This window comes from Carcharodon carcharias, chromosome 25, assembly GCF_017639515.1.
Source record: "Carcharodon carcharias isolate sCarCar2 chromosome 25, sCarCar2.pri, whole genome shotgun sequence".
NCBI lineage: Eukaryota > Metazoa > Chordata > Chondrichthyes > Lamniformes > Lamnidae > Carcharodon > Carcharodon carcharias.
This window is the reverse complement of record NC_054491.1, coordinates 13303146-13790732: the sequence shown is the minus strand read 5'-3', so window position 1 is coordinate 13790732 and position 487587 is coordinate 13303146. Positions and strand designations below refer to the sequence as shown.

The following is a 487587-nucleotide window of genomic DNA, read 5'->3' as shown; positions in this document are numbered from 1 at the left end:
TAGATTCATTGAGCAGCATTGCACAGTAGGAGGCCATTCAGCCCACTGAATTTGCATCGGCTCTGTCAAATAACCATGCAGATAGTCCCACTCACTGCAATGAGGGATAACAGGTACATGAATAGGCTGGAAAAGCTGGTCTTGTTCTCCTCAGAACAGGGAAGACAAAGAGAAGATTTGATCGAGATGTTTAAAATTGGGGTTTAGATAAACTAAATAAAGAGACACTGTTTCTGATGGCTGAAGGGTTGCTAACTGGAAGGCATAGATTTGAGGTGGTTGGCAAAAGTCAGAGGTGACATGAGGAAAAATTTTTTTATACGATGAGTGGGATTTGATTCCATGTCCCTGGAGCATTAGTCTGGGCCTCTGGATTGCTAGTCCAGTGACATTACCACTACATTACCATCTCCCCCACCTATACATGTGGCTCCAGACCCACAGCAATGTGTTATCTCCTAACTACCTTCTTACTAGCCAGCAAGACACTCAGTTGTCTTAAAGGAGGATACTCACCATTCTCAAGGGCAATTAGGGATGGACAATGAATGCTCGCCTTACCAGCAATGCCTACCTCCCATGAATGAATAAAAAAAAATCCAGGTGCATTGTTTTATCTGGGTATTCACAACTTATGAGATTCCTCCTTAGAGAACCCCTTCACAGTCAGACCTTTGCATCTATTAAACCAAAAGCATGCTTTGGATCATTGTTCGAGTCTTTGGAGTACCTGGCAATAAAAACAGGCAAATTTCTGGACTTCCTGAGTGTAACAGCTAAATGTATTTTTTCCTATTAAACTATAACTAAAGAATTTCTGCTTTAGATTTCACAGTTTCAGATGAGGGGTTAAAACAAGGCTGTGTAATTTCTAGTTGTAGGTTTTTCTTGAGAAGTCCTGTAGATAATGAGGAAAAGAGAGTATGACTACTTCCACCTGCTATCCCACCACACCACCTATCAAGGTACGAGTGCTGATAACCTTATGTCTGACTGCTTCAATAGGATTGGTTTACAAAGCAGTGGTTCCACAGCTTAAATATTCCAGTGCTGTCTGTTAATCTCCGATTCCAGTGAGGACATGGTAACCTTCATGGATGCCTTGAGGGTAAATAGCTTAACCCAGAGTTGTATTTTGTGATTGCAGTCAAAAAACCAGTTTAGCTATTTCATTCAAAATGATATCAAGAAGCTATTGTTAACTAATTCCTGTTGGCACATAAGTATTGAAGTTTTAGTATTTTCATAGAATCAGTGAGCAGCATTGCACAGTAGGAGGCCATTTGGCCTAATGAGTTTGCATTGGCTTTGCTACAATGAGGGATAACAGGTACATTAATAGACTACAGAAGCTGGTCTTGTTCTCCTCAGGACAAGGGAGACAAAGAGAAGATTTGATAGAGATGTTTAAAATCGGGGTTTAGATAGAGTAAATAAAGAGACACTGTTTCTGGTGGCTGAAGGGTTGCTAACTGGAAGGCACAGATTTGAAGTGCTTGGCAAAAGTCAGAGGTGACATGAGGAAAGCTTTTACATGCAATGAGTGGTTAAGATTTGCAATGCACTGCCTGATAGGGCAGACAGACTCAATTTTGCTTCTGTGTATTTTTTTTGGCAAAGATGCTTAGGAACTGGCTGCAATTGGAACTGGCTGCAAATGGAACTGATGCATGGAGTTTAGAGGGAAAATGGCATCTCCTAGTGTTGGGAGTCCTGCAAGGTAAGAACATTCTCAATTTAACAGCACTTCGAGGCATGACTGCACCCAGTTTCAAAAGCATTTCCAGCTGTTGCCTAGGTGTAAGAAAATAGTGACACAGGAAACAAATTTTACAAAACACATATAATTTACTCAAGCCTTTTAGTGCATTCTCAAGATAAGGGTAAGATTCCATGGTTTCCAGTTTTCCAAGGGAAATGTTCAAATGTAACTCTAAAATAGGGTTATAATTGTATTGCTGGAATTCCTTGTGGCTAAGTGTGGAATAATTTCTCAGGCATTTCAGTAATTATCACCCATCAATAGAGTTGCATCACCACCAGAGTTGTGCAAGGATGGTATCTACATGAATCATTAGGATCATTAAGGCATTGTTCTTACAAAAACAATAATTAAAGTCAGGAGTGTGATGTAATACTCCCCACTTGCCTGTGAGCTCCCACAACACTGAAGGAGCTGGACACCGTCCAGGACAAAACGGTTCTCTTGACTGGCACCACATCCAGAAACATTCACTCCCTCCATCCTCAAAGCATAATAGCAGCAGTGTGTACCCGCTACAAGATGCACTGCAAGAATTCACCAAGGCTCCTTAGACAGCACCTTCCAAACCCACAACCACCATCACTAGAAGGACAAGGGCAGCAGATAGATCGGGACACCATCACCTGGAGGTTCCCCCCAAGTCACTCACCATCCTGACTTGGAAATACATCGCTGTTCCTTCACTGTCGCTGGGTCAAATTCCTGGAACTCCCTTCCTAACAGCACTGTGGGTGTACCACACGGACTGCAGCTGTTCAAGAAGGCAGCTCACCACCATGTTCTCAAGGTTAGGAATTCCAATTAGGAATGGATAATAAATGATGGACCAGCCAGTGAAGCCAAATCCCATGAATGAATAAAAAAATCAGAAAGACACACATTCGTATAGCACCTTTCACAAGCTCAAGATGCCCAAAATGCTTTACAGCCAATAATGTACTTTGTTACTGTGGTAATGAAGAAATATGGCATCCAATTTGTGCACAAGATCCCACAAACAGCAATGTGATTAATGACCAAAATAGTCTTTTAGTCATGTTGGTTGAGTAGTGAATATTGGCCAGGACACCAGGCAAAACTCCTCTGCTCTTCTTCAAATAGCACTATGTGACCTTTTACATCCAATTGAGATAGCAGACAGGGTCTTGGCTTCACATTGCATATGAAAGCTGACACTTCAGACAGTGCAGCACTCCCTCAATACTGTTCTGGAGTTTTGTGCTCAGGTCTCTAGTGTGGGCCTTGAGAGTTATACCAGCTAACCCCAACTAACATTATATTTGCATTTGTGTAGTGCCTATGTCGAAAGGCATCCTGAGACACAAAAATTGATACAGAGCCAAAGGTATTAGGATGGATGACCAAAAGCCGAACGTGGATTTTAAGGAGGATCTTAAAGGAGGAGAAGGAAATTGAGAAGTTTATGGAAGAAATTCCAGTGAGTGGGGCAAAGATGAGGTGAACAGAGAGGAACTACAAATCAGGTTTGAGTCAGAACAGTACAGAATTCTGAGGGAGGGGGTATTTAAGACTGGGGGAAGTTTGATAATGGGGGAGACCAGGCCATGTTTGGATTTAAATATAAGGATGAGAATTTTAAATGGCTAGGGTTGGAGCAGGACCAGGAACCAACGTAGGACAACGTGGACAGGGAGACTTACAATTTTTCTTATTATTTGTTCTTGGGATGTGGACATTGCTGGCAAGGCCAGCATTTACAGCCCATTCCTAATTGCCTCTGAGAAGGTGGTGGTGAGCCGTCTCCTTGAACCGCTGCAGTCCGTGTGGTATAGTTACACCCACAGTACTGTTGGGGAGGCAGTTCCAGAATGGCAATGAAACTGAATATCAGGCACTGTGTTGTAACTGGCGGCCTAACAGATATCGAAATAAAAGCAAAGAACTGTGGATGCTGGAAATCCAAAACAAAAACAAAAACAAAAATACCTGGAAAAACTCAGCAGGTCTGGCAGCATCGGTGGAGAAGAGCACAGTTGACGTTTCGAGTCCTCATGACCCTTCAACAGAACTAAGTAAAAATAGGAAAGAGGTGAAATATAAACTGGTTTAATGGGGGTGGGGGGGTTTGGGACAAGAAGGGCTGGGAAGAGGGCCAGTGATAGGTGGAGATAACCAAAAGATGTCACAGACAAAAGGACAAAGCGTTGTTGAAGGTGGTGATATTATCTAAAGGAATGTACTAATTAAGGGCAGAAAGCAGGACAAACAAGGTACAGATAGCCCTGGGGGGGGGGGGGAGGGGGGTGAAGGAATCCATAAAGACTAAAAGGTAGAGATAAAACAATGGATGGAAATACATTTAAAAATAATGGAAATAGGTGGGAAAAGAGAAATCTATATAAATTATTGGAAAGAACAAAAAGGAGGGAAAAAATGGGAAGTGGGTGGGGATGGAGGAGAGAGTTCATGATCTAAAATTGTTGAACTCAATATTCAGTCCGGAAGGCTGTAAAGTGTCTAGTCATCTTCCGACTTCCAAAGTCATCTTCACCCCACCCCACCCCCACTAGGGCTATCTGTACCTTGCTTGTCCTGCTTTCTACCCTTAATTAGCACATTCCTTAGATAAAATCACCACATCTTTGTCCTTTTGTCTGTGACATCTTTTGGCTATCTCCACCTATCACTGGCCCTCTACTTAGCTCTTCTTGTCCCAACCCCACCCCCCTTAAACCAGCTTATATTTCACCCCTTTCCTATTTTTACTTAGTTCTGTTGAAGGGTCATGAGGTCTCCAAACCTCAACTGTGCTCTTCTCCACCGAAGCTGCCAGACCTGCTGAGTTTTTCCAGGTATTTTTTGTTTTTGTTCTAACAGATATTGTTGGTTTTAGGCCTGGAGCGAATTTCCAGTACTGGGTTTCTTCAGCTCTGAAGAAGGGCCAGAGGGACTCGAAAGGTAAACCCTGTTTCTCCCTCCACAGATGCTGCTGCCAGACCTGCTGAGTTTTCGTTCCAGCATTTTCTCTCTTTAGTTCAGATGTCCAGCATCGGCAGTATTTTGCTTGTAATCTTCAGTCATCTGTCCGGTTTGGAGAGGAAAGCACGCCCTCTGCCGAGGCCGTAAAAAAGAAGCGATTAATAAACTTGAAAAGAAGGGAGAGGTTAAATAAAGTTCCCAACATGACCCAAATAATTTTACTCGCACAGTTCGTTCTGCTGGCAGGCGATTTTACACTCACACTAAAGTATTGAAAAAAATAACACGTGCAAAAATATAACTTCGACGGGCAGCTAAATGAAAATGGGAAATAATTTAAAAAAAAACTAATAGTCCGAATAATGCTGGGTGGAAATAATTATACACCTGTTGTTCTCGAATATGTAAAGCCTTTTCTTTCTTTGGTTCCAGATTATTTGGGACGTTGCTCTGCTCCGGGTGGTTCGGCATTTTGTTTGCGGGTTAATCCCACGGTGGGTTTTGACGCTGTCACCTGTCGCTGCGCCGAAACCAAAAGAAAACCCCTAGAGTAAACAAGGAAACGCCAAAAGTCGCAAACTCCAGTCGGTGCAATTGACGCGGAATTGCAGTCGGGGAGGGAGCGTCCATGGCCCAGCACCGAGAAGGCAATGGGTAACGTCCTCCAGCTCTGCACCAGAAAGTAAGTTTCACTCTTTCTTAAATCTACTGACACGTTGAAAGTTTTGGAAGCCATGTCTTAACAACTGATCGGCTGCAGTGAGCCAAGCAAGCGCTCGAAGACCTGTGAAAGTTAATTTGCCCGCTTAACCAAGGCTTCTAATTTTCTTTGATTTCCTGGTGGGATCTCGCAGAGAGCTAAGCCTTTTTCCCCCTTCAAGTTGCTCGGAACTTGGTGGCGTTTTTAAAAGTTTTTTTTGGGGGGGAACGTGTGATCTGAGCTTAATTCAGTGATTCGGGACTGGTTTATCTTTTTAAATTTCTAAACTGTCATGTGCTGTCGCTCTAACTAGACAGAAAAGAAAACCAGAGCTTTTGTTTATGTTTTAAAGCGTCTGTTACTGTGGACATCAAACAATGGAAGGGTTAAGTATTGGAAGTAACCGTGGGCTGAAAGTTATACTTCTGCCAGTTCAGGTGGGATGAAAAGTTTGTAAAGGAAGATGAACACGTCTTTACTCAGACGGTGTTACAAGCATTTTCGGGAGGCGTAGAGCTGCAGTTAATAAGTGTATTAATCTAAACCCCACACTGGTTGCTTCTTGAGCTCGGTTTGTCAATAGGTAAACAAAGTGAAGAATCTGGGATAAGCATGGGGTGGTTCTGTAAGAATTAGACAGTTTCTAACACAACAGGGACATTGGATTCATTAATGTAAAAACAAAATACTGCGGACGCTGGAAATCTGAAAGAAAAACAGAAAACTCAGCAGGTCTGGCATCATCCGTGGAGATCGAAACAGTTAATGTTTCCAGTCCGTATGACTCTTACTCCCATACGTTGGACCACTTTGTCGATGTAGACATCCTCATGTATTTTTAAATTGTTGGGCAAACTTTCTGATAGAATCACAATACAGCACAGGAGGAGGCCATTCAATTCATCAAGTTCCTGCCACCTCTTTCAAAGAGGGGTCCAGTTAATCCCACATCACACTGTTTTCCCCCATATCCGTTTCTTTCCTCCTTCAAGCATTTATCCAATTCCATTTTGAAGGGCACTACTTTTGAATCTGTGTCCACCGAGCTATCAGCGTTACAATCCTAAAGATTTTCCTCATTTCGCATTTCATTCTTCTGCCAAGCATTTTCAATCTGAAAATGAAGAGTCCGAAGGAGAATCATATGGACTCGTAAACTCTTGTTTCTCTCTCCACAGATGCTGCCAGACCTAAATTTTTCCAGCATTTCTGTTATTTCAGATTTCCAGCATCCACCGTGTTGTGCTTTTATTTTCAATCTATGCCCTCTTATCTCCCATTTAAGAAGGAAGTAGAGCGGTGTGTTACTGTGGCGACATTTTGTGCAAGGGATGCAATGATGTAATATTGATGTAGTTTAAGTCATCACGGTATGGTTACAAAAAATCTTTTTTCAGTAAGAAGCTACATCTTTAATGAAAATTTTACAATAGAAAATTTTCGAGTCCTGTGCAATTTTTGGAATAACCCAGAACAGAGAGTGTGAAAAATTCTGATCTTCAGTGGAAAAACTATGTTCCAGCAAACAGTCCTTGAACGTGTTTCTTGTATTATCAAAACAAAGATAAAACTCGTACATTGTGTAACACTGGATTCTGTTAGCAATATGGTGATTCATCCTATAATGCCCTTTTAAAGCCCTCTTTCATGCACATTACTTAAATAAATACAAATTTCTGTGTATATAACAATGTTTGAAATAGCATATGAAAATAATGTCCTTATTTAGTCACTATACTCCTCGAGGTTATAACTAGCTTGGTGTCTCAATATTGGAAACTATCCTTCACTTCCTCCTTAATGTTGCATCTATCAATTTGTCACTTTCTGAATAATTTATATTTATTAATTGAAGCTGAAGAATAGTTCTGTTATTACATGCTAAAGCTCAATTCATTGAGTTAATTTAGACTCTTACTTATCTGAATATTTGTAAGTTGAATCCTACCAGATCATGATTTTAGTAATGTTTGAGTGAAGTGATCTGCATATTGCAACTTATACACAAATGCAGCAGCTGTCACTGAATGCTGAGATCAGCAAATGCAGCTGGAGTTAATGTGACAGTGATAGTAAGACTGTAACAATGGATAATGTACTGTACCATTCCCATATTTACAGCTGTTTCTGGCTGCTAACATGTTTAACATTAGCCCAGCTCCTTTCAACAACACTCTGACTCAGTGTCACAAAGTAGCAAAATAAAAGGCTCACTCTCATAGTTTCCAAAAGTGTGAGCTTCTGATCTTGGCTAGAGGGAAAGCAGTAAGTAGGAGTTAAAGATTTGCCCAGCAGAAAACTGACTTGCCTTCCAATATTTCAGCTCCCTATGGTCAGTGTTAGAGAAAGAACCATATGCTCCCATTGCTATTCACAAAGACACTTGCAGCACCATTAACATAAATTTGGTAAATTTGAACAAGCAAACCCAATAAATATCTGCTTTCAGATCATTTTAGAACCTGGCAGTTGGTGCTGCACCCTGTAGGAGGTGCAAGTGTGAGTGGCATCAACTGTCAACACAGGAAAGCTGATATATAACATTTCACCTCTAGATATGAAAGTGGTACAATTCTCCATGGCTTTCTGTGCTGTCAGGAATAGCTAGGGCCAAATTTGCAAATCTACTGTTTCTAGCTGCAAGTTTTCTCTAGCTGTAAGTTGTTATGCTAAGTAACTTTACAAAATTTTAAAAGAATCCTGAAAACAAATCTGAAAAATAACTCATCTACTTCCTCCATACTGTGGAAACTGCCTTGACCTGTATGCCAGGATTTTGTTTTTGTTGTTCATTCCTGGGATGTGGGTGTTGCTAGCCAGGCCAGCATTTATTGCCAATCCCTAACTGTTCAAAGGGCATTTAAGAGTCAACCACATTGCTGTGGATCTGGAGTCACACGTAGGCCAGACAAGGTAAGGACCATTATCCTGGATCTCTGGAATACCAGTCCAGTGACAATACCACTATGTCACAACCTCCTCTCTGTTAAGTTCCAAGATTTATAGTGTCCTTGGTAGCCATGTCTTCAGCTGCTCAGGGCCTGAGGTCTAGAATTTTCTCCCTAAATCTACCCCACCCCCCACCCCTGACCTTCATCCTTTAAGACACCCCCACCCCCCTCCCCCAAAACCTACCTGTTAGGACAAATGACCAAAAATTTCTCCTTCTGTGGCTCCATATCAAATTCTGTTTGATAATGTTCCTGTGAAGTGCTTTGGGACATTTTACTATGTTAAAAGGTGCTATATAAAAGCAAGCTGTTATTATAATCTATATCTGAAAGAGGAGCTGATTGCATTTAAAAAAAAAACAGAATAAGGCACTATTGTGTTTGGTCTCAATAAGTAGCATCATAAACTGCTAGAATACAGTTTTCAACAGCTGATTCCTCCCTGGGTAACTCTGCGACTACCATCAACAGGAGATACCGATTCCTCCTCTGGCAGCACAACCAAAAAAAAAACTCTGACCAAATCAAATGCAAAAATCTGTGTGCCATTGCTCTAACCATTTCACATTGTCACACAATAGCAGTTTGCATTTATATAGCATTCTATCCACACACAAGAACATCTCATGCCACTCGAACAGGGAAAGATGGATGTCAAGAAAGGGGTAAAAGATTTTGGGTTAGGGAGTCATGGGGGGGGGGGAGGAAATCAAAGGCATGGCTGTAAGAGGTAGGTATTTAGAAGGGTTTTGAGGATGGGGAGAAAGAGAGCAAGGCATTTGAAAATAACGTTTTAGGCAGGGAAATATATCAGCTGAAAAGTTCACCTATGATGGTGGTGGCCATTTTCACTTCTAGAAAAAGTGAAGCATCAATTCATTAGACTTGTTTGCTCGTTATGCAGAGAATATATTAATTATATTGTCCCGTGGTTATGATTTGCATCCCACAAGTCGGGTGGCTTGATGTATCACAAGTTCTGAGTAATGGTTACTTCCAGAAATGGAACACAAGTCATATCCCATAGGTCTTCCTAATGTATCCTGATCATACCATATGTTAAAATTAATTGATTAAAGTTAATTAGGCAGAGTACAAATATGGGTTTAATTGTGGAGCATATTCCTTTGTGTTTTGATTCAGTGAAGCTGGAGGCAATGCAGTTGCTAATTAGCTTATTGTGGTGTGAGTTTAGAATATTTATATTTTGTCCATAGAAAAACTAGTTCCAGTAACAAGAGTGTAATACCAATACCATGAAATGTAAAACTTGGATTTTTTTTTTTTATTCTTTCACTTAATTTGGACATTGCTGGCAAGGCCAGCATTTATTGCCCATTCCTAATTGCCTTGAGAATGTTGTGGTGAGCACCTTCTTAAATCCAACTGAATGACTTGCTAAGGCCATTTCAGTGGGTAGTGAGAGTCTTGAGTCACATGTAGATCAGACCAGGTAAGGATGGTAGATTTCCTTAACAAAAACAGAAATTACCTGGAAAAACTCAGCAGGTCTGGCAGCATCGGCGGAGAAGAAAAGAGTTGACGTTTCGAGTCCTCATGACCTCAGAACTTCAGTTCTGTCGAAGGGTCATGAGGACTCGAAACGTCAACTCTTTTCTTCTCCGCTGATGCTGCCAGACCTGCTGAGTTTTTCCAGGTAATTCTGTTTTTGTTTTGGATTTCCAGCATCTGCAGTTTTTTGTTTTTATCTGGTAGATTTCCTTCCCTGAAGGATATTAGTGAACCAGATGCAATTTTACAACAATCTGAAGTTACATGGTCACCATTACTAATACCAGTTTTTAATTGAAGATTTATTTAGTTAATTACATTGAAATTCCCTACCTGCTCTGGTGGGATTTGAACTCAGGTTGTCACATCATTAGTTCAGGCCCTTTGTCCAGTATCATAACTGTTATGCTATCTTACTTGATGTGGATGTTGCTTTATGGCATTTTATGTTTCTCTTTTACTCTTAGCCATATTTTGGATCCGTCTTTGCCACGCACTGTATCTTGGCTGAGATTTTCAGACAGCAGGTTTTGGGAAATACTTTTCTGTAACGTTTTATTCCCTTTTTTCTCAGGTACTTCACAATCACAGAATTGTTATAGTGTGGAAGGCTGCCATTTGGCCCATTGTGTCTGCACTGGCTCTCCGAATGAGCAATTTCCTTAGCGCCATTCTCTTAACTGTCCTGTACATTCTTCCTTTGCAGATAACAGTTTAATGTTTTTTTTGAATGCGTCGATTGAACCTGCCTCCACCAAACTCTCAGGCGGTGCATTCCAGACATAAATCATTTGCTGCATGAAATTTATTTTCCCCATACTGCCACAACGCTTTTAGTGCAGCCTGTGTGGGGTCCTACACAAGTTCTTTTGAATTCTATGCCCCTAGAAATAAATCCCAGTGTTTTGTTAACATTTTTAATTGCTTTATTGACCCATAAATAGCTTTTAATTACCTACTCCTCTAGTGTAATTACTGGATCCCTTTGCTTTTCTACCCCAATCTGTTTTGTATTTTCTAAGGTGTAAGTGAGGCTACTAATTTTCCTACTCCTACTTATCTATGTTGAAGTTCACTTGTACCTTAACTCCCAGCTTGTAAGTTTTCTAATGACTTCTTGCATTATGTTGCATTCTACTTTATGTTAGCTGCACCCACCTAGTTTGGGATCATCTGCAAATATTGATTGAGTTGTTTATTTCTAAATCCAGATCATTAATGTAAATTATGAATAATAGTCCTCCTGGTACTGATTCTTGTTGAACACTGCTTTTGACCCATGAATAACCACCTATTACCCTTCTCACTGCTTAATGTTTTAGCCATTTTGATTTCCATTTAACTGATAAGTGTAAAGCAATATTCACACCGCACAAATACCAGGCGATGATCATCTCCTGCTTACTTCCAATGAACATATGGTGATCTTATGCAAATCAACATATTAAAGTTTTTCACCTCTGCCAATAACCAAAATCTATTTAGAAGTAAAAGCAACAGACTGCAGATGCTGGAAATCTTAACTAAAAACAGAAAGTGTTGGAAAAACTCAGCAGATCTGACAGCATCTGTGGAGAGAGAAACAGAGTTAATGTTTTGAGTCTGTATGACTACTCTTCAGAGCTGGTTTTTATCTATTTACAATTTTCTTGTTTTCTCTGCCAGTGTTCCTGATATTTATCCACATTATCCAGCTGACAATCCTCATCTCATCCACTTATTTTGTCCAGGTTTTGTTAAATGCTACCAATCTTTTCTGCACCATGGTCACGTGGCCATTTAATTGAGTGTCACCAACAAATCTAAATATTACTAGAAGTCCTCTCCTTCATATTTTTCTAAATAGCAGGAGATTCAGTACAGATCCTTGCAGGATTCTACTTGTTGCTGGGTTCCCAGCAGATGCTTGACTATTTCTCATCACTTCAGAGAATCTTAGTGTTAAAATGCAGCTCATTAATATCTATCAAAAAAGCAATGGTCCTAATATTGACCTACAGCAGACACCACTGTATACTTCCCTCTAGTCTGAAAAATAACCCTTCACCACTGCTCTGCTTTTTATCTCTTAGCCAATTCATGCTACCACTGCCTCTTTAAATCCCATGCCCTTGAATTTTGCTCATGTCTAAAAGCATCAAATCAAATGCCTTTTGAAAATCTGTATGCATAATATCAAATGCAGCACTTTCATCATCCCTTTCTGCCATTTAATTGAAAAGTTTAAATCAAGTTTGTCAGTCACTTCCGCTACTCTTTAATCCAGCTATCTAACTTAAAAGAAAATAGTTCAATAAATTAATGTTAAAAGCTTCAAAGAATTACATGGTAAAACTTTTATGAAATGCCCATTGGAAGTCCAATATATTAGGGAGGCATTATTCATTTGATCTAAAACTTTGCTGTTTTCCATTAATGACTTTTGTGCTACTTAGATTACCATTGTCTTGTGGAATGAATTTAAAACTTTTTCACAACGTTAAAACAGTTGGATGTATTTTCCCTGATGGTTCGCATACCTTTTTAAATATTTTCTACCTCTAGTCATCAGATACAACTGTTGTATTTCGGAAACTCCCAAAAGTATTAAACAAAACTGCTGCCTTCTGCTCTCAACAGTTGTATCTGAATGATAATTCATGCATTTATATAGCATCTTATCATGTTATGGATTTCACACCTTTTCTTTGGATTTGACACTTGTGCAAACACAGCAGGCATTCCGTGCCAGTTTCCCACAAACGGGCAATTAAATGAATGACCAGTTAACCTGTGTTTTGTTGGTGAGGGAGGAATGTTGGGAGAAGCTCTGGCTTTTCTCCAAATAGTGCCATGAGATCTTTAGTGTCCACTGGAACTGGTAGATAGGACGTGGGTTTAATATCTCATCTGAGGGATGGCATCTCTGCCAGTGTAGGACTCAGTCCTACACTGGAATGTTTGCCAAACTTATGAGCTCCTAATATGGGGTTTGAAGCCTCAACCTTCTGACCCAGTGGTGAAAAGGCTTCAATTTAGCTAAGTTGACATACTAGCTTGTCTAGTCATGTGGTCTGTAGAAATGTAATTCTTTGATTTTCTTCAAAGCATGTGCTTTTCCCCCCCTAACTTCCCTATGTTAGTTTCTGAAGTCAATTTGACAATTTCTCTGTTACCTTCATTTATGGGGATGAACATTTAAATTCACCACAGCTACCTTTTCCTTAAATGAATGTTTAGAAGATTAAAGCCATTATTGAAGCCAAAAACCCCATCTCCTCATCACTGAGCCTGTCTCCCTCCCCGTCACCTACTCAGGGTGAACCAGACCGTGAAAAATCTCAGCATCCTGTTCGACCAAGAGCTGAGCTTCAAACCTCACACCCTATCCATTGCCAAGACAGTTCACTTTAACATGGGCCAACTTTGCCCCAACTCATCTCCACCGCTGCATTTGTACACTCCAAATTCAATTTCTCCAATGTCCTCTTTGTTGTCTGTCATGCTGTACCTCCATAAACTCTCCAACATGTTCAAAACCCATCTGCACATATTGTCCTACACCGCATCCCACTGTTCCCTAAAAACCTCATTCCTGTCTTCAAAGCAATGTCCTTTTTATTCTTTCATGGGGCATAGGCGTCACCTGCAAGGCCAGCATTTGTTGCCATCCCTAATTGCCCTTGGACTGAGTGACTTGCTCAGCTATTTCAGAGGACAGTTGAATCAAAAACAATGCTGTGGGTCTGGAGTCATAAGTAGGCCAGATTAGGTAAGGATGGCAGATTTCCCTCCCTAAAAGGCATTAGTGAATCAGATGGGTTCACAATCAATTATAGCTTCATGGTCACCATTACAGAAACTAGCTTTCAAGTCTAGATTTATTGATAGAAATTAAATTCCCTCAGCTGCCAATGGTGGGATTTGAACCCTTATCCCCAGATCATTAACCTGGGCCTCTAGATTACGAGTTCAGTGATGGTACCACTACACCACCATCTCCCCAATGTTAGCTTTGTAACCATTTGTAGATTAAATCCCCTCTGGTATCCTTTGGATCTCTGACTGGTCTTTTTTTGCAAACTTCCCTCCCTGCATCTCACTATTGGTAACAGAGCTTCAGCCCTAACTCTGGAATATCCTGCCTAAACATCTCCACTTCTCTTTCTGCCTTTTAAAACATTCTCAAACTCCATCTTCTAAACAAGCTTTCAAGCACTTTTCCTAAACTTTGTACATGGCTCAGCATCTAATCCTATTAACTATATATATTTTTTCTTAATATAGTACTGTTGGAGTGCTGCACCATCAGGTGAGATATTAAACAAAGGCCCTATCTGCCCTCTCCGGTCGATGTGAAGCTCCCATTGCACTATTTTATGGAGGGGCAGGGCAGTTATCCTTGGTGTCCAGGCAATATTTATCCCTCAGCCAACTTCACTAAAACAGGTTGTTATCTGGTCATTATCAGATTATTGTTTGTGGGAATTTGAACATAGCAAATTGGCTGCCACATTACAACAATGACTAAACTTCAAAAGGGGATATCTTGAGGTCATGTAAGGTGCTTTATATATTAAAGTTCTTGTTCCCTTAATCTAGTACTCAATTTACTCCTAATTACTTATTTATTGTAAGAATATCTAATTTTTAATATATTATTTACCCAGCAAAAAATGTCTGACTGCTCCCTACAGCTTTCCTGCTGTTAGCCCTCCCTTTCTTTTATTCTCTCATCCTTTCTAATGCATTTAGACTACAGATTTGGCATTTTTGCAGGGTCTAGATGGGCTGCAAATTCTAGGATAGATATGATGAATTTGCAGCAAGCTTGAATTTATGCCAGTAATAAGATGATTGCTGCACACCAGCTACAGTATAAATACATCTGATGGAATGGCAGCTGAAAGCCATTTGATGTTTGTAAGAAAGAAATTGCTTTTGCATAGGAGTTTTTCACATTCTCAGGACATTCCAAAGTGCTTCTTAATTGATGTTTTTGAAATATGGACGCTGTTGCAATATTGGGAAAATGCACTAACTGTTAAACAGAGCAGGGAAATTGTAATAAGAACAGAAAATGCTGGAAATAAGCAGTTCTGGCAGCAACTGTGGAGAGAGAGAAAAAAAACAGGAACAAACATTTTGGGTCAATTACCTTCTATCAGAACTTTGCATGCTGCATACCTGCCCCTAGCTTTGACTGACTGACTAATTTTAAATTATAGGTAGCAAGGGCACCTACCTGAAGCTGGCGGGGTCCTTTGTTAAATATATAGATTGTGCTCCAATTACATAATTGGGCCAAACTTTAATATTAACCCGAGACTGGAGCAAAGCAGCAGTCGTGGCTTCTCCACTAGGTCAACCCTGCCAGGATATGGATCAAAGTGGCTCACCTTTGTTTAGTTTTTTCTTAAATGCTCTTGTGGACCAAGACAAGTCTAGATGGAGCAGAGGAACAAAGGGGTCTCAGAATAAAAAGACATCAATCACCACAAATTGCACCACAGGTTGAGGCCTAGCACTAGGCTTTATTTCTAGAGGAATAGAATTGAAAAACAGGGAAGTTATGCTAAATGTATCGAACCTTGGTTGGACTACACTTGGAATATAACTGTGATGGCCATATTATAAAAAGGATATAGAAGCACTGAAGGAGGGCACAGAGAAGGTTTATAAGGATGACACCAGAAATGCTTATACATATCAGGAAGGATTGATAGTCTTGGTCCCTCCTCTCTTGAAAAGAGTATGCTTATCTATGATCTACTGGAGGTCTTTAAAACTATGAAAGGTTTTGATAGAGTGGATACAGACAGAATGTTTCCTCTTATGGAGGAGAGCATAACTAGAGCCATCGATATAAGATAGTCACCAAGAAATCCAGTACGGAATTCAGAAGAAACTTCTTTACTCAAAGAATGGTAAGAATGTGGAACTCGTTACCACAGGGAGTGGTTGAAGCAAACAGTATAGATGCAAGGAGTAACTAGGTAAGCATGAGGGAGAGAAAGGAATAAATGGTTCCGATGGTAGATTTAGATGAAAAAAGATGGGAGGAGGTTTGAGCGAAGCATAAACAGAGGTTGGGCTGAATGGTCTGTTTCTGTGCCTGTAATATGTTGGGGTGCTCCTGTGCGCCCCACAAGAAAACCATATGCCTCCCATTCCAAGGACTTTCCCCTCCTCAGAACAGAAACACTATACGATTCTCCCACCCACCACAGAAATGAGACCCAGAAGCTGAAATCTTCCGGGAGCTCAGTGTCAATGTGCAAGCTTACTGCTCACTGCAACACCCCCAACATGCACCAATACAAAATCACAGTCAAACCATTCCCAGTACGTTCTCTGAAAATATGTATTAAAACAAAACTGTAATTACAAAATTAAGCTGACTTAAAAATATTTTTCTCCAACAGGAACAAATCCATAAAAAGTAAATCAAAAAAGAATAGTACAGGTGAGTGACTGGGAGAACCAACTAGTGGGTTAATTATGTTACAAAAATAAAAATGGAAAATGCTATAAACATGTAGGTCAGGCATAACTGTGGAGTGAGAAATAGTTAACATTTCCAGTTGATAACTTGTCATCTATTATTGATTATATTTAGCTGTGGCATTTCTCTACTTTATAATTCATTTACCACTGGGAGCTGTTCATACTATCCACATTACTCACTCAGGGTTAGGGACTTGTTTCCAACGCTAAGAATGTGCCAGGGTGAACTCCCATTCTGTTGTGGGAAGAGCACTCACCTTAAGTACAGTACTTGCACTATATGGGAAAACTCTTCTGATATTCTGGCCAAAGTTTATCCCTTATCAAGGATCATTTAGCAAAAATCAAAATACTCTGGATGCTGGAAGTCTGAAATGAAAACAGAAAATGCCGTAAATACTCAGGTCTGGCAGTATCTGTGGAGAGAGAAAAACAAGATTAAATGTTTATGGGTCTGTGACCTTTCAACATTACAGATGCAAGTCTTTCCTTAACTTTAAAATGAGTTACATCACTTAATCTGGATTTACACCAATTAGGAACATTAGCATGCTCTTGCTTTCCTCAACAGTGCCATCATGTGGCTAGAACTGGGTATTACAACTATTCCAGCTTTAAATCAAAATTAACTTGAGTTATGAAAAGGGGGAGATTTTTGAACTGACAGCACAAAATGTGTCAAGAGTGCAAAAATAAAAAAAAATTATTGAAGAGGAGTCAGTTAACTTTGATAAGCTAAAGTAAAACCACCAGTTCCAGTGGTTAATTAATCATTCACAGAAAACATTTGGCTGTTTTTTTTGAGCGACCCCTTAATGTCTGAAGTTAGAAGACTGTGTCCTGCCATGGTCCTGTAACAGTGTTGTGACAGCATCATTAAAGTAAACTCTCAAGTGGAACACACCTAATACAATCATTTATTTATAAGAGTTGAAACATTTGATCAGTCAAAGTTGGTGAAATAACTTCATGTCCTTAAAGTTTGCACTATGAATGAGTTGTGGCATCATATATTGGTGCTTTAAAAATTGACTTCCCCCTATAGCCTTTCTGCTATTGGCCTCCCTTTCTAATGCATTTAGGCTACAGTTTTGGCATGTTTGCAATGTCTATATGGGCTGCAAATTCTAATGGAAGAATATGGCAGCTCTCAGCCGTCGGATAAGAATTCAGACCCATTTTTCCAAATGTTATGAGCCCCTAATATTGCATTCAGCTACGTTCTTTTGCATTAGGAGGGGATAAAAAAAACGGTTGGTAAATCATTCTCCTATTTCAACCACTACAGGGTGACAAACTTAAAACAGGAAAAGCTTGAGCTTCCTCTCAACTGGGGAAAGGCTTGTCCTCAGTAGAATTGAGGAAAGAAACCAAACCTCTTGTGGGGTGGCCAGGTCTCCAGTTTTGTATTGGACAGTCCGTTTTTTTTGCCAATCTGGCCACTTTCTGGCACTGGATAGCTTCAGGTCCAGTGTTTTGTGCCTTGGTTTATTTACCCAAGTGAAACACTGTGCTATTTCTTCTCTCCAAAGTGACTGGCACAAAGTGAAAAAGGTTGCATTTCATATTTTAAGTGAAAGGAGGTGGCTACGCAGCAGGAGGTGGAGGTTATGCAGAACGTAAGGCTGCTTTCTTCCCATCTCTGTGTGGAATTCCTGAAAACCAGATGTCTCTAGTTTGTCATGGACCTGATGAGGTCTAACCCACTACCACTGGTGCTGATGGCAGCTCAAGTGCTTCCCTCTTGGCTTCTGCTGCTTGGGCCTCAACAGCCATCCCACTGGAGGCCCGCTAACCTCCCTTGCAGTGGGCTGCGCTGTCCTGAGCTCGCATCTCTGGAACCCGCCCACCACCCCCAAATTGGACAGTGAATCGGCCGCCTCCCGTAAAATTCAGCTGGCAGGTGCACCGCTGACCTGAGTGGCGGCAGGACCTGAAAATGGTGCTGTCGTCTGAGAATTTCCTGAGTGGGGAAGATTCCAGCGAAATGTGTTAATCAAATTTCTTAAGTTTTCTTCAAGTATGAAATTAATTTGGTTTTGTTTAATTCTTCTTTGTAGTTTCTGAGACCAAGACAAGGGATGGTAAACGTGTACAGGTAATAGGAATGTACAAAATAGATTAAAGATGGAAGCTCAAAACAGTATCTTTACATTTTATCATTTTGACAGACAGAAAGCTTGCAATCATTAAAAGTTGTTGGAGGCAGATATTGCACTTTGGGAAATTTCCCAACAACTCTGCATGCTGATAAAGTTACAAGGATTGAAATAAACTCCAAAATGTTTCGTTGCTAGAGATACTTAAAAGAAGATGGTATTGTTTTACATTTATAAGGACTTAAGAAACAGGAGCAGTAGTCGGCTACTTAGCCCTTTGAGCCTTCTCTGTTATTCTTCACGGCTGATCTGATTGTGGCCTTAACTCCACTCCCCCCCCCCCCCCCCCCCCCCCCCCCCCCCCCATCATCCCTTGTCAATCAAAAATGTCTAACTCAGTCTTGAATTTGATGACCAAGCTTCAACTGCTCACTGGGGAAGAAAATTCCAAACACTAACAACCGTCTGAGAGAAGAAATTGCCCCCTCATCTCTGTCTTAAATGGGAGATCCCCTTATTTTTAAAAACTGTGCCCCCAGTTCTAGATTACCCCGCAAGACGGAATACCCTTTTTTTTATACTTCAGCCCCTTGCAATAAAGGTCAAGGTTCCTAATTACTTGCTGTATATGCATGTTGACTTTTTGTAATTCATTTTAAGGCTTTAGGACTAAGTCTTATTATCATTTAAGTAACAAATATTGTGTGGGGAACAAAGCTAAAAGTCAGAAAAGTAAAAAGGTGCAAGGCAGAATAAAAGGAATGTTTTAGTTTTCGCTTACATCTCTAATAATTGGAATAATGTATATACTGTAACCTCTCCAGTCAAAAATGCTTGGGACCAAATCGTTTCTGGATTTCACAATTTTTTGGATTATAGAATGATGTTAAAATGTTTAACCACAAGTCTGTGAACTGGAAAACAACACTATTATTTACTCAAAACATAAAACAGTGATAAAACATTATAGAGCAGTAATAAAAATTGTTTTACTTGTTCCAGATAATGTATTTTCCGTACTGTACTAAAATAAAAGCAAAATACTGTGGATGCTGGAGATCTGGAATAAAAACAAAGTTGTTCTTTGAAGAAGAGTCATATTAGACTTGAAACATTAACTCTGTTTCTCTCTTCACGGATGCTGCCAGATCTGAGATTTTTCAGTACCTTCTATTTTTATTACTGTACTAAAATGTTGCTGGTCTCTTCTTAAAAAATCTCCGAACAACTTGTGTTTCTGAACAATAGCTTTCTGGACTGGAGAGGTTAGTGTACTTGGTAAGGTTACTCAAATGATATTACCACCTGCTTTTTGATTACAGAATTTGAGATAAATTAGTGAAATAACTAAAGATACAGTGCTCTGTCCATAATAGGGGGAAAAAAGTAATATTTGTAGGAATTAATTAGAGAAGAAATAATGAGAAAATATTGAAGAAATTTCATTTATATAGTTTATATTTACCACACATGTATATGACATCCTACAGCACTTCACATCCAGTAGATTATTTTCTGAAATTTGGTGACTGTTGTTTGAATGAACACAGCAGTCAATTTGTTCAGAATGGTTTCACAGTCGCAAATGAGATGAATGACTGACTACTTAATGTGCACGTACTGGTGTTGGTTAAGGGAGGAATGTTGACTAGGACACTGAGAAAACCCTGTGTCCTTTAATCAGATCAATCAATCCACCTTAACTACCAGAATGGGCAGACAAAAGCCTTATTTTGATGCCTCATCCAAGGAATGGCAGATCCAAAGATGTCGTTCCCTCCATAATGTGCTGTGTCAGGCTCGACTATGTTCACAAATAATATTAGGAAAATTACAGATAATATTAGGAAAAGAATTAAAGAGTTGCTTCACCACTTTTACTTTACTGCGGCAAAGCCTTACTCCCCAAGAGCACTTTATCAGGAAATTATGCTCCTGATTTTTCACCCATCATAACAAATATCACAACATAAAAAATTGCTTTGCAGTTTTCCAAGATTATGGTTTTCACATATTTTTTGCTATTTCTACAGACAAAGATACATGAAGATTCTCATCCCTATGATGAAGTAGCCCCTGACATACCTGTATATGCTGTAGTGAATAAAACGCAGCCAGAAGATATCCACTATGCTGAAGTTCAGGTGATCCAACAGGGATCTCGACGCACACTCAAGCAAGTTAAGGCCAGACAAAAAGAAAACGCAACGGAGTATGCAACCATTAGCTTCAATCCCAAGATGAAATATGACAGAAAAAATGGGACTCTGGTATAAGTCCAGACATATCTTGTATAGAAAAAAATGGATCTACTGACTTTTTAAAAGGACATTAATCTAGCAGTTGAAATCTACAAAACTGATTGTGACCTTGTCAAAACAATATTTCAGTTTTTCAGCAAGTTAGTGTAATATTTTTGCTGCTACTTATTTTACCAAACAAAAGCAAAAACACACATTAAAAATACCAATATTAGAACACTTTCATCATACACCTGATATTTCATTAGATGAAATTCTTAAAAACATACTTCTCAATATAATGTACCTTTTAAATGGCATATGACACTTATAGAAAAAGTCCATCTTTTGAAATGTTTACATTTGTTAAACTATGGCGTGACAGTTTTAAAGATTTCTCTTTGAACCATTTCCCCTATTGAACAACAGTTTATATTTAATGAAATAATTCAACACTTCTGGGTGTCTCAGGGCAGTAACTGAGAGGTTCCAGCACCATTACAAACTGTGACAGTGAAGATTTTACATGTACCCCCAAGGTTAGATTATAGTCTTCAGGACCAGGCACTAGAGTTTTAGCCTTCTTCTCATTCATATCAGCCTTGTAATGTAAAATAGTACTGCTTTCTAGCAACACTAAAGGTCGTATTTAAATAGTTTGGGCAGTCTGAAGTCACTTCCAATTAGACCCACATCCACTGCATGCAACTGCCCACAACTTAGCACTTTACTGCTCTAAGTGAAATGGTGGCTGATATAAGACCTGGATAAATCAGGTGCAGTGGGGCAATATCTTCTGATGTTGGGTTTAAGGCACATTGTTGGGGCAATACAAAAGCAGTTTTTACATTGTACTTGACCCATACTATACACGAAGTGCTCACTGCTGAATCTAGGTACAAAAACTGAAGGAAAATTTCCATTTCCCATTGTATCTTTGAACCAGAACGCAAAACTCACTGACGTTGCGCACTATTCTCTAGGCTGCTCGTTGGCCCGAGTTAATGTTCAACATATGGAATGTCAGCATTCTGTTAAAACTTGACGATTTCCTGCTGTCCTCAGTAAATGCAATGCCAAATGAAATTAACATAGGTTGTCACACTTCTTCTAAGATGTACACACAGTATCTACCAGTGTAGAGTATTATGTTAACAAGAATGGGCAAGTTCTGATAACCAAAACCTAACTGGAATGAAAGCCTTACTAAGTTTTCAGAAAAGGAGTATTTTAGTAACTTTCTTGTTGTTCCTTTTCTCGGTTAGGTTGGATTGAATCCTGAAGGAAAAATATATCCTATCCAATGAAGCCACGTATGGGTAGGCTGTGGTGCATGAGGATGAATTTGCACTTGGGTTAACCCTTACTTGTCAATGAGTTACCTGAATATTTGTGCAAATGACCTGTATGCTATAAACACTTCAATGATTGTGTACACAGAGATTGTAAATATATCAACTTAAAAATTATTAGTATTGTATGTTTTTCTCAATGGTTAGGGGCTGGGTTTCAAACGCAGCAGGGTCAGGGCCCTGTGTGGGCACCATTCGGATACGCTAGTCCCAGAGGTCATCTCAGGATCCCGACGCCTCCAGGACAGTTTTGTATTTTCAGAGGGCCAGTGGTGGGGAGGGAGCGTGAAACGTGGGCACCACCAATTAACAGCTCATTAAGGAGCCTGTCCCTTGGGGTTTGGAATTTTTAAATTACTTTCCGTCGAGCCTAAAAGTGTTGTTGCTGGGGGGGGGGCCCCCATAACCAAGTAATTTTTTCTACGGTTGCTCGGAGGCGAAATTTGAGGGACCAACTAGGGTTGGCATGAGCGCCACACCAAATTTTGTCATCCATGGCTGCTTTCCACCTCCTGGCTCAAGGCAGCAGCAACTCTCAACATGGCTGGGTGGGCTGTTCCTGCCTCGTGGAGGCACTCGGTGCCTCTTGTTGGGCACAAAGCTCACCTCCTGCCCAGTTAGGCCATTTGCATGTAAAAATAGCGTCGTGGTAACGATGCAGTTTGGGCATGGGCCAGGGCCCAGAATTCATCCCAGTCCCCGGGCTCTAAAATGTTGAAAAGGGTGAAGTCAGCTTTGAGATGTTCAGATTGGATTACACATTGTACAAAATAAATCAAGAAAGCATGCAAAATGATGGAAGATTTTTGAGAGTCTGATTTACCTCACTTATTGCCATGGCTGTTACTTGTGGTCTGGTGTAGATTGTTTTGAAAATGTATCAATGAGAGTAGTGTCCCAATACATTAATACAAATGCCCCAAAATGGTCAAACATCATGCAATTCGCTAGTGCACCATTATAGAGATTCCACAGGAATCCTGTAAGCTCAATAAGGATAAAAAACACTTGAAGGACAAGGCATTTTATTTTTTTTTAAATAAATATTTTACATAAAATCACACTTCATACAAATCTCCCATTACTTAAAAAGACTGCAATGAACTTTATTACTTAAAAATTAAAGAATTTGGATGTACACATCACCTCATGACATTCTGTAGCATTTCACACAGTCAAAGACATCTGAAGTGTGGTCAATGCAGCAGACAGCAAGACACCGTCTCCAGCACCCCCTGCCACACTCACCCCCAAACATCGTGACAGGGTAGACACAGGCTTTGTTTCCCAAGGCTGGGGAATGCAGAACATGAAGGCACAGTCTCAGGATAAGGGGCCGATCACTTAGGACTGAAATGAAGAGACATTTCTTCAATCAAAGGGTTGTGAATCACTGGCATTCTCTAACCCAAAGGGTTGTGGATGCTCCATCATGTAGTATATTCAAGGTTGAGATAGACAGATTTTTGGTCTCAGGAAATCAAGACATATGGGGATTGGGAAGGAACGTGGAGTTGAAGCTGAAAACCAGCCATAATCATATCGAACAGTGAGCTGGCTTGATGGGCAGTATGGTCAACTCCTGCTCAGATTTATGTTCTTATGCAACAGCAAATAAGATAGATTATTTACCTTTTTTCTGTGGCTTAGTGCCTCATCTGAAAGACAGCAACTGTCAACAATGCAGCACTCTCTCAAAGGTGCCAAAGGATTGCAAAGTTTAATAGTGCTCACTCTATTAGACAACGTAACCTAACCACCCTCCCCAGTTGCAAGTACTGCATTCTTCCTTTTTAGAATACAGTCTAATTCCCTTTAGAATGCTTCAGTTGAAGCTGCCTCCACCACATGCTCAGGCAGTACATTCCAAACCCTAACCACTCGCTGTGTAAAAAAGATTTTTCTATCTGCATAACTGAAGTTCCTCATCCCTGGAATTATTCTTGTGAACCTATTCTGCACTCTCTCTAATGCCTTCACATCCTTCCTAAGGTGCAGCATCCTGAACTGGACGCAATATTCCAGCTCAGGCTGAGCTAGTGACTTATATAAATTCAACAAAATTTCCCTGCTCTTGCACTATGCCCCAATTAATAAAGCTCAGAGCACGATATGCTTTTTTAACTATTCTCTCAACCTTTCCTGCCACTTTCAATGAATTATGCACATATACATCCAGGCCCCTCTGCTTCTCCAGCCCCTTTAGAGTTGTATCCCTTTATCTTATATTGTCTCTGCATGTTCTTCTTACCAAAACGAATCGCCTCACATTTCTCTGCATTGAATGTCATCTGCCACCTGTCTGTCCATTCCACCAACTTGTCCATGTCCCTTTGAAGTTCTACACTATTTATCCTCTTCACAGTTCACAAGGGGGTTATTCTGTTACCATAATTAGTTGGTTTGTCTGAAATACAAGTGTTCAGGGGGAGTGGTCAAACCTACTTGGTTTCAACACAAATATTCAGTGTGTTTGTTAGCAATTTTTGAATTAAACAGTCACATATTTAAATTTATCAGATCCTGGTTATTATTTGACAGATGTTTATCAGCTTGCCATTTTTAACTAAGAGAGTCTGTCCTGAGAATAGTACTGAAGACTTGTACTCCAGAACTAGCAGTGCCCCTAGCCGAGTTGTTTCAGCATAGCTACTACATTGGCATGTACCCAACAATGTGGGAAATTGCCCAGGTATGTCCTGTCCACAAATTCAATCAGATCAATTACTGCCCCATCAGTTGACTCTTAATCTGAACACATTGATGGAAATGGCATTGACAGTGGCATTAGCCTGCTCAATGATGGGTTCCATCAGAGCCACTTGGCTCCAGACCTCATTACAGCCTTGGTCAAAAATGTACAAAGAGCTGAATTCCAGAGCTGAAGTCAGTCAGAGTGGCTGCCTTTGGCAGAAAGGCTGCATTTGACCGAGTATGACACAAAGAGACCCTAGCAAAATTGAAGTCAATTGGAATTAGGGGAAAAACTCTCCACTGGTTGGAGTCATACTCAGCACAAAGGAAGATGCTTTTTTAAAAAATACTATCCCTCTGGAAATGAAACCCAGTGCTTTGTTTGCATTTTTATAGCCTTGTTGCAATTTTTAATGGTCTGTGAATCTGTACCCCATAGATCCCTTTGCTCCTCTACCTTATTTAGACTTATTTTTCAAGGCCCCTTTATTCCTACTATGAATATGCACCACCTCATGCTCAAAAATAGCCTTTCATGAAAAACTAAGCTGTGAGTTCCACTCCAAAACTTGAGTGCAAAATTTAAGACTGACACTCCATTGCAGTCCAGATGGAATGCTTCTGTCAGAGGTGCCATATTTTGGATGAGTCATTAAACCAAGGTCCCATCTGTCCTCTCAGGTGAATGCAAAACATCCCTCGGCACTAGTTAAGAATAGCAGGGGAGATCCTCCTGGCATCCTTGCCAATATTTACCCTCAATCAACATTACAAAAGAACAGATTATCAGATCATTATCACATTGTTGTTTGTGGGAGCTTGCTGTGTGTAAATTGGTTGTGGTATTTCCGACATTACAACAGTGACGAGACTTCAGAAGTACTTCGTTGACTGTAAAGCACTTTGGGATGTTCTGTGCTTGTGCAAGGTGCTATATAAATGCAAGACTTTGTCTTCAAATGCCTGGGTACATCAGATCAGGTGATCTTCCCCACAGCCCACTTTACTTTAAAATTAATAACTATCAAAAACTATACACAATCTCATCCCCCCACTCAACCCAGTTAGAGATCTTTATTGCCGGATTGCGTCCGATGCCAACACAATGCACGCACAGAGCAATCTTGGTGTTCAGCTTTAATGCATGTGCAAGTGATACGTCACTGCCAGTGATAGGTCAGGCAGCTGCCAATTAGAAAGATGGCGTTGCTCACCTGTTCAGTGAAGAAATGGAAATAAACTCCGGAGCATTGCTGGCCTGGTAATGACATACTCCAGGTAAACAGTTGTTAGACATTGGGCAGTGGGAGAGGCTGGTCGGAATGGCAGGCTCAGGTTTAAAACCCTTGTTGTTGTGTTCGTTGGCTGGGGAGGTTGCAGCGGTGATGGAGAAGAGCGGAGCCGGCCAGTAGGCAGAAAGATGTCACTGGATTTGCGCTCCAGTAAGGGCAGTGGCAGTGGGTTTAACATCCTGGGGTGAGAGGAACCGTGGCCCTGGTTAGGAAGGAAGCTGCCCCACCTGGGGCATCAGGCTTCAGGATTCGGACGCCCTCCCCCAGTCCGAGAACCTCCATCGCTCCCCGAGACACTGGTCTATTGTATTCAAAATTTTAAACCTGAAGCTGCCATCGAGACACATTGGAAAGATGACACATAACTGATAGCATCAATCAGTTCCATCTTGGCCTTGGCTATCAAACTCTTCAATTTCGAGATTTCTTTGAGGGCGACGTGAATAGCTGGCCAACGACGGGCAAGAGGGCTGGACACTGGCGACCCTGACTTTCCAACGAGTCCTTGATAAACCATGAAGCGATGCATCAATGTGTCTCTTGAGAATCTTCCACCTTTTTGGCCTGGAGGAATAGAGAACTTAAGACAGTTTGCACCATTCCAAAAAAAGTCATTACCTCTTTGCAACAAACAGAATCAAAACCAAATTTAGAGAATGGCAGCCACTAGGGGATAAGGTGCAAAGGACAATTTTTCCTCCTGAAATTACGCTGTCGTAAGGACCAGAATTGTTACTGGCACTATCATAGCCCTGACCTCTACAGTCTTCAAATGGAATAACATTGTTACTTATTCCAATTGTCATCAGCGGATGAATAAAACGGCTCTTGAATTTTGCACTCGTCAGAAGCATTAGTTAAGTATCTCAAGATAAATGTACTTTGCTCCATGTGTGACACCTCTGGTGTGGCCATTACTAAAGAATACATTTTCAGATTCCCTTAAGGTGAAAGGCTTGACCTTCTTAGCACATAGATGAATAAATCCATTTCGTGAAGGCTAGCTTAAAGAGTGAGCCTGGAGATGCTTTCCTCGTTTCTAAGCTTCTATCCCCTTAGTTGCATGTTTATGAAGAACCAGGTTATGACAAGACAAAAGCTCAATTAGAACAAGAAAATTACCATTATTATCACCACCTATTCTGTTTGACCTCACCCTGTAAAGAAGGTCCTCTTTTGCTCCTATGGTAATGATGACAGGATTTTCTTGAGTACTACTCTTCATTTATTTGTTTCAGATTGAATGCTTTGTATTAACTGATCACCAAAGCCAAATTTGCCTGCCAAAAGTATTTCCAACAGGCTCCATTTGAAATAACACCTTTTTTATGATGTGTGCTAATTTCATGCTCTGGAAGGCGATTATGGAACTTTTTCCATGTGGAATCTACCAAACCCACAAGTTGCTAAGGAAGAGGTATTGAATGCCTGAGATGCCTATGCTGTGACATGGAAGCAAAACAATGAACACTTTGAGGGTGAAATATCAGCCAGTCTCGTTTCTTAACTTCACCATTTGGTCTTTTCACTTGGAAAACTGATAATGGAAATGAGTGGCCTCTAGAGTCTGAACAGGTTTGAATAGGTTGTGATTGAGGATTTTTTTTGAGTTGGCCCTCAATCTGTTGGTTAGAGCATCAGGAAGCATAGCTATATCAATAAACTATGCAGTCTGGGGTTTGGCAGAGGGGTGCGGATGCAACTAATACCATTTCTTCCACATTTGTTTCATCCTTTTCCCTATTTGTACAACGTTTGTCTTTGATATCCAAAGCACTAGAAGTAGATTGCAATTTTAGATGAAAGTTTGCCATGACATTAGTTGCATTTTCTTCAGTGCTCCTCTTGATGCCAACTAGAAGCAAAGTTCTGGCCCACTTTTTCACCTCGGTTTCTCTTGCAAGTCTCTCCTTTCTTTTCTGTGCATTAGATTTGTAATGGTATCCAATTCCAGACATGATTACCGCTCTCATTGATTTCAACTTAAGATTTCATAATTCATTGGCCCGAACTTCAAACAATTAAAGCAGTGTCACTACATAATCAGATAATTAAAACCAATTAAAGGAAGAACCCAAAACCAGTTGAATTGCAGCAACAGCCAGAAGAAATAAGCCAGCAACTAAGCTGCAAGTAGCTTCTTATCACTTTAAACAGTGGCGGAGGCAAGGGCTGGAGCGAGTGAGGACTCTGTGCTGCTGAACTCATGTTCAGCTGTGCGAGGCTAAGAAGAGAGGATGCAGTTTAAAGCTGTTGCTCCAAAACGGCAGCGCTGGGATCAGATCAGTCTTACTTGCTTTTGATGTCATAATCTGCCTATTCTTGGGAAACATTAGGTGTATGCCACTAACCCCTCATCAATGTGGCATCCAGCTGCTGGCTGTCACACTTTGCATCAGAGGTGTGTGTGTGTGTGTGTGTGTGTGTGTGCCTCAAGCTCTAATGCGGAACTTCAAGGGACCTCGTACCCACTTTGTGGGGGTAAACATAACAGAGAGGCAATAGGTGCTTTACTTTACCTTGCAGTCCAGCTGTGAAAGGCACTCTACTGACAGGCAAAGTGGAACCAGGGCCACACCACTGAGGGAGGTGGTCAGGAAGGGCTTAAACATTTCATTCATCACCTACATTGGAGAAACCCAAAGTTAGAAACAAGTGTGTTTGAATATTCTTACTTAAATGAACCATTTATCTTAAGCATATGTTTTCCTTTTGATAGCTGTGCGGTCCAATGAAAGCGTGAGATTAAAAAATTATGGGACAGAAATTAATCGTGAGAGGCAACAGATAAATGGCTCAACTGCATCTCACTAGCGACCCTATTAGCAGCAAGTATGGGAAGCTGGAGGAGCACGTGTACCGGTGCATCAGTCCGAGCGCTAGAGGGTGTATGCGGCTGTAAAGTAAAAATGGAAATTCAATGGAAATCATTAAAATCACAGATCCGTTGTAATCACATAACTGCAAAACTAGGTACTTAGCAACATTTCAAACTTCTTTCACTTACATTCTGATGGCTGTTTGCCTCCCGACGTGCTCAAAATACTTCTTGTTGCTGACAACAGGTTCCCTCTTGCCTCCCGCTCACCTCGGCGCCCTCCTCACCGCCACCCTGGTGTCACTGTGCCTCAGGCATCCTCATAGTCCTTGTTGCTCTTCTCAGAAGAGTATGGGGCTGAAAATTATAGGGACAGAGAGGGGCCAGGTACTGCTGATATTGGAGAACTAGAGTAAGAATCATTCAAAGGAGGCATTACTGAACCAGGTGCCAAAGTAGGAGCACAGTGAGGATGCTGTTCCATTCCAGCAATTGTGGAATCAGCGAGAGCATTCATGGTTGCACTGCCACTGGACACTGTATGCCATGTTCTTCCTGTGTGCTACCTCTTAATATCAAATGTTCCCCAAGCACATGATCCCTTTGACCGTCCTCGCTGCTTTACAGATGGCTACTGTCAATCACGAAGCTCTATATGGTTGTTTCATGAGTGGGTTGTTTCTGTGGAGGCAGATGTTTGTGCATCAGTGCCCATTGCTGTGATCAGCGAGGTGTCTGGCTCTCCCACTGTAACAGGACACAGAGAAGAGGCCTCCTCAGGTGAGGGAAGTGGAGCCTGGTACAGGCAGGCGTATGGATGGTCCATCAGTTCAGTAGGCCAGAGGTTAGGATCCAGTGTAAAATGACATGGAGAAGAGAGCTCCTCAGGTGAGGGAAGTGGAATTGGGTACAAATAGGCATACGTATGGTCCATCAGCTCAGTAGGCCAGGGGGTACGATCTTTCTCACCCTGGGATGGTGGCATGACGATGATGTCCTCCTGACCCTCTGTGAACTGTGCAGGAAAACTAGCATGATTTGGAATGTGGGACCCATCTCCATTCAGAAGTGCCTCTCTCCAATTGTCTGTCACATTACTTAGCCGAGCACCTTCAAGGCATTTCATCTCATCTGGCAGTCCTCGTTGCCAGCAGTGATTCTGACGTTCCAGCCACTCCAGTTGCTCCCAGTAATGAATCTGACGATCTAGGCAGTCCAGGTGCCGCCAGAAATTCACTGTTCCACTCTGCATAATGGTGCACCCCAAACTGTGCAACTGGTCTGAAAGTAAACAGTATTTTTCATTGATGCTGAGGAGCCTTGGCCGGTCCTCTCTAATCGCAATGGCAGCTGCCATATGTGCCGCCATGGGTGACTGAGGTGCTCGCCGTAGACAGTTGGGAATGAGTTGCTCCAAAGATAAGCCGAGATGCCTCTGCACAGCAATAGCATGTTTGCAGGGCAACGAAGTCTGAATGGAGAATTTACAGCAGCAAATAGGTTGGCCATCATGTATCTTCAGTGTGTACTGCCTGGCAGCAGAACGTGCAGTCACATTCTGCTGCTCGACACTCACTTGATGGAGGCGGCTATGATCTTGATGCACCAGTTTCACTGTGTAGCTGGTGAGCCCTGCATTGAATGACTGGAGATCAGCCGGTGCCTCTGCAACATGTCTGAGAGAGGCTCTGTGCAAAAACATCGGATAGGAACTTTCCTGATCGAGGGCCTTATTGTGGAAAACCAATGTGTCACGGACTGAATCCATGCTGTCACCCCTTGCTTTGAGCTGGGTCTTTAGATTTCTGATGTCACGTAGCGTTACAGTCTTATTGAATGTCTGCTGGATAAAATCCTTCAGCTGCTTGTTCCCAGTCTGCAACTTGACCAACTCTTCGACCTTCTTCCTTTCATCCTGGTTCAGTTGCCGTCGTCTTGCATAGAAGTGTAAACGTTGTGGATCCAGGACATGGCCGGTATGCACAAGATGGTAGGCAGTGACACACAGCCTATTCTTGCTCCCAACGAACTTTACTGTGATGAAGGCTTTGCAGCCCATGGCGAGATACCTGAAACATAATGCAGGAAGTCAATGAGCACTCCAGAGATCAAAATGTCTCTGCATTTTGAGTTCAAACTTCTCAAACCGTCAGCAGAACCTCATCCACCCCTAGTGGTGTCAATGGTTATCATGCAGACCGTGGCAAGGTTTCCCCTGCACTGCCCATAACTCCAAATTCTTTCCTGGCTATGAGGAGACGTCTGAACTCTGTTTCCAGACAGGAGCGAACCTCCCTAATAAACTGCACAGTGTCAGCAGTTCAGGCTACAGCTCAACAATTTAGAGCCGAGTTCCTCAAGACACAGACTTTCACTGCAGATGTGGTTACGATGTGGTCATGTTGTGTCACACAAACTAGATTTTGCAGGTTGACACTCATGTTCTTCACTTGGCTCATTTATTCCATGACAGAATTGAAATCCATTTAATGTTTGGCGCTCCTTTAAAACTGCTGGACCTTCAGTTCATTCACTCTGTACATCGGTTTGTTTAGGCCCTCTCCGATTTCATTGTTCACTCAACCCAATTTACTATTCTAATGTCCCAACCATGACTTCTGGGCAACCTCCAAAATCTACCCATCCATGCCCTCCAATCAGGTACGACGCACAGTCTTGCCACAGATCTGCTCAAGGTCATGAAGCACTAAACCCACTAATATAACCAACTGGAAACACAACTGAGTGATGGAATAAATCAGTCACTTAAGCTGTGGCTCCTTGTGCACAACATTTTGCCGCTGTCGCTTCAGGCCAATTATTGCCTGTGTCACACCTTTCACTGCTCCACTCATGATTCAGTGCCAGCCAATTGTACCCATTACTCTCGCAATGCAAGGTTTCCTGCCTGGCTTTACATGAGCTAGCCATGATGTTAGCACTGTGGTGTCCTTAAGACGAAGAAATTAAGCACACCCAATGACATCATGGTACGGTAATTCCTCACAACATCCTAGTTACGTTCTTTTAAAATGCAATTTTAGGAGAAACAAATTAAGTGAATCATATTTTTTTATAACAGTTAATGTATAAGCTGGAGTTAGGTTCCACAGTGAGTCTCTTCCTGCTCTCTGACCACCTGTCCACAGTGAGCCTTCCCCCCACCTCCACTCCGCAAGCCTCTCCAAAACACCACCCCATAAGCCCCCTCTAAATGACCCTCTTCCCTACACCCCAACTGCCCTCCAACCCCAAGTCAGCCACTCCCCCACCTCCCCAACCACCCAGCAGTTCTCTCCCCATTTCCATTACCTGGATGTGGAATCAGCAAACTGATTTTTGAGTTTAAAGCGAGGCAGTGAGCAAGCCAGGGAGTGGGGCAGCGCAGAGCAAGAGTGGGACTGATCTGCAAATTTCCCATGCCAAATCCTGAAGTTGCGGACAAACCTCCAGACAACACTGTTCTATTGCTCTGCTAATGGTGATGATGATGTAACAATGGAAATCACAACCATCATGAACATGTTGTTGTGAAACTATAGACTTTTGTAAAATAATCATCCTTTTAAATGGAGACATAGAGCCTTAAAGATAGCTGTCAAAAGTCACCTGAACCTTTTTCAATTGCAATGTGGTCGAGCTCTAGAAGGCTTCAAGTGCATTGCAGGTAGACATATCCAGAAGACATTTGAAATTCAATTTGCATTTCTACAAGGATAAACAGAAACTTGTTGCAGCTTCCCTGGAGTTGTGACTAGCTCCTTAAACCTGGGAGAATGGGAACCATTCAAGTTAAAAACAAACAAAAAGATAAAATGCTGGAAAAAACTCAGCTGGTCTGACAGCATCTGCGGAGAGAGAAACAGAGTTGACGTTTTGAGTCCGTCTGACCCTTCTTCAGAGCGAGAGAGAAGTAGAAATGTGATGAAATTTATATTGTTTAACGGGGGTGTAGCAGGTGAAGCTGGATAGAAAGCCAGCGATAGGTGGGGGCAAAGGAGGGATTGACAGAGATGTAATGAATAAAAGGACAAAAAGCTCTGAAGGGTTATAAGGATTTGAAACATCAACTCTGTTTCTCTCTCCACAGATGCTGTCAGACCTGCTGAGTTTTTCCAGCATTTTATTTTTTGTTTCAGATTTCCAGCATCTGCAGTATTTTGCTTTTATCCATTCAAGTTAATGCCTGGGACATTCAAAAGGTTAATTACCTCGGCTAAAAAGACAACGAACAGGAACATGCCCCCAGATTGGGATTAATCCAATACCTCATATGGAAGCATGATTTGACAGCTTGGGATAGCGCCATAAGACATAGGAGCAGAAATTAGGCCATTCGGCCCATCGAGTCTGCTCTGCCATTTAATCATGGCTGATAAGTTTCTCAACCCCATTCTCCCGCTTTCTCCCTGTAACCTTTGATCTCCTTACTAATCAAGAACCTATCTATCTGGGTCTTAAATACAATCAATGACCTGGCCTCCACAGCCTTCTGTGGCAATGAATTCCATAGATTCACCACTCTCTGGCTAAAGAAGTTTCTCCTCATCTCTGTTCTAGAAGGTCTTCCCTTTACTCTGAGGCTGTGCCCTCGGGTCCTAGTCTCTCCTACTAATGGAAACATCTTCCCCATGTCCACTCTATCCAGGCCTTTCAGTATTCTGTAAGTTTCAATCAGATCCCCCCTTCATCCTTCTAAACTCCATCGAGTATAGACCCAGAGTCCTCAAACGTTTATTTTGAGCCATCTTGAGCTTTGGAACTGTATAAAGTGTGGCTTGTGAACAGCCATTTTTTGTGCAGAACCCCAGGAAGAAGTTCAGAGAGGGTTCCTGACCATGGAAGGATGAAGAGGAAGGTAATAAGAAATCAAGCACTGCTCTGCCGACAGATTTCGGGCAATCTGGAAGTTCCCCACTAATTCTGTGATTGTGGAACAGGAAACCTTCTTTCTCTCCTAAAAATCAGCTGAGTCTACCTGAAAAAGGCAAACACTGACTGGTTGACTGCAGAAGCCATTGCAGCTGCTAAATTGACCTTAAGTTTCGATTTCTTCACTTCAGAACAAAGGAATTCGAGCAATGGGCCAGCAATGATATTGCATAGAGACTATTTGAAATCTCACCTTTTAAGTTCTTTTTTCCCTTTTGTCTGCATACTTTTACTTAAATAACTTTCAGCATTAGTGTTGTAATAAACTAACATTTATCTTGTTTAAAGCTTGTCTGCTGGGTTATTTTTAAATTGAATTACTCAAATTAAAAGGTGGCTACATACACAGACACACAAATTCTTAGTTCACAGGCCACTTTAAGGAAATGGTTGTAACACAACTTAAATTGCAGAAACAGACACTAAAGAATAAACGACTTTAAAATGAAACCAGGTTAAACAGGGAGACTTAAAGCAAGGGCTTACTGTATATCCGGCTCAACATATAAGGGACTTGGAATTCTGTCGTGCCAGTGCTTCAGGCACTATGCACACCTGTTTAGAAGTGAAAAGGTGTCAATGCTACAGCCAGCCACTTCCAGTGGGCATGGCTCACCAGCCCCTGCTGCATTCTGGAGCCAACACAGATTGTATGCCAGGGAGGGGCTGCATGCATGCCGTTTTGTGGACACAGCATCTCAATGTGGAGATATATTGGTGTTGTAAAGATTACCTTAACTTGATGCACACCAATAGTGGCAATCCTTTCCACAGCTGGCCAATGTCTTCCTCTACAACCCAGTCATTCAGTGCCAATATTCGTACGAGGAGAAACATGCCTCCACAAGCAATATCATTAAGCAGCAATTTGGTTCCAAAGCAAAAGTTGTGCTGTTAATTCCAATAGTTGACAAGTGTTTTCTCAAATCAAACGCTGCAATATAGGGCCAACACACTGCACAGCAGAAAACTTACCAACAGTACTGCCTACCTTTGATTAGGTCTCACTCCAGTGGAACGGATGCGTGGCTGCCCATAGTGGACACAGTGCAGCTTCACTGAGGCATACTTAAAGCGGCTGGGGACTTGGATTCGCCGTCTCTTGTTCTCCCTCTTGAGCGTATGGGTGCTTACTTTCTGGTACAGGCTCCCCGTTACCTGTAACCACAACAAAAACTTACATTTAAAGAGCATCATTAACACAGTGAAACAAAGCAAGGCTCACTATAGCAGGTGCCTGCCATGTTACCTGCTGAAACGTCTCCAATTTACTGCTGAAATCCTCATAACTCTCAAACTCCAGGGTTGTGAAGGTGGCGAGGAACTTCTCAGTTGTATCCATTGAAGTAGCCATCAGGAAGGCTGCAAGTCAATCAGATGGGAAGATGAGGGACACACAAGGTACTCCACAGAAAGAGAAGAGAAGTACAATGGACCATACGGCAGGAACACAGTTCCTAGCCCTGGAACATATTGTAGGCAAGTAAAGCTGATAATCCAGGAGCACACGGTTGGGGGTTGGGCAACAGCAACGCACATCGAGACAAATGCTAATACAAATGACATTTAAAAACTTAACCTGGCTCCAATCATTAAAGGTTGGTTGGAGTCATACACAGCACAAAGACAGGTGGTTGTAATTGTTGGCAGTCAATTATCTCAGTTCCAGGACATCACTGCAAGAGTTCCTTAGGTTAGTTTCCTAGGCCCAACTATCTTCAGCTGCTTCATCAATTAACCTCCTTCCATCATAAAGTCAGAAATGGAGATGTTCACTGATGATTGCACAATGTTCAGCACCATTCGCAACTCCTCAGATACTGAAGCAGTCCATGTCCAAATGCTGCAAGAACTGGGCAATATCCAGGTTTGGGCCGACAAGTGGCAAATAACATTCATACCACACAAGCGTCAGGCAATGACCATTTCAACAAGAGAGAATCTAACCATCGCCCTTTGACATTCAATGGCATTACCATTGCTGACTCCTCTGCTATCAACATCCTGGGGTTACCATTGACCAAAAACTGAACTGGATCAGCCATATAAATACTGTGGCTACAAGGGCAGCTCAGAGACTAAGAATTTTGTGACGAGTAACTCACCTCCTCACTTACCAAAGCCTATCCACCATCTACAAGGCACAAGTCAGGAGTGTGATGCAATACTCTCCACTTGCCTGGATGAGTGCAGGTCCAACAACACTCAAGAAACTTGAAATCATCCAGGACAAAGCAGCCCACATAATTGGCACCAGACCCACAAACATTCACTTCCTCCACCAATGACAAACAGTGGCAGCAGTGCATACCATCTACAAGATGCACTGCAGGAATTCACCAAGGTTCCTTAGACAGCACTTTCCAAAAGCATAACCGCTACCATCTCGAAGGACAAGGGCAACAGATACAAAGGAACATCACCACCTGCAAATTCCCCTCTAAGTTGCACATCATCCTGACTTGGAAATATATCACTGTTCCTTCACTGTCGCTGGGTCAAAATCCTGAAACTCCTTTCCTATAAGCACTTGGGTGTACCTACACCACAGGGACTGTAGCGGTTCAAGAAGGCAGCTCAGCACCACCTTCTCATGGGCAGCTAGAGATGAGCAATAAATGCTGACCCAGACAGTGATGCTCACATCCCATGAACGAATAATAAAAAAGACAGCAGCATTGACAACAGCAGCGAGGACTTGGTGGAACGCAGAGTTTAAAAATACAGTGGATGGAAATGAATTCACATCAGAAATCAGATTCAGGGGAAAAAGTAAGATAAAAGCAAAAAACTGCGGATGCTGGAAACCCAAAACAAAAACAAATATAAAAATACCTGGAAAAACTCAACAGGTCTGACAGCATCTGCGGAGAGGAATACAGTTAACGTTTTGAGTCCATGTGACTCTTCAACAGAACTAAGGAAAAATAGAAAAGAGGTGAAATATAAGCTGGTTTAGGGAGTGGGGTGGGACAGGAAGAGCTGGATAGAGGGCCGGTGATAGGTGGAGATTGCCAAAAGATGTCATAGACAAAAGGACAAAGAGGTGTTGATATTAGCTAAGAAATGTGCTAATAGGTGACATTAAGGGTAGAAAGCAGGACAAGCAAGGTACAGATAGCCTTAGTGGGGTGGGGTGGGGGGGGGGGGGGGAAGGGATCGAAATAGCCTAGAAGGTAGAGATAAAACAATGGATGGAAACAATTTAAAAATAATGGAAATAGGTGGGAAAAGAAAAATCCATATAAATTATTGGAAAAAAGGGGGGATTGGAAAGTGGGTGGGGATGGAGGAGAGATTTCATGATCTAAAGTTGTTGAACTCAATATTCAGTCCGGAAGGCTGTAAAGTCCCTAGTCGGAAGATGAGGTGCTGTTCCTCCAGTTTGCGTTGAGCTTCAGTGGAACACTGCAGCAGGCCAAGGACGGACATGTGGGCATGAGAGCAGGGAGGTGTGTTGAAATGGCAAGCGACAGGGAGGTCTGGGTCATGCTTGCAAACAGACTGAAGGTGTTCCACAAAGCAGTCACACAGTGTGCGTTTGGCCTCTCCAACGTAGAGGAAACTGCATTGGGAGCAGTGAATGCATTAGACGAAATTGAGGGAAGTGCAAGTGAAATGTTGCTTCACTTGAAAGGAGTGTTTGGGCCCTTGGATGGTGAAGAGGGGGGAAGTTCAAGTGAAGCAGCATTTCACTTGCACTTCTGTCAATTTTGTCTAATAAGTTCGTGCTCCCAATGCGGTTTCCTCTACATTGGAGGGGCCAAACGCAGACTGTGAGACCGCTTTGTGGAACACCTTCAGTCTGTCCACAAGCGTGACCCAGACCACCCTGTCGCTTGCCATTTCAACACACCTCCCTGCTCTCTCATGCCCACGTGTCTGTCCTTGGCCTGCTGCATTGTTCCAGTGAAGCTCAACGCAAACTGGAGGAACAGCACCTCATCTTCCGACTAGGCACTTAACAGCCATCCGGACTTTTGAGTTCAACAACTGAACTCTCTCCTCCGTCTCCACCCCCTTTTTCGAATAATTTATACATGTTTTTCTTTCCCCACCTATTTCCATTATTTTTAAATGTATTTCCATCCATTGTTTTATCTCTACCTTTTAACCTATTTCGATCCCTTCACCCCCACTAGGGCTATCTGTACCTTGCTTGTCCTGCTTTCTACCCTTAATTAGCACATTCCTTAGACAATATCACCAACTTCAACACCTCTTTGTCCTTTTGTCTATGACATCTTTTGGTTATCTCCACCTATCACTGGCTCTCTATCCAGCTCCACCTGTCCCCCTCCCCTCCCCCCCCCCCAATCCAGCTTATATTTCACCTCTCTTCTATTTTTACTTAGTTCTGATGAAGAGTCACACGGACTCGAAACGTTAACTGTGTTCCTCTCCGCAGATGCTGTCAGATCTGCTGAGTTTTTCCAGGTATTTTTATTTTTGTTTCAGAGGAAACAGCTTTGACTGCTGGAAAGAATATTCCACGACAAATTACATTAGTCTGACTCACCTTGCAAACAATCGTACTGGATAAAGACGGTAATAATTAACACAACGTTACTGTAACTGCTTTCCTCAGGGTTCAGTCAGGGATGACATTTTACGCATGCGCTTTGAACGGGCACGAATTTTAATTGGCGCATGCGCCCCAACCTCATTTGCGCAGGCCCAGTTCCTTAAGCCTTCGATGGGTCCGCACACCCGTGAACCACTGCGCACCGCGATCTTGGCGACCATCTTAGCAGCGGTGGCAACAGACACACAGACACTATGATTTTTTTCCACCAGCTGCAGAATAAGATGGCAGCTTCTATAGTGAAGCCACCCAGACGGTCTGGAGAGGCTGCCGACTGCGCGCGCGCGCGCGCGCGCCGGTTTGAAACGGGGCGGTTTAGCGGCCACGCCTGCGTAGATGCAACAGGAGTCGAGCTACCGCGCGTGCGCGCGCGCGCAGAATCGACCGACTTCGGTCGATGGCGCGCGTGCGCTCGTCGGACAGAGTCACCACCAACGTGTGTGTGTGTGTGTGTGTGTGTGTGTATATATATATATGTGTGGACGGCACGCGTGCGCAGTGACTATCTGGGGGGAAATGGGTCCTCCCTCAGCCCGATCTCCTCCCCCTCCCCCCTTGGCAAGAGTCGCCATGGTAACGGGCACGCTGAGTGGGGGGGAGGGGGAGTTGCGTTGCGACACTGATACCAGCGAGAGTTAATTCCGCTTTTATCTTTTAGAGAGAGAGAGAGAGAAAAAAAAATCTGATGATTATAACGTAATTCATCACGGCTTCTGATGAAAAGCTCCGGGGATCTTTAACGTGAGTGACCCGAGTTTCGAACTTATTCCCAGGCAAACACACACACACACACACTTTGCAAATCAGAACTGTCCAGTGGCCCAGTTTGCTGGGGAAGGCAGGCAGGCAGGATGGGTGGGTGGGTGAGCAACAGGCTTTGTGCTGCTTTCTCACACTTTTTTCACCGAAAGGGAAAGATAATAATCGGACCCAAACACCGGCTCTCCGAAAAATAGCATCTTGCCGTTTTAAACCACTGTCACAAATAAACTGGCCCGAAGCCCACAACCTGGTGGTCAAGAAGGAGAAGGGGAAAAGGGGAGACTTTACAGTATCGACGCGCAACTGAATTTCCTTTGCTTCGAGAAACGATTGGCCACAGTTTTGGGTGTCGAAACAACGCGGTTGCAGCACTGTCTTTTTTTTTTGTTGCGGCTGATTGATTGAACTGAGTCCCCGGCGTTTGCGGGTCACGCTTTTGCGGAGAAATTGGTAAATATTTAATTGGTGCGGCGCTGACTGAACGAAGGGTGTTTCCGATCTTTGCAACTTACCCCCTTCCTTCGGCGCGCGGGTTGGCAGCTGAAGTGGTCACCGTCGGGCTGAGATCCGTGCCTGGTCGGTGGAATGCCTGCCGGCTGGGTGTGATTCAACCGCGAGTCCTTGCGAAGACCGCTCTCACTCGGCATCCACATACGCGCTTTCCAAGCGAAGAATCATAGCATTGAAATAGAAAAATGCCAGAAACCCTGATTGACTTACCCCCTCCCCCCCCCCCCCCCACTTTTTTTTTTGAACCGGGAATGCTTCCCCTATCGGTCACGGTTTCGCTGCCGCCCTGGGTGACGGTGAATTAAACCAGTGCAGGCTGAATGAACATTGAATCTGGTCTGTCTGTACGATTTAGTCGCACTAAGTCATATTGGTCTTATTTTTAAAATTCTTTTCCAATTCTCCCCCTTGCCCTTTAGGTTGTGAGGGCAGCATCTTGCTAAAACGCAGTTTCACGGGTGCTGATAAGTGGCTCATTTAAATGGTATTTTGTGTACCAAACTAAATAGAGTGTTGTCAGTTTTTTTTTATGGCTGCTAGCAGACTTCCTCCTATTTCAACACGCAGCCTTATAATGTCTAACTGGTTCATAAGAATGCAGTAATTTTTTTTAGCTTCAGGAAATGTCAATTTTGCCTATTTATTATAACAAATCTAATTTCCCTCAGACTGGATCACATGGCGTAAGGTAAACTGGTGCATTGTTCTATTTGGAAGATGTGCTTTGAGCAAGTTCCCACAGCATGCAGTAAAATGAATGCTTTATAAGGTTTCCTTTAATTCTGTTACCCAACACAACCATATAATAAAACTCTAATTCAGGGAGTATTGCAATGCATGAGTTAATTGTTGTAACTTCTATATGACTTTAAATATACTCTTTCAGCTGGATAGAACAACAACAACTGGTATTTATTTAGTGCCTTTAATGAAGTTAAATGTCCTGTGGCATAGCACAGTTTTGTGATCAGACAAAAATTGACGCTAAAGAAAAATATTTGAATGGGTGACTAAAAGCTTGGTCAAAGAGGCAGGTTTTAAGGACAGTCCATTAAGGAAGAGAGAGAGGTTGAGGGAAGGAATTCTAGAGCTTAGAGCCTTGATGGCTACAGGTGGGATGAAGGGAATGAGGGGGACACAGTGCAATCATTGGAGGGTTGTAGTGTTGGAAGAGGTTACTGGAATAAGGAGCAATTTGAATTTGGGGATAAGAATTTTAACATTGATAGATTGGGAGGCAATGTAGGGCAATGAGCACAGAGTGAATGAGACTTGGTGTGAGCTAAATGCAGGTAGCAGACTTTTTGAAAAGCTCAAGTTTATGGAAGAAGGAAGATGAGATTCTGGCAATGAGAACATTGGAATGCTTGAGCCTGGAGCTAACAAAAGCTTTGAAAAGAGTTTCATTAGAAGTGAGTCATGGCACGGTCAGAGTCAGAGGCGAAAGAAGGTGTTCTTTGTGGTGGATAGGATATGGGACCAGTAGCTCAGTTCAGGGTCAAATAGAATGCTGAGATCGCAAACAGTCTGGTTCAATTTGACCAGGGTAGGGTTGAAATTGGTAACAAGAAAACAGAGTTTGAGATGGAGGCTGCAGACAATGGCTTTTATCTTCCCGTGTTGAACTGGAGAAAGTTGTGGCTGATTCAGGCCTGGAATTTGACGGCATAAGGGCGACTGAGAGAGCTGATGGTGAGATAGTGCTGTATGTCATCAGCATGCGTAATTTGACGTCATGCCTTCAGATGTTGCCTCCCAAGGGAAGCATGCAGCTGAGAAATAGGAGATTTAGGGGCAACCAAGTTTAGATCTCAGAAACATCTGTATGGGGGGGGGCGGGGCAGAGATGTCATTTCATGAGATTCTCTGGCTATGACTGGATGGCCAATCCCATTCAGATAGATGGTGGAGGTGAGGTATAGAAGGAGGATGATAGTATGATTAGTTGTGTTAAAGGCTGCAGACAGGTCAAGAAGGATGAGGAGGTTTAGTGTTTCACTGTCACAGTTACAGATGATGCCTTCGATTAGGACCATGGGATGGGCAAAAAACTGATTGACGCAACCACCTTTAGCTGCTTCATCAATTATCTTTCTTCCATCATAAGGTCACAAGTGGGGATGTTCGCTGATGATTGCATAATGTTAGGCACCATTCGCAACTCCTCAGATTCTGAAGCAGTTCATGTCCAAATGCAGCAAGACCTGCACATTATCCAGGCTTGGGCTGACAAGTGTCAAGTAACATTCGCACCACACAAGTGCCAGGCAATGGCCATCTCCAACAAGAGAGAATCTAACCATCGATGTTCAATGGCATTACCATCACTGAATCCCCCACTATCAACATCCTGGGGGTTACCATTGACCAGAAACTGAACTGGGCTAGCCATATAAACACTGTGGCTACAAGACCAGTTCAGAGGCCAGGACTTCTGCAATGAGTAATTTACCTCCTGACCCCCCAAAGCCTGTCCACCATCGATAAGGCACAAGTCAGGAGTGTAATGGAATACTTCCCACTTGCTCGGATGAGTGCAGCTCCCACAACTCTCAAGAAGCTTGTGACCGTCCAGGGCAAAGCAGCCTGCTCAATTAGCACCACACCCACACTCCCTTCATCTCTGACGCACAGGAGAAGCAGTGTGTACCATATACAAGAGGCACTGCAGGAATTCACCAAGGCTCCTTAGACAGCACCTTCCAAACCCACAACCACTACCATTTTAGAAGGACAAGGGCATCAGATACATGGGAAGATCACCATCTGGAAGTTCCCCTTCAAGTCACTCACCATCCTGACTTGTGAATATATTGCAGTTCCTTCACTGTCACTGGGTCAAAATCCTGAAACTCCCTTCCTAACAGCACTGTGGGTGTACCCACACCAAATGGACTGCAGCGGTTCAAGAAGGCAGTACACCAACACCTTCTCAAGGGCTTCTAGGGTTGGGCAATAAATGCTGGCCTGGCCAGCGAAGCTCTCATCCTGTGAATTAATTTTTAAAAATTGAAACATGGAATTGTGGGAAAGATGAGCATATGTTTGAGAGGCGACAAGAAAAGCTCAAGGACTTTGCAGAAGAAAGGGAGGTTGGAGTTAGGGTTATAAGAACAGAGAGATCAAAGGTGCATTTTTTGATATGGGATGATGACTGCAGATTTTATAGAGATGGACTGAACATTTGGAGAGGGCTCTGTTTTCAGCTTGTATGGGTCCAGGAAGGAAAATGGGTGTAAGTTCTAAAAATGTACAAAAGATTAACTCTGAAATTTGAGTATTCTATATGTCTTTCTCCTCCCTTTTAGTGTTGAAAGTAATTTGTGCAGGCTACTCCAAACTGCTGCAGATCTGACTTGCAGCAGTACGAATTCTTGAATAATGTGCACGCCTGAAAAACTCTCCGTAAGTAATCAACGAACTATATTAAGTAATTGGTTAAAGTATTCATTAATAAAGTGAAGTGTAACATTTGTATTCAACACAACTGTTAGAGTTGTCCCTCTGTGACAGGAACCTAAAATCAGGCAATCTGCCTCAATGGATAACAGGCTGCTACAGTCTCAGGCAATTCCTTAGGGTGCTTTTACCTCAGTTCTGGAGAAGCCTGCAGTGAGTGGCAGTCTGTATTTGCCACTTTTGCCCACCAGTCATCTCTTGCAAATTTCAATAACCTTTTAGGTACTATAATCCTTAAGTTATTAAGTTAACTGTTGCGATTCACTTGAATTCTACTTTTATTTTGATTTTAAAGAACTTAACCTTTATAATGCTTCCAATTTTACATGCTTTTAGTTTCAAAGATCAACATGAGCTCTTAAATCTCTTTGAACCTTCTGCAAACCTAATTTATATGAGTAATGTCTGATCTTGAATATCTTAAAATATGTTGAAGAAAATTCCTCATCATCTAACTTCATCGACAATGACGAGTCAAGGTAACCAATTCAGTAACATGGAATACTTTCAAAGATGTCATGTGAATAAATAGACATGCGTGGAGACTATAATTTTTAATTAGTTTTAAAAAAAACCTTTCTTTTAATTACCTTTCCCCCCATTTTTTAAAATTCCCCAGTACTTAAGACATGAGGAGGAACCAGAACTCAGCTAACCAACTATCTTTCAGTGCCATGTTAATGGTTACCTGCTCAAAAATGTGACAGATTAGCCTCATTTTGTTCTTCAATATTGACTGTCCTTAGCTTGAGTTGGTACAGGAGTGTTAGTTTGCTATATTTGGCCAAACCAGGATAAGTGTACACTGCACAAGGATTAACATGTTAGTTGGAGCATTTTTTCTATGGCATCACAAGTGGAATTTGGAATATATGAACATATGAATTAGAAGCTGGAGAAGACCCTTCAGCCCATTAAGCCTGTTCCGCATTGATTGTGGCCTCAACATCACTATCCTGCCTAGCCCGTTTACCCTTTGACTTCCTTGTTAGTCAAGGATCTATCTACCTCTGCCTTAAAAATACTCAATGACCCTGTCCCTATGGCTCCCTGGGGAAGAGAATGTCTGGATATTATAAAGCACTTCTTGTTTGTAGTGATTTCAAAGTTCCAAATGTGCTTAGTGATGGGATTCAAGGCAACAAACCTGACAGTGAGTAAAATATTGGCTGAATGTGGGGATACCCATTAGAGAAACTGTGTCAGGATGAGGGGAGTGCTGGCTACTGTACGGTGCTCACAGCAATTCATTTTGGGACCTTTAGCATTTCTAATTTTCATTAATCATCTGAATTCAGAAGTTCAATCCAAACAGATCAATTTATAGGTGATGTAAAGCTAGAATATGTTCTCAAATTTTATGAAACAGTGTGGGAACCACAAAACGATAGTCTTGGGAAAGATGTACATGGATTTGGGAGGTGGTAGCACTTGCAGTGACTTAGGAGAGGAAAGAGTGGTTGGAAATGGGCCTGTAGTTTGCAAGGATGGATGGGGTCAAGGGTTGGTTTTCTGAAGAGAAGTTGATGACAGAAGATTTGAAGGCAAGAGGTACAATACCCGAGAAGAGAGAACCATTAGCAATATCAACTGCCATAGCAGCCAGGAAGTTGGGTGGTTGTCAGTTTTATTGGAACAGCATTGAGGGAGAAAAGTAAGAAATGACTTGCAAAAAACAGACCCTGTGTTTGTATTAGCAGATTGCATCAGCTGGAGTCACTGAAAATGAACTAGGTGTAAATGTTTCATTAGGATTACTGAAAAATAACATTTTGCATTTATGATAATCTCAAATTAATTTTGTACTGACTTTTAGAAATAGGAAAACATATATTTAGAGCAAGAATGTCAATGATTTGAAATGTCAGTGTTTCATAAATTATATATTGCTCTTGTTTGTGCCTCAACAGTGTTGAAGTTATTAGTTGCAGCAATGTATACTGATATGAAAACAAGCATGATGGTGTGACTTGTGTATCAGATTTTACAGCAGATTAATCACAAAAACATTGATGAAATCTGACAATACACAGGTGTAGATTTTTAAAAATATTACAACTATTAAAATCATGGACATTATAGATTTAGCTGTAGCTGTTCATTTGCAATCTTGCCAGCATTGATGTCCTTCCGGAAGTCAGAAAATGGACAGTCATTCGTTTCCATGGCACCAGGTTGTGAAGGCTGCTGGTTTGTGGTTGAGATGCTTAACAGCTCAATGCGTTTGTGCATGTGTCAACAGGAAGGGAAGTGGTCATGCAAATCATGTAGTTAGTCCGTCCCTGACTAGGAAGGAAATAATTTACTTTTAATTCAAAATTTACTAGCCTGTTTCATATATGGTTTTCAAAATGCTTAAAGAAGGGCATTCATTTAGATTTTTCCTGAAAAGGTTCTCCAGTGAGAGGTAAAAGGAAGAAATATTGCCTCCTTCAACCTCACCTTCAACAATTGGTATTGTTTTTTATCATTATTGCATTATTGAATAACTGCCCTCCATTTCCCCTTCCTCTTTCAGTATAGGGTGTAACAGTTTAGTCTGGCAGTATGAGACTCCAAATTTGTTTTATTTGTTCCTGTGATGTGAGCATTGCTGGCAATACCAGCATTTGTTATCCATCCCTGATTGTCCTTGAGAAGCTTGTGGTGAGCCCCCTTCTTGAATCACTGCAGTCCATCTCATGTAGGTACACCCAAAGTACTGTTAGGGAGGGAGTTTCAGGTTTTGACCCAACAGCAGTGAAGAGTTGATGGTATAGTAACAGTTCAGGACTGTGTATGACTTGGAGGGGAACTTACAGCTAGTGGACTTCCCATGCACCTGCTGCCCTTGCTCATCTAGATGACGGAGGTCACAGATTTGGAAGGTGCTGTTGAAGGAGTCTTGGCAAGTTGCTGCAGTGCATTGTGTACTCAGGTGGTGGAGGGTGTGAGTGTTTAAGGTAGTGGATGGGGTATTGATCACACAAGCTACTTTGTACTGGACAGTGTCAAGCTTCTTGAGTGTAGTTGGAGCTGCTCTCATCCAGGCAAATGAAGAATATTCAACCACACTACTGACTTGTGATTTGTTGATGACTTTGGGAGTCATGTGATGAATTACTTGCTGCAGAATTGTCTACTTTTGTAGCCACAGTATTTATATGGCTGGCCCAATTAAGTATTGTGCCGTGATGTGGTATCCTCTTCCGAGACTGTTAAAGCCAGAAATAGGTTAAGGATATTTGTGAGGGAGAAATAGAGTTAATATTTCAGGCTGCTGCTCTTTCATCAGCAAGGTTATGTCCCTTTTCAAATCCCTCACCCTCATGCTGCTATTGAGCGTGAAGTGCAACCTGTAGATAGTGTGATCAAGGTCCCCTTGCTCTCCAACTCACCTTTCATCACACCAATGTTCTCCTTCTGCATCTATGCTTTCAGTTACCCAAGAACTGGTGTATAGCCATCCACTGCAGCCCAATATGGAAGGACAAGAGATGCACCAGGTCTCTGATGAAGAAGCAATCACTTGACCTGACAGTTACAGTCAACAACTCATATACCAGCACAGAGAATATTTTAGAGGGTAGAAGAGAATTGGGTTCATCACTTAATAGGTCACCTGGCACCAATGGGTTTCAGCCAGCTTAGGGGGGAAGGGCAGCATATTTCCCAGTTCTGCAGAGGTGAGGTTGCAGATGAGTTCTGCTGCAGGGAAGTTGGATGAGGACTTTGATGGCGGGGAGGCTACATTAGAGAATGCTGGTGAGCATGCACACCAAGATGCTTGGGTGCATTGGCAGGCCTGCAGACAGCGTGTCAAAAGCATGGAGGTGCCCAGCTCCAGCTTGGCATTGGACTTGGAGTCCATGCATCTCAGTGTGGAAGTGGTGGCTCCATGATAGCCCCTGCAGACCCAGCTGTGATGGAGAATCGTGTGGCTACTGCCTCAGCTTCCAGTGCAGCACAGAGAGAGAAGCCACCTAATGACTCAAAGCACATGGAAGCTAGGATTGAGATCATGAGGTCTGTGCTTGCTCTTTGCCATGGCTACATATCATGGTGTCCAAAAAGGCATGCTGGCTCTCTAGGTTGCTGAGGCACCACGCTGGGACAATGCCAGGCATACAAAACTGCTGTCCTCCCTCAGGATGACAGCATTTATGCTCTCACCACTGACACTCCACCACTACACTTGCTGTTGCCTCTCAGCCAGCCAATACAAACTGCTTCCACTCATGAGGGGGTGTTGCAGTCCAAAGCTAAGCCTTCAAGTCCCAGGTCATCCTGCAAGGCCTATTGTAGTCTCATCCACTGAAAGGCAGCAGCTTTCTACAAATCATGCTGCAGCCACTTGGAGTAACGTTCCACAGGGCCAAGCAAAGACACTGCAAGACAGGGATTAAAGAGATGCACATTGTGAATAATTCTGTTTATTTGTTTGTATTAATAGAAGTGTTCATGAGTAAAGCTATTATGGAAAGGTTTTTTTGTTGTTGGCTTTTACTTCAGGATTTTGGCCAACATGATACTGTGATGGGATTTAGAAAATGGATTGAAAGATGAGGAATTGTAGAGCCGTGGTGTTGATGGCTTGAGGAAATGGAGACTCAGTAGCTGTTTCCACCCAGCCCATCCAGACCAAAGGGCTCCAGATGCCGCCTCCTCTTCCTTCTCCCCTTCTACACCCATCTAAGGTGGCCTACAGATTCCTGGTGGCAAAGGCTGCACCCTTGTGTTATTGAGATTGTGAGGGACACAGGAAATCGGCATGAACTTGGACATCCACTCTGGGGAATACTGGAATGTTCCCCCGTCCCTCAACTGTGCCCCAGCCTGAAACAGTTCATAGAAGTTGAGGGCGACGGTTACCTTGTTGGCTACTGACAGTCCTGTCCTTGCTCTGCTGTGGAAGTCTAGGTCTTTTTGAAAGAGTTCAATGACCACCTTCTTGCTCAATCTTAGGTGCCTCAAACCTTGCCCCAGGCTGAGAAGAAGGTAGGAGATGTGCTCCCTTAAAACGCTTGATGTGGAGAACCTTCCTCATTCTCCCTTTGCACATAGCTTCCCCTCTCTGCAGCTTGTGTTCCATGTCCTGTTCTGTTGCTGGCAAAGAGGGTCTGCAACTATAGCCCCAATAACAGGCAGGATTTCTGTAAACAGGGCAGTAAATTCCTCTGACTTCCCTGTCAAGATTCAGCAACACTCCCTTCAAACCTAACAGGCCACCAAAATTCCTTCAAGAGCACACCATAATACTTCTACAAAACTTGGCAAGAACAACAGTAAGTCAAAAGCATCTCACCTGCAAATTGGCTGGCTGGTCCTTCAAATAACGCTAGTGGAGGGGACCCTTGTGCAGCTGCATGAATGTTCAACTGGGAGTGTTTATTAGATCTGCCAGTCCAAATTGGCAGCTTGTGCATCAGATCAACCTGAGAGGACATTTGATGTCACAATTTTCCCACTGTGCAAGTTTCTGGTACATGCCTGCACGCTTACCAACAACATGATGTGCTGGCCAGAGGAGACTGGAAGTGGTTTGCGCTAGCACCTTTACCAGCATGATGTGGGGGCCAGAAGAGACTGGATGTGGTGCACCTGCCATTTTCAGCAACTACTGCTCCCACAACATCGCTTGAGCTGGGTACTGAGCTGAATTTTTGGCCATAATTTTTTCTGGACCTTTTAACAAAAAAAAATTGTTTTTGTGTAAGTTAAATTTGTTCCGCATTTGACTGCTGTAAGTCTTACATTTTTCTAAAAGGGTTTAGCAGTTTTAAATTGAACTTGTTCTGAAAAGGTGATGCTGAATGTTTTGAAAAGCTGAGTTTAATTGAGCTTAAATTATTGTGGAAGAGTTTAATTTAGAATTTATATAGAGTTACATGTTTCTAAAAATGCGTGTTTTTATTATCTGTAATAGAGCAATATTGTACTGTGTAGCATATGATAGGCATGTGCTTTTTGTTAGGACACCATGTCAGTCATGAACAAAGGAGCACTGTAGTGACTACAAAAGGCCAAGTTGGAGAGTTACCAATACATTCACTCCAAGGCTTAGCTCCTTCATAATTAATCCACAAAATGGCATTCTTCTTCAGGTAGCATCCTTGACTATTTGAGGGCCGTTGAACCTTGGCTTATGCTGTGATTTTATTATGGGTAGGGCAAGGAGGCAGGTTCCAAGTCTATCTCAGCTGGAACAGGGTTTGAACCCTGTGCTGTTGAGGTTATTCTGAACTATAGACTAGTTGTCTAGCTAATTGAGCTAACCAGGGAAAATATGGAGTGATACAGTATCACTCTCCATTTGTCTGCTTGTGATACTGGTTTGTGGTGTCACAATGACAGCTATGAACTGTTTAATAATGTGAAAGTAAGCTCAGGCACTATTGTTTGATAAAATATCCAGGTTTAGGCAGAATAAACTGGTCGTGCTAAGTAAATAGTAGCTTTGATGTATTTGATATGGAAATTAATAATAGTAAACTATTTTTAAAAAGTCCAGATTGAAAAGTCCAAATCCTTCGATACAGACTAGTGTTTGGTACATTATCAAAATTCATAATGCATTGGGAGAATAGACTGTGGCTGGGCTGATAGTGTAGCTTTTCATTATAACATCATTCTTCCTTATACTTTGAATATAGCTTGATAAAGCACAATGATGCAGTTAACATTTTCGTACAATAGGTTTTGTTTCAGTTTACTTCCTGAACGAACTAAAGCCAGTGATGGACTCTTTGCAAGTAGTTTACAGCCTATAGATATTCTCTGGAAGGGTATTTTTAAAAATGTTTTACACTAGAAGGTGGTTTTATTTTGTGTCAAAATTGGTCATCAAGATATGATATCTACTGAAACTTGATCTCCCGCTCAAGCAATATTTCTGTGTTCTGTATTGGCCCCAGCATTATGTAAACCCATTTCAACATCCTGGAACTGAATGAATTGTGGTTTATTTGAGATATATCTGGATTTGCCGCCAAACTAATAACTTCTCTACCTTTTTACAAATGGTGATGCTCTTCTAATGTTAGCACCTATGGAATGTTGACATTATCACTTGGTAGATAACAAAGAGGTCATGGAGGTATCCTGTGAGAGCAGGCAATATAAGTGGGACAGTGTTACTGAACCTAATATTGTGGATTTGGCAGACAAGGTAGGTTTAATTCTGATTAAAGGTCACAGACTTGAAATGTTATCGCTGTCTCTCTCTTCACAGATGCTGCCTGACCTGCAGCACTTTTCCAGCACTTTCTGTTTTTATTTCAGATTTCCGGCATCCATAATATTTTGCTTTTGTATGGATTTGATGCAGTTTGTCTTATAAAGAAAGTACTAGTACAGACCTAGCACTGTACAGAACTGAAACCTAGGGCCATCCACAATATGGGCCCCAAGAAAGTATAGTTCTGATGGACCTTCATTGTAAAACCTGCTTAGTTGATTTGACAGAAAAAAGTTTAAAACATAGAAGTAGGAGAGCTTTGTTTCCTCATAATTGCTCCTTGCTTGTGTTTTATAAATATTGACATTGCTGCTGACTTTTGTGTATGGACTAAAGCGCACAAAGCCTTACAGTTTGCATTTTCATGCTGGGTTTTCTATACTTTGGTGGAATGCATCCACTTTTTCTACTGATCTGTTTTGATGATGATGGTTTTTTTAAAATACATTTTTGTATAAAATTTAAGGTTCTTTTTTTGTGATGATTGATGTGTGAGCTGTCATTGCTGGGTATTCCCACACATAGTTCCAGCTACAATTCGAGCATATGTATTCACTGTGCTTAACGGAAATTGTGTTCAGACTAGTGGCATTTAATTTCAAAAGGAGTAAAGGGTGATGGCACTTACATACTGGTGTTCATCAGCAATTCCTTGTTCTTAAGTCTGTTCTTAAACTGCAGATGAGAAGTGACTTGGAAAACTGTAGAATTTCCTTTGTAGTGACATAAATTTGTTAATTTTACACCTTACAGCCTTCCGGACTGAATATTGAGTTCAACAATTTTAGATCATGAGCGCTCTCTTCCATCCCCACCCACTTTCTGATCCGCCCCTTTTTTTCCAATAATTTATGTAGAATTTTCTTTTCCTACCTGTTTCCATTATTTTTAAATGTATTTACATCCATTGTTTTACCTCTACCTTTTGGCCTATTTCGATCCCTTCCCTTCACCCCACCCCACCCCCACTAGGGCTATCTGTACCTTGCTTGTCCTGTTTTCTACCCTTAATTAGCACATTCCTTAGATAATATCACCACCTTCAACACCTCTTTGTCCTTTTGCCTATGACATCTTTTGGCTATCTCCACCTATCACTGGCCCTCTATCCATTTCTACCTGTGCCCACCCCCCCCAAACTTAAACCAGCTTATATTTCACCTCTTTTCTATTTTTCCTTAGTTCTGTTGAAGAGTCATACGGACTCGAAACGTTAACTGTGTTCCTCTCCGCAGATGCTGTCAGACCTGATGAGTTTTTCCAGGTATTTTTATTTTTGTTTTGGATTTCCAGCATCCGCAGTTTTTTGCTTTTATTTTAAATTTGTTAATGATGTGTTAGCAAGGAAGGTACTAATTTTGAAAGGTGATTTTGCTCAAAATTTCTGTTTCATGCCTGTTCTGATCATGAGTTTTTAAAAGCATAAAAGGTAAATGTAAGGCAACTGAGATGTGTTGGTAAATGTACAGATATCTTTCATACAACAGCAATGTAATTAAGTAATCGTTTAATGAGCACAGTTTACCTGTGAATAAGATCACTTCTGCATTTTACAAACTTACTTTTAAATCTTCTATACGGGTAATAACTCTGAAGCCTACAATATTAAGCTTGCTTGGGAATATGGTAGGATGGAGGTAATGTCACTGGGGACTTGGGTTCAAACCCCACCATAGCAGTTGGTGGAATTTAAATCCAATTAATAAATCTGGAATGTAAAGTGATGATAAAACTATCACCGATTGTTGTAAAAACCCATCTGGTTCACTAATTTCCTTTAGGGAAAGAAATCTGCCATCTTCACCTCATCTGGCCTAAATGTGACTCCAGACTCTCACAATGTGGTTGACTCTTAACTGCCCTGTGCAGTGGCCTAAATAAATAAACCTTTGGTGGATGCGCAAACCTTTACAACCATTAGCATCTACAATATTGAATGTTACAAATATGTAATTTCGTGATTCACATGTTTTAGGAATATGACTTTTATAGTTTGGGGATTGAAATATTTAAATAAAAGATAAATGAAAACTCCCAGTTTGAGAAGCTCTGAACAAACCCAGAGTAATTGTATTTCAAAGAGTGCCCTATGGGGCAGGATTTTACCTCATCAGGCGGGCGGGCCTGGGAACGGCCATTAAACCGACCGCCACCCGCGATCAGGCCCCGACCGCGATTTCACACTGGCTGGCAAATTAACGGGCAGCCAGCGTGAATTGCATGCTGAAACGCTCAGCATTACTTGGATGGGAGGGTGGGGAGGGCGAGTGCGGAAGTCACAGCGCATGCGTGCGAGTGCGCTCAGTGAAAGCTCCCTGAAGGCACAGAGCTGCCTCAGGGAGCTGAAGATTTTTAACATTAAAAATAAACAAGTGAAAAATAAGGAAAACATGTCCCCTCATATGATTCTGTTACATGAGCAGGGACATGTTAAAAATGAATTTTAAAAGTTTTAATTTTTTTAAATCGCTGGTTGATACCTCATCCCACCAGCGGATGAGGTTTTGCAAAAAATGTAAAGGCTGATTGGCCTATTCGCATGGGCAGAGAAAATGTCAAATTAATTAATTAATTAATGGGCTTATCAGCCTTCTTAATTGTTGGCGGGCCACTGTCGACTCCTATGCGTGCCTGCTGACCGAAATATTGCGCGAGTGCGCGATGATGTCGGGGCGCTCATCTGACATCATCGTGCACTATTTTTCTCCCGTTCGGGTTGGGTGTGCGCCCACCTGACGAGGGAAAAATTCTGCACGTGTTTATTTAATAAGGTCAGATTTGGAAGTGGGAAATCACCAACAAATGGGTGACCCCTCTCTGGGTTTTGTGATGGAGACAGGGAGTGCACAACTGTCTCAATAAGGAATTTAAGTTATTCATGTTGTTCCCCAGAACAAAGGGAAAGTTTGGGAATTAGAGTTAATTCATTTAAATTTCTGTCTGGAACATCTAGACTGTGCCATGTTGCTATAGCAATAGGTTATGCACAGAGGTACCCTTTGGTTTTGGGTTTATACCTGTGATTTCTCACTGAAGGTTTTGTTTGGTGCTTGGAAGCTACCAGAATAAGTAGCAAGGGGCTATTAAGAGTCAGGGATGTTTTCTGATTTGGAGTCACTAAGCAAGAATGCAGTGAGGCCCAAGCTTGAGCTGGGGAGTACATATTCATGAAGCTTTGAAGGAGAGTTGAAGGCTTCACCTAGCCAGACGCTAATGGAAGGACCCCAAGAAATCACATACCTTGGAGAATAATGGGAACATTAAGGAGAAGCAAAGTGAATTCTTGAGAGCTGCGGTTTGGTCCCAGAAGAAGTGAAGGAAACCTCAAGATCCTGTAACGTATAGGGGAACTCTAGGTGTCATGAAGCTATTAATGTATATAATATAATTGGAAAACATTTTTCTTTTAAAATAGAGATTTAGTCTGTGGGTATGTCTTAATTGGATTAAAGATAGTTAGTCTGGGTGTTTTGATGTGTACTAGTTTTGAGATGTAAGAGAGGTAGAGTGCATTTGCATTTTTTGAATAGAGCATTCAAGAAGTGGGGTCAAATCTGGCACTTAGAGAGCAGAGACCAAGAAATGTGTTTATATTGCTAATAAAGTTGGTACTATGAAAGGCGTTTTATTGGTAGAAGAGTTGAGTTCAAAGAGGCTAGTGATACAATGAGAATTTACATTCAATGAGCTGTGCTAGGTATAACTTCAGCAGTTTGTGTGTACAGAGTGGAGAGGCAATGAAAGATAAAAGTAGCTGTAAGCCTACAACTGTCTCTACAAGAACCAAAGTGAAAGGAACCTCATTTTGAATTTGTAAGGTGAAAATGCTTTGCCTGGTGTCTGGTTAAGTTGATGGGTTGCTGCTGCCTTAATGGAGATTGGACTGGGAATTGTTAAAAGTTATGATAGTAGTAATTTGTAACCACATGCATATGTTTAATATATTGTAACTTAATAAAATGTTTCTTTTAATTTAATACAAAAACCTCTCGAGAACTGATGGTCTAACAGCTGTTTAAAGTTTCCCTCTGGGATTTTTGAATAACTCAGCCTTTACCAAAAGGCTGTCTCATAACATCGGGTAAAAACGAAAATGGAACAAGGAGTGTTTTGTTGAGATTTTTCCGATTTAAATTTTAAGTGTTTACAAAATATTGTGTTGTTAGTGGTTTTTGATTTGTTTAACTCTTGTACAGTAAAAGTTTTTGTTTAAATTGTGAAATCTTGTGGCGTAATTTTTTCAGTTAATAATGGAGTTCGAATTTCTTTTTAAACATTACTACTCTCCACCCAGATTGTAACATAGAGCAGTGATATTCAGCATCTAAGGACAAGCGTGGTCAACATGTGGTCATTCACAATATGTGAATATCTTTTAAAAGATTAGGATCTGCTGACTTTTATTCATAAATTGGTGATTTTAGAGAGGAGTTGCTGTGTGGCATCTGACTCCGGGTTTGGTTCCCAATTAAAGTTTAAACACAGTAGCATCCTCAGCTTTACTTTTATCTAATGAGGCATTGCATTTTCCCCCACAAATAAAGAGAATTAAATCCTCCAGAAAGATCTCCCTTGGCAAATACCATGCTCAGATTAAAACTGAGTTATAAAAACCAATAAGTCTCCAGAAAGATGTGAGGTGAATTTGTTAATCTCACCCAGCCAGGATGATGATATGGGTTCTTTAGTGGCTTCAGTGCACTGGCCTGTGCCCACAAATAATCTGCTAGGTTTTGATTATGTGGTTATGTGGTGATTCTTGCTGGCAAATGTGGATATTGGGGAAGGAAAGGATCAGGCTCAGCTCTGAGGCCTCATATCACAGTCGAAGCTCCTGCATTAAGAATGCCAATTCAGCTGTAGAGCAGCTTGTGCTTATGGAACTATGTCCCAACCTGAATCAGCACTTCTGGAAGAGGAAAGGAGAAAACTGAAGGGGGAAAATGCAAAACAAAATCCTTTAAAATGTTCCATTTGGAAATAGCTCCAATCTAGACATTTCTCACCTCGTACAATAAAAGCTATCTCTCTTGCTAGCTTCTCTCATATCCTGGAAAAGTTTTGTGTGTATTTTCAAAAGCTTTCTATTTGGCTTTTGTGTATATTCCTAATTTGAATTGCCACCTTTTTGCATAATTGACTTATCATTACTAGTTGCTGCAATGACAGAGGAGTGCAAGGACTTGGAACAAATGGTCTGCCTAACATTCAAGAAAACCTATGAGGAACCCATTGTTCGATTTCAGCCAGATTCTGGATTAAATTTACTGCTCCATACCTGCTCCCTGTGGACACATAAGGGGCAGCAGCACTTAGTCCGCTCACAACTCCAGAGGTGACATGGACCATTTATGATCGCTATACCCAGGAGAATGTGAGTCTGGAGAATTGATAATGGAAAACAAGGAAATGGCACTTAAATTGAAGTGGTATTTTGCATCATTCTTCACTAGAGAGGATACAAGTAACATCCCAGAAGCAGCTATAAGTCAGGAAATGAAAGAGAGAGAGGAACTCAGGAAAATTACAATCTCCAGAGAAGTGGTACTGAGTAAATTATTGGAACTGTGGGTTGACAAGTGCCCGGGCCCTGATGGGCTTAAATGAAGTGGCTGGTGAGATAGCTGATGCATTGCTTTTAATTTTCCACAACTCCCTAGATTCAGGGAAGGTCCCATTAGATTGGAAGATAGCAAATGTAACTCCATTATTCAAAAAAGGAGGGAGACAGAAAGCAGAAAATTACAGACCAGTTAGCTTAACACCTGTGATAGGGAAAATGTTAGAAGCTATTATTAAAGAAGCTATAACAGGGTAATATAAAAGAAGATTGCAAGAGTTTTTTGGATATATAAAGGGTAAGAGAGAGGTAAAAGTGGACATTGGGCTGATGGAAAATGTTACGCTGGAGAAGTAGTAGTGGGGAACAAAGAAATGGCAGAGGAATTGAATAGGTATTTTGCTTCAGTCTTCATGGTGGAAGACACGAGTAACATCCCCAAAGTTCAAGAGAGTCGGTGGTGGGATTTGGGGGGGGGTGGGGGGGGGGGGGGGGGGGTGGGTGGGGGGTGGGGGGGGGGGGGGGGGGGTGGGTGGGTGGGGGGGGGGGGTGGGGGGTGGGGGGGGGGGGGTGGGTGGGTGGGGGGGGGGTGGGTGGGGGGGGGGGGGGTTGGGGGGGTGGGTGGGGGGGGGGTTGGGGGGGGGGGGGGGGTTGGGGTGGGGGGGGGGGTTGGGGGGGGGGGTTGGGGGGGGAGGTGGTCAGAGGTGAGTATGGTGGCCATTACCAAGGAGAAGGTGCTAGGAAAACTGAAAGGTCTGAAGGTGGATAAATCACCTGGACCAGATGGATTACACCTCAGAGTTCTGAAGGAGATAGCTGAAAAGGTAGTGGAGGCATTAGGGGTGATCTTTCTGGAATCACTGGAGTCAGGGTGGGTCCCAGAGGACTGGAAAATCGTTAATGTAACCCCCCTGTTTAAGAAGGGAGTGAGGCAAAAGAACGGAAATTACAGGCCGATTAGCCTGACCTCGGTCGTTGGTAAGATTTTAGAGTCCATTATTAAGGATGAGATTTCAGAATACTTGGAAGTGCATTGTAAAATAAGGCAAAGTCAGCATGGTTTCATCAAGGGGAGGTCATGCCTGACAAATCTGTTAAAATTCTTTGAGGAGGTAATGAGTAGGTTGGACAAAGGAGAGCCAATGGACGTTATCTACTTGGACTTCCAGAAGGCCTTTGACAAGGTGCCGCACAGGAGGCTGCTCAGTAAGATAAGAGCCCATGGTGTTAGAGGCAAGGTACTAGCATGGATAGAAGATTGGCTGTCTGGCAGGAGGCAGAGAGTGGGGATAAGGGGGTCCTTCTCAGGATGGTGGCCAGTGACTAGTGGAGTTCTGCAGGGGTCAATGTTGGGACCACAACTTTTCACTTTATACATTAATGATCTAGATGAGGGAACTGGGGGCATTCTGGCTAAGTTTGCAGATGATACAAAGATAGGTGGAGGGACAGGTAGTATTGAGGAGGCAAGGAGGCCACAGAAGGATTTGGACAGGTTAGGAGAATGGGCAAAGAAGTGGCAGATGGAATACGACGTGGGGAAGTGTGAGGTCATGCACTTTGGTAGGAAGAATAGAGGCATGGACTATTTTCTGAATAGGGAGAGAATTCAGAAATCTGCAGTGCAAAGGGACTTGGGATTCTCTTAAGGTTAACTTGCGGGTTGAGTCAGTAGTTAGGAAGGCAAATGAAATGTTGGCATTTATTTCGAGAGGCCTAGAATATAAAAGCAGAGATGTGCTGCTGAGGCTTTATAAGGCTCTGGTCAGACCACATTTAGAATATTGTGAGCAATTTTGGGCCCCGTATCTCAGGAAGGATATGCTAGCCCTGGAGAGGGTCCAGAGGAGGTTCATGAGAACGATCCCAGGAATGAAAGGCTTAACATATGAGGGACGTTTGAGGACTCTGGGTCTATTCTCGATGGAGTTTAGAAGGATGAGGGGGGATCTGATTGAAACTTACAGAATACTGAAAGGCCTGGATAGAGTGGACATGGGGAAAATGTTTCCATTAGTAGGAGAGACTAGGACCTGAGGGCACAGCCTCAGAGTAATGGGAAGACCTTTTAGAACAGAGATGAGGAGAAACTTCTTTAGCCAGGGAGTGGTGAATCTATGGAATTCATTGCCAAAGAAGGCTGTGGAGGCCATAGGTCATTGAGTGTATTTAAGACCGAGATAGGTAGGTTCTTGATTGGTAAGGGGATCAAAGGTTACAGGGAGAAGGCGGGAGAATGAGGTTGAGAAACTTATCAGCCATGATTGAATGGCGGAGCAGACCCGATGGGCCGAATGGCCTAATTTCTGCTCCTATGTCTTATGGTCTTATGGCACTTGGATAAGTTAAAGGTATTCAGGCAAAGTTAACATGGTTTTATAAAAGAAAAATCATGTTTAACCAACTTATTGGAGTTCTTTGAGGAAGTAACGTGCTGTGGATAAAGCCAAACCGGTAGATGTACTGTACTTAGATTTCCAGAAGGCATTTTATAAAGCACCACTCAAAGGTTATTGTGTAAAATAAAAGCTCATGGTAAGTGGGTAACATATTGGCATGGATAGAAGATTGGCTGTCTAACAGCAAGCAGAGAGAAGGCATAAATGGGTCTTTTTCAAGTTGGCAAGATGTGACGAATAGTGTGCCACAGGGATCAGCACTAGGACCTCAACTTTTTACAATTTATATAAATGATTTGAAGGGATAGATGGGATGGTTGCCAAATTTGCTGATGGCACAAATAGAGGTAGGAAGGTAAGTTGTGAAGCGGACATGAGGCTACAAAAAGATATAGATAGGTTAAGTGAGTGGGCAAAGATCTAGCAAATGGAGTATAATTTGGGAAAATGTGGGGTCACTGTTTAAAAATAAAGGGTCGCCCATTTAAAACAGAGATGAGGTGAAATTCTTTTCTCTCAGAGAGTTGTAAGTATTTGGAATTCTTCCTCAAAAGGCAGTGGAAGCAGACCCTTTGAATATTTTTGAGGCAGAGGTGGATAGATTCTTGGTAAACAAGGGGGTGATGGGTTATTGGGGGCAGGTGAGATGCAGATTTGAGGTTACTATCAGACCAGTCATGATCCTGTTAAATGGCGAAGCTGGCTCGAGGGGTTGAATGACCTACTGCTGCTTCTTGTTCGTATGTTCGTAACCTGAGTCCGGCCTAATTATGAAACCAGCACACTATGATACATCCAGGTATTTTCAATGAGCTATTTCTTATGATCATGTCTGTGTATTTTTTATGTTTTACATTGAAGCCTCTGCTGGAAAATTTATAAGGATTCTGAATATCGCTTTAATTCAGACCAAGCACTGCTGATCTTCCAATCAGCTCCAGTACTTCTCTTTTTTGATGTCCAACTCAACATATGGGTCTTTGTTTCTTTAGTGGGCATGATAAACAAATCCATATTGACTGCTTAGGAACAATGTGATGTACTTACCTACTTTTCCTGATAGCGAACACCAGGAAACGTATCTTGTTGTGTCTACATTCTCTATACCTATCTGGTCTGTTTCTTTAATGGTTAATTTCTCTTGGTTCCCCTTGTTTACCGAAATGAAGATAAGACTAATGTATCTCTTACTACAGCAGGATTGCAATAGGATTGCTCAATAGAACTGACAATCATTTATGTTCTTGAGAATGGGGAGAGGGAAAACCAGCTAGCTCCTGATAAGTATCTCGTGTGAACTCTGCTCAAAAGACTCTACACGTGGAACTTAGGTGCGGAAGTTGCCAATAGAGCTGGCTGTGATGTCTTGAGTGATTGAATAGCCTGATGGTACTCATTGTCTTGGTTTATACATGAAGAATGGTGACTCACTTCTGAGCTGTTGTTGCCCATGAATTCCTACTCCAACAGGAGTCAGAATCTTCATGAAAAGGAGGAAATAATTCATAAATATCTCATTCTGCATTATGTGTTGAATCAGCTGTGTTTGTTTTCTTGGTACCAGCCGTGTAAGATTTTGGTGTGCTATAGTTCACAGGTTGAGAAACATTAGCCAGGATTTTCCGGCCCCGTCCCAGGTGGGACCCGCTGTGGCTGAGGCGGTACCCCAGCCAGAAGCCCGTTGACTTGCGGTGGGATGGGAAGATCCCTGTGGCAGGTGGGTGCGGAAACTCCCGCCCATTTGATTATGTAGAGTTGGGCCCCATCACAACCATATGTGGCACATTTGATAAACAGTTATTCTTTTAGACGCCTAGGTGTACAAATTACTCCATGTATGTGAATTCATTGGCTAACTGAAGTTACTTTTGTATCAGCCACCAGCAGTTGGGGAAAAATATCAAGTGGCACAATCAGTGCCCATAAGCAGCGTTTGTACAAAAGCAGCTTGTGTCATTAAAGAGAACACCAAACTGGTTCAAAGCTCTATTACAAAAATGTAAATAACTTGGCTTTTTCACTTTTATATTTAACTTAAGCTTCTGTATTGCATATAGTTTAGGAGGTTGCTGAATTTGAAGTGTAAACCTGTGTGCAGAGTAGATCTATGTAAATTACTTACAACATTGTCACCTGTGAGTTATGCTTTGGTCCTTGATCATGGTTGAGATATTGTACACGAGCACTCAACAACTTTCTATACATAATCCTCTGTTCACTTTGCAATGCTAAATAAATGGTTGTAACCATTTTTATATAATAGTGTTATTCTAGGTTAAACTCCCAATTGTTCTGTGCTTTAAATACTGATTGGGTTCTTGAAAAGAAGATAGTAATATGAAACAACTTTATCGTGGTGCCCAATAGGGAGAAACAGTAGGAGTCCATCAATTTGAGAGAAAAAATGTGTTTGCTGAGTTTATATCTTTTTCTTTCTTCATGGCTACTTTTTGCCATGCATCTTTTTTGTCAGTTGAAAAGAAGTACAAATGTAATCAGAGGCTTTAAAACTATGAAAAGTTTTGACAGAGTAGACAGAGAGAGAGAGAGAGAGAGTTTCCTCTTGTAAAAGACAGAACTAAGGGCCAGCAATATAAGATAATTGCCAATAAAACAAATAAGGAATTCAAAAGAAACTTCATTTCCCAGAGAGTGGTGAGAATTGGAACTCTCTGCCATAAGTTCAGGTGAGAAGTAATTATTAATGTAAGGAGAAACTAGATAAGCATGCAAGGGAAAAAGGAATAAAAGGTGACACTGATAGGTAAAAACAAAAAAACTGCGGATGCTGGAAATCCAAAACAAAAACAAAAACAGAATTACCTGGAAAAACTCAGCAGGTCTGGCAGCATCGGCGGAGAAGAAAAGAGTTGACGTTTCGAGTCCTCATGACCCTTCGACAGAACTTGAGTTCGAGTCCAAGAAAGAGTTGAAATATAAGCTGGTTTAAGGTGTGTGTGTGTGTGTGTGGGGCGGAGATCCGCCCCCCCCCACACACACACACCTTAAACCAGCTTATATTTCAACTCTTTCTTGGACTCGAGCTCAAGTTTTGTCGAAGGGTCATGAGGACTCGAAACGTCAACTCTTTTCTTCTCCGCCGATGCTGCCAGACCTGCTGAGTTTTTCCAGGTAATTCTGTTTTTGTTTTTGTTGTGACACTGCTATGGTTGGGTGAGAAAGAATGGGAGGCTTGAGTGGAGCTTAAACACCAGCATGTACTGGCTGGGGTTCATGGCCTTTATCTTGCTAGATATTCTATGCAATTCTTTGTAAATGTAACAGCTGTGCTACTTGTCTCTTCATTTCCTTGTTGCATTGGCCTTCTTCCCACTTTCAAGCCACTGTTCCTCTTGACTGGAGAAGTAGCAGGGAATGACCTGCATCTTGTAACAAACATGCTAGTATGAGAATAACAGAACAATTCTCGTCTTTATAGATGCATGGCTTTCATTTTAGTAAGTCTCTTCCCAAGCTTTTGTTTTACTGAAACCAAATCAAAATATTATGCAAATTCTACATTAACAATAGTCTGCCTACCATTGCTATACAGTACATGTAGTAACAAAGAACCTAATCATCCATTTTGGTGCCCTCATTACCAAGTGCAAATGTAATATTCATAACAAAATTCTGGATTTAGTTCTTTGTCTCTCACATGCTGTTACTTTGAACATTTAATTAGTGCACAAAATTGTCGTCCTGTTTTGATTAGCAATGATTGGATTAAGAAGCATTTTGTTTGTTACAGAGATTAAATAGGAATATGGCGTATGTATTAGCTGCAGACAAAAATAAATACTTTAATTTTTATTTTTATATCATTTTAATCATATTGTTGAATACCTTTGGAGCAGAATTATGTAGACAAATATGATCAGCATTCTGGGCCAGGAACATTCTATAAAAATCAATGAGATGAATGACTGGGGAGCCTTTTTTATGGTGGTATTGGTTTGGGGAAGGAAAGTTGGCCAGGACATTGGAAAGCTCACTACACTTTTAACAGTGCATTTGATGTCCAGCTGAACATACAAATTAATCCGGAGCTCAACATGTCCAAAGATTGACACATCTAATAATACAGCATTTTGATTGGAGCGAATGCTGCTCCTAAGTTATGCACTGAAATAGGGCTCAAATCTACAGCCTTCTGTCCCAGAGGTGAGTGCTTTTACATCAAGGGATACAATGCCAGTTTCTTTTTTTCCAAATAATCTTGTAATCTATTTATGTTACAGTTCTGTGCCTGGATGCAGTAGTATGAGGCATTCCCTATGCTTCTGCAGGCTGGGACCACACATTGCAAGTTGGACTTGTCTCCAGCTGCCATTTTCTGGGCATGGTTGGGTTGGGCTGTTAGCACAGTTGTACAGAACCAGAAATGTAATTATGGAATTGTTGGTCATGTGGAATTTTCCTGACATTGGGAGGCAAATTGACAAATTTATTTTTGTGAGTTTGAGTAACTGCACATTTGTAAATCTTGTGCATGTATAGTTTTGTTCGTGTTACTGAATCCAGGGGCCAGACTTTCAAAGGGCCCTGGGGCTGGGACATATGTAGCTGGGTCCCGGAAATTGTCCGGGGATTCAGACCCCTCGGAACAGTTTGAATTTTCAATGGGCTGGCTGGGAGGAGGGAGCAGGAAATGCTGTTGTCGCCAATTAATGACCGTTTAAGCTCCTTAAGTAATTTGTTAAAGGGCCTGTCCTTTTGGAATTGCAATTTAATTTTTTTTCCCTGGTGATCCCGAATAGTCTTGGACATGTTAGTGCACAGCTGTCAATAAATTTCTTTGGGTGGAATTTTCCATTCTGGGGGCTAAGTGCAGTGATGAGCTGGAAAGTTGGCATGATTCCCGCAGGGCAGCGAGTTGGATTTATCCGCATGATTTTCCACTTTTTAGCTCATTAACTTATGCATCAATGAGGAGCTCGTCGAATCTCATGGCAGGGTTCGTCTATCCCGCTGTTACCTTATGGGGTCGAAGGTCCTGGCGCCACATTTAAACAGCACCCGTACAGACATGCACTCATTGCAGGCCAGCTGTGTTGTTATGTTCTGCTTCACTATGTTGCCCAAAAGCACAAAACCCTCCGCTCCACAGTTCAGTGAGGCTTCCCTGGGGATTCTCCTCCAGGTTCTCCAGGAAAGGCACGTGGACCTCTTTCCTCAGGATGGGAGCAGGAGGTCCTCCCACCTGACCAGGTTGACCTGGGAGGAGATCGGCAGGGAGGTCAGTGCCTGTGGCCAACAAAAAAGGACTGCCCTGCGATGCAGGAAAAGAACGAATGATCTGATGCACTCTGCCGAGGTAAGTGAAATTTCTACTCGCCACACTCTCATAATAGCATCAGGCAGTCTAAGGGTTAGATTCCACAGGGATATTACACACGACCAGCAGATGGAACATCAGCACTGAATGTCTGCCAGCCATTTGAAGCTCCCATCTCATGTAAAGTCCTGGATAAAGGCCGTCTTAACCCCTTACTGGGAAGGGTTCAGCAGACAAAACAGGCTTGCATGCTTCTGAACTGCTCTTTCACCCGTAGTGCTTCCATATGCAGGTTAAGATCTCCTACAAGGGAAGGGAAAGAGCGAAGACCAGAGGGAGGGATTCCTGAGTTAAGGACCATTTTCTCCCACAAGGAGTAGGCGGCAGAGCAGGCTGGAGAGGTTAGAGGTCGTTCCTGTGCATAAGGTGAGATCGGCCCCTCCCAACAAGCCATTGAGGGCCCATCCAGGATCCATCGAAAATATGTGGACAATGACTGTGAGTGACCTATAATGTTGGATCCTGCCTAGTCAATCACTAATTATCTCTTCTCTTTATTGCAGCTACCAGCAAGAAAAGGTGGAGGATGAGCTCCAGCAAATGCCTCAGCACCAGTTCCCAGATCGCCTCAGGTGAAGAGGCAGAGGAACCATCAGGTAAAGACCCTCACTGCATTCACCTGCACCCTCCACTCATGCAGATACACCACACAACTTGGTGGGTCCTAGTTCTAAAGTAGGTTTGGGTTCCTCCCTCCAAGAGGAGTCAGGGAGGGGTCCTCGGGCACACAAAGGGAGGTGCAGTGCTAAGCAGTCACCTTAGGGGCATCCACCCAGGACACTCCAAGGGTGTCCTGCCTCTCCAAATCTCCTTTGCCTGTTACCCCATCAACTCCAGCAGGTCAGGCCGAGGACTGTGCACCTGCCTCAGAGCAGGAGACCCTTAGTAGGCTGGGACCCTCCAGGCCTCGGGCCACCAGAGGACGTTCGCCAAAGTCATCTCACACACCCACCTCTGCTGTGTAAATTGAGGCAGCACTTAAATGTAGGGTTAGAAAAATTAAGAAGTCTTGAATGCACAATAGTAGCATGGGTGTTCATTCACTGTGTATAATCTGCACTATTGTAGATATATTTCACACCTATCCCTCTCCAAGTCTCAGGCATTGAATGGCTAATTGATGTGATGCAAGGTCCTGCATTCACTCAAGGATACCCAATGAACTCTGACCCTCCCCAATTACCTCCCATCTGGTTCCTCAGTTCCATTTTGTCTCACTTAATCTAATCACAGTGAATTGCCTTTAGTTCCACATCTGCGACATGAACAAAGGCACTTCATATGTGAAAACGATGGCTAGACAATACGAATATGACCCTTGCATCTCAAGCAGATGTTATTTGACCTCATGAGAATTGGTCCTAAAGATTAGTGATTATTCTGATCCTGTCCACTGAAGCCTGTGGAAATGTTAGATCTTTTCTCCCAAGTGAACTTTGTAATGGCGTTTATTTTATGACTGAGAGTTTTTGGGAAAAGTAGAACTCATCATGGAGCACCATAGCCTTTAATGCTTCCCTGCACCATATTTCAGTCTCCACATTTAAAATTAAATGTTATTCCTTTCTTAGTTCCCACTTTTCCCATGCTTGACCCTGAATGATGGAACTTGATTCCACTCTAACATTTGAAATGCCTGCTAGAGGGGAATGAGTGTGTGATGAGGGGTGTGTGCTCATCTTGAAGCAGTCTACTTACTTATGAGGATTGTACTTTGCTCCCGAGTGGCTGTCTAGCAGCACTTCACAGAATCCTGTAAAAGCACAGTATGCAAATCAATATGGAATTCATTGCATGACTGTGCACTCATTGACTTAGGGCAGGGAGAAAGGATTGTCCTTTGTGAAATGGACAGTGTCGAGGACTGTAATGTTCTGAAAGTGATGCTTTGGCACACCTGTCCTTAGCAGGATCTATGAAGGGAAGAAGTTCTCTTCAACTGCTGTGTCAACACTGACTGGCCCACATCTCTCTCAAATGTAGGCTTGGTAGGCTTCCGATGAATGCTGGCTCATGAGTTTTAGTTGTAATCAAAATTGTCCTGCTAAGCCACTCCCTGTGAGGAAAATGCGAACATGATTCCCAGCTTTGGGTGCATGTTGTCAAGTACAGGTTACTGCGTCCTAACTTACGATGGCATCTTGGGGCTCAGTAGCAGGATGAGGCCTCTGCATTATTCATTCATGCATTTGGAGAGATGATGCTGTCTGCATGTAGCTTCTTCTTGAGATGGCCAAGCGCTAACCATTGACAAATGTTTTTCTTATTAGCGCTGCCTTGTTAAGCTGGCATGAGTGCATCCTTGTGTGCAATGGCATTTCAGCTGCTTAAAGGATGCCATGCCCATTGATATGTTGACACCATGGTTGAAAGGACTGCTTAAGTAAGTGTTCCAGTGGAGTGCTGATCATTTTCCACAGTGGTCACGTGCTCCCCAGGCTACTGCGTCTTCCAAGGATGACCCCATTGTTAGGGTTGAAGATTACTTATGTTGCCTCCATGATCATTATGAGATTAATGACCTTTCCTGATATGTTGACACTGACATTGACGGTTTTGTTGTGTCCCTTGCATCAAAGCCTGAAGCGAACTTTGATCATGTCTTCACCTTATTCCTCTCAAAACCTTGTAGCTATGAGGTTGTCTTGGGCACGTCTGCTGCATTGTGCCTATGCAATGGCATCCTCATGTGGCTTGTCTGAATCCTCTCCCTCTTCAGATTCATCCCCTTCCAATTCCCCCTCATTCAAGGAGATGTCTAGCTCCCCATGTCTCCCTCTGGCAACACCTCGCTCCCCCTTTGCAACACTAGGTTGTGCAGGGTACAGCAAACAATAATGATACAGACCATTCTCTGTGGCAATTATTGGAGAGCCCTGCCTGAATGGTCCAAACATCGGAAATGCATCTTTAAGAGGCTAATAGTCTTCTCTATTAAGTACCTTGAGCTGAAAGTGCAGCCTTATATCTCTCTTTAGGTGTACTCTGTGGCTGCTGAACAGGCATCATTTAGCCATGTTTTCTGGGACTAGCCCTTATCACTGAGGAGTCAACCCTCTAAGGGACTCTCAAATAGCTCTCTCGCCTGGGAGTGACTCAGAATGTATGAATCGTGTAAGCTTCCTAGGTACCCAGCACAGACATGCTGGGTCTGCTTTCTGTGATCACAAATTAGCTGAACGTTCAGAGAGTGAAATCCTTTTCTATTAATAAACCTGAGGCTGCTGACTGGGAGCTTTCAAGACCTCGTGTGAAGTTGATGGCACCCTGCTTGTGGGAAGCCTCAGAAGGCAAAGAATCCCACAGCTCTGGCAGCCTTGCTTGCTTCAGCCATGTGGAACTGCAAGTAATGGTGAACTTTACTGAAAAGGGCATCTGTTGCCTCCCTTATGCATGTGTGTCGCTTGTTATGAGATTCCTCAATAGTCCCCAGTGGAGCCCTGTTAGGATCCACATGTAATAAAGTTCAGTGCGGCAGTAACCTTCAGAGCAACCAGCATTGGATGCCCTCTAGGTCCATGTAGCCTGAGTTCCTCACAGAGAATGTGGCAAATATGAGCTACCACATCCCTAGACAAGCGAAAGCACCTGTGGTACTGTCTTTCGCTCATCTCCATGTATGAGCTGCTTCTTCTGTGGACCCTTGGTCGCATCAATCGTAGATTTGGCCCCTCCTCAGCAGCAGCTGGGACTTCCTGGGGCCCCGCTGGCTGTTGTTCCTCAGGGCAATGGTTTTCCCTGAGCTGTGCCAATTGGTGATAGGCCCTTCTTCTCCCCATTCTAATCAAAACTATCAAGAAGTCCACTTTGCCTGCGGCCTGCATTCTCCACTCCTGCTTGTATATGTGAACAGATACAATTGGGCAATTGATAGCAGTTCCTGGGGAATGGTCTCCCATCATATACAAGGCAGGAATGTAATCTTGAGCCCTTGACTTGCCCTCAGCCTGTATATGGCATACAAAAGCCACACCTTGTAGGGTGATATCACTGTCAGGCTTCTGGTGGTTGTCCTCCAGTGGCCCTGACGTTAACTATTGATGTCCAAGCCTTACATTTATGTCATGACTGCAAGCATGGTACCTTGAATGCCATGACCAGTGCACTGGGAACATGGAGGCTTGCAGAGTCCATGCTGCCTTCGTTTAGCAGACTTGGCCCTGGATTACATCCATTCTGACACGCCTCTGTAAGGATCAGATGCCAATTAAGACCAAATGCACTGCAGCACCTAAACTTAACGGATTCTCGCCAGAATGTGTAACATTAATAAAGGATGCAAGTTTGTTCATTGTCTATTAGACCCTCAAATCCACACTCAGCTGAGCCATGCTCCACATGGTTTGAGCAGGACATTTTAGGGTGCCCCTTCAATCAGCCAAAAACTGCTGTGCTGAACACCTTCACATGCCCAGAGACCCCCTTCCCAGTTGATTTTCTTTTCTCTAGCTTGTTTCTTGAACTGTGTCATTCTTAGGTGAGATCGAAAATGGTGCTACTGACGTCCATGAGACCAGCTTCCAACCTCCCCTATCACCCGTCAAGTTCCTCCCATCCTCCTCCATACTCACTGCCTCCTAATTCCCTTTCCTTCTGTCACTATCACTATCCAACATCCCCCTGTTACCCTTGACCTTATCATTGTCCATGTGGATATTCCTATTCTCCCACTGGACCCTTTAATGTTGATGTCCCCATAGCCTTTGTCGAGCTGACCCCTCCCCTTCCAGAGGCTACATGCACTCTTACGTTTTGGGAACCCCACCCCCTAAGAGATCATCCAATGCCCTGCATGACTTTTCAGCTACTGACTTACAGGATCCAGATGCCTCCCATGTGCGTTACTGTGTGCTCTGCCTCACAATACCATAACACGAACCCCCAGGACCAAACTCCTTAGATGATTGGCCGCGCCCTGTACATTATACTGTGCATGACTGTCACTGCCCAGAGAGGCCTTCCCCTGCCCAGAATTGGGACCAAGACATGAGTGCCACGCATGGTCCATATAGCCCCAGGATGGTCTCTTCAATTTGCCCCCAACAGCGTGGCCTCAGCCCCAGGACAGTCCCTTCAATTTGCCCCCAACAGCATGGCTTCAACCCCAGGACCGTCTCTGACTCTTCCTCAGGCAGCCTTGTCCCACCGCAGTCTTTTACTACTCCACTCTGTTCCTTGACTACCCCCAGTCCTGCCTTCATCTCCCCCTCCCTCTCGTGTTCTACACACCACGCTCCCCCCAGCTCTGCCCCCATCTCACCCTCCCCGCTGATCTTACCACCTGCCCAGGCTTGGCGCAGCTTGTGATACAGGCATCTGATATTTCACAGCAATGCTCTTAAAGGTAGATGAAAGCAGTGTCCACTGACCTCCAAGTCATTGATAAAGTGAAGCTCGCCAGATGCGTGCCACTTATATACAGCTGGAAAACAGACCATTCTAATTATCCATTGGTGGGACACTTAATTTGAAGGGTAATTCTGGCAAGTTGGCCTTTTAATGAGCATTCATGAGATGCAAACTTGGTTCCCGACATAGATCAGCGGTAAACTTGACCTACCTTTAACCCACCATCAAAGTTGGGAGAACAAAATTCCAAGCTAATTTCCTGCCAGCAAGAAACTGACATTTTCCATCATGCCAAATTTAGTGCCCCCGCCCAACAAAATTCCCACCACTGGCGGGAGTGGAAAATTCTACCCTTTGTAGTTGTTTTTATTTAAATCTGTCAGGCCAACTAGCGCTGGCATAAATGCTGCTTTTAATCTTATCCTCCATGGCTGCTTTTCACCATGTTCCACCTGTAGGAGCTGCCTGCTTTAATTGGCAAGGCAGCATCAGCCCACAACATTGCTGTTGCTTGCCTGCTGGCGCCAGCCAGGCTGCTCTTGCCTCCTGGAGGTGCTTAGCAAGTCTATTTGGGCACCAAGCTTGCCTCCTGACTAATTAGACCTTTTACATTCAAAATTTGCATCGTGAGAGCTATGCAGCTGAGATGTGGGGTTGGTACTTGGATTTTATCTGGGTATTGGGTTCCTAATCCCGCTTTGAAAATCTGGCCCCCGCTGTCAGTATGAACAGGATGAATTTAGCATGATGGCTCTTTGTCAAATTCCCTATGAATCAGTTCTGCAATACAGTCACTGTTACATAATTTCTTTGTTGAACTATGCAGGCATCCAGTCCATTAAATTGGCATATTGAGTGCTATAAGTTAAAGACGTTGGACAATAGTGTAAAACAACTGATAGCAAATCGTCAGTCTGTTTTACATTTCTCCTGATTTTCATTTTCATTGACTTCATCCAAAGTCCAGATGAACCCCCCATTACTTTGCAGCCTGTTCATCCTGTAGCATTTCTGTCAACAGTTTGCCCTGCTTTTGAGTATGAGGCCGGAACATATTTTTAATTATTTCATTTACTTTTGCCTTAATTAACATTTACAATTTCCTGGTAAATATCCAGTGAAAAATGAATTGAGGGAAAAAAACTGCATGTGATTTTTCTGTAAACAGATTGGTTTCATTATCAACATAGAATCTGTTCTGTGTCAATCCACTGAAATGAATGATAAGAGGTTTAAACAGTGAAACCCTGCAAATTAGATTTATTTAAATTAAACTGTTCTTGATTAAAAAAAAAACATTTCTTTTATAAAGGGATAAATAATTACAATTATTAGTAGTTCCACAATGTTTTGAGGTTTGGTAGTGCAGTGGGAACTGTTCCTAACTCTGACCAAGAAGCTCTAAGTTTGAGTCTCATCACAGGCCAAGGAAAGTGTGCTGATAACATGGCCAAACAGATTGAGTATCAACCTGCAAGTCTTTCCAACACACACCAATGGCAGATGGTAAGAGTGGGAGAGATTCCTTTTTTTTAATTCATTCATGGGATGTGGGCTTTGCTGGCTGGGCCAGCACTTATTGCCCATCCCTAGTTGCCCTTGAGAAGGTGGTGGTGAGCTGCTTTCTTGAACCACTGCAGTCCATGTGGTGTTGGTGCACCCACAGTGCTGATAGGGATGGAGTTGCAGGATTTTGACCCATTGACATTGAAAGAACAGCAATATATTTCCAAGTCAGGATGGTGAGTGACTTGGAGGGGAACCTCCAGGTGGTGGTGTTCCCATCTATCTGCTGCCCTTGTTCTTCTAGGTGGTAGTGGGCGTGGGTTTGGAAGGTGCTGTCTAAGGAGCCTTGGTGAATTCCTGCAGTACATCTTGTAGATCGTACACACAGCTGCTGCTGTGCGTCGGTGGTGGCGGGAGTGAATGTTTGTGGATATGATGCCAATCAAGCGGACAGCTTTGTCCTGGATGGTGTCCAGCATCTTCAGTGTTGTGGGAGCTACACTCATTCAGGCAAGTGGGGAATAGTCCATTACACTCCTGACTTGTGCCTTGGAGATGGTGGACAGGCTTTGGGGAGCCAGGAGGTGAGTTACTCGTCGCATGATTCCTAGCCTTTGACCTGTATTTGTATTGCTAATCCAGTTCAGTTTCTGGTCAATGATAACCCCCAGAATGTTGAAAGTGGGGGATTCAGTGATGGTAATGCCATTGAACATCAAAGGGTGATGGTTGGATTCTCTCTTGTTGGAGAAGGCCATTGCCTGACATTTGTGTGGTGTTACTTGCCGCTTGTCAGCCCAAGTCTGGATATTGTCCAGGTCTTGCTGCATTTGGGCATTGACTGCTTCAGTATCTGAGGAGTTGCAAATGGTGCTGAACATTGTGCAATCATCAGCGAACATCCCCACTTCCGACTTTATGATAGAAGCAGCTGAAGATGGTTGAACCTGAGACACCCAGTAAGATATTTGGATCCTGAGCCAAAAGTTGATGGTGTGGGAGAGAATGGAACATTGGAAAACCCTGGGCAGAATCGTCCCAGATTTGCACTAAGTGCGGTAGTGGGCGGGGAAAAGAACATTTTGCCCCCGGCCGCAATGACAGCTTTTCACACTGTACTGTCCCAATCCCGCCTCATTAATCATGCATTCTCTGGAAACGTGCCATTTCGGTGGCAGGCGGATTGTCATTTGCCTGCCATGCCATCCCTTGCCGCTTCCTCATGCCAAATGCCATATTTTAAGTGCAGCTGCAACGCACACCTCTTGTGCTTCCAGCCCATGATTGCTGCACAGAAGACATGGTCCCGGAAGGCAAGAAGACTGCAGCCTCCCGGAGTTACACATCCCTCGAGCGCCTTTTGGATGCTGTGGAAGCCCACCGTGATGTCCTCAACCCCAGCTTTGGCTGCAGGAAGCCCTGCAATCTCACCACTCTGGCTTGCTAGGATATGGCAGTGGTGATCAGTGCCAATGATGCACAGAAGAGGTTGGCCTTCCAATGCAGAAAGTGGATGAATGATCTCATCCATGCTGCCAAGGTAAGGCAACCATCTCATCACTCTAAACTCACACACTCACAAGGCCATCACACATTCACTGGTATCTCACTCACTGTCAGTTCAAGGGACACTACCATTCACTTCCTCACACACACCCTCATATCTCCATCTGGCTTCATCTCCTCTGGAGGCTGCCTCCTCAGCCCTCACCATCTTGAGGTCACTTGGACAGATCAACTTGTGCCCTTCCACACACCTGGGATACTCCACTTCCCCAGTAGAGTTTTCATCCTGCAGCTCTTGCCTTGCCTGAGGCAACTTCTTCCCCTTCCCCAAGCAATCCCTATCCCTGCCATTGAAAAGCCACCCCCGTCTTATGGCTGGTCTGGTAGGTAGAGATCTGCCCATGAGGCCTCCTAAAAGTGATGTGGTACTGTCAGTGAAGCCTGGTGCTGATGACTGCGAGTGCTGCCTGAAGCAAGTTAGGCAAAAAAACTTCGAAATCCCAAGCGATGTGCAGCTAACAGGTGCACATTGCTAATGTACAGTTGTGAAACACAGGTTGGATGATCCAGCGTGGCGCAATGATTCTGGCGAGCTGGGTTTATAATGATAAGCAAATGTATTACAATGAAATTCCCGCCGATGGGAAATGTAGCCTGCCATTGATAGGCGGAGCAGGCGATTGCAAACTGTATTCGTAACATCATGAAACCGATTCTTTGTCTTCTCGCCATATTATCCGCTCATGCTGCCAAACACGCCCTGACGCCAATAGGCATGGAAAATTCCACCCCATCTTTGGAAAGCAGAAATTTTGGGATCCATTGGGATTCCACTCTGATTTTGCTCTTTTTTGAGTTCTGATTGTGGGGAGTTGGGGTCAGGGTGGGCTTTTGCTGACTCCCCTCAGTGTGTAAGAGATCTTAGAGTCTTGCTTGTGATTTTCCTCAGAGATAATTGGTTGTCTTAAAATTAATGGCCTTTGGGGAAATAAATAAAAAGTATTAATTGTTTTCTTTGACTCTAAGGGTTGCAGACTTGGTCATCGGAGCAACATTCTTATTTTGCAATTGGTGGGCATCTCTGTTCTGTGGTACAGGGGCAGGTGCTCCACCCCCACTGTGGAAATGCCAGGCTCTGTCTTTGACTTTAGATGGCCAGGAGTCCTACTCCACCCCTCTTCTACCAATGGACAGGGACCCTATTTGCCTTCTATTTTTACGGTCTGTTTATTCATTTGAAATAGTTATAGACACTGGTAGTGCCATTCCTTTGCCCACTCACCAGGTGGGGAATTTGAATAAAATGGAAAGACACTAAGCATAGTTCTTAATTTGCTAACCATTACCAACTAAAGCAGTGAAATTCACCCTGAGGAACTGCAGTAATGTACATGTCATTTTAGAGTGGGATTGGAGCGGAAGCCTGCTAATTGAGACATTCCCCTGCACGCACACTCCCCCAAACCATACTCTAATATTAAAGCCAGACTTGCATATGGTAGTACACTTCTAACATGCTGGATTTAGAATAATTTATTGTTGTCAGCGAGAGTTACTAGCTGTTTTTGTGCTGGCTTTGTTTTAGTTTGGATTCCTGGAGACCGGTGTCTCTGAGTCAGCTCCTAATATTTACATTGCTAAATCTGGCTCCTTTATACTAATGGCAGACCCAGTCTTTCTTTAAATTTGAATCAAAACAGCACCAATATAAAACCAATTACAGCCAGTTGGTATTGTTGATGTACAGGTTGAAGAGTTGGCACTATTTGAAATTTTAAAAAATGAAATTGAAATCAAGTTTTGACAACAGCAGAAACTTTACACTTCCCACATCTGAAAGATGTCCTAGAGAACTTTACAGCTCAGGAGATAAAATGGACACCAACTGGGAGGGGACAAAGTGTGTAGGATGCCGCTGAAAGCACAGTTGAAAATTATTCAGAAGGGTTTTGAAAGCAGAATGGAGGATGTATCTCTACTTTATTTTACCCATCTTTTCTCCATGTCCTTCAATATCCTTTATCCTTACCTATCAAAAATCCAATGAACTTGAGGAAAATTTCAATTGACCCACAATCCATTTCCTTTTGAGGAAGAGAATTCCATTTTTCCACAACAGAGGGTTTAGATGGTAGAGTTATGTGATCAAGTACTAGGGGCAAGGTGGATTGAAGTGCTAGACTTCAAGGACAAAATTAACTTGGTTGGAGAGATAGGAGAAGAATTTTGAAACACGGGTAGAGTTCTGGAACAGTTTGGAATGACCAAGAACTTGGAGTTGTAGGGATCAGTCTGGGGTATAGATGCTACTGCAGGTAACCTTGATTTTGGACACAAAAAAGCCCATAAATTGTTTTCAATTGGAATGTAAAGAGAGGATAGAGGGAATATACGGAAGAAGATGAAGGGGTGATTCCGAAAGGTAGAAGATCTTTGGAGTTTAGAGTTGCTTCTACCTTGGAGCAGAATGTAGATTTAGCTAGTGAGAGATCAAGTCAGATATGGCAATAACTGTTAGGGCAGGTTGCATAACAGGCAAGTTCAAGCTTACAACCATTTGATTTGAGGCCATGGATGAGCCAGTTGTATCAGGCGGAGCTACGGTAATGACAGACAGTTTGAGATTGAGAGGGAACAATGACACTTAAGGCACAGGCTAGACAAATATGTAAGAGGCCAAACAAATGCCAGTACCATTGCAGATGCCAAGAGTTGATGAAAGGGTAAAGCGCAAGGAATTCAGAGGAGATAGGCCTAGGCAATTAAGATGGATTGGGATCACCAAAAATAAAGGATTGCTTTATTTAGAGGCTAAGGGCAGATAGGAGGGAGAAATTTCCAATGATGACAACACCTGGATGTTTAGTTGGAAGTACAGATGAGATGGAGTTTGAAAGAAAAGTAGAGTGGTAAAGGGAAAGCTGTTCCAAGGGGGGATTTTGAGATGAAATTAATAATTTATGTTTGAACTCTATGTTGGGTGTCGTTGGTGATGAAAGGCACTCAAGCTCAGTGGGCCCAAATTTAACTGTGTACGTGTATATGTTTTGAGTGAGTTAAAATCTCACAGAGTATTTAGTTGTATGTTAATGCCACAAATGCATGCACTTTATAAGTTACATTGAATGGTTACCATGCAGTGCCATAAAGATAAATGAGGCAGAACTATTCTTAGACCGATCACAAGAAGTGGGTTTCTTTAGGAGCCTCCAAGGCTGCAGCGCCTAAGGATGAGAGATCAGCCTAGCTGTATAAGGGAGACACACAATTTTCACAACATTCTGTGTAAACGTTCCCTCCAGTGGGAAGATTTTGTAACCATAAATGCAATATAAATGGGGCAGATTCCATAGCTCTGGGAGCTGAGATTATTAAGACCCTCCTACATTTCTGCAGTGGCTTTAGAGACTGGCACTGCTGGTCTCCTGCTGCTTCAGTCCCGTGTTTACACTTCTACTCAGTGTTGTCCTCCATCAGGCACTGATCAGATATGGTGTTGATGGTAAGTGTAACATGCTTAGGAGGTACAGGTGCCTTTGGACCCATAGTTCCAAAAGCTTTTCACACTCTGGTTTTCCTTGCCCCATGTCTTGGCCTTTTTCAAACTAATTGATAGAAATCGAGCTATTTGACAAGTGAGTAACTCCATTATTGTTTTATTATGTGACTAATAGGATGGCACAAGGTGAACTAGATTGTCCTTAGGATTTGCTGGACAAGAAAAAAACATGTTCTTGTGGTGAATTTGATGACCATTATGAGGCCTAAAAATTACCCATGCAATGCCATTGGAACAGAGTAAGTTGACAAGCTTATGCTATGAACAGATGACAACGAAGAAGTGCATGTTTGCCATTGGTTGCACCTTTACAGCCCCACTGCAAAATACAATTGTTTCTGTAATATTGAAGCTACTTTAAAAAGCCTCTTGCATTCTGTTAAACCTGTTTTGCTATAGTTCAGCACTTCATCTCTAGCCTCAGGGTTCTTGAGAGATCAGGGTGGGTAAAGGCTCTCACAAAGGCAAATGTTGCAGCTAATTTGCTGTAAGTTATTCTTAAAGAAGCAGAATTTTATTTTACATTACTATTAATGAAAAAGTCACTTAGCCATGGAAATGCGAGGTGCTGTGCAATGTTGCTGCATCTCAGCTTTGAGCACCTATAATATAACTAGAGGTTTAGTCTGCGGGTGTGTCTTATTTGGATTAAAGTCAGCTAGTCTGGGTGCTTTGATGAGTACTACTTTTTATATGGAAGAGAGATAGTGTGCATTTGCATTTTTTGAACAGAGCATTCAAGAAGTGGGGTAAAAATTTGATGCCTTTCTAGCAGCTACCAAGCATTGTGTTTATATTACTAATAAAATTTGCTACAATGAATGGGGGTTGGTTTCATTGTTAAAAGGTAAAGTTCAAAGAGACTGGTGAGACGATGAGAATTTGAATTCAATCTGTGATGGTAGGTATAACTTCAGTAGTTTTCGGGTGTGCAGAGCAGAGGCAATGTAAGATCAAAAGGCAGCTTCAAAGTGAAAAGAACCTAATTTTGAATTCATTGGGTGAAAATGCTTTGCCTGGTGTTTGGTTAAGTCTATGGGTTGCTGTTGCCTTAATGGAGATTAGTTTAGGAATTTGTTAAAAGTTATGACAGTAGTGATTTGTAGCCATGTGTACATATATTTTTAACCTGTGTAAATTAATAAAATATTTCAGTTAGCTTAATGTAAAACCTCAAGAACTGATGGTCTGATTTCTGAATTTACAGTCGCATCTCAAACATAACTCTTAAAGTTATAGGTTATGACAGTTGTTTAAAGTTTCCCGCTGGGATTTTTAAAATAACTCAGCTTTACCAACTGCATTGGTCATAACAGCTGATTTGTTATCTGGTGAGGACGAGAGATGTTGGAAATGCACCATAGGACAGAGCAGTGTTGATTTACAGAGAAGTATGTGAAATACAACATGATGATGTTATGCAAGCTGATAGTGCTCAAGGTGTTATTTCATACTGTGTCCAAAACTGGGGCAGTATGGTGATATTTGGCAGCAATGGCAAAAGTACATCAAAAGCAGTTCTGTTATTCCTGACATGCTGAATCCATTCTTTATTCTGTAGGGAAAATTGAACTGTATTTGATGCAATATATACAACAATTTTGGATTCTGAGGAGTTGGACTTATGATATTGATGTTCTGGCTGAGACTTTCACTGATGTCAGTGGGAGGCATGCAGGGCAACAATGACAAAAGCACATTTCTACCTTTCATGGGCTGCTGCCCCACATCAGCCCATCTGTAACTAAAGTCAAAATGGCCAACTTGACAGAAGAACCAGAGTTATTTGTCTTTGCAACTAAAGGCAATTTGCAGTTTGAGACCCCCAATGAAACTTATTTCCAAATGGGGAATTCAGTGCCTTCAGCAGTACTGTTGCTGGGTTATTAATACTACAGGGCTGTTGTAGATGGTACAGCTGCTGTCTGAGGCCATTCAAGATAAGCATGCATCATTCCAGTAATCTCTGTAACATTCTTTGTGACACATGGCCTGTTTATTTCAAATTGTGGTGCCTTTACTTTTTTTTTGCAGCGGCTAAGCATGCATGGTATCTTAAAGATGACATCTTGTGAGCAACCTGCATTGGACCTTCATGATTTATTATCTGTGTCTGCCTTTGTCAAGAAGAGGCCCCCAAGATACAGAAAATGGTCACATTTTCCAGGTTCTTGCTGTTGATTTTAATTGACGGAGGATGGTGTTTTGCTGTGGGAGCTGGTTGGAAGAGGACCTTAGTTTTCAGCTTCAGAGAAGGAGTCAACAATAACATGGAACTCAGTTTTTGAGTGGGCACACACACACACAAGCATTCTAAAGCTCTATGAGGTTAAAGTGGCTTTGGTCTTGGATTGAAAGCAGCATGAGTTGAACGGTTTCCCATCTGTTCTGTGCAATATCTCTATGCCTGTTGGTACTTTGTTGGAGGTGATGTGCAGTATTGCAATGAGAAAAATCACCTCTATTGTGTCAGATCAGCCTTTGGCTGAGTGAAGAAAAGAGTATTTGAGCACCAGGATCTCAAACCTTAGACCAAGGTCATGGTTTACCGGGCAGCAGTGATCCCTGCACTCCTATATGCTTTGGAGACTTTGACAACCTACAGCGGGCATCTCAAGCACTTGAGAAGTACCACCAGCAGAGCCATCTCAAGATCCTCCAAATCCAGTTGCTACAAAGACAACAGCATTTTTTCCCAAGCCAATGTGTCCCACATCGTGGTGCTAATCATTCAAAGCCAGGTCCACTGGATGGATATGTTATTCGTAAGACTGACACCAGACTCAAGAAGTAGCTGCTCTACTCAGAACTCGGTCACGGCAGGAGACTCCCAGGAGGATAGTAGAAATGCTTAAGGAGATCGTCAAAACATTCCTAAAGGGGTCAAACTTACCCGCTGACTCATGAGAGACCCTGGCAAGTGACTGACCAAAATGGAGAAGGCTCATTCAAGAAAGCACTGGGAGTTTTGTTGGGGGACGTTCAGAGGGAAAGTTGAGGCATTGGAGGGAGCGCACAAAACATCCAAGCAACCCATCTACCCAACCCTACAAGGACCACTTGCCCCACATGTGGCAGAACATGGAGATCGTGCATTGGACTTCAGCCATTTCAAATTGGAATGGAAGAAAGTCATCCTCGATCCCGAGGGACTGCCTAAAAAAGAGACCTTCATGATTGCTGTGCTGCTGCTCATGTGTGCAACTTAGAGGGAAAACCACATCACAATGATGTCTGAACGGGCAGAATTAACATGCTTTGCGGACTGCTTTTGTGACTGCTTTGTGGAACACCCTCACTCAGTCTGCAAGTGTGACCCAGACCTTCCTGTCGCTTGCCATTTCAACACACCATCCTGCTCTCATGCTCACGTCTGTCCTTGGCCTGGTGCAGTGTTCCTGTGAAGCCCTATGCAAACTGGAGGAACAGCACCCCATCTTCCGATTAGACACCTTACAACCTTCCGGAATTAACATTGAATTCAACAACTTCAGACCATGAACTCTCTCCTCAATCTCTACTCTTTTTAAATCCAATTTTCTTTTATTTTTAATTCTAAGTTTAATTTTTATGTTTATTCTTGTTTAGTTTCATTTTTACTTATTTAAATTTTCATTTATTTATTCATACTTTTTAAATCCTTTTTCCTCTACCCCCTCCCCCCACAGACACACATACACACGCACACGGCCATCTGTCACTTGTTTCTGTGTTGTGCTTTCACAGAGCTCTCACCCTTGTTCTGCTATTAATGCATTATGCCACTATCAGCACCTCCTTTATCCCTTACCACTACCATTAACACTCACTTTGCCTTGTGTCCATGACATCTTTGTCAATCTCCCCTTAGCACCCACCTATCCCTGACCTTCTATCCTGCTTTACCTGCGCCACCCGCTCTTAAATGGTTTAAAATCCATCACGTTTCTGCTTCTCTTTAGCTCTGAAGAAGAGTCATATGGACTTGAAACGTTAACTCTGTTTCTCTCTCCACAGATGCTGCCAGACCTGCTGGACTTTTTCAGCATTTTCTGTTTTTATTTCAGATTTCCAGCATCTGCAGTATTTTGTTTTCATATGTATCTATTTATTGTTCTCCATGAATGTTACATTTTGTAACTCTCCAGTTTTGGCCAGGAGTTTTGTGAAAACGATGCACACACTGAATATGATTTTTCCTGTGAGCCTTTGATCTTGCTAACATCTTCTGATAAACAATAGACGATTAGATATTCACTTTTGGATTAGGACTAGTCTTTCAAACAGTAGATTTTGCCAAGTTCAGGTGGAGGATTGATATTCAAGGACACTATTGGAAGAAGAACATGGAGTTCGCCTACTATCTTGGTCAGTATTCCTCCTTCAGGCAACCTGAACATTGTGCCCAAAATTGCTGCTGTGCTTGCCAACATTACGTTTACTGTGCTTAAAAGTAATTAATTGTCTGAAATGCATTTGGTCATTTCTGAATGATATAATAATTGCATTAATGCAATTTTTCCTTTAAATTTTGGCCCAGCTTGTAAACATAATAGTGTTTAGTCAGGTGTCAGAAACCTTTCTGACTTTGCTAAATTTGTCTATTATCTGCCCATCTCAGACATTCTCCCTCTATAGGTTAAACGCCTTAGGTTTTTGTTTTGCAAATAGTATTCAAAGACAGGTTAATTTCATGAGAGCTGGGATATGAAATCCAGAAGTTCAAACTTTCTAAGTCTTCAAAAGATAAGTTTAAAATGTAAAAACGTTTTGATACAGTAGCTCAAAGTATTAAAATTAGATTATGCATCATTTCAATATCCTGAAATTAGCTGACAAAGTTCTCTGTTTTCTACACTAAGTTTAAGCATTGTCAATTCAGATCACTCATTCCTTTCAGATGTGAATAATTTGCTTTGTCTTTTTCATGTCTGTAAAACAAAAGATGCAGACAGGATTTATGAAATATTTGTTGAAGGAAGCTTTGTTAGATTTAGCTTATCCGTGTTTATTTTGAAAACTGCTTGAAAACCCACCATCTGTGCTGTAGGTTGCCTTTTTAGACAGTACCCACCCCCTCATCCTGTGGTGAACTGTCGTCATGACAATTCTATCATGCCTAATCCTCTCAAACATGACTGGCTGGCCATTGAGCATGCTCAGTTTGTTCCCTCTCTTCTGCTCTGTAGTCTGATACTCTCATCCTGCTTAAAATGAAGGTAACGGGCTGCACATATGGGATAAGAAGAAACTGCCTTCCCTTAGTCTCTTAACCATTTTTTTTTGGAGGACAAGATCCTCTTTAGTTGAGGGTCTGAATTTTTTTTCTTACATGGTGTGCCGCTTGTTCTTGGAACACTAAAATGATTGCTTGTTTAACCAAAGGAAATTTGCTGGATGTTCTGCAAGAGGGATTCACAGAGGTAAATAACGCTGAAAGTAATGACTGGGACATGTGTTGGCTCAAGCAAGTCAGTTAATCTAGTAACAGCTGTTTTTTTGTAAAAAGTACACATTGCAAATAAATGTTCAGTATAGGAAACTGAAAGAGTATTTATCAAGATATAGAATGCTTCTTGCTGTTACGATGTGTAGGGTTTCTAAGATTTAATTATTTATGGAGCTCCATATGGAGTTGATTAAATGGACAATATGGCCTCGATGTATTGAAGTCAAACCTATTCTGCATGCATGAGTGTTTTACTGATCATGACTTTACAACAAGTGGAGTTTGTCTAATGCCGTTTCAGTATTGAATGTAATGTGCAAACTAACCACTGTATTTGTCAGTAAATCTTTTCGGAGCATTCACAATTTCCCCAATTAATTAAGTGACTTCAAAGAGGGGTTTAAAGTTTTAAGTTTGGAGTCAGTCAAGAAATATTTATAAGAAATTAATGATTTTAGTTTGAAGTTAATTTTTTTAAAAATTGCCAAATGATTAAGGATGTTATGAACTCAAATGATTTACTGCATTTTTGGACACAAATGGATTGACTTGATCAAACAACCATTAAAAATATTGTTTTGCGCCCTATATTTTATGACTGAGAAACACAAAATGGGCCTTGCACTAGTAAATGGCATAACTATTATTACAACACAGCCTCTCCATTAGGCTTAGAGAGAAATTATTTTATTAGAGCTGCAGTATATATATAAGGGTCTGCAGAGTGGTGGACATATGCCAGGTAGAGACACAAACCAAATTTATTTAATTTCTTAAAGTAAAATGAAATAGTTGCTGCACAGCTTGTGGCAAATTTTAATATTGGTAAAGAAACCTATCTTTGTAATAGTGAAATTCGTATAAAAGTAGGGCTTGGAATACTAACCATTGAGTGTACGTAACAAGAAAAACTACAATAGATTTTTCTTTGTTTTGGAGCTGGGGTGGGAGTGGGGTGTTGGTGGGGGGGCGGGTATACGGCAGTGATGACGTTGGGTTGCTTTATCTTCTGGCAGTTGCTTGTGGACAATGAAATGCCTACCTCCTTGAAGAAGTTCTGTTCCTCTCTGCGACAAGATTTCCGGATTTCTCTGTTGCCTTGTTCACCTTCATTGCTTTCCATTTCTACATCTTTTGATGATCTGCTTCTATCACTGCTTGTTTGTCGCTACAACCACACCAACCCCCTCCACCTCTCTGTCTCTCTATCTCTCCGCCCCCCACACACACACCTTAAACCAGCTTATATTTCAGCTCTTTCCTGGACTCGAACTCAAGTTCTGTCGAAGGGTCATGAGGACTCGAAACGTCAACTCTTTTCTTCTCCGCCGATGCTGCCGGACCTGCTGAGTTTTTCCAGGTAATTCTGTTTTTGTTTTGGATTTCCAGCATCCGCAGTTTTTTTGTTTTTATCTCTGTGTTTAATTGACTGCCACTGCTCTTCAAGAAATGCCTACCTCCTTGAAGAAGTTCTGTTCCTCTCTGCGACAAGATTTCCGGATTTCTCTGTTGCCTTGTTCACCTTCATTGCTTTCCATTTCTACATCTTTTGATGATCTGCTTCTATCACTGCTTGTTTGTCGCTACAACCACACCAACCCCCTCCACCTCTCTGTCTCTCTATCTCTCCGCCCCCCACACACACACCTTAAACCAGCTTATATTTCAGCTCTTTCCTGGACTCGAACTCAAGTTCTGTCGAAGGGTCATGAGGACTCGAAATGTCAACTCTTTTCTTCTCCGCCGATGCTGCCGGACCTGCTGAGTTTTTCCAGGTAATTCTGTTTTTGTTTTGGATTTCCAGCATCCGCAGTTTTTTTGTTTTTATCTCTGTGTTTAATTGACTGCCACTGCTCTTCAAGAAATGCCTACCTCCTTGAAGAAGTTCTGTTCCTCTCTGCGACAAGATTTCCGGATTTCTCTGTTGCCTTGTTCACCTTCATTGCTTTCCATTTCTACATCTTTTGATGATCTGCTTCTATCACTGCTTGTTTGTCGCTACAACCACACCAACCCCCTCCACCTCTCTGTCTCTCTATCTCTCCGCCCCCCACACACACACCTTAAACCAGCTTATATTTCAGCTCTTTCCTGGACTCGAACTCAAGTTCTGTCGAAGGGTCATGAGGACTCGAAACGTCAACTCTTTTCTTCTCCGCCGATGCTGCCGGACCTGCTGAGTTTTTCCAGGTAATTCTGTTTTTGTTTTGTCTTTGAATGGTTCAACTTGACCTGGTGGTGGTTTCATAGGCTAAAAACATCAGGCCAATGACATCAGGTTTTGTAACAGTTCTTGATATACACGTTCAATATTGGATGGTGAACAAATCTGAGGCAAAAAAGATTTGAATGAACGATTTATTATTAGTTTCTGTATCTATTTTTAAAATAATTTGTCTATTTTGGAGTTTTATGACATTCAGATAAATCTGTAACTGTTCGCAAATGCTCAGAAAATTTGTATCCAAAAGTGTAGTCACTGTCATAATGCAGGAAATGAGGCATCTAATTTGTCCATATCAAACTCCAAAAACAAAATGAAATTAATGACCAGAACACCTGTTTTGGGTGTTGGTTGAAGGATGTTGTTGGCCATGAAACCTAGAGAACTCACCAGCTCTTCAGATAGAGTCACAAGATCTGTTATGCTCACTTGAGAGGGCAGAAGGGGGCTTGGATTAACCTTTCACCCAAAAGATGGCACCTCTAACATCCTGAGTACTGTACAGAATTGTCAGCTTAGATTATGTGTCCAGGCCTCTGGACTTTCTGTTTTGAAGGTGTGAATGTTATCACTGAGTCTCAGCTGACAGTTTTGCCAAGATTAAAATCTGCTAACTGAATAAAGTTACTTTCAGCAATTTGGCTATGGATGACTAGGAATTTTGGCATGCTAAGCATCAGCATTCTACTTATGAATCACATCAGAGGTCCCCAGCATCACAGATGCCAGTCTTCAGCCAATTCAATTCACTCCACGTGATATCAAGAAATGGCTGAAAGCACTGGATAGTGCAAAGGCAATGGGCCCTGACAATATTCTGGCATGAGGACTGAAGACTTGTGTTCCAGAACTTCCTGTGCCCCTAGCCAAGCTGTTTCAGTACGGCTACAACATTGACATCTAACCGGCAATGTGGAAAATTGCCAGGTATGTCCTGTACACAGAAAGCAGGACAAATTCAACTCGGCCAGTTACTGCCCCATCAGTCTACTCTCGATCATCAGTAAAGTAATGGAAGGGGTCATCAACAGTGCTCTCAAGTGGCACTTGCTTAGTAATAACCTGCTCACTGATGCCCAGTTTCGGTTTTGCCAGGGCCACTCAGCTCCTGACCTCGTTACAGCCTTAGTTCAAACATGGACAAAAGAGCTAAACTCCCGAGGAGAGACTGCCCTTGACATCAAGGAGCCCTAGCAAAATTGGAGTCAATGGGAATCAGGGGGAAAACTCTGCACTGTTTGGAGTCAGACCTAGCACAAAGGAAGGTGGTTGTGGCTGTCGGAGGTCAGTCATCTTAGCTCCAGGACATTACTGCAGAGGTTCCTCAGGGTAATGTCCTCAGCTCAACCATCTTCAGCTGCTTCATCAACGACATTCCTTCCATCATAAGGTCAGAAGTGGGGATGTTCGCTGACGATTGCACAATGTTCAGCACCGTTCACGACTCCTTAGATATTGAAGCAGTGCATGTCCAAATGCAGTAAGACCTGGACAATATTCAGGCTAGGACTGACAAGTGGCAAATAACATTCGCGCCACACGAGTGCCAGGCAATGACCATGTCCAACAAGAGAGAATCTAACCAATCGCCCCTTGACGTTCAATGACATTGCCATCACTGAAGACCTCACTATCAACATCCTGGGGGTTACCATTGACTAGAAACTGAACTGGGACTAGCCATATAAATACCGTAGCTACAAAAGCAGATCAGAGTCTAGGAATCCTACGGTGAGTAACTCATCTCCTGACTCCCCAAAGTCTTTCCAAGGCATAATTCAGGAGTGAGATGGAATACTCTTCACTTGCCTGGATGAGTGCAGCTCCCACAATGCTCAAGAAGCTTGACACATCCAGTACAAAGCAGCCCGCTTGACTGGCACCAGATCCATTCACTCCCTCCACCACTGATGCACAGTAGCAGCAGTGTGTACCATCTACAAGATGCACTGCAGGATTTCACCAAGGCTCCTTAGCACCTTCCAAACCCACGACCACTACCAACTAGAAGAACAAGGGTAGCAGGTACATGGGAACACCACCACCTGGAAGTTCCCCTCCAAGCCACTTACCCCCCTGACTTGGAAATATATTGCCATTCCTTCATTGCCGCTGGGTCAAAATCCTGGAACTCCCTTCCTAACAGCACTTTGGGCGAACCTACACCTCATGGACTGCAGCAGTTCAAGAAGGCAACTCACCACCATCTTCTCAAGGGCAACTAGGGATGGGCAATAAATGCTGGCCCAGCCAGCGAAGCCCACATCCCGTGAATGAATAAAGAAAAGAAAGACATTCCTAACTAAAATCTGCCTCAGGTTAGAATCTGGGCCTTTGACATGGGTGGAATTTTATTTTTTTTTTTCTTTTCAGGTTAATCATGATTAAATGTCAAAGCTTTATAAATTAAAACCACATGCAGTTTTGTGAGTTGTCCACTGATCTTTGTGAATGCGTCCTGTAGATAGATACATAGGATGCATTTGTTTTAAAAGTAATTAAATGTCTCTATTCCGACACTGCAGCTTTAAAGAGTCCCAGGTGAGCACATTACTCACAGCTAAAAGCTTCAAGTTGTCATCGTCATAGAAGTTCCTTTCTTAAAAGCAAAACTGTGGTTTAAAAACCACTGCACCTTATTGTTGCAAGCAATTGCGATGATCTGACCCCACCACATGTTTTTTTGCAGCAGTCAAAAGAACCACATATTATGTACACAGAGCAAGAGAAAGAAGGAAAGACAGCAGTATATTATTAAAGTTACAAATTCACTCACCGGCCTGCGCTGAGTTAATTGATCTTAGGCAGCAATAGGAATGCAGCAATTAGCTTCCATGCCCCTGGACTGGAATCAAACATCACAGAAAGAGGCTATTCAGCCCCTCGTGCCTGTGCCAGCTCTTTGAAAGAGCTATCCAATTGGTCTCACTCCCCTGCTCTTTCTCCATTGCCCTGTATTTTTTTCCTATTCGAGTATATAGTTTAGTCAAGGTAGAGTTTCAGGAAAAGACCTGAATTTATGAACTAAGTGAAACATTTAAATTATCATTGCAGACTTTTACAGGGATATTGTATGAGGCACAGGAAATGCATTTAATGTCAACAGCAAAAAACCGATTCAAAGGACAGGAATTACCTCATAGATTTAGCAATTTTGCCATAAGGCTCGTTACAATAGCAAGATATCTGGTAGTGTAACAGATATTAGTGGTCTGTATGCTTGAATAATGTAATTCAATGATGCAGAGTTCAATATATTTTCTCCAAATAATTCATTTGTTATTTAGTGCTAGTTAATCATTAACCTCCATTTTGTAAATTTTCTGAAACACTGCTGTGCAGTAATTTATAAGATAAAAGGGCTTTGACTTACAATGTACTTTATATTGTGCGGAATAGCTTACACATATGTGTTTAAAGCAAATGTTGTGGGATTATCCCCACCTTGTTAGCTTATGACCACTTATTTGACCTCTGCAAATAATCAGATATATTGCTGCAGTTAGTGAAGGACATTCAAAAATGGTTTAATTGAATTGCTTTTGAGTTACTTAAATTTAAAACTAAATAAGAACATGCAAACATAAGAAATAGAAACAGGAGTGGGCTGTACTGCCCTGCTCTGCCATTCAATAAGATCATGGTTGATCTGATCTTGGCCTCAAATCTACCCTGCTGCCTGTCCCCCATAACCCTCAACTCCCCTACATTCAAAAATCTGCCTGTCTCAGCTTTGAATATTTTCAATGACTCAGCCTCCACTGCTCCCTGGGGCAAAGAATTCTAAGGGTTCAGAATCCTTGGAGAGAAGAAATTCCTCCTCATCTCTGTCTTAAATCACAAAGAAACCTAGATTTTAGAAGAATTTATTTCCAACCACCTTTTGTAATTATTTGGTTTTACGCCCCTCATTTTTAATTTTTAACAATGGCTGCCATCAATCCCTGACAAGCAAGCTGCACAGCTGAGTAGTCACTTCATAATGAAGAACCAGGGATGTGTAACTGCTGCTGTACAGCAATATTAGGAAAACTTGAGATCAAGATCTAATTGATGGGATTCAGTGTCATAGAGTCAAAGCTTTTAATGGGAACACCATGAAGCAAGTAAAATGTTCCATTAGTGCATCAATTATTTGATGTGGGGTTGACGAGAGAGTATGGTGATATTGAAGACTAACCTTGCATCTCTGGAATCTGGGTTCAAATATTACACAGACTAATGTGACAAAAATCTCCTTTAACTGTTGGCTATTTAAAATTAGTTTCTGAAGGCTAAATTCAGTTCCTTGTGACACTAACATGGCATTACTTGGCACTAGATTAAATGTATTCAGAAAAATTACAAGGTGACTGATATGGGGCATGGAAAATGTCACTTTGGTGATAAAAATCTATTCTCCCGGGTCTAGAGTTATCAAATCGGAGTAAAGAGAGATTTACTTTGCAACTCTGTGTCGGTGGTAGGTTTTGAAAGAGTTAAAATGGGGCTTAATTTAACCATGTTGCACCTGGCCTGGGAATGCTTCATTACTGACTCTTGAGTCCCTGAAATGGAAAAGTGTTCCATTCTCTAGTGCAGACATGCCTCACTTTGTGCACAAAATTTCTGTTTTTTTTTTAATTGAAAACTTAGACTACCAGCTTACCAGATATTGTAAAGGTTGTTAAATCATGTTGTCTCAATCATATTGTTGCCATATTTTAATGCTTCAAAACTGCTTTTTAATGGATATGTTGCATTGTGCCATTTGCTGTTCTTCAATCAGCAGTACGAGGTACATGATAACCACCAATGGTTACTATTTTTTTCTCGCCTTATGGATGAGCTGCTGAATGGTGGCCAGACTTCTCTGCATAATGAAGATGGATGCGATTGCGTGAGATCAAACCGACAGATTTGGTTTTGCTCTACCTTTAATAACAGCCTCAAAACAGACATCCTATACTGAAGATCATGGGAATCTATTCCAGTAATAACATGAATATTCTGTGGCCAGAGTGTGTGGTGGAGGCAGGTCCAATCGAGGCATTCAAAAGAAAATTGGATTATTATCTGAAAAGGAAAAATGTGCAGGCCTATGGGGAAAGGTGAGGGGAATGGCATTACTTGAATTACTCCTTCAAGGGCCAGCACAGATATGATGAGCTGAATGATATCCTCCTGCACTGTGGTTCTATGATTCAGTAGATCCACAATTATAATAATAGAACAGACTATTGTGATATACAGGGTGTGTATAATGGTCTAGTGAAATTTTAATGGCTAGACCATATGATGCAAACAAACTGTAAATTGCGTATGAAAGCATAATTTAATATTTTATTTAATGTTAATTTGTTATGTCAAACAGCTCTGCTAAATATTATACACAGTTCACCTTTCCTTCCACTGTCGCCTTTTTCAATTATTTCAGCATCTGAAATAAAATGTTAACACAACGTTAACAACAACATTAACATTGAAAAGACTTCATGAATTACACTTTCTAAATACATTGCAGGGACTTGGACAGAGGTGTAGTATAAGGGTCTGGCTCATAAAACATTAATGTGCGACTGAGTATGGTACCACCCACACAATGATGTAAGAGAATATATGATCCGCCTGTGTAGTGTTGGACAGAGCCATGTGTAGAAGCAAATAGGGAGTTAGCTCCTGGTTTGGACCTTTACTGTACCTATGTATGTAGTTTCTAGTAGTAATAAATACTTCCTGTTAAACTACCTAAGACTATGAATACCTTGAAAAGACCTACTGAACTACAACACCTTATAACACTTTAAGACCCTGTTTACAGTTTGCTTCTATCATGTGTATGTCCAAAGACTTTAAAGTTGCAGAAGGATGTTTAAAGCACTCTGTATATGCAGAACATGCTTTTTCCAACCAGGTCTATAACTAGGAACAAAGGTTGACTGAGTGACAGGAATAAGTATAAAATAAAAATGCAAATAGCTGTACATGACTTCAATAGAGCAAGGACATGTAAACATTTTGAATGTAGACCCTTTGTGAATTTTCATGAATTATACCCAATGTAGATTCTATACCCAAAAATGAATCTGTCCTCTTTTCAGATGGTGATGAATTTTGACCATGTTGTGTTGCGATAATAGATTTTTAATATTTACTATTTTTTTCCTTTTTACCAGAAATTAGTACCAACTCCCTATATGACCTTTATGATTCTGTGTGGTGGACTACCTTTCCACTTTAAGCAAATACTGTTGCGCTCTTAACAGCTCAGTGAAAGAAGCAACACAATGTGATATTGGGTTATAGAGAATGGGTAGGTCCTTGTACTTATCTTTGAAACGTTTGTTAGCTTACTTCAGCTGTGGAATCAATAGGTGTACCATAAAAAATATTGGCCTGAATTTTCCTTCCAGATTGCTGTCCTGGCATCTTTCCTGGCAATATGTGGATGTTGTGCGAGGTTAGGATTGGCCTCAGTTGTGGTGTCCCCCATGGCTGTATTGCATTATAATAGACAAATTTGCTAAAAATGATCAGCTAGTTCGGATTAAGCCATTCTCGGGTTTCAGAGTGTAATGTGGGAGGCTTACGTGACCCATGAACTTTATAGCAAGTGAAAAATGATCAGTAAAGTACACAGATGGACATAGTCAGCAACTTTCAGTATGTTGTATTGATTCCTTTATTGTTTTGCATTGTAAAACCTTTCCAGTTTTCCCATTACTTTACCACTTGTCTGTGATCAGTATGAAAAATTACTCTGTAGAATGAATGCAAATACATTTCAGAATTTAAAAAAAAAGCCGACAGCACAGTGTGTACAGTACACTTACTTGTTTTAATCTACAACAGTGTTAGTTTTATAGGGTTCAAGGCAAGAAGGCCACTTGGGAAGTATAGTTTACTATACTTTTACTACTACTATACTTTTACTCCCATTTATCGTCTTCAGTTACACAACCTGATGCAGTTGACACTCTGGGACAATGAATCGCTTCAAGAAAAAGCCCATGTCCCCACATGCACATTCCAGTCTCCTTATACCCTGTGAATCTTATTCCCTGTGTCCTCTGCTCTAGCATTCATTACTTTTTAAGCCATCCCAGCTCTATCCTATGGTACTCTCCTCATAGATCCATCTGTCATTTCCATTTATGTCCATGCTTTCAAGAACTTCTTCAAAACTCCTTTTGTTTGACCATTCCCTTGCCCCCTTCCAGCTTTATCCACTTTCCCTCCTGGCCAACTTCCACTGTTCCTCCTCATTGTAAAACTCATTGATGTCCTTCTGTATGTGAAGAGTGCTATGGAAATGTGAAGTTTTTTTGAATTATATTTTTATTGTATTGAGGACAGACTTCACAGCCAGGTGATTTTCAGAGGATAGGATCAGAACCAACAAGGAAGCCTATGTTACGAGAAAAAGGCCTCTTGTCTTCCTTATGTAACTAATCTCAGACAATTCCTTCCAGCAAAATACTATTAAAAATTACAGACTAGACCCAATTTATCAAGTGTTCTGACGAAGAATAACCAGAATTATCAAGGATATGTCTGTAATACCTCTCCATGATTCCTAAAATTTAAATGAACAAAATCTCCAGGATATGTACCTGACATTACAATCTACTGATTACAAGCAGCTGATAGCTTCCCATTGATGACATTTCAGTATTCCCTGGAACACAGCAACCACAATGCCCTGTAGGATATTTAATCATCTGTATCTGTAATTATTCTCATAATCTTCAATCCTCTTCTTAAGCAGGTTTCACTCAGTTCCTTTCATAAAATTATTCTCCAATTTTCTTTTTTCTCATCTGTCCTGAAAACATTGACTTCTACTGAGGTTTTGTTTCATCGGCGTTAGCAGTATCCAGGACCTCAACACAGTGCTCAGTTTTCATATCTGAATCTAGATGGTGAATCAGCAGGCTGTTTAACTGCAGTGGCATCACTGCTAAACTTGAGCATGTTCCCAGCATGTGTCAATATTTGGAGTAGATCTCTATTTCATCTCAAGGATGTTGAGTAGCACCCAGTCATGTTGGCCCCCTGACTAATCTAGTCTTTCTGAGGTTCTATTGCACCAACAACTCCACCACTAACTTGCTGAGGTTGTCATTGTTCATGGATAAGACCATAAGACATAGGAGCAGAAATTAGGCCACTCAGCCCATCGAGTCTGCTCCGCCATTCAATCATGGCTGATAAGTTTCTCAACCCCATTCTCCCACCTTCTCCCCGTAACCTTTGATCCCCTTACGAATCAAGAACCTATCTGTCTCAGTAAGCCTGAACAGTGAGCTATTTGACTGTGGGGGACATCACAGTTGAACATGGTCCTCTTTTCATTTACCTACAGAAGCACCTTCCAACAGGACAGCTACCAGAAATGGGGAACCCTGCTTAACTTTCAACCTGTCTAGTGCTGAGGCGATAGGGTGGCTTTGTAGCTGCTACCCTGACCGAGATTAACAAACTCACCACAGTCCTGAACCTGGGTCTTTCTGCTTTGTATGGCTCAATGTTATTTTGCCATCAAATTTTATCCAGTAGGCCATTAGGGGAGCCCAAACACTAATTAAAGAGACCAAAATAATTGTCTTTTAAGAACTCCAGGATGCAAGTGATTTACTTACTTTACAAACTGCCAGATGTGATTTTACTTGTTTACTTGCTTGTTTCCTAACATCTGCTATGTTGTTAGAAAGCAAACAAATAATGAGAGCGCTTTATTTTGCACATTAGATTATCCAAATTTAAAAGTAACTGAGTGCACTTCTGTGGGTATAATCATGTTCATTCAAAACAACACCTTGCATTTATATTGTTGCCTTTAGCATAGCAAAACAACCCATGGTGCTTCAGAGGTGTAATCAGAAAAAAATGGATGGATGAAAAAGCAAAGAAGAGAACATTCAGCGATTCGTTTTAAAGAGGGCTATAAAGAAGGCGAGGAAGGTAGAAACGCAGATCAGTTTATGGAGGGAGTTCAGAACATTCCAGAGCCTAGGCATCAAAGCTGAAGGGAGGGGAAATGCATAAAAGGTTTGTTAAATGAGTCATGTTGTATGGCTTGAATACATTACAGAGGTAGGGAAGGGAAAGCATGAAGATATTTAAACTAGGATAAGAATTTTAAATTGGAGGACTGGGCAAATTTTGCTCGCTATAGATGGTTCCAATAAATATGGTTCCGGGAATTGGCAATCTTAGTGTACATTAGTGAAATTCAATCGCTATATTGATTAAAACATTAACAGAAGTCACTGGATTTCAGAGGAAACAAGCTGGACTCAGTAACCCTAAGGTCAGCCAGACTGCCCTAATAGCGCAATTTAATATGAATTGTGAAGCTATTGTATTTCCCTTTGAGGCCCTGGGCTGGGGAGCTCCAGTCTGGTCACTCAGAAAGTGCTGGGGGCTGGGGATGAACAAGGCTGCCTTGCAGCTGTGGTAGATTCTCACTTAGCCTGGATTTTTCACAATTGCCAAGCTGGAGTGATTCCAAGAATGCTGGCAGCTGTCAAATGAAGGAAGCTACGCTCAACGTGCGCTATTAATTCATGAGCAGTGCTATGAAAGCCCATTTCAAAATGTTTTTCAGACAGGACACACACATTTTTACTGTTGGAACATTTGTTGATCTTTTCAGAACAAGGATGTCTCATAGATCATTGTTTCATGTGAAAACTAATCCTAAAACTCATTCGGTATTGCTATGTCATCTAAAATTGCTGGCAACAGCTACGTTTGAGGAGTGTGCTTTCCTTAACCTGTTACAATATATTAAATAAAGTTTGTAATATAACATACATATAGTGAATAGGTTATTTTATATTTTAGCCCTAATACTGAAAAAAGCAACTTAATTTAGTCAAAGATTATCTTTGAAATGTTGGAAAAGCTCCTGGTAGTAACGTTGGCAGAGATTATTGTGAATGAATCATTTTATACAGATTTGCCATGATTAAAGCTTACATCTGCATTTTTCATTGCTAGCATGACACATGTATGAATGTTATGAGCTTTGGGGAAGTCTTTTGCAATCTTATCAAAGTAAATCACTATTAATCAGCATGCCAACAAACTGAAAGCAATCTACTATTCAATCATCAATGTTTTCCACAAATTGACTGTGGAATCTTAAATATATGAAGGATTTTCCTTGCTAATGTGTAATTAGTTGTATGAAGTTGTAGCATTGTGTTATTTGTTACAGAGATTTTTAAAATTTTATTACAATTTCTAATACCAGCCCTCTGGAAAATCTGTTAAGCTGATCTGAAGTTCATCCTGCTCTCTAATAAATATATTGCTTCTCTAGCATTGTACTTTAAAAAAATATTTTAAAATTATTTCTGTAAAGTGATTAGCAGGAAAAAGCATTTAACATTGGGCTAGATTTAGCAAATGATGACTTAATTACATCTTTTTGAATGGGTAAAATGAAAATGAGTGTATCAGAAAATGAAACATATCTTTTTTTATTTATATTTGTGGGGAGGAGGGATGTCTGATAATCTGAATGTTTCTGAGGTTTTAACCAAAATTTTGTTTAGCTTTGTGGGATGAAAATGTAGGACTGAGAAAAGTATAGCATTGAGGCAAATGTAAACGAGAGGAGAACAAAGGAAAATGATTTAAACCTAAAAGTTAAAGGGAACAGGGGAGGAGAATGATCCCAAATTGCAGTCTCAGAATTGATTAATTTGATTGTGAATGCAAGCGGAACAAGTAAAATTTTTGTATTATTTTCCATCTCCGGACTCAATTTTCTATGACTGAGAAAACACGCAATAATAGTTTTGGATGAATGATTTAACTCCAGGCATGGAAGTCAATGATAATAGAAATGTAAAAGTTTTAGCTAGGGACCATTTATTAAAGCAGTGATAACGAGAAGCCAAGCACAAGATTTATCTGAAAAATAATATTCCAACTTCTGGGTTACAAATATCCTATATTATTGGGCTATCAATTCTGTAGTGTGTTTATGTAGTTGCTGTTGAAAATTATTGCCTTGGCTCAAATGGAAAAATAAAACATTACTCAAATTACTGCACAGTTGAACTTTGCATGAAATGGAAATAAAGCTCTTGTGAGCTTTCATGCTGAGTTTGATATATTGAATTTGTTAATTATTCCTTCGGCTAGTGAATTTGTTTTCTATGGAAGTGTCGATTTTTGCTCAGAACCTGCTGTAACACCTCTGAGCTGAAGGTTGTGGGTTAAAACCTTGCCCCAGAGGCATGAGTACATGTTCTAGGCTTAATAGTGCAGTACAACACAGAGGGAGAGATTTGTTGTTGGAGGTGCTGCCTTTTCTAGGAGATTTTAAACCTCCAGCAGGAGTAAAAGATCTGGCAAAATTTAGTATATGTTATCTTTCATCAATATTACCAAAAATCCCCAGATTACCTGGCTATTTATTTCACTGCTGTTTGTGGCAGCCTGTACACAAATTGGCTGCTACATTTGCCTACAGTACAAAGGATACTGTATTTGAAAAGGAATTAGTTGGATTTGTTGCACATTGGGGCACCTTGAGATCATGAATAATGCTATATAAATACAGGTTCTTTCTTTCTATATAAAGAGTGTCTAAAATTATTCCCTCGGTTGTCATAGGCTATGTGGTTTACACTTGCATGAAGTTCTGTATGTTATGGGTTTACTTCAGAATTTCTTAATTTCTAGGCAGGAAAATTTTACATTCATTTCAGGGTATGTTATGTCGTCAGAAGCAATTTTAAATGTAATATATTTGAGTTCGTTTAGTGGGGTTCAACATTGGTGCTGACTAAATCCAGGACTAATAAAGTAAAAGTGGGAGTGGAAATGGTTCAATTTGACCTCACTGCTTTGAAAGGAAATGCCTTGTGCAGACCTCTTCATGACTTTGTTCCACTCTACCACCATAACCTCCTGCAGACCTATGTCTGAAACACCTAACTTGTGCTTATCTGAATCTGAACTATTTTGTGTCTCTCTCCCTCTGCATGAGCATTGGTAACAGTTACTTTGCTCTCATGGTCCCATACTCTGGAATTCTCTTCCTAAGCACTTACATCATTCCACAGTTCACCCTACTTTTAAAACTTACTATTTCAAAAATGTTTTGTTCACCTGCCCTAACCTGCTTCCTACAGTATTTGCTCTATTTCTTTGTGCAGAATTTTGTTAAGTTTCAGTTCACTAAATGTATTGTATGAGTTTTTAATATTCCAATTCTTGTTTACTTTTATATTTTAAAGAGGAAAATATTCTTTTAAATATTTTCCCTCCAGATTATCCCATTCTATTTATTTCCCTTTCTCTATAATTTACCCTGTCCTCTAGTTCACTCCCTTCTATTTTATTCACTTCCCTTCCTCAATTTTCCTCATCAGAAACCTTAGTTTCTTCATACATACAATAAATACACAGAAAAATGCAAAATTCCTCTAACATGAAGTCCAGAATCAAGTCTGTCTTTTCATTCTTTAGATCTGTTGTATTAAGCCAATGGATGGACCTGGATTGTAAATTACAGTCTAATTCAAGGTGGTTTATTGTGCAATAATTATTTTCAGTTAATCAATTCAGTGTTGATTCAGTAACATAAATAACGCTGTAAATAGACATTCAGTGCATTTAAAATTGAATTATCAGCTAATTTGAATTAAGTAGCTTAAAATTGAAAGTAAATTTCTGCATTTTAGCTTCATTATTCACTCCTCATCCATCAAGTCTGGATAGGTAAAATACATTGCAGTATGTCCATTACCTGGAGTAGAGTATTCTCTTGTGTTCTTTGGATTTGCTTTGCTTCTATTCCTGCTGCAAAAAAAAATTAATGATACAACCAAGTACCCATTTATCATTGTCAGAAATGGGTGGAAAGTTATCAGCGGATAACCAACCCTACCCCAATCCACTTAAATGTGCAGTCGGCTTGATCATTTCCTTTTACTGGCTTTTTGAATAAAATGCTGTACAACTTTTGTTGGTTCGGTAATTTGTCTTCACTAGTGGAATCCATTGAAGCATCCGCATTGACGTTTTTCTTCAGAAGTAAAACACTGGCTTCAGTGACTAGACTGTAAGTGTCCACTGGGAGTAGATCTCTGCTCCACCAAAGGATATCATCAATTCCACTGGAAATTCATGATTCATTGTGCTGCTGGCTTTGCGTATTTCCATCATTATTTTTCTTTAAAGAGCTATACATAAATCCATCTTTTTTTTTGCAGTTTCTACAAACAATTATTGCAACTCACAGCACATGGCAGCTAGTTAATGTAGAAAGTCGAAATGAAGAACACTATTGTGTTAATAATGGCTAAAAACTCTTGCGTTGATTTAGCCTCCTAACTCTTATGTCATGGAGCTTCTCTGACCCTTTACCTGAGTTGTCACCATTTTTGTACTTTTATTTATATATTTTGTGAACATCATAATAATGAAAGCACAGGATGTTAGTGTTGTGGAACAAGAGTTCTTAAAACTTGCACCATACTAAGGGTGAATTTTCGCTCCAGAATCAGGAGTGTAGAGTTGGGAGAATTCCTAACTCCGCAAACCTGACTGGGGAGAAACTGCCTCAAACAGCCGGATTTTTGTTTTGGGTGGCGGAGGGAGAGGGTGGGGTGCGGAACAGCTGGTTAAAAGGCACAACTCGGTGCTCTGGGACTTTGTCCCATTTGTAAAAAAGTAGCAAAGCCAAAAACAATCCTTACCCCTCACACCCCCTCAGCCCCTACACACTTCTCTTACTCTACCTATGCCACCTCATGCTCCCACCTGCTCCCTCATTGCCCGTCAAAGCCCCTCATACCCTCCTTGCCAACATATGCCCCACTACCCATCCCATGGCATTTATAACCCCTATGCCAACTTACTGCCAACTCAAACCAACCCATGAATCCCCACTCACCACCCTTTGTCCTTACACCCTCCATGACAACTCACTCAATATCCATCATGGCCAGTCCGCAGGAGCCTGGTGAGATTAAATAAAATAGAGTTCTAAGTAACTGTTACAGACTTCACTATATTTCGTCTCATTGATAAAGGCCCAGTCAACACATTTAAATCCCTTCAATCCTTTATAAAAACAAATATTTGCATTCATAGCCCACATTAAAAATAGTTAATCCCTTTATAAGCTCTCTGGATTGTCAATCAAACTGTGAATTTATAGACCCCCACTGTGATAATGATTAGTTGTGGAAGCAGTCAAGCAGCACTAATCCTAAAATGACAGTCCTCAGGCTGATGTCAACAAACAACTACTGAAATTGCAAGCACTGATTTTTTTCAACTGCAGGCTGGCTATTTTTTGTTTTCAAAATTTAAAGGGGAGGGTATTTAAATGACTTGATAATTGACAGATCCAAAGACCTTATCCATTTTTTACACATATCCATGTCTACTCTTAATCCCAGAGGAATACCTGACCTCTCCTAAATTACCTTACCTTTTTCAAAGGGTACTTTACCTCACCAAATAACTCTGCAGGTTTAGACCTTTCCTCAAATGCCTGAAGCCCACTAATTGTGTTTCAGACACCTGGGTGGCCAAAATTATTTCTGTTTGAAGAAATTCTACCACCTACCCCTGGGCAAAAATGATGGGTGCCGGGTTTGGGGCTTGATTTCCAGATTCCAGAGGCCTGTGCCATTTTGGCTAAGGCACAGTGCGTTTCTGGCATTATGAAAATTCAAACCCAATCTTTCCACATGGAACTGGGTTTCAACTACACAACATTTCATTTAGTACTATTACTATCAGCATCTTTTTCATCCCGTTAGTTTGTAGGTAAATTAAAATCTAAGCCCCAAAAGTGAAAGGATTGTGTGTTATCTGGTTCCACAGGATTGTAGCTTAACTTTTTTCTGTCAGTCATGACCCTACAGAGTTGTTGCTGGTTTACCATTGCAGAAAAGTATATTTCGGAGCTAGGACATTTTGCCTATAGCTCTAAAGTTGCTGCTTTCGTAGCACAGTTTGAGATGACTAGCTTTATTTATGCAGAAAGGACTGAGTCTTTGGCTTAGTTAGAGTATTGCTTGCTCTGAGGCAGAGGCCAGGGTTTAAATTTCACTCTTTGTTGAGTGTAGACTGAAGTCATGGCTCTGAATTCTGGGTTGTCATCCAGAAGGATATTCTGGTTTGATATAAATCCTCCCCACCATGTATGACTAATTACCTAATCAGCTGACGTAAAGATGGTTACGGCCATAAATTGGAGCCTTCACATCATGACCTCTCAGATTATTAATCAGCCTGCGAATCTTTCCACTACTTCACACCATTTTTGCCAAGAGAAGTACAAAAACAATTGTTTTTAGAAAGAACCCCACCTATTCCTCAGTCATTCAATATATGGCTATTAAAATATTAAACTAAAATTATGATAACTTTTATGTGTTTAATTTTTGGTGTTCCTTTAGATTACAGTCAAATTAAATTTTCTAATTTTTGTACCACAGCAACAGCTGCAGTCGTATGTGGTATGGGTTAACTCTCAGCTAAAGAAAAAGCCTGGATTGAATCCAGTACAAGACTTGCGACAAGATCTGCGGGATGGAGTGGTGCTGACTCATCTTGTGGAGATTGTAGGTTAGTATAAGTAAACCATTCGCACAAGTGTCTGATATTTAGTTCACATTTTAGTTCAGGCTCAAGAGGGTTAAAGGATATAAAAATATAAAATATTTATTTCCCTTTGTCCAACTAATGCAAGAATGGGTATTACATCATATATTCGGTATATTGGAACTTCTGGTAAAGTGGTATGGGAGAAAAGAATGCAGGTGTGGAAGTCCTTTGTGCAAATAAATTACCAATTTCAGGGGAGCTCCTGTCAGAAGGCACAGCATAGAGGTCAGGTGCCTCCTCGTGGTAAATGACTTTGGAAGAATTCAAATTAGATTAACATTGATTGAGGTCTCAGAAGAAGCTAAGTGCAGGATATAGATGGCTAGGAAGATCAAAGAGGGATAGGAAGAGAAACACTAGTAGATGCATTTCTAAACCTTTAACAAAAATACTGTTTTTGTCATGTGGGAAGAATGTTTGATATTAAGCTAATGAGAGAGGCTAGCTTTAGGGTAATATATCATACAAAAATATGACTGCAGAACATATCAAGATGTGGAAGTTAAATGTCTCGGAACTAAAATTGAACATTAAAATGATGATTTAGGAAGGATATCAGAAACATGATGGTGAATTTTGTTGCTGTGAATAGATGTTTATAGACATCTTATAAGGCAGCAGGCAGTGACATCTTTTGTTTTGACAGAAAGGTGGTACAGCTGGTTATGTCTGAAGCTTAATGCCTGAAACACTTTCCAATACATTGGGAAAGTGTATATTTATATTTGCTTTCCAAAATCATTAAGTCTCTCTAATGAATTGTTTTCTTTTGTTCTCTCCTGAAGCTGGTGAGCAACTCAATGACATTTGCTTCAACCCCAGCAGCCATCAGGAAATGAAAGACAATGTGGAGAAAGTGCTGCAATTCATAACCTCTAAAAAGATTCGTATGCACCAGACCTCGGCTCGAGGTGAGTCTACAGCAACAACTTGTATTTATATAGTGCCTTTAAAATTTGAAAAACGTCACAAGGTGCTTCACAGAGATGCAGCCTTATTTAGGGTAATTGATTAAGTCAAATCTTGTTTTTGTTACAAATGACTTTGCAGTGTAGTAGAGATCATATTTTGCATTTCCATTCTTTTCTCCATGAAAATTGCTGCCTTCATCTAACATTAGAGATAATTGACGACTCAATAAATAGTCACAAATATGACTTTATAGCAAAGAAACCTGCATAAATCATTGGTATTATTCCAGTATTGCCTTCAGTTTCCAAAGGGAAACTGGATCTTGTTGCTGAGCCACTTGCAATTGATATAAGTTTGTTATGAGAAGAGAAGAACAAGATGAGGGAGGAATATTGGAAAATAATGAGGGATTATTAGAAATAAACGTTTTATTTTTCTTCCCAAGATATCGTTGAAGGGAACCTAAAATGTATAATGAGGCTGATTCTAGCTCTGGCAGCTCACTTCAAACCGTCTGGTGTTAGATCAGCCAGCCAGAGGTCTGCAGTACCCCTGAAAAGCAAGTCTGCAATCACTTCGGACAACCACCGGCCGCTTTCTGCCACTGCCATGGTGCAGACAGCTGCTGCAGCACTTGCAGAGGTTCGGCAAGACGTTTCACGTTCTGGACGGGAAGTATTCCGATACAAACAAGAAGTCCCGAGGTGAGAACGAGTTCTTTTGGTATTCTTCAACCTGATGCCTTGTACTCATTTCAGCTGCATTGCTGTTTTTGTGTGGCAGTGAAATTGTCAATGTATTGAAAAATGATAATTGCTTTTGGTTCCTTCAGTGACTCCAGTTATAATTCTAAAAATCAGACAAATAGGATTCCATACATGTGACATAAAATTGAACTTCTGCAAAGAATAACCCAACAGTCACATTCTCTGTGGCTAAGGATTTTTTTTTTGCCAAGGTTTGCATTGCAAAACTTAAATTACCCATCTCCATTTTTTAATCTTTTTCCTGAATAAAATATTTTAAATAACATTTAGGAATAGCTGCTCTTGTTTCAATTCATAAGAACATCCGAATTAGGAGCAAGAGTGGGTCACTCGGCAGTCATTCAAAAAGATCTTGGCTGATCTGATTGTAACTTCAACTCCACACTCCTGCTTTCTCTTGAAAACTTTTCACCCCCTTGCTTATTAAGAATCTAACAACCTCTGTCTTATAAGTATTCAAAGACTCTGCTTCCACTGCTTTTTGAGGAAGAGAGTTCCAAATATTGCCCCTCTGAGAGAAAAAATTTCTTCTCATCTCATCTTAAATGGGTAACCCCTTATTTTTAAACAGTGACCCCTAGTTCTAGATTCTCCCACAAGCGGAAACATCATTTCCACATCCACCCTATTAAGACCCCCCACGATCTTATATGTTTCAGTCAAGTCACCCCTTACTCTTCTAAACTTCAGTGGATACAAGTCTAACCTGTCCAACCTTTCCTCATAAGACAACCCACCCATTCCAGGTATTAGCCTAGTAAACCTTCTCTGAACTGCTTCCAACGCATCCTGCCTTAAATAAGGAGACCAATACCACATTACTCCATATGTGGCATCCCCAATACCCTGTATAACTGGAGCATAACCTGTCTACTCTTGTATTCAATTCTCCCTACAATAAATGATAACATTCTATTGGTTTTCTAAATTACTTGCTGTACTTGCATACTATCCTTTTGTGATTCATGCAGTAGGACATCCAGATCCCTCAGCATTTCAGAGCTCTGCAATCTCTCTCAGAATCAGAATCACACAGTACAGAAGAGGTCCTTTGGCTCATCGAATCTGCACCGACACGTGAGAAACACTTGACCTACCTACCTAATCCCATTTACCAGCACTTGGCCCATAGCCTTGAATGTTATGATGTGCCAAGTGCTCATCCAAATACTTTTTAAAGGATGTGGGGCAACCCGCCTCCACCACCCTTCCAGGCAGCGCATTCCAGACCATCACCACCCTCTGGGTAAAAAAGTTTTCCCTCACATCCCCCCTAAACCTCCTGCCCCTCACCTTGAACTTTGTCCCCTTGTGACTGACCCTTCAACTAAGGGGAACAGCTGCTCCTTATTCACCCTGTCCATGCCCCTCATAATCTTGTACACCTCAATCAGGTCATCCCTCAGTCTTCTTGGCTCCAGTGAAAACAACCCAAGTCTATCCAACCTCTCTTCATAACTTAAATGTTTCATCCCAGGCAACATCCTGGTGAATCTCCTCTATACCCCATCCAGTGCAATCACATCCTTCCTATAATGTGGCGACCAGAACTGCACAAAGTACTCCAGTTGTGGCCTCACCAAGGTTCTATGCAACTCCAACATGACCTCCCTACTTTTGTAATCTATGCCTCGATTGATAAAGGCAAGTGTCCCATATGCCTTTTTCACCATCCCACTAATATGCCCCTCTGCCTTCAGAGATCTATGGACACACACGTCAAGGGTCCCTTTGTCCCTCAGAACTTCCTAGTGTCATGCCGTTCATTGAATACTTCCTTGTCAAATTATTCCTTCCAAAGTGTATCACCTCACACTTTTTAGGGTTAAATTCCATCTGCCATTTATCTGCCCATTTGACCATCCCGTCTATATTTTCCTGTAGCCCAAGACACTCAACCTCACTGTTAACCACCCGGCCAATCTTTGCGTCATCCACAAACTTACTAACCCTACCCCTCACATAGACATCTATGTAGTTTATATAAATGACGAATAATAGGGGACCGAGCACAGATCCCTCTGGTATGCCACTGGGCACGGGCTTCCAGTCACTAAAGCATCCTTCTGTCATCACCCTTTTTGTCTCCTACAACTAAGCCAATTTTGAATCCACCTTATCAAATTACCCTGTATCCCATGTGCATTTGCCTTCTTTATAAGTCTCCCATGTGGGACCTTGTCAAAGGCTTTGCCGAAATCCTTATAAACTACATCAACTGCACTACCCTCATCTACACACCTGGTCACCCCCTCAAAAAATTCAGTCAAATTTGTTAGGCATGACTTCCTTCTGACAAAGCCATGCTGACTATCCCTGATCAAACCTTGCCTCTTCAAGTGGAGATAGATTCTCTCCTTCAGAATTTTCTCCAATAATTTCACTACCACTGATGTGAGACTCACTGGTCTGTAGTTCCCTGGCTTATCTCTACAACCCTTCTTAAATAGCGGAACCACATTAGCTGTTCTCTAGTCCTCTGGCACCTCCCCCGTGGCCAGAGAGGAATTAAAAATTTGGGTCAGAACCCCTGCGATCTCCTCCCTTGCCTCCCTCAGCAGTCTGGGAACAAATCATCCGGACCTGGAGATTTGTCCACTTTTAAGCCTTGTCACTCCCTGTATCAATTTGCTCAAGAACCTCGCGGTCTCTCTCCCTGAGTTCCATACTTCATTCTCTTGGGTGAAGACGGATGTGAAGTATTCGTTCAACACTCTACCGATGTTCTCTGGCTCCACCCATAGATTTCCCCCTTGGTCCCTAATGGGCCCTACTCTTTCCCTGGTTATCCTCTTCCCATTGATATACTTATAGAATATCTTGGGATTTTCCCTACTTTTACCAGCCAGAGCTTTCTCATATACCTTCTTTGCTGTCCTAGTTGCTTTCTTAAGCTCCACCCTGCACTTCCTGCACTCCACTAATGCCTCCGCTGATTTGCTCCCCTTGTACCTTTCTTTTCCTTCTCATGGTATCCTGAATATCTCTGGTCATCCATGGTTCTCAGGGCTTGTTACTCCTTCCTATCACCCTAGAAGGAACTTGTTGAGCCTGTATCCTCCCCATTTTCTTTTTGTACTCCCCCCACTGCTCTTCTGTAGATTTCCCCACAAGTAGCTGTTCCCACTCTACCTTGGCCAGATCCTGCCTTATTTTACTAAAATCCGCTCTCCCCCAATCCAAAACATTTTTTTGGAACGTGTTTATTTCTTTGTCCATAACAAGCTTAAATTGTACCATGTTGTGGTTGCTATCACTAAAATGCTTCCCCATCACCACCTCAGCCACCTGTCTGGCTTCATTCCCCAGAATTAGGTCCAGCACTGCGCCGTCCCTTGTTGGACCCTCTACATATTGGCCTAAAAAGCTCTCCTGTACACATTTCAAGAAATCCACTCCACCCAAACCTTTAACACCATGTCCATCCCAATTAATGTTGGGAAAGTTGAAATCACCTAATATAATTACCCTATACTTATTGGTTTTACACACCTCTGCAAATTGTGTACATATTTGCTCCTCAATTTCCCGCTGACTATCAGGGGGTCTATGATAATGTGGCTGCCCCTTTTCTATTCCTAAGCTCTACCCACAAAGCTTCATTCGATGCCCCCTCCAAGATATCATCTTTCCTTAATGCAGTAACTGGCTCCTTAACTAATAATGCAACGCCGCCTCCTCTTTTATCCCCTCCCCGGTCTGGCCTGAAGATTCTATATCCCGGAATGTTGAGCCACCAATCTTGCCCCTCCCTCAACCACGTCTCTGTGATGGCTACTATATCACAATTCCACGTATCAATCCTCACCCTTAACTCATCCGTTTTACCTGTAATACCCCTGGCATTAAAGTAGTGGCCATCTAGCCTTGCCTTACTCCCTTGAAACTTAATGCAGCTGTACTCCCTCTGACTTGATTGTTTTACTGTATTATGATGTGTCCCTATTCTGCTAACATTCTGTGTCCCCTCCCCCTGCCAAATTAGTTTAAACTCCTCCCACCAGCACTAGCAAACCCGCCCACAAGGACATTGGTCCCGCTCTGATTCAGATGTAGACCGTCTTGCTTGTGCAGGTCCCACCTTCCCCAGAAATGGTCCCAGTGATCCAGGAGTCTAAAACCCTCCCTCCTTCACCAACTCTTAAGCCACGTATTCATCTGTGCTATTCTCCTATTTCTGTGCTCGTTAGCACGTGGCACTGGAAGTAATGCAGAGATTACAACCGGACAGGTTTTTAGTCTGCTGCCTAATTCCCTGAATTCTTGATGCAAGATCTCATCCCTCTTTCTACCTATGTCACTGGTACCAACATCTACCACGACCTCTGACTTATCACCCTCCCCCTTCAGGACACCCTGCAGCCATTCAGTGACATCCTGGACCCTGGCACCAGGGAGGCAACACAAATCCTGGAGTCATGTTGACGGCCACAGTTGCGCCATTCTGTTCCCCTGACTAAAGAATCCCCTATTACTATTGCTCTTCCTCCCCTCCTGTACAGACAAGCTGCTTGTGGTGCCAGAAGCGTAGCTCTGACTGCACCAGGAACCAGCGCCCTCATCAGCCTTCAAAATGGAATACCGATTTGTGAGCAGGACCTCAGGGGATTCCTGAACTACTTGCTGTTTCTCTTGGACTGCCTGGTGGTCACCCATTCCCTTTCTTCCTCAAGTCCCTTCAGATGCGGTGTGACTACCTCTCTAACTGTGCTATCCACGATGCTCTCAGACTTGCGGATGTTCCACAGTGTCCCCAGCCGCCTTTCCAGCTCTGAAACCCGAGCTTCCAGGAGCTGCAGCTGGACACGTTTCCTACACACATGCTGGTCCCAGGCACTGGAAATGTCCCCGGCTTCCCACATGGAGCACGAGGAGCACACTACAGCTTTGAGCTCTCCTGCCATTACTTACCCCTTTAAATCAATTACTCTAGGGCCCTTCTTTCTTGATCCTCGTTACTACAGAATATACAAACTATAAACCACAAAAATATCTTCAAGTATAAGCGATAAAAGTATCTCAATTTGGATAATATGCTTTTCGATTCTTCCTTCCAAAATGCACAATTTCACGTTTTCCCACATTATACTCCCATTTGCCCATCATTGAACCTATTTATATCGATTTGTAGCCTTCTTATGTCCTCTTCACAACTTACTTTCTCACCTATCTTTGTGTCATCAGCATGTTTAGCAACCATACCTTCAGTCCCTTCATCCAAGTCATTTATATAAATTGTAAAAAGTTGAAGCCCAGCACTGATCCCTGTAGCGTACCGCCTGTTACATCTTGACAACCAGAAAATGACCCATTGATGCCTACTCTCTCATTCTTGCCAACTGGCCAATCTTCTATCCATGCCAATATATTAGCACTCATGGATGTTTCCAGCACAGGAGGCAGCCATTCAGCCCACCGGTGTCTGCGCCGGTCCACAAAGGTCTAACTACTCTAATCCCAGTTTCCAGCACTTGGCCCATAGCCCTGGAGGCTATGGCAAAGCAAGTGAATATCTAAATACTTCTTAAATGTTATGAGAGTTTCTGACTCAACCGCCCTTTCAGGCAGTGAGTTCCAGACTCCCACCGCCCTCTGGGTGAAAAAATTTTTCCTCAACTCCCCTCTTAGCCTTCTACCTCTTACCTTAAATCCATGCTCCCTGGTTATTGATCCCTCTACTAATGGAAAAAGTGCCTTCCTATCCATCCTATTTATGCCCCTCATAGTCTTATACACCTCTATCAGGTCCCCTTTCAACCTTTGCTGCTCCAAGGAAAACAACCCCAGCCTATCCAATTTCCTCATAGCTCAGACCCTCCAGCCCAGGCAGCATCCTAGTAAATCTCCTCTGCACCCTCTCCAGTGCAATCACATCCTTCCTATAATGTGGTGACTAGAACTGCACGCAGTACTCTAGTTGTGGCCTAACCAGCGTTTTATACAGTTCCAGCATAACCTCCCTGTTCTTGTATGCTATGCTTTAGCTAATAAAGGCAAGTATCCCATATGCCTTCTTAACCACCTTATCTACCTGCCCTGCTACCTTCAGGGTTCTGTGGATATGCACACCACGGTCACTCTGATCCTCGGTACTTTCCAGGGTCCTACCATTCACAGTGTAATCCCTTGCCTTGTTAGCCCTCCCCAAGTGCATTACCTCACACTTTTCCAGGTTAAATTCCATTTGCCACTGCTCTGCCCACCTGACCAGTCCATTGATACCCTCCTGCAGTTTATGACTATCCTCCTCACTATTTACCACCCTACCAACTTACGTGTCATCCCCAAATTTCTTGATCATACCCCATACATTTACATCTAAATCATTTATGTACACCACAAACAGCAAGGGCCCAGCACCAAGCCCTGCAGAACCCCACTGGAAACAGACTTCCAGTCACAGAAACATCCCTCTACCATCACCCTCTGCTTCCTGCCTCTCAGCCAATTTTGGATCCAACTTGCCACTTTGCCTGGGATCCCATGGGCTCTTACTTTTTTGACCAGTCTGCCATGAGGGACCTTATCAAAAGCCTTGCCAAAGTCCATGTAGACCACATCAAATGCATTACCTTCATCAACACTCCTGGTTACCTGCTCAAAAAATTCGATCAAATTTGTCAAACATGACCTTCCCTTAACAAACCATGCCGACTATTCCTGCTTAATCCATGTCTCTCCAGTGCAAAGATATTCTGTCCCTCAGAATTCTTTCTTGTAACTTCCCCACCACCGAGGTTAGACTAACTGGCCCGTAATTTCCTAATCTATCCCTTCCTCCCTTTTTTAATAATGAGACAACGTTAGCAGTCTTCCAGTCCTCTGGCACCTCACCTGTGGCAAGAGAGGATTTGAAAATTACTGCCAGGGCCCCTGATATCTCTTCCTTTGCGTCCCTCAACAGCCTGGGATACATCTCATGCATGCCTCTGGATTTATCCATTTTTAAGGCTGCTAAACCCGCTAGTACCTCCTCTCCTTGTTAATTTTCTCTAATATTTCACAGTCCCCTGATGTCTATACCTGCATCATCCTTTTTCATTGTGAAAACCGATGTAAAGTATTCATTGAGGACTGAACCCACATCTTCTGGGTCCACACACATATTACCGCTATGGTCCCTAATCGGCCCTACACTTTCTCTAGTTATTCTCTTGCTCTTTATATATTTAAAAAACTTTGGGATTTCCTTTATTCTCTCCACCAATGCTTTCCCATGCACTCTCTTAGCTTTCCTAATTTCCTTTTTAAGATTCCCCCCTGCACTTGTTATAGTCCTCTAGGGATTCTACCGCAATGAGCCCTCGGTATCTGCCATAAGCTTCTCTTTTTTACTTAATCCTAGCCTTAATGTCCCTTGACATCCAGGGTTCTCCAGACTTGGTCCCACCTCTCTGTACCCCCCACCTACAACATGAGCTTATATTTTCAACAATAACCTTTGGTGAGACACCTTTTCAAATGCCTTCGAGAAATCTAAAGTACAGTATATTCACAGGTACTCCTTTATCCACAGCATATGTTACTTCTTCAAAGATCTCCAATAAATTGGTTAACATGATTTCTCTTTTACAAAACCATGTTGCCTCTGCCTGATTACCTTGAATTTATCTAAGTGCCCTGCTATAACGTCTTTAATAATAGCTTCTAACGTTTTCCTGATGATGGACATTAAGCTAACTGGCCAGTGGTTTCTTGCTTTTTGTCTCCCTTTTTTGAATAAAGGAGTTATATTCGCTGTTTTCCAATGTCATGGGACCTTCCCTGAATGTAGGGAATTTTGGAAAATTAAAACCAACGCATCAACTAGCTCAGGAGCCGCTTCTTTTAATACCCTAAGATGAAGTCCATCAAGACCTGGGGACTTGTCAGCCCGCAGCTCCAAGAATTTCCTCAGTACCACTTCCCCGGTGATTGTAGTTTTCCTGAGTTCCTCCCTCCCTTCTATTTCTTGATTTACAGCTATTTCTGGGATGTTACTTGTATCCTCATGGTGAAGACCGGTGTAAAATACCTTTTCAATTCATCTGCCATCTCCTTATTTTCCATTATTAATTTCCCAGACATACTTTCTATTGGACCAATGCTCACTTTGTTAACTCTTTTTAAAATATCTATAGAAACTCTTACTTTATGTCTTTATATTTCCAGTTAGCATTCTCTTGTACTCTAATTTTTCCCTCATGATCCACCACCATAACTGTAGCTGAGTGGTTCCCTGCCCCATGATTGGGAGACATAAGCATAAGAAATGCTGTAAGAGATGCACTCAACTCAAACTCCAGATCTTGCTGTACAAAGTGTGATGGCTGGTACTGGGAGAATTGCACAGCTGCACCTTTTATGGTAAAAATCAAGCGTTTAAAGGTGAGGTGTTTGTCATTGCGCCTGGAGCTCATATTCTGCATCAGGAGGAGTGGGAAGTGATTGCCCAACATCAGGTTCAGTGAAACAGGAAGCAATAAAAACTGCTTCTCCTCTTTTAAACATCTTCAGGGAAAAAAGGGCAATTAAAGATAATTTGTCTTCTATACAAAGCTGACAAAACACCTTGTGCAGCCTTACACATGTCTTACCTTTGTTATTCTTCCAGCAATTTAATTGTTCAGTTTGTATAGAAACACATATCTGCATACTAGGCGTTCCTGGCTCCCAGGAATATTATGTAGATGGAAAGTTGTACTTGTAATCTAAACTCAATGAGAATAATTTAAAAAAAAAACTTGAAGACAGTTCATATTTATCGAGTAGTTATTTATGCAGTAACATTCCATTCCTTATCTATTCATGTATAGATTGTGCTTATATGTTTTTGATATTCCTTGCAATGCATTATTACACAACTGATGGTGTGGGCTGGCAGCTTGTTCCCAGGTTTTAGACTATTCTACCTTTGCATTGGCTGCTTGGAGATGAATGGAAGCGGCCCTGATGGCTTGTCTGTTAATTTTTATATGTGTATATTTATATTTTTAAAAGAAAATTCTAACCATATGAAAATGCAATTAACTTCTGTTTTGTACTTCATTGCACAATGTATATTGGGAACTGGCTGATTTGGAATTGTGTGTGGCTTCAAAAAAAAACAAAATTGTGGATCAACGCTTTTAATGTTTAAGTGGACAATAATATGGTGAGCACCCAATGCACCAAACAGTGGGCGTGCTTGCCATCTGCATTGGGCCATGCTGTGCGTATGATATGACCAGTGCACCACACCCCAAGGTTGCATTCACAAACAGTATATTGGAATAGATATTTAAGGCCATCCTTCAAATTTAAAAGAGTAATTTGAGCATATCTGGCCTGTTGCCATTGCTGGTGGTTCCTCCCCGAACCATGAAAGTGCCAGCACACAATATGGGCCCAGAAACATTTCAAAGGCTGGAGTCCTGTAATGCAGTTCTGGTGCTCCTGAAGCCTCAGAAAAGGTACATCCATAATGCCAGAAATTTATAATAATGAATGACCTCACTGAGGTCAGTTTATTTGTTTGCAGTAAGGACAACACCCAGATAGCAATAGCTGCATTTGACCCCTAAATGCTATACATTGAATAAGGAGTATTTTAGCATGTGAGCTTTTCTTTTAATTTTAGCAAAATAATTTACTGGAAACACTATTTTATAAATAGTATGTGAAGAAGAAAATGTCACAAAGGTGCCCTCTGCTGGCTGGTATAATATTAGTATAACCACCAGTTGATGAGTACTGGATGTTTTTGCTATTTAAGCGCTTTCCCGGGATACCAGGAAAATAAACTTGTAGATGCTATCATTTCTGAAGCTTGGGAATGGACAAGAAATTGCATATGCGTTTCGCTAATTAGATTTGCAATATCTAATGAAGCACTGCATGACCATTTTATTTCTTTCTGTAGCTTTGAGGAGGAAATTGGAAGTCCCTCTTGGAGTGTTCGGGCAATGGTACAGCAATACGAGGGCCAACAAACACCTTTATCTCCACCACTTTCCCCAAGGTATTATGATTCCTCATTATGATTGTACTGCCCTTAGATTTACTCTTATGAGCATAGTCCATTTACATTGTTGATGTGCTTGGTTAAATGTCTTAATTGTTCCATTATGAAACTTACAGAAATTCCACTGTTTTGTAAAATCAGTAGATAAAATTGTTTTTCTTCTCTGATTGTTGTAAAAAGAATACATATTCTGAGAAGCAATATTTAAAAGGTAGAATTTAAATTACAGTTCAAACATGACTCTAGAACATTTTCTTCTCGAGACTCTGTGGTAGTATCATTGCCTCTTGCCATCTGACAATTGAAGACCGTGGGAAGGGAATGGCATGTTAGTGGGTGAGGCTCACAGTCCAGTTTCCACCAAATGAGCAAGATTAAAATTGTCCCTGTTATTCAGTCAGTGTCGGGTGGAGGGCAAGACAACTCAGCTGAGCCCAATCCTGTCTTCACTATTGGAGGCGCTGTCATTCAGATGAGATGGTAAACTGAGGCCAGGTCTGAATTTTCAAATGGATCTAAAAGATCCCTGACACTATGTGAAGAATAACTTGTTCTCCCTTTATCACGGCCAATATTTATTCTCCATCCAACATTAAAGCATATTTTCTGGTCAATTATCTCATTGTTGTTTATGGCTTCTGCATTTCCCTTCACTGCAATAGTGACTAAACTTCAGAAATAATTCATTGGCTTGAAGTACATTGGGACATCTTGAGGTTATGAAAGGCACTATATAAGTGCAAATTCTTTCCTTCTTGATATCCACATGCTTGCTCACATACATCAGTAGTCCCTGAAGAGCGATCTGAAGCAGGGATCCAATTGATTTTTCCTCTCCCTAACCTTTTACCACTACCTCTGATCGATTAACACAGTAGAGAGTAAGGAGGTAAACCTGTTAACATTTTGATTTGTGTGGCTGCGCTAATCTGCAGATAAACCAAGTCATTGGTGGAGCTCCATAGCCTTTTGAACTGTTGTAACTTTTGAGGTTGAACCAAAGCCTAGAATTATAATGTACTCATCTAAGTCTAAATAAAGTTACAGTAATAACATACTACACATTATTTTGTCACTGTACTTACCATTAAGTTCAGAAAAAAGCCTCAAAGAAGTTATGTGAACAGAAAATTTGAAGTTGAAAAGTGCATCAGACACGCATATACATGCTTCAATCTTCAGGGGACAATGGTGAATCTTGTTAAAATAACTGAGTTCTATAAGGATCTGTTTCCCCATGGAGATTGTTTATTCTTCATTTAGATGTGGTATAGCTGTTTTGGAAAAAACTAGTTTAGAACAGAACCAACTGTTACAATAGGGATTGGTCGAATCGAGGATGAAAACAGCAGTTTAAATCTGCCTTATCTTGGCAATAATTATGGTTCCAGAGTTTGAAATGTGAAATCTAAAAAATATTCTTTAGCTGTAAAATGATCCAGTTTTTTGGCTAGTGCAGTGTGTGAACTTCTGATGAGTTGTGCTGTGAGGTGTTAAGATAGGGATTTGCACGTATCATTTTTGTATGTTGCAGTGTCAGCTGTGCTGCTATTGGAAAGGTGTTTGCGATAGTGTTTCTGGTGTGGTCTGTTTGGAGTCAGTGTTATCAAATTGTTTTAAAATGCCATTTAGAGGTTTTCTGGCAGGTTGATTAACCCCACTGTCCCTGGACAATTTTGGGCAATTTTAACGCATATTGCAAGGCGAAAATAGATAGTAGCAAGTTGGCTGCCTGTTACACCCTCAGCCTGACTTTTCTTTTAAGTTTCACGATTAATGTGCCCCTTTTCAGTTTTTAAATCACTATTTTTGTCTTGCATCTATTATAGATGATTTAGCTCTCTGTAACTTTTCCAAATAGTTCAACTCAAGTTTGTTTTTGTTAGAGTTTTTTCTTTACAATACATTCCTGAGAGCAAGTGAATTTTAAGACATCCAATAAAATATTATTTAGAAATGTACAATGGCGTCCTTCTGGTAGATGCTGAAATGAGCAACAGAAGCAATTCAGTGTAATGAAGGCATAATTTTCATCTTGCTCACTCAGTGGAAACTCAGAGACAAAAATGGTTTTGGGTGAAAGACCAAACTATAAGAGCAACAAATCTCTTAAGCAGCTGTTGTATGGATAGTGTGGATTAACATCTTTGCTGAGAGGAATACCTTGAAGAAATGAAAAAAAAATCTGATTTGTTTCTTTTTTCTGCAAAATAGTTCTTCTGCAAAATAAGGTGCTATTTGAAAGTGTTCTTTCTGTGTGTTTTGGGCGTCTATCACTGATGTTAAAACCGTTAATCCTACTTTCATTACCTTTGATTATTGAGCATTTGTTACTCATATCTTCCGCAGTAAATATGTGGAAGAAGTAATCACTGAGTACCATTGTTTTATGTTTGTCCACAGTTTTGATCTACACAGCATCCTTTGAAGTTCTTCTGTGATGCAAAAATAAGTACAGTTTTTGTTAGACATTATTCTGACTTGAATAATAGATGGTGTTTGTAAAGAGATACAATTGTCAGCAACCAAATAATACAACTTTAGTATCAGTTGATTTCTGTTATGGGGGCGCTAAAATAGACTACAATTAGGGAAGGAAGAAATGGTCAGAGTTTCCACTGTCATTGTTAAAAGTGAATCCTATTGGAAATGTGTGGATGCTGGGTGGGAACAGAATAATTGGACTGGATTTTAACAGCCCTCTGGGGATGGACTGGGAGGTAGGGTGCACATAAAGTGGAGAGGGAAAGCAACAGGTGGAGTACGCATCATCTTCCAGCTGCCATGCTATCCCCCAGTAGTGGGGAAGAAGGTGGTCAGCCCTCCCACACACAGCCCAACTGAGACACTTAAGTGGTCAGTTAAAGGCCTCTTCCCACCTCCAATGGCTTTTATTAATTGTTAGGGGGTGGGTGTTAATGGTATGTTAATTATATTAAGATACATAGGTGAAGGGCATTGCTTAATGAAGTACTTAGAGCACTAATAAAGATACATTAGGTAAGTAGGTAGGAGGCAGACATATGCGATGCTATATTCTATAGTAAACCAATTATTAAGAAAAGGATTTGCATCTTAGTTTCATGTTTCACCATCAGCCTTGGGATCCTTTTATCAGCAGAGGAGTGACTTTTAACAGCCTCTGGAGTGATGGCCCTTTTTGGACACTCCTTGGCCCACGGAGGGGCCCCCAACCCCTGCAACAACGGTGCCACCTGCTCTCACTAACTCAAGCACCTCCACTCTCCAAATCACCAGGCACCAGGACAAGTCAGGTAGACCCCGGCACCCTCAGTTTCCACTTACTTGATTGTGATGTTGCAAGTCCATCACAGTGTCGTGTCTCCCCCCCCCCCCGCCAACCACTGCTGGTACTGTGGACTGTGGTCACCACTCTGGTGGTGCTGCTGACCCTCTGATTGGTTGGCAACTCTTGGGCTCTTGGGGGCCGGCCTTAATCGGGAGGGTCACCCCTGCAGCAGCTAATTAATTGGCCTGGGGTCCTGCTGACCGCCAAAGGGGTTTCATCCCTGGCTTGTGGGCCCACCAGTGGAATTAAATTACTGCGTTGCGTATTCCATGATCAGATAACCAGTTGGCATTCACTGGTGAGTTTCTTTCATGAATGGTCACTTGGGTGAAATATTAGAGGGTGCTCTGTGCCTGTGAGATTGGTACTCTTGTGAGGGTATCACCAGATTCAGGAGAAGAGGACAGAAAAGAAAATCTGAGGAAAGAATCCTTGGGGCAGAAGAAAAGAAAAAAATAAATTGGCTTTGAGCCCTGCAGCAATCTTGTTTCTTTCTTAATTAACAGTCTGTGACCCATCTAGTCTTTTTTGTTCAATCAAATGTGCAATCTGGTTAGAATCTGAAACTCTTCCTGGGCAGTGAGTGTGCTCAGATGGGTTAGATGAGTAGAGAAGAGTTTTTAAAAAAAAACTTGGTGCCAGGCCACATTGGATTGGGGATACAATAGAAGTAACAGGAAATCTTTATGTATGTAACAGTGAAAAAAAGCTCTCACAAAGTTGCTAATATTTAAAAATAAAAACTAATTCAGAACCATTTCATGTTACTGCAATCTGGGGCATACTTCCCCCAGGATTGTCTTTAATTGAAGACAGCTGTGATGCAGTTCCATGCTATTTTAAAAATCTGGAAATGGGACAATTTCTGCAAAATGAGGACTTGGCGCAAATTTTTGCTTGAATCTTTCAAGAGCTTAAATTCCTTTATTCACCTTTTTAACCCTAAGCTGTCCTGTTAATAAACATATTAAGTCTAACCCTAAAAGATATTTGTATTCACTTTCAACTTTAATTAATTTCAATGCACCCTTTGTACAATGATAGTTGTTTCAATATTTTAGTGTCCATAGCTCTATGGAAATTATTTTCTGCCAATTTCCAATAGAACTGGAGAAACTTACAGAAATCTTTATTCTTTAAAGAAATTCAACATCTTGTGATTTTATTACTCAATTTAATTATATTACAGAAGCATTATTGAACAAATTATTTTGGTACCAGAACCTTTAAAGGCCAGAGGCTCCAGATTCAACCTCTGATCTCCGATCAGTTAGCTAATCACAGTCAGGACGGCAGATATGGTCTGCAGTTGGCCTTAACATCTTTAGGTTCCTGTTCCTAAGCATTAGTAATGCTCCATAATGGGAAAATGTACATATGTTGACATCAATCAGGAGATGACTGGGCATGACTTATGCCCTGTATAGTAAAATGGTCCAATGGCACTAATTGCCTAGGCTCATACATGAAGAATGGCCACCTAGGTTGAAGGGTTGCCAGTCCCATTGGAATTGTATTCCAGCAAGTCAGAAGAGACATGAGAAAATTAAGTGTATGTGTTGTGGGGAGAAGTGTTGGAGAGGTTAGGGGAGTATAGTAAAGGGTTAATAATATTGTAACCAAATTGGATTGAATACTAAGAAACTTGTAGCTGTGTCTTTAGGAACTCTATTGCAGCACTGCATGGTGTAAGCGTCACTCCAAATTGATAATTAAAGCCTTTGTTACGGGCAAGACTTCACTGAAAGCTTGCTTTTTTAGTATTACAGTTTGGGTTCTGAGATTAAATTTTGCTTCTGTGAGGTTTGTTTACAAATACTACTGATGTCCAAGCTCGTTAGCTTCTCTAACTTTGTCACAAATAGGAATTGGTGTTGAAGGAGGAGCCTACTGCTATTTATTAAACACATTGTGCCCAAAGTGGAAATTCCACAGCCCAAAATATGTCCATTTCAAACATTGTGTATGACACCAAATGCAAAAGCTATCATGAGCCAGTTCAATTGGGCAGTGTTTTAAATGCATTTTTTTTAAAATGGGGAAATATTAATTTCTAGGGCGCTCTAGTTAGTCATTGACCTGGTTCAATGGTATTAACAGTATCTGGCAGTACTTAAAGAACAGGGGAGTTCAGATATCATGAACATATTTATCCATCAACTAACGTCACTCATGCCGATTGTCTGGTTGTTTATCTCTTTGCTATTTGTGGAATCTTGTCTACTGTGTTTTCCAACAGTGACTGCACTTAAAAAGGTATTTTTAAAAATTCTTTCATGGGATGTGGGCATCCCTGACTAGGCTAACATTTTTTGCCCATCCGTGATTGCCCTTGAGAAGGTGGTGGTGAGCTGTTTTCTTGAGCTGCTTCAGTCCATCTGGTGCAGGTGCTGGGAAGGGAGTTCCAGGATTTTGATCTAGCGACTGAGAAGGAACAGTGATATGGTTCCAAGTCAGGATGGTGTGTGATTTGGAGGGGAACTTACAGGTAGTGGTGTTCCCTTGCGTCTGCTGTTCTTGTCCTTTTATGTGGTAGAGGTCATGGGTTTGCAAGGTGCTGTCAAAGGAGCCTTGGTGGGTTGTTGCAGTGCAAGTTGTACACAGTGCTGCCACTGTGCGTTGGTGGTGGAAGGAGTGAATAATTAAGTTGGTAGATGAGGTGCTGATCAAGTGGGCTTCTTTATCGTGGATGGTGTCGAGCTTATTGGAGCTACGCTTATCAATTCAGGCGGAGTGTATTCTGTCACACTCCCGATATGTGACTTGTAAATGGTAGATAGGCTTTGGAGATTTATGATGTGAGTTACTCACCTCAGATTCCCAACCTCTGACTTACCCTCGTAGCCATAGTATTCATTTGGCTGGTTCAGTTTAGTTACTGGTCATTGTTAACCCGGAGGATGTTGATGGTGGGGGATTCAGCGATGGTCAAGATTGATTGTCAAGAGGGGATGGTTAGATTCTCGCTTGACGGGGATGGTCATTACCTGGCACTTGTGTGGCACAAATGTGCATGCCACTTATCAGCCCAGTCCTGAATATTGTTTAGGTCTTGCTCTATATTGGCATGGACTGCTTCAGTATCTGTGATACTGAACATCGAGTATCCCCACTTCTGACCTTACTGATGAAATAGCTGAAGATGGACTTCATCCTAGGGCCTTAAAAGAAGTGGCTAGTGAGATAGTTGATGCATTGGTTTTAATTTTCCAAAATTCCTAGACTCAGGAAAGATTCCATTAGGTTGGAAAATAGCAAATGTAACTCCTTTATTCAAAAAGGGAGGGAGACAGAAAGCAGGAAACTCCAGGCCAGTTAGCTGTCATAGGGAAAATGTTACAAGCTATTTTTAAAGACATTATAGCAGAGCACTTAGATAAATTCAAGGTTAGAAGGCACAGTCAACATGGTTTTGTGATAAGAAATCATGTTTAACCAATTTATCGCAGAATTAAATGTGCAGTGGATAAAGGGGAACTGGTGGATGCACTGTACTTAGATTCCCAGTAGGCATTTGATAAGGTGCCACATCAAAGGTTATTGCAGAAAATAAAAGCTCATGGCTTAGGGGGTAACATATTGGCATGGAAACAAGATTGGCTAGCTAACAAGGAAACGAGAGTAGGCATAAATGGGTCATTTTCTGGTTGGCAAGATGTAGCGAGTGGTGTGTTGAAGGGTCCAATGCTGGGCCCTCAACTTTTTACAATTTATGTAAATGACTTGGATAAAGGAACCAAAAGTGTGGTTGCTAATTTGCTGATAATACAAAGATAGGTAAGAAAGTAAGTTGTGAAGAGAATATTAGGAGGCTACGAAGGGATATAGATAGATAAAGTAAGTAGGCAAAGATCTGGCATATGGAGTATAATGTGAGCATAAAGTGAGTATGAAGTGGAGTATAATGTTCAGGAAGAATAGAAAAGAAGCATATTATCTAAATGGTGAGAGATTGCAGAGCTCTGAGATGCAGAGGGTTCTGGTGTCCTAGTGCATGAATCACAAAATGTTAGTATGTAGGTACAGCAAGTAATTAGGAAAACTAATAGAATGTTATTGTTTATTGCAAGTAATGGAATGTTATTGTTTATTGCGAATGGAATTGAATACCAAAGTAGAGAGATTGTCCTTCAGTTATGCAGGGCATTGGTGAGACCACATCTGGAGGACTGTGCACAATATTGGTCTCCTTATTTAAGGAAGGATGTAAATGCGTTGGAAGCAGTTCAGAGAAGATTTGCTAGACTAATACCTGGAATGGGCAGGTTGTCTTATGAGGAAAGGTTGGACAGGTTAGGCTTGTATCTGCTGTAGTTTAGAAGAGTAGGAGGTGATTTGATTGAAACATATAAGGTCCTGAGAGGTTTTGACAGGGTGGATGTGGAAAGGATGTTTCTTATGGGAGAATCTAGAACTAGGCGTCACTGATGAAAAATAAATGCCCATTTAAGACAGAGATGAGGAGAATTTTTTTTCTTTGAGGGGCTTGAGTCTTTGGAACACTCTTCCTCAAAAGGTGGTGGAAGCAGAGCCTTTGAATGTTTTTAAAGCAGACGTAGATAGATTCTTGATAAGCAAGGGGGTGCGTGTGGAGTTGAAGTTACAGCAGATCAGCCATGATCTTTTTGAATGATGGAGCAGGCTCAGGGGCTGAGTGGCCTACTCCTAATTCGTACATATGTATGTACCCTGAGGAATTCCTGCACCAATGTCCTGAAACTGAGATGATTGGCCCACAACAACCACAACTATCTTCCTTTGTGCTAGGTGTGACTCCAGCCAGTGGAATTTTTCCCTTGCATATTCCATGACCAGAGAGTGTGGTGGAAGCAGGCTCAATAGAGACCTTTAAAAGACAATTGGATTATTATCTGAAAAGGAAGAATTTCCAGGGCTGCAGGGGAGAGGCAGAGGAGTGGCATTAGATGAATTGCTCTTTCAGGGAGCCAGCACAGACACAATGGGCCAAATAGCCACCTTCTGTACTGTAACCATTCTATGGTTCTATGATTCCAATGGACTTCAATTTTGTCAGGGCTTCTTGATGCCACACTTTGCCAAATGCAGCCTTGATGTGAAAAGCAGTCGCTCTGACTTGAATTCTGGAATTCAGCTCTTTGTCCACAGCCAAGGTGGCCCTGACAGAACCCTGACTGAGCATCAGTGAGCAAATCATCGGCCTTGAAGTGATTTGAGATATCCTGAGGTTGTGAAAAATGCCCCGTGAATGCAAATTGCCTGGATCTAATCCATTGTAAATGTTTTTGACAATCTGTTTATTTTGTTTATTGATGTGGTTAAAAATAAAATGGTGCCATGGCCCTAAGTCAGTTAAAAAAATATATTTACGATATATAATTTTGTGTCGAACTCATGTTGATTTTACTATTTTTAAACAGTTGGGTGGGAGTTAATTTTCTGAAGCAGGCCTGCAGACATTATTGATTTTTGTTCTTGCATTCAGCTCCACGACTGGATAGCAGACCCAGGCTGTCTGTCTTGACTGTGAGACTGACGTTTCACAGTTACTCCAGTCTCAATCAGTGCCAAGCAAAACTGACTGCACATGTGGCATCGGACAGATTGTGTTATTATTGGAAATGGCTTCTGTTGTGCTATGCAATTTTAAATTATTGGTATTGGATACAGAATTTCCTCTTCTAGCTTTGTTGTATCACTCTGGTGCTTTAAGTACCAAATATCTGGGAAGAATAAGATTCCATAAATATCTTGAAAGGAAGAATTTGGGCTAAGAAGTGAAGATCAGAACATGAAGAATAGGCAATTATCTGAAACCAAACAGATGTGATTTAGTGTTGTGCAGAACTAGTTCTCCTGCTTGCACAGCAGGGTGGTATACTAGAACACTGTAGCATGGAGGGTGGTTAGGATGCTGCCTGATGTCTACAGGTCTTAACACAACAAATTCTTAATTTAAGGTGAATTGCATAGAAAGAGTTACTTAGTAGAGTTCGAGGAGCTCTCCTACAAGGAGGGAAATGAAAGATCCGTTGCAGAACGTCAAAGGTAGAAGGAAAGAATATTTTTGCTGCGGGCTTTTCTGGCTGGAGTTTCATGAGAGCTAAAATAAAAATGAGCTGTCAGGTAAAGATTTTTTTTGTGTGTGTGCAGAACCACTGGTTGTAAATTTGATTTACAGCATTCAGGATTTTTTAAAAAAGTCACTGCAGAAAAGATGCTGCAATCCTCAAATGTTCATTTTTTTTTCATGAGTTATGCTTTCCTGAGGCGAGTAAAGCTTTGCTTGTTTTTTCCTTCTTTCTGAACATAGTGACCCCTTTGTACCCTGGTAGCATCAATACTGGTAGCTGGCTGTGTCATTGTTAAGCAAATCAGCGAGCTTGCAAAGAATACAAAATCAATAGCAGCCAATTCATTTGCTCCAGCACTAGCCTTTATGAGAGTAAGTGAGAAGCTAGGGCCAAAAATTGTATAAACAATTTCAAAAAAGATTTAAAGAATGGCTAAAAACTAGGTTCAAATTTAAAACAAATCCAAATTTTTATTTCACAGGAGGGTCAGTCCCACCGGAAATATTGCCAACATTGACTTATTATTTCTTTCAATTTTGTGACAAATCCATGCTTCATTCTGTAGCTTATTCTTAACAATGAAATAATGTTGAGCCTGCTCCCTAATTCTATGACTAGACTTTGTATAATATTGTAGGCATGACTTGAGAATCACTGTAAAGGTTTGTGTTGTCTGAGAATAGTTTCCTTTGTTGTATTTTCAAAGTCTCACATTTACCTGCCATGGACTAAAATATTAGCTGTGCTCTGTGGATTCTCATTTTTTTTTTGTTGTCCTGGACAAAATTCTCATTTTCCTTCCTGTCCCAACAACACTGACTTTTTTTGTGGTTCTGATTTGAGCATACCAGTCATCATCTTCTAAATTCCTGGTATTGATTTGTGAACCTGGAAACTGAGTTGGTTATTCAGGAACCTCAAGTGGTGACATTGGTGAAGTCCTGGAACCAGGCCATTTGGATGTCCCCTTGGGCATATCAAGTGGCACGGAAAAAACACAAAAAAGGGAAACAGAAGAAAATATTCTTTTCTGGGGCATAGGTGTTACCTTTCAATAGAACCTTTCATGATGGGAAAGCACGCAGACCATCTAGTTCCTTGCTTCATAAACAATATCTGTCCATTGAGGCCTTTGAAAGTGGTTATTTTAACATTGTGGTAACTCATATAACCCTACTGCAAAAAGAGTTCTGAGTTCTCTTACACAGTGCATTTAATGTCATTAAAATATAGCTTTTGTCCTTGCGTAGTAAATCCAGCAATTTCTATGAAATATTCTAGCTGCCTAACTTACATGATTCTATGGAATGCCCAAGTGCAGTATTTTACAACGTACTTTAGAATTGTTTTGTAAGCACCAGGGGTGTCTGTCAGACACTGCATTGAACGCTGTTTGGACAAGGTACCAGCTTGCTGCTAGCTCCTGTCAGTAAGAATCTGAGCCTTCAAAAGAAAGGGTGGGGTGGTGCAGTGGGAATTAGAAAAACGTTTAAAAAGGAAAAGTGTGTTTTTGTTAACAATAGTTTGAGGAGATCTTACCTCTGATATCACTTCAAAGATTAACATATTCTTTTATTCTTTATGCTTTGATCTTTAATTGATCTAAACAGACCCTTGACCACACTGTGGAATAGGAATGGCTTTGGCTTTAATTATGTTATATATATTTCATTAGACAGCATTGAAGGCGCTAAACATTTTAAACTGTGGAATTTAGTACATGCTCTCCTGTAGTCCAGGATTACAATTTGTGTCAAAATCTGCAGGAGAAATACCCTGATTATGCTGCAGAATTGTGGTTAGGGGCCTGTACTGGCTGCTGTAAATTTGTGTTGTATTCCTTAACACCATTCATAAAGGCATAGAAATCTGAGTCACCTTATTAGAAATGGCAACAATAATGATTAACATCAGCTAAGGACAAAACATACTAAATCCCATGCCAGTGCGTAATCCACCCTAATTAGTTTCAAGCCCCACCCCTTCCCTTCATAAGCAAAATTCTGTTTTATCCCTGTGGTGTGAAGTAAATGAACAGTGACTGTTGTGCATTGGATATGTTTGACAACAGAGAAGGCAAAGCAGTAGAGAGGCAGTGCGTTTGAAATACTGGCCTCATGAGCCAAATGTTGAGAGAAAGCTGTTTCCAATTTTGAGCAGTTGTTTCCACAAAGTGGAAACTGGACGTAAGTGAAGGGTTGTGACTGAAGTTACTGAGACTGGATATACCATGAAAAGAAAAAGTCATATCAAAGAAAACGGCTCAAAATAGAAAACGACCAAGCAAAATAGGCAGTATGTTTTCAACATAAGCTTCTGGAACTGGGTGCTGGAAGAAACTGCTTCCCATTTTAAGCAGTCTTTTCAGACCGTGTTTATGTTGGATCTACGTGTAACAAGAGCTGGAAACGAGCAGACAGGCACTGTGGCTAAATGAAGAGTGTAACTTGTTGTGAAGCTGAGGGTCAGAGGGGACAATGGGAGGACTACAGATCAAATGGTAGGAGCTTTTTAAATAATGAGAAACTGTACTATTATAGCTGCACTACTATTATAGCTGCAGTGTTTTTCATCTGTCTCAGTACTCTAACTATCTGCCAATGTTTGTGCACTGATATTTCAGGAAAGAGACAGCAGCAGCTAGATTCAGCAAAATATTGTTTAGTATTTTTAACATCTTCTGAAAGAGTATCTACATACCTAAACGCATTTAGACAAAAATAAATGATAATTTACCTTGACCTTTGTTTCCTCAGACTATCTCTATCTTATTGATATTAACCAAATAAAATAGCATGATTTGTATCCTGTCTGCAATAATGGTGCCACTATTTATATCCAGAATCAATCAGTTTAAAAGCTTTAAACCCTTCATCTGCATAAGCCTTTACTAAGGTCTGAACAAAATGTCTCTCAGTTTGCATTAACCTACATTTAGATTTGAACTGCTAGTCTCTCCTTTTTGTGCTGAATATTTCCATACACAGGGCTAGCATTATATAGGGCACATGAGCAGTAATAGATTCCTTATTTTGCTTTCTCATATAAAAATGCTTGAAATATGCAAGGAGTGTATTTTACGTTCAAAACATCTTCACAACAAATCTGTATAAAGAGCAGTTTGGATCCCTTTTTTTGTATATAAATGCAATGTCCTGCCTTTTTACCAGTACAGTGCTCCTTATAAGAAATCATTGCAGTTTTTTCTTTACAAGGAATAGTTCACTATTTACAAATTGTTTGTTTTATGGGAAAAAGACTCATTACCCTCCTGTTGAAGATAGTTTCCAAGGGAAATCAATAACTGCCTTCCTACATAAATTCTTCTTTTGTTGAAACGCTTCTATTTTCCTATTACGTTGCTTTAAAAAAACACCAGTCCACAGAGACCAATAATAATTTATCAGGTTAAGTTTCAGAATGCAGATGTGAAAAAAACAGTTAAATTAAACTTTATCTATCTATTCACATCAGTTAAAACTTAGCACTCTACTGAGAGCCTTTCTGTAAATGTAGGAATTTGGAGACGGGGGTTCAAAAAAGGGATTATCATAGAATCTAGAATGGTGACAGCACAGAAGAAGACCATTCAGCCCATTGAACCTGGGCTGGATCTGTTCCCTAAACCCATGTAACATTGCTCCCTGATTGCTGACTTCCTTATTTTTAATTTGAATTTTATGAAATCATTTTTCTGCTTGTTTTTTTTTGAATAAAGAAGGAAGTTATAACGCAATAAAAATAGTGTGAATAGTTGTATGATTGCTCGATTACTCCATTAATTTCTATTTTTGTATATATCTTAACGTTAATATTGAAATGATTTGTACAGTAATATCACATTTTAATAGCTATAAAGGTGGTTAAGGCATAGAGACTAAAACTAATAACTGACCTTATTTGAACCAAAGCTCATACTTCTCTTTAAATATTTGTGTCCTAGCTCCAGTTTCTGTGAGTTAACATTCAATGTCTAGTACATATAATTATGAATATATTAACCTGGGTGGCACTGTCTCGGGGGCCACCCGCAGCTACCAATCTTATGAAGTACACAAAAATGCTACTTTTATATGCAATCTCCTTTGCACTGTATATTTCATTTTGCAATTTCTGAGTTTTTTTCTCAGTCTCATGTTTTGCACATTGATAATTCAAAGCAATGCCCTAGAAACAAAGTAATGTTATTAAGCAGTCCATAAATAAAATACCACATGTGATAGGATGAATATTTCATGAGTGACTCACCTAGTTGACTCATGATGTAAGCGGTAAAATCCACTAAATATTTTTTTTGTCGAACTCAAAAGCACATAGTATCTGTTCATTTATGTATTTCTTTCCAGTTTATTACCACGTTGAGTCCGACGCTTTGGCCTTCTTTCATCAGTCACTCTGATGGAGGTAGGATAATTTGAAACATTGAATCATCATCAATTTGAGACATGACTTCCTCTGACTGACTGTTTAGCGAGACTCTTCTGCCCTTCTAGTTTCTCTTTTCTTCTTGAAACTGCAAACCTTGACCTTGATTGAGTACTCTTTCACACAATGCCCCATTCAGCAGACTCACTGAAAACTTTAAATGACCACTGAACAATGGTCAGTGAATTGTAAAATGTTGGGGAACACAGGGTTTAGTGAGAGGGAGGAACTGAAAGAAATTAGTATTAGTAGGGAAATGGTGTTGGGGAAATTGATGGGATTGAAGGCCGATAAATTCCTAGGGCCTGATAATCTACATCCCAGAGTACTTAAGGAAGTGTCCCTAGAAATAGTGGATGCATTGGTGGTCATCTTCCGAGATTCTATAGGCTCTGGAACAGTTCCTACAGATTGGAGGGTAGCTAATGTAAAAAGGGAGGCAGAGGGAAAACGGGGAATTATAGACCAGTCAGCTTGACGTCTGTCGTGGGGAAAATTCTAGAGTCCATTATAAAAGATTTAATAGTTGAACACTTGGAAAACAGTGGCAGAATCGGACAGAGTCAGCATGGATTTATGAAAGGGAAATCATGCTTGACAAATCTACTGGAATTTTTCGAGGATGTGACTAGTAGAGTTGATGAGGGGGAGCCAGTGGATGTGGTTTATTTGGACTTTCAGAAGGCTTTCGACAAAGTCCCACATAAGGGATTGGCATGTAAAATTAAAGCGCATGGGGTAGTGTATTGAGATGGATAGAAAACTGGTTGGCAGACAGGAAACAAAGAGTAGGAGTAAACGGGTCTTCTTCCGAATGGCAGGCAGTGACTAGTGGGGTACCGCAGGGATCGGTGCTGGGACCCCAGTTATTCACAATATATATTAATGATTTAGTTGAGGGAATTAAATGTAATATCTCCAAATTTGCAGATGACACAAAGCTGGGTGGGAAGGTGAGCTGTGAGGAGGATTCGGAGATGCTTCAGTGTGATTTGGGCAAGCTGAGTGAGGTGAGCAAATGCATATCAGATGCAGTATAATGTGGATAACTGTGAGGTTATCCATTTTGGTAGCAAAAGCAGGAAGGCAGATTATTATCTGAATGACTATAAATTGAGAGAAAGGAATGTGCAATGAGACCTGGGTGTCCTTGTACAAAAGTCGCTGAAGATAAGCATGCAGGTGCAGCAGGCGGTAAAAAAGGCAAATGGTATGTTGGCCTTCATAGCCAGAGGATTCGAGTACAGGAACAGGGATGTCTTGCTGTAATTGTACAGGGCCTTGGTGAGACCACAACTGGAATATTGTATGCAGTTTTGGTCTCCCTACCTAGGAAGGCTGTACTTGCTGTAGAGGGAGTGCAGCGAAGGTTTACCCGACTGATTCCTGGGATGGCGGGACTGACATATGAGGAGCCATTGAGTCGATTAGGATTATATTCGCTGGAGTTCAGAAGAATGAGGGGGGATCTCATAAAAACCGATAAAATTCTAACAGGACTAGACAGGGTAGATGCAGGAAGGATGTTCCCAATGGCGAGGGAGTCCAGAACTAGGGATCACAGTCTGAGGATATGGGGTAGACCATTTCGGACTGAGATGAGGAGAAATTTCTTCACTCAGAGAATGGTGAGCCTGTGGAATTCGTTACCACAGAAAGTAGTTGAGACCAAAACATTGTATGCTTTCATGAAGGAGTTAGATATAGCTCTTGGGGTGAAAGGGATCAAAGGGTATGGGGCGAAAGAGGGAGCAGGCTATTGAGTTGGATGATCAGCCATGATCATAATGAATGGCGGAGTAGGCTCGAAGGGCCGAATGGCCTACTCCTGCTCCTAGTTTCTATGTTTCTATGTATTGTTGTGAATAGATAGTTCATCGAAGAAGATGGTATTCAAATTGGTGAGTTTAGTTTTCTGCTGCTAGAGCATGCACATTTTGTTTTAGTATTTAATTGAATAATATAAACTATCTTGAAGTAAGTATATGAGTCAAAATATCTAGAGGCAAATGGCATCCAGGATGTGAAGCAATTTTAGGAGATGCAGAGAAATTTTAACAAGCCTACTTTTTCTTCCATTTTAAGACTCCTTTTCAATCAACCTTGCTTTAATTTGGTCCCATGGGCAAAAGCAACCTTCCAGTGCTTCATACCCAAGGGGCTACTCGTTTTGTGTAAGCATTAACAATACAGGATGATGAACTCTTTAACCTTGAGAACCATCACATTGATACCCAAGCAGATCCTTACTTGGTGTCCACATACACAAGCAACTTCGCATAATATGGTAACAAGGAATAGGAGAGGTGCACAATAGGCAGTTATACACCATCACCAAGGGCGGAATCGTCCCAGATTTGCACTAAAGGCGGTAGCGGGCAGGTAAAACGTCATTTTCGGCGGGTTTTCACGCCGTATTGTCCCAAACCTGCTGCATTACTTATGCATTCCTGGAAAACACGCTGTTTCCATAGTGGGCGGGCTCTCATTTGCTCGCCATGTCATCACCTCGCCGCTTCATCACACCAGGCACCACATTTAAAGTACAGCTGCGCTCAGTGCCTCCAGCCCAGGACTGCATCAAAGAAAACATGGCCCTGAAAAGTAAAAAGACTGCATCCCTCGAGCACCTTTTGGATGTCTTAGAGGCCTGCTGTAATGTCCTCTACCCCCGCTCTGGCCGCAGGAGGGGCAGCTACATTGTCACTCTGGCTTGGTAGGCGATGGCAGTGGTGATCAGTGCCAATATTGCACAGAAGAAGTTAGCCATCCAATGCAGATAGAGGATGAATGATCTCATCCGTGCAGCCAGGGTATGGCAACCATCTTACCACTCTAAGCTCACACACTCAAGCCCATCATACATTCACAGGCATCTCATTCACTGCCAGCTCAAGGGGCATCACCACCCATTCTCACACACATACCCTCAAATGTCCATCTGGCCTCATCTCCTCTGGAGACTACCTCCTCAGCTCTCACCATCTTGAGGCCTCTTGCACAGATCAACATGTGCCTCCACACACACCCTGGGTTACCCACCTTCCCCACTGCAGCTCTCGTCCTGCAGCCTCCTCCCTTGCCTGAAGCCACTTCTCCCCTTCCCCAAGCAAGACCTTGCCCTGCATCTGTTGCAAAGCCACCAACATATGGCTGATCTGGTAAGTAGAGACCTACCTGTGAGCTGCCCTAAAAGCGATGTGGAACTGTCTGTGTAGCCTGGCGCTGATGACTGCGAGGGTGAACGATTGAGCAGGGTGGGATGAGTCCAGCGGGCTGGCTTTATAATGATATGCTGACATATTACAATGAGGTTCCCGATATCTGATGGCAGGGAACGCAGCCCGCTATTGGTGGGTGGAGCGGACGATCGCAAAATAGCTTCATGACGTCGTGAAACTCATTTTTGGCCTTCTGGCCATATTGTCCGCTCACGCCACCATACATGCCTGGTACCAGCGGGTATGGAAAATCCTGGCCCAAAAGTTAAAATTTCCCCACAATATGTTTTTGTTCACAAATGTTCCGTAGTGAGTGCAGTTTTGAGTCAACGGGAGAGAAATTTGAATCCCTTTGGTTTCTGGCAGGAAATGAGTCGCACGTTCTGAATTTCTGCTCTAGGATGTCAGCAAGAGGCTCAAGCCAAATTAGGCACCTGGCCTCGTTTCAGTGAAATAGGGAGGCTGTGGCTGCCAATGGAGCATTCATGCCGCTTTCTGGTCAAGGCCTTCTAAATTTCCACCAGCTCTCAGCCAGCTGCCAGTAGGCCCTGGGATAGTGGCGAAGTGCTGGCTGGCAGCAACCCACATTATTTTTATGGAGCCAGGAGGAGCATATGGCACCTAATATCTGTTTCAGCCAGGTGCGCACACACCCAGAAGCCATCGGTTTTCAATTTGGCAGCTGAGATGCTTCAGGTGTACATATGGGGAGATTGGGCCCAAAAGGTCATGACCCAAAATTGATCCCTCTGACTTATTTTACCCCCAAAAATTGGGTGCCGGGCTGTTGAATTTCCCCCCAATATCTCGAATTTGGTAGCCAGTGAACTTTAGAGTACAGTGAACTTTTCTCTTTAATCTTATTTAAGAACATAAGATTGAAGTTTTATGTCAAAGTAGAAACGCTTCTCCACAAAAGGAGGATTCACAGATAAGCTACCCTGAGCTGCCCCATTGTACTTCATGGTTGATTACCAAGATTACTTTGGCAAAAATCTTAGGAACAGCTTGAATACTTGCTGTGTTAACCATACTGGCGCATGGTGCATGGTACCTAAAGGATGATTGAAGTGGGAGGGGAAATGTAGATAAAAATATATAAAATGGACTCTTAGTAAGTAGTTTGCTCTTCTCCACATTATATTAAAAGTTGTGTGTAACACAATCCTTTTTCTTCATTCTAGGATTTCATTGTTTCTGTAGAGATGATAGGCTCCAGGATTTTTTTACATTGAGGTTTCTTCTGTATTTATCTATAGCTGCATGGCCTCTGCAGGGGCTCTGGCAGCCAGACTGAGGTTGCTATTTCATCCCCAGACCTACACATACTCAGATTAGTTCATTGAAGACTCGAGGCGTTTGTTAAATGGGTCACTGAACCTGACAGATTTTCCTGCTGTTGCCGAGGCTGGGATCACAAAAGATTATCAGTTAGGCCTCAGGAGTTTTGTTATTGCTTGAAAAAGTAACTTTTGTTTTGCATCTCAAAAAAAAATCTATATATCATCATCATCATCATCAACAAACTGTCGGCCGGAAGCCAGTAGTTTCTGATCTATTTCTCAAGCAGTCTTTCTTGAATAAAATAACCATGATATTTCTTGTACTCTCTGAAAAGGAAATTGCATCACTGCAGTTGACTATCCAAAACTGGCAGTTTTAAAAACATTCCTTTTACAAATGCAGCCTGTTATATTTTCTGTTGTACTTGGTTTCATAGATGGTTCCAACATTGCTGATTTGGGCCTTTTTGATGCTCACCAAGGAATTAAATACACCCTCCCCCTCCCCCAATTTTGGCAACTCCAAGTCCAGCATGAATTTCCTTCTACTCTGCCTCAGAAATATACCATCACTCTAGCCGCAAAAGAGCATGGATTATTTACTTCACTAGCCTGGTATTTCCCACACAAATCCCTCCCTTGTAACTTTTCAGTGTAAGTTGTTGGTTAGTTTTAAGTTATAGGCAGTGTTGTTCGGTGGTCTTGTGGTGATTAAGAGCTCAGCTTAAACTATTGAAATGCAACCAGTAGAGAGGACACTTTAATGTGATCAGTTTGATTTGAATATAGATCTTAGAAGTGAAATGACAATATTTGATCCTAGTCTTCAGAGCTGATAATATTAAGTCAATGCAAACCACTTTGAGCCATTTGAACTGCCATCCCTCTCACTACCCACTCTGCCCCTAATACACCCCACAAACACAAATGATTTATGTATGTGTCCACTGATCATTTATAATAGACTGCAAATTTTCAGCCATTTTGGGAATATCCGTAACATTCATTTTTGCAAAAGAATTATATAACTCACCAGTCTAAAAGTGCAATGTAAAATAAAAGGTTGATTCACCTCTTTAAAAAAAATGGATGGCTCATTAGCCCTTCCTCCCACCATATACTCTTCACATTTGTATTATGCCAGTGAATGATATGGGAGAACAGAATTATACTCTCACACATAGGCCAGGATTTTCAGCTCAGCGAGCGACTGCACGCCTGACATGCATGAGCATGAAGTAGCGCACGATGATGTTGGGCGAGTGTCCTGACGTCATCGCGCGATATTTCGGCCGGCGGGCGCGTGCAGGAGTCGGCAGCGCGCCCGCCGACAATTAATTAAATTGTTCCCTGCTCGTCCAACCTTGCGGGTGAATAGGCCAAACGGCCTTTGCACTTTTTGCGAAACCTCATCCATGGGCTGGATGAGGTTTCAACCTCTGATTTAAAAAAACTTTTAAGACTCATATTTAACATGTCCCTGCCCATGTGACAGAGTTGCCTGAGGGGACAGGTTTTCCTTATTTTTCAATTCTTTATTTGTAATGTTGAAAATCTTCAGCTCCCTGAGGCAGTTCTGTGCGCACCAGCTGCGCATGCACACTCTTCAGTGCTCGCGCTCCTCCCGCCCCCACCCCAGCAGCACTGAGGCTCTAAGCATGCCTTTCACGCTGGCTGGTCGTTAATTGGCCAGCCAACGTGAAATCGTGGGCAGTGGTCGGTTTTGCAGCTGCTCTCAGGCTCACCCACTCGACGAGGAAAAATTCCTGTCTATAGTCTTCCTGCCCTATAACAGAAAATAACATGGGGAAACTCTCCTAAATCGTTAACATACACAATGGAACATAACTTTGATCTAGAATGAGATTTGAATTTTGCTGTTATTTGGGAATGTCTGAAATATCATCTTTTTCTGTTCTTTACATTTTTGCATTAGGTGCAAAATTTCTAACCCATTCACTGACACAAATCAAGATTTAGGTTCAGTAACATCCTTCAAGAATAGCTCTGTTATATCACAGGAGTCTCATTTAAGTTCCTATTTCAGATGCTATCTGCTGTGCATTTCCGGAATTTCCTCTTCTACCGTATGTCTGCTGTGCCAGTGCCCATCCCAACTCCTCATGTTTACATTGTAAAAACCACTTCCTTATCTTAGTGGTAGAACTTTTGTGGATCTGCAATGTTGCTGCTGGGGTAAAGGACCCTGTTTTAGGTGCATAAATGTGGGCAACCAACTCAAAGAAGCTGTTGTCCTGAGTGCTTCATTGAAATGTTGTCAGCTATTCTGTCCAATGTTGAAAAATAAAAAAAAAACAAATCCATAGAATTATAAGGCAGATACAAGCCAAGTTGAAATGTAGAAGCAAGTCAAAAGTTAGAGCTGAATTCTCAACTGGGGGGAAAAAAATCAAATTTAGTTCTGGTTTGAAGTTATGTTGCTTTAGTATGTTAATGATTTAGGGAGTTTGCCACTTTTACTTTTTGTTGGAAGGCTCTGTGTGAGAGGATAATTCCTTTTCCCACATCACACAGGAACATTAAGAAGGAATGTCATAGTCTGTATCCAGTGAGACGTTTACAGGGTCACGCCTCCCAAATAAAGAAGTTGGCATGGAAACAAAGGAAAAGTGTGGAGAATTACAAGAGATTTAAATTAAAATTACAGTGTTGTTATATATTGTCCATGTTTATGTATTTCCTTTTTTCTTTAGAGAAAATTTTGAATTCTGTAGAAAATGGCAAAAAATCAATTCCACAATAATGGAAATTGTGATTTTGGCTTCTTGATATCAGTAGAAAATTAATCACTGAATTGGTTCCAAATCCCATTTCATTGTTAACCCAAGTATTTTTAAAACAAGGCAGTTTGTATGTGTTTATATAGATATCTTGAGCCAATTAGCCAGCTACCTCTAATTTCCATCACTAAATAAGAAGTACATTTTCTACATTTCATTTTTTTCCTTTTCTTACTTTCCCATTTTTCTCTCTTCTACTATTTTTGGCACCCCTGTTTCAAACAATATGCCTTTCTAAGGGATCTGACATGAATATTATTTATTTATTCTGAATACTCTTTATTACTGGTCCTTAAGGCATATGTAGCACAGGCATCAGCTGACTTGCCCTTCAATTTTCCATGTCAATGTGCAAGAACATAAGAAAGCTTGAAAGAAAAGAAATCAATCAACCCACAAACTTGCTTGTTCCACGGTCCGTGCCTGAGAACCTCAATAATAAATGTTACCCTGTCCCCATCAACAATCATTGTTGGGAACTTTCAGTGTGGGAAATTGTAGCTCTGAGCATGCTACTCCCATAGGCCAAATTTTTTATTTCATAAAAATCAGATCTTTGCATTTTTTTCAAGGAGCGGTGATTAAACTCATTAAATTATTCTTTTTGATTTAAAACCATGCTGAAAATCAGAGGATAGTCGGAAAACTAAAGTTTGTATTTAAAACTGTTTAATAATATAAAAGTGAACTTCAAACAGATTTCACTGCCAAAGATTCCAAACCATGTAGTACTGTGCTGAAAAAAAAGTCGCCTTGTAACATTGTTGTTTTGACTGTTTTTGCTGTAAAACTCTTTCCACAGTTTGTGAGCCAAATGTCTATGGAAAATCTTATAGTACCACCAATCATAGCAAGTAACTGTTTGCATGAAGTAGGGTTTATGCAATATCACAAGATATTGGATTTAAAATATTTGATATTTGTATTTCAAAACATTCTCTATTTGGTCACGTTGGTAAGGCTGTCATTTATTGCCATCCCTAATTGCATTGGAAGTAAGGTGGTGGGCCTTCTTCGTGAGCCTCTATAGTTCAACACAACTGAGTGGCTAGTTAGGCCATTTCAGAGTCAACAACATTAATGGGGGACTGGAATCATATATAAGCCAGATCAGGTAAGAACTGCAGGTTTCCATCTGCAAAGGCCATTAATGAACCAGTGGGATTCAGTCCAACAGTTTCATGATCACTTTTACAGATAACTGTGTTTTAATTTCAGATTTCAAAAAATGCCAAATTAAAATTCTTAAACTGTCCCCTGGATGATTAGTTTAGGCCTTATGTTAGTAGTTCAGTAACATTAGCACCATACAACATTAAGGAACAATTTATCTTTGAGTGTCTTTTATATCATATTTGTCCAATTGTCCTCTCTTGAAAGTATTGATTCCTCATGACATACAATTATTGAGGCTTTTTGAAGTCTGATACTCCCCCTAAAGGGGAGAATCTTGTTTGGTATTTTGGTATTTATTTATTTAGCATATGCATGGTCACAGGGCCAAGCAAAAGCCTTGTCAGTGGCTAGATGGAGTTCTTTAAGCCTGCCTTCAAGTTTAGTCAGCGAGCACTCATTGTTTGGACTGCACCAGAGCTGTAGCCTGGATGATCTTGGTGATCCCACTAAGGTTGGTTAGCTGCACAGAGGTCTTGGCCGGTCTGGAAACAATTTGAAAGGGCCAGCTGTCGCTGTGGAAGGTCAAAACCCGGTGGATGAACAATGGGATCTATAATGAGAGAATGGTGTCTGGTGAATGTTTTCTTCTGCCATTGGTCCTCAGCTGTTATTTCTCAATGTGGTGGGTTTAATCCTATGGGACACTTAAGAGCCTTCCCTGCTGCCCCTAATATTAACCCAGCGGCGGATGATGGGTTCTTATAATGGAGGGAGCATGACAAGCAAATCTTGATGTCTTTGCTTGTGGGGTGGGGGTGAAGGGGGTCTCTTGTTCAAAGGCACGGTACCAGATCAAGTGATGAGGCATAGGGAAGGGGGAGGGGATGCTAAGAGCCATCCTCCCCCACCCTTCCTGCCAACCCCTCTCCCCACCCTTCCCCTGCGACCCCAACCCTGTGCCGCCGCCCCCCCCCCCCCCCCCCCCCCCCCCCCCCCCCCATCACTCACCTCTGGCCTGAGTCTTTCATCGATCTGAGGCCTCGGGTGGGTGTTCAACAAGCTGCAGCCATCACCTCACAATGGAACTGTTAGCCCTCTGCTTGGCTGGCAGTTCTCAGTGGGTGAGGCTTCCAATCCCAGGGAGATGGCCTGCCACTGGCCTTTTAATTATTGGTAGAAGATGTGGTGCGCCTTCCCGAAAATAGTGACATGGGCTGTTGCCGGTCCTCAAGCCAGCAACCAAGACCCCTGCCACCCCCACAAGATTCTACCAAAAGTGCGTGAGCCTACACAATGAGTATCTGGATGTTCTGTCTTGGGGCATTTCACTCAGAGCTTGCCCTTACCTTTATACATAATTCATTTGCAATCACTGCATAATATTCAGAAGTGGGGACTCTAGCTGATTTTTCCCACCCTAACCCACGGGCTTTAGAATAAATTGTAGCACTTTTATTTCTTCGTGGTTGAGGTCAGGTCACTTAGCACAGACCAGAGATTGAAATGGGGACCAAAGAATGAAACTGTGACCTTCTAACTTGTATAGATGTGTTTTTGGGTTCTTGATACACATAATTTGTGCTGAAAGTGTGCAATTGGATGTCAGGTGAGGCCAGGCTTTTGCAGAGCTTTAGTTTTCTTCCCCCGCCTACCTCTGATAACATAGCCCACCTGACTCAATGTAAAAACAAGCAAATAAGTAATGGCTCTTTGAGCTAAGACCTGTTGAGTAACTTGTTCCTGTGGAACTACACTGTATTAAAGAATCAATGCCATTGATACTGTTGTGATGGGAGGAGAAAAATTAAAACTACCATATTGATTTTGTTAAATTTTGGCCTTTCTTTCCCTTTTTCACACTTGTGCCTCTTAAGGTAGTGTCAGCTTCTTTTAGTTAAACAGATATTGCCATCACTCCTGTGGCTCAGTGGATAAAGGTATAATGCCATGTTTCGCTGAGCCAGACTACAAAGAACACAGTTTTGATGATTGTGCTGTTAGTTGATCTCGGTTGGAAGAGGATAAACCATGGATACCAAATAGACATTGGGTGAGTGTAGGGTCAGCCTCAAATGTGAAGTTAGCATGAGCACATAACTGACACACACACTGTTGGGAAAAATGGCTCCTGAATGGAGTATTGCAGGTGCTATTGGAACTTTATTCTAGTGGGAGAGAAATGAGTGAAAATCTTTTTAAGGGGGAGGGATGTTAACAGTTCCTGGAACAATTTACATAATAAAAGAGTGATCATGAAAGTGAAAAAATGTTTTAAATATTAGCAACTAAAAATCCTGAAAAATATAAATGAAGAGATTCTTGATCCAACAGTAAGTAGGGCCATGGCTTCAGTATAGTTTTGAAATTGAGCAGAGTGTAGGTGCCATTAGTCTTGGAAATCTTAGTTTAATGCCTTATATTGGCCTCAATAATGAGATAAACTCAAGAGAATTCCTTCTTTTTACTATTGTACCTTGATGTACTTAATGTTGAAATCCTGTCATCTTATAATACATATGACTAAATACAGTGAACAGTTTTATATTTCTGCTGGATTATGATGCCTTTTTTCCACATCAGTCAACATCAGTGAACAGCGTCTTCAAGAGCTTTGACTTTTTTTTCAGTGTCAGTTCAGAGAGTCCAACAAACAGTGCAAAGCCAGAGTCTACTACAAGTCAGCTGGATGAAACATTGGAATTATCTTCCCAAAAAGAGGAATGGGAAACCAGGCCTGGTAAGTTGAACTTCTAACTTGCAAGCTTATACTCATGACAAAATGGTCTTGCATTGGCAACCAGCAATGCGCCCTTACTGATATTCAGTTCCACTGAAGTCAGTTGGAACAGAATATCAGGCACGGCATATAATGTATACTTTATGTCCTAACACCTGTTTTACACTGCTGGCAAGATGAAATTTTATTTCAGATTTGTATCCTGTGGAACTTAGATGATCAAAATCCAGGCTGCAATTGAAAAAAAAAAATGAAGTAAGAAAGTATAAGCCTGTTACACAGTATTAATTCAGATAGCTGTGATGGAGCATTAGCTGCTGGAGCCTTAGGCAAGAGACAGATGATATGGAAGAATTCCCAGGTTCCCTCAGTGGTTAACTGAATTTATCCAATGAGTAGCTGTTCCATTGGGGAGGTTGAAGTATTCATTAATTTTTTTACAACATAGCATTGACTTCTCAACAAATATCCCCACAATGTATGCAGCAATTACATGCAAGAGTGTGTATGCGCTGTGTTTACAACATGACTTAGGACACATGACTTGAGCAGTTGTATTAAGAATCGCTCAACAAATTAATGAGAACAGAATAGGACCAGATAAAATCCTTAGTCTGGGCTTTGTTAGCTCAGCTAAAATAGAAGTAGACACTACAATTAGCCTCAGCACCCCTGGGTTAGGGAAGGGAAAATCATTCATGATCAATTAACCGGTGACACCTGCAGGGAGTGACTTGTGTCTAGATATCTGGTGAGGACGGATTTAGGTTTTACTGTAACACCAACCCCTTGTCAGGCTTCCACATGGATGATAGTGACTTAATAAGTGAGGTGCTAGACATGAATCCTTACACCAGAAAAAAAATCAACATACTTATTAGAGGAGTGATGAAAGATTGCAAGACCACTAACTGTGGCACAGAAATGATACCAGCGTTGAGAGCTTTAGATTTGAGGAGAAGCAGGTAAGAGGAGCTATTTTACAGAGGTGTTCATAACTACGCGAGAGTTTGATAAAAAATAAATTGGGGAAAGCTGATCAGTGAGTTCATGACTTGAAGACGTAAATTTAAGATGATTACCAAAAGAACAAAGGGTGACCTTAAGCAAAATAATTTTTACTCGGTTAGGACAGTGGCGGCAGCAGAGTCCATGAAAAAGATAGAGTTGAAAAAGAAAAATTAAGAAGGGTATGGTGAACAGTTAGGAGAAAGGAACTGAAGTGGATAGCTTTCCAGAATGCTGGCACAGGTGTGATGGGACTGGCCTCATTCAGTGCTGTCAAATTCTATGATTATGATCTTGTGGTTGCAGGCTACATAACAGTATGGACCATGCTGTTCTATAGATAAGTAACTTGCTCATTCAAAATGTTCTTGGGATATTTGCCAAAATGGATGACACTAGGCCGAATTTTAGGGCCCTGTCAACAAGCGAGGGAAAGTCCATTGACTGTGGGGGGACTGGAAAATCCTGGCAGCGGGAGGGGCTGTAAAACTCTGCTATTATTTTGTAATCAAATGCAGAATTTACCATCATAAAAAATTGACTCTAGACATGCAAGTCCCCTCAGAATTAGTATAAAAGAAATTTCCTAAATACATGGATAGCAGATCAGTAACAAATCCAGATGGTCACAAATAAGATTGTGTTAATTCTTCTAAAGTCAAACCCTGATAATTGCTTGGCTAATACCTCTTAGATAATTTATCTTTACATGATTCATCATTGCAATGCTTACACAATACATAGAACTCTTTATACATGCAATTTTAAGAAACTGAAAGATCATTTAGTGTATGTATATATTAAATATGCATAATCTCATATGAGTTGATTGCGGTGCTGCATATGGGTAATCAAACGTGAATGTATTTTGATAGCTAGAAGTGGGCAATTAAGAAATGATGATTCAGCGACGCTTGTTGTTGAGCTCAAGATTCTAGGACTAAGGGACAACTTTTGAAATTAAGGATGACAAAATAAAATGGGAAATGTAGACAGCGTTTGGTAACAGAGTAATAGTATTGAAGAACAAGTGGGTCGAAGAAGAAAAGGCATGAACTTACATTTATATAGTGCCTTTCACAACCTCAAAGCATTTCATAGTTAATGAAATGTGGTCACTGGTAAAATTAGGAAAATTCAGCAACCAAAATGTGCACAAAAACAGCAATGAGATAAATGACTAATTAAACATCTTTATTGATGTTAATTAAGGGACTAATATAAATGCAAATGAAAAACAATCTGTTCAAGTAGTGATATATATAAGCCCCGAGAAATCTTAATTTGCTTTCAGCAGGTGACAGTGCATTCATGATGTTGGAGGTGATTTTGAGAATGTTTTTAAAGCATTTTTCTTTGAATAAAGCTGACAATCGTTGCAGTATTAGAAGCACAGGACACATAGATTGTGAGTGAAATATTGAATGCCTGTGCACTTCCCTACTCAGCTGCACTCAACTATGAATATCTGATACAGTTTCAGTGGGATACTGAGCACTGATCCAATTCAAGCCCATAATCCAAAATGACTTTGTCAAAGCTGTACTTCAACTGGTAACTTTTTGTTTTGTCTTATGCTCCTGGAGACTTAATTACTTAGAATCTGGATTTTAATTTAGGAAGAACAGGAACATAAATGTAACTAAAAGTATTCTAGGAAAACTGCTTTAAAAATATTTTTAAATATACTATTATTTGCAAATGAAGGATCTTCATTTCAATAGCTGAGATTGCAATAGAAAAATATTCTATTCAAATATTTCTGCCCGTCAGAAGACAATGTTCAATCAGCATGGATGTCCATGAGTTCTGGCAAATCCCAACTGAATGACAAGCAAAGTCTTTGGGAGGATCAATTACTCGATCAACAAGACCAGTTGGGGAAGGAAATGGAAGAAGCCAGAAAGATGATTTCCATCTTACAAGTATGACGTTTTATTTAGCTACATTTTTTTAAAAAAAGCTATCTAGTTATAGCTGCTTTAAAATGATTTCTGCTTTTTGAAGGCCAAAATAGTGATTAAAAAACACAATAATTGCATATCCGGTTACAGCAGGATATAGGTATAGTACCATCACACAATTTGTGAAAATAAAATTAACGCTTCTGCTGGAAGGGAACATGCCAGTCCTATTTGGCCTGGTCTTTATGTGACTTCAGCTCACCATAATGATTGATTGTTAATAACATTTCTTCAATGTAGCAAGCCACTTGGTTGTCTTGCCACCATCACTGCCACCTTCGCAGGGCAGCTAGGCATGAATAATAAATGTGGGCTTGCTCATGTTACCTATGTCCCATGAACAAATTGAAAAAACGTGGACTTACATCTACAAAAATAAAATACTGCAGATGTTGAACATCTGAAATAAAAACAGATAATGCTGGCAATACTCAGCAATTCTGGCATCTGGTGAGAGAAGCAGAGTTAACATTTCAGGTTGATGACCTTTTATCAGAATTGTTCTGACTGTCAATTCTGATGAAAGGTCATTGCCTTGAAACAAAGCGTTACATCTAAGCAAGTGGTAGCAGCAAATTAATTTTATGTTACCCTGTGTTTCCTGCCACTTCTCCCTGCCCTCTGGGTTTCAATAGCTTGCTGTTTGGACCCAAATCCAAGTCTAAGTGACACTTTGAAGATGGAACACAGTTATCTTGACTCGCAAGATTTTCTTTTTTGATAAAAGGGTTGTTGAGATAGCAGCCAAAAACTTGACACTCGTAAAATTGAAACTTCTTACTATACTCTTGTCCTTAGTTGTCCAAGAGGTTCTCCATTTTGAGTATAGATCCAGGCAGTGGACAGAACTACATTAGGGCCTCATATTCAAATGCCCCTGCTCAAAAGCATATTCCTGTTATTTGCAGATGATTGCACATGTCTTTGCCCCCTTGTCTGTGCCATTTATCAATAGATGGAGAACTGTGCCCTTTGTAATGTTGCATATGCAAATATATGGTTTTCAATATCACATTTTTGCATGGAAAAGTAAGCAATAGAACAATAACATTCAACCGTGCCTGGCAGGTAGGGGTGTTTATTTTATTGGATTCTAAATATCAATAAATCCTTGAATTGGCTTTGTTTTACAGAAAGGCAGACTTAAATCAATTCTGATCAATATTGAATAATTTTCACCATAGTCTTTTGTGGCATAAGAATTATTCACTTTACTCGTATTATGTTACAAAAAATTGCATTTAATATTGCTAGCCCTGTGAGTGCTTCCTAATGTGAACAGACTCTAATTGTGTAGTAATTGTTGTATAAACCCGAGTGTCTTGAGCATTTTGTTACATGATACCATGTTTTATATCTGCTGCGTTTGTTGCCAGGGCCTACTATTGAATGGTTCACTTCCTGAAGACGAACAGGAGGGATCGTTTCCACTGTGCGAGCAAGGAGCAAACGCAGAAGAACAACTTGTATGTGCTGTTTTACAGCTTTTTACACAGCAGAGTATTTGAGCTGTCTAGCTTTGCTTTCTTTATGTGCTTGAAGAAACTACTGACGGTAAATTCTTGTATTGCTCAGGTGATTATCAAGAGTCGTCTAGACCTAAGCATGGATGAATGCAAAGAGATGAAGGTACAAAGAATGGCTACTGTTTGTACTACTTCAAAGCATTTAAGTTTGATGCCTCTGTATATTGTTGTGCTATTTCCTTTAACCAAGAAAGTAAAAAGCTTTTTGTGATGTAATTTGTGCCATGGGCCATTGTTAAAGTGTATAGTTGAAAATTATGCAGTACTTGTTTCTGGAGTGGGACGTTGTGACTGGTTCCTGAAATGTGGGTGAATAGGTGGCTTTCGGTCAGGTAAGAAGTTAAAAATTCTCAAACTTTTATACACCATCACAACTCATTTATATTTACTTTTAATGGAGATGGGAATGGCATAGGCGGGTGTGGGGCATAGGGCCAACAACTAATCCATTTTCAGGAGGTGGGACACATAGTAAAAGATTTTAAGGAGGCTGCATGCTTCCATTTATTTTTAACTCATTTCGGCCAGGTTCCCCAGGCTTTGAGAAAGCAGGCAAGTTTAAAGACAAGAAGGACCAAATTCATAAAGTAAGTACATTTACTGCACCAAGAGAAGTAGCGGTGTTTCACCTGGCATTACAAGCTTATCTGCTTCCAACTCTACAATCACCGACTCCTCTTGATATCCCCTCCATGGTCTTTTTCCCCCTTCACTCACCACCCCACCCTCTGCTGCAACCATGTTTCTTCCTGCCCCTTGCTGCAACCACAGTCTGGTTCCCCGCAATCCCAGATGCAATGTCTCACTCCCTCCCTACCTTATCTCTGTGTGTTGGCTGCAGCCTCATGCCGCAGGCTTTCAGATCCGTCAGAAAGCCAGCCTATCAATCTGGCTGGTTGCCAGGTGGAAAACCTGCAGAACAAATGTAAAAGATGTCCTGTAATGAATACCTTCCAGGTTTTCCATCCAGAATTCCTCCCCATATCCCTCCCCTTCTTCTCATAAATATCAGGGTGATGGGTCTCTCTAGCAGTCCCTTCTTACAATGGGGGAACTTGCCTGATTAAAAAGCCCAGTGCTAAATGACAGCATAAGATTGGATTCGGATGACATTTGTGTTCATAGGTTTATCAGGCTACCAGGACAGATTTGAAAGTTTAGACAAAAGAATCATTTAAACCAGTGTTGTTCAGTAGAAACACGTGTGGCAATGATGACACCAACTCCTTATATACTCTCGCACAATACAAGTAAAATGTACTTCACTGGGAATATAAGCTCAATATTCATATTTGTACTGCCATTGCGTGTGCATAACTTTTTTTGTTCATTTGTTAGTGAAATGATAAGATGAAAATTGGGTTCCCCATTAGCTGCATGAGGTTAGTGGCTAACGGATTGAACAACAGTGTTATAGACAATGCAAGACTCCTGTTCATTTGAAATCTCTTGTTTGCAAGCAAAACAGACACTAAAGACAAACCTCCACTATAATCTGATGTTGCATCGTATTCTTATGAGTGAGGGAGGAAAATGGATCAAGTACTCTTATTTTATAAAAATGCATTGGTCATATAGTGGCACAACAAAGCTGAATATTAATATGCTGCAGCACAGAAGGATCACCTTCTTGCTCTGTCATTTGTTAGCTTCCCATTAATATTTGGGGTATCTGCTCTTTTGGGGTAAAGCTGAGCAGAGGGATCTTTCCTCAAGCTTCCTTCCTGTCATATTTGTAGAGTAAAGGGTTAACTCTAATGAAAGCTGCTGAGCAGTAAGGAGCTGTGTCTCAGTGATGTCACTCACAGAGATGAGATGAGTTTGAAGCATCTCAGAGAGCAGCTTCAGCTACGTCTTATCACTTTTAACCATTCTAAATAGTTAGCACGTAAATAAAGGTTTTTTAACGAAAGATCATTTCCTCCTGTAAGATTTCTAATAGAGTAAGAAGCCAACAAATCCTGAGATAAACCCACAATAACAGAATATTAATGTAGGTAAAATAAAGGCATAAGACCCTTTGCATATTCAATTAAGGGGCCTAAAACTATTGAATGGCCCTGAACATAGCTTATAGTAGGCAGGCACTGATTAACAATTAGGAGCTGACTTCCTCTTGATCTTTGGCAATTTAAAAAAGGAAATTTCAGGATGATGGTCTATAACACTACAGTCCATTTTGGTCAATCACAATCAATTCCATCCCATAATCCCCATTGTTTGTACATTATTTCATACAGCCATTTGATCATCCAGGTTTGTAACTTACTGGTTTTGATAACTTCAGTTAGGTTGACCCAAAAAGATGATCAGTTATGAAGGCTGGCCTACTTTTCTTCTCCTGGATGGATAATCCCAGAGAGATAGCTCAAAAACTGTGCTAGATTAGAACTCTACTTCCATCAAAAATACACTTTCGGTAGGCGAGCAATTCATGTTATTTAGTTTTCCTTCTAATTTTGCATAATATTCCGGAAATGAGAACAGGGAAAGAAAAGGCACCTGAAAATATGGTAAGATTTTAATTGGAGCTGAGGAACAGAGGGACTTTGCTGTGCAGTTAGCAGGCCATTAAGTATGACAATACAAGTAGGTAAAACCATAAAAAGGGCAAAAGAATAATTGGTTTCATACATAGTGAATACAAAAGCCATAAAGTAATGTTGAACTTATTCCTTAGTTAAGCTGCATTCAGAGTCTTGTATTTGGCATTGTGCATCCCATTACAGGAAAGTTAAAAAAGTAGTGGAAAGGGTGGTGCATAAATTCTCTGGGATATCATCAGGAATCCTAGGCTATAATTATGAAAACTTGAGCGAAGTTAGAACTTTCTTCATATGAATGGTGAACTGATATGAGTTCTTTAAGATTATGAGGGCTTATGATTGGTTAAAAGGGAGGTCTTGTGGTGCAGTAGCAGCGTTCCTACCTCTCGGCCAGAAGTTCCAGGTTCAAGTTCTACTTGAGCACTTGATGGCCACGAAAGGTGCATTCATAACGTGGCCAAACAGGTTGATTGTAAGATTGTAAATCCAATTTGTCTAATGGCAGGTGGTAAGAGTGGGAGAGCTCCCTGGTTAGCCAAACTGCAGAGGGCAATGGAAAACCATTGAGTACTTTGCCAAGCATAATCATGGGCCAATCCAGTGATCGCCAATGCCCCCTCAGGGCATGGTACCTGAAGGAGGAGCAAGATATGTTAAATAGTAATAGTTTGTTATCACTGGTGGCAATGACATAAGTTGATGGCCAGCACATACAGAGGCTGCAGTATTGTGTAATTTAATACCACAGGGCCCCCATTCAGTTGCAAAGCACTCGCCATTTACAGATGCCCAAGGTAATTTTATGTAAAAACGGAACCGTAAACGTCATGTTTAGCAATATCAGAAATTACGTTTTCTCCTCAATTATAGGGCACAATCTATTTGAAAATGCCATTAATTCAATTCAGGGTTTTGTACTTCAGACCATGATATCACCAGCCTTAACAGCACACTTCTAGAATCAAATTATAGGACTCTAACTGTACAAATTATTCAGTAATTTGGGTCAGTATCTACAAATGTATAAATAACAGCAAGCAGCATTGACAGTGGAAACAGTATTCAAAAATTGACAATGATTGTACTAATGAATAGGAGCTTGCTTGCTTAGTGATACAGTCACACTGACTCCTCAGCAGCATGCTATCACATGAACGCTGTGTTCTCAAAAAGTTGGTTTGTCAACAGGATCAAGTACATAACACATTTCTTGCCTGCAGCATAACTTTTGTAACAAAAGTGCCTTTTATGTGAAGGGAAAAATATTTTCTTTGAATTGTGGCAATGGGAGTAATGAATTTCATAGGATTTTAGAATGATATAGCACAGAAGACCACTGAGCCTGTCATATTGAAGCAATTAATACTCATCACAGAGCTTATGCAATTTCTCAAAAGGGGAATTTGACTCTTTATAACCATATAATAGTGCGTACACATTGATTTCAGAAAATAAAATGTAATCTGATACATTCCTAGAGTTTATTCTGTGATATTATTGTACAAACGCTTAACATTTTCACGTGAAATTCTTCTGTTGGTTGTTTTAACTAAGTGTTCGACCATTCGCTGTATACGTTGCTGATATCGCACAGCATGATTTCTCAGGTAGTTTGACAGCATCGCCAAAATAACTGCAGAGTGGGATGTTTTTGTTTCCAGGACTGTCACTGACCTCATCTCCTCTGGAGATCTTCCTCCCACAACTTCCAACCTGATAGTCACCCAACCTCGGACGGCCCGCTTCTATCTCCAACCCAAAATCCACAAACAGAACTGTCCCGGTAGACCGATCGTGTCAGCTTGCTCCTGCCCCACGGAACTCATTTCTCGTTATCTTGACTCCCTTCTCTCTCCCCTTGTCCAGTCCCTTCCCTTCTACATCCGTGATTCCTCTGACACCTTACGTCGCATCAACAATTTCCAGTTCCCTGGCCCCAACCGCTTCCTCTTCACCATGGACGTCCAATCCCTCTACACCTCCATCCCCCACCAGGATGGTCTGAGGGCCCTTAGCTTCTTCCTCGAACAGAGGCCCGAACAATCCCCATCCAACACTACTCTCCTCCATCTGGCTGAACTTGTTCTCACACTGAACGATTTCTCCTTCAACTCCTCTCACTTCCTCCAAATAAAAGGTGTGGCTATGGGTACCTGCATGGGCCCCAGCTATGCCTGTCTCTTTATGGGGTATGTGGAACATTCCTTGTTCCAGTCCTACTCCGGCCCCCTTCCACAACTCTTTCTCCGGTACATCGATGATTAATTCGGTGCTGCTTCGTGCTCTCGTCGGGACTTGGAAAAATTTATTAATTTTGCTTCCAATCTCCACCCCTCCAACATTTTCATGTGGTCCATCTCTGACACTTCCCTTCCCTTCCTTGACCTCTCTGTCTCAATCTCTGGTGACAGACTGTCCACCAATATCCATTACAAGCCTACCGACTCCCACAGCTACCTCGACTACAGCTCCTCACACCCCGCTTCTTGTAAGGACTCCATCCCATTCTCTCAGTTCCTTCGCCTCCGTCGCATCTGTTCTGATGATGCTACCTTCAAAAACAGTTCCTCTGACATGTCCTCCTTCTTCCTTAACCGAGGTTTTCCACCGACGGTCATTGACGGGGCCCTCAATCGTGTCCGGCCCATCTCCTGCGCATCTGCCCGCATGCCTTCTCCACCCTCCCAGAAACATGATAGGGTCCCCCTTGTCCTCACTTATCACCCCACCAGCCTCCGCATTCAAAGGATCATCCTCCACAATTTCCGCCAACTCCAGCATGATGCCACCACCAAACACATCTTCCCTTCACCACCCCCCGGCAGCATTCCATAGGGATCGTTCCCTCTGAGACACCCTGGTCCACTCCTCCATCACCCCCTATTCCTCAACCCCCACCTATGGCACCTCCCCATGCCCACGCAAAAGATGCAACACCTGCCCCTTCACTTCCTCTCTCCTCACCGTCCAAGGGCCCAAACACTCCTTTCAAGTGAAGCAGCATTTCACTTGCAATTCCCCCAACTTAGTCTACTGCATTCGTTGCTCCCAATGTGGTCTCCTCTACATTGGAGAGACCAAACGTAAACTGGGCGACTGCTTTGCAGAACACCTGTGGTCTGTCCACAAGAATGACCCAAACCTCCCTGTCACTTGCCATTTTAACACTCCACCCTGCTCTCTTGCCCACATGTCTGTCCTTGGCTTGCTGCATTGTTCCAGTGAAGCCCAACGCAAACTGGAGGAACAACACCTCATCTTCCGACTAGGCACTTTACAGCCTTCCGGACTGAATATTGAATTCAACAACTTTAGACCTTGAGCTCCCTCCTCCATCCCCACCCCCTTTCTGTTTCTTCCCCCTTCCTTTTGTTTTTTCCAATAATTTATATAGAATTTTCTTTTCCCACCTATTTCCATTATTTTTAAATCTTTTATGCCTCCCCACCCCCAGAGCTGTACCTTGAGTGCCGTACCATTCATTCTTAATTAGCACATTCGTTTAGATAATATCACCAACTTCAACACCTCTGTGTTCTTTTGTTCTTTTGTCTGTGACATCTTTTGATTATCTGCTCCTAACACTGCTTGCTTGTCCCTACAACCACACCACCACCCCCTCCACTTCTCTCCCCACCCTCCCGTTCCACCTTCAACCAGCTTATATTTCACCCCTCTCCTTGGATTCACCCAGTTCTGTTGAAGGGTCATGAGGACTGGAAACGTCAACTCTTTTCTTCTCCGCCGATGCTGCCAGACCTGCTGAGTTTTTCCAGGTAATTCTGTTTTTGTTTTTGTTTTGGATTTCCAGCATCCGCAGTTTTTTGTTTCTATCTCTTTGTTTATTATCTTACTGGTCAGTGAGTGCACAGTCCCAAAGGAGTAATTTAAAAAAAAAACAGAGGAAAGACAGTTCCATACAAGTGTAGAAGAGTATAAAAAGCAATTATTTGAATAACCTTACCCATTATTCATCATAGAGGCTGAGACTTGATTATTTTTTGGTTTAGCCTATATCTAAATCCTACGAATAGTCAAGTCCACTTACTTTTAAATAGGGTTATTATCTTCAATTTTTTGATCATATATCTTATTGTTAACACTTCCCAAATTTTAATGATCTTTGTGGATAATTACCATGAGCTTAGTCAGCCGGAGATGGTAATAATGTTACTGGACTGGTAATCCAGAGGCCCCGACTATTACACAGGAGACATTAGTTCAGATCCCACCATGGCAGATGGAGGAATTTAAATTCAATTAATTAATAAACCTGGATTAAAATCATTATTAATTATAATGTAACTACCGGATTGTTGCAAAAGTTCATCTGGTTCACTAATGCCTTTCAGGGCAGGAAATCTGCTGACCTTACCTAGTCTGGCCTACATCTGACTCCAGATCTATACCGGTGTGATTGATTGCGAACTGCCTTCTGAAATGGCCTAGCAAGTCATTCAGTTGTAGATGGCTCACCACCACCTGGGTTAAGGGCAATTAGGGATGGACCAAATGCTGGTGTTACGCTCACATCTGAAGAACAAATTTTAAAAACTCCCATTGGATGGAAAATGAACATGATTTTTGAATTAAAGCTTGGTTATGTAACCTTGACCATGTGTATGTAGGATCTTAACTCATTGCACTGGTCTGAATTATACTTGGTTAACCTTTAGGATTGCTCTAATGCATTTCACAGTGCAAATGACACACTGGCAGCGGCACCAACACATACGTTGGGGACTGCTTCACTGCCTCCTTCTGGAGCTAAAGTGTAATCGCCAGAAAATTTATAGTGATAGTGCTTTCCTACAAGTTCACAGTTGTAATTCTTTCCATTATAAGGCTGCATGCATCCACCCACATTGGCCAGCAAATACAATATTAGCCGTTGCTAGTCCTATTCCCAATATCAGGGAAGATCCACAACCAGAATGAGAGAGACACAATTGTGGGCTTGTATTAGCTAGAGATGAATACAATTGCATGTGAACAGTTCATTTTAAATTGTGTTGCAATGCTGCTGATTTCCCCTCCCCCTGCCCGCCCACCCCAGATATATAAATGGCTGTTGTAAGTTTAGCTTTATGCTATCTTCACTACCACTGTATTTTCTGCAATTCTTTTGCAACATAATTGGTGGAGAGTAAATGTTTTATGTAGGGGAAGAAAAATCATTTTTTTCCATTTTTTTTATTACAGAGAGAACTATTAAAATACAAACAAGAAACCAGGAATTTGCAGGGAGTAAAGGTAAGAATAGGGGTGCTGATATATGTCATATCTGAAATGAGTTTTCCCATATAAATGAACTTATTAACGTAGCCTAACCTATGTTGTCCAACCCAAGAGTCAAACATAACTTGAGCCCAAATCTATTATCTCGCATGGCATTTTTAGAGGAGCTTAGTTTAAAATATATTTCGCAGCAAGGTAGAATCAGTGCAGCAATTTTGTGCTTCTTTAAACTTGGTATTTCAGCGATGCTTTCCCTATGTGTGTACGTAGGAAGGATTTAATACAAGTGTGATGACATTTGTATGGCAGGACACTCCATAATTGGCTGACAGATTATAATGACATAGATATTGATGACCATTTCCCAGCTCATTGAAACATACATTTTTTTCCTCAGGATGCATTGCAGCATCGGATGGCACAGCAGGAAAGTTCCATTCTTCAGCTGAAACAGGAGTTGCTGAGAGCAAGCATGGCAAAAGATGAGCTACTGAGTGAAAATGTGAGGATCTAACACTCTAGTGCTTGTAAGCACTTGTAGGAATTAAGATCTGTAACAGTATCTGTAAGTTTGTACCAAGGTGCAACATCATTTTGCCTTTTTTTAGTTGAAATATACTGCTATCTCAGATGATAAATGCAGCAAGAAGATGTGCTAAAGATTGCGAACAAAGAAGGCAAGGCTAGATCATGTCCTTGGAAATATCAGGAAATCGTTACTGCTCACCTACTGTCACAACAGGCCTGTTCATCAGCTTTATAATAACTAATTAATCATCTGTGTTGTTGGTCAAAGTGAGGCAGTAGGGTAAATAGACATTGGTGAAGTGTTTTTTGACTGGCTCATATTGTTAACCAATCAGTATAATTAGATTGGCTCCACTTTTTACCTATCATGAAGCATGACAGATTTTGTGTTCGGGACATGTTTGAAGTGTAACACCCTATTCAGGGACTTTTAATGTATTAATTACCATTATTATCAATAGGTATGCATGACATTGAAAAACTTTGGAAAACCATTTGTAGCCTGTGAGTGGGATATAGGTTTTGTTGATTGTTGATTATTTTGTTTGCAGCATGAGTTTGAAATATGACTAGTTTTGTTTAATTTTTGGCTGACATTTATAAACTTACCTTTGAGGAATTAAATGACTGACCCAGGAAAAGAAAAACAATATTACAGAATGGAGCACGTTTGACAATTGATAAACATACAGTCTTCAATGGACACATAACAGACTACCTAAGCATTAATTTACATTGTCCAGAACAGCATAACAATAAATGGATGTAACTAATAAGGAGATGCACATTGGTGCCCATGTTGAAATAAAAATAATCCTAGGACAAATAATCAATAGCATTAACTTGCACTTTTATAACTCTTTAAATTCCCCAAAAATCCCCAAAAAGTACTTAATGTAAAGGAGAGGGAAACAGAGTAGACAATAGAAAGAGGTACACTATGAGGGGGTATTTGAAGATGGGCAGGGATGCAGTAAGATCAAGAAGTTTAGGAGGAGAATTCCAGACTATAAGGCATTGATAGCTAAAGACCTTTCACCAGTGATAGAATAGGGAAAGGAAGTTGGAATAACTTATACAGATCAGAATGTAGGACTGAAGATTGCAGAGGTAAGGTGAGGTCAAGGTTACAGATGGATTCTTAACCGAGGATGATGTTTTTTTCAAATCATTGCAGTGTGACTGAGGAATCGATGCAGGTCAGTGAGGATAAGGTTTGGTAGGTAAGTGCAACCTAATTTGGGATAGTTTGTGGGCAGATGAAGCAAAAACAGAAAATGCTGTAAACATTCAGCAGGGCAGTTAGCATCTGTGGGGGAGATAAAAAACAACTTTTAAAAAGGACAGAACAAAGGTAAGTGGGAGGGGAGAAAACCATTGATGATTTGCATTTTGTGTAGGGTGGAACACAAGACTGAGAATCACTTTGGAGAGGTTAATCCTGGAGATGACGAAAGCATGGATGAACATTTCATTGGCAGTGAGGGTAAAGTAATGCAAAAGTGAACAAAAATACAGAGATCAAAATGGATGGTCTTGGCAATTTCCAAGATATAGGTTTCAAAGTTCAGCTCAGGATCCAACTGGACACCTAGGCTGGGCATCTACTGATGTTTATTTAGAAAATCATATTTTCTTTTGGAAATTGCACAGCCCATTGGTACAGGTCTAAAAATGTGCCCATTTTAGAAGGAATTGTAGGATGAAAGGGGAGGTAAAAAAATCCCTATACTCGTAATTACTCATTTGACTTGTGATAGTTCTCTCCCCTTGTTGATTTCGTGAAATGGCTACTGGAAAAGGTTATTTCTGTCACTTTCATTTTGTATTGATAGCTTGACCTACAAAGGAAGACTGAAGAAAGGAACAGACTCCTTGGGGAATTTAAAGTAAGGATTTCTAAAACTCTTACTGGTAAATAATTACATTGTTAAGACCAAACAATATATGGTAGCTTCAATTTATTGTAAAGTGATCTAATTGTCACCAACTATAATCTGGTGGAATACAGGTCAATTGTAACTTATTAAAATGATTAGAATGTAACCGAATGTAAGTAAATTATTTCATGACACTTCTTGTTTGGAATATTTGTCACAAAACTGCTTGTGTAATATCTATAACAGCATTTGCTTTGAACACCTTACTAGTTCTATTAGTAGATATAGTGCTATTATATGTCCCTCTGTGAAGAAGATAATCTTAGCTGATACCCTGGTGCCGAGAGGGCCCTACTTTGTTGTGAATGCTGACCTTCAAATATTTTGTTGAGCCAAAACCTCATCTTTCTGTTTTCAGTGGCTTAGGCATAATTACACATCCCTGACACTTTTTAAAAAAGAGTTCTGACCAACATTGCTCCATCAACTTTTACCATCATAAGCAGATATGCAAATCATTCAATACATAGCCTTTTTTAGAACCTTGCAAAATAGCTGCTGTGTTTGCATGTATAACAGTTCAATGTATTATTTAATATAACAATAAATTAATTTATTTAATATATATTATTGAATGTGTGTCAGATTATGGGTTAATAGAATAGTTATGGCAATGAGGGAGGTAGGCCATGGTGTAAAAATGACATCAATAACCATGTTATAGAGACTCTACAGCGGGCTAAGCTGGCAGCAATCAGGGAAGATGTGCCTACTCAGTTACCCACTTTGTATATATTGTACGTCGTGTAGATAAACTAGTTTGAAGTAAGTACTGTAATCTGGCTACTGTCCCTCAGATATGATATACCATATTGCAAGTATATGAAACAATATGGAGTGCTTTGAGGCTTTTCTGAGAAGCATGTTAAGGTGTTACAAAAATGCAAATCTATTTTCCTTTGTGATGAATTATATTTTCTTGCAGAGAGAGCTGGGTCAGAAGGACCGACAATTCCAGCAGCAGCAGGCCAAACTGGATGATACTCTGCGGAAGCTAACAGAAGCCACTCATGTAAAGGTATTGGAAAGGAGTTTCATCCAGTAGAATGTGTTACATTTGAGACCCTGGGCTTTATTGTATTACATTTCAAACTTCAGAAGAAGTGTGAAATATTCACCTAAATGACCTGTACATTCCTAAAACTTCAAGAATTAAATAGTATTGAGGCAAAATAATACAATCTGTTAATCTATTCCTGTGATCTTATGAATAAATTCAACAATATTCTGCGATTTTGGACATTGCTTTCTTTCTGTGCGCCAAAATCAGACAGAAAGTAATAAAGTAAAAGGCATGCATACTTTGAGATTCAAAAAAGCTTCCAGTGTTAAAAATGATTAAAGCACCTGAAATATGTTTACTATTTATACTTAGCAATGCCGGTACCTGCTGATAACTACAACTTGCTCATAATCAATGATTGACTGAGTTTTTAATGTATTCAACAAATTTTCACAGAACATTGGTTTAGATTGTTGGGACAGAGCTTTTAACTGTATTCATTACAAGACAAGTGACTATCAAATGATTGTGCACTGTTGACTGTTGTTGTATTTCAATGAGCTGCAACTTGCTTAAAATGCTGTGCTGTACCTGATCCTTTGCATTAGATAGTGCTACAATTAACATGTAACAATTACAATGGTCCAGAATTTGCTGCAAAAACAACTGAGTTTACAGCACACACCATTATTAATGCATAAAAAATGCAGCAATTTGTGATGAGAAAGAGATACCCCTTGAGTTGCAAATCACCACCAAGTGTTAGACGATTTGTGCTAGTCTGCTGTTGGCCACGCAAAAAATTAAGCTCATCATCAACCACACTGTAAGAGTCAAGAAATTACTGTATTTGTACTGGAAAAAAGAATTAACCTTCCCAGAGAAAGATAGGGATGCTATTTAACTGTGTAAGGACTCTTTGATTTATCTTTCCAGTAGCCTTCTACTTTGAAAGCAGTTAGTAATTAAATTAGAATTGTTCCACATAAGCCACACAATGCATGCAACCAGGTCGCAAGCTAAACTGCTAAAATTATAAAACAAATTAAAGCTTTCATGAGGTAAAAAAGCATGAGAGAACACACCCAACTGAAAGGAAATGAAGAAGCATAGATTGGAAAGTAATTTACTGGGCACAGATATCACTAATTGAGAAAATGTGGACCTGTAACTGGCCTAATGAGAGGCTGGGAGTAAAGTCAATATTAAATTCATTTCACCTTTTCAGGATTTTGAATTATACCCCCTCCCCCCAAACCCCCAAATTAAAGTATGTGGGTCCGCTAGAGCTTAGGGAATTTATAAAGTGAGGCCCAGGAATATGAAAGGACACGTCAATTTATCCCGAGCAACATCCGCATGAATATTGCTTCCAATTCTAAGTAGAAAAATTCACCACAAGTAATGTTATGCATTGAATCTATTATTGCACCAAATCAGGTTCAATTTTACCTTTAGCTATCTCTATAACATATGTGTATGACACTCATTTTTCTTTCCATTGTGCAGAATCTTGAACTTATCATCGTTCCACTCATTCATAGATTTTTTTTTCTAATTCCTTTTGCAGCCCTTTCCCCAACACCGATATTCTGACAAAACTTTTGGCCCTGTTACAAGGTTCAACAGCATTTTAAAGTGAGTGACTGCACTGTCCCACATACACCAGAAAATTCCAAGTTTGCATCCCTGGCCTTTGCCAAGTCAGTTGACCCCAGGTGGCCTATAATGTGATAACTGCAATTAGCCTCAATATCCCTAGCTAGAATAGTATTCTGAATATTAACAAATTTTAACAGAAAATGCATGGGAGTACTCACCCTCTCAGAAGAACTTGATAAGGCTGTCTTGAACTCAAGACTGCTCTAGACAAAATAGGTCAAAATCCTACAGCAAAGGATTATGTTGTAATATTAAAGCAATAATTATTTTGTGTGAGAATTTCTATGGTATATGGTGATTTTTTAAAAATAAAATTGTATTATTCCTTTCAGAATGACTTGCAAAAAGACTTGGAACAGAAGGATATGCTTCTTCAACAGCTGTTTAACAGAGAGGAGGAGGAGGTATGATGTTATTATGTTTCCTATTACTAGCTTCTGAGGTATGATTCTATATAATTTAGCTATGTTAAGGTATCAATAATTAATGCATGGGAGTGAACGCAAGGCAGTTATCTCATTCCAGGCTCAAATATGACCAAAATTACATTTATAATTAAAATCATCTGAACCAAGAGATGAGAGCATCTTTAGAATAACAGAGCCAATTTTTATTTCCAAAAATAGATTCATTATGATCACTATCCAAAAAGAGATGAATTGGTCAATTATTTCATTGCTGTTTCTAGAACATTGGTCTCAGCAAAATGGCTGCCATTTTTACCTGAAAGAGAAAATGGGCTCCATTTAAACATTTAAAAGTAATTCATGAAGTACGTTGAGACAACCTGAAAGACACGATAAAGAATTAGATGAATGCAGTGTTTGTTTCAAGTGATTTTATTAGTTTAGGTGCTATGTTTTTGGTAAGCATCTCCCTCTCTCTCTCACTCTCTCTCTCCCCCTCCCTCCTTCCCTCATGAAATTCCTGATGAAAGATTAATGGCACAGGACGGTTGGTTTTATACTTTTAGTGAAAATGGGTATAATTTAAGAATGCGGTCCCCAAAATCAGTCAAAAAAATTCCTGCAATGAAGTTGATTTATTCATTCATCATAAATCAATGCTAAATTCATTTCACCTTTTCAGGATTTTGAATTATTCCATCCAAATTAAAGTATTTAAAGTAAAGGTTCTGTGATTCAATGATATTGGATAATATATGTGCATATATATTCAGTGATGATATCTACAGCTGTTTCCAGGAAATAACATTTTGCAGATGAAGCCCAATGCAGAGAAGTGTGAGGTGGTTCATTTTGGCAGGAAGAATGTGGTGAGGCAGTAGAAAATAAAGGAAGATACTCTAATGGTGCAGGAACAGTGGAGCCTCGGTGTATATGTACATAAGTCGTTGAAGATGGCAGGGCATATTGAGAGAACAGTTAATAAAGCAAGTAGCATCTTAGGCTTTGTTAATAAGAGCATTGAGTACAAGAGCAAGGAGGTCATGTTGAACTTGTATAAGGCACTAGTTAGGCCTCATCTGGAGTATTGTATCTAGTTCTGGGCGCCATATTTGAGGATGGATGTGAAAGCATTGTGGAGAATACAGAGGAGATTCATAAGAATGATTCCAGGGATGAAGAACTAAAGCTATCAGCAAAGATTGGAGAGATTGTTTTCCTTGGAGAAAAGAAAACTGAGAGGAGACTTGATAAAGTTATTTAAGATCCTGAGGGGTAGAGACAGGGTAAATAGTGAGAAACTGTTCCCACTCGAGAACATCAAGAACTAGAGAGCACAGATTCAAAATAATTGGCATAAGGAGTAAAAATGATATGAGGAAAATATTTTTCATTCAGAGGGTGATTTGAGCCTGGAACGAACTTCCTGAGAGGGTGGTGGAGGCAGTTTCGATTTAGGTATTCAAAAGGGAATTGGATTGCTATCTGAAAAGAAAGAATGTGCAAGGTTACGTGGATAAGGGAGGGGAGTGGGACAAGGTAGAATGCTCTTTCAGAGAGTCAGTGCAGACTTGATGGGCTGAATGGCCTCCTTCAGCACTGTAAATATTCTGTGATTCAGTGATATTGGATAATACCTGTGGATATTTATTCAGTGATGATCCACAGCTGTTTCCAGGGGCAGAATATTACGCTTGGCGTGCGGGCACGCGCCCAACTCGCCCAAGTGTAAAGTGACGCGCGATGACATCAAGGGAGCGTCCCGACGTCATCGCGTATTCTTGCAATATTTCGTTCGGTGGGTGCTCGCCAGAGTTGACTGCATGCCTGCAGACAATTAAAAGGCCTATTAAGGTCATTAAGAAGCTAATTAAAGTCAAATTTAAGTTGCCCGTCCAATCTAATGGTTGGCGGGCAGGCGAAAAGGCCAAGCTGGCCTTTACATTTTCTAGGAAACCTCATCCACGGGCAGGATAGGGTTTCCTAAAGCAAATAAACATTAAATAAAAATGTTATTTTTGAATTAAAAACATGTCCCAGCTCATGTGACAGAGACACATGTTTTATGACATCTTTATTTTCTTTACTTTTTTTTTTAGTAGTGCTTTATCTCCCTGAAGCAGCTCCGTGCCTCAGGGAAATTGAAGTGCGCTTTCACCTGCATGTGCGAACTGTGCGCTAGGCCCGCTCTCCCTCTTCCCCACTCCCCCCACCACCCCACCCCACCCACACACACACACTCACACACACAGAGGCAGCGCTCAGCGTTGCCGCTCGCATTCCATGCTGGGCGGGCCTCAATTGGCCTACCTGCTTGAAATCGTGGCGCGGAGCTGATCGTGGTCGGCATCCCGACAGCCCCTGCCAAGGGCAAAATCCTGCCCCAGGAAATAACAGCTTGTATATGCTGTATACCTAGGTTAACAACTTGGCGTGTAATACAATCTAGTATCATTTTGAGGAAATGAGACAGCATAGAGTGTGAAAATAAAATGTGAGCAATTGATTGATGTTGTCTCAATCCTAAAAATATGCTTTTACACTGGGACATGTTCTTTGTATATACTTTCAATAGCTGTTCTGAAAGCTCTGCCAGCAAAAGTGTCAAGGGAATCGTGTGATACTCAACTTCTAATTGTGCACCAGAAATACTGTTTAAATCGTGAAAGAAAATCAGAAGTTATCTCAGGATGTTAAAAAATCAGCTGATACAAGAGTGCACCATTACTCCCGTATAGTGTAAGCCTTTAACATACAAAATGGAACACTAAAAGGTGACCTTTACATGGTCTCCTATTTATTGTTTCTTGCCACTTACTTTCAGATGTCTGCAGTGTTGACTTTACAAAGTCTCAATAGTAGAAAAAACCTCAAAGAATGAGCCAATAAATGATCATGCATTTATATTTAATCACAGAAGCAAAAGTGAAAATCATAAATAAATCTGTGTGTGGTTTCGTCAAATAGCTAACAACCCATGATAGAGACACTGTCCTTTATTTATTACTATTTAAAACATATATTTTTAAAGCTATTTACAACTAAGTGTTTATGTAACAATTTTAATAGAGTTTACTTTCAGGTTTTAACAAATTCAGTAAATGTTTTATTACAATCTACACATAGTGATAAACAAGATAAGGTCCTCTACCTATGAAAAGGTTAAACTAGTTAATCTGTCATCACAAACTGAGCAGTGTACTATACTTAATTGGGGTTATCTCTGCCTTTAATCATCCCTGAAGGAAGCTGTTTGAAATTGAATTGTTCAGCATCCTTGCTGGTATATCCCATGATTAGAGCCAATGCTTTCATTTCTTCTGATTTACCTTGACCAGAAAGATAAGCCTTAATAGCGTGTAATATTTGAGGAATTAATTCCTTAGGGTTTTGGCAGCAACATTAAGACATTGTGAGGGACCAGACACATCTGTATTCTCAGTTGTTTACTGAACATTGTGAATAATGCTGTCTGTTCTATGGCTACAGCCAGTGGGTCTATAGATCACAAGCATCAGATGAAACCTTGGATGATCATGTTTAGAAAGGATGATTTGTGTAACAGACCTTAATGTTTTTACCCACTGATTCAAGGCAAACCTGAATCCAAACTTTTTCAGAGCATATAGATGCTTCACTCTCAACAATTGCAAGACTTCTTACATAGAATTACACATGAAGCATAAAACAGATATTGGCTGTTCAGCCCAACCAGTCCCTGTTGGTGCTAATCCTCCACACAAGCAGCAGGTTTAAACCCATGTACCTGCCTTGTTCATGTATCCCTTTTATCCCTCTTCCCTTCAACCATTTATCAAACCTATTCTTAATTGTTGACAATCAAGTAGATGCACAAGTTTTCTCATCATATCAGATGATTGATTACCCAAACAAGTTCATCTTAACCCTCCTGGTTTGTCCTCAGTAAAATCCTTAACATCCTATAGATCCTTCCTCCTTCGTTAACATGAAATTAAGACCCTACTGAGGAAATCCAACAAATCTGCTTCTACAACTGTTCATAAGTTAAGTCTGATTTAAAATTTACTGCTACTATGCGGGTTTCTCAAGGGTCAGGAAAGCTGGCAGTGAAAGGGAGGCAGGAGCTGCTGGCTCCACAAGATGAGTAAGTGCCTTTTCCAGAAGTGCTTCCCTGGACCTATCAGGTAAGCCATCGGCTTCTCCACTGCTGATCGTGGCTTTTCTCCTCCCTCTTGCTGCAATCGTCGACCTTGTCCCCTCACTCCTGCCTCCTTCAGACCTGAAGACTTTTTTGTCTCTCAAGCCCCAATGTCTAACCTTAAACACCCTCCCCAGCCCCAAGTTGCTGACCTTTGCCCTCAAGCCACGATGGTGATTTTCACCCTCCCAATTGCCAGAGACCATCCCCAAGGTTTTCCAGCTGCAGCCTTCATTCTGCTGACTTTCCCTACTTGCCACTGGCCACTTGGCAGGGAAAGGACCACTGTGTCTGTGGTCCTGCCAGGTTCTTCAGCCATTTTCAACCTCCACTGCACTTTTTCAGCCTTCCTGTAAATACCAGGACCAATGAGTTTGAGTTAACTCAGTGTAAATGAAATGTAGTATCTTCCAGATGGAAATGCTTTAATATTATCCTGTTTAAACAGAATAATTCACATTGAAATTCATAAGGAACCCTTTACTCCTTATTTACATTTCATCAGGTATCTGGTTATCCTTGTAAACCGTCAGTGAGTAATGGCTATGTCCACTCCATGAGCAAAACCACTTCTCCAGGGTATAGAGGGGTGAGTAGAAATTTGATAAATTATTCTTTGCCCTATTTTTGCTGAAGTTTCTCTTTTGCATAAAATTTTTATCTTCATTAAAAATATGCTACCCATAAGATTTCCCAGTAGCCAACTGCAAATGATTTCTAGATAAACATGGGGTAACTGCATCATACTTATATATCAATTATACCATATTAATTATATAGTACACTAGCAATCAACATCAGTACAACCTGTGCTGACAATATAAGGGTAACAAACCAGCTCAGTGTTAAATGAATGTGGGGCTGCTGTGATCATCTCTCCTGACTCTTCAGGTGGGAGTGTTGGAAACCCCATCATTCAAAAATTCCTGCCAAGGAGTTAGGCCACTAAGTTCCTAGAATTTAGATGAACAGAATCATGTTAAAGCAGCTAATCTCTGTTACCATGCATCATTACTTCTAATTTGTTGATTTTAAAGTACTGATACAGCCCATTCAATCTGTGTTGGTGTTAAATCTTCAACTGGAATGTCCACTCTAACTCTGTTTCCTTGAAACATTTTCTGTATCCTTTTTAATTCTTGTTTAAATACTTAACACATGTCATCGTATCAGCCTTAATGGCCCCTTGTGGTAAAGGATTCAATAGTCTAATAACTTATATAACATTCCCCTATGATTTTTTAGTTACCAGGATGGGATTTTCCTGCTCTGTACTATAACCTGTAATTCTTTGTAATATTCTAGTGAACTCTTGTTGTATCTTTCTATGATTCTATTTTCTTCCCTATAATGGAATAGTGACCAGAGCTACATGTGTACTCTAAACATGATCTGATACACGTGGTGCATTATTTCTGATTGATCAACTGTTGGTTGCTATTCAATAATTGTTAACCCTGGGATTGTGGTTTGAGGAGAAATTGGGCTGATTAGAGAGGAGATCTCATTGAAACATATAAAATTCTGACAGGGATGGACGGACTGGATGCAAGAATGATATTTCTTCTGGCTGGGGGGTCTAGAACAAGGGGTCACAGTCTCAGGATACAGCGTAGGCCATTTAGGACGGAGATGAGGAGAAACTTCATCATTCAGAGGGTGATGAACCTATGGAATTCTCAACCACAGAAGGCTGTGGATGTCAGGTCACTAAATATACTTAAGACGAAAATAGATTTCTGGACTCTAAAGGCATCAAAGGTTATGGGTAGAGGGGAGTTGAGGAGAAATGTTTTCACCCAAAGGATGGTGGGAGGCTGAAACTCACTGCCTGAAATGACAGTTGAGTCAGAAACTCTAGGAACATTTAAGAAATATTTAGATATTCACTTGCGTTGCCATAGAGTTAGAAAATTGTATTAGGGTGGTCAGATCTTTGTTGACCGGCACAGACACGATGGGCTGAATGGCCTCCTCCTTTGCTGTAGACTGAGTCTATGATGTTCCTGGTATGTAGGGTGTACTGACATCGAACATTCATTATTTTCCACAAGCAAAAAAGAGTTTGTTTAAAAGGTACTATTTTTCTTCTTTGATAGTATATAGCAGATAGTTTGATGTTGGTTATCTTTTGTCAGATAGTTATGATTGGCAGTAGGTGAAAAGCAAAAACTTGAAAAATACTAAAATCTGAAATAAAAAGGGCAAAATATTTGGCAGAGGCATAAAACGGACAATATTGAATTGGCTGCATGTTAAATTCCATAGAAAGGAAATGGAGTTGGCTTGTATTACAGGCGCTTGTTACAATCACTCATTTTATGCTTCTGCCAAAGTCGAGAAAGAGTAGCGAATACATGGAGAACATATTGGTCAGCATTTTGTGAGAAACCCTGGCCCCAGTAACAACAATGAGGTGGGAAGAGTGTGGTGGGCTGGAAAACCAGAAAGTGTGGGATGGCAGACCTGATCGGGGCGATTGGTTAGATCGCAGGGATGTGGGGTGCCCTTGTTCGTCAGATCATGGAGTGGTGGAGGTGTGGAGCTGGTGATGGCTCGGTCGGGGTCTGATCAAAGAAGGGGAAGCAGACAGATTGGGAGGGGTGGGGGGGTTTACAGAGTAGCTCTTTGGGTCATGGGAGACAATCTTATCCTACAAGCAACGTGCGATAAAGGCACTTAACCTTATGGATCCAGCCCTTCTCTCCCTTTTTTACCAGCTGGGTTTCCCAAGGCCTGGAAAAAGCATGGGTTAAAAGTAAAAACTGCTAAAATGAAGGCACACAGCCTCCTTAAAAGGTTTAAGACCAACCCACTACCTGACAGAGGATTGGTTGCCCATTCCCACGCCCCATCCCTCCTCTGTTCAAACTGGAAATAGCCAGGTTTGAAGTAGGTCAGGTTTGTGTTTCAGCTTTTTAACTTCCAAGCTCTCATTCATTTGGTGTGGTTAAAATTGCCCATTATATATCCGTGGACTTGATTCTAATCCATTCTCCATTGTGTTAAGTTGGCATTTTCCATTGAAGGAGAATGATACCTTCCAGTTTAAGACAGCTAAGTGTTAGATTGAAGCAGGTCGCAGCTGGTTAAATTACTGAGATCAGTCAGCAGTGCTCATTCTGTTGTGTAATAAAGCACATTACATAACCAAAGAGCTATCTTTCATGATATGAGCTGTACAAAAGGCTAGGCATTTTTTTGAGAATTGAGTTAAAATCAACCCCTATGACCTTCCCTTAACAGCGTACTTACAAAAGGTAGTACAGTTGTATCTTTTCCCCAGGCTTCAACATGGCTTTCACTTTTGTTTTCAATGGAGGAACGCCCAAATTCTCTTTGCTGCTGATTTGCAATACAAATAAAATTGCTTGGTTTGTCTTATGTGAAACTTGAAAGTGCGTTGCACCCAATGTTATGAAAATTTATCAAGCCATGAGAAAAGGCCACTCCAGCCCCATATGCTTTAAAAAAAAAATCCACCTACTTCTAATGCTTGTTGGGAAGTGCAAATTATAAAAATCAAACAAGCCCAGCTCATAACGGTTGATCAAAATTAACGGACAGAAAAGTCAGAGCCTGGCAGTGCGTAAGCTTGTGCTGTGCAACGGAAGCAAAGAAAGATAATCTTTACTCGCTCGGGACAAAAGGAATAATCCAAACGAAATGGTCAAAAATGCATTGCTGAACAATTCTATAATTGTTATCAGTAATCATCATCAAATCAGATCCTCAGCAGGTCAGGCAGCCTCTGAGGAGGGAAACAGAGTTAACATTTAAGGTTGTGATAACCTTTCATAAGACCCTTCATCCATAATTATTATTGTTGCCTTATGAAAGAAACTTTCATAAATCCTCCCATGTCATTAATTGCCTATTTAAGGGCATCAATTGGCGACAGGGTGGGAAGGCTGTCCACAGGCCTTCTCGTCAGGTACCTAATCAGGTCCCTGATATCTGATATTGATATTGATATCTGCGAGAAAATAAAGTAAAAATTAATGTTCAAGCTTTCAGGTAGGTTTAACTTCTCCTAGTTAAATCTTCAAAAGGAGCAATTCCAAAAAATGTGAGCTAAGTTACAGAGGAAAATTTAGTGCTCCACAGACATAATTATGCTGCAGCTGAAGGTTATGATGGTTTGATATTCCCTTGGGGATTACATGGAAAGACAGACTGATGTTAATATCTAGAGTTGAAGCTTTCAGATTTTATTGAACAGATGTAGTTCCTTCATTATCAGAAGGCTATTATTTTATCATTCATTGTGGTTCAATTGCAGTAAATATTTTGCTTTTAGTAGCAAATTCAGTAGAATGCTTTCAGCTACCCTTTGAAAACTCATCACACTCAGATCACTTATAAAATCTACTCATTGTCTGCTGTGTATTATCTGGTGTATCTGGTTTTAATGATTGCTGTATTCAATTTCTGACTACAAAACCAAGTTAAAATTACAGCCTATATTTGCATTATATTGCTGCTTTATACCTGATAAAAGTAAAAAAATTGTATGCCAGGAGATTCAGCAACAGTTGTCTGAAAAATCACAGCCCTTATTGTATTCATTGTGGACATTATTCTGTGGCACTCCTTGACTCCTTGTACATGTAATTGCAGACGGAAGACCTTCAGGTAGTACGAGATTCTCTGCGCAGTTTACGGAGTAGCTTTGCCGGTCATGACCCCCAGCACCACACAATCGACACACTGGAACAAGGAATCACAAGTTTACTGGAGCGACTGCATGTGGCCGAAACGCAGGGAAGAGTTGGCAACAAAGTAAGGATATATTTCCAGTCTGCGTAAAATAATCTACAAATGAGCCCTTTAGATGATTAATTTCCTTTGCATTTTTGGCCTGTTTAAATCAATAGGGACAAACTATGATTGCTTGCAATTGAGCTGTATGATATTATTAACATATGAATCATTACAGTAAATTATTTTGTTTACAATTTAACAAAGGTGTTAACAGATTAATTTTAAATGAGCTAAAGCTTTTAGTTCAGTAGTGATGTTTCATATAAATGTGTAAATGCATCATTATTAATATCTCACAGCTCCATTTCAACATCCACAAATTCAGAATATATTATTTTCTGCCACTAAGTGAAGCAGAATATTTAGTCACATTTAATTACCTAGTGATTTAAATATATCTTCACAGGATCATTCCAGAATAATTCTCTAAACCTGCCCTCCAATAAGGTTGTGAAGGCACTGTCCTTAATGGAAGTGCTTGCCACAGCTCTTTCCCTGTGGTGAAATTGGAAGATGGTCACAACAAATGATGCATGTCAGTTCTTTCTTTTTGGGGACAAAACCAGTGGCATTTAAATTTAACTTCATTTTTTTCATTAATTTCTTACAGATGAATCTTTAAAATCATGCACTCTCCAGTTGATGTTTTCATGCACTTCCACCACTTTCACAATAGGTTTTTTTGTCCTTGATTACAAAGTTGACATATCAGTGTTTTGGGGACACATTTATTTTTTCAGTAAAATTAGTGAACAGAAAGAAAGCCATAGTTCTAATTGTTACTGTGTGGATATCTAATGGCTGAGCCAGTAAATGCACATTTGATGTTGGACCAAGCCATAAAGACCTCAAGATCTTGGGTTCAATTCCTGGTCTATACTGGCTTAGCTGGGCCACTGTAATTGACCTAAAGGCCCCTAAGGGTAGGGAGAGAAAAAAATGTCAGTCACAGTTGCCTTGCCAGTGGCTACTGCAGATAAATATACATGTGTAGGTTTTGGGTAAGGGCAAGACTGATTTTGGATCAGCGCTGATGCCCTCCATGTTTTGAATAGTCCTCTGACATCAGGGGTTGAATTTGCCCAATAAAGCGAATGAGTGGATAATTGCAGGCTGGTGATTGAATGCAGTATGAAGTCTTCAGCCTAATTGTTGCATTTATGCTTTGCTATTTCATTTTATTTATATCTGCAGACTCCTGTGAAACATTCAAGAAGAAGAGAATCAAATACAGAGAGAGAATCCTGGCCATCAAATTCCAGTAAGCTCAGAAGCAAACATTTCACTAACTAATGTTTGTGTTACTTACAGGGAGAGAGGCAAACCTGAACTCCTTTATATTCTCACCGTCTGTCCGTAAGCAGAAGTGTTTTCGTTTCTGAAATAGGCTGAGGCGTGTTTCCCCAAACCCTTGGTTCATGAGGTCACTTTTTAAAGAGACTCGCAGCTAAATCTCTTTAGAATTAAATCAGAAGTATTGTTATTCATGCATTCAAACTCAGGGGATGATTATTACTTCATACACACGTACAGGCACAAGCACACAATAAGAAGATAGGAAATAGGAGTTTTTACAACTATGAATAATTTAAAAGAAAAAGAACCACAGATGTGGATATCAGTTGAAGTGATTGTCAGAGTCCAGAAAGTCAGAGTCCAGTGACGGTTCCTTCATGGAGGAATTACAGTTCAGGCGGCTTTAGCTAGCTGAAGCAGGAGTTTCAGAATTCCTTTAAAGTTGATGGTGACGCAGCACGATGAGACTGGTATACAGAGACTTGGTCTGTTCAGCAAGTAATGGCAGGAACCTTCATGAGAAACAGGGTTCGAGGAGGATTAGACTTGATGTAGGATGTTGGTCAGCCTGAAGTCCTGCTGTGATATTTGCAGGCTGGAAGTTAAACAGCAGACTGGGTGAGTCTAGAAATGTATTATTAAAACTTTCCAAGGGCCAGAAGCTTAGGTCATCTCTTGTTGCCCGTTAATGAGTCAGTTGCAGGCTAATAAACAGTTTCTATGCCTCTAGTCAAAATCCATTGTTCACCTTGGGAGATAGATGATCGCCATTAACGCCTCTGCAGGTATAATGAGTTTTGATGGCTCTCCCTTTGTTATAGGACCAGGCTGGGAGACAAATAGTGTGCTGATCCCCTGGTCTTTTTGATTGTATTGTGTCCTCATAATGAGAAGTGTGAGATTCCATAAGGACGAGGGTTGAGCTTTTGTTCTGTAACTGCTGTTAGAAATTTACAGAAACTGTAGCCAACTTGTGAATCGTGTGATCTGTAGCAGCCACCTTTTTGTTCAGCAAAGTCCATTTTTTAAATAAGCAAATAAGTAAGATTTGATTTAAGCAGTTTATGATTTCTTTCCTGTCTTAGGGACATGAGATTTTTTGGGGTTAAACAGCACTGTGAACTAATATGCAGGTTGATGTGATCTTCTAACTTTTCTATTTTGTTTTTGGAGAAAAAATTCTGTAAAACTGTGAACTTGTGGCCCTACAATTCCATGGCAGAGTGCTTTTTTTTTGCAAAAATATACTTTATTCCTAAATCTTCAAAAACATTTCGAACCATTTCAATATCACCATTACAAAAATACAATCAGGTTCAACTTTTACAACCTGAATCACAAGGTGTATCAGTACAAACAATGAATATTACAATCATTGGCAGACATTCATTTTAAGCTGTACAGCCTGAGGGGCTCTTTACAGTTCCCAGTCCCTCAGTGCACTGTGGCAGAAAGGTCTTAGACAGCGACCCTTCCCCATTGCGCCTTTGTGGCGGCTGCCCCAAGCTTAACTGTGTCCCTCAGCACGTAGTCCTGGACCTTGGAATGTGCCAGTCTGCAACACTCGGTTGGGGACCACTCTTTGCGCTGGAAAACCAACAAGTTTCGGGCAGACCAAAGAGCGTCTTTCACCGAGTTGATGATCCTCCAGCTGCAGTTGATGTTTGTCTTGGTGTGTGTCCCTGGGAACAGCCCGTAGAGCACAGAGTCCTCTGTCACAGAACTGCTCGGGATGAACCTCGACAGAAACCACTGCATCTCTCTCCAGACCTTCCATGGCAGAGTGCTGTCCTTTCTCAATCATGATATTCCATTGCATTTGGCTATAAGCAAATTTTACACATTGTAATATTTTCCTCCCTTTCTACCCATGTTTACTTTAGGCAAGGCATCTGTAGTTGCCGTTGTGTGTCAAAAATGTTTGGTTTTGATTTTTTTTTAAACATCAGTTTTCTTTCCCAGCAGGTCTTCATTCTCACAACAGTCCTGGTCTAAGCAGTCCTGTCTGCACCAAGGTGCTCTACTTCACAGACCGAACTCTTGTACCATTTATGGTAAACATTCCAAAGAGGCAAGTAATTCTCATTGTAGCACCCAGTAGGAATATTTGAAAACTGAAACCAACAGAAAACTGTTGCCTCCACTTTGAGGAGAATTGCAAAACATTCATGTGATTTTTGTAAAAATTCTTTTCCATCTAGTTTCTTTTTGTCATTTTTGTTTTACTCTGTTGCGGCAGCAGCTATTGCTTCCAACCTATTCAAAGTGCTGCTTTGAAGCAGTCACTAAGATGTTCACTAGTTCTGTGGAAATCTGGAACTACAGCAGAAAGGGGCTTGAGCATATTTCTGTGAGAATAAGCAAATTTTTATTTTAGAATTGCAGCAGTTACAACGTGCCATAGTAATACAACGTATTTAAATTTTACTTTGCTCACCCTGGAATGTTGGGATGCAATTTCATTCATGTTCCCATACGTGAGTTGCTAATCTTGGCTGCATCCTTGGAAGGAACCAACAAGTGGACCTCCTACAAAAAAGAGCAAACCATAAGCAAATCATAATCATAGACTTGTCCAAGCTGCTTTACAAGATTAATATTTTTAGAGCCTGGTGTGTATATTTCTTGCCCACTCAATCAGGGAAAATCTGTTATTTAAAATGGTCCAAAAAGTCCTGCTTAATTGACACATCTTTAGCTTGACATCAACTTTATTCCTACAGACTTGGTGAAGTGGCTCTGAAAGACTTTAAAGCAGCAATTGATCGGGAAGGGAATTACAGATATCACTTTAAGGCACTGGATCCAGAATTTGGCACTGTGAAGGAGGAGGTAAGATCCAGTCATTGGTATCATGTTCTAGAAAAAAAAACATTATTAATATTCTTTATTCTTAGTTTGACAGGACAATTGAACAGTGAAATATTTAGTTGGTGTCATGTGGGAGAGAGTGAGTGCAAATTATACATATAATACATTCTGTCCCGAGCCTGTACTGAATTAGTTGAGTTTTAGATAGCTGTGTCATGAGGTTTTCTTTCTGTAAATTGCTTATACATATTGATAAAAAAATAGAGAAATATATGGAATAATTAATAAATGAACTTCCATTTAGATAGTATACACAGAGCACTGTAAAAACTAAACCAAAATTACAGGCTTTAAAATGTTAACTTGATTTCCATCATTTCTCCCCTAGCTTTTCCATGATGATGATATCATTCCTGGTTGGGAAGGCAAAATAGTTGCTTGGGTTGAAGAAGATCATGGAGACAGTAGGTAGACCGATTCACTTCCCAAATTTGGGAGAGTTTTTTTTTGTAAAAAGGTCCAGAGAACAACCACCAAAGAACAGAAAGACCCCACTCAAGTCTTCATGTCCTTGTCTGCCTTCAAGGTAGAATATGTCGCCGTGCCAACTGCCAAATGTGGACTGGAAAGATGAGTCGAGTGCAAAAGGTTCCCAAGGCAGATGCCTTGTGCTGATGAAAATAGACTGGTCATTGTAAAGTTGACGTAACTTTTGTTACTCGCTGTACCAGTGTACAATTGTAATGCCATGTTGTAAGCAATAAGTGGAAATTTGCTAACGTCCATATTATGGAAAACAACCTCAGTTCAATATTGGCGTTGATATACCCTCAATGTTTGGAGTACATGAAGCTGTAATTTCTTATAGGTAAGCAGCAAGTTCAATTCAAGATCATGCCTTTTCAGTTTTGTTATATAAAATATTTAAATACTTTTTGTGACCAATCTGTAAATATCATTTTTATCACTCGTTTCCACTGAGCATTTTAGTGGTTGTGGCAAAGGTTTTTCAACTTAATGGTTTCGAGCATTAAGTCTTGATGAGTTATGACAATTTTCACTGACGGGTAACCTTGCAGTAGTGAAATAAGCCTCTTCTGTTTTGGGACCTCTGATGAACTGCGGCTGCTTTCCTTACCTGCAGTAAGTGTGCCTTTACCAAGAGTAGCTCTGGTTTGTGGCATGGACCTTCCTGCCTTGCCAGCTACAGGAAGTTGCTTGAAAACGAGAGGCCTAGTTGATTTGGAGGAAGGAATAGTGGAATTCATTTATAAGATAATTAACCAAAAGATTCTAACCAAGCCCGACACAAAACATTCCCCATTTGAAGCTCCCTTAAAGACATTTACCTTCATTCCTTAATAAAGGTAAACCAACAGCCACTGCCCACCTTGTTATACTGATGTTTCCAATTTTTTATCACTGAAAAATAAAATCTCTCATTTGCAAATTTAAGATGTCAGTGCTGACTTTCCTTAGACAACAGAAAAAAAGTATTGGCAAGCACCTAGGGCTACTCTTATGCACCCCCTGCTGTCTGGTTGCAGAATAGCTTTACTGGAGACTTGAGAATAGTCTCCTATACACAGTTGCAAGATGAAATATAATATGGCATTTGTTAAGGCCATAAGAACTTTTAAAATGAAAAGATTACAAAAAAGGCTTGGATTTAGTAACATTGTTTTAGGCTCCTGTGTATTGACTTCAACTAATCATTTGTATCCTGATTGCCGAATTTTATACAGATTGAATTTGTGTTTGTTCTCAATTTAATGGAGCAGAGTTACACACAAATATATGTGTATGTAATATATACACATTACAGGTGTCACATCCAGGAAGAAATGCTGCCTTGTTCTTTAATGGGCCAAGTGGAATTCTGTTAATCTTATTTGGAATAAGAGTTGTGCAAATATAAATGGCAAAAATAGAATCTAGATAATGAAGAATTATGATTTCTGAAAGCAAGAATTCTGGAAACGGTGCAGAGGTTGAAGATTTCTTTTCTCCTTGCCCTGGTAATTCCAAGATTTTGAGAATTCATACCACTATCACAAATTTTTCAAGTATAATTGCTTTTTAGAGTCAGTATTCCTATTAGCTTTTTAGTTTTTTTGTTTAATTTTTTTAATGACCATTATATGGCTGATATCAGCTGCTATTTGGAAATGTATCAAATCAACTCTGACCTGAATTTGGATTAACTAATGTTGTTATTACAAATTTGTGAGAACTGGAACAGTAACCTTTTTATAATTGGAGGGTTATCTTTATCAAGCTTGAATTGTTCCAATTACTTTTTCACAATGGATTCCTTTTTTTAAAAAAAGGTTGTTTTGCCACAGTTTCAGGTATCGTACTTGCTGACACTATGTTCAGAAGGCAACAATGGTACTAGATATTTAGTGTACGTGCCAAAACAATTACTGCTGTGCAGTTTATTATAGCAGAACTAAACATTTCAAACAATGCAGTGGAATTAGTTCATGAGTCTGTTATAAGAGGGTGTTTTGTTACAACAAAGAATTGCGTAGACTCAATTGACCCTTCGGATGCCATCCAGGGAAAAAATGTTTGTTATAAGGTGTAACTATATAAAGATATCGGTGTTTAAAAAAAAACTGTTTCATTTTAAATAAAATGTGTAAGGAATTAATTTGTTACGCAGGGATTTTGTTCTATCTCAGTATATTCTGAAAAAACTGTCTCTCGATTTGTAAATAGTTATTGTGGCAAAGCTGAAGAGTTTTTTCTTTATGCGCTTGTTGCACTTTGACATAGAACATGCACAGAACCTACAGCACAGAAACAGGCCCTTCGGCCTTTGTCAGTATTTAAGCTGCACATGAGTTGCCCCCTGTTTCACTTCATCTGATCCTATCAGCATAACTTACTTCTCCCTCATGTACTTATCTAGCCAATTGTCTCAACAATTCCATGTGGTATCAAGTTCCATATTATAACTACACTGAGTGGGGAGGCTTCTCAAATTCTTACTAGATTTATCAATGACTGTCTTGGACAGATGATCTCTGGTTTTGGATTCCCTCACAAGCTGAAACATTATAACTAACTGATAATTACTGTTATTGGAAGTCTTTTTTTATTCATTCGTGGGATTTGGCTGTTGCTGTGTGGGCCAGTATTTATTGCCCATCTCTAATTGAGAAGGTAGTGGTGAGTTGCCTTCTTGAACTGCTGCAGTCCATGCGGCCTATGTACATCCATAGTGCTGTTAGGGAGGAAGTTCTAGGATTTTGACGCAGCAACAGTGAAGGAATGGTGATATATTTCCACATGAGTATGGTGAGTGGCTTGGTGGGGAACTTCCAGGTGATGATGTTCCCATGTGTCTGCTGTGCTTGTCCTAGATGGTAGTGATCGTGGGTTTGGAAGGTACTGACTTAGGAGGCTTGGTGAGTTCCTGCAGTGTATCTTGTAGATGGTACATACTGCTGCCACAGTGTGTCAATGGTGGAGGGAGGGAGTGTTTGTGGATGGGGTGCTAATGAAGCAGGTTATTTTGTCCTGGATGGTGTCAAGTTTCTTGAGTGTTACTGAAGTTGCACTCATCCAGGCATGTGGAGAGTATTCCATCACACTCCTAACTTGTACCTTGTAGATGGTGGACAGGCTTTGGGGAGTCAGGAGGTGAGCTACTTGCTGCAGGATTCCTAGCCTCTGACCTGCTCTTGTAGCCACAGTATTTATATGGGTAGTCCAGTTCAGTATCTTGTCAATAGTAACCCCCAGGATGTTGATAAGTGGATTTAGTGATGGTAATGCCATTGAATATCCAGGGGCGATGGTTAGATTCTCTCTTTATTGAAGATGGTCATTGCCTGGCACTTGTGTGATGCAAATATTACTTGCCACTTGTCAGCCCAAGCCTGGATATTGATCAGGTCTTGCTGCATTTGGATATGGACTGCTTCAGTATCTGAGTAGTCGAGAATGGTGCTGAACATTGTGCACTCATCAGTTAATGTCCCCACTTCTGACCTTATGATGGAAGGAAAGTCATTGAGGCAACAGTTAAAGATGGTTGGGCCTAGGACACTACCCTGAGGAACTCCTGCAGTGATGTCCTGGAACTGAGATGATTGATGTCCAACAACCACAACCATCTTCCCTTGTCTAGGTATGACTCCAACCACTGGAGTTTCCCCCGATTCCCATTGACTCCAGTTTTTCTAGAGCTCCTTGATTGCTATACTTCGTCAAATGCTGCCTTTATGTCAAAGGCAGCCACTCCCATCTCACCTCTGGAGTTCAGCATTTTTGTCCATGTTTGAACCAAGGCTGTATTGAGGTCAGGAGCTCAGTGGCGGAACCCAAACTGAGTGTTAGTGAGCAGGTTATTGTTAAGCAAGTGCCGCTTCATAGCACTGTTGATGACCCCTTCCATCACTTTCCTGATGGTTGAGAGTGGACTGATGGAGCAATAATGGCTGGGTTGGCTATGTCCTGCTTTTTATATACAGGACATACCTGGGCAATTTCCCACATTGCCAGTTAGATGACAATGTGGTAGCTGTACAGGAACAGCTTGGCTAGGGTCGTAGTAAATTCTGGAGCACAAGTCTTCAGTATTATTGCTGGAATATTGTCAGAGCCCATAGCTTTAGCAGTATCAGTGACTTCAGCCATTTCTTGATATCACGTGGAGTGAATTGAATTGGCTGAAGACTGGCATCTGTGATACTGGGGACCTCTGGAAGAGGCCAACATGGATCATCCACTCGGCACTTCTGGCTGAAGATTGTTGCAGATGCTTCAGCCTTACCTTTTGCACTGACATTCTGGGCTTCCCCATCATTAAGGATGAGGATATTTGTGGAGCCTCCTCTTCCAATACGTCGTGTAATTGTTCACCACCATTCATGACTGGATGTGGCAGGATTGCAGAGTTTAGATCTAATCTGTTGGATTTGGAATCGATTAGCTCTGTCTATTGCTTGCTGCTTATGGTGTTTGGCACGTAAGTAGTCCTGTGTTGTAGTTTCACCAGGTTGACATCTCATTTTTAGGTATGCCTGATGCTGCTCCTGGCATGCCCTCCTGCATTCTTCATTTAACCAGGGTTGATCCTCTGGCTTGGTGGTAATGGTAGAGTGTGGGACATGTCAGGCCATGAGGTTACAGAATGTGGTTGAGTACAATTCTGCTGCTGCTGATGGCCCATAATTCCTCATGGTTTCCCAGTTTTGAGTTGCTAGACCTGTTCGAAAACTATCTCATTTAGCACGGGTGGGAGTGCCATGGAATCCGATGGAGGGAATCCTTATTGTGAATGGGAATCCTCTTTGCTGCCACAAGAACTGTGCAGTGGTCACCCCGACCAATACTGTCATGGACAGATGCAGCTGCGGCAGGCAGGTTGGTGAGGATGAGGTCAAGTATGTTTTTCCCTCTTGTCTAGCAGCTATGTCCTTTAGGGCCTGGCTAGCTCAGTCTATGTAGTGGTGATACCGAGCCACTCTTGGTAATGGACTTTGAAGTCCCCCACCCAGAGTATATTCTACAACTTTATCACCCTCAGTACCTCCTGCAAGTTGTGTTCAACATGGAGGAGTACTGATTCATCAGCTCTGGGGGATGCTTCGTGGTAGTCAGCAGGAGGTTTTTTTGCCCATGTTTGACCTGATGCCATTAGACTTCATGGGTTCTGGAGTCGATGTTGAGGACTCACAGGGCAACTCGTTCCTGACTGTATACCACTGTGACACCACCTGTGCCGTTGGTAGGCGGGTAAAATGAGTCCTACCCACTAATGAAAATGGCGGGTTTTCACTCTGTATCTTCCTGAGCCCACCTCATTATATATTCACTTCCGCGAAACACTCCGTTTCCATGGCAGGCAGGCTCTCATTTGCCCGCTCACCATCACCCTGCTGTTGTACCACGCCAACCACCATCTTTAAAAGACAGCCGCCAGCAAAGCGCTTATTGCCACCAGCTCACTACTGTAGCATGGGAGACATGGCCAGCAAAGGCAAAAAGACTGCAGCATCTCCTCCCCAACCCCCCACTTCATGACAGATCCATTGAGTGACTGCTGGATGCCTTGGAGGCCTGCCAGGATGTGCTCTACCTCCACTCTGGCCGCAGGATAGGTAGCAATGTCACCAACCCAGCTTGAGAGGCGGTGGTAGCGGTGGTCAACACGAATGCGCTGCAGAGGAGTACAGCCACCCAATGCCACAAAAGGATGAATAATCTCCGTTCCACTGGGTAAGTCACTCTTCATCACTCCCAACTCTGTCATTCACAAACCCATCACACGTCCACTGGGTCTTCACTCACTGCTAGTCCAAGAGACATCACCATTCACTCCTTCACACACCGTCAATGTCCTCATTTCACCCATGGGACCACTCACCACCCACACAGGCCAGGCATACTTATCATCTGGCCCGGCAGATCTCCCCATCTCTATCCATGCAGGACAAACTGACTTACAACAGGAGGTCGCAGACAGGTGGAGGGATGCCAGAAATCAAAGTTCTGACAGAATTCGAGAAAACAGCCATTCAGCTGGCCGGTGATGACTGGGACCGGTCCTGTGCTGACGGTGAGGTCGGTGCTGCTCTACCCAGTGAGGACCCAACAGTGCAACATCCATCAGACAACTATGCTGTGAGTAACATGTCCTCTTTCACAGGCCACTGCACTGCACTAATTATCTCCCCTTGCTTTCACGGGCACATCTGCTAAACAACCGACAGAGTCCAGGGCCTCCAATCAAGCTCTGAAGAAACCTCTAAAGAGGAATCTGAAGGCACACTGCATGAAGCTCCATCACAGCGCTCACCCACGCTTTCCACCAGCGCAGAGACACACACCTCGGTGGGACCTAGTTTTAGAGTAGCCTCGGGATCGTAATCTGGTGAGCACATCGCACTTTCTGATCCACAGTGGGCAGAGGCAGGGACTTCCAAGGTTCCTGGCACTTGGAGGACTTCTGGAAGCTAGAATATTGCTGAGTCCGAGTCAGATGACGAGCCTTTGGACTCGGTCATGTCACAGTTGCTGGACCTGCAAAGCAAGCTAGGGAATAACAGGAAGGGATGTCCGCTGCACTCAAATTGCAAGGCACGATGGAGGAGTCTGTCTGTCTTCAGGCTGAGGTGATTGTGCCGGCATTGCAATGCACCGAGGTTAACACTGACAGGATGGCAGCCGCCATGGAGACCTTGGTCCAGGACATCACTCCGGCAGTGCTGCATGGGCTTAACTCCATCGCTGATGCCATAGTTGTCCTCCAACAGTGTATACGCGAGAGGGGTGCTGGGTAGCTCCAGATATCCCTTCTACTCACGGAGTCAGTTGGGGTCTCGGGCACCCATGGGGAGGAGGATCAGCAGGTGCACACTCTGGGGACATCCATACAGGTGACTCTGGGAGTGACCAGCCTATCTGACTCCCCTCTTCCTGTGACCTCCGCAGCTCCAGCTTCACAGGCCAAAGAGGGTGCCACTGCCACACAGCAGGACCCTAAAAGCAGGCCGGGGTCCTTCAAGTCTCGGCCCTCCAGAGGATGCCCGCCAAAGTCATCACAGACAGGGTGTCACAGTCAGAAGAATGCATCCCCCTCTGCTGTAGATGTCCAGGGAGCACCAAGACATAGCAGCAGGGTTAGGAAAGTTAGGTAAAAGTAGTTGCACAGCCTGGCCACGGATGTTGATCATCATTACTGATGCCTGCACCTTGGCATTGCTGGTCATTGCTGCCAGAATGTAGTGGGCAGGCACCACAGAGTTCTCTCATACTCTCTGTGTGCTCTCAACACCTTTAAGGTGGGGCTGGCCTCCACCACACCAGCATCTGTGACCAGTGATGCTGTGCACCAGCTCCTGAGGTGCTTAAGCGGACACAGCATCAGATGCATCTAAAGTTTCATGGCTGAGTCTGTGAGATAGCCCTGATCATGGAGCGCAAGCGAGCTGCCCTCAACCAGACAGGAGTCAGACATTCTCAGAGGCTGTCTGAATATCTGTGGAGTGTCCTCACTGCATGTTGTCATTATCCTCCTGTGATTGAGCGACTATTAGGGCCTCCACTGCATCTCCATGACAGGAGTATTCTCATGGAGGGTATTGGCACTGCGATAAGCCAGACTGGAGTCAAACGTTCAAAACTGCGACGTGAGGATCTATGGGGACACCTCACTGCTTGTTGTCATCATTCCCCACAAATCTGGCAGCTATGAAGGCCACTCGAGTGCGCCTGCCTTGTCTAGCTGGTGCAAGAGCCTCATCCCCGTCATCGTCACTACTGAGGACCCCACTCATCCTCATCCCCGTCGGCGTCGTCCTCATCGGAGGAGACGTCCAGCTTCTCCATCTCCTCCTCAGCCAGCTCCTCACCCCATTGCAGTGCCAGGTTGTAAAAGACGCAGCAGACAGCAACAATGCATGACACCCGCTGGTGACTGTATTGCAGGGCTTCACCAGACCGGTCCAGGCACCGGAACCGCATCTTCAGGATCCCGATGGTCTGCTCCACCAAGTTCCAAGCTGCAGCATGAGCCTTATTATACCATCGCTCTGCTGCAGTCTGAGGCCGCTGCGTGGGTGTCATCGGCTACGGTTTCTGCAGGTAGCTCTTGTCCCTGAGGAGCCAGCCCTGCAGCCTCTCTGGACACTGGAAGGCGGCAGGGACCTGCAAGTGACTCAATATGTAGACTTCGTGCACACTCCCTGGAAACCATGCAACTAGCTGCAGGATGCGTACGCGTAGTCGCATACCAGCTGCATTTTCAGTGAGTGGAAGTGCTTGTAGTTGATGAAGTCCAGTGAGTGTAGCGATGGAGTCCTGTGCTCCACATGAGTGCAACCAATCACACCCTGCGCCTATGGGAATCCCGAGATCAGGGTGAATCCAATGGCCCTGGCATCCTGGGCGAAATGCACAAAGTTGACTGCCATGGAGAAGATGGCATCCGTGACCTCGGATGCATTTGTGGGTGGCGGATTATGAAATCCCACAGAGGTCACCTGTGGAGCCCTGAAAGGAGCCACTGGCAGTGGATGCCCTCCATGTCCCCTTGTCTCCAAGACATGCAGTAAGTGGCAGATGTGAGCCACCAGGTCCCTAGACATGCGCAGTCCTTGGTGACACTCGTTATCAGTCATCTGCAGGAATGGCAGGTGACGTCTATAGACCCTGGCTGTCGCTAGACACCGACCAGCCATGACTCGCTGTCACTCCTGGATAGCATGTGCGGGAGCCCCTGTTGCACCTTCTTCATGAGGTTGCTGCTCCTGCCTTTGCACGGCCAGGTGCCTCAGTCACTCTCTCCTCCATCTTCTATGGTATCTGTAGGTCATCAGACATACAGCTAGGTCACCAGGATCCATGATCCTGATGTGGACCTCCTGCAGCATGAAAGAGAGATAGACGTGGTTATCATGGCTGTTGTAATTAGCACCTTTCCTGGCCCTGTGTGACCACCCCTTAACGCTTCCTGGAAAGTGCTGGTCACCCATCGGATGGCCAGAGATGAGTGCACTGCATGGCTGCCTAGTCAACCTGCGACATGGACATTAGTCCATACCAGGATGCTGAGATTGCAAGGGGGTGTGAGCGCCTCTAGCAGTGACTGCTATAGGGCCAACGTTGGCGAGGAGATTGTACAATGTGTGCAGTCCAACAGCTCCACAGCCCGATAAAGTGGTGGCAGAGTCGAAGTCTGTGCCGGGGTGGGGGGGGAGGTAAGGTATGGAGCGCTTGGTGGCCCTTTGGTGCCTCTGCGATGTTTGCATGGGCAGGCAAGCTAGGAGCCTGACGCCAATCATATCACTGTGGCTCCGCCTGATCTGTCTTAGTTGCAGAGGCCTGGTCAGTTTATACAGGTGTTCTTAATGTGTGGCCACTTCCCTCATTTACCCTGCCCCCACCTCGATCGGTTGTGCGTGGATGCAGTGCAGGGCAGCACTTGATCCCCCTCTTCCCCCCACCCCACTCCCCCAGCAGTCGCCTCCGAGGCTGGTCAGCACTTGGCCCCAGATACCCCCCCACCTCTCAGCAGTCACTTGCGGGGCCAGGCATCAATTTCCCGCGCCCCCGAGACCTGTAAACAACGGGCGAGCTGTGGAGAACGCTGCTGCTCACTCACCTCAGTTCCCCCAAAGCAAAGGCCGCCAAGTGCACATCACCTGCGCGCTATTGTGAAACACTTCGGCACGCTTTCCTGCTGACGGTGGATGATACAGCGCGGTTCCCAGGAGCCTGGCAGAATGGCCTTTTAATTATATGCTCATGTATTACAATTAGCTCCCTGCCAACCGATGGCGGGAAATGCAGCCCGCCAATGCCTTCATGCCCTCGTGAAGTGGGTCGCGCCATATTTTCCGCGCACGCCACCTATCGCGCCCACCGCCAGCAGGCTCAGAAAATTCCACCCGTTATCTGTAAAGAGACTACAACAATGTCAGGCTATTGCTCGACTGGTCTGTGAGACAGCTCTCCCGATTTTGGCACAAGCCACAAATAGTATTGCTGGGTTTCCCCTGAAGTGAAAAAAATTCTCCACACATTGCTTGATTAATGTGTACGGAGGTAGGTGGAGTGATACAGCTGCCATGCCTGTATGTTAAGAGGAAAGACTGGAAAAACTTTAGGGCTGATTTTAACTCCCGTGGGAGGAGACAGCAATTCCGCATTAGGAGTTGGAATTCCAGCAGATTTTCAATCCCGCTGATCAACTGGTTGGCCATTTACAGAAGAAGGTGGAAGCTGGCCAGCAGGGGAGCATGTAAATTGAGTAGGGCAGAAGCACTGAACCAACAGCAGAAGAAGATTTAGTTTCCGGATGAGGGAGGCGTTGCACCAGATGTGGAAGTGTGCAGTCTTGGTGATGGCTTGGTATGGGATTTGAAGGTCAAGTCAGGGTCTAGCAGGATACTAAGATTGTGCACTGCCACTTGAGCCTCCAGCTGGGAGGCTGGGATCAAGACCTAAACCATTAAATGTTCAAGTTAAAATGAACGGGATAACTTCAGTCTTGCCAAAGTTGAGCAGCAGGAAGTTTTGGCTCATTTATGACTTAGTGTGAGGCAGGTAATCAGATAGTACAGTGATATGTTGGAACTGGCCATAGTGATGGAAATGTTACAGACAGAGGAAAGATAAACTGACACCCCAATTCCTTCCCTTCTGCCCCTAATCAGTTTGGTTTATTTTTGAGAAGGTAAATGTGTGTGTTTCTAAACCCCCGCTAGTGTATGGTCAATTTAAAAAGTACCTGCAGCAGACTTTCATGGGTTTAAACAAAGGGGATTATTTATTCCCATACTCGCCCCAAAAGATCTAAACGCTACATCAGTCACACACCACGCACTCAAAGATACAATTAAAGAAGATAGTGCACTTCTACCAGTATTAAACCAGAAGAATAGTTCACAGTTTACGTGTCTTTGCAAGTCCAGTGAAGAAGGAAGCTATTCCTGCTCCTGAATTGCAAATCAGGTAAATTCAGATGGCTGGGGGTCAGAAATCAGAATTAATTTGAAGAGAAGAATGTTCAGGTCATGAAGTCAGGCACTCATGGCTGTCATATCAGGAGGTCCAATTTCTTTACAGATGAACTTGGAGCTTTGGAATCGGGCTGGGAGGCTTTATAAAAGACTCTTAAGCCTTTTGGTTCTTAAAGAGAAAGGTGGCATAGCCATTCTTTGTAGCTGTCAGACTGGCCCCATGTCTCTTCTGAGTTTTGGAATAAAAGGATTTCAGCATCAGAGAATCAGTTTCAGTCATGTGATCAACACTGATATATAATAGAAGGTACCTTGTGATCTTTCACACTTATGTGGATAACTGGTCTCATCAGATTTCCTTTGTTACATTGCAAACCTGTAGGCATATAGTTTAGGAGTAGGATTTGGATGCGACGAGCCAACCAAAAGTCCATTGGTGGGCTAGGCTGGAAAATTCCGGCCAAGGAGTTTATTGCCTCTGTGTTTTGGAGTAAGCTTTGAACAATGGCAAGCGTGAATTCTACAAAGGAGTGCTGCTTAGGCATGTCCATTCAAACAATGATCATGGCAGGGTTTTTAGCAGTGGGAGGGGAACCAACGATGAACTTTGGGGCATACCAAAGGTGACTGGGTGCTCTAGGAGAAGCCATTGCAGGACATATACTGTCTCTGGGTCAGACAAGGCTGGTTAATATGAGTGTTATATATCAAAGTGGACTATAGAGACAGGGTGGTGTTGAAGGTTGCGATAATTGGCAGCTTCAAGATTTCAGAAGCCAATCAGGTCAAGAAGAGAGAATGCATTATTGTCAGAGTCAGATAAAATCTTGATAATAGCCTTAATAAGAGCAGTTAGTATCATAGCTGTCAGAAACTGAAGGAATTCTGAAAAAGAAGTGTGATGATGTATGCATGATTGTTGAATGTTAACTCCATGGGAATAATTTTCCCATTGGTGAGTTGGCGGGGCGGGGGGGTGGGGGGTGCGGCGGAGGGAGCGGGTCCCGCTCGCTGAAGCATAAAATATCGTGCGGTGATGTCAGACGGGCGTCCCGACATCCCTGCGCCTCATTTAGATTGTCAGTTCAGCAGGCACGCGGCCGATGTGGCTGCGCACCTGCCAAACTATCAAAGGCCTATTAAGGCCATTAGCAAAGTAATTAAAGTTGTTCAGAATGCTGCCCGTCTAACCTTAAGGTTGTCGGGCAGGCGAAGAGTCCAGGCGACCTTCGCATTTTTCATGAAACCTCATCCACGGGCGGGATGAAGTTGCATGAAGGGTTTATTAATTAAATAAAATGTTTTAAAAAATTAATGGACATGTCCCAGCTCATGTGACAGTTTCACATGAGGGGACATGTCTTTAAAAAAAATTTTCACCTTTATTAAATTTTCCAGAACTTAAATTAATCTCCCTGAGGCACCTCAGGGAGATTTCTGTGCTCTTTCGCGGGCCTTAATTGACCCGCCCAAGTAAGATGTCGGCACGCACCTGATTGGGGGTGCCGATCGGATACACGCTTGCTCCCGCCCTCCTGATGGGAGGATAGTTCAGCCCCATGTTTCAGCACTTGAGAGAGAAAAGGGAATTTGGTATTGGAGAAATAGTTGGACAGGGTGGAGAAGTAAGTGGACTTTTTAAGAATAAGTAGTTTTGAATAGGAGAAGCATTGCTTGAGGAGATGGAGTAATTAATGATCAGCAAGTGATGAGCCAAGACGTGATAGTTGAGTGGCCAATAGCTGGAAGGGAGTATCAAAGGAATGGTTGGTAAGTTTCACCTATGATATGGCCATCCCTTGGTCAGACAATGAAATAAGTACAAGGCTTTCTGCTGCAATAATTTTAGCACATGCTCAGATTGATAGATACTAGTACAGATGTTGGTGATACCACTGTATATCAGAATTATTTTCATTTCAAAATGGCATCAAGAAACAGCTGAGTACACTGGGCATGGCAAAGTCTATGGGCCCTCACAAAATCCAAAATGTGGTGCTGAAAGAAGGAATTAGATTTATTTCACACCTTTCATGACTTCCTAAAGCACTTCATAGCCATTCACATACTTTTGAATCATCATCACTGTTGTAATGTAGGAAACTCAGCAGTGAGTTTGCATACAGCAAGGTTTCCCAAACAGCAATGTGACGCTGATCAGATCATTTGTTGCTGGAGATATTGGTTGAGAGATAAATATTGGCTAGGACAGCAGGGATAACTCCCCTGCTCCTCTTCAATATAGTTCCAGGAATCTTTTATATTTGAAGACCTGTGCTCCTAAACTAGCCATGCCTCTAGCTAAACCATTCTAGTACAGCTACAATACTGACATTGTGAAAACTCACCTAGCTGTGCCTTGTCAACAAAAAATAGGATGAATCCAATTAGTTCAATTATGCCCCATTGGCCAACTCCCAATCATCAGTAAAGAGAGGAAGAAATTGACAGTAATGCTATCAAGTGACAGTCACCAATAACTTGCTCATCGAAGATCATTTTGGGTTTCAACATGAGCATTCAGCCACAGACCTCATCACAGCCTTGGTCCAAATGTGGACACAGATCTGAATTCCAGGGGCGTGGTGAAAGCAACTGTCCTGATATCGAGGCAGCATTCAGCCAAGTATGGCACCAAGGAGCCCGATTAAAACTGGTTAATGGGAATCAGGAGGAAAACACACTCATGGCTGGAGTTATAGCTGCCAAAAAGAAAGATGGTTATGGTTGCTAGAGGACAATCATCTATGCCATTGGACTTTATTGCTGAAGTTCCTTAGAGCAACGTTCTAGACCAAACTATATTCACCTGCTTCATCAATGACTTTTCCTCCATAATATCAGAAGTAGAACTATGTTGCCGATAATTACCCCATTTCCAGATGCATTCACAATTATAAGATAATGAAACAATGCACGCCAACATCCAGGATTGGGCTGATAAATGACAAGTAACATTTTTGACCTACATCAAGCCATGACCAACTCTAACATTGAAAACCTAACCTTGTCGTTCAATGACATTATAATTGTTGTTCTCCATTATTAACATCTAGGATGGGGAAGGGGACTCATGTCTTCCAGAGAAGGTTAGAGGCTGGGTATTCTTGTGAGTAGCTCATCTGATTCCCCAAAGCCCCTCCATTCTTCAAAACACAAATCAGGAATATGATGGAATACTCTGAACATGCTTGGATGGGTGCATGAACATCCAAGAGGATTGGCACAATCCAGGACAATGCAGTATGTATATTAACAGGCAAATGAGAACACCAGCATCTTCAAGTTCCCTACAAGTCGCACAACATCCTGACTTCAGCATGTTGCTGTTCCTTTGCCACTGGGGGAGTGGTGGCATCGTGGTATTGTCACTGGACTGGTATTCCAGAGATTGCAGGTTCAAATCCCACCATGGCAGATGGTGAAATTTGAAATTAAAAGAATGATGACCATGAAACCATTGTTGTAAAAACCCATCTGGTTCACACGTCTTTTAAGAAGGAAATCTGTCCTTACCTGGTCTGGCATACATGTGACTTGACTCTTGACTGCCCTCTGAAGGGCAATTAATTAGGGGTGGGCAATAAATGATGGCCTAGCCAGCGATGCCTACATCCCATGAACAAATAAAGAGCATCCCCCCACAAGTTTCTCAGCTCTCACAGCACTCCCCAATGCCCCAGCCCCCCCCCCCCCCCCCCCCACCCACAACCCCAAACTCTGGCAGCAATCCTACCCACACCCTGGTCTCACAGCTCTGGCAGCAACCACAAATCCCTTCCCCAGCTCTGGCAGCACCCTCTACCCCCTAGTCACACAGCAGCACCCAATGCCCCCCAGCTTTGACACACCTCTCTCCTCCAGCTTTGACACACCCCTCTCCTCCAGCTTTGACACACCCCTCTCCTCCAGCTTTGACATACCCCTCTCAGCTTTGACACACCCCTCTCCTTCAGCTTTGACATACCCCTCTCCTCCAGCTTTGACATACCCCTCTCAGCTTTGACACACCCCTCTCCTTCAGCTTTGACATACCCCTCTCCTTCAGCTTTGACATACCCCTCTCAGCTTTGACACACCCCTCTCCTTCAGCTTTGCCACACCCCTCTCGTCCAGCTTTGACACACCCCTCTCCTTCAGCTTTGACATACCCCTCTCCTTCAGCTTTGACACACCCCTCTCCTTCAGCTTTGACACACCCCTCTCCTTCAGCTTTGACACACCCCTCTCCTTCAGCTTTGCCACAGCCCTCTCGTCCAGCTTTGACACACCCCTCTCCTTCAGCTTTGACACACCCCTCTCCTTCAGCTTTGCCACACCCCTCTCGTCCAGCTTTGACATACCCCTCTCAGCTTTGACACACCCCTCTCCTTCAGCTTTGACACACCCCTCTCCTTCAGCTTTGACATACCCCTCTCAGCTTTGACATACCCCTCTCAGCTTTGACACACCCCTCTCCTTCAGCTTTGACACACCCCTCTCCTTCAGCTTTGACATACCCCTCTCAGCTTTGACACACCCCTCTCCTTCAGCTTTGACATACCCCTCTCAGCTTTGCCACACCCCTCTCCTTCAGCTTTGACATACCCCTCTCAGCTTTGACACACCCCTCTCCTTCAGCTTTGACATACCCCTCTCCTTCAGCTTTGACATACCCCTCTCAGCTTTGACACACCCCTCTCCTTCAGCTTTGACATACCCCTCTCAGCTTTGACACACCCCTCTCCTCCAGCTTTGACATACCCCTCTCCTCCAGCTTTGACATACCCCTCTCAGCTTTGACACACCCCTCTCCTTCAGCTTTGCCACACCCCTCTCCTCCAGCTTTGACACACCCCTCTCCTCCAGCTTTGACACACCCCTCTCCTCCAGCTTTGCCACACCCCTCTCCTTCAGCTTTGACACACCCCTCTCCTTCAGCTTTGCCACACCCCTCTCCTTCAGCTTTGACACACCCCTCTCCTCCAGCTTTGCCACACCCCTCTCGTCCAGCTTTGACACACCCCTCTCCTTCAGCTTTGACACACCCCTCTCCTTCAGCTTTGCCACACCCCTCTCGTCCAGCTTTGACACACCCCTCTCCTTCAGCTTTGACACACCCCTCTCCTCCAGCTTTGCCACACCCCTCTCGTCCAGCTTTGACACACCCCTCTCCTTCAGCTTTGACACACCCCTCTCGTCCAGCTTTGACACACCCCTCTCCTCCAGCTTTGACATACCCCTCTCCTTCAGCTTTGACATACCCCTCTCAGCTTTGACACACCCCTCTCGTCCAGCTTTGACACACCCCTCTCCTCCAGCTTTGACATACCCCTCTCCTTCAGCTTTGACATACCCCTCTCAGCTTTGACACACCCCTCTCCTCCAGCTTTGACATACCCCTCTCCTTCAGCTTTGACATACCCCTCTCCTTCAGCTTTGACACACCCCTCTCGTCCAGCTTTGACACACCCCTCTCCTCCAGCTTTGACATACCCCTCTCCTTCAGCTTTGACATACCCCTCTCCTTCAGCTTTGACACACCCCTCTCGTCCAGCTTTGACACACCCCTCTCCTCCAGCTTTGACATACCCCTCTCCTTCAGCTTTGCCACACCTCTCTCCTTCAGCTTTGACACACCCCTCTCCTTCAGCTTTGACATACCCCTCTCCTTCAGCTTTGACACACCCCTCTCGTCCAGCTTTGACACACCCCTCTCCTCCAGCTTTGACATACCCCTCTCCTTCAGCTTTGACATACCCCTCTCCTTCAGCTTTGACACACCCCTCTCCTTCAGCTTTGACATACCCCTCTCCTCCAGCTTTGACACACCCCTCTCGTCCAGCTTTGACACACCCCTCTCCTCCAGCTTTGACATACCTCTCTCCTTCAGCTTTGACACACCCCTCTCCTTCAGCTTTGACATACCCCTCTCCTTCAGCTTTGACACACCCCTCTCGTCCAGCTTTGACACACCCCTCTCCTCCAGCTTTGACACACCCCTCTCCTTCAGCTTTGACACACCCCTCTCCTTCAGCTTTGACACACCCCTCTCCTTCAGCTTTGACACACCCCTCTCCTCCACGGCAGGCTGCCCCTTAATTTTCTCTGCCAGAGTTTGACACCCTGGGTGCAATTGGGTTTACAATGCTTTCGGATGTGCTGCAAAATGTTTTCTCCTTTTTTTTTTGAATATGCAATGAACTGAAGACCAGGGAGGGAGATTAAAAATGAAATGAACTGAAGATTAGGGAGAATAAAAAATGCAATAAAAAAAGATGAGGGATTAAAATTGCAACGAAGATGAGATTTAGAAATGAAATGGAATGGAGGTGAGAGAGATTTAGAAATGAAGTGGAGGTGAGAGGGAGGGAGGCAGTGGAGATGAGAGAAGGCTGAGGGAATGTTTGATGCCCATAGGAACGGAAATGGGTCGTTCCCTGTGACGTCATGTCCGTTTTACGACAGTAGCTCTGCCGTGCGGCGGAGGTCATTGAGGAGAGGCTGAGGCTGAGGCTGAGTTTGTGCTGCTCTCTCTGCCCTGCCTCCCCCCTCCTCCTCCTCCTCCTCCGGCTACCCGGCCTCACTATGCTCCGTCAGGCCGTTCGGCTCCGGCCGTGTGTCCGGCTCCGGCCCCGGCCCGAGTGCCGGGCGGCGATCGCGGGGCCCGGCCGGCCTCCTCCTCCTCCTCCTCCTCCTCCCTCCCGCTGCTGGTACTCGCTCAGCGCCTACGGCAAACCCGACTCTGGCCCCGGCCCCGGCCCCGGCCCCGGCCCCGGCCCCGGCTCCGGCTCTCAGCGCTTCCTGCTGCCCAGGAGCGGGCTGCCGTCCCCGGCCAGGAGGTGGTACAGCCTCCCCCCGCATCAACTGGTGAGCAAATATGGGAAGAGAGTGAAGGGAGGATCAGACCGGGGGTCTAAACCGTACCAAGGACGGGAGCCTTCAGTAACCAGAGCACAGAGATCGCAGCCCTTTAATTGATTCCGGTTTTATTCATTGATGCCAGTGCCCTTTCTGTTCACTCGCAGCACCGTTCCTCCCCATATTCTCCGCTCCTGAGTCACGAGGGTCGTGGGGCTCGAGCCCCGCACAAATCAAAGCTGACACCCCAGTGCGGTACCTTGCGGGAGCGCTGCATTGTCGGAGGTGCCGCGTTTCGGACGAGACGTCAAAACCCAGGCTCCGCCTGCCCTCTCGGGGGCACGCTCTTTTGGAAGAGGGCAGCGTTTGCTGCCGCGCTGGGAAGGCTGCGTGCTCCTGCAAGGGCACCCGTTCTGATTGCCGGCATGTGGGTGGTTAACGGTATGTCGAGCGACGAGGTCGGGAGGAGGGCGGTGAGGGCTCAGGGGCCACGAGTGGAGGCGGCAAGAGCTTTGGAGAGCGGCAAGAGGGCCAGTGACTGGCGGAGACGGACAACGGGTGCAGAACGATAACATCACTGATGGACAGAGTGGGTGCTGAGCGGGCATGCACAATTGTTCCTGTGTGGTGGCAGGAGTTACAGTTTTTGTAGAAGAGCAGGAGAGCTGACCCTGCTGTCCTGGCTAATGTTCATTCCTCAATCAGCATCACAAAAATAGAATACCTGGTTATTATTATGTTTCGGGAGTTTGCTGTGTGCAAGTTGGGTGCTGTGTTTTCTACAACAGTGACTTTCTTCACTTCAGAATTACTTCATTAGCTGTAAAGTGCTTTGAGACGTCCAGTGATTGTGAGGGGTGCCATATAAATTCAGAAAGTTCGAAAATGCTTGAGTCAAGTTTTGCTTTTCTGGAGCCAAAATTATTTCAAGCCTTTGGGTTACTGTACATCATGATATGGTTTTAAAGTCATTTGTTGCTCCTATGTCCCAAATTTGATGTTCTGTTGCTGGTAAAATAAGTTCAGTCATGCAGATTGGGAAATTTTGTTTTTTATTATGTGCTGCAGCCGCTTTTTACTTCCCTGGATTCTGGACCTAGTTTCTGATATTCCACAAATACTCCCAAAGTTCTTAAATCATCTGGGAAATAAGTAGAATTTGGATTTTTGTTGGACAAAAGAACTGAACTTCCAAGGTGAGGTGAGAGTGACTGCCCTTGACATCAAGGCCGCATTTGACTGAGTGTGGCATCAAGGAGCCCTAGCAAAACTGGAGTCAGTGGGAATCGGGGAAAACTCTGCTGGTTGGAGTCATACCTAGCATAAAGGAAGATGGTTATGCTTATTGGAGGTCAGTCATTTCAGCTCCAGGATATCACCGCAGGAATTCCTCAGGGCAGTATCCTCAGCCCAACCATCTTTAGCTGCTTCATCAATGACCTTCCTTCCACCAGAAGGTCTGAAGTGGGGATATTCACAGATCATTGCGCAATGTTCAGCACCATTCACAACTCCTCAGATACTGAAGCAGTCCATGTCCAAAGGTAGCAAGACCTGGACAATATTCAGCCTTGGGCTGACAAGTGGCAAATAACATTTGTGCCACACAAGTGCCAGGCAATGACTGTTTTCAACAAGAGAGAATTTAACCATTGTTCTAACTGTTGACGTTCTGTGGCAGTACCTTCACAAAGCCCCACAATCAGCATCCTGGGGGTTACCATTAACCAGAAACTGAACTGGACTAGCCATATAAATAATGTGGCTATAAGAGCAAGTCAGAGGCTAGGAAACCTGTGACAAGTAACTCACCTCCTGACTCCCCAAAGCCTCGCCACCATCCACAAGGCACAAGTTAGGAATGTGATGGAACACACCCCACTTGCCTGGATGAGTGCAACTCCCACAACACTCAAGAAGCTTGACACCATCCAGAACAAAGCAGCCTGCTTGATTGGCACCCCATTGAAAAACGTTCACTCCCACCATCACCGACAAACAGTAGCAGCAGTGTGTACCATATACAAGATGACTGCAGGACCTCACCAAACCTCCTTAGTCGGACCTTCCAAATCCATGACCACTACTATCTATAAGGACAAAGGCAGCAGACAGGCAGGAACACCACCTCCTGGAAGTTCCCCATCCTGACTTGAAAATATATCATTGTTCCTTCACGGTTATAGGGATAAGGTAGGGGAGTGGGACTGGGTGGAATGCTCTTTCAGAGAGCCAGTGCAGACCTGTTGGGCCGAAAGGTCTCCTGCACTGTAAAGATACTGTCGCTGGGTCATAAATCCTGGAATTCGCTCCCTAACAGCACTGTGGTTGTACCTACAATACATGGACTGCAGCAGTTCAAGAAGGCAGCTCACCACCACCTTCTTGAGGGCAATTCGGGTTGGACAATAAATGCTGGCCTAGCCAGTGAAGTCCACATCCCATGAATGAAAAAAAGTGTAAACATCTCCTCAAACATTTTTAACTGACCTTACTGAAGCCTTAAATATGTTTCCCATTACAGCATTTTAAAGTCTTCTACTCTTACAATTTAAAACTTTATCAAAATGGAGATACTAACTATAACTGTGATCAATTGTTCACAAACTGAATAGCATTATTAGAAAAAATGAATATTTTGTAGGGGTTATAAGAGCTTAAATGGTTAATGGGAATTAGTTAGATGGCTGTTACAATATTAACATAAGATGATGGAAGAACCTTAATAGAAAGGTAAAATATTTAAGAGGCTCAGAACATGTGACTGGTTGAGACAACATTCTTTAAAAATATTTTTCGTATGTGTGCAATGCTGCCTAGGGTGAATTTATTATCAGTTCTTTCCCTGAGCGGCTGTTGGTAAACAACCTCCTTGGACCACTGCAGTCCTTATGGTGATGGTATTCTCATGGTGATGTTAGATAGTAAATTCCAGGATACTAATGCAGCGATGATGAAAGAACGGTGATATATAACTGAGCCTGGATGCTCTGTGACTTGAAGGTGATAATGTACTCATGATATTGCTGCTCTTGGCCTTGGTAATGGGAGGTTAAGGGAAGGACTTTGGAGAAAGTAACCCTATCACATAACTGTAGGAGTTAAACATCAGCTGCTGCATTGTTGAGCTGTTTTTGGTTTTGGGCCCTGCATTTTTTTTTAACTGTAGGAAGTTCTGTGGAGGTCATTTTCCAGTTTGATTTGAAATCTGATACTGAGTGATTGCCATTATAGTATTGTGCTACAGCACGCTAGGCTTGATTTACAGCCTGCTGCTCAAAATTACTGAGTTTTATTGGTCAGAGTTTTGAGTAACGGTCAGAGACGTACGTATTGTTTCCAAGTTACATTGGATGCTGAATGTCCAATTTGTCACTTTCCACTTTTTGAATAGGCTGCCTGGAAGTTTCCACACCAAATATCTGCGTTCTCACTAGTGTGTTTTCAAAAACCTAATTCTAACCACAGACATTCATTCCATCCACCACTGACGCACAGAAACAGAAGTGTGTACCATCTACAAGATGAACTGCAGGAATTCACCAAGGCTCCTTAGACAGCATCTTCCAAACTCACGACCACTATCATCTCGAAGGACAAGGGTAGCAGATAGATCGGAACACCACCACCTGGAAGTTCTCCTCCAAGTTACTTACCATCCTGATTTGGAAATATATCACTGTTCCTTCACTGTCACTGGGTCAAAATCCTGGAACACTCTTCCTAATAGCACTGTGGGTGTACCTAACACAGCGGTTCAAGAAGGCAGCTCACCACCACCTTCTCAAGGGCATCTAGGGATGGGCAATAAATGCTGGCCCAGCCAGCGAAGCCCATATCCCGTGAATGAATAAAAAAAAATGCCTGCCATTTTTGAATGGTTGCTGCCTAGATGCTTGTTTTGAAGAGTTGCCTTTCAGAGAAATGTATGAGACCCATTTTACTGATCTGACTTGATGGTCTTAAAAGCAAGTCCATAGCTTTCAGGATGGCTGGAAATATGTAAAATCTCTTCAGCCCAGTTAGTCTTTTGATGAAATGCTTGCACGGTTTACAAAATCTTTTGAAGCCCTTTAGGAGTGTTTCTGTAATTTTTAAATTGCTTGTCCATTTCTTCTGTTTCTGTTGGAATTTATTTTGTCATGGGAGCTAAATTTAGACTAAAGAATGAATAATGGCCTTGGTTAATAACATTTTTTGAAAGATGAAGCTCCTTATTCAGTTATTGTACAGGTAAGGTGTCTCAAATTTGGTCAGCCGAGAAAACCAGAGATGTCCAAATACCGGACATTTTTATAAGCCGCTGCGCATGAATTTTAATTATCAAATGAGTATAATAGCTTACCGGCTTATTCAGCTAGGTGCTGCATTGGTGCTGTGATGTGCTGGACTCGTTATTGGTTTCGTGAGCATCAGTAATGCTCCGAGTGATCCAAGTGACCTTTGACCTGGCTCACCCGACCTGAGAACTGGCAAAGATCCAAAATCCAGTGTGGGCTTGGACTCGGACCCAAGGTGGCTGATTTTGAGACATTGCATCTGTACCTAGAAGAGCTGAGTGACTCATTGCTATTTTATTCATAGGTGCCATTACCTGCCCTGTCACCCACAATGCAGATGGGAACTATAGCCCGGTGGGAGAAGAAGGAAGGAGATAAAATAAATGAGGGAGATTTAATAGCTGAGGTATGTGCAATTAAAATCCTGTTTTATCTATGTGCATTAGAGAACCTCGAACAGGAAAAAGCTCACCAGCCTTTTATTTGTACAGCCGGTTTGTTGGGATGCTGAGTGTTTGGAGTGTATCTAAGTGATCCTGAAAATCTGCGTTTACACTGCTGTTCTCTTGGTTTTCATTCCAGAGTTCATACATTTGTTTCCCATAACATTATCCTGGCAACAGAATTGTACACTTGTGAAAAATTGGGCCTACCAGCTCTGTCACTGGGATCAAGAATTTAATAGCGTAGCTGTGGAGAACCTGGACCGTGATGCCAATTGTAAAGAATTTGAACTAGACAGTAGCGGTGTAAAAGTCATTACGATGGTGGCTACTTTTCATGGGTGCATAGCAATATCATGTCATGTCTACTTTCTGTGTTGGCCACTTGATTGTAGCAATGTGTAATATCAAAGTATGAGGTTTAACAAGTTGAGACAATTAGGCAACAACAGGCTTTTCTATCTTTGCTATTTGATCCCCTGTGGTTTTTTTTAATCGTATGCCCCATATTAGGACTATTTTCTACTGTTAAGATCTCTTCAGCCTGTTTTTATACCTTATTATTGAGAATGAAAGTTGTTACGTTTTAAAAGATAATCAGGAGGTCATGGGCTCAGGCCCCACTCCAGAGATTTCAGCATAAATTCAAATCTGACATTTCAGGGGAGTACAGTAGTCTTGGAGATGCCGTCTTTCGAGTAAGATAAGCAAGGCACTGTCTGCCCACTCAGGTGGAAGTAAAACATTCCGTGGCACCACCCGAAGGCGAACAAAGGAATTCTCTCAGTACCGTAGCCAACAAGGACTGACTACCTGGTCTTTTTTTTATGTGGGGTCTTGCTGTGTGCAAATTATTATTGCCTTTGCTTACACTACAATTGTAACTACACTTAATTGGCTGTGAAGCACTTTGAGATATCCTGAGGATGTGAAAGATGCCCTATTAATACCAATTCATTTTTTCTAATCAAAACTCTATAAAAGAACTGACAGCTTGCACAGGCCTCTAATGACATTCACTGAAAAACCAGAATTAAGATGCAGTCAGTAATCTAATTGTATAATAACTATCTATAATGTATTGCTTAAACTGCATTCTTGTATTTGTTTTTGATGTAATAGTATCCAAGGTCATAATATTTTTAGGCAAAATGTTCTGAGTTGATAATTATTGCATTTTATTGACTTTACGGATAAGAACAAATAAAACTAGCTTTATAAAACAAGAAAACAAAAGGACAGTAAAATGCAAATGACTTTTTATTCACAATCTTTTTTTAAAATTATTTGTGGGATGTGGGCATCGCAGGCTAGGCACCCATATTACTCTTGCTCTGGGGGCATTTTTTTTTTAAGAGTCTGGAGTCACATGTCAGCCAGCAGACTTTCCTTCCCTAAAGGGCATTAGTGAACCAGATGTGTTTAACAAACGGCAGTGGTTTCATGGTCATCATTAAACTTTTAATTCCAGATTTTTATTTCAAATTTCACCATCATCTCTGGTGGGATTTGAACCCAGGTCCCCAGACCATTATCCTAGGTCTCTGGAATACTGGCCTAGTGACAATACCATTGTGCCACCACCTCCCCTAATCTATTCTGAGACTTCATGGAACATAAGAACCAGGAGCAGGAGTAGGCAATTCAGCCCCTTGAGCCTGCCCCACCATACATTCAAATACGTTCATGGCTGATCTCATTTCGGCCTCAACTCCAATTTCCCGCCCTTTCCCCATAATCTTTCAGCCCATTACTAATTAAAAATCTGTCTATCTCCTCCTTAAATTTATTCAGCGACCCAGCATCCACGGCATTCTGAAGTAGTGAATTCCACAGATTCACGACCCTTTGAGAAAAGTAATTCCTCTTCATCTCTGATTTAAATCTACCACCCCTTAGCCTAAAACTATGGCCTCTCGTTCTAGAATGGGGAAACATCCGCTCCAAGTCTACTTTGTCTACCCCCTTTAGCTTCTTATGCCTCAATTAGATCTCCTTTCATCCTTCTAAACTCTAGCGAGTATAGGCCTGAACTGCTCAATCTTTCCTCATAAGACAAGCCCCACATCTCTGGAATAAATCTAGTGAACCTCCTCTGATCCGCCTCCAAACAACTACATCCTTTCTCAAGTAAGGGGACAAAAACTGCACAATACTCCAGGTGTAGTCTCACCAATGCTTTGTACAGTTGCAACAACTCTTCCCTGTTTTTATACTCTATTACTTTAGCAATAAATGCCAAAATTCCATATACCTTCCTTATTACCTGCTGTACCTACATGCTAGTTTTCAGCGATTCATGCATGAAGACACCCAGATCCCTCTGCACTGAAGCATTCTGAAGTTTCTCTCCATTTAAATAATAAGTTGCCTTTTTATTCTTCCGACTAAAATGGATAACCTCACACTTATTCACATTAAACTCCATCTGCCAAATTTTGGCCCATTCACCTAATCTGTCCGTATCCGTTTGTAAATTTCTTATTTCTTCATTGCAATTTACTTTCCCACCTATTTTGGTGTCATCTGCAAATTTAGCTATAGTACCTTCTATCCCTGAATGCAAGTCATTAATATAGATTGTAAATAGTTGGGGCCTGAGGACCGAACTCTGTGATGCCCCACTAGTTAAAGTTTGCCATCCAGAAAAAGACCCATTTAACCTGACTCTCTGTTGGTTAGCCAATCCTCTATCCAAGCTAATATATTACCCCTAACTCCGTGTGATCTTAACTTGTGTATTAATCTTATGCGCGGGACCTTAAAGGAAGAGACTTGGTAAAGGAACAGGCTTGCATGGGGAGCAAATAAAGTGGCTAATCCTTGTCACTCAATGGTCTATCAGTCATCAGCAGTCAGCCCAAAATGTTACAAAATATGTCAAGCAGTGCTTGCAACATTGTAACGTTTAGAACTATTCTGGATTATAGTGTAAATGATGAAATCAGATTAATGCCAACAAGTTAAATATTAATAGGCTTCTGAGCTTGAGAGCCAACAGCTTCCTACAGGAAGGCTAGTTTATGCCAACCAGCTGGTAGCAATTCTGAGGAAAGTTGTCCAGAGTTGATTTTAAACATAAAAGTGGCATTGTTTTGCAGAATTATTGTGTTCCTTTTCTCTTGTGTATCAAAATATGTGTGTATTTTCTCATAAGGTGGAAACAGACAAGGCAACTGTAGGCTTCGAGAGTCTGGAAGAATGTTATATGGCGAAAATCCTAATGCAAGCAGGAACCCGAGATGTGCCACTTGGTACGATCATCTGCATCACAGTTCAAAAGTGAGCATGAAGATAGTTCTAAATAATGTTCCACGCTCGCTGTATCAGTACGTGGTTTCTCTCATGTGATTTCTGTATTCAATAGAATATTTTTATATACCATATTCAGATTGCTACAGTTGTGTTGTATGTTTACTGCTATAAGTAAATGTTAAGTTCTAGGTGCTTTTAAGAACAAATAACATTTTAAGGGTTCCATCCTCCTCATTTTAGACTTCTCACTATTCCCTGTTTGAAAAGGTTGCTAGACAGCCTCCAGTAATTGCCCCAGCTGTTAAGAGGTGCACAGGGACAGCCTGAGGTGACTCCTCTTGACTAATTCGTTCAAGAAGAGCTTATCTTTTCCATCTTGCATGTGTTAGCACAATTGAAAGCATGGTGTATGAGAACTTAAGTGTTCAGGACACTGCATTAAACCTCCAATTACATTGTACTATCCTCAAGAATCTTCATTGTTTCTGTCCTATGAAGCACCTTGGGCATTTTATTACTTTAAAGATACTATGCAAATATGTTGTCGTTGTAATGACAGCAAGGCATCTCCATTGTGTACAAACTCATTTCTTGATTGTGATCCAAAACCATGATACTATGCTAAACTGCAAAGCAGAAGTTAAATATTAAGACACACAGCAAGCTGTTTTGCAATGGGAGTTAGTCAAAGAATATTGTCATTAATATTATTCAGTCATGCTTATCAGAATTTGTAATAAAGCAGGCAAACTTTGGGATAAAAGTTGCAATCCAATCTCTGCTAGCACAAACTAAGCAATAAGTTTCTACATTTTAAACAGTTGACAGACAGAATGGATACACTTAATGTATAACCAAAATGTGTAAAGCTGAATTGAAATATAATACAGAAGCAGGACAAACAAAGTTTGATAATTACAGATACCTCAAACTCTTAATTGAGCCAGAACATGTTTGCATAAAGAACACCTGAAATGGAGGTCTGTAATTTTATGAATATGTAGAATTTTCAAATTTGGCCTTCTGATTTACTCTTACTGCACCATTAAATCAACAAAATTAAAGTTAACAGTGATTAAAGTAGCTTTCATTTGTGTGTTCCAGCATGCTGTGCACTTTTCATTTTTGAATGTGATTTTCCACATCTCCTTATCATGAAACATCCTCACGAAAAGGAAAATTAAAAGCCGGGTTGCATGCTAAGTTAACTCATTTCAGTTGCAGCAACCGTTGAGTAGCTACAACCAATCTCGGTGTAAACTGACAAGCAGAAGGAAAGAGCCAAAGTTCCTGCTTCTAATCAGTAAGCAGAGACACCTGCTAGAAAATGCATACGTGTCTGTTGGATGAGAAGAGAATTGGGTCCAATTCTTGAGTGAGTTATAACTTCCTGCAGCTAAAAGTTGGGAAGGCCAAAACCATCATCTTCAACCCCACCAAAAATGCAGTCCACATTCTATGCTACACTAAATCCTGCCTTCTGTGCATCTTTTCCACTGCCATTGGTGACTGTGCCATGAACTACATGGTTCCATTCCCTCCCTAAACGCCACCTCCCTCTCTGCTAAGACCCTCTTGAAATCCTTTCCCTGACCAGCTTTTGGTCATTCCAGCTAACCTGATTTCCCTTGGCCAGACATCCATTTTCCTTATAGTGCTTTGGGAATTTTTTTCTGCATTAAAGTCATTACAATAATACATTGTGGTAAATTTTAAAGAATGTGCATTTATATAATGCCTTTGCTGAAAAAAGAGACATGCTGTCATCTTGCACTTATCAGGACAGAATCGCAAGAATACCAAATCTCAGTGGGAACAACAATTTATACTGCATGAGAAGAGGGTGCTGATTGTTTGGCAAGTGGACTCTGATTGGTAGAGGCGTTGCCATGGAGAATGAACCAGGGAACAGTTAACTGCCAAGCTTTTGTTTAAATTCAAACCAGGCAAGTCGACTCTGGTCAAGGCGTTGCCATGGGGAATGAACCAGGGAATGGCTGTTCCCCAAGCTTTTGTTTAGTTGATAAAGGTGCAATGTGTGGACATGTTCTTTCTGCTTGCAAAGGACAGGGCCCTGTGTGTGAATATATGTAGCTTCTAGAGTGCATAAGTGAGCCATGCTGAGAGTCATAATACCTTTCATGTCCTCAGGATGCCCCAAAGTGCGTTCACAGCACTTTTGAGGTGTAGTGACTGTTTGTAAATTAGGGAAACCTCGGCAGGCAATTTGTGCACATCAAGGTGATCTTGATTAAGGGGTAAATAATTGGCCAGGACACTGGGTGGACTCCCCCACTATTTTTTGAATTACGCCATTGGATCTTTTATATCCATCTGAGAGGACAGACAATTACTTGGTTTAATGTCGCATCTGAAAGATGGCACCCCCTCAGCACCACACTGAAGTGTCATCCTGGATTTGGTGCTCAAGCCCTGGAAGGGAACTTGAACCCACAACTTTCTGACTCAGGTGAGATTTTTCCCACTGAGTCTAGGCTGAAAGCCAAAATCTGTATGTTGTGTATTGGATGTTACCATTGTGGCTTGGAACTTGCTTGTTTGCCATGAGGCCGAGGGGAATTTCCCAAAGTTTCTTTTCCTAAATTTGCCAATGGTGGTTTTGTTTTGAGCTTTTTGCTGTGTGATCTTATGATGGCAGAGGGATGGATAGATACAGAGTTGATGTGAAAGTTGTACCATGTCTGATAGGATGGGCTTAATTGATTACATGGGCTTATACCATCTTATCTTGTATCTTTGTTGAGTTAAGTCTACACTGTCTGTACCATCCATGTTGCTATTAAACTATGACACCAAGTGTAAACATCTCTCTGTCGCTTGTGTTGTCTAGACCTGAGGATATTGAAGCTTTTAAGGATTACACTCCAGATGCAGCGGCAGCAGCTTCTGCCCCAACAGCCCCAGCAGCTGCTGCAACCCCTTCCACACCCTCATCTCCACCCAAAGCTCCAGGCAGTTCTTATCCTTCCCACATGAAGGTGAGCAAAAAGAAAATTGAAGTGTGAGCAGTTCTTCAAACTCTGTATTAGGTCAGTTTGGACTCCTTGACCTTACCGTCCCACGTGGCCTCATCAATTCCAACTTGTCAGTCATAGAAAAGGCCATGTGTTTACCACTGGAAAATATTCTCCCAATTCATTTACAGCTGCACTTTCAAAATCCTAATTATTTAGCCTTTGGCCCTCAAATCACCAAGATATTTCTGCAGGCACCAATCCGCTGAACCATACTCTCACCTTCACCTTTGCCCTAGTTCCCTTTAAACCGATTACTCTGTCTCTCTGCCTGGCTGTTCTACCAGGACCCAGTCTTGAACAGATATCACAGACAGCCGGGTTGGCCATTTACCACCAGATTTGGCGCAGACCAAATGCAATATGATATCCTGCTCTTGTCTGTCAAGACTGTTCATTATTCTACGATCATCTTCAAATTTGCTTTCATCACCTCTCTCCAGAACATGTCGCCTCTCAAATTTGGTCCTATCTTATCTGGAACTCCATGTTTGAATCCCTTAGATCAGGTTCTTGTCCTTGCCGCAGAACCAAAACAGTTCTTAACAAAGTCACAAGTTGCATCCTATCTAGCTGTGACTGTGGTAACTATCCCTTCTCGTTGTTCACAACCTTTGACATGGTTGATAACACTATCCTCCTCCAAACTCTGTTCATCATCGTCCAGTTGGGTGGGACTGCATACAAAGCGTTACCTCTGATCTATCCTTAGCTCCTTCCTGTTTCTCATTGACATGCCGTTCTCTACGATGACATCCTAAAACACAACGTTGGTTTCCAACTGATGCTGCCTCTCTACCTCACCACTACCTCTCGTTCCTTCACTGCAACTAAATTATCAACTAAAAAATCTGCTTATCCAACATTCAACACTGGATGAACAGAAATTTCCTCCAACTAAATAATGGGATGACTGAAGCCCTTATTTTTGGTCCCCACCTCATACTGTTCCCTAACTGTTGATGCCATCCCTTTCCCTGAGAACTGTCTGAGAATGAGCCGGATTGATTGGAACCTTGTATCTGACCTTAATATGAATTCTTGACCACATAATGCTATCACTAAGATTGCCTGCTTCCTGGCTTCACGCCTACCTTGGCTCATCTGCTGCTGCAACCCTCATTCATTTCTTTATTACCTTGGGACTTGAATATTACAATACACTTCTGACTGATTTCCCACAATTTACAATCTACAAACATGATTTTATCCAAAAATCTGCTGTCCATGTCCTCACTCACACCAAGTCCTGTTCACCCATCGTCCCTGTGCTGGCTCTTGGTTAAACAACATTACAATTTTAAAAAATTCTCATCCTTGTTTTCAAACTCCTCCATTGCCTTCCCCCCTCCTAATCTCTAATCTCCTCCAGTCCCACCGCCCTCCAAGATCCTGCACTCCTCCAATTCTGGTTCCTGATTTTAATTGTTTGGCTGTGCCTTCAGCTGTCAAGGCCCTGGAATTCCAACCCTAATCCTCACCACCCTCTTCTGTCCTTTAAGATGCTCCCTAAAATGTACTCTGACCAAACCGTGCAATAATATCTCCTGATGTAAGTCACTGTCAAATTTTGTTTCATAACGCTCCTGTGAGGCACCTAGAGATTTTTCACCACATTAAAGGCGCTTTATAAATGAAAGTTGCTGTTGGATTGTCCGGGACACTAACCAATTTTTCTTATTGAAGGTTGATGTGTTTGTGACATAGCTCCAAAACAGTGGAAAACACTCAATTATAGACGTTTAAAAGTCTGTGAGTTAGTGGCCTGGTTTTTAACATTCTTAGCAAATGGGTCAATTTGGAAGCGAATTATTTGCATGCAAATTGAAAAATTGATTAATGTTTAATATGGGATATATATTTAAGAAATTTATCGAAATGGCAGTAGTAAGTTGGGGAACTGTATTGTGAATAATACTTTAGTGCCTAGAAGTTTTGATTTATCCTGCCTCTTTACTGGTTATAACGGAATGTATTCTGACTTGACTGTATGCAGAATAATAAGTAAAAGAGACAAAATGTGGCAAATTTCAGTACCATACACCAATGATTTAATTTCCAGTTTAACTTTATTTAGCCTTTTTTTAATCACAATTGACTATAGGATGTTGTAACTTTAAACTTAAAATAACCTTTTCAGTCAGGTTTCAAAATGCCTTGATTTCATTTAAAATTGAGCTGTGAAACACTGCATTATGTCTTAATCTACAAGTCTAAAATTTCAGCTTGTGGTAATTATTTGCAGATTGTCTTGCCTGCTCTTTCTCCAACGATGACAGTGGGCACTGTTCAACGATGGGAGAAGAAAGTTGGTGAGAAGTTGCGTGAAGGTGACCTTATAGCAGAGATTGAAACAGACAAAGCAACAATAGGTATGCATTGACTTGAACCATTGTGAGTTTAGCTTGAGTGAAATATTGTGCACTTAGGAACTTCAATTTTGGACACTGAACGAAACTTTAAAAGCAGTAAAAGTAGCCTATGAGTTTGGGGACTTGAACTCATTCTAGTTTGTGCACACCATGCTCTCATGCTCTAATATGATTTTAGACACTGTTATGCTGTATGTTGGGAGATTAGATTTGACTTGTCTCATTGTATGTGGAGTGTAAAGATTGGGGATGACAGCGTAGGGAGATATTAAACAAAATTGTAACATGACAATGTGGTAATTATTGATACTTACATAGTTTATTTTATGAAAAAAAATTAAACATTTCCAAAGTTGTGTTCAAAGATAAGCAGCATATAACAAAAATGTGATAATATAATTCATGGTGTTTCCAGAAAAGTAATTTAGAGATTTTTTGTTTTCCGAGTTTGTTGTGGTTAGAATGCCCTATAAGCCAATTGACCAAATAAGCTTTATTATAATACTGTATTATGGACAATCCATTGTGTTTCCTTAGGTTTTGAAGTAATGGAAGAAGGTTATTTGGCCAAGATTCTAATAGCTGAGGGTACACGGGACGTTCCTCTTGGGACATCACTGTGCATCATTGTAGAGAAGGAGTCGGACATTCCAGCATTTGCTGATTATGTGGAAACTGGAGTTGCTGATATTAAGCCACAACCTCCTCCACCGCCACCTCAAGTAAGAACCCATACTATACAGATCTACAGGAGTAACATTCGTGCTTCAAATCATCTGAAATCAGCTCCCCCTCCCCCCGTCCCCTCCCATCCATGTTCAAACTCTGGCGGTCATTTGGTATTTACAATAGATAAAAACAAAAAACTGCGGATGCTGGAAATCCAAAACAAAAATAGAATTACCTGGAAAAACTCAGCAGGTCTGGCAGCATCGGCAGAGAAGAAAAGAGTTGACATTTCGAGTCTTGAGGGTCATGAGGACTCGAAATGTCAACTCTTTTCTTCTCCGCCGATGCTGCCAGACCTGCTGAGTTTTTCCAGGTAATTCTGTTTTTGTTTTGGATTTCCAGCATTCGCAGTTTTTTTGTTTTTATGTCTAAGTGCTTGTTGTTTGTGTGTGAACCTTGACTGTATCTGTCAGGCTGTTCAACGAGAGGTGAATCATTATTCTCTCACGTGATATCCAGGGATTGTTAGTTTGAGATCAGCAGTGTGAATTCAGGTTAATTTTGCCTTTCCCTGACCAGGGCACTAAAACCAATCGCAACACCCCAAATGCTAGTTGAGATCAGCTCAAGATTGAACCTCGGACTTCCTTGATTATATGGCTTAGCTACTGGATGCATAAGCTTACTGAGCTACCGGCACAGCATTTCAAATAAAACTTTCTGTTAACTCCTCACGTTTCAAGTCTAGATAAAGTGCCTAATCTTTGTTGTACCTGTGAGTCAAATTGACATGCACCGCCTATTTAACATTCTGAATTGATGATTTTCTGTTACATCAAAAATGGGTATTTATTATGGCTGGAAGAGTTTCCTGCGTGGAACTTGTCTTTTTCTATTTTGGATTGAGGCTTAATAATAAAATGCCAAAGACAGTGGTGTATTCATAAATTTAATGAAAAGAAAGTTTTACCTGTACTGTAGGTATTGTCCCCTAATGAACCATGTTACACAGTAAAAACTGTCAGCTTATGTCTCTTGTTTAAAGGGGTGATAAGATTAGTTTGCTCAGCCAAACTTGTGAAATTTGTTGCAGGCTGCACCTCTCGCACAACAGCCTGTGGCAGCACCAACTGTATCTCCCCCAATCAAGTCTAGAGATCCCAAAGGCCGAGTCTTTGCCAGCCCTTTGGCAAAAAAATTGGCAGCTGACAAGGGCATTGACCTCAAACAAGTTAGAGGTAAGTTGCATTAAAATTGAAATATAGTTGGTTATGTTTAACTGCATTGGGGTTGGTATATTTTGAAATGCTATAATAGTCATAGCAGATTGTTTATACCCAGAGCATATATCAATAGCTTGATTCAGTTGGCTGGAGTTTTGTCGCAAAGTCAGAAATATGAGAGTTCAGGACTACTTCTGAATTTGGCTTACATTCTACTATATTGAGGTAGTGTTGTGTTGTCAAAGGTTGTTAAGATATTAAGATAAGATCATAACTGCCTGTTCAGATAGAAGTAAAGGATTCCACAGCACACTTCACAGAAGCACAGGGAGTTCTCTTAGCTTTATGGTTGGCAGTCCTCAGCTAATACTGCCAAAAACAAATTCATCTCGTTTGCTGTTTGTAGGACCTTGCTGTGTATGAAATGTCCACTGTACTTGGCTGTACAACAGTCACTGTACTTCCAAGTGAAGTGTTTTTGGCACATTTGAGATGTATCTTTATTTTTTAAAGTGTTAAGATTTTAATGGGTTCTTTTTAAAATAAACTAGACTTTGCTTCGTCAGTACCATAGCCTCCTCATCACTAGCTAGGAAAAGTGATTGTGTTATGCTTTTGCAAAAGTAAAGCAGAGTTGAATATATTGCAATGAATTTATAACTAAGGATGAATAAAAATTCAGCTATCATTGAAAAGGCATGTAAAACATTACCAACCATCACTTGGACTGATCTAAAATTGATGTTTGTGCTCTAAATTCATGGTGTATTTTCTTTACTTAGGTACTGGACCAGATGGACAAATCAGGAAAAAGGATGTTGACTCGTTTGTGCCTTCGAAGGCAGCCCCAGTATGTTTTTTTTTATAAATAATTCTAAATAAGTCAACTCTACTGACTTGCAGATCTGATACTGTATGAAAAGAAAAGATTTTACTGGCTGCGGTAATATTTGGTTGAAATCTGCTGCTAGCATATTTCCCATTATAGTTCACATTTTTGGACTGTGCAATTAAGCCTTGGATACTTGGTACTGAATCTACTATAGAAGAATGAGGTGATTTCACTTCTAAAGATGGAAGAGATGTGGGATAAGTTTATTGCTGCAGTCCCCAATGTTTCTGATTCCAGAATAGTAAATATTCATATATTGGACTGGATTTATTAAGTGGGACCAGGGGTAAGCCATTTGCCCCTCGAGTCTGTTCTGCCATTTAATGAGATCATGCCTGATTTGGGGGGCGAATACAAAAGAGAGTTTTGGAATTGTTGCAGAATTCTCTAGCAAATTGATCTTTGTGAGCTGTGACAAATGTACGTTGGATAGCCTAGTGTTTGGTTACTGACTGACTCTAAAGTAGTGGTCCTAGTTAATGTTAGAGTGAGATTAAAACAATATTTTACATTATGGTATTTTAAAAGTATTAACATTGCTCATAATGGTCTTGAAATAACTACAAAACTTTCAAGACATCAGTGTTAAAGGATTACAATCTGATGAAAAGAGAGATGGAGTGCTTTGACGTTCATACTAGTGAATTCTATTGATAGTGTTATGGTAGCTAACGGTAACAATGAGAAAGACGTATTGGTAACTGACTTCTATCAAAATTAGCATGGTTAAGAGGAATGGTTATCTAATAGGAAACAGAGTAAGCATAAATGGGTCATTGTTGGGTTGGCAAGATCTAACGAGTGGAGTGCCACAGTGCTGGAGCCTCAACTAATTACAATCTTTTTAATGACTTGGAGGAAGGAACCAAACGTATGTTTGATAAATTTGCTGATAAGACAAAGTTTGTTGGAGAGTAAGTTGTGAAGAGGACATGAGTCTGCAAAGAGATATACATAGATTAAATGAATGGGCAAAAATTTGACGGTTGGAGTATAATGTGGGGAGAATGTAAACTTGTCCACTTTGATGAGAAGAATAGTAGAGCAGTATATTATTTAAATGGAGAGATATTTCAGAACTGTCCAGTACAGAGGGATCTTGGTGTCCTGGGACATGAATCACAAAAAGTTAGTATGCAGGTATAGCAAGTGATTAGGAAGGCAAGTGGAATGTTGTCACTTATTGCAGGGGAATGGAATATAAAAGTAGGGAATTTTTACTACAGTTGTACAAGGAATTGGTTAGTACTGTGTATAGTTTTGGTCTCATTTAAGAAAGGATTAATTGCATTAGAAGAGTGTAGAGAAAGTTCATTCGACTGTTCTTGGGATGAAGGGGTTGCCTTATGAGGAAAGGTTTGACAGGTTGGGCCTGTATCCATTGGAGTTTAGAAGAATGAGAGGTGACCTTAATGAAACATGTAAAATCCTGAGGGGAGTTGACAGGGTGGATGTCGAAAGGATATTTCCCCTGATGGAGAGACTAGAACTAAGGGGCAGAGTTTAAAAATAGGGGATCTCACATTTAGGTTGGAGATGAAGAGAAATTTTTGCTCTGAGAGTCTGTGGAATTCACTTCCTCAGGGAGCAGTGGAGGCAGGGCTATTGAATATTTTTAAGGCTGAGTTAGTTAGATTCTTGATTGAAAAGGGAGTCAAAGGATAATAGGGGTAGGCAGAAAAGTAGAGACCATAAATTGACCAGTCATGATCTTATTAAATGTTGGAGCAGGCTTGAGGGGTCAAATGGCCTACTCCTCCTAATTCGTATGTTTGTAACTATGAACTTCACTAATAGGTTATGGTAGGAATTGAATAATGTTGAAAGTGGGATGGTAGCACAGTGGTAATGTCACAGAGTAGTAATCCAGTGGCCTGGACTAATGCTCTCAAATCTCCCCACGGCAGCTTGGGGGGGGTTTAAATTCAATTAATGGGAATAAAATACTGGTCTCATTAATGATCATGAAACTACCGTAAAAATCCAGCCGGTTGCCATCAGGAAAGGAAATCTGCCATCCTTACCTGGTCTGGCCTACATGTAACTCCAGACCCAAAGCAATGTGGTTGATTCTTAACTGTCTTCTGAAATGGTGCAGCCGGTCAGTTGCATCAAACCACTACAATAGCGCTGTAGGTGTACCGACACAATATAGACTACAGAGGTTCAAGAAAGAAGCTCATCACCACCTTCTCAAGGACAATAAGGGATGGGCAAGAAATACTGGCCTTGCCAGTGATGCTCACATCCTAAGAATTAATAATATAAAAAAAAGTTATATATGTTCCTTCCAGCTGCTTGCATTATAAATGCCACTGACACATTTCCCATGAAGTTGTTCAGTGTGTGGCAGGATATGACATATGCTTCGCAAACGTCATACGTAAAAATGATGAGTGATCAAAGCAGGCAATTTGTGGGATGGAGAAAGAATTTTGTAACCTGCCTAGAGACAGTGGAGTAAGTTTTTTTTTCTTGGCTGAAATTTTCAGCAGTTAATTCAGAAAGCATAGAATTAAAGTGTGACACATGTAACACATTATTGAATAGATTTTAGCTGCCTTTTCTAGTGTGCAATACCACATGGTTTAACATACTTAACTGTAATTTGCCTGTTATTTTTTGCAGGCTCCGACTCCAGCTGCTCCTGGGATAGCACCTGTACCTACTGGAACATTTACAGACATTCCTATCTCCAATATACGAAAGGCAAGATACTATTGACAGAATTGTGACTGGTTTGAAAGTGAAATGGACGCAACAGAGAAATGTATGTCTCATTCTGTTTTTCATTCACTAACTCCTTCATTTATGTTTTACCATTAGATCATAGCTCAGCGTCTTATGCAGTCCAAGCAGACCATCCCCCACTATTACCTATCTATAGATGTCATTATGGATAGGATTCTGGAGCTTAGGAAGCAATTGAATGAGGTATGAGTGATTTTTTTTTGTATAAATATTTTTGGGGTATGTTTATTCTTGGTTTGCTTATTGCCTAGTGTCTCCTAGCCATAATACCTACCTTTTATATCCAAGAGATTGGGGTGGAGGAGAGAGAAAATGGTGTCCTACTCAGGCTACTGCCAACATTGGTCCTGGACTTAGTTTTAGGGAATGAAGCCGGGCAAGTGGTAGGGGTATCATTGGGGGAGCATTTTGCAGATAGTGATCATAACTCCGTTAGATTCAAAGTTGTTATGGAAAAGGAGGATGAGCCAGAAATCAGAGCTCTAAATTGGGGGAAAGCCAATTTTAATAAGATCAGATATGATTTGGCCAGAGTGGATTGAAAGCAGCTACTTTTGGGTAAATTGGCATCAGAGCAGTGGGACTCATTCAAGAAGGAAGTAGGGAGAGTACAGAGCCAACATATTCCAGTAAAGATAAAGCATGGGACCAGCAAATCCAGGGAACCCTGGATGTCGACGGATATACAGGATTGGATAAAGAGAAAAAGGGAGGCTAAAGGCAGATACCGAGGGCTCAAAACAGTGGAAGCCCAGAAGTAGTATAGAATGTGTAGGGGGACCTTAAAAAGGAAATTAGGAGAGCAAAAGGGGACATGAAAAGCATTGGCAAGTAAAATAAAGGAAAATCCAAAGTTATTTTACAATTACATTAAAAGTAAGAGGATAACCAGGGAAACAGTAAGCCCATTAAGGACCGCAATGCTAATTTGTGTGTGCAGCCGGAAGACATAGGTAGGGTTCTAAATGAATACTTTGTGTCAGTGTTCACAAGTGAGAGGGACGATGTAGGTATGGAAATCAGGCAGAAGGACTATGATGTAATTAAAGAAATTAGCATAGAAAGGGGGGTGGTTCTGAGTGGTCTGGCAGGCTTAAAAGTAGATAAATCTCCAGGCCCGGATGAAATGTATTCCAGGCTGTTGAGTGAGGCAAGGAAGGAGATAGCAGGGGCGCTGGCAATAATTTTTAGTACCTCTCTGGCCACAGGAGAGGTGCCAGAGGACTGGAGGACAGCCAATGTGGTACCGTTATTCAAGAAGGGAGGAAGGGATAAACCAGTGAACTATAGGCCTGTAAGTCTAACCTCAGTGGTGAGGAAACTATTGGAAGCAATTCTGAGGGACAGAATTAATCTATGCTTGGAGAGGCAGGGATTACTCAAGGACAGTCAGCATGGTTTTGTTAAGGGGAGATCATGTCCGACCAATTTGATTACACAGTGCATGGTAGGACCCTGGGAAGTACCGAGGATCAGAGGGACCTTGGTGTGCATGCCCACTAGTCCCTTAAGGTAGCGGGACAGGTAGATAAGGTGGTTAAGAAGGCATATGGGATACTTGCCTTTATTAGCCAAGGCATATGCTGGAACTGTATAAAATGCTGGTTAGGCCACAGCTAGAGTATTGTGTGCAGTTCTGGAATCTGCATTATAGGAAGGATGTGATTACACTAGAGAGAGTGCAGAGGATGTTGCCTGGGCTGGAGAGTTTTAGTTATGAGGAGAGATTGGATTGACTGGCGTTATTTTCCTTGGAGTAGGGGATATTGAGGCGTATCAAATTACGAGGGGCGTAGTTAGGGTAGACAGGAAGGAACTTTTCCCCTTGGTGGAAGGATCAATAACCAGAGGGCATAGATTTAAGGTAAGGCATAGGAGGTTTAGAGGGGATGTGAGGAAGAATTTTTTCACCCAGAGGGTGATGGAAATCTGGAACTCTCTGCCTGAAAGGGTGGTAGAGACAGAAACCCTCATACCATTTAAGAAGTATTTGGATGTGCACTTGCGATGCCACGGCATACAAGGCTATGGGCCTAGTGCTGGAAAATGGAATTAGAATAGTTAGGTTTTTTTTGACTGGCGAATACTCGATGGGCCGAAGGGCATTTTTCGGTGCTGTTGGCCTCTATGACTATGACTAACATTGCTGTCAGAAGGCAGGGTGGAAGCACCATCTGTTGCTTTCTTCCTTATTCTCTATACAGCGTAACCAAAATCATGAATTTCACAAGTGGGGTACTAAACCTGTTTCCGTGGTACTGGTGCTCCTTGTTTGAATATATTGGTTTTTTTTAATATTACATAAAGTAGTGAATACTGTTTAAAATTTGCTTAGCATAGCAGACGCTCAGTCCCATAATCTGCCCATGGTCCTAACAAATAACAGGCAGGAAGCAGGGAGGAGCAGCTGGTTAGTCAAAGCTGTCCCTTACAATAGCATCAACCTCCCCAACCCTCTTCCACCAGTGCTCTCACTACTAGCAACCTTGTAATCTCCTAGGAGAGGCAAAAATAAACCTGAGACCAGTTCAGGGATTCCTCTATGACTTGATTAAAATGATCTCCGGAGACCACAATGACTGTGGGGCATATGACCCAAATCTTTTTTTATGCAATGAAAACAGCCTCAGCCAGAAACTTGTCCAGCCCTCTTTTGAACATTCTCAGCAAATCTGCACTCTATTGTACAATTTGGAAAGTGAGAAACCTTCTCATATCTATTTCTATGCTTACATAACACATACATAGGCCTGCTACTTCCTACCTATTTTATTCACATAGTTGGTCCACACAGAGAGTCTAATCCCTTCATTATTTTATATACATCCATCAACATTTCTAGAATTGCTTTTCCAAAATTAACAATGATCCATATCTGAACATATTAGTATAACTATGGGGTTTTAAGCTGGGTATCATGGTCATGACTTTCCTCTGCACTTTTTCTAGGGCCTCTGTATTACCCACCATCTTGATTAATAAAAAGTGAACATACTTTTCTAGATGAAGGCTAACCAAGTTCTTGTGAAAGGACATTATAGTGCTTTTTGTTACATGTTGGGTTGTTCTAGCGATACATCCCAGTACTCTTAACTTTTCCTTTAGTTTCGTGGCACTGACTGTGATTCTTTATAGACTTATGCACTATAACACCTAGATCTCTTTCCCACTCAGAAAATTAAAATTCAGAGGCCTGCATAGCGTGTACATGCTTGGCATTAATCCCCTATCTATATGCATACCAGAATATTTATCTGAAATAAATGTCATCTGCCAGATGTGGACATATTCTCTCATCTAGATCTGGTTGTAGTTTTTTTTAACCCTCATCCACTTGTGATGAAAAATTAATATTTTTCATAATTTTATGGGGGTAATTATAGGTCTGCATTTGATTTAATTATGTTTGGAGTCAAGTGAACTACAAGTTTGAAATCATTAAAAAAAGCTAGGTGCTGACATACTAATGAGTAATCATAGATGCTGGCTTAGCATGTAAAGTGGAAAGGGAATTTGCATTTTTAGATATATGAAGACATTTGTATTTCAAAGTGATCTTAGTCTGTTTACAATTAGCCAGATAAGCAAGGCTAAGGAATGTGTTTATTTTTCCCAAAGGTTACTGACAATATATATTGGCAACATGAAAATTTTTATATTATGAGAAAGACATATGAAACAATAGAATTTACATATTAAAAAGAGAGAAATACATATAAAGGAGCATGAAAGGTGATGTGTTAGAAGGCCATATAAGATCTAACAGGTGTGTGTGAAATAGCCTTAATTGGGCCTCCAGCATTTGTACGTAAGCCTACTGTCTATCAAAACTGAAGTTGGGGAAAAGCCATTTGGAATTCCACTGTCCAGGGTATTGTGTTAACTTGCTGAGTTTGTTTTAAATCTAAAATCTACTTTAGGCTGTTTCCTTGAAGGGGGTGTAACTGGGGCGGGTCAGGTTAATTAGGAATTTAGGAGTTATTATAGTAGTAATTTGTAGTCTTATGTATGTGCTTTAAATCTTTTATATTTTGTTATTAAATATTTTAATTTAATTTTTTAAATCTCTAACGGTCTTGGTGGACTTATTACTTCTGAATTCAGTGCACACTTCTCGTAATAAATACAAATTGCAAAACCATTGTGATAGCGCGACCAAGTTTCCCTTGTGGATTTGGTTCACCTGGCACACATCATCTGCCATGTCATAACACACTGTCTGATTCCAGCATAAATCTTTGTGCATTCTGTGCAGTAATATATGTTAGGAAATATCCAGACTGTTATTGATGTTGGTTTCTTAGTGATGAGAGAATCACTGCTTAGCTACAATCAAGAATTGTATGTATATACAAAAGTGAAGTTGCAATTTTGTGGCTTGGAAAATGACTGATCAACCCTGGGAGGTTATTAATAATTGTGACTCTTTCATTTACAGGAAGTCAAATCTGAAAACATTAAGCTGTCAGTAAACGATTTTCTCATAAAAGCTTCAGCTTTGGCATGCTTAAAGATTCCTGAAGTAAATTCCTCTTGGCTGGACACAGTTATCAGGCAGTGAGTAGTCAGTCTGCAGAGTCAAATGCCTAAAAGGTTTCAGTTTTATTTGATACAAGTTGTATTTGTTTAAATGTTTTGCTAACGCAAAGTTGTATATAAATATTCAAAGTAGAACTTGTAATAAGTTTTATTTTTTATTAAGAAATTTAGAGATATACCCTTCCTGTCACATGATGTGAAATTTCAGTATCAAGTTTTGCAGGAATAGTAATTAGGGCCTAAAACTATTATAGCTTTAATGTTTGCTGTACAGTTTCCTATCTGTGACCTGCAAATTGAGAAAGATGACAAACAAGAACATGTGCTATTAATATTACTGACTTCTATAAAGTGAAAACAATTAGAACTTTTATCAAACTGTGTCAGTTTGAAAACATTTAACACCATAGCTAAATGATTATGGCTGTGACTCCTGTTTCGTTCACAAGGATGTAGCTTGGTTTAAGCCTTTGCTATGCAACCAATTAGGCTGGAGTGTGAAAAATTTAGAAGCACTTGTTAGACTAGTACAAAACCATCAGGCAGAATTTGACCTGGTATGCCCTTTGTGTTCTTATCTTTAGCAGCTAGTGGTATTATCAGGAACCTGAGTGGTCAATTTTGTAGGTCTGTAAAAAGAACGTTCCAAGGTACAGGACAGGTTGTGAGTTACTGTGGACACCAAGAGTGTTGGGGAATGGAATGGTTTTACTGTCTGTACCCTCCATCCCCACCAAGCACAAAGCTACAAAGTGGACTGGGTAAAGAATAGAATGCACTCTCTTTGCTAAATGATGTTCAAAACTTGGGAAAAGCAACAATTGGGAATTTTTCCACTTCTAACTGAGAGTACCAATTAATTAGCAAATTGTGCTAAACTCTGAACAGTCTGTACTGTGGCCCTGTGCCCATTAAAAACTGGTTTACGAGTGTCTCAACTCATTCCACGTACAACTGCTCCATCCAGTATATAGTAGAGATGGAGGGTGCATTTATCCCATCAATCTGACTTGTATTTGAACCCAGATCATTAAAACAATAGAAACAACGCACTTGCTTTAAACCACTGTGCTACCAAAGATATTTATTCCTCCTTGAAATGTGCATAATCAGTCATGTTGTATCGTGATCAGTTAACACTGTTTTTGACTGATGAGTAACAACTCGATCTACAAATTTGTGATGGGGTTAAACAGGAAGAAACCTTCATTGACTGGGAGTTACCTGGTGGAATAGTTCAAATGGGCTAACTTGGTGTCTGCTTCTCATCAGAAACCATGTTGTGGACGTTAGTGTGGCTGTGAGCACTCCTGCTGGTCTGATTACTCCCATAGTGTTTAACGCACATATCAAAGGATTGGTGTCCATCTGTAATGATGTGAAATCCTTAGCTGAAAAGGCTCGTGAAGGAAAACTCCAGCCTCATGAATTTCAGGTAAGAATTAATATTTGTAATGAACAATCCAGTGTATCTGTTCCTCTGCTTTCGTTACCTCTCATTGGAGTGTACAGAAAGAAATAAGATACTATCCTGCGTTATGTGGAGGAATTGAAGACATAAATGCGTAGATTTAAGCAAAACTGTAGCCAGTTAAGTTCAATGTGGTGTCATGCACTTTGGATCCAAGAAAGACAAATCAGGATATTTTCTTAAGCCAAGACTAGGAACTCTGAAGAAGCAAAATGATTTGGGTGTCCAGGTACACAGATCGCTAAAATCTAGTGCACAGGTGGAAAAGGTAATTAGAATGGCTAATGGAATGTGGGACTCTATCTCAAGGGAACTGGAATACAAAGAGGAGGAAGTTGTGCCTCGACTGGTATTCCAGAGACCCAGAGTAATGCTCTGGGGATCCGCGTTCCAATCCCACTATGGCAGATGGTGGAATTTGAATTCAGTAAAAACCTGGAATTATTGATGACCATGGAACCATTGCCAATTGTTGTAAAAATCCATCTACTTCACTAATGCCCTTTAGGGAAGGAAATCTGCCATCCTTGCCTGGTGTGACCTAAATGTAACTCCAGACATACAGCAATGTGGTCGACTCTTAAATGTGCCCTGAACAAGGGCAATTAGAGATGGGCAATAAATGCTGGCCTAGCCAGCGACGTCCACATCCCATGAACGAATTTTTAAAAAAAGTTATGCCTCGGTTATAAGAGCCTTGGTCAGACCCCAGATGACTGCTTGTCTTTCAGTGGCTTTTGAGAGCCTTTCTCTCTCTCCCTCTCTCAAACCAGATGAGTTACAGTGGAAAAAAAAGTGGTGTTATTCAGTTTAGATATGCATGCAAACTAAATTGACCTATTTATGGATCAGTAATGCAGCACAGTTCTTCAAAATTGGTAATGGAAATAGTCTCACTTTTTGAAAATCATACTATTGAATTCATGTTTTCTCCTTCACATTAGGGTGGAACATTTACAATATCTAATCTAGGAATGTATGGTATAAAGAACTTTTCGGCCATTATCAACCCACCCCAAGCATGCATTCTAGCTGTTGGTGGATCAGAACAAAGACTGCTTCCTGCAGAAAATGAGAGGGGGTAGGCAATTTCTACAATTACTCTCTTAACCTTTAGTGGATGATTCCTGATAAGTGAATGTTGTGTCCATCCAGTATAAATTAAACACAAAGCGTTAAAAATAATTTTGTGTTTATTGTACATATTGTAAAAGAGTGCCTTATTTTAAGTATATGTAAATTATTGAACCTTTAATTTTACCCTGGAACATTTTGGTCATGTAGCATGTCATCCAGAAGGTGGCTGGAAGTTTATGTACAATAAAATGTTTTATGTCAAAGTATGTTAAGTATGCATTAGTACATTAGATTTGAAAGAAGTGAATTTTGGTTTTTTTTGTTAATAATGCTTGTCTGCTAGTCACTTCAGTAGCTTTGTACCATTCAACTGAGTTAAGTTCTCCAAATGCTGTTGTCTTTCTGTGTGTTGAAGGAGATGTGTAATTTTAAAATCTCACCAGTACAATGTCATACCCCTGCAGATTTGATGTTTCCAATGTGATGGCAGTAACCCTGAGCTGTGACCATCGTGTTGTGGATGGAGCAGTTGGTGCCCAGTGGCTAGCTGAGTTCAAGAAGTTCCTTGAAAGGCCATCTACCATGCTGTTATAAATCACAGGAACCAATGTCTGAGTGTCAAGTTTTTTTTTCCCTCAAGTGGTTTTATTTATAAATTCCAGTATTTGCATGAAATTCTTATTCTCCCATTACCCATGTAAGATTGAAGTATGTGTACAATAGAGAAAAGAAGGTATGCAGTTGAGCTAGAATCCATAGTGAATAGAGGAAAAACCTCATGCTGTTTACTAATTCATCCCACCTTAGCAACATATAGTGTTCTAACTGAATTCATAACTGATCATTAAGTCAAATCCAGCACCAGGCATGCTGTGTGCTGGACATTAGCTCCTTGTTCAGATGCTACAATCTAAAAAGCAGTCAAAAAACAAACTATTTAAAGCTAAGGGAGTTTTTTTTCTTTTCTCATAAAATTAGAATTCAATGGGAAAACACTTCTCTGTCTAACACGATTGTAAATGCATTCTTTAAGAACACCTCTGGTGGTATGAAATCGGTAGCATGAGCTGGGTTAATCCTCACTGGGGACAGGGTATATTTTATGTATTTCTCTTAATTAGTTGAATTAAAATCAAAGAGATAAAGTACTAGATTAATTGTATATCTTCTGGTCCAATATTGTTATTAAACTAGAACTATTTTACAGAGGCTTGGAACTATTGTAAAGACAAGTGGTATAAATGGATATTGATTTCAGTGTTGCACATTAGTACTTATTAATTGGACAAGAGTGACAAAATTTTTTCCTTTCCTTATTCTCGCATTTCATATAACCAATTGTTTAAAGTGGGTTTTACCCCAGAACTTAAAAAAAAAAGTGCATCTTCTCAGCCGTTTCCCAGTGTAAATTGTGTTTACTATATATAAAATTTGGGAGGCAAAGAAACCATTTTTAGTGTATTATGTTGTTCATGTGCCACATAGCAGATGATATATTATTTTATTGCTGACAACAGATAAATTAATATTAAATCCTGACAGTTTATTGAGCTTCAGAATTGTTCCTTCATGTAAGTGTGGTTTTAACCAGATTAGTTTACAAGTCTGGGGGCTCTGATGTGTTCACAACACTATTCAAGATCGGCTGAGTGCAATTAAATTTTGAAATATTATATCTTGACGCAGAATTCAGAGATTCATGTATGCAATCAACTTTCAGTCCTTTTATGATATCACTGGAATCAGTACCTGCTTTGTTCCAGTTTACACATTCTTTGTTTAGTGTGCAGCCAGATGTTGGAGACAGGTAACTGCACACAGAGTAAATTGGAAGGAAAGAATAACAGTTGTCTTTGGGATGATTTTATTCAAGTCTCTGTCTATTCTGTCATTTTTTATGGGGGGGGGGGGTCAAGGTTTTCTTATAATAGGATTGACATTTTAACAATTAAATATAAAAATAAAAGCTTAGGAATAAAAGAACATGAGCCCAAACATATTTTATATAGTCTTTAGTTCACATTCTTGGCGCAGTCTAATTATTGTTCTGTTTACTGCCTAAAGATCTATTGATCATTCTTACCACTCCAGACATTATTCTTAATGCCTTATTATTTAATAGATATAAACAGCAAGTTAACAAATAGGAAAGTGGGGGGAGGTGGGGAATAAAAGCTGCACATGAAACCAAATTAAATGTACAGATCTGTACAATATTTCACATTTGTATGTCAATTGGTGTCAACAACAAAATGCCATATTCTTCATTAAATTAATACTTGTTAAAGTATATTTGTGCATGCTCTTCACTACGGTGTGATCAATCCCACCGTCATCCTGAATCAATGTGTGCTGCAAAAAGGAATATTTTACTTCCAACATCATGGATGTTGGAGAATCAACTTGATTCTCAAAGCAGATTGCCTTGACATTCTGTATATCTATAGGGATGTGTAATAATGCTTGATTAGTAAGTAGAGTTTTCATAACTTTGCTTGCTCTAGTGATTGTTGGTGGCCAAGTTATTTTCTAATCCACTAATCGATGTACTTAGTCCCATTTTATATGAATGTTCTAAAAAGTGTCCCTTTTCTTTCTGTAGCACCTTTCATTTGGGGTTATGTGCTGTTGGATTGCCAGTGGGTCTGAGCAACATAGGGTTTTCCTGTTGGTTGTAGCTCAGCATTGTTAACATGGAAGTTATGATGCTGCACACATTGATCTAACTATATATATATATATATAAAAAAAGTAAAATCTGGACAATTTGTTTTGGTAGCAGCACCATTTTACTGTACAACTAAATTCAGCATTAAAATTATTTTTTTTAAACCAAAAAATCCTGAAACTTACTTTTTGTTGGACAGGGAAACAAAACGCACAAATAGATGGTAAGGTATGTGTAAGCTTATGGTAAAATGTGTAATACTATATATGTATTGTTACTTCAAGCCACAACCTCCCAGATTAGCAACTCTGTTTGTAGTGGCATCTTCTTGGGAAATTTCTATTAAAAACCAGGACTAAAATAAAATAATAGTACAAAAACTTAAGCTTTTGTTTATTTTTATGTCATGCATTGAGTTAAAAAATATACATAATAATTCAGCCACTCTAGATCCTAAGGACTACTGATTGATAGCAAGCTGGAACCAGTGTGTACTACATGTTCGATCTGTTGTTTTGCTAGCAGCACTTGCTTAGTGCATGTGAGCATCAATGCAAAATTACACAGGGTGGATGGTCGATTTATGCCCATTGTTTCCTATTCCCAGAAGATTTCCTGTTCTTAGCCATACATGATGTTCTGGCACCTGGCAACTAGCAGGGAGCACCACCCCTGGTTAGAGCATGTTTTATTTCAATGCTACCAATAAAGATCTGGAACAGATTGGCTTGTTGACAAAGAAGGACAGGAGAGAAACTGCTTTACAGCAGCAGGCTCATTAGGCATAAAAATCATTAGTCTCCATAATGATATTGGGTTTTGAAGTGGAACAATAAAGTAGTGCTTTAAATCTTAAAGCTGCTATACTAGGGAGAGGTGGGTTCTAAGTTCGCATCCAGCATTCCTCATGTGGCAAGTTCCCAGTTACTTTTGCACATCAAAAGATGAATCAGATCAGTGGACATATGCACCAAAATAAAAGCAAAATACAGATGCTGGAGCTCTGAAGAAGAGTCATGTTTGTAACAACGTTAACTCTGTTTCTCTCTCTCTCTATACATACTGCCAGATCTGCTGAGTATTTCCAGCACTTTGTTTTTATTTCAGACATACGCACTATCTAGTGTTCCAGGAGCAGGTAACAACTCTCTTCAGTAAGGAATGTTCAGGGGCACACAAGGCCTGAAATTAAGTTTTTTTAAAAAAAAATCCTACTCTAGGATTTAACTAGATGGGCATGCCCTCATACTTGATCATTTGGTTCTCAAATTTATATTTAAGTCTTCAGGAATTATAAGATTTGTATTTGAGGCTAATATTTTAAGATGTGTATATTGCAAATTTAGTTTGACTTATCTCTAGAAACAGTGAATTGAAAAGGAGAGGAACTCTGATAAACTTGTATTGAACCTTTGTTAGACCACATTTGGGAGTACTGCATACTGTTATGGTTGCCATATTATAAAGGGATATAATGGCACTTACTGGCAAGAGTGCAAAAGATTCACAAGAATGATGCCAGAACGGTGAGGTTATACCTATCTGGAAAAGTTGAAAAGGCTGGCTGCCTTCTCTAAGGCTGAGGGATGACCTATTGGAAATCTTTTAAAGTTATGAAGGGTTTATATAGAGTAGGTACAGAGACCAGTTTTGCCCTTCTGCACAAATAAAAACCTGAGGCCATCAATATTAGTTGGTCACCAAGAAATCAAATAGGGAATTAAGAAGGGACTTTACTGGTGATAATGTGGATCTTATTATCACAGAGTGTAATTGAGGTGAATAGCATAGATACCTTAAAGGAAAAAATAGATAAACATAGAAGATAATGGTGGTTTTGCTGACAGTTAGATGAGGAAGGACTGGAGGAAGCTCGAGTACAGCATAAACCCTGGCATAGACTGGTTGGGACAAATGGCCTGTAAGTTAGAATGCTATTCTCCCTATTATAAAAATATTTAGACCATCACATTTATTTTTTCACATTTATAATATGTCCTTTTGAAAGGGCAGCCTCAGTAATCTGCTTGGATGTAGTGCTCTGTGATTATTAATATCAAATGTGTATACTTCAATGGGAGAGAGATGCAATACAATTACTTGATAGGCATCCCCACAGCCAGGATGTGAGTCTTTTTGTTGAACTTTGCAGTGACGATATCCTCACTGATAGTTTCAGGTAGATCAAGCTGCAGCCTATACTTCTTGGGGACATCAATAACTAAGTCATCCTGTTTTGGAGACAAACATAGATACATAGTCCATAAAAAAAACTAAATCTGATTTTTAAAATTAATATGTATTCTATATTTTGACTAAGTGGATGGAAATATAGTAGGTAGTTTTCTTGGCAAAAAGGATATAAGTAACAATGTATATCTTATACTCTACTTGTATCTTACGCACTGTGTGGAATGAGAAAAGGCCATTTATTGCTCCAAGTCCATATCTTTCACTGACCATTCACCATTGTAGACAGCACACAACACATTTTATTTGCTTATGGCACATAAACCAAAGGTTAGAAACATCAAAAGCTCTCTCCCTCTTAAGAACAAATTTTAATTGGATTAGTCAGACCTGTCACATTGACAAGTCCAATTAAAGGATAAACAACAAAGTGATATGCTTTGTAAATATTCAACGAGAAAAGTTCATCTACAAAGAACAACAGAAAAATAGGGATGTGCAGGGTTGAGATTAAACTTTGTAGTCTATCTAGTAAGTTCCAAGTCTAAAATATACCTCTATTTTGGAGTTTGGTAAAAGTAGCAAAATGAGAGTTAGAGGTCTATAGCACAGAAAAAAACCCTTCGGCCCATCGAGTGCGCCAGTCAAACGAGCACCTAACTATTCTAATTACATTTTCCAGCACTAGGCCCATAGCCTTGTATGCCGTGGCATTGCAAGTGCACATCCAAATACTTCTTAAATGTTATGAGGGTTTCTGCCTCTACCACCCTTTCAGGCTGTGAGTTCCAGATTCCCACCACCCTCAGTGAAAAAATTTTCCTCACATCCCCTCTAAACCTCATGCCCCTTACCTTAAATCTATGCCCTCTGGTTATTGATCCCTCCACCAAGGGGCAAAGTTCCTTCCTGTCTACCCTTTCTATGCCCCTCATAATTTTATACACCTCAATCTCCTCTGCTCTATCCAATCTCTCCTCATAACTAAAACTTTCCAGCCCAGGCAACATCCTGGTAAATCTCTGCACTCTCTCTGGTGCAATCACATCCTTCCAATAATGCAGATTCCAGAACTGCATGCAATACTCCAGCTGTGGCCTAACCAGTGTTTTACACAGTTCCACCATAACCTCCTTGCTCTTATATTCTATGCCTCAGCAAGTATCCCATTTGTTTTCTTAACCACCTTATCTACCTGTTCTGCTACCTTAAGGGACCGGTAGACATGTACACCAAGGTCCCTCTGATCCCAGGGTCCTACCATTCATCGTGCCTTGTTTGTCCTGCCTAAATGCATCACCTCACACTTATCCAGATTAAATTCCATTTGCTACTGATCAGCCCATCTATATCCTCCTGTAATCTAAGGCTATCCTCCTCACCATTTACCACCCCAGCAATTTTCGTGTCATCCGCAAACTTACTGATCAACACTCCTACACTCAAGTCTAAATCGTTTATCTATTCCACAAACAGCAAGGGACCCAATACCGATTCTTGTAGAACCCCACTGGACACAGGCATCCAGTCACAAATCACCCCTCAACCATCACCCTCTGCTTCCTGCCACTCAAGAAATTCTGGATCTATTTTGCCAAATTGCCTTTGATCCCATGGGCTCTTACCTTCGTTATCAGTCTCCCATGTGGGACTTTATCAAGAGCCTTGCTGAAGTCCAAGTAGACTAGGTCAAATGCATTGCCCTCATCTACACACCTGGTCACCTCTTCGAAAAATTCAATCAAATTGGTCAGACATAACCTTCCCTTAACAAAACCATGCTGACTGTCCTTGATTAATCCCTGCCTCTCCAAGCGTAGATTAATTCTGTCCCTTAAAATTGCTTTCAATAGTTTCCCCACCACTGAGGTTAGACTGACTGGCTTGTAATTCCCTGGTTTATTCCTTCCTCCCTTTTTGAATAATGGTACCACATTGGCTGTCCTCTAGTCCTCTGGCCAGACAGGTATTGAAAATTATTGCCAGCACCCCTGCTATCTCCTCCCTTGCCTCACAACAGCCAGGGATACATTTCAACCGGGCCTGGAGATTTATCTACTTTTAAGCCTGCCAGACCACTTAGAACCTCCTCCCTTTCTATGCTAATTTCTTTAATTATATCACAATCCTTCTGCCTGATTTCCATACCCACAATGTCCCTCTCACTTGTGAACACCGACACAAAATATTTATTTAGAACCCTACCTATATCTTCCGGCTCACACACACAAATTACCACTATGGTCCTTAATGGGCCCTGCTCATCCTCTTACTCTTAATGTACTTGTAAAATTGATGAGATAAATACAAATACTATTACAAACCAAAATGATTCTCCTTGTACTCTTCCATATCGTGTTTGAGGACAAAGGCAACACACTGCTCCCATGTTTCTGCCACTGCGTGCTTTCAGCCATTTGCTAGGGTATGTGAAAGAGCAGCTCTTTTTTTTTTGTGCGCTCATCATGGTGAGTGATGTTCGTGCTGGAAAATTGAACATTTTCCATTTTATGCACATGGTGTCAGCATTGAGCTGAGTAAGAAACAACATTCTCTGATGCAGAGTAAACCTCCGTGCACTCTATCCCAGCCCCACCCTCGCGTATCCCTGTGACAATTTTTCATTTTCCACAACTGACAACCTGTGTGTTCTGACTGAGATTGTTAAGTGGGTTACATTTGTGATGTGTACATATAGAGACCATAGAATCATAGAAAAGTTACAGCACAGAAGGAGGCCATTTGGCCCATCTTGTCCATACCAGCCTGAGGACACCCAGGTGCCCTTTCTAATCCCACCTTCCTGCAACCGGCCCATAGCCCTGCAGCTTACAGCACTTAAGGTGCAGATCCAGGTACTTTTTAAAAGAGATAAAAACAAAAAACTGCGGATGCTGGAAATCCAAAACAGAAACAGAAATACCTGGAAAAACTCAGCAGGTCTGGCAGCATCGGCGGAGAAGAAAAGAGTTGACATTTTGAGTCCTCATGATCCGTTGAAGGGTCATGAAGACTCGAAACGTCAAATCTTCTCTGCTGATGCTGCCAGACCTGCTGAGTTTTTCCAGGTAATTCTGTTTTTGTTTTTTACTTTTTAAAAGAGTTTAGAGTTTCTGCCTCTACCACCACGTGGGCAGTGAATTCTAGACACCCACTACCCTCTGCGTAAAAAAGTTCTTCCTCATGTGCCCCCTACACCTTTTGCTACTTTATCTTGAATCTATGTCCCCTGGTTCTAGAATTCTCCACCAAGGGAAACAATTTTATCCTGTCCACTATCTATCTATTCCCCTCATAATTTTGTACACCTCAATCAAGTCACCTCTCAGCCTTCTTTGTTCTCAGGAAAATAACCCCAACCTATCCAATCTCTCCTCGTAGCTACACTTTTCTAACCCTGGCAACATTCTTGTAAACCTCCTGTGCACTCTCTCCAGAGCTATTACATCCTTCCTGTAATGTGGTGACCAGAACTGCACACAATACTCCAGTTGTGGCCTCACCAGTGTTTTATACAATTCCAACATTATATCCTTACTTTTATATTCTATACCTCTGCCAATGAAGGAGAGCATTCCATATGCCTTCTTTACAACCTAGTCTACTTGAACTGCTGTCTTCAGGGACCTGTGTACTTGGACGCCAAGATCTCTCATTTCATCTACCCCTCTTAGTATATTCCCATTTATTGTGTAATCCCTGTAACTGTTTGACCTCCCTAAATGTATGACCTCACATTTCTCTATGTTAAAATCCATCTGCCACTTTACTGCCCACTCCACCAACCCATCTATATCGTTTTGGAGATTACGGCTATCCTCTACACTATCCATTACTCAGCCAATCTTTGTGTCATCTGCAAATTTCCCAATTGTGCCCCCTACATTCATGTACAAATCGTTATTATATAACACAAACAGCAAGGGTCCCAACACCGAGCCCTGTGGAACACCACTTGAGACAATTTTCCATTTGCAAGGGCATCCTTTGACCATTACCCTTTGTTTCCTGTTAGAAAGCCAACCTTTTATCCAGTTTGCTACGTTATCCTGAATCCCATGGGCTTTTACTTTCCTGACCAATCTGCCATGTGGGACCTTGTCAAATGCCTTGCTAAAATCCATGTACACATCATCCACTGCACTACCTTCATCAACCCTTCTTGTCACTTCCTCAAAGAATTCAATCAAATTTGTGAGGCAAGACCTTCCCTTAACAAATCCATGCTGACCATCCCTGACTAGTCCATGCCTTTCCACATGACAGGTAATCTATCTCTCAGGATTGATTCTACTAATTTTCTCACCACCGATGTAAGACTAACTGGCCTATAATTGTTTGGCATTTCCTTTGATCCCTTTTTAAACAATGGAACTACGTTTGCATTTCTCCAGTCCTCCGGTACCTCCCCTGTATCTAGTGAAGATTGGAAAATCATCCTCAGAGCATCTGCTATCTCCTTCTTGACTTCCTTCAGCAGCCTCGGAAATAATCCATCTGGCCTAGTGACTTATCAACCTTCAAGGATTTCAACCCTTCGAGTACTACCTCTTTCTTTATGACTATCCTGACCAATATCTAACAGTGTTCCTCCTGGACTATTATATCCACATCCTCCCTTTCCTTTGTAAACATGGAGACAGAATATTCATTCAAAACCCTTCCCACAGCCTCTGCATCTACACACAAGTTTCCATCTTCATTTTCCTTAACTAATCTTTTAGCATTAATGTATTGGTAAAACATCTTTGGGTTATCTTTAGCTATATTTGCTAATCTTTTTTCATGCCCTCTCTTTGATTTCCTTATTTCCTTTTTTACTTCATCCCTGCACTTCCTATATTTGTCTAGGCTATATGCAGTGCACTTTCTTTTTCTGTTTTATCTTCCCCTGTATTCCTCTAGACAACCAGATTTGGCAGTACCACTCTTCTTTTTGTAGGGTACATGTCCACTTTCTACAATTAGGATCTCGCTTTTTAGTGCTTCCCACTGGTTTTCCACTGTTTTATCCTCCAGCAGTGCTGTCCAGTCCACCTCAGCCAAGTCCCTTCTCATTTCTGTAAAATTTGCCTTCCCCCAATTCAAGACTTTACTCCTGCCTTATCTCTGTCCTTTTCCATGGTAATGCTAAATCTAACTGAATTGTGATCACTGTCTGATCATCACACCGGGGAAGTGTGATGTCATGCACTTTGGTCCGAAGAATAGAGGCACAGACTATTTTCTAAATGGGGAGAGAATTCAGAAATCTGGAGTGCAAAGGGACTTGGGAGTCCTAGTCCAGGATTCTCTTAAGGTTAACTTGCAGGTTGAGTCAGTAGCTAGGAAGGCAAATGCAATGTTGGCATTTATTTCGAAAGACCTAGAATATAAAAGCAGGGATGTGCTGCTGAGGCTTTATAAGGCTCTAGTCAGACCACATTTAGAATATTGTGAGCAATTTTGGGCCCCGTATCTCAGGAAGGATGTGCTGGCCCTGGAGAGGGTCCAGAGGAGGTTCACGAGAACGATCCCAGGAATTAAAGGCTTAACATATGAGGAACGTTTGAGGACTCTGTGTCTATTCTTGATGGAGTTTAGAAGGATGAAGGGGTATCTGATTGAAACTTACAGAATACTGAAAGGCCTGGATAGAGGGGATGTGGGGAAGATGTTTCCATTAGTAGGAGAGACTAGGACCTGAGGGCACAGCCTCAGAGTAAAGGGAAGACCTTTTAGAACAGAGATGAGGAGCAACTTCTTTAGCCAGAGAGTGGTGAATCTATGGAATTCATTGCCACAGAAGGCTGTGGAGGCCATAGGTCATTGAGTGTATTTAAGACCGAGATAGATAGGTTCTTGATTGGTAAGGGGATCAAAGGTTACAGGGAGAAGGTGGGAGAATGGGGTTGAGAAAATTATCAGTCATGATTGAATGGCGGAGCAGACTCGATGGGCTGAATGGCCTAATTTCTGCTCCTATGTCTTATGGTCTGTCCCCAATATGGTCACCAACTGTCACTTCACCCACTTGCCCTTTTTCCCCAAGACTAGGTCTAGAATTGCATCTCCTCTCATTGGGTTTGTCACTAATTGGTTGAAAAATTTTTCCTGGACACACTGCATGAATTTTTCTCCCTCAGTGTCCCTTATATTGTTTGAATCCCAGTTGATATTAAGATAGTTGAAGTCTCCTACTATTATTGCCCTCTTGTTCTTACAAGCAGAAATTTGCCTACATATTTGTTCTTCTATCTCCCTTTCACTATTTGGGGGTCTGTAGTATACTCCCAGTAGTGTGACTGCCCCTTTTGTATTTCTAAGCTCAACCCATAAAGCCTCGTTTGTTGACCCATTTAGTATATCATCCCTTCTCACAATTGGAATTGATTCTTTCACCATTAGCGCTACCCTCCCTCCTTTTTTTATCTCCTACTCTATAACCAGGGATATTAAGCTGCCAGTTTTGTCCCTCCTTTAGCCAGGTCTCTGTTATAGCAATGACATCCTGCTGCCATGTGTCTACCTGTGCCCTTAACTCATCTACCTTGTTTGTAATACTCCTTGCATTGAAGTATAAACAGTTTAACCCCGTCAATTTCCCTTGCTGGACACTTTGTAAACTTTGCTTCTCTTATAACTCCATGTCTATCACAACGCCCCTAGCTAATGTTCTACCTCCATTTTTCTGATCTGAATCTGAGCTATCTGATCCTACTCCTGGGATCCCATCCCCCTGCCACACTAGTTTAATGGATCCAATATGTCTGTGAATCCAACCAACTTTTAGCCTAAAAGGTAAATAATAACATATACAAGGTTCAGGTCATTTCCCATGAAGGAACTTGGTAATTTCACCAAAAGGTAGCAACTTAGGGGTGGATTGGGCTGGGCTAAGACTGTCAACCTCAATTCAAATTAAAAACTTACACCAGGGGAGTTTCATTCCATCCGTTTGATCTGGATTTGAACCCAGTTCTCAGAAGTAGAGCTTTTGGATCTTGTCCACAGTGGCACAAAGATTCAAAGCTGCTTAGTCTAGTTTTCCAGCTTAGCCATCTGCTCAGCAGATAAGGAGCCTGGAATAAACCTGTTCCCTACAACTCGCTGTTAAATCATGTTGTCTAATGGAATTTCTGTGCCACTATTCCCCCTTTAGCAAGTAGAAAGAAAAAAACTGCTCTATTCACATAGCACCTTATCAAGTCACTGGAATACTTCACATGCTGAGTTACTTTCTTTTGGAGTGCAGTTGTGGCAGCCATTGTGACAGCAATGGACTGAATGATCAATTAATCTGTTTTTATCACATTGATGAAGAGAAATATTAGCTAGGCCACTGGCAAAACTATGCTTTCTCCTCCATATGTTGTTTCTGTCTTGTGCATGAATGAGAAATGGAATTTTGTGAATTAAGTGTCCTAATATCAGTAACTTACAAGATACTGTTAAACATGGACCTCATAATCAGTGGACTTAGTATCAGCCCAGTTCTACAAACAGCACATACCTTTGAAACACTGAGATTACATTCTGTGACAGAGGATACTTCAGGAAGCTCTACCCTCAGTTGAATTGTTTTTGCCTTTTCATTTTCGTCTTTAATGAGTAATTGGTATTTTGGAGTCTCTACTTTATTTCCACTGTCAAATTCCGTACTCGAAATCTCCTCAATGAGTCCTGGTTTCTTAGGATATCTGATGTCACTCGGCAACTGAATTGAGGGGTTATTTTCTTCATTTTCCTTGTCTGCTATTTTGAGATTTGTCAACTGTTGTAGCAATGAAGCACCACTTTCTCCTGATGCAATCTCCTTGGCAGTTTGTGCAGGGCCAGCCTTTCCAGTCAGTCGTTGCTTCATCTGTTTTTTACTTCCTTTTAGCTTGTCTTTCAGTAAGGTGTAAGTGTGTGACAGGTGTAAGGAGTGCTGTTCTTCAATATATTTCATAGCTAGACAGATCAATTGATCCCTTTCCATAGGGCCTTCACTTCCTTTCTTAAGGACCTCTGGGTTGTATGCAACATCCGTGACTGAATAAATCTCTGCAGAAGTAAAGTTTGAATCGATAAATAAATAGTCAAAGATCTCTTTTCCCTTTTATATCAAGATTGAAAAACTTTGCATGCAATTCCTGTGCCTAGATCTGTGAATATCATCCCCAGGCTTTGGCAAGTAGGTGATCAATGCCCAGGCTGTAGTGAATACTGCGTTATAAGTAGCTGCTAAGAAGTGAACCAGAATGAGAGAACAGTATGTTGTCTTTGCAACTTAACGTATCTCCTAGAAACATCCAAACAAAATGTTTTCATTGAGTACCATTGAGGTTTTTAATGTTCACCTGAATCAATAGAACAGACTGACCATGCCTCAGTTTAACATCTCATCTAAGGACAGCACATCTGACACAATTCATGCCTTCAACATTTCACAGGACTTACCTGGCTATGTGTTGTGTTTAAGTCCTGGGGCTGGATTTTATGAGGCACTGTGTTCCCCGCACCCCCAATCAGGTCTACTGATAACCTACAAGAGGAAATGGAGTTCTACACCCATTTGGGCTCTGAGAGTGACCCTGAGATATATTTTAAAAGGGAAAAATGTTAGATAATTGCGCCAGCAATTTATTATTCTTCCCTCTTCCAAGGGCCCTTGACTCTGACATAAACCAGAACCTTGAGCATCTCTTCATGTTCTGTGGTGTTGGTACCTCAGACAATGACATAACACCAAACTGGGATTGGTATTCCTGCTCGTAGAAGAGAAATTAAATTGGTTTGTTAAAATCTTTTTAAAAGGTAGCATTTATCAAGGGAACCTGTTGAACTTTGCTGGAAGTTTGATTTCAAATCGCTAAAGTAATGATCTTGATAGCTGAGAACTTGTTTGCAAAGTAACCTTCCTTTAAAACTCAAAGTTCACTTCTCCAATGGCTTAATGGATGAACTTTTCCTGCCTCATGCAGAGTTAACTTTTTTTTAATTCATGGGATGTGGGTGTCGCTGGCTAAGCCAGCATTTATTGCCGTTCCCTAATTGCCCTTGTTCAGAGGACATTTTTAAGAGTCAACCTGAATTGCTGTGACATGTAGACCAGGTGAGGACAGCAGATTTGCTTCCCTAAAAGACATTAGTGAACCAGATAGGTTTTTAATGACAATCGACAATGGTTTCATGGTCATCATTAGACTTTTAATTCCAGTATTTATTGAGTTCAAATTTCACCATCTGCAATGGTGGGATTTGAACCCAGGTCCCCAGAGCATTACCTTGGGTCTCTGGAAAACCAGTCCAGTGACAATACCACTACACCACCGCCTCCCCTAAACCCAAGCAGAGGGAATCTCAGGTTCAGTCCAGTGTCCCTTGGTTAATGGAAGTTCCCTTTCCTGGTCTCTATCGAATGACCTTATCTGGAAAAAACACATCTATGAATGGCAGATGAGAACAGGATGAGATGCCACTGTGAAACCCCAACCTCAGTTAAATAGTTTTATGATGTAAAAATGCCACATGTTAACATTCAGAAAATAATTAACCTTTTCTCACCACCTACCTGTGCCCTCTACATTTTCCTCCAACTTCCCTCCACCAAGAGGGACAGGATCTGACTCAGACTTTGGAGCAGGGACCCTACTCCAGCTGCAAATGTTTACATACAGCAACTTCTCACTGAATTCCTAGGAGAGAAAAATTCAAAGATTACTCATTGACAGTTGTGTGAGCTTGCAAAGCAAAGGTCTTCTGTAGGATTGATGCAAATTTTCAAAAACTGAGTATAACTCATTCTATAAAATTAAGTTCCAAAGTCTCTGTATAGTACTAATATTTAATTAAAGAAAAATCGTGGTATTAACTATTTAAATGTGTCAAATATTCTAAGTTCCAGGGTCCTATTGGTCCTGTTTTACCGCCAAGCCCAAGCTGGATTTTGCAGACAGGACAAAGATTCCCCAGTATTATCTGAATGTCAACACGGAATGTGCCTGGATCCTGGCCAACATTCAGCCCTCAACCCACACCATCAAAAACAGCTTTTCCAGCCATTCATTCATTCATTTACTGTTTGTTGGGTTTTGCTGTGTGCAAATTTGCTGCTGTGTTTGCCTACAGCAATGACCACACGTTGGTTGCAAAATATCAATTTTTTTAAATCTGCACATTCTACTAAAATTGGTAAATGGTGCATTTAGGTACGCACGTTCGGTTATTTGCAGGTGGCAAAATTTAAGTTAGCAAATAAATTTGCTACACCATATTTTCTTACCCCCATTTATTTAAAAGATTAATTTGTTTTAAGATCTAGATGTTTATGGAGATAAACAAAATAGTTCATGCAATAATAATAAAACATTAGGCACTTGGCTAACAGATACTGTACCAATATTCTTGTCTGAAAGCACATGTGAGGGTCCGGTGGACTGAACTGCTTCATTCCTTCTTCTAGGTGATGCCGGATGAATTTTTGATATGCTTCGGGGCTGTTTTCAGACATGTCATCCAGCAGACTCCACAGCTGGTTTACCTGCTGCAACATCTCCTTTTCACAATGTTTACCTTGAATTCTAACAATTAAAGTCTTCTTCAACAGAGCTGTGGACAGCAGGGCTGCTCTGTAACCTATTACAAAATGGCATGATGTGAAAGATGGAATTTCCATTAGAAAGCAGGCTTAGGTGGATTTACAGCATGAATGAGAACAGGTCAAGGATATAAAAGGCCCATTGAAGCTGTAGGATCAGAAGTAGGCCATTCAGCCCATCGAGTCTGCTCCACCATTCAATGAGATCATGGCTGATCTGATAATCCTCAACTCCACTTTCCTGTCTTTTCCCCTTACTGATTAAAAATCTATCACAGCCTTGAATATACTTAATGACCCAGCCTCTACAGCCCTCTGCGGTAATGAATTCCACTGATTGACTAACCTCTGAGGGAAGAAATTCCTCCTCATCTCTGTTTTAAATGGGCGCCCCCTTACTCTGAGATTATTCCCTCTGGTCCTAGAGTCTACCACAAGTGGAGACAGCCTCTCAGCATCTACCCTGTCAAATCCCCTAAGAATCTTAGATGTTTCAATATGTCACCACTCATTCTTCTAAATTCCAATGAGTACAGGCCCAACCTACTCAACCTCTCCCTTGTAAGAAAATCCCTCCATACCTGGGATCAACCTAGTGAACCTTCTCTGGACTGCCTCCAATGCCAGTATACCTTTCCTTAGATAAGGGGACCAAAATTGTTCACAATATGCTAGGTGTGGTCTAACTAGTGCCTTGTATAGTTTTAGCAAGACTTCCCTATTTTTATACTCTATTCCCTTTGAAATAAAGGCCAACATTCCATTTGCCTTCCCTATTACCTATTAAACTTGTATGTTAGCTTTTTGGGATTCATGCACAGGGACTCCTATATCCCTCTGTGTTGCAACCTTCTGCAGTCTTTCTCCACTTAAATAATATTCAGCTCCTCTATTCTTCCTGCCAAAGTGCATAACCTCACATTTTCCCACATTATATTCCATCTGCTGAGTTTTTGCCCATTCACTTAACCTGTCTATATCCCTCTGTAGACTCTTTGTGCCATCCTCACTACTTGTCTTCCCATCTATTTTTGTGTCATCTGCAAACTTGGCGATAGTACATTCACTTCCCTCATCTAAGTCATTAATACATATTGTAAATAATTGAGACCCCAGCACTGATCCCTGTGGCACTCCAGTAGTTACAAGTTGTCATGCCGAAAATGCCCCCATTATCCCAACTCTCTGTCTTCTATTAGTTAGCCAATCCTCTATCCATGCTAATATACTATCCCCAACACCATAGGCTCTTATCTCATTAAGTAGCCTTATGTGCAGTACCTTACCGAACGCCTATTGGAAATCCAAATATACTACGTCTACTGGTTCCCCGTTATCTATCCTGCATATTAGCTCTTCAAAGAATTCTAATAAATTTTTAGGCATAATTTCCCCTTCGTGAAGCCGTGCTGACTCTGCTTGATTAGATTATGTATTCCTAAATGCTTACATCATTTATAATAGACTCCAACATTTTCGCAATGACAGATGTTAAGTTAACTGGCCTATAGTTATCTGTTTTTGGCTCCCTCACTTTTTGAATAAGGGTGTTGCATTGCTCATAATGTTATTGGAATGTATTGTAAAATAGAGTAATAGTGGGATGTGTCTGTGTGTGTGTGTTTGTGTAAGACTTAAATGGATTAAAGACAGCTGGTCTGAAGGCTTTGTTGTAAATTAAGTAAACATGGGGAAGTTTAGAAACATAGATGTTAAGGTAACATTTGCATCTTGAAATAAATCAGACTAGATTGTTATCAAATGAAGAGTGAAATGTGTCACCTAGCCAGGTGACGTTTAGAAACAATGTGTTTATTTTTCCCAAAGATTACTTGTAAAACTTAGTGTTATGAGAAGGTTTTATTATCAGGGAGATAAAGCCCAAAGACATAGTGAAACAATGGGAATTTGTATTGAAAGGGGAAAATATGTAAAAAGGAGCAAAGGTTGTGTGTCAGGGAAGGCATTTTTAAGATCTTACAAGTGTGTGAGAAGCCTTCAGCATCTATGCCTACTGTCCTCAAAGGACTGAAGTTAAGAAAACTCACTTGGAATTTGACTTGTTCATGGTATCATGTTCCTTTGCCTAGGTCTGTTGCATTAACGAGTTAGGGAGTTAGATTGATTAGGGGATTTAGAAATTATCATAATAGTCATTTGTAGATCTATTTTTTGTATTTAAAATAATTTCTCTTATTAATAAAATATTTAATCTAGTTTTATAACAACCTATAAGACTTGGTAGTCTTATTACGACTGAATTCAAGGCACGCATCTCAAAATTTATACACATTGAAAATTAGTTGTGACAGTTGTTTCAAGTTTCCATCTGGGAGTTGAACAGCACAGCATTTACCATTGACTATGTCATAACACTGGGGATATGGGTTGAAATCTCCCATGGCAGCTGGTGGAAGTTAAATTCAATTAATGAAGCTGGAATTGAAAGGTAGTCTTGGTAATGGTGACCATGAATCAATCATCGGTTGTTAGAAAACCCATCTGGTTCACTGACGCCCTTTAGGGAAAGAAAACTGCTAATCTGACCTGGTCTGGCAGACACACAACAATGTGGTTGACACTTAACTGCTCTATGGAATGGCCCAGCAAGCTGATTCAAGAGCAATTACAGATGGGCAACAAATGCTGGTCTTGCCAACGGCGTCCACATCCCATGAAAGAATAAAGGAGAAAAAAACACTTAATAGTAGTGAAGACATGTGCTATAGTACTGAAGCCTTGAGCTCCAGAAATTGCCACGCCCCTAGCCAAGCTGTTCCAGTACAGCTACAACACTGGCATCTACCCAGCTATGCGCAAATTTGGCCAGGTATGTCCTCTACACAAAAAAAGCTGGACAAATCTAACCCAGCCAATTACCGTCCCATCAATCTACTCTCCATCATCAGTAAAGGAATAGAAGGGGTCGTCAACAGTGTTATCAAGCGGCACTTGCTTAGCAATAACCTGCTCACTGGCACCCAGTTTGGGTTGCGCCAGAGCCACTTAGCTCCTGACCGCATTACAGCCTTGGCTCAAACATGGACAAAAGAGCTGAACTCCCGAGGTAAGGTGAGGGTGCCCTTGACACCAAGGCAGCAATTGACTGGGTGTGGCATCAAGGAGCCCAAGCAAAACTGGAGTCAACAGGAATCAGGGGAAAAACTCTCCACTGTTTGGGGTAATATCTAGCATAAAAGAAGATGGTTGTCGGAGGTCAGCCATCTCAACTCCAGGACATCGCTGCAGGAGTTCCTCAGGGTAGTGTCCTCGACCCAACTATCTTCGGCTGCTTCATCAATGACTTTCCTTCCATCTTAAGGTCAGAAGTGGGGATGCTTGCTGATGATTTCACAATATTCAGCAATATTCTCGACTCCTCAGGTACTGAAGCAGTCAATGTCCAAATGCAGCAAGACCTGGACAATATCCAGGTTTGGGCTGACAAGTGACAAGTAACATTCATGCCACACAAGTGTCAGGCAATGACCATCCCCAACAATGATGATCAATGGCATTACTATCATTAAATCCCCTACTATAAACATCCTGGGGGGGTTACCATCGACCTGAAACTGAGCTGGACTAGCTATATAAATACTGTATATAAATATCAATATAAATACAAGAGCGGGTTCAGAGGCTAGGAACCCTGCGATTAGTAACTCACCTCCTGACTCCCCAAAGCCTGTCCACCAACTACAAGGCACAGCTTCAGAAGTGTGATGGAATACTCTTCACTTGCCTGAATGAAGCTTGACACCATCCAAGACAAGGCAGCCCACTTGTTTGGCACAACATTCACAAACATTCACTCTATCCACCACCGACGCACAGTAGCATCAGTGTGTACCAGCTACAAGATAATCTGCAGGAATTCACCAAGGCTCCTTTGATAGCACCTTCCAAACCCATGACCACTACCATCTAGAAGGACAAGGGCAAAAGATACATGGGAACACCACCACCTGGAAGTTCCCCTCCAAGTCACTCACTATCCTGACTTGGAAATATATTGCCGTTCCTTCGCTGTCGCTGGGTCAAAACCTTGGACCTCCTTTCCTAACAGCACTGTGGGTGTACCTACACCACATGAAATGCAGCAGTTCAAGAAGGCAGCTCACTACCACCTTCTTAAGGGAAATCAGTGATAGACAACAAATACTGGCAAGCCCACATCCTATGAAAAAGAAAGGAGAGGGAGGTGGGGAGGCTTAGGGAGGGGATCCATAATGTGGGGAAAAGTAATGGATGAGGCCCTCACACTTGTTGGATGTGGCGGGAGAGAGGGATTTATGGAGACACTAGTAATGGAGAAAATAAGCTGGGGGTTATTATTGCTCTCCAGGATAATCCTGATATAGGGCTGGTTTGGCAGAGGAAAGTGTGGCTCGATGCTGCTTGAAGGCAAGATCTATAGCTGGATTACTTAAACCAATGTGTGCCAGACAGGATTTGAGGGAATGCAGTTAGGGGTCATGTGAGGAAGAGTGGTAGCCACTGAAAATAGTAGTATCAAAAATGAGGGACTGATAGAGCAGATCAATTGCTGCATTATAAAGAATAGGTATTGGGATTTAGTAAGTGCAGTTGTAAGTGACCGGAGGGGGAGATGTTGTTTCTGGTGAGAGATAGTAGGATTACATAGAACCTACAGCACAGAAATAAGCCGTTCTGCACAATTGGTGATACTGATGCTAGCGTTTATGCTGTACACCAGCCTCCTCCATGCGGCTACCAGGGTGACCAGATGTCCAGTTTTGTGCTGGACAGTCTGATTTTTAGCCGGTTTGGCCAGTGTCTAGTGCTGGATGGCTTTATGTCCATTATTTTGTGCATTAGCACACTTGCCTCAATGAAGCACCGGCAAGGGCCTGTGCTCATTCCTTTCCTTATCTGCAGCAGCCTCAAAGTGACTGGGGCACAGAAAACAAGTTGGTTTTCGTAATTCCCCCCAGCTCTCCCCTCATTATCTCTCAAGCAGCGGTGAATCTCCAAACATGATGATGGCATCCCTATGCATCAATCCAGTGTCCAGTATTAATGACCTCTGGCAGTAACCACCCTACCGTCTACATCCAACCATATCAACATATCCCTCTATTCCTTTTTCCCTCATGAATTTATCTAGTATCCCCTTAAATACCTTTACGCTATTCGCCTCAACTCAGGGTGACCAACTGTCCCAGATTTTCCGCTATCGTACCATAATCCGGGCTCTAGTCCTGCGTCGCGGCTCAGGTCTTCCCAGGATGTGTTTTTTGCCCTGCATTTCTGTTCTGTGCATGCATTGGGCCCCGAATGGTATTTTCCCACCTCATCTGTGCATGCTTTGTACCCGACACTTTTTTCTGTAGGTTTGGCAAATGCGCTAGACCCGGCACATTCTTTTGTTGATTCTGTGCATGCTCGGACCCAGCACGTGTGCAGTTTGAATTCCGGACGCACAGCAGGACCCTCACCTCTTACAGCTCTGGCAGGACCCACGCAATCTCCGCCCCCAGGCTCATTGCTATGCTAAAGTGTCCCTTAAACTTTTCACTGAGAGTTGGTCACCTTGCCTCAAACCTTGTGGCAGTGAGTTCCCCATTCTTACCACTCTTTGGGTGAAGATGTTTCTCCTGAGTTTCCTCTTGGGTTTATTGGAAGTAGAATTTGTGCTCCGGGGAGAAAGTAATTAGACTTTAAAAGGCTTTCAAATGGATGGTTCACATCCAACAAAACTGTCCCTTGGTCACAGACTAGAATTTATGAGCAACACCAGGGGAGATCCGCTAACGTTCCGATTGGCTCAATTAGAGCCAATAGGACAGGTGTAGTGCGGCCGAATGCCCTTTGGTCCAATCGGAAAACGCGGCGACGAGCAAGTCTCTTCTGATTGGATAGCAATTTAACCAATTAAAACCATCACACCCCCCCCTTACCCCCCCCCCCCCCGCCCCCCGCCCGCAGGCGTCAAATAAACTCACCTTTCCTCCTGGCAGATAATTTAAAAACAAAAAAAAGCAATCATGCTGGAAACCTGAAACACAAATAATTCACAAATTATAAGTTTTAAATGAAACAAGAAGCCGATTTCAGGCAGTCCGCTGTTCGGACACCAAGCGCTCCGGTTACCCCGGCAACCGCAGCTGACCTTCGAGCCGGAAGGTGTCCCCTCGAATACGGTTCCCCATGTCAAAAAGAACAACACATCGAGATAATTATCAAATGTGGAACGAAATAAAAATATAAAACCGTAACAGTGAACAAATAGAAGCTCGAACATTAAAGTTGCGCTTTTCAATTTTGGAAGTGTAGCCCGATTTTCAAGTTTTATGGTGGGGAATAAATAGTTTTTTTTTAAAAAAAGACAGCGAAAACAACTGTAAAAATGCTGATAATAACATTTGAAAAGTTTTATTTTCCTCGCCGATGGAGGAAAGCGCTGAGATTGACTTTGGGTTTTGTGAAAAGGTGCCGATTGTTGGTTCCGCGGGTGTGGGGGGGACGCGCGGCGATAGGGGTGTGTCCGGTCCGCTGACCCGGAACGTTATGAGGGTGGCACCGACTTCCGGTCAGGGTGGAGGCGAGACGATGCGAGCGGCCTGAGGGCGCATCTGGGCTCCCGGGGGGCCAGGCCGGGCCAGCCCAGGGAGAGAGCCTGGCAGGTAAAACCCCGGAGAGTAAAAGTTGCTTTCAACAACCCCCCCCTCCCCCCATCTTCCGCTCACTAAGATTTTAAACGAGGCAAAGGTTCACCCACCGCCCTTATAGCGACGTGGCGTCCATAAGAAACCAGCCATTCGGCCCATCGAACCTGCTCCACCATTCAATAAGATCATGGCTGAGCTGGTGGTGGCCTTAACTCCACTTTCCTGCTTCCCCCACCCCCCCTCCCAATCCCCCATCCCCCATCACCCATAGTTCTTGACTCCCTTATCGATCAAAACTCTGTCCACCTCAGCCTTGGATAAGTTCAATAATTCAGCCTCCGCTGTGGATAGGCTTGCCAACTGTGATTGATAGTATTCCTGGAGCTTTCATCACATGACTTGCCGCCATGCACCAGCCATTAGTCGGCCAACACATCCATCCTTTTGACGCACTGCCTTCCTACGATAATTGGAAAGCTAAAAGGCTCATTACCCAATTGGATGATGCTTGATTGTCAGCCAAACAGCTTTTTCCCCACTCACTTTCCCACATTTTTGTATCTGATGAAGAGAAATGTCAAAGAAAATGACAAGAAAAAACTTTAATGTCTGTATGATTTTTCTTCAGGGTTGCACCCAGCAATGTCCTGGAGATTGATTTTCAATGATTTTCAATTCCTGGAGACTCCAGGCCAATCCCGGAGGATTGGTAGTCTTATCCGTGGATGAGAATTTCACAAACTAATCCCGCTCTGAGAGAAGAAATTTCTTCTCATTGCTATCTTAAGTGGGAAGCCTGTTATTTTGAAACTGTGCCGCCTGGTTCTAGATTACCCCACGAAGGTAAAAATCCTCAGCATCTACCCTGTCAAGTCTCAGAATCTTTTATGTCTCATACATGTTCGTGTATGATCCTGGACCTCAGGTACTGGAATGCCTGAGAGTGTGATGGAGGCAGATTCAATCGAAGGTTTCAAAACAGAATAGCAAAACTTTTCAGAACTATGGAGAAAAGGTGGGGGAGTGGGACTAGGTGAGTTGCTCTCGCCTGGACTGACAGGCCAAATAGCCTCTTTCTGTGCAGTATCCATTCTATGATTCTCGCACCATCCCTATAACCCTCGATTCTCCTCTTTCAAAAATCTGTCAGTGAACTAGCAGAACCCCCACCCTGGGTTAGTATAATATTCTTGGTCTCATTGTGCCAACACTGAATATTTGCACAGTCTGCTGAGGTAAGAAAATGTTAATTTTATTGAGCAGTATCTTACAGTGGCTTCACTTTGCCACGAGGCTCCGCAAAAGAGCGAGATTAAGACATTACAACACTTCCTGTGATGATGTTTAATGTCTCATTCGCATATCTCACAGTTAGAATTAACCGCTTATACCAGCAAGTCACTAACTTCCATTTTTTTATAGGGACAACCGCTTAATGGTTTCATATTCTACCCAAACGTGTCCTCATCTCCTTTGGAGGAGATTGAGGATTTGAGTCCTGAGTGTGATCTCTCAGACTCTGCTGGGCAGAAGGAGAAATCACAGATGACTCTGCTTCAGCAATCAGGCCATCGCCTGAATCTCTCGATGAACACAACCTCTCTGCTTTGTTTGTTTGGGTAGATGACTACTTCAACTGTAGGAGGTTGCTTCTGTATGGCAACATGTGCATATCCGTTCTGTCTCAGCATACCATTATCTTTTTGAATAAGCTAGGACTGTGATGTGGTGTTTGTTCAACCACTTGTCCATAGTGAGCTTGGTCTCCTCATCCAAACTGGCTCTCCTGGTTGGAGGTCTAGCAGGTTGTGTGCTTTGTGACATTTCTCATAGTTCTACATCTGGAATGATACTCATCTCTTTCTCCCTCACCTTGTCCGAGTCATCAGCTTGTACACATGGCATGAGAGTGTGTAGGAGAGCAGAGAGTTGAGCTCTCAGTCGTCTTCTCATTAGGAGTTCACATGGTGTTAAACCATTTTGGAGTGGAGTTGAATGATAGCTCAGAAGTGTAAGTTGGGTGTCCCATCATTCTTCCTCAGCAGTGCCTTCACTGTACGCACTCCTCTTTCAGCTTCAATGCTGGCTTGAGGGATTCTTGGTGAGCTGGTAGTATGGACAAATCCATATGATGTTGTGAACTCTTTGAAGTTTTCATTGGCGATTTGCGGTCCATTGTCTGAGATTGCAAGGTCAGGGATTCCATGTGTTGCAAATATCTCCTTCTGTGATGTAATCACTGCTTCAGAACTGTGACTCTGCAGTTACTTGACTTCTATCCATCTGTATAGTAGTCGACTATGGTCAAGAACATCTTAACCTCTGTGTTTAAAGAGATTCATCCCAAGATGTTCCTATGATCTTGATGGAAAGCAAGATTACATCAACAGTTCTCTTGTCTCCTGACGATGAATAGCACAACTAATATAGTTTGATATAATATCTTCCAACAACTTTGAGAGACCTGGCCACCAAACAGAATATCTTACTCTGACTTGACATTTTGTGATGCCCAAATGTCCTTGGTGCACTTGTTGTAATATATTGAGTTCAGAACTCTCTGAACCACCAACCTCAACATAGATGAGTAAATCATCAACTACTCTGAGGTATTCTCTTTCTTTATAGTACTGTGAGAGAATGGAATTGTTTGGCATGTATGCTGGCTATCCGTTGACACTCTACTCTCTGACTTGAGTGCAAGTCCTGCTTCCTGTAGATGTTGCAGCACAGCTCGCACACGAGTGTCATGTTCTGTCTGAGTGGATCCGTGGATCAGTACATCATCCATGTGATATACGACTCTAGCCAGTTCTTCTAGGATACTTGACATTGTCCTCTGGAATATTTTCATCAGATATCTGTGCACCTGATTTCATTCAGTCACTGAGTTGCTGCTGGTAGAGTTTTGGTTGTTGTCGATGTAAAGGTTCCTACCCCTTCACCTTGTTCAGGCCACTGAGATACAGGGCAAAGCACTTGCTGTGGCCTGCTGTTTTCCTGGACCGTACTCTGCCTTTGCATCAAACCTCACCATCCTCAGTTTGAATTGTTGTACTCCTGGAGGCATTTTTGCTAACTCCTTAGAATTTAAGAATGTCACTAAAGGATCTATTTCTATCTTGAAGTGGAGACCAAGAACGTAATCTGCGAACTTCTCACAAACCTATGTAGCAGCTAATACTTCCTCCTTAATTACTGTATATCTCTATTCAGTCCCTATTAGTGAATAGGGTGCTTAGTAAACTGGTCTACACTTTCCATTTGTTTTTATCTGAAAGGGTACAGCTCCCAATCCTATGGAAGTTGCATCTCCAGCGATGATAGTGAGTAGTCCTTGGTCATAGTGAGCTAAAATATCAAGTGATAACAGCATCTCCTTGATTTTCTCAGAAGACCTCAGTTGTTCCTCCTCCCAACACCATGTATTGTACTGTCACAACAGCTGACATGGTAGCTCATTGATGACAGCTAGGTTGGGCAAGAACTTTCTGACTTGGTTTACTGTATCCATGAATCTCTGGAGCTCCACCACATTGTGAAGAGCTGGAAACTCCTTGATTGCTCTTGTCTTCTGTAGATCAACTCTGACGCCGGATGCATCCACAATATGCCCAAGAAACTTGACATTCGGCTGCAAGAATTCACATTTGTCATTGAGTGCAAGTCCTGCTTCCTGTAGATGTTGCAGCACAGCTCGCACACGAGTGTCATGTTCTGTCTGAGTGGATCCGTGGATCAGTACATCATCCATGTGATATACGACTCTAGCCAGTTCTTCTAGGATACTTGACATTGTCCTCTGGAAGATTTCTGGTGCTGATATAATGCCAAAGCATAATCTGTTGAACCAAAGCCTCTCAAAAGGTGTAAGGAAGGTTGTGAGCATTTTAAATTCTTCATCAAGAGGTAGTTGCCTAAAACCACTATTTTCATCTAGCTTTGTGAAGGTTGAACTCTTTCCCAGTTGGCTAAGTTCTCATCCATAGCTGACATAGGATGAACTTTGCGTTTGACTTTTTTGTTCAGCTGTGTAAGATCTGTGCAAATTCTGAAAGATCCATTTGGTTTTGGCGCTAGGATCATCCTCCAACTTCTTGTTTCTGTCACAGGTGAACTAACCCCTTGCTTCAATATGGAGCCAATTTCCTCCTTTGGCAAGAGTGGATGAAGAACTTTTCTGGAGGTAGACAGACACACTGGATTCATTTTGGGATGTAGAGTGATGTGGTATGCAGTCTTCAACTTTCTTAGTCCTGTAAACAGCTGTGGAAATTCAGCTCTGATGTTTTAGGCTGACCTTGTTGGCTTCCCAGTTCCACTACTCTGCCAATCAGCTGTAAGTCAGTACAGGCTTTCCTGCTAAAGAGTGAACAACTTTGGTTCAGGATCACATATAAAGTTTCAGTGAATGTGTCTCTCGCTATATTGAAGGGTTGCATTCAGTTGTCCTATGACCTCGAGCTCTATACCTCCTGACTCTAGTTTTATGCATGATGGCCGAAGAGAACTTTGCTCCAATCGTGGTTCAGCATCAGAAAGGACTGAAACTGCTGCCCCTGTGTCTAAGTTAGTGTGTCTTGTTCCCCTCTACTAGGATATCAGTACTCCAGAAACTTCCACTTGGTTCCTGGTTCTCCAAGGAAAGGCATCTCAATAATGTTTATATCTTCTACTTCATGGATCTTCCACCTTTCAAAGGCTTTTTTGCTTATTCGGTGCAAGCTTCTTGCTGCGACGCACAGTCGGGAAGTGAACCTTCTTTCTGCCAAAATGGCATTTGAATGACAGCATAGCAATCATTCAAATGCAAAGCAAAGGGATTAGTGAAGGAAATGAGATAAAAACTGAATCAGCAAAAAAAAAACACAAAACAAAATGGGGGAACAGGTTATGATCTAAAACGGTTGAACTTCATGTTGAATCCGGAAGTTGTAAAGTGCCCAGTCAAAAGGCGCTGTTCCTCGAACTTGCGTTGAGCTTCATTGAGCATTGGAGCAGTCCAAGGCCAAAAAGTTCAGAGTGGGAGCGTGGTGGAGAATTGAAATGACGAACAACAGGAAGCTCATGGTCATGATTAAAGACTGAATGGAGATGTTCAGCAAAGCAGTCACCCAGCCTTAATGGCCTTTATTTTGTACTTCGGGATTGGCTGTACTTGTTGAACAGCCACAGTTTTTGCATTGTTGCTAAGAAATGGCTCAGTAAAAATCTGAAATGATCTGTTCAGCTTTCTACATAAGGAAATATTAACACAGCAGCAAAAAACCCCAGTAATATCTTCAAAGTGTCCTCATAATACTAGTTATATTCTCTGGGTGGGTGAGGATTATTTTTTACTGAACGTTTTAAATCATTCCTTGGTCTGACTGGAAGGGGGGAAGAATTTGTGTATTAATTTGCACAAATGATTAAAAGGTTCCTCTAATCTTCACAAGCCTAAAGAATACTAGCACTCACAGCTGTCTTCAGCTGGGTCCAACAAAGAACAGCGGATAGGCTTACGTGTTTGTGAATTGCATTAACTATTAACACAAATATTAAGGCTCTGTAAATTCTATGCTGCTGTTTATGTTAAAATATGTCAGATAAACGATTCATATATTTTCAGTAGTACAGGAGCATGAGTGTTTTTTGTGAATGATTCATCCTGTTTTTCTCAATTTTCTCCTAATCTGAAGATCTTGACTATTTCTGAGGTTATGGCTTCATGAGTTGCAAGCGATGCTCAGATAGCCATTTTGTTAGATGTGTGATCCTAGTCAGTGATGGCTAGCAAAATGTTTCACAGCCAAGGCCCGTCTTATTTTTCAACCTGCAAAACAATTCCAACAGTGCTTGGAACAGGATTGAGAATCCTGGTAAGTTTTCCTCCCCGATTTAATTTTGGGCCAAAAAAAGGAAGCATTCAAAAATCAAGAAAGTTGAGGATTGCAGAAAGAAAACTGTAGTACCTCTAGTGCCACTTAGGCTGAGACAAGTTAATGCAACATAAACCAACTCTTTAATTTGGGATTTTCTGACCTCTGTGGCTTAGTTACTGTGTCTTAATCAGATAAGACACTGGGGAAGCCACTTCAGTTGAAAGGTTAATTTAAGAGCTGCAACTCCAGATCGATGGTTTTCTTTTCTTTATTTAGAAGAACAACCACGATGGCTCGAATTCCCATGGGCAAAGTTCTTCTGCGAAATGTCATCCGCCACACAGATGCACACAACAAGGTAAATTTGATCCATTTAAGTTTGTAAATTTAAATCTGCAGTTAAGCAAGTTTCTGGGTAGCAATTCTCACAGTAAATACATCTCCCAGCTGAAGAAATCGCATTGTGCTGACTACAGCTGTGTAATATGGTTCACCATTCATCATTTATATTCAGTTATCACAAGGTACCATGAAGGAGATAAGTAAACGTGCTTGATACTTGGAATCAGTTTTGAAATGGATGTTCACGTTGACATTGTGTAATATGTCAGATGCTTTAACTCGATTCTCTTAAGGAGCTTTTATCCCCCATTTGATTACGTGCTGACAACAAAGCTTGCATTTATATAGCACTTGAATTTGGCAAGGCGACCCAAGACACTTAGCAAAGCATTATTTAGCAAAATTTGACACTGAACAATATAAGGTGATATCAGAGCAGATGACCATAGGCTTGGTCAAAGAAGTAGATTTTAAGAAATATACTAAAGGATGACAGGTGAAGAGGTTTAGGGAGGGAATATTTGAGCTTAGGGATTAGCCAGCTGAAGAGACGACCATCCATGTTGGAGAGTTTAAAATTGGGGGTGTGGTAGAGGTCTGAATTAGAGGAGCAGAGATATCTCTGAGGGTTGTAGGGCTGGAGGAGGTTACAGAGATAGGGAAGAGTGGAACCCAACAGGGATTTGAAAACAAGGATAAGAATTTTAAATTCAAGGCATTGCTCACTGGAAGTCAGTGTAAGTTAGCTTGCACAGGGCGATGGTGAATGAGACTTGGTTGCAAATTAAGATGTGCCTAGGACAAAACAACCCGCTTGATTGATAGCCCATCCACAAACATTCACTCCCTCCATCACCGACGCACAGTGGCAGCATTGTGTACCATCTACAAGATGCACTGCAGGATCTCACCGAGGCTGCTTAGACAGCACCTTCCAAACCCATGACCTCTACCTAGAAGGACAAGGGCAGCAGATGGATGGGAACACCACCACCTGGAAGTTTCCCTCCAAGCCACTCACCATCCTGACTTGGAACTATATTGCCTTTCCTTCACTGTTGCTGGGTCAGAATCCTGAAACTCCCTAACAGCACAGTGGGTGTACCTACACAATATGGACTGCAATGGTTCAAGAAGGAAGCTCACCACCACCTGCCTGAGGGAAGTTGGGGATTGGCAATAAATATTGGCCTAGCCTACGAAGCCCACATGCCATGAATGAATTAAAGAAAGATATGCACAGCAGACTTTTGGATGAGCTCAAGTTTATGGAAGGTGGAAGATGTGAGGCTGGCCAAGGCTGTCTTAGAATAATCAAGTAGAAGTGAATATTGTCATAACATAGAAATTAAGGTTGGATTTAGAATGCATTTCACATAATGGGATAGTGAATGAGCATTAACACAGTTAATTATGTTCATTGGAGTTAGTGAATGCATTGCCGACAGTGCAATTGGGAAATAAGAAAAACTTAAATAATCTATTAACAACGTTTTGAAATTTTGAATTGCATCATGGAGTACTAGAATATAAACAGGACATACTGAAAATACTGTTCTGATGAAAGGTCATCGGCCTGAAGCATGAACTTTGTTTCTGTCTCCACAGCTTGACCTGCTTAGTATTTCCATTATGGCTTTTATTTCAAGTTTCTAGCATCTGCTGTATTTTGCTTTTGTAAAAGGAAAGTTCATTTGTGTCTTGGAGCTGATTACCATCAGTGAGGGAAGTTACACCCAAAGGTTTGTCTCCATTATTGGATGTGATGGTGATTTTTGTTCTCATTGAGCAGCCAATGTGTTACAACCATAGCTCAATTCCTATGTTCCTATATCCTCCCCCACCCGCATTCGAAAGCTACATGTCTCACTTTGTCCCACCTTGGAAGCCTAAAAATTTTAGTAACTCTGCACACGGTTCAAACTTGAGAGTTTCTGTCCTGGAGCCCAGCATTTGGAGGTTTGAGCTACTGACCTAGTCAGCTACCTCACTCATTTCAGTGAACTCGGTAGTACTCCAGGTTTTTAATCTTTCCTTCTGATTTTTTTCACAGATTCAAGAAGAATCAGAGATGTGGAAAATTAGGGAAAAAGAGAAGCAAACAAATGAGATGAGATTTTTCCAGCGGAGGAGAAAATCTGTGAATTTGCCAGGGTAAGCATCTAATCCTGCTTTTCTGAGCAACTTGCATCTGGGATAGGATTATGTTATTTTCCTCCTTTTATAGAAGAATTTGGAGCTGCTCACTTGTGACAATGGGTGAAGTCCTGAAAATTTACTTTACCTTGTATGTTATGTGATTTTTAATTGCACCATGCACTGTTAAATTTAATAATGGTGTTTATTTTTGCATTCATTCCCATTACCAAATTGGGTCTAGAAGTTCAGTATTAAATCCAAAATCAAAGTTTGAAGTGAAGGGGATAGAGGTGAAAGTCTTTTGCTGAGACCTGGGGACTTTGGTCATAGGCAAGATTTTGTATGAACACAGCTTAAATAAATAAAAGCATCACTTGGTGTAGAGCTAAGAAAAGTGACCCCAATTTGTGCTCTCTCCTGGGGCTAAGTTGGGCTGCCCTCAACCATTCCTAATACAATGGGCAAGAAAGGAACCCCTTGACCACCATCTAGTGACCCTATTGAAAAATGCCAGTGAGGACACATCAACTGTGATGCTGTACACAGTTGATAATCTTGCCAGCGCACAGTAAGAGATCACAACTACTTGACTATTTGCCTATTAAAGGATGATATTGGCAAAGATATGGCGACAGGTTGCCTACCTACTTTCCTCCTTCCGTAAGGTACCATCCCCTAAGACAGCAATGGTGACTCTGGACTTCCATTGGATTGGTCCATGATTATGCTTGACAAAGTACTGCAGTGTTTTGCCATTGTCTTCTGCAGTATGGCTGACCGGGAAACTCTCCCGCTCTTACTGCCTGCCATTAGGTATATTGGAGGGATTTACAGGTTGATCATCAACCTGTTTGGCCACACTATGAACATGCCTTCTGTGGCCATCCAGTCCTGAAGGGGGGACTTGAACATGGAACTTCTGGTCTAGAGGTATGGACGCTACCACTGCGCCACTAGATTTCCTCATATTCTTACTAAAAGCGTTCCTGATCTGTACCAGCAATAGAATGCGATGTGATGGGTATGATGAAGAGGAGGAAGAGAGGAAGGCAAATGCTGCTGCTCGTAAGCCTTTGCCCACTCCACAGGATGAACGTGAAACAAGATACTGGACAAAGAAGCTGTACCACTTTGAAGCAAGTGATCCAAACAGGTATGCTCTTTGAAATCTTTTGTTAACTGACAGGAAGTGCTGTGCTCTTTAAGTGAAGTTGGAGAGCAGTAATTCGTTATTTCAGTGTCATGTCACAGCAAATGACGTAAGATGTACATCCCTTTTTAGGGAAAAAAACTAATTCCGATGGTTCAAATTCACTTTTGTTGAATTGGACAATTGGAATTAGTTGACTTTGAATTAAGAGGATTAGATTGTAGGATTTTAATAGAAGAATGATGTTGTGGGGCTGTCAAAAAGTCAGGTTTGGAATTTTTTTATATTTGGGTAAGCCCAGTAATTGGTCAGAATTTAAGGAGCATCTGTTACCTGAAAAATCTCTTCTCAAACCATTACTGAAAATCTATCGGGGTCTTAGGATTTTGCCAGTCCCACAGGTAATGCACCGTAGTTGGATGTATCGTCCAAAGATGACTTGGTGGGGAAAGCGTTTAATCTCCACTCAGAATTTTCTTACAAGATCAAGATCTTTGTGTGACAAATCGTGCTCAAGCACCTGAGTATCACATTGTTCCTTGGAAAACTTTTCATTTGTTTGGTTTCCTTTTTGCTTTAATGGAAAATATTAAGATTACTCTTGTTATTTTCCTTCGTGTTAAATCATGCTGTAATTATACAGTCCATATGGTTTTGTTTATTCAGATGGGGTCACAGTGGCTACAAAGAACTTTATCCAGAGGAATTTGAATCCGAGAGGTAAGTTTAAATGTAGCTCAATATGATTGGAAGTATGTTGGATTTATTGTAATTTTAATAACATGAAAAGGAAAATAAGTTGGGTGGAAAAGAAAGACTTACATTTATATAGCGGCTTTCCTGACCTAAGGACATCTTAAACCACTTCACCGCCAATGAAGTACTTTTTAAGTGTGCTTAATGAAGTCACTGTTGTAATGAAGGAAGTGTGCAGCCCCTTTGGGCACAGCAAGCTGCCACAAGCAATGTGTGGTAATTGCCAGATAATCAGTTTTTGTGAAGTTGGCTGAGGGATAAATAATGGCCTGGACACTGGATATCCCTTTGGTCGTCTTCAAAATAATGCCATGGAATCTTTTATATTCACCTGAAAGAGCAGACAGGGCCTCAGCTTCAGTGTCTCATCTGGAAGATGGCACCTTTGGGTTGAATCTAAGGGGTTTTAGCCTGGGCAGTGGGTGGGGTGGTGGGTGAAATTTCACCTTGAAATCCTGCTTCTGATTTCTATTTAGAAGCATATCCTGGAGGTGGACACACTAAGGGATGACTCACTTTCCAACCTTACATTTGAGCAACAGCCATCTTAATAGGGTACCAGTTGCAACTGCTTTTGGGAAGGAAAGAAAATGAGATGCTAAGTCCCTTTAATTGCAGTTGTGTCTAAGTATATAAAGTGTCAAATGTAAATGTCTAAGATTGTGGAGCTCTTCCACTATTTCTGGATGGTATCATTGAACATGTGGGCCAATCAGTTTCCAAACCAAGAATAAAATACTGGTTTTATTATACTCCTCCCCAGCAAGCTTCACCTTCAGACTCCACAGGCAATCCCAAAAGAAACAAAAAGCTTGCCCACCAGCTCTGTATTAATTTTAACCACTTGACTCCACCACAAGCTGTGCCCCCTCACTTGCTCTCTGCCTATCTTCCAATTCCTGATTGCTCCTTTTGTCCCCTGTGCAAAGTTTGCCTCCATTCTGGTCTCTCCCATAGTGCCACGCCTGCCCTCGGACTCATTCTGCTTGCTTTCAAGTCAGCTTTAGTTGCAGCATCTGTCAGTGGCTTACTTAGTATCACGATCAGCTGATTTCCTCAGCACTGATTCTGCCGTTGTTTAAAAGAAAGAAAACAACAATTGCAGCACAGTCCGCACTTTGCAAATCTGCTGTGACCACACTACGGGAGCCTCAGCCTTTTAAAACCTTCATCCTTTGATATGCAGTGAAGTGGGAATTTGCTAGCATCAATTTTTTTTAAATCTCAGTAACAACTGTGGCCTACTTCCAGCATGCGTGCCTAAGAAATATCTGGTTACAGATGAAATAGAGCTTTCTTAAAATCAAAATATATTTTTTTAAATTTCCAGTGACCAAAAAGATAGCAGCGATGGGCACACTGCCAATGGGACAAAAGCCATACGCCTGAAGTCTTCAAAATCAAACTCACGAAAACGTAAGCGATCAGGTAAATCAAATAAGAAGAAACGCAAAAAGAAATCCAGTAAAAAGATGAGGAGGAAGAAATGTCTGCGGACTAGCGATTCTTCAAGTGACAGTGAAAGCTCGGAGGAGGAGGACTCAGATCACAGGAAAAGGAGAAAAGCGAAGAAGAAGCATCGCAAAAAAGCAGCCAAGAAGCAAAAGAAACTATCCTCCTCCTCCTGCGAAAGTGAAAGGAATTCGTCACACAGCAGTGATTCTGACACAACTAGCAAAGATGAAAGCGATCCTGGGAATCACCTGGAGAAAAGGAGGAAGAAGAGAAAGAAAAAGCATCGCAGAAATGCCCTCAAAGAAGATGACGATAAAGAAATAAAAAATAGCAGAAAGAAGAGGAAAAACTGGAAAATAGCACACAATGATACTTCAGATGACAGTGGGGAAGATGACTTGAATTAGATTTCTACTTTGAAAATCTTGTCTTCAAGTTCCTAAGGAACTTATTTGAATCGTGTAAACCGAGCCAGACCAAGTACATAATTTGGATTTTACTGACTTGGTCTAAAAATTGTTTAGTGCTAGGTATGCATTTACATTTTTGGCTTCAGAAGATTGTTGTACAGTACAGGCTTTAATCCAGAAAGCTCCTTCACTTGGCTCTCAAGGTGATGTCTATTTTAGCTGAATATTACACACTATGTAATGCTGTGCTTCTCCAGTAATTAATAAACTGCGGGATTAAGAGTTTAGGAGCTAGGCCTGTCCAAAGCAGAACCACATCACGGCTTGTTTGAAATCTGATTGTTTCCCCTTGGTTTTGCAAATGGCTTCCTACTACCACATCAAAATTCTGGAAGCATTCTGTCATTGACTTTGGAATTATCTGTAAAATATTTAAAATACAAATCCTGTGTCTGATTTTATTTTGCAGATCTCTTCAATCATTCCAAAGAGGCAAGATCATAAAGATGCATAAAATTTAAAACTGCACTTTGTATTTCAGTTACTGTTATTTTGCTAGGGACTTGAGTTGTCCATTGCAAAAAAATGGAGGACGTGAAAACCAAAGTGACCTTTCATTCTGGTTTGTGTAATCTCTCTGATTTGAGCTATATAAATTATTTCCTGCAGAATTGGTTTTGGCTTGGGAAGAGGTCATGTGAAGTAAAATTATAATTAGTAGAAGAGGACAAGGTAACCTTACTGCTAGTGCAGTGTAACTGCTGCTGAAACCTGAATGGGTCAGCTTCCACAATAGTGAAAGTCTGCAATCAAAGGTTTTGATACTGTGCTGCTGAATGGCAGGATTGAGTGGAAGGGTTTGCTTTTGATTGAAACCAGTGCTTACAGCTCTTTGTGCAATCTAATGCCTTTGATCCAATCAGTAACTATATACTAGAGAGTACTATAGCAGCTGTGTACTTCCCCAATGCTCCTAGCCCCAATCCCCTGAAACTCTAATCATTTGATTGATTTTGATTGTACTTTTTCTGACTGAATTATTTCTGTTTTTGTTATATACGGTTGATTCTTCGCAAAATCGAAGGATTCCACGTAGGTAATAAAGTAAAACAGGTCAAGGGAAAGCAGAGATGATGGGCAATATTTTTTTCAAAAAATTGTTGGCTTAATAAAGCACTTTGATCAGTTTATGTTAGTTCTACACAAAATAGTAGAATTTTTACTAGGGGAGGATATTTTCCCATTTAATTTTCTTTCTGTCTTGTGGACACAGTTCACTGGGTACACTGTCCACGTGGCCATTTCTTATGTGTCAACCTATACAGTTAATATAAGCCTATCCATGACTATAGCCGAGCCCAGCCTGATGTCTGCTTGATGCGCATACGCATGCACTTTCTAAAATGCAATTTGGAGCAAGAATCCATCAGGCTCAGGGATGCTGAAACCATTTGTGGCACTTCCAACTGCTGCATTGGCTACAATCAGCAAACTCAGCTTAGAACTTAAAAGATTTTTTCTGGGCTTTATAACTTCAACCATTAAGTCTCCGAAGACTTAGCAGCCCGAACTTTTTCCTCCCTGGATTTTTTCCCCCTAGCGTTTTCCTCTTTTTCTGAAAGGCAAGTTCTTGTGGGATATGGTGCCAGAAGCACTGACAACTCTCAGGATATGTCACCCAAATGGCCATTTTTTGTGTGAAGCTGGACAGAAGGCGTCAACAGGCTGATTGGTTTTATAGTTACTGAGCAGGGTGATTATAGGTTGTAAGAAATGACCGCACATTAGCTGTGTATTGAATAAATTAAAGCCAGTGTGCTGCTAAATTTATGGTGTTAATCCATGAACTTTACGGATTTATCATTTGATTTCTTGGGAAATAAGTATATGTCCAGGTTTGGTTGAATAAAGTCTGGTCTCTCACTGTTATGGCTTTTAATGGGAAGCGTTTACTTCAAATGACTAACGGATTGGACGCGTACTGATTATGGAGTTTTTTTTAGTTCATGATATTTAATGGGAACCTGTTCTTTTAAATTAAAAGCAATGACATCCTTTTGGCAGGGAGCAGCTAATTTCTGCACCATGTTTGTACAAATCTCAGGCTCTATGGGAACAGTATTACAATTTTTTTTTCACAGAGCGCAGTAATGTTCTTTACATTATATCCTCCACTAGCTGGAGCTTTTAATCAGTAAATATTTTCTGCTTTGAAACATCAAGGAACATGCCTGAAATTTATGTTCTGGTAAACCTTCAACATAAGGGAATTAAGCCTTTGTAGAAAAAAATGTTCACCGCTTTATGTACAATTGGTGTGTTTAAACCCCTGTTCTATAAATAGAACTACTGTGGGTACTGCTTGGCAATGTACAAGGTTAAGTGGAATATTCCTGCCAATATCAATTGGTGTTGTCTTTTCCCGTGTTACTAAGTGACAATTTTTTAAAATCCATTTTGTATTTAACATTTAGAATATTAAAGCATGAATTTTGTTTAATAAATATTTTAACACTTAGATTTTTGTTGACTGCTAACATCCATGAATTGCAAACTTTTAAAGTAGTGTTTATGGTGCAAACACGAAATTATGGGCTATATCCCATGAGGAATAGAGAATAAATTCTATGCTTTTTTTAACATTGCTTTCCAAACTTTTTCACTGCGTTGCAAACTGAAAGTGCTCTGCCGTTTGAATCACCCTCCTCACTTGAGTTCTGTGTGAATGCATTTGACAGAATATTGCCACACAAGTTACAGACCCAATCTGTAATGCTGAGAATGGCTGATTTAGCGATGCAATTGCTTATTTTTCTTCTACTGCAGTTTTTCTTGGGTTGTATCCACTCTTCTTAAGTTGGTCATTCTTGCTGGCACAGATTTCTGTTGTTAGCAGTGGTTTTCCCATTCGTTCATTTCCCTTAAGGAATGGTAAATGTAGGAGGCAATCACAGCCAGCAGAAAATGCTGGAGTTTATTGCAGGCTATCCAGTATCTGGAAGACTGAATCCAGCTGAATCAATTCTATTTCAGATGCTGACTAGCTTCTGTGTTTATTATTTAGCTTTCTATTTTAATTCAAACTTGCAGCATTTACATTATTTTCTTTTATCATAGTTTCTGTTCTCACCTTGTATCCAAATCTACAGGACAAATAAATTGATGGTTTTTTAAATTCATTCACGGGATGTGGGCTTTGCTGGCTGGGCCAGCATTTATTGCCTATCCATAGTTGCCCTTGAGAAGGTAGTGGTGAGCTGCCTTCTTGAACTGCTGCAGTCCATATGGTGTAGCTACACCCACAGTACTGTTAGGGAGGGAGTTTCAGGATTTTGACCCAGTGACAGTGAAGGAACGGTTATATCTTTCTAAGTCAGGATGGTGAGTGACTTGGAGGGGAACTTCTAGGTGGTAGTGGTTGTGGGTTTGGAAGGTGCTTTCTGAGGAGCCTTGGTGAATTCCTGCAGCACATCTTGTAGATGGTACACACTGCTGCTACTGTGTGTCAATGGTCGACGGACTGAATGTTTGTAGATGGGGTGCCAGTCAAGCAGGCTGCTTTGTCCTGGATGGTGTTAAGCTTCTTGAATATTGTTGGATTCATCCAGGCAAGTGGGGAATATTCCATCACACTCCTGACTTGTGACTTGTAGCTGGTAGGCAGGTTTTGTGGAGTTAGGAGGTGAGATACTTGTTGCAGGATTCCTAGCCTCTGACCTGCTCTTCTAGCCACAGTATTTATTTGGCTAGTCCAGTTCAATTTCTGGCCAATGGTAACCCCCAGGTTTATAGTGGGGGATTCAGTGATAGTAATGCCATTGAAAATCAAGGGGCGATGGTTAGATTCTCTTCCGTAAACCAAATGTTGCATCCCAACCATTGTCCCTTAAAAGCTCAGCATACCAGATGATCTGGGAATTACCCTTTCACACTGTCTATGCTTATGACTACAGAAGCCCACAGAAGACACAAATAGCACCAGTGCCTTGATCGGCCTTGCTGGGAATTGTTGCAGGTGTTTCCATTGCTGAGACTAGGGAAAATATACATCAAATAAAGCAAGGTATGGCTAAAAATTCCTGACTGGCAGGATGTGTTCAAATGAGATTATGTTGCATCCTGATTTGAAGCTATATCACCATACCTTCATTGTTGCTGGATCAAAATCCTAATAGCACTTTGGGTCTACCTACACCAGATGGGCTGCACTGATTCAAGAAGCAATTAGGGATGGGCAACAAATGCTCGCCAAGCCAGCGATGCCCAGATCCTGTGAAAGAGTCTAAAATGTTCTAGTTTTATTTTGTACTTTCAAAATTAAGGGCACCTAAAGATTTATCTAGAATTTATGATACACTTTTGTTTCATTCTCTCATAAAATCATTATTAAATTTCCTCCCTTTAAATCTTAACGACCTAACAATTCTTTTTATGAGGTGTTTCAGTTCAACGAATGACGTTTGTATATAACGCAAAACTAGGTGGACCTAAATTTGGACCTGTGACTTGTAACAAATTGTGGCATGATCTAAACAAAAGCATTGGATAACTTTTACTGGGTTTTTAATTTTTGGAGTTTCATATGGAATTGCACAGAATAAAGCTAATATAAAGGTCACATCAACTTGGGAAATCAAAGTATTTACAAATATAAATAAGAGTAACAAAGTAGCATTGGTATTTTTATTCAGAACAATGCCACGTCACAATTGTTTTTCAAACTGCTTTCTCATGGTTGCCATCCTATTTATTCACCTAGCTTTGTGAATTTTTACAATTTAATTCATGAGATGTGGGCATCAGTGGCAAGGTCAGTATTTATTGCCCATCCCTAGTTGGCCTTGAAAGCTGGTGGTGAGCTTTATGAACAGCATGCTGTAGTCTGTGATGAAGGCACTTTCACGATGCTGCGATGACGAAGAAGTGGCGATTATGTCCAAATCAGGATGGTGTGTGACATGGAGGGAAACTTGGAGTTGGTGGTGTTCCCTTTCACATCCTGCTCTTGTTGTTCTAGGTGGTGGAGCTTGTGGTTTGGGAAGTGTGGCCAAAGAAACTTTGGCATATTGTTATACTGCACCTTGAAGTTATTACACAATACAGCCATGAAACTGTAATGAATTTACAGCTTTAATCTGCTGTAGGAGATGTGGGTGGTCCAGTTCAGGCCTGGTCAATGGTTACTCTTAGGACATTGGTGATTCAGTAATGGTTAAAGAAATAATATGCATTTATGTAGCACCTTTCACAACCTTGGTACATCTCAAAGTGCTTTACAGCCAATGAAGCACTTTTGAACTTTAGTCGCTGTTGTGTAGCAGGAAACATGGCAGCCAATTTGCGCACACACAAGACCCCGCAAACAGCAACGTGATAAAGCCCAAATAATCTGTTTAAGTAATGTTCGTTCAAGAACGAATATTGCCCAGGGCACTAGTGAGAACTTGTTCTATCTTCTTCAAAATAGTGCCTTATGAGCTCTTCTGTCCACCTGAAGGCAGATGGAATCTCGATTTAATGTCTTAGCTGAGAGATAGCACCCCTGACAATCCAGCACTCCTTCAGTACTGCACTGGAGTGTCAGCCTAGATTTTTGTGTTCCAGTTTCTAATGCCATTGAATGTCAAAGGGAGATTGTGAGGCTTTCTTACTGCAGATGGTTATTGCCTGACACTTGTATGATGTGAATATTATCTAGCGCTTACCAACCCAAGCCTGGATGTTTTCCAGGCCTCTCTGCTTGCTGGCATAGACTGTTTCCAAGTATAGCTGGACACTTCTGACTTTAAATTGAAGGGATTCATTGATGAAGCTGCTGAAGATAGTTGGGCTTAGGAGAGTGCCTTGGGAAACTCCTGCAGAAGTATCCTGGGGCAGAGATGATTGCCTTCTGATGACCACAATCATGTTTCTTTGTGCTGGTCAGGAATGCCTAGTGTGCAAAACACTCTCAACCCCCCCACCCCACCCCTATTGAGGTTGGGTACCCCTGAACAAAAGCAGCAGTTGGAAGGGAACACCACCTACTTAAAGCTCTCCTCCATGTTGCACGCCATCCTGATTTGGGCACACATCACCATTTCTTGCTCGTCACCAGGTTAAAATCTCTGAATTTCTTTCCTAACAATGTGAAAATGCCTTCAACACAGACTACAGCAGTTAATAAAGCTCACCACCACCTTCTCAATGTCAACCAGGGATGGGCAATTAATAGTGGCCTTGCTACTAATGCCCATATCCCATGAATTAATTTGTAAAAAATTCACAAAGCTAGGTGGATGAATAGTTTTGCAACCACGACAAAAGTTCTTAGTTTAAAATGCAATTGGCCTATGGCATTATTCGGATTAAAAATATAAATGTTAATTTGTAACTTGTATTTACATTTGTAAATACTTTTATTTCCCAAGTTATGTGACCTTTATGTTAGACTACACAATAAAAATATGCTGTTCCCTGTGAAGGCTCAAAAATTAAAAACCAAGTAAAAGTTAGCCAATGTCTTTATTTAGATCATGACCCAATTTGTTACAGAAGTGAGAGAGTGCGTTGTTATGTTTACAAGTAATTCACTGAACTGAAATGCCTCAGTGAAACTGTAAAACAGAATTGTTTGCATTGTTAAGGCTTAGAGGGAAGAAATTTTAAACATGATTTTATGTGAGAATGAAACAAAAGCGTGTCATAAATTCTAGATTAACCTTTAGATGCCCTTAATTTTGAAAGCACAAAATAAAACTCGAAGAACTTGTTAGATTCTTTCACAGGATCTGGGCATCGCTGGCTAGGCCAGCATTTGTTACCCATCCCTAATTGCTGCTGAGGTGGTTGTGGTGATCCAACTTCTTGAACCAATGCAGACCATCTGGTTTAGGTAGACCCAAAGTGCTATTAGGATTTTGACTCAGCGACGGTGATATAGTTCCAAGTCAGGATGCGACATAAAATAATCTCATTTCAACACACATCCTTCAAGTCAGGAATTTTAATTTTTTTACTCTTTCACAGGATGTGGGTAACACCTGCTAGACTGGCATTTGTTGCCCATCCCGAACTGCCCTTGAAAAGCTGGTGGTCTTGGATCTCTGCAGTCCACTGGAAATCTTTCCCCCTGGTCCGCATTGACATGAGTTTTACCTGGGCCCCCAATATCTCTGTAACCTCCTACAACTTCCCAAAATAAAAGGCCTCCTCCAATTCTGACATCTTGTGCATTCCTAATAATCATCACTCCACAATTGGAGACAATGCCTTTAGTTGCCAAGGCCCCAAACTCTGGAATTCCCTCCCTAAACCTCTCTCGCCCTTTTAGATGCCCTGTAAAACCTAGCTCTTTAGCAAAGTTGTCCTAACATCTCCTTATGTGGTTCTTTATCAAGCTGTGTTTGATAACACTCCTGTGAAGCTCCTTAACTACATTAAAGGTGTGACATAAATGCAGTTTGCATATTTCAGAATTATTCTGTAATATTAAAAATAACCTGCTGGTGGTGCCACTAGCAGGAACATCTATTAACACAGCAGGGCCACCAGCAGCTATTTAATGGTACTTCAATTTGTATTTTGCATAGCAAGAGTTTGCAGTCCAGTAAATTGACTTTGTATCCTTTACTGCGTCCCAGGGCACAAAACCATTATCTCGGCAGTAGCAGAACAGGATGACATGAACACTCTCTATACCCCTCCAACCCTCCTAGGTAAATATATTTTGACTTGATTTATAAAACACTTTGTACGATATATTGCTGCTTGTGGCGGTGGGTGGGTGGTGTGCAGTTAGCTCAGTTGGCCAGATGGCTATTGTGTGGATCAGATTAATGCCAATAGCGCAGATTCGAGTTCCGTTCCATCTGAGGTGGGCTTGGGACCTGCCTCCTCACGCAGTCCCTGAGAGTGGAAGGCAAAGGCAAGCTACCACTGACAAAAACTGCCAAGAACATGACTCAGGGTGAAGCATGTGCTGACACTGGACCAAGGACCTGCCTGTGGGCAGAGCATGCATGAATGAATGAATGAATGAAAGAAATCAATCTCGCTGTGTGTATTTTTTTAAGTAATTGGTATCAAGGTGCCATTTCCATAGAATTTTTTTTGCCAATTACTTGAGAAAACCCCCTTTGGTAATTATTGCCTGACAAGAAATTTCACATTTGCAGGTGGGATGCTCCCACCTGGGCAGCAACAACTTGTATTTATATAGCACCTTTAATATTTTAATTGATCCAAGACAGTTCACAGGAACAGTGAAGATTACAGAGACAGGGAGGGATGAGGGTTGGAGGGATTTGAAAATAAAATTTGGGTGTTGAAAGCAGTGCAAAGCTTGCTAGTCCCCTGCCTATATGTGAGCCGTGCAGTTTTTAAAAGTCATTCTAGCTGGAAGAAATCCAACAGTGGCTCTGCACACCTAAGGTGGAGTGGGGGGTGAGAAGGAGGAACTAAGCCTCAGTTCTGCCGAATTATATCTAAGAGATATGGGCTGGGTGAGTGTGATATGTCCCTATGGGTAAACTGCAAACTCCATGTTCAAAGGCTCTGAATCTGGCTGCACTCAGCAGCTTTATCTGGTGAGTGACAAACATGGTGAGGGCTTTTCCTGTTTGTCAGACACCAAAATAATGATATATGTAGGTCTTGAGTATTGCTGAAAAAAACGACTCTACCAATCAAAGTCCACTTGCCAACCAATCAGCACTCTCTTCTCATACAGTATATAGTAGTTGCTTCCTCTGACATTGGTATTCTTGTGATTGTCCTGATGAGTGCAAGATGAAAAGCTTCGACAAAATGTCTTTTTCAGCAATACTCAAGTTCTGTACTACCAAACGACTATTTGTATCTAGGTCTATTGTAAGTCCACAAATATTGTTTGCTTCATTAACTTATCATGGTTAGTTTGACTTGGCATTTGCTAAAATTGTGTAAGTTAGTAAAATAAAATAGGAACGACTTTGCCAGTGGAACGTTTGCATCTCCCAAAAGACTGGCGAGGGTTGATATTCCACTTTACAAACAGGAACTCAAAGGGATGATTGTAGTGGATTATCACCACAAGTACTTTAGTTCCGGTTCTTGAAGACCTGATTTGCAACAGCTCAAAGTAGCTTTTTGTACGAAGGAATTCTTCAGAGTTGTTGAACCCAATAATGAGGGAGTTGAACAGTCATGAAAGTGCTTTGTGAATCTTGTCAATTCAGCTGTGTACTTTAATTCTGCTCCCTTGCACTGTCAGGCGCTTCCAGTCACTTCCCCCAATTATGCACTTACCATTCAGTCCTTTTAAGCCAATTGCAACCCAGCAAATTCAGCCAAAGCAAAGCAAAACTACCAACTTTGTGACAATCATTTTTAGTTATTTAGGTAAACTCTCTCTTGTCTTTCTCAAGTCATCTGCAGCCTTTGACATGGTTGGCTGCACCTGCTGTTGTTGCTTGTAGCTACTCCTGCCAAGAGATCTGCTGTCATGGAATCTCACGCTTGCCTGTTTTGTGCCATCCCCAGACATATACTTGTAGCTCGTCTGCACCCACTCTGTGACATCCCTCATCCAACTACTACCCCCAGGTCGACTCCTTTTTCTGTTGCCCTCCACTTTGCCCTCTAGAAGAGATCGTTGTAGCTTTTCAGCTCTGATCGAATGGCTACATCATCCTCCTCCTCCACTCTTCTAGGGGCCGCATGTAACCGAGAAATAGGAGGGGACCAGGGATAGATCCTTGGAGCCATGAGAGGTAACGGTGCAGGAGCAGGAAGGGGAACTATTGCAAGTGACTCTCTGGCTACAACTGGATGGATAAGAGTGGGACTAGACGAGTGCAGTTCCAACAATTTGGCAACTAAATAATTAAACTGTCCTACTAAAGGTTAGCTGTAGCTCAGCGGACAGCAATCTTGCATCTGAATTTCCAGTTCCCTGGCCCCAACCGCTTCCTCTTCACCATGGACGTTCAATCCCTGTACACCTCCATCCCCCACCAGGATGGTCTGAGGGCCCTTAGCTTCTTCCTCGAACAGAGGCCCGAACAATCCCCATCCACCACTACTCTCCTCCGTCTGGCTGAACTTGTTCTCACACTGAACAATTTCTCCTTCAACTCCTCTCACTTCCTCCAAATAAAAGGTGTGGCTATGGGTACCCGCATGGGCCCCAGCTATGCCTGTCTCTTTATGGGGTATGTGGAACATTCCTTGTTGCAGTCCTACTCCGGCCCCCTTCCACAACTCTTTCTCCGGTACATCGATGATTACTTCGGTGCCGCTTCATGCTCTCGTCAGGACTTGGAAAAATTTATTAATTTTGCTTCCAATCTCCACCCCTCCATCATTTTCACGTGGTCCATCTCTGACACTTCCCTTCCCTTCCTTGACCTCTCTGTCTCAATCTCTGGTGATAGACTGTCCACCAATATCCATTACAAACCCACCGACTCCCACAGCTATCTCGACTACAGCTCCTCACACCCCGCTTCCTGTAAGGACTCCATCCCATTCTCTCAGTTCCTTCGCCTCCGTCGCATCTGTTCCGATGATGCTACATTCAAAAACAGTTCCTCTGACATGTCCTCCTTCTTCCTTAACCGAGGTTTTCCACCCACGGTCGTTGACAGGGCCCTCAACCGTGTCCGGCCCATCTCCCGCGCATCCGCCCTCACGCCTTCTCCTCCCTCCCAGAAACATGATAGGGTCCCCCTTGTCCTCACTTATCACCCCACCAGCCTCCGCATTCAAAGGATCATCCTCCGCCATTTCCGCCAACTCCAGCATGATGCCACCACCAAACACATCTTCCCTTCACCCCCCTTATCGGCATTCCGTAGGGATCGCTCCCTCCGGGACACCCTGGTCCACTCCTCCATCACCCCCTACTCCTCAACCCCCTCCTATGGCACCACCCCATGCCCACGCAAAAGATGCAACACCTGCCCCTTCACTTCCTCTCTCCTCACCGTCCAAGGTCCCAAACACTCCTTTCAAGTGAAGCAGCATTTCACTTGCATTTCCCCCAACTTAGTCTACTGCATTCGTTGCTCCCAATGTGGTCTCCTCTACATTGGAGAGACCAAACGTAAACTGGGCGACCGCTTTGCAGAACACCTGCTGTCTGTCCGCAAGAATGACCCAAACCTCCCTGTCGCTTGCCATTTCAACACTCCACCCTGCTCTCTTGCCCACATGTCTGTCCTTGGCTTGCTGCATTGTTCCAGTGAAGCCCAACGCAAACTGGAGGAACAACACCTCATCTTCCGACTAGGGACTTTACAGCCTTCCGGACTGAATATTGAATTCAACAACTTTAGGTCGTAAGCTCCCTCCCCCATCCCCACCCCCTTTCTGTTTCCCCCTTCCCTTTTTTTCCAATAAATTATAAAGATTTTCCTTTTCCCACCTATTTCCATTATATAAAAAAAAAACCCCACTAGAGCTATACCTTGAGTGCCCTACCATCCATTCTTAATTAGCACATTCGTTTAGATAATATCACCAACTTTAATTTTAACACCTATGTGTTCTATTGTACTATTGTCGTTGACATCTTTTGATGATCTGCTTCTATCACTGCTTGTTTGTCCCTACAACCACACCCCGCCCCCCCTCCACCTCTTTGTCTCTCTATCTCTCCGCCCCCCACACACACACCTTAAACCAGCTTATATTTCAACTCTTTCTTGGACTCGAACGCAAGTTCTGTCGAAGAGTCATGAGGACTCGAAACGTCAACTCTTTTCTTCTCCGCCGATGCTGCCAGACCTGCTGAGTTTTTCCAGGTAATTCTGTTTTTGTTTTGGATTTCCAGCATCCGCAGTTTTTTTGTTTTTATCTTTGCATCTGAATCTTCCAGACGAGATATTAAATGTAGGTATTGGGACTAAGCATTAGCATACAGAAGGAGTATTTAAAACATTGTTGAGAGCAGATCAGAGACCAACACAACTACTGTTTATGAACAGATGAACATGCATATGAACATACAAATTAGGAGCAGGAGTAGGTCACTCGGCCCTTTGAGCCTGCTCTGCCATTCAATAAGATCATGGCTGAGTTGACTGTAACCTCAACTCCACATTTCCGCCTACCCCCGATAACCTTTCACCTCTTTGCTTATCAAGAATCTATCCACCTCTGGCTTAAAAATATTCAAAGACTCTGCTTCCCCTGCCTTTTCAGGAAGAGAGTTCCAAAGACTCACAACTCCCTGAATGAAAAAAAATTCTCCTCATCTCTGTCCTAAATGGGCGACCCCTTATTTTTAAATAGTGGCCCTTAGTACTAGATTCTCCCACAAGATGAAACATCCTCTCCACATCCACCCTGTCAAGACCCCTCAGGATCTTATATGTTTCAATCAAGTTGCCTCTTACTTTTCTAAACTCCAGTGGATACAAGCCTGGCCTGTCCAACCTTTCCTCATAAGACAACCCACTCATTCCAAGTATTAGTCTGGTAAACCTTCTCTGAACTGCTTCCAACACATTTACATCCTTCCTTAAATAAGGAAACCAATACTGTACACAGTACTCCAGATGTGGTGTCACCAATGCCCAGTATAACTGAAAGATAACCTCCCACCTTTTGTATTCAATTCCCCTTTCAATAAATAATAACATTCTATTAGCTTGTCTAATTACTTGATGCACCTACATACTAGCCTTTTGTGATTCATGAACTAGGTCCCCTAGATCCCTCTGCATCTCAGAGCTCTGCAATCTCTCATCATTTAGGTAATCTGATTATTTTATATTTTTTCCTGCCAGAATGATCAATTTCACACTTTCCCACATTATACTCTAATTACCAGGTATATGCCCACTCACTTAACCTATCCATATTCCTTTGTAGCCTCTTTGTGTCCTCTCCACATCTTACTATCCTACCAATCTTTGTATCATCAGCAAATTTAGCAACCATATCTTTGGTCCCTTCATCCAAGTTACTTGCATAAACTGTAAAAAGTTGAGGCCCCAGCATTGATTCCTGTGGCACACCGCTCATTGCGTCCTGCCAACCAGATAAAGACCCATTTATGCCGACTCTGTTTGCTGCTAGCTAGCTGCTCTTCTATCCATGCCAATACGCCATGAGCTTTTGTTTTTTGCAATAATCTTTGATGTGGCACCTTATCAAATGTAGGAGACTGAATTGTTTGGAGGTTTGGCTTCACAAGCTTGTTTTATTCTTTAAAATATCTGACAGTTCTCTTAATTTCTTTTCAATTTCCACCCCTTCCCCATGAGCACACTGGCACATATAATCCTCAAGGAGCATTCAGGTCTTCAGTAACTCCAGACAAGTGGCTAATCTTCATGCACAGACCCGGACAGGAAAGGCGGGGAGTTGAATCTGAGCCAGTTGCCAGATGTCAAACTGTTTCATCCTGCTGTGATTACTAAATTCAACGCAGATCAACCTGCAGCTTTCCTGTCTGCATTGGTGGAGCTGAGAATTAAGAAATGTTGTGTTATTTTGAAGGGGGTTGGGGTGTTGGTGAGCAGGGGTGTTCTCTATCCCAATACAGGGGACCGCACTTGCAGAATCTCACTTTTGCAGATGTTATATGTCCAAATCTATGTGCATTTTGGAAGCTATGAAGAAAATAGAGTATCCAAAGCGTTAAAATTGTTACAATAAAGATTAGCATTGACTAAGATGAATGCACCACATGAAACCCGGCTTGTCCCTTTAAAGCATGTGCCCTTTGATGTGGCCACTTTGATCACTTTGTTAGCTTTTCTCCAAATCCTGAGTAGGATTTTCAAAGTATTTTCACAAGATTCTTTTATATACCTCTGCTTCAAGGTGTAACATTCCACATGAAGAAGCCAGAAACACACAAATACCAAAACGTATTGTAGAGTGGAGTTTAAGAAAGTGGAAATAAGTATCAAAGTGAACTCATCAAAAGGTGTGTTCCTTAAAAGAACTAATAAAATCAAAGCTATTTCTTTGCCCTTGCCACTTTTGTATTCACCTCCTATAGAATAGCCTCCAAGGCAACATATATACCAAGATACTGTACAGATCTACACATCTTTGTTCTTTTCACAATAAATATTTACCTCTATCCCCTCGAAGAGTGTTCTAACTTAATTAGCATCAGAGAAATGGTGGAGGAGCATGCTAACTGCTGTCGGCATGAATGTGGAAGCTGACCTCATGTCTGTGGATGATTGCCCCAAGGGACAATATGCAGATGAGGAACAGGAGGGGTTCCCAAGGATAGATTTCCTGGGGGAATCATGAGGTGGAAATTTAAGGATGTGAAGAGAAGCTTTAGGAGAAAAACTCTGGCCACATATTGACGAGATAAGAGTGGAACTATGCGAAGGGCAGGCCTAGTGAACTGGGCAACGGAAGCAAGTTGGTGGGGGAATAACAGTGTGGCTATGTTAAAAGCTTAAAATAGACTGAGGAATGACAATGCACCAAGGTCATCATCACAGACTAAGACATTTGTGAATTTGATTTGTGTCTTTTGGTTTTGCAACAGGTTGGAGAGATTTGTTGCAGGGAGGCAACAATTTATGAAAGCGTTTGGAGAGAAATGGAAGTTTGGAGTTGAGATGCAGCTGTCTGCAAGGAAAGAGGGTCTATTTCTGAAAAACCAGCGATAGAGGCATAGTAACAATGTCAACCCGTGATAATAATTCCTTTCAGTATCAAATGGGCTTCTGAACGCTTGTCAACAAAATATATTTGTTTGAATTAAGTGTCTCTCTCCTTAACACATAAAGGGAGGTGGTGGCTGGCGTAGTGGCATTGTCACTGGACTAGTAATCCAGAAACCCAGGGTAATGCTGGGTTTGAATTCTGCCAAGGCAGATGGTGAAATTTGAATTCAATAAAAAATCTGGAATTAAAAGTCTAATGGTGACCATGAATCGATTGTCGTGAAACCTCATCAGGTTCTCTAACTTGCCATCCTCACCTGATCTGGCCTATATGTGGTCCACACTCACAACAATGTGGCTGCCTCTAAAATGGTCTAGAAAGCCACTAAGTTCTCAAGGGCAATTAGGGATGGGAAATAAATGCTGGCCTAGCCAGTGATGCCCACATCCCATGAATGAATAAAAAAATAATTCCCATTACACAGATGTGCAAAAAAGGATTGAAATTCCACAATGCTGGGCTCTCAAAGCAAATGCTTTCAAGATCTGAAAACTCATACCATTCCAATGGATTTCTGAAGTAGTCTTGAAGAATTTCAGTGAGGCCCTATCAAAAATACTTTGGACAGAAGTTGGGGTAGCTTATTCCAACATCCTACAGATGAGGGAAATATGTCATACAACATTTCAAATTTGATGGGTCAGTTTCCTCAAGGTGATGAATGGGAAACCATTTTCAGGTGGACCGTATCTACTAAATCACTTTCTCCTCTCTGCTTGGACCTGTGGCCCCTCCACAGTTGGGACAATATCCCAACCAAAAAACTTCTTCCAGAATGGCAGAAAGCAGCTGGGGATTCCACTGGTTTTTAAGCTGGGTCTAAATGAATTTTTAGTGTCAGTGAGATTGTGCATCGTGTTCAGGAAATGTAACTTGCCTAATACACTTGATTGGACACACCCCCTTCGAACTTTGGAGCAAGAGTCCATCCCAATGAACAGAACATAACATTCAGAGCATTGACAAAGAAGAAAATGAGACAAGAAGTGCTTCCTGCCAGATTTGGAATGGTATGCTCAGTTGCTATGTGGGTTGATAGTTTATTGACACCTGAAAGGGAACTCCCACCCATGATTGTTAAGCATTTAACTGGTTATCACTCTCATGAAGATATTTCATCATGATCAAATCCTCGTTTGGGTGGGAGGAGGCGGTGAAGATTATGATTAATGGTGATTCATCATAATTCCATTCCTGTTACCTGCAGTTTAATGATTAATTCTGATTTTAATAATATGAGCAATGCCCACCCTCATTCCTGAATGATTTATAACAAAATTATCATTCTGAGACTTCTCCCTCCCTGATTTAAACTGGCAACTGTGAGTTTCCAATAACTCTTCCCTCTGGAAATTCTTTGTAATGAATTTCTGTCCTTGTCAAGGCAAGTGGCAGTTGGGAAAACAAAGCAGCTTTTTTTATTATGGACACTTACTATTACTGTTGAATAGTCCCAGGTCAGGTATCCTTTGTCCAAAAAAATGAGCTTAGCTCCTTTTACAACCTTTTATTGCACCATTGTGACATTTTTCCACTTCCTATAGCAGCTCTTTCTGAGTCATAGTTGCCAATTGAAGCTGAATTTGGGGAATTTTATGTGCATGCCCATTAGGCGCTGGTCTAAAAGTGGCCAAGCTTATTTCACGTAGTTACTTACTTCTCTTTTCATAGAGAAACCTGTGTTAAGTCTCCATTCAACATCTGAAAGTGTTTTGGGGAATATTGCATTTTTCTCACTTTTCTTGGGGCACTGACTTTACCGTGTATGTGTTTGAGCGGCATATTTGGTCACTGGTGACCTAACTGATTCCCGGTCACTCAGACACACAGCCCACTTTCCCCTGGCAGATGGCCCTCAAACCCTTTGTCAGTACTCATGCAAGTGGGAATTAAGATGTTCTTAATACTTTATTTAATGGATGCATTAAGCCCGCATTCTTATGGATTGGGTCTGGTCCGAGTGGGATGAATTATTCACAAGCATACTTCTCATCTTTGCTATTTTAATCAGAATGTTCCAACATTAAACTGCACTGCTGAGAGAAGCAAGACTGACAAGTTCAGTAGGTTTGCTGATGTTCCAGAAAAATGCACTCCTGTGCCAATTGCTGACACAAATTCTACTTTTCTAGGATGTTGCAGGTTGAGAGATGTGCTGCTGGTTATGAATTTCAATCCTGAGAAGGTACAATTCAAACATCATTTCATTCTATCCAATTCCTGAGCAAAACATTGTCCATTTTTCATTTTTTTAAGAATAACAAAGTGCTGGAAAAATCAGCTGTCAAACGAAATGACAGGTTAATGCTTCAGGTACTAGGACTGTCATCAGAATTTGTTTTGATTTTACTCTTGCTTCATACTCTGTTTTAATAATAAGCGTTGTAAAAGGTTTCTCTTTTTTTTGGAAAAAAAAGTTATCTGCCACAGCAGCTTGAGCTGGTTAAGCTTGCTAAATTTTGGCTGATGTGACTGATAGCTTCATTTTTACAAACCATTTTACATGAGCCATTACAACTGGAGAATGTTGAAAACTGGATCCGTTTCAGCAGCATCTGCTTTGGCTGGATTTCAAAATAAACCTACCTGTCAGCTGCCCAGATTATATACCCTCCAGTTTAGAGAGAAACACTATTTCAGTAGAAACGTTCCCGTGAAAGCACTGCAGCTGGACAAATGCATTTCTTGGTGTAGTACTGAACTAGGCAGAAGGTGATATGATAGCTGAATTCAGTTGCAGGGACAGGTGAGAGCACCACAGTTGGACTCAGGGTGCTAAACTTTGCATTAGACTTCTTGAGTTAGAGTGGAGGTGATGGTGTAATGGTATTGTTGCTGGACTAGTAATCCAGAGATCTGGGATAATGCTCTGGGGACCTAGGTTCGAATCCTACCACAGCAGATGGTGAAATTTGAAATTAATAAATATCTGGAGTAAATGATGACCATGAAACCATTGAAGATTGTGGTTAAAAACCCATCTAGCTCACTAATCCCCTTTAGGGAAGGAAACCTGCTGTCCTCATCTGTGACATGTGTCTCCAGATCTACAGCAATGCCACTCAGTTGTATTCTTTCTCAAAAATTGAATGATACCTGATGGACCTCCTGGCATTAACTTAGGCATTAGAAATGACAACAGCAAACTTGACCCTGCAAAGTCCTCTTGATTCAAATCTGGGAGCTGTCTCACTGACTAGTCAAGCAATAGGCATACTACCACCATGCTAAATGGGATAGATTTTGAACAGATCTAGCAACTCAAGGCTGGGCAACCATGAGGCTCTGTGGGCCATCAGCAGCAGCAGATTTGTACTCAGCCACAATCTGTAACCTCATGGCCCAGCATATCCGCCACCCTATCAATATCATCAAGCCATTGTATCAACTTGGCTCAATGGAGAGTGCAGGAGGGCATGCCAGGAACAGCACCAGACATACCTAAAAATGAGGTGTCAACCTGCTGAAGCTACAACACAGGACTACTTGCATGCCAAACAACATAAGAAGCAAGCGATAGACAGATTAAGTGATTCCACAACCAATGGATGAGATCTAAGTTCTGCAGTCCTGCCACATCCAGTTGTGAATGGTGGTGACCAATTAAACAACTCACTGGAGAAGGAGGCCCCACAAATATCCCCATCCTCAATGATGGAGGAGCCCAGCACATCAGTGCAAAAGATAAGGCATTTGCAACAAACTTCAGCCAGAAGTGTCGAGGAGATGATATATCTCGGCCTCCTCTGCAAGTCCCTAGCATCACAGATGCCAGTCTTCAGCCAATTCGATTCACTCCATGTTATATCAAGAAACAACTGAAGGCACTGGATACTGCAAAGGCTATGGGCCCTGATGATATTCCAGCAATAGTACTGAAGACTAGTGTTCCAGAACTTGCCGTACCCCTAGCCAAGCTGTTCTGGTACAGCCACAACACTGGCATCTACGCAGCAGGATGAAAATTGCCCAGGTATATCCTACACACAAAAAGCAGGACAAATCCAACCTGGCCAATTACTGCCCCATTAGTCTACTCAATCATCAGTAAAGTGATGGAAGGGGTTATCAACAGTGCTAGCAAGCTGCATTTGCTTAGCAATAACCTGCTCACTAATGCTGAGTTTGGGTCCCGCCAGGGCCACTCAGCTCCTGACCTCATTACAGCCCTGGTTCAAACTTGGAAAAAAGACCTAAATTCCAGAGCTGAGGTGAGAGTGACTGGCCTTGACATCAAGGCAGCATTTGACTGAGTGTAACACCAAGGAGTCCTAGCAAAACTGGAGTCAATGGTAATTGGGGAAAAGTCTCCAGTTGTTGGAGTCATACCTAGCACAAAGGAAGATGGTTGTAGTTGTCGGAGGTCAATGATCTCAGTTCCAGGCCATCACTGCAGGAGTTTCTCAGGGTAGTGTCCTACTCCCAACCATCTTCAACTACTTCATCAATGACTTTCCTTCTATCATGAGGTCAGAAGTGGGGATGTTCGCTGATGATTGCACAATGTTCAGCACCGTTCTTAACTCCTCAGATACTGAAGCAGTCCATGTCCAAATGCAGCAAGACCTGGACAATATCCAGGCTTGGGCTGACAAGTGGCAAGTAACATTTTGTGCTACACAAGTGCCAGGCAATGACCATCTCCAACAAGAGAGAATTTAACCATCACCCCTTGACATTCAATGGTATAACCATTGCTGAATCCCCCACTATCAATATCCAGGGGGTTAGCATTGATCAGAAACTGAACTGGACTGGCCATATAAATACTGGGCTACAAGTGCAGATCAGAGGCTAGGAATCCTGCAACAAGTAACTCACCTCCTGACACCCCAGAGCCTGTCCACCATCTACAAGGCACAAGTTTGATTGTGATGGAATAGTCTCCACTTGACTGGATGAGTGCAGCTCCAATAACACTCAAGAAGCTTGACACCATCCAGGACAAAGCAGCCTGCTTGATTGGCACCACATCCACAAACATTGACTCCCTCCACCACTGATGCACAGCGGCAGCAGTATGTACCATCTACAAGGTGCACTGCAGAAACTCACCAAGGCTCCTTAGGCAGCACCTTCCAAACCAATGATCACTACCATCTAGAAGGACAAGGACAGCAGACCTATGGGAACACCACCAATGGGAAGTTACCTTCCAAGCCACTCACTATCCTGATTTGGAAATATTTCACTGTTCCTTCACTGTCACTGGGTCAAAATCCTGAAACTCCCTCCCTATCAGCACTGTGGTTGTACCTACATTACTTGGACTGCAGCAGTTCAAGAAGGCAACTCGCCATCACCTTCTCAAGGGCAATTAGGGATGGTAATAAATGGTATATCTGAGCCAGATATACATAGACCTATAAATAAACAAGAATAGTTTTTATGAATTACACACTAAAGTAGCTTTCTTTGGGTAACAGGCAAATCCTAAGGAAATCCAATGTAGAACCTGAACTTAACACAAAACATGGTGGCAGTAGATAGAGCATAAAGACCCAAAATAACTCCAAGAGAAGACTGTTCATCTGAAAGACTTACAAATCCTTGGGAAAAGGACAAGAAAAAAAAGATTGAAGACTCCCCTGAGAATGGAGCATTGTGGGTGCAGCAGATGTAAGCTGACACACAGACCCAGGGTCCAGGCAGCAGTGAGTACGTATCACTACCTACAAGCCAAACTACTGAAGTAGCAAAAGGCTCAGAGCTTAGGACAAGCATGGAGACTATATTGCCATTCCCAGAACCTTTCCAAAGTAGTGAAGGCTCACAACATGCTCAACACTAGGACAATTGGAGGGAAGAAATTCTCCAGATACAGAACAACTTCAGGTTTGCATAAGAAGGAACAAAGGGATCAGGTTAGTACTTTACTCTATGACATAATAGCAAGACAGAGAGTCGATGAGGCTTCAAGCTCATATGATTAAGTCCTCCAGGCACTCGATGTGTACTTCAGTGCTTGAAAAGATTTGTTCATTGAGTGAGTAAAATTTCATAAGAGGAAAGAAAAACTGAGTGAATTCATGGATTCATTCATAAGTGACCTGTACAGACTCTCAGAGAATTGTGACCGCAGGATACTTGTGATGAATTAATATGTGATCATATAATAGTTGGGGTCAATTTGCAAAGCCTTGGTAAAATTCCTAGGGCACATTATGCAAGCTTGGGGAATTACTGCTGACTTGCTGAAAACCAAACCAATTGTAGTGTTCCCACAACCTAGAACCATCACAAAATTACAAAGGTTCTTTGGCATGGTCAACCAGGTAGGCAAAACTTGGCGGAAATCAATGAGCCGTTACGATAGCTGTTGAGACAAGGTCAACAGTGGTGCCAGAAAATGGACCAACAAAATGCTTTTGACATGATCAAAAACCTCCTAATTTCACCAGAAATTCTAGCACACTATGATTTAGAATTGCTGACAATTGTAGCAGCAGATGTACCATCAGACTTGGGCACAGTGCTGTTTCATGTTCAAAAAGATGGACAAAGAAGCCCAGTTTATTGTGCCTCATGATCTCTCATGGACACAGAGGAAAAGTATGCAACCATTGAGAAAGAGGCATTAACATGAGCCTGCGTGAAGTTCTGCAATTATGTCATGGGATTAAGGTTTAAAATTGAAACTGACCACAAACCTGTGGTTACCCTTCTTAACCTGAAGGAAATTGCAAAAATGTCACCTAGAATTCAACAGATATGATTCAGTTACTGTGTACGTTCAAGAAAATTACTAGGTGACAACAGAGACACTGTCAAGAATACCAGTGGAAGGAGTCAAACTGGAAAATTAAATTTTATTGAGGAAGTGGAAAGCGTATACTTCACTCATTACCACACAGTTCCCAGCCACGGAGAAGAGATTAAGCAAGCACAACAGCAGGATAACAATTGCATCAAAATAAAAGCATTGCCAGAATGGATGAATGGTTTACACTCCTAATAACCCAATACTTTGCTAATATTTTGAACAGAGAAAACATCTCACAATCATTGATGATTTCTTAGTTTTTTAATGACAGACTAGTCATCCCTAAAATATTTCAACTCGACATTCTCTAAAAAATACATCAAGGTTACTTGGGAATTGTGAAGTGCTGAGCAAGAGCCCAGTCAGGTCAGTCAGGTAGCCGGGCTTCAGCCACTCCATTGAAGAGTTAATCATGAATTGTCTTATGTGCGCAGTGAATAGCCAACAGTTAAGCAAACCAGTGGCACCCTCCACTTTTCCTTTGAGACCATAGCAGCACTTAGGAATGGATTTATTTGTTTAAAGGCAACGTTTTCATCATAGTCATTGATGAGATGGTTTGAAGTGAGAAGGCTGCACAGCACCATGGTGGAGGCAGTCAATACATCACTGAGTAGAATCTTCATGGCACATGACATCCCAAGTGTTGTGGTGTCAGACAATGGGATCTCAGTTTGCTAAAGAGCTGTTCCCTAACTTTGCACGGAATATAGTTTCAGGCACATGACTAGTTCAACTAGATATCCTCAGTTGAATGGAGAAGCAGAAAGAGGAGCTTGGACAATCAAGGAATTGATGAAAAAGAACGAAGATGTTAACTTCATCCATCTTAACTAGAGAACCTCACTGCTAAAAATGGCAGAACTATTGATAGGAAGACAACTGTGAACACAAATTCCAGCTCTACAACAAGCACCACAAGCTAGTATTAACTCAGGTGATCATGAGAAAGTTAGGAAGCATGAGGAGCAACAGAGAGGCAGCCAAGCTTGTAATTTCAACTTCAGGCACATGGCATGTGACTTGAAAGTGCTACAGCTCAGGAGAGTGTGGATACCAGATCAACAGAAAGAAGGCATTGTTATAGAGAGAGCTCCACAGCCAAGCTCTTATAGAAATGAGATGGACCAGGGAAATATCAGAAGGAACTGAAGAGCCTTGATATCATTGGGGAGAAAACCAATGGAACCTTGGACATACTATTTAGATCTGGATGGAGGCAATGACCCAGGATCAAATAGAAATTCTACAATCACCCAGATGAGAGATACTCCTATCGACTGACATGACAGTGCAGTTTGTCCTCAACCTCGAAATGAAATCAGGACCAAATCAGGGAGATTGGTCAAGGCACTACAGAGACTAACCCTGTGAAGTCTAAGACTTTGCGGGGTTGGGGGGGGGGGGGGGGGGGGGGGTGGGGGTGGGGGTGGAGATTTAGGAGGATTAATATACTTGGGAGGGATAAAGACTTGGGGACGGGGAGGTGTAGAGTAAAGAGCTAACATCAGAAGCACCTGATACTGATGTAACCACTGATGTAACTATGATGCAATGTCACCTAATTAAGTAACTGAGATCTTGAGGGAAGCAGTGCAACCTTCTGTAGAGTACTGGGATGTGCATAGATCTGTAAATAAACAAGAATGGTTTATATGAATTACAGACTAAATTAGCTTTCTCAGGGTAACAGGCAAACCCTAAAGAAACCCCATCTAGAGCCAAAATCAAGACAAAACACAAGAAATAGGAGCAGGAGAAGACTATGTGGTCCATTGAGCTTGCTCCATCAGTCAGTACAATCATGGCTGATCTTCTGCCTCAACTCCACTTCCCTGCCTGCTCCTGATAATTCTTGATTCCCTGAGAGACCAAAAGCAATCGACGTTGCTATCATGGAACACCACACACTAATAATCTGCTCTCTGATGCTCAGTTTGGATTTAGCCAGGCTCACTCCTTTCCAAAGATAAAAACAAAAAAACTGCGGATGCTGGAAATCCAAAACAAAAACAGAATTACCTGGAAAAACTCAGCAGGTCTGGCAGCATCGGCGGAGAAGAAAAGAGTTGACGTTTTGAGTCCTCATGACCCTTCGACAGAACTTGAGTTCGAGTCCAAGAAAGAGTTGAAATATAAGCTGGTTTAAGGTGTATTGGCGGGGGGGGGAGATAGAGAGAGAGAGAGAAGTGAAGGGGGTTGGTGTGGTTGTAGGGACAAACAAGCAGTGATAAAAGCAGATCATCTAAAGATGTCACAAACAACAGAACAAAAGAACACATAGGTGTTAAACTTGGTGATATTATCTAAACGAATATGCTAATTAAGAATGGATGGTAGGGCACTCAAGGTATAGCTCTAGTGGGGGTGGGAGAGCATAAAAGATTTAAAAATATTTAAAAATAATGGAAATAGGTGGGAAAAGAAAAATCTATATAATTTATTGGAAAAAAACAAAAGGAAGGGGGAAACAGAAAGGGGATGGGGATGGAGGAGGGAGCTCAAGACCTAAAGTTGTTGAATTCAATATTCAGTCCGGAAGGCTGTAAAGTGCCTAGTCGGAAGATGAGGTGTTATTCCTCCAGTTTGCATTGGGCTTCACTGGAATAATGCAGCAAGCCAAAGAGAGCTGGGGGCAAGAGAGCAGGGTGGAGTGTTAAAATGGCAAGCGACAGGGAGGTTTGGGTCATTCTTGCGGACAGACAGCAGGTGTTCTGCAAAGCGGTTGCCCAGTTTACGTTTGGTCTCTCCAATGTAGAGGAGACCACATTGGGAGCAACGAATGCAGTAGACTAAGTTGGGGGAAATGCAGGTGAAATGCTGCTTCACTTGAAAGGAGTGTTTGGGCCCTTGGATGGTGAAGAGAGAGGAAGTGAAGGGGCAGGTGTTGCATCTTTTGCGTGGGCATGGGGTGGTGCCATAGGAGGGGGTTGAGGAGTAGGGGGTGATGGAGGAGTGGACCAGGGTGTCTCAGAGGGAGCGATCCCTATGGAATGCCGATAGGGGGGGTGAAGGGAGGATGTGTTTGGTGGTGGCATCATGCTGGAGTTGGCGGAAATGGCGGAGGATGATCCTTTGAATGCGGAGGCTGGTGGGGTGATAAGTGAGGACAAGGGGGACCCTATCATGTTTCTGGGAGGGAGGAGAAGGCGTGAGGGCAGATGCACAGGAGATGGGCCGGACACGGTTGAGGGCCCTGTCAACGACCGTGGGTGGAAAACCTTGGTTAAGGAAGAAGGAGGACATGTCAGAGGAACTGTTTTTGAAGGTAGCATCATCGGAACAGATGCGACGGAGGCGAAGGAACTGAGAGAATGGGATGGAGTCCTTACAGGAAGCGGGGTGTGAGGAGCTGTAGTCGAGGTAGCTGTGGGAGTCGGTGGGTTTGTAATGGATATTGGTGGACAGTCTATCACCAGAGATTGAGACAGAGAGGTCAAGGAAGGGAAGGGAAGTGTCAGAGATGGACCATGTGAAAATGATGGAGGGGTGGAGATTGGAAGCAAAATTAATAAATTTTTCCAAGTCCCGACGAGAGCATGAAGCAGCACCGAAGTAATCATCGATGTACCAGAGAAAGAGTTGTGGAAGGGGGCCGGAGTAGGACTGGAACAAGGAATGTTCCACATACCCCATAAAGAGGCAGGCATAGCTATGGGCCCCAGCTATGCCTGTCTTTTTATGGGGTATGTGGAACATTCCTTGTTCCAGTCCTACTCCGGCCCCCTTCCACAACTCTTTCTCCGGTACATCGATGATTACTTCGGTGCTGCTTCATGCTGTCATCGGGACTTGGCAAAATTTATTAATTTTGCTTCCAATTTCCACCCCTCCATCATTTTCACGTGGTCCATCTCTGACACTTCCCTTCCCTTCCTTGACCTCTCTGTCTCAATCTCTGGTGATAGACTGTCCACCAATATCCATTACAAACCCACCGACTCCCACAGCTACCTTGACTACAGCTCCTCACACCCCGCTTCCTGTAAGGACTCCATCCCATTCTCTCAGTTCCTTCGCCTCCGTCGAATCTGTTCCAATGATGCTACCTTCAAAAACAGTTCCTCTGACATGTCCTCCTTCTTCCTTATCCGAGGTTTTCCACCCACAGTCGTTGACAGGGCCCTCAACCGTGTCCGGCCCATCTCCCGCGCATCTGCCCTCACGCCTTCTCCTCCCTCCCAGAAACATGATAGGATCCCCCTTGTCCTCACTTATCACCCCACCAGCCTCCGCATTCAAAGGATCATCCTCCGCCATTTCCGCCAACTCCAGCATGATGCCACTACCAAACACATCTTCCCTTCACCCCCCCCATCGGCATTCCGTAGGGATCGCTCCCTCCGAGACACCCTCGTCCACTCCTCCATCACCCCCTACTCCTCAACCCCCTCCTATGGCACCACCCCATGCCCAAGCAAAAGATGCAACACCTGCCCCTTCACTTCCTCTCTCTTCACCGTCCAAGGGCCCAAACACTCCTTTCAAGTGAAGCAGCATTTCACCTGCATTTCCCCCAACTTAGTCTACTGCATTCGTTGCACCCAATGTGGTCTCCACTACATTGGAGAGACCAAACGTAAACTGGGCAACCGCTTTGCAGAACACCTGCTGTCTGTCCGCAAGAATGACCCAAACCTCCCTGTCGCTTGCCATTTTAACACTCCACCCTGCTGTCTTGCCCACATGTCTGTCCTTGGCTTGCTGCATTGTTCCAGTGAAGCCCAACGCAAACTGGAGGAACAACACCTCATCTTCCGACCAGGCACTTTACAGCCTTCCGGACTGAATATTGAATTCAACAACTTTAGGTCTTGAGCTCCCTCCTCCATCCCCATCCCCTTTCTGTTTCCCCCTTCCTTTTGTTTTTTTCCAATAAATTATATAGATTTTTCTTTTCCCATCTATTTCCATTATTTTTAAATATTTTTAAATCTTTTATGCTCTCCCCACCCCCACTAGAGCTATACCTTGAGTGCCCTACCATCCATTCTTAATTAGCACATTCGTTTAGATAATATCACCAACTTTAACACTTATGTGTTCTTTTGTTCTGTTGTTTGTGACATCTTTTGATGATCTGCTTCTATCACTGCTTGTTTGTCCCTACAACCACACCAACCCCCTCCACTTCTCTCTCTCTCTATCTCTCCCCCCGCCACACACACCTTAAACCAGCTTATATTTCAACTCTTTCTTGGACTCGAACTCAAGTTCTGTCGAAGGGTCATGAGGACTCGAAACATCAACTCTTTTCTTCTCCGCCAATGCTGCCAGACCTGCTGAGTTTTTCATGGTAATTCTGTTTTTGTTTTTTTCACTCGGTTCCAAGTCTTACTAGATCATGGATCCAAACATGGACAAAGGAGCCGAATTCTAGAGGCGAGGTGAGGGTGGTTGCCCTTGACATCAAGGCTGTATTTGGCCGAGAGTGACATTAACACATTCTAGTCAAAATGGTGTCAATGGGAATCGAAGGGGGGAAACTCTCCACTGTTTGGAGTCAAACCTAACACAAAAGAAGATAGTTGTGGTTGTTGGAGGCTAATCATCTCAACCCCTGTACAGCATTTTCAGGAGTTCCTCAGGGTAGTGTCTCAGTCCCAACTATCTTCAGCTGCTTCAAAAATAACCTTCCCTCCATCGTAAGGTAAGAAGTGGGGATGTTTTCTGATGATTGCACAGTGCTCAATTCCATTTGCAACTCCTTCGATAATGATGCACCCCATGCCTGCATTCAGTAAGACTTGGCTAAAGATTGGACTTGGGCAGATAAATGTCAAGTAACATTCATGCAATACAAGAGTAGGTAATCATCTCCCAAAAGAGAGAATCTAACCACCTTCCCTTGACATTCAACAGCATTACCATCACTGAATTCTTCACCATCAGCATCCTGTGGTCACCAATGACCAGAAACTTAACTGGACCAACCACATAAATGTTGTCACTACAGCAGCAGGTCAGGAACTCAGAATTCAATGGTGAGTAACTCACCATATGACTCCCCAAAGCCTTGTCATCATCTATAAGGCACAAATTAGGAGTCTGATAGAATATTCCTCACTTAACTGGATGAGTGCAACTCCAACACATTCAAGAAGCTTGACACCATCTAGTGCAAAGCAACTGATTGATTGGCACCCACCCATCATCGTAAGCATTCACTCACTCCACCACTGGTGTACTTTGCAGTGTGTACCATCTACAAAGCACAACCCATCAAACCTTCTTCAACAGAGCTTCCCAAATTCCCAGCTTCTTCTAAGGACAAGGGCAGAAGGCGCATGAGAACACCAACAGCTGCAAGTTTCCCTTCAAGTCTCACACCATCCTAACTTGAAATATATCATCATTCTTTCACTGTTGCTGGCTGGGACTAAATCCCTGAACTCCCTCTCGAAAAGCACTGTGGGTATACCTACACCACATGGACTGCAGCGGTTCAAGAAGGTGGCTCACCAGTATCTTCTCAGGAGCATTAGGGATGGCATTAAATGCTGGCCTTGCCAGCAATGCCCACATCCCATGAATGAATAAAAAAATAAACCCATGATATTTTTGCATTATCTACTGTAGGTGAGGGAGAAGGGGCAGGAATAAAGAGGTTGAAGAGGTGATTTAGCGCAATTAAAAGGAGCTTTGGGTTGTCCTTGTCCATCATAGATTAGGAGGAGGACTTGGCTGAGGAGCAAGAGACCTGATAGTGTTAAACATGACTCAACCAGGTCTGGCAATGAATAACTAAAGAAGTCACGAAACGTAAGTCGCACAGGCAGCCCTGCCATTCTATTCTTTTGGGCAAAGTTGGTCCAGGGAGGTCACGGAAAGGAATAGAGAAAAAAAAAATTAAATAAAAATTTAATAAAAGTTTTTCCTCAATGTTGTGGTTTGAGACAACTGAAAGTTTGGCCAGATCAAAGATGAATTGTATTTCTGCACTGAGCCGTCCTTTAGTTCAATAACTAGAGCTAACGTGTTTATAGTTCTGAACCTATCATGTCCAACTTTCCACTAGAAATTTTATTTTTTTCTGAATTTGCATTCATTACTTATGCAATTAGGCATGATTCATCATATAATGAGTGCTCAGTCACTGATGGGTTAGCAGATCATAATGCAAACACATTTTTCTGTGACTCAGGTTTCAGTTCTACGTGGCTTCCCTTCCTTTAAACATGTTTAATTTCAGAATGCCATTAGGGAGAGGAAGGCTGTAGTCTAAATGACAGGTATATTGCTAAAAGGCAAGAAGCTTCTGGTTTCACCCGTGTACTTCCAAAACATTTTTTTTTGTTCTTCACAACTGACCCCAATATTCACACATCCAAATCATCCTGTTTATTCCTTTTCCTTCCTCAGTCCTGGATGTCCCAAACACATTTGAACTGGGGTGTGAGGATATTTCCTCAACAGCATCTCAGAGAAATTCTGATGCTTCCGTGCAGAATGTGCTGCAAACAGATTCATACTGTGTCAGTAATTTTTTTTTTCAGCATTGAGAAATGGCGCCTTTTTGCTGTTGAATAAAAGATGTCAATTAGTGCTGTGATGCACTGAGATATGCACTGCACTGGAGGAAACTGTTTAATTCATTGCATTCACAAGATGCACAAAATAAATACAAGATGAGGAAGGCAATTCAGTCACTTTAGCTCAACAATCTTCAGAGATACACTCACTCCATCATAGCATCCAACTCCTTCTTAAATAACACAATGGGTCTACAACCCTTTTCGGAAGACCATTCTAAGTGTTGATTACTCATGCGACAACAACGTTCTTGACATCAGATATGAGTTTACCTTTTACCAGTTTGAATCTCTGACAATCGTCTTGCTGTCATGGTTTAAAATGTACAGCGACATGACCAATAAAAAGAAACATGGTAAGTGCCCTTTGTAAACTTATGGTTATCCAAATCTCTGCTGCTTATGATTTTGCTTGTACCCAATCCCATTCCTCTAACAACCCTGTGCTTGCTGAGTTATATTGGCTCCTGATTAAACAATGTTTTGATTTTAAAATCCCCATGGTTGTTTTCAAAGCCCTCCATGGCCTTGCCCTCCCCATCTCTGTAATCACCTCCAACTCCAAAATCCTCCGAGATCTCTGCGCTCTTCTAATTCTGGCCTATTGCATATCCCAACTCCAATTGCTCCACCATTGGCAGCCATGCCTTCAGTTGCCCCACACTCTGAAATACCCTCCCTACTCCTTGTTCTCCTCCGTTAAGACACTTCTTAAAACCTACCTCTTTGACCAAGCTTTTGGTCATGGGATCTAATATCTTCTTATATGTCTCGGTGGCATACTTTGTTTTATAATGCTCCTGTGAAGTGCCTTAGTTCATTTCATTACATGTAAGGTCCTAAATAACCAGAAGTTGATGTTGGAAAGGTTGTCTAGAACATTCTTAACAGGTAGCCCGTGTTGACAAAAAATCTTTTTTTACCCATTTGTTACTTTTAAACATTCTAGTAAATGAGTGATCTTGATTTGTATGAATCTGTTGTGTGAACGTTCCCACCAATATAATACACTGTTAGCAATTGCTTGATGCCTTGTGTGGCCATCAGCTTCTGCAGCTGTGATCCTATTATTGTTATGCAGGAACGTTAGGCCTTTTCCCGTACAGTGACACTTTGCTAGATGTATTTTTCATAGACCAAACCTTTCATCAGAATGGTAACTTCTACCCTGTCACATGTTCTCACCTGCCAAGCTTGCTATAGACATAATGATGGATTATACATAGACTTATAAATTGGGCCAGGCAGTGCCCATTTTTTGACACCAACTGGTCTACTAAGCCCGCAATATAGCAGGCAGGAAGCATGCGCAGATTTCTAGCTGAAAGTGTGCCACCAACATATTTGGAAAGAAATTATGGTCATGCCTCAACTTCTGGACCATGTTTTCAATTTATTCAAAGCCCCAGGTTCGATTCCTTGTAAGTGCTGGGTTAGAGCACAACAATTGGCCTCAGCACCTCTGGGCTTCACATTGGAATGCAGTTATCCTAAGAAGTCTTCTGAGATCAACGAACAGAGAGCAGCACCCTGAATTCGAATGCACAAACCTTCCCTTCAAGCTGTCTCCGTTTTGCACCAGGCATTCTAATTGCTGTAAAGTAACCAGGGGAATCGAGCTTGGGGATTTTTAAAAAAGATCAGTGAGTCCTGCTATACTTCAGACCAGCAAACCCTTTTCCACAGAAACACAAAACAATATTTAGAAGCACATGGTCAAAGAACAAGATCTTGAATTTGTATTGCACCATAAAGAGGGCAAGTGAGGCTGGATACGGTGGGGCAAGATACTGGAGCCATTTAAAGATGAAGCAGAGGATTTTAGATTTAATATCTTGAAGGAGCAAACTGATAGTTCATTGAAAAGTAGGTGACTGTGAACTGGAACTTGTGCAGGACTCATGTGTGGTAGCGATTTAGACAAGTAGAAGTTTATTGAGGCTGGAGGATGGAAGGACAGCATGGAGTGTCTTGAGGTGATTGAGTCCAGAGTGACAAAAGTGTGTAAGGATTTCAAAGGCGTGAGGATGGAGGGAGCGGTGAAGGTCAGCAATATTGTGGAATTGTGGAAGTATAAGCAGCTTGGCATTGGATTGACCGTGGGGGTTTAGCCTATGGATAACTGTAAACTAGGGATACTTGTCTCTAAAGGAAATCCTGCTAAATAGTGAGACAGATCTCCAAAGAGAACTTCTGCATTCTAGTCACTGGCTGAAATTCCCAGTTGGTTTATAGATAAATGTCTCCAACTAAATATCATTTCACAATCTTAATTCTAAATTAATAGGAAACAACTAATCAAAATAATAAACAGAATGATTGTATGTTCACTTTTAATTTATGGACATTGTTATGTTCTGTTTAAATTATTTTCTAACTAATTGTAGAGAATGACAGTTAATTAAATACTGTTGATAACTGGGGATTTCAAAGATTGAGTGTAATTTTTGTTTTAAATTATGCAATTTACCTGATTATAGTGTCTACTTTGCACCCCCACCTCCCCCAATGCATCCATCTACAGACAAAATCACGTCAGATTTTTTTTTCAAACTGCAGGTTTGGACATGTAAACCAATGGTGTTGCCCATCTAGCAATTCCTCACCCCACACTTATTTTTCATTTCTCATTCTGGTTATCACGTGCTTTAATTTTGGATAAAATCATCTGCCCAGATGAGGACCAGCAAATCTGAATTGGATAAGCTGCTAACACTCACCCCCCTTGAGCCAGAAGATTGTGGTTTCAAGCTCCATTCTGGGCTCAAGGACATAATCTAGGCTGACACATCAATGCAATTTGAAGGGAGCATTACATTGGCGGTTTATTTTGGCTGAGATGTTAAAGTGAGCTTCCGTCTCCTTTTCGACTAGTTTGGGTGAATATTACAGATCCAACTTTGCAGAAGCATGTGATATTGTCCTGGTCAGCAAAAAGAAAATCAATGGGTCAATCATTTCTTTCTGTTTATGGGACCTCGCTGTACACAAAATGACTGTGAAAGTCATTAGGTTTATGTGAAACATGTAACTCTTTCTCATAGATGTGATCAGGGCTTATAGAAGAAATTCTTTCAAAGCTTTAAGGTTATTACTGGGGTGCTGAAAGTGAGGGAAAGTAACAACATTTGTTTGAAAAATCGACAATGTTACACAACTTAAATTATCTCAAAGAAAGGAGCCTTGATTGACCAGGGATTAATGGTTGGATGAGAGAATGCCGCACTTGATATCCACCTCAACAGGGCAGGAAGAGAAAAGCTGGCGAAGGTCCCAACTCCCAATAATGAGCATCCACGGTTTGCGAATCAGATGAAACCAGCTTCAAATTTGACTGCCATGTGCCTGCACTGTCAGGTGTTTTAAGGTACCCACCATTGAGCTCACATTGGAAGAATAGGTAGTTGGACATCATATGGGAAGAACAGCTAGAGCATTGCATACACCAGGAAAGACGGGGTAGACGAAAATTGAAATAAAATGGCTCAAATGAGTATGTTTCATAATGCTGTTATCCCATTATTTAGAAGGTTTGCAAGCCCTTTCTTACTTAAAAGAGCTATAACACAGTCAAAAAAAATTACAAAGTGATACTCATCCACTTACCCCTGCATTGTGAAACATTGCTCACTTTTCAAACCTATGTTCTTATTGTGCCTCACTTTCAGCAGCCACAATGATAATCTTGCAGAGCTTTGGAAGGATGAGTAGTGTTTAATAATTTGCCAGCTTTTAGGTGTAGCTACTTCAGGTTGATAAAGGTTTCTAAACCTTTAAATTGATGGGATGGAAGGTTTTATGACCACTTGTTAGATGAACCCATTTTATTCACAAATGAGGGGCATTGAGTGGGGACTTGATTGTAATAACAAAATTCATCGAGTTCACCAGCCAGACTGCAAGCTGACTGCACCAGTTGTGAACAAAGTGATTCATCCTAACATTTGATCTTAATATTTTACCTCTTACAGTCCATAATTCTGGCATGTAGAGAGACCATGCACATAGAGCATTCTGTTCTTACGTGGCATGTCATGAAAAAAAATCGTAGTCGTCCACCCCAGGATTCTGCATAAAACTGTGTGTGACCAGAAAACTAAATGGCAGAGACTGAGAGAGAGATCAGAGTGTGTAAAGTTCAGTGACACTAAGATCATTGAACCCTTGGAACCTCTAAATATTTAAAAAATAAAGCAGTTTGAATTAAATTCCATGACAATGCTCTATCAATCTGCTATCAATCACCAGAATAAACTCCTATCTCAAGCAAAGCTGCCAAAATGGCATAAAGTTTGAGCTATTAGCAATTGTCTACTTTTGTTAATCGTCCTTTAATTTTTGCCTCCGTAATACTAAAGCTAAATGGTTCGACATTGTGATGTGTGATTTATTATTTATAAGGATATTAATAATGTATAATATATAACGTAATTAAAATTTTAAGTTGTGACATTTCAATTAGGAGCCTCCTAGACTTGGTAATCAGAAAGTGTTTCAAAGGGGATGCTAGTTTGTTCTTATTTAACACTTTTCAATAGATATGAATCTTGACACTCTTCTGCAACACAACAGGGTTCAGGGTATTCATTTTATTTTGAGAGACTGGGGAAACTAGGATTATTATTCTTAGAGAAGAGAAAGTTAAGAGGAGATTTAACAGAAATGTTAAAAATCACGAGTGATTTTGATAGAGTAAATAAGGAGAAACTGTTTCCAATGGCAGAAAGAATCAGCAACAGGAGGACACAGACTTATGGCAATCGATGTAACAACCTGAGGCAACGTGAGGTAACATTATCTACACAGCAAATTGTTGTGATCTAGATTCTGAAAGGGTGCTGGAAGCAGTAACTTTCAAAGGAGAATTGGATAAATCCTCGAAAGGAAATAATTTACAGGAATATGGGGAAAGAATGGCAAATCAAGATTAATTAAATTGCTCCACCAAAGAGCTAGCACAGTCATGATGGGCTGAATGATCTCACTCTGTGATGTATTATTCTGTGATTATATGAATGTTTGCTATTTGTGAAAGGTGTTTTTAAGCAGTCCATAAAACAATGCAACACTCTTTCCCCACATAGAACTAAGTTTGTGGATCTTACCTATGCTTGTACTTTCATTCAGTACTTGTATTTGAACCATGTTGCAAGCTGAAGACTTTCGAGATGAAGTAATATTCTTTATAATGAAATATTTTAGATCCCTTGAACTGAAACCTGGAAGCTAGGTCTGCTGTAAACTTATAATGAATGCCATCCACATCTTGAACAAACCTGCAACATTTGACTTAGCTGTTTGCTGGGATAAGTGATTTACCAGCTGGTGAACTAAAGCATCAAAGCAATTTGCCTGAATGTCTTTCTTCCTCTGTCTCTGCTCCTTCGTTGCATTATCTCACTGCTTTGCTACCCTCCATCTTGTTAACGTTCTGTTCTCTCCTTGCCTAAATCCCTTTCTGTGAGAAAGGCATTTGTGTTTTTATAATTGACATTTTTATTGTGCTTTTCACCCATGAACAAATCACAGTAACACACAGAAACAGTGAGAACCGTGCTTGTTTATTTTCCTGGGGATAAAGGTTTAACACTTCAGCTTATTAAATCTTAACAACTCACTGCGTCTAGTTAGCCAGAGGCATAATAAATTTATTTTATAGGGTCCTTTCTAGGGTGCCAGCCGTAGCATTGTTGTCTCTGACTGTTGGTGATCAAGTCACACTTGGGGTCCTGAGCACCTAATTCAGGCTGACATTTCAATGTAGTACAATAAGGGTAGCTGCGCATGTCAAAAGCGATGTTAAACAGAGGTAAAAACAGAAAATGCTGGAAAAACTCTGCAGTCTGGCAGCATCTGTGGAGAGAGAAACAGAGCTAATGTTTCCAGTCTGTATTACCCTTGTTCACAGCAAATTGTTGTGATCTGGAATGCACTTTCTGAAAGGGTGGTGGAAGCAGTAACTTTCAAAGGAGAATTGGATAAATCCTTGAAGGGAAACAGTTTACAGGGATATGGGGAAAAAGTAGTGAAGTAGTATTAATTAAATAGCTCCACCAAAGAGCTCCACAATAACAGTCTGAAAAAGAGTCATACAGACTCGAAATGTTAACTCTGTTTCTCTCTCCACAGATGCTGCCAGACCTGTTGACTTTTTCCAGCATTTTCTGTTTTTATGTCAGATTTCCAGCATCCACAGTAATTTGCTTTTATCTTAGTGTTAAACAGAGGTCCTGTCTATGGGATGTAAAGCAGATTTTGAAGAAGAGATGTTTGTGGAGTCTTGCTGTGTAAAAATTGGCTGCCTCATTTCCCTCTGTTACAGCAACAATTAAACTTCCAAAATACTTACTTGGCTGTGAAACACTTTGGGACATCTTGAAATCATGACAAGTGCTATATAAATGCAAATTCTTTTTTCCTGTTTCTCATTATAGCATTATGCTTTGTGAATGAAATGTTAACTTAATTGAGTTTAAAGATGTCTTATTGAAGAGTGCAAGGTCCATGCTGAAGAATACAAGTATGCCAGGGTGGAGCAGTGCAGCCTCTGATTTAATTTTGCAGCTGTCAAGCAAATACTGGGTGAGGATGGGAATCGGTTTGGCTGCTACCCTTTTGTGATTACATTGTCCATGAAGAACAGCCCTGTGCGAGCTATTGGGGAAAGGCTAGACCTGCCCAACACATCGCCCATGTGTTCAGACACAGGAAGTGAGAGGGAGAGGGGCTGGGGTGAAGAAACACATACAGATGAGATTGAGTTTCCGGTTGCCCCGACACTCACAGAATTAGTAGTAACTCCCACATGCTCGCTGAATTCAGTGACAAAAATATATTTGCTTATTGTGCAAGAAGAGGAATTTCCAATAATTGTGAATAACCTTTAATTAAGCGGCACTTGTTATCATGAATGCAACAATCAGCAGCAGAGCCTAGAACTGTTGCCCAAATCGAATAATTGCTTGAGCAGCAATATGTTTCTTCCCTCAGTTGGGGGAGCTCCCTGCAAACAGAACTGCAGTTAATATGCACCAACGATTTTACATAGCTTGGTTCCTTTCTTTATTTAAAAATGCAAAACCTTTTAATGAAAAGTTTTGTTTAAAAACGAATTGTTGAAACCATTTTAAGTGCCTATAGATTAATTTAGCGCAGAATAATCATTTGTCTCTCCTGACAACAGATTTGTCTTTTTGGGAGTTAAGCTAATGTGAAAATCCCAAAGCACTCTGCAGAGTGAAGCACTATCATCACTCTCAGCTGAGAATCCTGTTTCTAAGAATTGAATGATTTTGTATCATATTGTTCCTATCTGACAGTGCTGTTTGCATGAGGACTGGTGATGTTTGGGGCTGCGTTCTGGATGCAGATAGTGGGTTTATATCAAAAACAATATTGGACGTGTTCTCAGTACCTCAATAAGTACTAGTTATTGTAAGTTAATGTTCTACTAGCAACACCGAACCATATTTTCTAATTGATGTTGTGACTTTTTGAAAGTAATAGGTTGTACTTGTTACATAAAATTATACAGACCCTTATAGCACAGAAACAAACCATTTGGCTCAACTGATTTCTTTTCTGGTATTAACACTCCACATGAGCCTCTTCATACCCAACTATGTATCCTTCTGTTCCTTCCTTCCTCATGTACTTATCTAGACTTAGACTCTTCCTACATCTAATGACATGAGGCAGACAAAGCATGTGCTTATGTCTGTATCTGTAGCTAGTTTTCCCTGGAACATCTTGCTAGCCTGTTACCAGAAGCTATACCTGAGGGGGTCCACTCCACATAAATGTGGCTGACCAGGAAACTTTCTCACTCTTACTGCCTGCCATAGGTGTATTGGAAGGATTCACAGATTGACAATCAGCCTGTTTGATGCGTTATGAACACGTGTTCCCTGGCTGGCCATCAAGTCCTGGGGCTGGATTTTCGGCCCCCACGCCGGGTGTGTTTTTGGCAGGAGGCATGTAAAATATGAGGGGTGGCCAACCCACCAGCTTCTTGCCTGGCCCCGAGCTGCCCCCCCCCCCCCCCCCCCCCCCCCCCACCCCCGCCGCTGGGGCACGAAATGGGGGTTTTGGTGCCACCTGCCATGTGCAAATAAATAATTAAGGGCCAACTGAGCTTATTTAAAAGTCAATTTGGGCTTGTTTACAAGCCAGTTGATCCCAGAATTATGCGGCCTGTGCCATAACATGATTGGCAGAGGCAGCGAGGCCAATTCCTCCCAGCCCAATACCCCTGACTTACCTGAATATGGGATCCACTGGGGCCTTAATCCTGGGCCTACTTGTAGTCCTGGCAGTGCCCACTATTGAGCTCTGGTGCTGCTGGGAATGCAAGAGCTACAGGCCAATCAGATTGGCTGTCAGATTCCTGAGGGATGGTCCTCCTCCCGGTGAGAGGTAGAAGTCCCACACGTTCCTTGTTGATGCTGCAGGGAAGACTTCTTTCTCGTCAGTCCCTTTCCAATCGACTTTTTAGTTGGGGTGGCTAATGGTGGGGGGTGTAGGGGGTGTGAGGGGTGCGAGCAGTATATCCTCCTGTAAAGTCCAGCCTCTGGAAAGGGACTTGAACCCAGAGCGTCTGGTTCAGAGGTAGGGACGCTACCCACTCCATCAGTAGACCCCCTGTGCACTTACCAGCTTCCCTTTAAATACATTTATGGGTAATCATCTCAACTGCTTCATCTGGTAGCATATTCCACACTCTAGCCACCCTGCATTCTAGCCACTCGTTCGGTAAAGCAGTTTCTCCTGAATTCCTGATTATCTTATATTGATGACCTCTAGTTCTGTTCTCTAAGTGGAAACATCTTCTCTAAGTTGATCCTGTCAAACCCTTTCAAACTATTAAAAAAAAATCCTCTCCTTTCTTGGGATAAGAGCTCCAGCCTGTCAATCTTTCTCAAAAGGCCTAACCTCTGAGTATTGGCATTATTCTATTAAATTTCTTTTGCACCTTCTCCAGTGCCTCTATATTCTTTTTAGAATATGGAAGCCAGAACTGTTCACAGTATTTCAAATGTGGTCTAATCATGGTTCTATGCATTGTTTCTCTGCTTTTCAAATACACACCTCTAGAAATAAACCCCTGTTCTTAGTTTGCATTCTATACAGCCTTATTAACATATGTGCTGCTGGTTTTAGTGTACTCTCAGTTTCTCTTTTCTCTTCACCAATTAGATATGTATTATCCATGGATTATGCGTGCTCCTTAGTCTTCCTGCCAAAATGCATTATGTTACTTATCTACATTGAATTTAATTTGTCAATTACTTGCCTATTCTGTAAGTTTATTAATGTCTTCCTGTATTTTGTTGCAGTTTCTCTTCTGTATTAACTACATCCCTGGTAAGATTATCTTTAAGCTGGTCCAGCTATTGAAATCACCAAAACTACCCTTTTGGAGTGAAGATGCCTCCTTCAATGGGGTTGCAATGATTGTTTTCCCTATGAAAAGCCAAACATGCGAACTATGAACTATTCTTTTGTTTACAATTTGTAAAAGTGCACCATCCTCTTGAAATGTATCCTTCTCAAGTGTGTGTTTTTGAGTGAGTGAGTTACAGCATTTAGACTTTTGTGATGAAAGCATGAATAAATTATCCTCTTTATTTAAACCCACAAAAGCTTGCTGCTGATTTTTTTAAAAAATCACACACTCAGGTTAAGAAACATACACATTTTCCTTTCCAAAAAAAACCACACTGATTGCAGACAATAAGGGAAAGAGTTCCTCTCTCCTGACCATGTGCACAACAATAGTGTCAACTTTGATTGAGATATTAAACTGAGTCTGTTTGGGTAGGTGGTAAGCTATTGAGGCTGACACTATCTGAAGAAAAGGGAGAAGACTGATATTTATTCTTCAGATCTAATATAATATAATTTGTAACACAGAATATGTTGGATATTGGAAATCTGAAATACAAACACAAAATGCTGGAAATACTCAGCAGATCAGTCATCATCTGTGGAGAGAGAAAAAAGAGTTAACATTTCAAGTTGATGTCCTTTCATCTGATGACCCGAAACATGAACTCTGTTCTTCTCTTCACAGATGCTGCCTTACCTGCCGAGTATTTCCAGCATTTTCTGCTTCCAGTACAGTGTGATTTGTGTTCATTAGTACAAAATGGTGATGAACAGATTAGCCTCAGCATGAATTGAACACTGAGAGCTTCATATGTTACTTTTCACTGGAAAGTTCAGGGAAAAGAAACAAGGATAATTCTAGGATTTAGTGCTCTAACGCTGAAGTGAAACGAACATAACATATTTATTTTCATTGAAGAAAAGATGTCCAAGCAGAGTCAAACCCCAAGTCTTTAAAATGCTGTGAGTCATTGATCATTAGCTGTGGGCAGAACCAGAGGCTGCGGGTTTAAAATTAACAAGGCTTACATGAGATTTGAGATCAGAGAAAGCTTTTTTACCCAACATGTAATGGATATGCTCAACAGGCTCTCAATAAGTGCAGTCAGAGATGAGCAATTAACTGCTTCAAAAAGGAACTGGATAGATACCTGGCAGAGAATGGGATCATAGAAAAGAGGCTGAAGTGATTGCACATGGGTGGGCAATATAAATGCTAGCCATCCCAGCAATTCCCATATTCCATGAATGAATTTTAAAAAGAAGTTGCAGCGGCAGGGGAATAATGTCTCAGGAAAGGAGCAGATCAGGGTGGAACAGTTAAAATGATAGAATTGCAAAATATTTCAGACCGTTACTCAATAACCTTTGTGATCCAGGAATTTTAATGCATGATTTTACCTCAGATTAAATGTATGGTAGATTTCACATCACCCATGCAATGTGAGGGCTTGATAAGCCTAATGATTTCTTCCCATTTCATGCTTTCTTATCTTCTCAAAAGGTAGTAGCAGAGTTTACCTGTCTACTAATATCTTTGATGTAACCAAATGGGCTATGTTTTCCAGTACATGCCATTTCATACTTATAAAAATTGCTTTTGGCAAAAAGAAATATTTAATAATTAAATCTGTATCTGCTCTTAAAGCATCAATAGTTTATGTTAATCTCACAGCCTCAAAGAAAAATTGAGATAAGATGCTATGTTACGTTACACTGCTCTACTCTGGAGTAACTCTGACAAGCCGTTCTGAAATTTTAAGCTTTTTAAAGCTTATCATTTGTGACAAGTGTCTGAATAACTAATCCACAACTCACTTTTAGCAAGAAACTTTAATTGAACATGACACTAAAATGCTGTCTTCACATAAAAAACAAATTGCCAAGTACCACCTTGGTACTTAAAATTGTGTTTGAATTAAACATTTCATTCACTATACTGAGCACTGCATGGCTGATCTATGGTATTTAATTAGTATAAGGGCATCACTTGAAGCTGCACCTCTCCTTTCTCCACCTTCTTCTAATTTGCATAATTAATCCATTAATTACAGGAGGTGGACTGAAATTGGTACTTAATCCCTAAACAATCGAAATAATTAAAGATGTAAACTGTTTCCCATCCAAGAGTTTATTCTGCCATCAGAGCTGAAGGTGATGAGAATTTAATAACACAATCTGTGTGCATGAGAAAACATTAAAAAGGTGGGCAAGAGTTGGAATGTGGATACAAAGAAAATATTATTATAAGAAAGATTATTGAATATATTGATGCAGCACACAGAGACCCTGGTGAATGTGTCCTTGAGTGGGGCTGATACCAATAATACCTTTCATGTGCCGTACATGGTCAGTTTCTGATCTCATGCTGCAGTTGTACGAAGATGTCAAGTGATGGTTGGATGTTTCTGAGACTGCCACTGGATTTTGAGAGGCAGGTCTGAAATTTTATAAAAAGTAGGTCAGACAAAGGAAGTCTGATTTATTTTTGTCTCTGTTTATTTATCTCTCACATGATTATGATGACAAAGGTTTTCTCAAAACTGTCAGCAACAACAGAGGAAATGTCAGGGCTGAAGCCAGGATCTCATCTGCTGCTGGGGTTTGGAATTTTCAAATGCAGCGAAACTTTTTTCAAAACTTTATTCTTGGGTTGTGGGTGATTCTAGCAAAAGGTTGTATTGTCTTGCCCTTTCCTATTTATCCTAGGAAAGTGGTGGTGGCCCTTCTGCTTAAACTGCAGTGGCCTTGCACTGAAGTTAATAATGGTTACAGGTGGATAATTCCAGGATTTTGACCCAGCAACAATAAGGAGCAGCAACATATGTCCCAGCCAGGATGTGCACCAAATGGGTGACATTCTAGTATGTAGAGAGACACAGGTCCATCTTGTGAAATACAAATTCTCAAAAGACAGAAGCAAGTTTTTAGGGAATATAATAGGTTCCACGGGTCTCAAGATGAACTCTGACAACAGCCAAGGTATGAAGAATATATCTCAACTTTCAAACATGTGAGGTTCTATGCTTCCTATGTTAGTTAGGCAAGTTTTCTCCATGGTTTCCTTTGCAGTATCTCACACGCAAAAAAAATCTTGTATTTGGACTTTTGAAGGATAGAGGGCACGCCACGAAATGAGGAAAGAACCAAATATATCACCCACTCCTATATGACCCTGGTGGAGAAACCCGTGTATCTGCCAATTTTTTTATTCATTTACAGGATGTGTTCATCGCTGGCTAGGCCAATGTTTATTGCCCATCCCTAACTGCCCTTGAGAAGGTGGTGGTGAGCTGCCTTCTTGAACTGCTGCGGTCCATGTGGTGTAGGTACACCCACAGTGCTGTTAGGGAGGGAGTTCCAAGATTTTGACCCAGTGACAGTGAAGGAACGGCAATATATTTCCAAGTCAGGATGGTGAATGGCTTGGAGGGGAACTTCCAGGTGGTGGCGTTACCATGTTTCTGCTGCCCTTGTCCTTCTAGATGGTAGCAGCTGTGGGTTTGGAAGGTGCTGCCTAAGGAACCTTGGTGAGTTTCTGCAGTGCATCTTGTAGATGGTATACTGTGCATTGGTAGTGGAGGGAGTGAATGTTTATGGAAAGGGTGCCAATCAAGCGGGCTGCTTTGTCTTGGATGGTGGCAAGCTTTTTTGTGTGTTGTTAGGGCTGCACTCATCCATTTAAGAGTAGGGGTTAATCTACTACAGAAATCCAAGCAAGAACAATGGCTTGCAAGGATAATAGCACCGCAAAGGTACAATTAAACTGGATACTGCAATGAAGAAGCTAGTTGCCACATCTTAAAGTTGATAAAACTTTGTCAGTATACTGATTCCACAGCCTCTCCAGTTTTCCTGTTATTTGTAGAGCTTCCTATTCATAGAGGATCGGGGATTTTAGTTTCTGTGCTCCTCCCACATGCAGTTCACTATTAGTGATTGTTTTCCTTTCTGGAGGAAAATGACATGCTTAATGGAATGTTAGTGTCATAGATACCTTGTATGAAAGCATGGATTCCATAATGATGAGAGGTACTGATGCGTTGTGCCAGTAAATTAAGTCTCTTTGAAGATTAGCAAAAGCACACAGTGTGAGTTCAAAAGGTGCTTGAGTGTTGCAGAGGATGCTCTTTGCATTAAGTAACCTAGTGCGCAGATTCTGATAGAAAAAGAATGTGAGAGATAAGGAGGTGATTGAAAGCTGTATCAGTGGCAGAGGGTGTGGTTCGGACACAGTAGTGCCTTGGCTTACCTTGGTACCCCTGAGAGGTCACTGAACCCCTTCCTGCACTGTGTCACATATCTTGCCCCCCCACTCAACAACATCAACCACATGCATTTAGGTAACACCTTTAACATAGTAAAACATCCCAAGGTGCTCACATTATCAAGTAAAGCCAGTGACCAAAATCTTGGTCAAAGAAGTAGGTTTTAAAATGCAGCATATTGAAGGAGAGATAGAGAGAGAGAGGTTTAGGGAGACAATTCTAGGGCAGAATGTTTCATCCCACAGGCAGGCATGTGTCCGAGCTGAACGGGAGTGAAATAGTGCTCTATGTTGTCGGCCGAGTGTCCGACATCATCATACACTCTCGCAATCTTTTGGTGGGCGGGTGCACGTGAGAGGTGGCAGTGCGCCCGCTGACAATTAAGAGGCCTCTTAAGGCCCTGAAGAAGTTAATTAAGTTGCATTTTTCTCTGCCTGCTCAATCATTCGGTTGGCGGGCAGGCAAATAGGCTGGGCGGCATTTGCATTTTTCATGAAACCTCATCAGCAGGCGGGATGAGGTTTCCAACAGTTACTAAAAAAAAAACAGTAAAAATTTTTTAACGTCCTTTTTTACATGTCCCTCTTCATGTGACTGAATCACATGCGGGGACCTGTTTATATCCTTTGTGAAATGTTTATTGTTGTAATCAAAATTCTTCAGCTCCCCTGAGGCAGCTCCCTGCCTTCAGGGGGCTTTTAGTGTGCAGACCCCCACACATGCGCACACTTCAGCGCTGGCGCTCCTCCTGCCCCCGCTCTGGCAGCACTGAGGGCTCTTAGCACGCTTTTCACACTGGCTGGTCCTTAGTTGGCCAGCCAGTGTGAAATTGCAGTCGGAGCCCACCGCGCCTACCTGACGAGGGGAAAATCCTGCCCCTAGAGTTTAGGCTCTAGGTAACTGAAGATTGACTGCCAGTGGTGGAGTGGCGAAAATCATGGAAGTGCAAGAAGTCAGAATTGGATGAGTTTCCATCTCTTGGAGGGCTGTAGGGTTAAGAAGGCTGGAGAGATAGGGTTGGGTGAGGCATTAGATGTATTTGAACACAAGGATGAGATTTTTAAAATAGAGTCTGACTCTCCTTCCATTGGGGTTAACTGCCGTTTAGCCTTGACTTCATCTCGAGTACATCAGGGACTAGAGCAGCCCTTCCTGATATGGATCCCCAATGCTGCTCCTTCATGCTTGTGAAAACCATCCCCAGTCATTAACTTGGTTCACCAGGAGCTCATCCTCACCAGTGGTTTTTCTTTGGCTTAATAACTGTTTCTTAGTAAACCAAAAGCTGAAAATTGTTAAAGCTATTTTTTAATCACTTAGAAGTAGTAAGTGCTGACTGTGAAGAAAGCTGTTTCGGGAAGGATGTTTCCCCTGGCTGGGGGTCTAGAACCAGGGGACACAGTCTCAGAATAAGGGGCGAGTGATTTAAGACTGAAATGTGGAGGAATTTATTCCCTCAGGGGGTGGTGAATCTTTGGAATTCTCTATCCCAGAGGGCTGTGGAATAGACTTATAGGAAATAATCTGTCTCCCCCCCACCCCCCCCCTATCAGGGGGGTGGGCGGGGAGGGGCGCAGGTGTCCCCGATCAAGTCCGCACTGCCATTTTACGTGGGCCGGCCAACTAAGGCCCGCCCAGTGTGACGTGCACCCGGAAGTGCTGTGCTCTTCCTGTGATGGTGGATGGGGGGGTTGGGGTTCCCTGAGTCGGGGGGTGGGGGTGGGGTTCCCTGAGTAGGGAGTGCGCTCTTTTCCACATTGCGCAGAGGTGCCTCAGGGAGATAAGTCTTAAGTTTTAAAAGTTTTAATAAAGGAAAAATAAATTTAAGACAAGTCCCCCTCATGTGACAGCTTATTTAATTTTTGAACCCTTCATTGAAACCTCATCCCGCCCGCGAATGAGGTTCCATGAAAAATGCGAAGGTCGCCTGGGCTCTTCACCTACCCCCCCCCGTCAACCTTAAGGTTGGACGGGCAGCTTTCTCAAGAGGCTTAATCAGTTAATTCGTGGCCTTAAGAGGCTTTTGCCAGTTCGGTGGGCCCGCAGCTGACTGGGCTGCGCGCCTGCGGAATGGAAAATCTAAACCATGTGCGGTGACGTTGGGACGCGCCTCCGATGTCACCCCGCGTCATTTTACGCCTCGGCGAGCAGGCCCCGCCCACACTCGCTGAGCTGAAGATTCAGTCCATAAATATTAAAGATATCAGGGGATATGGCGATAGTGCAGGAATATGGCATTGAGGTAGAAGGTCCGTCATGTGTTGAATGGCAGAGCAGGCTCAAGGGGCCAAATGGCCTACTCCTGCTCCAATCCCCTTTTATTCCCACATTCACGGGTGTGTAGATTAAACTTTCACATGAGATCCATTTTACAGCAAAGTATTGCTGCTCATAACAATTAATAATCCCTCTGAGTTGGAATGCATTCAGCAACATTGATGCTTTTTCTACATCATTGAGTAATGAGCCTAACACATTACAGGTCTGATGTATTGTTCCTGAGTACAAGCTGACATAATAACATCAACTCTGTAATCTAAGTTGGCCTCTGATTAACTAACTCAGTGTTATTGGACTAGGCACCAGTCTGGTCTCATCTAAATAAATATAGTAAACTCATTAGCACCATTAGATTACAAAAGTGTGTTTTCATTTGCTATGCACAAGGGTAATGAAAACAGATTCAATCATAAATTTCAGAAAAGCAATTGGATGGACACTCAAAAAGGAAAAAAATTTGCTGGGCTATGGGGAAAAAGCAGGGATTGCGACCAATCGGATAGCTCTTTCAAAGAGCTGGCACAGGCCCAATGGGCTGATTGGCCTCCTTCTTTGCTGTATCACTCTATGATTTTATAGAGTTGCCCTCTATTGTCTTGCAGATTAGTGGTGTCTGGCATACAGCCAGACTCTTGTAGACCAGGTGTGACCTGACCCTTGAGTAGACGTGACCCTGTACAGACAGGTATTTCAGGGTGAATTGTGAGCCTTGAGGTTTTGCTGGGTTTTCCCGACTGTAACTTCAGCAGGAGGTGGATTTTAACACCAGCCAAATGGTGGTTGATTTTTTTTAACCATTTGCACTGTGTCTCCGAAGGTTCCACTGGTCTCCCTAGAGAACCCTGCTGAATTTCCAGGGGGTGGTCTTTTAACATTAAGATTTTAATATGTTGAGTTACTTCAGGATGTGGACTAAGGGTTAAAATACACTCCAATTCGAGGGAAATAATGGAAGATCCTTAATGCGACAGCACATCACAAAATATGGTCAGCAGCTTAAGCCCATCAGATCAGATTTGGAGACAGGATCTTGTGGAAGTACTCACTTCTAGTGTCTGGGAAATGAGTGTCATTTGATACTTTTGATGTATAATAGACTATAACTAAGAGATGGAGAATCAACACTGAGTAGGAGGACATCTCCTGCCTTCCTGATCACCATTATGTTGGACTTAAATTCCCTTCTGATCTATACCTGTACTTAGAAGAACAATACTGAGCTCACCATTGTGATCCAGATTGGAGTGCAGGTCTCCAGGGGTGAGATATGGTGACTGAGGCTATTGCTTGAAGCATCTATGCCATCTGTTCACATGTGCTTTTGCCCTGACATTTCCAGTGAATGACTTAGTGCCAATTTTTCGGCAGCCTGTCTGTAATTTTTAAGACCTACAGTGAAAGACTGACTCTAAATGGCTGCGTGTTCCTGCTAATTTCTGCAAACAAGTTAAAGCCCCATTATTTCTATGACTACAGCAGAACGTAAAACAAATTTTATAACAATGTTTATTCCTAACTTGAAGAGTTGTTTTGCATTAACCGCACTTTTGAAAAAAGCATTAGGGACTAATACTCGAAAGTACATCTCACCACCACAGTTAGGAATGTGACTAACATTTAAGAATTAGAAACAGTTTGAGGCTAACTGCAGATGGAGTGCAATTCTAGAATTGGCTGCTTTTAAAAAATAGTGATTTGGTTCTCCATGTTTCATTTACAGAATATAGGGAGGAGTCTAATGTAAAACCCATCTGGTTCTGTGCAGATTCAGCCATTTTGAAATCAGCTCATTGAATTTTGTTTCATGCAGGCAGCTAGATACAGATCAGGAAGGTGCCTGATTGCACTCTGTGCTACCTAGTTGATCACAGATAGGCTGGTAGTGAGCGTGCTAAAATTACTCACAGCACTCCTGGGCCAAGAAGAGGAAATCAGCCTGGGTTCCAGCTACTGTTAGTTCTAGTGACCGTTTCTAGAAGTTGCATACAAGTGGATATTGCAAAAGAACTGTAGAGCAGAACAATCTGAAACAGAGCAAAAGTTGACAATTTGACACGCTAGGCTCTAGGAGACTTTGTAAGACTGGACTGCCGAAATTGTAGCATGAGCTAAGCTGCAAACCAGCTCAAGCAGAATACCTTGCAAACATGGCAGTCTAATGGCACGGGGGTCTAAGGACTGTAGCAGAAGGGTCATGGTACATACAGGGTTAACGTGGGACTGAGTACAGTATCACTCACAAGTGATGTAAGAAGGCATATGACCTAGACCTACAGTCAGTGTGGTGTTGGCCAGAAATGTGATAAGACCTAGGATGGAGATAGCACCATACCTGTACCCTTTACTGTATAGTTGTATATAGTTACAAGTAGTTAGTAGAGACTTGCTGTTAACATACAGAAAACTATAAAGACTTCTTTAACAGACATGTTCTGCAACCAATACCATCTCAACAAGGACAACCATATTTTTGACCTGGAAGATAAGACTTTGGCATGATATCAGTTGAAGTGACACCACAACACAAACTGAGACAGCTAACTCCTAAGACAAGGGAACAACTGGTGGATTTCACTGACTGATTTCACTGAAATTCCCTAACCACAAAGACTAAATAGCATGGGAGCCAGACGGGCAACACCCTTTACTGAGTCATGACTGATCAGCTCTTAGCCCGTACAAGGGGGTCTCCAAGGTTCATTGCTGCAGCTGAGGCAGCCTGGTCAACAACCTGAAGACTACAATTAATGCGTGGTGACCTCTGGTGGATGATTACAAGTCATATCCTTTGTGGGGTAACTGGTGGGGAATTGTATTGCCAAATTTTTTTCGCAGGATCTCTGCAGTGGGTATTGTATTGCAGGATTAGTTTTTGAATTGTTAAATGCACCTAACGATTGATTAACCCGAATAACCTTGTTCTTTGAAATCATCATTTTCCTGTAATCCTCGGGGTCGAATATAACTTGTGGAAACAGAATTCTGTGCAGAACAGAATCTGTTCAGATGTGACGCTGACTGTGATCAGGTAACCTGTCATGTCAATACAGAACTATGAAGAATGACAACTTATCAATGTCAAAAAACTGGGAGAAATCTGGGGGGGAGGGGGAGTGGGAAGTCGACCCTTCAAAACCCCAGGCAAATTTAGAAAGAATCAGAAGAAAATCACTTTTATTTGAGAACATTGTTGAAATTCAGGAAAATTAGCAATGGCACAGACAAGCTAAAGGACAACCTGGCAGCATTTTCACAATTAATGGACAACACATCACAGGCCAGTTCAAAATGATTTTATTTTTAAAATTTATTATGTTAATAAAAAAAAAGTCCTCAATGTACCACTGTGGGCAAGATCAGAAATTGAGTATGACTGGCATCAAATTTGGATAAGTTAAAAAATTATATTAAGGGTAACTGTGGCAAAGTTGGTTTAACTTGGAGCATAGTGATGACAAAATTTGTAAAATTATGCATCTAGTCATCTTTGCAATCATATTTTTGGTTTCTCAAAGCAAGTTGCATTATCCAAATGTAGTTTCAATACACATTACAGAAATTCTGAACCAATATCAAGACAATTAAATGTTGAATTAAGCACTGAAAAATAAGCTCCAAGATGCTTGCATTTACGTGATACTTGAGATCCAATTTTCAGAGGGCAGAGCAGGGAGAATTTCAAGGAGAAGTTGTTTTTTTAACCCTCAAAAATCAGAAGAGGATGAATTTTTATCACCATCACCAACCCAGGAAAAAAAACCCCAAGAATTTATAGGTAAAATTGAGAGATACTCACTTTAATAATCAGGTACGAAGGAATGTAGCCACCAGCGGGACTTCACACCTGCCTAAGTCGCTGTCTTCAGAAATGGAGAAGAAAACTGGTTTGAAAAAAAGATTGTGTGTTATTGACAAAGATTGAACAGTTTGGGGCAATTTGTACAGCAGAATGGGAAAATACCACCCATACACTGTAAGGTGAAGTTGGGACTGTTTACCTTGGAAAGAGAAGGCTGAGAGGAGATTTGATAGAGGTATTCAAAATCATGAGGGGCCTGGAGAGAGTAGATAGAGAAAAAATGTTCCTATTGGTGGAAGGATTGAGAACAAGAGGCACAGATTTAAGGTAATTGGCAGAAGAAGCATTGGCAACATGAGGAAAAACTCCTTCACGCTGTGAGCGGTTAGGATCTGGAATGCACTGCCTGAGAGTGTGGTGAAGACAGGTTTAATCGAGGCATGCAAGAGGGAATAGGATTACTATCTGAAAAGAGAGAATGTGCAGGGCTATGGGAGAAGGTGGGGGTGTGAATCTAGGTGCATTTTTCATTTGGAGAGCCAGCGCAGACTCCTTCTGTGCTGTAACAATTCTGTGATGAGGTGCCAATTTAAAGTGTTTTCATGAGCAATGAACAAATCAGCATTTGTAAAGGTAAAACTGGGCAGTGCAGGAGGTTATTAAACTGTTGCTTAAGTGCACATTATGTGGCTAGATTGACAAACTACACGCTTGAATGAAAAATCCATTAAATGCCATCTTGTAAATGAAACCAGCTTCTATGGAAATTAATGGCAGCCGTTGTGGCTTTTAAGAAGTTAATACACTTGTGTAAGGTGTACCTGAATGCAGTAGGCTGTTAGTACTTGATCCCTCTGACAACGTGGCAACTACTGGATAGCTTTTAGATAGGGGGATAAAAGAGACATAACCGTTCAAGTTCACTCAGAATTCTGCCACAGAGAGATGTAAAGCATCAACAACTGGTTGTCACTGTCAGTCCGAGAAACACACAGCTTTATCAGAAATCCAAGGGACACAAACTCGCTGAGGAGTAATAAACAGGTTTAAAGGAAAGAGCTTTGACATTTATTTTCTGCCTTGATATAAACATGATCTGAGATGCTAACCCCATCTGGTAAGAAAGTTCTACAGAAACAAAGGTCAGTATTCTTCCGCACTGTGAAAACATGACCTTAACTGAATTGAGTGATTTTGAAGCATTTGAAGGTCAAGTTCAACAACATGAAACTACTGAAACACCTTCGTGCTCCAGCCTATGAATCTGATTGAACAAGAGCAACAAGCCTCTTATCACCATGTTGTACAGACACTGCATCCTGTATGGTGTATCACCTTTTATGTTTTGGTCACAGCACAGTAGTTGGAAAAAAATGCACAGAATTTGCTTGACCATTGTGACTTGATGTTGTAAGTGCTGACATTGAAATCAATGCCATTATTTGTGATTACTTTTGCTTCATGTCATTCTGTTGGATAATTTGCAGATGTTAACTCCGTATTCAACAACTGTATTTTCAACATCCACTTTTTCAGAACCTTGCTTATAATTTGTCCCTACCTTCATAGAGTATAGTAGCATAGTGGTTAGTGACATTGTATACCTGAAGCCTGGGTGAATAATCAGGCATGAGTTTAATTCCCTCCACACAACTGGGTAATTTAAATTAATTAAGTTTAAAAAAAACGCTTGTATCAGTCATAGTAGCTGTGGGACCACTGGATTTCTGTTAAAAACCCACCTGGGTTCCCCTAGGAAAGAATATCTATTTTTCTTACTTAGTTGGGTCTATATATGAAACCTAAAGCAATGGAATTGACTCTTAACTGTCCTTTGAAATAGCTTAGTAAGCCATTTGGTTGTATGAAAGGAGCTCACCACCACTTTCTCAAGGGCAATTAGAGATGGGAAATAAATGTAGGCCTTGCCAGTGACAGCTACATGCAGTGAATGAATGACGAAAAAAAACATACAATCGTATTAGCTTTCAGCAGTATATTATACTGAACTGGCAAAACTGAGGTTAATATTTCTCTCTTACTTAATCTGTGGCAAGCCTGCTGAAATTCTCATTGACTTCGGGCTAATTTACAAAAAAATTGCTGACCAAACAGGAGATAGTTTTGAGGTGAAATGTAAGAAATTAAAGGAAGCCAAAAAGCAAATATGGAGAGACCAGTGTTAACTAAAATATTGATTTAAACCAACCTTAGACCTTAAAATGAATATTGATTTACTGGAGCAAAACTGATACATTTACTAACACCCCATTGGTATGCAAGCAGTGATCTAACGGACCATTGAACAAATTCCAGTACATGCTGCAAAATTCCCTAGATGCTTGAACAATCCCATCAAATTGTAAATTAGCAAATACTGCACTGATATTCAAGAAAGGAGGCAGAGAGAAAACACAGAACTACAGGCCAGTTAGCCTGGCATCAATTGTGAGGAAGTTGCTGGAATCTATTATTAAGGAAGTCTTAGCAATGCACTTAGAAAATTCATAGTATGATTTGACAAAGTCAACATGGTTTAACAAAATTTGACAAATTTATTAGAGTTTTTTGAGCATTAAATGAATAAGGCAAATAAAGGGGAACCAGTAGATGTAGTATACTTAGATTTTCAAAAGGCTGTTGATAAGGTGCCACACAAAAGGTTAATATGCAGAATATAGGCGCATGGAATTAGGATAATATATTAGAATGGATAGAGGATTGGTTAACAGAAAGAAAGCAAACAGTGGGGAAAAACAAACCCTTACAAGTTGGCAGACTGTGACTAGTGCAGTGCTGCAAGGATCAGGGCTGGGTCCTCAGCTATTTACAATCTATATTAATGACGTAGGTGAGGAGACAGAGAGTAATTTGTATAAGTTTGCTGATGATACAAAGCTAGAAGGGAATAAAAGCTGCGGGGAAGACATAAAGAGGCTGCATAGAGATATAGGCAGGCTAAGTGAATGGGCATCAAGGTAGCAGATGGATATAATGAGGGTAAGTGTGAGGTTATTCACTTTGGTAGTAAGAACAAAAAACAGTGCAGTACACTATATCCCTGAAGGTTACCCAGTCATCCTAAATGCAGAAAGTGATGTAGGATATAGTGAGTGATGTTGGGATATAGTGTATTCCGCTGCTTTAGAGGCCCTTGACCCTATCTGTCATAAGCATCAAGATTGGTTTGATAAAAACAATGAGGGAGTCCTTCAGGAGGAGAAACATCATCTCTACAGGACTTTCCTCAGTGACAAGTCATCATCATCCAAAGATGCCGGCAAAACGGCCTACAGGACTGCCCATGAGCTCAGAGGGATGCACTTTGACTGAATCAGAAAGCAGATGAATTTCAGTCACACACAGACCACAAAAACTGGAAGAGATTCTACGATGCTCTAGAATCGGTCTGTGAACCAGTAGACTGGGCCCATCACCAATTCTTGGTTCCGGTAGGTCAACACTGTTTACAGAAAAAGCCCAAATTCTAGAAAAATGGGCAGAGCACTTTAACCACATTCTCAATCGGCCTTCATCATCAATGAAGAAGCAATCAGCAGGCTGCCACTGGTGCCATCAACTGCTCTCTTGATGCCCCTCCCAAATGTTCAGAAATGATGAATGCAACCAAACTTCTGCCTGACAAAGCTAAAGGAGCTGATGTTATTCCACCTGTACAAATGGAAAGGAACTCCTCAATTGTGAGACAATCATAGAGGAATCTCACTCCTCCCCATTGCTGACAAAATCTTTGCCCAAATCCTTCAGAACCACTTAGTGCAACATCTTGGCCAGGATTTCCTGTCAGAGGGTCAGTGCGTGGAACTACTGATGTGGTGTTTGCAGTTACATAGCTCCAAAATGCCAAGAACAGAATCTGGATCTCTACACCACGTTTGTTGACCTGACCCAGGCCTATGGCACATTCAGCCATGAGGGCCTTTGGAAGGTGTTATGACATTGCAGATGATGCGTGCCGGGTGAATCAAATCCATGAGGGAACCTTGGACGCCCTGTCACACCGGTGTTTCAATTTGTATTTATGACGAGATGCGTGCACTGAATGCTGTAGTTATAAGACCACCAAGACTATTAGATTTTTTTTGAAAGGTAATTAAATATATTTATGAACAAAATGAGAGATGTCAAGCATATGTGTAAGGCTACAATTATTACTATAATAATTCCTAAAATTATGAATTAACCTGGCTTTCAGTTACACCCCCTTTAAGACAATGGCCCAAAAATAGATTTTGGACTTTAAACAGACTCAGCAAATTAACACAATACCCTGGTCAGTGGAATTCCAAATGGCTTTTCTCCAGCCTCAGTTTTGGTAGACAGCAGGCTTATGCAGAAATGCTGGACGCTTCATTAAAGCTATTTCACACACTTCTGTTTGTTCTCACAGGGCCTTCCCCTGACACATAGCCTCATTCTCCTTTACATATGTTTTCTCTTTTTAATATTTAAATTCTATTGTTTCATATGTCTTTGAAACTGTATATTTCTCACAATATAAAAATTTTCATGTTGCAACTATTTATTGTCAGTAACCTTTGGGAGGAATAACACATTCCTTAGCCTTGCTTATCTGGCTAGTTGTAAACAGACTGGGATGCCTTTGAAATCTAAATTTCACTTCATTTACCTAAAAATGCAAATACATGCTAAGCCAGCATCCATGTTTACTCATTAGCATCTCAAGCACCTAGCTCCTTTTCATGAGTTAAACCTTGCAGTCTACTTGACTCTAAATGTAATTAAATCATACACAGACAGACCCAATTATATGTACACCCATAAACCTACTTTACAGTAAACCAGAATAATATTATGAAAATTATTATTCTTTCATGACACCTCCATCCTCATGACAAAATGAACTGTCATAATTTTAAAAAACATCATTTTCTTAACCCATTTTACACTACCTACCATACTTACCTATATGCCCACACTATTACTTTACCAGATACACACATTAACATAATACATATACACAAATCCTTCAGATCACCAGAGGTCATTTCAGTTCAGTGTCCATGTTTTAAATGTCCAATTTCCAATTGAGATTTAAACTCATGGCAATGCATCTCCAATTAGCTTTTCTCACCCAGCCACATATATAATCTGTAAATTAAATGGTTGCAGCAATAAACTCCATCTGCACCTCGGTCTTGAAATTTGTTCAGAAATTTTAAAGGATTATGGTCTGTACAACCAATTGTTTCTGACAAATTGTTTGCAATGTAAACCTTGAAATGCTGCAATGCTAACACCAAACCCAGAATCACCTTTTCGCTTATTGAATATTGTCTCTGTTGTACATTCAGCTTTTGTGAAAAATACCCTATAGATTTCTCAATTCTGGTTTCATCTTCTTGCAACAGTACAGCCCCAATGGCTATATCATTTGTGTCAATGGCCAACTTAACTTACTTGGCATAATTGGGTACTGCCAAAACTGGTGTCGTAGTCAACACAGTTTTTAAACTGTCGCATGCCTTCCGACACTCCTGTGTTCATTGAAACTTCTTATTCTTTTTTAATAGTTCAGTCAATGGAGCAACCACACTGTTACAATTTGGTACAAATTTCCAATAAAACCCACTCATGCCCATAAATCTCAAAATTTCTCCTTTTGTTGTAAGTATGGGGAAAACCACAACTGCTTTGACTTTCATATCTCTCAGAGCCAATGGTATGAACTAGATATGTAATTTGCACTTTTGCAAATTCACTTTTAGCCAAGTTCATCACCAAATTAACTACCTGTAGTCAATTAAGTAATTCTTCCAGATGTTGTAAGTACTCCTCCCATGTTTGACTGAAAATTACCGGGTCACCAACATAAACAGCACAATTGCTCAGTCCTGCAATTACTTTGTTTGTCAGTCTTTGAAATGTTGCTGGTGCATTTTTCATACCAAATGGCATGACTTTAAACTGATATAGTCCACCTGGCATCACAAAAATCGATATCTCCTTTGTTCTCTCCGATTACGGTACTTACCAATATTGAGGTAAGTCAACCTCAAAGCAATTTTCTCAATGCAACTTTACAACTGGATAGGACATGAATCCCCTTTTGTCACTGCTTTCACCTTTTGATAGTCCACATGCAGTTGTTGTGTTCCTATGGGTTTCAGTATCATCACAATAGGCAAACTCCAGTTACTAGACTCAATGATGCCATTTTGAAGCATGAGTTCAATTTCTTTCTGTACTTGTGATAACTTTGCTGGACTTAATCTATAAGAATATTGCCTTATTGAAGATGAATCTTCCACACTCACATCATGTGTAGCTAAATTTTTTCTCCCCAGTTTATTCCCATAAATAGCTTTGTGTAACTGCAATAGCTTCTCCTAATCACTTTGAGGCTTGCCTGAAAGGTAACTCAATATTACATTTAAATTTTCAAGTACCCCCTCAGTATCCAATTTGATCAGAGGAAAATCAATTTCAGAATCCTTAATTTCCACCTCTTTCTCCTTATCTACCACCACTAATACCTCCTTTTGGTCCTCTTCTCTTTCAAAGTACTTATTAAGCATAATTACATGACACACTCTCTGCTTCTTTCCTCTATCTGGATTATTTATTAAGTAATTTACTTCACTCTGTTTCTGTTCAATTCTCTAAGGCCCACTAAACCCTGCCTTTAATGAGTCACCCAGTACTGGTAACAAAACTAACAATTTTTCCCCAGCAATGAAACTACAAGTTGTGGCTCTCCCTCCTTTCAGCCTTCACTTTCATCACTTGCTGTGATATCTTTAAATGTTCCCTAGCTAACTCATGTGCTTTGTTCAATCTTTCTCTGAACTTTTATACATAATTCAGGAGAGTAGTACCTGACCCACCAATTTCTCATGAACCAACTTTAGTGGTCCCCTTACCTCATGACCATAGGTTAATGTAAAAGGACAAAATCCAGTCAATGCATTAGGAGCATCCCTAATACCAAATAACAGGAAAGGAATTCCCCTATTCTAATCCTGTGGATAGTCCTGACTATACACCCTCATCATGGTTTTTAAAGTTTGATGACGTCTTTCCAAAACTTCTTGTGATTCAGGATGGTAAGCTGTGACTTAAACTGTTTTATCCCCAAACTGTTCATTACTTCCTTAAACAGCTGTGACATAAGATTTGAACCCTGATCTGATTGTATTTCTTTTGGAAAGCCTTATCTTGTAAACAATTTAGTCAGCTCTTCTACAATTATCTTTGCTGTAATATTTCTTAAAGGTCACTTCTGGAAACCTTGTAGACACATCCATTATTGTCAAATTGTATTGATTTTCATTTTTAGTCTTAGCCCTACACAATCAATCATGACCCTAGTAAAGGTTCCTCAAATGCTTGAATTGGAATTAAAGGTGCCATCTTAATCACTGCTTGTGGTTTCCCTATTAACTGACATGTGACATGTTCTACAGAATTTGACTACATCTTTATGCAATCCAGGCCAATAAAAATGTTTTTGTATTTTTGGCTATGTCTTTCTAATTTCTAAATGTCCTCCTGTTAGAATTTCATGAGCTATTCTCAGTATATATTTCTATAACCAGATTGTAATACAACCTAGTGCACTTCCATCCATTTTTCATCTGCTGAAACTTGGTATGGTCACCACTTCCTCATTAATACATTACCCTTAAGGTAATAACATTCTGGAATACATTCTGCCTCTGTTTACAAGAAAGCTGTCTGATATAACTGTTTTATTCATGGATCTTTTGTTGTACTGCCTTGAGCTAAACACCTCAGCTGCAATCTCTTCTATTCTCTCTTCCTGAACAATCTTATCAAAGGTTGTATCAGCTATTTGAACTTCAACACCTATTCCCTGCCTTTTAACTTCCTCTTCTTCCCGTTTCAACCTGTCAGCTTGTGACCTCGTTACTACACAATGTGGAAACAATCCAGGATGCTCTTTTTGCAACAGTTCTGTGGAGAGCACCTCTACAAGCTGCTCATCTACCATAGGCATCAGCCACATCTGTGATCCAGCTATATCATTACTGAAAATAGATTGAACCCCTGCAATTGGCAATTTTTCCACTACTTAAATTTACCTTCCGTGATGGAATAGGTTTAACATCTTCATGAACCCCATTTATTATTACCAGTTCCTGCAATGCTTTCTTTGAGCAACAAATATCATTATCTGATAACATTAAGGATTGACTAGCCCCTGTGTCTCTTAAAATTTTAATATCTTTACCTACTCCACCCAGTACACATGGAAAGGCTTCCCTTTCACATACAACATTTTTAAACATTTCTGCAATTTGCTCCTCAAAAACCCCTTGGGCAAATTGTAAACATATTCCCACTTCTTTACCTATCACTGGTTCTTCCTGTTTTACCTGTACATAAACCAAAGGTTTTTCCTGTGCCTGGACCTCAGAACCCACAGTACTTTTACTTCCAGAACTTTTCTGCATTCCAATAATTGAAAGAGTTTCCCTGTAATTTCCAACACATTGACTTTGTGTGCCCAACTTTATTACAATGAAAACACTTCAAATTTCGAGTGTCACTTCTACCCTCATTTTAGTCTGAGAAAAACTTCCTAGGAATTTCCACCTACTCCTTCTCTTCCCTGACTACCTTCCTTTCACCTTCCCACTTTCTATTCTTCTCTGATTTTAAAAGGGTGATGAAAAAACATTTAAGATCTATGAACTGACTCATAATCATGAGCTATCTCTGCTGCTTGCCTTACAGAATCAACTCTCTGTTCCTTTACATGAGTTCTCATGACTGAAGGAATTGAATTTTTAAATTCTTCCAAAACAATTACTCCTCTAAGTGCTGCCTATGTTGTCTCTACATTTAATCCCACGTCCACCAGTCAAAATTACTTTGATTTACTCTCTCAAACTCAATATAAGCTTTCCCAGTGTGATGAAGGTGTAATCATTTTCATAATATTTTTCTGGTTTAGTGTAAAGTAGGTTTATGGGAGATTGTGTTGTTCTGTCTGTGTGTGAGTGATTTAATTACATCATGTAGCTAAGCAGACTGCAAGTTGATGTATCAAAAGAAGTAAGATGTAGAAGTGTCTTTAGTATGTTAATGAGTAAACATAGTTGGGGTCTTAGCAAGTAAGGTGCAAAGGGAATTTGCATTTGTAGATAGATGAAGGGGGATTTTGTTTTCAAAGGGATCTCAGTCTGTTTACAAACAGCCAGACAAGCAAGCTGAGGAACGTATTTAATTTTTCAAGGGTTATTGGTAATGTAGTGGCAACATGAAAAGATTTATATAATGAGAAATGTAAAGTTCCAAAGACATATGGACAATGGAATTTACATATTAAAAGTAAGAAATATATACAAAGGAGGAAGGCATTGTACGATATACCAGAAGTATTAGAAGCCTCCAGTATTTGTGCATTAAGCCTGCTATCTACAGAAACCGAAGCTGGAAAAAGCCACTTTGAATTCTACTGTCCGGGGTACTGTGTTAACTTACTGGAATCTAGTAAAATCTATTTTTACTGTTGCCTTAATGGGGTGTAACTGGAAGCCATATTAATTAGGGGTTTTAGGAGTTATTATAGTAGTAATTTGTAGACCTTTTTTATGTTCTTGAAATCCTTTCTTTTGTTATTAAGTGTTTAATTTAGTTTTTAAAAAAATCTCTGAAGTCTAGGTGGACTTATTACTTCTGAATTCAGGACATGCATCTCGAAATAAATACAAATTGCAAAACCGTTGTGATAATGTGATTAAGTTGCCCTTGTGGATTTAATCTGCCTGGCACACATCATCTGCAATGTCGTAACACCAGGCTGTTTCCTTATATTCCTAAATTTCTGCGTGCACGCCTCAGATACCAATTCATATGCACTTAAATAGCCTTTTTTACCACATCGTAATCCACCACAATTTCATCTGACAGTGAAGCATAAGCCTCATGAGGTCTACCCACTAACCTTGTAAAAGCAATGCCTGGTTTTCTTGTGGCCATTTCATCTGTATAGCTATCTTCTCAAATGAAATAAAGAATGCCCCCACATCCCTTTCTTCAATTGCACAATTTAAACATCTCCCCACTGGGTTTTAGATTGAATGATTTTTCATCATCAGAATCCTCCTCAGTATCTGATGTCTGCTTTTTAAAGCCCAGCTTTTTATGCAAGTATTGTCTTTCTCTTTCCTTCTCCCTCTCCTCCATGGCTAATTTTTCCCTCTGGAGGTCTTGTTTTTGCATTTCCATTTCTCTTTGAAATACTTTCTTTTTTTCTTTTTTTTTCTGTTGCCTCTAGTTCAAGTTCTTTCATTTCCAGTGCTTATTCAAATACAAGCTCCTTCATTGAAGTCTCACTACCTCCAGCTGTGACTCACTAGTGTCAGATATCACTTCCAACTTCAAATGCTGTGCTAGCACTTCAACTAGGTCTGCTTTCTTTGCCCCGAGAGGTAACCTCAACTGCAACTTATCTGCTAACTTATCCTTAGATACTTTTTGTAACCCAATCAGAGTTATATCTCCTACTTCCAAAATAGTTTTAGCCATGGATATAGCCATTTTTGCTGTCTCACCACTTTAAAAATCCCTTACACCAACCCCTGAATGTGCTTCTCGTAACCTTAAGATTCACTAACTCCGAACCAATCAAGGAATTTCAAATATCCCGCAAAGTGCTCCCAATTTATTATGATGTGGCAGATGGTGTGTGCCAGGTGGATGAAATCCATGAGGGAAACTTGGTCACGCTATCACAATGGTTTTGCAATTTGTATTTATTACGAGATGTGTGCACTGAATTCAGAAGTAATAAGTCCACCAAGACTTTTAGGTGTTTTTTAAAAAAAGTAATTAAATGTATTTATTAACACTAAGAGATGTCAAGCACAAACATAAGACTACAATTATTACTATAATAATTATTAAAATTGGGAATTAACTCTCAACTCTCAATTATACTCCCTTTAAGGCAACAGTTCAAAAATAGATTTTAGATTTTAAACAAACCCAGTGAATTAACACAATCCCCTGGACAGTGGAATTCCAAATGGCCTTTCGTAGACAGCAGGCTTATGCAGAAATTCTGGAGGTTTCATTAAGACTATTTCACACACTTCTGTTAAGTCTCACAGGGCCTTCTCCTGACACAGCCTCATTTTTCTTTATATATGTTTCTCTGTTTATAATACATAAATTCTATTGTTTCATATATCTTTGAAATTGTATCTTCCTCACAATATAAAAATAAATAGCAGCAACATGAAAGTTGTCAGTAACCTTTGGGAGAAATAAACACATTCTTTAGCCTTGCTTATCTAGCTAGTTGTAAACAGACTGACATCCCTTTGAAATCTAAATCTCCCTTTATTTATCTAAAAATGCAAATTCCCTTCAGATCTTACATGCCATGTTTACTCATTAGCATCTCAATCGCCTAGCTTCTTTTGATGACTTAAACCTTGCAATCTACTTGACTCAAATGTAATTAAATCACTCACAGACAGACCCAACTATACATACCCCCATAAACCTACTTTACAGTAAATCAGAAAAATATTATGAAAAGTATTATATTTTCATGACAGAAGGTAATGGAAAAATTTGGCTGCCCTGAGAAATTCATCACAATGGTTCGACAGTTCCATGGCAGCATGCTGGTATGTGCCGTGGATGATGGTGAGTCTTCTGACCCATTCCCATTCACTAATGAAGTTAAAGGGGGCTGCATGCTAACGCCAACCCTCTTCAGCATCTTTTTCCTTGCCATGCTGTCCGACACCTTCCACACTGGTGATTCTGCATCGAAATCAGGTACTGCATGGATGGGAAGCTGCCCAATCTAAGACGACCCCAGGAAGAGACCAAGGTCCCCAGGGGCACACTTTGCGATTTCCTGTTTGCTGATGACTGCACCAGCTGCTGGTCCAGAGCTGGACATGCAATGTAACATGGATTTGTTCTCCAATGCATGCAACAATTTTGGTCGTACGCTCAGCACAAAGAAAACCAAATTAATAGAGCAACCTGTGGAAAGCTCTATCTTGAATCCAAGGTTTCAGTCCGTGACTAGAACCTGTCAGCAGCAAAAAGGCTCACTTATCTTGGCAGCACACTATCTCGAGCTATCTGTATTGACAATGCGACACATGCAAGAATTGCCAAAGAAAGTGCAGCTTTTGGGAGGAGTCGAACATCAGACCGGGAACAAAGAGGAGTAAATTTGCCTACTAAACTGAAAGGCTATAGAGCAATAGTCCTATCCACTCTGCTGTATGCATTTGAGACTTGGATTGTGTACCATTGTCATGCCAAGAGGCTCAACCACATTCACTTGAGCTACCTTCGGAAGCTTCTGAAGATCGAAATGACAGACCCTGAGATGCTCACCCAAGCTGGCCTACCAAGCATTCATGCCATATTGAGACCGTCATAACTGAGTTAGGTTGTTCATCTAACCAGAATGTCTAACATTGGCTTACCAAAATGAATCTTCTATGGAGAGCTTGAGTCTAAGGTGCGCTCTCATGGGAAGTGCTATAAGGGTTTCACTTAGGAGTTTTCAAATCCAGGCTCACCCAGGATCGCCGCACCCCAATCCAAACAGAAAATGGTGTGTCCTTTTTTGAACACAAGCGCATACCTGAGGCAAGAGTGAAAACCCAAGGAGAGGAAATCTCGAGCCAGCTACTTGTCGAAAACCTAACTGCCTGCAGTATCCTGTTTTATTTGCAGCAGAACCTTCTGGCTACAGGTCAGCTTGAGCAGGCATCCATGTACCCACTGGAACCCTACCAATCACCACAGATGAAGAACATGGTCACGTTGAGTACAAACATCTAAGCTGGCACACCAGTGCTGTGCCAAGGGAGTGCTGTATTATGGGAGGTGCCATTTTTCAGATGAATCACTGGATAGTGCTTAGGAGTGGGGGTCCTAGCTATTTATTGTCCCCCCAGCAGAGGAGTGACCCTACCGATAGCAGTTTTCTCAACGCAGACTGCGAATGAAACTTGGAAATTTCACGGTCTATCTGAGTCAGTTCCACACAGTACTGCATTTATCAACCGAGCACTACTTTTACTTTAATTAAACACAGTTGGAGAGCAAAGATTTCAAACTGGCTTTGGTTGCATTCACAGGACTAGATAGCAGGACCAATAATGGACAAATATCGCTCTCTTGAACAAAACCCTTCCATGATCAAATATGCTGCTGACTCTCAGGGTGCTGCAGCAATACCTCAATGAGCTACAATGTTTTCAGGAGAGAAAGGGAGGAAATTGTAAAATAAGGTTAATTTAATTTAATTCCTCTAAATCGACTAACTCCATTGCATACTGCATTGGAACACTGCTCCAATACCAGCATATCCTTGAGAAATCTCAGTTGGCTGTTCTTGCAGCATCCTGAGAGGTAGATGAAAAGCCAGGGTGAAGAGTGTTTTTCCTTTATTCATTTACAGGATGTGGGCGTTCACAGCTAGGCTGGCATTTATTGCCCATCCCCAGATGCCTTTGAGAAGGTGGAGGTGAGCTACCTTCCTGAACCGCTGCAGTCCATGTGGTGTGTAGGTACACCCACACTGCTGTTGTGAGGGAGTTCCAGGATTTTGATCCAGTGACAGTGAAGGAACGGTGATATATTTCCAAATCAGGACAGTGAGTGACTTGGAGGGGAACTTCCAAGGGGTGATGTTCCCATCTGTCTCCTGCCCTTGTCCTTCTAGATGGTAGTGGTCATGGGTTTTGAAAATGTTCTCTAAGGAGCCTTGGTGAGTTTCTGCCATGCATCTTGTAGATGGTACAAACTGCTGCTACTGTATGTCAATAGTGGAGGGAGTGAATGTTTGTGGAAGGGGTGCCAATCAAGCAGGCTGCTTTGTTGTGGATGGTATCAAGCTTCTTGATTGTTGTTGGAGCTACACTCACCCAAGCAAAGCAATAATTCACTAAGAGCCAACTTGCAACATCTCACACACCTCCCAAGGACTGGTTCAAAAGAAACATCAGTAGAAGGCGTGAAGCGGAATCCCATCTGTTCTCTCAGTTGCAGATTTACAGAGCAGTTAGGAAATACCTGGTGTTATTTTGTTAAAGGAAAATAGAATGATAAAGCATAATTCAGCAAGACTTACTGTCAGACTACATAATACGCCTTTAACCTGCCAGCTGGAGATCGTGGGAACCAAATGCAAGATGCTTTTGGATGCTCCTGATGAGCCTGTTTTGTTTTGTTGTTGAGGTAGATTTGATAGTAATGCAAACAATGGAAGAATGAGGCTTATGCTTCACAGTAGTCAAGGTTGAAGAGTTTGAGCCCCACTTCAGATAGTAGTGGAGACTAGAGATGAGGTTGACAGTCAGCAGGATTCTCGAGCAGGATTTTTAGGCCCGATGGGGGCAAGTGCAGAGTCAGGCTGGTGTGAAAATTCATGTTGGCAGCAGGTGTGTTAGTATTCCTGCTCTGCCCAACTCCCAGGCCATTTTCTCTGAGGCAGGTTCAGAGGTGGCACTGAAAGAGGCAGGTAGCCAATTAGCAGCAGTTAAAGGCCAGTTGTTAGATGTCAGCTGCCTGGATGTAGACCAGGGGACCAGTGCTCCTGAGATGTTTTGAAGCTCTCCCTGTTTGCTTGGCTGCAGCTGTGGCCATTACTTGCCCTGTTCGCAGTGGCTGCTGAAGACACTTTTAAACTTAAAAGTTAAAAAAATTGGAACGCGGGCGCATCCAATGGGAATTGCAAACTGCTGCTGCTTCTGTGCTGGAGGGCCTCTAATTGGCCTTCTAGCTTCGAAAGCCCACTGTTCTTAACTTGACAGCAAATGCCCACTAAATGGCCAATACAGGAAACATCACTGCTGGGCGACTCTTCCCCACACAGTGTGGGATTGTGACTCCCATTGACCTGCCATCAGTGTCCTAACCCATAGGCCAGAATTCTCTCATGTCTGGATGGAGTGACCATTGACTCGGTGGTAGTATTCCTGTAACTGGTTTAGTAACGTTAGGCTCAAGCCCAAAGCAGACAGCCAGTGAGCCCCAGCACTGAACATTGGATTGACATCTTGTGGGGGCATTTGTGTCCAATGGGTGCAAGGGTGATCCCCAATTTTAAATAATAGAAGGAGCTCTTTAGCTTTGGTTGTAGCCCATCTAAGAGCCGGCACCGCAAAAATAAAATCCACAAGGAAAGCAGTGTGAAACCACCTCCACTACTCTTATGTAGCAAAGAAAGAAAAACTCGCAATTATTTAATGACTATCAGGCATCTCGAAGTGTTTTACAGTTAATGAAATGCTTTTGAGGTGTGATGTGGGAAATACAGCAGCTAATTTGTGCACAGCAATCTCCCACAAACAGCAATGTGATAATGACCACATAATCTGTTTTTAGTAATGTTGATTGAAGGATAATTTTTGGTTGGGATACTGATAATAATTTCCCTGTTCTTCTTCGAAGTAGTGCCATGCAACCTTTTACCTGATTAGTTGGATGGGGCCTCGGTTTTAATGTCTCATCCGAAAGACGTCAACTCTGACAGTGCAGCGCTCCCTCGACACTGCACTGGAGCATCAGCTTTGATTTTTGTGCTCAAGCCTCAGGAATGGGATTTGAATCAAATGAACCATGGCTGACACCATGCTAAGTGGCTCAAGCATCTCATGTGTGCGACTTAAATAAAAACCCACTCTAGGATACAATGGATGGCTGGACCCATTGCAGAGCTCATCCACACTGCGCACCTTAAAAAGTCATATCCTGGTGGTAAATCTAAAACAGACTTGTCAGAATGTGTAACATAACTATTAAGTTCTTTTTAGTTACATTTGAACATCCGACCTCTGGAAAATCTTTAAATTAGAACAGGATTTAGTACTCTACTAACATATCCAAATTAAAAAATATAATTGCTACAAATTTTAAAACCACAAATGTAATAAAGCACTGGCATTGGTACAGCAGTTTGAAATGATATCTCTTTACAGTGACGATGTCTGTTTCCATGGTAACTTTGCTATTGTTTAACCCCTTCACCCACACAAGCCTATATTTAGAATGGAGCAAACTGTGCTCCAGATGGTGGTTAATGCACGCTATTGTTTGTCTTATAATCGGAGTATTTGTTTCAAGCATTGGAACGTCACACCTGCCTGACATACAGTCAGTGAAGAAACAGGTGCAGCACAACAGGAATTTCAGAGAATTTTAAATTATTAATAATTATCTAGGAAAAAATATTCAGGAGACAAGTTCACAATAAGCAAAATTGCTACGTTGGAGACTTTGTGTCGATTGAACAATTATGTTGGGAGAATAAGGCCTATAGTTTAGTGTTGGCTGTTATCAGGATGTGAGCAACATTGGAAAAGCAGCATTTATTGCCCATCTCTAATTGTTCTGACAAAAGTTCTCCAGAGTTTGTTTTACAGCAGAGTGGCTTGTTTGGCTGCCTCAGAGGGCATTTTGAGCCAACTAGTATGGACTAAAATTGTATATCAGAGGTTGGTAATTCTGCAGTGAGTAACTCACCTCCAGACTCCCCAAAGCTTGTTCACCATCTACAAGGCACAATTTGGGAGTATGATGGAATACCCTCCACTTGCCTAGATGAGTGAAGAAAGTTTTCACATCCTCTTCTTCAAGCTTGGGCACTGGTTGGGAATACCTTAAGAAATCAAAATTTGTTTCTGAGCTGGGGTAGTTGAATTAAGCGATGTATACACTAGGTAAAGACAAGTTCTCCCTAGCTGCTTCAATCTGCCTTAGTTTTCTATCCTTTTGTGCTTATAATTCTTTCTCAAGCTTCTCGAACTAGAGTTCTTTATCCCTCCCTTTCTCCCTTGCCTGAAACTCTAACTCTAGCCTCACTCATCTAGATGGCTTTTGGCTAAGGTAACCTGGTCTGTTTCGGGTTCTATATTTTCTACCCCTTTCAAATCTGAGGTGAGGCCAAGATGCTCAGCCAACATCTCTAATAACTTGGGCTTCCATACTTTATGATGTATATTAATTTCTAGATGAGTATTGTTGAAGATTTTTATCTTGCACTCATCAGGACAATTTGCAAGAATACCAAATGTAAATGGAACAACAATTTACACTGAATGAGAACACTGGTTGGTTGACAAGTGGACTCTGATTGGTATCTCACAGAACCTTTACAGTGCAGAAGGAGGCCATTTGGTTCATCGAGTTTGAACTAGCCCTCTGAAAGAGCAGTCCACCTAGTCCCACTCCCCTGCCTTATCCCTGTAGCCTTGCACATTCTCTCTTTGCAGGTAGCAATCTAATTCTCTTTTGAATACCTTGATCGAACCTGCCTCCACCACCCTTTCAGGAAGTTTGTTCCAGACTCCAACCACCCTCTGGGTGAAAAATGTTTTCCTCACATCACATTTACTCCTTTTGCCAATTATTTTGAATCTGTGCCCTCTAGTTCTTGATGTTCTCTTGAGTGGGAACAGTTTCTCAATATTTACTCCAGCCATACCCCTCAGGATCTTGAATACCTCTACCAAGTCTTCTCTCAGCCTTCTTTTCTACAAGGAAAACAGTCCCAGCCTCTCCAATCTATCATCATAGCTACAGTTCTTCATCTTGGGAATCATTCTTGTGAATCTCCTCTGTACTCTCTCCAATGCCTTCAAATCCTTCCTCAAGTATGGTGCCCAGAACTGGATGCTGTACTCCAGATGAGGCCTAGCTAGTGTCTTATACAAGTTCAACATGACCTCCTTACTCTGGTGTTCGATGCCCTTATTAATAAAACCTAAGATACTTTTTCTTTATTAACTGCTCTCTCAACATGTGCTGCCATTTTCAATGACCTATGTACATATACACTGAGGTCCCTCTGTGCTTGCATCCCCTTTAGAGGCTCTCCCTGTTTCATATACTGTCTGACCATATCTTTCATGCCAAAACAATTTACTTCACACTTCTCTGCATTGAACTTCATCTGTCACTTGTCTGTCCAGTCCACCAACATGTCTGTGTCCTTTTGAAGTTCACGACTATCCCCATCACAGTTGACAACATTTCCATTCTTCATATCATCTGCAAACTTTGAAATCATGCCCTGCACACCACAGTTTAGGTCATTAATATATATCAGGAAGAGCAAGGGTCCCAACACTGACCCTTGAGGAACTCCACCACAAACATTCTTCCAGTCTGATAAACAACCATTTATCACTACTCTCTGTTTCCTGTCACTCAGTCAATTTCTTATCCAATTGTATACTTTCCCTTTTATTCCATGACCTAGAATTTTGCTCACAAGTCTGTTGTTTGGGACTGTACCCAGAAGTTTCCCTACCACTGACATCAAACTGACTGGCCTGTAGTTGCTGGCTTTATCCTTGCACCCATTTTTGGACAAGGGTGTAACATTCACAGTTCTCCAGTCCTCCAGCGTCTCGCCTGTGTCTAAGGCAGACTGGAAGATTACCATTAGTGCCTCTGCAATTTCCAATCTCACTTCCCTCAGTACCTTTGGATGCATCTCATCTGGTCCTGGTACCTTATATCTTTTAAGTAAAGATAGGGCAGGATTTTCCCCCCATCGGGGGTGTGGCACCATTTTACATGGGCAGGCCAATTAAGGCCTGCCCAGCATGATATCTGCACGGAAGCACTATGCACTCCCTGTGCGAGCGGCGGGGAATCTCTAAACCTGAGAGTGCACTCTTTCGCACATGCGCACGAAATAGCGCATCCATCCCCCTGAGGCTAAGTCAGGGAGATTGGCTGTTCTGTGACAAAAATTAAAAATAGAGAAAAAAAAAAATTCCTAATATGTCCCCTCATGTGACACTGTCACATGAGTTGGGACGTGTCCATAATTTTACACAAACTTCAATAAAATTTTTTAAACCTACATGAAACCACATCCCGCCCGTGGATGAGGTTTCATGCTTTGTCTATTGCCCGCCGGGGCTCCTGGCCTGCCCAATAACCTTAAGGTTGGATGGGCAGGTCCATTAATTAGTTTAATGACTCTATCAATGGCCTCAATTGGCCATTGACAGGTCGGCGGGCGCACAGCTGATTTTGCTGAGCCCTCGCCTACCGGAAAATTTAAATGGGGCGGGGTAACATTGGGAGTTCCGCCCGACATCACCGTGCGTCATTTTAGATGTTGGCGAGCGGGCCCCGTCCCCCGCTCGCCGATGGGAAATTCCTGCCCATAGTCTTCCTTTCAGTTGCAAGTTCTTCTAGTGCACCAGCTACCTCGGCCTGGGAAGCAAGTTCTTCCTTTTTAAAGACAGGCGCAAAGTACTTGTTTAATACCTCTGCTATTTCTCCAGCCTCCACATGCAAGCCCCCTGTTTTGTCCCTAATCGGCCCTACTCTTTATTTACCACCCTTTTATTATTTACACCCTCACAGAAAGCTGTGGGATTCCCTTTTATGTTGGCTGCCAGCCTCTTTTCATGCTCTCTCCTTGCTTATCTTATTAGTTTCTTCACTTCCCCTATGGTCCTTTTATATTCAAGCCTGATTCTCCATTGTATTTTCTACCAGACATATGTCATACGCTCACTTCTTCCTTAGATGAAGATTTCATGCTCTGGATGAAATCTCCATCAAAGTTCATCAATACCTATGCTTACACAATTTAACTTGCACTAAGCCATCTTAATTCTGTTTTTGTTGGTGACAATTTAGGCTGTTTGCTTTAAGATGTATTTGCATTTAATGTAATGGCTCACTTTGCTATCCTCATTAGCAAAACAGAACCTATCAGAGATTCGGCAACAACATGAAAGCAGAGTCTGGCTGGATGCTGAGGTAAGTAATCATCCTCAGAAAGATTTTAAGAATGCCAGAGGCCAGAAAATAAAATTATTATATCAGAGAAGCTTGGGAGGATAAACAGAAATCCGCATTAAATAAACAGCTGGCAGTGATGGACATGCTATGCTTGAGAGAGTACTGGGGTCAACATGGTCTATTTTCCACTAAGCAGAAAAGATGTAATAAATTTAAGTTGCACCAGGTCAATATTGACTAAAATCTGCCTTATGATACCATCACATAAGGAAAGAAACAGACAAATATTGCATAAAAGTTGCATTGATGTTGTCAATAATTTAGAATGGAAAGATGCAATGTCTTCCTTTTATAGTGCATGCTTTTCCAGGTCTACCACTACTGTACTTAATAAAGCTTTTTTCCCTTTTCAGATGATATTTTACCTCCTCAGCTGGCACCTTGTATTCTCCATGTGTCATTATTCATTAGGTTTTACTTAGATGGATCTTCCATTCAACATGTTGAAATGATTCTTCTTCAGTTCAATTCTAAAATTCCAATCCTTGTTTTCGAATCCATCCATGACCTTGCCCTTTCCTATCTTTGTAACATTCTCCAGCCCTACAATCCTCTGAGACCTATGCGCTCCTTTCATTCTAGCCTTTTGAGCATCCCATATTTTCACCGCCTCATCAAGGGTAGCCGTGCTTTCAGCTGCCGAGGTCCTAAACTCTGGAATTTCTTCCCTAAACCTTTCCACCTCTCTCCTCCCCTTTAATGACTCTCCTTAAAATTTGCCTCTTTGAGCAGATTGTGTTTGATAATGTCCCTGGAAAGCACTTTGGGATGTTATATTAGTTATTAGTCTAACGTAGTAAAACAGTGCTATGTATCTTTAACACTTTTGTTGCGAAGCAGTCCTACGCTTTCCATTTCATTTGCACGCTTCGAATCCATGAGGCTGCTGAAGATTCCAGTACTTATCACCCTTGTTGCAGGGCACATATGGAGTTATTACACACATTTCCAGTCACCAAGTTATCTCTGCAGGGTGATGGCTGAAATGTCTTGTCTTATTTCATCTCATTTTGCCAGTGAGGCATTAGTTTGCTCACAGTCTTCAAATTACAGAATGTGACCTTTCTCTTCCAACAGTAAATTTGAAACTGGCTCTGTATATTTATTTCTTAGCATTTTTTAATTAAAAATTGATTTTTGGTACCTTGGTTAATGAAATCCTCCTTACCGCAAGTGTGGGGAACCAACTATTCCAGATATTCATGACAAATAGTGACCTTTATAAGGCCATAACTTCACAATAGATTATCCAATTCAGGTGATTCATACATTGAAAGAACATTTGTACAAAGAGACAAATGTATAAAATGATGTTTTATTGGTCAATTAAATTGTGGATTTATGATTAGTAATTTGGCATGAAAATAAAGAATTTTATTAAAATTGTGAAAAATTTGTCTTTTCTCTTCAACTAGCTATTGCTGCTTAAAAGTCATGAAGGGAACCATATTATTTTACAGCTTAAAAATCTGATGGTAACAGGATTTCCACAATGAAAGCTGATTCATGGCAAGAGAAGCAAATGTCTCAGCACTGCAACATTGGGCAGAATTTAGCCCTTATCGGGGAGGGGTGGGGGGGTGGGGGCGTGCTCGCTGGAGACGGACGGGGGCGTTTGGTAAGCTGACCACTCTCTGCAATCAAGGCCGTAAGGCAATTTCATGCTGGAGGACCAATTAAGGCCCGCCAAGCCTAACACACAAGTGGCAATGCTCAGCGCTGTCTGTGCAGGTGGGTGGAGGGGTGGGGGGGGGGTGGTGGAGGAGGGTGAGTGGGGCAAGCATGAACTTCATGCATGCTCATGATTGTGCGCTTGAGAATCTCGCTGAGGCACAGAGCTGCCTCAGGGAGATGAAGAGTTTTCAAAGAAAAAAATAAAGAATTGAGAAATGTTATAAAACATGTCCCCTCATGTGATTCTGTCACATGAGCAGGGACATGCTTTTAGTTAAATTTAAAAATTTTTATTTTATTTTTATTTGCTTTTGGAAGCCTCATCCCGCCCGTGGATGAGGTTTCCTTAAAAGTGCAAAGGCCACTTGGTCTTTTCACCTGCCTGCCGACCATAAGGTTGGACGGGCAGCGAGAAATGTAAGTTAATTGAGACTTTGATGGCCTTAACAGGCCTTTTAGTTGTTGGTGGGTGTGCTGTCGATTCCCATGCACACCCGCTGACTGAAATATCGCGTGACAGCACGTTGACGTTGGGACACCCGCCCGAGGTCAACGGAAGTCATTTTACGCTCGAGCGGGTTGGGAGTAGGGAATCATAGGGGTTACTGCACTGAAGGGGACCATTCAGCTTTGTCGAGTGCTTGCTGGCTCCAAGCGAGCACAGCTCAGCTAGTCCCACACTCTCACCCTTTCCCTGCAATGCTGATTTTTTTTGTTTCAGGTGCTTACTCCAAAAATCTGTTGAAAACCATCTTTGAATCTGCCTCCACTACACTCTCAGTGCATTCTAGATCGTAACCACTTGTTGGGTGAAAATAATCCTCATATCGCCTTTCGATCTTTTGCCAATCACCTTAAATCTGTGCCCTCTGGTTTTTAAACTTTCCAACAATGGGAACAGTTTCCCTCTATCTACTCTGTCTTAGAAAACCCCTTATGATCTTGAACATCTCTATCAGTTCTCCTCTCAACCTTCTCTTCTCCAAGGAGAACAATTCCAGTTTCTCCAATCTATCCAAGTAACTCAAATCCCTCATACTTGGAACCATTCTTGTAAATCTTTTCTACATCTTCTCTAATGCCTTCACATCCTTTGAAGTGTGTGGTGCCCAATTAGATACAATACTTCAATTGAGGCTGAACCAGTGTAGGCTTTGATTTATAAAGCCCAGGATCTCATATGCCTTATTAACTTTTAGAACCTGCTCTGCCATCTTCAACTATTTGTGCACATATTCACCCCAGGAATTATAGCCTTAAGTTTATATTGCCCTTCCTCATTCTTCCACCAAAATGTATCACTCCACACATCTCTGCATTAAATATAATCTGCCACAAGTCCACATATTCCACCAGCCTGTCTACATCTTCTTGAAATCTATCACTAACCTCCTCACAGATCACAACACTCCCAAGTTTTGTGACATCTCCAAATTTTGAAATTGTACCCCGTACACCCTAAGATTACAATATCTACACAGGTCATGAAATTACAAATTTAGCCTTTCAGGTGGTTTCCTAATCCGTGTGGAACGTCGTAGCTCCACGACATCTGATTCTTTGACAGGAATCACGTTCTCTCAAACTATATTAACATCAGGTACCTCATTAGGCACATGCAGTTCAGTGTCTTCCACTCCGACAGAGACATTGGGCATATCTATCCTTGGTTGAGTAATTTCAACAGAAACCGCAGTTTCAGCAATGGTTACAAGTAGAACATCATTTTGTTGGGGTATCTCCCTTCTTCTTAAATAATATACATACTTACGGGTGATCCGGCCCTCCCTTTCCACATGTTACGACAATGGTCCTGTCACGGAGCTCACTGTACCAGGTAACCACTTCTGTTCTCCACCAAAATTCCTTACATATACTGCTTCCCCAACATAAATTATTACTCACGACTATGCAAATCATGAGTCGCTTTTTGGTTCCCTTGACTTTTCTCCACCTTCCCCTCCAAATGTGGAAGTATCAGGCTTAGTCTTGTTCAAAAGGTGCCTCATCCTCTTCTTTCTACCACAGAGTTTAGTCTTGGCCATCTTTATGACTTCACTGTCAGCCAGACTTCTCTCAGGTGAAATCTCAACTTGTCTTAGTCCAGTGGTTGAGCTACCCATGATTTCATTATCTACTCATATCTCGAGTAGATTTTTCCTTTCAATGTCTCTTTAGCTTCATTCAGCTGTTTCTTCAGCTCTTCTGTCTCCTTTTTGCATCTGTTGGCTTCTTCCTGGAACCTTAAACATTGCTGTGTCTTCTCTGCCAACTGGCTCTTAAATTTGTTCAGCGAGATGTTAAATTCTTCCTGTTCCTCTTCGTAATTTTGCAGAGGGATCCTTGTAGTGTGTGAAGGTCTTTCAATAGGTTTTTCTTTTCTTTACGAAACTCACTTGCTTCATCTTGAATTCTGTCATTCAGCAGAGTCTTCTTAAGTTTTTTCTGCTGTTCTTCCATGTCATTGTTAAAGACAGTCTTAATTTCTTCGCGTTATTGAATAGCTACGCACTTCTTTTTCATCCAGTTGCAGTCCTTGGACTCTCCAGGCTCTTTCTGAAGTACCTTGCCTTGTTCCTTTTTGAACTCAGGAACTATTCCTGCTTCCATTTGAAGTCTCACTGGCCAATCAAGGTTAATTTCCCTCAACCAATTTCAACCTAGAAGGCTTGGTCCTCTGCCTTCTAATGCCATCATTGGTATTTGTGCCGATTGGTATCTATAATGAACAATTACTCTGGCGATACCTTTTACCTGGATTTCTTTGCCTGTGTACTTGGCAAATGTTTGTTCCAAATTTAATTGTTGATCACCTTTATTTAAATCTCTGAAAGTGTGTTCTCCTATTACAGTGGTAGAAGCACCTGTGTCTACTTCCATTTTTAAGGGTTTACCATTCACTTGCAATGTGACAATAATTGGCCCTGTCTTCCCAACAGTCATGTTGAATAATGAATAAATGTCAGAATTGGTTGTTTCTGGCTCTTCTACACTATATAATTCATTGGACTTTGATTGTTGCCTGGAAGCCTGTTTAAATCTTGCTTTGCAATATTTCAATATGTGTCCACTTCTGTGACAAAAATAACGCTCTACCTTTTTAATTTGTCAATCGTTAGGAATATGATTATTTGCACGTCGATAAAGATTAGTTTTCAACTTCGCTGCTAAGCTGTTTTCTCTAAATTTTGGGTTAGCTGTTTCCCGCTTTGCGACAGAGTCCTCCTGGCTTTTCGCCACACTTTTGGCTGACTGTTCCTGCTCATCTAGGAAAAGGGTGCCATTTTGAGTACCTCGAATCACTTGTACATCCCTTACAGCGCTTTCCATCACAAGATTTCTTAAAATCAAGATCCACTTCAGTCAGCAATCTTCACTGAATAGTACCTTTTGCACGCCACAGATCAAACAATCTCTGAGCATGTCATTCAGGGTTTCACCAAAATTACAATATTCCATTAGTTGTTTTAATTTCGCCATGTAGGTAGTAATGTTCTCTCCCGGGGCTCTATTCCCTGAATTGAACCTGAGCCTCTGCATTGTGGCTGAGGGCTTGGGTTGGAAATGTCCCTTAATGAGGTCTATTAATTCACTGAAGGTCTTAGAATCTGGTGCACTGGGGGCCGTCAAGCTTTGAACTACACTGTAGGTCTTGCTCCCACAAATACTCGCTCGCCTCTTTTCCTCCCCCATGATTTTGTTGGTTTGAAAGTAGAACATAAAACATTCTATATATTGAGACCAGTCATCCGTGGCTTGTTCAAAGGGATCGATTCTGCCAAACTGTGGCATCTTGGAAGAGTATATCTTCTTTTCTTTTTAATTACCTTAGATACTCACAGTTGCTGGGCAAGGGATGGTACCGGATCTGATTTATCCTCATCACCAGTTTGTTATAGAGTTGATTTTCAAAGCAACTTTTCTTGGTGGAAACATTGAACTTTATTTACCAAGACAGCAGCAGCACAACATGTGTGCATCAAACTCCATAACTAAAGAAGAACCCTCTCCTAGAGGTTCCCCACACTGCTAACTCATTGGTTTACACAGATCATATGATCTTACACCACAGGATCATTCTTAAAGCTATAGTCCTACGTTTATTGGAACTATAATTATTACAGACATTAATATGTATATCAACAAAACCAATGGTGCTAGTTTCAACTCCTGGGGAACCCCACTGTATACCTTCCTTCAGTTAAAGTCAAAGACTATACCAAAATAAACTCTAGTTGGTAGGGCCTCAGAATTTGATAGTTTTGACATGAGCATAATGTACTGGTAAAATGCAATTCAATGTCTTAATTTGTAAATCAGTTTTTTATTTTGTAAAGTAAACTGCAAGTTTCATGATTGAATGTTTCCATGTGAAGAAAAGATGACTACATCGAGGATTCATTAATTGCTTGATTTCTGAGAATGAGAATTAAGAACAGACCATCAGACAACAGCACACAACAACCCTAGGGAATTTATGATCTTTAAAGAGAATTATGCTAATCCCACCAACCTCTTTCCTGCATCTGTTCTGGCATTATCTATGGCAGAATTAAACGGTCTAAGAAAAACTGAGATAATAGACAGTCTGTTGCCCACAGCAGGGCCTAGCTGTGTAGCAATGCATTACCTACACTTCACATACTGATGCATTGTTTTAATTTTTCAAGGGCAATAATTATGAGCGCGTGTTTATAAAAGATGTACATTTTGCAGAGGATGCTTCCCGCTATTTATACGTGGAAAGTTTTATAACTCACTAAATATTGCAAATGCCTCACATGGTAACAGGTGGGCACATTGTTCATTGAGTGCCAGATGCTCATGTCTATTGAATGCACAGATGCATAATGAAAGCAATCTCATGGCAGCATCAATAAGTGTTCTTGTGTGGGTTAGTGCTGTTAAGGAGTTGTTTACATTCCAAGTCTTTTCTTTAATTCATTCATGGGATGTGGGCTTCTCTGGCTGGGCCAGCATTTATTGCCCATCCCTAGGTGCCCTTGAGAAGGTGGTGGTGAGCTGCCTTCTTGAACCGCTGCAGTCCATGTGGTGTAGGTACACCCACAGTGCTGTTAGGAAGGGAGTTCCAGGACTTTGACCCAGCGACAGTGAAGGAAAGGCGATATATTTCCAAGTCAGGATGGTGAGTGACTTGGAGAGGAACTTCCAGGTGGTGGTGTTCCCTGATTCCCATTGGGAAAAATTCTCCACTGGTTGGAGTCATACCTAACACAAAAGAAGATGGTTGTGGTTGTTGGAGGTTAATTATCTCAGCTCCAGGATATCACCACAGGAGTTCCTCGGGGCAGTGCCCTCAGCCCAACCATCTTCAGCTGCTTCATCAATGACCTTCCTTTCATCATAAGGTCAGAAGTGGGGATGTTCGCTGATGATTGTGTGATGTTCGGCACTATTCGTGACTCCTCAGATACTGGGCTGACAAATGGCAAGTAACATTGGCAATACACAAGTGTCAGGCAATGACCATCTCCAACAAGAGAGGATCCAACCATTGCCCCTTAATGTACAATGACATTACCATCATCGAATCCCCCACTTGTAGAGAAAAGTTCCTTCTAGAGAAACATGAGTGGAGGGCCAAAATCTTCCAGTGCAAGAGATCAGCGAGGTTGAAAGAGTAGCAGAGAAAACGTGTCGCATCAAAGTGTGGAGTTAACGTTAAATGGCAGAGACGCTTAATTAATATTTTGCCTCAGTTTTCACAGTGGAGGGCACTAGTACCACGTCAATAGTAACAGGTAGTGCAGAGGATATAGAGAAGGAGGAACTTAGAACAATTACCATCACTAGAGAAAAAGTACTGAGCAAACTATTGGGATTAAAGGGTTACAAGTCCCCAGGACCTGAAGGCCTACATCCCAGGGTCTTACAGGAAGTGGCAGCGGAGACAGTGGATGCATTGGCTATAATATTCCAAAATTCCCTGGATTCTGGAAAGGTTCCAGTGGATTGGAAAAATGCTAATATAATGCCCTTATTCAAAAATTGGGGGAGGCAGAAAGTAGGAGACTATAGACCAGTTAGTTTAACATCTGTCATTGGGAAATTGTTGGAATCCATTATTAAGGAAGTAGTAATGGGGCTTTTGGAAAGTCAAAATGCAATCCATCAGAGTCAGCATGGTTTTATGAAGAGTAAATCGTGTTTGACTAATTTGCTAGAGTTCTTTGAAGATGTGACAAGCAAAGTGGATAATGGAGATCCTGTAGATGTAGTATATCTAGACTTCCAGTGGCCTTTGATAAGGTGCCGCACAAAAGATTAATACATGAGATAAGATCACATGGAGTTAGGGGTAATATATTAGCTTGGATAGAGGATTGGCTAACCAACAGAAAGCAGAGAGTCGAGATAAATGGCTTTTTTTTCTGGATGGCAAACTGTAACTAATGGAGTGCCACAGGGTTTGGTCCTTTGGCCCCAACTAATTCCAATCTACATTAATGACTTGGATTCAGGGATCGAAGGTGCTATAGCTAAATTTGCAGATGACACCAAAATAGGTGGGAAAGTAAGTTGCAAAGAAGAAATAAGAAATTTACAAATGGATATGGACAGGTTAGGTGAATGGGCCAAAATTTTGCAGATGGAGTTTAATGTGGATAAGTGTGAGGTTATCCATTTTGGTCAGAAGAATAAAAAGGCAACTTATTATTTAAATAGAGAGAAGCTTCAGTGCAGAGGGATCTGGGTGTCCTCGTGCATGAATCGCTGAAAGCTAGTATGCAGGTACAGTAGGTAATAAGGAAGGTATATGGAATTTTGGCATTTATTGCTAAAGGAATAGAGTATAAGAATAGGGAAGTGTTGTTGCAACTGTACAAGGCATTGGTGAGACTGCACCTGGAGTACTGTGCACAGTTTTGGTCCCCTTACTTGAGGAAGGATGTAGAACTGGAGGCGGTTCAGAGGAGGTTCACTAGATTGATTCCAGAGATGCGGGGCTTGTCTTATGAAGAGAGATTGAGCAGTTCAGGCCTATACTCGCTAGAGTTTAGAAGGATGAGAGGAGATCTAATTGAGGTATATAAGATGCTAAAGGAGATAGATAAAGTAGACATGGAGCGGATGTTTCCCCTTGTGGGGCATTCTAGAACTAGAGGCCATAGTTTTAGGCTAAGGGTTGGTAGATTTAAATCAGAGATTAGGAGGAATTACTTGTCTCAAAGGGTCATGAATCTGTGGAATTTACTACCTCAGAGTGCAGTGGATGCCAGGACACTGAATAAATTTAAGGAGATAGGCAAGTTTTTTATTAGTAACGGGTTGAAAGGTTATGGGGAGAGGGCGGGAAATTGGAGTTGAGGCCAAAATTAGATCAACCATGATTGTAATGAATGGCGGGACAGGTTCGAGGGGCTGAATTGCCTACTCCTGCTTTTAGTTCTTATGTTAGCTTGAGTTTTTAAAAAGTCTGCAGATTGTAGAAGGAAGGATGGAGAAGTAGCTCTTGGGTAAGAATGAACTGAAATCACAGATGGTGTGACAAGTCTTGACTTTGAAACAAAGAAGTTGAGCGAAGGATTGTGTAGAATAGTTTCTGTAGCTTAAGAGGAACAAGAAAGGGGAAATAAAATGGGGGGAGAGTGACTGTAGTGATACTGCTAAGTTAAATATAAGAATATGATGGGAGGAGAGGGAATGCAGTTGAAAGCTAGACCTCAACTAAATTTAAGTTCTCAATAAATATGGGGAGCAGAGCAGAGGTTGATAAAGGATCAGTGGACTGTGAGATCCAGCCAGTTTTCCAACACAGTGGTACAGCCATGAAGCAGGTCATTTTCACAGACCAAGAATGATCCCAGGTTCAAACACAAATTCATTGTGAGATAGCTGAGATAGTAATGGGAGACAACAATTGGCCCTGGAGTCCCTGAATTAGAGAAGCAAATATTGACAAGTGTTCCCATTCCTCTTGGCTATCAAATGACACCTATTGGATATGTAGACTGGGGATGTCAGCTCAGGACAAGACCTGTGATACATTCTGTAGTTGAATAGCTTGAAACAATTTGTTGAAGCTGATGTCTGAATAATAGACACAGGCACCCATACCACATGTGTGCCATTAGTGGCTCATATTATAACACTCTCATCTCTATGTCAGAAGGTTGTGGGTTCAACTCTTGTGCCAGAAACATAAGTGCAAAATCTAGGTTGACACTCCCAGTGTGGCGCTGGGGGAGTGCTGCACTGTTAGAGGTGCTACCTTTTGGACGAGTTGTCAAACCAAGGTCCTGTCTGCCCTTTCAGGTAGATGTAAGAGATGCCACGGCAATATTTTGAGGAAGAACAGAGTGTTTGCCCAGTGCCCTGAATAATATTTATCCCTCAAGTGACATCACGCACAAAAAAAAAAGATTTTTAGATCCTTATCACGTTCCCGTTTGTGGTACCTTGCAGCATGCAAAATGGCTGGCATGTTTCCTACATTACAACAGTTATCACACTTTCTACTTAATTGGCTGTAAAGCATTTTGTGATGTCCTGAGGTCGTGACAGGTGCTATGTAAATGCAAGTCTTTCAAGTCCTTTTGTGAAACCTTCTAGAAGCTGAAGAAGGGTCTGAAGAAAATTGCTGTGGAACAATCAGAGGAAGCACTAGCTCAGTATCAGCTTTGGTTTTATAGCTTAGACATGTCTCTATAATATTTAAATTTTCATCTACTGGCAACAGCCAGATGGCTTGATCTACCACCTTTGCTAATACTGAAGCTACTCTTAAACCAGTGATTGGCACGAAGGAGTGTGGGAGGAATTGACCTGATCACAACATCAATGTGGACTGTTATGGACACCGTGGGCCTATAGAGGAGCATTCCAAATGACATCGTGAGAGAGAGAAAGTTGCCATGGTTAAGGAAATAGCCAATAACCGGATTACGACTGGCTGTCAGGAAAAGAAAGGTGCCGAGGCCTGGATTTTCCGGTCCCATTGTGGCGGGACCCGCCGTGGGAGATTCGGTGGCTCAGCCAAAAGTCCATTGAATTTTGGTGGGACTGGATGATCCTGGTGATGGGCGGGGCCAGAAGATTCCACCCAGTGATTCTATTTCTACAGAAAATACAACGACTGTGCCATCTCCCTGATGTAGCTGCATTGCAAAACTGAGCCATGAGGCAGCAAAGCATGTGTTTAAAAAAAAAAAATTCCATTCAGATCTAATCTTTCCTTTCAGTGCTGCCTTCATCCAGAAAAACTAATATTAAAATAACGCTTGCTGCAGGTAATTGTATATAAATGTGTAACTTGTCCCGGGATATTGAAACGTTTTTCTCTGATTTACAACTGTTAGCATTATTGAAGTATTTTTTTTTAAACAAAACTTGTTGTTATTGTGATGATTGACATGATGGCAGATGCTAATACTTTTACATTTATGACTCAGTGACAGCCCGGAATGCTGAATAAAAGCATTTGGAAGTCAAGTCGGTTACTGTAAATGCACTATACAGCTGAGCCATACAAAGCAAACAATCCTAGGTTTGATTCCTGGTCATCACTGAGCTAGCTGTGTTGATGATGGGTGTTACGGCAGTGTCCTTGTGGTGGGGAGGAGAAGAGAATCAGCTAGGAATCTCAATTCTGTCTGCTGCATTTGTGCCAGCTGTGGCTCAGTGGTAGCTCTGGCACCTTTTGATCAAAACATTGCTTGTTCAAGTGCCACTCCAATGGCTTGATCACTTAATCCAGGCAGATAGTTCAGTGCAGCACGAGGGGAGGGTTACCATGTTGTTCAGATGAGATGTTAAACTGAGGCCCTGTCTGGTTAAGCAGGTGGGTATAACAGATCCCATGGCATTACAGTGCAGAAGAGTAGGGGAATGGTCCCTGACATCCTGGTCAATATTTATTCCTCATCCAACACCACCCAAATAAAGCCAGACTATATGGTCCTCATCTCTTTGCTGTTTGTGGGTTCTTGCTGTGTGCAAATTGACTGTTGAGTTTCCTACATTACAACAGTAACTAGACATCAAAATTAATTGACTGTGAGGCACCTAGGACATCCTGAGGTCATGAAAGTCGCAATATAAAAGCAATTTTTTTCTGCAGTTAAGTATGCATATGGGAGGACTTGTTAGCGCTGTGTTAGCATCCCTACCCCTGGGCCAGAAGCTCTGGGTTCAAGTTCCACTCCAGGACTTGATGACCATAGGACGTGCATTCATAATGTGACCAAACAGGTTGATTATCAGCCTGTAAATCCTTCCAATGTGCCTAATGGGAAGCGGTAAGAATGGGAGAGTTTCCTGGTCAGCCATACTGCAGAAGGCAATGGCAAACCACTGCAGTACTTTGCCCAGCATAATCATGGACCAATCCAGCGGAAATCCATGGTTGCCAAAGCTGTCTTAGGACATGGTGATTAGAGCTTGTCTTGGTTGGTTGCACTCTTGGCTCTGTGTCAGAGGGCTGAGGATTCAAGCCTACTCTGTGCAGTATGAGAGCCTGAAACAATGTTAAGCCAAAGGATGTGATCAGTAATAAGGACGTTCCAGGGCATTAAGTTCAAGGTTCCTCCCTCAACCGTAATCAGTTATTCATCTGATTAGCCCCTTTGCTATGTGCACACAGATTGTCTGCTGCGTTTGACAACATAACAACAAACTCCAAACAGAAATTCATTGGGTGTGAAATGTTTTGGGATATCATGTGATGAAGAACTTTGTAAGCATAAGTACACTTATTGATCCTCAGTAAAGATGGAATTATGTTTTACGGTGATTTCCCCAAGCTGTGATTGTCCTGGCATTTCTACTATCTCCCTAACAACTGTCTGAGGCTGATCCAGGCTGTATGCAACCATATTTCCCCCAAGATTAACTGCTAACCACATATCTGCGCCATCATGAAAATCACCCATTTCCGTAACATCACCTGACTCTGCCCTGCCTCAACTCAGCTTCGGCTCAAACTCTCGTCCATGCCTTTGTCAACTCTACACTTGACTATTCCAACAAACTCCTGGCCAGCATCCCATGTTCTACCCTCCATAAGCTTGAGGTCACCCAAAGCTCTGCTGCCCCTGTCCCAACTCCCACCAACTCCTGTTCACCATCACCCCAGTGTTCACTGACCTATACTGGCTCCTTTTAAACTAATGCCTCAATTTTAAAATATCCATCCTTGTTTCCAAATGTCTCCATGGCCTTGCCCCTCCTTATCTCAGTCATCACCTCCACCCTGCAACCCTCCACGATCTCTGCACTCCTCAAATTCTGGCCTCTTGAGCATTCTCAATTTTAATCACTGCACCACTGGTGACTGTGCCTTCAGTTGCCAAGGCTTTAATCTGTGGAATTCCCTCCATGAACATCTCTGTCTATGTTTCCTCCTTTAAGACGCTCCTTGAAATCCATATGTTTCACCAAGCTGGCTGTCCTATTATCTCCATATGTGGCTTGAGTGTCAAATTTTGTTCGACAATGCTCCTGCAAATTGCCTTGGGACGTTTTACTAAGTCAAGGGCACTATATATATACACATCAGTGTTGTTGTTGACTCCCCTGACACATTACCAGAGATGGTCAGGATTCAATGGCCATAGGTTCAGCAGGGATCATAGGAAACAAAAGTCGTTCAGAAATGGTTTTTGCCACTTGCTCAAGAGCATATGTTATTTGCAAACAATCATTCTCATCTATGCAGCACAAAGGTATTTGTTAAATGGCTACAGAAAGCCTATCTAACTATTCCTAAAGTGGATGATCATCCTCTGGCTAAAAGTTACCCTGGCTAAATGTTACCACAGTGTTCAAGGGCAGAATTTTCCATTCCGGGAATGAGACCCATGTGGGGATGGGAAGGGGGAGTGCTTCCCCCTGTGGAGGTGGTGGGAATTAGCCCCGTATCACGTGATGTTGGTCTAATTAATCATGCAGTTGGGATTTTCCCAATGTTTTGCATGGCGGGGCAGCTGGATGGCTGTCATATCTGGGCGCTATATTTAAAAGGCGCCTGGACATCAACTTATCCCCACCCCACTCCGCCCCATTGAAGGAGAAGATCCACCTCCTGGAAGGTCCTGAAGTTTGAAGATCCACGTCATAGGTGCTCCACTGCTACACGTGGTGTTCCAGGGTCCAAAGTTGCTGGAGGCCTCCATCTTCTCTTGCGAACTGCCCCAGGCCTCCTTGCAGGTAAGCCCCACGTGTGCACGTCAGGTTGGCCTAGATGTGTTCCAGACTGGCGATGCGGAAAATCGTACAGGGCAGGACGATTCCGGTCTGGCTTTCAGCTGCATCCCATTACCGGGACGCAAGATGGCTTCATGTCAGCTCTGGCGAGAATGGTGACCCACCATGACGGGCGGGAGTGCAAGTTCCCGGCGTCATTTTATGCTAGCGGGAAACTGATTTTTCAGCTCCTACTGCATTGTTCCCCCTGCCCGCTCACCATTAAACCTGCCGCGGGGTGGGGTGGGTGGGGGATGGTGGTGGGGAACTGGAAAATTCTGCCGCTGGTTCCTTTATAATCAGGATACAGGAAGGGAGCCTAACACCTGTTCCTGTGAAATACAGTTATTCATTTACCCTCTTGGAGCCATCGGGATGAACAGTACAGTTGAACCAGTAAGACAGCTTGTAATGCAGGAAGTAACTAATTATTATCAAATCATTTGCAAGTGGAATCTTTAATTAATTCAGACTTGTTTCTCAAACTGAAGTACTTTCTCAAGTTACAGTTCTTCCCAAATGTGCATTTCTTGTGATGAAAGCAGATGTTTCTTTGAACATATATATTTTATCCACTACATGAGTGCCAGTCAGGGCTCAGTTGGAAACACTCTTGTCCCTGAGTCACAAAGCTCTGGGTTCCAGTCCCACTCCAGGACTTGAGCAGAGGAATCGAGGTTGACGCTCCAATGCGTTGCCGAGGGATTGCTGCACTTCTGAAGGTGCTGTTTTTTTGGGATGAGATGTTAAACCAAGGTTCCAAAGCCAGTTTGGGTGGATGTAAAAAATACCCTGGTACACTTTGGAAGAACAGGGGAGTTAACCCCAGTGCTCCGGCCAATATTTATCTCTCAAACAACATCACAAAAACAGACCACCTAGTCATTATCACATTGCAGTTTGTGGAAGGTTGCTGTGCGCAAATTGTTTGTCATGTTTTGTACATTATAACGGTGACAACACTTTAAATTACTTCATTGTCTATAAAGTGCTGCGAGGTGCTGTGAAAAGCACTATATTCCTGTAAGTCTTTCCTTTTTTTTTCTCCTCAAGAGAGTTAAATCTGACTTTAAAGCCAGAGGTTTTCATGCTAAAATGGAAAGGAAAATTGCAAATGCTGGAAATCTAATAAAGTGCTTGAAAGTCATGGCAGGTTGATTAGCATCTGAAAGATAAAGCAAGGTAATTGTTTTGAATGCAGCCCTTTCAATCTGAACAGTGCATTAAAGCTATATTTAAACTCCTTTTCTCCAACACTTTTATTTTCAGATTAAATAATGAATCTGACAGCCCAAATTCATAGCAGCCCTGATATAGGGTACAGCAGCCATCAGTGGATTTCACATGACATTGCGGCAGTTGTGAATATGAAACCATGATGCAACAAGGGGGAATTGTGGGAAACAAGGTAAAAATTGTGAGAAAATAAATCCGTCAAACATTTTCAGTTTCTTTAATTACTTGTTCTTGCCTGCATGTTTTAATTGTCACTATTCAGGACACTGAAAAGTGACATACAGAAAAGAAAAAGAAAAGCCATTTGATCTGAGCTGAAAAGCTACAGATATCTCCAATAGAGGGCAAAGTGGAGGGCAGCAGAAAGAGGGGTCGACCTAGGGGGTAGTTGGATGAGGGACATCATGGAGCAGTTGCAGACGAGCTACAATGGATGTGTGAGGATGGCACAAGACTTACCACAACAGCAGATCTCCTGGTAGGAGCAGCTACAAGCAGCAGCAGCATCATCATTCAGCAGTTTCAGTCTGGACACTCAACTGGAGCCCAAACAATTGCAAATGCTCAGAGAAGTTTCATGATGCAATCAGATTAAATTGCAGAGAAAGTTTGCTCAATGGACATGTGTGTTTTTGACCCAGAGTGTCCATGATTTGGCTCCCAATCTGTGATGAGTTGGTTAATCTCAGTCAGGCCAATAGTTGGAGAGCTATAATTGGGTTCAAAGACATAAGGAAAAGGGGTTGGGGGGGGGGTGTTAAAAACCCATCCAGAAGCTCCTCCTCTTGATTTTTATCTAGTGACCACCACCCCAACCCCCTTGCTGCATGCGAGCAGACACTGGGTGAGGACAGAGCTGGACTTAGCGCTCTCAGTAGCTTACCAACACTACAAGATTGGCTGCTTAGAATCATAGGAAGTTTATGGCACAGAAAGAGGCCACTTGGCCATCGTGCCTGCGCCGGCCAAGAAATGAGCCACCCAGCCTAATCCCATTTGGTCCATAGCCCTGCAGGTTACAGCACTGGAGGTGCATATCCAGACACCTTTTAAATGAGTTGCGGGTTTCTGCCTCCACTACCCTTTCAGGCAGTGAGTTCCAGACTCCCATGACTCTCTGGGCAAAAAAATGTTTTCTCATCTCCCCTCTAATCTTTCTTCCAATCACTTTAAATCTATGGCCCCTAGTAACTGACCTCTCTGCTAAGGTAAAGAAGCCCTTCCCACCCACTCACCAGAGCAAGGCCAAAGGACTACCAGTGCAAGTGGAATCATACACCACAGGAACCAACTAATTCAGAGCAGATGACGGAGGAGATATTCAGAGGCCAAGGTGAGTATCTGTTTCATCCATTTTATGCTTGAGAAACAGGTCAATTTAGGAGGGCCTGCACCCAATCTGCACAGCTGTTTGACTTGTTGTTGTGGGGGCGGGGGGGTGCTTTTTATTTAATTGTCTCAGGCAGATGACCCCTTACAGTTTAAGTATTGATGTGTTAAACCTTTTAACTGTGTAAATTGGGAGCTTGATGCCTGATATGGGACACCAACAAAAAATTTGTTGCTGATGGGGTGGGTGGCGGTGGGGGTAGCTTTCGGGCCTGGCTCACTCAGAATTTCTCGGCAGCCCGAGCAAATTAGGGAAAAAAGTTTCGCCATGGGGCCAGAAGATCAAGGGTTAGCCCTTGACTCCTCAGGCATCGTGATCCCTCCCATCTCCATAGCCTTCTCCAAATACCCATCCCCTCCCGGTACTTACCTGAGGGCTACTGCCTATAAGGAATATGTGACCGGACATTAATTCCTTCGCTCCGTCGAGCTGCCTATTGAGACGAGACTGGCAGAACCAAAGCTGATGAGGTCAGAGGGCCAACTTACATCAACGCTTGGGTCCCTCAGTCCAAAATCCAAAACCTACCCCTCAGATGTCGTCATTTTGCAGATCATCTCTTTGCAAGCATCTGTTTACAAAGTTGGGCCGGTGCCTACTCACTGAATGACAATGCCCTTTTAATTCTGAGCAGTTGCCTGCATAACCTTTACCAGAAAAAAATCAGCTGCTTGGACTGGAGGTTGCAGCAGACTGTGAATCTTGCCTCCAAACATTTTGAGCTGATGACTATAATTACTGATCTTATGTTGCTGAAATGAATGAAATATTATTCTGTATATCATAATATTAATGAATTATTCTGTTTGCCACGTAGAAGGTTAAATTGCAGTACATAAGTTGCTTGGGGTGTATAATGTAGAGACAGTGGGAAACAGCAATAATAATGCCGATGTTTTTGCTCACTTCTCAAAGTCATGGGTTCAAATTGCATGCCAACAGTAAACCTTCCCTCTCCAATTGTTTTTAATGAATTGAACACTCACATTACCTCACCCATTCTGACTGGGTGAAGATCAGAATTTGTTCACTTGCACCACTGCACCCAGTGTGAATTGGTACTGTTAATAATTGATATGGACAACTTTGTTGCTTTCCTCATTCCATTGCAGAAAATCCTGATGTCACACTGTGACAACAGTCTAATTTTTAGGCACTCAAAATCCTTACTTTTCTGCTTAGTTCAGCAGCTTAATTCAGGGAACAGGGCCTGCACTGAGGTGATAATCTTTTAAATGAAAACCAAATCAACAAAATTGGGATAAATCAACAAAATTGGGATATGCACTGAGGTGATGGTGGATTGGTGGTAACCTCACCAGATTAGTAATCTAGAGACCCACGTTAATGCCTGCTCTGAGGACATGGGTTCAAATCTCACCACAGCAGCTGGTGGAATTTAAATTCAACTAATAAAATCTGGAATTGAAAGCTAATTTTTGTAAAGGTGACCATGGAACTATCATCAGCTGTTGTAAAAACCCATCTGGTCTCCTAAGGCCCTTTAGGGAAAGAAATCTGTCATTCTCACCTGGTCTGGTCTATATGTGACTCCAGACTCTTAACTGCTCCCTGAAATGGTCTAGCAAACCATTTCAAGGGCAGAAAATGCTGGCCTTGCTGGTGATGCTCACATCCCATGAAAAAATAAATTGAATAAAAGGTTGTTGTATTGCCAATACATCACCACTGATCATCAGGCCTTTTGAGAGTAACAAATGCCAGTCCTTCCAAGTAACTCACTGTGAAAACTTGGGTATGTACAAGTTTATGTCTGATATTTCTCTGTTGCGATTGGGGAAGAAGTATTCACAACTCTCAGCAAACAGAGGATTCCCCTTAGCCAGGGAGCTGGGCTGGGTAGGTTGGTTCTGTGGAGGACATAAGAGGAAGGAGGGTTGTTAGGATGAAAACAGCACCTCTGAACCTAGTGACCAATTCATTATTTTCCACTGTAGCTTGTGTGCCATTACAAAAGGTTTGACTGTGCATGTGTAGCATGATGGGGGATCATCCCCAGCCGGTCTTAATCCTATCCATGGCATTCACAGGAGCCTTGATGAGGAATCAGAGTTATCTGGTGTGTTATCTAGGTGCAATGGTAAGACAATAAGGTTGGTAGAGGGTTAGAATTAGATCAGATGGGCAGAAGGGCCTGAGACTAACTTGTAAGTTAGAACACTTTTCTGCAACAGGTGACTGTACATTGATCTAAGATGAGGAAAGGATAAGGGCGGCCATGATTATCTCCCAAGGTCAAATAGTCCTGTGGTTCTCAACATGGAATACGCAGACATGTAGGAGTGCCTCGGGATTTTCCAAGGGGTCCACAAAATAATGTGAAAGTGTGGACGAAGAGGCAGGAGCAGAATGTGACACAAGATTGGGTTGGCTTTCTTGCTTGAGAGGAAACAGTGCATGGAGAAGCAGCACAACTGTAAAAACCTGTTTTCTTAAAAGCATTTTTAAAACACACTTTACGTGCAGCACTTTCATTTTGTAGCCTTAGACAGTTGTATAATTTAAATGGGAGGGGGAGGGTCCGTGATTACTAATTCATGTGAAAAGGGGTCCTTCAAGCAAAACAAAATGGAGAACCCCTGGGTTAGCTGGTCCAAGATCCAATGTGAAGAATGGTTGTGATCCCAGAGGCACAAGGGAACCATGATCTGAGGTTGGAGATTGGGTTGGAATCAAACCCAATTGTGATCACAAACTTGCATGAGTGGTTGCTCAGTGTCAATGCTTATCTGTTGGATGACAACACTAAGTGGAACACGAGGCGCTTGATAGTAAGCCTACCAGGATATTTCAAGGACAGTGATTGTGAGGATACATTACCTTTTCCTGTGAATGATGTTGATCATCCACCTCGTCAAGTTGATCACACGGAGCCACAACATCAGATTTGTAAATTTAATCGCAGATCAGCGAGACCTTCGAATCTCAAAGATTACTTCTGTACAGTACATAGAGAAAACAGACAAGCTGAACGCTAAGAGATGACTTGATATATGTATGTTTGTTGTTTAGGATGATTTAATTCAAAATAAGGTCTTCATTTAAAAGGGTGGAAGATGTAGTGCTCAATGGTTTGTCCTTCTGTGTTTGATTATACTGGTCTAGCAACTGATCCTTATATACTTGCTTGATTGCTTAAACTTGTGGGGGGAGCTAGTGAGTTAAGTACTGAGAATCACATAGGGAATGTTCCAGAAAGGATCTGGGCTGTAAACATGCACATTGAATCCCTTCTCAAATGTACATGTCTACTTATAATAGATTGATATATTTGCATACAGTCTCATTAAACAATACATGACCTCCTATGATCTCTTATTTCTGTGCTATCCCCTCTAAAGAAAGCCAGAGAATCAAGCCAATCCTGCATTTGATTTGTTCTGAATTTTCACTCTGCACTTATTCCTGAAAGATCTCAATCCTTAACCTGATCCAAAAAAGGAGCTCATTTTCCTGCGAAATAATGTATGAAGTTCAAATCTATTTTTTTTTCTAATAAATACTGCATCAAACGGATAAGACCACTTATCTAATTATAGAGGTGTCCTTTCAACTTTTCTGTATTAACAACATCTGTCTTTTTGCTATGAATGGACAGAATTGTCCCAGATTTGCACAAAGTGCAGTAGTGGGCAGGAAATAAGTTGTTTTACTCGCTGGCCACAATGGCGGGTTTTCGTGCTGTATTGTTCCCAATCCTCCCTCATTAATTATGCAGTCACAGGAAGCGTGACGTCTCGCTGGTGGGCGGTCTCTGATTTGCCTGCCATGCCATTAGCTTGGCGCTTCCTCACACAGGGCGCTACATGTTAACTGTAGTCATGCACACACTTCTCAACACTCGCAGCCCAGGACTGCTCCGGTGAAGACATGGTTCCAAAAACCAAGAAATCTGCAGACCCTGATTCACTAACGCAACACTGGGGCGCCTTCTGGACTCCGTAGAGGCCCACCGTGATGTCCTCTACCCCCTGCTCTGGCCGCAGCAGGCACATCAGTCTCACCACTTTGGCTTGGGAGGCGGTGGCAGAGGTGGTCAGTGCCAATGCTGCACACAAGAGGTCGCCCGTCCAGTGGGGAAAATGGATGAATGATCTCATCCATGCCACCAGGGTAAGGCAACCATCTCATCACTCTAAACTCACACACTCACAAGGCCGTCAAACATTCACTGGCATCTCACTCACTGCCAGCTCAAGGGACATCACCACCCATTCTCACACTCACACCCTCACACCTCCATCTGGCTTCATTTTTCTGGAGACTGCCTCCTCAGCCCTCACCATCTTGAGACCACTTGCACCCAATCAACATCCTGGGAGACCATCTTCCCCAGTACAACCCCCGTCCTGCAGCCTCTTCCTTAGCCTGAGGCCACTTCTCCCCCTTCCCCAAGCGAGCCCTAGCTCTGCAGCCATTGAAAAGCCACCATTGCCTTAGAGCTGGTCTAGTAGGTTAGAGACCTGCCCGCGAGCCATCCTAAAAGTGATGCGGTGCTGCCTGCAAAGCCTGGTGCTGATGACTGTGAGTGCTGCCTGAAGCAAAGTAGGTAAACAAACCTCGGAGTCCTGAGCCAGCAGCACGTCGTTTATGTACAGTTGTGAAACAGTGTGCAATCACACCCACGTACCCCAGATGATCCAACGTGGGGGGAATGATTTCGGCAAGCCGGGCTTATAATGAGACGCTGAAGTATTGAAATTGGGTTCCTGATGTGCAGTGGTGGAAAATGCGGCCCGCCATTGATGGGTGGAGCGGACGATTGCAAACTGCTTTCACGACGACGTGAAACTGATTTTCGGCCTTCTCGCCATATTGTCCCACCAAGCCCACCATGACGCCTGACGCCAAGTGGGCCAGAAAATCCCAGCTAATATCTTGCCATTTTGAAACAGTTTTGCAATAATTCTGTTCTTGGGTTCCATGAAACGTCAATAACTGACATCAGGAAAATAATTCTAGAAATAATTATTTGTGTTATGAATGGTTAATGTTACTGTACGGTAATTCTTTCCTGTTTGATGGTAGTGCTAACCCATTTTAGAAGTTAATGCTGCTGTTAAAGCAATGTGTAGCAGGATGTCACTATTAATCTGTTATGTGTTCAAATGGGCCACAGAAGGGGACCACCCATATAAGCTGTAGACGGATCTCTGGAGGATGAGCTTTATTTTTCCCAGAAGGTGATCAAACTCTGGAACAGGATTTCAGAAGAGGCTTTGAAGATGAAATTGTCCTTCAAGACGGCAACAGATGAACTTCTAAAAAAGACACTGAGTGTCTGCTAAATTATCTTGGGTAACCAAGAACTGGACTGGGGCATGTAAAGTTCAGCCCAGGGATTTCCTCACTGATCTCTCATAAGCAATTATACAAAGCCTACCTGGCCCCAATCCAAGGAGATATTAAGAGTAGCTGGAGTGATACTTTAACCCTGACACCAAGTGACAATAAAGGAACATTGGCTATTGTAGTCAATGAGTTATTTTGCATCACAAGAATGCTCACAGATTGTATACTAGTGCAGTATCACTCCAAGCATTAAGCCTGTTTTAGTGATGAGCATTTTATGTGCAGGGTATTTCATATGTTCTTGATTAGAAGTCATAATTATTTAACATTCTGCCCCCTTTTTGACACAGTCCCTTCCCTTGTTGAAGGTGATGATTTATGTTGAGGTACAGTTCAGTGGAATTCAGTGCAGTGGTCCTCTGGTGTCCCACCTGGAAAGCAAAAGAAAAGTGCATGTCAATGGGCTATGAAAAACATGACAGCCAATGTCCCTACACTGGCCCAACAAAGAAGACCCGGAACTATTCCTGGATGAATTTCTCTTCTCCCATTCCCCCCTCCACACAGAGGTCAGTTGCAGAGCCCCTATCACTGGCCTGAGATCACCAATCTTAGACAAGTCATTTTCCAGCAGAGGCTATGTGAGAGAATGTTGCAGAGAAGGGTTACTGTACTTTCCATGATGGTGAGAAATTACCCTTTCCCTGCACCGATCAGGTGGCTTGGTGAGGTGTTTGCTTTACACCTGAACATAACACCTGCTCTGTTTATGTTCGCTCTGCAAAATCACATCCCACAGTTATTACGATTCTAATTTCCGTGTTCCTTCTTCTCTGGACTTGCCATCATGGTTGGAAAGTTTTCTGTGGCCTGAACTTTTCAGTGGATGTGCAGGGGCGGGCCTGACATGCCGGCGTGTAAAATGACGTGTGATGACGTCGGGCGTGCGTCCTGATGTCATCGTGCTGTCTCGCGATGTTTCTTTCAAAGTCGTAAGTAGGGAGTCAGCTGCGCGTCCGCCGAAAACTGATTAAGGCCATTAACGAATTAATTAGTGTCATTGTTAACACTGCCTGTCCTACCTTATGGTTGGCGGGCAGGTAAAAAAGGCCAAGCAGTCTTTACGTTTTTTTAGGAAACCTCATCCTTAAGCGGGATGAGGTTTCCTAAAGCTTTTATGAATCAAATAAAGAAGTTTTGTGAGGTAGAAAAACACGTGCCATCTCATGTGGCACAGTCACATGAGGGGACATGTTTAAACAAATCTTTTTTCCCATTTATTTAATTATTTCAGTAGTGACTCAATCTCCACCAGGCAGCTCCGTGCCTCAGGGAGATTGAAGTGCTCTTTCGCACACATGCGCAAAAGTGCGCTGGCCCTGACTCTCCCTCTTCCCTCCGCCTGCACAGGTAGCGCTGAGTGCTATGGCTTGCGTCTTACACTGGGTGGGCCTTTATTGGCCTGCCCACATAAAATGGCGGTGCAGGGCCAATTGCGGGAGGCAACCGCCTACGCCTGCTCCCACTAAGCCCGCCTGCCCACTGAAAAATTGATTTGAATGGATTCAGATGGGGAATTTTGACTGGAATGGATGACATATAGGGCCGGCAATACTGATTTTAGCCTGCCTGTTTACCCACCTCTCCCATTGAAGCCAATCAAAATAAAAATCCAAAGAGACACATAACAAACAGCTGAATCGATTCCACCAACATAAATTGTGCTTTAAATTAGTTGGGATTATTACAGACACCTGTTGCAAAAGATTTTAGCTAATAAGAATGGATGTATCTCAGCATAAAATCCCAGTGAAAGAAATTGGATCTAAGGCTCTCTAAATTTGTGTTGCAGTTTGCAAGGCTCCATATGTCACATTTAAATAAGAATGTAACCCTTCGTTTCATGATACATTGGTTTTAGTTTGAAAAATTAGATTTACAAAATTGTGCAAATTACAATGAGTAAAATATCAAGCATCTATATTTTCCAGAGGCCTTGCTCTCACCTAACGTCAGAAAAATAACTATCTCATCTTCAGCACTCGTCTTCTGCAAACTGCAACTTTAGGTTTGTTCCCTAGCAACTGAAGTGATGAAATCCTAGGATTCCTCCATCTTAAGTTATGACAAGCCGGCTTACAAATGTACTTTCAGTCTAACTCCTTGTCATCCCGTTGCCATGAGACTTGTATGCTGGACTTGATTAAGCTGTCAGGTTTTGTTTTGGCTTTACAGTAACAGCTTTGTTTGAAGACATTAATCAGCTTTAAGCTAGTTTTCCAGGTTGGTATAAATGCAACAGATAAAATTAGTACAGCTCATTCTCTCAATGGCAACATTTACCACCATGTTACCTAGTTAAAACAGGTGGGGAGGAATTTAGGGGACAGAGATCTCGCCCACCAGCTGGAGAGCCGACGTAAGCCCCCCCCATCGCCTCTTTTTGGGAAGGTCCACTGCATTAACTGGTCGGTGGCAGCCCTTCCCCAGGATCAAGGACTCAAAGCTAGAAGCCAACCCGACCAATCAGAGACCAGCTGACCATCATTGCTCGGCAGCGCCAGCGGGGAAGTGGTGGCTGCTGCCGGTAATGCATCCGCCTGAGGCCTGGGAACACCGAGGAATCAGGGCCACAAGGGAATGATGGGGGGTGGGGGGGGGGGGGGGGGGGGGGTGGGGTGTTGCGGGTTGTGGTCAAGTGGGAAGGAGTGGAGATCAGCAGCAAGGTTCTCAGCGCCTTCCCCCCTCCCTCCTTCCCCGATGCCGGGTGCCTTGATCAGGCACTGATTGAATGAGGGTTGACCCCCGGAAGCCTGCTACCAACTCTAACAGAATTTTCTTTTCAGTCTTCCCTCATGGCGGCTCCCCAGCCACCGCCGGGTGACTACTAGTGGCGGTAGGATGAGGCCCTTAAGTGGCCAATAATTGCCCACTTAAGGGCTTCAATTGGCAGCGAGGCAGGAAGGCCGTCCATGAGTGTTCTGGCCATGGACTTAATCGGGGCAGAGGTTGGAAGGCAGCAGGATCACCACCTGCCCCCCGCCGCCGCCCCCCCCCACCCCGCCAAGCCCGATTAAAATGAACCCTGTGCCACCAAACTCACCGTGGCAGAAGGCATTAAATTCCATTCACGAAGTGTATGTTTGCATTCGGCTTTCTGAAACACTCAAAATCATACAATTATTGGAATTTGTCGAAAAATAGTTGCTGGTAACACAGCATTCAAAATCTACTCTTGTTTGTGTTCAGAGGTTCCTATTAATCCTCTGTTCTTAGATGGGAAAAGACTAAATGGATTGGATGAAGAGGCCTTAGGCAAAGCTAGAGTTATGTCATGTAGTTCATGATATTTTACAGCTCAGTGATAAACTATAACATGGCCAACTCTTGCGTGCATGGTACCCAAGGAATTTACTGGACTGAAATAGCATCTCTTTTGAGGCTCGAGGAATTCTTTGACCTTTTACATAGCTACTTTTAAAAAAATACTTTTGCAATCCTTCCCCTCTCCACCTGAGAATTTGGTGACTGTTGGTATATCTGAAATCCTGTCAAGTGCCTTTTTTAAATGCAAAGGTATTTTGTTTCAACGCCGTACCTGTTATAACACTTTGGGTTCCATTTGGGAATTCTCTAAAGGCAGAACAATGTCTACATTATAGAGCTTTAAAAAACAAGCTGCAAGACCACCTCCACACATATTTCAGCCTTGAGGCTTCCCAGAGATTTTCTACGGCTGTCTACATTGTTCCCAGACTGATTATACTATACTTTAGATTATGATATGATGTTCAATTTGGTATGCGATTAGTCAGGAAACCCTTGTTTACACATCCACAGTTATGTTCATGAAACCTTCAAAGAAGCCTAAACTGGATACCGAGGATATCAGAGCTCTGGGTAGAAATTAAATCGAACTTTAGTAACTCAAGAATCCTGGAATCCCAATACCAGTTCACCTTTCTTTAGATACAAGAATGGGCTATTAACCAATCTGATATTTGGTGTTCATCCAAACCAGTAAATGACCCGTTGTTGCTACTTATAGTTACTCCTACCAGGAGATCTGTTGTCATGGTCTGTTATGTTCGTTCCTCTTGCGCCATCTTCACAAATCCACTGTAGCACGCCTGCCAATCTGTGATGCCTGTCATCCAACCATATGCATAAGCCGACCCGTCTTTCAGCTGCCCTCTCGAAGAGAGATCTCTGTAGCTTTTCTGATCAGATGTCCGAAACACTGGCATTTTTTTTCCAGGATTCACTCTCCAGGGATCTTTATGCTTTTGCTAATTCAAGCACCGCTTCATTTGTCTTCTGGTCTGTATACATAAATTTGCATATCCACATTTCAAAGGCCTCTATTTTAATCCATGACAAAAAGTGAGCTATGGGGAGAAAATGCACTGTTTTCATCATTTTGGTCAGAGAGGAAAATATCCACTTGTTTCTTTTGACTTCTGAGGCACATTGCTTTCATATCTTGTTGATGGGAGATTAGGGGGCTATTGTGTGAACACTAGTACACATTGACACATACTGCCATTAACTCACTATAGCATCAAACATGAATGTCTGAGACCTGCTGCCTGTTGAGTGCAGTTAGCAGGCTTGATGTCTGTAAATGAATTGTGGACAAGGCTAATTAAAACCTACAATTTTATTTATATAAACGGTGATTCACATAATGCAACTGGGAGATAAGGTCAGTGCTGAGGTCTACTTATTTGGACAAAGTCAGAGCCAGCACCTCAGGAGAGCAGTGCAGTGTTCAATTATCTATCCCTAGATATCAGGATTTCATTAAAGCCAAGAAATACTTTCATTTTGACAGGGGAATTATTCCATTTAGTGCCACAGAAAATAAATTGAGATAACACAACACAATGTCATGTTGAAACATTTGCAATTGATCTCAGTTAGCTAGGATTGGTATGAACATTCAATCCCAGTAATATTAGAAAAATTAAAACAAGGCTTGGTATGTTTCCTTGATTAGTACCTGATTCATGCATGCTCATTGAATCAAAATTGAGGGCCGGATTTTCGCAAAGTCGGGGAGATCTTTAAAAATGGTGGTGGGACCCAGATGCAGCCGTCCTACCCCCATATCCCACAGATCCAGCCTTTGCAGCAGAAGCAAGGGGGAACAGGATGTGAATAATACAGGTGGGAAACCCAAACTCAGCAGGATCATTTGAACCGAGTGCTGAGTTCAAACAGACCCCACTCTGGCTGTTGCAAGGGCCTGAGCCACAGAGTGGGAGTCACAAATTGATGGAGTAGACATAAAGACTCTTGAAGGGTGGATAAGGTCTGTTTAAGTGTCACAATTTGAAGTTTTTTTAAATGCACTGTTCTTTAAACTTTAAGAACACAGGCTTAATTGAAACCTTCAGTGAGACTTTAAAAACAAACCCTGCCGGATTGCTTTAATTGATAGGCTATCTGGTATGGGATAGGATAAAATGTTATCATCTGTTTGTGTAGTTTCAATAGAACTCGTTGTTGACATTTCCCCAAGGCTATTGTTCCATCATTACGAAGGTTTGGTTGTGCTTCAAAAGCTACAATTATCTCACAAGGGGGTTCTAAGATCACAGTTTGACTGACAGTTTAAAGAGGCTATTAAAAGAATAGTTGTCTTTGATGTGGGGTCTGAATAGAAGTGTGTTTGGTTTTATAAGGGATTAACCACTTGAGGAGATTTAAAAGGTTTGAATAGACATCATGAATGAGAGCTTTTTCCACGATCAAGTGTGTGTGAGTGAGAACTTTATTAGATTGTTAGAAGTGTAATTTTTTCATCTCCACATGCCTTCTGACGGTTGCCATTGTGGATGCTGAGTGAGTTACTTTGGAGTTGGCATGGGGGCATGGGAGTGGGTGGGGGCATGAATTGGCATGGGGACAATGCAGGGGAATCAAAGTGTGTGGGGGCATGAGTTGATGTTGAGTTCTCGTGCAGGATATGGGGGCCTGGGAGGGGTAGGAAGTCAGAGGTTGCAAGGGCTGAGGGAAAATCCCATGCTACAATATGCTGTCCCATTGAAGCCAAAGCCCTTGGAAAAGAAGATTGTGGAAATTCCATCATTCTCCTTCAATGCATGGGACAAGCAGAGGGAAGTGGTAAAAAGAACTGCAAGGAGTTGACTGAGTTCCTTGCATTTAAAGCTGCTCAAGCCCCAGTGTGTTTACATATCACAAGATCGGTTCAACTAAAGGAGACCCTTCACCCATCTGATCTTATCCTCCCTGAATACTATCCCAGGAGATCACAAGATTAATAACGAGATAGCATCACTCTCAAGTGCCAAATCCTCCAATTTTGGTTTTATAGTTTTAATGATTGTCAGTTAAATTTGCATATGTGGTAAGTCTGATCCCAGAAGCAGTCAGATGTACTTAGGCCAAGTCCAGATTTCTTGGCTGCTGCTTCATTCAGATGCTTTTGATGCAGAGGGACTTGTAAATTTTGTTTGCTTTGGACTTCATAGCTCAGGCAGGTGCAGTGAGTGCTGGATGTTATGTGATTATAGCTGCTGCTATTATTTGGGATTTGTTGATGAAATGAGGGGCATATTGTCCAACAGGTGAAGTTCTCACTTAACTTGTCCAGACCTGATTTCTCTGTGCACTGCTTTGAGATAAATTAATTTTAGTTTACCTGTAGTGCAAATGAACTTTGTCAATGGGAAAACATACCCTGTTTTTTGTTCCTTTTTTCTTCTATTTTGTGTAGACTAGACTTCATTATAAAAATATTTACTTTACAAAATTATTAAAAATGAAAGGGAGTTATATGAAGTACCCCTTATTGTTTTTATAATCAACCATTTTATATTTTAATGCCATTGAAATGCAATTTATGGAAAATCTAACCTGGTGACAGGTTAATTTATTCCTATTCTTGTAAGCCATGTAGTGTGATGGTTTTAATTTGGATATTTGATAGTAAAATATAATATTATAAAATCGCAGATGTGTTTACCTGCCTGAACACATAAAGGTAATGTTCTGTGGTATTATAGAAGAATATTAACAAAAGAATGGACAATCCATATAACTTTGTGCAATGAATCCTTTCAAATGTTCTGCTATTAAATTATACAATTATTCATATTGATTGTTCAATTGTTATTTAATAGCTTATTCTATTCAGTTAGTAAACACAATTTTGCATTAATCTGTCTTATTGAGGATATGTAAAACCTGCATTTTTGTGCTGACAAAAGACTTTAACAAGGTGATTTTATTCAACACTTGAAAATAATGCCTGACAAGCTTCAGTATTTCTGTTGCTTAGCTGCCAAAGGCATTCAAAATAATCTGTACATCTCATCAAAATAAAATGCATCTGCCTTGGGGCATGTTGAGAAAAAGAGAGATTCCAGTTGCCTGGTGATATTTTCATTAGAAGTCTGGTTGAGTCAGGAACTGTAGATTGGAATTATCTGAAAATGAGAGAGAGGGAGAGATAAACTCTCAGCAAAATATATACTTTGTTCAGTCATGTGATCTGGCAGAAAGCATAATCAACCCACAAATTAAAATGTCAAGAAGCATGTCAGGCTCTTTCAAAAGATAATCTTTCTTGCTGAAGGTATTTACTGCCCCATGAATTACATACCCTCTCATCCTTCCCTCGAGCAGCTTCTTTCAGAGCCACAGAAGCGGTCAGTTGAGAGGATGAAGAGACAGTCTGCAACTCATGAGCCTGGCTACAAGGTGTACAACAGTGGGTTTGAGGGATCCTGCATCCCTGATTTTCCCTCTTTGCAGTGAGATGCCTGCTCTCAGCTCAGCATTGTTCAACATGGGGCCTTAGTGGCATGGGGGAATTGAACCTACAAACTGCAACCCTAGTGCCCTCTGCATGGTGCATGTAGTTTTAAAGTTCATGTGCCATTTGCATAGTTAATTTTTTTCTCCTATGTTATTTCATACTTCATAGTTTACATCATATACCTAAAGTCCCACAGTTCTACAATTAATCTACAATGCCATCAGCCACATGCATCAGTTTCTGTGCTGCTGTCTTTAATGGGTATCAATATCATCAGGTGGCATGGATACAGGGAGAGGAGCCTCCCCATCACTACCTCTGATACTTCTCCAATCTTTTTGAATGAAGGGTTCCACACCGGAAGCACAGTTCCTGACCAAGCAGCCATTTTGAATATGTATGTCTAAAAAGTGACTGTCTTACAGGTTGATGGGCCACGTGAGGTGGTACAGCCAGGCCTGACACTGCCATCAGAGAGGTTCTAACGTAGGGGTCACTTGATAACAATGAGGAATGGAAACTCTGTCTGAGTTATCTCCTCTAGAATCAGGGAAACTGTATTAGTGAGACTATCTTTTAAGCATAAGAGCTATTATTTCCAGTTAAGCACATGAAAAGTAATGTTGAAGCTATTTAGATTTCTGCATTTTTGTTTATTGTTTCTAGCTCTATCTGCCAGTTGTCATCTCCTCCTGAAAATGTTGACTCCTTGTTTGGCCATGGTTCCCTGCTTCATATTCCAGGAGCTTATACCCATGTGTGTGAGCCTAAAAAATGAATATTGGCAAAACAGTTGTCTGAATCTCTCCTTGTTAATCTAACTGTATGGGCACCAATTGTATGGGCCTCACCACAAATCCAATGGAGATCAGATAATTCAGGATAGTTTAGGCACCTTCCTGCAATATATGGCCCAGCCATATAGCTGCTTGGAAGCTCTAGATTTTTCCAATTACAAAAGATCCAACTCTTTGAACCTACTCTTGCTGATGCATTGTCTTATGCTGGTTTTGGGATGGTGATTCACACCAGTAGAGCTTGATTTGACAGGTCACATCACAGCGACTAGTAAGGGAGAAAAAAACAACATAGGTTTATTTGCTCTTCTGCATTTTTTTCATTCTTTTGCTTCTTTCAGATAGCATGAAAATATACCGCAATTCTTCAGCACAGTGCTAATGTCTCTAGTTTATAGAATTTCATTTGATTTATACAAACAGTATCTTATCTCTGAGAGAGAAGTGATGGAATTTTTGGCAGCCATCCACTCAAGAAACTATTATAATATGCACAAAATAGTGACTATCCTGAGCGTCTTAGAGGATGTAACACAATTGTGGGGTTCAGATGATGCTAACAAACTGTTCCAGCTCCTGCTGTTGCACTTCACGATGTCATTCAGACCCATCGATTCAGGCAAATGTTATTCTCTAAATTCATTATAATCTCATGATCATTTTCTTCATAAAACTAACATAATAGAACTGAAAAAAATATAATTTAATCAGAGAGATAGTATTGTGTTTATCTAGCTTCCCCTTGCTATTTGCCTCAGCTACTCTGTAGTAGCACGTTCCACATTCTAGCCACTCCCTAGGTAAAGAAGTTTCTCCTGAATTCCCTGTTGGATTTATGAGTGACTTTCTTATATTTACGGTCCCTAGTTCTGGTTCCCCCCTGTAAGTGGAACCAAGACAGGCCTGAGATTGGATACTCAATACAAGGAAAACCTTGGGGGCAAACCTAGCACTACCTGGAGTAACAGATTGAAGCTTTGGCATTGTGCAGACATGCTCCACCTCCAGTAATTTCTCACCTCTACAACTCACAGCAATGGGGACAATTGAGACCTGACCCGTACAGGGGCCCTTGATGGGATCAGATTGGTGGCCTTGTTTTAAATGCTACCTGTCATTATTCTCCATTTATCAGCCGTGTGCTGTGGCTTAGTTGGTAACACTCAATTCCCACTCCAGGGCATGAGCTCAAAAATCAAGGCTGTTCCTCCAGTGCAGTCCTAAGGGAATACTGCAGGACTTGCTGTATTTCAGATGAGATGGTAAACTGAGGCCCTGTCTGCCTGCTCAGGTCAATGTAAAAGCGCTAATTTGAAGAAGAGCAGGGGAATTATGCCTGGTCTCCTGGTCAATATTTATTCCTCGATTAACTTCACAAAAACAGATGATCTGGTCATTATCACATTGCTGCTTGTGGGGGCTTGTTGTGTGCAAATTGACTACACTATTGATAGTGCAAATTGATAGTGACTACACTACAAAAGTGTTTCATTGGCTGTAAAGTGCTTTGAGATGCCCAGTGGTCATGGAAAGTGCTGTATAAGTGCAGGTATTCCCTTTATTTTAATGTCAAATTGTGTAAGTGGGGAGGGGTGTAACATGGTTGCTGGGGTAAGCTTTTCATTAGTTACATTAAAATTATCCACAATAAGCAGCAATCCTTTGCAGATTTCTGTTACCTTTTAATGCAGTCATGGTTTAATTTATTTTGGAACATTTTACCTCACTGAATTTTTAATGTCAAAGGAGTGTATTACACAACTATGCTGTAAATTAACCTCTTGTGTTGACTGTGAGCAGGATTTGTAGCAGCTCATCTGAGATGGATATATACGTGCAAACTGTGAAGGAACAAAAACACATTTCTAACTATCACACAGCGAGTGTTTCAGTAACATAAAGAAGCATATGAACAAGATGACAACACGATGGCACAATTGTCAATCTTCTTCTTCATTATCACAAAGTAATGTAAGAGGCTTATTTTTTTCTTCTGGGGGTGGAAGATCTGGGGTCAAATTAAATTCACCCAGGGAAAATAAGCAAGCATAACATCAGAGAGAAAGCTTCATTCATCCTTTGTACAATGCAGTGATAACTACCTACTCAGCCCATTGTGGGGATACAAGAGCTCCTGTTGGAACATTCCTTCCTATTGATTTGAAAAGATACACGAATAAAAGACGATTGGAATTATATTTCAGAACCAGTGCAAGGCATAAATATAACCCTCAAGAACCATGGTGAATTGTAGCTTTTACATTACTGTTACACAGGGAATGATAGGCACCTGGAAAAGAATTGTAAAGTAGAAATCCAATCGTTATAAATGAAGAAAGGGGATTTGAGTGTTTTGTGAATGTGATCAATCCCAAGATTAGATTATTTTCTAATTATTTATATTATTATGTATGGGAATGCCAGAGAAATGACAATATATGTTATTACTTGTTGGCATTCGGGTAACATCTAATTGTAGCAGAATGCGAAAAAATATGCTTACAACAAGGTACTATTTACAATATATATGCTGTAAATAAACACGTGCACAATTGCTTTTAATTTACAATACTTTATTGTAAAAGGATAATAAATTATCAAAGGCCACCAAGCCCTCTATGTTCTGAGACACACAATAGAATTAGTATTTAGTATTACCAGTTTACATGCTCATTTTAAGAGCATTTCTCCCTGAGATGTGTGTAAATCCTAGAAAGCAGCACATATTTCCCAAACAGAATCGATTGAGAATGTGATGATTGCCCGTCTTCTTGAACTGCTACAGTTCTTGTGCTGATGGCATTCCTATAGTAGTGTTCAGTAAGAATTGTACCTTTTTTACTCAACCGTATGAAGGAACAGTATATCCGAGTCAGTGTAATTTAGAGGAGATGGCATTTTTATGATCTCACTGCTCTTGTTCTCCTTTATGGTCGCAGTTATTGGTCTGGGAGATGCTGTTGAAGTAAACTTGCCACAGGGATCAGTGCTCGGACCTCAACTCTTTACAATTTGTATAAATGATTTGGATAAAGGGACTGATGGTATGGTTGCTAAATTTGCTGATGGCACCAAGGTAGGCAGGAACGTAGGTTGTGGATAGGAAGCAAGGAGGGCTACAAAAGGATATCGATAGGTTAGGTGAGTGGGCAAAGACCTGGCAAATGGAGTATAATGTAGGAAATTGTGAGCTTTTCCATTTTGGCAGAACAAGTAAAAAAGAGGCACATTATCTAAACAGTGAGGTTTGCAGAACCCTGAGATGCAGAGGGATCTGGGTGTCCTAGTGCTTGAATCGCAAAAGGTTAGTATGCAGGTGCAACAAGTAATTAGCAAAGCTAATAAAATGTTATTGCTTATTGCAAGGGGAATTGATTACAAGAGTATGTAGGTTATGCTTCTGTTATACAGGGCATTGGTGAGACCACAGCTGGAATACCGTGTAGATTATTGGTCTCATTATTTAAGGAAAGATGTAAATGTATTAGAAGCAGTTCAGAGAAGATTTACCAGACTAATACTTGGAATGAGTGGGTTAACTTATGAGGAAAGACTGGACAGGCCAGGCTTGTATCCACTGGAGTTTAGAAGAATAAGAGGTGACTTGATTGAAACATATAAGATCCTGCAGGGACTTGACAGTGTGAATGTGGAAAGGGTGTTTCTTCTTGTGGGAGAATCGAGAACTTGGGGTCACTGTTTCAAAATAAGGGACATTTAGGACCGAGATGAGAATTGCTTTTCTCTCAGGGTGTTGTGAGACTTTGGAATCCTCGTCCTCAAAAGGTGGTCGAGGCAGAGCCTTTGAATATCTTCAAGGCAGAGGTAGATAGATTCTTGATAAGCAAGGGAGTGAAAGGTTATCAGGGGTAGGCCAGAATATAAGGTTAAAATCAGATCAGCCGTGATCTTATTGAATGACGTTAGGCTTGAGGGGCTGAGTGGCTTACTCCTGCTCCTAATTTGAATGTTTGCATGCTGCAGTGAACCCTGTAGCTAGAACACAGTGCACTGATGATGGAAGCAATGGATATTGTGCTCATTATCAGCAGTACTTACCAACAGACAGCTTTGGCCAATCTTCTTAATAGTTGACCCAGCTGCAGTGCCTTCCATCACACTCCTGCTTTGAGCCTTGTAGAAGGTGAAAATGCTTTTAGGGATCAGGAGTTCCAGCCTCTGGCCTGTACCATGAGCAGAGTTTTTGATAGAATCATGGAAATTTATGGCACAGAAGGAGGATATTCGGGCCATTGTGTCCATTCTGCCCAAAGAAAGAGATGTCCAGCCTCATCCATTTTCCACCTCTAGGTGTTTGAAAATGACATAATTTCAAATGCATGTCCAAGTAGTAGTAGTTGGTTCAGTTAATCTTCTGATCATTACCCTGCAGAATGTTATTGGTGGAAGATTCAGCAATGAGAGTGCCATTGTAGGTCAGGAGGGCGTGATTGGGCTTTTAGTTGTTGGTGATGGTTATTATCTGGCACTTTAGTTACATTAAATCTCTTCTATTTTATTCCTGCCTTCAGCTGTGAAATTTTAAAATTTATCAACAACTTTTTTAATGTCTTTGAAGATGCTTTGAGGTGATATTGTACAAATGATTAATATGTTTGTTCGAAAATTTTTCTCCACTGCTTCAGTGCAGATTTTAAATAACTGGGTTAACATCCTCATTAAAGTGGTAGAAATGAGTTCTTTCACATAAATGTGTGGTATGATGAAGTGCCATTGCCCGCAGTGGATTTTCAATATCTATAAGTTTGTATAAGGTGATAGAATTGGAGAACAAATGAGCACTAAGGTGGAATGCAAATTTCAACAGACTGACCTGTACCTTATAATAAAAATGTGGTAGGAGATCATTTCTCTCTTTGTAACCTTACTCTTTTTACTGTATCTTAATTAAAACTCAAAAGACATTTAAAATTCATAGTGAACCAACCTGGACATAATTAACTGAGGAATGATTTCCGATATCAGCCACATGCTATTCATTTTCTGGATTATCATTTTTGGCTGCTCAAATTTATTTGTGACTGCCCCTTGAAGAAAATGTTGACATGTTTAGAAACATCTGGCATGAGTGTACAGGCCTGTCAAATTACTGACAATCTGCTTGTTCTGCAGGAGTTGCTATTCTATTTCTCTCTAATATTTCATACGTATTGCAACTAAACCATGCTTCTTGAGCAATCCTGGTTCAATATGGTACAATTTGATCGACTGGGTTCTGAGGTCCATCTTAATACCAATTTCTGGAAGACTGCTTTGTACTATCACCAACCTGTCATACTGATGTTTACAGGTCTCAAGAGAACAAGATATTAATTTGAGCTAGCATTACAAGGATTTAAATATATATTCTCTATGATGTGAGCTTCAGGTTCCAGAAGAGACTCAACCTTTACCTCAGCAATCAAATTAGCTACATTATCACCTTGCTTTCTTTGGAGGTGGACATTGTTTGTTTCATTTCCAATTGGAGATCAGTCACTGGCTGCTCATGAAGAGACTTTGGATTCGATTGGTTGCGTCAGTGCAAGTCAGAAGTGTTTCCAGTGAACTGAGCAAGTTTAAACCAAATGTCTAGAAAGTTGTGAATTAGGCAAATCATCACAGAACAAGGTGATAGGAAAGTGTGAATCAGTATCCAGCCACATCTGTATATACTGACCATGTAGTGTTTACATTTGAATTAAACGTTGGGCTGAATCTTGCTGGAAAAATAATGGCATGTTAACAACATACACCATTAGTGACGCACAACTTGACCAACAAATTCAGGGGATTAAGAGATACAGCTTAAGTTGCAAATTTCCAGAATACACTGGTCAATTTATGCTACTCTGCTATTTGTTTCACACAAATGGATTCTCACCATTAGCCTTCTTGCTATTTTCAAGAATTTGCTGGATTTGCACATTAATTGTCCATTAAGCTCATAGCAGAAATATAAGGCTGGAACCTAACAGTGCAAGTATATTTTTGATGATGTGATAATTATTAATACAATGCCAATCAACCTCTCTGGTACAGAAAGGGGAACATTTAACCTTGCTTCTCTTTCTGTACCTGATTTGACTCTAATACACTGCCCTTCTCTGAAGTTCATCTCTGTCTTTCTCAATCCTTAAATTTTATTGGTTAAGAATATACACTGTTGGTTCTATCGTTCTCCAAGGCCCCAGTTGCTTCGTTGCTCTCATTGTGCTGTTATCAGCTCACAAGGTTAGCAGATAAAGCACAAAAAAAGATTTGAGGTGAAGGGTGCAGAAAATAGTCAAAGTAATGTTGTACACTGCAAAATGCCCCGCTTCAGCAAGATCTGGGCATTGTTCTTCATGCCTTGAAGAAACTATCCATGACTTCTGTATATATCGTTATTGGTCTTTTTGGGGGCTGCATCAGAATTTGTGAGCCATTCTTTGGCAATGTGAAAGGAAGAGTGAAAAACCTCAATTGATTGAACTTGCCTCATTAGTGACTAGGACTTCATCTTCAAAAGCTAAAGACTTTTCCAAGATCCAATAACAGAATATTGCAGCCAGTGTACTCTCGATTGCCTGACGACCAACCTCATGCTCCAAAAGTGGTATGGAAAGTTTCTCCCACGATTTGTATCTGAAGACATTTTTTTCAAGGAGCAATTGCCCCATTATGAACTTGCCTTTGCTGCAGTACGTTGTGCTATTAAGTATTCTGTCATTCTGTCAAATACATTCTCGATTGTGGTGTGCCTGAGTGTAGCATCCACGGTTCTAAAATGACTACATTTAATGCAATATGCAGATTACTGCAGGTAAGGTTAATTGTTAGCCCTCAGGTTATACAGTGTCATGTGGGAAGACAGCAGAGAATGTACAGCTGCTGGATTGTGGGGTACAAGGTGCACCTATAAGGTTCATTATAATACTGTTGGAAAATAAAATAGTTCCATTGTAATCTGACAATCTAACAGTGGGACATCTGCTGGCTGTGGGAGGCCTACAGCAGAAAACAAACTGTCACGCTCTGCATCATTATTCCATCCATAAACAGAATGCAACATTGAAATCTTTTTCATAAATTATTTGGTCTTAGGCATTGGGTGATGTAATGTTTAGAACACTTCTAAACCAAGGTAATGGAAGATGCTTCATTCTGATAACCCAAGTAAAAATTTAAAAAAATCATGAAGCAACTGGATATTTTGAAATATTGATAATACTTGTGAGCTGCTTCAAGTCAATGTTTAAGACTCACACTTGAGAGGAATTCCAGATTAAAGGACAATATATTACACTAAGATTGAAAGCAAAGTAATTGTGACAATGTAGTCAGTGATGAGATGTGTTATCTGCATGTTACCAATTATATCTGTCATAAATTTTAATTGGAGTAAAATTAAAAACAAAAGAAAAATTGTTTTATATTTTCACTCAAGCAGTGTGAATTGTTGAAGGTTCAAGGTTTCCATGTTTGATTATAATGAATGTTGCTGTTAGTGAGAGATTGCTTAGAGTGAAAAAGAATCGGCTTTTCAAAAAAAAAACAGGATCACAGAATCACAGAATTTTAACAGTCCAGGAAGAGGCCATTCAGCCCATCGTGCCTGCATCGGCTCTCCAAATGAGCACCATGACCTAGTGTCATTGCCCTGCCTTTTCCCCGTACCCTGCACATTGTTTCTATTCAAATAACCATCTAATGCCTTCTTGAATGCCTTGATTGAACCTATCTCCACCACACTTCCAGTGCATTCTAGACCCGAACCACTCGTTGTGTGAAAAGGTTTTCTCTCGCGTCACATCTCACACCACGGAAATAAAGAAAAAAGACTTACATCTGTATAATGCCTTTCAGAAAACTGATAGGACTGGATTGAATTGGCCACACATTTACACAGCTTCCATTTTAATTTCCACTGACTTCAATGAAAATAAAATTGCACTGGTTGCAAAAATGGCTGGTTGGGTTTGGTTAAACAAAATCTTTATGTGATTGCAATTTTCTGTCGTGATCAATGAAGGTCGATTGTCAAGATCATTTCAGCGGGTAGTCCCCCAATATGGAAAGCCAAATACGTTAACTGCCCCAACAGAAACATGGTGGATCCGTATTTTTAAATTGTCACCCTGCTTTGCTCTCATTTTGCTTGACAACAATGAACCAAAAAAAAATAAAAACGCTAGCAAACTTTTTATATCGCTAACCAGCTTAGTATATATTTTATATTGGGGATGGGGGTCGTGAGGGAGAAAGCTCTTTAATTTTACATTTAAAGACACTGCTGGTTGAGTGAGTTAAGGGTGTGCGTGAGTGCGGAGTGATGGTGGTAGTGATAATTCTTGTCACTCCTCCACAGGGTGATCTGGAAAATACATCATAACAGGGAGGAGGTCAATCGTGGGGCTGGGGGCGGGGGAGGGCATTGATGGACCAATATATTTCTGTGAGGCTGGGAGGAACAATCATACAAAAATCCTTAATAAGACATTAGGTTGTTTTGTGGCCTAGTCTAGTAGCTCCTTTGTGGCCTGCTTAACATCTTGTACCAGTGGGTGGAATGTAATTTGGTGATCTCTGACTATTGGTACCCTGAAATTGCATTGCGGTCCTAGAACTGACATAGAAACCCAACTTCCAGATTAAATTGGCTTTCTGTTTGGAATATTCCACTTTAGGCCAGAAGTGGTGGAGGTTTTGTCAAGAGTGCAAATGGGGCAATAAATGGTGCACTGCCATTTTTGGTCTGTTATCTTCCCATTCCAACTGAATGGAAATGTTGAAAATCAGGGCCAACTTCTTCACAATGATAACCACTAGTTCCTGCTCTCATTTTTGTAAATCTTTGCTGAGTCCTTTCCCTAGCACAAGTATTTCTTCTATAATAGCATGCCCAGACAATGTCCCTCACTGTGTTCCAGCTAATCTATTATACAGCTTCAGCATTGCTACCTTGCTTTTCTTTTCAATACCCTATGTATAAAATATTGCACATATTTCTCTGTATTGAATTGCTTATCACCTCTCTGCACACAAGTTCATGCTTTCCTGCAGTCTCTTGCACAGTTTGCCATTCTCTAATTTGATATCATCAGCAAGCCAGTATTATTAACCTCGTGCCTATTTCTAAATTATTTGTATAAATTGGAAAGAAAAGAGGGTTTGGCCACAGATCCCTAGCTACAGGGACTAGTACAACATTGTGCAATCTGAAAAATACCCATTAATTCCTACTGCCTGCATTAATCTCCTGGTTTTTCCATGATTAATGTGGCTCCATTCCCTATAATAACATATGCCTTGATTTTCACAAGAGTGTTTCTTGGCACCCTGTCAAATGCCCTTTGAAAAATATATGCAACACCTACTGCATTCCTTTATTTATACGCTGTGAGTTCCTCAAAAAATTCAATTAAACTAGTTAAACACAAGCTGCCTTTCACATTGCCACACATCAATTCTTAATTTCATTCCATATTATGGACTGCTGGAGGCTGAGGAATTGGCATGTTGGATAAAGCAAAGTCAATTCATTCATATCATCTCTCGTGACATGCATTGGTGTGAATGTAGCATTCCTGGTCATTAGCAATTGGGAAAGTTTGCTGGCTGCCTAGTGTGTGCTGGAACTTCCTGATCAAAGAACAGGGCTGTCAGGGCTTCAGAGAGACCAAGGATAAGTGTCCCAACTAATGTTTAAAAAAATGGAATGGAGGCCTCCCTTTCAATGCCGATCCCGAATGGGTGCTGTATAACTGAAGTGTGGATACATCCTCCAGAGGAACAGTAGCCAGCCACTCAGTCCCTCAAGCCTGTTCTGTTAGATTGTAGTTGATATATACCTCAACTCCAATTACCCAGCTTCTTCCATACTCCTTGAGCCCTCTTACCCTAACAACACGACGACTTTTGGAGGAGCCTGATTTTCATTACCAATTGTGTGGAACCTTGTGGGACAACCTATACAATAAAATAGAATTTGTATCTATAAAACTTAACACATTGTTTGTGTGCAGGCTATTTTTTCCACCTTGTGTTCCCCATTCACAGTGCACTGGGTGCCCTTGGCATGTTACAAGACTTTTATATCTGTATATTCAGTTTCCTGCAGTGTATACAAATGAACTATACTCTCCCGGAAGCCTACAACATTGACAAAGCTAAATGGCCAATAATGCCTGGCTTATCCACTTCTTGAACAAGGGTGTAACACCACATCAGTCCTTAGGCACTATTCCTATTTCAAAGATTTCTGGAAAGGTATGGTTATACATTTGATATCTTTATCCAAAGATCCTTCAGTTTTTTAAAATTATTCTTTTGCAGAATAAGTGTGTCACTATAGGCCAGGATTTATTGCCCATCTCTAGTTGCCCTTGAAAAGGTCGAGGTGAGCTTGCGAAGCCATTTCAAAGGGCAATAAAGAGTCAATCCTTGTGGGACCTGGAACCAGAAGTAGGCAAAGATGGCAGATTTCCTTCTCTAAAAGGCAATATCATAATCAGGTAGTTTAATGGTCACCATTATTAATGTTGTTTTTTTTTATTTCAAACTTATTAATTACACTTAAATGCCCCAACAAATGGTAGTATTTGAACTTGCACATCTCAATCAGTTATTCAGCTTCTGGATTACTAGGACTAGTAACATAACCACTATGGTTCTATATCCCTAGCCTTTGATGATGCATACAATCTGTGTTTGATGACCTTTCTACTTCAGTTCTATTAAAGTTAATTATTAACATTTCCATGTGTACATTTATCTCTGGTATTGTGGCTCTTCCACCTTCCCACTTTCATTTCCCTGTCAAAATGTTAGGATGTAAAACATAGTAAGCATCTCTCGCACTCCTTTACTCAAGTTCAGGGTGGCCTCCTTCATCTTCTATGCTCTTCTGCACTGTAAAAATAAACTCCTGGTATTTTATTTACATTGAATGTTGGGTCTTTTCATTGTGTTGCTTACCTATCCTAATCTTGCTTTTTTGCTTCTCTTCAATACCTTCCAAATGTCTCATATTTCAACTCTAACACAGGTTTTCCTGTAACCTATTAATCTGAATTTGTAATCTAAAAAATCCTCTTTATTGACCAGTACTGTTTGTCTTTCATTAGCAAATATTTAAGCTGAACCTCATCCATCCAGTATAACATTTCACATTGCTAATCGATTTGCCAGTTCTCTTTAATCCCATTGGAACATGCTCATTTTTTCATCAAGAACTTTATCAAAGACTCCTCTTTCTCTTTATCAATTTCCTTAGTTAACCTGTTATGTCTCAAGTATTTTCCTACTTCAGGCCATTTACCTGTTGTCATCGACAGAATTTGTACTGCCTATGATCAGTGTTTTTGTATGTAAGGAGGTGTGTCCTTTTCTTACCCTCAGAATGGTTGTCCCAATTTAAATAACCCCAGCAGCAAGCTTTTGTGAGTTTATAAATAAAGAAGGGTATTTATTCTCACACACTTGCTCTGGAGGTTTAAAATCTGACATATCACTCACTCAACTCGTACACACTATTACACACATAAAGATTAGATACAGATTAAGGTAAAACAATACAATTACAATTTATGATTGTCTTAGTCTCTCATGGCAAGCCTGCAGTTTCTTAGATGAGTTGATATTTAGTTGAAGTGAAGGACTTGTAAAGCAGGGCATTCTTAGTAAGCTGTGAGGTCTCTTTTGGTTGAATACCCAGGAGGTTGGTTCTCTGGTGAACTCGACATTAGAATAGATTGATGAGTTCTGCTCCTACTTTTCAGGTATTGCTGTTTATTACCTTGGCTGTTTAGATGATTTGCAGCTGGTTTGATGGTTTTCTCATAGAACTCTGCTTACAGAACGGCTTCTGCTGTTTTTAAAAAACACCATATGGCTGTCTCATCATGTGACCTTTTTCAAGTCCAAAGTCCTTTTCCAAATAAGTTGGGTAGTTAGGTCAGTTATTCATCCTGTGTGCTGGCTTTCACACCTTGAGAGTTTGAGACAGCTAGTGTCTTTGTATCTGAATAGCCCGTTCAATTTGAAGTTACCCTTTTTAATAAGGTTCAGGAAAAGGCATTGAGTCAACATCAGTCTGGTGGGTTCCTTTTGTTCCATCTGAAGACAGGGGAGTGTCTCAATTCACAAAAGAAGTCAGGTGATCATTGGGCCGCAATCTTTTTTCGGCCTTCAGTCATTAGTTTTAAAATATAAAAATTTGTTTGAGGTTCAGAATATACTGGAACATGACACTGTCCTGCTTCATTACTCAATACTAGATTGAACCCTGCATTCCTCCTCATCTGACAGGCAATATACTAATTAAACAAACAGTCCTGGATCTATTTTAAGGATTCCTCCCTTGTCCTATCTCAATTTAGCTTTGGATAGGTCCTTCATGTTACAACTCTTTTAACACTGAAAACCTAATTCTAGACGTCTTTCCTGTGATTCATTGATCTATAATGTGTTTCTAGAATGGTGACAGATTTCTTCTTATTCCTTAACTCAAATGGATGGACTATCTGAGCAAGGGCACTGATAAAACCTTTCCTTTCTATGTCTGTAGTGCCTGTAGTTATTGATCCAGCCTTCCTCTCTTTGGTCCTTCTCTGTTTCCCCCGCAAAATGTTCCAGCCAGGAACATTAGTTCATTGCCTAGCTAAAGTCATGTTTCTCTAATGGCAAAAGAATCATACCTCTCCATTTCAACTCATGTTTCTAGTTCCTCAACTTTATTTTTAATGCTTTGTACAGGTGCCAGGCCCCATATCCAGGAAGCTTGGAAACAGACAAGTGCCGGATGCGGATGTTTTCTAGATTTTGGGTCCTGGACTTTGGGATGTGGGGTAAATAAAATAACTTAAAGCCAGGCTGATTCCTCCACTGGCTGGACACAGCCGGGATGGGGAATGGAAGGAATGAGGGGTAGACCAGGCCAGCTTCCACCATTAACCCCAGACCCAAAGAGCCGGGGATCAGTGCGCTGTAATCCTGATATGACGGACAGCAATGCCTGATGGGGATTGCGTTTCCAGGGCAGCATCCTGTTTTAAAGTGTCCGGTACCTGTATATTCATATTGAATCATTGCAACTCTGGCACATTTAGATTTTCAGTCCCCTTCTCCCTTCTATGTTTTGTTGATCCTAGAGGCTCTTAGAATGTAATCCAATATTTATTGCTTGCCTAAGTGACATGTAGGGCCAACATGTAACATTATTACTTTATGTGGGCTGCTAGCCACTTGTATAATCAATCATTTGATTCATGCTATTATTTCAAAGGTCTATTACTGTTTTGTTGATTAAAATCCATGAATTGTGTCATCATCTCTCCGTGTGTATGTATCGCTTATGGCACCTAAAGTCATCCATACTCTTGCAATAGCTGGTGAGCTCTTTTAAAGCCTGTTGATCAGAGGTCACACTTAATTATCACTGACATTAACCAAGGGAATTAGCAAATGTGTTGAGTGCAGTGCTGTGCAGTCAGCTGGTGAAAATGGCTGGTAAAAAATGTACATCTGAATCACATGTGTGTTGATTGGGTCATGATGCTGTTCAGTAAAATTAATAACAATTGATTTTTTTCTCCTCTAACAAAATAGTCTTTCAGGTAGTTTTATCAACCTGTTAGTGTGATCAAATTGGAAGTTCCCAATGGTGGGTCAACCGGATTAACATGTTTTGTCCTACTTGGGTGGTTTTGAAGCTCATTACTTGGAAACATATTGCTGTTCCTTCACTGTCGCTGGGTCAAAATCCTGGAACTCCCTCCCTAACAGCACTGTGGGTGTACCTACACCACATGGACTGCAGCGGTTCAAGAAGGCAGCTCACCACCACCTTCTCAAGGGCAACTAGGGGTGGGCAATAAACGTTGGCCACATCCTATGAATGAATAAAAAAAAGTTCCAATTTGTCACAAATGGCTAGATCTAATATTACTAAAAGGGCCTCCAAAACTTTCTTAGTTTTTACAACATGTCCACAAAATCATTTTACTCTAAGTACGTACCAATATGTTTTACTTTTTCTTATTTTCAAATTTTACCTTGGACTTTGAGTGATTTCTCCCATTATTTCCCTATCCCTTTTTCCCCTTCACCATCCCCATACATGTTTCGGGCTGCTGTTGTATAACTGTCTTGAGGTTGTTGATAGATGTTTACCCAATGTTTATTTTTAAGGAAGAAAGACTTGTGTTTATATTGTACCTTTCATGACCACAGGATGTCCCAAAGCTTTTTCCAGCCAATTGAGTGTTTTTTGAAATAAAAACAGAAAATGCTGGAAAAACTCAGCAGGACTGGTAGCATTTGTGGAGAGAGAAACAGTTAACGCTTTGAGTCCATGTGAGTCTTCTTCAGAGTGCTTCTTGAATTGTCCTTCATCTTAGGCAGTCTGTCAGGATTGCGGATGACTTGCTTTCATGCTGGTTTGTTGAGTTCTGAGGTGTCTGATAAACCCAATGTGCAGATGCTGCCATATGTGGGGCAAGTGCTGCCTAAAGGGTCAGGCAGGTGGGTTGTTTGGAGGCTTGCGCGCTCCCTCCAATGCCTCAACTTCACCTCTGCATGTTCCTGATGAAGTGTCTCGATTTTTTGAATTGTCATCACTGTTGTCATGTAGGAAACGCAACAGCTGATTTGCATGTAGCAGTCTCCCACAAACAAAAACATGATAATGACACTTTATTCATTGTTCTCTTTATCTTCTGTCCTTTATTTGGATGTCCTTTGCTTATACTTTGTCTTGTCTTGGAATTTCTAGCTGGGTTTTTCCATTTTAAACACCATCTACTCCCTTAGTTTAATTGTGTTAATAAGTGGCACCACCCAGTGATAAGATGCTACACAATCACTGGGCAGTCTTCTACCACACCTCTGTCACTTCTATTTTCTGTCTTATATCTTCTATCACTTCTGTAGTTATTTGGAAGAGTAGAGGCAGCAGGCAATTTAAAGACAATAGTCGACATGAATGTTAACATTTTCAGGAATCTGGGAGATAATACAAAACCGGTAGTTTTGTCATTAAACCCTTAAGTTTTCCACCCAAAAATAAGTGGCAATATTTAAAAAAAAAATTCTCATGGAAATCCGCTTTGGGATTGTTACGGTTATTTTGGACCTTGTAAATCAGCTCACTGTGGAAACATGTTCCTGCTTTCTGCTGGTTATGTGAATACAACTACATCGACTGGATGCCAACAAAATGAAGTATCACCAGTACTCATGCAATGTATGCTCAGAGTTAGAGGCATCGCCACGTGTAAATAGGTGTGGGGTGTAAATAAGAGAAATAACCAGTTCTGGTTTTGGTCTTTCTTTAAAGAAAGAAAGATGCTTGTTTTTAAAGGGCGCCTTTCATTATCTCAAGGTCTCCCAAAGTGCTTTGCAGCCAAAGAGGTCATTTTGAAATGTAGTCGCTATAGTAATGTAGTCACAGTGGTAAATACAACAACCAATTTGTTGTATGTATTTACGGACAGCAAGGAGCATGTACAGCAAGCTCAAAAACTATGGCACAGGGGGATGTGGCAGCCCAGCCAAAAGTTCATTGACCTTTGGTAGGACTAGGCGATCCCAGTGGTGGGGCTGGAAAATCCCACCCAATGAGAAAAATGACCGATATTCAGCTTAGTGATAACTGAAGAATAAATATTGGCTAGAACATCGAGGAAAGCTCTCTCCATATGGGATGTCTTGTCACCACCAGAGAAGGCAGATGGAATCTCAGCTTAAAGGATCATTAGAAAGACAGCTCATCCAACAATGCAACACTCCCTCAGTACAGCACTGAAATGTCAACCTGGAATTTGTGCTTAAGTCCCTAGAGTGAGTCTTGAACCCACAACCTCCTAGCAGAAGCTAGAGTATTGCCTTTGAACCACAGGTGACACCAGTTATACTGTAGAGCTCCTCCAACTCGTTCACCACAGTGGCTGGTCATCAGGTGTTGATTTAGGATTTTATTTAAGAAAAGATGTAACTGCCATTGGAAACAGTTCAGAGAAGGTTTACTAATACCTGTATCCACTGGAGTTTAGAAGAGTAAGAGGCAACTTGATTACAAGATATAAGATCCTGAGGGGACATGACAGGGTGGATGAGGAAAAGATGTTTCCTGTTATGGGAAAATCTAGAACTAGGGGTCACTGTTAAAAATAAGGGGTCGCCCATCTATGACAGAGATTAGGATTTTTTTTTCCTTTGAAGAGTTGTGAGTTTGGAATTCTCTTCTTCCTCAAAAGGTAGTTGAGGCAGAGTCTTTGATTATCTTTAAGGTAGAAGTAGATAGATTCTCGATAAGCAAGAGGGTTATCAGGGGTAGGCAGGAATGTGAAAGTGAGGTTAAAATTAGATCAGTCCTGATCTTATTGAATGGTGGAGCAGGCTTGAGGGGCCGAGTGGCCTACTCCTGCTCTGAGTTCGTATGTTTGTATGTTAGTGGCTGACTTATAGATGGTTTTCCATCTCAGCAGTTCCATCAGCTGCGATGATCATCGTTTAAATTTACATTTCAAATGAGAGGATACCATTTACAGCACTGGAAGAGTGGAATAATGGAGCAGCAGTCAAAAAAAACAGTGGTGACAGCATTTAATTATGAAATAGCAACACCCCCTTCCAATTTTGACTCCTAATGTATCATGAACCAGATAAGGGAAGTTCATTGATGTAACTAGAATTGGACTGAAATGTTGGCATTTCATCAGAGAATCACAGTACTGTTACAGCAGTAGCAGTGCTCGGTCATCCACCTGAGCCTACACCAGCTTTCTAAAAGGGGTTATCCACTTTATCCCATTCCCCATACACATTTAATTTTTTTCCTCTAATATTTGTCCACTTCCCTTTTCAAAGCCATTTTGGATTCAGCTCCTATCACTGTTCCTGGTGGGGAGGGGGTTTCCCTCTGTACAAAAATAATTCTCATAACATCACCCTTTGCTCTTTTGCAGCTGATTTTAAATTTGAGACCAATGGAAACAATTTTCCACTGTTTATCTTATCAAACCTTTTATCATTTTGAACACATCTACCAGGCTGGAGGTTTTCTGTTGCTAATACAGCTAAGTTTACCTTTTCAACATATTATTAGTTCTTTGCTGTTGCTCTCTCTGGCCTTGTTTCACATATGTTAAGCAGCATGATTTAGACTATCCTTATCCTCACTATTTTGACTAATGATCAATGAAACACCCTTATTAAGATTACAAAGAATCTATCTCTATGGTAAGAAACTTGTGTATAATCTTCCTGTGATTCCCAATACTTGCAGGAGGGGATGTGGGGTGGGGTGGTGGTGGTGGTGGTGGTGCTGGTGGTGGTGGTGGGTGGGTGGGGGGCGGTGGAGAAGAAAGAGGTAGAATTGTGGAATTATAGAATGGTTACAATGCATTCAGTCCATCATGTCTGTGATGGCCCTCTGCAAGAGCAACCCCTCTAGTCCCATTCCCCCACCTTTTCTCTGTGGCCCTGCAAATTATATTATGTCTTCAGATAATCACAGTATCCAATTCCCTATTGAAAGCCACGGTTGAATCTGCCTCCACCACACTCTCAAGCAGTGCATTCCAGATCCTAACCACTCACAGCATAAAAATGGTTTTCCTCTCCTTACAATTTCTCCTTGTGTCAATTGGTGTCCTCTGGTTCTTGACCCTCCTGCCATTGGGAACAGTTCCTCCTTATCTACTCTGTCCAGAATCACCATGGATTTTGAACACGTTGAGAATGCATAAATAAAAGAAAGATTTGCATTGATATAGCAATCTTTGTGAGCAGCAGATGTCTCAAAGCACTTTACACCCAATGAAATGTTGTTTGAAGTGTCCCGATTATTATAATGCAGGAAACCTGGCAGCTGATATCTCCCCTGCTGTTCTTCAAAGTAGTGCCGTGGGATCTTTTACATCTGCTCAAGCAGGCAAATGGGCTTTGATTTAATTGGCTGAATATTATGGTGGGTGGGGTGAGGATGGGGTCTCGGCCTAGGAGCCAGGGTCAGTGTGGAGCCGACCCACTCCAAGCTGGCCTGCCCCGCAGCCATAACGTGCTGAGGGCGGGCTAAGCAAGGGCCGAGTGTGCCTTCTGCCCTTCTCTTGGGGGGTGGGGGGGAGGACGCCCCGCCCTTGGGGGCTGCTCCATCAGTCCCGGCAGTGCCAAGACCTCCTCAGTCAGTGCTGCTGGGGCTGCAAGAGGAGGAGGAAGAAGGCCCATGGATCCCTGGAAGCAGGTAAGTTATGGGCAGGGAGGGTTTGGGCAGGTCAGGAAGAGGGGGCGGGGGCATTGGAGAGGTGGGTTTAAGGCTGTGGGTCAGCTGGACCAGCAAAGGTCAGCCCCCAAAGATAGACCCCACCCCCCCCTTCGTACCCACCCTTTGAAGAGATTATCTTTAAAAATTGGGCCTTCCACTATGGCGTTGCTGCCCACGCCAAATGTTTTGTGATGTGGGCAGCTTATTATCAGGATCAACTGGCTTGGTAATTGACCCTTGATTAACTATTTAAATATGGCAGGGGGGGGGCTGCTGATTTTGGTGCCTGCCCTCCCAACCCCCATATTATGGAGGTGAGCTTGGGGGTCGGTGGGAGGGGCACCCACACTATTTTACATGCATCCTCCCTTGCCCAAAACACACCCGACATGAGACATGTAAACTGCAGCCCAGTGTCTCATCGGACCGATGGCACCTCCAACAGTGTGGTACTCCCTCAGTACTGTATTGGAGTTTCAACCATGATTTTTGTGCTCAAGCCCTGGAATGGGACTTGAAGCCAGAACCTTGTGATGTAGAGGTGAGTGTGCTCCTCACTGAGCCACAGCTAACAGTAAAATGAAGGTGCTGTCAAAGTGGTCGCAATTTTCAAAAGCAGACTGTTGACTAACAATGCTCTAGCGAATAAATTCCTCAATGCTGTGCTTGTGTTCAAATTTCAACCTTCAAAAATGTCAAGAAAAGATCACGACTATTTACATCATTTTGAACTTCAGAAGTCGAGCAGTGAGTTGCAAGGCTGGAATGGCCTTGGGATTCAGAACAATTTATAAACCGCAAAGAAAAGCAGGAACAATTTATGACATCACCTGCACCACTTGATGGAGTTGCAGCCTAGAAACAGCATCCCTGACATCTGTTATTCCGTATGGACTGTTACCCACTTAATTGGCATATCGGTTTAAGCAATGTACTGTGAAGTGCAGGAGCATGTATATAACCATGGTTACGTAGAACTGGGGTGAGGTGTGAAATCCCTTTAGGGCAAACCATGTCTTACTCCAACCCAGAAAGCAAAAACAGTAAAAACTGGGAAATAAGAGTACTTGTCCAAACTGGTTTTTCCCTTCTGGGAACCCAAGAGAGGGGGAAATGAATCAGCTAACTGTCTCACAAAGAAGACTATAACAAAAGAGAAAAATGGAATCGCTCAAAGTACTTATAGATTCATACAGTGAAGTTGCCTGAGAGAAAAATTGACCCTCTTATAAATCCTAAGCATGTAGGATCTGACAAGAGTCAAAGGCTGAGCTGTCAATGCACTCTCTGTATTATTACTACCCTCACTTGTAAGTCCACTTAATGCTTTAGCAAAACAGAGATATATGTGCTGAATACAAGGAGGTAGAGTCAGGTGGATGCTGAAAGGTTGCACCAATTCTTCAATGGAAATATACACTATCCGGATTATGCGACTGTGTCTGATGAGCCAATAAACAGGGGACATAGCTTTAATGTAATTGGTAGAAGGATTAGGAAAAGAAAGGAAAGAAACACTTGCATTAATATAGCATTTTACATGACCACCAGACATCTCAAAATGCGTTACTGTCAAGGAAGTACTTTTTGAAGTGCAGTAACTATTGCAATGTAGGAAACATGGGAGCCATTTGCACCCAGCAAGGTCTCACAAACAGCAATGTGATAATGACGAGATAACCTGCTTTTTATGAAGTTGATTGAGGGATAAATACAGACCAGAACACCAGGGATAACTCCCCTGCTCAGCTTTGAAATAGGGCCATGGGATCTTTTACATCCACACGAGCATGCAGCCGAAGCCTGTCTCATCCAAAAGACAGCACTGCCAACAGTACAGCACTCCCTCAGGACTGCACTGGAGTGTCAGCCTTGAGTTTTGTGCTTAAGCCCTGGAGTGGAAGTTGAACTGGTAACTTTGTGATTCAAAGGCAAGTGGGCTACTAACTGACTGGAGATAGGAAATGTTTTTTTTTCACCCAGAGGGTTGTAGGGATCTGGAACTTATTGTCTGAAAGGGTGGTAGAGGTAGAAACTCTCAGCATATTTAAACAGTAATTGGGTTTCTACTTGAAGAGCAGGGTCTTCCACTAGCAGTAGTGGAAGAAGGTAGGATTTGCCTGGGCAGTATAGGTACAATGGGCTGAATGGCCTTCTTCTGTGCTGTAAATTTTCTATGATTTCTATAAAGATATTGGCCTAGAAATTTCCAGAAGGTTTTTGGCACGTGTTCAACACATAATTAGGGCAAGTACTTTTTTTTTAGCAGCGCGATGGGGCAGGAAATGTTCCTGTGATTTTCAACCCCAAAATCGATAACCCCATCCACCCCACCCTCCAGATTTCCTTGCTCTTTTCTCGCCCTTCCAGTGATCCGGCCACTGAGGTCAGGAAAGCTGATTTACATATCTTATAATAATGGTACTGCAGCTCTGAGCTTCCTATTTTTACATGTGGGGCAAGTTAGAGTGATAAATGTAAGGCAAAGACATGGTCAAGGTCAGCTGAGGTAGGTGGATGTGGGAAGTTTGTCAGCACAACTGGTGTGGCAATTTCAACAAGTGACAACTTTAGCTGGGAATGAGTATTTTGCATGGTTTATTTTTCCTCAGCATTCTACCTGCACAGACTTGGATTTTCTGACAGTGTGAGATGACAAGGTAATTTTTACCCGCACCCACAGTGAGGGATTCCCTGTGGGAATACCCTTGTCCACTATTATTGTGGAGGAGACACATAAGGTGCAGCATTTAAGGGGAATGAACCCCACCAGCTATTACCACCCAATAGAATATACAGACCACAGAAGACTAGGTTTCACCAAAGTGGCCATAGGGGAGCTCTGCCACTCGGTGCATGAGGATCTGCAGTCGTATCATCCACCTGAACTGTGGCTATGTTGGTGATGGCCACACTCAACCTTTATGGCACAGGGCCACCAAATGTAGCCATGGAGGAATCTTCCAAATATCAACCTGAACTTCTTGCACCTATCCTTCTCCTGTAGCCTGAGGGCTAGTCATGAGAGAGAAGCCTGTCTGCTCATGCTCCTCAAAGGGTCACGGAAGTGAGGCTGCCTTCTGCTTATGTGAGGTATAGCTCCGTGAGTAGCACTCTCGCCTCTGAGCCAGATGGTTGTGGGTGCAAGTACTCCTTCACTGTGGAGAAATCTAGGCTGGGACTCCAATGCAGGTTTGAAGAAGTGCTGCACTGACAGAGGGACCATGTTTTGGATGAGACATTAAACCAAGCGAATGTAAAAGATTCCATGACACTAGTTCTGAGAAGAACAGGAGAATTATCCCTGGTGTACTGGCCAATATTAACCCCTCAATCAAAACATTAAAAAAAATTATCTGGTGATTGTCACATTGCGTTTGTGGCTTTGCATAAATTGTGACTACACTTCAAAAGTATTTCATTGGCTGTAAAACACGTTGGGATATCCTGAGGTCATGAAAGGTGTTATATAAATGCCTTTCCTTGCTGGAGCTGCGGCTGGCTGTATCTCTGGTGCATGTTGCTGAGCTGCCTGCTGTTAATTCCTATGCTCCACTGATGGGGCATTCTGAGGCGTAAGGCCTAGTCTGACATGCACTGCTACCTTGAGGACCATGGCATCATGCATGTCGAACCCAGCAATTGCCATTCTACTATGCACTGTGGGACCCCAGTAATCTATGGACTGGTCCAATAATAGCCACTGGATGTTGAGAGACAGCAACAGGCATGCCTGGGGCTTGGAAGCTAGTATTCAGGGCAGTATCAGTTTTTTTTTTGCCTATTGTCACCACATCTCTGGAGGAGGAACTCTGACTCTTTGCTTCTACTTAGGAGGAAGCCTACTTCTAATGAAACTGGGACACTCTTCATTAGCGTCTGCAATGAAGATGCCTCCCTGCTGTTGCTTCAAATTGGACTCAAGAATTACATCTACCATTAGTCACATTGAAGTCTGACCTTAAACTTTGTGCAAAGGTACAATGTTCCTTGAACATGCTTCGTTTACAGATAAAATGTACCGATTGCTCTTTTCTGAATAAAAACACACCTCTTTAACTAATTTCTTTGCCTGTTGATCTATGTTGAAGGTAAGATCCATAATGGAAAAATTGGCTTACGGTTGAAAACTGGTTCCTAAAGCCATGCTTTGTGCTGGTCAATTGTAGAATTGTAACCGAGTTCACAACCATTTTGCTGGAGAGAGGAAAGTCTAGTTCATTAAAATATAATTTGATGTCCATAGTAGCACCATACATTGCCCAGGAAAAATTATAATCTTGAGGGGGGATACAGAAATATGTACTGCGGAAGAAATAGTGTCCTGTTTGTACTGATACAAATGCGTTTTTGTTGCAAAAGAGATGCTCATTGTTAAAAATGATCATAATTTAGGATTATCAGCTCACTGTTGAATTGCAAATTTACCAAACAGAATCCAAGATGTGTGAAGAATAGAAGGATCAGGGATTTTTATACATGATACAGCTGCTGCTTCACGTTACTGTGCTGATGAACGTTTCTATTGACAAGTTTAAGAAAAGGACTTAGACTGGACTTAGAGATTATAGGCTTGAAATTAGAGGAAAACGACAAGGCGAAATTGGAAGAAATATTGAAAGGCAGAAATCAAGAAGCTGAAAGGCAGGTCTGGAAGCACTGAATGAGAAGAGAGAAGGCAAAGGGAGAGTGAAATCAGCGGTGAAACAATTCAATGTTTGTACAAACACAAAATAATAAGCATTAAAAGGAAGGGACAGTGATGACATTGAGAAGATAGTACTAAGGAGGCAGTTTAAGAAGGAAGTCAAAAATCTAAAAAAGAAAAAGAGGCAAAGACAGGCAAGAAAAGGAAAAAGGAAACTGATGTAAAAATAAAAATATAAAATACATAATATATTTATTCTTAGCTTGCAGCTCCTTCCTATAAAGAGCAATTTCAGATATTTGTATGGTTAATTCTACATCATATGATATATATTATATACATATATATAAAAAATACTTAACTTGCGTTTTGTAAGAGTGGGGGGTGAGTACAGAAACTACTCCTCATGCATGTAATATTATCGAATATGGATGGCTGCTGTGACCCATTAGATTTAAGGCTAATAGGCAAAAAAGCAGGGTCTTCATCAGTTCAAAATTTGATGTGACAGAACTGCTTTTTATTTGCTCGGGAAGGACACTGTTTGTTGAGATATTAATTGCAGGAAAGAGATTGGAAATTCATTGTCAGCCTGTTGGGCTGTTTCCAAACAGCTTTCCATGACTGAGGCAGTTTGTAGAGAAGTGTTGCTGTGCTGTGGCAAGGATCTGATTGGGGAAGGGCTGTCTGCAGCCACAGATGCTGTTTTGGAACAGCATTATCTTGGACAACATTTTTCATTAGCTTCTCAAATTTATTGGAGCATGCGATATAAAGGTATACCCACCACAGCACATGTTCGCAGATAATTGCCTTACAAGATATTTTATATGAATGACAGGTACCATTTAAGAAAAATATCTTTTGCACACATCCTTAATAAAGATATATGAATTCAACGTTGTTTTAGAGATACTCTAGAATGCCAAGCCATAAATAAACACAAGTAAGCCCCAGTAATCATGACATTTTTTTTCTGCTGGCAATGATATTGCAACTGCAGGAGAACTTTACACACAAAGGCAGGGATTTAATCCATGAGGTGTGGGGTCCTGATGGAGGAAGTGTGCCTCACTTCTGCTCCTGTGTTGGCAGCTGGTGTGCATGGGATTTAATGTTAATTTGAAAGGGCGGGCAGCAGCCACACAGAGTATGAGCAATCCCACAGCAGGGGTGGGCAGGAAGTGGCCAAACCCACTGTCAGGTGATTGGAGTGCGACTCCAGGCGGATTATAACAGATCAGGGGCAGTGTCGGGCCGGCCCGGGAGCGGCTCTGACACGGACCGGCGCCCGCGATCGGGACCCCGGCTGCAATTCCACGCTGGCCGGCCAATTAGCGGCCATCCAGCGTGAAACGTGTGCTGAGAGCCTCAGCGCTGCCGGGGTTGGGTGGTGGGGTGGGGTGGGGTGGGGGGGGAGGGGGGGTGCAGGAGGATCGCGAGTGCTAAGGTCTGTGCATGCAGGGTGGGGGGCGCGCGCTGACAGCTCCCTAAAGGCACAGAGGCTGCCTCAGGGAGCTGAAGAATTTTAAAATGAAAAATAAAGATTTTAAAAATAAGGGCAACGTCTCCCCGCATGTGACTCAGTCACATGAACAGGGACATATTAAAAATCAGATTTAAAAATTTTTATTTTTCTTATTACTGTTGGAAACCTCATCCTGCCCATGGGTGAGGTGTCCCAAAAGTGCAAACGCGCAAGGTTGGACGGGCAGCGAAGAAAACTAATTAATTGCTATTTTGATGGCCTTAATAGGCCTCTTTAATTGTTGGCGGGCGCGCTGCCAACTCTCGTGTGCGCCCGCAGACCAAAATATCCCGCGGGTGCGCAATGACATCGGGACGTTCGCCCGACATCGTCACCCCGCACTACCTGACTCTCGATCGGGTTGGGCCCGCGCCCATCCATGGGATGTAAAATTCTGCCCCAGGGTTCGAATTTCACACTTGCCATGCACGCAAAGTCAACGAGCCCGGAAGGGGATGTAGAATCCACCCCCACCCCAAGCCCCACACCCCGCTCCCCACCACCCCCCACCAAACCCCAGGCGAGATTGCGTCCTCAATGCAATTTCACGCCGGGTGGCCAATGAAGGCCCGCCCAGCGTGAAACACGTCTTCCGGTTGGCCCGACAGGGCGGGCGGGGGTGGAACGTGTCGGGCGCCGGGCTCACTGTCATCCCCCCGACTTTGGTAACTTCAGTTAAACTTCCAGTGGGAAAGCAGATGGGCCCCGCAACAGGGAAGCGGATTTTCAGCTATGAACTGATCCTGACTGTTCACCGACTCAATGTATCTGTAATAGTCACTCTGAAATGTGTCTTGAAAATCTACAGGCCAGGCCGAGCATCTACCACTGGTCCAGCTAAACTTTGTGGCAGCAGTGAGGAAGCTGTGGGTGGTCGGGGGGAGGGGGGAAAGAGCTGGGGAGGGGTTTCCCTTTATCCAAGTAATTCTGTTTTTGTTTAGGGGTTTCCCTTCATCTATTTATATCAGTGAAGAAAGAAAAAATAATGAATAAACATTTCCCAACACCTGTCATGACTTTAGGATGTCCCAGTGTGCCTCACCACTTATTGAAGTGTAGTCGCTGCTATAATGTGGAGAATGCGCTGGCCAGCCAATTTGCGCACAGCAAGCTCCTGTAGACAGCAATGTTGGATCTTTTACATCAATCTGAGAGGGTAGACTTGGCCTCAGGTTAACATCTCACCTCTCAGAAGGGAAAAAAAACAGTAAAAATTGGGAAATAAGAACACTGGTCCGAGCTGGTCTTATGTACTTTAAAATGGAACGCCAGTAAAACTGGCAAATAAGAGCACTGGTCCGAACTGTTTTTTTTCATTCTGGGCTGAGCACTGGCACCACAGACGGTGCAGCACTCTCTCAGGACTGCAAGCCCACATGCTCAATTATCTGGAGTGGGACTTGAACCCATAACCTACTGAACTCCAGGGAACAGAATGCCCCAACATCGTAGACACCCATGCCATCAAGGGCGCATCTGGTCTACCTGCTATTGCAGCAGCTCTGGACCACCGAGCTGAGGCGGCACAACTAGGGCTAGTGGCTGTGGTACGGGTGAAGTGAGGGAGGGGATGCTGGGCCTCAAATGAAGTATGGTTGTTCCTTTCAGTAGGGAGATCCTCTTAATTTTTAAAAAAATTATGCAGGGATCTGGTCATATTCCATATCTACTGTCGGGTTAGTTGGGACACCTTCAGTGTGAAACATGCAGTATCTATATGCTGGGTCATAATGAAGGCTTGGGTCATGGGGAGTTTGACATTCAGAGAGCCCCTACCCTTGGCTCAACCCTCAGCACCCCTCACTCTTATATAATTACAGCGGCAATATGCCAAATGGCCTTGGATTTGCAAGGCCAATATCCTTTCTCAACGACAATGTTCCCTGGGTTTTTACAGACTGATCTATTTTGTCAGAACTTTAGCACAGATTTGTAAGTGAACCAGCTTGGAAAGCTAAAGCAATCAAAAGGAAACCTGGCAATACTCAGATACATGACAGCAGCAAAATCACAAATAAAATGAAACTGCTTGTGTTCCAGGAGCCTTTTATCTTGCCGCTGGATGACAATTTGATGAAAACATACAGCCTGCCTCGTTGCTGTGGGCGACGAGCGCAAAATCGCACGCGCAATGTAAAATGTCAGTCAATAGACTTTTTAATGGCCTTAGTGGGCCCTTTAATTGTCAGCGGGCATGGCTTCAACTCCAGCGCGCAATTTTACGTGCATTCAGATCAGGCACGCACCCAATGTCGGAATGGAAAATTCAGGCCCAGGGTATCTTGGCTCCGCAGGCCGGGAGTAGATCAGCTGGGGGGATATTATTTGCAGATTTGGAAGGATATCATCTGTGGGCCAAGTCTTCATTCCTCTTTGCATCTCTAAATCTTGCACCCTCATTAGGTCCCCTTCATAATTCTATATCAACTCGTGGGACCCCACCCATCACTCCCCCACCAACCATCCCCCTCCACCCACCCAACCTTTGCCCTTGCCACAACTGACCATCCGGGTCTGCGCTCATTCTCCTGCTCGCCTCCCCTTTCCTCAGTGTTCGATAAAGACAACTGTTCACCTAGGGTCTGAATGGGTCACCTTCACCACCGTTAATCAGTCGTTCATCAGGTGGTGCGAGTTTCCCGTTTGCCATTGGCTTAACTTTGAAGGTCCGAATCACTGTGGAAATTTAGTGAGTATTCAGGACAGGACAGTGTGCGGGTAGGAGGCTCCCACCACTAGACTCTGTCATTTCTGACCCGCTGCTGAAATGCCACCAAATTAACCCCTTAACCTCAACCCGCCATTGGGGAGCCAAGATTTTGTTACCTGTCACCCCACCCTCCATGATTCCTGCTTCCACTGGCCCCATTACATTCCATCCAAGGGGTAACTCTGAGGAGACAGTGTTTCTTTGCCAGTAATTATAGGTTAGCTATGTTACAGTGATAATTTAGGCAGCTTATTGAATACAAAGAGAGGATTAAACATTAACAAAAAACACATAGGGGGTGAAACTGGTTTATGCCAGCGTGAAATGGGCTCATAGTGAATTGGGCAGCTGATTCTTCACGCGCCAGTTTTTTTTATTTTCCATTGACTTGGAAAATACTGCCAAGATTTATAATTTCAAACCAAGGAAAAGTGACTGTGAGTCTAGGAAATGAGTCTCCAAAAGGATGTTTGAACTATTGCTCTGTGTACCTCAGTGGAAAGAAGGTCAGTTGTAGTGAAAAATCGACTGCTGATTTGCCACAAGCCCATTTTGCACAGCAGGCATAGACTAGCCTCACATCCATAGTGTTTGAGAAGTTATCAGGAATAGCAAAACCAATAACTTCATTGCCGGAGGTGCATTTCAATTTTAAGGTCTGGTGTTTCTGAATTCTCCTTTTAACTCACTTTGTGTGAGATGCCTGCATTGTTGATTCAGCTCTGGAGTTTATGCGCTCAGTGCTTGCATCAGTGTCAGGCATTTGTACAAACCAGGCCGCTGAGAATTTCTCTCACACAAACAAATAAGCAAAGATCTGTGTAAAATTGGCAGAGTTAAATCGTCAATGCTCTCCATTAGGCTTTAATGCAATGATAGCATTAAGCTGGAGCAATGCTCATAAAATTCTCCCTTTAGTCGCCTGATGCCTTTCACAGTAACTCTTCGCCAGAAAGCTTAATGCTTGACTAGTTATGGACATCACTACAGTAAAGCCGACAGATGCTGATCTGAACATATCAATTATTTAAACAGTGCGAGACCCTTTTCTGTGAGCAGGAGTTTGAAAAGCCTCTGTGGACTATCACAACACTTTGGTTTTCTGCATTGGCCTGCTAATGGGCTGTTTATAAATGTCTTTTTTATGTCAAACGGTTGATAAAATGACAAAACCTTACCATTACATTACTGACTGGAGTATTGTCCCCTTCCTGGCACGTCCTGCCTCATTAATAATTTATTCGCAGGGAACACTCCGGGTCGCTGGCCGGCCAGCCTCAGATTCACCCACCCTGCCATCACCTCAGGCCTTCAGTAAACCGGGCACCATATTTAAAGGCCGCCCCTGCACCGAGCGAACACTCTTCAAGGGATAGGAAGCTGCTGGGAACTGATGGCTGCCAAAGGGAGGAAACACACTGCTCCCAAATTTAGCGACACCTGCCTCAAGCACAAACTGGGTACAGTGGAGGCCAGTTGCAATGTCCTCTGCCCGAGGTCAACACTGGTAGGTTGGTGGCTGCCATGGAGACCTTGGTCCAGGACATCAGCCATGCACCGCTGCGTGGGCTGAACTCCATTGCTGATGCCATATTTGGCCTCTAACGGTGTCAGTGCAAGAGGGGTGCAAGGCAGCTTGATCTCATTCCTCCTTCCCCTTCTCCTCAAGGAGTCAACCAGGGGCCCAGAGGCACCCATAGGGAGGAGGATCAGCAGGTGCACAACCCGGGGCCATCCACCCAGGTTACTCCGGGAGTCTCCAGTCCATCCGATTCCTTTCTTCCAGTGACACACCCCCGCCCTCCCCCCCACCCAACAGCTCCGGCTCCACAGGCCAAGGAGGGTGCCACTGTCACAAAGCAGAACCCCGAAAGCAGGCCAGGGCCCTCCAGAGGAGGCCCGTCAAGGCTGCCTGCACCTCCGTTGTGGGGGTCAGGGGAGGCACCAAGGTGTAACGGCAGGGTTAGGAAGGTTAAGAAAATGTAGTTTCAGCATGTGGGCACTGGTGTTAATCACTTGTACATAACATCAACTATTGTAAACAAACTCCCAACAATGACATCCTGCCTAACACTCTTTGTTCTGATGAGCAGTGTTCGTGTCAGTCTGAAGTGAAAGCTTGGTTCCTGCATAGGGTAAAGGCAGGTGTCTCAGTCCAGGGCCTCACCCCTGTGTTTTGAGCAACATTCCCAGCATATTGATGAGGCGCCTTCACAGCGACTGTCCACATCAGTCATGCCTTGCACCTCGATGGGGCTTATTGTCGCTGCCAGATTGTCCTGGGCCATCGGCACAGAGTTCCGTCGTTCTCTCTGTGTGCCCTGTGAGGTGTAGCTGCGCCCCCCCCATCTCATCAGCATCTGTGTCCGGTGAACGTGTGATCCTAAAGGGTTCAGCTCACAAAGGATCCCATAGGAGAGGTTAAAGTTTCCCCGTTGCGTCTCCATGATGTGACCCTGTTCACAGAGCACAAGCCAAGGTACCATCAGCCAGACAGGAGTCAGGCATTCTCAGACATTCTCAGAGGCTATGTGAGAATCTACGGAGTGTCCCCACTGCATGTTGCCATCATCCTCCTGGAATGTAGGGACTACGGGCATCCGCTGCGTCTCCACGACAAGAGCCTTATCACAGAAGGTGTGTGCGCTGCTATCAGACCGTGCTGCCTTGCATCCCACCCCCCCCGCCCACCCCCCCTGCCCACCCCCCCCCGCCCACCCCCCTCGCCCCAACTACAGTGCCGCCCTCGCCCCGGCATCGCACTGCCAGCCAGCCGGGAAAAAGTGACTTGCCTGTGCCCTCACCTGAACGCGTGGCACCTCTTACTTGAAGTCGAATGGGTGACCCCCGCGGGCCCTGCACGGCGTTAGTGCGCACTCACCTCCGAGTTCCCCTCGAAGCTTAGCTCACCGGGTGCACACCTTTTAAGTGCTGTTATCGGCCGCCTGGATGATCCAGTGTGGTGGGGGGGATGATTCTGGCGGACAGGCAAGTTGAAGAGATGCCAATGCATTGAGATTAGGTTCCCGACATTGGACAGCAGGAAGGGCGGCTGCTATTGGCAGGCGGAGTGGACAATCGCAAACTGGTTTCATGACAGCGTAAAACTGACCGTTGGCCTCCTCACCATATTGTCCGCTCATGCCCGCCATGATGCCTGATGCCAACGAGGGTAGAAAATTTTAGCCTATGATTCTATAACCTGACTGAATTTGAGACCTTCGTGTCCTATAAGGGGGTATAGTGGGGAAATCTAGTTTTTATAGCCCTGAGAATATAAAATATATATATATAATTTTTATTCACTTACTGGTTGTGGCCTTTGCTGGCTAGGCCGCATTTAATGTCCATCCCTAGTTGCCCTTGAGAAGGTGGTGGTGAGCTGTCTTCTTGAACCACTGCAGTCCATGTGGTGTAGGTCCACCCACAGTGTTTTTTTAAAGAGGGAGTTCCAGGATTTTGAACCAGTGACAGTGAAGGAACCATGATATATTTCCAAGTCAGTGTGGTGAGTGGGTTTTTAAAATAATTTTATTTATATGTAACTGTAGCTATGAGGATGGATTGGAGAGGTTGGGACTGTTTTCTTTGGAGAAAATAAGACAGAGAGGAGACTTGATAGAGGTATTCAAGATCCTGAGGGGAATGGACAGGTTAAATTGTGAGAAACTGTTCTCACTCAAGAGAGCATCAAGAACTAGCGGACACAGATTCAAAATAATTGGCAAAAGGAGTGATCGTGATGTGAGACAATTTTTTTATTCACCCAGAGGCTGGTTGGAGTCTGGAATGAACTTCCTGAGAGGGTGTGGGAGGCAGGTTCGATTGAGCTATTCAAATTGGAATTGGATTGTCATCCGAAAAGTAAGAATGTGCAGGGTTATGGGGATAAGACAGGGGAGTGAGATTAGGTAGAATGCTCTTTCATGGAGCCAATTCAGGCTTGATGGGCAGAATGGCCTTCTTCTGCACTGTAAAGATTATGTGATTCCGTGAGGTTTTTTTTTCATTATTTAAGTCATTTCACTGTCCACATTGTAATGAGAGCACTAGGATGGGTTTACAGTATCTATACCCAGGCAGTTATCACCCATGTCTTCCCTGGTTTAAATCCTAGGGTTTTCTGCATGACATTCCATGTGCTGTGCTCAAGATGCAGTTTGCCACTTCTCAGCCCGATAGTTGCAATGAAAAGATAACTTTGGCATACTTAACAGCAAAGGCGCCCCCTGTAAATTCAACATACTGAATGTCAAGAAGCGTAGGATCTTCTACTTTTCTACTGAGCAACTTTATATAGCTCATGATTACTGCAGGACAATAAGACTCTCTTGGGTATATTTATTTTCTCTTTCATTATACGCGATGTTTACAGGAGTAATTTGTCTTGTAACTCAATGAACACAGCATGCACACTAACAGCAATGAAGAAGATAATCATGGTTGATGAGGTCATTCTATCTGAGTCAAGTGGATGTTTGATCTGAAAGATAAAATATCACAGTGAAATTACTGGGGTAAAGTCTGTACTACAGCAGAATGTCTTTTCAACTGTTTCGAGGCTCTTCTGCTGTGGCTGGGTGCTAATCCTACAGACAATGTTTGAGGAATCCAGAACAAAAACAGAATTACCTGGAAAACTCAGCAGGTCTGGCAGCATCGGCGGAGAAGAAAAGACTTGACGTTTCGAGTCCTAAGGAATCCAGGCCTATCTACAGAACTCTTCTTTTAGATAAGCTGGTAAATCATTAAAATCAGTTATTTATATGTTTGGAATAGCCTAAATATCTAAATGTAGATTTTTAAAAAAATAATGGCCGGAATTTAATGTCTCCCCCCCGCCCCCAGAGTGGGTTTGGGGAATGGGGAAGGGGGGTTTGACCGTGTGGGGGGATATAGGGGTGGGGCCCCACCACCTTCCCATCTCCCCCGATCAAGTTCAGGGTGGGAAGGGTGGAGGGGCGGCCTTGCCACCTGGGGGACAATTGAGGCCCTTTTAGTAGTCACTTAAGAGCCTCATTTCATCTCCACTGGAGAAATGAACAGGGTTATTAAGAAAGAGCAGGGCGGTGGGACTAATTGGCTAACTCTGTCAAACGGCTGACTCAGGCACAACAGGCCAAATAGCCTAGATCTGTGTTGTATGTTTCTACAAAGATAGTAATGGAGCTCAATTGACCTTGGCACTTCTAATCCCAGAAAAGGAAGGTGGCAAAATCAGCCAGGCTCCCTGGAATCCCTGCTAGAAAGCGCACATTTGAGAACATCAAGAGGAAGATTTTTCCCTGTGCTAGAGGTGTTATATTTAGATCATTTATCAATGTATTTACCTAACACACAAAGGATATCTTCACCCCAAGTTACCATAGGGCCAGGCTTGGCTTTCATTGGCTTCCAATAGTCAGTGCCTAGGCTCCCACTTGGGAAAGGGGGATGTGTGCCTGTGAAACCATATCCAAGCATGGGCCAACAAATCAGAGGAAAAGAAAACAGGAAAAAGTGTGCTATTAGGGATTAGCATTTACAGGATGTCAATTGCCCCTTTTAATGACATTTTCTGAGTTTATTGAAGATTACTTTTAACTATTTTAAAGCAATGAAACAGCCTTAATGAAGATATTCTTGAATCTGTGATTTCAATAATAATGCCTCTGTTTTCTAGTGTAACAGCCCTCCAAGTGCACCGTTGGAATCAATATCATGCTGCTTTCATACTTTCATTTCTATTTAGTTGTACAGGATGTTACATCAGAGAAGACAAGTTTTTGACGGGCATTTCAAAGGACACATGCATTATTGAATACTCCTCATGGGCACAGCTTGCTGCTTCAGGGTAGTGACTTTTAAGGTGAAGTTTGTCCCTGGTGGTTTGCATCAGCTCCTGCATGCAGCAAAGCAAGGGCTTTCAGAAGAGCAATGAATGAAATAAACAAGAGTTGGCATGTTAGAAGGTCCCATGAATCCTCGCAAGTGCAATAGACTGAGCACCACTGGAGACGGAACAATTCTGAGCTGTTTTCAGTTGGATTTTCACATTGAAAGCCCTTGCCTGCTCCACAACCTTTTGTGTCAGTTTTTAAGGTGGTATTAAGGAACCAAACAACAAAGAAGAGTCCATGAATGGACCCGGACAAATATTGGATCAGAACTACATGTATCTAATCCAAATGAGTCAAATATTCTGCTTTCCCCAAACGGGGAGATTTTTTTCTCACTTTCTGGCATTTTACTTTAAGCAGTCATTGCCAAATATTAATTGGTAGAGTTTTAAATTTTCTAGTTGAACTTGTTGGGTTTTTAGATATTTAAAGCTTCAGCACCTAGGTTCAACACTTCATAGAATCATAGACCAACATTCAGGCCATCCTGCCAGTGCTGGCTCTTTGAAAGAGCTATCCACTTATTCACACTCTCCACCTCCCACCCCACCCCCCACCCTTACCACTTGGCTGCTGCAAATCCTTTCTTTTCAAGCATTTATCCAGTTTCCTTTTGAAAATTACTATTTAAATGGCTTCCAGCAACCTCTCAGGCAATGCTTTCCAGATCATAGTAATCATAGTAGCTACACGAACAAAATTCTCTTCATCTTGCCTCTGATTCTTTTGAAAATTATCTTCATTTGCGTTCTTTGGTTACTGAACCTTTTGCCACTGGAAACAGTTTCTCCTTATTCAATCTATACCCGTCACAAGTTAGAATCCCTCTATTAAATCTTCTTTTAAGCTTCTCTGTGCTAAGGAGAACATTCTCAGCTTCCCTAGTCTCTCCACATATCCTCATCCTGCCATCATTGCAGTAAATCTGCTCTGCATCCTTTATCCATGAGTTTTGTATGAATGGTAAAGTATAGTTGAACTGGCCTCTACTACATGCTGATATGTGCCAGCATCTCAGAGGGAAATTTTGCAGTGGGGACTCCATACCCCAATTTCAATTGGCCATGACTACATGAAAAAGCTTTCCCAAGAGAGTTTGGTACCTGGCCCAACTGCTCAATGTGTGTAAAATGTGGTGAAGTAGCAGTTCTTAAATGGCTGCAGCTCTCAATTAACCAGGAAGCTCTGACTGTGGCAGAAAAGCAGACCAATTGTTTGCCTGACAGAGATGTGAGCAGCACTGTTACCTTTGATGCTGAAGGGTTGGAATTCCTGCTGCAAAACGTGCACAAAATGAGGGAGCTGAAGGTTACCTTGGTGTAAAAACACAAATGGAAGATGCGCAGAGGGCCATTGCTGACTAAGTCAATGCAATCACACGTATCTTTCATACTTGTCTCCAAATGGACAAAGAATTGCTGGTATCAGACAGAAGAGTAAGAGGAGACTTGATTGAAACATAAGATCCTGAGGTGGCTTGACAAAGTGCATGTAGAAAGGATGTTTCCTCTTGTAGGAAAATCTAGAACTAGGGGTCACTGTTTAAAAATAAGGGGTCGCCCATTTAAAACAGAGATGAGGCGAAATTTTTTCACTCAGAGGGTCGTGAGTCTTTGGAACTCGGTTCCTGGACGGGTGGTGGAAGCAGTCTGAATATTTTTAAAGCAGATGTGGGTAGATTCTTGGTAAGCAACGGGGTGATAGGTTATCGGCGGTAAATGGAATGCAACGTTCAGATTACTATCAGATCAGCCATGATCTTATTAAATGGTGGAGCAGGCTCAAGGGGCTGAATGGCCTACTCCTGCTCCTTGCCCATATGTTCCATATGTTCCTGAACTGGCAAAGCTGTCTTGTGTGACTCATCAATCATTGACACAAACCTAACAAGGAAAAAAAATCATTCCCTCAGGAAAATAAGATTTAACGCTTTCAAACAGCCATTACCATTTTGTACAAAATTTTCATTGTTGCAAAATAGATAGTATCTTATTTTGTGCGTGGAAGTGATGACTGTGGAACAGTGAATAGTTGCGCCTAGCCCAAGGAGGCCCTGTGCTATGAAGGGGTTTATCAGTGGAGTTAGCAGTCATAGGTGCAGAGGCCAGCTCTGGAATCTTGTAAGTCATTCCGTCCCGTATTATCGAGGCATAGATTACAAAAGTGGGCAGGTCATGTTGGAGTTGTATAGAACCTTGGTGAGGCCACAGCTGGAGTACTGTGTGCAGTTCTGGTCGCCATATTATAGGAAGGATGTGACTGCACTGGAGGGGGTGCAGAGGAGATACACCAGGATGTTGCCTGGGATGAAACATTTAAGTTATGAAGAGAGGTTGGATAGACTTGGGTTGTTTTCGTTGGAGCAGAGAAGACCGAGGGGCGACCTGAGCGAGGTGTACATGATTATGAGGGGCATGGACAGGGTGGATAGGGAGCAGCTGTTCCCCTTAGTTGAAGGGTCAGTCACAAGGGGACATAAGTTCAAGGTGAGGGGCAGGAGGTTTAGCGGGGATGTGAGAAAAACTTTTTTACCCAGTGGGTGGAATGCTCTGCTTGGGAGGGTGGTGGAGGCGGGTTGCCTCACATCCTTTACAAAGTACCTGGATGAGCACTTGGCATGTCATAACATTCAAGGCTATGGGCCAAGTGCTGGTAAATGGGATTAGGTAGGTAGGTCAGGTGTTTTTCACGTGTCGGTGCAGACTCGATGGGCCGAAGGGCCTCTTCTGCACTGTGATTCCGTGTTTTTATTCATCTAAAGATGCAGGCACCTTGGATCCCCGCATGATGAGAGGATCATCACTGCTTCCTGGATAATGACTAATGATGTGCATAATATGGGGCAGAATTTTGCCCTTGTTGGGCGGGCGGGCTTGACCGACTCGGCGGCGGGCGGGCAGCCGAAAACAGGCCCCACTGCCATTTTAAGTGGACGGGCCAATTAAGGCCCGCCCAGCATGTCGCCCGATGGGAAGCGCTATGCACTCCCTGTGCTGGCGCGGGGTGGGGGGGGAGTGGTTCCCCAACTGCCAGAGTCCGCTCTTTCACGCATGCGCATGAAAGAGTGCACATCTCCCTGAGGCAAAGTGCAGCCTCGGGAAAATCGTTGAAAACCAGTGAAACTTTAAAAACAGAAAACTGAAAAAAAATCATTAACGTGCCCCCCCCCCCCCCACCCACCCACCCACCCTCCCACCCCCACCCCCCCCACCCACCCCCAACCCGCCCCCCCCACCCTGCGAAAATGTCACACGAGATGGGACATGTTAATGAAATACTCAAAACCTTTTTAACAATTTTTTAATTCCGATATCAAACCTCATCCCGCCACTGGATGAGGTTTGTAAAAAAATCGCTTACGTTGGGCCCATGCGCTGACCCACAGTTCGGACCGGCCCCTCAAAATCCTGGTCGACTGCAGGGTTAATGGCCTTTAATTAATGGCGGGCGCGCGTCTCGCTGCATAGCGCGTCCACTGACTGGGATATCGCTATGCCGTGCACGCTGACATCGGGACGCTCGCGCGACATTTTAAGCGCTGGTGTGCGGACTCCGCCACTTGCACTCCAGCCAGAAGCTGCCGCCTATGGTTTCTGTGGCAAAATATCACCCGAGCAAACCTTACTTTCATGCAGCGATTGGAGTCACGGAAATTGTGCTGCCTTGTCTAACTGATGTCTTCTTTGCACAGAGAAAGTGATAAATATGTTCCCCCTTGCAAACATAATATTTGTCATTTATTTGATGTAGGCATGTTCCAAAGGAGAGTCATATTGGACGCGAAATGTTAACTCTGTTTATCTTTCCACAGATGATACCACACCCGCTGAGTTTTTCCAGCGCTTTCTGTTTTTATTATATATTGCACACTGCCTGATTTAGCAGGTGCCTCCTGGGATGGCTGAGAAGAATTCAGCTGCATGAAAGTTTCATGCTGTGGTAACATTTCCTTCTATGAGTGGAGTCATGCCTGTTCTAGATGTCATTTACAGTTCACCATACGCATATGCTGCAATTGTCAGACAGCTTTTTATGTGACGCGGAGACTGAAAAGTCTGGCCTCCTCCTTCATGTCCAGGTATACTTTCGTCCTTGTTGCTTGCTGCAAAGTACTTGTGAAACCTTATAGCCCTTTGTACACTTACCATGCATGGTCACTCTGCTGCAGCAGGGCAGAACTGCAGGCTGCACATCTTAGAAGTGAAACAGTTGGCATGTTGAAATCTTAAAAGAAGCCACACTGCAATGATACATTTACTGACACACATGCCAGGAGGGAGATTTGTGTGTCGGTGTGTGTGGTTTTTAAACAAGTAATAACTCGGCTCTCGCAAGAAAAGATAGCTCATGACAAAACAGTACAGATCTGAACTGGAGGAATATGCAGCTATTGCAAGTCGTTGACTCTCTTTGAAGGAGACTCTGTGTAAGAAAGCACTAAGAGAATGGGAAGATGAACCTGAGGCTAAGACTATAACACCCTACACCTGCTGAGTGTTTCCTGCATTTTCTGTTTTCATGTACCGATCTGCTCTTGTCAGGTTGTCCCCCTGCTCACTCACACATGCATAGATTCAGCATCAAAACATCTCACACACTATTTTGCAGTGCAATGCTATTTATAGCTTGCCTTTTTGAACCAGCATTATAACATATATTCCTCTTCTGTTTCTGTAGACCTGGAATAGCCTCTTAACAACATTGACATGCCCTAGCACCTCCTAGCATTCTGCAGAAGGATGTGAGATTTGTTGCGAGGGTGCAGAGGAGATTTACCAGAATAATTCCAGGGATGAGGGATTTTAGCTACAAGATTAGATTGGAGAAAGTTGGGATTGTTCTTTTTGGAGTAAAGGAGACTGAGGGGGCATTTGATAGGAGTGTACAAGATTATGACAGGTTTGGAGAATGTGGACGAGGGAAAACTGCTCCCATTAGTTGATGATACAAGTACTAGGTACACAGATATAAGGTTTTGAGAGGCATGAGATGCAAGGGGAAATGTGAAGAAGCATGTGGTAATGACCTGGAATGTGCTGCCCATGAGGGCGGTGGAATCAAATGATTTCAAAAGGAAATTGGCTGGGCACTTGAAGGAAATAAACTTGCAGAGCTACGGGGATAGAGCAGGGGATGGGACTGACTGGGTTGCTCAGCAGAGAGCTGGCATAGACTGATGGGTTGAATGGCCACCTTCTGTGCCACAAATGACTGTAGGACTCCATGCTTATTGCCAAATGCCACAAAGATTAGTGCAAGTACACTTACCCCAGAGGACCCGGGATAGTTGCAGCGTATTGTTGAGATGGAATCAATGGTACCTTCATAGTCCAATAGGTTTATCTTAAAATAAAAGCTTTGTGACTGATACCTGGGGAAAAAGGATTGATGTTGGCAAGAATTTCCAAACTACAGGAGAATTTCATTTCCGTTTCCATTTGCTGACCAGAAATGCCAAGGGACACCAGAAAATGTTGCACTCTTAATGCAGTTGTTGTTTTTCTCCAGGAAACACTCAAAACGGAATCTTTTCACAATAAATCACAATGAAGCAAATCAATGGCTTTTACAGGTTCTGCCACTCCAGAGAATGTGAGTCTTTGATTGTACAGCCCCTTTTGATGGAGCTATGAATTTTTGTAACAGACTGGTGTGATACAGAAATGATAGGGACATGTTCACGTGTTAGCAAACCTTTCAAAAAAATCACAGGAAGGAGTGACATTATTAGGTAAAGAAAAATCATTGGCCTTATTGAAAGGAACAGAGGCTTTAGAAGCAAGTGACAACAAAAGAAACAGGGAATAGAATTCACAATGTTCTAAATCACTCAGCCTCTCAGTGGAAACACTACACAAAACCAAACGTAGCCAATCATTTGCTTTATAGATAATATAGATGGATTAAAATGATGTGAGTTTGATGAGCTTGGACACACCAGTCCTTCACTTTTGAGACTCAGTTTAGCATCCAGCTCAGAAATGAAAGTCTCTTTCTGATGCCTTTAGTGACACTCTCTCATATAGCAGAGCAAGTGCACAGCACAGAACTGTCATAGTTTGGCAGGAGGTTGACAATTTCAGTCTCAGAATCCAAAATGATGAATAGTGTGGAGAACGGAAAATGTCATTATGCTGCAGTTGTCCAGCTCCACAGAGAGGTTCCCCATCCCCAGCTCATGCTTCCTGTTGAGTCTGATGACATGGATAAAGATGAAGACTTAGAATATCATTTGTTTTTTATTCTTTCATGGGAAATGGGCATTGCTGGCAAGACCAGCATTTGTTTCTCATCCTTCACTGTCCTTGAACTGAGTGGCTTGCTAGGCCATTTCAGAGGGAAGTTAAGAGTTAACCACATTGCTGTGGATCTGGTGTCACATGTAGGCCAGACCAAGTGAGGATGGCAGATTTCCTCCCCTAAAGGACATTAGTGAAGCAGATGGGAAATTATTTTATAACTACTGCTTAATAATTTATTACAGCAAAAAAGTCAACATTCAAATGACCTATGGAGAAATTGATTTCATTTTTTATTCTTATTCTGAAAGATAAGAAGAAAATAATTGATGTTGATTTCTGCAATGGATCGGTATAATCAGGGTCCACAGGCATCAGCTATTTTCAATACCTCAATTTAAATGGGAATTTTTCTTGTATGGACCTAACGTTATCCCCGTTGGACCATTTAAATGTATGGTCCACCTTATTCAAACTCACTGCTGCCCTCACCAAACATTTGCACAGAGAAACAAGGTCATTGGAAAATAACCAATATCGCAATGAAGAGGAGATGGTGGTGTAGAGGTAATGTCACTGGACTAGTATTCCAGAGGCCCAGGCTAATGCTCTGGGGATCACAGATTCAAATCCCACCAGGGTAGCTGGTGTGATTTAAATTTAATTAATGAATCTGGAATATAAAGTGCATCCCAGTGACAGTGATTGTTGTAAAAACCCAACTGATTCACTAATGCCCAGACCCAGCAATGTGGTTGACCCTTAACTATCCTCTGACATGTTCAGTTCCAAGGGCAATTAGGGGTGGGCAACAAATGCTGGCTTTGCTAGTGACACCCACTTTCTATGAAACAATAAAGTGGAAAAAAAACAAGAGTTTGGATCCTTGCTGATATCCCTCCTCCATAATTCAGAGATGAAATACCTCAGCTGCAAACAGTACTGACAAGGGATTGACTTTTGTTAGCACATTTACCACTGGAGAGCTCTAAATTAAGGCCATTACACTTCAATGGACCATTTATTTCATGATAAATGCTGAATATAATAATTTTATTGTGGCTTGAGGAACACCATTACAATCTTCAAAGTGATCATCTATAACTTTAGTGGGGAACAATGCAATCAAACATTAACATAATCTGCTTATTATTATGTCCATATTAGCTTTAAGTTGATAGTATACAAACACTAGCAGTTAGAAAACTTTATGGAAGCTGCAGTATTCCAAGTGCAGTGACCATGTGCAGCATTTGTGTAAAATTCTTTCCCTCAGCTGGCAGAGTCTTGTCCCATGGCACTTCCAGAAGCAGAAGTGAGACTCTGGAATTCCTGTACAAGCTTGTAAAATGAATCATGCCACAAAACTGGATATGCATATTAACGACAACATCTTCTCCCTAGAAACTTTCAAAGATGATTTTGTAGAATTACACCGATTGTGTGGAGAATTTAATGTAGGAGTCTGAAATTAATATTTGGTGCATAAAAGTGGGTTAACTGAGGATTACTTTAGATCGTTAACATTAAACTTAATGGTATGACCCACTGATTAGTGTTTGAAGAGCATTGTTTTCCTTCTGCTTTTAACGTTTCAACTCTACAATTTCAAAAACCAATTAGCTGCCAGGGTGATATGTTGGTGTAGAGTGTTGGAGGCGCCCAAAAACAGCAAGTTCAGTCAAATTCTTCTCTCTTTAAACCCTCACAGCCTTTGGACAGACTATACTTCCAATTCATTTGGTTGACCTGGGTTAGAAAACAGATATGAAAAAGCGCTGAAAGAAAATTCACGATTTTGTGTGCCCATCCAGCTGAGGCTATCAAAGCAGAGAGAAGGACTATTAATTTGCTTTGGTATGCACTCAGTGCCATTTATATTGACATCGTGACCAGGCACTGGGTGTCTTTGATAGAAGAGAGCTGGAAACAATGCTGATGCCAACTAGTGAACATTCATTGACCATTGACACTACTGAGGCAGGACTCCATTAGAACCTTCTTCCCTTAGGTTCTAGTTACATGTGATCTGAACTCACTGATGATGCACTCTAGCTATTAGCATAATAGTTATTAACCCTTTATAATACAGTATGAACCAAGGCTAGGGGAGCACAGACAGATGTAAAGTAAGTTCCTTCTGTACTGTCTCAACAACATGCCTTAACCTCCAAAGTGTCCTCTAATCCATCAGTGTATTTATTCTTTCATTTCTCATCCTTTAGCCATCTTTTCACTTGAAAGCTTCTACAGATGCAGACATTGACATGAATGATTTTATATTCCTGACAGTTAGACATTCATGTTCAATAAATTTCTGCCCCTTTCATTTCATTGTACACATAGCAACTGTTAATACCTTGAAGTTTGGGCAAGCCAGCAGTTCTCCAGAACCATGTTGCTTTCTGCTGCTATGACAGTGACCATTTAAAAACAATCCCTGCAACATCAGGTTGATTCAATTTAGAGTTGCCATAATAGGAATCAGTTTCCTAAAAGATTCAGCATCCGGTCACGCAAAATTTGCGAAAGCGAGACCTGTCCCAAATTCTGTTACTCCTTTTAAGGAGCGCTTTCCGCTGCTTATAGGAAGTCACTATGTGGAGAATCGGGTCACAAATCATAGAAACTTATAAGGAGGCCATTTGGCCCATCGTGCCTGTGCACGATTTATCCAGCCTAATCCCAGTTTCCAGTTCTTGATCTGTAGCCTTGTAGGTTACAGAACCTACATATCCAAGTACTTGTTAAAAGTGACGAGATTTTGTTGCCCCTACCACTCTTTTGAGCAGTGAGTTCCATATTCCCACCACCCTCTGGGTAAAAATAAACTTCTCCTCAAGGCTCTTCTGTAATCCTTCTAACCATTATTTTAAAGCTTTGTCCCCCAGTTATTGACCTCTTCACTAAGGGAAATAGGTATTTCCTCTTCATTCTATCAAGGCCCTTCATAATTGTATACAACTCAATGAAATCTCTCCTCAGTCTCCTCCATTCCAAAGAAAACAGTTGCTATATGTACAATGAAATGAAAGGGGCAGAAATTTATTGAACATGAATTTCTAACTGTCAGGAATATAAAATCCTTCATCATAACTAAACTTTTCCAAGCCATGCAAATCTTCTCTGTATCCTCCCTACTGCAGTCACATCCTGAAGAGTGGTGGCCTACACCCTTAGCTAGATTTGTTTTTATTCCTTCACTGGCTAGGCCAGCATTTATTGCCCATTCCTAATTGCCCTTGAGGAGGTGCTCAAATGCCCTTGAGAATCTCAAACGACCCATCCAGTTCCCAAACAAATTAATCCATAAAACATTCTCTCAGTTAAGTAAAGGGAACAAGCTGCACATTGATTCTACATAACTTACAGTTTAGGCAATGGAAGTTTTCAGATACAATTGCTGTGTCAAATTAACTTACATCTGTAACCATCCACTCCATGTTGTGTTGGGGTTAACACTGCTCCACCTCGAGCTTAATGTTTCAAAATAAAGGATTTTTTAAAACCAAAGTGCAACCCTCTGATTATTTGCTGCCATTTTCTCAAGCTTTTCAAGCTCTTAAGCATGCCAATATCAATTTTACTCACACCTCAATTCACAGCTACCTCGAAATGAGCAACAACATTGAACACCTCAATAAAACTTCAGCTGCCATCACCAGCATAGATGACTGACTTATTTTACAGCAATCTTATTTATCTCTGGAAAGAAGCAGGCGTTATTTTTGTTCGTGCCAGCTCTTTGCTTAAGATCACTTTTCAATGGTCAGTAGCATCAAGAACCTGGTTGCTTTTTCTCTTCGCTATGCCAATTGTACAACTCCTGCTTCAAATTTTAATTGAGATCAGTTAACACAGATTGGGGATTGAATCTGAAGTCTCTCTGTGGTATACTGCTCAGTAAGAATCACATATGGTGCATTACCCACCGAACAATTAGACAAGCACAGAACTATTTCTCTATGTATTGTCTATGGTCTTCACCTAAAAATAGTTTGTCTGTTGTGAAGTACTCCGGGACTTTTGAAGAATGTGATAAAACATTGAATAAATACAAGTTTATTCTTTATTAGCCCCTTTGTGTGAGATTTCTTTGTTATTGTAGTGGTGTGATGCTTACTTAAAATAGCAATGAATTTCTAACTAAGTCATTATAATTCCAAGGCCAAGATTGTCTCACAGGTCTTCAGCCCTTATATGGCATAACAGATACATTTCTAACATCCTTTTAACATTATATTCATTATATTTGCAATGCTCTACTGAACAGCTGTGAATTGGTAATGGTTTAACAAGAACATTAGAGAGGTAGATGTTCTTTTTAAGTATTTATAACCCTTGTGGCCTTTTCCACATGTCCAATATAGGAGCCATTTTTTAAAAAATGACTGGTGTTTTCTGAGCTCAATCTCCAGTAATGTTTGTTGCCATGTTTACACAGGCATCTCCAACAATTGTGAGTCGCCCTCAGCTCGTTTTACTTGTTTATTTTTACTCACTAGCACCACTGACACATTCCTTGTGAGAACCTGTAATGTTTCGACGAACCCCTGGAAATAATAGTCCCAATCTTCGACTGGGAAATTCATTGGAAAATAATGATCAGCTCACAAAGCATATCGTTATCAATTTGCATTGCCTGGCAAGTTCAGGTGAAGAAGAGATGTCTGTTGTCAATCACTATAACCTACTGGTTGATTTATTACTTTCCACCATTTTCCTTGCATCAATGACTTGCCCTCAGCCCTCCTGCTGTTTATGAGAAATTGCTGGATTTGTGAGTTAAACTCAAATTAAACTCACTTCAGAAAGTCAGGGCTTGTAGTTAACAGCATGAGTATCAGCTAAGAGTCATGATAACTGATAACACAATATTCAATCAATGCCTCTGGCCCAGAGATTGAATTATTGCAGTCTACTGTTCTTCCCAGCTTGGCTGCTGACCAGTTAGAGCAATCCTCACCCCAACCCCAACCCCTCCACTCTGACCCCATTGGGGGGCTAATTCAGTTTTTATCCACTGTACCAATTCTGTGAGCCTCTTCATCTGTCTCTTGAGCATTGATGAATGTCTCATAAAGTTACTCACACAGCATGTGTCATCAGATGAGACCAGCATACAATTAGGGAGTTTTGGATCCGAAAGTCCCTGTGATCTCTGATTGTTGTAAGGTGAGGGTTCTTTCCTTGCTCTTCCATGTAGGGTCAGTTTGCTGTGTCTCCACCTATGCAGGCTCCCCTGCTTAAATCTACACCCAGAGACAGCCTACTGGTGTCTTGCCGCCATTTCACACACTGCCACTGTGTTCATAGTCAGTGCAGTAGGTTCTCTGTCTGCCCCAATAAACCTGCTCAGTTTAATAAAAGCTCTGACCATGCACAACACTGACCTGATTTTATGGTGAGTGGTGAAATGACAGCACTCGCTGCTGACCTTGAAAAGAGCTATCCACAAAGTTCTAGCAATCTTAGTACCGGGGGTTTCACTTCTCCCAATGTTAATTTGAATCTTGCACCAAGTCAATCCAAACCAAACTCTGCAACCACACTTAAGCGAAGATTACATTTATATGGCTCAGAACACCCTAAACATGGGCATTTCCACCCACAGAAGTTGATTGTCATCCACCAGGCTTGGGTGTAACATTACAGTTTATAGTAAAGAATTTGGAGATATGTCACAATTCTAAACATAAGGCTGTAAATTTTCCATATCTACATAGTTACTTAAAGCTCTGGTTATGACCACAACTGATATTCAGTTTAAAATGTGTTGCAGGTGAGATCCATTTCTCTCATGCTCAGTTGAATAGACAGGACGTTCTTCTTCTTAAATATGTTTGTTTGCAAACTACATTCAAATCAAATATGTGCAGAGCTTGGTCTCTTTACTTAAAGAAGGAAGTACTTGCATTGGAAATAGTTCAGAAAAGGTTCACTAGGCTGATTCTTAGGAAGAAGGAGTTGTCTTATGAAGAAGTGGAGAGATGGTGGTGCAGTGGTAATGTCAGTTAACTAATAATCCAGGTTAAAGTCCAGGGGACATGGGTTTAAATCCCACTATAGCAGCTGATGGAATTTAAATTCAATTAATATTAAAAAAAGCTAGTATCAGTAATGGTGACCATGAAATTATCAGTGATTGCTATAAAAACCCATCTGGTTCACTAATGTCCTTTAGGGAAGGAAATCTGCCATCCTTACCTGGTCTGGCCTACATGTGATTCCAGACCCACAGCAATGTGGCTGACTCTTAACTGCCCTCTGAAATGCTCCAGCAAGTTCAAGGGCTATTAGGGATGGGCAACAAATGCTGGCCTTGCCAATGATGCCCAAATCCTATGAAAGAATAAAAGAAGAAAAGATGCTGAGAGTAGGGAATTTAAAATTATGGAGCACAGTTTAAAAATAAGGATTCTCCCATTTAAGATGAGGAATAGTTTCTTCTCTCAGAGGGTAATTAATCTTTAGAATTCTTTTCCACATTGGGTCATTGAATATATTCAAGGTTGATTTTTGCTTGACAAGCGAGTCAAAGGTTATGGGGGGGGGGTGGGGGGGGTGGGTGGGGGTGGTCAAGGGTGGTGCAGACAAGCAGAGGAGTTAAGGCCACAGTCAGATCAACCAAGTTCTTATTGAATGATGGAGCAGGCTCAATGTGCTGAATGACCTACTCCTGCTCTTATTTCTTATGATGCTATGAACCATTTGCCACAACTACTGATTCTGTTCAGTTAATGGTCCATTAAGTCAGCATTGATTTGAACCTGACAGTAATTGCATGGAGACCTGTCACACTGGCGAGTAGTCCCCTGAACTTCAGATCTTCTTTATGTCTTTAATTTTATGTGTGACGGGCAGCTTTATTTGATTTTGAAAAATACATTTTTGATTATCATTGTTCTTGGCCAAACACCTAAAACTAATTGGGAGAATGTTCCCAGTACATCTGTTTTCCTCAGATCATCAAGAGGAATTTGGAAAACTCTGGAAGCAATAAAAGCTAAATAATGCAGGTCCAGAATGAAAAAAACGTGTTAGTGAATAGTCATTGACGCATTTTTGGGTGCCCGTACTGAATGTCTTCACAGGTTCAATATCCATGGTCACTCCTGTAAAGTGGAACTTGTGTGCCCTAAAACTTGGAGTATGCCCAATATTCAAGTAGACAGTAACAAAGGGTTGGAACAGAGATCTGTTAACTTGTACACCAGCTGTTGAATCGCATTTTCCCACTGAGCATCCTCTTTTCTGAAATGGATTACATTCGCACTTATTCAGTTCAAAGCCCAAGCTGTAAACCAGCCAGTGTTCATATGTACTTAAGACAGCTGAGTGAGTAGCAAATGGAATAATATACTAAGAGGCACATTTCTCTATTCTGCTTGATACATAAAATAATTGTGATTCCACTTCATCTTGTCTTCAAACATCATTTTTAAACAGATGGTTATTTGCTGCAGTGTCAATTTGGTCTACCTCCTTGCAGTACTGGTTCAAGACATCTTTTCATATTCTTTTACCAGGCGTGGGCATCATTGGCTAGGCGAGGCCAGCATTTGTTGCCCATCCCTAATTGCCCTTGTTCAGAGGGTAGTTAAGAGTCAACCACATTGCTGTGGGTCTGAGTCACATGTAGGTCAGACCAGGTAAGTCAGCAGGTGACAAATTGATTTGCTAGGAGATTTCACTCCCTAAAAGGAGTTAGTGAACCAGATGGGCTTTTAATTCTGGACTTTTATTGAATTCAAATTTCACCATCTGTCATGGATGAGATTTGAACTGAGAGCCCCTGGAATCCTATTCTAGTGACAATACCATTATGCCACTGGTTTTCTTGAACCACTGCAGGCCACCTCATTTTTAGATATGTCCGGTGCTGCTCCTGGCATGCGCTCCTGCACTCTTCATTGAATCAGGGTTGATCCCTGGCTTAGTGGCAATGGTGGAGTGGGGGGATATATCGGGCCATGAGTGTGGTTAACTACAGTCCTGCTTCTGTTGATGGTCCAAAGCACCTCATGGATGCCCAGATTTAAGTTGTTAGGTCTGTTCAAAACCTATCCCATTTAGCACAACATGATGGAGGGTATCTTCAGTGTGAGGACTGGATTTTGATTCCACAAGCGTGATGTGGAACATGCCTATACTGTCAGGGAAAGATGAATCTGAGACAGGTAGACTAGTGAGGGTGAGGTCAAGTAGGTTTTTCCCTCTTGAAGGTTCCATCTCCATCTGCTGCAGACCCAGTCTAGCAGCTATGTCCTTTAGGACTCGGCTAGTAGTGGCGCTATCGAGCCACTCTTGATGATGGACATTGAAGTCCCCCTCCCAGCGCATATTCTGTACCCTTTGCCACCCTCAGTGTTTCTTCCAACTGGTGTTCAACATGGAGGAGTACTGATGTGGACGGTAGGTGGTAATCAGCAGGAGGTTTCCTTCCTCGTGTTTGACCTGATGCCATGGGATTTCATGGGGTCCTGAGTCAATGTTTGAGGACTCCCAGGGTAACTCCCTCCCAACTGTATATCACTGTGCCGCCACCTCTGGCGGGACTGTCCTGCAGGTGGGACAGGTTTCATGAACACTTTAATCACAGAAAATGGTTCATCTTCGAGGATTAAGGACTAAAAACATTCTGGAAGAATTTGTGTTTTAAAAGACACTGTCCCTTAAAAGGTTAATGCAGGATTCCGATTGCTATTCTTTAAAAAAGCACCATTTTACAAGAAAGGGTAATTAAGTAATTGAAAAAAGGATAAACCTTTTGATTCTAGTGAACTGTGTACAAAGGAGGTCACATGGGTTTTATGACTCTGAAAAAAAGCCATGCCTAGGAAACTGTGGTTTAAAAGTGGTTTTGGCTTTGTTTTGAGAATGAAGCATCGACTGCTTGTGAAGGAAGACAACAGCCTTTTGTTGTCCAGAGCCAGTCCACAGCCAGAAGTGAATATAAGCTGCTCCTGAGATGCTCTACGTGCTGGAATAGTGTACCCTCGAATATTCCTTGAGTCTGCCTGGGAGGCAGTGTCAGAGTCATTGGTTGTTTCCTGGATCAGTGCTGAGTGACCAAGCATATAACCCGTATGCCATTCCAAGAACTCCACCATCTATCCTTTGCCTTTGAACCATTGACTTATAACTTTTGGCAGAATTCCTCCATTTCTGTTTTTATTTCATTGTGTGTGTGTGTGTGTGTGTGTGTGTGTGTGTGTGTGTGTGTGTGTGTGTGTGTGTGTGTGTGTGTGTGTGTGTGTGTGTGTGTGTGCGCGCATGTGTGTGAGAGAGAGATTTAGGGTATCTTGAAAGAGTGATTAGTATAATTTCATATCCCATGCTGTATTTTGATAAGCTTTGCCTTTCAATTTGACAAGATTTGTTTTATAATAAGCTAAAAAGTTTGTTGTTTATTGAAAAAAGCCTAGTTAAAGTTTCTTTTATTCTGGGTACCAGTAGTGAAAGTAAGTAATTGGCCATTTTGATGAGTAAATTAAACTTTTAAACTAATGGTACTGTGGAGTAGTGGAGCTAGGTCAACTGTGCACTCCTCCTATCCCGGCCGTAACACAAGGTGCACCCAGGGATGGTAATAGTGGTGTCTGTCAGGTATGATTCCGTGAGTATGACTATGTTGCTTGACTAGTCTGTAGGACAGCTCTCCCAATTTTGGCACAAGCCCCCAGGTGCTAGTAAGGAGAACTTTGCAGGGTTGACAGAGCGGCATTTTCCTTTAATTTTCATTCACGGGATGTGGGAGTCGCTGGTTGGGCCATCATTTAATGCCCATCCTAAGTGCCCTTAAGAAGGTGGTGGTGAGCTGCCTTCTTGAACTGCTGCAGTCCATGTGGTTTAAGTACATCCACAGTGCTGTTAGGGAGGGGGCTTCAGGATTTTGACCCAGCAACAGTGAAGGCACCACCCAAGTCAGGATGGTGAGTGGCTTGGAGGAGAACTTCCAGGTGGTAGTGTTCCCATGTATCTGCTGCCCTTGTCCTTCTAGATGGTAGTAGTTGTGGGTTTAGAAGGTGCTGCCTATGGTTCCTTTGTGAGTTTCTGTAGTGCATCTAGTAGATGGTACACCCCACTGCCATTTGCTTGGGTAGTGGTGGAGGGAATGAATGTTTGTGGAAGGGGTGCCAATCAAAGCAGGCTGCCATTGTCGTTTCCAGTGCCTAAGTTGAGGCTGGGTGCTCTGTCCGGTTTCATTCCTTTAGAATTTTCTATAGTGGTTTGATACCACTGAATGTCTTACTAGGCCACTAGAGAGACCATTTAAGAATCAACCACTCTGCGGTGGGTCTGGAACCACATGTAGGCCAGACCAGGTAAGAGCAACAGAGTTCCTGAATCCTAAAGGACATTGGTGAACCAGGTGGGTTTTTAATGACAATTGCCAACAATTTCATGATCGATATTACTGAGACCAGGGGCAGCGTTTTAGGTCCCATGGGCGTGCCCAACCCGACTGGGCATAAAATAGTGCAATAGTTCAGTCGGTGGGCACACACGAGAGTTGGCAGGGTGCCTGCTGACAATTAAGATGGCTATTAAGCCCATTAATCAGAATAAGCAGAATATTTCAATATTTATTTATTTGTAAAATGTATTTATTAATATTTATCCACATGCAGGATGAGGTTTACAACAGTAATTTAAAAATAAATAAAAAATTTTAAACATCATTTGGAATATGCCCCCCTTCATGTGACTGAGCCCCATTTAAAAACCCTTATTTTTGAACCCACAACTCTTCAGGGTATGCTTCCCCCATGTGTGCCTCCTGCCCCTACCCTGGCAGTGCTGTGCTCCTTTCACACTGTGAAATTGTGGTTGAGGGCTGTTTCCAGGCCTACCCACTGAATGGGAAATCTTGGCCTGTTTTCAATTCCAATTCAAGCTCAGATTTTATTAATTGAATTTAAATTCCATAGGCTGCTATGGTGGGATTTGAACCCATATCCCCAGAGCTTTAGCTGAGGGGGGGGCTCTGAGATTACTAGACCAACAACATTCCCACTGCGCCAGTGCCACCACCTCACCTGACTCAAAGATTTAAAAACTTGCAACTCCTTGGCAACTGGTTGCAGAATTAAAATGGAATTAAAACACTGGCTGTCAGCTGACTTCCTTTATCTCTTGTTTTTTGAGTTCGTTTGGCAGCTCTTGGTAACGATTCTGCTTTTTCCCATTTACACCTCTTCTAGACTCATCTTTTGCTTCTTTCCTTGTCCCATTGCTATTTTCTTTTGCCTCGTACCGTCATCATTTTGTCATTTAATCTTTCCAGCCCTCCGGCATGTCAGAGACGTTCCTTTTTGGTTCTTTCCTTCCCTTCCCCCATTCCTAGCCTCTGTACTTGCTTAAAAACTGTTTCATCCAAACTGGGAAAAGTTTGAGATAAAAGGTCATTGACCTGAAACATAATCTTCGGCTCTCATTGCTGGCAAGCTTGAGGCAGGAGGGGTATGTAATTAGGCGGGATAGTGGCATACCTGAACCCTGCTGCCCTCACAACTCCGCCAGGATTAAGTTCTGGGCAGGAAGGCCCATGGTTGACCTTCCTGCTCACTGCCTATTGGCCAATTAGTTACCACTTACAGGCCTCATTCTAGTATTAAGCCCGCCATGCGGCGTGCACAACAAAACTGTGTGGCCAGCTTGTCACCTCCTGGTGTCGGTGGGGTTCCTCCTCTATCGTAGCCACTCAGCGTCAGATCAAGAGCCACCAGCCTGCTCTTGCTGCCTTCCCCTCTGCATCCCTCTGCACCGCGCAGCACTCCCGCAACCCCGGCACCCCCCCCCCCGCCCCACATTACCTACCTGTGACCTGGGTCGCACCACAATTCTGGGGTTCTGGTGTCCGTCCTTCTGGCAGCAGCCATGGGCCTCCCCAGTGGCACTGCTGAGCACAAGAGCTGCTAGCCTCTGATTGGCCGGCAGCTCTCAGTAGGCAAGATTTCCGCTGCCTCCTAACGCCCCCCAGAGTTTTGATTCCAGGGGAAGGTGCGCCCCTGGCCTTGTCACTGCCTGATTGGCTTGGCGGGCCCTCTTGAGAAAAGGGTCTCTCGCTCATTCCCCAGCCAGCAAGCAAGACCCCCAGTACCTCAGCACGATTCTGCCTTATCTGTCCACAGAGGCTGCCTGATCCACGGAGAGTTTCCAACATTTTCTGTTTGTTTTTATTTCAGCTGTGCAGCATCCACCATGTTTTGCTTTTGTGTTCTCAGGCAAGGTGACCCACTGAGATACTATCTAACGTTTTCAAGCTAAATGGAAATAAAAGGCAGTTGAGAAAAGCATCTCTCATAGTTACTTAAGATTGGTAATCATTTGTCAAAATTGAATGGTAGCCAACCTTTGACATGGGCAAAAGTTACAAAGGTTACATAGAATTGACAGCAGAGTAACAGGTCAGTCAGCCCATCAAGTCCATGGCTGTTGTTTATGAATCTCCTCCTCTTGTCTCTTATCTAACTCCATCAACATATCCTTCTAATCCTTTCTCTCTCATGTGCTTATGTAGCTTCCCCTTAAATGCATCTATGATGTTCCCTCAGCCATGCCTTGTGGTAGCAAGTTCCAAATTCTAACCACTTTCTGGGTAAAGTCAGAGGGCAACTGACAGAACGATGCTTTCTGAACCTGAAGTAGGATTGTTTAACAATACATCTGTGCTTCTTATTCCTCCTGGCGTTTCCCACATTGTTCTTGCTGACCTCAGAAGAACAGGTGAACTGGGAGCCCACTGCCAGAGATAAATCTCTGGTAATTTTGGACATTCAGCCAAGAATCAAGGAAATCAAAAATGTACCCTTTCAAAGATGTTTGTAATTCGTTCCAGCCAATTAAATAGTTAACACCTCAGCCAGCCCATTGTGTTGGCCCTAGCAACCCAGTTGTTGTGTCATCCTTATAACCGATCTGTCAGATTGAAGTTGATGGGTTTTCTGTCGAGAAACCATTTCCAACAATAAAATTATACTGTAAAAATTCAACACAGTTGAAAAGTGCATTTTTGTCATATTTATGCCTGTTATTGGTGCTATTCAAGGAGAACTAAAGATATTCTGTAGACTGAAAGATGTCTGTGACATGTTTTGGTTGTCTCCACCTATCACTGGCTCTTTACCTAGCTCTTCTTGTCCCAACACCGCCCCCCAACCCCCCCACCTCCTCCTCCTCCTCCTCTCCCCCCCCACCACCACCACCATCACCACCACCACCTAAACCAGCTTTTATTTCACCCCTTTCCTATTTTTACTTAGTTCTATTGAAGGGTCATGAGGACTCGAAACGTCAACTGTACTCTTCTCCACCGATGCTGCCAGACCTGCTGAGTTTTTCCAGGTATTTCTATTTTTGTTTTTGTTTTGTAATAACTTGCACTTATGCAGCACCTTTAACAAGATTTGACACTGAGACACAAAAGGAGCCAATAAGATAGATGACCAAAACATTTTGAAGAAGGAGAAAAAAGTAGAGAGAGACGCTGTGATTTAGGGAGGGAAATCCAGAGCTCAGGCAGCTGAAGGCATAACAGTTACTGATGGAATTATTGAAGTTGGAGGATGTGGAAGAGGCCTGAATTTGAGGAGCATAGGCATAGGAAGGTTGTGAGGATGGGGTAAGTTATGGAGAAAGAAAGAGGTGAGGCCATGGAGGAATCTGAAGGCAAGAATTTTAAAATTAAGCCATTGCTGGACTGGGAACCAGTGTGGGTCAGCAAGCAGGGGGCTGATGGGTGAATGGGACTTGATGTGAATTAGGACGCAGGCAGCAGAGGTTTGGATTACCTCAAGTTTATGGAGGGGTAGAAAACGGGAGACTGGTCAGGAACGCATTGCAATAATCAAGCCTAGTGGTAACAAAGACATGGATGAAGGTACCTGTAGAAAATGAGCTAAGGCTTGAATGGACACAGGCAATATTACAGAAGTATGCTGTGTTGGTGATGGAAGAGATATGTGGTTGAAGACTCAACTTAAGGTAAAATATGACACCGATGTTGACAACCGTCTGGTTCAGCCTCAAACATTTGTCAGGGAGAATGATGGAGTCAGTGGCAAAAGAACAGAGTTTGTGGTGGGGATCAAAGGCAATGACTTTGATCTTCCAAATATGTGGTAGGAGGAAGTGTCTGCTCAACCGGTGCTGGACAAGTAGTGTGGCAAATTGGAGGCAGTAGAGGGATCAAGAAAGGCCGTGATGATCTTGGTGTTGTCAGTGACAATGTACAGGTGAAACCTGACCTGTTTTCAGATTTCTCCTATGCACCCTGCCCTTGGTGACATTCAGATAATGTTGCCGGGGCAGGATGCAGATGAGAAATAGGAGGGAGCCATGGAAAGATCCTTGAGGGCTCCAGAGGTAATATTGGGAGAGCAGGAAGAGAAACCGTTGCAGTTGATTCTCTGACTATGACTGGATAGCTAAGAATGGAACCTCCTGGTGGCAGCCTTCCACCTTTTAAGATGATGGCTTGCACTGGGTAGTCTACTTGGTGTTAAGCATTGCTTCTGGCATCGCAGTCTCTACCGGATTTGCTGCAATGGGAGACAGTGGGTTGAAAAGGTGCACGATTCTCTGGCCGCTGTTTTCTCTCGGCCCTCCTCTGGGCCAGCAGAGCTTTTCATTTCTTCCTTGCCTCTTCCAAAACCCTTCCAAGCAGTCAGCCTCCAGAGGACATGGTTGTTGGCAACCGTTTTCCAGTTGTCAGTGTCAATATTCGCCATCTTCATATATCGCTTGCAGGTGTCCTTGTAATGGAGGAATAGATGCCCAGGAAGTCATGACCCAGCAGCCAGTTTGCCATACAGAAGGTCTTTGGGTGTATGGTCGTCATCCATCTGAAGAACGTGGCTAAGCCAATGCAGGTGGCATCGGCCTACTGATGAGTGCTTGCTGATGGAATTAGCGCAGTTCAGGAGCTGGTGACCCTGTCCTGCCAAGAGATGCCAAGGATACGACAGTGACAACGAAGATGGAAACTGCTCAGCCTTTTCTCCTGCCTTTGTTTTCAATGGTTCCGTTTTCTTTGCTGATTGACCTGTTCCCTTTCTGACCCCTTCGCACACGCCCCTTTTATTCCCTGTGTCACAGGAACACCAAAAATAGGAGCAGGAGCAGAATTTATCATCAGTTGAGCCTGCTCTGACATTCAATAAGATCATGGCTGCTTTCCGGTTTCAACTCAGCTCGATTTTGGAGGAAAAGGGCAGAATCTTTGGCTTGGCGAGAGGGGGGCGGGGCCTGCTCGCTGAGGTGTAAAATGATGCGCAGTGACGTCGGACATGTGTCCTGACATCACTGCGCGTCATTCAGATTTTCAGTTCGGCAGGCGCGTAGCCGACTCGGGTATGCGTTCACCGAACTGTCAAAGGCCTATTAAGGCCCGTTAACTATCAATGAAAACAATAAACTGAGCTGAAGCCCAGGCGGCCTTCGCATTTTTCATGGAATCTCATCCACGGGCGGGATGAGGTTTCATGAAGGTTTTTAAAGGTTTGAAAATTTTAAAAATAAAATTCATAGACATGTCCCAGCTCATGTGACAGTTTCACATAAGGGGACATGTCCTAGAACATTATTTTTCCTTCATTAACATTTCTTAAACTTAAACTAATCTCCCTGAGGCAGCTCTGTGTCTCAGGGAGATTTCTGCACTCTTTCACCTGCATGCGCGCGAAAGAGCACAGGCCCTGACTCAGGCAACCTCTGCGCACCACCACCCCGCCCCCCCCCTCCCCCGCACAGGGAGAACTCTGTGCTTCTGGGCGCGTGTCACGCTGGGTGGGCCTCAATTGGCCCGCCGATGTAAAATGGTGACGTTCAGCCGATTACGGGCGGTGAACAGCTGCCCACACACCTGCGCCCACTCACGACCAACCCCCCCCACCAATGGGGAGAAAATTCTCCCCAAAGAGTTGGAAGACAGCGGTGTGGTCAACTGTTTCAAAGACTGCAGATAGGCCAAGAAGGACAGAAGGCCATATCTTACCACAGTCATAGTCACATAGAATGTAATTTGTGTCTTTGATAAAGCGTGTTTCAGTGCTGTTTTTAACTTCTACATGATCTTTGTTACCATTTATCTGTTACTGTTAATAAAGCTTTTCCCAAGCCATGGTCTGAAAATATGTTTATTCTATAACTCTACAATTTTCATGAGAGGGAGCTGGTGATACATGTGATAGCTAAACTCAGTGATCAGGTTTTCTGTTTAATTATTGGGCTCGCTACGTGGTAAAGAATGCCCCACTTAGGGAATGAGAGCTTGAAAACAGGAATTGGCTGTTGCTAAATACAAGAGAAATGCCTCGGTGTAAACCTAAAAATGCAACACACGTTTAATCAGATCCTCTGTTGGCCATCAGTTTAGTGAGTGGGTGTAGGTATAGCACTAGATTCCCTTCATACATTTGGCAATATCATATTTCAGCGGCATGCGATGTCATCGACTGTTAGCTGGACAATCTTTTGACCAGCTATTGTATGCTAAATGTGTCTTCTTTACACCTTTGCAATATTTTGAATTCTCTTTCATCTGCTACCTGCACAATTGTGAGCAGGAGGAGTGCTGGCTGATCATCTGGCTCAGTAAAATGCCTGTCAGTCAATGTGTGGCTTCCTATCCCACCCACCCATCACCTCCCTCGCACTCGAGGTGCCTTGAAATGATTAAGGCAACCTGCATCCGAATCAGTGTCTTGCGTTTCACTCCAAACACCCACTTAAATCCTCTGAAACCACCTCCTGAACCGTTCCCTTCCTATATATAGTGTGTCATATTCACCCTAAAACATCCTGGAACCCATTTTTTTCACTTTATGTGAAAGGCTACACTTGTTCCCTGGGCAAAGTGAAGTGTGACCTTCGGGGAGCTTCCGACAAAGAGGGCAGAGAATCTGGGAGGGGGTCAAGCAAACATACCACAGACGCCAGCAATGTGAGTACATTTTGTTGCAGGACCAGGAGGCTGGCATTTTTTGGGCATCAGCCAGATTGCCCCAAGTTTACAACAGCAGTACAGTTTGCCCCTCCACTTCTGTAAGTAAACCAAGGGGAGGGGGTGGAAATGGGAGGGTAGGGGTGGTGGTTGGGGGGGGTGGGGGGCCACTAAAGTGATCTGAACTCTGAACCTGCATGTATTGGTGGGAGCAATTCCATCTGGCAAAGAGCAGTTTGGATGCGCTCCACTCAGCTTTTTCTCACATTGGGCGTGGGGAGGAAGGGATATCAGCCTTTTGCTTTCCACCTTTAATTGCAACGGAAAAAGCAGCATCCGTTCACAGTTTCAATTGCAGCGGCACTACATTATCACCAGTTCTTTGTAACTATGGCCCTAGGCACTTTGTAACATTTTAAATCTCTGTATGTTCTGGCAGCAAGCGATAAGCAATGAGAATCACACATTTTACATCATCTTAATCCACATGGTCCATCCAATCTCCATGGAGATGGAAAATGCTTTATTACTCTATGATGGTCTATGATGACTTTACTCCTTTGTACCAAGTGGTTAGCGAACAATTCCAAAGGCTGATTCATCAGGATTGTCACCTATTAGGTTTCATAGTTAACCCTTGTCAGTCAGCTCTAGTTCATGTCAATTTTCCTACTTTTTTTTTACTTTTGCACTTGCCCTTAGTCTCCTCTTCTTCTCCCTCAGGATTGTGCTGAGCCTATGAGTGCTTTTGTTGAGGTTGCTTTCTTCTAGTTTTATATCTACATTGCTCCTTTATACCCAGCCTTTATTCACTATTGCCAGAGGAGCCTAATTTTCCTTTTCTGAACTCAAGCTACTACTGTTTGCTTCTGAATTTAGCTTAGCTTAAGTCTTGAGCCTCTATGATCTGCGGATGACACATATTCCATCACTGACTGTTACAGTTTAGGCTTTCTTCCAATCTATGTTTATGTTCTTATCAAAACTGTTTGCATAACCAAACCCACCTGTAATCTGAAGTTCTGCTCATTGCTTGAACCTCTGGGCCTAGAATGCTAAGACTTAACATTGTTTCCACGTTTTTTTTTTAACATGCAAGGAGTACAGTAACTCTAGTACCCGATTATTGGAAATTGCAAAAAAGGGACATAGGTTCATCCACCCCGCAAATTTGTCCTTCCTGTCAGCTGAGTGAGAAATTTGATTGAGTGCAAACTCTCTTATCCACTTGGCAATCTTCTCCTAGGCCTATTTTTATGCCACTCCTGAGTTAGCTACCAAGAGATGCATGAAACTTTCCCAAGATGACTGGAGCTTCAATTTACCTGCCATCTCCTCCTGTCACAGGGGTGAAATCAAGAACCTACTCAGTAGAGAACTGTGGATGCAAATCCAAATTGTGGAGGCAAAGCCAAATTGTGCCACTTCATGGTTTGCCACTGTGAGGTGGCAATACATTCTGCAATAGGTTTTGGATTTGATGCCTGTTGCTGCTCCTTTCTGAAATGGGCAGAGATGGCATCTAAATTTTAGCTTGTTATCAACTGGGTAAATGTCCTCCTCCTCCTCAGCTAAGTCAATCTGGTGCAGGGATCCATGGGCTTTCTTGATGCAATTGTGTACAACCTTGGTTGAATGCACCTGGAGCACTGTGTGCAGGCTTGGTCCCATTACCTAAGGAAGGATGTATTTGTCTTAGCAGGAGTGCAGCAGAAGTTCACCAGACCAATTCCTGGGGTGGCAGCACTGCCCTATGAGGAGAGATTGAGGAGGCTGAGCCTACATGCTCTAGAGTTTAGAAGAATGAGAGGTGATAGCACTGAAACTTACAATTCCCAAGGAGCTAGACAGGGTAATGCAGAAAGGAGGTTTCCCCTGCCTGGTGAGTCTAGAACCAGGGGACACAGTCTCGGAATAAGGGGCAGGCCATTTAGGACCGAAATGAGAGGAATTTCTTCACTCAGAAGGTAGTGAACCTTTGGAATTCTCTACCCCAGAGGGCTCTGGAAGCTCAGTCATTGAGTCTGTTCGAGCCAGATTGATGGATTTCTTGATACTAATGACATCAAGCGATATAGGAAAATGGTGATGAGGTAGACTATCAGGCATGATCTAGTTGAAAGGCAGAGTAGGCTTGAGGAGCTGAATGGCCTACTCCTGCTCCTATGTAAGTACTAGTCTACCTTTGCTAACATGCCAAAGTGGTTATTCCTCAACTGTGAATCTAGATAGTGGGTTTTGTAGACTTTTTCCCATGGGGGAACGTTACAACTGAACACAAGTACTTCAAATACATTCCCACTTTCTGTATTGGATAGTGATGTGGAACAGGAATTCTGGCTGATTGCCCCCTCCTTAACTCAGGAACACTAACGGCAGTCATAACACCCTTACTGCCAGACTGGCTGAGAGTAGCTAACTCACCACAGACTACATGGTTGAGTAGTATATTGCTGTTGCCTGCTGAGCCATTGAGGGAGCTTGTACAACAGCTTGGAAACTGATCGCGTGTCACTGATAAGGGCACAGAAGCCTCAGAGGTTCAGGATAGTTTAGGCACTGTCTGTCTAGCTTGTTCATTTCAGGTCAATTTCACCCCTTCCATCACAACCAACCAGTGAGCTCCAAGTTTTCAAGCTGATTTAAGAACAAGGGCATCAGTGAAGTGATTTACTGCAATAAAATTTAAATAGGTTTCAGAAGAAAATCAATCAGGAAAGGATTTTTCACAGAAATTCAAATAGTTTATACTGTTCCACATTTTAATATCGAACCACAAAGGTTCCTGAGAAAAGTAATGCAATTTGTAATACTAAATCAGCCTCTTGTGTTTTTCCCCAAAAGTTCACCCAACCCTGATTTGAAGTTAGTTGTAGCTTCATTTCAGGCTCTCCTACTTCATTATTATTTATATGATTTGTCAATCTCACCTTCCCTTGGGATGGAATGTGCATGATGCATTTGCAATTTAACACTCAAGTGTTTTAATTAACACTGCCACCTGTAATAAACAAAATAATCATTTTGAAACCGGGTGTGATTTTCTCAAGACCAAAAGGTACAGATGTCCACTGTCCCATTTATGTCAACGTATTTGACAACAATTAATTTCTCATTGATATTCCATTAACGCCTAGTGCAAAAATATCAAATGAATCCTCTCTTACTGAGTAATGCCAAGGGGCTCTTTAAGAATTCGAGATATTTAATAGGCAATTTAATTGAAAAGTATGTCATGACATTCATTTTTGTTTCTTTCAATTTGTGTTAAACATTACTTGCAAGGAAGAACCATTGATGTAATTATCACATAAGTTTAAAGCAGGATTAATATTTTTGTGGTTGTAGAATTTCATTAACCATCAGCACAAGTTACCCTTTAGTACCTTGCTCAGTTTGGCATTCTTTATCTGTGGGGCAACAATGTCATGCCAGGCAGCTTTGTAAATCTCAATATTTAAAAAAATTCATTCGTGGGACGTGGGCTTCGTTGGCTAGGCCAACATTAATTGCCCATTCCTAAATGCCCTTGAGAACATGGTTGAGCTGCTTTCTTGAACTGCTGCAGTCCATGTGGCTTGGGTACACTCACAGTGCTATTAGGGAGGGAGCTCCAGGATTTTGACTCAGTGACAGTGGCACAATTGCTCATTGTTTTGGGCTAAAAGTCATCAGCTAAGACTTATGATTGGTACTGACAGATGTTGACAGTAGGCCGAGTAGCCTGGATGTTACTGCGTTGTCCCACAGATGAAAGATAGTTGAGCGACATACTTGGAGTCAGTGCTGTGAGAATAAGAGGTGATATGGGAGAAGACTAACAGAAAATAGAGGGGCAGGGATAATTTAAAATTATTGTGTTTTCTTTGGCGTCAGCAATACCGCAACAGGTTCAACATAAATAATGCAAAAACAATTGGGCTTCTGAGACATATTGCTTACAAGAGCAATTAAGAGGATTACCAGAAAGGTCAAACTTAATGCATTCATTTGGACAGTTAGACAAGTGCCCACTATGCTTAACTGGTGTAAACAGGAGGGAGGGTATTTACCATTCTGTTTGGAATTTGCGATTAGATTTCTGTTCATATTGACCTATAGTAATGGCTAGATGCTGTGTGTAATATATTTTGAGAGGGGATATGTGTTAACAGATGGCATCTTTGAAAAAGAAATAATCAATATTAGTTGTATCATATAATTCTGATATCCAACTTCACCTCAATAAACTACAGTCAATTTTTCTTTCACTTCCCTCCCTTCTGTCATTCTAATTGCCAGGAAATGACTGTTCTTTTCTAAGCTTAGAGAGCAAATGGCAGCAGGATATCTCTGCCTCAGCAACAGCCATCATCAAGAAGAGAGGATCGTATCACGAAAATATATAGAGTGGCGAGGTGAAAAAAAAAGACTTGCACAAAGTAGTTTTCATCACTAACACAGGTCTCAATGTGCTCCACAGCCAATTAGTTAGGTTTTGAAGTGTAATGTAGGAAAAATGGCAGCTATTTTTCACATAGCAAACTCCCACAAACAGTAATGTGGTAAGGACCAGTTAACCTGCTTTTGTGTGATGTTTGAGGAATAAATATTGGCCAGGACACCAGGAATAGCTTTGGCGCTTTTCTTCAAAATCATGCTGTTGGACCTTCCCCACCTAAGTAGGCCCAGGTTTAATGTCTTATCTGAAAGACAGCACCTCTTACAGTGCAGCACTGATCAAACTGCACTGGAGTGTCAGGAATTAATTTTAAGCTCAACTGCTGGCCTGGGACTTGACATGGAACTGTGACACAGAGGTGAGAGCACTACCAAGTCTGCCACAGTCGAAGGGTGAGCATTTAAAGTACTTCCCCACAGAGTATCAGCTACATCAATAGTTAATGGGGAATTTTTTTAGTGTACTTTTCTCAAGGAACACATTTTACTTTGTTTATACCCTAGTATTTCCACTCAAACCAATCCTTTAAGGTGGTTGATAAGTTGATACGTTGGCAAGCTGATAAGGTGATTAAAATGCATTTGAGTTACTTGGGTTTATAAATAAAGGCAAAGAATATAAAAGTGAAGAGATATTTATAGAACTTAATAAATCACTGGTTAGGTCTCAGCTGGAGTATTATGAACCATCCTGGGCCACACAATTCAAGGACGATGTAAATGTCTCAGAAAGGATACCGAGGAGGTTTAGCAGGATGTTACAAGTGATGAGGGACTTCAGTTACGAGGAAAGATTGGAAAGCTAGAGAAAGTTAAGAGGTGACATCATGGAGGTTTTCTAAATGGTGAAAAGTTTTGACAGAGGAGATACAGGTTTCCTCTGTCAGTTGGGTCAATACCAGGATTCATAGATTTAAAATCATTTACAAACGGTCTGGACCGAAGCTGCAGAATGTTTTTTTTCACTGAGAGAGTTGTCTCGAGTGCTCCATCTAAAAAGGTGGTGGAAGCTGATTTCATAATTTTAAAAAGGAGTTGAACAGGTATGTGAGCACGAGGAGCTCGCAGGTTTACAGACAAAAAGCAAGGTGTGGGACTAAGCATGAATGCTGTTTCAAAGATCTGGTACTGGCATGATGGGCTGAATGGCCTCCTTTGGCGCTGTAAGATTGTAAGGATTATGGGGATCTTCCTCACCCTTCTAGATAAGAAATGCATTTACTGGCCTACATGTGACTCCAGACCCACAGTAATGTGGTTGACTCTTAAATGCCCTCTCAACTAGGGCAATTAAGGATGGGCAATAAATGCTAACCTAGCCAGCGACGCCCACATCCCTTGAGCAAATAAAAAAAAAGAACCTTCTGAAAGCTTTAGCTTAACAGGTTTGTTGTAGTTCGCAAAGCAGAATCTTTTTGTACTGCTCGCCATAGGGAGATGAGTTCTGCCTGCGAGTGAGAAAGAGAATCAGGCAATTCCCTTTATGAGTGCCCCTTCATTTATCACTTCATCAGGCAATTTTGACACGTGTCTGAGACACTCAGTGATCACATCAGATTAACTGCAAACACACGGCTCTTAATTAATACTGCTCTGCTGGAGCAAAAGCAATGCATTTAGCAGAGGCCCAGCAAATGTAATTCAAACTCCAATACTTTCTCCCACACACAGTCACCTTTGCAGGCAGACGTGCTAAAGATGTCTATGTGTATAAGATACATGGATCCATATTTAGCTTTGATGATATTTGTAGGATGTTACCTGCCACCACTTTTATCAGGTCGTTTAGCTATGAGTCATTCGTGAATGATTTTCTTGCTTACAATAATGAAATGTTAGTACTGAAGACCTGTGCTCCAGAACTTGCCGTGCCCCTAGCCAAGCTGTTCTAGTACAGCTACAACATTGGCATCTACTCAGCTATTTGGAAAATTGCCCAGGTATGTTCTGTACACAAAAGCAGGACAAATCCAACCCAGCCAATTATTGCCCCATCAGTCGACTCTCGATCATCAGGAAAGTAATTGAAGGGTTCATCAATAGTGCTATCAAGTGGCACTTGCTTAGCAATTACCCCCTCACTGATGCCCAGTTTGGGTTCCGCCAGGGCCATTCAGCTCCTGACCTCATTGCAGCCTTGGTTGAAACATGGACAAAAGAGCTGAACTCCTGAGGTGAGCTGAGATTGACTGCCCTTGACATCAAGGCAGCATTTGACTGAGTGTGGCATCAAGGAGCCCTAGCAAAACAGGAGTCAATGGGAATCAGGGAGAAAATTCTCCACTGGTTGGAGTCTTTCCTCGCACAAAGGAAGATGGTTGTAGTTGTTGGAGGTCAGTCATCTCAGCTCCAAGGCATCACCGCAGGAGTTCCTCAGGGTAGTGTCCTTGGCCCAACCATCTTCACCTGCTTCATCAATGACTTTCCTTCCATCATAAGGTCAGAAATGGGGATGTTCGCTGATGATTGCGCAATGTTCAGCACCATTCGCAACTCCTCAGATACTGAAGCAGTCAATGTCCAAATGCAGCAAGACATGGATAATATCCAGGCTTGGGCTGACAAATGGCAAGGAACATTTGTGCCACACAAGTGCCAAGCAATGACCATCTCCAACAAGACAGAATCCAACCAACACCCCTTGATGTTCAATGGCATTACCGTCACTGAATGCCCACTGTCAACATTCTGGCGGGTACCATTGACCAGAAACTGAACTGGACCAGCCATATAAATACTGTGGCTACAAGAGCAGATCAGAGGCTAGGAATCCTACGATGAGTAACTCATTTCCTGACTCCCCAAAGCCTGTCCATCATCTACAAGGCACAAGTCAGGATTGTGATGGAATACTCTCCACTTGCCTGGATGAGTGCAGCTCCCACAACACTCAAGAAGCTTGACACAATCCAGGACAAAGCAGCCAACTTGATTGGCACCAGATCCACAAACTTTCAGTATCCCCACCACCGATGCACAGTAGCAGCAGTATGTACCATCTACAAGAAGCACTACAGAAATTCATCAAGGCTCCTTAGAAAGCACATTCCAAACTCAAGACCACTACCGTGTAGAAGGACAAGGGCAGCAGATAGATGGGAACATCACCAACTGGAAGTTCCCCTCCAAGTCACTCACCATCCTGACTTGGAAATATATTGCCATTCCTTCACTGTTGCTGGTTCAAAATCCTGGAACTCCCTTCCTAACAGCACTGGGGTGTACCTACACTACCTGGACTGCAGCGGTTCAAGGAGGCAGTTCACCATCATCTTCTCAAGGGTAACAAGGATGGGCAATAAATGCTGGCCCCACCTGCGAAGCCCAGATCCCCTGAATGAATAAAAAAAAATTCTAAAGGAACACACATATGTGTTCTATTACACATTCAGAGCTATCTACTCTGATGTGTCAAAACTGATCTTAAAGACTGAGTTGTTTCCATTGGGGATGCACCCAGAAAATGGTGATCAGGATCACCTTAAGACAAATACACATTTCAAAGTGCCTTTCATGAACTCAAGATGTTCCCATACTGTTTTTACAGCCAGTGAAGTACTTATGAAGCCTACTCTGTTGTAATGCGGGGAATGGAGCAACCATTTTGCACACAACAAGCTCCTGCGATCAGCAAATGTGATAATGAGCAGATAATATGTTTTTGTGATGTTGATCGAGGGATAAATGTTGGCCAGGACACCGGGGATAACTTACCTGTTCAAAATAGTGCCATGGAATCTTTTACCTCTAACTGAGAGGAGAAACGGGGGCTTCAGTTTGAAGTGTTGGAAAATGTTACCCAGATGAGTTTTGGGAAGGTGTCTCAAATGTGCTGCTGATGGATTCAATGTTAGAAACCCACTCTGCTGGCTGCAATATTTCCTTACATCTTCTTCACAGTCGAATCCTCTTTTAGTTTGGCACCACCCTATTGCTTCAGTTTACACGTGATGCAAAAGAGCATTCTAGACTTGCACAAAAGCAGTGTGTATTTAGAATTATATGTTGAAATGAAAGCATCAGTAACAATGGCCAGAGTTTTGCTGCCCCTCCACACACCCCCACAGTGGGTTCGGCGAGCCACTGAAATCTCCATTCACGTCGGTGGGACCGGAAGATCCCGTCAGCCTGAGGGGCTGGAAAATTCCGGCCAATGTTTCTTAAGCTCACCTTCTAGCTCAGTGAATACCTGCTGAGGATTGAGCCATAAATGAATATGAAAGTCCTAAGCTCGTTGATGAGTTGGCTGATTTCAGTTCAGATGCTGGTAGAGATAGCGCAAATGATGTCACCACCTTTGGGGCAAATGAGGGTGAAAATTTAACCCTACATTCCCAGCCAATAGTCCTGATGGCATGAATGTCAGGCGAGAACAGGATTGGGCTCAGTTGTGATATCCCTTATGTAATGGTAGCTTTGTTCTCGGTCTCATACAATAGACCATACTGGGGAGGTTGAATCTGAATCCACAGGCAGCGCCTTCAGGAGACGCTTACTTGAAGAAAATTTTTCTACTACCCAATTTACAGAGGACAAATCCATTAATGCGTGCGATGGTTGAACCCAGAGCACAGTAGAGCATATACAAAGCATAAGGAGAGCATGGAAGCAGAGGAGATTATGCAATGGAATATAGCTGCGGTCCATCTTCTCAAAAATTTGGCAAGAAATTTAGTATATGTCAAAGTTAAAAGGCAGAAAAGGCACTTAAAGGCTTTAGGCGTTGCCATCATTAAGGCTGAAAAGGTTTAAAATAATTATCTGCCAATGTCACCAATCAGACTATCAAAGCGATAAAGCATTGTTTTGACCCTCAGTTTAACAACTGCCATCTCTTTCCTCTTTACACCTGTGTTTCAGTCCAAACAGTGCAGAGATCACTGCTGGTAGTAATGCATCACATGGGAAATGAGTTCTGGCAGTCTGGTCTGCACTCAAGCTTGCTCCCTTGTGAGCATCAGTTTTAATTCATAGACTGAGCCTAATTGGCCAGTCTGTGCTCTGACAGGTCTAGTAACATACAGGGAATGAAAATGCCAATAGCCCAAAGGAGCACAAGATGCTCTCCTGCACTGTCAGCGGCCTTAATCATACCTGCCTGAAGAGTTACTGAGATGTCACCAACTGTAAAACAAATAGAAATCCTCTAATTGGAAGTTCTCGCAACAAAGTCTGATTATAAGGACAATACGTGCAGCCATTCATGCAGCACAAATGTTTCACCCATACACTGTTACTGATATTGCAACAACTCCTTTAAAGGACAGCCAGGTATTTCTGTACATTTAATGGGCATTTAATAAACTCAGCATTTAATAGATGGCTCTGGCTCTGTATGCAGGTCTGCTATAATTGTCAAAATAATGTTTATGATATTCATAGAAAAGCTGCCCTTTAAATATTGCATCGTTGAGAATGCTTCAACAGGTTTTTTTTTAATGAGTTTGAGGATGCAGGATTAAATATTGGCCATAAATCGCAGAGTATAAGTCGACCCCATGTATAAGACATCCCCATTTTTTAGGCACCAGAAGTCATGTTTAGGCCTGTGCTCAGCCTATAAATTAACACCCCCCCCCCCCACTTTTCTGCAGGGACATGCTAAACTCACATTAGGAGTCAGCCTTAATTTTTCACCTCAGAAATGCAAAATTCAGTACACAGGATCAAGCCGGCAATATGGACCATGTTGCCAAGAAGATGCAGTGAAAGGAAATCATGTGTCAAAGTCATTGGTGGATTGTAATCTGCACAGAACCCTTGTACCCTGAATACTTGGGATATATCACATCATAAAGATTTGTGCTGGCATGGAACAACTCCTGATCTTACTGGCTGATATGTCTCTTCAGATTAAACAAGGAATTACCTCCTTCTTTGACAAAGTTGGCCTCCGGTGGAGCAATCATCCTCCTGGCCTCATTTGTCCTTTTAACTGATTGCACTGTAACCTCCTGAGTAAGTGGATAGCTTTTCATAGTACTTGTTGTGATCACAAACTCCTCTTCTCTTACTTCTCTTCAGATTATTGCACTCTTGCTTCAGGAATCATCCCGATTATGGATGCGGACGCATTGTCAGAAAATCATAGGATGTCAAAGAACAAAAAAACGTCATTCAGTTCATCCACTGGCACCAGTTTTTCTCTGCATGAGCAACATAGTCTAATCCCACTTTCTGTTTAAAAGCAAAAACAGTTTTCAAAAACAGTTCCTCTGACATGTCTTCCTTCTTCCTTACCCAAGGTTTTCCACCCATGGTGGTTGACAGGGCCCTCAACTGTGTCCGCCCCATCTCCCGCGCATCCGCCCTCACACCTTCCTAAAACCATGATAGGGTCCCCCTTGTCCTCACTTATCACCCTCCAGTCTCCGCATTCAAAGGATCATCCTCCACCATTTCCGCCAACTCCAGCATGATGCCACGACCAAACACATCTTCCTTTCACTCCCCCGGCGGCATTCCACAGGGATCGTTCCCTTCGGGATGCTATGATCCACTCCTCCATCACCCCCTACACCTCAACCCCCTCCCACGGCACCTTCCCATGCAACCGCAGAAGGTGCAACACCTGCCCCTTTACTTCACTTCTCCTCACCGTCCAAGGCCCCAAACATTACTTTTAAGTGAAGTAGCATTTCACTTGCACTTCCCTCAATTTAGTCTACTGCATTCGTTGCTCCCAATGCGGTTTCCTCTACATTGGAGAGACCAAACGAAGACTGGGTGATCGCTTTGCAGAACACCTTCGGTCTGTCCGCGAGCATGACCCAGACCTCCCTGTCGCTTGCCATTTCAACATTCCACCCTGCTCTCATACCCACATGTCCGTCCTTGGCCTGCTGCATTGTTCCAGTGAAGCTCAACGCAAACTGGAGGAACAGGGGGTGGGGTGGGGTGAAGCAATCATAAAAAGCTAAAAGATAGAGATAAAACAATGGATGGAAATACATTTAAAAATAAAAGAAATAGGTTGGAAAAGAAAAATCTATATAAATTGGAAAAAAGGCGGGTGGGGGGACTTTACAGCCTTCCGGACTGAATATTGAGTTCAACAATTTTAGATCATGAACTCTCTCCTCCATTCCCACCCCCTTTCCGATCCCACCCTTTTTTTTTCCAATTTATATAGATTTTTCTTTTCCTACCTATTTCCATTATTTTTAAATGTATTTCTGTCCATTGTTTTATCTCTACCTTTTAGCCTTTTTCGATTCCTTCACCACACCCCACCCCCACTAGGGCTATCAGTACCTTGCTTGTCCTGCTTTCTACCCTTAATTAGCACATTCCTTAGATAATAACACCACCTTCAACACCTCTTTGTTCTTTTGTCTGTGACATCTTTTGGTTATCTCCACCTATCACTGGCCCTCTATCCAGCTCTACTTGTTCCACCCCCACCACCCCTCCCCCCCACCTTAAACCAGCTTATATTTCACCTCTCTTCTATTTTTACTTAGTTCTGTTGAAGGGTCATTCAAAACGTTAACTGTATTCCTCTCCGCAGATGCTGCCAGATCTGCTGAGTTTTTCCAGCTATTTTTGTTTTTGTTTCCCACTTTCTGCTTGTTCATTCATTTTCATTTTACTTGAACATTAATCAAAATCCTCTTTTTAAAAGTAAATGGGTCCTACTGCTACATTCTATATCTGCGCATTTTACATTCTAACCACGTTATGTGCAAATATTTTTTTCCAACTCACCTTTTTTATGAGTACTATGCGTTTGTACCTTGGTTACCATCTCATCAACCATTAGGAACAATGGGTGGAATTGTCCCAGATTTTCACTAAGTGGGCTAAGTTCACTAATGTCCATTAGGGGAGGAAATCTGCTGTCCTTAACTGGTCGGGCCTACAAGTGATTTCAGATCTGCAACAATAAGGTTGACTCTTAAATGCCCTCTGAACAAGGGCAATTAGGGATGGACAAAAAATGCTGGCCTAGCCAGCAATGTCCACATCTCGTGAACGAATTTAAAAAAAAAACTGGTTTCACGACACATGAAACCAACTTTTGGCCTTCTCACCACATTGTCCACTCATATCGCCAAACACATCCACCACCAATGGGCACGGAAAATTCCACTCAATAGCTATTTTCCACAACATAACCTTTCATACTTTTGAAGCTCTCCCTCAGGTTACCTTGACTTTCTCATCTTCAATGAGAAAACCCTAACTCTTTGGGTCTCTCTTCATAACTGTGGGCCCTCAACCCTGGTGCCATCTTAATGATTCTATGCTGCCCTTTTCCATTGCTTTTACATTCTTCCTTTTTACAAGAGGCAGATAACGCTGTACACAATATTCCACCTTTGGTCTAATAGTCTATCATTGGTCCAATGGTAATGCTGAACAAGTTCAACACTACCTCTAGCTTTCTATATAAGGTATAAAACCTAAGATTCTGTTTGTTTACAGCCTTATATAATTGTGCCATAGGTTTAATGACCTGCTGTTTATGAATTAATTTTGGGACTGTGAACCATTAGATATTATTTTTTCCTTAAAAATTGCTGTTTAATGACATCTCAGTTTGTTTACCAAACTTACTAAAAAATGGAGATAAAGTACAAAAACATTACACTTTGACCATGTTCTTGTATGCAATGCAATGTGTGAATGACATTCTACTGACCTAAGTTGCAAGTGTTTTGAGATTTCCTTTCTCTAATCACTTCTGCTCATCTTAAAGCATGGACTGCCTAACTGGATTCCGTGTTGTGGACACCAACTATCCTCCAGTGTCCTGCTCAAGTCACCATTATTCGCCTAAGCTTTGGACAGCATAGCCTGCCAGTCCTGATCCAGTTCTCACGTGGTGCCTGCACACCTCAGCTTTCAGCAGGAGTTGGTGTCCAGCGATCAGGGTTAGCAATTCTAGCTGATTTTTCCAATGCCTCACCCTGATGCTGCAGAGACTTCAGGCAGTGCAACACCGAGCTGGAAGTGAAAGCGAGCTTGTGGTCTGTGTGGTTCAGACGCTCAGGCTTCACCTGTGAACCATTAGGATCATGTCCAAACCCAATTTACTAATGTCAGAGGCACTCCCCATGGTTTTAGCCAAGGCAACAGCTCCAAAAGTGAAACGTGACTGAAGCAGATAAATATTACTTTGATGTCAAAACAAACAATAAAGCTAGGTGGTTGACTGTTCAGCATAGGCTTCAGTACTTGCCAGGTAGGGTGGCAACCACTCTAACAACTAATTACAATAATTAATGAACTGTGAATAGGTTATTTCATTTTCCTATTACCAGAGGGAGATGTGCTGGAAAGAAACGCAGGATAGTGATAATTGTGCAGCAGCTTTAACACAGAACAAAAGACATAGTTTTCTCAGGTTGAGATATGGATTGACAGCAAAGTGATGAGCATTCCTGTAATTTTATTATTAGTGTAAATGGCCTATTGACCGCACTTTCCTTGAGATGAACGGTGAAAAACCTAACTCTGCAGAAAGCCATGAAGAAACCAAGAACATGCATTTATATAGTGTCTTTCATCATCCCTGGACATTCACAACCCACACACCCTGTGGAATTGTGGTTCCTGTGCAATACAGGAAAAATAACTGACAGAATGAGATGTGGGAATGGATGGACAAGAATTAAGCTCTCTAGTTTTCAACAGCATTTTCTTTGTAAATGAACAGAGGGCTGTTATTGAAGGTGTTGAGTAAGCTCTTGATTATAATACAAATCTTTAAAAAGTGGTTTTAATGGTTTGGGTACTATTTTTCTTCGATCCACTGGATCAAAACTTTTCAGTGTTTTGTAATCCTCTCTTAAAACCCCTTTGAATAAGTAGAAATAGTCCTAGTGTTTCAGTTGTAAGAGTGGCCGAGTTGTACAATTAATGACAGAGTTTATTTGCAGACACTTCTTAGGTGGAAACATTAAATTTATTTACAATATACTTAGTAGCAACTAGTCGTGTGCTTTCAACTCCAACTCTATCTCTGCACTGACTGCTGAGGTAGCCCGCGCTACTCTCCTATTGGTTACTACACATCATGTGATCTTCCCTAACAGGTATTATTTTTAAAGGTACATTACACACTAAATAAAACCATAATTAATACAGTTTCAAATCTCTCTTCAAAACTATGGATTCCCAACTTGACATCACCTGGTTGCTGCCTGCACATTCTGGGCGTTTGACGCTGCTGTTACTGTTTTAACCCAGTTTTTTTTATTATTAATGCAAGATGAGAAACTGAACTAAATTGAATGAACATCTGTGAAAATTCACTTCAGTATTTAAATCACTATGAACACATTCTACAGGATATCATAATTCAAGGAAAAGTGAAATGTTTAGATAACACTAATCCTTGAGGCAAATATTATATATTTAATAAATTCATTGCCAACTACTTTATGAACTCATGTTTACCAGGCAGTGGCTTGTTAATTATGCATAAATGTATACATTATTCATTCAATTGTCATGTCACTCACTGCAAATGTACACACAGGAATTTGCAGACAGGAATACATATTTAACAAAATAGTAACATCTTCTTAATTTTTCTGTCAAGTTTAATGTACTGCAAATATCAATATTGCATCAGCTGGAGACAGTGAAGTGTTTTAGCTATTGATTACAGAATAAATATTTTAATGGTCTGAGTGATCTTCATTTACAGTAAGATCCGTATTTATTTGTCAAATAATTTCCCAGACAAGCAAGTTTGTGAAAGGTGAATGGCTGGTGCATGAACTTCACTCCCTGATTCTGCTTCACTCTGTTGATAACACTTTCACCTGAGCCAGAACATTGAGGGTTTAAATTCCACTTGAAGATCTGAGCATAATAGTTCAGTAATACTGTGGGAGTGCTGCATTGTTAGGGGAGTAGCTTTTTGGTTGTGATGTTAAAACAAAGCCTCATCCGTCTGTCAATGTGGCTACAAACCAGTGACTGCACATCAAATTTAACTTGCTAGCTCCAAATTGCTTTGGGCTATCCTGGGGATATAAAAAGTGCCATATTCAAACAGAGGAACAGGAGTAGACCATTGAACCCTTGAGCCTGTTCCGCCATTCAATTAGATCATTGCTGATCTGTATCGCAACTTCACTCACCCACCTTTGACCCTTATCCTAACCCACAAGAAGACTACCAATCTCATTCTTGTTTTGTCAATTTGGGGGAGAGAATTTCAATTCCAAACTTGGACTACTTTGTGTAAGGCTTGGCCTAAATGGCCAAGTGGTTATGGTGCTGGGCTTATAACCCCCAGATCAAGAGTTCAAATCTCACAATGGGAAACAATGTAACTTCATCTGAAACAGATGGAAACAGGTTTGTACTTGAAAGAGTTACTCTGTGTAAACAGAAGCCAATTTTTCTAACGTCAACCCTAATTGGCATATTTCTAATTTTAAGACTGTGTCGCCTTATCTGGATTCCTTCACCAGAGGAAAATAGCTTCTCCATACTAATTCTTATTAAGTGCTTTCATCATTTTGAATACCGCTATTAGACAATCACTCACTTATAAACTCAAGGATATACAGACCAAATTTAGGCAACCTGTCCTCATAATTTAACATTTTGAGCCTCGATATAGTTCTGCACTGTGATCCTCTGAGGTGAATATATCCTTCCTGAGGTGCAGTACCCAGAACTGAACACTACAGTAAATGGGGTCTGAATATCAATGCAGGTCCTTTGTTGCACAGAGGTTCTACGCGTGGTTCCAAAAGTTCCCAGCTCTCAGCTCTGAAGAATAGTCATACGGACTTGAAACGTTACCCCTGTTTGTCTCACCACAGATGCTGCCAGTCCTGCCATGTTTTTCCAGCATTTTTCTGTTTTTACTTCAGATTTCCAACAACCACAGTATTTTGCTTTATTAACAACATATAAGACCGTGAGACACAATGGAAGGCAGCAAGCTGGGTTTGTGAGACCATCAGGAAGATACAGTTGCTTGGTACCACAGTGTACAAATCCAGACTTCAGAGGCAGTAGTGTCACTGGCTAAAACTGGCATCAGCATCCATGGATTAAAGAGGATAGAAAAATCAGACTGTCTGAAGCAAGAATGGGGTTAACCTTGTGTTTGCTGCTGCAAGCGTTCTCCCCTCTGATTTACCCTGGGTGTAACAAAGTGCTGGGGCTGCTCAGTTGTGGAGAGTGTTAGACCATGCATGATCCTGTGCTCCTCCAATGTTTAACACACTTTCTTTCCAGCAATATTGGATAATGATCAGGATTGGGAATGAAGAATGACTTTCCTTCTCCCTGACCCCAAGGACACACAGCCAAACTGATACTTGATGACCATACAGCTTGATCAGCTAACTCAACGCAGACTGACAGTTGAAACATAGAAACGTAAAAACTAGGAGCAGGAGTAGGCCATTCGGCCCTTCGAGCCTGCTCCGCCATTCATTATGATCATGGCTGATCATCCAACTCAATAGACTGCTCCCGCTTTCTCCCCATACCTTTTCCCCCAAGAGCTATAGAAACCTGCAGCTTATGCTTTTTTCAATATTAGGTGTTGTGCCCCAAGTCAGGTTTAGGACTACAATGTAGTAAACAATTGGTTCCTATTTAAACAATTTTTCAAGTATGGATGGTTTAGTGTACAGTAAGAACCTCAAGAGAATGACACTGAGCAATTGAGGGATGTGAAAAGAAACTTAAAACTCATGAGTAATATCTGGGTGTGAACAGGATTAAGAGCATAAGAACATAAGAAATAGGAGCATGAGTAGGCCATTCGACCCCTCTAGCCTGCTCCACCATTCAATAAGATCATGGTTGATCTGCCCCAGGACCCAACTCCTCTTTCGTGCCAGCTCCTCATAGCCCTCAACTCCCCGATATTTCAAAAATCTATCTACCTCCTCTTTAAATACTTTCAGTGATCCAGCCTCCACAACTCTCTGAGGTAGAGAATTCCAGACATTCACTACCCTCAGAGAAAAAATTCCTTTGCATCTCAGTTTTAATTGAATTCCCCCTTATTCTGTAACTACATCCCCTAGTTCAAGATTCCCCCACTAGTGGAAACATCTTTTCAACATCTACCCTGTCAAGCCTCCTCAGAATCTTGTGCATTTCAATAAGATCGCCCCTCATTCTTCTGAACTTTAAGATTTTTGCAGATTTTGGTTTGTATTTTTACATAGCTTAATGTACCTGATCCTTTGTCAGCTTTCAGCACCTGTACCTTTCAGGAGCACAGCGTCACCGGTCACAGATGCTGAAGAGATGGGAGGGTCAGCCTCACCTCAATGGTGCTGAGAGCACACAGAGAGAATGACGGAACTCTGTGATGCCTGCCCATGACATCCTGGCAGCAATGACAAGCACCATTGAGGTGCAGGCATCACCAATGTGTCCAGTGAGTGTGAAACTGGAGCATCACTTTGCTCTGAAGATTACACACTGCACAGGGAAGAGGCCCTTGGCAGCTCATTGAAAATAGTGAACATTATGTACAAGTGATTAACACCCATGCCCAGGCTGTGCAATTACATCTCCTTAACACTTGGCCTAAATAGCCAAGTGGTTATGGTACTGGGTTTGTAACCCCACGATCAAGAGTTCAAATCTCACAATGGCAAACTATGAAACAATGTAACTTCATCTGAAACAGATGGAAACAGGTTTGTACTTAAAGGAGTTACTCTGTGTAAACAGAAAACAATTTTAGCTTGGCCTAAATAGGCAAGTGGTTATGGTACTGGGTTTGTAACCCCACGATCAAGAGTTCAAATCTCACAATGGCAAACTATGAAACAATGTAACTTCATCTGAAACAGATGGAAACAGGTTTGTACTTAAAGGAGTTACTCTGTGTAAACAGAAAACAATTTTAGCTTGGCCTAAATAGGCAAGTGGTTATGGTACTGGGTTTGTAACCCCAAGATCAAGAGTTCAAATCTCACAATAGCAAACTATGAAACAATGTAACTTCATCTGAAACAGATGGAAACGGGTTTGTACTCGAAAGAGTTACATCTTCTAGGGGCTTGGCCTAAATAGCCAAGTGGTTATGGTAATGGGTTTGTAACCCCAAGATCAGGAGTTCAAATCTCACAATGGCAAACTATGAAACATGTAACTTCATCTGAAACAGATGGAAACAGGTTTGTACTCGAAAGAGTATCAAGAGTTCAAATCTCACAATGGCAAACTATGAAACAATGTAACTTCATCTGAAACAGATGGAAACAGGTTTACTCAAAAGAGTATCAAGAGTTCAAATCTCATAATGGCAAACTATGCAACAATGTAACTTCATCTGGAAACAGATGAAAACGTGTTTGTACTCGAAATAGTTACATCTTGGCTCGGCCTAAATAGCCAAGTGGTTATGGTACTGGGTTTGTAACCCCAAGATCAAGAGTTCAAATCTCACAATGGCAAACTATGAAACAATGTAACTTCATCTGAATAGGAACAGATGGAAACGGGTTTGTACTCAAAAGAGTTACATCTTCTTAACGCTTGGCCTAAATTGCCAAGTGGTTATGGTATTGGGTTTGGAACCCAAAGATCAAGTGTTCAAATCTCACAATGGCAAACTATGAAACAACGTAACTTTATCTGAAACAGATGGAAACGTGTTTGTACTCGAAAGAGTTACATCTTCTTAACGCTTGGCCTAAATAGCCAAGTGGTTATGGTACAGGGTTTGTAACCCCAAGCTCAAGAGTTTAAGACCCCTTTAATCACATTTTGATTTAAAGTCTGTAAGGTTCCTTTAAATTTTCTGCTTGGTTTTACTGCTGACCTGAATTAGGGGCTGTGCCTGATTTATCCCAATTTTGTTGATTTAGTTTAATTGGTTTCATTTAAAAAGATTATCAAGAGTTCAAATCTCACAATGGCAAACTATGAAGCAATGTAACTTCATCTGAAAAACAGATGGAAACATGTTTGCTTGGCCTAAATAGCCAAGTGGTTATGGTACTGGGTTTGTAACCCCAAGATCAAGAGTTCAAATCTCACAATGGCAAACTATGAAAACAATGTAACTTCATCTGAAACAGATGGAAACCTGTTTGTACTCGAAAAAGTTACATCTTCTTAACGCTGGGCCTAAATAGCCAAGTGGTTATGGTACTGGGTTTGTAACCCCAAGATCAAGAGTTCAAATCTCATAATGGCAAACTATGAAACAATGTAACTTCATCTGAAACAGATGGAAACGGGTTTACTCGAAAGAGTATCAAGAGTTCAAATCTCACAATGGCAAACTATGAAACAATGTAACTTCATCTGAATAGGAACAGATGGAAATGTGTTTGTACTCAAAAGAGTTACATTAGAAATTATGCTTGGCTTAAATAGCCAAGTGGTTATGGTACTGGGTTTGTAACCCCAAGATCAAGAGTTCAAATCTCACAATGGCAAACTATGAAACAATGTAACTTCATCTGAAACAGATGGAAACGGGTTTGTACTCGAAAGAGTTACATCTTCTTAACCTTCCTAACCCTGCCACTATATCTTGTTGCTTGGCCTAAATAGCCAAGTGGTTATGGTACTGGGTTTGTAACCCTAAGATCAAGAGTTCAAATCTCACAATGGCAAAACTATCAAGAGTTCAAATCTCACAATGGCAAACTATGAAACAATGTAACTTCATCTGAAACAGATGGAAACAGGTTTACTCAAAAGAGTATCAAGAGTTCAAATCTCACAATGGCAAACTATGAAACAATGTAACTTCATCTGAAACAGATGGAAACAGGTTTACTCAAAAGAGTATCAAGAGTTCAAATCTCACAATGGCAAATTATGAAACAATGTAGCTTCATCTGGATGGAAACGGGTTTGTACTCAAAAGAGTTACATCTTCTTAACGCTTGGCCTAAATAGCCAAGTGGTTATGGTACTGGGTTTGTAACCCCAAGATCAAGAGTTCACATCTCACAATGGCAAACTATGAAAAAAAAAACAATGTAACTTCATCTGTCCGTGCTCGGTGGGCACCGCGGGGACTGGGGTGTTTTGTTGACCCCTTTAATCACATTTTGATTTAAAGTTTGTAAGTTTCCTTTAAACTTTGTTCTTGGTTTTACTGCTGACCTGAATTAGGGGCTGTGCCTGATTTATCCCAATTTTGTTGATTTGGTTTTCATTTAAAAGATTATCAAGAGTTCACATCTCACAATGGCAAACTATGAAAACAATGTAACTTCATCTGAAACAGATGGAAACCTGTTTGTACACGAAAAGGTTGAGCTTGGCCTAAATAGCCAAGTGGTTATGGTACTGGGTTTGTAACCCCAAGATCAAGAGTTCAAATCTCACAATGGCAAACTATGAAACAATGTAACTTCATCTGAAACAGATGGAAACGGGTTTGTACTCGAAAGAGTTACATCTTCTTAACCTTCCTAACCCTGCCACTATATCTTGTTGCTCCCCCGACATCCACAGCGGAGTTGCGGAAAGCTTGCTGCCTGTCTGTGATGACCTTGGTGCGTGTCCTCTGGAGGGTCCTGGCCTGATTTGGGTGTCCAGCTGTGGGCCAGCTGCACCACCCCTGGTTTATGGAGCTGGAGCTGCGGGGGTAACAGGAAGAAGGGATTTGGATTGGCCAGGCATTCCTGCAGTCATCTGGGTGGATGGCCCAAGGGTGTCGATCTGCTGGTCCTCCTCCCTATGGTACCTGACCACCCCTGCTAACGCCTTGAGGAGAAGGGGAAACTGGACTGAGATCAAGCTGCCCTACACACCTTTCATGTTGACCCTGTTGGCTGCCAACTATAGCATCAGTGATGGAGTTCAGCCCGCGCAGCAGTGCAGGAACAACGTCCTGGATCAAGGTCTCCATGGCGGCTGCAACACTGCCAGTATTGACCTCAGTGCATCAGCATACCAACGCTATCACCTCAGACTGAAGGCGGACAGACTCCTCCATCCTGCTTTGCAATCTGAGGAGTGCACCAGACTCCCTTCCTGATGTTCCCGTTATAGTCTTTGCAGCTCCAACAATTGATTGAGGACCAAGTCCAGGTGTTCACCATCTGACTCGGATGCAGCAGGTTCCTTGCCTCCAGCAATCCTTCAAGTGCCAGCGATCAGGGATGTCCCTGCCTCCGCCTACTGTGGAACAGGTTGTGTGCAGTGCTCACCAGAATGTGATCCTGAGGCTGCTCTACACCTAGGTCCCACTGAGGCATGTGTCGCTGCACTGATGGAGGGTGTGGGTGAGGCTGTGACGGTGCTCATCTGAGGTGGTCTCGGCACTGGGGTCGGGGTCAAGGTTTCATGGCTGCATCTCCATGATATGACCCTGATCACATAGTGCAAGCGAGCTACCCTCAGCCAGACAGGAGTCAAACATTCACAGTGGCTATGTGAAGATCTATGGAGTGTCCTCACTGCATCATCGTCATCCTCCATGAATCTTGAGGCTGTGAGGGCCTCCTGAGCATGCATGCCTCGTCTGGCCAGTGTGATGGACTCATCGCTGGCATCCTTGCCTTCGAGGACCTCATCACCATCGTCACCTTCGATGTCCCACTGGTTGGAGAAGACGTGCAACTCATCCATCTCCTCCTCAGCCAGGCCCTCCCCCCGTTGCAGCATCAGATTATGTAGCATGCAGCAAGCTATGATGATGCACGACGTTCTCTGAGGCTGTGCTCCACCGGACCTGTTGAGCCACCTCATTTTCAAGGTGCCTATCATTTACTCAACCAAAGTCCGATTGCAGCTTGAGTCTCGTTATGCCGCCGCTCGGCTGCAGTCTGGGGCCACCTCATGCGTGACACTGTGGATCCATCCCTGCAGCCTCTCTGGACCCTGGAACATGTCAGGGATCTGATCTGAGACATGTTAAGAATGTAGGAGTCATGGACACTCCCTGGGGATTGTGCACAGACCTGTAGGATGCATTTGTGGTGGTCGCAGGCCAGCTGAACATTCAGCGAGTGAGGCCGTGCGGGTGATGTAGTTGACTGCTTGTTCCCACAGAGATCTAAGCTCGTGTGAGTGCAGTCAACACGTATATACGTGTATATATATATGACGTTCTCCTCCTGCAGGATCAAAGAGAGAGATGCATTGGTGCCATATATATATACAGACACGCATATAAGAGCATAAGACAATAAGAACTAGGAGCAGGAGTGGACAATTCAGCCCCTCGAGCCTGCCCCGCCATTCATTACAATCATGGCTGATCTCATTTCAGCCTCAACTCCAATTTCCCGCCCTCTCCCCATAACCTTTCAACTCATTACTAATTAAAAATCTGTCTATCTCCTCCTTAAACTTATTCAGTGTCCTGGCATCCACTGCTCTCTGAGGTAGTGAATTCCACAGATTCATGACCCTTTGAGAAAAGTAATTCCTACTCATCTCTGATTTAAATCTACCAACCCTTAGCCTAAAACAATGGCCTCTCGTTCTAGAATTCCCCACAAGGGGAAACATCCGCTCTACGTCTACTTTGGCTATCCCCTTTAGCATTTTATATACCTCAATTAGATCTCCTCTCATCCTTCTAATCTCTAGCGAGTATAGGCCTGAACTGCTCAATCTCTCCTCATAAGACAAGCCCCGCATCTCTGGAATCAATCTAGTGAACCTCCTCTGAACCACCTCCAATGCAACTACATTCCTCAAATAAGGGGACCAAAACTGTGCACAGTACTCCAGGTGCGGTCTCACCAATGCCTTGTACAGTTGTAACAACACTTCACTATTTTTATACTCTATTCCTTTAGCAAAAAATGCCAAAATTCCATTTGCCTTCCTTATTACCTGCTGTACCTGCATACTAGCTTTTAACGGTTCATGCACGAGGACACCCAGATCCCTCTGCACTGAAGCATTCTGAACTTTCTCTCCATTTAAATAATAAGTCGCCTTTTTATTCTTCTAACCAAAATAGATAACCTCACACTTATCCATGTTAAATTCCATCTGCAAAATTTTGGCCCATTCACCTAACCTGTCCGTATCCATTTGTAAATTTCTTATTTCTTCATTGCAACTTACGTTCCCACCTATTTTGGTGTCATCTGCAAATTTAGCTACAGTACCTTCTATCCCTATATGTGTCATTAGAACCTCGCTTGGTTAAGTCTGAAGGCCCCATCACATGTGCTGGAGAGTGCTGGCCATCACCTGGGTGGCCAGTGTGTAGTGCATTTCGTGGCTGTGCAAAGTCCCACCCACTTCCACCCCACTCCACCTGACTAATTGGTGGCAGCTTTGGCCACTGGACTGTATGCTGTGCTCTCAGCTCAGGCATTCTCCTAACCTGCACTGCAAGGCTGTGCTGTTAGCTTGAACCATGAGGGATGCTGATCCAAACCTTAATAAAGACATTGCAAGGGGCTGCGAGTGCCTCCACCAGTGACTGTGCCATGGCCACCTATCGCAAGGGGATTATACAACTTGCCCATTCGGCTAATTGCTCTGCTGACCCTTAAAACACATTAATTTGCAGTCTGCACCTGAGGGGTGAAAAGTTCCAGGGCGCTTGGTGGCACCTTCATGCTTTTGCGTTGCTTGAGTGGGCAGAAAAGCTTCAGAGGCCTGACTCTAAGCCTGTCAATGGAGCTGATGCTGAACGGTCTCAGCTGAGGAAGATTGTTCACTTTTGACAAGCTTTTCCAAGTGTGTGGCCGCTTCCCTCATCCACCCCCTCCAGCCCCGACGACCCCACCCCACCCCACGCTCCTCCCCCCTCAACACCAGGCCCTCTCCCCGGAATGTGCTTGTGTACTTCCTTCAGTCTGTGCTGCATTGTCCCCCCACCCCCCACCCCCCCCATCCTCCCCAACCTGACCCGCACTGGAGCCCTTGCCCTGGCACCACGCTGAAAGCTAATGGGAAAAAGTGATTTGCATGTGCCCGCCCCTTGAATGCGCAACAGCCTCTTCCTTGATGTCCTACGGATGGTACTCGCGGGCGCTGAGCGAGGTTGTGTGCGCTCACCTCCAAGTTCCCCTCGAATTTCAGCTCGCCAGGTGCAGGCCTTTTTACAGGCAGTTGTGAAGCGCGCCATTTTGAAGTTACGCTGACGTGGGGGGGTAAATCTGACGCGGGGGGGATGATTGCGGCGTGAAGGCACAATAACGAGATGCAAATGCATTAAAATTAAGTTCCCGAGCTTGGACGGCGGGAAATGTGGCCCGACGTTGACGGGTGGAGGGGACAATCGCAAACTGGTTCCAAGATGGCGTGAAACTGATTATTGCCCTTCTCGCCATGTTGTCCACTCACGCCCGCCACAATGCTCACCGCCAAAGGGACCTGGTGATTCCACCCCTAAACTTTTCCAGGTGATTGGAGTTTCCTATGTATCAACTTATCGAAAAAAAAAATGGACAGGCCACAAGTTCCACACAGGGTTCAGTGAATGGAATAGTCACTTTTCCCAGATACAGCTCGGCAAATGACAATAAATCTCTTGTACCATTTCAGGAATGTGAAACTCTAGCGCCGTTTAACTGTTTGCCCAAGATTTAAAGCTGATAAAACATTCATTCAGTTTAGAAAACACTATCCCTGACATCTATGCTGCTTCCATTGAATTGCTGTGTGAATCCACACACACGTTTATTAATCACTGGGGCAGCAGCACCCAGAGTTTTTCAATATCTGCTCATCTCTACAGGTCCCTGTGTAATGGCCCAGGGTTTGCTGGGAAAATAATGACCAGCCCAAAGCACACGATGTCATTACTGCGTGACAAATCCGTCAACCTGTGAGAAAGAGATACGTCATGAGCTGCAAATGATCATAAAGTTGCTGGACAATTTGTGCCACTCCGCAGTTAGCCTCATGAAGACACTCCCTTGCCTCCAGCCTCTCAGTGAGTCCTACTAAAGTGGTGCATTTGTGCTGTAAAAATGAATGAAACCAGTTGCGGAAAGTTAGGGCTGGTACTTAACAATGTCAGGACCCTTTCAATGACAAGATTTATATTTCTGTAATGCCATTCACCCATTCTGGCCTAGAAAGGGAACAATGGATGCTACGGAGTCTTACTCCTGCAGGTGCTAAAACTGTTTCTAAAGACTTTCGTTTTATACTTCCTCTTTTTATTCTCTCTTTTAATCAAATCCCTCCTTTTCTCTCTTTGAGCTGGATTTAATGCAGTCTCTTGCAGCTGGAATCACTGAGGCTGGGCTCACTTAATCGTAGGAGAGACCCCACGTCAGTCTCCCACTCATGGCAAAACCTCTCCCGATAAAATCCGAGGGCGAAAGTGCTGATGTGGGAATCCTGGTTGCTGGCAGCAAAATGTCAATCAGGCTCATTAATGAGCCAATTGACATCCATTATCCCTGAGCCCATCACAATTCAGTGGTGACTCAGGTGTTAAATGGGAGGTGCACAGCTTTCTTGCGCCTCCTGAAGGCTGCACAGTGAACCTGTTGGGATTGCCAGCAGCCTCCTGAGGGGTGGTCCGTTGTTATCAAGCACGCGTTGCCTGACCGAGGGACCTGGCATTGGAAAGGGGTGGGGGCACTGAATTCACTCACCTGCCCTTGCCTCCGAACGCCCCACCCCCCATCACCCCAACATCTCCTTCCTCCAACCCCCACCCTGTGACCCTCATATCATTCTCACTCACCTTTGGCCTTGGGTCCCTTGGTGATCCTGGGCCTCTGGTGGGGGCCTTGCCAGCAGCCTTCCCCGCTCCCGGTGGCGCTGGCAAGCAATGGAGAGCCGACGGCCTCTGATTGGCTGGCAGCTCTCGGTGAGCAGGAATTCCATTGCTGGGGTCCTGAATCGTGGGGAAGGATCCGGGGTATCTGTTAAGTGCCTGAAACACTGTTGTGCCTCCTCCATGGAACTCACGAGGGTTCCCCATCAGTAATTAGAGCAATTGCCCCCAAAATTGGAAGAGGGGTGCTTCGCACAGAGGAGGGAGTGACAATCACCAGTGTTTTAGTGAGGAACTCTCGGGCAGACTACTGCACATCAACACTTCCAGAATAAGCTGAGAATGAGGGACTCAACTGTTCTTTCAGTCAGAGAAATATGGCAGGGAAATGTTGGGGGGAAAGAGACACAATCCAATTGTACTTTCTGAGCCCAGTCATGAAATAATAAAGAAAATGGTTGTGTGAGTCAAATAACGGTAAATATTTCTTGTTGTTTCGTATGCGCGGTATGCTGTTCCAAAAGAAAAACAAACTGAGAGATTCTCCCCAAATTAAGTACCCAAATCCGTGCAATGCCCTGAAGTCGGAATAGCCCAATCCACAAACATCAAAGCCATTCTTCAGCCAAGCTGCAGTGCCAGGAGGCAGCCTTTAGCAGTACAGCAAAGTGCCCTGGGCTACTTTGCTTTTCGTGTTCAATGTGACTGAAGCCAGAAGTTGCATCTCCTGAAGAAAACCCAAAGGGCAGTTTCCGTCAAGGCCGTCATCTCCCCTGGGAGGCGGGAATCAGGGAGCTCAACATTCCTGCCTTTGTGAACTGCTAGGAATTCACCCCATTAAAAGAGAGTCACAGCTCTTTGGAATTTATAAACTTTGCTGTTAGTACTTTGAACTATTTGCTTTCTTTTTCCATTTATTGTTTACAATGATCACTGGATGGATTGGGTTTAGGACTGATGAAGGAGCATTTCTTTCCCCCGTCATTTTGGTAAAATTATTCTGAAGAGAAAAATGTCAGTGAAAAACAGGAAAGGGTGACCAGAATTGATGAGGAGAACAGAGCTAATCAACTATCTTGTGATCCAGAGTTGAACTTGCTGAACCCGTTGGCTGGATAAATTGTGCCAAAATTCAATTATTATTTTAATATGTTTAATTGTTTCTCCACTCAGCACTCTGGGGCAGAAGGCAAAAAATAAGCCAGATCCTAGGACTCTGCCCCAAGACTGATAAGAAACATGTCAGAGCAGCTAAAGTGATTCTTTTTTTTCTCCAGTTGTTCCTCCCTCCTTGTGGAACAGTTTCTCCATTCCAAATGACAATTCCAAATGATGGGAAAGGCCAGGGATTGGGCATTACAGCAGATAGCTCTAATGTGTGGCTAGCATCTGAAAGACGTGATGGGCCAAATGGCACCCTCCTGTGTTGTAATTTATATATTTCTATGATGCAAGATCAAAACCATCAGAACATCCAACACATTGTCCTACTCCACACACCTGAGATGACAGAGGCCTAACGTCTTCATCTGAAAGACGTCACTACCAACAGTGCAGCACTCCTGAAGTACTCCACTAAAGTGCCAGCCTAGGCATTGTGGTCAAGGGCAAAATTTTGAGCCTGGCGGGCAGGTGTGGTCGGCGGGACCGGGAAGGGCAGGGACATGACCCGCTGCCCGTAATTTCATGCTGGCAGGCCAATCAACGCCCACCCAACGTGAAATGCGACTTGTCACTGGTCAGAAGGGCCGAAACAGTAGGAGACGCCTGAGGGCTCCCGGTGACCCAGGCAGCCCCAGAAAGGCTTCCACGGAAGGATGTCTGTTCTGCGTTGTTTTGATGGAGTCGAGCGCAGCTGGAGACGCCAGGCGGGAGGGCAGGTCTTGTGGGCACTCGGCTCCCCCCCCGGCTTTTCGGATGAGTGCCTCGCAGTCCTGCTGGGGGAGACGACTGCCAGGAGGACACCCTTGTCCCAGAGATGGAAGGAGGAGGCCACCATGCCTCACAAAGAGGAAATGGGAGGAGGTGGTAGCGCTGGTGAGCAGCCATGACATGGTGCAGCACACACTCGGGTGCAGTGCCAGAAGCAGTTCAATGACCTGCTGCACTCAGGAAGGGTGAGTACCGTGTTGGCATGGGTCAGTGTGCAGAACTGTTAAGGTTCTAACACCTCAGGGGTGTTAGAGTCTGACTGCCAACTGTCAATGATGCCAGAGCTGGCCTAGGGGGTGAGCACTGGCTCCTTGGACTGAGTGCCTTGCTGTTCGAGGGCCACGACTCGGATGTGCCCTGCGAGGTGTTCCTCAGCTGGGGTTGGCCAGGCTGCAATGGTGCTGCAGGTAGAGAGTGGACTCATCAATGCTCCTCTGTCCTTTCAGGAGAAGACGAGCCATAACCAAGCGAAGAGGTCACGTACAGGCAGAGGCCCATTCAACCTGCTGTTACTCACCAGATTCGAGCGGAACGCCCTGGATCTGGAGAGCCAGCACGCTCCCTGTGCAACCGGGAGTGGAGAGGCACGGCTGCCAGACGAAGATAAGAGTACGGTGCACAGAGGTGAGAGTTTCGGATTGTGCAACCATTCCAGTGCAGTCTCCTCATTGACGTGAGCAACGAATCTGGATTCCCCATTTATCATTGAAAGATGATGGCACCATGATGCAGATCTCCATTGTCTCACCAGGGTGCCTGGCATGTACAGTGACAGTGTGATGACTTTAACTAATGACATATCCATCTTCTCCCTTTAAGGTTCACCAACACACAGTCGCTCTCTGGACCTCAAAGGGCCACCCCTGACACTGGAGGATCACTGGGCTTCAATTGCACCTGCATCACACCCACTCTCTGAACCAGGCACCAACAATGATACCAGCACCTCGGTGAGCATTAGGCCGGTGGCTAGAATGTCGGTGCACATTGGTGAGGGTGCTTCACATTCGCTTGAGGTGCAGACAGAGGCAGAGAGTGCTCAGGGCACCGGCACTGGGAGGGCTGCTGGGGACCAGGATAATGCTGAGTTGAAGGCAGATGATGAGCCTCTGGAGCCGTCCATTAGGTGCTAGATGTCCAGCGAGATGTGTGGGAGGATCTGGCAGAGATCTGGTGTGCCATGGTCTCCGTTATGGAAGTGTGCATGCGGAGCATGAGCACTGTGTTGACCCTCATGGCTGAGTGTCCTGCCTCCTCCATTGAGAAAGTGGTGGCTCTCATGGAGAGGTAGCTCCAGGGACAGAATCAGGAGTTCCTGGTGTTGGGCTCGGACCTGAAAGCCCTCACACAGGCAATGAACTCAGGTGGTCAGTGCCAGTGTGGGAGAGGGAAGAGGCACCCAGTATCCTAGCTAGGTTCCTGTCCATCAATGGTGAGAAGGGAGGCCAAGAGCTACCTCATGTTGGCGCACGAGCTGCTTGTCATCTCTGCGGGCTCTGCTCAGGGTGCTCTGGATGATGGCAGCAGCCCTCCACCACTCCTCTGCCAGTGACCATGCCATCTGATGAGGCTGCAACGACTGGGGAGGTGCCAACTGTGGCTCTGGCTGCACCCTCCCAGGTGGGGCCAGCAAAGGCTCCACCGACCAGAGGACGACCACCAAGATCATCAAGGCCAACAAGGCACCAGAGTAAGCAGGCTGCCTCCAATACCGGTGCCAGCAAGGGGGTGGGGGGCACCAAGACACCACACTCACAAACGTAAGTTTAAGGCACCGTGAGCACAAGAGGGATGGTTCATGGATGATTTTCTGTTCATTTATGTTTTGTTTATATGTCTGCTGGTGTGGACACCAACACCAGCAATTGTAATGTCATACTGATTTCAATGTGACAATAACATTAAATTTACTTTGGTTCTGATGGCCAGAGTATGCTTCACCTTTTTTCTTTCTGGTGCAGGGTAGGCCAGTATATAATGATGGACGTGAGTGGCTGGATACTTTATTGCACAGGCACTGAGTGGACTTTGGGTGCAAATGAAAGGGTCATTTCAGACATTCAGGATGGAGATAGCAGCCCTGGCATGAGGTTGAAGCTGATCTTTGGTAGCCTAGTTGAAGGAGCGTTGGATCAAGGCATCCCTGGTATCCCTGCCTCCCTGGGGGTTACTGAAGTCTGTCTCCACACCCTCAGTGTTCTCCTCACTGTGCTCCTCTTCTGACCCACTACTGGATTCATCTTCTGTGGCCTGTGCCAAAATCCTCTTCCTCCAGTGGGTCCCCCGTTGTCACTGCCAGATTGTGGAGAGCAAGGGCATGCAACCACTATCAGTGCGCCACTGTTGTACTGCGCCCCTTGAACTGTCCAGGCGTCAGAAGTGCATCTTCAGAAGATGACCTGTGGCCCACTCTATCACCGCCCATGTGGAGGCATGACTTGTATTTTTTTGTATTCGTTCATCGGATGTCGGTGTCACTGGCTAGGCCAGTGTTCGTTGCTCATCCCTATTTGCCCTTGTTCAGGGGCATTTTTAAGGTTCAACCACACTGACCAGCTAAAGATTGCAGATTTCCCTCCCTGAAGGACATTAATGAGCCAGGTGGGTTTTTACAACAATCGGCAATGGTTTCATCGTCATCCTCAGCCTTTTAGTTGGATTCAAATTTCACCATCATTCGAACCCGGGTCCGCTGAGCTTTACCCCAGGTCTCTGGAATACTAGTCAGTGACAATACCACTATGCCACCGCCTCCCTGCTGTTCTGCCTCTGTTCTGGGGTGGTGGAGAGGCGTCATGAGCCACCTTTTCAACAGATAGCCCTTGTTACCCAGCAGCCATCCACCCAGTCGGGCTGGAGCACTGAAGAGCCTCGGCACATGGGAGGGTCTCAGGATGTTAGCATCATGGGAGCTGCCAGGGTACCTCGCACAGACTTGCAGAACCTGCATCCTGTGATCACACACTATCTGCGTGGGAGTGTGATCAGTGGGTGGGCGGAGCTGCAGGTCAGCTCAGATGGACAACTGAAAGTGAACCCCAGCCGGCAGCATTGAAAATGCTCAGGACAGTGAGATGAGTGTGATGGAGGAAGGCTCTGCATGCGTGGGAGAATGCTCGCATGAGGCTCTGAAAGGCCCTGCCAGAATCTCTTCCTGTTGACGAAAGCATCCGACTGACCCACTGGCGTCTTGATGGCCACATGTGTGCGGTCGATTGTACCCTGGACGCGGGGGAATCCCAGCAATCACTGCAAAGCCTCTGGTTCGCTCAGCCTGGCTGGCCTCGTCTATACGGTAAAGAATAAAAGTCAGCACCAACCTGAACAGAGCTTCTATCACCAGCTTGATGCAACTACAGACAGTCTAATTGGGAGATTCCACACAGATCCCCCACTGACCCCTCGAAAGAGCCAGAGGCATGGAAGTTGAGGGCCACTGTGACCTTCAGAGCCACTGGCATAGGGTGTCTGCCCACACAGTCGGAGCTGATCTCAGGCTCAATCATCTGACAAATGGAAGTCACTGTCTCCCTTGAGAGGCGGAGCCTCCTTCGGCATTGCACCTCAGACATATTGAGGTAACTGCGTCGCTGCCTGTAAACCCTGGCAACAGGATAGTGGCGACTTCTGCGGCCCCTTCCACCTTGAACTCCCTGCTGGCCTCTCCTCCCACAGGTCCCTCCCTTGGAAGCTACATTGGGACAACTGGCCTCCTCTCACTTCTGCCCCTGACTTCCTCCTTAAGAGGAGGAGCCACCAGCAGAAACCACAATCCCTATTACCAGGGTTATGGAAAGCTGCCTGATACCTGGAAGGGCCCACACGGTCTGAATCCTCCGGGGGCCTTTGGAGATGCCAAAGAGTCCTGAAGCTGCCAAGTGCCAATAAGTCATCAGCAGCAAACTATGTACCAAAACCCCCACTACTGACACTGGCAATGCTGCTGATCCCTTTTATCCTGCCCCATGGATGAGGTTTTTGAAATTGTCGGCTGGCCGCCTGCCCATTTTGCCCATGCCGACGAGCATGAAATCGCATGGGCAATGGAAAATCGTCATCAATTGTTCTTTTAACGGCCTTAATTGGCCTCTTAGTTAATGGCGGGTGCGGCTCCAGCACCTGCTCACGCCCGCCGATCGCTGACGTCGGTGAAGTGTTCACTGTCTTGTTCTGGACTGCTCATCTGAGATGAATCCTGACGCCATTGTGAGCTTTTTCACACCCGATCGGATCGGGCATACGAACACCCGCGGGATGTAAAATTCTGCCCCAAGTCTCTGGAGTGGACTTGAATTCACACATTTTTTTGACACAAAGGAGAGGGAGTTACTAGTGACACAAAGCTGACCCTATATAGAATTGTAACGTTTTTCATGCCTTATTAGAAACTACTAATACCAAAAGAACTGTGGTATCTGAAGTGTATGAACATTAACTGCTATATTTTTGAGATGATGTAGTGTTCAATGGTTTGAGCTTGGGATAGGAAAGTTAAAGTGAAGCTTATTATTAAAATTCAGTTTAATTATTCTTCCTTCTTACCAGTTTGTCACTTTTTTTCTGTCAGGGATACTCCTTGTTTTGATATAGTTTTACTGCCATTAGTACCTCACCTGAGTGGCTTTGATTAATGCAAGCACCTTGACATTGAACGTCATGAGACAACGTTACAGAAAATTCCACCATTGTTGAACCCAACCCTTTGTGTACATGTACATTTCCGACAGGGGCTGAAGGTTTGTGATCAGGAGCAGGAAATATTGACAATTTTCCTCTCCTGAGCCCAATCGCACTGAGGACAATTGTAAAAATTTTACCTGGTCTGAGATCAGTTAACTCAACATACACTGAGCCCTGAACCTTAGACATTCCCAGCCCGTTGAGCTCAGTTATTCACTACATAAACATGCTATATGATTGGGCGGCAAGACAAAAAGATGAATATAAAAGAGAAAGGAATTGACTTGAATTCATAAGACACTTTATAACGTCTCCAAGAAATTTCTCAACTTCGCAATGAATAGTGTTTGTTGTTATGTAGGTGGATGGAGACTATGTGTGGGATTTCCTGGTTCTGTCTGCCATGAGAATCATCGCAGGCAGGGCAGAAAATTTGACCGACCAGTTAAAGGTCCGTTGACTTTGAGCAGGAATTTCCCAGAGCCAGAAAATCCCGCCCTATCTCTCTGCAGGAGTGCCTTGCTGCCATGCCTATCTCTACTAACAACGAGAATGGAATGTTTGACCCATGGACTGATGCAGGGTTAGTGGGAAAGGGCTGGGGAGTGGGGCTGATAAGCTCGTTCTTTCAGAGTTGGCACAGTCATGGTGGACTGACTGGCCTCCTTTTGGTGCTGTTTGATTCCACAAAAATGCGGTTGTCAATTTGTACTCAACAAGATTCCACAAACAACGACAATGAGATGAGCAATCAGTGGTTTGAGTGAGAAATGTTGGCCAGGAGACTGAGAGGACTCCCTTCTCTTTCTTTCAATGTTACTATGAGATCTATAATGTCTGTCTGAACCAAAGAAACAAGGCTGTCATGGTTCGATGTCTCCTCTAAAGACAGGCGCCTCCGACAATGCAGCACTCCCTCAATCCTGCACTGCAATGTCAGCCACTAGTTTTCATGACCCAGCATCACCACTGGTCTTCAGATAGGTGATTGCATAGAGTACCATGTTCCCCTCTCATGGGGGGGAAATGAATCTCCTGTTAACTCCATCCCTCACTGTAACTTTATCAGAGAATGGATCATCCATTCTGTCCTCAGGACCATGAGAAACTCCTGCTGACATAGAAGCTTTCAGACAGCTGGCAGATTATTTTACTGCCTTTTAATGGCTTGTAATGCATTAACATAAAAAAAGTACTTTTAGCTGTACCATAAAGCTGCTGTTTGCAATTACATGTGGAAAGCTAAAACGATCACATAATGCATTAATGATTTTATTGTGAGTGTAGGTTCTGGTCAATTAAATGCATTGAGCTAGCTGCTGTCTCATGCTCCAATATTGATATCCAACTGGATGCCTTTGATTGGGTTTTGAACAATGGATGAACATATTTTAATGTGTTCTTGGGACGTGGGAAACATTAAGGCAGAAATTTATTGCCCAACGCTAATTGACCAACGGCATTGAGAGTAAACCAGAAAATGTCATCTATAAAGCCTAGAGCAGATAGTGGGGTCACCCCCGCTTTGCCGAAGCACATTTAGTGAACCAGATTCTTTATCTTTTAAAATAATACGGCAGCCTTAAAGGTGTGGTGTGGAGAAATGGGAAGAAGAGGGAATGTTATGTTCATTGGTAACAACACACTTGAAGTGGACAAAATTGTCCTAAGTCACAAGTGCGAAGATCATTCTCATCAAAATTGATTATAATTAGAACACTCTGGACGGAATCTTACTGCCTTTGAAGATCTTCTGAGATCAGGGACCGAAAGAGGTCCTGAGCCCACTAGTGGAGCCTGGCCGCTTTCCTACCTGATCTTACTGAAGGCGGCCCATGAAGGGGTTGCTTCCGGGAGCATTATCCAGTTAAGGATGGTGGGTGGAACAGGCACTCGACTGGCCCAATGTGAGGGCCCACAACACTGCTCTGCCGGCAACACCACGAGAGATGAACGCTGCTGCGGCAGGCAGGAGAATGCGCAAGATGGAGGCACCTCGGAGGGTGTGTGAAATTACTAACATTAAGTATGGCTACAATTTCCAGGCAATCATTGTGGAGGGGTGTCGCTCCAGAGGTAGAGTGCCTCTAAATACTCTGAGATAGTGGACAAAACCTTCTGATTAGCTGTTAATTGATTTGTACATTTTCAGCTCTATGAGTCAAATTATTAGTCCAGTGATGATACCCGTTATGCCACCACCTCCCCCGACTGCAGCAGTTCAAGAAGGCAGTTCACCGCTAAGATAAAAGCAAAAATCTGCGGATGCTGGAAATCCAAAACAAAAACAAAAATACCTGGAAAAACTCAGCAGGTCTGGCAGCATCTGCGGAGAGGAACACAGTTAACATGCGGTTGCATGGGAAGGTGCCGTGGGAGGGGGTTGAGGAGTAGGGGGTGATGGAGGAATGGACCAGGGTGTCCCGGAGGGAACGATCCCTGCGGAATGCAACCGCAGAAGATGCAACACCTGCCCCTTTACTTCCCCTCTCCTCACGGTCCAAGGGCCCAAACACTCCTTTCAAGTGAAGCAGCATTTCACTTGCACTTCCCTCAATTTAGTTTACAGCCTTCATTGCTCCCAATGCGGTTTCCTCTACATTGGAGAGACCAAACGCAGACTGGTTGACCGCTTTGCGGAACACCTTCAGTCAGTCCGCAAGCATTACCCAGACCTCCCTGTCACTTGCCATTTCAACACTCCACCCTGCTCTCATGCCCACATGTCCGTCCTTGGCTTGCTGCATTGTTCCAGTGAAGCTCAACGCAAACTGGAGGAACAGCACCTCATCTTCCGACTAGGCACTTTACAGCCTTCCGGACTGAATATTGAGGTCAACAATTTTAGATCATGAATTCTCTCCTCCATCCCCACCCCCTTTCTGATCCCTCCCCTTTTTTCCCTAATAATTTATATAGATTTTTCTTTTCCCACCTATTTCCATTATTTTTAAATGTATTTCCATCCATTGTTTTATCTCTACCTTTTAGCCTTTTTCGATCCCTTCCCCCCACCCCACCCCCACTAGGGCTATCTGTACCTTGCTCGTCCTGCTTTCTACCCTTAATTAGCACATTCCTTAGATAATATCACCACCTTCAACACCTCTTTGTCCTTTTGTCTGTGACATCTTTTGGCTATCTCCACCTATCACTGGCCCTATATCTAGCTCTACTTGTCCCACCCCACTTAAGCCAGCTTATATTTCACCTCTCTTCTATTTTTACTTAGTTCTGCTGAAGAGTCATTCGGACTCGAAACGTTAACTGTGTTCCTCTCCGCAGATGCTGCCAGACTTGCTGAGTTTTTCCAGGTATTTTTATTTTTGTTTTGCAGCTCACCAGTACCTTCTCAAGGGCAATTAGGGATGGGCAATAAATGCTGGCTTAGCCAGCGATGCTCACATCCCATGAACAAATAAAAAAAATGGAATAAGCTCAGTGCTGGCCTTAGGATGTCCGTAAGATTTAATGATACAACTAAAGATTTTGTCTGCTCACATTTAAGCTGTGGTTTCAAGTGTCAATCCAGGACTTTAGCACAGAAGTCAAGGCTAACGCTCTACTGCAGTTCTGAGGGAGTGCTGCACTGTTAGAGGTGCCTGCTTTAAGCTGGGGCATTAAACTTAGGCCCTGTCTGCCCTCTCAGGTGGACAGAAAAGATTCCATCTTGAAGAGGAGATGGGAAGCTCCCACTGATGACCTGGCCAATACTTATCCCTCAGTCAACATCACAAAAACAGATTACCCATATCTGTTCATTACCACATTGCTGTTTGTGGGAGCTTGCTATGCACAAATTAGCTGCCACTATTCCAACATTACAACAGTGGCTACACTTCAAAAATACCTTATCGGCTGTAAAGTGCTTTGGAATATCCTGAAGGTGTGAAAGGCGCTATGTAAATCAAAGCTTTTTTATATGTCAGGAGAGAGCAATTTGAGCTAAAATTATAGTGTCGCTGATGGTACTGCTGGTGGGAGTAATTTAAGATATTAAATTAGGAGAATCACACAAGAAGTGCATTGCAGAATAAATGTATTGAATAAGATATAACCTTCTTTCATGGTATATTAGCATTAATGTACTAAATAAGTCTAATGGCAAGCTGAAGTGATTTTATCAGCTTGTTGAGTGCATACAGAAATTGTGATTGAAATAAGTGATTTTTAAAAAAATTCTATATTTGGCGTTTTGGAGGTGGTAGAGAATGATTAAGACATTCAAAGTCCTTAATGTGCCAAGTTCTAAATCCAAAGCACAAGAACACATCTAGTGTAAATTTTGCATTGATTTACTTAAAAATGACAGGGACGTTTGGGAGGCCCATTATAGCACCACAAAGGGATATCTCGGTGCTTTTTAAACATTCTTTCTGTCATGGGGTCCGGGCATTGCTGGCTAGGCCAGCATTTTTTACCCATCCCTAATTGCCCACGAGAAAGTGGTGTGAACTTCCTTTTGCAGACCATGTGGTGTAGGTACACCCACAGTGCTGTTAGGAAGGGAGTTCCAGGATTTTGACCCAGTGACAATGAAGGAACGATGATATATTTCCAAGTCAGGATGGTGTGTGGCTTGGAGGGGAACTTGCAGCTGGTGGTGTTCCCACGCATCTGTTGTCCTTGTCCTTCAAGGTGGTAGAGGTTATGGAATTGGAATGTGCTGTCAAAGGAGCCTTGGTGAGTTGCTGCAGTGCATTTTGTAGATGGTGTTCACTGCTGTCACTGTACGTTGGTGGTGGAGGGAGTGAATGTTTAAGATGGTGGATGAGATGCCAATCAAGTGGGCTGCTTTGCCCTGGATCGTGTCAAGCTTGAGTGTTTTTGAAATTGCACTCGTCATCCAGGCAAGTGAAGAATATTCCATCACATTCCTGACTTGAGCATTGAAGATAGTGGACAGGCTTTGGGGAGTTAGGATGTGAATGACTATCCACAGAATTTATAGACTCTAACCTGCTCTTGTGGCTACAGTATTTAAATCGTTAGTCTGGTTCAGTTGCTGGTCAGTGGTAATCCCGATGTTGATTGAAGGGGCTTCAGCGATGGTAATGCAGAATGTTAATGGGAGGTGATTGGATTCTCTGTCATTACCTGGCACTTGTGTGGAGTGAATGTTACTTTCCACTTATCAACCCAAGCCTGAATGTTGTCTAGGTCTTGCTACATATGGGCATGGATTGACTTTTCATAATTGAATAATAGCATTATTTGAAATGAAAAGATGTACAAACAAAACCATGCAGTGCCAGATTGTGTGCTATAGGTATGAAGCTGCGGAATAGGTTGGACAGTGTGGTTGGTCTTCTGTTCTTTGCCTGACAAGGATTTGATTGCCCCACCATTATTCAAAAGAGAATGAAGTATTTTGCAATTTTTGTTTTACATCAACATCAAAAGATGCCTTGGCTCATTTGGTAACATTCTTGCCTCTGAATCAGAAGGTTCAGTCTTACTCCAGAGGCTTGAGGACAAAACTCTGGGCTGACACTGGTGCCATACTGAAGGAGTGCTGCACTATTGGTGATGCTGTCATCTGGTTGAGATTTTTAATCAAGGCCCAAACTGCCCTCTCAGGTGAATGTAAAAGATCCCAGGGCAGTATTTCGAAGAGGACCGGGATATATCCTTGGTGTCCTAGCCAATATTTATTTCTTAATTAACATTAAAAAAAAGATGATCTGATCATGATCAGATTGCTGTTTGTGAGAGTTTGCTGTGTGAAAATTGGCTGCTGCGTTCTCTATATTGCAACACCGACTGCACTTCAAAAGGACTTCATTGGGCAGAATTTTCCATTTGGCGTGAAGGTGTGTGCCCGACACGCCAGAATGTTAAATGACGCTCGATGACATTGGGTATGCATCCCAACATCATCGCAAAGTCGCGCGATATTTCATTTGAAAAATAAAAACATGTCCCATCTCATGTGACACAGTCACTTGAGGGGACATGTTTCATTAATTTTTTATTGTATTTATTTAGTTATTTTTTAAAAAAGCCCTGAGGCACACTCTTTCACGTGCATGCGTGAACTGCGTGCGAGGCCTGCTCTCCCTCCTCCCCCAGCCCGCACAGGCAGCGCTCCACGCTACTGCTCGCAATCCACGCAGGGCAGGCCTTAATTGGCCCCCCCGCTGATTGCTGGTGGCAGTCAGCTCCACGACTACCCCCTCCTGTTCCAGCTAAGTCTGCCCAACGCGTGGAATAAGTCCTGGCCATTGTCTGTGACATGGTGAAAGGCCCTCATTAATGCAAGTCCATCTTTCCCAAAACAGACATCTCTCTTGTAGCTTTACAAGTAGCTGTTGGTGCAACAGTAACAACCATCACCTCGTTCATTTTGAAATGTTTATAATTTCAAATACCTCAATCTTTTAAATATTTTCTGCCAGTCTTTTGCTGTAATTCCAGTGGATGACAGGTAGAAAGCCCAGAAAAAAAGTGAAGGCCCTTTTGCACCAGGTCCCCTCCATTTGATTGCTCCTACATGCAAATTTATGGTGAAGGGTGGCAACCTCCCTAAGCCAGGAGTTCTCACTCCTGAGCTACAGTCAGGACCTGGTAGGGCAGTGGTAGCCACCTCAAGAAAGTGGTTACTAATAAAGTCTGGCTAATTAAACTACCAGCTTTGGTTCACCAACATTCCAGTTTTTGCAGCCTTATGCAAGGGAGGGCAATGAGGGTGGAGGAAGGAGATAAACACACATGTACACACACACACACACACACACACACACACACACACACACACTGAGTGTCGTCAGCTCTCCCTCAATTCAAGGGTGATTCGGGGGCTGCAAGTTTCTGCCATGGGTCTTCAAGTGACTGAACAGGCCGATTCTTGACCCACAGACCTCTGGTCCTTGGGCACATGGGGCAGGACCACCCATGTGGCGGTGGGATCTGGAGTGCAGGGTTTGGTTCCTTCTCTTTCCACCTCTGCCGCCACTTTGCCTCATCATCAAGACGTTGTGACTCAAAGCGTGACGCAATTTGATGGGCTAGTTGCAGCCATTTTGAACGATTGGTAGCGAGCTCCTCCCAGCCATTAATGTCAATGTTGCCGTGCTGCAAGGAGTGCTTCAAAGTTTCTTTGTATGGGTTTTTTTTGTTCTCCTCTGGTACGCTGGCCATTGGAGAGTTGAGAGTACAGGACCTATTGGGGAGACAGGTTTTGGCCATCTGGACACAGTGTCAAGTCCATCGTAGTTGATTTTGCAGGAGTTTTGCCTGAGCATGCTATATACAAACATCATTTCATAGCACTTTTTTTCTAAAATAACTTGCATTTAATACAAACAAATCCTGTCCTCATTTGGAGTTCACACACATTTAAAAACGAGCGTAATTGGACAACACTTGGGAGTAGGAATGTTGAATCACTTTCCCAAGGTTTCTGATGGGAAGCTCAGTTAGCTCTGTAGGAACAATGCAGCTTTCTCGTTTATATGTTTGACAGAGTATTGAATTTAGCAATCAGGCCGTTGCAGGAGCCTGGCTCCAGACTATACAAGTAAAGTGAGTGCATGTTCAGTGCCACACAAGACAGCAATTCCTTTTAAGAAGATTTTTTTGTTCTACACTTAACCTTATTTCATTTTAGTTCACTGTGAACCTCTGAGGTCCAATCTACTCAGACCCGTGGTTTTAAACTGTACAATGCCCAGGAAAGAAAAATTCTCTGTAACTCAACTTCTCCAACTTGACTCGTCAAAGCTGCACAAAACTCAATCATGAAGGCCTAGCACAGAAAAATAAAAAGTTGCATCAAAAAAAATGGGTTAACAACACTGCTTTCACTGAAAAAAATAACAAACGTGAAAATTCACTATGCACTAGAAATGAGAAATAAGTACAGATAAGCACAACGGGTTTAACAACATTCTAAATAAAATTAAACCCGACAAACTTCTAAACTGAGAGCAAGAAGTACTTGACAGTTCTTAGACTTAGCCTCACCTTCAGCTCCATATTCCTTATGATACAAATTGCTTTTAAAAATGGTTTCTAAGCATGATTTCAACCATATCATTGCAAACGTAAAGCCTTCAGAAATGATTATTAGCTGGAATCATTTCACGTTAATCAGGTTATACCTCTTTGTAGAGCTATTATCAAACCAAAAGCATAGTGGGACAGAAATCCTTTCAACACTGGCGTATCATATTATTTGCTACACTGTAGCACTAACTCATTTCCGCTCACTTTCCATTAAGACCCATTCCTTACAATCAATAAAAAAAGGAATGAATTTGCTTGTGTGGTAAGGAGGTTGGTGGGTCATTCTGCGAATTGATACAAACTTGGTTCAGGTGAATGTCTACCTCCTTTTGCCAAAGGTCCTTGTATTCCAACAAGTACATTGCTCTAAAAAGTAGGTGGATAAATTATCACCCTAAGTTCCCGATTAGCTGGCATAGAGATGTGCCACATTGGATCTTGAACACACCATGTCATGATGTGGACTTGTGCACATAACTCTCCAAGTCAGCAGCTCTTGGTTCCACTCCACTGCATCAGAAATCCTTTTTATTCTTACATAGACTGGGCATCACTGGCAAGTCCAGCATTTGCTGTCCATCCCTAATTGCCCTTGTAATGAGGGGCTTGCTAGGCCATTTCAGAGCCAATCACATTTCTGCAGATCTGAAGTCATATGTAGGCCAGACCAGGTAAGGATGGCAAATTTCCTTCCCTCAAGGATATTAGTGAACCAGATGGGTTTTTACAACAATCGATGATAGTTTAATGGTCACCATTATTGATACTAACTTGATATTCCATGGATTTGAAGCTATGCCCCCAGAGCATTAGCCTGGGCCTCTGGATCACTCGTCCAGTGACATTACCATTACATCACCATCTTCTTGGCTAACACATTAATATTTGTGTAATGTACCATTAGACATCTGCTCAGCATTGTGTAGATTTGTAACTGCGGTAAATGGCTGCTGAATTATTAAACATCCCCAAATTAATTTGAACCTGTTCTATAGTCACAAGGTGTTTAAACTGTGTTTCATGAAGCATTTTTGAGAAATGAAGTGCTGTGGTATCATTACAGATGCTACTGAGCATACCGTTACTCAGAGCAGACAGGCATTTTGCCTTCGATTGCAAAGGAAAATCAGGTCCTCAAACAAATAAAAGCAAAATGCTGTAGATGATGGAAGTCTGAAATAATAACAGAACTCAGCAGGTCTGGCAGCATTGCTGGAGAGAGAAACAAAGTCAATGGGCATGATTTTCCCCCCTCAATTAAAGTCCACTGGCCTCTGGACCTCCCTCCCCTCCATCTCATGCCCCAGTCTCCTACCCCAGACCCTGATGACCTCCTTCACACCCCACCCTTCCCTACACTCCCCACCCTGGTCCTCTAGTGCCTGGGCTTAGTCCCAGGCGTTCTGCATTTCTTCTTCTGTCCATTGCAATGCTGTCGCTGCAGGGACTGGAGAGCTGCTGGCCAATCAGATTGACTGGCAGCTTTCTAAGGTGGGACTTCCTCCCAAGTGAGGGGCAGAAGTCCTGCCTGCAGCCACTTAAAGCTCATTCAAGCATGAATGATTGCTTGGCACTTGGAGTCGGCAGGGACGTATTCCCCGGCAGCTCTTTGGATGGTGGGAAGTGAAACCCACCCTCCAAAAAATTCAGGCCTTAATTATTACCACACAACCTTTCTTGCACTGAAAATTAATTATTACAAGTGTGGAACCTCATTCCTTCAGCTTTTAATTGCTGTTAAGATTTAAAACTATCTTAAAATTTTTCTTTGTCAGTTTTTTCCTCTCTCAATTTAATCTTTCTTTCCAACTTTTTATTTCAGTTTTTGTAACTGAATTCACTATCCAATTTATAGTTTCTGGTTTGGGGAGATGATGGTGTAGTGATATTATCATTGGGCTGGTAATCCAGAGACCCAGTGTATTGCTCTGGGGACCTGGGTTTGAATCCAGCCACAGCAGATGGTGGTATTTGAATAAAAATCTAGAATTAAAAAGTCTAATGATGACCACGAAACCATTGTTGATTGTAAACCAGCTGGTTCATTATTGCCCTTCAGGGAGGAAAATCTGCTGTCCTTACCTGGTCTGGCCTACATGTGACTCCAGACCCACAGCAAAGTGATTGACTCTTAAATGCCCTCTGAACTAGGGATGGGTAATAAATGCTGGCCTAGCCAGCAATGCCCGCATCCCATGAATGAATTAAAAAAAAAGACTCTTGTTTTGTTCAATCCACAACTCTTCATTCTGGTTAAAGAGATACAGAGTTGCTTGCACCATTTACTCAGGTCCCAGATGCCTTGCAGAGGGTGCTGCACTGTTTGGACTTCCCACTTGCAGTGACTTCCAGCACAAAGTCTCATGGAAGTCACCAGACATGGACATGGACACGTCTAAAAAACACTGGGAACTGTTTGTTCACTGGCTGCGGTAAGTTCTTCACTTTGTATTTAGACATTTTTTCTGGAAGACTTTCACATCATTAAAGAAAGAATTAATTTATGTCCTCAGCACTTAATTTGATTTTGTAGCATCCGTGTTCTGTAATAAGTATCTAAAATTCGCCCCGATCCCTTCAACTGTTTTGGGGACCTGGAAAAGCTCTTCCGCATTCAAAAATGATATGGGTTTTCCCTCAAACAGCTCTTCAAAATAATCAAGTGGCACTCTCAATACGGACTGTAATAAAGTTTCTAAGATTCGAACCCATTGGTCTTCAAAGCTGAAAATTGTGCTGCTGGGTTTCTGGAGTGCTGTAGCCTCTGCTTTTACTCGCCCTGAGCATCTGATTAAATCACTGTGAATTTTGCCCCCTATTTAAATGTCAGCAACTCCAATTGCAGCCAACATCAGTACTTTTGAGGTAACCTTAATTTAATGATGGTTTAATTTCCCCAAATTTATTACAATATTAAAACAACTTGAATTCCATGGAGGAAAAATGTGTTTTGTGCAGTAAACTCCGATGCACCTTTCAAATGTTTTTGATTTTGCTACATGCAGTGCAAAGGGGAACATCACTTCCTCATGTGAAATGGTGAGCCCTCTAAAAACTGAACTCCTGCTTATTTTGAGCATGTGTGGGCATGGATGGGGAAGGGTGGAATGTAGAAACAGGAGTTAGGCCATCAGCCCCTGGAGCCTGTTCTGTCATTCAGTTAGATCATAGCTGATCTGCACCTTAACCCAATTTACCTGCCTTGCTTCTGTAACTCTTGCTACCCTTGCCTAATAAAAACCTATTAATCTCAGCTTTGAAGTTTTTGATTGGCCCTATGTAGTAATCTGATGTGTAATATACCTTTAAGGCTAATGTTGTAATGTAAGATCACAGGATCTTGATACCCAATAGCAGAGTAGCGCGGGCTACCTCCGTAGTTGGTAGTCTTGAGTTAGAGTCTGAAGAGCGAAGGCAAAGTTTTGGGCTGTAAACACACAAGTGTAGCTGCTGAGTTCCTATTGTAAATAAATAGAATGTGTTTCTCCTAAGAACGATCGACTGATCTTCTCTGCTTTGGTACCCACTCGGTCACCCCGAAACAAGCGTGCAACCCGGATCCTTCAGCCCCAAAAAACCGGGGCAAACTGGTGACGAGAGTAAAAAGCGCAGAAAAGACACGAAAGGATGAGCTAAAAGAAAGAATGAAGGAAATCAAATCGTATCGTACCTCGCACGTTCGTTGTAAGTGAAAGAAAAAATTTCCATCTTGATCGTCGAAGCGATCCCCTCAGAGCTTGCCACAATTCAGAAGAGCTGAGCCTTTCGATCCAACCTCGGACGACTGGTCTCATTATGTCGAACGCCTCGTGTTCTTCTTCCAGGCGAACGACATTGCGGGGGGAGGAGCAGAAGCGTGCACTCCTGTCATCCACGCGTGGGAGTAAGACCTATGGGTTAATTCGAAATCTGTTGGCGCCCAGTGGTCCAAGTTCTAAAAGTTATGATGACTTCATGAACCTCATAAAGAATCATTAGCAGCCCGAGCCGTCGGTGACGATGCAACGGTTCAAATTTAACTCAAGGAATAGAGCTGGGGTGGGTGATACAGTTGCTTGTTTTGTGGCAAGTCTGAAACAATTAACTGAATATTGTGAGTTTGGTACATCTATCAATATGCTTGGAGATCGTTTGGTGTGCGGTATAAATGAAGATGCGATTCGGAAGAGATTACTGACTGAAATGAATTTAGATTTTCAGAAGACGTTGAAAATCATTCCGGCAATGGAAGGTGCAGTGTGAGACTGGAAAGCCATACAGGGAGCACAACATGGCGCTGTCCTCCACATTGAGCGGGGAGCCTCAGCCAAAAATGAGCGTGGAAGTGCAAAGCTTTACTCAGAAGCGGGAAGCAGCCACCGCTAGCAGACAAATTAAAAGAGATAACTTAGCAGCAAAAACATGGCATAATGGTAATGGAAGTGGAAGCAGATAACCTTGTCATGAATCACAGTTTAAAATTATCAAATGTTTTTTCTGTCATCGAAATGGGCACCTCATGACCTCATGAGACATTATAAAGACAGAATCAGACAGACTTTCAGACAAAAGCAAAAACCCAATTGGATTAACAGCGTTGAAAAGCCTGAAGTAATAAATTCAGATATTTATTCGTTTTATAATTTAAAGGTAGGAAAAACAGGGCCTGTGTATCCATGAGAGTGAATGAGAGGCCGATAAGAATGGAGGTGGGTACTGGAGCAGCCGCTACAGTGACAGGTGAGCATACTTTTCAATACCTAAATCATGGGGAACGTAAACTAAATTTGGAAGAAACTGATGCCAAATTGAAAACTTACATGGGAGAAGACATACAAGTCAAGGGCATATGTTAAGTCACAGTGCACCATGGAGGTCAAACAGTGAAATTGCCCTTGGTAGCAGGCAGAGGACCAAGCATACTAGGACAAAACTGGCTGAGGGAAATCAACCTTGAATTGTCACAGAGATTCCAAAAGAAAAGCGAAAACCTGCCGAAAGACCTCCACACACACGACCAGTTTCCCTCCTGTCTAAGTATGTACATCTAGAAAAGTATGAAGAGAAACAGAAAGAGCTCTGCACTTCTCTCAATAAAATGAAGGATGAGTTGGCAGAGAAGGCACAACAATGCTTAATTTTCTAAGGGGCAGTACACCAATGCAAAAAAGAGATGGAAGAGCTAAAAAAATCAGCTACATAAAACCAGAGAGGCTTTGGAGGTAATAATTGCAGGATTTTCTAAGAACTCAACCACTGATTCACTCAAGTCAAGCTTACAGCTGAGAATAGTCTGGCCAATATGGAAGTCAAAAAGGAGGCCGAGAATGAAGTCAGTGTCAGAAAGAGGAATGCCCATCGAAGGACGACACAGAAGCACAAATAATACCATTGATCTTGGCAGTGTATGAGCATCCTTTCATTCGTAGACCTGGAAATCAAATTGCAAACACAGATGCACTCAGTTGTTTGCCCATGCAAGTAAACAATGAGGATGTTCCAATTCCTCAGGAATTCATTTTATTATGGAACTTCCTGGACTCATCACCGATATGTGCTAGACATATTAAAGCTTGGACAAATCGAGACCCAGTCTTATCCAAAGGGCGAGACCAAGTTCTTCATGTTTGGCCACAAGAACAAGAATCTGATGAAATGAAACGGTATTTCCAGAGAAGATACAAAATAACCAGCCAGGAAGGTATCATACTGTGGAGAGCACAACTGATTGTTCCTCCAAAAGGACGAAAGCCATTGCTATCTGAACTTCACAGTGCACATCCCGGAATCTCCAAAACGAAGGCAATAGCACGCAGTTATCTGGGATGGATGGAGAAATAGAACACTTAGTGAAAAGTTGTATGCAGTGTCAGCAACTGCAAAAATTACCTGCTACAGCCCCGTTACATACCCTGGGAGTGGCCAGCAAGGCCATGGATATGAGTACACAGCGACTATGTGGAACCTTTTATCATCGATGCACACTGAAAATGGATGGACATATATGAAGTGAGGTTGCCGACACCTGCTACAATTGACAAGCTACGACAAAGTTTTGCAACCAATGGACGACCTGAAGTGGTCGTGTCAGACAATGGAGCAGTACTTACAAGTGCTGAGTTTCAACGACTTATCAGCCTCAACAGTATTATTCATGTGAAAGCTTCTTCAAATGGACTGGCCAAGAGAACAGCTCAGACATTCAAATCTCATGTGAAAAAATTGCCTGGAGATTCTATAGCTACTAAATTAGCACGTTTTCCTTTCCACTATCGAACCACCCCTCATATGACAACAGATTGTGGAATTGTTGATGAAGTGCTATCTCCAATCGAGATTGAGCCTAATTATACCAAACTTGGGGGAAAGGATGGGGTGATGGGGAGGTGGAAAGGAGTCAGGGAAATCAGAAAATTGGATATGACTCACATTCGTGATAGGACATTTAATGCAGGAGAGAAAGTACTTGTGAAAAATTTTAGAGAAGGACCAACATGGTTATTTGGTGAAGTAAATGCAGTAACGGGACCTCTTTCCTACCATGTGAAAGTGGAAGATTGAGTCATACGGAGACATGTGGATCATATAAGAGGAGGAGAAACAAAATACCCAGAAATGATTCCACCAGTGTTCATGACTGAATCACTGTTTCCTGTTGAAAGAGCTCAACCGAGTACAGATGTGTCTGAAGGGCCGACTATACCTGAAAAAGTCAAGGAAACAGATTTGCAGGTACCTACTGAAGAACCAGATGCTCAGATGACTACAGTGAGGGAGGTTCCAGATAAAATATCAGAAGCTTTAGAGCTGAGACGTTCTGCATGCATAAGGAAACCCCAGAAAGATTGACCTTGTAAATTATTTATCTGTGAATAATTTGATATTTTGAGAAAAAATGAAAAATGTATTTCCGGGTGAAGGAGGAAGGATGTAGCAATCTGATGTGTAATTTACCTTTAAGACAAATGTTGTAACGTAATATCACATGATCCTGATATCCAATAGCAGAGTAGCGCGGGCTACATCTGTAGTCAGTCGTCTTGAGTTGGAGTCTGAAGAGTAAAGACGGAGGTTGAGTTGTAAGTACACAAGCTGCTGATTTTCTTTTGTAAGTAAATAGAATGTGTTTCTAAGAACAGTCTACTGACCTTATCTGTCTTGGTATCACCTCGAGTCAAGGGTGCAACCCGGATCCTTCAGCCCCAACAAACCAGGGAACTGGATCTAACACCATGCCTATCCCAATAGCTTTCTTTTTGCAAGTTCCAGACTTACACTAGCCTTTAAAACAATCTTATGATAACTATTTGCCGGTAAAGGTTTCCAGTATGAAGCAAATAAATAATTTTTATTTTGGGCAACCATAAAGGCCACATCTCTACACAGCACAAGACCTGTGGTCATTGATATTTTTCCTGCGATGAACAGCTCTAATTTGTCTCTGACCACTAGGTGGCAATAATCTAGTTTGACGTGTCAATATTTGGACTCCTCCTCCTAAAATTTGAAAGCCCAGTATCGTTCAGCATCTAAGTTGAGTCTCAGTCTCACAATCTTGCTTTTTAATTTAGTTTTTCACTTGATGTGGGCAAGGACCAGCATTTGTGGCCCATTCCAACTGCCTTTGAACTGAGTGGCTTGCCCCATTTCAAACGGCTGTTAAGAGTCAACCATATTGCTGTGGTCTGGAGTCACATGGGCCAGGTAAGGACTAAGGACTGTAGCTTTCCCCTCCGTAAAGGGGCAGTAATGAACCTCGACAATCCATGATCCTGAATACCACATGATGACCACTATAGTTTTCAGTTCCAGAAATTTAGTTGAATTTAAATCCCATCAGCTGCCATGGTGGGATTTGAACCCATGTCCCCAGAACATTAGCCTGGGCCGCTGGATTACTAGTCTACTGGCATTACCACCACACCGCCACCTGTTTGCCTTCCAATCTTTGCTCCTTAAGTCTTTTTAGACACTGTTGAGAAATCCTTTTGCGTTGACTCCTATCTGATCAGTACTGCGTTGGGCTAAGCCTCCTAATAATGGGTCCAGAGTATCCAATCCCTTCGAAGATCGCCTTGCCAAAATGTCAGTTGTGGTTCATCTGAAGTATCCTGAATTCCTCCTCAGATATCTTGCCTTTGACCAGTGGGAAATCCTTCCAAGGCATATGTCATGGATCCTGAATACCGCAAATTCAAAATTAATTCACTTTGGCTTTCTCTCCAATATGAATCAAATAAGTGGAGGGTTCTGTTTTCTTTATTACACCTTACTTTCTTCCCCTATAATTTTGCACTCCTACTAACGATCCAAAAATACTAAAAAATTGACATTAATTCTGTTTTGAACTAGCAGTAATCAGGATGTCTTGGAGAAAACAGGCCTTTTGATGTTTGATCACTGGCTGACTGGAACATTGCTGGCACACTTGAGGCTTCATCACAGTCAATTATATAAATAGACATCCTAGTGAACATTGAAGATCAAATATTACATGAAGTTAGCTCCTAGCTTTAGTTGTTGGTAAACATACAGCAAATCCAGTTTACTGAATGAGGTGGCTTTGGATAGTGTTATTAGCAACATATCAATTTTGGATGAAGGCTAAGGTTTATCCTCTACGCTACAGTTTACTGTTACTTTGTAATCCCTACAGATTTGTATGTATGTATTGGGATTTGGCACCAATATGAAGTGCAGACCAACGATTTCAGTCAATCTCTTGAGGTAGTGCTATCAGGTTCTTGTTCCACTGCTTTCCTAAGGAAATACAGTACAGATTTATTGGCTCAGCATCAGAGTGGAACACAAGAACAAGAGCAGGCCAATCAACCCCTGAGGCCTGTTCCACCATTCTACTGGATTATATCTGACCTGCACTTGAATTCTATTTACCCACCTTTTGTTCCATATCCCCCATACCCCGAATGACATAAATCTGCTGATCTCAGTGGTGTCGATTTCAACTGAATCAACACGCTCACCGTTTGTGGGAGTGAGCTCCAGATTTCCACTTCCATTTTTGTGAGAAAAGGGAATCCCGGTGTCACCCCTAAATTGCAAGGCTCTAATATCACGGTTACGTCCCCTTGTTTTAGATTCCTTCACACCAGAGAAAATAGTTTCTCTGCATCAACTCCATCAAATCCTTTAATCATTATAAGTACTTTGATTACCACCTTCAAAACGGATGAAAATACAAGCCCAGTTTAAACAACTTGCCCTCATAATTTAACCTTTTACCATTCTGGTAAATCTGTGCTCTACCATTTCAAAGGCAGGTATATCTTTCCTGAGATTTGGTCGCCAGTATGGAATGCTGTTACTCCCGATGAGGTCTGACCAAGGCTCAGTACAGCTGGAGTATCACTTCCTCACTTTTGAACCGACTTGCAATAAAGGGCAGCCATCCATTAGCCTTGTAGATCACTTTCTGTACCTGCGCACTCTCTTTTAATGATTTATATACACGGGCTCCTTTTACTTCTCCAGAGCCCCAAGCCGCTCACCATAAAGAAAACATTTCGATTGTCTTTCTCCGCTTTAAAATGTGACCACAGGTTCCAGGGATGAGACTGCTACCGCTGAGTCATATCAGAGGTAAGGATGAGTCAGGAAAACTATTTCCATTGATTGGAGTGTTGCCAACTAACGTGACTAACTGTACGGCCATCACAAAAAGAATGAGGAGAGAAATTAAGAGTTTTTTTTTTATATAGTCGTTTGTTAGGTCATGAGACCTTTCCCAAAAGAGTGTGGAGGCACAATCCATAATAGTGTTTAAATTACAAGAGAAATATTTTTTAAAAAATGTTAATGGTTGTGGGGAAATGGAAAGAAAAAGGTCCAGGGAGACAATTCTATCAGAGAGCCAGCACCATCATGATAGGCAGAACAGCCCCCACCCCTGAACTGTAAAATACTGCAGATTGAGAGTGACATAAACATCAGTGTCAGATTACCTGATTTGCTCTCTTGTTGAGTGGAATTCTGCAGCGGTAACGTTATCTTGGGAAATTGACTCCAGCGTGAGAGCAAGCTAAAGTTGAGATACTTGGACGAGGGCAATTCGATACCAAGGTGCTTACAGGTTATGTTTATCTCCCTATTTTCATTTGTTATTCTGCTCTCCCTTTACCTTTCATTTTGAGAAATGTTGTCCTCAGTTACAAGGCGCTACTTTCCTGCTGCTGAATAATTGCTGCCCTTTTAACTGGTTTTCGACAATATCTCTCAATCAAGTCAATCCACCTGAAACCCTGCCTACATTACTTCTGTACACAATCTATCCTTTATACAAAATGAATCACCATATATCCTCCATGCTTACAGGACTGCTGTCCCGCTGAAAGCATTTTCTGTCCTCCTCTTCCTGCTATGTGAGTAATGGACATTTGTTGCTAAGTTTTAAAAGTAGGTAATAAGTTCTGGAGCCATTTTCTCTGAGTTTCTTAGCTGTCATGCTCTGTCAAGTACAGCAGAGTGGAGGAACCCATTGCAGTAATTGCAAATGCTTAAGGCTGTGGATTAGAACCATAGAAATGTTACGGTGCAGAAAGAGGCCATTCAGCCCTTTGTGTCTGTGTTAGCAAAACAAAAGAGAAAAAAGAAACTAGCCGCTCATTTTAAACTCACTTTCCAGCACCTGGTCCATAGCCTTACAGGTTACAGCACTTCAGATGCAGATCCAGGTACTTTTTAAATGAGTTGAGCGTTTCAGCCTCAACCACAACATAGGTAGTGAATTCCAGACGTCCACCACCCTCTGGGTGAAAAATCTTTTCCTCACGTATCATGTTCAAGCCCAACTCCCGGAACTTTTATTTTTAAATTCATTCATGTGATGCCCACATCCTGTGAATGAACAAAACAAAACTTGAGCACAGAAATCTAGGCTGATACTCCAATGCAGTCCTGAGGAAGTGCTACACTGTTGGAGGTACCCTCTTTTTGGATGAGATGTTAAAATGAAGCCCTGTCTGTTCTCTTAGATGAATGTCAAAGATTCCATGGCACTATTTCAAAGAAGAGCAGCAGAGTTCTCCTAGATGTTTTGGCCAATATTTATCTCTCATTCAACAACATTAGATCAGATTACCTGGTCATTATCACTTTGTTGTTTGTGGGAGCTTGCTGTGCACAAATTGGCTGCTGCATTATAACAGTGACCACACTTCAATGCCTTTTAAAACTATGAAACATTTTGAGGTTGTGAAAGGCTATATGTAAATACAAGTCTCTCAAAAAAGGAAAGCTGAGGGGTGACCTAATAGAGGTCTTTAAAATTATAAATGGTTTTGATAGAGGACACAGAGAGAATGTTTCTTCTTGTGGGAAAAAGCGCCAACAGAAGCCATCATTATAATTTTGTCACCAACAGATCAAGTATGGAATTCAGAAGAAACTTCTGGTGGTGGGAATTACTACAGGGAATGTTGTATGATGTTGTATGTGCCGGAATGACATTATAATGTAAGGGTGCTCAGAGGGAAGGGTTAACGTAGAACTGGAGAATAGCACTGCCCATGGTATGATGTATAGTCACATGGTAATAGATTGACTGAACGCTCTAGAAGCAACCTGCATGGAGTTAGCCACACCATGTATGACATTAACTGGGATCTGTACATATTTAAAGATTAACACCAAATGGTTCATGTTAAAACATATTAATCTTGAACTCACCATTGAGACATTAAATGAACCCATAACACAACAGGGAGTGGTTGAAGTTGTGAAGATAGATCTTTTTTATATTTTTGGAAACATAGTGGTATTCTGTAAAGAAGGCTGTATGTGAACATGACTAATTTAAGGTTAGTAAATCCAGCTTGTCTTTGGGAACTGAGATGAAAGGTAAAGGTGCTAGATGCAAGCATTTGTAATGAGAGGCTCGTGAAGTGGATTTACAAGTAAATAGGTTGGGTTTTAAAATTTGCATTAGGTGATGGATAGAGACTTGACTTTTCAGTTGTTAAATTTCAAAGGGGAGTTTTGAATGGACAAAGGACTTTTACAACTTACAAAAGTTTCATAAGCAAACAAGGGAAGGTTATTAAATTTTATTTGACCTGCAAGTGGAGGCAATAGGAAAACATTAAATATTTTTATGTTTCGAAAAGTTGAGTTAAAAGAGGTGTTTGAGAACAATGGAATCTAGGATTAAAGAGGGAAAAAGGTATTTAAGGAAGGAAGTTTAGTTGAGTTGTGGTGGCTGTGTGGGGGAGGTGTCCTGAGACTAGCTCTGTGCTGAGAAAAGGTGTGAAATATGAAGCAGTCATCCAGTGGGACCAGAAAAGTCTTTGTGTCAGAAAGCAGGATGTTTCTGAACTTTCTTTGATTTCCACAGCAGAGCAGATGAGAGTGAGAAGCTATGTGGTATACCTTTAGTAAAGTGACAGTTTTGCCTTTGGTAATATTACTGGATTTTTATGGTTAAAAATCAATAAGGGATTGTTGCCAAGTAGTTTACTTGTGTGTTCAGATGAGGTGGGTTTTTTTTTAGGAGGATGTTTTGTTAGACTGTTTTAACCATGTAACTTTAATCTTGTGCGCTTGTTTTTTTTTCTTTTTGTTAATAAATCTTTTAATTTTAAAATCCTAAAAGTGTTACTGGGATTCTATGCTTCTGGGATCAGTAGTTCTTTCCCTTGTTTTTAAAATACAAACAAAAAGGTTATGATCAGTAAGACAAGTTTCCCTTTGGGACCTGGCTTTCTCAGCAAATAACATCAGCTGTGGTTGTAACAAAGTGAATAGTATAAATGCATTTAAAGAGAAGCTAGACAAGGAGAAGGGAATAGAGGTTTACAATGATAGATTGAAATGATAAAAGATGGGAGGAGGCTTGGGAGGAGCATAAACTCTGACATGGAGTGACTGGACCGAATGGCATGTTTCAGTGCCATGCTTCCTATGTAATCCTATGCAAGTCTTTCTTTCTGGGATATCCTATTCAATCATAAGGTCAAAATTAATGTTTTGTCAAAGGTTTTCAGTAAACGGGCAGAGTCCATACACAGTTTAAAACGACAGTTGCTTGCCACTGAAGAGGATGGGAGCGAGGGAGAAGTACGCAAATCAGTAGTTGGTTAAAACTTTGTTTCTAGAGTCTGGGTGTTGTTGCATCATTTGCTATATCTGCTAAACGTTACCCAACGTGAAAAAAAGTTACGAGACTAAGGCGCAAAACAACAAACTCACTGGTGAGGCCTTCCATGGTCTGGTAGACTACAGGTAATCACTGTGGCCTCAGTTGAGATGTAAGGGAGGGAATTGTTAACCAGCTTCATTAGTTATAAACATGGATAAGCTATCAGATAGCTATAAGCAACATAACAATAATAAAGCAACAGAATCTGGAAGAAAGAACAGGCCTATACTGAGACGAGTTTAGAACAATGAGAAGTGAGCTTATAATTGAAACGTATAAAGATTCTGAGGGGATTTGACAGGATATATGCTGAGTGGATGTTTCCCCTCGCGGGAAAATATAGAATGAGGGGGCACAGTTTCAGAATAAAGGACCCCTGTTCTTCTGGTTCCCATAGGAATAAACATACCTTAGACTGAAAAATGCTGGAGCTTCATCTACCATGTGGCTGGTAGACTGAAAGATGATGGATCCTACTGCTGCTACCATGATACATTCTGTTGTTGCAGTCCTTGAAGGATATGGGCTTGGACACCATGAAGCAGTCTTGTATAAGTTACAGGAAGTCTTTATTAACAAAGCTGAATTATGTACATATCTATATTAGGTATACTAGGTCCTTACTACTTGCTACTCATCTCTAGACTAGCCCTAGTTTGAGGTCATGTGCCTTCTTATATCAACATGCTAACCTTTTAGATACCAGATCCTTCTACTACACCTCCCCCCAAGTCTTAATCCCCTGGATAGAGACTGACATTAGTTTACTTCCAGTTTGTTTTAAGTCTTACGTTACTATAAGTCTTGTGTACCAACTTCACTGTTACAACTATAAAGTATTCTAACTCTATGTTATTCCATTCTAAACATTAACAACATTAACATTAACAGCATGCATTAACAATGTTCTCACTACCCCATCTTCCCCCTTCAAATCCTTGGCATCAGAGATTCAGGTGGTCTGGAGGTCTTGTACCCCTGCCACGTCTGGTTCGCTGTCTGGTGGGGAGAGTGGTAGGCTCTAGAGGTTCTTGCTCTTGGCAGTGGCTTGGAGGTTGTTCTGGAATGCAGGTATAGCTTCATTTGCATCTTCCATTGATGGATAGTGCCCCATGCCTGGTCGGTCTGGATGGCTTGGTGGTGATTGGTTGTAGTTAGTTGCGATTGTATCTTTCTGGGTGGATGAAACTGGTATCCGTCAGGTTGTTGGTAGTTTTTTTTCTTCTTTCGCTTTTTCGGGTGTCTGGAAGCTCATTGCGAATGAGGGAGAGCTTTCCTGTGAATAGAAGACGACTGGCTAGGTAGGTCGCCTTTGTTTAGTTGTGTAGGTTGTGTGAGGCTGCCATCTGGTTGCAACAGATGCTGTGATTTCAGCGCACTGCCTGGAGGTTGTAGTGTTTGTGCGACAGTTGGCGTGTTTACTCTCGCTGATGGTAGTAAATGTTTCTCTGAAGGTCGTTCTGGCTCTGGCATCACTTGCACCAGGTAACCTCATGCATGGTAGGTTGGCCTGGCCATTGGGGAGGTTCAGGGACATGGAATGGAGAAGAACAGACATGCTCAGCGGAAAGAGAAGAGGTTACAAACGAAACCAATGTTTGAATGCTGTTTTATGGTTGAACCTTCGAGAGGATGCCATTCTGAGCTGGGCGAGGACTGTGGTTGTCTTCACCTCTTCTGCTGGCTGCTGATCGAGAGCTATGCAGGCATCCCTGCTGAGGAGAGAGAGGGGCTGATTTCACATGACGTACATCAGCCCCATGATCTGTTTATTGCTGTACCTCAAGGGTTCCTATGTCATGCTAATGACCAGGAGCTGAACTCCCTTACAACATGGGCTGTCTGTCGTTTGGACCCAGAGGCCTTGGAACCATGGTTTGACATTGGATAGGACTGTCACTCCAGCACCTGAATCTAACTTAAAACTGGCTAGGTAGCCATTCACTATGATGTCTGTGTTCAAGAACAAAGAACTGCATCATCTGATGTCACCCATAAAGAGAAACTGTGTCCCTTCTAGGTGGCTGGCTTCGACCTCATGCATGGCTTCAGGTAGTCTGTGCCGTGATCTCGACTTGTACAACTTACTGATATGTCCCTGTCTGAGGCAGTGGAAGCACTGGGCAGTACTTGCTGTACATGGGTCATTCGTGTGAGCGCACTTTGCACCACAATGCTGGCAAGATTATACAGCAGGATGGTTCATGGCTGGCACATTCTGACTTGGGCAGTCTCTGCACTTCTGTCGCTTGACAGGGAGGACTGAGGTGTGGCTTCTGCCCGACAAAGTGTGCTCTCCTCTCTGAGAATGGTCCTGTGTTGGTCACGCAGCTCAGAGAGTCTAACCAGCTGGACAGTCTTGTCGGGAGTAAGACCATCTTTGGCTTGGAGGAGGCCAGAGAGTAAATCACCCGCTACGGTTCTATCTCGAATGAGTTTGGATTTTAAGTCGCCACATCCACACCCTTCTGCCATGTGGTAGAGATCATTGATGAAGGAATCGACAGGTTCCCCAGGCTGCTGGACTCTCCTGTTAAATTTAGCATGCTCCCGGATTTTATTGGATCTCAGATTGAAGAAAAGGTTATAAGATTCTAAAGCATTGCCAAATTTAGCAGATGGCTCATTTATGGCTTGCCTTGCAATGATGTCATCTGCCATTGGGCCAATGGAATAAAATAGTGTGCTAACTTGTTCTACCTCCAATTTTTAAATTTAATCTTGCGGTTGCGCTATACCTCAAAAATCTTTTTCTCCAATAACCCCCTATTCTGCGACTGATCAAGGCCATAAGTGAGGCCTATTGGACTTAGGAGCAAAGAACTGTGATCCATCTTTAAAATTCTTAAAGTATAGCTTTAAGAGGGAAGAGGATTTCAAAACGGCGACGAAGGAGGGATTTTGCACACTCCTCGAACTTTGGTGCGGATTTCAAAATGGCAGACATGCTTCGATGAAGAAGGAGAGTCCAAAATGGCTGCCGGGTCGGAAGACCGGTTTGGGACCTCTCATTCTGCTACGGTGTGCTGCAGGTCGGGAACAGGTTGGGAGAACAAAGTTGTTTCTGGCCGGGAGGCCGAAGGATCACGAGGTAATTGGCTTAAGGGGAAAAAAAAATTTTCTCCATCTTCTTGTTTATCTTTTTCTGAACCCGGGTGTCACATGGGGAGGATGCTGAGCCGGGGTTCAGGCTAGTGACTGAAATTAACAACAGCGTTTCTGTCTGATTTAATTAAAGATAGGACTCACGGGACTGGTTAGCCTGGAAATTTAAAATAATTTTCTCTCACCCTGCAGACTGCTGGCTCTGCTTGGTTGGAGCTGAACTGCCACAAAGGATCCAGTGGAGTCTTCTGCCTGAGTTTAAACTTCTACCTTTTTCCTGCTTCCAGTCTCTTGTGTCTCTGGAGCTTCTCCGGTGATTTTTCTCAGTGTCTTAACTTCTGTAGTGAGATTGCTTCAGTGCTGAAAGTACTGAAGGTGTACTCTTCTTTCATTCTTCAGGATTGTAGTAAGAATGAAAATTTTGTACCCCTTGCTGCTGCCATGATGGATCCTGCCACTGTTACCATGATACGTTCTGTTATCGCTGCCCTTGAAGGATATGGTTTGGATACCATGAAGCAGTCTTGCATAAGTTACAAGGAAGTCTTTATCAACAATACTTAACTATGTACATATCAGCAATAGGTATGGAGAGCACTCCATACTATATCCTTAGGCATTGCTACTCATTCCTAGACTGGTCCTAGCTCTAAGTCATGTGCCTTCTTATATCACCATGTGGGCAGTACTGTACTCAGTTTCACCTAAGTGCTTTAGGTACCAGATCCTTCTCCTACAGTAGATTGATACGTTGTTCAGCACATGACTGTAGCGCGACAGTGCTTGTGGCATCCCAGAATATATATTCACATAACAATTACCTAGCTCTTTATGAATAATAAAGCAATATAACAGACTCTATTTAAGTTGGAGATGGGGAAGAGTTTCTTCTCTCAGAGTGTCATGAATCATTGGAATTCTCTATTGCAGAAAGCAGTGAAGGCTGAGTCATTGAGTGTATTCAAGACTGACATGGACAGATTTTGAATGAGAGGGGAGTCAAGGGCCACAGGGAACAGACAGGAAAGTGTAGTTCAGGCCAAGGTTAGAGCAACCATGATTCAGGCCCAAAATCCCATAAATCCTTATGTTCATTCATGGGTAGGAGAAAAGACCTCAGTGGTGAGCAGGATTAAATGCTTTATTTTAAATAATGTTATAATATGGCAAGAAATAGAGTCATGAGGACTCGAAACATTGACTCTGTTTCTCTCTTCATAGATGCTGTTGACCTGCTAGAATTTTGCAGCATTTTCTGTTTTTATTTCAGATTTTCAGCATCTGCAGTATTTTGCTTTTGGAGAAGTAATTTATGCCTGCCTTAATATCTGCTTTTGTGTGTAAGCTGAACCATTATTATAATGTCCTGGGAGGCTAGAATTTCCTTGAAATTGATGATAACGTGATAGCCAAAAAGATGTCCAGGAAGAATGCCAGAATTGATGTATTATTTAGATGCAGAATTCTTCAATACAAATCATCATAATGTCTGTCAATAGAGTACTGTGGTTATGGTTGGACATGAAATATTGATTATAGGTTTGCAGGGGCCAACGTGGGAGAATAAACAGATCAATAATCCTTCAAGTTAGAAATACTGAAGAAAAACATCTCTGCAGGATTGTCCCATGTTGGATCTTCGAGCTAGTGAGGCATTGATTTATGGGAAAAAAAGTTTGCTCCATCTTCTTGCTTTCTCTTGTTTCGAACTTGGGATGTCACTTGGGGAGGATGCCCATTTCAGTCAAGATTTCAGTCAAGGATGCACAGGGAAGTGAAAGAGCATTAAAGGAGCCGATGGAGGAGATGGGTCAGCCAGAGTTCCCAATCTTAATCATTAAACACTGACCCTTGCAGAAAACTGTCCGTCTGTAGACAGAACTCCCCTCCCCTATTTCCTGGCCCACCGGCATCCATTATTAAAGCTTAAAAGTACGAACAATCATTTAGCAAGATTTCAAACAGTGGTCAGGTCAGCTGATTAATTTACATGGTTTGAGAATATTTGTTTTTTTTTATCCTTTACACTTAATGATAAAGTATTCAGCTTTACTTAGAGGAAACTTTCACATCCAATAATGTCTAACTGATCGAGGCTAGAGTTTAGTGAGACATGGCTGAGAATCGTTATTGAACGTTCCAAATTGCATCTTTGATTTGTTTGATGGTTTACATATTTTGTTTTGAATTATAACCATCGATAATGTATGAGGCAGGTACAATTGCTAGATCGGCTTTAATGCAAAACTGATGATAGATTCACACCTACTATTAAATATCATGGGTTCACTCCCTCTTCAATCTTGGTGACGTCTTCACTCCTCTTCTCCTGAAGGCAGACCCCCCAGCAACCTTCCCAAGTAGCCATTCTTCATATGTGCACCTAGAAAGTGTCCATTGTAGAATAATAGAGTATATTAGACCGAAGATTAACTGTAATAGTCGGTAATATCACAGACATGTACTCCTGTGATCTAAGAAAGCAGCATGGAAGGAAGCTGGTCGAAGGGAGTGTTCTCATAACTACAAAATGTTACAATGAAGTTAGACTCTTTGCAGCTAACAGCTTTCGGGAGTTATTAAAATGATTCCAGCCCAACAACACAATAATACATGGTCGCAAGCGGTAAAAGAACGGTGCCAGAATAATCTCTACCTCTACCAGAGCGATTTGAGAAAGTTGCAGGCCTAAATCAGGCTGAAACATGGCCAAAGTGGAGACTCACTTGATTTCATATCGCAGTGAAGCCAAGCTGTGAGCTGGTCGATACACTGTTGTACGCAATGGCCGACTTTGCAGATGGCATTTCAGTTACCCTGGGGATCAATGAGGGTAAAGCCACAAAGGCCAAGGTCATTGCTGCATTGGAGAAGTATTTCAATTTCCACAAGAACAACATCATGGAACGGACAAGGTTAATGAATGTACACAGAGAGACGAGGAAAGTATCGGCATATTAATAATTTGCACTGGTTAGCAGAAGACTGTGAGTGCAGTAATCTGAAAGAGGAGTTAATTCATGACAGAATAGTTGTTTGGAGCAGTGGATGCTGCACTATCAGATAATTTGCAGCCTTGGGGAGACTTGACGCTGGTGAAGGCGATTCAATTAAGTAGGCAGAACTGAGGAGTGGTCACAGGAAAGCTGTGGGCTTTCTCCGGGTCCTGATGGACTTCATCCCAAGGTCTTAAAAGAGGTGGCTAATGAGGTTGTAGATGCGTTGGTGTTACCTTTCCAGGATCTAGGAAATTTTGGAAAATTTTCATCAGACTGGAAAGCAGCAAATATATGCCCTCTATTCAAGAAGGGACAGAGGCAGAAAACAGGCAACTAAAGGCCAGTTGACATCTGTCATGGGAAGGAGATAGAATCGATTATTAAGGAGGTTAATGGCTGGGCACTTAGAGGAAGTCAAGGTAATTGGAAAGAGTCAGCACGGTTTTGTGAAAGGGAAATCATGGGCAGAAATTTTTGCTGATAAGCCGGGCACATGCCCAACCCGCTGAAGTGTAAAATCGCGCGTGATGACATTGGGTGTGCGTCTCGATGTCATCGCATGATATTTCAGTTGTCAGGTGTGCATGGGAGTCGGAGCTGTGCTCGCAATCAATTATGAGGCCAGTTAAGGCCATTGAAAAGGCAAATAAGGTAGATTTTTACATTGCCTGTGCAATCTCGTGCTTGCTGCGTGGGCTAAACAGGCAGGTGGGCAGGCCACAGTTTCAAAAACCTCATCCAAGGGCGGGATAAAAAGGGGGCAGCAGCATTGCCAGGGTGAGTAGTGAGGAGTTTTGGAGGTAGTTTGATGCTAGTTGCTTGGTGGCACCTGGCAGCTTGATCTCTGTTTGGGGCTTCATTGTTACCATTTCCAGGCTTCACTTCAGGACTTATCGGTGTCTCCAAGGTCCCCGGAGGATTCAGACTGTGTGGAACCTCCCAGATATCAGACCGCCTTCCGTTACCCTGGTAATGGGGATTTTGGTCTCTGCTGGTGGCACCTCCCCTGAGGAGGAAGAGAGGGGCAGAAAGGAGAGGAGACCGGGTGTCCCAATGCAGCTTCCAGCAGAGGGACCTGTGGGAGGAGGGGCGCAGGCACAAGGGGCGCAGGGCCAGCAGGAAGCCCAAGGCAGAAGGGGCCGCAGAAGATACCACTATCCTGCTGCCAGGGTTTACAGGCAGCGATGCAGCTACCTCAACATGTCTGAGGGGCAATGCCGAAGGAGGCTCCACTTCTCAAGGGAGAGTGTGACCTCCATCTGTCAGAAGATTGTGTCTGAGGTCAGCTCCGACTATGTAGGTGGACACCCTATGCCAATGGCTCTGAAGGTCACAGCAGCCCTCAGCTTCTATACCTTTGGCCCTAGGGGTTAGTGGAGTCTCCCAATCAGCTGTTCACAGTTATGTGAAGCTGGTGACAGATGCTCTGTTCAGATGGGTATTGACCTTTATTCTTTACCACATAGACGAGGCCAACCAGGCTGAGCGAGCCAGGGGCTTTGCAGCAATCGCTGGGATCCCCCGTGTCCAGGGTGCCATTGACTACACACATGTGGCCATCAAGGTGCCAGTGGGTCAGCTGGGTGTCTTCGTCAATAGGAAGGGATTTCACTCCATGAACGTGCAGATACTGTGTGATCATAGGATGCAGATTCTGCAAGTCTGTGCAAGGTACCCTGGCAGCTCCCATGACACTTACATCCTGAGACACTCACAGGTGCTGAAGCCCTTCAGTGCTCCAGCCCGACTGGATGGATGGCTGCTGAGTGACAAGGTCCATCAGTTAAAAGGGTGGCTTATGACACCTGTCCGCCACCCAAGAACATTGGCAGAGCAGCGATACAACAGGAGCCATGCCTCCACAAGTGCGGTGGTAGAGAGAACACTAGGTCTTCTCAAGATGTGCTTCCGATGCCTGGAACATTCTTAAGGTGCACTACAATACCCGCCAGAGCGGGTGTCACTGATAGTGGTTGTATGCTGTGCTGTCCACAATCTGGCACTGGCAAGGGGGACCCACTGGAGGAAGAGGATCTTAATGCTGCAGCACAGGCCACAGAGGAAGAATCCAGTGGTGACTCAGAAGAGGAGCACGGTGAGGAGAATGCTGAGGGTGTAGATGCAGACCTCAGCAACTCCCAGGGAGGCAGGGACACCTGGGATGCCTTGATCCAACATTCCTTCAGCTAGGCTGCCAAAGATCTGCTTCCATCTCATGAGAGGGGTGCTGCCTCCATCCTGAATGTCTGAAATGACCCTTTAATTTGCACCCAAAGTCCATCCAATGCCTATGCACTCATGTCCAGCATTGCACACTGGCATACCCTGCACCAGAAAGAAAAAGGCAAAGTATACTCAAGCTATCAGAACCAAAACAAATTTAATGTTTTGTCACATTGAATGCATAATGACATTACTATTACTGGTGTTGATGTCCACACCAGCAGACGTATAAACCAAATATAAATGAACAGAAAATTACCCATGAACTGTCCCCTCTTGTGCTCATGGTGCCTTTCACTTAGATTTCCGAGTGCTACCTCTTGGTGCACACCCCGACCAATGTGTATCGACCTTCTTGCTGCCGATGTACTACCCAAGGTGTTGGTATCTGCGCTGGTGCCTGGTTCAGAGAGCGGGTGCAAATGAAGCCCACTGGTTCTCCAACGTTAACGGTGATCCTATGGGGTCCAGGGAGTGGGTGATTCTAAGGGAGAACAAGGACACATCATTAGTTAAAGTCATCACTCTATCACTGGTGCATGCCAGGCACCCTGGTGAGACAACGGAGATCTGCATCATGGTGCCATTGTCTTTCAATGATCAATGAGGACTCCAGGTTTGACGTTCCCATCAATGAAGAGACTACAATAGAATGGTCGTTCAATCTGAAACTCTCGCCTCTGTGCACTGCACTCTTACCTTCCATCTGGCACCCCAGCCTCTCCACGCTCGGTTGCACCTGCAATGTGCCAGCTCTCCAGCTCAAGGGTGTCCTGCTCGAACCTGCTGAGCAACAGCAGGTTGGGCTGCCCTCCACCTATACGTGACCTCTCTTATTGGTTATGGCTCATTTTCTCCTGAAAAGACAGAGGAGCATTGATTAGTCCACTCTTTACCTGCAGCACCATTGCAGCCTGGCCAAACCCAGCTGAGGAACACCTCGCAGGGCACATCCGAGTAACCGCCCACACTACGCAAGGCACTCAGTCCAAGCAGCCAGGTCTCACCCCTTGGACAGCTCCGGCATCATTGACAGTTGATACTCAGACTCTAGCACCCCTGAGGTCCATGGTGGGGGGGACGGCCACGCTTTAGCGCTTCTGCACACTGACTCATGTCAACATGGTACTCACCCTTCCGGAGCGCAGTGGGTCATTGAACCTCTTCCGGCACTGCACCCATGTGTGCCGTACCACGTCATGGCCGCTAACCAGCGCTGCAACCTCCTCCCATGCCCTTTTTGTGAGGTGTGGTGGCCTCCTTCTCCCATCTCTGGGGACAAGGGTGTCCCTCCTGGAATCCACCTCGTCCAGGAGAACCACGAGGTGCTCATTTGAAAAGCGGGGGGAGCCGAGTGCCCACCCGCCCTGCCCTCCCGCCTGGCGTCTCCAGCCACACTCAACCCCACCACTTGAGCTTACTAATGCCGAACAGATTTCTTCCGTGGCAACCAGAGGCTGCTTCTGCCATTTATAAACCGGCTGCTGCGTCACCATTGGGCTCCAATGGCTGCAGCGTGCCCGCCGACAATTCAAAGGCCTATTAAGGCCATTAAAGTAATAATTAAGTTCAATTTTTTGCTGCCCATCCAACCTTACGTTTCCAATTTTACATTATGCAACTTAGGAGAGTTTTACAAAATGATCCATGTTAGAATTGGCACAAGAGATGTCCCCTGGAAAATTAAAAAAAGGGTTAGAGACAAAGATTTCTTTAAATTTATCTGCTTCTGTATATTCTAAGGTGATAAAGCGGACAAATATATCTCATATAGTTTTGTTCTAAAAGCAGCCCTGATTTCCACATAGTGTCATTTATCATTAAACCCCAAATTCACCATGAGTTCTCAATGAGTCAGTCAGCAATTTTTTTTTTTAAAATTGCAATCAATCTTAGGTGGTTCTGCACTGATCAAATGTATTTCTGAGGTGCATTTAACATCACTTCTTAATATTAAACAATGGAGCAGGTGTTTAAATGGCACTCCGCAATATGTAGAAGTATATGATTCAAAACGTGAATTCTGGTTTTCTGTCCACTGATGCTGCCAGAGCTGGAGTGTTTCCCCCACACTTCCTGTTTTTATTTCCGACTTCCAGCACCTCCAGTATTTTGCTTTTATTCCCCAATACTCCTCAATCTACGCAGAAACATAAAAGGGATTCAGAATTTTGTGAAGGGTAAAAGATGACACTTTCTTAAGCAGCAAGCATCTTCACCCAATACGATACAGTGGTGCCAGATCAGTAATATGTCAGATAGGAAGATAATGTTTCATGATTCAGTTCATGAAATATTTATGTTAACTAAATTATTTTTCAGTATCTTGAAAATGTTCCCTTCCTCATGGGGGCATTTGCCAGCTGATACTAAATGCCAGAATTCTCTGCGTGTGCAAACTCTCTTTAGGATGAGCGACTGTCGAGTTATTTTGATCTATTTAGCAAATTTCCGTCAAAAAGTCAAGACCTTTTTTCTCTCAGCTACTCTGCATTTTCTTTTGGTTTCTGGATGACGCTCATTCTCATTTATTTTTTCCCAAATTGTCTGTGACATTTTGTCTCTGGATACTTGTCTCTCTCAGGAGATTGCACAATTCAGGGTGGTGAGTTGTGGGGGTGGAGGGGGGGGTTGTATGCGGTGGTTTGGGGGTAGTGCTGGTTGGGTACAGGCTGGAGAATTTGACAGTGCTCCTTGGCTGCATTCGACTGGCCTCGATGGGCTTGGCGGGTCAGATTGTCTTACTGCATGTTCATGGGGCCAATCTATTCCCAGAGAACTGGTACTCATGAAGCACCTGCTGGATGTAGAAAACCCAATCAGATTCCTATTATTTTAAGATGTCTTCACACTTCCAGTGTGCAGCTGACTGCAAATGTACGCCTCACCCTCTGTTGACTGCATTTAACAGAGTAAGCTAACTGCCTTACAGCAACCTGGGCATTACTGTGGACTTATGAACATTACATTTTGAGCATGGGGATCACTGAAGTGCTTGGACACTGCATCAATAGCAGCACTACAGGGTAAAAAGGGTAGACGGATGAATGGACATAGCACCCTCAAAACAGGGTCAATAATCCAAGGCAAAAACAGAATTACCTGGACAAACTCAGCAGGTCTGGCAGCATCGGTGGAGAAGAAAAGAGTTGACGTTTCGAGTCCTCATGACCCTTCAACAGAACTGAGTAAAATTAGGAGAGGGGTGAAATATCAGCTGGTTTAAGGTGAGGGAGGGGGGGTGGTGGGGGGAGCTGGTTGTAGAGATAAGCAAGCAGTGATAGGTGCATTTTACTCAGTTCTGTTGAAGGGTCATGAGGACTCGAAACGTCAACTCTTTTCTTCTCTGCCGATGCTGCCAGACCTGCTGAGTTTGTCCAGGTAATTCTGTTTTTGTTTTGGATTTCCAGCATCCGCAGTTTTTTGTTCTTATCTCTTTTTTTTTTGTTTTTATACCAATAATCCAAGGGACAGATGTGACAGCACACATTGTATAGCAAATGTAAAGCTGTTTTCAATTCCAAGGTCCGGGACAACGTACTGAGGGATGCACTAAAGCTTGAGGCAGCTGCCGCAAGGACTCAATGGGGAAAGACCACTGCCTAAGGCCCTCCTGCTCTACTATACTGAAGTGCAGGAAAAAGTATAACACCCCTTGGGGGCTGTATGCACCAGAGAATGTCTGACATAATGTGCATTGTAAATTTAACATGCAATTGCAAAGTGAAGCCAGGCATCTCGCATACTGTATTGAAAGAAACAGATCTATATTGTACATTATAGAATGTCAAATTTGAACTGTTCCTTTTACAAATTTTACAAAGAAAGTATATTTTTGGAGGAAGAAAAGCAAAGATATTTTGAACCCTGCACTGCACACCAAGTTGGCCACTTCCTGACTTCAGAAATCAGCCACTCTTCTGTTTAGTTGCAAATACAAAATGAGGATGTGTCCAAGAGTGGACCAAGGTGTTTTATTCCTGCAGTTTTCATCTCTACATGCCATGAAATACTAGATTTTTGTCCTGCATTGACTCCTCTCACAGCTAGATGGAGACCAGTAAATCGTGTGGAGAATATGTTGGTGCAGACCCATATTGGATTGTCTGTACTGTTGCTTCCTGATGCACTGACATACAACAACATTGGAGGCTTGGTAAATCACCATGTAGTAAATTTCTCCAAAACAAGTCTGTAGAAATAATTATGAGTCAACAAGTCAATAACACAATTAAACAAAGTAAATCCTAGCTGAATTGTCTCCTCCTCTCATTAGGAGTGCTTTAAACCTCTTCTGCCTGACATCAATGTGCCATTTTCTGTTGCTTTGAAATCTGGATTCATGACCAATCACCAATTACTGATCAATTTTCCCCTCCAGTAAATGCTAATACTGATTAAACAGGTCTAGACATTGAGACTGCAGCGCTGCTGACTTCTAGTCTCACTGACTGCTGTTCACAGCATGCTGGAAGACTGAAATGAATTGTACAGCAAGTATAGCTCTTTAAAGAGAGTTATGTTGGGAATATGGTTCTGGTTGCCAGCAGGCATAATAAGCAGGCAGTGTCTGACTTTTAAAACAATCTACCTTGGTAATCTTTGATTTAAAGACAGCATTCAATAGGACATTGATGAAACAATAATAATGTTACATTTGCTGGTTGCTTTGAAGGTTGTTTAAGACTCTTGACTGTGTGTGGTTTGACGTGACATTTTAAAGGGCCACAACCTCTCTGCTGAAGTGTTTAGCAAAGCTCCCTTCATTTCTTTACCAGTAAGTGAAGTGATTATGCAAATTACACTATTATGCATCCCCTTATCTGGCACATGTGACATTGTCATGCGGGTAAATTCACTGATCCTGTAGCTCAGCCCTATCTCTCACTTGTGCTACCCTGGACAAAGAATCGGAAACAATTTTTCATAATGTGGTATCTCTTTAAACCAGAATCACTGCCCACCATTGCTGCTTAGTGTCAAATTGAAAACCCTTTTGCCTGATTGGAAATTTCATTCAGCCCAAATCTCCTGAAAGGTTCAAAACTGTTTTGCTTTTCAGATGCTGTATATTTCCAACATTTTCCTTTTAAAACGTGTAGCAATAAGTTAAATTTAAATTAGTTGGTAGGACATTTTATTTTATAGCATTCAGCACAAAGAACTCATTTTTCTAGATACTTAACATCGCTGTTTTCTATCTTTGAGGCTGAAATGTATTCAGAGACACAGCTATCTTTAAAGCTGCACAGTTATGCTACTGTTGTAGGATGTACAGTTTACATAGGTCTGGTATGTTCTTGTTAGATACAAACAAAAAGAGTAATATTGTACATGTACAATTGCATACAAACAGAAATGGAAGAGACTGAATAAACCCTGTGTGAACTGCCATATGATACGTTTACATCTCCTCAATCCAACTTTATAAGGCATTTGATTATTGGCTATGTTGATAGTTTAAGCTAGAAATTATTTTGCTCACCACATTGATGCAAACTTCATAGAGGCTTTACTTTGTTTGTTCCTTTCCATACTTTTATTTTAAACAAACCTTTCTAAGTCCCAGGTTTAAAAAGGAGGATAAGCAACTTTTTCTTGCCTTATTTTAATATGTAATCATATCAGCTTTAAGGTATTGGATTAAGGAGGTTATGAGTAATCCTTGTAAATTCTTATATTGTGAACTCTTTTTTTTGCAAAAATACACTTTATTCATAAATCTTCAACAACATTTCAAAATCACCATCACAAAAATACAATCAGGTTCAACTTTTACAACATGAATCACAAGGTGCATCAGTACAAACAATGAATATTACAATCATTGGCAGACATGCATTTTGAGCTGTACATCCCAAGGGGCTCTTTACAGTTCCCAGCCCCTCGGTGCACTGTGGCAGAAAGGTCTTAGACAGCAACCCTTCCCCATTGCACCTTTGTGGCAGCTGCTCCAAGCTTTAGTGCGTCCCTCAGCATGTAGTCCTGGACTTTGGAACGTGCCAGTCTGCAACACTCGGTCGGGGACAACTCTTTGCGCTGGAAAACCAACAAGTTACGGGCAGACCAAAGAGCGTCTTTCACCTAGTTATATCGTGAACTCAATTTGAGTTTAGAGATTACAGTTTACTCATATTAGTGGACAAGCTGATAACACATTTGGATGGCTTTCCTCTGAACACTCTTTTAGTGGAGGAATTAATTGCTGTAAAATAAACAAGTTAATACCAGAGTTTAAATAGCAGAGGAATGTCATGTCACAGTCTTCATGTACAAACAATGAAGGAAATCAACAACAATTTATATGTTATGTGCTACTCATGTACTTCTACATATTGCGGAGTGCCATTTAAACTCTCATATTTGTGCTCCTAAACACATGCTCCATTGTTTAATATTAAGAAGTGATGTTAAATGCACCTCAGAAATACTTTTGATTAGTGCAGAACCAACTAAAATTGATTGCAATTTAAAAAAAAAAATTGCTGACTGACTCATTGAGAACTCATGGTGAATTTGGGGTTTAAAGATAAATGACACTATGTGGAAACCAGGGCTGCTTTTAGAACAAAGTTATTTGAGATATATTTGTCTCCTCCATCACCTCACAATATACAGAAGCAGATAAATTTAAAGAAATCTTTGCCTCTAATCTTTTTTTTTTAATTTTCCAGGAGACATCTCTTGTACCAATTTTAATATGGATCATTTTGTAAAACTCTCTTAAATTGCATAATGTAAAATTAGAAACGTCGCTCCCATTTTGGCCTACAGCAATGCAGGTAACTAACCACAGCAGCAAAACTTGCCCTTAGGTATTAAACACCTTTAGATAAGTAGGTATTTAACAGGAGCTGTTGTGCTTTAGATTAGCTTTGTGATCGCTACCGGCCATAGCTATGGCACAGAACTTGTCACAAACATGTCTATTTTGTAAATGTTAATTCTGATTGGTACAGACGCTATTGCTTCTGGGCAGGCGCTCGGAAAGGTTTTCTTCCATTATTCCTTTTCACGGTGATGACTTTTATTAAGCAAGTATTAATCTGACACCTCACCACATATCTCCAAAAAAAAAACATAAATTGAGTTGTTAACCATTGGGTTTCACATCAGTGAATCCAGCTTGGTTTACCTTTTCGAAGTTGTTCTTTTTTTCTTAGGTAATGGTGAGAAAGGAAAGCTGGGGCAAAATAGTTATGGTATCAAAGAAAGAAAGCTTTCTCGTTATCCCATGTTCATGTTGCAGTTAAATTTGTCAATGGAAAAAAGGCATAAAAATCCAACAAATCCAAAGCAGCTCCGATTGTGTTTGCCCACTGTCACCTATCCAGGATGGTGTTCTGTCCACTTCATTTCGACAACTATATGGAGTACAGTTCTGTATAAGCCACTGTGAGGCATGATGCAGATTGGAGCTGCTATTTACCAAATGGTACCAGCCCAACTGGTTGATTTAGTAGATGATGCATTAGTGTCATCGTTACATGAAAACTTCCTTACAGACTTCCACCAGGATTGCATGTTTGACCCCACTTGCTGTCTTACCGTCACTAATGACTAGATATAAATGGAAAAGTAAAGCTGCTCCTGCTAACTACACTTACAGCAGAGTGGTTAACCCCTGATCTGAGAGCATAAATGACAACCAAGTCATGAAAGACTGAGTGTGATGTTGCTGCTTTCTTCCATTCCATAAGGATCCTATGCAATATATTGAACTCCATTAAATATCCAAATGTATTCCTTGTTGAAAAAATTCTCCAGTTTGAATAAAAAAACAGAAATATATAAAAACGCGGTTTTTGAAAAAAAGAAAAACGTACTGTGGGCTTTAAATTCAACTGCAGAGGTCTGATCCCATGTTTGCAAGCTCTGCCCTTTCTTGATTGAGTGAATTAATGCCACTCCAAGGAACTTCAGGCCCAATCACCATCGGATTACCACTCCATGCCCAATTTTTAAAAACTTTACATTCATTCGTGGGATCTGGGTGTCGCTGGCTAGGTATTTATTGCCCATCCCTAATTGCCCTTGTTCAGAGGGCAATTTTAAGAGTCAACCACATTGCTGTGGGTCTGGAGTCACATGTAGGCCAGACCAGGTGAGGACAGCAGATTTCCTTCTCTATAGGACATTAGTGAACCAGATGGGTTATTACGACAATCGACAATGGTTTCATGGTCATCATTAAAATTTTAATACCAGATATTTATTGAATTCAAATTCCACCATCTGCCATGGTGGGATTCCAACCCGGGTCCCCAGAGCATTACCTTGGGTCTCTGGATTACCAGTCCAGTGACCATATCACTATTACCAATCACTTACACCAATTTTCTTTTCGATGCTATCGCACCCGATCTTCCAACTCAGCCTGATGAGATCCAGGCAGTGAAGCACAGCCTTGAGGCACAGCGTTGAACCGCATGAGAATTGAAAGGAAGGAGGCCCTGCCCCCATTTTTAGGACACTAGTTGCTGTAAACCTGGTAAGTTTAAAGGTCCCAGTGAAATTCAAAGGTCCTTGACTGGCCATTGAGAAGGTAAATGTCTAAGGTTAGTGGGTAGGATTTGGCGGGTGGGGTCGGCGGTCTGGGAGGCGGAGGGGTGGTTAGAGGATGTCAGGCCTAGGGGAGGAGGGGCTGTTAAGGGCCTTGTGTCCGGCCTGCGGGGCAGGGTGGGCCTTGGGGAGGGGGGGTGGCTTCGGGGGTGGGCGGGAGAGTGTTGGGACTACTGGGGCGCAGTGGGGGGTGTTGTTGGTGGAGGAGTCCCATGTGGGTGGGGTGGAGGGGGTTGTCCTGTGGGGAGGGGCGGCATTGGGAGACAATCTTGTTGGGTTGCGGTAGTGAGAGACTCCTGGTGGCTTGTGGGGAGTCCCATGGGGGTCAGTCTGGGTCTGTACAATAATTGCCCAGGAGTTAGAAGTGGTTTTAATTCTTTTAACCTTTTCTGGGTGGTTATTGATGTAACCCAGTCTGAACCATCTGAAGTTTGCGATTTGATTTACATTTTCAGATGTCTCCCAGTGCCATCCCAGGGGAAGTTTGTGCTTCTGGGCAATTGCCATGTACATCTTACCTGTGAACCTCTGAAGGGGATTCCCCAGTGCATCTTTGGGGTACCTCCCCCAACCTGACTCTGGGGAGCTCAGAAGTTAAGGCCCAATTTCAAAAGTAGCTCCTGGACACGTGCCTCATTTCGAAATTTCAGCAAGATGTCAAAAAAGAAAAGAACCTGCAAACTGGGTTGGTTGGGTGGGACTGTAAGAAACGACATACTTAACTATTGACATCCCAAGACACTCACAGCAAACCATCCTGACACCCGAACAACCGTAGTCACATTTCTGAAGCATTTGCTTGTTTTACAGTTGGCTCAGCATCTTTTTATGCAATGGTGATGTTAAGCTTGATAATAAACTGAGATAATTGCAAACATCAATACAAGAATTGCAGCCTGAAATATCGAACCCCATGGCCAGGAATTTCCATGCCTGCCCGTGTCAGAAGTTCGGCGGCGTGAGTGGACAATATGGCGAGAAAGCCAAAAATCGTTTTCACAACGTCGTGAAACCAGTTTGTGATCTCTCGCTCCACCCGCCAATGGTGGGCTGCGTTCCCTACCATCGTCCATCAGGAATCTCATTGTGATACATCAGCGTATCTCTATAAGGCCAGCCCGCTGGACTAATTTCCCCTCCAGCCCCACTGGATCGTCTGCCCACATCGGTGGGAAAATACGTCGACATGTTTCACAACAGCATATATAAGGCATGCACTTGGTGGGCTGCACTTCACTCGGGACTTCAAGCTTTGTCTGTCTACCTTGCTTCGGTCAGCACTCGCAGTCATCGGTGCCAAGCTTCACAGACAACACCATGTCACTTTTAGGGCGGCTCAAGGGTAGGTTTCTACCTACAGGTCAGCCAAATGTGGGTGGCTTTTCAATGGCTGCAGGACTAGGGCTCTCTTGGGTAAGGGGACAAAGTTGGCTTGGGCAAGGGAAGAGGCTGCAGGGTGAGGGCTGTACTGTGGAAGGATGGTATCCCAGGGTGTGAGTGGGGGCACAAGTTGATCTGCGCAAGTGGCCTCAAGGTGGTGAATGCTTAAGAGGCAGCCTCCAGAGGAGATGAGGCCAGATGGACATGTGAGTGGGTGGTGATGTCCCTTGAACTGGCAGTGAGTGAAATGCCAGTGAATGTGTGATGGGCTTGACCGTGCGTGTTTAGAGTGATGAGATGGTTGCCTTATCCTGGCTTCATGAATGAGATCATTCATCCTCTATCTACATTAGATGGCCAACCTCTTCTGTGCAACATTGGCACTGATCACCACTGCCATCGCCAACCAAGCCAGAGTGGTAATGTCGCTGCCCCTCCCGCAGCCAGACCGGGGGTAGAGGACATCACAGTGGGCCTCCACTGCATCCAAAAGGTGCTCGCGGGCTGCAGTCTTCTTGCTTTTCGGGGTCATATCTTCTTTGCTGCAGTCCTGGGCTGGAAGCACTGAGCGCGGCTGTACTATAAATGTAGTGCCTGGCGTGATGAAGTGGCGGGGTGATGGTGTGGCAGGCAAATCGGAGCCTGCCTGCCATGGAAATGGCGTGGTTCCCGGGAATGCATAAGTAACGTGGCAGGTTTGCGATGATACCGTGTGATAACCTACCATTGCCGTCAGCGGGTAAAGCTTCATTTTACCCAGCCGCTACCACACTTAGTGCAAAGCTAGGACAATTCCGCCCTATGTAACCACAACAGCTGATATTTATATAATATATTTAATGCAATAAAACATGCCAAGGTGCTTTACAGGAATGTTATAAAGGAAATTTGACACCAAGCCACATTAAGACAATATCAAAGCAGCTGGTCAAAACCTTAGGGAGAGGGGTAGGTTTCAAGAGGAACTTTAAAACGAGGAAAGAAATGTAAAGAGGCAGAGAGATTTAGGCAGGGAATTACAGAACTTAGGGCCTTGGCAGCTGCCAACGATAGAGCGAATAAAATCCAGGAAGTTCAAGCAGCCAGGAGCCCAGGAGGGCTGTGGGGCTAGAGGAGATTACAGAGGTAGGGAGTGAGGCCTAGATGGAGTCAAGAACAAGGGTCAGCATTTTTAAAATTGGGGCGTTGTTTAACTGGGAGCCAATGTAGGTCAGCGAGCACAGGAGTGAGGAGTCACAGTATGGATGCTTGTCACAAAATATCGATTCTAAAAAAATTTGTAACTTGGTTGATGCATATTCAACACTTGAACATGTAGACCATGTCAACTTTAAGCTAGTTTTCCATCACTTCAAGCAAAGCGATCCTGTTGGCAACCATATTCACGTATACATGTAAAATCTGACCGCGAGGCTAATTTTTGAGCCATCTGAAAAATAATAGCACAACAACCTAGAGCAATTACAAATCACCAGAAGCCTTTCAAGTTTTGGTAGGGATATGCTGACCTGGTTCACCCTTATAAATCTATTGGGCCACACTTCTTCCAGCCTCGAATTCTTAGAATAACTCTCTTCAAAGCAACCTTTCAAGTTCTTGACATCTCATTTCTTTAGGCAAGAAATTTCAAAGGAGTCAGCCCTGGGCTCTAATATGAGACAACCTTAAATAATTCATTGGCTATGAAGTGCTTTAGGTTGTTTTTTGATGATAAAAAAAAGTACTTTATAGATGTAACTTTGTGCTTTCTTTCTACTATTACAGTAGGTCATCGACCCAGCAGAACCAGTTATTTTCAGGATCAGAATCACAGGATTGTTACAGTGCAGGAAGTCATCCTTTGGCACATCGTGCCTGCACCAACTCTCCAAACAAGCATTTCACTTAGTGAACATCATTCTCCTGCCTTCTCCCCATAACCCTGCGCATTCTCCCTTTTCGGGTAACAGTCTAATTCCTTTTTGTTTGCTTCAATTGAATTTTAGGGACAAATGAGGCCTGTTTTTATCTTCCTCTGTCCGATGACACATCAACGCCTCTTTCAGAGATGTTAAAACTTTGCCAGAAGCTGATTGATGGATGTTCTGCTAGAAATCAAAATCAGTGAATGTTTGCGGCCATGCACCTTTACAAGATTGGATGGCCTAAGTGAACAATAAAGCACACACCTTAGAATTCAATCAGGTTTTCAGCAACCTAATCAGTTGCTTCATATACAGAACACACAGGGTTAATGTACTTCTATTCCAGGGCCTTTTTGCGTTCTAAATTTACATGTGGATTCCAGCCCATTCTAAACTGTCCAAGTTTAAACAGATGAAAATCCTCACTACAATCTTCGAAACCAAAACTTTTTTTCTTAATTTTCCACGTTCAGGAAGCAGCATTGTTGTATGTTTTATATCCCTCAGAGCAATGCAGAGATGACACTAGTTTCTAATATGTTTATTTGCAAGAGTTTTAAAATATCTCTGCGATCACAAATGTCAGCATTCATGATTACAGGACATCTTCTGGTAGCTTCTGTGGTGTTTATTTACTTTACTCTGAGTCCATAGCTAGGCTTAACCAATCAAGCACAGTGATCATAGATCAGTTACCAGACTCTTAGTATCAAACACAGATCAATTAATCCATTGAATATTACAGTACAAGCATTTTCCAATCAGTCTTAGGAAAGGCAGATATCTCTGCATATTGATACGATATCTAGAAAACATGTCCAACACATTGATCTGCACTGGAGTGCTGTGTTTGGCTGCAGTTGGAGATGGGTGACTGAGGGAGTTCGGTGAGAAGGGAGGAGGTGCTCCTTTCCTTTTCTACCTTTCCTCAAGAAGAAGAGAGGCAGCCTTGGTAAGTAGGACCTGGTGAGTAAATTAGAAAAGTGTAATATTTTTAATCAAGCTGCTATTCTTGGATTTAACTGAGAAGCACCAGGAATAAGGGAAATTTAGGCCAATATAATAAAGTAATATAAATAATCCAAAGTAGATTAAAGTTAACGTAAGGGAAGTAGAGTTAAGATATGGCAAGGCAGCTCAGTCAAGTAGGATGCGTGTCCTGTAATATGTGAGAAGTCATGGACACTACCGGTGTCCTAGATGACCACATGTGCAGGAAGTGCTGTCAGCTGCAGAAACTTGAGCTGCGGGTTTCAGAGCTCAAGCGACAGCTGGAGTCACTGTGGCACATCTGCAAGACAGAGTTATGTGGATAGCAAGTTCAGAGAGGTGGTCACACCACAGCTTAAGGGCCTGGAGACAGAGAGGGAATGGGTGACCACCAGGCAGTCCAAGAGAAGTAGGCAAGTAGTGCAGGAGTCCCCAGGGGTCCCACTCACAAATTGGTTTTCTGATTTGGAAGCTGGTGAGGTCACTGGTTACTCAGAGGGGTGCAGGCAGAGCCAAGTTTGTGACTCAGTTGCAACTCAGTTGTACAGGAGGGGATGTCACAGAGCGGCTGCAGGACATTCGTCTGGGGGAGGGTGAACAGCCAGAGGTTGTGGTCCACATTGGTACCAATGACTTAGGTAGGAAGGTGGATGTGGTTCTGCAATCCAAATTTAGGGAGCTAGGTAGAAAATTAGCAAGCAGGACCTCAAAAGTAATAATCTCTGGATTACTCCCACTGCCCCGTGCCAGTGAGTACAGAAGACGTAGGAAGATAAGACAGATGAATGCGTGGCTGAAAAGATGGTGCAGGAGGGAGGGCTTTCGATTCCTGGGACAGGCTCTGGGGGAGATGGCACAGGTACATCTGGACGGGTTGCACCTGAACAGAGCTGGGACTGAGTTCCTCGCAGGTGTTTTGCTAGTGCTGTTGGGGAGGGTTTAAAATAACTCAGCAGAGGCGTGGGAACCAGGAGAGAATATCAGAAAGTAATACCAGGGTGCACAGAATGCTGGGAGAGGCAGATAGCACTAAAATAGGAAATAGCAAGTTAATAGATAGAGTCGGAGTAAGGGGACAAGTAATGAAGTTTAAATCAGGGTTACACTGCATATATGTGAACGCACAAAATATAGTTAATAAAACTGAGGAGTTACAGGCACAGGTTGTCTATTGGGATTATGATGTTGTGGTGATAATGGAGACCTGGCTTAAGGAAGAGCAGATCTGGGTGCTAAATATTCCTGGTTACAAGGTGTTCAGAAGAGGCAGGAAAGGGAGAAAAGGAGGAGGGGTGGCATTTTTGGTTAAGGAGAGTATTGCAGTTCTGGAGAAAGCGAATATGTCAGAGGGCTCAAGGACAGAATCAATTTGGCTAGAGCTAAGGAATAAGAAGGGTGCAATTACATTGCTTGGTGTAATATATATATATATTTATTCACTCATGGGATGTGGGCTTCGCTGGCTGGGCCAGCATTTATTGCCCACCCCTAACTGCCCTTGAGAAGATGGTGAACTACCTTCTTGAAGCACTGCTGTCCAGGTGGTGTAGGTACACCCACAGTGCTCTTAGGGAGGGAGTTCCAGGGTTTTGACCCAGTGACAGTGAGGAACGGTGATATATTTCCAAGTCAGGATGGTGAGTCACTTGGAGGGGAACGTGCAGCAGCAGCAGAATTGTACTCGAACACAATCTGTAACCTCATGGCCCGGCATATCCCCCACTCTACCATTACCATCAAGCCAGGGGATCAACCCTGGTTCAATGATATAGACCACCAGCTAGTGGGAAGAGTATGGATGAACAAATCTGCAAGGAATTTACAAAGCGGTGTAAACATCATAGAGTAGTTATAATGGGGAACTTGAATTACCTTTATATAAACTGGGATAGTGGTAGCATAAGGGGCAGTGAGGAACAAATGTTCCTAGATTGTGTTCCGGAGAATTTCCTACAGCAGTGTATGTCCAGTCCAGCAAGAAAGGAGGCACTGTTAAACCTGGTTCTTGGGAGTGAGGTGGGCCAAGTAGATCAAGTGACGGTGGGGGAACATTTAGGGGACAATGATCATTGTATCATAAGGTTTAGGATGACAGTGGAAATTGACATGGGTCAATCCAGAGTAAGAATAATCAACTGGCACAGAGTAGATTTCAATGGGGCAAGAACGGAGCTGGGCCAAATAGACTGGAACCAAAGGTTGGCAGCAAAAACAGTAGATGAATAATGGCCTACCTTCAAAGAGGAGATGGCTAGGGTACAGTCAAGGTATGTTCCCTCAAAAGGGAAGGTTAGGACAAACAAATCCAGAGCTCCCTGGATGACAAAGGAGATATGAATTAAGTTAAAGATGAAAAAATGTGCTTACGACAGGTGTCAGGTAGCAAATACAATTGAGAACTAAGCTGAATACAGAAGGTCCAGAAGGGATGTGAAAAAGCACATAATGAAAGCAAAGAGGGCTTATGAGAAAAGGCTGGCGGCTAACATAAAAAGAAATCCCAAAGTATTTTGTATGCATATCAAAAGTAAAAGGGTGGTAAAAGGAGTAGGGCCAATTAGGGATCAAAAAGGGGATTTACACATAGAGGCAAGAGGCATGGCTGAAGTGTTAAATGAATACTTTGCATCTGTCTTTACCTACGAGGCAGATGCTGCCCAGGCCATGTGACTGAGGAGGAAACTCAGTCCTAGAAAGGCTTAAAGTTGATAAGGAGCTGGCATTGGATAAGCTGTGGGTACTTAAGTTTGATAAGGCAACGGGACTGGATGAGATGCATCCAAGAATATTGAAGGAAGTGAGAATGGAAATTGCAGAGGCAATAGTCTTTCAATGTTCCCTGGACTTGGGGGAGGTGCCAGAGGATTGGTGAATTGCAAACATTATGCTCTTGTTCAAAAAAGGTTGTAAAGATCTGCCCTACAATTACAGATCAGTCAGTTTAACTTGGTGGTGGGGAAACTTCTAGAAACAATTGTTCAGGATAGAATTAATGTCACATAGAAAAACATGGATCGACTCTGAAGAGTCAGCGTGGACTTGTTAAAGGAAAATCATGTCTAACCAATTTGCTGGAGTTTTTTGAAGAGATAACAGAGATGGTTGATGAGGGCAAGGCTGCTTATGTGGTGTATATGGACTTCCAAAAGGTGTTCGATACAATGACACACAACAGACTTGAGAGGAAAGTTATGGGTTATGGAATAAAAGGGGCAGTAGCAATGTGGATACAAAATTGGCTGAGGGATAGGAAACAGAGGGTAATGGTTAACGGGTATGTTTTGGGCTGGAAAAAGTTTTGTACTGGAGTTCCCCAGGGGTCAGTATTAGGGCCCTTGCTTTTCCTGATATATATAAATGATCTAGATCTTGGTATGCAGGGGATAAAGTTTCAAAGTTTGTGGACGACACAAAACTTGGGAGAATTGTAAACTGTGACAAGGACAGTGCAGAACTTCAAAAGGACATTGACACATTGGTGGAGTGGGCAGATAGGTGGCAGATGAAGTTCAATGTGGAGAAGTGTGAGGTGATACACTTTGGTACAAAGAACATGGAGAGACAGTATAAAATAAAGGATACTATTCTAAAGGTTGTACAGGAGCAGAGAGACCTGGGTATATATGTACATAAGTCATTAAAGGTGGCAGGACAGGTAGAGAGAACTATTTCTAAAACGTGGTATTCTAGGCTTCATTAAAAGGGGCAGAGAGTACAAGAGCATGGAGGTTATGATGAACTTATATAAGACACTGGTCAGACCTCAGCTGGAGTATTGTGTACAGTTCTGGGTGCCACAGTATAGGAAGGATGTAAACGCATTGGAGAGAGTGCAGAAGAGGTTTACAAGAATGGTTCCAAGGACGAGATACTTCATTTATGAGGAAAGATTGGAGAAGTTGGGACTGTTTTCCTTAGATAGGGAGAAACTGTTGCTGCTTGTAACCAGGAACCAGAGGGCACAGTTTTAAAGTGTTTTGCAAAAGAAGCAAATGCGAGGTGAGAAGAAACTTTTTCACACAGCGATAGTTAGGGTTCGGAATGCACTGCCTGGAAATGTGGTGGAGGCAGTTCAATTGAGGCATTCAAGAGGGCATTGGATGATTATTTAAATAGAAACAACGTGCAGGTTTATGGGTAAAAAGCAGGGGATTGGCACTAAGTTAAAATGCTCAGAGAGCCGGTGCCGACACGATGGGCTGAATGGCCTCCTTCTACACCATACTAATCCTGTGATAAGTTGGATCTCTACACCACAGCTACTTGCTAAATTAATGGTTAGCAATTGCTATAGGCATTCAGAATCTTGATGCCTGCCAATTTAGAACTAGCATAATAATAGGAATGCAGTTATAGAGGTAGGAGAACCCATCAACCTGTAATATTATCAATATTATTCCTTGAACATCAATTTGGATTCTTGCTGTCTGGACTTATTTCCCTATATTATTTAAGCAATCATGACCTCCATAGTCAACCTGATTTTGTGATTTCTGCTTCATCTGTGTTGTATTTAGTGGCATAGGTTTTTGTAAAAAACATTTCTTGTAAACATCCCAATTCAAAAGGGTTAATAAAGGCTTGAACTTGGTGGATGTAGGACTGAGATCTCTTACACACAAAGTTCCCATTCAGCATCACAATCACTGTGTAATCACAGAAAAGATTAGTCTTTGAAGCAGTGACAAGTATTCAACTTCAGAAAAAGGTTTCTGGGGAGAGTGGACACATGTAGTACAATTCCTGATATGTTCCTGCATGACACTGCGTAAAATGAGCTTAAAATATTATACTCAGAAGGTACAGCCATTTTATGAAATGGTGTGAATGAAGCTGTTGTGATGGAAAGAGGTGAACAGGTTCTCAGCTGCATTCATGTGAATTTAAACGAGGGGCTCATTAAATGAGAGGAAAGCCAGAATGACACGACCAGGGTACAATCTACTTTCAGTTTGTTAATCCAGTTCCTTTCTTGAGTCAATACAAGTGAGGACCTGTTGCTCATCAAGTCTCCACTTTGTGCTACAAGTCATGAAAAATTACTAGACTCTTCCAATCACTCTCAAACGCACAATGGCCAGGAATATGAGGCATGCAGAATCAATGAAATCAATAGCAATTATAAATTAGAAATCTTAAGAAAAGGCAATAACTCACCCAGGGGTAGTTTTACCAGATAGTTAAGATCCGGTACAATGAAACAAAAACAAAAATAGCTGGAAAAGCTCAGCAGGTCTGACAGCATCTCAGAGAGGAACACAGTTAACGTTTCGAGTCCGGATGACTGAAGAGTCAGACCTGCTGAGTTTTTACAGCTATTTTTGTTTTTATTTCAGATTTCCAGCAGCTGCAGGATTTTGCTTTTATCTAGTACAATGAACCTCAATTGGGATCTTCATCTCTTGAACTAGGATTACAATCTAGCCCAGATCAATGAGACAGTCTCTCACTGTTAGCTATAAAACACCCAAAAAGTGTATTGAGAGTTTGGACAGTGCGAACTAAATTGTCTATGGTACTGAGGTTAAAAGAAACTGCTCATAATTTGCTATCAACAATAAAAGAGCAGTCTCAAGTATCTAAATGATGGCCGGAATGGAAATGGACTATGGTCCACTGGTAATGTAGATTTTTGTGATTTAAATTATAGTAAATCATTAAGGTAAAAGAAAGTTTATTCTGGATTTGATGCACAATAAATGGAGCATACTTGATGCAGGCAAAAGGTGCAAAAAGGAAACAATGGAAAACTGTTTCATTCGTTCATTGGATGCGGACATTGCTGACCAGGCCAGTATTTATTACCCATCCCTAATTCAGAAGGCATTTAAGAGTCAACCACATTGTTGTGGGTCTGGAGTCACATGTAGGCTGGACCAGGTAAGGATGGCAGATTTCATTCCCGAAAGGACATTAGTGAACCAAATCGGTTTTTAATAACAGTCGACAATGGTTTCATGGTCACCATCAGACTTTAAATTCCAGATCGGTATTGAATTCAAATTCCATCATCTGCTGTGGCGGGATTTGAACGCCGGTCCCCAGAGCATTACCTGGGGTCTCTGGGTTACTAGTTCAGCAACAATACCCCTACACCATCACCACCCCACCCCCCCCACCTCTCAGTTTGAGGCATAATTTTTTGTCCAAACAAAATACAAAGCTCACGTCCTACGAATCAGAATGAAACAGATGTTTGAACTGGGACACAACTGCTTTAGTTATTAAGCATGGGATTATAGCAGGAATGCTCGTTGCCAGGAACATGGTCTCCAATTAACAGCTTAACAAAACTTGTTATGCCTTTTAAGTTGGATGAATGTCAGCTGCCAAAGCTCGGCCAGTTTTAGAACATCTGCTAAGATAAAAGCAAAATACTGCAGATGCTGGAAATCTGAAATAAAAACAAAAAAATGCTGGAAAATCTCAGCGGGTCTGGCTGCATCTGTGGAGAGAGAAGCAGAGCTCTGAAGAGGAGTGATATGGATGTGAAATGTTAACTCTGTTTCTCTCTCCACAGATGCTGCCAGACCTGATGAGTTTTTCCAGCATTTTCTTGTTTCTATTTTGGAACGTCTACTGCTGAATCCAAGTATATAAGGCACGTGTGATCATTTTAATTTATCCTATGAAACCACATACCCTTAGTTTCCATTGTGCCAGGAGGCCAGGGCACCGAGTGATTAAATATTTTCCTGCCATCTCCATTTGTCCTGAAACTATAAGGCACGTTTCTTTCCAAAACAAGAGCTGCTCTTTTCCCATCCTCGCTCACTAATGCTGAGGAAATGCTTGGAGTTTTCCCCTTTGGGCCGTGAGGACTATGGATAAGCTACTCAATTAATATTCCAGTTAATAGATTGCTTGGAAAATTGCTGACAGTATATGCTGGCCAATTACCTGGCCCTTCTTGTGATCTTTAGCTTCTGTGCCTCCGACTTGGATTTCCAGCTCTTGGTCCAATCTTGGTTCTGTTGTTCAGTTTCTGTCTTTTCATTTGTATCGTTTCTCAGTATTTTGTTTCTCTCCCTCTCTCTCTCTCAGTGGGAGGGGTGGTGCTAGCCTGCAGGAGATTACTGGCAGCAACCAGGTGAGATATAATCAGAGCTAGAGGGAGATTTCAGGTTATTGGGGTAGGTTGTATACTATTGCATTGTTGGACTGGACTAGTTTCAGTAACTCCCGAAGACTGACAGCTGCAAACGCTCTATTGTAACATATTTGCAGTTACAGAACACTCCCTACACTAGCTCTTTCCACATTGCTTTCTCCTAGACTTTCTCAGATCACGAGTATATGTCATTTCCTTCTAATGACATCACCATTAACCCTTTATGCAATTTGGTTTAACATACTCCATTATACTACATCTCCCCCTAAGTCTCTGCCCAGACTTCAATGTTTTCTGATGTTTCTGAAAACCTAATGCTCCAGTCTCCTAGACATTCGGAATATTTCAGTGTTTCAAAGTTTCATAGGAAATGTAGCCTCCTTTTCCTCTCTTAGGTAAATGTCATTTCTCTTTTCCTTCCTTTTTAAAAAAATTCTCACCTCCTCTTACACCGATAAGCATTGTGGTGCCTTTATTAGTCTACCATACCTCGTTCTTCTCTCATTTGTTGGGAATAAGGCGTTCTCATTCTGATGAAAACAAAATACTGCGGATGCTGGAAATCTGAAATAAAAACAGAAAATGATGCCAAAATGCAGCATGTCTGGCAGCATCTGTGGAGAGAGAAACAGAGTTAACGTTTTGAGTCCGTATGACTCTTCTTCAGTGCTGCTATCCTGATGCTGGTCATCAGGATGCTGTTGGACAGAATCTGAATGAGTAGATGGCTCAGGATCACTTGCTTCAGTGTCTGTTTTTATTTGATGATCGTGACCTCTCTGGTCTCTGATTTTCGTTCTGTTGCTCAATTGCGATTAAAGCTCCTGTTTCTTGTGTGTTCTGTTCCACCTGGGACAATGTAAGATCTCAGGGGTGGTGATTTCTCTTCTATTTCTCCAAATCTCCATCCCAAACCTGTCCCCTCTATTGAGGACCTGATAAAGCTCTTGCCCTGTGATGACTACCATAGTGTTTCATCTGTTTACTTTGGCAAGTTTCCTCTCTTTCTCATACTAAGTTCAGGGCTTTCTCATACTTTCTCTTAGCACACGCCTTTGACCTGTGGCATCCATGTATGTGGAAGGGTAAGAAGCTGCGTGCGCAACCTACTTCCCATGAGTAAGCCGCATAGAGCCAATTCATTCTGCAAGGGTGAGGATCCCTAACTCCAGCGCTAGTTGAAAATCCTCATTTCTTTTTTCAGTAAAGCCTTGACAGTTCTGACACTTCTCCCAGGCTAATGGAGAAGCTGAGGAAACCTCAGTGAACTTGTGTGAACAAATCCAGATAATCCTGTGAACTCTCGAAACTCATTGGGAAGGATTTTCCCCTCATCGGTTGGAAGCGGCGGGTGGCCGTGAAACTGACCGCCGCCCACGATTGGGCCCCCGACATCGATTTCACGCTGGCTGGCCAATTAACGGCCAGTCAGCATGAAACGCGCACTACGACGCTGAGTGCTGCTGGGGTGGGGGGAGGGAGGAGGGTGAACACGGAAGTTCACTCATGTGCTCCAGTGCATGCATTGAAAGCTCCCCGAGGCACAGAGCTGCCTCAGGGAGCTGAAGGTTTAAAAAAAAAAATCAGAAATTAAAAAAAACTTAGCCATGCTAAAACAATGTCCCCTCATGTGACTCTGTCGCATGAGCGGGCACATGTTAGAAATGAAATTTAAACATTTTCATTTAATTTTTAATTGCTGTTGGAAACCTCATCTGGCCCGTGGATGAGGTTTCCTAAAAAAAATCCAACCTTTTCGCCTGCCCGAAAACCGCGAGGTTGGATGGGCAGCGAAAAATTTCATTCAGTTATAACTTTAACGGCCTTAATAGGCCTTGTTAATTGTCGGCGGGCCCATTGCTGACTCCCGCGCATGCCCGCCGGCCGAGATATTGGGCGTCGTTTTACGCTCGAGGGGGTCAGGCGCACTCCCGCCCGTTCAGAGCAAATTTCTGCCCTATGAATTTGAATCGTGGGCCGTTATCTGATATCACAATATTAGGAATCCTGTGGGCTGCAAAAATATCTTTCAATGACATCATCACTGCTTTTGATATGTGACCATATAACTGTTTCACTTCAATCCACTGCAAGCAGTAATCTACTCCTATTATGAACATTTTCCCTCAATGCTCAAATAAATCCATTCCCAGCCATTTCCATGGACTTGTGGGAAATGATGATGGCATTGGTGTATTTTTTTAATTCCTGTCTGTGAATTGTATATGTGATACATTAAGAAATCGTTTCCTCCAATGACTTCGAGGGACCTGGCCACCAAACCAAATACCGTGGCTCTGGCTCTGCATTTGGTAATACTTAAATGGCTTTGATGTTCTAAGATCTCAAGTCTCATTGCTCTCGGGATTATTATTTTATCATTATATACCAGTAATTCATTAATCACTGTCAGATGTGCTCTCTGCTCAAAATATGATCCCAAAATAGGACCATGTGGTATATATATATATCGGCCATCCTCTAATTCAAAAGTGTCTGATTTTTGACCCTCTGATTCTCTGATCTAAGTTCCGAGCCTCTTTGATTTCACTCAATCTTTGTGTAGTTGTCGGAAATGCATGGACTGTCATTATAGCAAAATTCCTCAACTTATTCCACAAATTCAATAACACATTCTTCTGGTTTCTCTGTTTCAATGCATGATAATGCTGTCATGTGTTGTTTCCGCTGAACTTAGAGAGTATCAAACATCATCAATCTTAATTTAAATCTTGGCATCACCACAAAGCTCCTTTGAATTCAGTAGTGTGGTTAAAGATTTATGGCCTGTTTCAATTGTACTGTGAAGACCTAAGATGTAGTGAGCAACTTTCTTACATGTCTACGTGGCTGCTAATGCTTCCTTTTCAATTACTGTCTATCGCTTCCCTACCTGATAGTGACCATGATGCATAATAGACTGGTCTGCATTTTCCATCCCTTTTTACCTCAAAAAGTACAGCGCCCAGTCCTGCGGAGGACCTGCCCACCTGCAATAATTGTAGGTAACTCCAGATTGTAATGCGCTAATATCGCTGATGGCATTAACCGCTCTTTGATTTAAAAAAATGATTTCTGATGCACTTCTTCCTAATACCGTTCACTGCTTTGGCACAACAACTGACTCAGTGGCTCACTGAGATCTGCTAAGGTTTCTTTTAAAAGAAATTTTGCCACTTGATTCACCATTGTCATGAACCTTTGTAACTCCATGATGTTCCTTGGAGCTGGAAATTCTTTTATGACTCTGGTCTTCAGTGCATCAACCTTTATTCCTGATTCACGCATGTGGCTTTGAAGACCCGCACTTACTGTTGAGTGTCAATCCTGCCTCATGTAGTCTTCTCAATGCTTTCACTCTCATGTCACACTCAGCTCGAGTGGGTCCATGTATCAACATGTCATCCATGTGGCAAACAACTCAGTTTAGACCCTCTAAAAGATTTGATGTTCTTTGAAAGACCTTTGCTGCTGATGTTATTCCAAAGGGTAATCTGTTAAAACAGAATCTTCCAAATGGTGTTATGGAAATCGTAAGAATTATGGACTCTGCTTCTAGTGGTATTTCCCAGAATCCACTCTTAGGGCGGAATCATCCCAGATTTGCACAAAGTGCAGTAGCTGGCAGGAAAAAAAACTTATTTTACCCACCGGCTGCAATGGCAGGTTTTTGTTCTGTATCGTCCCATTCTGGGCACGTCCCACCTCATTATTACAGCACTCACATGAAACACTCCAGGTCTCTGGCAGGCGGGCTTGGATTTGCTCGTTACGCTGTGACCTCACTGCTTCCTCGCTCTGGGTCTTTAAAGTGCACCAGATCACACGTCTACTTCATGTCTACAGACCAGGACTGCTCCAGGTGAGAGATGGCCCCGAAATCAAAGATGACTGCAGACCCCTAATATAGCGATGCCTCTCTCGGGCATTTGCTGGATGTAGTGGAAGGCCCCGATTGTCCTCTACCCCAGCTCTGACTGCAGAAGGTCCACCAGGGTCACCAATCTCGACTGGGAGGAGGTGGCTGTGGCGGTCAGCACCACTAGAGCACAAAGGAGGTCAGTGCAGGAAAAAGATGAATGATTTAATTTGTTCCGCCAGGATAAGTCAACCACTTCATCACTCTCAACTCTCACGCTTACAAACCCATCACAAATCCACAGGGATCTCACACCTCAAGGGACAACACCACTAAATCTCACACACAGCCTCATATCCCCATCAGGCTCATATCCTCTGGAACTCGTGTCCTTCATCTGTCCATGACTCCGTTTACCACACAAAACATTCCACACAGTGCCATGTATCCTGCTCACACTCTCATCTGTTTCCATGCTGGCTTATAACAGCAGGGCGAGGTCCCAGGCTGGGGATGGAGCGGCCCATATTAGGCTGCTCACTTGCTTTGAACGTGCAATTGCATTGACTGGTGAGGATGTGAACCATAACATCAGCGATGGTGAGGTTGGCGGCAAATACCCACGTGAGGATCCTGCACATCATCCCTCTCTCAACGCAACTGTAACTGCTCTCTCTCCTGCTTTTGACTCTGCTGCCATGCACCAATTATCTCTACTTTGGTTCACAGGGAGCTCTACCAAGCCACCGACACCCTCAGCCAGCCAGTCCCTCAGCTCCACCCAGGTCATCACCTCCAGCCAAGAGGACACCTCCTCCATTGAAGAGCTGGAAATAAGCAGCTTGGAAGACCCGTCACAGCGCTTACCCACACCCTCCACGCACAGAGACACACACCTCGGTGGGACCCAGATCTAGAGCAGGCTCGGGTTCACAATCAGGTGGTCACCGCATGGACACGTGTCCGCGGCAGGAGGAGGCAGGTTCAGCTGAGTTCCCTGGCACTCGGAGGACTGCTGGGGAGGAAGCATCTGTGAGGTTTGAGTCGGATAACGAGCCTCTGGATTTGGCCTTCCAACTCAGCACGGAGAGTCAGCAGAAAGTGGGGGAAACGTCACGCAGAGCTGTTGGAAGCCCTCAACAGAGTGGCTCGCGAGTCGAAGGAGCGTGTCCGCCTGCTCTCTGATGAAGTGGTGCCCACGTCTGTGTATATGGAGGCCTTCATGGGAAGGATGGTGGACTTCATAGAGTCCCTGGCCCAGCAGAACGCGGAACTGCGCGCAGACCTACACTCCATTGTGGTAGACACGGGTGAGTTCCTGCAGTGGCAATGCAAGAGGGAAATGGGGCAACTCGACATCCCTCCAGGTGCTCCTTCCTCTCAAGCATTCAGGCCGGGGCCCTTGGGCACCCGAAGGGAGGAGCAGCAGCAGCTGGACACCCCTGGATCATCCACTCAGGAATCTCAGAGGTTGCCTGCTCCCTGGGACCTTTGCCTGTGACCCCTCAACCTCCCCCTCCGTCACTGCAGAGGGAGCAGCTGGCCCACAGAAGCACAGCCAAAGCAAGCTGGGGCCTTCAAGGCTTTGGCACTCTGAGGATGTACGCTGAAGTCATCAGTGGCAACAGGGCCAACCATTGCTCAAGTTGTCTCCACCCATCTTGTGGATGTCAGGGCAGCACCTAGAAGTAGAGGTAGGCCTAGAAAAGTTAAGAAATTCTGATCACAAGTGGTTGCACGGC

The 487587-nt window shown here is 42.2% G+C and overlaps 6 protein-coding genes across 24 annotated transcripts; 4 read left to right on the top strand and 2 right to left on the bottom strand.

The window, feature by feature from the left end:
• The first annotated feature begins 4497 nt into the window (after nt 1–4497).
• Nucleotides 4498–22841, top strand: LOC121269737 (uncharacterized protein C11orf52 homolog). Of its 2 annotated transcripts, none has more exons than XM_041174614.1 (6): nt 4498–4684; nt 5138–5387; nt 16273–16313; nt 18415–18452; nt 20487–20723; nt 21959–22841. In XM_041174614.1, the coding sequence occupies exons 2-6, from the start codon at nt 5356–5358 to the stop codon at nt 21998–22000; spliced, it is 390 nt and encodes a 129-aa protein (XP_041030548.1). In that variant the 5' UTR covers nt 4498–4684; nt 5138–5355; the 3' UTR covers nt 22001–22841. The 2 variants fall into 2 exon arrangements, with proteins under 2 accessions (XP_041030548.1, XP_041030549.1); XM_041174615.1 differs by having other exon boundaries at nt 4513–4578.
• Nucleotides 22842–23053: 212 nt separating this feature from the next.
• On the bottom strand, nt 23054–39752 carry LOC121269736. Of its 4 annotated transcripts, none has more exons than XM_041174611.1 (6): nt 39641–39752; nt 35031–35143; nt 34773–34939; nt 29039–30918; nt 28551–28655; nt 23054–26595 (listed from the first exon to the last, which is right to left on the bottom strand). In XM_041174611.1, the coding sequence occupies exons 2-4, from the start codon at nt 35133–35135 to the stop codon at nt 29514–29516; spliced, it is 1677 nt and encodes a 558-aa protein (XP_041030545.1). In that variant the 5' UTR covers nt 35136–35143; nt 39641–39752; the 3' UTR covers nt 23054–26595; nt 28551–28655; nt 29039–29513. The 4 variants fall into 4 exon arrangements, with proteins under 4 accessions (XP_041030545.1, XP_041030544.1, XP_041030547.1 ...); XM_041174610.1 differs by lacking the exon at nt 39641–39752 and adding an exon at nt 38301–38611; XM_041174613.1 differs by lacking the exons at nt 35031–35143; nt 39641–39752 and adding an exon at nt 38301–38611.
• On the top strand, nt 39028–168941 carry LOC121269735 (dixin-like). Of its 7 annotated transcripts, none has more exons than XM_041174605.1 (21): nt 39028–39107; nt 42947–43043; nt 98641–98770; nt 99595–99720; nt 100167–100425; nt 110369–110467; nt 135307–135416; nt 138198–138349; nt 139765–139854; nt 139964–140017; nt 147663–147713; nt 148096–148200; nt 150062–150115; nt 151092–151184; nt 153164–153235; nt 157924–158007; nt 162039–162200; nt 163377–163443; nt 165441–165549; nt 166202–166310; nt 166678–168941. In XM_041174605.1, exons 2-21 carry the CDS (start codon nt 43020–43022, stop codon nt 166759–166761), a joined length of 2034 nt encoding a protein of 677 aa, XP_041030539.1. In that variant the 5' UTR covers nt 39028–39107; nt 42947–43019; the 3' UTR covers nt 166762–168941. The 7 variants fall into 7 exon arrangements, 6 of the variants coding, with proteins under 6 accessions (XP_041030539.1, XP_041030540.1, XP_041030538.1 ...); XM_041174606.1 differs by lacking the exon at nt 39028–39107 and adding an exon at nt 39505–39578; XR_005941399.1 differs by lacking the exons at nt 39028–39107; nt 42947–43043; nt 166678–168941 and adding exons at nt 80699–80932; nt 152740–152807 and having other exon boundaries at nt 166202–166232.
• A 15291-nt stretch (nt 168942–184232) lies between these two features.
• On the top strand, nt 184233–213664 carry dlat (dihydrolipoamide S-acetyltransferase (E2 component of pyruvate dehydrogenase complex)). Its single transcript, XM_041174210.1, has 14 exons — nt 184233–184618; nt 189194–189295; nt 192490–192614; nt 195439–195586; nt 197868–197994; nt 198532–198716; nt 199757–199901; nt 200669–200736; nt 203407–203487; nt 203605–203712; nt 207968–208086; nt 209341–209503; nt 210484–210620; nt 211081–213664. Exons 1-14 carry the CDS (start codon nt 184337–184339, stop codon nt 211208–211210), a joined length of 1920 nt encoding a protein of 639 aa, XP_041030144.1. The 5' UTR covers nt 184233–184336; the 3' UTR covers nt 211211–213664.
• pih1d2 (PIH1 domain containing 2) lies at nt 213651–232138 on the bottom strand. Of its 3 annotated transcripts, XM_041174213.1 has the most exons (6): nt 232005–232138; nt 228623–228681; nt 225835–226073; nt 225010–225133; nt 222967–223499; nt 213651–215515 (listed from the first exon to the last, which is right to left on the bottom strand). In XM_041174213.1, the coding sequence occupies exons 3-6, from the start codon at nt 225988–225990 to the stop codon at nt 215381–215383; spliced, it is 948 nt and encodes a 315-aa protein (XP_041030147.1). In that variant the 5' UTR covers nt 225991–226073; nt 228623–228681; nt 232005–232138; the 3' UTR covers nt 213651–215380. The 3 variants fall into 3 exon arrangements, with proteins under 3 accessions (XP_041030147.1, XP_041030145.1, XP_041030146.1); XM_041174211.1 differs by lacking the exons at nt 228623–228681; nt 232005–232138 and adding an exon at nt 231632–231773; XM_041174212.1 differs by lacking the exon at nt 232005–232138 and having other exon boundaries at nt 228623–228708.
• Nucleotides 232139–232561: 423 nt separating this feature from the next.
• Nucleotides 232562–259629, top strand: nkapd1 (NKAP domain containing 1). 7 transcript variants are annotated; one of them, XM_041174467.1, is made up of 9 exons: nt 232562–232685; nt 238811–238892; nt 240930–241030; nt 242016–242168; nt 242832–242885; nt 244252–244349; nt 245256–245278; nt 252409–252483; nt 259272–259629. In XM_041174467.1, the coding sequence occupies exons 2-8, from the start codon at nt 238824–238826 to the stop codon at nt 252433–252435; spliced, it is 525 nt and encodes a 174-aa protein (XP_041030401.1). In that variant the 5' UTR covers nt 232562–232685; nt 238811–238823; the 3' UTR covers nt 252436–252483; nt 259272–259629. The 7 variants fall into 7 exon arrangements, 5 of the variants coding, with proteins under 5 accessions (XP_041030401.1, XP_041030402.1, XP_041030400.1 ...); XR_005941384.1 differs by lacking the exon at nt 245256–245278 and having other exon boundaries at nt 244252–244906; nt 259272–259628; XR_005941383.1 differs by lacking the exon at nt 245256–245278 and having other exon boundaries at nt 244252–244989; nt 259272–259320.
• The last annotated feature ends 227958 nt before the right edge of the window (nt 259630–487587 follow it).

What these genes read in the sequence shown, in the direction of transcription:
- LOC121269737 (XM_041174614.1), top strand. Translation starts at nt 5,356, where the DNA reads ATGGGTAACGTCCTCCAGCTCTGCACCAGAAA. An exon ending in CTCCAGCTCTGCACCAGAAA is followed by an intron (nt 5,388 to 16,272) that starts GTAAGTTTCACT and finishes TTTCTCCAACAG; the next exon opens with GAACAAATCCATAAAAAGTA. An exon ending in GGGATGGTAAACGTGTACAG is followed by an intron (nt 18,453 to 20,486) that starts GTAATAGGAATG and finishes CTATTTCTACAG; the next exon opens with ACAAAGATACATGAAGATTC.
- LOC121269736 (XM_041174611.1), bottom strand. Translation starts at nt 35,135, where the DNA reads ATGGCTACTTCAATGGATACAACTGAGAAGTTCCTCGCCACCTTCACA. An exon ending in AATTGGAGACGTTTCAGCAG is followed by an intron (nt 34,940 to 35,030) that starts GTAACATGGCAG and finishes TTGTGGTTACAG; the next exon opens with GTAACGGGGAGCCTGTACCA. An exon ending in GGAGTGAGACCTAATCAAAG is followed by an intron (nt 30,919 to 34,772) that starts GTAGGCAGTACT and finishes ATTATGTTTCAG; the next exon opens with GTATCTCGCCATGGGCTGCA.
- LOC121269735 (XM_041174603.1), top strand. Translation starts at nt 80,873, where the DNA reads ATGATTGCTTGTTTAACCAAAGGAAATTTGCTGGATGTTCTGCAAGAG. An exon ending in TCTCCACCACTTTCCCCAAG is followed by an intron (nt 110,468 to 135,306) that starts GTATTATGATTC and finishes CTTTTTTTTCAG; the next exon opens with TGTCAGTTCAGAGAGTCCAA. An exon ending in ATGAATGCAAAGAGATGAAG is followed by an intron (nt 140,018 to 147,662) that starts GTACAAAGAATG and finishes TTTTTATTACAG; the next exon opens with AGAGAACTATTAAAATACAA.
- dlat (XM_041174210.1), top strand. Translation starts at nt 184,337, where the DNA reads ATGCTCCGTCAGGCCGTTCGGCTCCGGCCGTGTGTCCGGCTCCGGCCC. An exon ending in GCCTCCCCCCGCATCAACTG is followed by an intron (nt 184,619 to 189,193) that starts GTGAGCAAATAT and finishes TTTTATTCATAG; the next exon opens with GTGCCATTACCTGCCCTGTC. An exon ending in TGCCTTCGAAGGCAGCCCCA is followed by an intron (nt 200,737 to 203,406) that starts GTATGTTTTTTT and finishes TATTTTTTGCAG; the next exon opens with GCTCCGACTCCAGCTGCTCC.
- pih1d2 (XM_041174213.1), bottom strand. Translation starts at nt 225,990, where the DNA reads ATGTTGCAGCAGGTAAACCAGCTGTGGAGTCTGCTGGATGACATGTCT. An exon ending in GCTTTCAGACAAGAATATTG is followed by an intron (nt 225,134 to 225,834) that starts GTACAGTATCTG and finishes TTTCTCTCCTAG; the next exon opens with GAATTCAGTGAGAAGTTGCT. An exon ending in GGAAAATGTAGAGGGCACAG is followed by an intron (nt 223,500 to 225,009) that starts GTAGGTGGTGAG and finishes TTACTTCTGCAG; the next exon opens with AGATTTATTCAGTCACGGAT.
- nkapd1 (XM_041174463.1), top strand. Translation starts at nt 238,824, where the DNA reads ATGGCTCGAATTCCCATGGGCAAAGTTCTTCTGCGAAATGTCATCCGC. An exon ending in ACACAGATGCACACAACAAG is followed by an intron (nt 238,893 to 240,929) that starts GTAAATTTGATC and finishes TTTTTTTCACAG; the next exon opens with ATTCAAGAAGAATCAGAGAT. An exon ending in GAAGCAAGTGATCCAAACAG is followed by an intron (nt 242,169 to 242,831) that starts GTATGCTCTTTG and finishes TTGTTTATTCAG; the next exon opens with ATGGGGTCACAGTGGCTACA.